Raw genomic sequence first — 576,716 nt, forward strand, 5'->3', positions numbered from 1 at the left:
CTCACGGACCCCTTTCTGGAAGACATCATCGCAGACGTATGGCGGCGCACAACTCAGTCCCAGGCGCGTTATTCCTCACTTCTAGAATGGTGGGTTACCTTTGCTAAACCCCGGATTCGAAATATAGTCAAGCATTTTAGCGCTGAAAAAGCGGCTGAAATAAGGCGAACTAGGGAATTTTATTATGTTGTCCTCCATGATCTTTACGATAATGGTCGTGATGCCCCCTTGAGAGTCGTCGATGTCCACCGTGTGAAGGCAAAACTTCTACTACTCAAACATAGGCCGATAGATGGTGTCCGATTGCGTACCCAGCCTCGTTGAATCGTACAGGATGAGTTGACCTCTATCATCATCTTCGACTTCACAAGCATCTAAAAAGGACGTGTCTTTCTACCATTCGTTCTCTAGATGGGCGTGAGTGGTCCTCCCAATCTGATACCATGCGTGAACTTTACCAGTACTTTCCCGAACTGTATACTGAAGTACATTCAGAGGGTCCGCCGTCTGTTGATTTTACCTCCCTCCTTGATAGTGTTGTTACGCCAGCTCTCCAGGGAGAGTTTTTCTCTGTATTCCATAGTGATGATATACTTGATATTGTAGCTCGTTCTCCCTCCCACAAATCACCTGACTTTGATAGCCTTCCCAAAGAATTTTACATAAGATTTTGGCCCCTGATAGGAGATACTTCTATGGTGAATGAAGTATTCCACGGAGGCCCCCTTTTGCCCAGCTTTAAGGTTGCTAAAATTATCCTGATCCCCAAAAAGCCGGGACGTTTGCGTGTGGATCAGGTCCGCCCGATAACCCTCTTTAACTATGATTACAAGTAGTAGCGCGAGCGGCAAATAGCAGACTATCGGTATTGTTGGCTACCATCATCGCGAGCCATCAAAGTTCTCTTCCGGGTCTTACTCTCCTGACGCCTGTTGCTGAATATCGTGATTTAATTTCGATTGCTTCCACCATCCTGGTGCCAAGCCTTTGCTTTTCATTGATTTTCACCAAGCGTTCGACCACGGTAATCATGGATTCCTTACGCTAGTATTGACGACTGTTGGTTTTAACGATGATGCACGACGGCTGTTCAGCTCCCTAATTACTGCTATTCGGGCGTCCATTGACGTAATTGGCCGTCTTACTTCCCCCATCGCGGTGTGTCAGGGCGTCCTTCAAGGGAGTCCATTATCTATGTCGCTCTACGTGCTGTTTCTGGAACCCTCATTGCGATCTATAGCTGCTCGTTTGGGTGGCTGGTCACTGTTGGGAGAAAGGTTTACCATTCGTGCAAATGCTGATCACGTTATGGTTCTTCTCCGTACCCATGATGATATACCACTGCTGAAGGAAGTTTTGGATGCCTTTTGTCGTCTTACCGGAGCGCGGGTTAATGACCAGAAACGTCGCTTGCTCAGTTTGCGAGGACTTGACGCTTTTGAAATTCCATGGGCTTTGAAGGTCGCTCGATATCGATCGTTAGGTATTATAATCGACAGCTGTCCGATAAAGATGGCTACGATAAACTGGAAGTCTGTCACGGATAAGATTCAGGGAGCAATCACAGAAAACGAGCGTCGCTCCCTCTCACTTCTTCATAAGGTCCGGGCCATGGAAACGTATGTGTTAAGTAAGGCTTATTTTATTGCACAAATCTTTCCGCTTCCCGCGATGATGTACCGCAAGTTACAAAGTTTAACTGGCAGGTTTATCTGGCGCACCTATATATTTAGCGTGCGTTATGGGGTCATGGCGCGCCCCCGTCTACTGGGTGGTTTGGGCCTCCCTGACATTCGGGTTAAGGCTTCTGCCTTATTCATCTGTCGCACCGTTTTAACATGTCTACACGCCCCCAGTCACTTACAGGTCGCCTTCATGACTGTATCCGGCCAGCGAGTTTAACACCTCCAGTAGATATTGGTAGGATTAGTTATAAACTACGGCACGTTAAGGAATTTTCTCTTGATGTCCGTTATTTAGGATTAAATATCCTTTCCCAAGTGAATCTCTCCCTAAAATTGCTGTTAAGCCGCTGGCCAATTACTCATAGTATTCCCTCTGTGGAAGCCCTGTCACCAGAAAGGGATTGGAGGATTATTTGGTCTAACGTTAGCCTCCCGATTTTACCGATGGAAGTGGCGTCCTCGTGGTACCAGGTAGTTCATGCTATTGTACCTACCAACGTGAGACTTTTCCGTATTGGCCTCAATGTGACGGACCGTTGCAATCGTATCCATGAAACTGATACATTATATCATCGATTGATCTCCTGTGGTCATGTCCAATGGAGATGGCTTCGCCAACAACTGGCTTTTCTCCTCAGGAAGTCGGAGGCGGCTATCTCGGGGGCGATTCTCGTGCGTCCCGATTCAACCTTCTTTCCCCGATCGAAGAACAATGCTATCATGTGGCCTGTTGGACATTGTCCACTACGGGATGGTGAGTGGATATGACGCAGATCCTTGTGCCTTTTCCCAATATATGGCCAGAGCCCACTGGACGTGCCTCAGGATGCCACGTTATCGTGAGCCTGTTTCTAATATGCTGTATCTTGTTTTTCATCGACAAAGAGTTGGATGACTTGAAATCCCCCCTTTTTTGTGGACACTCTTGTTTGGATTTAAATGTTCCATGATGTGACGGGGGAAAGAAGGTGTGGGGACGTTAAAATTAACGCCATATTCCTTCACATACGTTTTTCTTATTTAACCCTTTTTGGTCGAAATGCCTTCTTTTGTTTTATTTTAATTGATTGCCTTAAATAAGTGCCTTGGAAGAGAAAAAAGTATAGCGTTAGTGATTCAGCGTGAAACTCGTGATATAGCGATGGTTCGTATACTGGTAGGTCTGAATTTTTTTATAACGTTCGTGTTTAAAAAAAATTAAAAAATGTGGTAATCATTGTGCGTTCTAAACTCATAGCCACGTGTTCGCGTCCAACTGTCTTTCCCTTTTTTTTACCATATTTCAGTCCTTGTGTAAAATTATGAGTGTGATTGAACATAGAAGATAATTCGCTTCACATTCTACCCACCAGTAATAACAAATACTTCCAGAAACAATTCCGCAGGACAGCTCGTGGCTGCGTCGCGATCAGAACAGCTTATGCTCGAGCGTTTCCTCGCGCTGCAGCGGCTACCGGCCACCGGCCGAACACCACCCGCCGCCTGAAATCGGTTTCCGCCCAGGCGAACGCGGCGCGACGCTGTCAGTGTATGTGTCTCAACTGTCATTTTCGAATTTGAAGTTCTAGATATCATCTTGCAGTTTAGCATTAAATTTTGCATACTTGAAAGTCATAAACTACAGTTAAGCGTTGCAAAACTGTGTCGCAAGTGGAAGAGGTATAACATCCGCAACACATTTACTTTTGGTAAAATAGAAGGGGGAATGCAGAGGAGACAACTCGAAAGATTTGAACTGTGTGTGGAGCGAGTGCTTTTGGAAAAAATACACCAGAAAAAGATATTCTTGTTTCAACAAAGATCGTTCTGGCATGAATGATTTTCCACATTAAGGAAGTCTCGACTACTGATATAAGTGATAGATTACCATTTTACCATCATGTGACATTTGCATTTCAACTGGCAAGGTTCAGGAGTCTGGTGTAAGAGTACTGCATGCTCTAATTCGAAACAACAAAAATCAACGGAGTGACTATTATTACAGTTTTGCTTGAACGTCATCAGGTCGCTCATTGAACAGTCCTCTGCAATACTGTTACTGGTGTTATGATGCGTTTACCGTTAACTTCCTAAGAAGAAATGAAAGGCTGAGCCCCACCAAAAGACGAAAACTGGAGCAAAGAGTAGTGTGAACATAATATATTCCTTCTGATAGCTCCAAAAGTGTGTTTTGCACTACGAATTCTTCCCCAAATGTGTGTCCATCACAACTGGACCCCCCTGCGGGTTCGGGGGTAAGAATAGGCCCACGGTATTCCTGCCTGTCGTAAGAGGCGACTAAAAGGAGCCGGCCGCGGTGGCCGTGCGGTTCTAGGCGCTCCAGTCCGGAGCCGCGCTACTGCTACGGTCGCAGGTTCGAATCCTGCCTCGGGCATGGGTGTGTGTGATGTCCTTAGGTTAGTTAGGTTTAAGTAGTTCTAAGTTCTAGGGGACTGATGACCACTGCAGTTGAGTCCCATAGTGCTCAGAGCTATTTGACTAAAAGGAGTCTCACCCGTTTTGACTTTTAGATGATGGTCCCCTCTCGGGTTTGACCTCCATCTTTCAAAATTCTTCCGAAGAGCGAGCAAATTGGGGAAGAGCGCCTTACATGGTGTATTGTGTTCATCGTGCATTAAGACCTTTAGCCAACTTTCTCGTCGTCGGATTGCAGTCCCACTCGTTCTCCATCTCTTGGGCGAGGATACATTCCTGGGTGCGATTTCCACCACGCACTGTGAAGTGTCACTTTCTGCGGAGACGACGACTGTGGACTTACTTGCACCTAATATCGAGATTCCGGACTAAAGCGCCAAGAACCGCTCGGCCACAGCGGCCGGCGTGAATTATCTTCGATGTTCAATCACACTCATAACTCACTAGCACGTCACAGAACGATGTACCTCCTACTAAAAGGGAACCTACTAAGAAACCCTAAAATGAAATTAACAGATGTAACGAATAGAAGCTGCGCAATGACGTGGTATCTAGGGGTATTTGTGGACGGGCCGCACGGAGTCGCCGCGCGGTTCAAATGGCTCTGAGCACTATCGGACTTCACTTTTGAGGTCATCAGTCCCCTAGAACTTAGAACTACTTAAACCTAACTAACCTAAGAACATCACACACATCCATGCCCGTGGCAGAATTCGAACCTGCGACCGTAGCGGTCGCGCGGTTCCAGACTGTAGCGCCTAGAACCGCTCGCCCACCCCGGCCGGCGGCCGCGCAGTTCCAGGCGTCATGTTAGGGACTGCGTGGCCCCTCCCGCCGGAGGTTCCAGTCCTCCCTGGGGCATGGGTGTGTATGTTGTTCTTAGCATAATTTAGTTTAAGTAGTGTGTAAATCTAGGGACCGATGACCTAAGCAGTTTGGTCCCTAAGGAATTCACACCCATTTGAACACACTTTTTAAAATTTTTTTTTTTAATTTCTGGAAGAACGTCGTAACCTTGCACATCATATAGAGGCAGAAAAGGTACAAACGCGATGAATAAAATTATAACCATTGCAAATATGCAATGTCGGCTCCCCTTGAAAACAATCAGAGTATACCATCAATCTACGGTGTATTAGCATCAGTCGTAGTATATGAAGCGAGCGTTTGGGCTCATAGATTGGAGCTAGCGAAGCCAGCTTCATTACTGAGAAGAGTCCGACGAGGTGTGTACTAAAATCAGCGGGCGCCTACTGCACTACCCGAATGATGCTTTGTCAGTAATTCGAGGTATATGCCACTGGACTTGAAAATTAGGAAAAGTGTAGCCCTTTACTGGTTAAAGAAAGGCAGCTAAAAGGAAGTACGAAAGGTGCTTGGAACTGAGGCCAATTCGAAAAAGTTAATAAAAGATAGCATAGTACACCTGCGGCAAGATGGATTGGACACATCATGCACGGGCAAGAGAACATAGGAATTTCTCCCTAACATCATTGAGTCATTAAAAATGAGATCTCTTAATCCATCGAGTGGATTGATACTTTACCTCACTGGTCATTGCCCTTATACTACGTATCTATAGAAAATGGAAAGATAGTGAATGATAGCTGCGCCTGCGGCAGTGTGGGCACACCAGAATACACATTATGGGACTACGTGCTCTATGAAGATGCGGTGGGTATTGGACGTTAGGTATTAAGGATGTTGGATCCCAAAGCGGCACTAAGGATCGAGTCAACCTGGCGCATCTTGGATGATACTGTAGCCACAGCATCCAGGAAAGCCAAGGAAGACTTCACGAAGCATTCAGTCTAAGTCAGCATGCAGCAGCCAGAATAGACGACACAGTTTGCATATGGAGAGAAGATAACCGAGATCAGAGGCCATCGAATGAAATAGTTCCCAAGAATGTACGTTACATTGGTGTAAGTGACCATGGACGCGTGGACTAAAAGATATAACAGTGCTAGGTGGAATTGCTTGCTATAGTGACACGTTGCTGAAGTGCTGCCGATGCCCAAGCAATCTACCGGGTAGTATGAGGGCGGATCCAGTAGTGGAAACAACCATCTAAAAGTTAAATGCACCAAAACAAATGAACAAACAGAGAACAGATTCCGTAGGGCTTATAGTAGTTTTAGTAGTTGGGTAACTGGTTAAGGGTTTTATTGTAGTTTTGTAGAGGTACAAATAGTAGTAGTACTTAAAAAAAAATAAGTATCAGAAATAAATAGTTAGTATATAAATTCATTACTATCCAAGGAAATATATGTTTGGCCTATTTTAGCTTTTCAGATAATAGGCTGTAATTATGAAGAATAAATGAATAAATAAAAATTTCCATAGCTGTATTTTGACTTTCGTAAATTTTGCCTACCGCCTCTTTTATTTGACTATGAGGAGGCACGACCTCACCTCGTTCAGCCAAGTCGCGATCATTTTTTAAACGACATATTCGCTGTTGGCTGTAGAAATTATTTATTTCACAATCGCAATTTAGGCCTATGGGTTATTTTCGTGTCGTAATGCAAAAGCAAGAAGAATACAAAAATGAAGCACAGAGTGTATATACAGAACTGCACAAACATTTCGTGTGGACAGTAGTACATTACAAAAACGATAAAAATAATACGTCACTTACATTTTGCTCCAGCACATGTCAGACTTTAAAATCCTCCGACATGTATACATGTAATTTTCAAAAATAAGCCTTTTCACTGTGGAAATTCAGTAACATAACTCGACAGTGAAGCTCTGTACATCGTGAAATGATGTACTTTACGTGAAATTTAGTTTTCTTCGAGAATGTTCGTAATTCCACGTTTAGGCGCTGTATGCAGTATGGTAAGGGCTTAATCTATGTTGCTCATCATATGTTTGTCCTCACTTGAATATTTGCTGAAGATAGAGGTACTGCTCTCTCTCTCTCTCTCTCTCTCTCTCTCTCTCTCTCTCTCTCTCTGATACGTTCTTTAAATCTGTCGTTGAAAGCCGGCCCAGTTAATCCAATATAACAATTTGTGCCTGTGCCACATTATATTCTGTATACACCTGATCTTGCAAACTGGTTGGTTCTACCAGTGCTGTGTCTGACTTTCTTACCTAATGTATTGTTTGTGTGAAAACTGATCGTTACATTGGTTTTCTTGAACACCTGTCGGATTTTATTCGAGATTCCACCTAAGAATCGTAATTTGGTATACTTAGTATTTTTGTATTTAGCACTTTCTTTTCTAGCGTAATATCATCAGTTATATGTGCAATGGCTTTTTTAGCTTACCGCTCACATGACGAAATTATACTATAACGACAAAGTGTTAAGTACAAACAGACTAAGTTTACCATACTACCACACTTAGGTACAATCTCGGATAAAATCAGACAGTTATCCAAGAAAACCAACGAAGGAAAAAATTTTCACACAAACAACACATTACGTAAGAAAATCAGAACATTCTCGTAGTAATAGAAATTTACAAATACATTAAAAAATCACCCTGACGACTAACTTAATGATCAAACTGACTTAAGAAACAGGAGAGATTTACGTAATTTCCAGTCTATCTCACGAGAAAATGACGGAAAGTAACATAACATAAGGACACATTGCCTTTCCCATCTGATTCGAGTTTACTGTTCTAACATTTTGAGCTGAAATGTGTGTGCCCTTATTTCATAACGTGTATGATGCTTACGACGTTTTTGTTTAGTAACATGGAAGAATCATATGCGTTACCACTTTTTATTTTCCTTATTTTTAGAATCTCTTATCTTAAGTGATGTATTTTACCAGCTCTTCATAAATGCTATGTAACAAGTTTTATGAGTGCTCCCGAAGTTTTCTATTGTACTGCAAGTTTTATACATGATAACGAACGAGGATCAAGTACCCTCTCATAAATTTTACTTTTGTAAATTAATTTTATCCTCTACCTTTCATTTTATCCTTAGCGTGTGGCTCGTCGTACCTAATCTATTTGAGCAGTAAATTGTATAATTACTTTTTACACTTTTATCGAAAGCATTTTAAGCATTCTGGAATTTATTGTTACAAGTTCAAATGGTTCAAATGGCTCTGAGCACTATGGGACTCAACTGCTGAGGTCATTAGTCCCCTAGAACTTAGAACTAGTTAAACCTAACTAACCTAAGGACATAACACACATCCATGCCCGAGGCAGGATTCGAACCTGCGACCGTAGCGGTCTCGCGGTTCCAGACTGCAGCGCCAGAACCGCGCGGCCACTTCGGCCGGCTGTTACAAGTACATATGGTTTTACATGCCTAAATTTCCAATATTCGGGTTTTGTAAGAATACATATCCTGTATTTCCGAGGTAGAGTCCCGTGACGTATTGTCCACGTTCGTTGTGTTGTGCTGTGCTGTTGACTGTATCACTGGCGAGAATTCTGCGTCTTCTGTTTTTTTCATTAGTTGCAATGTATACGCAAAACAAATTAATATGTCAGAGTTCTGTTTCCATACTCTGTGTGAGTACCGAAGTCAGTGTGAGACATGTGAACGGATAAGATATGTAGGTTTACGCTACTCTGTTATAAAGAAAATTTCTTGTCCTGACCCCTTGCACATTAACACTATATCCTCACCTAGAAAGCTGTATGTTGTCAACAGATGTAAAAATATGTTACGATATGAACCTAACAGCTGTTATCGCTTAAATGTATCATCTATGATTAGTGCACTGACACTCTGACTTGTGAATGTATTTTCGCACCAACGGTCTTACTTAACATGTAAACAGTTCGTTAGAACATTTGTTTGTAGCGATTTATGCGAACATTACTAATATTTCACGTAATTTACATCATTTCACTATGTACAGAGCTTCACACTCATCTGACGTTACTTTATTTCTACGGTAAAAAGGTTTGTTTTTGACTATGACAAGTAAGTTTGTCGGAGGATTTTAAAGTCTGACATGTGCTGAAACAAAATGTAAGTGATGCGTTATTTTCACCGGTTTTGTAATATTCTGCTGTCTACATGACATGTTTGCGCAGTCCTCCGATCCTTTCTGGGAATTATAAATTTCTTCAGTCGGTTCATACACATGGACAAGCTAACCGTCCCATATTTATGCCGATTAACAGGAAAGTGAACATCTTGGAGATGGCATGAAAGAGCACAGCACGAGTTTGACGAGCTCAAAATAGCGCGTCTTTGTCCTTTCATCTGCACCTGAATACAAATTTCTGCGTATCTTCGGACAGTTCTCGGAATGGAACTGCTGTGACCTCATTTCAAGAGACTGAGAAAAATGGCAGAATTATCCCACAACCGGTGGCGTTTGCAAGCAGAGTTTTGGAAAAGGCCAAAAGAACTACAGAGATGTAAGCGCTCACCATAGTGTGAGGCTTTGCCAAATTTTGTTATCTTTTCGGAATACCATAGAGCGTTACAATTTTTGCTGTCAGCAAAACTTACGCACCAACGGCTTCTGAGATGGGTGTTTTATTTGCAGGAACTCAGATTTCAAACTTTTCATATCCCTGTGTATATCGCTGTCAATGATTTACCGCCTAATCTCGTGGGGCTCTTATGAGGAAACGATGGAGAAATTGAAGAGAATCCGTGTGGTATAATGTATATGAAGAATGTAAACTTTGAAAACTATGTTGGTGCAGCTTTAAACAATATAGGCAGAGAGCAAGAAATTGACGAAAACATGAAAATTACATGGGCAAGAATGAAGGATGTCAGTGAGAAACAGTTGAGCATATACTATGTGCTAAGGAACGAGGTACTATTTTTTCGACGCCACGTTGATAGGGCCCAACTGTTAATGTGTATCCCGGACGAAATGGTTGATAAATTCACATGATACACTCACTTGTGTTACGGTAACCTTGGGGTGCGAAAATGCTGTATGAAGCTACGTGAAACCAATACTTTAACAGTATGGAACGCAGGGTACAAAAATGCTCAGAAATTGTAAAACATATCATCCATATGTGTAGTCGAGCACCCATGTTCCCCATTGTTCCAACAAAGCTAAAAAAACCAGGTGTCACGAATCTTCTAGGCCCTTTCCTCGAGTCGGGTAATGGGTACCGATATGTACTACTAGTCACTGAACTGGTGTCGAAATACATAACGTTCACGCCATTGCGAAGCGCGACAGCGAAGACGTTTGCCACTGCAATTCAGCGATATTTTTTGAGAGATGTCGGCAAGAATGAGAAAATTATCTGTGATAACGGCCCGCAGTACAGATCAAGAGTGGTTGACAATCCTGAGAAGAGGAAAAATAAATTCAATTGTTTCTCACACTGGCGCCGAGCCTCAAGTCTGGCGCAGCATGTAATCCAGGAGCTAGTCAACTTTTGCAGAATATGTTGCCACAGTCAACGTCGCAAACGCGACTTACGTCTAAGTGACTTTGAAAATATGTTAAATGAGAGGTTGCACAGTGCCGAAGGCTTCTGTCCTACAGCGATACTGAAAAATATACTGTCAGCTGATAGGATTAGGAATTAGCAGATGTCCCACACAAAAGAAGAGCTAGGCACAAGGAGGTCTTCAGACTATTTATCGAAAACACAAAGAAGGAAGCATGATGGAGAAAATGTGAGCAATAGGGAGAAATCAGGAAATTATATCTCCAAACGGGTGATAACGTTTGAATTACGATGCAGAAATTGTCAAATGAGAGCCGTTTCATATGCAGAAAATTCTTTAACAAATACTGAAAACCCTGTAGCACACATGTAGCACACCTCAGTGGAGTCAAAGTTGAAACAATGTGAATGGACAGATCCAAGGGAGTTCACCATGTATCGAACATTAAGCTGTGGAAGGAGTGAAAGGTAAAATGACAACTATAAGTAAGGCAAAACTTGACGTTCCTCATACTGCATAGATGATGTTTAGTAATGAAATGAAATGTCGTGTGGCTAGGGCCTCCCGTCGGGTAGACCGTTCGCCTGGTGCAGGTCTTTCGAGTTGACGCCACTTGGGCGACCTGCGCGTCGATGGGGATGAAATGATGATGATTAGGACAACACAACACCCAGTCCCTGAGCGGAGAAAATCTCCGACCCAGCCGGGAATCGAACCCGGGACCGTAGGATTGACATTCCGTCACGCTGACCACTCAGCTACCGGGGCCGGACATGTTTAGTAATGTTGGACGATGACTGAAGGAGTATAGGAGGGTCTGTATTGCAACTATGAGATTTTGTTGCTCTATGGAAGTTGTACACTGCAAGAGAGTGAAAATCGCTTGATAGGTACCGCATAAGTAGTTACTCTGAGAAGAGGAACTCAGTTGTGTTAGAGGAGATTTGTAGGTTAGACATTAGAGACACCACTATTGAAGTTGCCCTGAGAGAGTGGTGTGTGTGTGTGTGTGTGTGTGTGTGTGTGTGTGTGTGTGTCTGTCTGTTTGTCTCTCTGTGTGTCAGTCGGTGGCAGATGGCGCCGAAAGTACTTTTTTTATGATGTTGCAGTATGTTGCGGAGGCAATGAAGACGAGGGACACGGATTTATAAGGTAATCAAATTCAGAAAAGGTGAGAAAGGCTCAAGGGCAAGTGTACAGCAACTGGGCGAAAATGAGTTGAAAGAGTTGCAATACATGAGGAAAAGATGTTACAGGAGACTGAGAGTAAAATCAAACAGGAAGTATTTAGTACTTGTGTAATCATGATTATACTGAGATAATGAGCTTTACCTTACATCTTTGTGTTAACTATGCCCTAAGGAAGGATTTAAATTTTGAAGTGTGCATTGGTTTAAAACAATCTGTGCAAAATTTTTGTTGACAGGAAACTGTGAACTGAGATGTGGGGGATGTGCATAAGTAAGAGCTCTCATTTTAGGATGAGAGAGCGTTCAGTTTCGACGAGACTTATAGGAGATGCACAACTTCTGCTGGTCTACGTCATATTCCACTGTATATCATTTGTTCAAAAATGGTTCAAATGGCTCTAAGCACTATTGGACTTAAAATCTAAGTTCATCAGTCCCCTAGACTTAGAACTACTTAAACCTAACTAACCTAAGGACATCACGGACATCCATGCCCGAGACAGGATTCGAACCTGCGACCGTAGCAGCAGTGCGGTTCCGGTCTGAAGCGCCTAGAACCGCTCGGCCACAACGGCCGGCTATCATTTGTTACCAAATACATGTAAACGTATGAGAATGGCGTGCGTAAAATTGAAGATAGGTAAGGCTGATCTGATATTTCTTTTGCGCGTACTTTATGCTGCTGGTAGTACAGATATCTATCTTGACATTTTATGATGAAACCTTATTAAGATCATAAGTATAACTACACTTGCTCAGTAACATTTTGCTGCACATTTTTCGATGTGATAAGGCTTGAGGGGACAGTTGAGGCGTGTATAATCTATGTTAATGGCTTGAATACAGCACGTTAACGATTAATGATGTTGGCTTCTCCATTTATTTTTTTTTATGAAAGTTAAGGATATGTTAGAGTGATAACGTAGTGGTGACTGGATAGCAAATGAAACCAGACCTCATCACATCCCTATTCCTACAGCTATCCAGTCATTACGTGCTTCTAAAGTAACAAGGAAGACCTCACATATTTGTAAGTGAGGAATGAATCAATTCTGTGAGGCTGAAATTTTACATTCTGTAAAGCTACATGAGTAATTCTGATTGATAATTTATGTACGTTCATATCAGCATAAGATTTATTAGAATTAGACAGATCCTCCGTCAACCTATGTAAAGTGAATCAGGAGGAGAACTCTGTGAGAGTATAATCAAACGAGTAATTATTTTATTTGTGCAAAAAATAGAATTAATAAAAAAATTATTTTGTGTACGGAGATATATGAGAGCAGAGGTTTGCCTTCGCGAGTATTTTTAATAATGTGTAGTTGTCTGCATTTTATAACCGAGCGTTGGAGAGGAGAAAGACAGGACGGTCAGACTTGGGCGACGGGTGGCGGTGACAGACGGCAACGCCGCAGCCATACCATTCTCGGTGTCTGCATTACGGCTCAAGATGAGCAGCCAGGGCAGCCTGCAGTGGCCACCCCCTTCCCCCTTGCGACAACAGCACTGCTGCTTAGCTGAGGGGCGCAAAGCCCGAGCTGCGGCAATGACATCAGAGCGGGCACGCCTAGTCAATGGCGGTACGCCCCTTTCCACGCCAGCGCTCAGGCGTCACAACAAGGGAGAGCTCCACAGCGGCACGCCCCCTTGCTGCGTCCGCGACACAGCAAACACGGCGGTACTGAGCGGCGACCTATACAAGCGCGCGAAGCCAACACAGTGATCCATAATGAGAAGAGGCGTCGTAATTAGTACCTACGTCACGGTACTCATACGAACCTTAGTTGCCATACTGATTGAGAGACAGGCACAGCAGGTGGCTGACATATGTTGTGATCGCTACAAGAGTAGGCCTGAAGGTGAGACACATTCATTACTGGAATGTATAGCATAGGCAACGGTCTTGCCGCAGTGGATACACCGGTTCCCGTCGGATCACCGAAGTTAAGCATTGTCAGCATGGTAGCTCAGCGTGTTCGGTCAGAGGGTTAGCTGCCCTTTGTAATAAAAAAAAAAAACTGAGTGAACGGATCAACGAAGAGCCTAAACGGGTGTCATCAGACGTCCGCCACGGACGAATTCAACGAACAATATAGAACAAAATGAGACCAACAAAAATAAAAATAAAAGTGGTCAGTGTGACAGAATGTCAATCCTAAGGGCCCGGGTTCGATTCCCGGCTGGGTCGGAGATTTTCTCAGTTCAAGGACTGGATGTTGTGTTGTCCTAATCATCATCATTTCATCCCCATCGACGTGCAAGTCGCCGAAGTGCCGTCAAATCGAAAGACTTGCACCCGGCGAAAGGTCTACCCAACGGGAGGCCCTTGTCACACGACATTTACATTTGCATAGAATTTGTTGCGACAAACATGGCAAGGAGATACTATTGGTCATTCTAATTGCAAGTTAAATGATGAGTTGGAATGTCTTGTACTTATACACGAACGGGAAAAAATTACAACACCAAAAAGGAGTTGTGTGACAAACAAAAGTCGGTAGGCGTGTTTCTGAATATGAAAGATGGCATCTATTACAATTTCGCACCAGTCACTTAAGAGTGGCGCTATTAGCGCCACTAAAAGGAAGCAAATCAGGTTTGTTTTAAATATACGTTGCAATGGTCGTGATCGTTAGCTTTGAGATTAAACGTGGTGAGTTGATGTAGTCAAGATCGCCTTTAAAACGATAAAGATGCTCTTATCAACACCTCACTGATTGAACGAGGTCACGTAATAGGGTTACAAGAATCTGGATTTTCCTTCTGCGATATTACAGATTACAGCTGGCAGCGGTGGTCACGAGGAAGTATGGCCGCAAGAAGACCGGGCTCCGGACGGCCATTTGACACTACCGAGAGGGTAAATCATCGTGTTAGGCATATGGCTCTGGTACATCGCAATGCATCTGCTGTAGCAATCTGAGCAGCAATTGGCACCACAATGACACAACGAACTGTTACAGATCGATTATTTCAAGGACAGCTCCGAGACAGTCGCCCTGTAGCGTGCATTCCACTGACCCCAAACCACCGCCATTTGCGACTTCATTGGTCTCAAGCTAGAACTCACTGAAGAGCAGGGAGGAGGTCTGTTGCGTCTTCTGGTGCAAGTGATGGCCGGGTGTCGGTCAGAAGGAGGCAAATTGAGGGAACCAACCTGTCAGTGAGGTAGACACGCTGGACCTACACCTTGATTTATGGTCTGGGGTACGATTTCGTACGAGAGCAGGAGCACTCTAGTGTTCACTCCACGCACACTGACTGGAAATTTGCCATTCAATCTGATGATTCGATCTGTTGTGCTGCCATTTATAAATGGCATTCCAGGGTGTGTTTTCGAAGAGGATAGCGCTCGCTGACATACTGCTTTTGTAAACCAACATGCTCTACATAGTGTCAACATGTAGTCTTGGTCTGATCTGGTGAAGACCTGTCTTCAATCGATCACATATGGGATATCACTGGAAGACAACTCCAGCGTCATCCACAAACAACATTAACCGTCCCTGTATTGACCGATCAAGTGCAACAGGCGTGCAACTCCGTCCTACAAAGTGACGTACCACACCTGCACAACACAATTCATGCACGTTTGCATGCTTGCAGTCAACATTCTGACGGTTACAGCGGCTATTACTGGACCAGCGTTTCTCATTTGTAGTGGTTTATTCCTGCTTTCATTAACTTTTGAACTTTCAATGTTAATGACTTAAATATATCACTTAAACAAATGTACTCCCGAAATTTAATAACTCTACCCTGATTATTTTTTGCTGTTGCGAATTTTTCCGTCAGCGTAGTTGCACCCTAGATCGTGATGAGCTCTTCTGAATTTATCCGTGACGCAGAATAGGTAATAGTCTAGGTCATGATGAAGTCACTTGAATCCTCTGTTATCCAAGACAATGAACAGATAAGTTAGACCATGCTGAACCTATTTAAATTGACCCATTATGGAAAACAGGTGATGGATAGGTCATGATGAACTCACTTAAATCAACGGTAATTCGTGACAGTGTTCATGTTTCGTTTTGCTTCAAATACACACTCCCATGTGTACCCGACATGTGTGTTAATGGTTGTGGTATAGCAACATAATTGTTCTATCAAGCTGTTGTAACATTGCCTTGTGCCATAAAGATGATGATAGACAGCTACGTTGCTGTGGACTGTAGCTTGCAAAGTTTTCGGTTTGTCGCTTGATGGACTAGTGTCGTCGGAGGAGGAAGGAATAACAGTACAATGATGACGAATAAAGGTGGCCTTGCACAGGCGCAGAGACTGTGCAGTCTGCGGAATCGGAGAAAAAAATGGAACCATGGACGAGAGTAACGTCGACTACATCAAGATAGGATTACCTCAACGTTTCTTGGCAAGAATGTCCTCCCAACGGACACCTAGAAGGTGATTCAGAATCAGCGCTTTCTGTGTGAAAATTTGGGAGCAGTAAATTGTGAAACTGTAGAGTTATGTATTTAGTGTGTTGTGTTTTGAGTGAAAAGTTGTCACGATTGTAATACGCATTTTATGTTACTTTCTTTGCGCCAGTAACCTTATTGTTATAAGATGATTTTGTGGCTTGAAGTATCATTGTCTTGCTTGTTTATTTATTTCATTTCCATGTTGATGTTTGAATATGTACTGTTTTTGCAATACTGGTATAATTAGCTTTCAATATTATTCAGTCAATTGTTTGTACCCAAATTGATGTTGCTTCCCTAATCAACAATTGTAAAGTACATTTCTTCTATTGAATTTATCTCTAGGGAAAAGTACTAAGGATTAGTTCTAATGTTGCACTACTTTTATATTTAAATTTTGTGTTGAACCAGAATAGTCTCTACTAGGCTAGTAACGTGTAATATTGTTGACAGATCAGTGGACGGATCGATTCCTTCGTAATGCACTTATGATTTTTTCATTGAACATTAATGTGAAATGTAAATCTCTTCATTCATTCGTTTGTGCCAATTCCTCTTTGACAATTATTATACCGTTGGTGTTGCTAATATATTTTTGTTAATTACTCATGTATTCTTGCTTTAACATGTAAATTACTACACTATTCACAGTTCTTCAGTGCTCGTTACTCTTCTACGTTACACTCGCTACTCAGACTATCATGTCAGTTACTTTCTGGATGTTTGATATTTTTCTTTGGTCAAATATTTGTGTTAGTTGTTCATTGATGATATATCATGCTTCCTTTCGAAATGCGTCCATCTCAGTGTCGTACAGACTGGTATTATGCTACCAGTAACAATGTATTTGTTGATCATTCCTTCACTGTCTTTGTTGTTGTAGTGATATTCATTCATGCATTTGGCACAATATTCATAGTGATTCTTGTGTTAATAAAGTTGTACTGAGGTGCCGTGGAGATTAGTGGACTCCTTCACGTTATTTCAATTAAGAAATTGACTAGGACTGTCATTGCAAGGGAAACACAGCCGTACGGCATTTACAAAACAGGCGGGGAGTGATGGAGCAGTACTGTTTTCAGGCTCAATTTAAGGTCTTCGAGCTGATAATACACGAGTTCGTCATATTGATGATCGCAGTTTGTAGTAGCACAAGGAGAAGCCACGTGTAATAATTCGCTCACACGGTGACTATTTGGATCCAAAAATGAATTTAAACTGTTTTATTTTACTAGTCACACTTCCTTATATCTCTTTTTACCTTCTCATGAAACTGAGTGAATGAAAGTGTGAGTGTTTGAATTGTAGAAAAGATAGGACTAAGCAGAGATGAGTAGAGGATGGTGGTTTTGCGGAGAGAAGTCTGTGGGCAAGGTTGAGCAAAGAGGTTTGCAGTGGTTTTCACAATGTATCGATAATTTAAAGGGCGTCACGTAGCTCAGCGAATGGGAGACTTCTTCCTCCCAGTGACTCAAACTGGAAGACGTTGGCCCCAGGGTGCGCCATTTTGAGACACTATATATCTGCGCGTAAAGAGGGCGGATGTCTCCACGTCAGGTGTCTGGTATGGTAAGAAAACTAGGTAAAAATGTACTATATTATCTTGGACCACACTCGAAAAGTGTTAGTTAACGTCAACATAGATATGAAATGCTCTAAGTCGTTGTAATTTTCGTGTTTTGGACCATTTAGAAGTTTGTAAGTGTAAAACTTCCTGGCAGATTAAATCTGTGTGCCCGACCGAGACTCGAACTCGGGACCTTTGCCTTTCGCGGGCAAGTGCTCTACCATCTGAGCTACCGAAGCACGACTCACGCCCGGTACTCACAGCTTTACTTCTGCCAGTATCTTGGCTCTGCCAAGATTGTTAATCGGAAGGAAGTGGAAGATCAAAACCCTAACTTCCGTCGCCGCAACAGTTTTGTGGGCACAGCGCAGTATGTCTCACCTGAGCTGTTGACTGACAAGTCTGTCTCCTACAGTTCGGATCTCTGGGCCCTTGGTTGCATCATATACCAGATGGTGGCTGGACTCCCGCCTTTCCGATCAATGAGCGAGCACCTTATATTCCAGAAGATCGTGAAGCTGGAGTATGTGTTCCCAGATGGTTTCAGTGCTCCAGCCAGAGACCTGGTGGAGAAGCTACTGGTTCTCGATTCTGTGCAACGGTTAGGGGCTCGTGACAGGCCTGAGGATGGGCACGGGTACCCTTCATTGAGAGCACATCCGTTCTTCAAGGGAATTTCTTTTGAATCGCTGTATCTGCAGACACCTCCGCAAATCTACCCCTACCTGCCGGGAACGTCAGAGCACGAGGAAATGCGGAGCCACTACAGAGTGCCAGACCACGTGGAGCCCGGACTGGACGATCGGCAGCTGACGCGGCTTCTCGGCCTCGACCTGAGTGGCGCGGTGGAGCCCGTGGCGGAGAGCCCTGCGGAAGACGGGAGAGAGTCGCAGACCGAGCAGGAGGGCCGGCCGCAGGACGTGCCTGCGGTGCGCCAGCAGCAGCAGCGGAAGCGCGCCGTCACGGACCTGTCCCCGGCGGAGGTGCGCCGCCGCACGGACCTGCAGGCGAAGGAGAGCAAGTGGCACAATCTGGTGCAGGGGAACCTCATCCTTCATCCTCAAGCAGGGGCTCGTCGATAAGAGGAAGGGGCTGTTCGCGCGGAGGCGGATGTTGCTGCTGACTCTCGGACCTCACTTGTAGCGGGCGTGAGTCGTGCTTCGGTAGCTCAGATGGTAGAGCACTTGCCCGCGAAAGGCAAAGGTCCCGAGTTCGAGTCTCGGTCGGGCACACAGTTTTAATCTTCCAGGAAGTTTCATATCAGCGCACACTCCGCTGCAGAGTGAAAATCTCATTCTTTGTAAGTGTTGTTCCGACAGTTAGTGTGGTGCTCTCAACGTGGCACCTTTGTGTTTGGAAATCAGTAGTTAAAACTTCTTCAGTTAAGAGAAGAGAAAATGCTTCATTTATATATATGGATTTACAAATTTATTTAATTGTGATGATCTTTTCTTTGTGTCAGAGTGCTGAGTTCACTGTGCGCTGAAGACAAAGGGAGCCTTAAGCTATAAAATTTCTAAGTTTTACGGGCTATTACTAACTGCTAGTAATTGTTGTATATGTTAGAAGGTTAATCCGAATAGTTTAACGGGATCAGTCTTAACATTTAACATTTCTTGAGTGTGTGTGTTTTTTTTTTTTCTTTTTAGTTTGCACTCTTGTTGGTAAACGGAGAGAAACTGTAATAAATCGCAGTATATATGTCAAAGTGTTTGCTGGAACAGTTCCTGGATGGGATATACACTGTCATGAGATAATTTTCCGGTATTATTTTGTGAATTTGGTATCTTTTTCCTTAAAGTTGCTTTCCAACCACGTATTTCGTCCAAAGTTTGGGAGCCAGTTGTCAGTAGTCAGTAATCATTAGCGTCTGTTCTTTACAAATGTTCAGTCATTGATACGGAAAATAGCAACCCAGTAACTGTATTTTCATTGATAAATGATGATTATTTTTTCATGGTTTCCTTGTGATGGGTGGTGTATTACATAGTCTGCCACGTGTGGCTACACACGATCTGTGTACTGTACAGGGGTTCAGAATGCAGTATTAGTTCAGTGAATATCAGAATCATAGTTTGACTACGCAATCATTATTGTGAGGAGAATTTTGCTTGAAATTTGATCGCAGATTTTAGTTTAGTTTCAAAATTTTGGTTGTAGTTCACATAAGGCAGAATTTTGTAATGCCTGTGTCAATTAAATTCGGTAGACCAGTAAATTCTCTAAGAACAGCACACTTCGTTTAACATAAATCACCATAGTGATCATATAGTCATTTCATATTTGAAAATGCTCTTTGAAGTGATTACCATAGTTAAATTTCATGCAGTTTTTTGCTAATGTTGCATGGGGGCTTAATTAAAATAAAATGCAAATAATTTTAATTTTTTGTATTTGAATGTTCGTTTACAAAGTCTCGTAAACGGTTGGCCCTGACTAGTATTATTACGCTATCTGACTGCATAGAATAATAACAAGGAATGAAATGGAAATTTTCATTAACACAATTAATTAATTAATTAATTAATAATCCCCAGCAACTATAAAACCTACGAAACCAAAGCACAAGTATAACTGTTCTGTGTGTGGAAGTATGACTCAACGTACGCATCTGGCACGGTTCTTCTTCACTAACGCAAGAAATTTTAAATATCATTTATACTGAATTAATTAAAGAAAATAAAAATACCATAATTACTCAAGAGAACCAGAATTACACTCTATTCCAAGAACACAAGCCAGATGCTTTGTTGACTGAACCTGTAATGACGCATTATTCAGGACATTGAAATAATGAGAAAGAAAAGAAAAGTAGTTTGTTACCTTAATTTATATTGATGAAAAGCACTCTAGACATTACAATCTCTCCACACCGACTCGCTACTATCACATCTCAACAAGAACTTTTCAGTATCACATCTCAGCAAGCACTGCCTACTAGCTCATCTCAACAAACACTCCTCACTACGATATCTCAGCACTGACTACCACGAGTTCTCCCAAAGCACTGACCACTACGAGTTCTCAATAATCACTGCCAGTGGAGGCGGCGGGACAATACTCTCTAGCGCGATCTCTGGCGCTGTGGCTCAGTGTAGCCACCTTTCATATGCCCTTCCTCCACAGGCTAGAATTTGATGGTATTTTTGCCAGCATTGGTGGTGAAAATACCACCAAATTCGTCAAAAAAAATACAGACAAAAATAAAAGATAATATTAATGCGTAAATATCATATAACTAGATAAAAGTTTGGCTTTGCACTGACCTTTCAATAACCTAATATATAAAATACAGTAAGCAATACAAATTCCTTCATACATGTGACTTTACATAACAGTTTACACAAGTATTATGTGGTTAAACAGTTCAATCAATAGCGTCAGCAATGACGAATATGTGCAGGTAAGAGTCTCATAACTTTTCACAAACAGTAATACACAAAAAAATCAGTTTATACAAATATTCACATAAACGCTTTCCATAGCTCAAGAATAAGCAGTTGACAGTTCCAGCAGTAGCACCCAGCAATGGTCAACAGGTGTAAAAACCAACAAGTGACATTTTTTCAGTAAAAACAGTCCATCAGTGGCACCCAGTAATGTTGAATAGGTGCAGACACCAAGAAGTAACACCATTTCAGTATAAGCAGTTCCATTAGTGGCACCAGCAATGTTGAACAGGTGCAGACACCAACAAGTAACACCATTTCAGTATAAGCAGTTCCATTAGTGGCACCAGAAATGTTGAACAGGTGCAGATATCAACAGGTGACATCTTTTCAGTAGAAGCAGTCCATCAGTGGCACCCAGCAATGTTGAGCAGGTGCCGACACCAACAAGTGACATCATTTCGGTAGAAGTAGTCCATCAGTGGCACCCAGTAATGTTGACCTGGTTCTGACCGCAGTCCATAAAATTCACCATCACTAATCACACTGTTCATCAGCAGAAATTAAACATGTCCTAGTGGCACCAATCATGTAGAAAAAGTGCAAATAACAGTCCATACTATTCCCTATCACTAATCACACAGTTCATCAGCAGAAATTAAAGATGTCCTAGTGCCACCAATCATGTAGAAAAAGTGCAAATAACAGTCCAAAATATTTCCTATCACTAATTAGACAGTTCATCATACAAATAATAATAAACACACAAATGATATCAGATAATTGTCATATTAACTATTACAATACACAAATAGCAGTAAACCTATAATATTTATGGGTGTCAGTGCAAGCCACAACAAACAAGTAAAATAATATTTAGGAGATAGGTTGGGATCACTTCTCTGGGTTTATAAAAGGAAAACACACAAAACACACTCACTCATCTTTCATCCACATTAGTGCTACTGTGTAATTGAATAGTGTTAACTGTGTAAATGCAATTCTGTCAAAATTTTATGTTCATCATGTGTATCAAGTAGTAGTGGCAGCAATGTATAACAGTCAATAATAGTTAGTCAACGTCATAGTCATCATGTCAAGACCAATGTTTGCCAAGCCAGATCAAAATGTACGGTTGCTGAACAACTGTCAGTGAGCCAAGATATGCAAATGCTTCTTCTCTAAAAAAAAAGTATATACTGCTTAGTGATTTGACAAAGTGTGTGTGTAGACAATCTTCTTTCTACTTGAGTGTTCTAGTCTGCCATCTTCATCCTCCTTGTTCCATATAGACCAACAAAAAAAAAAAAAAATATGCTCCTCACTTACTTCACCTCTTATCCACCAAACTCCAATAATCATCAGCATTACATAATCTCAATACTTCAATAATACCTCATTTACCTTACCTCTTGTCCACGAAAACACCAATAATCATCAACTTCACATAATCTCAATAATACCTCAATCATACCTCTTCAATACGTCGATATATATAAACCTCAGCACCAATATCATTTCACTTCCATAACAACTCTTTCCTCTAGTCAGTCTCCTCGAACAAGTACAGACAAAATCCTAGTGCAACTTCAATTCAGCATCCCATACAATCCGAAGACACAGTGTCCACACACAACCTCTGTGTAATCCATCTGACCCAAATTTTCTACTCATTATAAATTATAAGATACATTTTGGTTCCTTGTCCATCATTAAATAAAAGAAATGCATACATGACCTCTAACAGACTTAGTTCGAATAACTCTCAGTAATTAAGTACGATTACGAAGTGTTAATGATCGTGATATTTCAGTGTGTACACCACTTCAAAAATTATGGCAAACAGAAGCAAACATGTGGAGTATTTCTTGTGTCAAGTGTCACTTCCTATTTCAATTGCTCACGAAGAATGCAGTGTAATAATTGTCAATGGTCTAACCCTAGTTTTGGTATGTCATGTCGTTAGCTTCCTTCCTATTAGCATAAGTTTATACAGCTTCCATAAAACCTCCAGCTCATGTGACTTCTATGCAGTTTCTTGTACCAATGTCGTTCGTAGAATTAGCAGTTCATTTTCTTATCTTAAAAATATAAGGCACTGAGCATAAGCAAAACATGCAATAGCGAGTAAATATACCAGTAAGCAAAACATGCAATAGCGAGTAAATATACCAGTAGAGAACTGAATGTCAACAAGTGGATGCAGCACAATCCCTACAACGAGGCTCTGCCAAGCAAACAATCTATAATAAATACCACAGTGTGACCTAAACTCTATGTTCGTACACTGTACATCAGCATTGCTATATTCTAAATTAAAGAGTAGTTATGACAACAAACAGAAATGTGTAAATATGCAATCCATACGCACAGCAGCAAACATATATCTTACGTAATAAACAGGTCATTATCATCATATCAGCATAAGCAAATAAATGTTCATATGTGACCTTAATAAGTAAACATGAAGGCGCAAGCAGATAAATCACAAAGTATAACTTACATACATAACCACAGTCAGCACAATTAATCAGTTGACAATTACAATTTAAATAAATAAGCACAGCAGGCACATAATAAAAAAATATAACATCAGTGAAAAGGCCTAGCAGCCAAGCGATGCATAATATACATAAGTAACAACCCTGTTCATTAATCAATAATTGTCAAAATTAGCAAATGTACACAAGCACGTCACTTCACAAGTAAATTCATAGAACATGAAATTAGCACAAAGTATGAATCACGTAATCGCGAGCAGCAAATTACATCTAAAATACGTACCTAAGTGGAATTATGTTACCTGAAAAATAAACTCAATTAATAGTTACCCTTTTTAATTTATTACTTTTTTTTTTTTGAAATTACATTCTTCCTGAAATTTTCTCCATAGCAAGTCGTCTTAACGTCGGACACGCACAGAATTTACCTGAAGGTCTTAAATATTTTACACAACCGTATCCTGAAAAATACTGAACGTTAATAACATAATTTATAAAGTCACCATAGCTTCATACAGAATTTAGTCGGAGAAATTAGACTGTGTATTTGTTTACGTCTGTCAGTGCGTTCGCACTGAGCGCTCGATCAGCTGTAGGCGCGTGACGTAGGAAGTGATTGTTTGCGGTCAACGACTGCCTTGTGCGGCGCGCAGACTTCACTGTTGCTTTGAGTATCTGCCGCCGCCGGAACACGGCGCGGTATCCTTGTACTCTCCGCATGTTTACGTATAACTGTTGATGTCTCAAAAATATGTCATTCCACAAAAATTTTAACGTTAGATATACGATGTATTCCTTTAGAGCGTCGTGATTTAAGAGTTTCTACTTCAACAGTGTTATCATGAATGATTTTGCGAACTCTATATGGACCGTTATAAAGCAGAAAAAATTTGCGACACAAGCCTTTTCCTTTGTGAGATAAACGATGGGACTTAATTAATACCTTTTGACCAACTGACAAAATTTTTAAACGACCAGGACGTTTAGCTGATTTCTCTCTTCTAACAGCCGCAGATGCAATATTTCGTAGAGCCAGGTTGACAACTTCAGAATGCCGCAGTTTCCGTGAAGGCGGAAAAGGAACGATTTCAGAAATGCGATTTGTTGGTACTTTATTTTTTAATATCAATAGAGACGGTAAAGAAGTTGAGTCATTAGGAAGTTCATTCAGAATGTTTTGAAAAATATGAAGATACTGATCCCAAGTTCTGTGATTCTGATGACAATAAAGACGGCACAATTTATTGATTTCCTTCATCCATCTCTCTGAAGCATTAGATTGAGGGTGAAAAAGTGAAATAAAAATTGGTTTAATCTTACGACGCCGTAGAGTACGAAGCCAAATTTTAGAGCGAAACTGTGATCCATTATCTGATATAACCTTATCAACATGACCAACTTCTTTAAGAAAATGTTTGATGAAAGCATTAGATACTGAACGAGCTGTTGCTTTGCGTAAAGGTGTAAAACACACATATTTTGATGTCAATTCCACTGCTACGAAAATGTACGCAAAACCATTAGTAGAACGAACCACTGGACCGAACAAATCGACTGCAGCCATGTCCTTTAATTTCGCTGGAATGATAGGAAACAACGGTGCTCTGTGAGAAACAGTTGGCGGCTTAGCCTTTTCACATAATCTGCATTTGGCAAGAACAGATCGAATACGTTTTTCCATATTACTGAAGTAGCAATTTTCTCGCAATTTATGAAAGCATTTTCTGGGACCAAAGTGCGCATAACTGAAATGTGTGTACCAAATCAATTTATTGACCCACTCATCAGGAATACAAACTAACCAAACAGAGTTGTCGACCGATTTTCGTTTGAAAAGAATGTCATTGCGAACTAAATAATGCTGTCTAATCGCTACGCTTTCCTTTCTCCTCCACTTCTCCTTAATGTCCTTCCAGATTGGATCCTTATTTTGCTCCTTAGCGATGTCCTGGAGCGAAGACGAAATAAAGTTCTCAAACGCAACACCTTGAATGTACATCAAACAATAATGGTTTTCTTTGCAGTCCTCTTCAGCACTTTGTTTCAAACCCATAGGTGCACGTGATAAAGCATCAGCAACAATATTTGAAGATCCCTGTATGTAAACAATACTAAAATCAAATTCCTGTAGGTACAGCGCCCATCGTGACAATCTTCCATGAGTTAATTTTGTCGACATACGAAATTCCAGAGCTCGATGATCGGTGTAAACCTTAGTATGTCTGCCATACAAAAATGTGCGAAGTTTTGTGAAAGCCCAAACAACAGCCAAAGCTTCAAGTTCCGTAATCGAATAATTCTTTTCGGATTTAGAGAGAACACGACTTCCAAAGGCAATAGTTTTCTGTACTACAACGCCGTCTTCTTCTATCTCTTGAAATAAGTGTGCACCTAGGCCTTTGTATGATGAGTCCGTCGCCAAACAAAAATCTTTATATAAATCCGGATGTGAAAGAAGTGGAGCAGCAACTAAAGTATCACGAAGTTGTTCAAATTCTGACTGAGCTTCCTCATCCCAACACCAGTTAGATTTCTTTCCAGATAGTTCACATAAACGAGGTGTGGCCAAATTTTCCAATCTAACAAAGCGTCTAAGAAAATTACAGACACCAAGGAAACTACGAACATCACGTTTTGTGGTAGGAACAGCATAATTACGAATAGCGTCTAGTTTCTCTGGATCAGGAAGAATACCTTCTGTAGAAATAATGTGACCGAGAAATTTCACCTGAGAACGACCAAATTCAGATTTTTCCAAGTTCACTGTCATGCCAACTCGTGCAAAAATACGTAATAATGAATCCAAAATTTTGTTATGCTCACTCCAAGAACGTTTAGCAATAAGAATGTCGTCAACATATGAAGTAATATTGTCACGAAGATAAACAGGTAAAATTTCATTTAAACTACGAATGAATGCTGCAGAAGATACAGTAAGTCCAAACGGTAATTTCCGAAACTGGTAACAGTTACCAAAGGCTAAAAAGGCAGTGTATTTTCTACAATCAGGGTGGAGTTCTATTTGCCAAAAACTTGCGCGCATATCAATCGTGGATAAAACTTTAATTCCATGAAAATGTTGAAGAAGTTCATCTAAATTTTGTGGACGGTCAGTTTCAGGAATAATAATATTATTTATCTGTCTGGAATCCAGAACCAAACGAATTGATCCATCCTTTTTAAGAACGACATGTAATGGGCTGGTATAAGGGTTGACTGCTGGCTCAATAATGCCCGGATCTAACATGTATTGAAGTTCATTCTTAACCTTGTCTCTGTAAGCCAAAGGAATAGCGTACGTTTTTCCTCGAAATGGTGTGTGTTCTTTCACTTTAAATAAATATTGTAAACCTTGTATAGTTCCTGTGTGATGACTAAACACTGTAGCATGTGAAGTCAAAATGTGGTGCAACTCTTCTCTTGCAACGTCATCTGGCACTTCAGCTTTCTTAACCTTTTCATTAATTAATTCTTCGCTATTAATTACATCATCCATCGCGTCTCTGTATCTATTGTCATTGTCATGAATAAACACACTGTCGTCATAATGCTCAACGAAAACATCAGAAGTAAGAAACCTTAAAATTGCCTTATGTGTGTTAAGAAACTCCATACCTAATATAATTTGTGTGTTGAGTAATGGAACAATTATAAAATTAGCAGAAAATTCGTATCCTTGACAAATGAAATTTAGGTTGGTCTGTTGTTTAACTTCCACGCTTTTTCCAGAAATCGCTCCTCGAATTGTAGTTTTAGAAATAGGTAACACAGGACAGGCAATAGTTCTTTCACATATACGAAAAACTGATTCACTAATGACGTTCAATGGGCTCCCAGAATCTAAAACTGCAGTGAACTTATTCTTACCCACACATACTTCAATAACAGGATGTAAAAATGCATCTACATTATTTTCCTTTTCGCCTAGCAAAATGTCTCTCATATCTTCCAGGCGTACGTAGTGTAAAGTTGTAGTGTCATTACTTTCTGAACCGTCTATATTGCTGCCAGAAGCCGAAGCTGCAAGTCATGGTCGATTGTTTGCGTCACGTCTTTGATTATTCCCGTCATTTCGCGGATCAATTTCTACTATTTCCACTTGTCTCTCTGAATTTCTGTCACGCGGAGGATGCCAATTAGGTCCTTCCTGTCTGTTAGATGCAAATTCTTGGTTGTGTCTGTTATTAAAATTTCTGTTTTCCTGTCTGTCTGCATAACTACTTCTTGTATAATTTCGACTGTCACTTCTGAAATTATTGTTAGACCTACTACCCTGGTTATTTCTGTAGTAAGAATTTCTATTACTGTATGGATAATTTCTGTCTTGATGATACCGATTACTGTTTCCGTATGATTGATCATTCCGGTACGAATTACCGTTATTATAATTGTCTGTGTAATTTCTGTTAGAACGTCTGTTATTGTCATAAGGCTGGTATCTATTGTCCTGTCTGTTACGTCTGTCATTCTCAAAGTTACCCATATAACGCCCGTTCCGATCACTATCCCTTTTCTCTGAACATCTATCGTAATTACTGTTACTGAAAAAGTTACAAGAAGTCCCGTCGTCGTTGTCATACTCAAGTTCTTGTAACAAAGTCTTAAAAGTCTCAATGTCGTCTTTACATCTTCCAGCTAAAGCAATTTGTCTTATGGATTGTGGCAGCTTAGTTAAACAAATGCGAATTAATTCAGTCGGGCTATAAGGGTTGGACAGGAACTGATTCTTTCGAATCATGTCTTCAAAATATTCTGCCGGTGTGCGGAACTCAGACTGTTTAAAATTACGCTGCATAATCAGACTATGTTTGACTCTGTCTTGTGTGTTTTCGGACCAATATGCCGATAGAAATGCATGATAAAAATCATTCAGATTATTACAATCTCTAATGAGTGCGCGCATCCGCGTCGCCGGTTCGTTTTCTAAATATCCACACATAAATTCCAGTTTGTGACTTAGTGGCCAATTTGGTGGAAGTGCGTACATAAATTGATCTAACCATGCACATGGATGTATGTCATTCTTAGAATTGCGGAAGATCTTAAATTTCCGAACAGTCAAAAAGTGTTTATAGTCAAAGTTTTCGCCTCGTGGCGACAAAGACCTACCGCGTCTGTCCCAGTCCCAGTGTTGATTATTGTCAAGTTCGCGCGTCTGGCGCTCTCTTGTTGCATCCCGTAAATGAAACAAATTACTTTCTTCAAACCCCCCTGGTATCTGTGATTCTAAATTTCTTTTGCTGTCTTTTCCTACGATTTCGCCTTCAATTTGTTTGACTTGCTTCCGTAATGCCTCAACTTCCCTTTTAACGCGTTCATTAAATTTTCCCTGATTTTCAACATGTTTATTTATGTTCTGGTACTCTTCAGTTTCCGCAAATGGCGATGGAGCTGTATCATCCGAATATCTGTCCCCATGTAAACTAAGATTTGTCAATTTATCAGAAATCTCCTCAACTCTTTCCGATAAGTCACCTATTTTTTCTTTCTGTTTACTTACGTCTTTCGTAAGTGTCGCGACTCGGGTTTCAGTGTTGACACATTTGGTAGTTAACTGTTCATATTGTTGTGTTAGATTATTTATTCTGTCATTTGGTACGGATTCCTCGATTCTCTCAAATATTTCTTCCTTATCGTGTGCACGTTGTAAATTTAACTCTGAAAATTTTTGTACTATCACGCGATCTCTTTCTTCCTGTTCTCTATCCTGTTCCCTTTGTCTAATCTCTACTGCAATTAATCTATTATTGTGAGAATTCAAAATCGGTTGTACTTCCTCTCTAATCTCTTTCTTTAATTCATCCTTCATGTTTTTGAAACATGTCCCTATTCGCGAATCTAACCGTGTTTCCATTGTTTTTAATTCAGATCCTAACTGTGATCCCAGTGAGTCAAAACGTGTTTCCATTGTTCCCATATCAGTTTTAATTGTTCCTATATCAGTTTTAATTTCAGATCGCAAAGTTCCCATCTCTGTTTTAAATTCAGATCCTAACCGTGTTTCCATTGTTCCCATCCGTGTTTCCATTGCTCCCATTTGTGATCCCAGATTTAATATTGCACCCATAAACTGCTCCATAATAGCCGGTTCGAAATTCTTTTCGCCCCTAACATTTCCCGCGAAACCAACTTCTTTCGTCATAGCTGTAAAGCTATCTGTGTTCGATACTATTCAGAAGTTAATCTCGAATTCTGAAAATTTTCTGATTGAGAAACATTTTGAAATGGTTCCGGACTATTTTCCCGACTTATTAAATTGTTTTCCACTTCATTATTCATGATACTGTTTTCCTCTGTTGGCGAGTTCGCCATGTTAACAATTTCGTCATTCTGACTATCCATCATTTTTGCCTTTTTCATTGATCGCGTAAACATTTACAAAACATACAAAACTCGTCACTATATGAAAATTACACACAATGACACTTTATCTCCAACAATACCATTCACACGAAATGTTTCCCTCAAACACGATTAACGAACAATTGAAATCTTCCTAACTGCACTAAATTGTCAAACCCGTATACAAGATAACAAAATTAAATTTTGCAAAATGAAAATACCATTAGAAGAATGACAATTACCAAATCTACACATGCAAAATAGACTACAATTACTAAACTACAAATTACTACAACAATACTACTGTCTACTATTTTTACAATCAGAAGAATTCGAAGGGACGATCCTGGCAGGGTCGCCACGTGCATGGGGGCTTAATTAAAATATAATGCAAATAATTTTTTTAATTTTTTGCTTTAGTAGCTGGCTGTCCGATTACGAAGTCTCGTAACGGTTGGCCCTGACTAGTATTATTACGCTATCTGACTGCATAGAACAATAACAAGGAATGAAATGGAAATTTTCATTAACACAATTAATTAATTAATTAATTAATAATCCCCAGCAACTATAAAACCTACGAAACCAAAGCACAAGTATAACTGTTCTGTGTGTGGAAGTATGACTCAACGTACGCATCTGGCACGGTTCTTCTTCAATAACGCAAGAAATTTTAAATATCATTTATACTGAATTAATTAAAGAAAATAAAAATACCATAATTACTCAAGAGAACCAGAATTACACTCTATTCCAAGAACACAAGCCAGATGCTTTGTTGACTGAACCTGTAATGACGCATTATTCAGGACATTGAAATAATGAGAAAGAAAAGAAAAGTAGTTTGTTACCTTAATTTATATTGATGAAAAGCACTCTAGACATTACAATCTCTCCACACCGACTCGCTACTATCACATCTCAACAAGAACTTTTCAGTATCACATCTCAGCAAGCACTGCCTACTAGCTCATCTCAACAAACACTCCTCACTACGACATCTCAGCACTGACTACCACGAGTTCTCCCAAAGCACTGACCACTACGAGTTCTCAATAATCACTGCCAGTGGAGGCGGCGGAACAATACTCTCTAGCGCGATCTCTGGCGCTGTGGCTCAGTGTAGCCACCTTTCAATGTCTTAGCATTTTTTTCGTTCTAAAGTTATACTCTGAGATACAAATATTGTCAGTGTCAATCTCTGTTATCTACTTTGCCTTTAATTCCTCCAATATTTGTTTGAAATAAGCTTACTGCGCCAAAGTGTCTACATTCTACATTTACTGAACTACCTTTCAGCTTTAAAGGAACGTTCCTCAAGCATGGATACGCCTGCCTGACTTCATCCTACAAACACCTAGTCTTTCTAGACGTTATCAACGAACGTTAGCCTAGAGTCAGCCCAGATCCTCTTACTATTGTGTCTCTTATAAGCTTCAACAAGCACCCCTCCTCAACCCTTTAAAGATGTAGGCCGTGTCTAGTATAGCAGGAATACTCTGAACTAGTACCAACGAAATGGGTGCCTTGTTAGCAGTCATCAGTGCCCTCTCACGTTCCATACTGGCGTGCGGCACAGCACTGTCAAGATGTGGTTGGCCGTAACCACGGAACAGCAGTACAAAGCGAATATCAGTAGTCCCAGTTTCAATAGAGATCTAGTCCAAGTCACGCCTGTGTGATAAGCCCAGTCCGTACCCAGAGTATTCTCAGCCCCCGCCCTTTCCCTTCCCCTCGCCACTATAGTTACCCGAACAACTTTAGTAAAATCCTTACACACAGCCATTAAGTGTTGGATCACCTTATTAAGCCCAATACCTGTTGGTGACTTGGTATACGCTTTCCCACGACGCTCCCCATAAACCGTTGCTGGCCATTCGCCTTCCTTACAACTGGACGTATGTGTTCGATCCATTTAATGCTTTTTCTCAACTTTATCACTTATTTAATCCACGTGACTTAGGCGAGCATTATACCATTAATACTACAATTCGTACGTTAAAAGAATGTTTTCCCTATGAATTAACTCACATTAATCTACATTTAAAGAAAGATAAAATTCATCCTACCGAATATAAATTTTGTACCATACTGTAAAGCCCCCTCGGGATATTTATTAGAGCTCAGTTAAGTGCATTTATGACAACATGCAGATGTTTTTTCTGCTGGAGTCATTCCACAGTGGAGATTCTGTGAGTATAAAGGTGACATGACTGTTGAGATCCACTGGTTAAGGCAAAATTAACACCAGTTACTGTACCCTAAGTCTACTGTCAACGAGCCTGATGTGAAACATTAACTGTTAGGGATCGGTGAATTCTAAGGGTTTAAGGAGAATCATACACAAAAATCAACATCACATTATGCAGAAGACTTCCGCTGTAGACAGCTTCCGCCCCCAGGAACGTAATAATTCTTAGACAGGTGATAGACCCCGAATTTTACCGACGCACTGTTGCCCAGAAGCAAGAAAGCATGCGCGATGTCGCTTTACAGAGACGAGCTATCAACGCTGTTATATGCTTGTGAAGGAAATGAAGTTTTTACGAAGGTGTGACTCCAGTACGTAATATGGCAGACAGATACGGGTGTGGAGACCTGCTGGAAACCTGGAGAAAGAAATTGAACGTTGTCTTGTTGTCACATTCAGATGCAGTGAAGGTGTTCAATCTGTGGGTCTTTCACCGTGTCTGTACTCTTAGCTATCTCTAACAGAATAACCCAAGATAAACGCAAGTGTATATGAAAATATTTTACACAATGATATATGTTGTAGCCACACTACATGACCAAAGCAGGATACTGACAACAAACAGCGAGGGTGCTGCTGTCACGCCACTCCCAACTTCTCATCAGTCACGCGTACCTATCAGCACAGCAACTGAAGTGACTATAATCCCGTTTCCTAAAATCACACATTTATTTAATGAAGCACGAATATGAACTTGAGCATGTCGTTGTACAACATTTCTAGCCTGGGACAGTCTTGTCTGAGGCTAACTCTAATTGTTTCACAATACAGTCCTCTATGTATTCCGCGTGATGAGTGACGTGGAATGTAGTTCCGTGCTGCTACACACCTCTGCAGCCGGCCATCACAGGTTGCTGGTGGACTAGCTTCTCCTGGGCTTGGAGGTTGCCCATTCACCCTTAGTGCATGGAGCGAAGTCTGTCTGGCAGAGGTTGCGACTTGGTGTCACAACAGAACACACTGTGTTGACAAAAGCCATGGGACAGCAGTATGCACATATACAGATAACGGTAACATGGCGTACACGAGATATAAAAGGACAGTGCATTGGCGGAGCTGTTAATTGTATTCAGGTGATTCGTGTGAAAAATTTATGATGTGATTATACCCACACGACAGGAACTGACAGACTTTGAACCTGGAATGGTAATTGGAGCTGGATACTTGGGACATTCCATTTCGGAAATCATTTGCGGATTCAATATTCTGAGATCCACAGTGTCAAGAGAGTGCCGAGAACACCAAATTTTAGGGATTATCTGTCACCACCGACAACGCAATGGCCGACGGTCTACAGTTGACGACCGAGAGCAGCGCTGTTTGCGTAGAGTTGTCAGTGATAACATACAAGCAACACTGCGTGAAAACCGCAGAAATGAATGTCGGATGTACGACAAACATATACGTTAGGACAGTGTGGCGAAATTTAACGTTAATGGGCCCTTTGCTAACACAGCACGACATCGCCTGCAGCGCCTCCCCTGGGCACGTGACCATATCGGCTGGACACCAGACGACTGGAAAACAGTGGCCTGGTCAGATGAGACCCGATTTCAGTTGGTAAGAGCTGAAAGTAGGTTTAGAGAGTGCCGCAGACCTCACGAAACCACGGACCCACGTTGTCAACAAGGCACTGTGCAAGTTGGTGGTGGCTCCATGATGATGTGGGTTGTGCTTACTAGGACTGGATTGGGTCCTCTGGGCCAACTGAAACGATGATCGACTGGGAATAGTTGTTCGGCTAATAGGAGACCACCTGCAGCCATTCATGGATTTCATGTTCCCAAACAAAGATAGGATTTTTATGGATGACAATGGCCATGTCATCGGGTCACAATTGTTCGCGATTGGTTTGAAGACCATTCCGAACAGTTCGAGCGAGATGTTTAGCAACCCAGATCGCCCGACATGAATCCCATCGGACATTTATGGGACGTAATCGAGTGGTCAGCTCGTGCAGAAAATCCTGCATGGCAATACTTTTGCAGTTACGGATATGGACGGCTATAGGAGCAGCAGGGCTCATTGTTTCTGTGTGTGGGGGAGGGGGGGGGGGGGGGGGAGGTTCCAACGACTTGTTGAGTCGGTGCCGCATCGAGTTTCTGGACTACTCCAGCCGAAAGGAGGTTCTACATGACATTAGGATGTATCTCATGACTTTTGTGACCTCAGTGTACATAGTACTGAGTGACTGCAATTTGCCAATTGATCTGTTTTGTATCGATATTATAACGCACCTGTCCACATACAAGGGACTAATACCCTGTTGAAAATATTTGGGGTGATACGGAGCGTCAGTTTAGCAAAAGATCTATTCGCTCTGTGGCGGTATAACTGCACCGTTAGGACAATGGGTAGAGCGTTAAACTGAGCTTGCGGTTACACATAAACAAAGAATTTGTCACAATAATTCCTAAGTTTAATATTGATATTAATTTCTGTGTGACAGTCAGTTTCATGCACTCACTCCTGCCAAGATAAAACATGACTTCCAAGTTAAAAGGAAACTTTATCTCTGATTTATACCAAAGGAAAATAAATTTAACTTGATTAAAAAGGTGCACCATAAATCATTAGTTAAATAGAGCATCTATGTTGTTGTTGTGGTCTTCAGTCCTGAGACTGGTTTGATGCAGCTCTCCATGCTACTCTATCCTGTGCCAGCTTCTTCATCTCCCAGTACCTACTGCAACCTACATCCTTCTGAATCTGCTTAGTGTATTCATCTCTTGGTCTCCCCCTACGATTTTTACCCTCCACGCTGCCCTCCAATACTAAATTGGTGATCCCTTGATGCCTCAGAACATGTCCTACCAACCGATCCCTTCTTCTGGTCAAGTTGTGCCACAAACTCCTCTTCTCCCCAATCCTATTCAGTACCTCCTCATTAGTTATGTGATCTACCCATCTAATCTTCAGCATTGTTCTGTAGCACCACATTTCGAAAGCTTCTATTCTCTTCTTGTCCAAACTATTTATCGTCCATGTTTCACTTCCATACATGGCTACACTCCATACAAATACTTTCAGAAATGACTTCCTGACACTTAAATCTATACTCGATGTTAACAAATTTCTCTTCTTCAGAAACGCTTTCCTTGCCATTGCCAGTCTACATTTTATATCCTCTCTGCTTCGACCATCATCAGTTATTTTGCTCCCCAAATAGCAAAACTCCTTTACTACTTTAAGTGTCTCATTTCCTAATCTAATACCCTCAACATCACCCAACTTAATTCGACTACATTCCATTATCCTCGTTTTGCTTTTGTTGATGTTCATCTTATATCCTCCCTTCAAGACACCATCCATTCCGTTCAACTGCTCTTCCAAGTCCTTTGCTGTGTCTGACAGAATTACAATGTCATCGGCGAACCTCAAAGTATTTATTTCTTCTCCATGGATTTTAATACCTACTCCGAATTTTTCTTTTGTTTCCTTTACTGCTTGCTCAATATACAGATTTAATAACATCGGGGAGAGGCTACAACCCTGTCTTACTCCCTTCCCAACCACTGCTTCCCTTTCATGTCCCTCGACCCTTATAACTGCCATCTGGTTTCTGTACAAATTGTAAATAGCCTTTCGCTCCCTGTATTTTACCCCTGCCACCTTTAGAATTTGAAATAATAAATGTGAGAACTTTTACCAGTGCAGCGCGTCAGAAATCGTCAATAATTTAATGATTATAAAGAATCCGCCCCGATTGCAAATAGAAACCGGATGTTGACCTAGGTTTCGGCGCGGATAACCACGCCTTCTTCGGAACGCACCAAAACAACAAACTGCCTTAAGAGGCATGGTCCAGCATTAATACAGAACGCCCAAAAGGTAACGCCCAAAAGGTATAATAAACGGTACGTGTGTACCATGTCAATAGCTGTACTTACCTCAAACGTCAGAAGTGTGCTTCTTCACCCCAGCCAACGTTCGGTGGGCCGCGGACTCCCGACTGCAGGGATTTATCGCCGGCACGCTCGCCGTGAGACCCCCATTCTCAACTTATAGTTCACACACTACATTCATATTATGTGGAGGCTCCTCTGCCTTTCCCCAATCCCTCTCGCGTTTGCCCGCTCCCCCCCCCCCCTTATGAGTTCTCTCCCTCCGTCGGTTCCCTCCCCCTTTCGTTTTCCCTCTCCTCCACCCCTTTTTTCCCCTCATCTGTCCAGGTCCCCCCCGCCCCGCCCCCCCCCCCCACACTGCCCATGACTGTGGTGTGTCACCTTCGTGCCGACTTTTTAGTGCTGTGTTTCCAGTGAGTGTTCAGTGTTGTGCGTCTTTTCCGAAGTGTTGCGAACAGAAACCAGACTGTCGCCGTGTTTTTTAATTGTCTGTCTACTATTTTACCTGTCTGCTTCCTGTGTACTTTATTAGCATCGCCAGCCCTTTGTTTTATGTTTTAACTTTCCACAGTTTTCTGCCGTTTTACAAGTTAGGTCACAGTTTTATCGCCTGCTTTTGCTGTTTCTTATCTTCTTATGTTTTAAAATTCTGTAGGCTGAAGAGCAGCGTACTAAGCTGCTGCCAGCCCGCCCCCTTTGGGGAGAATCGAAATTCAATAAAGGAAACAGAAAAAGAAGTGGAGTCATGGGACAAAATTTTTGTTTCATCGAACAGTATTTTATGTTTGTTCGTGAGGCTGTGCTCCGCAATTGCGATTTCTCCAGTTCTCCATTTTTAATATGCCATTGGTGCTCTGCACAGCGGTGGGAAACTGCACGAATGGTCTCATCTATATAATTGCTTCCACACTCACAAGGGATATTATAAATTCCAGGGAGCCTGAGGCCGAGACTGTCCTCAACAGGGCGCATAAATTCTTTAATTTTCTTAGGAGGACGAAAAATCGGTCTTATACCCCCGTCTACTCAGGACTACTCCTATTTTGCTGGATATAGCGCCACAAAAAGGAAGAACCGCAATCGGTGTTCCATCCTGTGAGTGTGCAGCATTTTGACGTTTCCTTTTCTTGGAGAACGCTGCCTTTCTATCGCATGCACCATAGACATTCTTTCGGAACGCGTACTTCAGATGGTTCATTTCGGACTTCAAGTGATCCTCGTCAGAAACAGTTTTTGCTCTATATACCAACGTGTTCAAAACGGCTCTCTTCTGAACAGGGTGGTGAAAACTCTGTGCATTAAGATATAAATCGATACGCGTCGGCTTACGGTACACAGAGTGGTCGAGGCGGCTGTCCGCCTGTCGTACTAAAACGTCTAAGAATGACAATCTTCCTTCCTTCTTCATCGCAAACAGTGAACCGGATGTTCGGTTCAAAAATGGTTCAAATGGCTCTGAGCACTATGGGACTTAACATCTGTGGTTATCAGTCCCCTAGAACTTAGAACTACTTAAACCTAACTAACCTAAGGACATCACACACATCCATGCCCGAGGCAGGATTCGAACCTGCGACCGTAGTAGTCGCGCGGTTCCGGACTGAGCGCCTGAACCGCTAGACCACCGCGGCCGGCCGGATGTTCGGATGTATGACGTTCATGTCTTCCATGAATTGTTCGAGAGCTTCTGTGCCGTGTGGCCAGACTATAAATGTATCATCAACATAATGATAAAATAAAGATGGACGGAGGAGAGCCCAATTTAATGCACGTTCGTCAAAATTCTCCATAAAAAAGTTAGCCAATGATGGAGACAACGGAGAGCCCATCGCCATTCCGTCCGTCATTTCATAAAATTCATTACCAGACAAGAAGTAGGTAGTCGTCATCACAAGCCGGAACAATTTTATAGCTTCAGGAGGAAAAAGATATGCCAGAATTTTCAAAGTGTCCTCCACAGGAACTTTTGTGAACAACGATACCACATCCAGGCTGTCTAAAATGTCATTTGGACCAAGTCTAATCTGTTTGATTTTCTCAATGAACATCTGGGAGTTTTTTATGTTATATTCACACCAGCTGACTATAGGAGTCATCAACTTTGTTGGGTATTTGGCCAGCTTGTAGGAAGGAGAACCAATTCACTGACAATAAGTCTCAAGGGAACATTATCCTTGTGGATCTTCGGTAGTCCGTACAAACTGGGAGGTTTAGGAGCTCGGACTCTGAGATTCTTCGTAGCTTCATCTGGCAGACCGGAATTCTTCTGTAACTCTATGGTTTTACTGCTGTACGTCAAAGTTGGGTCCACTTTAATGCATTTGTACGTACTGTCCTCCAACAGTGATGTCAGTTTGCTATGATATTCGGTAGTATTAAGTACGACAGTGGCATTTCCTTTGTCAGCTGGTAATACGACAAGATCTTCATCTCTCCGAAGTAAACGGAGATATTAGATCTGGGAGGCTTAGCTGAGCCCAAAAAGCAATTGGTAGTAAGTCTCATTTCGTCGGCGTCGTCCTGTGGAAGATGCCACACCGCCTGTTTTACTCCACTGAAAAGATCCACGATGGGTATAGGACGTGGTGTAGGAGCAAAAAATGGCTCTGAGCACTATGGGACTTAACATCTATGGTCATCAGTCCCCTAGAACTTAGAACTACTTAAACCTAACTAACCTAAGGACAGCACACAACACCTAGCCATCACGAGGCAGAGAAAATCCCTGACCCCGCCGGGAATCGAACCCGGGAATCCGGGCGTGGGAAGCGAGAACGCTACCGCACGACCACGAGATGCGGGCTAGGAGCAAAATTCAAACCTTTATTAAGGGACGAGATGGCTCCTATGTCCAGGTTCTTGTCCAAAAGGTTGACGACAGGCATGCTGTTTCACACGATGATTCCGAGCTTTGCCTAGCTGCAAGACGCTCAAATTTCTTGCTTGTTTAGGCGATGCATTACTAATATGAGCTCTTTGATGAGCAGCCGTCGTCATATAGACCCACTCCGAGACAAACGGCGAGAGACCTGTAGATAGCCTGACGACATCCAGAACGTCTGGCTGCCAGTTAGAGCGGACTGGGATATGGGCAGGTTCATGGGGGCCATAGACCGATAGTGCTAAAGTATCCTCCAGGTCAAGGAAGAGACGGCCTTTGGGGTTGGAGACCCGAGAATGCCAAGCCGGCTGCTTGGCAATGAGATCCATCCCAACAATGAGCCTGTCAAAGGATGTCAGTGTGCAGAGGTCCACGTCCAGCAGTGGCTTGTTTGGGCTCAAATACGCTGCTGTAAAAGTAAGGGCACCACTGTGGCCTCTGTGTGTTCCATTGGCTGGAGAGGTCTCTTGGGTATGGACAAGAGCTTTGTTGAGGAACACTGCCGTGCCGCCACCACGGCGGTCGAGGCAGTCAGAGCAGTAACACACCATGTTGTGAAGGCGGAAATCTTCCGCTGGTTTGAGGTGTGTTTCCGTGACCAGTAAAACATCCACATGATGGTCATGGAGGAAGGCATTCAATTTCGTCTTCACCCGTTTTATGCCATTGGCATTAAAAATGCAGGTAACAAGATCCTGAGGAGGCTGGTGGTGGTGTGGTGGTTGATTCGAGATTACAACATTATTTGACTAAGCCCTTTCACTAGGGTGATAACGTTGGAGAGCCCGTCCTCTGACCGACGGATTTAGTGTGCAGTGTCACGAATAACAGCCCATATGTGGGGTTTCTTGAAGAAGGAGGTGATCTGGAGGATTTCCTGCCTGTCCTCCCGAAAGGACGAATAACCGTCCACCACTTGGGGGAGGGTCCCAAGTGGGCTGCTTGCCCCTGCGGTGGGCAGGGGCGGGTGGAGCAGTAGGCAGAGTGAGGGTAGGGGCAGAGGGCCAGAATGCAGCCACAAGTAGACTGGAGGGGGCTGCAGCTGGCTTCTGCAGCCGGTGAGCAGTGGAAGCCATCATGGAAGACGGACAATGAGGAGGAGACAGGACTGCAGCAGCAAAGGATGTCTCAGGAGTCTGGCAGAAGGGGACACAGATGCCACAGAACAGTCTGGTGGCACAGTGGCTGGTGCCAGAGCAGTTGCTGAGGGCGGCGCACCAGGGTGGCCCCGCAAAACAGGAACGTTTGTGGTGTCCTGTTGCGTTGGGGAGATCGATTTGTTCTTGGTTTCCTTTTGGGATGGCGTGAAGACTTCAGTGCCTTCTGGTAAACAGGACACCCCTCCAGGATGCACTGTGGTGGGGATGATGGGCCATGCCCAAACACCTGGTGCAGGTAGGTTTCTCCAAGGCGATGAATGTGCAGTTCTTCACTAAATGTGGGCCAGCACACTTAACACACCGCAACGGCAGGGAGCAGTAATTCCCAGTATGTCGTAAACGTTGGCATTTGCGACAGATGACTGGCCTGTTGCGGTCCTCGTATGATTCAATCTGGACCTTTGTGTACAGAAGGTACTGGATTTGGTAAATCCGCTCTATGTCCTCCCTTCGGGAAAGGGAGACGATATAGGTAGGGCAGGTGATCAACGTTTGGCTCCCAGGATACCTCTTGCTATACTGGTGGACCAAATGGTCTACGAAATGGAGCCAAAGCAGTGCCTGCTTGACCTCCTCTGCTGTAACCTCTGATGGCAAGTCCTTGATGATGGTTTTGGTACGGCGATTATGCAACATCTGGTGAGTAAAGTAAGGCATCACCTTTGCTTTGACAAAGTCGTGAATGGTAAGATAATCATCCCAACTGTTGAGCAGGTATTTCACATGATCCTTTTGGTAAACAGCTCGCAATTGGCCGAAAATAAGCCGCTGGAGCTCAGTGTTCAGTTTTGTATAATTAGTGACATTATATGCCACAATATCTTCTTCAGAGCGCTTGACGGGGTCTCTTGAGGAGGAGGATCGGAAGCAGGAGCCATTTCCTCATCCACAGTAGCGTCCGGTGCGGCATCCCCTGTGAGGGGGGTACTTGAGCACGATACGCCGTCGCCATGGGTCGCGTGGGCGGAGGAGTGTCTAGAGCGACGGCCAGTGGATTTTCCGACTGGGTCAAGGTGCCCAGAAGACTCGCTGCGGTGGCGGGACAACGTAGTGAGAGGTGCACCCATAGGAGTAGCCGGGTGGTGGTCAGACACAGCTGAGGCGTTCGCCGCCTCACTACGAGAAAGATCAATTACTAAGCTGTCAGGTGAGTAGTGCACGACGACGACACAGAAGAATGGTCCCTGACACGGGACGGTGGACAGTCGTCACGGTGATCACGGTGATCGATTTCGGTGCCGGTGGTATCCACCGGAGATTTGTGGCGACTGGCGCGATTCAAGCGATCCTTCGCCCGCTGCGAGGTGGGCGGAACATAAGGCCCGACTGGAAGCCGGTGTGAGCAGCGTTTCCGACGCGATTCACCCTTAGGGGCGACGGTGGAAATGTCGGAGAACCGCGAAGACCACGCCGCGGTCTCCTCTATGGTAGACATGGGTCCACCTGACGTAGCCAGGTGCCCAACGCGAGAGGACAAAGCACACCAAAAACTTCCCAGCTAATCTGGGGCAAAAAATACGAAATACCAGCGCCGAAAACGCAGGTAAACAACGCTGATATACGGTGAAAAGTAGAACGATACGACAAGGAAACGCACTCGTACAAGAAAACACTTCCACCGATCCAACCTGTAGCACGTGTAGATAACAAAAGATGGCAACTATATAAACTTCGTGCATTACAATCCAATTCGTACCTTGTGTGTTGTAACCTTTCTTTGACGATCGCCCGGCTTGTCTTCCGTAATATATTCTTCATTCCAGCCGACATGATATGGTGTTTAACCACAGCAAACTTAGGCACAATCTCCTTATCGCGACAGAGTTGTAGAAATGCCATATTACTCCGCAACTCTGCATATTTGACGCGCAGCTTCTCCAGTTGACGAACCTTTCAAGGTTTACGTTCCAACGGAAGCGGTGACCTCACCAGCGCACGCACCGACACAGTCTGCGACAGCATTACGTAATCGCCGACCAATCACAAGCCGAAAAATCAGAAACCGTCCACGCGATATAAAAGGCCACCACAGCAGCATTGAAGACGCTCCGTCCTCTCCCCCCTTCTGTACCTTTTGTACACGGCGGACATGCCGCGGCCGTCAGCCCCCGTCCACCTTCTCCAGTTTGCCGATGACACCGCCTTCCTTGCCCTTGCCCCCACCCTACAGCGCTCCCAACACCTTCTCCAATCCCATCTTGACCAGTTCACCGCTTGGTGCAACCAGTGGTTGCTCAAGGTCAATCCCTCCAAAACCCAGGCGATCACTGTAGGCAAAACCACCCCTTCCTTCCGACTCCTTGATTTCTATATCACAATCTATGGCCGTCCTATCGCCCTCACTCCCACCCTTAAGTACCTTGGCGTCACCCTCGACCGTCGCCTCTCCTGGACTCCCCACCTCTGGACAATCCAAGCCAAGGCACGCTCCCGACTCAGTCTCCTCAAGCTCCTCTCCGGCCGTACGTGGGGTCTGGACCCCTCCACCATTCTCCACACCTATAAATCCCTCATCCACCCTATCCTTTGTTATGCCCATCCGGCTTGGATCTCCGCCCCCCCCCCCCTACTTTTTACAAATCCCTCCAAATCCTTGAACGCCATGCTCTCCGCCTCGCCTATCGCATCCGTCTCCCCTCCCCTATGCGGATCCTGTACGATCTCATCCCCTTCCCCCACCTCCTCCTTTTCCTTGAAAGGATACGGATCCTGTACACCTCCCGTAAACTCGATCCTCCTCACCCGCTCGTCTCCCCAATCCGCTCCCACCCCCGCCCACTGCCGCACCTGTATTCCCACGTCCCACCCGGTCTCCATCTCTCCACCCTCCTTACCCTCTCCCAAGGTGGCTTCCGCCAGCTCCCCCTCCCTGATGATGTCCTCCTCCCCTCCATCTACCCCTCCTACCAACTTTGATCCTCCCTCCCTCTTCCTGTATCTGTTCCTTTGGGCACCCTGCATCCCTCCTCCCCTCCTCCCCTCCTCCCCACTCCTCCCCCGGGCCTCCCCTCCCCTGTCCTTCTACTCCTCCTCCCATCTCCTCAGCCATTGGCATCTATGTTCTCCCCTCTCCACCCTCTCCACCCGCCCTCACCCTTCTTCCCCTCTTGGCATGTCCCCGGACTCGCACACGCTACGTGGACTTTCGCGCGCCGGAGATCATAGCCATCTGTGTCTCGTGTGTGTGACGTCGTTTTGTGTTTTTAGTGTCCGCCGTCCCGCTTCTACGTTCACTTGTGCCGTCGGATTCATCAGTGTTATGTGCGCCGTGTCAACGTGTTTTCAGTGTCGTTATCGTCGCGTGTGAACGGCTCCGTGTTTTTTGTGTATCTGTGACCACTATTTTTTGCCCATCACTCTGTTCATTTTAATTCTCCGTTCATGTACTGTTATTGTCACCACTATGGCTGAAGAGCGGCGTAGCATGCCGCTGCCAGCCTACCTGACTGTTCAGGTGTTAAAATAACAATAAAGTAAAAAAAAGCATTGAAGACAGTCAGTTACTCCTGACGATAACGATGGAGGCTATCGCCGAATGCTTGAGATTTTATCCCGAACTGACGCGGCAAGAAAACCCAGAATGTTGTACGAATAATCAAGTAAACCGTCGCCAGCCTAATTAGGCAAAATTGTACCACGTATTGACATGGTTAATAAAGAATGTTAACTACTGGGGTTGACTTTAGTTTATACTGAACATCTGTTTTGATGATAAGATAAAAGACAGTAGCACAGTTTTGCAACTGATGTACCAGTGTGAGATTTTCACTCTGCAGCGGAGTGTGCGCTGATATGAAACTTCCTGGCAGATTAAAACTGTGTGCGCCGACCGAGACTCGAACTCGGGACCTTTGCCTTTCGCGGGCAAGTGCTCTCCCAACTGAGCTACCGAAGCACGACTCACGCCCGGCCCTCACAGCTTTACTTCTGCCAGTATCTCGTCTCCTACCTTCCAAACTTTACAGAAGCTCTCCTGCGAACCATGCAGAACCAGCACTCCTGAAAGAAAGGATATTGCGGAGACATGGCTTAGCCACAGCCTAGGGTATGTTTCCAGAATGAGATGTACCAGTGATTTGACTTGAACTACTCAGGAAGAGTTTTAATGCGTTTAGCCAACAACTGGCTCTCAATAACACTCACTATCTGTAAATTACAGTAGAAAGGTAATGATAATTATGGATAAATGATTACTAATGGTGGATAACTACTGACGTGGACAGCAGCTTCTTTTGTCAGTTCAATTATAGGAAGTTACTACTACTGAAATAGTTATGAAGTAATTGTATTTTTGTACTGATTATTATTTGCATTTTCAAGGGACATTCATTTCTTAATATTACTTAGGTCAAGTGGAAAGTGTGATACCTGGATCTAGTATACTGTGAATGTTTGTAGTCAGCTGCTCGTTACTGGTTGCTGTTATTGTAACACGACAGTTAAATGTGGCTCAACTATCAGCATGGAATCCCAGAAGCTAATCTATCGGTAGACTCACATCGAGGCTGAACACTTCAGTCACAACACACTATGCGAGACATTGTTAATTACATTACACATGAAATTGTAAACACCATTATTTCAATAAGAAAATTCTATGATTAAATACTTTAAATCTTCTCTTAGTACTTGTACTTTGATGAACCTTTAACTGCTCATTTATGAAAACTACGTGAAGTATTTCAAAACTTACGCTCACTAAACAGTTATGTACTATACAACTCCACAAAGCTTATTAGCTTTTGTTAAGGAAGATAATTGATTTTCAGTTGAGTAAACTAGGATACTCGGATTTATCGTACTACCTGGGTTAGGACCCTGTCTAGGTAAACGACTAAGGGTAAAATAAGGTGGCTCGACACAAAGTTTAAACACAAAATTATTATTGAAAACGAAATTATATAACTGGTCTAGGCAATTATACAGTACTCAGCTGTTAATCAGGAATGAAGTTGGTGGCAGCGTCGATCTCCTGTGCTGTTCAAAAAAGGCGGAAAAAGTATCCATCGTTCTTCCTGTGTAACAAGCTCTGAAAATTCTCTTCTTACCGTCGGATTCTGATTACGTAGGCTTTCCCGGCGTAATAAGTCTTGAAAGTCTCTTCCGGTTTGCTGCCGCATCCTAAAATCAACTTGACTCAGCATTTCGGCGATCCAACTGGTCGCCATCTTCAGGAAAATGCTGCTTCTGCTGATGAGTCCTGCTGAGACTGACGCCAGGCTGCAAATCGACGTTCTATATAGGACTTGATGCTCTTAATAGATTTTTGGACCACTTCAACTGTCTTCATCCCTGCATCAAATTTACTATGGAGGTTGAAAATGATGGGATGCTTCCATTTTTAGACGTTATGGTTTATATAAAACCAGATGGTACTTTGGGACACAGTGTTCACCGAAATCCGACGCACACAGATTGGTATCTGCATCCTAAGAGTTGTCATCCACCACACCAATGCAGTGGCGTCCTTAGGACTGGTTCGGAGAGCATATGCCATTTCCGACGCGGACAGCTTAACCCAAGAACTTGCGGATTTGATGGCTGTTTTTAAGGAAAATGGATACTCAGAGAAGCAGCTTCGTCGGGCTATGGAGTTTGGACGATCTCCGGAGGTGCATGAAGAGGAACATAGATCGGTGGCCTTTCTTCCTTATGCTGGAGGCTTGTCGTTTAAGGTTGAAAAAATTTTAAGGAATTTTAACATGAAGAGTGTGTTCCGTTCACCTAATATAGGGCACTACTCGGCTCTGTGAAAGATGATTTGGGACTTAGGAAACCCGGTATGTACAAAATTCCGTGTCAATGTGGGAAAGCTTACATTGGCCGTTCGATTCGCACAGTGCATGACAGGTGTGTGGAACATCGCCGTAATACGAGGTTACAACAGCCGGAAAAATCGGCAGTAGCAGAACGCTGCTTAAATGAGGGACACAGTATGAAATTTGATGAATCTGTGGTAGTTGCCAACATTTCCGGTTTTTGGAACAGTGTCTATAAAGAGGCGATTGAAATTAGGTTGGCGGATAATTTAACCAACAGAGACAATGGGTTTCCTCTTAGCAAGACGTGGAATCCTGTATTGTCTCGCATCAAAATTGGACGTTCTTCTGTGCGGCCCTGAGTGCGCTATATCGTTGCCAGCAGTGTTCCACTAATGGCGGCGCCACCTCCATGTCCTAGAGGGCAGCAACCGCGATGGGCGGCGCATGCGCCGTGTACAGAACGGTGGCCTATATAGGACGTCGATTTGCAGCCTGTCGCCGCCCCGATGGGGAATTGAAATACAATAAAGGAAAAAAAAAAGCCTGTCGTCAGTTCTCAGCGCGACTCATCAGCAAAAGCAGCATTTTCCTGAAGATGGCGACCAGTTGGATCGCCGAAATATCGAGTCAAGTTGATTTTAGTATCCGGCAGCAAACCCGAAGAGTCTTTCAAGCGTCGAATTTTTATAGTACAGAGCTAACCAAAGCATACCATGATTAATAAGCCGAATTTCTTCCGCTTCCGAGGCTATATTATATAATCTTGCAATTCTTCTCGCCTCTTTCAGTCCACAAGATGCGCACCCATCGCATTTCACCGTGTAAAATAAGTTCTGTGTTACATAGAGCAGTGAATAACGATGGGTAAACCAACATGATAATGACACATATATAAGAGAACGATTAAATATTTTCTGTATTTACAGTTTTTTAATTATAAACTTTAAGCGGTTCTGAAACCTCTTGGCAGATGAAAACTGTGTGCCGGACCGAGACTCGAACTCAGGCCTTTGCCTTCCGGGGACAAGTGCTCTACCATCTGGGCCAAACAGGTGTGTTTCACGACCCCTCCTCACAACTTCAATTCTGCCAGTACCTCGTCTCCTACCTTCCCAACTTCACAGAAGCTCTTCTGTGAACCTTGCAGAACTAGAGCTCCTGGAAGAAATGATATTGCAGAGACATGGCTTAGCCACAGCCTGGGGGACGTTTCCAGAATGAGATTTTCACTCTTCAGCGGCGTGTGCGCTGTTATGAAACTTCCTCGCAGATTGAAACTGTGTGCCGGACCGAGACTCGAACTCGAGGCCTATACCTTTCGCGGGCAAGTGCTCTACCACCTGAGCTACCCAGTGGTTCGTTTGTTTTCCGTTAAAAGAAATATTTACTTTTAATTTTTTTATTATTTTCAAGATACTACTAACGATTTTACTTTCACTTTGTGTGCATGAAAAACAATCAGAAAGAGCTATCACACTAGATAAGAGTTTCTGGCAGCGTTAATCCTCATGCAGTTTAACAAAACAACACAACACTTTTTACAATAAGCATAGACTTTCTCACTGTCCCTTCATTATTTCAGACATTCTACTCCAACATCGTTATTTACAAACATTGTTTACCACTTGACTGCCCACTGAGATTTTTTGGCAATCCTTTAGAGACACCCTTTCCTGCTCTGTTCACTAAACAAGAAACTATGCTGCTTATTTCACATATTGGCAGTCCATTTTATCGAGCTGCAACTCATTATGCAGTTCAACCTTTTAACATGTGATTACACTGTTTTGGAATGTCCATTTCAATCTGTACACAGTTACAGTGTTAAGAATCTGAAACTTAGACATATATTAGAAAAACAATAACAGCAAATCTTCACAATGTTTGCAAAACATATTTTGTTAACAAAATAAACATATCATATAATAGGCCTACATATTAGTCATGACATGTTTTTAAACAGTGCTCCTTTTTATTCTGTTCTGTGAACATATGGTTTCAAGTCCGCTATGTTACGAACATTTATGGGCTTCTTTGATTTTGGGTTTACTAAATAGTATGCGTCAGTATGAGGAGTTCCTTGCACTTCAAATGGGTCGTTGGAAATAATGTTGGAATTAAATCTGCGCCACATCCTCTAATTATGGTGGCAGTATGTGCTAGTGTACACAGTATGATTTCATTTTCCTGATTGTGCCACAATAGGCCTTGAAGAGGTCTAATTTCATCGTAAGAGATGTTCAGCACGATGTCTATATCAGGGAGTTTCTTTGGTTTCGGGATTTCGAAGTCTTTTGAGACCTGAAACCCTTTTTGATAATATATGTCATCGTCCGGTGGTTCTTTCTTTCTCGGTTCTGTTTTTCCCTCTGGTTCTTGTTTTGAAGTTTCTTTGTCTGGTGATACAAAACAACATTTCGTCAAGCCTTCCTCGATTTCTGTTACTACAATATTTTCTTCATTTGAACTGTCTTCTATATCTGATCATTCTGGGTCACTGTTATGTTCTAACAGTGACGTTTTTCTTAGACACATGTTAATTTCCTCACCTGATCTTTTGTCGGTTCTTAAATAATCTCGATCGCGGTTTCCTCCTAATATTCTTAGTTATTTTTCTTTCACAGTAGGCTCTTCATCTGAAGTGTCATTTACATCGGCTATAATGGCGTCTACCTTTACCTCGTATTTTTTGTAGTCTTCGTGAACTTCAGTTACTCGTATCTACTTCTTACGGTCTACTGATAACAGTTTGTTCTGCTGACGATTCCTTATTCAGGAATGCTTCGTCCTCAACGCTGAGGATTTCGTCTGCTTCCATTCTCCTCATCGCAACTGTATTTCTATTCTTGCCTTTGATCTCAGTATTACTGGCAGCTCGCATACTTTGTGCGGCGCTATTGTCCTCACTATTTTCCACGTCTTTACTAATTGCTGCTCGCGAATTTTGCGCGGTGCAAAATATTTCCATTTCCTCCTTGCTATCGAACCACATCCTATACTTGACTTCCCTTTTTCTCCCTTCACTACTCCCTAAGCTTTTGGCCGCAAAATTCCTTTTGAATTCCTCCCACTCGCACTGCTTTAGCCCCTTGTACAGATAATCGATCTGTTCACACCAGCTAGTGATCCCTGACAACTCATTTTCGCAAATTTTGTCGGTATTCAAATTGTTCACGTTTTTTCTTGCCCCGGTGCCGTTATCTGCCGAAGCAGGTTCAGTGCAATCTACTGTGCCGCTCTCATTCTGTTCTACTACCGTAACTGCAGCTTCCATTCGAACAGCTGATCGGATGATGTATTCTTCTGTAGCCGGCTCTCTGTCCGCACGCTGGTATAAGTTTCATCGCCTGCCTGCCGTGACTCATTCCTGAGCACACCTGTCACTTTGCTTGCAGCGACCAGCGATCTCTCTCGAATTAAGATTCATTACGTCTACGCCGGTATGGTTTCTTACGTTAGGACCATGAAAACCTGTCCGTGTTAGTTTGGGCCACAACATACGAGGCCTTCATTTATACACGTTATTGCTATCGTGGTAATGTCACGGTGAAAATCCTCTTCCGCGAACGGCTGAAGTACTTTGATCTCTGCCCCTATCTCGTTGAACAATATTAACACGACATCTATCGCCGTCATTTTGTTCACTGTCACTGTGATTAACCCTTCTTTTATTATTATGGCGATAATCACGATTACCTTGACAATGATCTTCGACTCTACTCTTTCCAAAAACACAGTAAAGCCTTTATGATTGCTTCCTACGTATGTCTTCGAATCCACTGGCAGCTTTTTCCACAGCTCCCAAATAATCTCGGATTCGGATCGTCTACTTCTTCGAGTGTGTCAATTTTCGGTACCAGGATTCACAGAAATCTTCCTAGAGTTTCTGCCCCTATTGTCATATAATCTAGCCATTATGAATTATCGCATGAACAGTCTTGTTTTCGTCCTGACGACCATTCCTTGGTAAACTTTTGTTTGAATTCGTGTTCAAATTTACACCCCATCGTTTAGCATCACCTGCTAACGCACTGATAACTACGTTAATAGTATCCTGCTCCATCGAATATTCAGGAAGAACCCTTTTGCAATTTTTCGGAAAATCCAATGAGCAGGCCGGCCGGTGTGGCCGTGCGGTTCTAGGCGCTTCAGTCTGGAACCGCGTGACCGCTGCGGTCGCAGGTTCGAATCCTGCCTCGGGCATGGATGTGTGTGATGTCCTTAGGTTATTTAGGTTTAAGTAGTTCTAAGTTCTAGGGGACTGATGACCACAGATGTTAAGTCCCATAGTGCTCAGAGCCATTTGAACCAATCCAATGAGCATGTATTTTGACAGAATAAAAGCGTTCTTGGCCCTCTAACAGTTGTTATGAGGTATCCAATCATTGACAACTGGACTTTTCTCTTATTTTCTTTTCAAGGTCACAGATATTGTCGTGAATTTTTGAAGTGTTTTGGTTACACTGCTGTTTGCAAATATTTACCTGTTTGCTTATTTCTCAACATAAACCACTCTTTCTCGAATGTGAGATTTCTACATTCGTCACCAATTTAGATTTTCAGATCGAAAACTTTTTCGTCGACTTTCGTTACTACTAAAGGCCCTAACGTTTCTTGGAACTTCATGTTTTCTAAACCGAACCTTTCGTTTATGTCACTGATCTGCACTGCATAGTGGTCACATTGGCATTTATGGCATTTATTTCAAGTTTCATGTCTTTGATTGCAGTACTCGAAACACCTACTTTCTGGTCCACTTTTTCGATCTCTTTACTTATCTTTATGCTCTGTGCTTTCATTTGATTCTCAAGGTTATTATTTTGTGCTTTCAGCTGGTTATTGAGGTTACTAACTTGTGTTTTGAGATGATTATCAAGGCTACTAACTTGTGCCTTAATTTGACTGTTAATGCTACTGATTTATGTAGACAAAACCTATAACAGGCTGTTCATGCTTAATGGTTTTCCACTGTCCTGCTCTACTGCATCCTCATGCTCTGATTCTACATCATGGGATTCTATTGGTTCTTTCTCTGTTTGCGGAGTACTGAACATATCAATCGATTCATTTACGTAAACATTATCTTCCCGTAGGTTTCCTCATTCGTTCCGTCCGTTTATTCCTGTTTTATTTGTGACGTCCTGATCATTTACGCACGCGTGGTATTCCACGTAAGCCAATTGTCACTTTGTGACGCTACCTGTGTATTCATTTCGGTAGCAGCTATCTGGCTCCATGATGTTTCTCGGTACGCCACGTACTATCTCGTTCTGTTCACTTTGATCTACTACTATTTTTGTTTCCATTTAATACTGACTATGAATGACAGTTCACTTTCTAAACTCCCGTAATATATACTATTACTTGCTTAATTGAATTTACTGCAAGTTCGTGCCGCTGGACATTCAGTGCTCGTAATAAGTTTTTTTCGCTCTAAGTACATATGGAATGATCTTATTTCACTGCAGCTTCCCAGTTTTTGTTGGTTGTTGTTGTGTACATAGTTCCGCGTAGTCAGCGCGTACACAACTTTCCCAATAGAGCGCGCCCCGCTAAGCACAGCAGCTCCGCACTACGAGATGGCGCTGTCTTAGAGACGGACCAAATTCTGCTTCCGCCGATCCGCGTATTAATATGTAACGCAGCCAATGAGATTGGTGCTAACGTAGAACCTTTTCTCCTCGCGGATCACACTCGTGCAGTGATACCTGAACTCTAGAGGTATTATAACGTGTGTACAGACCTCCGATTAGTCAGTCTGCATCAGTCTGCATAAGTCTGCCTTAGTCTGCATTAGTCTGTAGTCAAGTTTCAGTCTGCGCCTAATAAGATTATCATATTCCTGTACATAGCCATGAAGATAAATGAATAGACACTTTGTCAAGTATCAGAGATATGTGAGAATAAGATTAACGTACCAAGACCAAAGGAACTTCAGATTGTCAATTGTAAATAGCATCCAGAACCAAGTTAAGTTATTTTTATGCTTGTTATTACTTTAATAAATGTGTGTGAAAATTAATCAAGTTCTGTTTAAAGTTCGTCACCGTCAATCTGCTACTCTAAGCGTGCAAGTGGCATTTCTATCGTCTGACCTAACGGCAGAAGATAAACATGCCACAATAAGACCACGAGACATATTGCTGACACTCGCCTACTTCATTAGAGCGACAAGTCAAATAATCTGATGGTGTGTGTACCGAAGGTCTTACAGTACACACACCACAGTTGTTAATTGTTGTGACTCGAAATTCTCGAAAGTATCGAAGTGTTCTTACCGAAGCGTGCGTCGTTAGTCAGTTGTCGTGTTTTTTCGTGTATTCTCGTAAGTATCTGCGCAATTGTGTTTTTCACGGACGCGTCGGCGGACGTGTGAAGGCGATTGCAAGCTGCTAACGGTTCCGTATCTGATGATGACATGGCTCACGTCACGGTTATAGCGTCGGACACTATCCTGGATGACACTGTACCGCAACTACTGCACGACACCGCCAAACAAAGGCTGAAGGCTAGGTATATTACAGACACAAAACTAAACACCGGGTGGAGAAGTGTGAAGACTACCGACGCCATCGGAAAGAACCTTTAGAAGAAATACGTCGTATCCAATAACTGCTTCAGGAGGATACAGGCGATGATTCTGAGGAAATACCGTCGTCTGACTGTAACTAAGGAGCGACAGCAACAGGTCCTCATAGGACAATAAATACGGATGGTGACTCTATGGAATGCCAACCTGTTGTTGACACCGCCGGCCCGGGAATGGGTGTGTGTGACGTCCTTAGGTTAGTTAGGTTTAAGTAATTCTAAGTTCTAGCGGACTGATGACCTCAGAAGTTACGTCTCATAGTGCTCAGAGCCATCTGAACCATTTTGTTGTTGACACAGTTTCTAACAAGGGGTTTCAACCAGTTCAGCGCAGGAAGACCCTCCATTACAGTGCTGCTCAGGCACTGCAACGAGCTGCGCAACCGACCCTTGTCACGACAAAAACATATGACGCCCTAGCTGGAGCGGCGGTGAAGGATCCTACGACCGCCAATCCGGCGCCCAGACCTACGTCGGTCCCAAAAGCGCCGAAGATACCATCCATAGTGATTTACAACTGTGTCAACCATGTTAAGCTTTGCCGCGACCTTAAGGAACAGATTTCTGGTGGTTTACGAACTGCATACACGGGAGATGGTGTAAAATCTACGTGACACTCTCGAGGATTATCAGAAGGTGTTCGACTTTTCCGAGAATCAACAGTTACCATTCTATACGCACCAGGATGTCAACAGCAGTGATATGAAGGTAGTAGTCAAAGATTTGCCGCCGTCGGTGACTGCGGAGGAAGTGCACAAAGATCTACAAGAGCAAGGCTTTACCATAAGGATGTCCACCAATTCAAGCGTAAGAAGCAGGGAAAGCTCCACACACTGCCAGTGTAAATCTGATACCACCTATGGAGTCCGCTATGTGCTGTCGACGAAGGTGCGGTTGGAGGATTACCGCTCCCGTAACGAACCGTCACAGTGTAACATTGGACGCAGACTACCGGCACACTGTGTTAAATATGGAGCCATGCACCCCAGTACTGAATGCACACTACCTCCAGGCTCACCTCCTAAATGTGCGGATTTCCAGGGCCCGCATGCAGCTTCTTGGAAGGGCTGTAACGAGTTTCAAACAGCTCTCAAGAAATTCCGCATATCAACCTGATGTCCCGCAAAAACACAGAGGGTACGTCCAACTGTTCCTCACTGTGTGAAACTCGTAATGGCCCACACGACTGGAATCGCTGCTCAAAAATCCCCCTTTCCTTCACCACAGGACCAGCTGTGGACTGCAACTACAACACGGTTGGGACGAACGTTTACTTCAGCAATGCAGGGTCTACAGCCTGACACTGGTCGTTCAACATCGAGGGCGTCTCGCCACAAAGATGCGAATGCTGCACTTACAGAGATGACAACTGTTCTCAATTTGTTGTGAAAAGTGGCATAGAATGCAGTTTGCTCTGCTACTTCTAGATTTAATATGAATAACAAAAAATACTTCTTGGTTAAGTATAGCAACTGATGCTATGAATTAAAATTTGTGCCAAAGGCAGGGCTTGAACCCAAGTCTCCTGCTTTCTAGGCAGATATGCCATCCACTAAACCACTCTGGCATTGTTGCTAACACACGTGCATGGACTATTCTAAAGCCTTCCGTAACACAAACTTCAATTCACACCTCAATCCGTCTTGATTTTCCCCATCTTAAATCGTGAGTATTGCTGAGACTATCCGATATTGGAATAGCACACCAGCTTTGTGTGTAATGGGGTGCTATTCCGATACCAGTGAGCCTCACCAATATCGGAGTTTGTGTTAGGCAGGGCATTAGACAAGGGTACTTCATGCAGCTGTATTAACCAGAACGCCACGCTGTTGTAGTGGATAGCACATCCGCCTAGTAAACAGGAGACCTGGCCTCCAGTGTTACACTTGACACATATTTTAATTCCAGCTTCTATCCTTATCGAGGATAAAGCTGAGACTAAACATGCCTCCAGGAGAATGTAATTCCAATACTTATTGGCTGTGTGACTTGGTGTTAGCATAGTGTTCACTACCGTATAGTGGAATGTAGTTGGGCTGGTTGTACTTCATGTCCCCACAGGTTGGTAGCTTGAAGATGAAGTGAATGGTGACATCCCGCGATGTGGTGCAGAGAAGGTACTCTGTGAGGGCCAGAATATTGAAAGCGATAGATGATATACTCCTTCGACTGCTTATGCTGGCGAACGCTAGTCAGGCGAGTCTGGTGCGCTTGGCAATAACAGCTCCGTAGTCAGGAACCGTGGCGAGGTAGCCACAGCGTAACTATCGATGAGCAGCAGCAGCAGCTGTTGCTGCTGTTACTACCACCATTACTACTACTGCTGCTGCTGCTGCTCTCGGTGGGGAGAGCTTCGTACTGCAGAACCGTGAGCAGTTTTCAGCTAGCTATGAAGTAGCTCTGGTGTACAACTGTCATAGACTCTTATTTTTGTTGGAGGTTGAAATACAGCTTCACTGTTGGCTCACGGTCGAGAGCTTCGTACTGCAGAACCGTGAACAGTTTTCAGCTAGCTATGAAGTAGCTCTGGTGTTCAACTGTCATAGACTCTTATTTTTGTTGGAGGTTGAAATACAGCTTCACTGTTGGCTCACGGTCCTACTGTCTTGATAGATGTGAAAACTGTTACATTTGACAGTGATGTCATACAAAAGACAAGGTGTGGCGGTGGGATCTGAAGTCCCATACCACCCTCTGACGGTGGAAGTTCATGGTGCAGGCAATGGGTAACAAAACCGTGAACCATGGACCTTGCCGTTGGTGGGGTGGCTTGCGTGCCTCAGCGATACAGATGGCCGTACTGTAGGTGCAACCACAACGGAGGGGTATCTGCTGAGAGGCCAGACAAACGTGTGGTTGCTGAAGAGGGGCAGCAGCCTTTTCAGTAGTTGCAAGGGCAAAAGTCTGGATGATAGACTGATCTGGCCTTGTAACACTAATCAAAACGGCCTTGCTGTGCTGGTACTGCGAACGGCTGATCGCAAGGGGAAACTACAGACGTAATTTTTCCCGAGGGCATGCATCTTTACTGTATGGTTCAATGATGATGGCGTCCTCTTCGGTAAAATATTCCGGAGGTAAAATAGTCCCCCATTCGGATCTCCGGGCGGGGACTACTCAAGAGGACGTTGTTATCAGGAGAAAGAAAACTGGCGTTCTACGGATCGTAGGGTGGAATGTCAGATCGCTTAATTACGGATCGGAGGGTGGAATGTCAGATCCCTTAATCGGACAGGTAGGTTAGAAAATTTAAAAAGGGAAAGGTATAGGTTAAAGATAGATATAGTGGGAATCAGTGAAGTTCGGTGGCAGGAGGAACAAGACTTTTGGTCAGGTGAATACAGGGTTATAAATACAAAATCGAATAGGGGTGGCGCAGGAGTAGGTTTAGTAATGAATAAAAAAATAGGAGTGCGGGTAAGCTACTACAAACATCATGTTGAAAGCATTATTGTGGCCAAGACAGACAAGAAGCCCACGCCTACTACAGTAGTACAAGTTCATATGCCAATTAGCTCTGCAGATGATGAAGAAATTGATGAAATGTATGATGAGATGAAAGAAATTATTCAGGTAGAGAAGGGAGACGAAAATTTAATAGCAATGGGTAACTGGAATTCGAAAGTAGGAAAAGGGAGAGATGGAAACATAGTAGGTGAATATGGACTGGGGGTAAGAAATGAAAGAGGAAGCCGTCTGGTAGAATTTTTCACAGAGCATAACTTAATCATAGCTAACACTTGGTTCAAGAATCATAAAAGAAGGTTGTATACATGGAAGAATCGTGGAGATACTAGAAGGTATGAGATAGATTATTTAATGGTAAGACAGAGATTTAGAAACCAGGTTTTAAACTGTATAACATTTCCAGGGGCAGATGTGGACTCCGACCACAATCTATTGGTTATGAACTCTAGATTAAAACTGAAGAAACTGCAAAAAGGTGGGAATTTAAGGAGATGGGACCTGGATGAACTGAAAGAACCAGAGGTTGTACAGAGTTTCAGGGAGAGCATAAGGGACCAATTGACAGAAATGGGGGAAAGAAGTACATTAGAAGAAGAATGGGTAGCTCTGAGGGATGAAGTACTGAAGGCAGCTGAGGATCAAGTTGATAAAAAGACGAGGGCTACTATAAATTCTTGGGTAACGGAAGAAATATTGAATTTAATTGATGAAAGGAGAAAATATAAAAATGCAGTAAATGAAGCAGGCAAAAATGAATACAAACGTCTCAAAAACGAGATCGACAGGAAATGCAAAATGGCTAAGCAGGGATGGCTAGAGGGCAAATGTAAGGATGTAGAGGCTTATCTCATTAGGGGTAAGATAGATACTGCCTACAGGAAAATTTAAGAGACCTTTGGAGAGAAGAGAACCACCTTCATGAATATCAAGAGCTCAGATGGAGACCCAGTTCTAAGCAAAGAAGGGAAAGCAGAGGGGTGGAAGGAGTATATAGAGTGTCTATACAAGGGCGATGAACTTGAGGACAATATTATGGAAGTGGAAGAGGATGTAGATGAAGATGAAATGGGAGAGACGATACTGCGTGAAGAGTTTGACAGAGCACTGATAAAGACCTGAGTCGAAACAAGGCCACCGGTGTAGACAACATTCCATTAGAACTACTGACGGCCTTGGGAGAGCCAGTCCTGACAAAACTCTACCATCTGGTGAGCAAGATGTATGAGACTTCAAGAAGAATATAATAATTCCAATACCAAAGAAAGCGGGTGTTGACGGATGAGAAAATTACCGAACTATCAGTTTAATAAGCCACGGCTGCAAAATACTAACACGAATTCTTGACAGACGAATGGAAAAACTGGTAGAAGCCGACCTCGAGGAAGATCAGTTTGGATTCCGTAGAAATATTGGAACACGTGAAGCAATACTGACCTTACGACTTATGTTAGAAGAAAGATTAAGGAAAAACAAACCCACGATTCTAGCATTTGTAGACTTAGAGAAATCTTTTGACAATGTTGACTGGAATACTCTCTTTCAAATTCTAAATGTGGCAAGCATAAAATACAGTGAGCGAAAGGCTATTTACAATTTGTACAGAAACCAGATGGCAGTTATAAGAGTCGAGGGGCATGAAAGGGAAGCAGTGGTTGGGAAAGGAGTGAGACGGGGTTGTAGCCTCTCCCCGATGTTATTAAATCTGTATATTGAGCAAGCAGTAAATGAATCAAAAGAAAAATTCGGGGTAGGTATTAAAATCCATGGAGAAGAAATAAAAACGTTGAAGTTCGCCGATGACATTGTAATTCTGTCAGAGACAGCAAAGGACTTGGAAGAGCAGTTGAACGAAATGGACAGTGTCTTGAAAGGAGGATATAAGATGAACATCAACGAAAGCAAAACGAGGATAATGGAATGCAGTCGAATTAAGTCGGATGATGCAGAGGGAATTAGATTAGGAAATGAGTCACTTAAAGTAGTAAAGGAGTTTTCCTATTTGTGGAGCAAAATAACAGATGATGGTCGAAGTAGAGAAGATATAAAATGTAGACTGGCAATGGCAAGGAAAGCGTTTCTGAAGAAGAGAAATTTGTTAACATCGTGTATAGATTTAAGCGTCAGGAAGTCGTTTCTGAAAGTATTTGTATGGAGTGTAGCCATGTATGGAAGTGAAACATGGACGATAAATAGTTTGGACAAGAAGAGAATAGAAGCTTTTGAAATTTGGTGCTACAGAAGAATGCTGAAGATTAGATGGGTAGATGACATAACTAATGAGGAGGTATTGAATGGAATTGGGGAGAAGAGGAGATTGTGGCACAACTTGACAAGAAGAAGGGACCGGTTGGTTGGACATGTTCTGAGGCATCAAGGGATCAGAAATTTAGCATTGGAGGGCAGTGTGGAGGGTAAAAATCGTAGAGGGAGACCAAGAGATCAATACACTAAGCAGATTCAGAAGGATGCAGGTTGCAGTAAGTACTCGGAGATGAAGAAGCTTGCACAAGATAGGGTAGCATGGAGAGCTGCATCAACCCAGTCTCAGGACTGAAGACCACAATAACAACAACAACGACATTAGGTATCAACACTGATGGATTACGATGGTCGACACCCATCGAGTGGTCAAGGCAATACTAGCGCTGCATGAGCGATCATAACAAGGCTGTCGCTAGCTGTGGTCGGTATCAGAGTCCTCAAGGATGGTGAGAGGAACAATGTGTCAGTGCCAGTGCCAGGGAGGCGTGGTGCCAATGTTTTGTAAGCCAGCGATCGTGTCGTGTAGGGCTTCTACTTTGGCATAGAGATGCCTTGCCTTCTCTCGCATGGACGTCTTGAGAGTGGCCTTGGCCGTTTCCTCATGGAAGATAACTACCCTCATGAAGGGAGGGGAAGCCGGCCGAAGTGGCCGTGCGGTTAAAGGCGCTGCAGTCTGGAACCGCAAGACCGCTACGGTCGCAGGTTCGAATCCTGCCTCGGGCATGGTTGTTTGTGATGTCCTTAGGTTAGTTAGGTTTAACTAGTTCTAAGTTCTAGGGGACTAATGACCTCAGCAGTTGAGTCCCATAGTGCTCAGAGCCATTTGAACCATTTTTTTTTGAAGGGAGGGACATGCAGACTCCACCGAAACACCTTATTCTGCGGGCACTGGAGGACCTGCATCTGGGAGGCACAAATTGTAGCCCACGCAGTGGAGCCATAGCTTAGGGAAGGGTGGACTACCATCTAGTACAGCCAGAGCTTGGTGTCGAGGTTCCGTTCCCTGCTGGTGAACATTGGGCAAAACGCTTTTATCAGCTTCAACCCTTTTTGGGTTACATGTTCTGCATGGTGATGGAAGAGCAGTTTTTTATCCATCTGGACACCTAGGTATTTGGAATAAGGGACCATGGGGCCCGGACGCCAGCAATAGTGATGCTGTGGTGGAGGATAGGGCGCCGTTTAGTAAAGTAGACTGCTGTAGTTTTGGCGGCATTGAGGGCAATCTTGTCGCGTCCACCTGCGTTTGGAGGCAAGCTATGAGCTGGTCTGTGTTGTGGCCGGTGGTATAGAGCGCCGTATCATCGGCGTATTGCGCTAGGTTGCGTTGTGGGAGGACTGGCGCATCGTTATCATAAATGTTACGAAGTATGGGAGACAACACAGAACCCTAAGGGGCACCCATCGACATGTGACGTAAGCTGGAGCGTTGACCTCGCTGAGTAACCAAGAAAGTGTTATCGTGGAGGAAATTATCCAAGATCTTCATTTGGTGATGGTCGTCTGTGTCAGCATTTTGTACACAAGATTGTCCTGCCAGATCTTGTAATACGCGTTTTGCAGGTCTAGGGAAACAGCTGGCGTCGACATGGTGGAGTTAAAGCCCTTGCTGTCATATTCCATGATCCTAAGGACTTGGAGTGCGGCCAGCAGGTGGGAAGCGAATCCAAGCTGCTCCAGACGGATTGTTCCAGCCGACGCCAGTGGCTGGGAAATGTGGTGGAGGATCAAAGATTCTAGAACCTTGGGCGTGGTATTCAGAAGGCTAATGGACCTGTTATTAGTAGGGATATTAGGTTTTGTGGCGGCGTTCGTAGCGACAAACAATTCGCTGTAGAAACGGCTTACGAAGTCACCGCCACACTTTTAATAGCGGGCCGACCGGTCCGCTGGAACAGTGAACAGAAAGATGAAACCCCAAAAACTCTGATTAAATAAAAGTCGGTACTTATCTTTATTAACGAAGATACAGAAACACAGTAGTGAACTCCGTGTCTACAGAAATCTGTCTAGTTCGAGTCGGAGCGGCTAGGTCAGCGTCGGCTGACGACAAACAACAAATCTGCTGCGATGAACACACAACTGACTAGCAAGTACACAATTCGGTGGCGAGTATACAACTGAGCGGCGAATACAGAACTGTCCTAGCGCTCGCGACTCCAGCGCTTAAGAAACCAGAAGCCAGCGGTGGCGCGCGCAGACTTGCGGCGATTTCCTGTCTCACTGGCGCTGCTTATGCGGACGGCGTCCGGACTTTGATGCTGCCAACCTTTTGGCAGCGGGCTCGGGTGGCATTACTGGCTAGGATATAACACTCCTCCCCCCCAAATCGCCGCACCGTCGTTGAATAATGACGTGGCGAGCGTCGACGGCGGGGGAGGGGTCTGGCCGCAGGCGTAGCAGAAGAGACCGGGGCGGAGACTGTTGTCGGTGGCAGTCCCCGGTCCGCACCCCAGCATTGGCTGCGCGGGGCCTCGGGAAACACCGACTGAAAACCGAGGTCAGGGTGCACGCCTGTGACCACGGGCGCAGCTTCTGGTACTGGACGCGACGGGGCGTCGGGACCCACGAAGAGAGGCAGCGTCTCCTGACGCTGCGTCGACGGCTGCTGAGTGGGCGCCGGACAAGGCGCTGCGGTGGTGCCCAAGGAAAGCGGCTGCAGGACAGGCTGCACAGCCACCGCTTGGGAAGGCGGCCCGGCTGAGGGGTCGACGTCCATCAGCTCCGAAGGCGGTGGCGACTGAAGAGGGACCGCAGGCGCCGGAGCGACCACCTGGGGCGCTCCCGGATGAAGCTGCGCGGGAGGCATCAACGGGACGGGCTGTCGGCGTGGTAGCGGCGACGGCTGCTGCTGCTGTCCTGGGGGCGGCAGCGAAGTCGGAAGGCGCGGCTGGAACCCGCCGCGGACCAAATCTGTGGACAAAGAACGAGCGGCAGAATCCGGGCGGCCAGCGCGGCGCAACTGGTTCTGATGCCTCCTGTGCACCCCAGTAGCACCTTGAACAGTATAAAAACCGCGACCCTGGACACTTATCACGGTACCACGTTCCCAACGACGGCGACCGTGATAAACTCTGAAAAAAACGGCGTCGTTGCGCTGAAAACGCGTGCGATGCTCAGAAGCGGCGGGTCGATCCGGGGGGTGCAACAACCGTAGTAGGGTGCGATGACGACGGCCGTGGAGAAGCTCCGCAGGCGAAGGGCCGTCGCGTGGCGTGGTCCGGTACGACGACAGGAACGTGATGAGGGCCTGCTGACGAGAGTGCGTAGCACGAAGGCGGTCCATATGATCCTTGAATGTGCGTACAAAACGTTCCGCTGCACCATTCGATTGAGGGTGGAACGGCGGAGTAAGAACATGGCGAATGCCATTGGCAGAACAAAAACTTTCAAATTCAGCAGAGGTAAATTGTGGACCATTGTCAGACACTAAAACTTCTGGAAGACCCTCAATACAAAAAATTGAAGTCAACGCCTGTATAGTTTGTGCAGACGTTGTAGACTGCATGGGCACAACAAAAGGAAAATTACTAAATGCATCTATCACGATGAGCCAACGAGAATTCCAATATGGACCAGCGAAATCAATATGTACTCGCTGCCAGGGACCGGCAGGGCGTGCCCACTCAAAATAGCGTTGAGGCGGAGCAGCTTGGTGTTCGGCACACGTCGAACAATCGGTAGACATCTGCGTAATCTGCTTATCAATGCCGATCCATGTACAATGACGGCGGGCAAGCTGCTTGGTGCGGACCACTCCCCAATGACCTTGATGCAACAAGTCGAGGACCTTGGATTAGAGCACTTGGGGAACCACCACACGAAGCTGGTCATTCTCGGTGCGTAACAGCAAAACTCCGTGCGAAACGGACAACAGATGACGTTGCGGATAATAGCGACGAACCACAGGATCCGATATGTCCTTTGCCTTGGACGGCCAACCACGTTGAACAAAACGTAATAGTAAACTCAGATGAGGATCCGTAGCTGTCTCACGTGCCACCTGACGATAATCAATCGGAAAATCCCGGAGGGATTGATGCTCATCGGCGTCAATCTGATGGCAAGAGTCGTCAGAGGAATCGAAGACATCATCCGCAGCAATCGACAATCTAGAAAGCGCGTCAGCGTTTGCATGCTGAGCTGTAGGGCGATACAGTATCTCGTACTGGTATTGTGATAAGAAAAGAGCCCAACGTTGTATTCTCTGAGCTGTCCGCTGAGGAACTGGTTTAGACGGATGAAACAGTGACGTCAGGGGCTTGTGATCTGTTACTAAATAGAATGGTCTACCATAGAGGTAGTGATGGAATTTTGTGACACCGAACACAATAGCCAACGCTTCCTTGTCCAATTGGCTATAATTACACTGAGCTTTGTTTAGCAATTTAGATGCGAACGCAATAGGACGTTCGGTGTTACCGACTCGGTGAGACAACACAGCACCGAGGCCGAAAGAAGAGGCATCACAAGCTAACACCAGAGGCTTGTTAGGGTCGTAATGGACCAGACAACGATCATTCAATAAAGCCTCTTTAAGCTGCTGAAAGGCTGATTGGCAATCAGCTGACCACACAAACGGAACATTCTTACGGCGGAGACGATGCAACGGTGCAGCAATCTGTGATGCATTGGGTATAAACCTAATATAATATGTCAATTTGCCAAGAACTGCTTGCAATTCATGCAGATTGCGAGGGGCGGGCAAATCACGAATAGCTGCTAAATGTGACTGGGAGGGATGAATGCCTTGAGCATTAATAACATGTCCCAGATACTCCATCTCCGTAAGGAAAAATGAACATTTATCGATGTTGCAACGTAGGCCTGTCTGAGACAACACTGTAAACAAACACTCCAAATTACGGAAATGTTCAGCAGGCGTCCGACCGGACACAACAATATCGTCTAAATAGTTGCAACACGATGGCACATTAGCCAGAAGTTGTGACAAAAAACGCTGAAAAACAGCTGGAGCTGACGCACAACCAAAAGGCAAACGCAGAAAACGGAACAACCCCAACGACGTGTTTATGACAAAATACTGTTGTGATTGCTCGTCGAGGGGCAATTGCAAATATGCTTCACGGAGATCAATTTTGGAAAAGAAACGAGCTTCCCCTAACTTATCCATCAGCTCGTCCGGTCTAGGCAAAGGAAAAGAATCAATGACAGTCTGAGGATTAACTGTCGACTTAAAATCAGCACACAAACGTAACTTGCCAGACGGTTTCTTTATAATAACTAAGGGAGAAGCCCACTGGCTCGCTGAAACGGGTTGAATAACACCGTTGTTTTGCCAACGACGAAGTTCATCTGCTACAGGTGCCCGGAGGGCGTGAGGCACTGGACGAGCACGAAAAAATCGAGGCTGAGCATTATCTTTTAACGTAATATGAGCGGCAAAGTTCGCAGCACAACCTAGTTCGTCTTTAAATATGTCACTGTATTGTTTACACAAATCGGTTATGCTGTCTTGAGGAACAACAACAGAATTAGTTTGCAACACATTGTCTTGGATAGACAGGCCAAACAAGTCAAAACAGTCTAATCCGAAAATGTTTACACTGTCTGTAGCGCGGAGCACTGTGAATGAAACTGTTTTTGTATTGCCACGGAATGTGGCTGGCACGCTACATACACCTAACACAGGAATTTGTTCTCCACTATAAGTGGCCAAAGAATGTTTTGCCGCTGGAAGTTTAGGGCGGCCGATAGCCGCATACGTAGCACTATTTATGAGAGTCACAGACGCACCAGTGTCTAATTGAAAATTGAAGGTCTTATCCTGGATGCGTAGCTTCACAAATAGTTTATTACACTGTCTCTGGATCGGTGCAGCGGAGGCGGCAGACACAAAATCAGCGCGTTTAGCGCGTGTTCGCTGCTTACGACAACTCGTGGGTTGGGCGGGTGGAACAACAACTCCCGCTTCACTTGCAGTCTGTACATTACTTTTTACAGCGTTTGAATTACGCTTGGGTCGCATAGCAGAGGGCTGGGTGGGTGGCTTATTGCGAACAAGTTTATTACCCACACGAACCGTGGAAGAGTCTTTAAACGCGACCTTCTGGGCGGGCTGGCTTTGAAGAACATGAATATCCATGGGCTGGGCAGCACTAGAATTGTTCTTGCGTTTACGCAAACAAACAGTCCGGATGTGTCCTTTCCTTTGACAAAAGTGACAAACCGCGTTTCGTAACGAGCAACGTTCACGAGGATGAGCAAGAACACACTTAGGGCAAGACTTAACTCTATCATTTTGCACACGCGGCTGACGAATGTGTTTAACATGACGCGGCCGGCTAGTGTTTACAGTCTGACTCTGCCGGTGGGGCCGCGGGCGTGACATAACTTGCTTAGCACAGGCAATTTGAGAAATACATGGCTGATCTAACTCACACTCAGCATAGTCAAAAGTATCTTGGGCTTCAATAATGTTCATCACAGTCTCTAATGACGGGTCGGGCAACTTTAAGATAGCAGCACGAATACGAGAATCTGCAATGTTTTGAGTAATAGCGTCTCGTAACATGACATCACTGTAGGAAGCTCTACACACACAATTAAATCGGCACTGACGGGTGAGGCCCCGTAAATCTGTTAACCACTGTTTATTAGATTGATGTGGCAGTTTCTTTAATCTGAAGAACTTGAATCTGGCTGCTGCCACATGAACTCGCGACTCGAAATACTCAGCAAGCTTGTTAACAACAACGTCATAGTCTAAAGCTTCTGGCTTGGATTCCGGGAACAACTTACAAAGTAGTCGATACACTCCCACGCCTGCAGTGGAAATTAAATAAAGCTGCCGCTCAGTACCCGTGATTTTGTAGACTGTCATGTGCGCCTGCAACTGCGCGAAATATTCTCGCCATTCTTCTCTTGATGCATCAAAAGCACGGAAAGGTGGTGCTGCCTGTGCTTGTTCCTGTTGTGTTGGAGGATTAGCCGCTTGTTTGGCGATTGCTTCCACCAGACTTTGTATTTGCTGACTCTGTAACAAGATCAACTGTTGTAATTCGGCAGACATAGTGAACACAAATTAAACCAGCCCCCAAAATTTTATCGCTATAATTAGTATAACCAGAAACAAGTTGAACCAGCCCTGCACACGAGTTCGGAAGCCCTCGTCGCCAGTTTTGTGGCGGCGTTCGTAGCGACAAACAATTCGCTGTAGAAACGGCTTACGAAGTCACCGCCACACTTTTAATAGCGGGCCGACCGGTCCGCTGGAACAGTGAACAGAAAGATGAAAACCCAAACACTCTGATTAAATAAAAGTCGGTACTTATCTTCATTAACGAAGATACAGAAACACAGTAGTGAACTCCGTGTCTACAGAAATCTGTCTAGTTCGAGTCGGAGCGGCTAGGTCAGCGTCGGCTGACGACAAACAACAAATCTGCTGCGATGAACACACATCTGACTAGCAAGTACACAATTCGGTGGCGAGTATACAACTGAGCGGCGAATACAGAACTGTCCTAGCGCTCGCGACTCCAGCGCTTAAGAAACCAGAAGCCAGCGGTGGCGCGCGCAGACTTGCGGCGATTTCCTGTCTCGCTGGCGCTGCTTATGCGGACGGCGTCCGGACTTTGATGCTGCCAACCTTTTGGCAGCGGGCTCGGGTGGCATTACTGGCTAGGATATAACATTAGGATCCTTCGAGGGCTTGGGGATGGCAATTATTTTGGTCTGCTTCCACTATGGGAAGCGCAACATTGTAGTACTCCAGACAAGTTTCTGCCATGCTGCTAGAAACACGGAAGAAGATTTTTTCAAGAGATAGAGAAATTAGCCAGAAAGTCGTAGACGTCCATTCATGTTTATTAGAAAACCCGGACAACGGCTCTAAAAAAGGTTTCAGGACATACGTAACCTGAAGATACTTTTTTGTTGAGCTGAGAAAGAATCCTCTTTTATCACCTTAGTATATCGCAGAATAATTACAGATTATTTAAAGAAGCTATTTATGTGTTATTCCAGTGGTGCTATTAAGTATTGCAAGTGCAGTGTAATATCATTGTTCATTTCAGTCGCTTCTGTGCAAATTTAAATCTAGTAAGATTGTATTAAATGATGCAGAATACTGTGGGATTATCTCTTGAAATTCAGCCATTATGTGGTCCTAGGTCATTGGTGGTCCTGCAGAACCAAACTGGTTTCACTGACTCCAGTCATGTAAGGGATATTGTCCCACTTGGGTTGTTTTTATTTATGAGTGCTGGTAGGCAGTGCATCGAAAATTTCTCGCAAGGTTGACTCTTCAGTTTCCGGTGCGACCCGCGAAAACATTACTTGTCTGAAGGTAGTCAGTCGTCCTTAGAGTTGACTACGCCAGTATGGGTAGGACTCGTCTGATGTGTGCGATTGCTGCAGCAGACCAATCTGGATTTTTTTTTTTTTTTTTTTTTTTTTGACACGAACATTCAAACGCTCACTCGTGTCAGAAGGAGGTGCTTGCTCAACTAACAGTTTCCGAAAACCGGCAGGCAAGAGACAAAACTCTCGCTGCCCCAAGAATCCACTTGCTGTCGCTACCCAAATCTTAGACGATCTGTGCGAATTTCAGTGTCTTATGTATTAGAATCGACCGTCGCTGAGTCTGCACGCTGGGAGAAAGATTTGAAATTTGTGGAAAGGTCTTACGGGACCAAACTGCCGAGGTCATCGGTCCCTAAACTTACACACTACTTAATATAACTAAAACTAACTTACGCTAAGGACGACACACACACACATGCCCGAGGGAGGACTCGAATCTCCGACGGGGGGAGCTGCGCGGACCGTGACAAGACGCGGCACGCTGAGAGAAAGAGCTGGTATGAACATTTCTTTGTATTCCTCGTCACACTTGTTACTCATAGAAAGGGTCTGCATGCCATTCCGTCAGTGGATCGGTAACAATATTAGGTTTAAATCGCTTCACTATTTGCTCCACAAGGGCCAAAGTGTTCATGTTTGCTTCTAATAATTGATAAGTAATGCTCTAATGTTCTACTATGTGTCCTGTCCAGACAGCTCGGAGGGTGTACATTGTTTTAGAAAAGTAAGAATTTAGGTTAATTTAGAGACTTTAAGCACTAAGAGAAAAACCAGTGAACCCTCCCAAGTTCCTGGAAGACTACAGCTTAATACTACTTTCAAATTTAATCTGTTTGAATATGTTTCGCACATTTGATCAAAACATTGTGTGATTCGAACTCAAAGAGACATGAATTCCATATGACCCAGATTGTAGTGTTTATCATTGAAATAAGTATAATTACATTAATGTGTGAAATTAAGAGCAGTTATTATTATGTAAGTTATGAACTGTTAATTGCCCTTTGTTAGTAGCGGAGATAAAGCATCAGCCAGTGACCCACCATTGTCTGCGAGGAGTCTAGCTTCACGCAAGAGATTAAGTGAAGACATTAGTCATTCGCGTTTTTGAGGAACGACAGCTCCTGGCGCTAACAGACAGGCGTGGCTGAATACCAAGCGCAACTCTATCCAACTCAGGGTGCTACGAGAGACCTCCTGTTGTACGGTGTCTACTGTTTATAGTTGTGCAGCTGGACGTCTTCGGATGTCTGCCGAACGCAGGAGGTGGGCCCGCACGCAGACAGCCGACCCGTCTCAGTCTCGGCATGGGGGATAGCTCCGACGTCACTGGGCGATCCCCTTGTACCGCCCCAGCTGTCGGCTGTCAAAGCACGCGACAGTCACGCCCACTTCTGCCCGTCTGTGTAGTGCTATACCAAACACATCTGTAAGCCACAGTGCTCCCTCTAAGTTAGAACGGAAAACCATTTTCACCCTACTCCGTCTCACAAATGCTAAATCGCAAGTGATGAGTTGGTGAAATGCCATTTTATCTTTCTTTTCACGAGTCAACATAATAGTGTTTTCCTTGTTTTTGAAGAACTCTTCGGCTTCCACAAAAGTCTCATATGTGCTACTCATCATCCACATTTCTTAATTTTAAATGTGTGGGGGCGAGATCTTATGTTAATGCTGCTTTTTGTTAATTCATGTAGTAAAGATGATGCGTTGTAGAAGTAAATGTCCCAGGTAGCTTTGAAATATGTTTACGATTTGTTTTTTGTGTTTTCTATTCAGTGCACTTATTGAGAAGTGCGAATGAAAAGTACCGATATATCTTTTGTGTTGGTTTAATAGCCGGCCGATGTCGCCGAGCGGTTCTAGGCGCTTCAGTCTGGAACCAGCGCGCGACCGCTACGGTCGCAGGTTAGAATCCTGCCTCAGGTATGGATGTGTGTGATGTCCTTAGGTTAGTTAGGTTTAAATAGCTCTGAGTTCTAGGGGACTGATGGCCTCAGATGTTAAGTCCCATAGTGCTCAGAGCCATTTGAACCATAAAATGTAGAATTCGCGTGAATAAAGAGCCAGTCGTATTGGTGTCGCATTCATATGAAACTATATTTATTCGTTGTGTGAAGTGCATAATTTTATACTTCTGAACATTTAAAACAAGTTGCCAATCTATGCACCACTTCGAAATCTTGTCAAGATCTGATTGGATCATCAACATCAGCTACCTATGGAGTTGCCTCAGAAGATTTAGGGAAACCACGAAAAACCCTAATCACGTAAGCTGCGAGGCAATGTGAACTACGTTTTTCTTTAATACTAGAGCCCCACACGCTGCAGCATCTTTTTCATTACCGTTGTAGAGTACGCGAAAGAACTTGCCCTCCTTCTAACAGCCGTGTACCGCAAGTCTCTAGAGGAACGGAAGATTCTAAATGATTGGAAAAAGAGCAGAGGTAGATCCAGTTTTCAAGAAGGGTCGTCCAGCAGATGCGCAAAACTATGGGCCTATATCTCTGACATCGATCTGTTGTAGAATTTTAGAACATGTTTTTTGCTCGCGTATCATGTCATTTCTGGAAACCCAGAATCTACTCTATAGGAATCAACATGGATTCCGGAAACAGCGATCGTGTGAGACCCAACTCGCTTTATTTGTTCATGAGACCCAGAAAATATTAGATACAGGCTTCGAGGTAGATGCCATTTTCCTTGACTTCCGGAAGGCGTTCGATACAGTTCCGCACTGTCGCCTGATAAACAAAGTAAGAGCCTACGGCATATCAGACCAGCTGTGTGGATGGCTTGAAGCGTTTTTAGCAAACAGAACACAGCATGTTTTTCTCAATGGAGAGACGTTAAAGTAGCCTCTGGCGTGCCACAGGGGAGTGTTATGGGACCATTGCTTTTCACAATATATATAAATGACCTAGTAGATAGTGTCGGAAGTTCCATGAGGCTTTTTGCGGATGATGCTGTAGTATACAGAGAAGTTGCAGCATTAGAAAATTGCAGCGAAATGCAGGAAGATCTGCAGCGGATAGGCACTTGGTGCAGGGAGTGGCAACTGACTCTTAACATAGACAAATGTTATGTATTGCGAATACATAGAAAGAAGGATCCTTTATTGTATGATTATATGGTAGCTTAACAAACACTGGTAGCAGTTACTTCTGTAAAATATCTGGGAGCATGCATACGGAACGATTTGAAGTGGAATGATCATATAAAATTAACTGTTGGTAAGGCGAGTACCAGGTTGAGATTCATTGTGAGGGTTCTTAGAAAATGTAGTCCATCAACATAGGAGGTGGCTTACAAAACACTCGGTCGACCTATACTTGAGTATTGCTCATCAGTGTGGGATCCGTACCAGGTCGGGTTGACAGAGGAGATAGAGAAGATCCAGAGAAGAGTGGCGCGTTTCGTCACAGGGTTATTTGGTAAGCGTGACAGCGTTACGGAGATGTTTAGCAAACTCAAGTGGCAGACTCTGCAAGAGAGGCGCTCTGCATCGCGGTGTAGCTTGCTGTCCAGGTTTCGAGAGGGTGCGTTTCTGGATGAGGTATCAAGTACAGTATATTGCTTCCCTCTACTTATACCTCCCGAGGAGATCACGAATGTGAAATTAGAGAGATTCGAGCGCGCATGGAGGCTTTCCGGCAGTCGTTCTTCCCGCGAACCATACGCGACTGGAACAGGAAAGGGAGGTAAGGCCGGTATTACACTATCAAATTTCTTTGTCAAATATCTTTGTCCAATATCTTTGTCAAAGATATTTGATGGTGTAATAGGGAACATTGTCAAATGTTGTCCAATATTTGATCAAATCTAGGGCCTCGCTGTAGATTTGATCAAAGAAGTCGCTTGTCTTCTGTTCACTGCAATGTGACATGTTACCACATGGAGCGCTAGCATCGCTGCATTCTGTCGTCTGTAGTGTTTTTATAAACATTGCGGGTAAATACAGTTGGTGTGTGCAGACAATTACGAAATTAATAGAGATGTATGAAGCAGATGAGGCGCTTTACAATGTGAGGCACGCTGAATACAAAAATAGATTACGAAAATTGGAGACCTGACCTGACCTAACCTAACCTAACCCTCTCCTGTAGCAAGGAATCGGAGTGTTACAGTGAGCCTGTCTTCTGCAGATGTAGCAGTTCCTAAGTGAATATTGTGCTTTGTGATATGAGGATACACTTCACTGAGCACATACAGAAATGTATGGTCATCCATTCTTACCGAGCGAGGTGGCGCAGTGGTTAGCACACTGGACTCGCATTCGGGAGGACGACGGTTCAATCCCGTCTCCGGCCATCCTGATTTAGGTTTTCCGTGATTTCCCTAAAACGTTTCAGGCAAATGCCGGGATGGTTCCTTTGAAAGGGCACGGCCGATTTCCTTCCCAATCCTTCCCTAACCCGAGCTTGCGCTCCGTCTCTAATGACCTCGTTGTCGACGGGACGTTAAACACTAACCACCACCACCACCATCATCCATTCTTAAGTAATTGATGTACGACTTGACGTCCTTCACTATAAGCTCACGCAACAAGTTTTGTTGAATGCTGTTATCGTGTCATCGTAAAACCCACGGCTTCACCCAGCTATGTTTCCTTTTTTTCCCCCCGCTTCTCTTCCGCATATGCACACAGTGCAATTGTGGTACATGCAACTGCTGCGGTTAATATGGTTCAAATGGCTCTGAGCACTATGGGACTCAACTGCCGAGGTCATTAGTCCCCTAGAACTTAGAACTAGTTAAACCTAACTAACCTAAGGACATCACAAACATCCATGCCCGAGGCAGGATTCGAACCTGCAACCGTAGCGGTCTTGCGGTTCCAAATGGTTCAAATGGCTCTGAGCACTATGGGACTCAACTGCTGAGGTCATTAGTCCCCTAGAACTTAGAACTAGTTAAACCTAACTAACCTAAGAACATCACAAACATCCATGCCCGAGGCAGGATTCGAACCTGCGACCGTAGCGGTCTTGCGGTTCCAGACTGCAGCGCCTTTAACCGCACGGCCACTTCGGCCGGCTTTGCGGTTCCAGACTGCAGCGCCTTTAACCGCACGGCCACTTCGGCCGGCTGCGGTTAATATAAGTTGTTGTTGTCAGCCATCTTGAGCTTTGACGAAAAATATGATGACAGTGTAAAACCCCTTCTAGCGCTACGTCAAAGATCTTTGTCAAATATATTTGACGGAATATTTGATCACATCTTTGATCAAATCTTTGACAAAGAAATTTGATAGTGTAATACCGGCCTAATGACAGTGGCACGTGAAGTGCCCTCCGCCACACACCGTTGGGTGGCTTGCGGATTATAAATGTAGATGTAGATATAGATGTTGTAGACACGTGTTCGCTCATTTCTGGGAGCACTGGAGCAACGTTCCCATTGCGTCTCCCATTCCAGCTGAGGTGCGTGTATGTAGGGCTCGTTCTTCTCGGAGGATCGATAGTTTATGGAGGAAAAGTGCGTCTTTCCGCGCTGGCGACTTCAGAGACAGTGCGAAGGAAAGCTATAGGCGTGTGTACATAAGCGAGGCCGGGTCTGAGGCAACAACTTTACTGAAATACCCCAAAATAAACGCGCGCCGATCCACGCGCCTCGGCAGCGGCGGCGTTCGCGTCGAGCTGGGGCGGGCCGCGCGGCGCTGCGCTGCAGTCTCGCGTCGCGCTATGAATAGCCGCGTGGCTGCGCGCGCGCACCGCGCACCGAATAAATGGCCGCCCGCTTGTTTATTTTTCCGCATTTGTGAGGCGGCGCGCGCCAGTGAATGAGCCAGGTGCGAGCCATGGCGACCGGCACCTCCACCACGATGCTGCGGGCGCGCCGCAAGGACATCAACGTCAAGCCCAACCGCCGGCTGGACCGGCGCTCGTCGCGCGGCATGATCTTCGAGAACGAAGAGCTGCGCCTCCGCACCATCAGCATCAACGCCGAGGTCGAGAAAGGTACGCGGACGCCGGCGCGCTCCAGCCACCGGCTTCTCACTTCCGTAGTCTCGCCGGGACCAGATGCTTCTGGCGTCGACCCCGTTAAAGCACCGACAGAAGTTTCCTGTCGTCCCTTCCGTTAATTACATACATCCTGTTATTCATCGTGTTGGCGTGACAGCAGTTTACACACTTTGAGAGAGAACAATCTTACAAACACAGACACGGTTTTTCAGATAAACAAAAGTACTAACGAATACTGCACTACACTGGTTGTCTTTCTCTGCTGTGACCATAAGCAATATAAATATCTTTTAATTTCGAGTAACAGATACCACTAGGAGTAAATCTGGTATGTAGCTGAGGGTTAAATAATAGTGTATTTAAAGAAATGAAGTACGTAACTCTACGTAAAAGATCACAGCTATTGACAAGATAAGGAAGAGATATTTTCCTAGTCTTCCTTCTAATTTCAATAATTTCAAGTTACAGATAGCACTCAGAGCAAACTAACGCAACAATAAATATGACAGGTAGCTGAGAGCTAGATAATTTTTTTTTTTGAATGAATAGGTTTAAGCAGTTCTACGTAAAAGATCATGACGATTACTAAGATAGGGAACATTTTCTTGAAGAGAGTGAGTACTTCTCTGTTGGTTACAGGAATCTTTGAAATGTATCCCCGATATTGCTTCGTTCCATGATTTCGTCAAAAAGTATATCAGTATTCGGTTATTTAGCATATTTCGTTAAAATATGTACTCGAAGCAACTTTATGGCGCTTAAAACGCACATCATTACAGGGAGAAACCGACCTCTTTTTTAAAAGTTTTCTATAATTCTTAACAAAAATAGTCGGTTCTGCCGAATCTTCGCTCAGAAAATACCATTAACACGGCAGTAAAAGATAGGAATATTTTGAACATTTCTCATTGCACGATCATGAATGATATATGATCCTTTTATTGTGGAATCATCCTTTTTTTCTTTATGTCGCAGATTTGCAACATTTTTGTTTTATAAATGAATGAAAATTAAGCTCTGTTAGTACCAGATTTCTTTGTGCACAATCGGGAAAAACTTGTTAAATTTTCTTACTGCGTATCTCGTGCTACAAGACATTAAACACCAAAAGTAAGAGTAGTTTATTCTAACGAATTCAGTGTATAATACTCTTAAAATTTACCTGACTGCAGAATAAAGTAAGATGCTACAGAAATTTCTCCGCAGTTAAACAGACAAACGTTACACGTTAAATCCTTACATAGTTCCATCGAAAATGTAGAGACTCAGATTTAAAACTTCTTTACTGTATTCAGATATTACCTGCGGCGTCAAGCGTTATCACATTACCAACAATTTACCCTGCATTTCAAAATAAAGACACAGGCATCAGTGAGTACAGAAATTACTTGTTCTGTACGTAAAATTTTACGTATCAAATGAAGAAACAAGTTCTATTCAGTGTAGAAAGTCTTAATAGGCTAATAAAGAACTGTATATAGCAGAGGACAGTTTGAGATATTAATTACTTGGTTAGCAAGCGGTTCTATTTTCACACATAGTAGTAATGCCGTACATAAACTGCACGAGCCCTCACGTTGGGGAATATGAATTTATTCTGAGAGTGGCTTCATTGTTGGAATGACTTCACTGTGGTGTAGGTAAGACATAGCCTCCGGCAGTGACGTAACAAATCAAAACAGCTGAACGGCTACCAAACTCTGAAAAGTAGGCCGATAGTCTACTACAACACAATCGTACCAACAATAAGAATGGCAGGAAATAAATTCTCGAGGCAATTGTTTCTCTTCTTAGTATGCTGCTCATTTTTTTCCTTGCGGTTTTGTAATATCTCTTGTCTTTCCATCTAGCTTCAAGTTTCATTTCATTGGAGAGCAAAAGTCCCATCTGAAAAAGACAAACGTCGATGATTTAAACCACAGCGTTAGTATTAGACAGAAATGCATTTTCACTGTCGCAACGTTAAGTCAGTGCTAGCTACTGCATTCTTATGGTGCTACAGAGTTCCACAGAAAAGTTGCGATTATTTCGTAGGCATCCGCATATTTAATACCTCTGGAGAAGTAACATACGTCGCCGGCCTACATAGAAGCGTGTGTACGAGAATACACTGACGTTACCACGCCTGCGTCTCCTGGCGGTGTACCACTGCGCGTTCAGCAGTGTACATCTAGACATGTTATAGCATCCTCTGTAGCACATAAAACGGAAATAAAGATTTTTCTACTTGTTGACAACCCATGTGTACTCTCAACAAAAATTTAGTTCTGTAATATCCTGTTCATGTATGGGAAATCGTTTCTTTTATTTGTAATGGATGTACTACTACAAAATCTCCCTCTGAAAATAATTCCGACTGCCAGTTTTGGAATCTACAGTCTTGCAGCTACTAAAACCTACAAAATATTATCTGCCGCTCTTGTTAGATAGTTCTTAAACAAGATTTTACAAAGCAGTACTCGATATTACGAAGATAGGTTACTAGAATGAGCATGAATAGAGAATTAGCATGAATAGAATTAGCATGAATAGTGAGTAATAAATGCTAATGTATGCGACGTATGAGTACTGAGAGAATTTCTTGAAAACTGCTGCCGTTCGCACTGAGTCAGTTGACTGGAGGGTAAAGATAAGACAAATGAGATGACTTTTTGTTGGTATTCGGAAGCACCATAATTTAAATAATGGTTTATATTTGGTTGGTTTCTCTAAACTTAGCCAAAATGACTTCATACGCAAACTAGTATAATATTCGTTTTATTCTTGACAGCCCTCATCGGTTACTGTATCCTCACAGACACGCTATTGAATTTGATGAAAATTTTATGTTCAGTTTCAGGCTGACATGAATTAATAAGGTAGCAGCAGTATACGTTAATGGTAAACGAGGTTTTAAACGAAAGATGGTTATAGTTAATGATTCATCAACATCGATTTATGTTAATATTAACTGATACTTATGTTCAAACTCAGAAAATTAAGAACTGTGGAAAGAAATTTTGTCAATGAAACAGAAAGAGAGCGGTCAGCGACAACATAATGGAAGGAAAAGCTTGCCAGCTTGCAATGAATGGACACGAGTCGTGCGTATTTATTTCTACAAAATTTCAAAACCTTGAGATCTTTATAGCACCCGAAATATCTGCGCCCACTCGCCCAAGCCGACAGACCATTCTGAAGCAGGTTATATTAATAACAGCGAAAGTATTTCTGTGACCGATACTGCAATACACAATTTCTTTCTCCGATATAACCATTTTATAGGTCCCCATGATACAAAATGAGAAATATGAAGGGTAAATCATTTTAATTAAATATTAAATTTTAATTTATTTGGCTTCTTCCTAGATGACGCGTGTTCTCATCTAATAACGCCCCGTAAGTTTGTTCCTTCCGGACTATGAGGAAGTTTCTCAAAACCTCTCAGTAAGTAGGTTTATTGCTCCGACACATGCGCCATTAAAACAGTTGTGGGGCACCCCGTTTAATGTTTGTAAACAATCCCGACATACTCCAGCGTAATAGCGGCACGCTACAGTAGCTTCCCACTAAACGAAGAGCACGTGCAGTTTACTATGCTTCACATTTTATCCTCAGTTAGGAATATACTTTTAACATACATGTACAGATACACTTTCTTCAACAGAAATTTTGGAAGAAGTCAGCGAGTGCGGTACCTCGGTGCTTGACACAAGACTCATATTGTGAAGATTAGAGATGATATTCCAGATCCGTGATTCATATTTAAGTCTTACAATGTTTTCTTAAAACGTTTACAAAGCAGAAAGTAAGATTAGCGTCTAATGTCATGTCGACGACGAAATCATCAGAGTCGAGCACACCCTCGGATTGGCGAAAGCAAATTGGTCTTATCCTTTTCAAAAGAACCAGTCCGCCATATTCCTGAAGGGATTTGAGGAAGCTTTGATAAACGTAACTTCTGATGGCCGGTCGAGGATTTGAACAGCCCTATTCGCCGAATACAAGTCGAGCGTGACAACCGCTGAGCCACGTCGCGCGGTCTAAATAACTTAAGGCTGATGTCACGATGGTCCGTTTGAAAATGACTACCATTATTCTGCCCCATCCTGTGACGGTCCGAACTTGTGTTCAAAAACTCTCCTCCCTCGTCAGGAAGCTAAAATCTAAAATCCCGTCCTTCAATAAAAGTCAGGAGTAGCTATCATCTAAGACAAATGAAACGATTGCTACAGCCGGCTTCCATTAGTAATTTACTCACAAAAGCTGACAATTAAACTAATAAATGGATGACAATGAAAAGACCTGGTGAGGCGGTGAAGCGGTGTGATATTCAACTCCCAGCCCTGTCCTGCAACCCAGATTTAGTTTTTCCATGCCTTCCCTAAGTCGACTGACTCGAATGGCTGAATAGTTCCACTGAGAAAGCCATTGCAATTTTCTTTGCTATTATTGTCTAACCCAAGCTTCTGCTCCCTCTTTACGTTGTCAGCGTATAGTGAACCATAATCTTCCTTTCCTTCTACATCTACATACATACTCCGCAAGACACCGTACGGTGCATGGAGGGAGGGTGCATGGAGGGTACAAAGTGCACATCTACTAATCATTGGATTTCCTGTTCCACTCGCGAATAGAGCGAGGGAAAAGCGACGATCTATACCAGGCCATACGAATTCCAATTTCTCTTATCCTGTCTTCGCGGTCCTTACGCGAAATGTACGTTGGCGGCAGTGAATCGTCCTGCAGTCAGCAGAAAATGCCGGCCCTCTAAATTCTATCAATAGTGAACGTAGTCTGGAACCGCGCGACCGTTACGGTCGCAGGTTCGAATCCTGCCTCGGGCATGGATGTGTGTGATGTCCTTAGGTAGTTAGGTTTAAGTAGTTCTAGGGGACTGATGACCTCAGATGTTAAGTCCCATAGTGCTCAGAGCCATTTGAACCATTTTCTAAATTATTACCATCGCGTGTGGACTGTCGAAGTAGCCGCTCAGGACGTCTTTCTTAAAACATGTTCAAAACTACTTCACAGGACAGTCCGTCACACCTACAGCGAATCCGTAGACTTCCCTGCCTATAGTCGGTAGGTGAAAGTCGCCTCCAACCAACGAAGCATGATCTGAGTATGTAACTGCAACTGAGCGTATACTTCCTTTGAATCACTCCTGAACTGTCATGGTGAAATCGGGGAATAGGTGCTCTATGCAAGCTGAAATCTTACTTGACAAGTGAGAGGTTTCGAGTTTTGCATGAAATAATGTGAATGGCATCTTCCATGTACAGAAAGTGCCTCCTTATGTCTCTCTCTCTCTCTAGTCCTTTCTACACACACACAGACACACACACACACACACACACACACACACACGCACACGCACACCCGCGCGCGTGGGCTTTAATTTGCACGTTCGTGGGAAATCGCTTGTAGCAGCTAAACAGATTACGAAACCTTACGCGGTAAAGGTTGTCACAGAGTGACGAGGGTGATTTTTCAAAACGATCTTCTGACTTTTTTTAAGTGGTTTGTATCTTGATTATTTGAGTGACGTGTTTCGCTTGTGTAGCGATATGAAAGAGTTTCAAAGAGCACTGGCTCCATTCAAAATTCTGAAGTGGAAAACTCAGCGCGCTTGAACCCTCCGTAACGTATACGCTGTACACCACCATCAACGTGAATGTGCATCTACCAAAAGTATTTACAAAGGTGAAAGTCATCATATGTGAAGTACTCGATTAAAAATTTACGACACATGAAAATGGTTCGTCGTTTCTTATAGTTGTTCATTATATTGCACATTCGTGAATTTTGCGTTTGCACCGATGAATAACGGAATTAGAGGCAGCTATGAAGATAGAGAGTTAATGCTGGCCCCACTTCAGTAAACAGTATGTTTCGGAATGGTATTTGATCATTATGTCGTCGGAAATCATACTTGTCATCGTAGTAAGTGTCACAAACGAAATCCATCTCTTCGCAGCTACATGCACTCTTTCCGAAATTAAAGTCAAGAGTGAGGTGATTGAGTATGGGATAAACGCACCACAGTAACTGAAAACTACTGCGACTAACAACATGTGGATGATAGGGTCTCGCAGGCTAGCTCAAATAGCAACAGCGAATAGAAGAGCGGCAATGACGATCACTAGTAGCTTACGTTCTGGACAGCAACAAAACATCGTATGATCTGCCATACATTTGAGTGCTGTATCCTCTCTGTGCAATACAGAGTACATAGTTAAAGGAGTTTTGTGTTAACTGTGCGCAAGTACTCTCGCACAGGGAATGTTTACGTGAGTCTAAACTACTCAATCACATGCAGAACTTGTTTCCATAGAGAAACACGCTGTAAGCTTGTACGTCCAGACATTCAGCAAGACATTGTACTGTATCGTCACCCCTGATTACTCAGAGAGATTCTACACTGACATATGTGTTCTTGGAAATCCATCGGGTTTACGTAGCCCCTGTTTCCTTCGACACAACGGAGCTACTGTGAAAGATGAGATGTGCGCCTTGGAGCACGTTCAGACCAACCTCCGGTTGAGTGCCAGTGGAATAGCACGGCTTCCCAACACACCCGGTGGTCTGCGAAACGCACCCCATGACGAATCGACACTCACGAGAACTAAGATGACCACTGCCCGTTACCCACCATGTTAACCAACATCTCTAAGGCACGCTAATGGGATGGTTCTCCATGAGGAAGAAATTTTCATCCGTTATATTTGACCGACAAGAGGAAACGAAGTGATTGTGGAAAGTTCGTCATGAACAGATTGCGCACCATGTATTACTTAGCGACCTCTACACAGTATCTCGTATAGTGATATGGAACTGAGTTCATTCTGATGGATAAACTAAGTCTAGCCCCCATTTCGAGAGGGGTGGACTATGTACCAGCACCAACACTCAGCCTCTCTAATCCGTCGTCAACGACACAAAGTTAGTGCTACAGTCTGCTTGCATTCATCAGTCACTTGCACGAAGTAGATAGACTTGAAACATAAGGTTCAAACTTTCCAAACGAAAGTTGTCCAGTGCGTGTCAGTAAAGAAACCTTTTTCCTATTTGGTGATATCATTGCCAACAATGACATCTGTCATTGAAAATTTTATTAAGTGATGCCAGAAAGGTAGATCGGACGAAATCCAGCTGTTAATAAGTGTAATGTACGTCTAAAATTTTTATTACACTTATACACTGTCCAGTCTCATTAATGTGACCACCTGTCAGAAGCCTGAATAACTAACTTTTGTAGCAAAGAAGTGTAGCAAGAGTGGCAAATCGACATGTTCCCACAGATTCACGATTGGGTTTAAGTCCTGGGAGTTCGTTGGCCAGGGAAGTACGGTAAACACCCTGGTGCTCTTCGAACCACTTACGTACACGGCAAGGTGTGTGACACATTGCATTGTCCTGCTGGTAGATGCCACTGTGCCGAGGAGAAAAAAAGAAGCCGGTCGCGGTGGCCGAGCGGTTCTAGACGCTTCAGTCAGGAACCGTGCTGCTGCTACGGTCGCAGGTTCGAATCCTGCCTCGGGCATGGATGTGTGTGATGTCCTTAGGTTAGTGATGTTTAAGTAGTTCTAAGTTCTAGGGGACTGATGACCTCAGATGTGAAGTCCCATAGTGCTCAGAGCCATTTGAACCATTTTTTTGAGAAACAAAGTGCGTGTAAGGGTGGCTATGGTCCCCAAGAATAGATGCACACTTTTATTGATCTACTGTCTTCCAGAATGACGAGATCGCCCAGAGAATGCCACGAAAACATTCACCAGATCATAATGCTCTCTCTATTGCTGCAGGGTATTTACTTTCTGACGTTTCACGTCATAGACCCCAACGGCCATCTGTTCGACGGAGCATTAAACGTGATTCGTCTGAAAAGGCCAGCTGTCGCCACACAATGGACCTCTAGTTTCGGTATTGGTGTGCAAATTCCAGCCTTCGTCGCTGATGAACAGCGGTCAACATAGGTGCATGAACCAGGCGTCAGCTGCGGAGGTCAAAACGCAGCAAAGCTCACTGATCGGTCGTTGAGGAGACTGTTGACAGCCCCCTTGTTTCCTCTGGGCGGTCAGCTGCTCAACAGTTTCACTTCTATTCAACCGTACACATCTCTGTAGTCTTTGTTTACCCTTGTCATCTATGGCCCTTGGTGCACCACGGATGCCTCGTCGCCGGTTTTGAATAGTGCTATCTTGCTATGCGCGGTACATTTAAACCACGGTGGCATGCGGACAGTTTACAAATTTGGCCGTTTGGGAAATGCCGCATCCTTGATTCGAAAGCCAATGATCAAGCTCTTTTGGATGTCAGATAAATCGCTTCGTTTCCGCAGTGTAAGGACTGCACTGTTTTCCGCGTTCCGTCTGCACGCTTTATATAACCTCCACTGCTGGTGCTGCCACGTGTCGTATCTGAGTGGTTATTGCACGTTGACGTCGAAAATAGGCGGTGCTCACATTAATGTGTCTGATCCGTGTCTTTAATTATAATTTCTCTCCATATAGCTCTTTATCTGGCTGCTTGTGTGAATACAATTGCAAGAAATCACATACGCTTGTTTCTGAATCACAGCATCTATTCCTCTTACTGAGGTTTTTTCGTTGGTAGATGATCTTCATTAACCTTCATATTCAAAAGCGGCATCCAGTAGCTCATTTCATGTGAGTCTAATTGAAAGCTTGCTTTACTTAACTGCATATCGACTCGAGTTTGTATCCCTAGAAGACAGGAGGAGCGAGAACCAATTTACCCTGTTATTTCAAGGTGGGGTATAAAGAAATCTGAAGATATAACAGACGACAGAGATGTAGAGCCTTAATTTTAAAGAACTGAGTGCTGGCTTTAAAGAAGACCAAGACGCAACAGTCTTGGTGGTGGTGCCAATCCTGTTAGAAACGGGGAAACAGAATGAAGCCATACTCAGTGCAGGCGCAGAATCGATTTCCTGGTACGCCACTACAGCTTGAATTTCATAACATTCTACCACTCTCTTCTTGACACTATGTCTTTTGCTGTTCACCAAGGACCATCACTGCCATGTATGAAGTGCTTTAAAACTGACGTCAGATTTGCTCACCTGTATATCAATGGAATTATTCCTTCGTGTTAATCCAAAAAGATTTCAATTTGCCAATAGACTTTTATCAGCTCTGTAATACCAAACCCGCTTTTGATCTATAAAGAATGCCTCATTCACCACTAGGCTATATGTTGCTGTCAAAAAATGTCGACGACCAGTTTCAATCGTACAGGTAACATAACATGTCAATCAGATATACTTAACAAGGATAAGAATATCTCATAAATGATAGAAATATAAGCTGTGAAATTCTTTTATAGTCATAAACACTGATAAAAGTTTATACGCCATCACACCTTTGATATTTATTTAGCGCCAGTCACAAGTTGTGAACAATAGTGCTCAACACAAACCATACCAATTACTGTTCTGTACACGCGTATGGGCATTTCAATTAACAGGGCAGTGAATGTTGTATGAGATTCTTGTGTATTCATTTACATATTCTGCATATATTTAATGCAGTGAATTGCGTCAAAAAGAGTTATATTAAAATTATTCCCTGAGGGCTCTTTAAAAATGCAACATTTTCCAACGAATAAAAGGATACTTTTCATTGGTTTTAATTGAAATGTATTATTACAGTGAATTCAGAATCAAACTGGCACTGTCGTACTGATTTCCACGGAGCAGTCTAGCTTGAATGTGGGTGTTTGTATGGCGATCTAGGGTACTCATAAAACACGTATTATGTTGCTAATGCCGTGGCCAAAAACAAAGTGCCTTTTATATAGCTGTCGTCGTCCTAACGTGGCGCTGGGCCACCTTTAGCAGCAAAAAGAGCCTGAATTTACTACATTTGACGCATAAATCTGAATGAAGGTTAATGGAATTTTTTAAAAACTGTTAAATATCTTTGAGTGAAACTTGAGAAGGTCTGCAGGCTCTCAACTGTCTTTTCACTAGAGGTTAATTTTTCAGATATTATTAAATAATTGATTCTTGGGGCCAGGAAAACTTGTTTTATCTTTACGGAGTCTCGGATATTCTGAGATGAATGAATGTAGCTATTATTATCTTGTAAGATGGAATGCCCGACTGGGAATAATTAGCAACGCCAGTGAATAAAAAATATGAACTCTATTAGTTAGTTTTCCTGTCACTGTGACAATGAAAACGTGATATGACCCAACTATATATTACAGAACTTTAACTAAGCTTCATTGATGGAATCCCACAGTATGTATTCTACGTTTCTACTGGTGTTCACTCTATGTACACAAATACTAGATTAGGAACCAGTGTAAAAGTGAGTTTGTTAGAGCAAAGTATATGTTTCCTTCCCCAAGTTTCGTATTCTTACACTAGTAAAGTTTGTACTGTGCATGTATCAAGTTTAAATGAGTTTTGACAGTAGCAGCTCTTCCATGAATATCGTGTTTATGCAATTGACGTTGTAGTTTTTTAGTTGACAATGAGTTCTCAGGATGCGTATTGAACTGAAAGATCACTGTCGTGGCAATGATTTTCATTATTTTAGGTAATATTTCTCTTTAACATCTTTCTCTGAGAAAATTTAGTGTTTCCTGCACTACTATGTTAAATGGAATACACCTCTGAGTGTTATATGCCGTCATGTCACTAGATATGGCAACTATAAGACACTCCGATGGACGATTTCTGTCACCGTTTCATCAACGAAGCGAGTACCAACAATTTTCCATCGTTGGCGGTCTTTCTATTCCGATAAGTGCAACGATCAAGACAACACTACAGAACGCAAATGTCAGGCAGCACAGTACCCTACCAGACATTTTGTAACACATCAGTGCGTTACTGTCTGAAATGAAGTTCATGTACCGTAGTGTACACTGTGGTTTGCGAAAACTGGCCCGAAAGAATATAAGCTCATCGGGTGAGGTGGCGCAGTGGTTAGCACACTGGACTCGCATTCGGGAGAACGACGGTTCAAACAGGCGTCCGGCCATTCTGATTTAGATTCAGGGAAATGCCAGGATGGTTTCTTTTGAAACGGCACGGCCGACTTCCTTCCACAGCTTTCCCTAATCTGATGGGACCGATGACCTCGCTGTTTGGTCCCCTTCCCCAAATCAACCAACCAACGAACCAATCGAAGCTCCAAGGGTGAGTAGAGCAGTGTACCAGCAGTATGTTCAAAAATGGTCAAATATGTGTGATTTCCTGTGGGACCAACCTGCTGAGATCATCGGTCCCTAGACTTTCGCACTTCTTAAACTAACTTATGCTAAAAACAACACACACAACCATGCCTGAGGGAGGACTCGAACCTCCGGCGGGAGGTGCCGCGCAATCCGTGCATTGCGCCTCTAACCGCGCGGCCACACCGCGCGACCCGGCAGTATGTGATTAAGGCTGTAGAGAGGTAGCAGCCAAGTAGGCCCAGCAGACCTCTCCTATTTGACCGACACTCGTACAATCCCTATTGGCCTAGTCGAAGTTAAAGAGCGCAATATCACCTTGTGAGGAACTTCGAACGTGGAACGATGCTTGGCCTCCTGGAAATGTATGTCTCATATAATGAGATTTCTGCTCGTACAAAGAATGCTGCTACGGCGTTGCGCGCATTTGTGTGTGTGTGTGTGTGTGTGTGTGTGAGAGAGAGAGAGAGAGAGAGAGAGAGAGAGAGAGAGAGAAAGGACTTAACAGAAGGAGGTCGTATGCAGGAAGGAGCGGATACGAGACGGCGTAATGCGCAGCAGTGTTTATACAATACTGTCCATTAAAATTGCTACACCACGAAGATGACATGCTACAGACGCGAAATTTAACCAACGGGAGGAAGATGCTGTGCATTCACACAAGGTTGGCGCCGGTGGCGACACCTACAACGTGCTGACACGAGGAAAGTTTCCAACCGATTTCCCATACACAAACAGCAGTTGACCGGCGTTGCCTGGTAAAACGTTGTTGTGCTGCCTCGTGTAAACAGGAGAAATGCATACCATCACGTTTCCGACTTTGATAAAGGTCGCATTGTAGCCTATCGCGATTGCGCTTTATCGTATCGCGACATTGCTGCTGGCGTTGGTCGAGATCTAATGACTGTTAGCAGAATATGGAATCGGTGGGTTCAGGAGGGTAATGCGGAACGCCGTGCTGGACCCCAACGGTCTCGTATCACTAGCAGTCGAGATGACAGGCATCTTATCCGCATGGCTGTAATGGATCGTGCAGCCACGTCTCCATCCCTGAGTCAACAGATGGGGACGTTTGCAACACAACAACCATCTGCACGAACAGTTCGACGATGTTTGCAGCAGCATGGGATATCTCCTCGGAGACCGTGTCTGCTGTTACCCTTGACGCTGCTTCACAGACAGGAGCGCCTGCGATAGTGTACTCAACGACAAACCTGGGTGCACGAATGGCAAAACGTCATTTTTTCGGATGAATCCAGGTTCTGTTTACAGCATCCGTGTTTGGCGACATTGCGGTGAACGCACATTGGAAGCGTGTATTTGTCATTGCCATACTCGCGTATCACCCGGCGTGATGGTATGGGTTGCCATTGGTTACACGTCTCGGTCACCTCTTGTTCGCATTGACGGCACTTTGAAAAGTGGACGTTACATTTCAGATGTGTTACGACCCGTGACTCTACCCTTCATTCGATCCCTGCGAAACCCTACATTTCAGCAGGATAATGCACGACCGCATGTTGAAGGTCCTGTACGGGCCCTTCTGATACACAAAATGTTCGACTGCTGCCCTGGCCAGCACATTCTCCAGATCTCTCAGCAATTGAAAACGTCTGGTCAATAGTGGCCGAGCAACTGGCTCGTCACAATACGCCAGTCACTACTCTTGATGAACTGTGGTATCGTGTTAAAGCTGCATGGGCAGCTGTACCTGTACACGCCATCCTAGCTCTGTTTGACTCAATGCCCAGGCGTATGAAGGCCGTTATTACGGCCGGAGGTGGTTGTTCTGGGTACTGATTTCTCAGAATCTATGCACCCAAATTGCGTGAATATGTAATCACATGTCAGTTGTAGTATAATATATTTGTCCAATGAATACCCATCTATCATCTGCATTTCTTCTTGGTGTAGCACTTTTAATGGCCAGTAGTGTAATTGTCATCCTTCGTGCATGACCGTAAAGCTCGAATACATCGACGTACGGACTACTGAATAGTACAGACTCTATCCTGATAGCATATCTGACAGGAAAAAATCCAGTAAGTATACAGATCTTTCTAAATCACTCCATGCCAATCTGCTAGTTGGTATGTCTGGTCTGCATATAACAGGTCTAGGCGAAACCAGGTTAATCGTTGGATGTTTCTACCGGTCATCCGATTTCGCTGTGACATTTCCAGAGTAATTCAAAGAAAGTCTACGGTCAGTAGCGAGTAAATGCCCAGATCGTGCAGTACTAGTTCGAGACGACTGTAACCTACCGAGTATAGGCTGGGACGTTTATGGATTCATTCCAGCGGGGACAGACAGACAGTCTTGCCTAGTACTTTTGGATGCATTTTCCGAAAATTGTCTTAAGCAGCTAGTTCGGCAACCACATGCAATGGAAATGTCTTAGATTTTGTAGCTACAAGCAGGCCGGATCTTATCGATAGCGTCAGTAAAGAGACGGAGATTAGTGATGAATATGTCATCTCAGTGAAGGAAGGAAGCAAGATAGGGTCGACATCGTGGTCATTAGAGACGGAGCACAAGTTCGGATGGTGTCAAGGATGAGGAAGGAAATCGGTCGTGCCCTTTCAAAGGAACCATTTGCCTTGGGCGATTTAGGAAAATCACGGAAAACCTAACTCTGGCTGGCTGGACGCGGGTTTGCACCGTCGTGTCGTCCCTCTGAATGTGAGTCCATTGTGCTAACCACAGTACCGTCTCGCTCGGTCATCATAGCGACTATGGCTACAAAATTAATAAATTAGTCAAGAAGGCTAGAAGAGTGTATCTGCTAGAAAGAACAGATAAGTAATTCCAGAATGAGATTTTCACTCTGCAGCGGAGTGTGCGCTGATATGAAACTTCCTGGCACATTAAAACTGTGTGCCGGGCCGAGACTCGAACTCGGGACCTTTGCCTTTTGCGGGCAAGTGCTCTACCAACTGAGCTACCCAAGCACGACTCACGCCCCGTCCTCACAGCTTTACTTCTGCCAGTGTAGTCTGTCCGTAAACTCAAGAGCGAGCAGCGCTCTTGGTGGGGGAAGAACGCTGCCACCGGCCTACAGGGGGCACCCAAAATCTATTACCCGTTACTAACCTAACCTAACCTAACCTAACCTAACCTGTCTAGCGGTGTAGATCGGCGTGCAGTGATACACGTCGTTTGTGTTCGTGGGATCTTAGTTGCCAGTGTCAATGAGTTAACGTTGTAAACTTACTGATGTACTTCGATATCCGGAAGTGATGGATAATCGTCTAGCATTGCAGGAAAATATGCAGAATACGAAGAAGTGGAGGTGTTTGGGGACTAACGAGCGTTCGATCGCCTCTAATGTTATTACAGCGTGTATTAAAGAGGCGGCCCAAAAAGAACTGTTGACTAACATTACCAGTCCCAATCAAAGGGCTGCAATTTAAGCAAACGTCGGCCTCACCTAATAGCACGCATAAGTAAGGAATGGAAAAATAAGCCGCATGGTTTACTGGAGTCGTCACGAAGGAAAACTAATAATTTTGGGAGGAAACCCATCGTTACAGACAGTTTCAAAATCACGTAGAACCTTTGCTGCTTATGGAACACTAAATCTCTATCTCGGTCACTATTCACCAGATTTTAAGACATATTGCTTAAAACATGTGCGCAATAGCTATTCTAAACACTACTGAAATTTCCTTGGAAACATGTACACTGATTCTAGACTTCTAAGCAAAACGCTTGGCATACGAGGTGCGTTCACATATTTTTATTTTTTTGGTAAGAACCTTGTTAATCTACAGCAATGTTATCCTCTTCAAAATATTCCCCATTACATACTATACACTTATGCCAGGAACTGTTTCATCGGGATTGTTTATAGGTCCCGTAACTGTGCCTTTTTAATCTCATCCGTCCTTGTAAAACCACTGTCCTTTAAGGCCTGCTTTGAAATGTTTATACCCCTTGTCTGCCCTTGGGTTACTCATAACAGGGTCACCAAAAGCAATATTTACCATTTCTAAAAATTTCATACACTTCATTCCATTCTTATAACAAAATTTAATACAGATTCTCTAATTTATTTTTATACAAAACAAAAAATTCTTGATGCTACAAAAACACATGTAACCTTTCTGACAGCTGACAACAGAGTAAATACCCAACATGCATAACATTGAACACATACTTTTGCAGCATGTTTACAAAGACAGTGACAAAAAGGTGGTGCAAATCGGAGTAATACAACACAGAAAATTATAAATTTCTGCTTAATTTTTAAACACTCTTTGTGTTGCAAGAATTGTTAAGTTTCAATGCAGTCCTTCAAAGAAAACTTCTACCTTTTAGTAGAAACACAAAATATGAAAAAGTCTTAAATTCTACAGACTGATTGCATTACAAGTGGTTCGTTTTACGAACAGCAATAGAGGAACATAGGCCTACATTCACATGAACAGGCTTTCGGTTCTATGTTTGTAGTAGAGTCCTGAATACCGTTCCTATGTTAATAATAATGTTGTGTTTCGGAAGAAGCTATCATTTTTTGTATTCCTTATGGTCTTAAAGCATTTGTCTAAAAATAAACGCAGCCGAGACGTATCTGTACACGGCTTCGCTACAAATTTGAAGCGCGTGCCGCGACAGGGCCGGTACTATGTAGTGAAACAGCCTGTAGAAGCGCCCTGTGACGTAGCTGGGTTGGCAGAGTGGGGACTCGCTCGCTCGCTCTTCAGTTTACCGACAGACTATACCTCGTCTCCTACCTTCCAAACTTTACAGAAGCTCTTCTGCGAACCTTGCAGAACTAGCACTCCTGAAAGAAAGGATGTTGCGGAGACATGGCTTAGCCACCGCCTGGGGGATGTTTCCAGAATGAGATTTTCACTCTGCAGCGGAGTGTGCGCTGATATGAAACTTCCTGGCAGATTAAAACTGTGTGCCGGGCCGAGACACGAACTCGGGACCTTTGCCTTTCGCGGGCAAGTGCTCTACCAACTGAGCTACCCAAGCACGATTCACGCCCCGTCCTCACAGCTTTACTTCTGCCAGTACCTGCAAGGTTCGCAGAAGAGCTTCTGTAAAGTTTGGAAGGTAGGAGACGAGGTACTGGCAGAAGTAAAGCTGTGAGGACGGGGCGTGAGTCGTGCTTGGGTAGCTCAGTTGGTAGAGCACTTGCCCGCGAAAGGCAAAGGTCCCGAGTTCGAGTCTCGGCCCGGCACACAGTTTTAATGTGCCAGGAAGTTTCAGATAAGTAATTGTTAGCATCTCTCTTAGGCAATGAATCGACATTTTTTAGTTCGGGTGAGATGGACGTAGAGGAATTATGGATAAGATTTAAGCAGGTTGTGCACTGCAGAAGTATGTGCCTAGTAAGTTCATCAAGGACGGAAAAGACCCACCGTGGTTCAACAACGAAGTTCGGAAAATGCTGTGGAAGCAAATCCAGTTGCACTCTAAGTTCTAAACAGAACGCACAAATGAAGACAGGCAAAGGTTAGTAGAGATACGTGCGTCAATGAAAAGATCGATGTGGGAAATATAGAACTACTGCCACCGCCATACCTTAGCAAAAGACCTTGCCGAAAACCAGAGAAAATTCTGGACATATGTTAAACTACTAAGCGCATTCATGGCTTCCATCCAGTCACGACCAGCCTGGTCTGGCAGTAGAAGATAGCGGACTGCACGATAATAAGCACCCCTGGCGTAGAGAAACAACTGAAAGAGTTGAAAGCAAATGAGTAGCCAGGTTCGGATGGAATCCCATTTCGGTTTTATAAACGTCACTCCACGGCATTGGGCTCTTACTTAGCCTGCAATTCGTCGCGGAACTTTCGATCAGCGCAAAGTCGCAAGCGACTGGAAAAAAAAGCGCATGTGACTCCTGTATATAAGAAGAGCTAAATCACAGACCAATATCCTTAACATATGATTTGCTGCAGAATTCTCGAACATATTCTGAGTTCGAATATAATAAATTTTCTTGAGGTCGAAATTCTTACGCCTATGAATCAGCACCGTTTTAGAAAGCATCGCTTGCGCAAAACTCAGCTTCCCGTTTCTCACATGATGTACTGTGAACTATTGATGAAGGGCAACAAATAGATTCCGTATCTCAAGATTTTCAAAAAGCGTTTGTTACGGTGCCACAATGCAGACTGTTGATGAAGTAAGAGTGTATGGAATAGGTTCCCAGATACGACTGTGGCTCGAAGACTTCTTAAGTGACGTTGCCCTCGATGGCGAGTGCTCATCAGAGACGACGGTATCGTGATGAGTGTCCCAGTGAAGTGTGATAGGACTGCTGTTATTTTCCATATACATAAATGATCTAGCAGACAAGGTGAGCAGCAATCTGCGGTTGTTTGCTGACGATGCTGTGGTGTAAGGAAAATTGTCGTTGTTGAGCGTTTGTCGGAAGATACAAGATGACAGCCAAAAATTTGTAGTTTGTGTGATGAATTGCAGATAGCTGTAAATGTGGTCAATTGTAAGGTAATGCTGGTGAATAGGAAAAACAAACCCGTAACGTCCGGATATTACATTACTAGTGCTCTGCGTAATGTTGCAAAGCGATATGAAATAGAATAAGCATGTGAGGATTGCGGTGAGGAAGGTGAATGGCCGACATCAGTTTCCTGGGAGAATTTTAGTTATGTGTGGTTCATCTGTAAAGGACACCGCATGTAGGACGCTAGTGCGGCCTACTCTTGAGTACTGTTCGAGTGTTTGGGATCCTCACCAGATCGAATTAAAAGAATACACCGAAGTAATTCAGTGGCGGGCTGCTTGATTTGTTGCCGGTGGGTTCAAACAAAACTCAAGTATTACGGAGATGCTTCGGAAATTCAAATGGAAATCCCTGGAGGGAAGATGACGTTCTTTTCGAGGAACAATACAGAGAAACTTTACAGCACTGTCATTTCAATGTGACTGCAGAACGATTCTACAGCCGCCAACATACATTTTGTGTAAGGACAGCAAAGACAAGATAAGAGAAATTAGAGCTCATACTGAGACATCTATCCTCACTCTATTTGTGAGTGGAACAGGAAACAAGAGTAGTACTAGTACAGGGTACCTTCCACCACACACTGTACGGTGTCTTGCGGAGTATGTATGTAGCTGTAGATATGTTACCCTAATGCTATCTGATGCATGGTTCAGTCGTTCGCTTGTCGTATAACTTAGGCTTAACCGCTCGTGCAGCTTCGTCCAAAGTATTGGTTCGACGCTGGAGCGGTGACGCTATGTAGACCTATTTGTGTCTACGGTTCGATACAGTTTGCTGTGATCTAGACTGGTAGCGTTATGTCGAATTCCACAGTTCATTTTCCTCAAACGCCTTACGCTCTAATGGACATTCTAACGTCGTCATGGGTGTACTGAATGGTAAAACGTAAGATACTGCTCAAACCTGTCCTACACTAATGGCCGTAGACCACTCGGCTGCTACTACAATGACAGAATGTGGGAGTCAGTATTGTGGAGTGGAATGGTAGATAAATGCCAGATGTAGTGGTTTGGGGTGCCATTGGATGCTACATACGGTCTCGAGTTTTACATGTGGATGCAATCTGAACCGTTATACACCAGACAGACATCATAACGCAGCATCGGTGAGTCAGTAGTTTCTGGACAGTAACATTCCTGAAATGGGTGGCCTGCACAGAGTCCTGACCTGGACCAAATGGAAAGCGTTTGCGATGAGTTAGAACGTTGACATGTTTCCAGACCCAGCATCCAACATCACTGCCTTCCCTGATTTCCGTTCTTGAGGAAGAAACAGATATCATACCTCCATAGGCACTGAGACACCTTATTGAAAGTGTCCCCAACCGAGTTCCAGCCCTCATAAAGGCGAACAGTGGACATACCCCATGTTAATGTCCACCAAAAGTGTTCGGATACTTTTGTTCAGACGGTAGAAGAAGACTTTATTTAGTCTATATCAACACAGCTCATAAGAAAATACCTTAAGTGCATTGGGTGAATTGTTAGTAACAAACAAGAGTAGGTTGCATTTATAAAAGCATAGCTCGATTCGTTCACACATGAGAGAAGAGCATATGACTCGGTTCAGCTCCAAACGGATACTTGAAATTAAAGATGGAGTGACGTGTACGTGACAGCTTAAGAACTCTTATTGAGTACCCTGACGGTGGGAAAATGTTACCTACGTATGTGACAAACTGCCAGTACGTATTGTTAATTGTTAGCTGGAATCAGTCACTGGAAATGTTTGTTTATTGGCCATGCCACAGTAATATGGAAACATTATTATATCACTATTAACAAAATCAATTGTCTTTTTTAATGTGAAATTATCGTTCCAAAAAAAAAATGAAAGTGTTGATATGGCCAAGAGATATTTACTGTGTATTACAGTAATTAATCAGTCGAAACCTGTACAGCAATTAATCCATTTACAAGCATTAACTGAAATAAACGCCACATACTCATAGGTGTAAGAACACTTATTCAAATTATGACGTATGTATGAGGTTAATAGGAGTCAACAGTCGTTCTTCACACATAAGCTAGCTAAAACATCTGTGTTGCACTGACCTTTGTATGATAGTAACTTGTAGTGCTGCGAGCAACGGTAAGTGCGAAGTAGTAAGTTACATATCAATGTCAGACCTTGTAATATTTATGAATTTATTTTTATTTTGGCAGTTGTGTGTTACGTGCAATGTTTGCACTTCAGTGGACACTCGTACAAGATGAAGTGCAAAGTAGATGCAGTGTTCCATAATCAGTCTAATTTATTTGTATAAAAGTTTGGCTACATTCAAAGCAAAATCTATCTATTCGTTTATATTCATGCATATTCAGGCCGCAGAAAGCAACGGAGCTGATGCTGACTGGTAAGTGTCAAGAAAAAGTATGTGGTAGCGAGTGACTTAGGAAGTGCCAGGTAGTTCTTTCCTAACTGCCACTCCCACTATACAAGTAGCTGATCCGGCATGCTTCGTACCTTGTGGTGAGTGCAGAAAGTTAATACTCCGGTACTAGGAGAATGAGGAGGCAGCTTCGTTTTGAGTTCATCTCCATCCTGAATTCTCATTTAGAGACCATGCACAGCTGTGTAACGCTTAATCTGTGATACGTAGCTCATTTGTCACATGTAAAAGTTCAAATGGTTCAAATGGCTCTGAGCACTATGGGACTCAACTGCTGAGGTCATTAGTCCCCTAGAACTTAGAACTAGTTAAACCTAACCAACCTAAGGACATCACAAACATCCATGCCCGAGGCAGGATTCGAACCTGCGACCGTAGCGGTCTTGCGGTTCCAGACTGCAGCGCCTTTAACCGCACGGCCACTTCGGCCGGCCATGTAAAAGTGTTCGTGTAGAATTTTCAGCAAATAATATTATTTAACTCAGTGGCTGTGTGTCAAAAACTGTTCATGTATTCAAACTACCATGTTCTCTTCAGGATTAATCGCCCTTATTTGTTCTCTGACCCACCAGCAAACGATTCTTAAAATAATGGAAATATCTGGATGAGTATGATTAGTACGGTGACTAACCAGCTTCAGCTGACGTTACAGTTGTTGTTTATTTGTGATTGAGTGCATGTGCTTCAGGGCGAATTTCCAGGGCGATTTTGTACCATTAATCGTGCAGTGCAGCGTTTAATCCCGTCATGGCTCGTAGAGAATCAGTATATATCACAACAGCTGTTTAAAGCCTTTTATTGATAATGTGCAGTAGGCTGACTAAGTGGGACATCAAACCTTAGTTGTACATTCATCACCATACAACTGATACTGGCTTCGTCGCGATGGTCCAGTACCTACCGTCTCATCAATTTGTTTTTAACAATAAAAAAGAAGACTGGGGAATCTTAAAGACGAACTGCACCAAATATCGTAGTCGAACCAGTTTTATTTAACATCCACACACACTGTTAGTAAGGAATGAAGATCTTTCTTATGCAATGATAACCTGGTGCTAGCAGCACAAGATTTAAATTTGTTAAAAGAGGATAACATCTAACTTGTATTAAATATGTAAAAATCCCATGAATTGATTTGTGAATGTTTCATTTATTTTGGTACCATGTTTAAACTGTAATTAAGAAGCGTGCAAACCCAGATCTTTTCATTCTTAAGTAGACGTATCAGGTTGAAAATTATGTCAAATGGTCAGATCTGTGGTCCTTTGGAAGTGTAAAAAAACTTAAGCTTCTAAGGCAATGCAGTTACAAGATACGGCCATTTATGTCACATATTGTGATACTCGCAAACTCACTCATTCGAACCTATAGAATCAGGTGAAAACATGTATAACGTCTGGTGTGGTACCTGTGGTCTTACTGCATGGCCTGATCGCTTTCATTGTAGACAACAATTAAAGTCATTCGCCTTCTATTGATGTGATGCGCATTACAGTTTCAGGTGGTCCTTTAGAAGGAAGCGAGTACCGGTGTCCAAGGGTTTCTGGCGAGATACACAGATGGCAGTTGTTATTTTTGAACTTTGCATTCAATCAAGCAAGTTCAATGAGACATCTTAATGCAGTGAAAGTGACACTTTTTGTTCCAAAAAGAATGGACTTTCTAACGTGTTTGTGTAGATGCCAATGCCTCTCCATATGTCATCCGTAGGTTGTGGACTCGCTTCGGGGAGACAGGTCAGTGTGCAAGGCGAGTTGACAAGGTTGGCGACGCATTAGAAATCCATGTGAAAACTGATATCTGACAGACTCTGAAAGCCCGCATCTCGTGGTCATGCGGTAGCGTTCTCGCTTCCCACGCCCGGGTTCCCGGGTTCGATTCCCGGCGGGGTCAGGGATTTTCTCTGCCTCGTGATGGCTGGGTGTTGTGTGATGTCCTTAGGTTAGTTAGGTTTAAGTAGTTCTAAGTTCTAGGGGACTGATGACCATAGCTGTTAAGTCCCATAGTGCTCAGAGCCATTTTGAACCAGACTCTGAAAGGACCTTACGACACAGACGTCCTGTTTGAGTACATCGCTTGACATGACAACATCTTGCAGCTCATCTTTCGTTCTGCTGTCCTCATTTCAGCTGGCAACTTTGTCACTGAGGAAACGTGTTATTCGCAGTCGAGTCCAGATATCCTCAGATGATGGCCGTGTTCGTGTGCGGAGACTCGAGGTGAGCGGTAGCTGCCAGATGTTGTCCATGAAATCGACAGATTTCCAAAGTTATGTGATGATATGGAGAGTCTTCAGTTACTGACAGTACTGACAGTACCTTGTTGTGCACCTTACCGTCAAGCAGTGCATCGATCACATCCTTTTGGACAGTGTGGTCCAACAGTATGTGCTGCATACGCTGGTGGGCCTGAACTCCTTCTAATACCAGAGATTATGTGGTGGGCGTCACCAGAGATATATTTCGAAGCGTGGACTTTGAACTAATGGAATGGCCTGCGGTGAGTCCTCACCACCCCATCGTGCATGTGTCGAACATGCTTGACTGTCGTGTTGGTGGTCGTCCTTTTCCACAATACACTCTCCAAGAACTCTCTTGGGCTCTCATTGGAGAATGGGAACGGATGCCACAGGGTGACCTCCGTAGACTTATACGGAGCATGCCACGTAGATGTCAGACAGTGATATACGCTCACGGAGGGCATAGACGTTATTGAAACTCTCAAAGTCAAATGAGAAGCGTCTAGGATTACAGGATGTACGATTGTTTCCACTTTGTTTTCGAAGCCTGTCTGACATTTCAGTTTTTGTTTATGTAAACGATCGAGGATGTAATGACGTTTTGTTGTGTACTTAATTTGTGAAAGATAAAGGTACAATTTGCTAACATTCCCAGTTCTAAGTTATTGCTCAGTGGAATATGGCAGACGCCCAGAGTCACGTTCCCCTGATTCTTTTGTGCAGTGTATATATATGCCTAATTTTGAACGAAACCCCCAGAGTGCAAGTCCTACTCGCGCTTGTCCACTTTTTCCCTTTACTTAATAGTTATAAAGGCTGTAGATCTCCCTTATAATATTTTTTCCGTTTTCATTCAATAAAATGACCCTTACCCAACCGGAAGTCACTCATAGATACAGTAACAGCTACCAAAACGCCTTCACACTTAAAGTACGCGACAACTGTGAATAATACCTTTGTACGGAACGCTACATTGATTTTTGTGAGAATGATGAACTATTTTCGGATCTCGTGGAAGAGAAAATATAAGCGCACCCCCTTAGAATAGCACACTGGTCGCTCTGGAGTGCTGTAGACTGTGTAGAACATCAGCCAGGCGGTCGTAATGATTTTCCACTGCTGACGTAAGTCTTGACAGTATATGCCAGACGGTTGTATGGCATCGTCACACTAAGACGGATCGACGTGGATACGGGACACAGTAACAGAAAGAAACTATTGCGTTTGGACATCTCCATGACTACACTGTGATAGAAGTTCCCAATTTGTTGATGTATCTACACCCACATGCGTGTCCGCATCTCGTGGTCGTGCGGTAGCGTTCTCGCTTCCCACGCCCGGGTTCCCGGGTTCGATTCCCGGCGGGGTCAGGGATTTTCTCTGCCTCGTGATGGCTGGGTGTTGTGTGATGTCCTTAGGTTAGTTAGGTTTAAGTAGTTCTAAGTTCTAGGGGACTGATGACCATAGATGTTAAGTCCCATAGTGCTCAGAGCCATTTTTGAACCCACATGCGTACTCCGCAAACCACCGTACGATGCGTGGCTGAGGGTACCATGTAACTCTACTAGTCATTTCCTTCCCGTTCCACTCGCAAACAGAGCGAGGAAAAAAACGACTATCTATATGCCTGCGTATGAGCCTTAATTTCCCGTATCTTATATTCGTAGTCCTTACACGAAATCAACGTAGACTGTCCGCGTGTCTATAAAGAATGGAGTACTGCTCGCAGCCATTTTAAACCGCATAAAGTGTTCCTAACCGGCAGGGTCAGGAACGAGTGTCACACCTTGTCAGTAACAGTCGGTTTCCAGACATAGAGAAATTTCTCTCTTTTAGCGAATGCAGGTCCATCTCGACTCGAACAAACATTGTGAAGGGAACAATATAAAATTGATATCTGGAGTCGAGTACTGCACCAAAGGTTATTACTCACAGCGGCACATTTATCTGTGCGTCTTCGATGGACCAAACGATACAAAAACTAGACCGTTTCTGACAGGAGGCGACAAGTCGCCATTTTGCCTTTTTCCCAAAAGATGCAAGACGTCGAGTGCAACGAGCGTTCAATAAGGCGTTTCACTCACATCGCGCGGACGATGTAGTTCTGACCAGCTTGGGAGCGTTTTTCGTACACTCACCCAGGTTTCCGTGAAAATGTGTCAGGATCTTTTTAGACGTTATCGGTAATCAAGTGTTGCTCTTCCTTCTGCAGTTTCGTGGTGGAACACTTCCGTCTTCCAAGACAACATCCACTTTCACAAGCACTTTCACAGGTCTGCTAAAACACCCGAATTTAATTCCTTAGATGATATCTAGTACTATTTGCAACAGCAGGTGAAACGCAAAAATGAACATCCCCACTATCTGATCGCTCTTCGGAATCTCATTAATCGGTGGCTTCAGGTGGTGTATCGTACCGGAAGAAATTTGTGGACTTTCGTCTTCGAAAGACTGAGTCCATTACAAAGGCTACAACCGGCGTTACACGTTATGAGTGTGATGTTACCTGGAGAAGACTAAATTTTGTGTGGCGTGCTTTTGTAGAACTATATGCCTATTAGTATATCTTGTGTAGATCACAAGGTGTTCACTAAATTAGCAGTATCCGCTTAGAGGAAGAATAAAGCTGTCGTTAGCCAAAGCAGGTAACACGCTGATTTCTGAGGTGACTGTAATATGGTATCAAATCTACAACCTTATTGAAACAGGCGAGGAGAATTTAACGAGGCCATTAGGAATGGAGCGCAAACTCAGACTCAGTAAGATCAAGGAAGGAAATTGGCCGCATCCTAGTCAACGGGATCATTGCAGGATTTGTGTTAAACCACGGCAAACATAAATCTTAAAATCTTGAGGTCGTGAAGGGCCAGGGGAAGAGGAGGGGGGGGGGGGATGTTTGGCGAGGCAGACAGGAGTTAGAACCCCACACCACCAGAATTTTCTAAGTCTACATCTACCTCAACATTCATGTTCTACATCTACATCTTCATTCATACTCCAAAGACCACTGTACAGTGCGTGGCGGAACGTTTCCTTTGCTCCTCCACTCACAGATAGAGCGAGGGAGAAACGACTGTCCACATGCCTCCATATGAATCCAGATTTATTGTATCTTATCTTCGTGGTCCTTACAAGAAGTGTATAACGGTTACAGTAGAATCGTTCGGACCACTGTACAGTGCGTGGCGGAACGTTTCCTTTGCTCCTCCACTCACAGATAGAGCGAGGGAGAAACGACTGTCCACATGCCTCCATATGAATCCAGATTTATTGTATCTTATCTTCGTGGTCCTTACAAGAAGTGTATAACGGTTACAGTAGAATCGTTCGGCAGTCGCACTGAAATACCGGGGTTCTAAATTTTCCCAGTAATGTTCATCGTAAAGAAGGTCGCCTTCCTTCCGCATTTCCCATTTGAGCTCCCGTAGCAACTTAGTAGCATCTGCGTGTTGTTCGAACCTACCGGCAACATATTTAAGAGCGCGTATCTGAATTGCTTCGATGTCTTCCTATAACCTGACATGGTGTGGAAGCCAAACACTCGAGCAGTACTGAAGAGCAGGCCGCACAATCGTCCTATATGCAGTCCCCTTTATACATGAACAACACTCTCCTAAAATTCTCCCAATAAACCGAAGTCGACCACTCGCCCTCCCTGTCGGGCCCGTGCTGCCGAGAGGTTCTAGGCGCTTTAGTCTGGAACCGCGCGACCGCTACTGTCGCAGGTTCGAATCCTGCCTCGGACATGGATGTGTGTGATGTCCTTAGGTTAGTAAGATTTAAGTAGTTCTACGTTCTAGGGCACTGATGACCTCAGATGTTGAGTCCCATAGTGCTCAGAGTCATTTTTTTTCGCCTTCCCTACCAGAATGCTCACTTGCTCGTTCCATTTCATATCGGTTTGTAACATAACGCCCAGATATTTAAGCAACGTGACTGTGTCAAGCAGGACACTACCTACGCTTTATCGGAACTGTTTTTCCTACTCACCTAACTTTTTCTACATTTAGTGCTAGCTGCCATTCATCACACTAGCTAGAAATTTTTTCTAAATCATCTTGTATCCTCCTAAAGTCAAGTGATGATGACACTTTCCCATACACCACAGCATCAGCAGCAAACAGCCGCAGATTGCTTCTTACCCGGTACGCCAGATCATTTATGCATATAGGAAATAACAGCGGTCGTATCACACTTCCCTCGGGCACTCCTCACGAAACTCTTGTCTTTGATGAACAGTTGTCGTCGAGGACAACATACTGGATTCTAGTACTTAAGAAGTCTTCGAGCCACTCACATGTCTAGAAACCCATTACGTATGCTCGAATCTCTGGTAACAGTTTGCAGTTGGGTTCCGTGTCAAATGCTTCTCGGAAATCTCGAAATATGGACACTACCTATTGTCAAAAAAATGGTTCAAATGGCTCTGAGCACTATGGGACTTAACATCTGTGGTCATCAGTCCCCTAGAACTTAGAACTACTTAAACCTAACTAACCTAAGGACATCACACACATCCATGCCCGAGGCAGGATTCGAACCTGCGACCGTAGCAGGCGCGCGGTTCCGGACTGAGCGCTACCTATTGTCCTTCAGCTATAGTTCGCAATATTTCATGTGAGAAAAGGACAAGCTTAGTTTCACACGAGCGATGGTTACTAAAACCGTGCTGATTCGTGGACATTAACTTTTTGGACTCTACGAAATTTGTTATATTCGAACTCAGAATATGCCCTAGAATGCTGCATCAAGCCGATGTTAACGATATTGGACTGTAATTTTGCAGACCTGTTGTTTGACCCTTTTTATATGCAGGAGACACCTGAGCTTTTTGCCAATCCCTTCGGACTTGGCGCAGGGAGAGGGATTCTCGATAAATACAAGCTAAATAAAAGACCAGTGCCGTAGAGCACTCTTTGTATATCCATCCAGGTCTGACGACTTATTTGTTTTCAACACTTTCAGGCGCTACAGTCTGGAACCGCGCGACCGCTACGGTCGCAGGTTCGAATCCTGCCTCGGGCATGGATGTGTGTGATTGTCCTTAGGTTAGGTTTAAGTAGTTCTAAGTTTCAGGGGACTGATGACCTCAGAAGTTAAGTCGCATAGTGCTCAGAGCCATTTTTCGTCTGTATACTGACGACATCGATATGGTGCGGCCTGTTTGTAGGTACCAAGTCTAAGATATGTCCATTGCATGTTGGCTGCCGAACTAATTGCTCAAGATAGTTTTCGGAATATTTGTTCAAAAGTACTTCGCAAGACTCTCTCTGCACCCCTGCAATGACTCCGTAGACGTTCCAGTCCATATTCGGCAGGTTAAACGTGCCTCCAACTAGTACTGCGTGATTTGGGTATTTACCCGGCACCAAGTGTAGACTTCTTTTAGTGACTCAAGAACTGTCACAGCGGAATCGGGTGGCCGGTGAAAACATCCAACAATTAACTTGGTTTCACCTACACCTGTTTAACGCGACTAGATAGCTTCACCGTCACACTCAATTTCAACCTCAGTAGAGACAATGCCTTTGTCAACTGCACTGAACACTCCTGCTCCTATGGTGTCTAACCTGTCCTTACGATAAACGTTCCATGACACCCTAAATATCTCAGAGCTTTTATTTTGCTGGATGGCAGCAAATATCAATATTTCGACAGTTTATTGATAAAATTACGACCATAGAAGTGTCTTTATTCTGAACGCTGCTTGACTTCCCTTGCTTCGAATTCGAAATTCGATTAGAGCACGCTGTTTCCCAAGCACCGACATAGTTACGTTACAGCCCACCATGTTATTTGCTACACTGCGCAATCCTCTAGCGGCAAAGGGCTGCAAATTTGTAGATATGAAGATAATGTTGTAGAATGTTAATAATGCTTCTTTCATTTAAAAAGCTTTGAGTGTCACATTAAAAAAATCATAGGCATCACTTTTCAGCACACCTTCCTACATAGTCTTGCCCAAATTGAGTATAATGCACTGAACGTTCGTACAGCCATGTGAAACAGGCATAAAAGTTTTTATCTGAAATGTTCAATTTGTACGTCACATTGGCTTCAGTTTCAGTTGCGTCATCAAAGCGTTGTCCCTTCATGTGAATTTCTTCACTCTGTTGTTTTGTAGTAGGTTGTTATTGATGACGTCAAGTATTGTTCACCTATGATGATTTTTTCCAGAAAAGAATTGTGCACATTTTGCATTTCATTCAAGTCGCGGCTGGCGCCCAGGCGTCCTTATTTTTGTTCGGGAGTTAAGACGTGCAGAACAAACTTTGCATACACTTTTCGCTTCTTTAAAACATTCTGGAGAATGTCTTAAATATTGATTTAGAGATATTGCTCCACTGCGATTTGTGACACAAGAAGGTTGACACACCACGGTCGCACGTGCACTATTTTACACTGCCTGCTCACTGGTCAGTGGTCGAATGCACATCTGCTGTTTATAGATGTTAGTTCAAGCTGCCACCGTAGTTAGTGCGCTGCCGTTTATACGCAAGGCATAAAAACTCTCTCCGATCTTTCTGGACAGAAGGTGCACTTCAGTTTAATAGGCCCATAGTGAGGAGATTCTCAGAGAAGCTGGCTTATTTAAACCAAGAAAACACAATACATATTATAGAATGGGGGGTGTGAGTTTTTCTTACACAGCTCCTGGATATGACGTAACTCAAAACCCTCAAACAAATTTTTATTTAGATGACAATATCAAACTTCCATGTAATGCACTATACACCGAAGTGCATAACATAATTCGAAGGTTATTGTAGCCACGCATCTTCAAGCAGAAGCGGTTAGCAACAGTTATCTGCTCGTATAAGCCTACTGATCTCGTTACTCTATTGAAGATGTGCAGAAGTCGTATTTTGTGAAACACTCCGTTATTTCATATTATTAATAAGACAAACGTTCATTAGTTCAACTAATTCTTCCCTGGGAGAGGAGGAGCTGGCCACCACTAAATCCTTTAGGCTTCTCTTAAACGGAACTTCGTTTTTAGCTAAACTGTTTGTCTGCTGGCAAGTTATTAAAAATCAGTGCTATTGACTAATGGACACCTTTGTGGACCAACGTATCTGGTTTTAACTATTTATATAGATTATTGTTATTTCTGACATTGACTCCGTAAACTGAGTTGTTGGCTTGAAAGAGAGATACAGTGATAGGAGAAAAGTATGGAAACGCCGCGAGAAATACATGCTTGAACGTAAGTGCAGATGCTACCCAAGCCGGCAGGTTGCTCTTTTGTATCTGACCATGAACGGCACCAGAGCGGTCCTCAATGCGTTACGAGTGTCAGTCGTGGTCGGAACAGTGGTGTGTATAGTTGTGAGTGCGTTATGTCGGGTCTAAGTGAACTGAAAGTGGGCAGATTGTTGGCGTTCGTGTGGTGGATGCTTCCGTATCCAAGATATCTGAAATTTCCGGCGTTTCAAGGGGCACTGTATCGTAGACTAATACCCCATAGTTGGAAAACGGAAGAATATTATCCGCTAAGTCACAACGCGGACACAAGTGTTCGTTGGGTAATCATGACATGTGGTCACTGAAGATGATTGTGGTGATAAATATAGGGACGACAGCTGCAAAGGTCATTGTAAAACTGAATATCTCCCTCGTGAACCATGTCAGCACCAAAACAACACGAAGGGAGCCCCACAAGGTGGGAACTTATGGCGAGCGGAAATTCCAAAACCCCCCAGCAGTGATACTGCCCGTAACAGGAAAACGTGGTGCCGACGCCGTAAAATCTGGACTGTGAAGCAATCGAAGAAAGTCAGTTGGTTCAAAAATATTCAAATGTGTGTGAAATCTTATGGGACTTAACTGCTAAGGTCATCAGTCTCTAAGCCTACACACTACTTAACCTAAAATATCCTAAGGACAAACACACACACCCATGCCCGAGGGAGGACTCGAACCTCCGCCGGGATCAGCCGCTCAGTCCATAGCTGAAGCGCCAAGACCGCTCGGCTAATCCCGCGCGGCAGTCATGGATGGAAAGTGGGACTAATGAGTGCTCAAATACGTCTGTGCACTCTGTTATTAGTTTAAATGTATCTTCACAATCTTTAAGAAATGGGCCTGTTAATTCCTTGATTTTCTGCTGAAAATCAATTACTGGAATGTTGTAATAAGGTTTCCGTGGCATATGAGGTGCCTTTAATGTAGCATATACAGGGTGGGGCAGAGGAAAAGCGATTTTGAAAAGGCTGCATAAATATTCAAGCTGGAACCAGCCGCTCAGTCCGTGACTGCAGCGCCTCGGACCGCTCGGCTAATCCCGAGCGGCAAAGTCAGTTGGTCACATGAGTCTTGCTGCACAATGTTTCCAACTTCTGGCTGAGTTTACGTCCCAATAGTGAAACATCACAAGGGATCGGTGATGATTTGGGCACCCATATCGTGGTATTCCAAGGACCCAATTGTTACTCTGTAAAGTCAAACTACTACAAGGATTATATCAAGAGTTTGGCTGGTCAGATACGTCCCACCGTATAATATTTATTTCCCAGTGGTGATGCTGTGTTCCAAGATGACAGGGCTCCTGATCTCACAGCTCGTGTCGTGGGCACGAGTATGCATTGTCGCGCCTTTCCTAGCCAGCAAAGCCACAAGATCTCAGTATCATTGAGCTTCTGTGGTCTTTGGAGAGAAGGGCGCGTGATTGTTACCCACCTCCATCATCGTTACCTGAAGTTGCCACTATTTTGTGGGAAGAATGCTATAAGAGTTCACTTAAAACGGTACAGGACTTGTCTTTATCCATTCTGAGACGACTGGAAGCTGTTTTGAATGCTATCGGATTTCCTGCTCCACATATGGTAATGTGTTACGTTTTTGGTGTTTCCATATTTTTGTTTATAACATATAAGTTTTAAATATGTTGGGGCACAGTAGTTAGTATCCTTAGTTCCTTGAACGGGTCTACGCAGGACTTTCTTGAGTTCGTATTTCATGCTTTTGGAGTCGGAAAACTTTATTTATTCTCGAGTTATAAGCACTCTTTAAGAGTTATTGCAGAGAATTTCAACCTAAAACAAGCTGACAGACCACCTTTTATCCATAGCGCGGTAATAAAACTTGCTTTGTTGCAGACAAACTAAAAGCTGGAACACCGAAAAAAGCTACAAATGAAGCAACATCCGGCATCGTTCTGTAGTAGTCCAGAACGCAGTAGTCGCCGCATCACGCAGGAAACTAGGAGCAGCTTCATTCATTCTCGAATTGTGTCGCATTTTGTAGAGAACGAGATGAAAGCTGGTGATAACAGATAAAGGCTACATGATGTGTTCGACATGTTATCCGGCACGTTGTAATGTGGTTGTTATCCGCTTTGCCCATTCCTCACGGACTTAAATCAACGCATGTACCAGAATGAGGGAACAGGCATCAACAATCCGCTCTCTGAAATGTGCAAGGTTTTCGATCTTCACCGCAAACACATTTGCCTTTACGTGTCCACACGGATAAATGGACTTATATCCGCAGAACGTCAAAAAATGTTCAAATGGCTCTGAGCACTATGGGACTTAACTTCTGAGGTCATCAGTCCCCTAGAACTTAGAACTACTGAAACCTAACTAACCTAAGGACATCACACACATCCATGCCCGAGGCAGGATTCGAACCTGCGACCGTAGCGGTCGCGCGGCTCCAAACTGTAGCGCCTAGAACCGCTCGGCCACTCCTGCCGGCCGCACAACGTGGCTTCACTCAACCTGACCTCTGCTGCTTATATATCTCTGGGAAAACTATGTACAGTTATCCTCGAACAGCTATCCTGTAATCAAGTGGGACAACATCGTGGTGAAAAAAGGGTCGGGAAATCCCCATCTTCAGACGGCAGCGACGACGGCACACCTTCGTTAACAACTAAAGATGACGGGCTTCTGTTACTGTAGCCTGGACAAAGAAGAGCCCAACGTTACTTTAACCACATACTCCACACCAAACCATTGTTTTCGATGCTCCAACTTCCTTCGGTGGATCCATTCAGGTAGAACTGACATCTAACCAGTACCCATCATTCCCTTTATTTGCCCCTTCGTTCAAAACGGATTTAGCTTAATTCGCAAACAGTACGTTATAGGTGCAAAGTGTTAGTCGTCCAGTTTGCATATCACCAATTCCGCAAACTTAACCCTACAGTCTGGATCGTCGTAGGTGGGATGTAACATCAGCATTTTGTAAGAGTGTCCATTGTGTGACCAGAATTCCCATCATTCATGTACGGCTGACACCAGTTTCCTGCTAGATGCGGTGAGCAATGTGCTCTGTACTCTTACTGAAAACTGCCAGAACAGGGGTTGATGTTGTTTCATCTGTAGCCGCTTTCGGCGATTGAGCCAGTTGCAAGGGATCTCACGAAAAGTCTCCACCTGTACTGTGGGTAATTGATGGTCTATTTACGTGGCATTGGCTGAAATCCCCTGCGATAACACCAGTGTTCCTCTATTCAGTACATTCAGCTTTTGTTAACGTCATGAGTTTTCAAGTCCCCTGTAAGGAACAAAAATCAGTCCTAATTCGAGAATGAATAAAGTTATGCTTAATGGAAAAATGGTTCAAATGGCTCTGAGCACTATGGGACTCAACTGCTGTGGTCATAAGTCCCCTAGAACTTAGAACTACTTAAACCTAACTAACCTAAGGACAGCACACAACACCCAGCCATCACGAGGCAGAGAAAATCCCTGACCCCGCCGGGAATCGAACCCGGGGACCCGGGCGTGGGAAGCGAGAACGCTACCGCACGACCACGAGATGCGGGCTATGCTTAATGGAAGGCGCAGTTGTTTTTCTCGTGCAATTCCTAATCCTCTGTCCATTCGATATGCTTTGAAAATTACTGGTTGTATCAAAGATGGCAGCTTCCAAGATGTCCGTCATATTGGTAATATAGCCTCACAGGTTTTCCACCCTCTCTCATCTCAAACTACTTGACTTTATTGTCCAGCTGTTTTTATTTTAGAAGGATGGTTGCACAGCTATTGATCACGGAGTACGTTCATATCATGCTCTCCCTTCAAAATGGCGAGTACTGGTGCCTATTAAAGTTTTTTTGTTCGCTCCTGGAATATCGTGTATAACAATGTGCAGTTACTTTAGAGCTCCAGCTTTAGACTCTTCCACGAGCTGGATCCACAGATGTATCCTTCATTATGTTATGGTTTTTTTTTTCATGACCATCACAAGGCAAGTGGTTCTGTGATGACGATCAACAGAGTGCCTGTGTGTCATTTTTCTTGCATGTATCTTCCATTTTTTAAAATATGGAATCGGTTATCAGTATTATATCTTTTTGTTATCGTGCTTGCATGTGCCAGATTCGAAGGCAAATGTACACTTTTTCATTGTCAATGGTAAATGCTCTAGCACTGTGTTAGTACAACACTAACTTAATGAAACTAATTGTTGCATTGATAACTAAGCTATTTATACACTGAAGCGCCAAAGAAACTGGTATAGGCATGCGTATTCAAATACAGAGATATGTAAACAAGCAGAATACGGCGCTGCGGTCGGAAACGTGTATATAAGACAAGTGCCTGGCCTAGTTGTTAGATCGCTGACTGCTGCTACAATGGCAGGTTATCAGTATTTAAGTGAGATTGAACGGCGCACGAGCGATGAGAGATAGCACCTCCGAGGTAGCGATTAAGTGGGGATTTTCCCGTACGACCATTTCACGAGTGTACTGTGAATATCAGGAATCCGGTAAAAGATCAGATCTCCGACAGAGCTGCGGCCGGAAAAAGATCCTGCAAGAATGGGACCAACGACGACTGAAGAGAATCGTTCAGCATGACAGAAGTGCAACCCTTCCGCAAATTGCTGCAGATTTCAGAGCTGGGCCATCAACAAGTGTCACCATGCGAACCATTCAACGATACATGATCGATATGGGCTTTCGGAGCCGAAGGCCTACTCTTGTACCCTTGATGACTGCTCAACACAAAGCTTTACGCCTCGCCTGGGCCCGTCGACACAAACATTGGTCTGTTGATGACCAGAAACATGTTGTCTAGCGGGACGAGTCTCGTTTCAGATTGCATCGAGTGGATGGACGTATACGGATATGGAGACAACCTCATGAATCCACGGACCCTGCAACTCAGCAGGAGACTGTTCAAACTGGTGGAGGCGTGAGCAGTTGGAGTGATATGGGACCCCTGATACGTCTAGATACGACTCTGACAGGTGACACGTACGTAAGCATCCTGCCTGATCACCTGCACCCATTCCTGTCCATTGTGCATTCCGACGGACTTTGGCAGTTTCAGCAGGACAATGCAGCACCCCACATGTCCAGAATTGCTACAAAGTGGCTCCACGACACTCTTCTTAGTTTAAACACTTTCGCTGGCCACCAAACTCCCCAGACATGAACATTATTGATCATATCTGGGGGGCCTTGCAAGGTGATGTTCAGAAGAGATCTCCACTCCCCCACCCCTCCCGTACTCTTACAGATTTATGGACAGCCTGCAGGATTCATGGTGTCAATTCCCTCCAGCACTACTTCATACATTAGTCGAGTCTATAGCACGTCGTGTTGCGGCACTTCTGCGTACTTGCGGTACCCTACACGATATTAGGCAGCTGTACCAGTTTCTTTGGCTCTTCAGTGTATAACTAATTAAATCTTGATGGTTGCTTGGTGAAGTTTTTCCCCTTAAACGAGGTTACAGCTTTATGTACGTCCACATCAACGTACATGCGCTGCACGTCACAACACGGTGCATGGCGAAGGATACTTTGTACCACTAGTCATTCCCTGCACTGTTCCAATCGCAAATGGAGCGAGGGAAAAATGACTGTTTGTATACCTCCGTACGAGGACTAATTTCTCTTATCTTATCTGCGTGGTTCTTACGTGTAATGTAAGTTAACGGCAGGAGAATCAATTTGCAGTCAGTTACAAACGCCTTGTCTGTAAGTGGCTCAAAAGCGTATCGCTAAAAGAACGTCGTCCCATTTGAGTTCAAGAAGAATCTCCGTAACATTCGCGTGTTGACAGTACCTGCCGATAACAAATCAAGCAGCACGCCTGTGAACCGTTTCGATGTTTTTCGGCCTAGTGGGTATCCAAAACACTCGAGCAGTAGTCAAGAATGGGTCGTAAGCGGTCTTCTTTGTACGTGAATAACACTTTCCTACAATTCTCCCCAAAAGTCGAAGTCGTCTATTCGCCTCTCGTACAACCGACCTTCCGTTCTCTCGCCCAGCAACGTTACTCCCAGATTTTTAACCGACATGATTGTGTCGAGTTGCACACCACTCTCACTGTATTCGAACATTGCACTGAATTGGTGTTAAGGATAGTTTTTACTATTTGTCATTTGTATGTAGGTTTAATAGAGTGTCTTTGTGACTTCTTCAATAGAAAGTCTTTGCGAATCAATAGATTAGTTATGGATCACATGTACGACGCTGTGAAAAGTGTCGTAATATATGAAATGTCATATGTGACAGCCAGACGCAGTCTGTGTGTATGTTCTTGTCGCGTTTTGACATAGGAAGTGATCTCGCAAAAATTTGAGCTGCCTCATGAGAACGAGGAAAATCTACATTTGAACGAATGTGTATCGTTATTTCTCAGTTTACCTATTGTGTCTTCCAGTAATTATTATGTTCATAGCATGTACATTCCCTTTTTAACTGTTTTTTATCCCTACATCGTAAATAATGGTGTTAACCGGAAAATATTTCTTACACCGCGCAGCAGTAGGGAATATGTTGATGAAAACGTTTACTATGAGGTAAACGTATATGAAGCCATCTGCAGAATTGCTTAGCTGCCCTAAACTGATAAAGGCAATAAAATGGAAACTTTCCAGAACATACGTGTCTAATTGAAGTCCCTCTCTATTATGTTTAACAGTATGTATTTCTAAGTTAAAAACATGAAAAAATATGTTTCACTGTGCGTTGTAAACCAGGCCTAGCGCGTGCACAGCGAACCACATGAAACACAGGAAGAGAACAGTAGCGGAAATTGGTTGAAATCAAAATAAATTTTGAACAATGCACATCGCTCATCGAGAGAATTCTTCTGGATCACAATTGAAGCGAGCGAAAAATATCACAAGGAATTTATGGATGTATTTATGAAAAGGATTTACAAGGTAAGCTTTCGAATTCTGTTGCTGCACGTTTTATATCAAACTGCAGTAATATAAAAAAAAATGTTTGTTTTCAGAAGTTCTGCTTTATTCTACTGAAATGTTGAATTTGAAGTTTTCGTGACAATATAGATAAACATGGGGTGGTGGTGGTGGTGGTGGTGGTGGTGATTATGTGTTTAAAGGAACTAAACTACTGGGTCATCAGTCCCTCAGAACATAGATACCTGACTCTGTTATGTGTGAGTTTATCAGATACTATGTACCTTATTGTACGGTGGCTATGTTTAAAGTCATGAACCTTGATTAATCCAGTCAACTATACATCTACAAGTATCACCTTTAATTTCCCATTTTTTTCATACATCTCATTAATTCGCAGCGTTCTTTTAACAAACATATTCTGGTTTGAAGAGAAAAACAGGAACGGTCCGTCATCGTAAACGCTCCTATGCCTCACTCCGCAGTTGTCATTCTGAGCTGGATACTGCTTTAACGAAAGCAAATTACGAGCCGGATTTGTTGATGAAGGTTCTGGAACGGGCCAGCTGTCAAACACGGTTGCGAGGCCGAGCTGGCGGATACGCTGGTCTGTGAGCGACGTGCTGGCAGCAGCGGTTGTCAGCAATATTAAACATTCGGTTCACATGCGCGCTGCCCGTGTCACTCATTGCACAAAAATCACTCAACACTCATTTCTCCGCTACCAGACGTTAACAGATAACCAAGCGTTACGGTATTACTGAAGCAGTAACCGCTGAAGCAGTAGTTACTATACCTCCAAAGCCTACCTAAAATAAGAAACAAGTAAATGTTCTTACTATTTTATTTAAATGAAAATTTCCGCCTGTTTCCAAAATTAAGTAATGGTATTTCAACAAAGGATGTATAGATCCTGAGTTGTCTGTTTCATCTACCTTCGCACTCTATAAACGACTACAAAGTGCTTGGTAGAAAGATTTTTTTTTAATTATACTATACACAAAGGTTTCTTCCCGTTCCAATCATGGATGTTCAAAAAATGTTCAAATGTGTGTGAAATCTTATGGGACTTAACTGCTAAGGTCATCAGTCCCTAAGCTTACACACTACTTAACCTAAATTATCCTAAGGACAAACACTCACCCCCATGCCCGAGGGAGGACTCGAACCTCCGCCGGGATCAGCCGCTCAGTCCATAGCTGAAGCGCCCTAGACCGCTCGGCTAATCGCGCGCAGCAATCATGGATGGAAAGTGGGAGTAATGAGTGTTCAAATACGTCTGTGCACTCTGTTATTAGTTTAAATGTATCTTCACAATATTTAAGAAATGGGCCTGTTAATTCCTAGATTTTCTGCTGAAATCAATTACTGGAATGTTGTAATAAGGTTTCCGCGAGATATGAGGTGCCTTTAATGTAGCATATACAGGGTGGGGCAGAGGAAAAGCGATTTTGAAAAGGCTGCATAAATATTCAATTTGCTTTTCCAGATTGTATTTTACCACCTTAAATTAAATAAAAATATTTAAGAAAATTAAGTAAATGTAACTAAGTTTTAAAAATAATTCTAGTAAGATGACGTCCGTTCAGGTGTAGAGCATGCAGATGAGCATTGAAGTTATTCATCACATTCCGCAGAACTGCCAGAGGAATCTGAACCACCTCCTGTCGGATCCACTCTTTAAGTGCTTCCGCTGCTCGCTGTGGGTTATCGTGATGAACTTTTCTTTTCAGGTACTCCCACAGGAAAAATTAACGGCATTCGTGATTACACCTACCGTGTGGGAAGTTGCCCTGTCTTGTTGAAAAGGTCTCTTCATTTATTTCGTACTGAGGAATTTGTGGAGTACAAAAGTTTTCAAACTTACCTGCGTGTCTCTGTGAACTCCCTGTCACAGCACTGTGTAAAGCATCTTCGAAAATGTAGGTTCCTATGATCCCTGATGAATACACACAACGCCGCACAGTAACATTTTGTGGAATGGAGAGATTTCTGATGCTGTTGTCTAGGGTTCGCTTCACTCCAAGATCTAGAGTCTGCTTGTTGACATAACAGGAAAAATGGAAATGGGCCTAGTCATTCAACCACAAATTGTTTACAATGTCTTTGTCCTCAGTAATAAAATTCAAAATTTCTTCACAGAACCGTCTTCGAATCGCGTAATGTCTTTAAGAGCCAGGCCAATTTGGATATGTAGGTGTACATCGTTGTGTAAAATCCGTCTAATCGTTCTGTTGCAAATTCCAAGTGTAGTGTCTCGCCGACGAGCTGAGCAACACGTGTTTCTTTCGATTACAACTCTTCCACGCTTTATGTTTTCAGAAGTCCGGGTACGCACTGTCGTTGGTTTCCAAAACGTCTTTATCGTCGTTGACGAAGTCTCTTCAAAGTCATTAACGCCCTTTTTATCGCACAGGCAGACGGACTCCGTCGATTCCAATTAATCTGAAAATGGGTGCGAGAAACACAACGTGCTGGCACGTAGGAACTACCTTCTTGATAAAACGCTTCACCCGTTCGCGCAACGCTGAGGTGTCTATCATCCCAGTAATACGGAATGCTAACGTACCAGAAACATGGCCCACCACCTTCGGTCAGCTGAGCACGATTTCCGCCCTTTTAAAATCAATCATTTACTCTTGCACATCCTGTATCATTTTCTGTTTTCAGCATCTGTTACATTCTCGCCGAGCGAAGTACGCATTGGTTAGCACACTGGACTCGCATTCGGGAGGACGACGGTCCAAATCGCCGTCCGGCCACCAGATTTAGGTTTTCCGTGTATTCCCTATATCGCTTAAGGGCACGGCCAATCTCCTTTTGCATACCTACCTAATCCGAACATGTGCTCCGTCTGTAATTACCTCGTTGTTGACGGCACGTTAAACTCTAATCTTTGCATTCTCTCGCCTCATTTGCGCAGCCCTCGTCTGAAGTCGTTAGATGTCCACTGTTATTATTCTAACTTCATGTGGTAACATTCCATTATTACTCGTACAATTTTTTTAAGCAACGTCTTTCATAAACAGACTGCAGTTTCTCAGTAGTCTACCAGAATATAGAAGTCTACCACTTATTTTTTTATATATAAATACGCTTATTAGAATGTTCGCGTTCTTGCGTACACGCAGTTTTATGCCTAGCTATTCATATATCTTAACTGATTACAGTTGGGACTCATTACGCTGTGGTGAAGGGTTTCTTTACCTCTGGTAAAAACTTATACTTTTCTACATTAAGAGCTGACGAACTCGGCATAGTCCAACTGACGGGAGAGTTGTCGTAAACGGAGTTTATTGGCAGTGGTGGGGAGACGACGGTAGGGTAACGTTTCTGGCGATGATCTGCTTGAGGTGGCTGCCCGAAGAGAAAGTTGACTTCCGCCTGCTCTTTGGCTAGTTACATCCCCATCTGTTTACAAGGACCCCTTGCGTGTGAGGTCGCAAGTTCAGTCCTTAGTAAGGCTCATTTGAAAATGTTGTGTTAACAATTGTGACAAGAAAAATATTAGCTGCTAATGACTCACCATATGCACCTCGAGGGCGACAGAAAATTAGTGTCGTGGAAGTGCAGAGATCAACGTGTATAGGTTAACACTTACACTTAACAAAATGGCGCTTGGATCATTAACATTGAATGAAATAGGGCGCGCCACAGTGATCACAAAGATACGTACCATCAAGATCGGCGGCGAACTCCTTGGGAGTTACAAACCGTGCGGGATGATCAGCTAGGTATTCTCTCTTTAGGAATTTATATTGAATTACATTGGTGTAACGCGGTGATAAGAACTGATGTAATGCGATGGCACGCAGCTGAATGAAAAACAGGGGCTGAATTTGTCCAGTTGTTCCAGGTGGTATGAATTGCAATGTCACTCACTTTTCAGGAGGGGATAGTTTGATCTAAGGGAGTATGATTTTTACACATAGACCACAAATAAAGCACAAGCAAATTATTTTGACCAGCTATCGGCCAAAGGCAGTGCTCATACCATAGTTGTAGTTCTCTTACACCCATTTCCCCACTCTTGCTTGCTGTGCGTAAATATTCCCTTCTGCCCCAGCAAGGCAACGCACACGAGAAATAATGGTAGGGGGAGAACATCCCCAACTTCTCACGGCGCAGTAAATAACTTTCCAACCACTTCAACATCCAGATTAACAGTCTGCATAATTGTATACGGATGCGTTAAGGCATTGATGTTAGTTGCTCCTGATACAACCCTCTTGCTACTTCTAATTTCCATGGTTCCTTTCACATGCATTTCCTCTTCAAACTTCGATTGGTCGGAATTGAAAACAAATTCCTCGCTGAACTATGGGATAAGTTTGTTTATCTCATCTACAAATTTTCGGGCCGATTCCGCAGTTTGTTGTGCATTGTCCAGTTGACGCTTTGTTTGAAATTTCGTTACCTTACGTCTTCCATTTCTCCAGCACTGTTTGAAATTATGCAACCATCCACAGCTTCCCTTTAAATCATTGCAATCCATGTCGCGAGCAACTTCATGCGCATCCTGTAAATTATATCGAGCATCCTGGAAACATGCAGACACCAGTTTTTGTAACAAGTGCGCCTTTTACTCCCCTGAATATCCATAGTTTTTCTTATGCACTACACGGTCATATTACTGCAGACTTATTCGAGATATGTTCATAATTATTTTTTACTGTTCTACGGATGATCTTCCATATATGTAATTATGTTTAGCACCCGCTCCTTGCACAACAATTGTCCTTTACTACGTTTCACTGGAGAAGGCATTTGTGGCTCCCTGTCCGACATGGATGATGAAATACATGTCTCTACACCTGTTTCAGTATCACTTTCACTTGTTAAGCATGTATCGTTATCACTGTATTCTTCATGTACATTGTGCACATAGTCGAGCATACACGACACCACATATTCCACTGTCTCATCTTGCAGAAACTTTAATGTTTGATGTGCCACTTTTTTCTCACTCTGCGGAATTCCTTGGGTTATTTTCTGTTGTTGTAGATACATTGCAATGTTTGCTTTTTTATCGTTGTCATTGCTCTGCTTTGTGTCAACAGCAGCAGCACTGTAGCAGTGTCGTGAGTTACTCGTCGACTAAGCAGTTCTATTACGCTCCGTAGTCTCACGCTCTGCTCACCATTGGACACCTCCAGTCCCTCCCCCTGTTGCCATTAGCAGCCAATATTGTAGTTGTATAGCAGATAATATGTAGGGCGTCGAATGCTGTAAACATCATTGGCCTTTTTCGACATCAAACTCAAGGAGTTCCTTGTTACTGACTTGCGAGGCCGGGGGGGGGGGGGGGGGGATGTCACGTGTCGTTGTTACAGCGACTTGTGGCGGAGCAGCCAATCTTAGGATGTTCATGGTCTCAGCTATCGCTGCGTCTTCATCCATTGATGGCAAAGATATGAGATTCCAACCAGAACTTGGCGACGCCGGCTCAGGTGCGCAGGTGCGTGTACGGCGTTCTTGTTTATATTCAGCATGATGTTTAATCACGGTTGATTCACAGAACACCTTCATCGCATCAGCACCATACCATCTCCTATCTTTGCCTGAACATTTCGGAAAGAGAAATCACTAGTCAACCGTCGGAATCATCAGTAGCCGATGTCAGTATCTGTTCTGTTGGCACCGAGAGACTTTATAGAGTTTAGCAAATTTTTTACCTTTTTTAGTTGAAGTGAAAGTAATTGTACTGCCCAAAAAGAGTTTTATATGATTGGCATATCTGCGAACGTGTGTGGGCTTACATTAAAAGGGAGCACGAAACGAAAGAAAAAGTCTTACGAAACTAAAAAATAAATTTACTATGAAATAAAAACATAACCCGAACGAGGAAGGAAGGAAGATCAGGATTTAACGTCGCGTCCATAATGAGGTCATTAGAGACGGAGTACAAGACTGGATTGTCTTACCTGGGGGCCGGCCGCGGTGGTCTAGCGGTTCTAGGCGCTCAGTCCGGAACCGCGCGACTGCTACGGTCGAACGTTCGAATCCTGCCTCGGGCATGGATGTTTGTGATGTTCTTAGGGTAGTTAGGTTTAACTAGTGACGTAAGGGGTCAGAGGTCTTAAGATCGGTGGGAAGAGGGCCGAGCGAGTGTACCGAGCAGTTTCTTTATACGATCCAAGAGGATCATCTTAGCAACCTTTCATTTTCGAGGGAAGGTAGCAGTCGTAGCAAGTACGTTTCAGTTAGTTTACGAAAAACAGTGTAGTAACTCGTGCATTACTCGCACGAAATACCAAGAACTAAACTACCATCTGCCAAACAAATTTTAATATCTTGCTTTCACAGTTTACGAGAGTCTGCATTAACTGTTCACCAAAGTACCGAACTATATGACGGAAATGACTTTTTTTCTTTAAGAAAAATGCGTTAATTCCGACAAAGTAGCTGAGAAACTTTGTACCAAAGTTATAACTTAGTATCAACTATGGAGGCAACAGCAGAAATAGTCTATTATGTAACGTCGTCGGAAAATCATAAGCCAAACAAGAGAACAATTTCTGAGAAACTTGATAATATAGCACATGCAAATATTTTGAAGGTCATTACTGTTCACGGAAGTACACAATTTTTGATCAATCAGCGGTTGAAAAGACTTCCAACGTTCATAAATGGAACCGAATACTAGTTATTCGAGAAAACAAACTTTTAAGCGATCAGGTCGGCCGTGAAGAGGCGACATTGAAGCGAATATGAAGGTCGACAATTCAATAAATTGTATATTTATTTACTTATAACATAAGTAAACATGTCATAAATATATTTGGAAATAAAAGAAATCCACCAATCGTTCGATGCTGGTAACTTAACTCATATCTCGACCACTTAACCTAAAACGGAAATGAGTAGGCAAAAGTTTGATATGATGTTGAAGCATTAACTTTTGTCATATTATCGTCAGTTACGAGAGCTTCTAGAGGTGCACGTCTTTTCACTGGTTTTTGAAAAAAGACATATTTACCTATAGGCACTAGTAACTGCAACCATTCTCAGAAACGATTTTCGGGAAAAGTTGAGCTCTAGAAATTCAAGACAGGCTGTAGCAATATTGAAAAATAATCAGAACGCTTGTACAACAAAATATGTTTACAAATTCCGAAACGGAATTCTGCATGGAAAGGTCAAGAAGACAAACATTTCGATCATATCGATTAGTATCGAACCCTCGATTTCATTTGCGATACTTCAGGAGAACATCAGCCTGGAAAGGATTACGTTGAAACTTAAGAATTAAATGAGAATTCTCTTTTGGAAGCACCATCTCATGGAATATCTTGATGCTCCAGGAGCTTTCCATCCTACAACAAGCTTAGAAAAAGCTATTAGTTGCTTGAAAATGCCTATGACCCATGCCGAATTTTAATTACGACCACAAAAATGAAATGCAATATTTGTATTTTCCTCGTTATCGTGTACGTCCAGTCACGACTGCGTCCCTTCCGATGCCAAAGTACCATATTTTGATTTCTGGGTTCTTTCAAAACTTTATATATCACATTTTAGATCGCAACAGCTCTGATGTGGCTTTACAAAGACTGAAAAATCATTTATAGTATCTGTCCCCTGCTGTGTAACCTATTTGATCCTAATCAACCAGATATTAAAAGGATTCAAGTATGAACCAATCAGTGAACAAAAATTAACAATGTGGTTAAACAATTTCCCTTTTACCAGATTTGATCCGAGTGTCAAGGTCCTTGCGAGAGATCCTTTGTAGATGCATGATAATAAAGATTTCGTCAGTGCTCTGTTCAAAATGGTTCAAATGGCTCTGAGCACTATGGGACTCAACTGCTGTGGTTATCAGTCCCCTAGAACTTAGAACTACTTAAACCTAACTAACCTAAGGACATCACACACATCCATGCCCGAGGCAGGATTCGAACCTGCGACCTTAGCAGTCGCACGGTTCCGGACTGCGCGCCTAGAACCGCGAGACCACCGCGGCCGGCTCAGTGCTCTGTACCTAGTTATTATGCTGAAAGTAATAAATTATCTAGTTGAAAGAAGTATCAACATCATGGACGAAGACAATATACAGTTTACAATCTTCATTGCATAAAAAGAGACTTTACTAAATATTACAAATTTAGAAAAGAAAATTTGATTTTTTTGTCATTTGTTTTACAAACATCGTACATAGTAGTTTCACAAACCTTATTACAACAGTAAATAAAGCAATATTAATAACTGTGTTCAATAAGAAATTTCTTGGTTATCAGTTACTTCTGATCGATAAATAAGACTGTCATAGTATTTTCGTTTATTTATTTATTTATTTATTTTTCAAATGTAGGGGCCACCGGACATCTCTTCCCCCTTTTCCTATCGATCTTAAATTACAAACAACTCAGATTTTTGTGCAAACGGAACCAAACTGGGAGTTAGCACAAAGAAGAAAAATCAAACTTAAAATACTCTTTATTGTAATTCCGTCACAGTTGTGTTTCATTAAGCTGGCGACTAGTTTCGAACTACCAAGTTCATTTTCAAGCCAGGCCTATTAAAGCTGCTCTACTAGCTCTTCGTAAGGTAACAATCAATTCACATATAGCTAATATACATGCGATACATAGTCACTTGGAAGTCAGACGAATTTCGCAATGTAGATGTATTTACGAAGTGCAGTTGAACTAGACTGGTCATGCCTTGACGCTCAAACTTAAAAAAGAGCCACCCTAATGCACACCTGTGAGATCAAAATCTGCTGCTGCGTAGCATCCACCCCTTGTATTGTTATGTACTTGGATCCTCTTTCGCATGCTGTCCATAAGGTGATGGAGAAATAGTTCCTCAAGCCTGTTCCACTCCTCGACTGTCGCCCACCTGATGTCATCCACTGAGTCAGAACGGTTCCAGCGACGAGCGCTGCTCGTTTCAATAAGTCACAAACATGCTACATGAAGTTCATGTCAGGAGATACCGTAAGACATTGCATTTGGTTGATGCCTGCCCTCAGCGTAAAGATGGTGCGATGTGATACAGCATTATCCACTTGAGTGAACAACTCTTCGACAACATGTAGTTTTAGGGCTGGAGAATAAGTTACTTGATCCTGCCCCGATACTGCACATCTCAAAAATTGCTTCCGAAGCAATGAAAAGCGTCTGACATCTGTGCACGATATCAGCCACTGACCATGACTGACCAACCTCCCTGCTGAACCTGTGGGGCTGCATGCCTCAGAAGAGCAAGGTAACCTGGCTCTCCTTCAGTTGTCAGGCAAATCGTGCACTCTATGAAGAAAACGCACCACCATTGATCTAGGTATCTTCCCAGTTGTTCCCTTGCTGGCCTGATTCGTGCACCACAATGGTAGAGATTTGCGCTATAATTCGTAACGAATGTCTGGAGGCCAAATTGATTTACACTGGACTCACATTCGGGAGGACGACGGTTCAATCCCGCGTCCGACCATCCTGATTTAGGTTTTCCGTGATTTCCCTAAATCGCTCCAGGCAAATGCCGGGATGGTTCCTTTCAAAGGGCACGGCCGACTTCATTCCCTGTCCTTCCCTAATCCGATGAGACCGATGACCTCACTGTCTGGTCTCCTTCCACAAAACAACCAACCTAATTGATTTACGTCTGCGTACTGTGTAAGTCGACACAGTCCTTCCAGTTGCATCCAAAACGTTACGTGCAGTTGTGTTGCATTGTTCTCGTGATCCTACGAGTTCTGATTTGTAGGTAGTGGTCACGCCTCGGATTGTTGGCCCTGACAACCACGTTAAGGCAGAGTGTTAATATTTGGTGTCTCAAAATAGAGGCTGAATGTTCGAATGACATCGCTGCCGTGTAAACCAAACTCAGTTAGCAACTTTTCGTGTTGTCAATCCTTCCCCATTCACCATGGCGACAAATGAGCTTTCTTTCCAAAACAGCAGGCTATACTCGCTTCTGGGTAACTAGACGCACCACTGAGCTATCTTCTCAATTTTCGTCATGTAATTGAATAAAATGGTACACGCGAGTCTAGCTGTTGTGCACAGAAAAATGAGAATGCAAATTGAAAAGAAATATTAATGTACATCAAAAGACCAAGAAAATAGGCACTTCCGTTAAAAATCACGAAGTAACACAAATAAAGTAAATGCTTTACACAGAAAAAGTTCTGAAGTTGCTGTTATTACAAGGAAGGGTAGGGATACAGCAATCAGTCGCAATTCCATTGTTTTTTATAATTCTTGCATATACAGATTTCAGCTGTAAATCGCCATCCTCAGTGCTTTTGAATGAGTTCTAATCCGACAAACTCCTAGCATTACAGTTCGTATGCTGACATGTACAGCTGGGAATTTGTTGAGTTAGAACTACCTTAGATGCTCTCAAGATGGCTATTGATGGCTGAAATCTGGATGTGCAAGAATAATAAAAAAGCAATGGGATTGCGACTGATTGCTGTATTCCTATCCTTCCCTAAAATAACAAACAGGCGCTGTGCACAACGGTTCCGCATGAAGCCAAAGTTGGTTGCTAATATAGTTACTGCAAAAGATGACACACCACGAGCTGAATACTTTCACGATGAATCCTACATAAACTGTATTTGTGGGAATTTCAAATAAATTCTGCTTTTTTTGTACATCTTACATATTTATCGAAGATACTACTATCAAATATAATCGTGTATAAAGTGCGAGGGCGTGGTGAATACTAATGCCTCTGTTCTCAATATCGGTGTAGGTATTAAGTGTTGTGCATTTCTCGCTTCGCTGACGCAAGTTGCAACCTTCTACCGCTAGAGAGCTCCGAATTGTAGCGTGTAACATGGAGGTGTGTAATGTAACTATGTCGGTGGGTGAGAAACAGCGTGCTGTAATAGAGTTTCGAATTCGAAGAGATCGACCACACATGGAGCATCTTCTCCTTCAGCGTGCATGAGAATGCCAGGCCTTTGCGATATCTGGAACAATTCGACGCCTTGCGCCTTGGATACACTGTCGCAGTCCTGACTTGGCCCCATCCGATTTTCATCTGTTTCCAAAACTTAAAAAATACCTCTAAGGATTTAACTTTGACAGTGATGAAGCGGTGCAAGCAGGGGCGACGTTGTGGCTCCGTCAACAAAAAACCTCCTATAGTGACAGTATCAACAAACTAGTCTCTCGTTGGGAGAAATGTATTTGTCGTCAGGATGACTATGTTGAGAAATAGACATGAAGAATAAAAAGTAGAATATTAATAAAATTTGTTTTATTTAAAAAGCTATAAGGGTTTTCACATAAAAAATTCAGCACGCTTTCGTATATAATCTGCAGCGTCAGCGATAACATTCACCTTTATCTATATTATCATACAATCAGATTTTGTGATTTCAAATATAACACCTGGCATCAACAAACCAGCAGGGATTACAAAAATACAACACACGAAGCACAAAACGTGATCTTGAAAGGTGACATCCAAAGTGCTATAGACGTTGTTTTCCAAATACACTCCTGGAAATGGAAAAAAGAACACATTGACACCGGTGTGTCAGACCCACCATACTTGCTCCGGACACTGCGAGAGGGCTGTACAAGCAATGATCACACGCACGGCACAGCGGACACACCACGAACCGCGGTGTTGGCCGTCGAATGGCGCTAGCTGCGCAGCATTTGTGCACCGCCGCCGTCAGTGTCAGCCAGTTTGCCGTGGCATACGGAGCTCCATCGCAGTCTTTAACACTGGTAGCATGCCGCGACAGCGTGGACGTGAACCGTATGTGCAGTTGACGGACTTTGAGCGAGGGCGTATAGTGGGCATGCGGGAGGCCGGGTGGACGTACCGCCGAATTGCTCAACACGTGGGGCGTGAGGTCTCCACAGTACATCGATGTTGTCGCCAGTGGTCGGCGGAAGGTGCACGTGCCCGTCGACCTGGGACCGGACCGCAGCGACGCACGGATGCACGCCAAGACCGTAGGATCCTACGCAGTGCCGTAGGGGACCGCACCGCCACTTCCCAGCAAATTAGGGACACTGTTGCTCCTGGGGTATCGGCGAGGACCATTCGCAACCGTCTCCATGAAGCTGGGCTACGGTCCCGCACACCGTTAGGCCGTCTTCCGCTCACGCCCCAACATCGTGCAGCCCGCCTCCAGTGGTGTCGCGACAGGCGTGAATGGAGGGACGAATGGAGACGTGTCGTCTTCAGCGATGAGAGTCGCTTCTGCCTTGGTGCCAATGATGGTCGTATGCGTGTTTGGCGCCGTGCAGGTGAGCGCCACAATCAGGACTGCATACGACCGAGGCACACAGGGCCAACACCCGGCATCATGGTGTGGGGAGCGATCTCCTACACTGGCCGTACACCACTGGTGATCGTCGAGGGGACACTGAATACTGCACGGTACATCCAAACCGTCATCGAACCCATCGTTCTACCATTCCTAGACCGGCAAGGGAACTTGCTGTTCCAACAGGACAATGCACGTCCGCATGTATCCCGTGCCACCCAACGTGCTCTAGAAGGTGTAAGTCAACTACCCTGGCCAGCAAGATCTCCGGATCTGTCCCCCATTGAGCATGTTTGGGACTGGATGAAGCGTCGTCTCACGCGGTCTGCACGTCCAGCACGAACGCTGGTCCAACTGAGGCGCCAGGTGGAAATGGCATGGCAAGCCGTTCCACAGGACTACATCCAGCATCTCTACGATCGTCTCCATGGGAGAATAGCAGCCTGCATTGCTGCGAAAGGTGGATATACACTGTACTAGTGCCGACATTGTGCATGCTCTGTTGCCTGTGTCTATGTGCCTGTGGTTCTGTCAGTGTGATCATGTGATGTATCTGACCCCAGGAATGTGTCAATAAAGTTTCCCCTTCCTGGGACAATGAATTCACGGTGTTCTTGTTTCAATTTCCGGGAGTGTAGTTTCTGTGTTTCTAGGCTCTCAAAAAGCTTTAAATTCATTGTCTTTGTTGTGCGTTATCCTGAATGTAGGGTGACCCATAGGTACAGAAGTAATTTCAGATACACTCCAGCGAGCTCTGATAGAACCATTACTGTCCATGTTGCCATCATGTGCAGTAAATAATTAGCGCATGCGATTACGTGCGAGCCCAGAGTTTACGGACCTGATAAGTCTATGTTTGAAGAAGTGTCATTCTCTAAATTCCGTTAAAATATCATACTCATGGAAAGACTGTATAGCGGTCTGGTGTCTGGTGAACGAAAGATGCGCGCTACGGATGTGTGAAAGAGTCGTTCTTTGGGTTTTCGAATGGCGTTCGGCTCTCTCACTTGGGCATTGTAAGTTTAGTGGGTTGATGACTACTTAAGTCCGTCAGAGGAGTACGGTGGTTGCAGCAAGCCAAACGGCTTTAATAGAAACTCTTCACTGTTCCAACGAGCTTAAAGCAGCGACAGGTGCGTGCCCTCGTCATGTGAGGCAGTCTCGTGTCGATGCACGGCGTTCGTGTTCCGCGGGTGTGGACAGCCGTCGACCTAACTAACATCTGTGGTGAAGCATTGTTGTGAGGACGTCATTAGCTGCTACGCCCAGCGCTGTCTGAACACGGAGCGACCTCGCGACAGAGTCAGACAGAATGACGGTCTCCAACTCAATGAATCGCCGATTCCATGACTTGCCTGGCCGCACCGCCAGTATTTACACCACAGTGAAAATGTTCCTGCCACAACACAGAAAAGGCTAGAGATGTAAAAGAAGGGAACTAGCTTTTCGACTTATCTGGCAGGGTCAAAGACATTTCAATCCAAACATCTTGACATATTCGCGCGCTTTTGCTTGATAGTATTAGTACCCATGTCATGTAATGCTAGGCTCATTCAATAAAACAATGCAACTATGGTATATCTTGTGATAACATGAGAATTCCACGATGTGCATTGAACGTGAATAGTAGAGTGCATCTGAATGCCAGCATAAAAAAGGGTTCCTGCATAGGAGGTCATGGGACAGATTGAACGTAACACACACATTGCATCTCTGTGTACATTTATTGTGCACGAGTGCAAGTGGAACAAAAATGAATCAACTACAGCGCTTCAAAATAGTCCCCCAGTGTATACACACAGAGTTACCAACGATGGAGAAGGCGTTGAATGGCATGCCATCTGTCGCCGAAATGCAGTGAGGATATTAGCCCTATTTGCAAAGCGCCTCCCACGTAAGGATTTCCTTAGTTGTGGGATGAGGTCGAAGACGCTTGCACTGAGATCTGGTGAGTAGGGTGGGAGGAGCACCGTCTAACCTGTAGCACGGACAACCTCACACTGAATGTTTCATGCGCTGCTACCGAGAAATCCTCGCATGCGATTGAAATCTCTCGGTTGATTTCGATAATTTTGCCATGGGTTTTCGAACGTATTTTCAACGATTACAACAATGCCACCCACTCGCACGATATACCATAGTTGCCATGACTGATGGAATGACCCTCGTATAATAATCCATCGTCTCAAGCAAAGTAATATGATGCACGTCATCATGTCATTCAACATGAGATTTTTCGTGTCGTGCAATGTGACACATCCATCATAGAAATTTTATCTCCTCAGAAAAACTTTTTTAGACATTACATGTATGTTGTGCAGCTATATGATATTATATACCGTTTACTATCGACTGGTGAATCTTCTAGATTTCGAGTACTGGGTACTTTGGCCTATAAATTGCAAGATGAAGGTGCGCCAACACCCAGAAGGTAAGAGAGCTCACTGCGCTAGAAAAGTAGGGTTAACTAGTAATAAACCGTGGATATGTCAAGATGTTTCTATTTAAATATCTTTGAAGCTTCCAGTTAATTCGAAAAGATAGTTCCCTTATTTTACATCCCTAACTCTGTCGATGATATGTTCGTTTTTTTTTTAGCTTACATAAGAGCATTTTTCATTCTGGTTCCCAGCTTTTACTCTGTCATAACTTTGACATTAAATCGCTTTAGCTCGGCAACTGATGTAGATTTTTATTGACTCAGGTGACGATTGCTCTGGTATAAGATTTTTTTTATCATCTTTCGAACCATGTTGTTTATATCGTGGCAAGGGAGAATGCTTTCAGAAAATGACAGGACGAACATTAATTACATGCACTTGTCTATCTTCTTACAAAAATTTAACCGAGTCACACAAGTTCCAAACATAGAAGTGGCGCGCGTAATAAAACTCATAAAAACGTGTTTTTGCAAGTAAAATCCGAATGAAGCTAGAGTTTTCAAAGCAAATTTTCAATTTTATCGTAACAAATTTTTTTTTATTTATTTGATTCACTTTAAACACTGTCCGCATTCAGTTCACGTAAGAATGAATATTACGCGCTACATTTAGCTCGACTTGAAACCATCGTATCTCGACAACGGATAAAGATTGTTTGATCAAAAATTTCATTTTGACTTTACCCATGCATCGTTTGAATTAATTCATACAAGTTTGAAGTGTAGAAGTGGAGCGCTTCAAACATCTCCCAGAAAATTGTTTTCTGCACGTAAAATCCAAACGAAACAAGATTTTTTTTCATACACTTAAATCTTACCTTAGACTAAGGTCCGATACACTACTGGATGAAACTTAAACCATCAGTCTCACTCCATTTCGGAGTTATTTAGGGTTAACTGTTCTTGCATGTAATGTCCGAACCCTGCACATACAGCCGGCCGCGGTGGTCTCGCGGTTCTAGGCGCGCAGTCCGGAACCGTGCGACTGCTACGGTCGCAGGTTCGAATCCTGCCTCGGGCATGGATGTGTGTGATATCCTTAGGTTAGTTAGGTTTAAGTAGTTCTAAGTTCTAGGGGACTGATGACCACAGCAGTTGAGTCCCATAGTGCTCAGAGCCTGCACATACAAATGGTGCGATTAGCTGATCATTAATTTCAGCCCAATTAAAATCTTTTGCGAAAGGAATTAATCGATTTGCAAAATTTCCCTAGGCGCCAGCTCCGGTTTGTCGTTCGAACCTTCCTTAATATACTGCAACATAGCTGCAGTAAGGCATATGGTCGAATGGCTACACAAATGCCCGCTGCTACGGGCTAAACCAAAAGCTTTTCACCCCATGTTCCTAGTTCAAATAGGAACTGAGTGCCAACAGCCCCACAAACAGCGTTTCTGTGTGCGGTCTTTCCAGACATAATGGTTTATACACCAAAGGGGGTTTGTTGTGGTATTATTGCAGCACAACATCGCCTGCAGCCCATCTCCTGGGCTTTTGACCGTATCGGTCGGGCAGTAGACGATTGGAAAACCGTGACCTGGTCAGACGAGTTCTGATTTCAGTTGTTAAGAGCTGATGGAAATGTTCAAGCGTGGTGCAGACCTCAAGAAGCCATGGACCCAGATTGTCACCAAGGCACTGTTCAAGCTTGTGGTGGCTCCGTAATAGTGTGGGCTGTGTTAACATAGACTGGAATGGAATGGGTCACCTGGTCCAACTGAACCGATCAGTAACTGAAAATGGTTATATTCCGCTACTTAGAGATAGTTTTCAACCATTCATGGAATTCATGTACCCAAACAACAATGAAATTTGTATGGATGACAGTGCACCATGTCAGAACATTCTGGACAATCGAGCAAATTATTTGGCCACCCAGATCGCCCGATATGAATCCCATCGAACATTTATAGTACCTAATCGAAAGGTCTCTTAGTGCACAAAATCCTGCACCTGCTACACTTTCTCAATTATGGACGGCTATAGAGGCAGCATGCCTCAACATTTCTGCAGCGGACTTCCAGCGACTTGTTGAGTCCATGCCACGTCGAGTTGCTGGTGTACGCCGGGCAAAAGAACGTCCGACACTATATTACGAGGTATCCTATGACTCTTATCACCTCAGTAGGTGCCAAAGTGTCTCTTATTTCAGTAGCTTTACTGGCAACGACCGTTAGGTGGTTCGTGGACACAGTGGGTGCCGTGGCGTAATGCCGTGCCAACGTACTACTGCAGTTCTTCACAGGAATCTGGTACAATTCAATGTATTAAAAAGTTACGTAATAGATAGACACACAGTTGCAGTACTAGATTATGGATGTAGCAAATGTAATTATAGTCAGATTCCAGCATAATAACAATGTTTCACGTTCCATTAATATCCCTTAATAAACTAATCAAATAAGAGTGAAACTTGAGTTTATCCTGGCCTATAAATGGTCAAAAAGTTTAGAGGAATACAGGCAGGTGTTGTCTTCAACAGCCGCCGATATTTCTACAGGTACACACCCGTCATTTTGAAGGAATAAGTGCAGCCGGCCGCGGTGGCCGAGCGGTTCTAGGCGCTTCAGTCCGGAACCGCGCAACTGCTACGGTCGCAGGTTCGAATCCTGCCTCGGGCGTGGATGTGTGTGATGTCCTTAGGTTAGTTAGGTTTAAGTAGTTCTAAGTTCTAGAGGACTGATGACCTCAGATGTTAAGTCCCATAGTGCTCAGAGCCATTTGAACCATAAGTGCATTCGTGCCTTGTAAATGTTAGAGGTGCGCGCCTGCGGAAATACCGCCGGTTGTCAAAGACGTCACGTGGTTGCATTCCCGTAAGTCGTAAGAACGTACACAGAAATATTTTCGCGTCACAGACATTACTTCCAAATTTCCAGTTTTTCTGATCGTAAACTACATTTCCGGTACACACCGGATGAAACCTCAACAATTAATCACAGCTGGAGTTGAAAGTTAACATGTATTCTCAGTGCATCTCAGTAGAGAACAGTGCGTCAGGAGTCGTGAATGACACATGAGGCTTGCGTCGCTGTTCAGTCCTTCAACGTGCTTCGAAGGATCATTTCAAGCTTAGATCGTGCGCCCATTATCACGGTGTGGCAACAAGGGTTCTCAGTATAGGTGACTGACTGTCAATTTGGCGTACAGCAACGTCATTCCAATATTCTGACCCAATCGTTAGTCGCAAAACATTGAAGATCTGCCTCATAGTGAACGTCCGCGGTAGTTACCTACAAATTATTGCCCGTAGATAGCCCGACTACAATAAAACAGAACTGCGCACTACCATTGGTGGGGGGTGGGGATGGGGGCGGCTGTGTCGTCTCAGAAAGCACATAACCATCTCCACACGACCTTGGCGTCCATCACGAACAATAATACAAGGGTCCAGGGACCGCTGTTTGCGAAATATGTGTGTAAGGAAAAATCTCGAATGGAACATGGATCAATATCATCGAGTTCTCTCCAAGGAATAATGCAGCAATTGTCTGGCTCTATTGCGTGTAGAGGCGGCCAGATAACAATGCATGAGTCAGGCATGCACTCCCACAGGTTCAGATGAGGGGCGGCTAGATTTGTCATGTTCTGGTCCGGTATCACATACGTGTGTGTGACGCCTCTCGTCGCCATAGAGGGTAATTTGAGGGTTGTAGAATATGGGGGAAGGATTCTTGACCGTATTGTCCTGCCCTATTACCAACATTTCGGCGACGGTAACAATAACGCAGGAACACATCCTGCCCATCTCGCGAACACCGTCCTCCAGAAGGTGAAATCCGTTGAATGTAACGACTTGCGGTATTATCTGAGGTAAACTCGTGTGGGCGCGTCTGAGTTCAGTTGTAACTTCCAGTGCGTCGTCGCAGGAGCCCATCTCACAGAGTAAATGATTTCGAGAAGGCCGCTGTAGATAAGACAGGTTTCAGCGGCTACGTCTCAACCTCATACCAAGGAAGATAAAAGCTTGTCCTAATGCACAGGGTGGAGAAATATAATATTACATGCTACCCTGCAAAATATTCTCACTTCACAGGTATGCACTTTCGAACGGACTTCCTTATTTTGGTTATTATTTAGATTTTATTTCACAGTATTTTTTTTAAAGTTCTATTGGGCTTCTTCATTCCTCCCTCGTTTCATTTGAATCTAAACCAACGCATGGTTGCAGATATAAAGCTTGTGATGTACTTCTCGGAACATTTTTATATATAGAGGGAGAGAGTCTTTATTTCTTGAACCGTGCAAGTTTTCTTTCTCCGGTTGTAGAGTCCCACAAAAATATTTTATCGAGTGTTAAAGATCATCTTTATTGTTGCGGAGCTTGTGTGCTGTGCTGACAAGAATTCTTGTTGTTATACGCAGAGAAATTGTATTAGCAACAGAACAAGAAGCACACGTACAGAATAGCAGCAGTACATGCTGCCACTGGAAAGGTGTCAATAAACAGGCAAAACGCGTCTTGAGAAAGGTAAATTGCATTAATTCAGTTGCACAAAAATATCCCAAAATTGTTCCTATAATTTTCAGGCCATATTTGCCCAAGGTCGTCCTGTGCAGGAAATCTTACTTGCTGCTAGATCTCACATTCATTGTAGACCTCAAATACGGTCACATAGTTGCCTTTGAGGGTATATAACAAAAACGCTGTCGGTTGAAATCCTTTTTGTCACAATTTGTTGATCGTGGGATTACGGATGCCAATATACACTACATGATTAAATTACTACTCTTAAATCTCGAGCTCCTCTGTAATCTCTTACGAACTGAATAAGACTGTTAAGCGTATTACGTCCTTCTAACGTGCCGTTTGACTTTGGTCTCGCCTTCTCTTTTAAAACGAACAAACGTACGTTTTTTTTTCCCTTACTCTAGTTATCATACTTTTAACATAATACATCCGCGTGTGGAGAATTGACTCTTGTAATTAGGGAAAAGGTGGTACCAGCTAAGTTTTAATTTCTTAGGAGTGCTATGTTACTCACGAGGGAACCTCCCCATCGCACCCCCCTCAGATTTAGTTATAAGTTGGCACAGTGGATAGGCCTTGAAAAACTGTACACAGATCAATCGAGAAAACAGGAAGAAGTTGTGTGGAACTACGAAAAAAAAAAATAAGCAAAATATACAAACTGAGTAATCCATGCGCAAGATAGGCAACATCAAGGACAAGGTGCGCTCCAGGGCGCCGTGGTCCCGTCATTAGCGTGAGCAACTGCGGAACGAAAAGTCCTTGGTTCAAGTCTTCCCTCGACTGAAAAGTTTACTTTCTTTGTTTTCGTAAAGTTATGATCTGTCCGTTCGTTCATTGACGTCTCTGTTCACTGTAATTAGTTTAGTGCCTGTGTTTTGCGACCGCGCCGCAAAACCGTGCGATTAGTAGACGAACGGACGTGCCTCTCCAATGGGAACCGAAAACATTTGATCGCAAGGTCATGGGTCAACCGATTCCTCCACAGGAAAACACGTCTGATATATTCTATACGACAGTGGTCATGCCATGTGCGTCACATGACAGGAATATGTTGTCGACCCATCTAACTTGCACACTTGACGAATGGGTAAAAAGATTCTTCTACCTTGCCCGATTTAGGTTTTCTTGTGGATGTGATAATCACTCCCAAAAAAGTGATGAGAACATAAGAGTTTGTCACATAAACTGAAAATAAATTATTAAACTTTTCACTCAAAGGAAGACTTGAACCAAGGACCTCTCGTTCCGTAGCTACTCACGCTAACCACGGGACCACGGCGCTCCTGTTCCCGGACTCTCCTTGATGTGGCCTATCTTGCACATGGACTACTCAGTTTGTATATTTTGCTTATTTTTCATAGTTCCACACAACTTCTTCCTGTTTTCTCGATTGATCTGTGTTCAGTTTTTCAAGACCTATCCACTGTGCCAACTTATAACTAAATCTGACGGGGGTGCGATGGGGAGGTTCTCTTGTCAGTAGCACAATAATCAGTTTGAAATATCTTCTGGTAAACCTTCCGGGATGTAAGGTCGTGGTCCATGAAACTCTTCGGCTCCTAACGTTTCGTCCAGAGCTGCGCTGGACATCTTCAGAGGGGTGTTTCTCCTCCGGTGAGTCTTGCCGACTGACGGGTCGGACGTCTGAGAGCGACTTATATATCGTAGAAAGTGGGCGTGACCGGAGTTACACGTGATATGCAGAGACAATCTTTGTCAGAGATAAAACTTAACTATCGATCGTAATCTCGTCACGGATAAAACTGTCTAGCAATTCTGTAGTGCTACTGTCCAAATATCACTGAGTTTCATGGTCTCTTCTTTCCGATTAAAATTATCCCTATGTTTATATATTTCAATTGCTTCTCTACAAAGCCGTGGGTAATAGTTCGTCGTCGTAGATAAAATTTTTGTTTCGGAAAACCTCACTTGATGATTTCCTGACTGAAAAGCGTGTTCTGCTACAGCCGATTTGTCGGTTTTTGCTAATCGGCAAAGACTTCTGTGTTCTTTTAACCGTGTATTTACGCTTCTTTTTGATATTTGGACAGTAGCACTACAGAATTGCTAGACAGTTTTATCCGTGACGAGATTACGATCGATAGTTAAGTTTTATCTCTGACAAAGATTATCTCTGCATATCACGTGTAACTCTGGTCACGCCCACTTTCTACGATATATAAGTCGCTCTCAGACGTCCGACCCGTCGCGATCGAACTGACACCTCTTCCCCTCCCCTCGCTCCTGGTTTCCAGTACTTGGACAGCATTGCACACACGAAACTCAATGCCCCTATCACTACACAGGATCTCATTGCTACACTCCGCCCAAAACGCAACGCCGCTCCTGGTCACGATCGTGTCACCTACCGTCACCTTCGTGAAGCTCCTGTCTCTTTCCTCTCCACCCTGGCCAGGCTCTACAATGTAGTCCTGTCCACCGGTTACTACCCGGACCTGTGGAAAACCTCCCGTATCCTCATGTTCCTTAAACCCGGCAAACCACCGTCCGCCGTCTCCTCCTACCGCCCCATCAGCCTTACCTCGGTCTTCAGCAAGGTCCTGGAATCTATCCTCACCCGCCGCATCCACCAGCATCTCCGCCAGCACCGCCTCCTTCCCGTCACCCAGTGTGGCTTTCGGCCGTCCTTCTCTTCCGACGACCTTCTCCTTCACCTCACTCATCTCCTTTCCGAACAGCTTAATTCCCGTCGCTCCGCAATCTTCCTCTCCCTGGACCTCGAACGTGCCTATGACCGCGTATGGCATTCCGGTCTCCTCTTCAAGCTCCAAACCTTCGCCCTTCCCATTAACTACGTCCGTCTGATCGGCTCCTTTCTCTCCCGCCGTCCTTCCTATGTCACCGTCCATAACTCAGATTCCTACACCTTTTTCCCCTCTGCCGGTGTGCCCCAAGGCTCCGTTCTCTCCCCCCTTCTGTACCTTTTGTACACGGCGGACATGCCGCCGCCGTCAGCCCCCGTCCACCTTCTCCAGTTGGCCGATGACACCGCCTTCCTTGCCCTTGCCCCCACCCTACAGCGCTCCCAACACCTTCTCCAATCCCATCTTGACCGGTTCACCGCTTGGTGCAACCAGTGGTTGCTCAAGGTCAATCCCTCCAAAACCCAGGCGATCATTGTAGGCAAAACCACCCCTTCCTTCCGCCTCCTTGATTTCTATCTCACCATCTATGGCCGTCCTATCGCCCTCACTCCCACCCTTAAGTACCTTGGCGTCACCCTCGACAGTCGCCTCTCCTGGACTCCAAGCCAAGGCACGCTCCCGACTCAGTCTCCTCAATCTCCTCTCTGGCCGTACGTGTGGTCTGGACCCCTCCACCATCCTCCACACCTATAAATCCCTCATCCGCCCTATCCTTTGTTATGCCCATCCGGCTTGGATCTCCGCCCCCGCTCCCTTTTATAAATCCCTCCAAATCCTTGAACACCATGCTCTCCGCCTTGCCTATCGCATCCGTCTCCCCTCCCCCACGCGGATCCTGTATGATCTCATCCCCTTCCCCCACTTCCTCCTTTTCCTTGAAAGGATACGGATCCTGTACACCTTCCGTAAACTCGACCCTCCTCACCTGCTCGTCTCCCCGATCCTCACCCACCCCCGCCTGTTGCCGCGCCTGTTTCCCATGTCCCACCCGGTCTCCATCTCTCAACCCTCCTTACCCTCTCCCAAGTGGCTTCCGCCAGCTCCCCCTCCCTGATGATGTCCTCCTCCCCTGCATCTACCCCTCCTATCAACTTTGATCCTCCCCCCCACCTCCTGTGTCCTTTCCTTTAGGCACCCTCCCTCCCCCCCTTTCCCTTCCCTTCTCTTTCCTTTCCCCCCCTCCCTCCTACCCTCTCCCCCGGGCTTCCCCTCCCCCTTCCTCCCTCCCCGTCTTTGCCCATGGCATTTCTGCTCTCCCCTCTCCCATTTCCCCTTCCTCCTCCTCCACCTCCTCTCTTGGCAGGTCCCCGGACTCGTACACGCTCAGTGAACATTCGCGCGCCGGAGATCATCGCCATCAGTGTTTAGTGTGTGTGCATCGTTTTGTGTTTCGTGCAGTTACAACTCAACTGTTCACATGTGCCGTCGCCGTTCTCCGTGTTTTGTGCGCCGTGTCTCCAAGTGTTAGTGTTTTTTTCGTCCAACGTGAACGGCTTCTTGTTTCTTGTTTTTTTGTATTTCCATTTTTTGCCCGCCGTTTTTTGTATTGTATATGTCGCCTCTCTGTCATGTTTATTGTTCCACTTAAGGCTGAAGAGCAGCGTACTATGCTGCTGACAGCCCGCCTGTATAGGTGTTTAAAATTACAATAAAGGAAAAAAAAAGTCCGACCGTCAGTCTGCAAGACTCACCGGAGGATAAACACCCCTCTGAAGATGTCCAGCGCAGCTCTGGACGAAACGTTAGGAGCCGAAGAGTTTCATGGACCACGACCTTACATCCCGGAAGGTTTACCAGAAGATATGTCATCCGGTCGTGAAAGCCTTCATACTATAATCAGTTTGAAAGCCGCCGTGACCGCTACGGTCGCAGGTTCGAATCCTGCCTCGGGCATGGATGTGTGTGATGTCCTTAGGTTGGTTAGGTTTAAGTAGTTCTAAGTTCTAGGGGACTGATGACCTTAGAAGTTAAGTCCCATAGTGCTCAGAGCCAAAGCCGCCGTAGGGAAAACAGAGTGGGAAAAGCTTTACTCGGTATGAAACGTGGCTTTGTCTAGTTCAAGAACACTCATCTTATAGTCCGATATGCATGAGCCAGACATAGGTGCGTTGATATAACTGACATGAGCTCTACCTGTCATCTATAATAGGTGGTGAGACATTTGGCACCATAAGAAAAACTGCAACTTTCCTTAGGCGACTATTTAGGTTCTCAACTCTATTTCCTTCGTTTCAGAAACTTATCATTGCTGTTACTCTTATGTTTCGAGAAACTACTGTGCCGCTTAGCTTCGAGCAGCTGCAACAGACACTATTCTGAGAACACCCGAGCACGTGCCCGCGACCAATGCAGGACAGTATTTTAACAACTTGGAACGTTCTTCGCGCACCGGAGTGAGCAGCGCCCACCCGTATTTTTGCTGACATGTAAAGTTAAAACTATTCCAGATTATATTGGGCTTAGAATAAGCTTTTACATTAAGAGAGTGAACACGAACACGCTTGACCATGTACGAGTATATAAACCAAGTTTTCAAAACAATGGATCTAAAAGAAGTTTATCATTAACTTATAAATGAGAATATATGCCAGGAACAGATGTAAACACCCCCTTATAAAGCATTTGATACACTGATAGCAAAAGAAAGTGCGTCTAAAATCTTCTGAGAACAAAGCGTTTAAAATGCATAGATGTTCATGCGCTTGGAGATACATAGCAATAATCACCGTAGGGCTTCAAACATTAGAGTTTCTTGTTATGGTCAGTCGTACGTAGTGATTATAACAGTTGTGTCTTAGCATAATTTAACAACTTTTATTGCAAACTACGAAAAAGTGAAACACATAGCTTGCGATATATGGGTAAGAAAAGGGAGCGGAAATTATGACCAGAAAATGTGAACACGGATGGGAAACACTGGAGGTTTCGTCGACATAAGTGTTGGAGATTTGTGTTCTCCACAAATTGTATTCGGGTAGGGGATTTTCTCTGCCCGGCGACTGGGTCTTGTGTTGTCCTCATCATTTCATCATCATCATTTGTGACAGTGACTGGATTGGATTGTTAAAAATATGGACTGTGTAAAAATTGGGACTTTGTACGGGCGCTGATGACCCTGCAGTTGAGCACCCCACAAACCAAACATCATCGTCATCTACAAATAGTAATCATAGGACATGTGAGGTAGTGTTCATACGAGTAGTTTGATCCGGAGTGGAGTAGGCAACAACCACGCTCACAGAGTACCGCTGTATGCGTCACAGTTCGCTGAACATTCAAGACGATTCCTAAGGCTTCTACAGATTTGAAACGAATAACACTTTCCAGAATATTTATATATGTTACCGTATATTATGTTCAACAGAGATTATTTTGCAGCTAATAATTTTTGTTGTTTTTGTTGTCTTTCTTGTACAATACTATTAACACGACTTTTTATAAGAAATTTATATTTATACTACGACTAACCCAATGAAATAATAGATCGACTAAGACTGCTCGTACAGGTACGAAAGGAGGGTCACTACCACTTCAGCTACCTAGTTTCAACTACTTTTCAAGGTCATTCAACCATCCACTTCCTCCATCTGAAATACATACACATAGGTCATTGTATGTAGGAACCGTCTTAGGATTTTTGGTATGTTAGCGAATAAGAAAGGTAAATATTTCCTACAAACTCTTTATTACCTTTGCATATAAATTTACAGACAGAAAAAGATCTTTCCTTATATTTGTTAGGTGTAGTTTTAATAACGTAAAATTTAATTTTCAACTTGAAACTTAAATCCACATCTGAATCACCAGTTTCTTTCTCCACTGAGTAATTTGACAAATACAGACAAGGTATATTCTAATACATATCTAATTTTCTTCCTGTAAAATACTTGTTCTGTGACGTTAATTATTGGCTCTGTTCCTCCCGTCTAGAAGGCGAGATCATTCGGGGATTTCAATTTTTCCTCTTATCTCCTCCATGACGCTACTGTTAAGGCGTCCCATACCTTCCTGTGTGTATGTCGGCAACACTTCTGCCCTATATTCTTACAAAATTTTTGTATAGAAGTTTAAGTTTACAACTTCTGGAAACGAGTGTCCATTATATGTAATTATTCCATCAGTTTTAAACTTGGCAAATTTCTGTTCTGTTGCTAAGTGTACAACATCCAGTTCGCCAGTTTAATGGGGAATGGTTTAAGCCTGTGTGATACATTTACTCTTTTCCTTAGGACTTGTGGAATAACGTTGCTCGTGTCAACCAAGCTCAATTCTGCAATATCTATATCGGACGGTATTGTGGAGAAGAGTGTTCTAGACTGAGAAAACTAAGTTTCTCCTGCTTTGACATAACACTTCTGTATAATGTTTATATCGACTTTACTGGAGTCAAAGTTAACAATCCCCACGTAGTTTATAGGTAGATAATTAAAACTGCGTGCAGACAAAACATAGCTGATAAGCTTTTCTCGGTCTTGAGTATCTGGGAGAGTTACTTGTACACCTGTCAATTTTCGACTATTCTTATTACCCCAGTTCAGAAACTGCAGAACGTTATTAAATTCGCCGGCCGGAGTGGCCGAGCGGTTCTAGGCGCTCCAATCTGGAACCGCGCGACCGCTACGGTCGCAGGTTCGAATCCTGCCTTGGGCATGGATGTGTGTGATGTCCTTAGGTTAGTTAGGTTTAAGTAGTTCTAAGTTCTAGGGCACTGATGACCTCAGCAGTTGACTCCCATAGTGCTCAGAGCCAACCGTTATTAAATTCAACATAACAGTTATTCTGTAAGTTATCTGTTAATGGCCACATGGGCGCACTTGACGCAGAGTAAAGTGGAGAACATTGTAAATACTGTTTGTTGGTGTCTAATAGTCGTAAAAAATCGAATATACGATCTATTCTGCAGCTGTTTATTGTAGCCTCCAGCCTGATAATTCCATGCTGCTTAACCAAGGAAGACCTAAAAGTTTCTCATAGTTGCATGTCCGGACACTTTACAAAATCTATAATGTGGCTACCAATATCTTTGTTCACTCCAGGACTTGCGATTTGACATTTAAATTTGTTATATATCTTTACTCTACAGCTGAAGCTTAAACAAGTTAGAGGTCTATCTCTTACAATTCAGAAGTCGTGGTTTGATATTAAATAGTCCCACATTTCCATTTTATTAAAAATTTCAGCTAAGTCTTGCGCTATGTCCAAATCCAAAAGATAATAGTCGTCTACACGTAGCTGTCACGATTTCCAGGAAGCTCTTCCATTAGAACATCCATTTTATCTTCAGCTAGATCCACTCTATGTGGTATAACCACAGGATTTTTATATTTCCTCGAAATAGTTTCCAGTGCTTGCTTGCCGATTTTTTCCCATATCCCCCTTGCTGTCACATTGTCGTCCTCGTGTAGGAGAAAAGACAGCTTTCTCTTAACGCCCTGTCTCGCAGTGACGAAATTGGAGAATTTACTACGTAGATAATAGTCAAAAGAGCCACAAATCTCCATCTTTAACATTACAGACCGTCCTCTTTCTAACTGTTGTTGACAGTCCACTTGATCACAGATTTTACTACAATATTGTTATCGCTAAACGGTTCTGTAATAGTTGCCAGCACATTTACATTCTTCTTGCTAAGCAGTATTCCATTTTCGGTGTAATTTGTGTTGCCAGTGTCAGTAGCCAGACTATCCAGGTTATACTGTAATAACCACAAACCTAAGCGTTGGTCTGTTGGTCTTGTCTTCCTCCTTAATAGCTGAGAGATGTTTAGCAGTTTGGAAAATGAAATGAAATGAGCGTTTGGCGTCATTGACCGGGAGGCCCCTTACGGGGCAAAAAATGGTTCAAATGGCTCTGAGCACTATGCGACTTAACTTCTGAGGTCATCAATCGCCTAAAACCTAGAACTAATTAAACCTAACTAACATAAGGACATCACACACATCCATGCCCGAGGCAGGATTCGAACCTGCGACCGTAGCGGTCGCTTACGGGGCAGGTCCGGTCGCCTTGGTGCAGGTCTTATTACATTCGACGCCGCATTGGGCGACCTGAACGCTGGATGGGGATGAAATGACAATGAAGACAACACAACACCCAGTCCCTGGGCGGAGAAAATGCCCGACCCAGCCGGGTATCGAACCCGGGCCCCTTAGGACTGCTGTCCGTCACGTTGACCATTCAGCTATCTTTTTCTTTTTTTTCTCATTTTGTTCTATATTGTTCGTTGCATTTGTTCGGTGCGGATGTTCCATGACACCTGTTCAAGTTCAGTGTTGAGCCGTTGACTCAGTTTATTATTATTATTATTATTATTATTATTGCAGAGGGCAGCTAACTCTCTGAGCGAATACGCTGAGCTACAGTGCCGGCTATCGGGGCGGACAGCACTTTGGAGGCATCAATGCACACGCTTTCAACTACCACGGAAGACTGATCACTTGAGACTCTCAGGCCTCACTTTATACTCCGAAGTTCCAAAATGGCGGCACTTCCGGTCACATAGTTTCCTATCATACACTCTGGTTCGTATGCACTATTTTGTGTGCAAAGTGTCCGTGGCAGGAAGGGAGACTGCCCTTCGCGAGTACCATTCCTATCCCGCACCGCATAGCTATCATGGTTGGGTACAGTGCTACACTGTTTCGTCCGCCTGTTGCACTGTACCACCCATCCCGAAACTGTGTCTGGGTGCAGCGTTATGCGCAGCTGTACGAATGCTACGCTGTACGAGCCCGTCCAAACAAACGCATCCATGTACAGCGCTGTGCTATACATTCGGGCTAACGTGCCGGTTCTAAAAAAAAATGGTTCAAATGGCTCTGAGCACTATGGGACTTAACATCTGTGGTCATCAGTCCCCTAGAACTTAGAACTACTTAAACCTAACTAACCTAAGGACGTCACACACATCCAAGCCCGAGGCAGGATTCGAACCTGCGACCGTAGCGGTCACGCGGTTCCAAACTGAAGCGCCTAGAACTGAACGGCCACACCGGCCGGCCATGCCGGTTCTATCCCATATAGAAGGATGGTACTGCGTGAAGTGATGCTACTCCACGATAGCGCCCACATGCGTTCTGCTAGACTTACAAAAATCACTATACGGGAGTTGGGTTGAGAAGTCATTCCACACCCATGTTTGTTATTCACCTGATCTTGGGCCCTCAGGTTTTTACCTTTTCAGGTCTCTATCAAAAAACCTTCTACGAACTTCTTCCCGGGTGAAAATGAGGTCATAACATGGCTTGACGGGTTCTTCAACTCAAAACCACGTGAGTCCTACAGTCGCGGAATCGAAAAGCTACCCCAGCTTTGACAGACTGTTGTAAATAGTGAAGGAAAATATATTGTTGAAGACTAAAGACTGCCTTATGCCTATCTGTTGTGGTCATTAAACTTACGGAATGCGCTATGAACTTACGCATCAACACAATAAATGCAACGTCATGCACATAAACAGGCGAAGAGATCCACTACCATTCAATTAAACTGTTGGCAACCAATCCCTGGGAAACAATAGGTACCGTAAAATATTACGGCCTAATGAGAAGTAATTCATCTGAATTTTTAATGTGAAAACTTTCAAAGCTTTTTAAATAAAAGAAACCTTATCACTTTTTTCTTCATACCTACATATTTTCAGCCCTCTGCCGTCAGAGGACTTCGAATTTTAGCATGGGACATGGCGGTGTGTAATGTAACTATGTCGCTGCGTGAGAAACAGCGGGCTGAAATCGAGTTTCGAATTCGTAGAGTTCGTACACGAATGGAGCGCCTTCTCCTTCAGCATAACACTGCCAGACCACAAACGCGCGCTGCGACATCTGCGTCCTCCGCCTTGGCTTCACTGTCATCGATCATCCTCTGTACAGTCCTGACTCGTCCTTGGCCGGTTTTAGTCTGTTTCCAGAACTCAAAAAGCACTGTCTAGGACTTCACTTACACTATGTGATGAAAAGTATCCGGACACCCGGTTGAAAATTACTTACAAGCTCGTGGCGCCCTCCATCGGTAATGCTGGAATTCAGTATAGTGTTGGCCCACCCTTAACCTTGATAACAGCTTCCACTCTCGCAGCCACACGTTCAATCAGGTGCTGGAAGGTTTCTTGGGGCATGGCAGCCCATTCTTCACGGAGTGCAGCACTGAGGAGAGGTATCGATGTCGGTCGGTGAGGCCTGGCACGAAGTCGGCGTTCCAAAACATTCCAAACGTGTTCTAAAGGATTCATATCAGGACTCTGTATAGGCCAGTCCATTACAGGGATGTTATTGTCGTGTAACCACTCCACCACAAGCCCTGCATTATGAACAGGTACGCGATCGTATTGAAAGGTGCAATCGCCATCCCTGAATTGCTCTTCAACAGTGGGAAGCAAGAAGGTGCTTAAAACATCAATGTACGCCTATGGTGTGCTAGTGCCACACAAAGCAACAAATGGTACAAACCCGCTCCTTGAAAAACACGACCACACCATAACACCGCCGCCTCCGAATTTTACTGTTGGCACTACACACCTGGCAGATTACATTCACCGGGCATTCGCCATATCCACACCCTACCATCGGATCGCCACATTGTGTACCGTGATTCGTCACGCCACACAACGCAGCTGCTCGACCATAAAATCCAAGTTTTCTCACCTCCCGCCTAACTGTCATAGTAATTGCAGTGGATCCAGATGCAGTTTGGAATTCCTGAGTGATAGTCTGGATAGATGTCTGCCTATTACACATTACGACCCTCTTCAATTGTCGGCGGTCTTTGTCAGTCAACAGACGAGTTCGGCGTGTCGCTTTTGTGCTGTACGTGTCCCTTCACGTTTCTACCTCACTGTCATATCGGATACAGTGGACCTAGGGATGTTTAGGAGTGTGGAAATCTCGCGTACAGACGTATGACACAAGAGCACCCAATCACCTGACCACGTTCGAAGTCCTTGAGTTCCGCAGAGCACCCTATTCTGCTCTCTCACGATGTCTAATGACTACTGAGGTCGCTGAGATGGAGTGCCTGGCACTAGGTGGCAACACAATGCACCTAATATGAAAAACGTAGGTCTTTGGGGGAGTCCGGATACTTTTTATAACATAGTGTGTATAGTGATGAAGTTGTTGAATTTGAGGCGAGGCTGTTGCTCCGTCAACAAAGTGAAACATTCTACAGTGGTGGTATAAAATTCGCCAGGGTCACTATGGTGAGAAGTAAATATATAGACATGAAGAATACAGATGTGGAATGTTAATAACGTTTTATTTTGTTTGAAAAGATTTAGTAGCTTTAGGATAAAAAAGGGGGAGGCATTACTTTTCAGCACGCCGTCATACTTAAGAATAACCTTCAACCTTCAGGAGCGGCCTAAAGTTGAATGATCACACAGAATAAATAGCGCGAAAATGCAGATGTTAGATTGAGATTTATTGGCAGAATCTTAAGAAAGTATCAAGAGAGGTGTTGTGCAGCACGAAGATGTTTACTGTGAATCTTCGAGCGCTTACGTTTCAAGAAGAGTCGGGCAACTTATTTCTTCCTCCCACATACGTCTCACGAAATAATCACGACGAGAAAATTAGAGGAGTTAGACTACGATCAGTGGATGTGAGCTGCAATACTACTCTACTAATTAAACAGCCCAATTGCCAAAAGTTAACTAAATGGCTATAATTTAGTAGTAGGAAACTCAAAAAGAGTCCAACTTTCAAATTTTATGTGATCCGTGACACACTCCGGGGAGTCAACCAAGTATGTAATTAATCTTGCTGAGCTGTATACGCTCAGTGTATCCAACGTGACACAAATTCAGGTTCCATTCCACTCAACGTTGCATAGGAGTTTGATGACTAAACTATTTTAGTAGACATTTCACTCTCATCGTGTTTACGTATATACTTTGCAAATCTCTGTATACTGTGTGACACAGGGTACTTCTCACCAATATTTTAGGTTTTATTTGCTATTCCATTCGCGCATGGAACGAAGAAAATATGACTGGCTATATCCGTCTGTACGCGTATAAATATCCCTGACATTCTCATAGCCTCTACGAGAAATATGCTACTCTACAATCTACCGCGAATACATGTTCTCTGAATTCATCCAGAAATCCGTGAACAATTCTCTTACGCCTTCAAAAACGCTATACCGACCCACTATGACCTTTCCAACGCATCTCTGAACTTTCTCGACGTCAGGAGCTGAGGCTACTTGTTTAATGGCTAAACACGCTGAAGCAGTAATCTAAAACTGGTTGCACTGGATTCTTGTATACTGTTTGCTTTGCAGACGCGCTGCCCTTTTCAGAAACCTTCCAGCAAACCTACGTTTTCATTTCGCCTTCCCTACTGCTACTTTGACGTGTTAGTTCGATTTCATATCACTTACTACTATTAATCTTAAATATTTAAACGAGGTTATGGGCATCAGGTGTTAATTACTTGGCTTGTAATCTGACACTATCATATTCTTTCCCTTTGTTACAGGCATTATTTTGCATGTATTCACATGTACAGACGGATGCCACTCATTGTCCCAAGCGCAAATTCTGACAAAATCCTGCATTATCTTGCGATGATCCGACGATGATACTTTGCTGTAGCCAACGGCATTGTCAGTGAACACTCTAATAGTGTTTCTAACCCTATTTGATAAATCGTTTCTTTATATTGTGATGTCTGCCTCCGTAGCTGAGTGGTCAGCGCGGTTGACTGCCAGACGGACACAGGCTCGATTCCCGGTACTACCAGAGATTATTCCTTGGTGGGATGACTGGAACGGGGTACACTGTCTCGTGAGGCCAGCTGAGAAGCAGCTTCAGGTCACGAAAACTGACAAAAGCCGGGAGAACGGTGTGCTGTTTCCACACTCCACCATATCACACCCAGCGATACCATTGGCATAAGACGACACGGCTGTTGGTCGGTACCGATGGCCTGGCAAAGCCTGTGGACGGATTTTATATTTTAATACGTAACAACGCTGTTATAGTTCCTCGAATCGTACTATGTTACATTCGTTTCTGTTGAACATTCTTCTCGTGTATGACATACTAGGTTCTCTTAGTCAAACACTCTTCGAGGCATTCAAATACATGTGAAGGTACTCCGTTTTATCGCATTTTGGCTATTAGTCAACAATGTGATACAGCATCGAGCGCCTTTCGGAAATCTAGGAAAACTGAATCTACGTGTTCCCTTGCATCTTCTATTTACAAGAATCAAATACGAATAAAACGAGCTGCGTTTTGTCCTAGTGAGTTTTTTCTTACCATACTGAGTATTTGAGGGTACTCACTCCTCTTCCTTCAGAAAACTGATAATCTTCGAGCTTAAAACATGCTCTTAGACTCTATACCAGTCTCACGTTAGTAATACTGGTCTTTAATGTACTATAAACCAACTCTGAGACTTGTTGATGAAATCTTCTCGAACTTTCATCCGCGTAGCTGCGTCGAAAATCCGCGACGTTTCGATGAGTGTTATTCTCATCATCTTCTGGCTCATCTTCAGTCTCATCACTTCCCCAGAAGATAACGAGAATGACACTCATCGAAACGTTGCGGATTTTCGACGCAGCTAGCCGGATGGAAGCCCGAGAAGATTTCATCAGCAGTATACACCGGGAAAGCCTACATTCAACTCTGAGACTTGTTTGATCCGCGATTACAGCTACGTGATTTTTAGCGTTGCTTATCACCACGCAGCCTTATTCCCAGATGTTGCAATGATACTACTGACGTCCTGTGGGGTTTATTAAATCTGTAATAAATGGTCTAAATGTTTTTATATCTTGTGAATAAACAACCTCACTTTCATCTTCATTTGGAGCCAACTCCTAGGTCTTGACTAAAACAAAACTCTCGTCGAGATCAGGTAACAAACAGTATTACCTACTTTTGCCGATGATAAGATCTTGTAAACAAATTTTCTCTAAAAAAAAAGAAAATTAGTTATTTTCAAACACGAATTAAGTAGACCACCGTTGATAAATTCACCTATAGTTTTCAAAATAAAAGAGGAAAAATAGTAGTGAATTCTGAACAACAAAGTAAAAAGTGGCCAGTGAACAGGACTATGTAAAATGGGCAGTATGTTTCACATTTTTGGGCTTATATATTGATGTGAATTTGAAATGAAACAAATGAACCGGTGATCACTTCAAACAACTAATTTCAGCAGTTTTTGCGCTTCACGTCAATGCTAGTCTTATAAAAAACCAATTCATTACGTTAACATACTTCGTAAATTTACAGTCATTAACACACCTTCGAATAACAGTCTGAATGAACTGATCTTATACAAAATTTTATTTTTCCATGACAAATAGTGAGAATAATTTATTATATTCGCTCAGAATCTTCTTTTTAGAGCGTTCTCGAAGTTTAAGAATCTTCGTCGTACGGTTATAGAGATGTTTTCGGACATTTTTAAGGCTATATGAAGATGGTCTAATCTGTACCAGAATAAAGGGTCTTCTCAAAAGTGAATTAATACCTGTTGTTTTATCTTTCTCTACTGAAAAAATTGTAGTTTCATTTAAGTAAGAAGTAATTAGACGAACGTGGGCGTATAATATTCCTGTTACAGAATGTGAATTATTCCAGCGTAGCATGAACACAAAACCTGTAGAAAGTTACGTATGGTATGTGAACCCAACACTGTACAATAAATTCAAGTAACTTCTTGAGTGTTTCATTAGCCGCCCTGCTAGAGTGACACACTATACGATCAGCAGATCTGATTAACATTGATATATCTCTCATTATTCTACATGCAGCCATGTCCCCTGCATGCAGATTTAATATCACTCAAAGAGCATCCCTCACAGATTACCACATACACCTTCTTACATATGATATTCACCACTATAATACTAAATTTCTGCAGGGGTTCTAGCTAATTAGAAAGTCATCACGTAGTCTACTAAGACAACTGATAATTTTGTTGCTTAGCTACATTTCACACAATAGTTTAGATTATGACAAAGATCAAGCCATAGAAGCAATCTAAATATTTCACCAATAAAAAAAATAGGAAATGGGTACAACAAGTAGCCGATAACTTTAAGTCGGTAGCAAGTAATTTCTAGATGAGGACCTATTCATGGGCACTAAATGTTTATTTAGATTTGAAGCCAAGTATTTTACATGCTATGAAATTCTGTCATTTAGTATTAAACTACAGTAATTCGGTCATTTAAGTGCTATGTTCTCCATTCGGATTACAGCCTTATGGAACAACTTACAATACACCAAAATAGAAACTACATACTCATTTCAGTGAACTATGAATAAGCATAGTAGATACATGGAAGGAAGTAATTTGGACATTGACGAGCATCAAATTAAAGTGTGTAAAGATTTCAAGTATGTGGTTAGTATCCTACTCGTGATGGAAGATGGGACAGAGATATCCAACAACGTATCAGGTAGGAAAGGGCAGCTATCCAAAAATAAAATCCTGCACTTTTCTTCACAAAAACGCGTTTAAGGGTTAAAATACGATTATTCAAATCCATCGTGGAATCAATAATAAGTTGTAGGAGTGAGTGTTGGAAACACACAGAAACTAATAAAAAGAGACTTAAAGCTTTAAAAATAGACCACCGAGAATAGCATGTAGTATTTCCATACTTGGCCGCTTAAGAAATGAGGAAATAAAAGAAAGGACGCAGACTCATTACAGTATTACAGACAGAACAGAAGAAAGACAGCTAGAGTGGTTAGGGCGTGTCAAAAGAATGGAAGAAGTCAGATGGCCAAAGAGAGCACTTTCCTGAAAATTTCCTGGAAGAAAAATAAGAGGAAGGCCACGACAAGGGCAGATAAGGGTTATCTAAGAAGCGATGGGGAGAGGAGATCTACGAGAAGATGAGGAAGACGGCGAGATTGCGGCGTTTGGCGACAGAGATGAGGGATACGGTGACAATTGTAGGACCCCTCCAAAAGGAGAAGAGGTACATTCATCTTTAAATAATGTTTAATGTAGAATTTCATGAACCATTCATTATACACGATACTGTGTTGCCCCAAAGTATATAACAGTTCTAGTGAATGATAACTTCAAGGCTAGTCAGTAATGATTAATGGTGTATACTCTAATTAATGTAAATATATAGTATAGAAGACCGTATTCAACGGTATATAGCTTAGTCAATTAGTGAAGTTATCAAACAACATAACAATGTAATATTGCAGACATACTCTTTTGTATAAAAAGTTAAAACAGAATTATTTATCATAGTAAAATACGAAGTGCACTAGGCTGTTAATGAGCTCACACACTACTTTTCAGTGTACATGTATATCTGTTGGTAACAGGGAACGTCATGGTACCACTAAACAAAGCCGAACTAAGCTCCGTCCGAACTGGCCTCGGAAGCCCCGACGGCACCGACCGGCCGCCGTATCATCCTCGGCCGATAGGTGTAACTGGTTGTGGATACGGAGAGGCATATGGCCATTGTCAGTTTTCATGATCGGAGCCGCTACTTCTCCAAGTAGCTCTTCAATTGACCACACAAGAGTTGAGCACAATCGACTTGCCAACAGCACTTGGCAGACCCAGACGTTCATCCATCGAAGTGCTAGCCAAGCCCGACAGCGCCTAACTTTGGTGGTCTGTCGGGAACCGGTGTTAAAACTACGGCAAGGCCGTTGGCACATAAATACAAAGCAAATTCAAAAAATATAGTAAGGAAACCCACTGATCATTGCCATATACACTCCTGGAAATGGAAAAAAGAACACATTGACACCGGTGTGTCAGACCCACCATACTTGCTCCGGACACTGCGAGAGGGCTGTACAAGCAATGATCACACGCACGGCACAGCGGACACACCACGAACCGCGGTGTTGGCCGTCGAATGGCGCTAGCTGCGCAGCATTTGTGCACCGCCGCCGTCAGTGTCAGCCACTTTGCCGTGGCATACGGAGCTCCATCGCAGTCTTTAACACTGGTAGCATGCCGCGACAGCGTGGACGTGAACCGTATGTGCAGTTGACGGACTTTGAGCGAGGGCGTATAGTGGGCATGCGGGAGGCCGGGTGGACGTACCGCCGAATTGCTCAACACGTAGGGCGTGAGGTCTCCACAGTACATCGATGTTGTCGCCAGTGGTCGGTGGAAGGTGCACGTGCCCGTCGACCTGGGACCGGACCGCAGCGACGCACGGATGCACGCCAAGACCGTAGGATCCTACGCAGTGCCGTAGGGGACCGCACCGCCACTTCCCAGCAAATTAGGGACACTGTTGCTCCTGGGGTATCGGCGAGGACCATTCGCAACCGTCTCCATGAAGCTGGGCTACGGTCCCGCACACCGTTAGGCCGTCTTCCGCTCACGCCCCAACATCGTGCAGCCCGCCTCCAGTGGTGTCGCGACAGGCGTGAATGGAGGGACGAATGGAGACGTGTCGTCTTCAGCGATGAGAGTCGCTTCTGCCTTGGTGCCAATGATGGTCGTATGCGTGTTAGGCGCCGAGTAGGTGAGCGCCACAATCAGGACTGCATACGACCGAGGCACACAGGGCCAACACCCGGCATCATGGTGTGGGGAGCGATCTCCTACACTGGCCGTACACCACTTGTGATCGTCGAGGGGACACTGAATAGTGCACGGTACATCCAAACCGTCATCGAACCCATCGTTCTACCATTCCTAGACCGGCAAGGGAACTTGCTGTTCCAACAGGACAATGCACGTCCGCATGTATCCCGTGCCACCCAACGTGCTCTAGAAGGTGTAAGTCAACTACCCTGGCCAGCAAGATCTCCGGATCTGTCCCCCATTGAGCATGTTTGGGACCGGATGAAGCGTCGTCTCACGCGGTCTGCACGTCTAGCACGAACGCTGGTCCAACTGAGGCGCCAGGTGGAAATGGCATGGCAAGCCGTTCCACAGGACTACATCCAGCATCTCTACGATCGTCTCCATGGGAGAATAGCAGCCTGCATTGCTGCGAAAGGTGGATATACACTGTACTAGTGCCGACATTGTGCATGCTCTGTTGCCTGTGTCTATGTGCCTGTGGTTCTGTCAGTGTGATCATGTGATGTATCTGACCCCAGGAATGTGTCAATAAAGTTTCCCCTTCCTGGGACAATGAATTCACGGTGTTCTTATTTCAATTTCCAGGAGTGTAGTTGGAAACAGAATACATGGGTGTCAAAGTCATTAATAAACAAGCTCCTCACAAGTATCAAGGATTGTAAATTGTAATAGCGTCGTCGTTCAAAGGTAATTACAAATAGTATCTGTCAGACAATACATTATGACTTACATTGTTTTCAGGAATTAAAATATTCACATTGGATGGACTGCAAGGGGAGGAGCAGAAACTATAATTAATATAAAGTGTATACCATTCTTCACACTCGCTGTAATTGTACTTTGCTAAGATATAGATTGCTGTTATTCTACAAGTGAAATACAGGCTCAGACGCAAAGAGAACGATTTTCCCTAGAACTGCAGTGTCTATTGGAATTCTGGAATCCTGTCAGAGCTGATCTCCCTGAGACTTACCACCGCCACGAAGACTTCTGAGCACTATGTTACCAACTAAGTACATGATACTTCAATTTATTACATTGTACAAGCAATGATTTGCAAAGGTATCATATTGCTCTGCTAGTTATTCCACAATAAATTTATTTCCGCTACTTTCCAGATCAGAGTTCCTTACATCTTATTCTCCCTTCCCATCTTCGCAGACAGTTTGTATCGTCATCCCGAAACACCGTCCAAACTATTCTCGTGTTTTTTTTCTTTCGGTGTCACCACAGTATATCTTGATTATTAACATACACTCCTGGAAATTGAAATAAGAACACCGTGAATTCATTGTCCCAGGAAGGGGAAACTTTATTGACACATTCCTGGGGTCAGATACATCACATGATCACACTGACAGAACCACAGGCACATAGACACAGGCAACAGAGCATGCACAATGTCGGCACTAGTACAGTGTATATCCACCTTTCGCAGCAATGCAGGCTGCTATTCTCCCATGGAGACGATCGTAGAGATGCTGGATGTAGTCCTGTGGAACTGCTTGCCATGCCATTTCCACCTGGCGCCTCAGTTGGACCAGCGTTCGTGCTGGACGTGCAGACCGCGTGAGACGACGCTTCATCCAGTCCCAAACATGCTCAATGGGGGACAGATCCGGAGATCTTGCTGGCCAGGGTAGTTGACTTACACCTTCTAGAGCACGTTGGGTGGCACGGGATACATGCGGACGTGCATTGTCCTGTTGGAACAGCAAGTTCCCTTGCCGGTCTAGGAATGGTAGAACGATGGGTTCGATGACGGTTTGGATGTACCGTGCAGTATTCAGTGTCCCCTCGACGATCACCAGTGGTGTACGGCCAGTGTAGGAGATCGCTCCCCACACCATGATGCCGGGTGTTGGCCCTGTGTGCCTCGGTCGTATGCAGTCCTGATTGTGGCGCTCACCTGCACGGCGCCAAACACGCATACGACCATCATTGGCACCAAGGCAGAAGCGACTCTCATCGCTGAAGACGACACGTCTCCATTCGTCCCTCCATTCACGCCTGTCGCGACACCACTGGAGGCGGGCTGCACGATGTTGGGGCGTGAGCGGAAGACGGCCTAACGGTGTGCGGGACCGTAGCCCAGCTTCATGGAGACGGTTGCGAATGGTCCTCGCCGATACCCCAGGAGCAACAGTGTCCCTAATTTGCTGGGAAGTGGCGGTGCGGTCCCCTACGGCACTGCGTAGGATCCTACGGTCTTGGCGTGCATCCGTGCGTCGCTGCGGTCCGGTCCCAGGTCGACGGGCACGTGCACCTTCCGCCGACCACTGGCGACAACATCGATGTACTGTGGAGACCTCACGCCCCACGTGTTGAGCAATTCGGCGGTACGTCCACCCGGCCTCCCGCATGCCCACTATACGCCCTCGCTCAAAGTCCGTCAACTGCACATACGGTTCACGTCCACGCTGTCGCGGCATGCTACCAGTGTTAAAGACTGCGATGGAGCTCCGTATGCCACGGCAAACTGGCTGACACTGACGGCGGCGGTGCACAAATGCTGCGCAGCTAGCGCCATTCGACGGCCAACACCGCGGTTCCTGGTGTGTCCGCTGTGCCGTGCGTGTGATCATTGCTTGTACAGCCCTCTCGCAGTGTCCGGAGCAAGTATGGTGGGTCTGACACACCGGTGTCAATGTGTTCTTTTTTCCATTTCCAGGAGTGTATAAAGAGAGACAGGAGACATTAAACACACATCCTATATTAATAAGATTTTAGCTTTACACATGTGCATAATACTGATGAAGCACAGTTTTAGAAAATTAAGTTTGTAATTTCACATGCATATCGTTCTTAAACATTTGGAGGAGACGTGGGACATATTTAGCGGAAACAAAATGATGTTACAAGTCAGTCATGTCCTTTAGTTACTTAATTACTGATTTTATTTACTTTTGTTTGACGTTCCCTTCGTAAACATGGTCACAGGACACAGAATATATGCTTTGATCTAACAAAGACAGGAGCGAAAAGATACCCTGACGCTTTGCAGAAAATAAATTGTAACCACGGAGGGGATTTTTTAGAAATCATGTGTAACTTAATATCTTTCTCTTGGATCATATCCAAACTACTATCTTTTAATACTCAGTCGTTCTTTATTGTATAGCAAAGTCTAATCCATGATTGTAGCAACTCCCGGGGAATCTGTGGCTTTTCGTTAATGTGAGACGGGGTATTGTGTATTCGCTCTCGAGTGTTGGATTATTTTGGAAGCAGAACGCCAGGGAATTTCTTCCCTGCAGGTGTGGCACACGGACAGGCACGTGCGTAAACATGCACTCCATAAACAATAATACCTCAGCTTTTTCCAGGGCGTCTCGTCTCCGAAAACGAGCCACTACTGCTGTTCAGACTATAAGTGGAGGAAAGTAAGAAAATAAGCGAAGTGAACTTCTTGTCCAGCCTAGCCTTCAGCCCATCTACATCCACATCATACTCCACAAGCCACCTACGCCACCTACCGGTGTATGAGGGAGGTTACTTCTGATACCACAAATTGAAGCCCCCCCTCCCTCGTTCCCTGTATCATTCGCAATGGCGCAAGAGAAGAATGACTATCAGTAAACCTCTGCATTAGCTCTAATTTCTCGAATATTCTCGTTGTGTGTGTGTGTGTGTGGCGAGGGGGAGGGGGGGGAGTAGTATGTCGTACTACTCTTCCCGAAAAGCCCTCCTCGAAAAGCCGGTCGGTGTGGCCGAGCGGTTCCTGGCGCTTCAGTCTGGAACTGAGCGACCGTTACGGTCGCAGGTTCGAATGCTGCCTCGGGCATGGGTGTGTGTGATGTCCTTAGGTTAGTTGGGTTTAAGTAGTTCTAAGCCCTAGGGGACTGATGACCTCAGAAGTTAAGTCCCATAGTGCTCAGAGCCATTTCAACCACCTCGAAATTTCAGTAGTAAACCTTTCCTTAATATGCTTGAGCAGTGGTATCATCAGGAGCTATTTTTAATCTTAATCCGCCGTCCTAAGTACTATTACTGCTAACGTGCCTGCTCTACGTTATGTGATCTTTTAACTCGGGCACATAAACCTGGGGAGCCCTAGTGACTCATCTTCAGGTTAATAGTATTGGACTCGTGGGTTTAATTTGTAACAAGTACCTTCGGATTTGGCAACCGTAAACAGTAGAGGAAAGAAACAGCGAGTTTGCAACAACAATTTACAATATTAAAGGAGTTGCTAATAATGTGCAATGAATGCATTCTGTGTGTTGTCGGCCTAATCATAGGGGGGTGCATAAGAGCTGCCAAAACGCGTCAAAGCTACACGTCTTGTTTCTGTGAAAACGAGCTAAGGAGGCAAGTAACTGAGTTCTTATGTGGCGTGGTTTTAGGGGATCATAACTTTGGACGTTCCGCCAAAGACGTTTGAGAACAACTTTGCCCTTGCACGCTGTTGACGTTTTCGTAGAATCAAAACGTGAGTTAAGCGCTGAACCCAGTAATCGCTCTGGAAAGTCTAAGAAATAACCTGAATTGAACGCCAAAGCACGTTGTACAAACTAATCGCAAGCACTGATGTTGCGTATTATTGAGTACTTCCGCAGCACGTCAATTACAGGCATCAGTAGTAGAACTGTGCCGGCTCACATGTGGTGATCTTATAAGAAACGACAGTAAGATACAGTGGCTTAAATGAAAAGTATTCCTTTAGAGCAGACGGCTTCATTTGGCTCCTTCCATTTATTCCGAAACTGAGTACAGAACAGCTCATTGAAAGTATTTGCAAGGTCACCTGTCAGTTTCACGTTGCTATCGCCAGTTACTTCCCTTTATGGAATTACTGATCAGACATTTGTGAGATGGGGTCGCATGAAGGTATAAATTTGATACCGGAAAACCTTGGTCCACTACAGGTCTAGCACGGGGGAAGCATTTATTCTTAAGGGCGGCAATACAAGAATGCTATGTGAAGTCGCAGGCAGTCTCTTAGTGTCGTCACTTGACCAGCGGAGAATCTCTTTGATTTTCTGCCCTCAAAGCGCTCTGACGCTGTCCAGTCACATGGCTAACGCTGGTAAATAGCATTCAGCAACCTTGGATCAGGCACGTGCACCGGACAGAAACTGAAGTATTTAAAATTTAACGGGACACAAAGCAAGGCAGGCTGATCGAGCTATACAGAACAATAACGAATGAGCAACGTCGCCTAAGAGTGACACAGACGAGGTGTAATTGATCCCTCGAGCAGCAGAACGAAGTTCTATGAAGTATTCAAGGAGGCCTGTGTCGACCTGCAGGCTGCCTAACGAGCAGTAATAACCAGAGCGCGTTATAACCACTGTGAAATTCGCCTCTGGTATTACCCAGCAAAGGAAAATGAAAACTTGGGCAAAGTGGCAGGATAGCTGTGTTTACGACCAAGAATCAGAAAAAAATGGCTCTGAGCACTATGGGACTTAACATCTATGGTCATCAGTCCCCTAGAACTTAGAACTACTTAAACCTAACTAACCTAAGGACAGCACACAACACCCAGCCATCACGAGGCAGAGAAAATCCCTGACCAAGAATCAGAGAGACGAGGTGTTAACCACGTGCAGTGTAATATTCTTAAAAGTGGAACGGTGCCACACGCTACAAGTCTAGACGTCTTATCCAGAGTGATACCGTGATGATGTTAAAAACTTCTAGGGATGATGGACAAGGATAAATGTATCAATTTCAGTTAAGGGACCCTGGTCCGGAAACGATCAAGGTGAAAGGCAGAAGCGAAAAACGACTCAAGTCTCGCTTCGGCCTCGCGCAGCGCTCAAACTAAGAGCCCCTAAACTCTGATCATGACGTACAGAATTCCCGCAGAATACTCCCCAGTACCCTCAGATAATTTCCTCTGTTGATGGACTAGTAACGGTGCACGTAACCTGATGTCACAGAGACCGAAAATCATAAGTCTACGGTAAAGTAATAATGAATTACGTGTGCCCGCACAAGTTTCACAAGCTGCTACATTAACAACAGTTGTTCAAAATGGTGTGCGCCAGCGTCAATGCAGGTATGGCACCGTCACGCAGAATCCTGTCCTACCCTTTCTAATATCTCTGGTGTCGTTTTAACAGTGTCGCAGATAGCGAGAATTCTTGCCAAAATATCCTCTTCAATCTCGAAAGGTGTGTCGTGCACAATATTTTTCACAAATGCACACCAACAACAAGAAATTAAATGGGATGAGATCAGGTGAACGTGCTGCTCACGAAACAGGACCTCCTCGGCCTTTCCAGTTCTCAGGGAATGTCTGATCCAGATATTCAAGAACCCTCAGTCCAAAAGGAGACGGCGCTCCATCACGTTAGAACCACATCCGTTGACGAACAACAAGTGGGATACGTTCCGGGAACCTGGTTACACATACTGCAGTCTATCACAGTACAGACATTGTACTAGGCGCTTCAGTCTGGAACCGCGCGACCGCTACGATCGCAGGTTCGAATCCTGCCTCGGGCATGGATGTGTGTGTCGTCCTTCGGTTAGTTAGGTTTAAGTAGTTCTATGTTCTAGGGGACTGATGGCCTCAGATGTTAAGTCCCATAGTGCTCAGAGCCATTTGAACCATTTTGAACAGACATTGTACACCAGGACTACTCATGTCAGTACACAGTACGCGATCTGCATTTGATTAGTTGAGTTACTACCTCAACCTCTACACCTAAGTGCTCGTCGTTATTGCCTGCCATGCAGCTTAGCAGTAATGGTACCAGTGTATTCAACTGTCAGAGGTATCAGAAAGACTTTTCGCTTATAACTTTTGACATGGTTGTTTCCAGACCAGCGTCTCCATTACCTCAGATTAATAAATATGCCATTCTCCATAATCCTTGAAAGTTTGTAACGTCGTCACGGAATCGGCCCGTACTTTTACCATCGATGGGCGAAGTATCGATAGCACAGACAATCGACATCGCAAGTTTAGCGGGTCCGCAAAAATAGGTGGTAACTATGTCAGACTAGTCGGCCGCCTGTGGTACCACGAAGATGGAAATGTAACCGGCCATAGAGCAGGTTGAAGTTCGATTCTCGGCGAACAGCCACCTCTAGCAGATAATTTCCAGCTACGGTAGGCCATCGTCTTCTCGCCGCCCCTTTCACTGTCACTACACACTGTTTACGACATGGCTCCGCTCCTCAGGACTCTGCCGAATTCGGCGTCCGGCCTGCTGTACTGCCACGAGACTTTGACTCTGTCAGAAGTGGTCGAGTCCAGTTGATAGACTTGAAACATTTTCTGAGGATATTTCTGGTTCAAATGGCTCTGAGCACTGTGGGACTTAACATCTGAGGTCATCAGTCCCCTAGAACTTAGAACCACTTAAACCTAACTAACCTAAGGACATCACACACATCCATGCCCGAGGTAGGATTCTAACCTGCGACCGTAGAAGTCGCGCGGTTCCAGACTGTAGCGCCTAGAACCGCTCGGCCACACCGGCCGGCACAAAGTTATTCACAGCGTAATGGGGTCGAGGAATCCGTTGTTCACTTAAATTCTGCTGTGTCCTCAGGAAAGTAGAGAACACAGCCATACATAGAAGAGCACCGAGCTGCCTTCTTCACAGTTGCAACTGAGGTAAGTCTAGCCTCTAGCAGCGGGCACAGCAAGGCAAGCACTATTATATGCTTCCGCCTCACTCAAATAGTACCCAAATGGATATCACTCCGCCAAAAGCGGATATAAGTGGACACACGCTACCAGTCACCGGTCAGTTTCGCATAGTATCAACATTATCTCAAGACATCAGTACCCATCTATAGTCGCCACCAAGAAGAGCCAAACTGGACATTCTACAAGTGATCGTAGTTATCGTTCACTGGATTCAGGACTAAACCATAGCTAAAGACAGATCAGTGTACGTTAACACTGAGTTATTAACACGCCCTATCTTTATACTATAGTTAAATTTTATAAATTTTCTATTAATAATTTATTGTTAATTTTTTGTATTGTCTTCATTTTGCCGTAGCTATTGCCTATCCCCATTTGTCCCGGTGACGAGGTTGTATAGTTGGTGCGTGCAAGCAAGCCATCTCTTAACAGTCACGGCTTAAGGTGGTAAGGGTTTCTCTTACTGCCACCTTTATATGTTTGACACCAAGAGCATTTGGTGAATACAACAAATTCTAGTATTTCATTTTCTTTCGAAATAATCCAGTGTAGTATGCCGTTTTTGAAAGTGGCATCTCGTTTGCGCATGATGACTTATTTATTCCAGTACCTCTAAAATCAAATCCCATAAACATTGAATTTCTTCTAGTAGCGTTCTTTCCAACCTCGTTAGTAATGTCATCCGAAGACCAGTATCAGTTGCAAAGCGATTTAGAAATGATTGCTGTATGGTGTGGCAGGTGGCAGTTGACGCTAAGTAACGAAAAGTGTGAGGTGATCCACATGTGTTCCAAAAGAAATCCGTTGGAATTCGATTACTCGATAAATAGTACAATTCTCAAGGCTGTCAATTCAACTAAGTACCTGGGTGTTAAAATTACGAACAACTTCAGTTGGAAAGACCACATAGATAATATTGTGGGGAAGGCGAGCCAAAGGTTGCGTTTCATTGGCAGGACACTTAGAAGATGCAACAAGTCCACTAAAGAGACAGCTTACACTACACTCGTTCGTCCTCTGTTAGAATATTGCTGCGCGGTGGGATTGACGGAGGACATCGAAAGGGTGCAAAAAAGGGCAGCTCGTTTTGTATTATCACGTAATAGTGGAGAGAGTGTGGCAGATATGATACGCGAATTGGGATGGAAGTCATTACAGCAAAGACGTTTTTCGTCGCGGCGAGATCTATTTACGAAATTTCAGTCACCAACTTTCTCTTCCGAATGGGAAAATATTTTGTTGAGCCCAACCTACATAGGTAGGAATGATCATCAAAATAAAATAAGAGAAATCAGAGCTCGAACAGAAAGGTTTAGGTGTTCGTTTTTCCCGCGCGCTGTTCGGGAGTGGAACGGTAGAGAGATAGTATGATTGTGGTTCGATGAACCCTCTGCCAATCACTTAAATGTGAATTGCAGAGTAATCGTGTAGATGTAGATATCCAGTTACGTGTAACAAAAGCTGCGTTGTTTTCGTAAAATTAGTTTTCCTTCGTTCCGCTCATAAAATCGCATTAATTTGTGCTTATTAACATACCCATATCGCCAGCGTGTAAGTTTCTCTCTCTCTCTCTCTCTGTTAGTAATTTAAGTTGCGTACTTCGGCTGCCTGAATTTTTAATAGGCAATTTGATTTGATGGTTACAATAGAATGGAAGGCGAACCTAAAACAGAATGTATACGAGCCAGTTCCTGAAAGTTCTTAACCGTGTGCCTATTGAGACGTCCCCGGTCTATAATTCCAGTAATTACAATCAAAGCCCTCGAAAATATTATCGTTAATGCCAGGAGGTTAAATGAAGTTCACACTGATTTGACAGTACTCGATTTATTATATTTTGAACACAAGCAAGATTATTCCTACAACCCTAATCACACTCGCTCTGCTTCCACATTCATTCACTCAACAGTGTTTGAACCAGGTTAGCCGTTGCTGGTAAGTTATTTCCGGTCGGCTTTAATTTAAGTCATTCCGTGACTTTCTAAATAACGTCAGTTCCTCAAATTAATGACCTTTATACCAGATCGCGTACACTGCGCACACTCGCGATCCTCTCTTTATGAAGGCTCAGGCGGAATCATTTACATTCCGAAATATCTCAATAATACATAAGATCACACTACTAATCCTCCTATGAGCTATTTTACTTTTTTGCGTAACTGCGCGGAGCTCGAGCACCCGGCACTTGACTGTAGTTTTTCTCAGGCTCGAATAATTCACTACCGCACCAAATCGAACGGCTGACGCTAAGACGCATCCTTGTAGCACAATTGGGCTTCCCCGTCAGCGACGCTGATTCGCTGGTACAAAGATGCGTAAAGATAGATACAATCTGTCTAGGACAGAATCGATATCTGTTCCCTCATCTTCTTTGGTGCAGTTACTTGAATTCCACTCCGCTAAGCATAGTTATCCCTTCTGCCGTAATTTGCACAGCACCGACTTACTCAAGTTTAATATTTGCTTCCACGTTCCGTCGCCTTTCCCTTCAGCTCTGTCACTCCTGTGCCCTCGTCACACGTAACAAACTTGTTAACAGCAAACCTTCGCCGCTGCCTGCGAAAGCATTATTACTTTCAGTGCTTCCATTGCAAGGTAACAACGTGCACTACTTTAATCTAGAACGTGGCCGTACCTAGCCACCTGACCTAGTTACTTCCCGATGCGGCTCTGCGTATGGTTCTCTTTGCAGAGTAATAATACACTCCTGGAAATGGAAAAAAGAACACATTGACACCGGTGTGTCAGACCCACCATACTTGCTCCGGACACTGCGAGAGGGCTGTACAAGCAATGATCACACGCACGGCACAGCAGTCACACCAGGAACCGCGGTGTTGACCGTCGAATGGCGCTAGCTGCGCAGCATTTGTGCACCGCCGCCGTCAGTGTCAGCCAGTTTGCCGTGGCATACGGAGCTCCATCGCAGTCTTTAACACTGGTAGCATGCCGCGACAGCGTGGACGTGAACCGTATGTGCAGTTGACGGACTTTGAGCGAGGGCGTATAGTGGGCATGCGGGAGGCCGGGTGGACGTACCGCCGAATTGCTCAACACGTGGGGCGTGAGGTCTCCATAGTACATCGATGTTGTCGCCAGTGGTCGGCGGAAGGTGCACGTGCCCGTCGACCTGGGACCGGACCGCAGCGACGCACAGATGCACGCCAAGACCGTAGGATCCTACGCAGTGCCGTAGGGGACCGCACCGCCACTTCCCAGCAAATTAGGGACACTGTTGCTCCTGGGGTATCGGCGAGGACCATTCGCAACCGTCTCCATGAAGCTGGGCTACGGTCCCGCACACCGTTAGGCCGTCTTCCGCTCACGCCCCAACATCGTGCAGCCCGCCTCCAGTGGTGTCGCGACAGGCGTGAATGGAGGGACGAATGGAGACGTGTCGTCTTCAGCGATGAGAGTCGCTTCTGCCTTGGTGCCAATGATGGTCGTATGCGTGTTTGGCGCCGTGCAGGTGAGCGCCACAATCTGGACTGCATACGATCGAGGCACACAGGGCCAACACCCGGCATCATGGTGTGGGGAGCGATCTCCTACACTGGCCGTACACCACTGGTGATCGTCGAGGGGACACTGAATAGTGCACGGTACATCCAAACCGTCATCAAACCCATCGTTCTACCATTCCTAGACCGGCAAGGGAACTTGCTGTTCCAACAGGACAATGCACGTCCGCATGTATCCCGTGCCACCCAACGTGCTCTAGAAGGTGTAAGTCAACTACCCTGGCCAGCAAGATCTCCGGATCTGTCCCCCATTGAGCATGTTTGGGACTGGATGAAGCGTCGTCTCACGCGGTCTGCACGTCCAGCACGAACGCTGGTCCAACTGAGGCGCCAGGTGGAAATGGCATGGCAAGCCGTTCCACAGGACTACATCCAGCATCTCTACGATCGTCTCCATGGGAGAATAGCAGCCTGCATTGCTGCGAAAGGTGGATATACACTGTACTAGTGCCGACATTGTGCATGCTTTGTTGCCTGTGTCTATGTGCCTGTGGTTCTGTCAGTGTGATCATGTGATGTATCTGACCCCAGGAATGTGTCAATAAAGTTTCCCCTTCCTGGGACAATGAATTCACGGTGTTCTTATTTCAGTTTCCAGGAGTGTATAATGATCTGCGTATGTTTTCCAGAATCATGCACCCATCATTAATTGTGATCGAGGGGAAAATGAACACAAGTGTTTATGAATACAGGTCTAAAACGTTATAAACGCAATTGAGGTGAATTAGTGCTTCAGACCGAATAACTTATAAACTAGATCACAACCATTCACGTTGCTTCAGAAACAATGGAAACGAATTTCGTGTTCGCTGTTCCGTAATGTAGTGGGAATTCTTCCCCAAAGATCAAACGCTGCAATCGTAGCAACAGGAAATCTTCGTCAGTTTTCTAGTAACTTTGAAACGAATGGCAACGGATTACGAGAGACCTTCAGGCATACAGTACATTTAAGCATGACCTAGGCTTTGTTAGTAAACTGTGTGATTTTTGAACATCTGGTAGGCCGTAGAAACCAAAGTTTGCATTCCGTGAGCAAAACAATACTAGCGCAAGGAATAAACACTGAAACAGTTCGAATTTCTTGGGTAAGAATAGCGGTAGGTTTTTCTTCTTTGTCAAAACGCCTTTTCAAAGTTTAACGGTGTCTACAAACCAAAACTTGTGTTGGCTTTCATCTCTTTAGTATTATAGCTTCTTGGTCACATTGAAATACGAAATTTTGGACCTGGGGTTATACAGGATGTCCAGAACACGATGCATCGAACTGTTACGCTCGTAGCACCCTCTCAGTAGAGCATGCCGGGAGTGGTGAAGCTGACAGTTCATTTGAGGGCTTTCCCCATGCTACCGTTGGATTTCATGCGTTAGGTGACGTCACCGAGTATTACCCCTATTCTCGAATGGTAACGGAGTACTTCCTGTAGCAGGCAGTATGAGTGCTGTTCTTCGATTAAGGTTCTAATGTGATTTCTTTACACGTCTGCTGTTAAACGGGACGCAGCCAATAACAATCAAGGAATGGGAAAAACCAGTCACTTTTACCAGAGTTCGAACGGGGAACTCACCATCGATATACACCGTTTTCCTGCGATGAGTTGACTTACTTGGGGCATCTCACTCTTCGTTCACCACAGTTTCTATTGTGGAATTTCCTTAAATTTAAGTGGTATGTCAGCATTCGCAATGACGGTGTCACCAACCGCTGTGCTTGGTTTATGCAAAGCGTTTAAGGGGCTCCGGAACGCCCTATACTTGCAATGTTAAAATAACGCTTATAAATTACATCTTTCCTCACAAAGTATTTGAGGTAGGAAGTTGAACTTTTTACAGATTATTTATTGAAATATTGGCTACAACTTAACACAGGGATTTTACAAAATTTTAGTTCAGTTATTAAAGATGATTTTTTTTCAATTGTAATGAAAATTCACAACATTTTTTTACAATTTTTTATTTATATATTCAAAAATAAACAGTTTTTTGGAAAAAGGCTGTGTTAAATTATGCAGAAGGTACTGTGTAACATTTACTGAAAGTTTGAAACAAATATGTTTGGAAGATCCATAGAAAACATGTAATTAGTATGAGAAAATAAAGTTTTGGGAATCGAGCGACGAAGATTGGATTAACTTTTTAGTGCATTCCAGGTCCATAGGATGGATTATCTTCATCCTCTGCAAACTCCTCCTCCAGCTTCCTCTTGTTCCTCCTCCTGTTTACTCTTACTTGTATTTCTAGACTCTTTACAGCCCTGTCTGCAGCCCGAAGGCGTTCCTTGTCTAAAGCAAGCATCGCTCGTACCATGTTAGAACCTATCTTCATTCCCATATTTCTAAATACCTTGCACCTTACAATGTTGCCATCATTGAAAGTCGCAACAGCATCATACACACCAAAGTGAAGTGTTTCTATTCCAACAAATACAGTCTTGGGGATTCTCGACCATATAACACTATTTACACTTTCATTGGGGTTTTGAGTTTTTCCGTGAATACACTTTTTGAACAGTTCAGGTGCTGCTAAGTCTCTGAAAAGAGGTTTTATCACCTCCATTAGTGCATGAGGCAGACTATGCTTATGAGTGTACACTTCACCAGTTAGCAATCCTTTGTTGTATTTACACCAACTGTCTTCTTCTTTGGGACACAAGCTATGTTGGGGATTTTCATCGTCTTTATTGTTTACAGTAATAACACATACCTTTGGCTTTCCAACATTTCTCCTTTTCTTAAAAGCCTTCAGAGGATTTCTAATAACTTTACTTTTACTCATTATTATACTTCAACAAAACAGAGACTCAAGAAACAGAATTAATTACGAATATTTTCGAGATAACGACAGAGTAAATAAACATGAAACAATCGACAATCACACCAGCGATATGTATTGAACCATCACAGGTTAGCCACAACACATACTTTATCTCACATCACTAAAATGTACCTGATGAACACGGACGTTAATAATAACACCATTTGACAGCAGTTTAACAGCGCCACAGTGGGTCACGCCCATGTAGAACACATTTCAAAAAAAATTTAAAAATAGTTGTAGTCTTCGGAATTGAATAAATTATATATCTATTAAAAGGTAATAGTCTGCAGATTCTGAAAACGCAAAAAAGTAAAAATTGAACTTTTCATTATTTTGAGCCTTTCCGGAGCCCCTTAAGTTAGGCAGTTTATTATACGCTGCCATTTCTCTGAATTACTTCAAGTGCTATATCCGATACTAAATTATGCTTAAGGATTGTGTCGATAGTGACAGACGCAGAAGTTGTAACCTTTGTGGAGACAGTAGACGGGCTTTTCAGATTTCCGCCCTGAGCTGTTATCGGGTCTGTGACGAGCAACTCAGTGTCGCTTTCGTCAACTGACATCAATATCGTCGCTGTGACTTCCGGTATGTTTGGTCTCATCAGTTCGTCTTTACTCAAAGCTGAATGGTGGGCAGCGACTAGGTCGAGAGGTCGGTGATGAAGCCCCTCCGGTGGACGGAAGACCTACGTGGGAGTGATAATTATGCTTGCCAATGGCTCTCGCCCGTGATGTGAAAGAGGCACCGCTGGCAGCTATTGAACGTATTCGAATCTATCTGCTGCAAGGCGGGGTTCGCGACTGCGCGAATGACGTCAGTAGCCAGTTCCCCAGCGTCGAAAAGTAGAGCAAAAGTTCCCATCCCATCTTCTCTCTGTCACGCTTCTTTCGCTTCTCATTTCTCAACCGCTGTCGCCACTTTTATCTCGTCTCTCCTGACTGGTTGTTTTTTTATCACTTCCTCTTTCTGCCCCTCTTTCATCCCTCTACATTGCAGCGACTGCTCATAGTGTTAAACTATCTTCCTGTAATTTGTCTTCATCACTGTATTTGCGATGAACGAATATAAATTGTTTTTCTTGTATATTTGTTTTTCTTTTCTAAATATAAACTGAAACATGTATGGCGTTAAACGTCCAGATGGCCTGGTAATGTCTAAGAGAGGAGCGTAACGGCTCTAACGTCGCCAAGTTAAATAAGAAATTTTATGATGCATGTCTTCTGATTTCAGAAGCCATCATCAGGTATTGTGGCTGGCTGATTTAACAGATGGGGACGACTACGCAGGCTCGCGATGTGAAAGCACAGCTTGGGATATATAGCAGCGTCTCCAGACTGTATGCAGTCCTCTGGTTCGGATCTGTGTGATTTCTAAAACCAGACGCTTCGTCGAATCCGTGACGATCTTTGGCGTAGATTTCTAGACCTGGACTATCATATGGAGAATTTCAGGGGCTTCCTCTATGTGTCAGATGAGCACTGCGGCTACTCTGGCAGCAGAGGACACACATGAGGTAATTTAAGTTGGAAAACCACTTCTTTAATGCCGATAATGGCTTGCCGTAATACATGACAGAGCCAAGAGTGGTCCTATTGTTTTCGTTATAAAGGCGAATGAATACTCTCAATCAGATACTGGAAACGGGCTCTGGCTTCCACAGCAGCCAAGGTAGAGCCGGTTACCTTAGCCTTCAGGCACGCTCTTAACTCGTTACCGCCGTGAGTCGTACTCGTACTAGGAGTTTCCACTGCACTTATGAGACTCGTAGACACTCCAGTGCCTTTCTTACAGGTCTATGACAACGAAAGAGGACTTTCTGCGAATGTTAGCAGACGGTACGAACGTTATGCTAGACAGACTCGGAACAAGCCGGGATTGTTCCTACTGAGATGAGTTCAAGGTACTAGTTTAATTTTATTAAGAATTTGTGTCATTTCGTGTTGGATGAACGAAGTGTACACGATAATGTTATCCGATTTTACTGACGTTTACTCTTAGCACCATGTTAAACAAGAGCGTTCAACATTTATTTTCGTACCTGTTTGACTTTCTGAATAGTGACTGTTTAAAAAATGGTTCAAAGGGCTCTGAGCACTATGGGACTTAAATTCTAAGGTCATCAGTCCCCTAGAACTTAGAACCACTTAAACCTAACTAACCTAAGTACATCACACACATCCATGCCCGAGGCAGAATTCGAACCTGCGACCGTAGCGGTCGCGCGGTTCCAGACTGTAGCGCCTAGATCCGCTCGGCCACCCCGGCCGGCGACTGGTTAAAGCCTGTAGCATTTATTAGTGCGTTTAGTTTATTTGCGAATGTTTATACGAATGTGGGCCTTGCGCGCTCGTAACAAATATGCCCTACAAGTAAGTCAACGAAAAACGCTATGCTGAGTTAAAACTTTCGTATTCCATGCTGCTAATTGCTTCCACTTGCTGATCAGAAAATCCAGCAACACTAAATGTCATTTGATCTGGTACTTACGACAAGTGTTCGCTTCGCCTGTTTAAGACTTCCTAGGAAATGTATGATCAGTATTTAATAGTAGAAATACATCAGTGTCCACCAGATATTTTGAATGCGTGATTTAAATTATCACGTCATCACATAAGTTGAGTTAATTAGTGATGCACTTCGCTGGATGCATATTTTTTGAAGAGCCATCAGTTCCCTTGAATGAAACTTTATCAAAGCGTCTTTTTCTATCAAAGCCCAAATTTCCTAGTGTGCCTTCTACTCTAATTAATTAATAATATTGTGGTGTGTAGTGCAACGTTTCGTTATGTGCTATGTTTTTATTACGATAACACGACACAATTAGGAAACTGCGCTGTGTTTTTACGAGCCCGATGCCAAGTTTATTCACATTTAATTGAAAGCTTTAGAAAACATGGTTATCTCCAGACAGCCAGACGTTGGACGTGCACATTACAAACTAAAAAACAACTGATGCATTTCTTTCGCTCGTATTCCAATTTCAGTTAACTCAGTACCAGATAAAACTGAAAAGTTCATTCACGGACGAAGGCCGCTGTTAAAAACAAAAAAATAAAATAGAATCGAGAGTTGAATGACTTGGATACGTTGTGTGAGCAATAATCATATTACTTTACGCTTTACTTTTTGTTGCCTTATAGTTTCCAAAAAACTGCTATATTATATTAAAGAGATGCTAGAAAAAAATAGGAGCTTTATTCGACAGAGCAGATGTTTATCCTATGAGGTTTCGGGATTTCAGCCGGATTATGTTGACTTCTTACCTCAATATTTCGGCTGGCAACATCACCGTGAACTAGCAGTCTTCAGTGGCGGACATTCGCCTGAAGATGGCTGGACGGTTGGCAGCAGAAATATTGTGGCAAGAAGTCGACATGATCCGGCTGCAATCCCCAAACCTCATAGAATACTCAGTACGCCGGAAAAGCTTCAAAAATCACATCAGACGTTTGTTACTGCTGTTTTTAATTTCAGGTGTGGCTGAAAGGGCTACTTGTAATTCTGTGGGTTACGTTCAGTGCCGAAGAGTATGCAACGTGTTACTCGCACACAAGGGAAGTACCGCGAGCATGAAAAGACATACGTGCAAAAGTGTCACACAGTCGACATATACAACAGTTCCGAACAGCGATAAAGAGACAGTCAGGGACAATTGTGGGCAAATATGTGCGTTGGATCTACGACCGCTCGACACTGTTTAGTAGGAAAGGGTTTATCAACGTTTTTCAAGGACTAATCGATATTGGCGCCGAGGACGGGACAGTGAGAGCAAAAGAGATTTTGTCTTCTCTGAGAACTGTCTCTTGACACATACAATACATTGCCGATCAAGAGAGAAATGAGATCTTGGCTCGAGTAAAGAAAGCTACTGACCAAAACGAGAGTTCTATGACGAGCGACCTTTGAATTGACAATTATCGCAAAATGTATTATCTGAGTATCACATCTAGTATTGTTGCAGACTCTGAGAACAAGTGTGAACAGAGAAACAATATGCCCTCACTGCGAAACTTGCCGACGTTCCAGAAACGAGTAAAAATAATCTTACGGAGTTACATGAAAAATTATCTGAGATATATCTGTCTTCTCTGGAACTAAAGAAAGTGACATTTGTGACGAATCAAGAACATGAAGAAAGCTCTTAAAAGCCACAAACGTCTGCCATGCGCAGTACGCTGTGTAAACACATCGTTAAGGTATACACACAGGACAAGTTTCTTAGTGGAGAATTGCCTGATATTTATGAATCCATTCAGGACGTGTGTAGAACTGTAGGATACACGAAACGTTCAAGTTTGGTGACAAGACTAGAAAAAAAAAGTTACGTCAAGGTGTTGAAACGAGATGGAATAGCATCTAGATGATGTTGCATTCGTTTCATTCGAAGAGAATGAAATTGAGATTTTACTGTTCGAAAAAAAAGTGCAGGAAATGACATCTTCGTATCAGCCTGATGTAATGGAGGGCGTAATTAAATTACTTGAACTTTTTAAAGGAGCCAGAAATGACCTGGAGGATGAAAGAGAACCAATCCTGCCTTTCGTGGTGCCGTGGGCATTTAGTACACTAGACACATGTCAAACTAAAGATGGCAATGCAATAGTTAAATTGCTGAAAGGTCATGCAGAAACCTACCTAAAAGAGAAAGTCGTTAACGAACTACAGGGTTCTCACTACAGAGCTACAGGTTTTCATTCATATTTCAAGGTGTACTGGGTGAAGAAAAGAAAGAAAATATTTATCAATCTTTTCGTCAGAAGCTGAGTAGTGTAGTCGTGGAAGAGGAGAAAGAAGTTTCAAAGCTGGCGTACATGAACTTCGAAACGCAGAGATGAACTTCAGAAATATTTGAACATGGACGCCCGAGGTTATAATGCGAAGAACTTTTTGCGCGGTGGAAGGCCAGTGTTTGGCCTTCCCTGAGCTCTTAGAGGCGAAGGAAATCCTCTGCATTCAGGCTTGTAGCACTGCATACGAAAGAAATTTTAGCCGTGTCGGCTTAATTGTATCCGAGAAGCGCTGCTGTATCGGTCCAGAACGTGTTAATGACATTTTGTTAATTCGTAACGAGAAGAGCGACATGGAGATTATTTTATGAAGACAATCGTATCATACGAGATGGAATACAAATAATCTGTATAAATAGCCTCCACTTTTATAGTATAAATGTAATATACAGGTTTCTATTCAGAAATTTACGTTACCAATAAATTTTTGCATTCTAGACACATAGATGTTACGTGCTGTGTTACTTTATCTTCAAACCCTACTTCATTTACTGATTCCATTTGACCATTCATTACTCAAGTAGTTTGAATCTTATTTTTTATTTAAGTATAAAGAATGTTATATCCTCCATTAAACAATCATGAAATTACTTTATAAATTGAGTTTGATTGTAGCAGAGAAAAGTTTTACTTCTTGGCACATGCCCAACGAAAAATTCGTGTGCCCATTTCCTGCTTCTATGATATTTCTAAACAAGATAGCACGAAAATTCAAAGATCAAAATATTATGAAGATGGAATAACGAATTCATCAAACGTGTATACATCACACGTACAGCTTTCATCGCAGGTCTACATTTGGCCGATTTCCTTTCCGCTCGTGAGCGCCTGTGCTCGACCAAGGAGTTAAGATGAATAGAGACTACTCCTGACGCGATGTTGGAACACGTAGGCTCACGCCATAATGAGCGTGATATAAAAATGCAATACAGTGTTTTGTGCGCATATGTTTATATTGAGCTGCGTGACGTGAGATAGCGTTGGATGATGCAATGACGCAACACGTCTTACGACGCGTAGGAAGAATATCAAAAGATCTTGATCTTTCGTCAGTAATGGGAAGGCGTCAGAAGAGTCAAGTGGTTTCTCCTGTACCGTTTCCAATTATTATTTGAAGATGGATGAGATGTTGATTGAGTACGTTCAGTCAAATCCGGTGCTGTATCATCCTACAAACTGCGAATATCGTAACCAGAATTCAAGGAAAGAGGCTTGGGACGAAATAGGAGAAAAACTCGGCATTCCAAGATAGTGAAAACAGTTATTTTTTCCATATATTTTATTAGTTTGTTCTTTCCTTACAATTTATAATAGTTCAATAACTGTTACATTTGATATTGATAGGAAAAAGTATCAATCAATATCAAATAAAACCAGATATGAATATAATATATTTATTATATAAATTAGTTTATATGAAACGCCCAAAACTGAAATTGAAACTAGGTTATATTGAACTTAAAACGGCCGGTTATAACGAAAACACCTATTAAATAAATAAAACTTGACGTGTCACGGGGCAACTCCACCATTTAGAATGGAGCGCCATTGCCAAGGACAACTTGCTGAATCATAATCAGAAACGAAGTATTTTTTGAACTTACCTCTGGTGAAGACCGCTTCTTTCACGAAATTTCTACGAATGGGTTCGAGGTGGGCTACACCATGAATATGTTCGCTTTCCGTTCGAATTTGTTCCTCGAAAGGGTAAATATTGGTTGATGTATTCCGAGGCATGTTGTGTAGACTGGTGGGAGCTAAAACTACACTCCTGGAAATTGAAATAAGAACACCGTGAATTCATTGTCCCAGGAAGGGGAAACTTTATTGACACATTCCTGGGGTCAGATACATCACATGATCACACTGACAGAACCACAGGCACATAGACACAGGCAACAGAGCATGCACAATGTCGGCACTAGTACAGTGTATATCCACCTTTCGCAGCAATGCAGGCTGCTATTCTCCCATGGAGACGATCGTAGAGATGCTGGATGTAGTCCTGTGGAACGGCTTGCCATGCCATTTCCACCTGGCGCCTCAGTTGGACCAGCGTTCGTGCTGGACGTGCAGACCGCGTGAGACGACGCTTCATCCAGTCCCAAACATGCTCAATGGGGGACAGATCCGGAGTTCTTGCTGGCCAGGGTAGTTGACTTACACCTTCTAGAGCACGTTGGGTGGCACGGAAAACATGCGGACGTGCATTGTCCTGTTGGAACAGCAAGTTCCCTTGCCGGTCTAGGAATGGTAGAACGATGGGTTCGATGACGGTTTGGATGTACCGTGCACTATTCAGTGTCCCCTCGACGATCACCAGTGGTGTACGGCCAGTGTAGGAGATCGCTCCCCACACCATGATGCCGGGTGTTGGCCCTGTGTGCCTCGGTCGTATGCAGTCCTGATTGTGGCGCTCACCTGCACGGCGCCAAACACGCATACGACCATCATTGGCACCAAGGCAGAAGCGACTCTCATCGCTGAAGACGACACGTCTCCATTCGTCCCTCCATTCACGCCTGTCGCGACACCACTGGAGGCGGGCTGCACGATGTTGGGGCGTGAGCGGAAGACGGCCTAACGGTGTGCGGGACCGTAGCCCAGCTTCATGGAGACGGTTGCGAATGGTCCTCGCCGATACCCCAGGAGCAACAGTGTCCCTAATTTGCTGGGAAGTGGCGGTGCGGTCCCCTACGGCACTGCGTAGGATCCTACGGTCTTGGCGTGCATCCGTGCGTCGCTGCGGTCCGGTCCCAGGTCGACGGGCACGTGCACCTTCCGCCGACCACTGGCGACAACATCGATGTACTGTGGAGACCTCACGCCCCACGTGTTGAGCAATTCGGCGGTACGTCCACCCGGCCTCCCGCATGCCCACTATACGCCCTCGCTCAAAGTCCGTCAACTGCACATACGGTTCACGTCCACGCTGTCGCGGCATGCTACCAGTGTTAAAGACTGCGATGGAGCTCCGTATGCCACGGCAAACTGGCTGACACTGACGGCGGCGGTGCACAAATGCTGCGCAGCTAGCGCCATTCGACGGCCAACACCGCGGTTCCTGGTGTGTCCGCTGTGTCGTGCATGTGATCATTGCTTGTACAGCCCTCTCGCAGTGTCCGGAGCAAGTATGGTGGGTCTGACACACCGGTGTCAATGTGTTCTTTTTTCCATTTCCAGGAGTGTATTATATCTGCAGTTTCTAGTTCAGTTTCAATAGGCTTTAGAAAATTTCTCCAGCGCCCAGCTAGAATTTCGAACGCATTTTCTACAGTCCGTCGAGCTCTTGAATGGCGGTAATTGTATACCCTCTCTTCGTCACTTTTAATGACTGCTTTGCTGTATGGATGCATCAAATAGGTTTTAAGAGGGAAGGCTTCATCTACAACAATTACATAAGGAAACTTCTCAATTGCTGGTAGTAGCTCTTTGTCTTCTGGAACGGCGTATTTGTTGCTTTCAAGTCTTTTCCCCATCTCAGATCGCTCAAAAGTTCTTCCATCACTATTTTTGACGTAAGCTCCAACACCAACAAGCGTGAATTTTTAATTTGCATCTACGAAAGCCAATAAAACAATGGAATACGTGCCTTTGTATTTATAGTGCAATGAGCCAGCACCAGCTGGACATCGGATTTGAACATGCTTGCCGTCCAAAGTTCCTATGCAGTGTGGATAATTTTAATTCTCATCATAATCCTTGGCGATCTGTTTCCACTCGTCTTTGTTTGGCTCTGGCATGTAAATCGGTTGTAGAGTTTTCCAAATTACCTCGCAACATTCTGTAACTATTTCTCCAAAAGTTGAAAATCCAATGCGAAAAGAAAATCCCAGTTTCCAGTTGCCAAGTGCATGTGAACAGTGAAAAAAGCCCAATTATTGAACTATTACTCTTACTTTGTCTTTTGGCAACTAGGCGAACTTTTATTGTGTTTGGGAGCCAAAGGAGAATAAATGAGTAACTAATAGATAAATAAAGACTAACGTAGAACTCTAAACTAATTTCTCTGTCCTTGGTAATGAATGTAAAGTCAATTGGAATAAAATACGGAATGCGTACATCCAGGCTAAACACCGTAGAGCCACAAAATCAGGTCAGGCAGCAAAGAGTTTGAGCAAATCGAAATTTGAAGATGAATTGGCTTTTTTGAACCCAACTCTTATAACAACAAAAACTCGAGGAAATACAGAAGACAGTCCCAATAATGAAGATTATGATGGAACACGGGAAGAGATTGGCATATGTCCGATTGATGAAACAGAGTCACAAGTGGTCTCGTCAGAAAGTTCCAAATCCAACCCACCAAGAAACGACCTATTGCAAAGTGCAATGCCTGCAATGGCGGAAGCCATCGTCAATCCCATGGCCAACGTGTCAGATTCTCCAACAACTTTTACTCAACCTTCAGCGAATCCCATAAGGCCTTATGTTGGGAAAAAACGTTTGTTGTCATCCGTACAAGAAATTACAGTTATGAAAGACAACCAACGCGTGCGCTCCCAAGTACTCCTTCAAAGTGCACCCACTGCATCATGTAACAACGTGGAAGATGAATGCGAACTTTTTTTCCTCAGCATGGCGAAAAATGTGAAAAAATTGCGTCCTGATGAGCAAATCAGAGTGAAGATGGAAGTGAGCAACATTGTTTTGGGGGCACCATTACAAGCTGCACGTGGGAGCTAATTTCAACACTCTTAATACAAATCCATCACCATTCCACCAATCCTCCTCGACAACATCTCGTCAGCAATCTGAACACAGCTTGGACTGCTCAACGGACTCAACGTTCTCCTACACCTGGCAAAAGAAACAGCAATAAAAGTTTACTAATTTGCAATTACTTCTCTGATGTATAACAAAACGCACTTTGTGAAAATAAAATCAATAAAAATTCCAAAATGTCACTGATAATTTTTTTCCGTCCCAGATATATAATAAAATAGTGTTAGCACTTACCTCAAGCAAACTGAAAGTCGTATCTCAGCTGTGATGCTTTACATGAGTTGAGTGGAGCGTTTCTCTATTACCTGACCAACCAAGCCCAAGAGATGGTAGAATTCAGTTTTTGTCATTCTGTAATACCACTTAAACCGCTCTTCACCGTCTGGTCCCATATTGATAGGATGCACCCATTCTTTAGACGAGCAAATGGCTACAATACACAGAGGAGCCATTTCTTCTTCTTCTTCTTCTTCTTCTTCTTCTTCCTCTTCTTCTTCCAACATGTCAAAAACATGGAGTACACTCAAGGTTGCAGTTTCAAAATAAACTATCGGGAAATGCAATGCACACGAAGTAGTTGTTTCATGTTGCTATACGTCAGGCCATTGTAAACAAAGCTTCATGTCTGACGTAGTCTGTATTTACCCTTACTCCCTGCCCCATTCCCAAGCAGCAGGCGTGTTAAGAGTAACGAGAGAGCTTGATGCGCGTACTGACCGACTCTAAGCCACGGCGTGGACACGAATGATATGATACAGAATTAATATTAAAAAAAAGTTGCCTCGTCCTTGTGACTTGCACAGTTAGTGTTTTTTGATCGGAAACCTATTTCTTAGCACCCTCTTGACCATAAGAAGACGCTATGTACAAACGCTTGTGTAATGTAGGTAAAAGTAAACCTCATCATTTCCAGTTTAGAACCTGAGCACATTCTCACGTTATGGCAAGAGGAGTTAACAGCATGTGAAGTTTCCCGCCGAACTGGAGTACACCACAGCCACGTCATTCAAACATACGAGCCGGCCGCGGTGGTCTAGCGGTTCTAGGCGCTCAGTCCGGAACCGCGCGACTGCTACGGTCGCAGGTTCGAATCCTGCCTCGGGCATGGATGTGTGTGATGTCCTTAGGTTAGTTAGGTTTAAGTAGTTCTAAGTTCTAGGGGACTTATGACCATAGATGTTAAGTCCCATAGTGCTCAGAGCCATTTGAACCATTTTTTGAATCAAACATACGAGCACTATCGTGAGACACATCACATTGAAGACCTGCCTCACAATGACCTTCCCTGGGCAACAAAACCAGCTGACGACGATGACCTTCAGGTATGACTCGTAGGCATCCCGAAGAGAATTCAACACAGCTCCGTGCTGCCGTTTTGGAGTCAACTGGGATGGCTGTGTCTTCTCAGACAGTACGTAACCGCCTTTGCACGATCAATTTTGGCTCTACTCGTCCATTACGAAGAGATGTACAAACTTCGTGGAGTGTGAAGAAGGTGAGCACGGGAACACCTGGAATGGAACCCGTATCAATGGCGTCGGGTAGTCTTCTCCAACGAGTGCAGGATTTGTGTGACGATTTATGATAGTCTTCGAAGAATATGAAGGCTTTCAGATACCATGCAGGTCCAAAACATGCAGTAACACGAGTTCCGCAGACAGGTGGGAGACATGTTCAGGGATGTCGGACGAGTTTTATTGCTGTCGAAGGTAATATGAGGGCTGTATAGTATCGGGACAGTATCCTCTAACGAGTCTAACCAACATCTGGATGCTGCAAAAGGATAGTAACGACCACATAATACTTCAAGAGTAATCTCGTTGAAAGCTGAAACACGTAGTAGCAATGTCTTAAATTCCGACTGGAATACAGTCGCGAAGGCAAACGCTATAGTTTAGTGTTTCTGCCACCTATCGACATTAAGAATCTAAATAGCGAACTGGTCCATTGAAAGGCTGGAAAACGTCGTGTGATAATTCCTCGACTGTGTAAGAACGGGAAACCTGTAATCTACCAACTATACCCTGAGAGATGTACCCTTTCATAACGGAAGAGAGGCACAAAGATATTTGTGATGTTACAATAAACTTGAGTAGTTATGAATGGCCGTTTCTGGGTCCAGACCGGCTATAGCCGGTTTATTATCACTAGATAAGATAAGGATATCCGGGTTCCTTGGTCCCCCCCCCCCCTCCTCGCTCTAGGTCACCCAGGAAATTGCGCCAGTTATATTCAAGGTCATGATGTACCTCTATAGTCGTCACGTGACATAAAAACGGGGGAAACGCCTCTCAGCCAATGAGGATCGAACACTCCCTCCCACCCCCCCCCTCACCCCATCTTTTATACCTAGCTCAACACCATGTGGACCTCTTCATTCGAGGTCTGAACATCATGGTGGAGAGGTGCAAATTTGTTATCAACAACAGCAAGAATTTTCTCAAGATAGCTCAACTGCATGAGCCTAGTCAAGTGTACTCTATAGTGAAAGAGTTTTTCAATAAACCATAAGTTATTTTTGTATAATTATTATTATTTAAAATCATTTTATTAATAATTTGTTCTTTTATTCACAATAGGTTTTTGATGACATACCAGACACTGTCTTTCTTATAAAAAGCTGTGTCATCTTATACACAACAACTTTGTACAGTTCTTGGTTTTGTTTACATAGACATTTTGTTGCTTATATGTACATTAGTTTTATTTGCAAAATTATTTTTTTCTGATAGTTGTGAGATACTTTTATTTACGCTAACTCTAGAAGAAGTTAAATACGTTTCACATTTTGTTTCTATATACACTTTTATGCAATATTTACATCTGTTTTCTAATTGGTTTCTTTTAACATTTACAGTTCTTCTCCTTTTCTGATCATTCTATTAACATTTCCTTAACAGCTCTTTCCATTTGCAATATATACAGTTCTTTCAGTATATCAAGTATTTAAACAATGATTTCTATTGGAAACGGGGTCTAGCAGCAGCAAGTGAAGAAAAAACCATACACACGTACCCACATACTATTACATTTTTTTTTCAACACAGTGTGCAGTGAGACACACACACACACACACACACACACACACACACACACACACACACACACAACTATGACAAACGGCTCATCAAACTATTCCACACATACGCATCAACTATTTACAAAACCACACACTCAATCGCTGCAATGAATAGTGTGAATACCGGAGGGTCCCGATCCCGTCCCCATAGATGGACCGTTTATCGTGATGACGGGACAGCTCTACTTTCAGTTGCAGTTGCGTGGCCCTGCGATATAAAGATTACCTGGCGCATCATGTATAGAGGTGCACCAACGCCCTCGAGAAGGCATCTCTTGTAATCTTCGATTGTGAGGCCCTTTGAACCCTGACGATGTATACTCTTAGCCCGACTCTGGATCGCATCTTCATCTATACAGTAGGCGTACATCTTGGATCTGAGCCCCATAAACTCCACAATCTATGAGCCATTCACCTCGTCTTTTAACAAGTCGATAACCTTCTTGATCTTAGATGTTATCCCAAAAGTATTGTCAGCCGCACAATCGGACGTGTTGGATTCTTCGTAATTGTGCCTAATTACTTCATACGGATCGAAGCCTTTCACCCAGTAGATGAAACTCTCTGTATCCATATAAAGTAACGTGGGATCATAGAATAATGACTTAGCAAAATCATAGTGAAAGCGGTACATTTGGAGTTTGGAAAGGTTGAGGAAACACATTCCGATATATATACAGTAGGTTTCGTGAACTGCATTGAAATCTCATCTCCAAAGTGACTAGCCCTTCATTGAAGATGGTGGCCCGTTTGAAATTTGCCCTAGTGATGTAATCTCTTACGCCTAAACGCATACCCAGCGTATTCTCTAACATTCTCCGTGGTTTTTCCTATAATTGAATTAGTGATTAATTTGTAAAAGTCTTTTTCGACATCACACTAGCAAGAGCCGTCTGCTTGGTATTCAAATCAATTTACTACTTCAACAAGGGACACTGCTTGAAGTAAATTCCACGGGTGATATTAACAAGGCCCATCCCTAATATGAAACGTTGCTAGAGGTTTGCCGTAGTGGATGAAACAGTTTCCCGGGATTAGGCGCTCCGGACATAGAGGTAAGTCACTTGCTCGTCGTGCAGATGTGTGAGATATTCCAACCCTACCTTCAGAACATATCCCTCACCACCATCCTCAGTGACATCAAGCATCTCTCTTTCCTTCACTCTGGCCTCGATGTTGAGCGCCCATAAACCCCAACACACACACTTCCTTCACTCTGCCGATTTCCTCCTTGCACTAACGTCAGAACCCTCCAAATGGCAGTCGTTGTTGCGTGGATTACCCACAGAGATTGTTTACATCCAGGTAAAGGATGTAACTTAAATCGCCAGAAGGCCTGTACAACTCCTTACTCATTCGTGGGTTATTCGCCTTGGCGTACCTGCGCACTAGCAAAGTCCCCCCACAAATTCCGCGTTCGAAGAAGAGCAGCATGTCTACATCGGTGAAACGTTCGATGCTGACACGCGTTTTCCTTAGCATTGCGTCCCACGAAAACCCAGGCACGGTGAAATAAAAGGCAGGATGCAGAAATTATGTGCCCACGCATACACCCTGTAATTTATCAGAGATGTCCGAGAGTAGGCGGACATCAGTATTCACGTATAATGTCGAAGATTCACCTAAATCGGTGATACCAAACTTCTGTCAAACATTTACCAAGTGCTGCTAGTCCGAATTTCGAAATGTTTGTACCTGGTAGTTTACTGGAGAATGCCGTTAAGTCGGGCAACGTGGTTTCGTTGACTCTCTCCATCCAGCTTAGGTATTCGTATGGAAAGACCTTCTCTTCTCCTTCTCACACTGAAACTTTGCATCATTGTAATATGCGGCTCTGGTGATATGCATATCCTTGGGACGCATCATCACTGCACGTTTCTGAAGAGATTCATGTATGAAATGAGGTGAATCCAGGAAACGGAACGTTACTATTGGTGTGATTCTCTTGTAAAATGAGATTTACTTCTCAGTGGCGTCAGGAATGACACTGATTTTATCATCCTTCAACCCAAACCACCCACGTGTTGGACTCGGAAGTGGGCATCATATCCACTAAAATTGTGAAAGAAGACTGTATGTGCGATGGCAGTTGGTGCTTCAAGTTACATGCATTGAGAGTTGCGCCGTGGAACTTTCCCGTTAGATGAAAATGATTTCTACGGGACGTTTCCACGTCTCTGTGCAACGGAAACCCACAAGTATGACACTCGACAGGCTTAACATCCTTAACCTTTAAGAACTTTTTACCCTCGCTAGGCATTTTCACACGTACCAGCTCCTGGTTTGAGCTGTCAGAACCCCAGTCCTCGTAAAAGCGTTGAGACATATTTGGCAGAAATATTGTTTATATTTTTTTTATTCATTTAGGAGGAAAGTTGGTGAGGTAGTTTTTGATCCACACGTAGTGTTGCTAATCTCCCTCAAAGATTAGCAATAGGTCTACGTGTTGGGGGTGTTTATCGGCTAATGTGGGTCCAACTACATCATGCTTGACTTCTTTGCTGTTCTGCTCATGGGCGTCCTTGTACGCGGTTCTAGGCGCTGCAGTCCGGAACCGCGCGACTGCTACGGTCGCAGGTTCGAATCCTGCATCGGGCATGGATGTGTGTGATGTCCTTAGGTTATTTAGGTTTAAGTAGTTCTAAGTTCTATGGGACTGATGAGCTCAGATGTTAAGTCCCGGCCGGCCGCGGTGGTCTAGCGGTTCTGGCGCTGCAGTCTGGAACCGCGGGACTGCTACGGTCGCAGGTTCGAATCCTGCCTCGGGCATGGGTGTGTGTGATGTCCTTAGGTTAGTTAGGTTTAAGTAGTTCTAAGTTCTAGGGGACTTATGACCTAAGATGTTGAGTCCCATAGTGCTCAGAGCCATTTGAACCATTTGTTAAGTCCCATAGTGCTCAGAGCCATTTGAACTTATAATACCCACAGACATCAGATGCTTTCTATCTTCTCGTATCACACCCATGCTAGAGAACATTCTATTCCTAGCCAGAAGCGACCATGCAAAGCAAAATACATCCCCCTTAGCAGTGTTCTGGACATTAAAGCATACATGTTTAGCGACAATAAAAAATGGCTCTGAGCACTATGCGACTTAACTTCTGAGGTCATCAGTCACCTAGAACTTAGAACTAATTAAACCTAACTAACCTAAGGACATCACACACATCCATGCCCGAGGCAGGATTGAACCTGCAACCGTAGCGGTCGCTCGGTTCCAGACTGTAGCGCCTTGAACCGCACGACCATTCCGGCCGGCTTTAGCGACAATATCTTCCGGAAGTGATATGTAATTGGACCCCTCATTAAGTGGATCGTAAACATGTGAGTACAAATTAATGCGGAGTACACGACTGAGTGGCTTACCGTGCTCCCATCCTTGCATGAGCCACTATGACGCTCTCACTAAAAGTTCCCAACCACTCAGCGATCTACTCATCCTGCATCCTGCGACAATTTTTCCCCAAATTTGGACGATGTTCTTCTCAACACCACCCTCCTTTTTTTTCTTTAGGTGTCTGAGCTCATAGTACAGAACGGCCTTGTACTTAATAGCGGGATACAGCTGGTATTTGTCTCCTTGACGTATCTGTGGTGGGCTCCACTTCTTAAACAACTTCACAAGCAAACATCTACATCTACATCTATACTCCGCGAGCCACCTTACGGTGTGTGGCGGAGGGTACTTATTGTACCACTATCTGATCCCCCCTTCCCTGTTCCATTCACGAATTGTGCGTGGGAAGAACGACTGCTTGTAAGTCTCCGTATTTGCTCTAATTTCTCGGATCTTTTCGTTGTGATCATTACGCGAGATATATGTGGGCGGTAGTAATATGTTGCCCATCTCTTCCCGGAATGTGCTCTCTCGTAATTTCGATAATAAACCTCTCCGTATTGCGTAACGCCTTTCTTGAAGTGTCCGCCACTGGAGCTTGTTCAGCATCTCCGTAACGCTCTCGCGCTGACTAAATGTCCCCATGACGAATCGCGCTGCTTTTCGCTGGATCATGTCTATCTCTTCTATTAATCCAACCTGGTAAGGGTCCCATACTGATGAGCAATACTCAAGAATCGGACGAACAAGCGTTTTGTAAGCTACTTCTTTCGTCGATGAGTCACATTTTCTTAGAATTCTTCCTATGAATCTCAACCTGGCGCCTGCTTTTCCCACTATTTGTTTTATGTGATCATTCCACTTCAGATCGCTCCGGATAGTAACTCCTAAGTATTTTACGGTCGTTACCGCTTCCAATGATTTACCACCTATGGCATAATCGTACTGGAATGGATTTCTGCCCCTATGTATGCGCATTATATTACATTTATCTACGTTTAGGGAAAGCTGCCAGCTGTCGCACCATTCATTAATCCTCTGCAGGTCTTCCTGGAGTACGTACGAGTCTTCTGATGTTGCTACTTTCTTGTAGACAACCGTGTCATCTGCAAATAGCCTCACGGAGCTACCGATGTTGTCAACTAAGTCATTTATGTATATTGTAAACAATAAAGGTCCTATCACGCTTCCTTGCGGTACTCCCGAAATTACCTCTACATCTGCAGATTTTGAACCGTTAAGAATGACATGTTGTGTTCTTTCTTCTAGGAAATCCTGAATCCAATCACAAACCTGGTCCGATATTCCGTCCCCATAATTGAGGAAGGCGACAGGACCTCGGTAGCCAGCGTTCGAATTATCGATTTGGGCAAGAGTAATCCAGCACCCAAAGGCACCAGCGATCGCTGAATAGTCCAGTGCGGCTGTAGAACTCACCTGGCAATCCTTGATTGCACGGGTGGGGTGCTGCTATTGCTACACACAACGCAGTGTCGCGGCGATCTCTGTTGGTGACGCTCGCGAGACGGGCCAGGGCGGGGCCCGTGGCAAACGAACTAGAGTTGTAATCTCGTGCCACGGACTGAGCTGGAACGTCAACGGCCAGAGCTGCACCTCAGTTTTCGATGGCGTCGTGTGCTGCTGTTGCATCATGGTCGGCCCCTGGTACATCGTCGCAGACATCGAGGGGGCCGGCTTCTGTTACTATTGCTTCAAGGTCGGCGGTGGACACATCATGGCTAGCTGCTGGTACATCGTAGATGGTCTAATTGCTGCAGGAGGAGCAAGGCCGCCACCCAGCATCTCCTCACCTGCACAGACAGGAAGAGGAACAAAATTAAGTATCACGAATAATTTAGGAAAATGAAGTATGTAGGGGTACATACACTACTGGCCATTAAAATTCCTACACCACGAAGATGACGTGCTACAGACGCGAAATTTAACCGACAGGAAGAAGATGCTGTGATATGCAAATGATTAGCTTTTCACAGCATTCACACAAGGATGGCGCAGGTGGCGAGATCTACAACGTGCTGACATGAGGAAAGTTTCCAACCGATTTCTCATACACAAACACCAGTTGACCGGCGTTGCCTGGTGAAACTTTGTGATGCCTCGTGGAAGGAGGAGAAATGCGTACCATCACGTTTCCGCCTTTAATAAAGGTCGGATTGTAGCCTTTCGCGATTGCGGTTTATCGTATCGCGACATTGCTGCTCGCTTTTGTCGAGATCCAATTACTGTTAGCAGAATATGGAATCGGTGGGTTCAGGAGGGTAATACGGAACGCCGTGCTGGATCCCAACGCTCTCGCATCACTAGTAGTCGAGATGACAGGCATCTTATCCGTATGGCTGTAATGGATCGTGCAGCCACGTCTCGATCCCTGAGTCAACAGATGGGGACGTTTGCAAGACAACAACCATCGGCACGAACAGTTCGACGACGTATGCAGCAGCATGGACTATCAGCTCGGAGACCATGGCTGCGGTTACCCTTGACGCTGCACCACAGACAGGAGCGCCTGCGGTGGTGTACTCAAAGACGAACCTGGGTGCACGAATGCCAAAACGTCATTTTTTCGGATGAATCCAGGTTCTGTTTACAGCATCATGATGGTCGCGTCCGTGTTTGGCGATATCGCGGTGATCGCTCATTGGAAGCGTGTATTCGTCATCGCCATATTGGCGTTATCTCCCGGTGTGATTGTATGGGGTGCCGTTGGTTATACGTCTCGGTCATCTCTTGTTCGCATTGACGGCACTTTGAACAGTGGACGTTACATTTCAGATGTGTTACGACCCGTGTCTCTACCCTTCATTCGATCCCTGCGAATCCATACATTTCAGCAGGATAATGCACGACCGCATGTTGCAGGTCCTGTACGGGCCCTTTTGGATACAGATAATGTTCTCTTGCTGCACTGGCCAGCACATCCTCCAGATCTCTCACCAATTGAAAACGTCTGGTTAATGGTGGCCGAGCAACTGGCTCGTCACAATACGCCAGTCACTACTCTTGATGAACTGTGGTATCATGTTGAAGCTGCATGGGCAGCTGTACCTGTACACGACATCCAAGCTCTGTTTGACTCAATGCACAGGCGTATCAAGGCCCTTACTACGGCCAGATGTGGTTGTTCTGGGTACTAATTTCTCAGGATCTATGCACTCAAATTGCGTGAAAATGTAATCACATGTGAGTTCTAGTATATTATATTTGTCCAATGAATACCCGTTTATCATCTGCATTTGTTCTTGGTGTAGCAATCTTAATGCCCAGTAGTGTAGTTTTTCTACTTACATTCAAAATTAGTCAATGTGCTGCATCATCTTGGATAGTGGAATAGGCTACAATAATGGAGATGTCGTACTGGGATGCTGCACCTCAGGCCATGGCTGCATCATCGTCGACGGGGCTGCAAGGTCACCGCCCAGCATCCCGTCAGTATCATCAGCACAGACAGAAGAAGGAACAATATCATCAGGCATAATTAAAGATATATGTAGGCACATACTGCGTTTCTACTAATGTTCAAAATTAGCTTCCTCTGAATGGGTCAGTGGGAGCTTATTCGCCGTTATCTCCAGCAAAAGCCAGTTAATCGTAACCTGCTCATCGAGTACATGTACAAACAAACGTCACGTTAGTAATACATACACACGATTATGTTACAACAAGAAGAAGAAGAACTACTCACTAATTCGTTCCTCGATGACCGGCATCATGTGCCAAGAGGTGATGTTGCAGAAAGGGGTCAACACATCCACTTGTGACTCATTAGCGAGTGCACCTACAAGAAGATAAGAACATGTAGTTACGAAATTACAGCATGCTGCAGGTGACAAATAGGTCCGCAACTTGTCTTATATTCGAAATAAATGGTTGTAGCTTCGTCATAAGTTGCATTGAGAAGTATCTTTTTTTTGTGGTGACTGGTTTCGGACACCTGTGTCCATTATCACATAACCATACAAAGAAGACAGTTGACATGTCAGTCTTATACAGACGAGGCACATATTCGTAACACAATTATAGTACACTAACATAAGTGTAGCTGAAGTGTGAGAAATACTGCCGATAGCCCTTGTACGGAAACTGCCCTTGCAGTAATCAAAGCGGTATATGGTCGACTTAACAACAGAAAATTGCACCACATTGGACGAACATCTGCGAACTGGTTTGCAGAGACACCAGTGGTGCCGGCCGCGGTAGCCGAGCGCTTCTAGGCGCTACAGTTTGGTACCGTGCGACCGCTACGGTCGCAGGTTCGAATCCTGTCCTTAGGTTAGTTAGGTTCAAGTAGTTCTAAGTTCTAGGGGACTGATTACCTCAGAAGTTAAAGTCCCATAGTGCTCAGAGCCATTTAAAGACCAGTGGTTACCAGGTAAACTCTAGAGGCCGCTGACAGCGGCGAGCGTCGAACGTAAAATGTTTGCTGACTAAACAATACATTATTTTTCTTTTTATTAACTTAACATACGTTTTAAAATCCTATAATGCCAACAATTCTCTTTTTTTCTCCTAAGACCACTCATTGGTCACCAATGGGTCGAATTATACCAAACTGCGGTGTGTCACGTCATTACATGACATCACCTTGAGAACAAACTGCAGTTGCATGAGCCACGCACAGTAGTTACACTGTTATGCGCTACACATAATGTGTCCAGTCCCTAAAAAATTACAGGTCTGAGCGTAGCTCATGCAACTGCAGCGTCTTCTGGAAGTGACGTCATGTAATGACGTAAGGCAGAGCTGTTTGGTGTAATTCGACCCACTGCAGACCAATGAAAAAACTAAACTAAAACTAAACTCCACCCTGAACAGGCCACGAAGGCCAAAGGGTACTGACCGGCCGCCATGTCATCCTTAGCTATATGCATCATCATCGGATGCGGATATGGAGGGGCATGTGGTCAACACACCGCTCTCCCGGCCGAATGTCAGTTTCCGAGACCGGAGCCGCTACTTCTCAATCAAGTAGCTCCTCAGTTTGCCTCACAAGGGCTGAGTGCACCCCGTCTGCCAACAGCACTCGGCAGACCGGATGGTCACCCATCCAAGTGCTAGCTAGCCCAGCCCGACAGCACTTAACTTCGGTGATCTGACGGGAACCGGTGTTACCAGTTCGGCAAGGCCGTTGGTCCTGCAGACAAATGAGTGGTCTTAAAAAAAAAAGAATTTTTGGCATTTTAGTATTTTTAAATCTATATTAAGGTAGTAAAAATAAAAGAAATGTATTGTTTAGTCAATAAACATTTTATCTTCAACGCGCGCCGCTGTCAGCGGCCTCTAGAATTTACCTGGTGACCACTGGTGTCTCTGCACACCAGTTTTGGAATATCCGTCCTATGTGGTGCAATTTTCTGCTGTTAAATCGGCCATATACAACTTTGATCACTGCAGGGGTAGTTTGTGTACATCAGCTATCGCCTATTTTTCTCACACTTACACCGCGATATGTAACTAGTAAGGCAACTTTTATAACAGAACCATAACAAATTTGTATACCTTACACGTATATCGGTGAACTATAATTGTATTACGAATGTATGCCTCGTTTGTATAAGATTGACATGTAAACTTTAATCTTGTTTGTAGGAAGGTTTGAAAATGGACCCACGTGTCCGAAACTAGTCACGAGATGGTGTCGCCGCTATCAAGCGAGCCCCACCCACGCAAATAGATAACTTCAACTAGCAGCGACTTGCCCGACCAGGAGCAGGCAGCTACCTGAAACCCACACGTCCTCGGAGCCGTACGCCGAACACGATGGTCTTGCCTCTCAGTAGTGACACGTGCTCCTTCGGAGCTCTGTCTTCTTGAGACCGTACATTTTCGTGACCACCGCTGCCAGCAATCATTTACAGTGTCTACATTCCTGCAAAGTCTTCCTGCAGTACTGCAGAAGGACCATCCAGCTTCTCGTAGCTCTATTGCACCACCTCGTTCAAAGTTAGTGAGGTGCTTATAATGGCCTCTTTGTCGCCTTAAAAGCAGTCTTGACTAACATCACCTCACCACGTCAAATCTCAAAGGTAACTTACGTTCACGACCGTTGCAGCGAGTATTTAAAGTAAACTTGATTTGCATCCTCGTAGTGGCGCTACTAGCTCCGCTCTTATGCGGCTGGCGCGAAATCTGAATAGCCATCATCCTTCAGATGTACGTAGAAATACGCCTACCAAATTTCGTTTGTGTCACACAACTACTTTCTGATGTTGCGATTTCTTTGCCGCCAGTGTATATTTATACAGGGTGGTCCATTGATCGTGACCGGGCCAAACACCTCACGATATAAGCGCCAAACGAAAAAACTACAAAGAACGAAACTTGTCTAGCTTGAAGGGGGAAACCAGATGGCACAATGGTTGGCCCGCTAGATGGCGCTGCCATAGGTCAAACAGATATCAACTGTGTTTTTTCAAATAGGAACCCCCATTTTTATTACATATTCGTGTAGTACGTAAAGAAATATGAATGTTTTAGTTGGACCACTTTTTTCGCTTTGTGATAGATGGCGCTGTAATAGTCACAAATATATGGCTCACAATTTTAGATGAACAGTTGGTAACAGGTAAGTTTTTTTTTAATTAAAATACTGAACGTAGGTACGTTTGAACATTTTATTTCGGTTGTTAGAATGTGATACATGTACCTTTGTGAACGTATCATTTCTGAGAACGCATACTGTTACAGCGTGATTACCTGTAAATACAACATTCATGCAATAAATGCTCAAAATGATGTCCGTCAACTTCAGTGCGTTTGGAAATACGTGTAACGACATTCCTCTCAACAGCGAGTAGTTCACCTTCCGTAATGTTCGCACGTGCATTGACAATGCGCTGACGCATGTTTTCAGGCGTTGTCGGTGGATCACGACAGCAAATATCCTTCAACTTTCCCCAAAGAAAGAAATCCGGGGACGTTAGATCTGGTGAACATGCGGGCCATGGTATGGTGCTTCGACGACCAATCCACCTGTCATGAAATATGCTATTCAATACCGCTTCAACCGCACGCGAGCTATGTGCCGGACATCCATCATGTTGGAAGTACATCGCCGTTCTGTCATGCAGTGAAAGATATTGTAGTAACATCGGTAGAACATTACGCAGGAAACCAGCATACATTGCACCATTTAGACTTCCATCGATAAAATGGGGGCCAATTATCCTTCCTCTCACAGTGCTGCACCATACATTAACCCTCCAAGGTCGCTGATGTTCCACTTGTCGCAGCCATCGTGGATTTTCCGTTGCCCGATAGTGCATATTATGCCGGTTTACGTTACTGCTGTTGGTGAATAACGCTTCGTCGCTAAATAGAACGCGTGCAAAAAATCTGTCGTCGTCCCGTAATTTCTCTTGTGCCCAGTGGCACAACTGTACACGTCGTTCAAAGTCGTCGCCATGCAATTCCTGGTGCATAGAAATATGGTACGGGTGCAATCGATGTTGATGTAGCATTCTCAACACCGACGTTTTTGAGATTCCCAATTCTCGCGCAATTTGTCTGCTACTGATGTGCGGGTTAGCCGCGACAGCAGCTAAAACACCTGCTTGGGCATCATCATTTGTTGCAGGTCGTGGTTGACGTTTCACATGGGGCTGAACACTTCGTGTTCCCTTAAATAACGTAACTATCCGGCGAATGGTCCGGACACTTGGATGATGTCGTCCAGAACACCGAGCAGCATACATAGCACACGCCTGTTCGACATTTTGATCACAATATCCATACATCAACACGAGATCGACCTTTTCCGCAATTGGTAAACGGTCCATTTTAACACGGGTAATGTATCACGAAGCAAATACCGTCTGCACTGGAGGAATGTTACGTGATACCACGTACTTACACGTTTGTGACTACTATAGCGTCATCTATCACAAAGCGAAAAGAGGGGTCCAACTAAAACATTCATATTCCTTTATGTACTACACGAATATGTAATAAAAATGGGGGTTCCTACTTACAAAAACGCAGTTACCATCCGTTTGATTTATGGCAGCGCCATCTAGCGGGCCCAACCATAACGCCATCTGGTTTCCCCCTTCAAGCTAGACGAGTTTCGAGGTCTTCAGGAGCATTTTCTCTGCTGTGTCAGCAGATATTTGTAATTTCATTCTGCCAATGTGTAGCTGGAATGAGCCCAAACAAATGCTGCTCATTAAGTCTCTCATGCGACGGCCAGGCCGGCCGCGGTGACCGAGCAGTTCTAGGCGCTACAGTCTGGAACCGCGCGACCGCTACGGTCGCAGGTTCGAATCCTGCCTCGGGCATGGATGTGTGTGACGTCCTTAGGTTAGTTAGGTTTAAGTAGTTCTAAGTTCTAGCGTACTGATGACCTCAGATGTTTAGTCCCATAGTGCTCAGAGCCATTTTTTGCAACGGCCAGTTTAGACGGAAAGCTTCTGTTTGTTTTCCAATTCAAACAAAATGATTTTTAAATCATAATTTTACGTGCCCATTCGACAGGGCTGCCCCAAGGTAGTCTAATGTGGTATTCGTTTTACTGATGTGTATTAACAGGGTTCAAATGGTTCAAATGGCTCTGAGCACTATGGGACTTAACATCTTAGGTCATCAGTCCCCTAGAACTTAGAACTATTTAAACCTAACTAACCTAGGCACATCACACATATCCATGCCCGAGGCAGGATTCGAACCTGCGACCGTAGCGCCGACCGCGGTGGTCTCGCGGTTCTAGGCTCGCAGTCAGGAACAGTGCGACTGCTACGGTCGCAGGTTCGAATCCTGCCTCAGGCATGGATGTGTGTGATGTCCTTAGGTTAGTTAGGTTTAAGTAGTTCTAAGTTCTAGGGGACTGATGACCACAGCAGCTGAGTCCCATAGTGCTCAGAGCCATTTGAACCATTTTTGCGACCGTAGCAGTCACGCGGTTCCGGACTGAAGCGCCTAGAACCGCATGACCAATGACCACCGCGGCCGGCTATTAACAGGGACACTGAAACACGAAGAATAACCTAGAACTGCAGCAGCGATGCTGCAGGGCGGTAGCAGTCACCGCGAACTAACGCGGTGCTGTCACTGCTGGAGTACTGATTATGCTTCGTCTTATCGCGCTAGACTAATCTGGGACCTCTCTGTGGAACAGGCACGTAAAATTTCCATTTTAAAATCATTTTCTTTCCGACGAGAAACCAACCGACGCTTTCCGTTGACGTTAGGCGTCGTATGAAATACGCGTTGAACAGTGTTCGTTTAGGCTGACTCCAGCTACATTTCGTAAAATCGAAACTGCAAATATCTATTAAAACACCACAGAAAATTCGCCTGGCGACTTAACTGAGACACCCCGCAAAAACTTGTGAAAAGTGACATCTAATACTAAGACTTAAATTTTTGGGTGAAGTTTAACCGAAAATTTTAAAACATTTCTGAATCTGGTAGTAGACGTCATTCATTCATTACTTCATTCATTGCCATTTTATGGTCTTCATTGGACCACTCTAGCCAACTTTATACAAACAATTTTTCAGTTTCCTGTAAGCCCAGTATTTCTTCATTCTCTGGGATCTCATCCTTCTTTCCTGATCGGAAATCACCCTTCCTATTGTCTGTTTGTTGATTCTCGTTTGCAGTCTGGTTTGTTTGTCTGTGAGTTTCCTGATTTTGTCAGTTTTGTTTCTTAGGTCTTCCATTGTAATCTGTAGCTCATCCATATCTTCCTCGATTTCTGTTATTCTCTTGATGATCCTATTCTCTAGCGTTCTCATTAGATGTCCGAAAAATGAAATGCGTTTCTTCCTGATTGTCCTCCTTACCGATTCTATTTCCTTGTAGACTGTTTCATTTGTAGCTACTCTCCAGTGTCCATCTTTGTGGTACGATTTGTTGATGCACTTTTGATGATTCTTCTCTCTATTTTGAGTATTTTGTCTATTTGTGCGGTGTTAGTTGTTTTGAAGATGGTTTCAAATGGCTCTAAACACTATGGGACTTAACATCTGAGGTCATCATTCCCCTAGACTTAGAACTACTTAAACCTAACTAACCTAAGTACATCACACACATCCATGCCCGAGGCAGGATTTGAATCTGCGACCGTAGCAGCAGCGCGGTTCCAGACTGAAGCACCTAGAACCGCTCGGCTACAGTGGCCGGCAAGATGGTTTCACTTGTGTATGTTATTTCTGGTTGAATGGCTGTTTTAAAACACTACAAATTGATAGGCTCGTTTTGTTGTAGGTGTTCATGGTGATATATTGTGCTCTAGTCAATTTGTTTATTCTGTTATGCCATGTTGGCTTTTCATTGAGGTTATATGTTATGATTTCTCCCAGATATTTAAATTTATGTACAATTTTGATTTCTTGGTTTCCTATGGCAATTTTGTAATTAAAAACAATAAACATTTTTTTCAAAATTTTAAAATGCAAAGTAACTGACTAGAGTACAGTAGTTAGGAAAGATGGACATAAACTATCAGCCCCAACACCCTGCCACCCTCGGTATTGCGAGGGTTAATTACTCTTTCATTACCGTCATTGTTAAACTGTCGACCACCGTTGCTACAACGGTGACCATAGCTGCGTAGATACACTGATGTTCTGCAATGTCAACTTGCGCTTACGAAAACCGAGGGATTATATACTTGATATGATACAGGGATTTTCGTGCGTAATCATCATCATCACCCTTAGAGAAATGGAAAATGGTAGCAGGCAATACGCAGGCGACTTTTTTAACTTGAAGAGCCGTCTATTACGTAGCTTGAGAAAGAATTGCGAAAGTAAGCATCACAGAAATCTATACTAGGGTTACACATTATGTACTAATTCCACGCCGGCCGGTGTGGCCGTGCGGTTCTAGGCGCTACAGTCTGGAACCGCGCTGCTGCTACGGTCGCAGGTTCGAATCCTGCCTCGGGCATAGATGTGTGTGATATCCTTAGGTTAGTTAGGTTTAAGTAGTTCTAAGTTCTAGGGGACTGATGACCTCAGATGTTAAGTCCCATAGTGCTCAGAGCCATTTTTTTACTAATTCCACCAATGAGCAATAAGCTCAATTCAGTCCTTTTCCTTGCTTTTTGTTCTTCTCTTACGACCAGCAGAGGATAATACATGCGGCTTTTACTCTCTACATAACGTGCGTTCAATACAATATGGATACCGGTAGGCAATGTTTCTCACAAAAAGTTGGGACACTATCGAAAATTTTATGACTACGCTAAGAGTAGTTCTACAGCTGTTCTCACTTATGCTGACTACCAGGCAGTTTAACAAAGCTGATATCTGATCGCGCTTCGTGACACAAAATGAAAATGATTACCACGCCACGCAGAAATGACACAGGTGAGCTGGCACAGTGGTAAGACACTGGAAGACACTGGTTCGAGACCCGAAACAGTCATCCAAGTTTAGGTTTTCCATGATTATGCCATAATCAATTAAGGTGAATGCCGGGATGGTTCCTTCAAAAGGACACGATCGAATTCCTTCCCTACCTTTCTCCATAACCGGGCTTGCTCTCCGTCGGTCTCTAATGTACTCGACCGTTGACCGGATGTTAAACCCAATCCTTCGTTTCATACGGAGAAGTGGCGTTATTGAGACCTTACCTTTGACTCTATTAAGTGTGGAAACTTCTACACTTAGTTTAACGCAAATTCTCGGACGCACTAGGCCATTTTCAGCGTCGTCTGCTTTCTTAACTAATGTAACAAAACTGATATTAAAATTATGAATGAAAAAACATACGACACAGGTGCAGTATTCTACAATATTATCTTACAGACTGATTTTCGGCTATTACGATATCGTCAGGTACAAGGATAAATATGTATGATTATGAATTTTTTGTTTAGATACAGATTTTGAAATATTGCAACTACAGAATATCTCAGTTGGTTCCAAAGAGGGCAGTTATTAATGTTTTATTTAGGACGAAAAATAAATTGAATATTTCAGTAAATATGCGATGTGGAAATACACTGAAGCGCCAAAGAAACTGGTACTTTCATGTGTATTCAAATACAGAGTTACGTAAACAGCCAGAATATGGCACTGCGGTCAGCAACGCCTGTATAAGACAACAAGTGTGTGGCGCAGTCGTTAGATGGGTTACTGCTCCTACAGTGGCAGGTTTTCAAGATTTAAGTGAGTTTGAACGTAGTGTTATAGTCGGTGCACGAGCAATGGGACACAGCATCTCCGAGGTAGGGATGAAGTGGGGATTTTCCCGTACGAGCATTTCACGAGTGTATCGTATCTGGAATCCGGTAAAACATCAAACTCCGTAATCGCTGCCGCCGGAAAAAAAACTTGCAAGAACGGGCGGAACCGAAGGCCCACTCCTGTACCCTTGATGACTGCACGACAGAAAGCTTTACGCCGCCTCGCCTAGGCCCGTCAACACCGACATTGGACTGTTGGTGACTGGTCGGACGAGTCTCGATTCAAATTATATCGAGCGGATGTATGTGTACGGGTATGGAGACAACCTCATGATCCATGGACCCTGCATGTCAGTAGGGGCCTGTTCAAGCTAGTGGAGGCTCTGTAATGGTGTGGGGCGTGTGTAGTTGGAATTATATGGGACCCCTGATACGCCTAGATACGACTCTGAAGGGTGACACGAATGTAAGCATTCCGTCTGATCACCTGCATCCATTCATATCCACTGTGCGTTCCGACGGACATGAAATTCCAGCAGGACAAAGCTACACCCCACACGTCCAGAATTGCTGCAGAGTGGCACCAGGAACACTCTTCTGAGTTTAAACGCTTCCGCTGGCCACCAAATTACCAGACATCAACATTATTGAGCATATCTGGGATGCCTTGCAACGTGCTGTTCAGATGAGATCTCCAACCTCTCGCACTCTTAATGATTTATGGACAACCCTGCAGGATTCATGGGGTCTGTTCGCTCTAGCACTACTTCACACGTTAGTCGAGTCCATGCCACGTCGTGTTACGGCACTTCTGCGTGCTCGAGGGGGCCATACACGATATTTGGCAGGTGTACCAGTTTCTTTGACTGTTCAGTGCTAAAATATGACATTAAATAACGAACTACATGACAAATTACAGTTGTTCAGAGATGATCAGTAATTTAAACAATATACAGTAAAATTTGGTGGCATGTACAAGGGGATGATTGAACAAGATAATGTCCTTCAAAGATCTAATATTAGAAACACGTACAGTATAATAAATGAGAACAAATAGGTAAATGAAACAGCAGATAAAAAAAACAAATACGAAGTAAAATTTTAACAGTTTGAGTGACGTGTAGAATGTGAAATAAAGGAAAGAAGCGGGCATGTTATTCCCTTCCACATTTCACCAAAACAGACAACCACAAACTGTATACAATACGCATTACCTCTTATCATCCAAAAGTACACAAAGGTGCATATTTTCGAACTTTTATAAGTAATAAGGTATTCATTGACTAAAGGAAATATGACATCTTAATTTAAGATACTAAGAAGGAAGCGAAAAATTACAATTTGTAATAAAAAAAGTACACAAAAATGAGGAGAAAGTAAAAGACGACATTACGTTAACAAGGACAGATTGTAGCAGTGATACATAATTCACTGTAATACAATGTTGGGGAAAAATTTCATATAAAATGAAAATTAAACTACAGAAAACCAACCTAAAAATAGGATAAAGAACTCAAAACACAGTGCAGTCACAAAGTAAAAGACGACATTACGTTAACAAGGACAGATTGTAGCAGTGATACATAATTCACTGTAATACAATGTTGGGGAAAAATTTCATATAAAATGAAAATTAAACTACAGAAAACCAACCTAAAAATAGGATAAAGAACTCAAAACACAGTGCAGTCACAAATTACTCGTAAAATAGAACAATCCTGTAAATTTGCACCTTTCGGAGTTTTTAGGTTAAAATGCGACAGCTGTGAGAAAATTTGCACCGGACAGTCCTACACATTTTCGAAAAGGGCAGCTTACTAAAAATTTTGAAGAAATAGAAATTTTCATATATTCATTGAAACATCTTAACGCTATTTTAAATGATGAGTCCGATCTACAAAAAGCAAAAACACTTCGAAAATTTCGCTTGTGTTCTTTAATGACAACGCTTTCCTTTTTTCTGCTAACAGAGATAATACAAATTTGAAACAGCAATATGTATTTTATATAATGTGTAACAAAAAAATATTTCCATGTACAGCAATTGCCAACGAAAAATGCATATAATTATATTTTCGTGACCAATTCCTTATTCTTGTAATGTTACGCGCATGTAGGCGAGCTAAGCGGCCGCCTAGAATTCGTATGAGGTAAGATGAATTTGTTGTACAGCTGAGCGCTGGTGAATAGCCCGGGACCTTCAAAGCGCCGCGGCCGGCCCAGGGGCATCGACCATTGCAGGCACAAGGGCTTCACCGGAAATGGGGAAAATCCCAGTACGGGGAATTTTGAAGCTTAAGAGAACACAGAAAGTTCCAAGAACTGATGGAGTGTCAGACAAGCTGAAAGATGATTTCTTACAGATTTTTGAGTTTCGACAATTGCTCACAAACAAATATTCATGCAAACTGAATTCATCGTTGATCTCAGATAAATGGGGTACATTCAGTAACGTACAAATATTTCAGTTCAAAATGGTTCAAATGGCTCTGAGCACTATGGGACTCAACTGCTGAGGTCATTAGTCCCCTAGAACTTAGAACTAGTTAAACCTAACTAACCTAAGGACATCACAAACATCCATGCCCGAGGCAGGATTCGAACCTGCGACCGTAGCGAATATTTCAGTATCTTTAAAACTGCAGAAGTTAATATCTCACAGTGAATAAACATTTTCGCAATTATCCTCTGAATTAACAACTTTTAATCGCTTTATGCGATTTCAACAAACGGTATCTCAATTTATAGCACTGCTCTATACCTATCATCCCTCAAAGCTACGTCCATTTTATGTGTTGATATATTACTTCTTTTATATCATTTTATTACGCAAATGTTTGTCAGAAAGTCGTATTCTCCACATTTTATAAACCAAATGGACACAACATTAGTACGTCATGCTTTTTGTTACCTGTGTTTTTATTTAACAAACAGTTTACTATTTTGCCGTAACTCTATTTAAATGTTGATTGCAAGTGGTATTAGAAAACTATGCTAAATTTTGAAGGTGGACAATCACATGGGTTGGCGAACACAACAGATGTAAAGAGAACCAAAGCACGCTTCTCTCAAGAAGGCATAAACAGTTGTTTAAAAAATATTTGACGACGATCTGTTCTCATTTATACTGAGCAAACTTACGCAACAATGCTACCTTACTTAATTATAACATTTCTTTTATTTAAATGTTATTGTATTAGATTAATTCAGTGCGGGAAAGCAGTCAGGTTGACTCAAATAATGTTTGTAGAGCTTGGGAACCATGAATTTTTGATGGGGATGGGCTTTAGTCAATGAGAGTTGGACAGTAGCGGAACGCTGTCGGAGTCAAGTGGAGACTGAGGCTTTTCGAGTGAAGAGCTCAAGTGAGTGATTCTACGCGCGTTCACGCAAGTTCTGGAAGGAGGCATCTCTGCTTGCGGTAACTAGTGGTATTTAAATTCTCAGAGACTTCATATTTCGAGAGGTCTGAATGTGCTTCGGTGCAGGACTTTAACTTTTGCCGCTTGACTTACGGGACTGAAAATAGACAGTATATGAGTTACTAGTCCTTGTATCACGTATGTTAATTCATAAATCATAATGTCGAACTCTGAACTGTTTTGAGCTGATGAATATTTTGTGTACTTTGATTACGGAACGGACTTAGTTTTTCGCGAATCTTCGATGACTATTTACAGGGTTTTTGCTACCATTCTCGTAAGGCTTTCAAAGTAACTTTACTGCATTTGATAAGGGTATTCTTTTATCTGTACTTTAATCGAATATCGTATGACCATTTCCAGTTTGATTGTGATGTCCTTTCTTTAGTAAACATTATTCTGCATAATTCTCTGTGACTACATCAATTACAGACATTAGAATAGACCCATTGCTATTAAATTAATCATTTTGTATTTCTGTGTATCTTATTAACTGGCAATTCTAGACAATGCCTGTACTATTTGCCTGCAGGGTCACAGCTACAGGTTATTATTTGCATCAAATTAGCTGCGGGACATGAAAGCAGACGTCCGCGATCGATTGTTTTGAAACAGAGCCGTGCATAGCCCAAGTACCTTAAGTATGAACGAAAGAAGACTAAGAAAATATTCCAGAATTCGAAACCAGTACAGCTGTTAGTATGAGTGACATAAAATCAGATGTCTTAGGTGTTGCGAAACAACTCAAATCACTTAAGAAATGCATGTCTTCCGGTCCAGATGGTATACCAATCAGATTCGTTTCAGAGTATGCAGACACAATAGTGCCATTCTTAGCAATCATACACAACCGCTCACTTGACGAAAGGTCTGTTCCTAAGGACTGGAAAGTAGCACAGGTCACACCAATATCCAAGAAAGTAAATAGGAGTAACCGATTGAATTACAGACCCATATCACTGACCTCAATTTGCAGCAGGTTCAAATGGTTCAAATGGCTCTGAGCACTATGGGACTCAACTGCAGAGGTCATAAGTCCCCTAGAACTTAGAACTACTTAAACCTAACTAACCTAAGGACGACACACACATCCATGCCCGAGGCAGGATTCGAACCTGCGACCGTAGCGGTCGCGCGGTTCCAGACTGTAGCGCCAGAACCGCTCGGCCACCAGCGGCCGGCTTTGCAGCAGGATTTTGGAGCATGTACTGTACTCGAACATTATGAATCAACTTGAAGAAAATGACTTATTGATACATAACCAACACGGATTCAGAAAATATCGTTCTTGTGCAACACAGATAGCTCTTTATTCCAATGAAGTAATGAGTGCTGTCGACATGGGATCTCAGATTGATTCCATGTTCCTAGATTTCCTGAAGGCTTTTGATAACGTTCCTCAGAAGCGACTATTAATCAAATTGCGTGCATATGGAGTATCGTCTCAGTTGTGTGACTGGATTCGTGATTTCCTCTCAGAGAGGTCACAGTTCGCAGTGATAGACGGTAAATCATCGAATAGAACAGAAGTGATATTTGGCGTTTCGCAAGGTAGTGTCATAGGCCCTCTGCTGTTCCTGATCTATATAAATGATCTAGGTGATGATCTGAGCAGCTCCCTTAGAGTGTTTCCAGATGACGCTGTAATTTACCGTCTAGTAAAATCATCAGACGATCAATTCCAATTACAAAATGATCTAGAGAGACTTTCTGTTTCGTGCAAAAAGTGGCAATTAGCACTAAACAAATTAAAAGTGCGAGGTCATCCACATGGGTACTAAAAGAAATCCGATAAATTTTGGATATACGATAAATCTCACAAATCTAAGGGCTGTCAATTCGACTAAATACCTAGGAATTACAATTACGAGCAACTTAAATTAGAAAGACCACGTAGATAATATTGTGGGGAATGCGAAACAAAGACTGCGCTTTGTTGGCAGAACACTTAGAAGATGCGACAAACCACACATGTGAATATTGCTGCGCGTTATGGGATCCTTACCAGGTAGGGTTGACGGAGGACATCGAAGAAGTGCAAAGAAGGGCAGCTCGTTTCCTGTTATCACGGAGTATGGGTGAGAGTGTCACTGATATGATACGCGAGTTAGGGTTGCAGTCACTCAAACAAAGGCGGTTTTCTTTGCGGCGAGATCTATTTAGGAAATTTCAATCACCAACTTTCTCTTCCGAATATTTTGTTGACACCCACCTACGTAGGGAGGAATGATCATCATAATAAAATAAATGAAATCAGAGCTCGAACGGAAAGATTTAGGTGTTCCTTTTCCCTACGCGCCATTCGAGAGCGGAATGGTAGAGAAGTAGTTCGAAAATGGTTCGATGAACCCTCTGCCAGACACTTCAGTGTGAACTGCAGAATAACCATGTAGATGCAGATCCCATTCCGATTGCATATGGCGTACGCTAGAAAACATTACGTATAAGGTGAGTCACATTACAATTAATTGAAAAATCAGTTACGCATTAAACATCACCATATACACTGCCAGTAACGCAGCGTAAGAAATTTGTGTCTTTTGTAATACAGATACCGCCGATGATGGGCAACTCCCGAAACTTTTTCGGTAAAATAAAAGTGCTGCTACCAACTAACAGCTTATGTCAAACAATTAATTATTAATATGACACCTTTACAATTTCTACGAGCTGCAGTGTATCAATTGTACAAGACAACAATTACCGCGGTTGAAAGTAGAACAGTCTGGTAGTTTTGTCAGTATCATTACGTCACATACATTAGGCTTATTTTAGTAGACACAAGACGTCCCCTAAATACGGCGATGCCTCGCTACATTGACGTCATGACCAACAATGCACAAACAAACTTCCCTTGCTGCTCAAAGTTCAAGAAGAAAATTACGACTGTTAGAAGCACGCACCACAGCTGTCATCAGGCGCTGGCCGGTGTTTATATGCTTGCTTGCGACGGAAGTCTTAAAATTTTCGAGCTTAGTGACGCTCAGAATTTTCAGCTTTACACAAACACCTGTGGTGCTGATAGCAGCAAGACAACATCTGTGAACTTTCGTACACAGCGAGGTGACGTCTGCGAAATTCGGTGCCGCACACTGGAGTCGGATTCGCGAGAAGCGGGGCTCAAAGCTCATTCAGGCGTCCATATCTAGCTCTTCCGTGGTTTCCCTGAATCATTTCGGACAAATGTCAGACGGTTCTTCCAACAAGGCCGTGGCCGAAATTTATACCCCCCCCCCCCATACTTCAACAAGCGTATTAGCACTCTGTTTCTAACGACTTCGCCCTCAATAGCGTTTTTAATTCCTAGCTTCCACCTTTCCTTCTTTCCATCCTTCATGCAGAAACTTATAACAATGGATTCATTCCATGATCAGTCTGGGGGCAATCTGCAGTGTATGATAACTGAAGAAAACTTCCCAAGCCAAGATCGCTAAAAAAAAAAGCATTTCATTGGAAGATCTGTTTCGACAGAGCTATGCTGTCGTCATCGAATCTTATACTTTGAAATACACTCCTGGAAATTGAAATAAGAACACCGTGAATTCATTGTCCCAGGAAGGGGAAACTTTATTGACACATTCCTGGGGTCAGATACATCACATGATCACACTGACAGAACCACAGGCACATAGACACAGGCAACAGAGCATGCACAATGTCGGCACTAGTACAGTGTATATCCACCTTTCGCAGCAATGCAGGCTGCTATTCTCCCATGGAGACGATCGTAGAGATGCTGGATGTAGTCCTGCGGAACGGCTTGCCATGCCATTTCCACCTGGCGCCTCAGTTGGACCAGCTTTCGTGCTGGACGTGCAGACCGCGTCAGACGACGCTTCATCCAGTCCCAAACATGCTCAATGGGGGACAGATCCGGAGATCTTGCTGGCCAGGGTAGTTGACTTACACCTTCTAGAGCACGTTGGGTGGCACGGGATACATGCGGACGTGCATTGTCCTGTTGGAACAGCAAGTTCCCTTGCCGGTGTAGGAATGGTAGAACGATGGGTTCGATGACGGTTTGGATGTACCGTGCACTATTCAGTGTACACCTTCTAGAGCACGTTGGGTGGCACGGGATACATGCGGACGTGCATTGTCCTGTTGGAACAGCAAGTTCCCTTGCCGGTCTAGGAATGGTAGAACGATGGGTTCGATGACGGTTTGGATGTACCGTGCACTATTCAGTGTCCCCTCGACGATCACCAGTGGTGTACGGCCAGTGTAGGAGATCGCTCCCCACACCATGATGCCGGGTGTTGGCCCTGTGTGCCTCGGTCGTATGCAGTCCTGATTGTGGCGCTCACCTGCACGGCGCCAAACACGCATACGACCATCATTGGCACCAAGGCAGAAGCGACTCTCATCGCTGAAGACGACACGTCTCCATTCGTCCCTCCATTCACGCCTGTCGCGACACCACTGGAGGCGGGCTGCACGATGTTGGGGCGTGAGCGGAAGACGGCCTAACGGTGTGCGGGACCGTAGCCCAGCTTCATGGAGACGGTTGCGAATGGTCCTCGCCGATACCCCAGGAGCAACAGTGTCCCTAATTTGCTGGGAAGTGGCGGTGCGGTCCCCTACGGCACTGCGTAGGATCCTACGGTCTTGGCGTGCATCCGTGCGTCGCTGCGGTCCGGTCCCAGGTCGACGGGCACGTGCACCTTCCGCCGACCACTGGCGACAACATCGATGTACTGTGGAGACCTCACGCCCCACGTGTTGAGCAATTCGGCGGTACGTCCACCCGGCCTCCCGCATGCCCACTATACGCCCTCGCTCAAAGTCCGTCAACTGCACATACGGTTCACGTCCACGCTGTCGCGGCATGCTACCAGTGTTAAAGACTGCGATGGAGCTCCGTATGCCACGGCAAACTGGCTGACACTGACGGCGGCGGTGCACAAATGCTGCGCAGCTAGCGCCATTCGACGGCCAACACCGCGGTTCCTGGTGTGTCCGCTGTGCCGTGCGTGTGATCATTGCTTGTACAGCCCTCTCGCAGTGTCCGGAGCAAGTATGGTGGGTCTGACACACCGGTGTCAATGTGTTCTTTTTTCCATTTCCAGGAGTGTATAACAACATATTGTCCATTAGTGTTTCAAAATGCTTCACATTGCATATACACTTCCATCCATCATTAAGACCACAACACATTGGCATGTCAAATGTAAAAGTATTATGAACGAACATAAATATAGTTGTATAACGCCGATTACCAGTGTTCATGTTCGCCACCAGTTGCAAGTTGCCTTTCCACCCGTTGCCAGCTGGTGCTGAACATGAACAGTTGTAATAGGCGCAGTATGGTTATGTTACTGTTTCGACATAATACTTTTACCGCATGGGGTAGCCGCGTGGTCCTGGTCGCCTTGCCACGGTTCGCGCGGCTTCCCCCGTCAAAGGTTCGAGTCCTCCCTCGGGCATGGGTGTGTGTGTTGTCCTTAGCGTAAGTTAGTTTAAGTTAGACTAAGTAGTGTGTAAGCCTAGGGACCGAGGACCCCAGCAGTTTGGTCCCATAGGAATTTATCACCACCACCACATAATATTTTTATATTTTACATACCAGTGTATAGTAATCTTCATGGTCATTGGAAGTGTATATGTACTGTGAAGTAACTTGCAGCACTAATGGACAATATATCGCAAACATTATAAAGCATAAGACCCGATTTTGACAGCATGGTTCTGTCGAAACCGCTCACCCGATAATATGCTTTTTAGCGATCTTGACTTGCGAAGCTTTCTTCAGCTGTCATCATACTCTATCATTTGAGTGTTCCTACCATTTGACGGTTACATCACAGTTTTTTTCGTATTCCTGTAGTTCATTTGCGTTCAAAATGGTTCAAATGGCTCTGAGCACTATGGGACTTAACTGCTGTGGTGATCAGTCCTCTATAACTTAGAACTACTTAAACCTAACTAACCTAAGGACATCACAAACACCCATGCCCGAGGCAGGATTCGAACCTGCGACCGCAGCGGTCGCGCGGTTCAAGACTGTAGCGCCTAGAACCGCTCGACCACGCCGGCCGGCCATTCATTTGCGTACTAATGCTATCCGTAACTGATGCTTAATACAGCAATGCATAATGGGAGAAGCAACCGCATGATGGGGATAAGGAAGAGGCTCTGGCTGGGAGAGAGAGGAATAGCAGGTTAGAGGTGGGAGACGGTAAAGTGCTACATGTGGGAGCATACAGAGATGTGGTGGAGAGAAGGTCGGACAGCTAGGTGCAGTCGGGAGGTTAGACGGAGGGCAGGGAGGGAGGGGGTTAGTGGAAAAGGAGAGAAGTAAAAAGACTGTGGGTGCATTGGTGGAACAGAGGGTTGTGTAGAGCTGGAATGGGGACAGGGAAAGGGCTAGATGGGTAAGGACAATGACTAGCACAGGCTGAGGCTATGAGAGTTACGGGAAAGTAGGACATATTGAAGGGGAGTTTCCACCTGCACAATTCAGAAAAGTTTTTGTCGGTGGAAAGGATCCAGATGGTGAAGGCTGTGAAGCAGTCATTGAAATGAAGAACGTGTCTTTGAAATGAAGAACGTGTTGGGCAGATTGCACAGCAACTGGGTGGTCCATCTGATTCTTGACCACAGTTTATCAGTTGCTATTCGTGTGCACAAATAGCTTGCTGGTTGTCATGCCCACATAGAATGCAGCACAGTGGTTTCAGCTTAGCTTGTAGATCACATGACTGGTTTCACTGAAAGCCCTGGATTTGATTTGGTAGGTGATGCTTGTGACTGGACTGGAGCAGGTGATGGAGGGAGGATGTATGGGACAGGTCTTGCGTCTAGGTTCATTACAGGGATATGAGCCATGAGGCAAGGACTTGGGAGCAGGGGCTGTGTAGGGATTGCATCCCCACTATGTATTCGACAATGTTGATTTCATTGTCTCCACTGTCACTGTCTGGAATAATTTTCATAGCATGAGGGACATCAAATGCATCACTCTGGCCTCAGCTCTTCCAAAATCTGAAGAGGCCCAGAGGCTTGAATTATCTCCCTCTGCCACAGGATTAGGTCACATACGTGTTGCAGAATTTCAGTCAAGCAATGCATTACAGCAGATTCCTGTTCTAGACTTGAACATGATCAGTTCCATTCCATCAGACTTTCACAACCAACTTGGAAGATACACTGTAAATATGTGGTAAGTGGCTCTACTCAGTGCCGTCCTCTCTACAAAAGCCAGTAGTTCCTGAATGGAAAAGATTTGTGCAGGCTAGCAACAGCACAGGTAATGGTGAGAGAAGTGCAGTAATTTTTTGGTCTTTCAATAATTCAGCACCAAGTAACTATAAAAAAAATTACACATCTTTACAATACCCTGTCAAAGATAGGCATTTACCAATCCAGTTTCTTTCCCACCAACAGTACATAGATTACTGACAACATTACACTAATAAATTAAATACTATGAATATATTTCACTTAGCAGCTCACTTACAACCACAAATAAGTACTCAGTAAACTGAAAATAACTCCACTATTCAAACGCGTGCTCAGTCAAGTTATTTTGTCTACTTGCATAAGAGAACTGCGCAGAAAACTCTGGAAGGTATAGTCTGTGCACAGAAAAGGGAGCAGCGCCTATGGTGAGGAAGTTGCCTTTCCCGGAAGAACACTGCAGCAACCACACAGGATGGCTAAGGATCAATTTCTCCTCCAGCAATGTAGAACAGTGTGCAGAGATTTACGTAGATTTTGTCTGTATGCATTACCTGGCTTAGTGTTATTAATAACTCGTATCTCCACTCAATATAAGTTTTAACACAGTTGTGAAAAATAAACACTTCCAGGGCAGGTATGCACACTGTATCACCAGTGATTCATAAGGTACCATGTGGAAGGCCTGTGTAGATTTGTGAAGTACGCTGTAGTTGGTTCTTGTGACGTATTGGGGTAGATAGAGTGGGGAATCACCTGCTCGTCCATCGGTTTGGAGACCTATGAAGATGGGAAGTGCGACTTACCTTCCCTCGGTCTTCTACCCCATAAATCTCCCCTCTCCACCCAGTTACATCCCCGCAACACTGTTCATCCCTGCCGGCCGGTGTGGCCGAGCGGTTCTAGGCGCTCAATCCGGAACCGCGCGACTGCTACGGTCGCAGGTTCGAATCCTGCCTCGGGCATGGATATGTGTGATGTCCTTGGTTAGTTAGGTTTAAGTAGTTCTAAGTTCTAGGGGACTGATGACCACAGATGTTAAGTCCCATAGTGCTCAGAGCCATTTGAACCATTTGTTCATCCCTTAATATAGCTCTACTGCACTTAGATGAGGTACACACATTTAATATTCGTTTTTAACCCATTTCATTATAAGATAGACGTTAATTTTATGCTGTTAGAATAATATTTTAATAATCTGTTTTCTCCATCCCTTGAAACGCCGAAAATACCACTCCTAGAGAACAAATGAATAGGGTCGCTTTTTAGGAAATTTAATGTAGTTTTATTTTATACTGAGAAATATCTTCGCTAGAAGACGCAATTTTAGAGTTATTCGAGAAAAATGTAAAAAAAAAGTTACCTTTAAACCCACCCCCAACCTAATACCCACACCCCACCAGTCAGAATTTGGCACTACGTGATTCCCACCACCCTCCCCCCCCCCCCCCCCCCGAACTGTTTTGGTCTTCGTTGACTAGGCTAGAACAGGTATCATTCTAGCGGCTATACGGGCCACAAAAGGGGAAATCCATTGGCTATGCGACTTTAACAAAGGGCAGATTGTAATCGTCCGTCTCCCAGAAACTGCGAAGCTGGTCGGTTGTTGGCATGTTACTGCTACTGCTGTGAGCATGTATGGAAAACCGTTGAGGATGGTGAACCTACGAGTAGCCGGCGAGGTGTTGTGTGTCTACACCTCATCGCTGGAGGCGGAAGTCGGAGGCTTGGCGCTCTGGAAACCAGGATAGATCTATGACATATCTGATGACAGAGAACGACGCTGGTGCAGGCCACCATTCAGCACACGTTATTGAACATGGCGCTCACCACGAGTACGCCCCTACTTGTTTCCATACCAACTACAAAGAAATCGTCAATTACGATTGCAGAGGGCACGGTATCTTCGAGATTAGACAGTGGATCAATGGAAACGTGTCGCCTGGTGGGATAAATCACGTTTCTTAGCACTCCAGGTCGCTGGATATACCGCCATCCAGGCGAGAGGCTGCGCGAAACGTGCACCATGGACGCATGCCGATGAAGGCAGTATTACGTGGTCAGGGACGTTCACCTGGGCTTCCATGAGAACTATGGTAGCAGTCGAAGGCACCATGACTTGTGTAGTACGAGGACATCATTATGGGCCACCTATAACCTTGCTTGCTTGGTGTGTTCCCCGAAGGCGATGGCATCTTCAAGCAGGGTACCTGACTGAGCCGCAACGCCAGAATCGTGCTACAGTGGTATGAGGACCGTGACAGTGATTTCATATCAATGTCTCGGTCACCAAATTCGCCCGATCTGAACCCAATGTAACACATCTGGGAGGGTATAGGGTACTTCATACCTCCAGTAACCTACCGAGGTCTTGTCGACTGGCCGGCCGCTGTGGCCGATATGTTCTAGACGCTTCAGTCCAGAACCGCGCAGCTCCTACGGTCGCAGGTTCGAATCCTGCCTCGGGCATGGATGTGTATGATGTCCTTAGGTTAGTTAGGTTTAAGTAGTCCTAAGTCGAGGGGACTGATTACCTCAGATGTTAAGTCCCATAGTGCTTAGAGCCATTTGAACCATTTTGAACAATCTTGTTGACTCCATGGTATTCATAATCGCTTCTGTATTGCTTTCCAATGATGGACAAACATGCTGTTGTAGACTCCCATCCTCTTTTTTTTTTCATGCTTTGTTTCAACAGTTTAGTTTGCGGCTATCAGGGGTGTGTAAGGGAGAATAGGCTTCGTTGCGATATCTGAGCGTGTTGCTTAAAATAAAAATGTGTCTCTCTACTTTAGGAATATTGAACTTCTTCAAATTAAGTGGAAAAATGTTCCTTTGAAAGAATAACAGTTCATGTTATTCTACTTCCTTTATTGATTTCGACAGTATCACACTCCCTAACAATTCCTAGACCCAACCATACCCATATTAACAGTTAAATTTATTCCACTTTAGCACTGTTTCCCCAAATTAATCTTTCACGTTACGACACTCCACGGTAACCTTTATAACTGTTTGAATAATAATACGACTCGGCAACGGACACGACTGGGTAACACTGACGACATTGATTTGTCCAATGATTTCGTGTGTAATTACATACAACCTGCATGAATGAACCGAATAATTACTCAGTTTTGTCCTGCCAACCAATAGAAACGCTTCTCGTAGTAAATGGAAATGTCGTGTGGCTAGGACCTCCCGTAGGGTAGACCTGGTGCAATTCTTTCGAGTTGACGCCACTTCGGCGACTTGCGTCTCATTGGGGATGAAATGATGAAGATAAGGACAACACAACACCCAGTCCCTGAGCGGAGAAAATCTCCGACCCAGACGGCGATCGAACCCGGGCCATTAGGTATGAGATTCCGTCGCGCTGACCATTCAGTTACCAAGGGCGAACGCTTCTTGTGGTATCAGACGCTGGATCCAATGATGCGCGCCCACTTCGCCATGCTTTCAACGCTCCGACTACGAGCGGCCTCTGCCTCCGCGATATAGGATGGTCGGCGACAGCTACACGTCCCAGTCTCAGACTCAGTCGTCAACAGTCTTCAGTCTTGGTCAGCCTTCGACAGTTCGCTCGTGCATTACTAGCGGGAGCCTCACACTGCACGACGCTCTTTTCTTTGCTTCTGGTAATAGCTGGACTTGATGGTTGTTGATTCTTTTGTAAAGTTTCTTTTCTACTCTTGGAGGAAGCGATAAGTTAAGTAAAACTCCTGTTTGCTGTATTTACGTGTTCGCTATTCATTTCTGCTTTTGTCCGGTTTCCCTACGTCGACAGCTACAGCACCACTCTGTAGCCCACCTCTCTTTACCGTTGTGTACGAAGTAATACCCAATGCTTCCAAATTCACATTCCATCACATCAGCAAACTGTTCGAACAATTTTGGTGTGTCTCAGCTGCAAGCGATTGTTCCGCGCGAACCCCAAGCGATTTTATCCTTGCATTCTGGTGTGTGTGAGAGCTAGCACTTGAGCACCGTTCAACGTAACACGAAAAACAATGCCGCTACAGGAAAAATGTGTGCTCAGCTCCGAAAATTCCAGATAACCAGCCATGCCGAACTGATACGATTTGCTACGTCACACTACTATCGGTAGTAGTTCATCTTACGCTATTATGTCGGCGTTCATAACGTTTTGGCCTTACAATGTAAATTATAATTGGAAAAACTTGTTATGCTTCATGATGATTAGTAACAATATAAGCTAGTAGTAAGGTTTTGACAGTAACTGATGGTGGCACCTTATGACCTGCTGTTAAAAACAAGTATAGTCCAAGAAAATAAACTAAGAGTATTGTGATTGGCACATTCGTAGACTACAGCACGTGTTTACAATATTTTGTTGCGATTGAGCACTGTAACGCATAAGAAAATAGGGAAAATTTGTTAAGAGTTCAACCTCTTAAACGATATTGTTAGTAAAGTGAACGTGGGAAACTCGGAAGGACCACCCAGTGCTCAGGCTACTAATATCTCGTTAACAAGTTAAAAGAATGTCGATTCGGATTCCAAGAATGGATCTCAACAAGTTGCGCATCATGACTGTTTAATATAGTCAATTATCTGCCATTTACGCAATGCGTAGGTGCTCTCCATCCTAAGCAAATTCGACATCAGTTCCAACGTGCATGAAGTACCTGCGTAGAAATGTAACGAAGGGTACAGCCTTAAACAGACATTGATAACAATTAATCCAGATTCTGTATATTGGTGAATCTATCCAGATAAAAAAGTGTTACATTTTATTTGGATTTTTCAAAACTCTCAGGAGTGTTGAAACTTGTCCACATCACATACCACACGGCTTAGGCAAGAAAGATAAATTTGAAATTCCGAAGAAAGAAATTACACACAAACATCATGTGAGTAGTGTGAGTCACTGACTATTGCCACCTAGAATAACTCCGAAAATATGACAGTAGCTGAAAAGTTTGTGGGACAAATTTTGCATGGGACAACGGGTGCCATAATATGACGTTGGTTTTTTGTTGCTAGGTGGGGTCGCGTCAGAAATATGAAGGTCAATTTTGTTTTTTCAAATGGGGTTCTATAGTCTGGTACTTACTTTCTGATAGCAGCAAACGAGACTAATCCAATGATATGTAACAGTAAGATCTTTGAAGGTCAACGAAGGTCAAAAAGGTGGCATGAACGTCCATTTATGTAAGGTATTTGAAGTGATTACCATTGGTGTCAATGCAGTGCTGCAATCTTCTTATCATGGATTGATCGGTATTCCTTATCACTTCGGCACTTACCGAAGCACATGCTCTGACAATTCTCTGCCGGCCGAAGTGGCCGCGCGGTTCTGGCGCTGCAGTCTGGAACCGCGAGACCGCTACGGTCGCAGGTTCGAATCCTGCCTCGGGCATGGATGTGTGTGATGTCCTTAGGTTAGTTAGGTTTAACTAGTTCTAAGTTCTAGGGGACTAATGACCTCAGCAGTTGAGTCCCATAGTGCTCAGAGCCATTTGAACCATATGACAATTCTCTCTCGTATGTCTTGCAAATAGTAAATTCGCCGAATACGGCATATCGATCTAACATGCCATTGATATGTGAACACCATTCGACGGTTCCGCAATACAACACTAGTAGGAACTGTAAGACTAGTATCGTCAAGTCAAGCGAATGTTAATGATGTATTCCTTCGAAGAAAAAGTCGATAAGCTTCTCATTTACGGAGAATGCCAACGAAATTCAATGAGAGCTAGAGACTTGTACGCTGAAAGATAGAATCAACGAACTCACCCTACACTTCGTACATTTAAATATGTGTATGATAAATTGAGAACAACTGGATCTTTAATGCGTCGGACACATATCCGGCAAAGAAAAGTTACTAACGAGGAAACGGAAATTGGTACTCTTGCCACTGAGGTTCAAGATCCTTGTGTTAGTTTGCGTCAAATCGCAAGGGAATCTGGCATGAGCCAGAGTAGTGTTGTTCGTGTTCTGCATCGCCATAAATATCATACTTAACATATCAGTCTCCACCAAGAATTATCTGGTGCGGATTGTATGCGTAGTATTGAATTCTGACGATCGGCTCAACTTCAGATTCAGAGGGATAACACATTTATTAATTTGATTTTATTTACTGGCGAGGCTACATTCACGAACCATGGAAATGTTAATTTCCATAACATGCATTATTGGGCAACTGAAAATTCATGTTGGCTGCGGCAAGTTGCACACCAAAAGCCGTAGTCGGTGAATGTATGGTTTGGGATTCTGGAGGACAGAATTATAAACCCCTATTTCATCGAAGGAAATCTTACTGGCAGGAAGTATACCACATTCCTGCAAGAAACATTAGGTCTGTTATTGGAAGAAATACTTTTAGGATCAAGGAAAAAATGTGGTATCAACACGATGGGTGTCCGGCACATTTTTCGCTGATGGCTAGAAATGAGTTGCAGAGACAATTCCCAAATCGTTGGATTGGACGCTGAAGAGATGTGTCGTGGCCGGTTCGTTCGCCAAACTTGACGCCTCTGGATTTTTGCTTGTGGGGATTCGTAAAAGACATTGTTTATAAAGACGTTCCAACTACACCTGAAGATATGCGAGAGAGAATTGTCGGAGCATGTGCTTCGATAAGTGCCGATGTGGTAAGGAATACCACTCAATCCATGATCAGAAGATTGCAGCACTGCATTGATACCAATGGTCATCACTTCGAACAACTGTAAATGGACGTTCATGTCACCTTTGTGACTTTCGTTGACCTTCAAAGACGTTACTGTTACATATCATTGGATTCGTCTCGATAGCCGCTATCAGAAAATAAGTACCAAGCCATAGCATCCCATTTAAAGAACAAAGTTGACCTTCATATCTCTGAAGCGAGCCCACCTAGCAACAAAAGACCAACGTCACATTATGGCCCCCGTTGTCCCATGCAACTTTTGTCCCACAAACTTTTCAGCTCGTATCATACTTTCGGAGTTATTCTTGATGGCAATGGTTAGTGACTCACTCTGTATATATATATATATATATATATATATATATATATATATATATATATATATATATATATATATATAAATAAAATAATCCTGTTATGTTTTGGGAAGTTACATGTTCAAATGATTCAAATGGCTCTGAATACTATGGGACTTAACATCTGAGGTCATCAGTCCCCTAGAACTTAGAACTACTTAAACCTAACTAACCTAAGGACATCACACATATCCATGCCCGAGGCAGGATTCGAACCTGCGACCGTAGCGGTAGAGCGGTTCCAGACTGAAGCGCCTAGAACCGCTCGGCCACACTGGCCGGCGAAATTACATGTAAACAAAAAATACGGTTTTCTTGAAATTACCGTTTTTCTTGAGCGTGCCATCTACTACTGGACATTGTTGCGCCCTCTTACTTCGCCCCAACTTGTAAAAACTTTCGATCTTTACGTGGAAACGAAGCTCGCTCAAAATATCATCATACACTCTGATCAGCGGTTGTGTCTGAGACGACGTGGAGCAAAAATGTGCAATAACACAACAGTAGGCAGTAAAAGGCCATTTCGATCATTACACACAACGACTCGCTGGTAAGTAGGAGGGGGACTGGGGCACTGACCAAGTACGGGAGCACTACTAGTCATCGTTGTTCAGTGTTGCTGTTCATTGCCATGTTAATAAAGCCGGTGCAACGTCGGAGCAACGTAACAACCATTGACCATTGAGATCTGTGAAATTGGAAACCATGCACTGGATAGGTACTAGTCAATAGAGAGTTTCGTGAGAAGTGCCACTGGATCCAAGTGAACTCTTTGAAAGAGGATGCCAGGAGGTGGTCGAAGAGCGTCAGGAAAGATCAGCTACAAGTAGCTACAGCCAAAGACGATTGTCATGTTTTGTGTACAGCAGACGGAATAAGTAGCAGAGTAAAAATTAATTGCAGTGAGAATTTCAGAGCAAAAACAGGACATAGAACATCAGTGGAAGAGGTCTTTGTGAAGCAGACCGACAACACGTTACCGTAGTAGCTAAAGGCAATGGGTGGAGGAACAGTTGCAGTGTAGACACACTGAATAGGGCCTTGTTTCATTCTCAGATGACACACTTTTATGTCAGGCGTGAAAATCAATACGTTTACAACTGAAGTGAGTGTGTAACACGAAAGAATTCCATGCTTTCCCTACAAGGTTCGAACATCTTCGTGAAAGTCTAGTGATGTGGATAGTTATCAGAATTGCTGACCGTACAGCCTCCGAGTGATTGGACATGGTCATTAGACAGCTCGTAAAAGTAGAGACTCTGTCCTTTATCGACAACACCTTTAATTCCCAGACCATCCGATGGGTGGACGACGTGCTTCAGGCCGAGAGTATCACTCGAATACTGTGATCACCTTATTTTATTGACATCAGCACTGTTGAACTTTGTCTAGTATTCGACTGGAAGACGCACTGCAAGAAAACAGCTACTTTCTACAAGCTATAGAGTCTGTTATTAAATAGGAGTAAACTATTCCTTCGGAACACTTCAGTAATCTCAATGAATATTTGTAACATAATCGCGCAACAGTATAGATCGTACGCGGGGGAGCAGCACGCCGTTTCAGGAAGATAGTACATACAATTGCTTAACCTGTTTAGAACTATTCTACATGGGCAAAGTTTCTCCTTATGCCTTCACAACATTCGAAGCAAGTATAATGCACTTACGTTAATGTATGAATGCAGAGTCTTGCGGCGATAACATTGAATAAAATGTTCTCGTGTTTCCAACCGCGTCAATTGCTTAAAACTACACGAGCTTTCGGCCAAGCACTCCTTGGTCATTGTCAAGTGGTATGACTGCCAGTGGGCGGTTGGTGCGCCCTTATATACGTTAGCTGCCGGCTGTGACGTCACTGGTGCCCCTGACATTGCCATATATGGGCATGTTTTGAGTCGGCGTTCGATGTGCCCTATCAACCGCGCGATCGCTGGATCCCACGCAGCGCTGAGCTGCAGGCCACCGTCTCTATTCAGGGTGTTTGCGGTAATTTTTATTTCAATAGCTTCCTTTATTAAACTGTCCCAGAAGCCATTAGTGAGAGCCACGACAGAGGTATCGTCAAATTTTATGTAGTGACCGTTTTCTAACGCATGCTCAGCTAACGCAGATTTCTCCGGATAGCGTAGGCGATACAACCTCTCATGTTCTTACCTGCGTTGTCCACAGTGCGCACTGTTTGTCCCATGTACATCTGGACACACTCACAAGCTATTTCGTAGACTCCAGGTGTTCTGAGACCTACTGCGTCTTTAACTAGTCTTAGTAATTGACGGATTTTCGTTGGAGGACTGAAGATTGATTTGATCTTGTGTCTTTTCAACAGGCGGCTTGTCTTGCCCGACACAGAGCTACAGAATGGCAACAAAGCAAGTTTCTTTTCCTGCTCTTCGTCGGTGGTCTTATTCTGATATTTCCTAGAAATCACTTCTTTTACTTGATGGGCGCTGTAGCCGTTATTCATGAAAACCTTGCGTAGGTGGCTCAGTTCAAGGGGGCAGGTTATCGTCGTTTGATGTTACTCTTGCACGATACACCAATGTTTGTAATACTATCTTCTGTGCTGGATGGTGATGGCTGGTGGCGTGCAAGTACAGGTCTGTGTGGGTGGGTTTTCTGTAGACGCTGTGGCCAAGGCATCCATTTCGTTTACGGTGGACAAGGACGTCGAGGAAGTGCAATGCATTATCTTTTACACCTCCATGGTGAACTGGATATTACTGTTGATGCCATTGAGGTGTTCCAAAAACTCGTCTAGTTTCTGCCTTTCTGTGGCTCGGTGTCGGGCAAGATAAGCCGCCTGTTGAAAAGACACAAGATCAAATCAATCTTAAGGCCTCCAACGAAAATCCGTCAATTACTGAGACCAGTTAAAGACGCAGTAGGTCTCAGAACACCTGGAGTCTACGAAATAGCTTGTGAGTGTGGCCAGAAGTACATCGGACAAACAGTGCGCACTGTGGACAACGCAGATAAGAACATGAGAGGTTGTATCGCCTACGCTATCCAGACAAATCTGCGTTAGCTCAGCATGCGTTAGAAAACGGTCACTACATAAAATTTTACGATACCATCTGTCGTGGCTCTCACTAACGGCTTCTGGGACAGTTTAATAAAGGAAGCTATTGAAATAAAAATTACCGCAAACACCCTGAATAGAGACGGTGGCCTGCAGCTCAGCGCTGCGTGGGATCCAGCGATCGCGCGGTTGAAGAGGGCACATCGAACGCCGACTCAAAACATGCCCATATATGGCAATGTCAGGGGCACCAGTGACGTCACAGCCGACAGCTAGCGTATATAAGGGGGCACCAACAGCCCTCTAGCAGTCATACCACCTGACAATGGCCAAGGAGTGCTTGGTCGAATGCTCGTGTAGTTTCAAGCAATTGATGCGGTTGGAAACCCGAGAACATTTTATCCACTTACGTTAATGTCATCCAAATCTTTATAACTAATTTTAAAGTATATCGCAGTACATAAATGATAATTGATTGAGTTAAAAGGTACAACCATATGTTAACGTGCAGTGGTTGCAGAAAAAAACGCAAACATTTTGAGAAACTCATACATGAACATAAATGAACATTCTAGCTAACCTGCAGGTTATTTGACCAAGAACGGGGCAATTATCGGTCGTGGTCAGAACAGTGTTTTGTGTAGTTGTGAGTATGTTATGTCAGAGCCAGGTGAATACAAATGTGGGAAAATTATTCGTTCCTGTATGGTGAGTGCTTTCGAAACCAAGGTAGTGGGAACTGTTTGGTGTTTCAAGAGGCACCATATGGAAGATTTATACCACATACAAGGAAAGAGGAGAAACATTAACCGCTAAGTCACAACGCGGACGAAAGTGTATGTTGAATGATAGTGGCAGGCGGTTATTGAAGAGGATTGTGTCGAAAATCAAGAGGATGACAGCTTGAGAAGTCACTGCATAAACGAATATCGAACTCGCGAACCCTGTCGGGACCAAAACAACACGAAGGGAGCTCCAGAAGCAGGGAACTGCAGTGTGAGCTGGAATTCCAAACCACTCATCACTGATGCAAATGTCCGTAACAGGAAAACATGTTGCCGAAGCGTAACGCATGGAACATGGAGCAACAGAAGAAAGTAAATTGGTCGAATGAGTCCTGTTTCGCACAGTTTCCAACTTCTGGTCGAGTTTACGTCCCAAGAGGGAAATATAGCGAGGGTCCGGCGATGATCTGAGAGGCCATATCGTGGTATTACATGGGTCTCGTCTTTACTCTGCAAGGTTGCATTATTGCCAAGGATTATGTGACCATTTTGGCTGATCAGGTCCATCCTTTGAAACAGTGGTTGTTTCCTAACGGTGATGGTGTGCCCCAAACTGACAGAGTTGCTGTTCAAACAGCTCGCAGCATCCAGGACTAATTGTGTGAGCACGAGTATGAATCGTTGTATCACCCCCAGCCACCGTAGTCACATCTCAATATTATTGAGCCTCTATGGCCTGCGTTGGGGAGAAGGGTGCGTGATCACTACCAACCTCAATCATCGTTCCATGAACTTGCCACTGTTTTGCAGGAAGAATGGTATAAGATTCCCTTGAAAACTGTACAGCACCCGTATTTATCCATTCCTAAATGACTGGAGGCTGTTTTGAATACAAAAGCACTTTGTACACTCTATCACGCATGCTAATGTGTTGTGTCTTTTATTTTTTTATTTTTCCGTATTTATTCCAACCCCTCTAACATTCTGCGTGGTGTCTGTTGTTCTATGTCGTGTCTCCCTACCACTTTCGCGCAACGACGCTCTGAGCGTGTTTTTTAGGGAATTGACTAGTTTGAACCTGGGACCTGTTGCTGGTAAGGAGACGCCAGACCACACATGACATGTAGAGTTCAGAAGAGTTCAGTGAAACTAGCGATGATATAACCAGATACTTAATGACTTCAGCGTCAGCTCCACTGCACTCCCTGTAAAAGAATCTTAATACTAACTAAATTTAGTGGAAGGGGTTCAAGGCTTTCCTAGTTTTAGTTAGCTGGTAAAATAACGTCGAAAAAGCAGTTAAGTTTACCATTGGAAATTTTATTCTACTCACAAAACATTGTTTATAAATTGCACTATTGATAAAAGGAAATGTTTTAATACAGGATGATAAAAACCAACTGCATTCAACAAAAATATGAACGAATATTCCCTGAATGGGTTTCCAAGTTCTACAATGGATCGAAGGATGACCTATGCCATATCTCATCTATAATCTAGGTTTAAATTAAGTTTCAGTAAAGAGAAAAACTATCAAAATGGTCTACAGTGACCCTCAATTATCTTTAATTACTTATCTAACTTGAAGTAAATTACAGTGGCTAATGCGGCTTCTCAATAATTATATAACAGAAAAATCATCGCGTTTCAGATTTTAACTTACGTAGCAAATGTGAATACCATGAGCTTTAATTGACGATCGACACTAGTATTACGTAAAACAGGGATGTAACAGATGAGACTTCTGCAGTTCTGAATGAAGCCTTATGCGCTCAAAAATGCGGCATCGCGTGTGTTCATCACCTTGTCGGTGTTCGTCAGGGGGCGGCGGCTGGCGCAGCTCCATTCAGCTCGCCGTCTCGGAAGCAACTCTCTTCTAACTTCTCCTTACTGCAATTTACCGAAGTTGGTTTTAAAAAAAACTGTCTGACCGTGTTTTCAGCTGTCCAATCAGGGTCTCAATGTTAACCTTAAGCTCCACCTACAAAAATTCTGTCTATCCAATGAGAAGCGTTATACTTTTCGTGGTGGGGCAATGTTTTTAAAGTTTGCAACGTAACAGAGACGCGAAAAAGTCTCACACTAAAACTTGCGGCTGGTGTGGCCCTTTTAGTGTTATCGTAAGATCTATACTGTTCTTCTGGAGTGCTCTAGCTTTTAACATGGGCTGGGGGGTGGTTCTGGTGGTTAGCTAGCGACGTGGGTGTCCGTCCCTTATCGTAGGGCCTTCTAGCTTAACACGGTTCTGCTCTCGGCTTCTGTTCTCGTTTCTCCCCTCGCAACTGCGTCTGTCTCATGGTGGCAAGGTATGACATGCATTAAGGCATTCTTGTGTTAGTCTGTGGTATTCCATTTGCTCACTCGTTACTCGTATTACTTTGGTTAATTTAATGTCACGATTTATTCAGAGCTATGTGACATACTACTGGATTTGCTTATCATGTCAGGGTTTTCATGGAAGGTTTTGGATTTGCTTGACACCTTACGTATCACCACCCTTCGGACTTAATTTTTGCACTGAAGTTAGGCAATGATTGTATCGTTGTCTAAGTCAGTCAAAAATTATTCCTTTATCTAAATTTTGTTGCCTACTGTTCAGCCATGTTATTCTGGTTCTATGCTAGTTTGTATTACTAATTTATATTTTTATATTCTTCCACATTATTCTCAAAAATGTGTTTATATTGACAAGAGAAGAATATTTTTATGCTATTATTATTATTATTATTATTATATTTAATTATTTTCTTTCTTTATTTAAGTGTGAAGTTTGTTTTTTAAGAAGTTTGTTATCGAAAGTGAGGAGTCTTTCACATCGATTTTCTTAGAAATATTTTTTTTATAAATGTAGTAATTAAGTAAAATCTATTCCTAACACATTTTCTAAATATCATGTACAAGTAAAAATGTTTTTGTTTCTAGACACTGATTTAAACATTGTTACACTAACAAATAAGAATTATTTCCAAGAATTGCTTTGACAAAGAAATATACATACACAAGTAATGAGATATTATCCTAACAAATGGTACAAATGTTAAAAAAAAGGGAAAACATCCAACAAGATAATTTTTTATACTTTGTTTTTATAAGGAGAAAATAAGTAAAATATAGTTATTCTTTTATTTTTATGAGGAGAAAATAAGTGGCATATAGTTTTAGTGTTTATTATGCCTTACTTTTGTTCTTTATATACTGTCCATTTCAGAACTAATGACTTATTTTTATCGATAGTTATTTTTTTACTTAAGTCCATAGTCAATGACTGTTATTTTGTAGTTTATTAGCTGTCTGGTGTGCTTAACGTATTTAGTTTTTCACCCGTTTCTTTTGCACAATTCCTACACCACATAATTTGATTTCACACATTCACACAATCCAATGAATGTTTAAGCATGAGGTTGGCGAATGTTTTTGCACGAAGGTGATGGACTTGAGGGAGATGGATGTGGGCAAGTATTTGATGTACAGCTTCGTTCGTCATTCCTTGTTGGCTTGGCAAGTGTTTGTTGCTGTTGTGGAGGTCCCATAATGGAATGGAGCTGTGAGTGCAGAATCTGGTGGTTTACTGGCTTTCTATGTGTGAAATTCATCGTTATGTGTCGCTAAAAGCGGTCGTTTTTCGTTGTAATACTTCGCAGGCGACTAGTTTACAATAGGATAGTGATTTGGGAAGGTATGTCATCTATTCTTCACCCATCTTCTTTCTTCATCTCAATCTTGCGAATGTTCAACTTCTGTTCTTCCTGCTTTTTCTCTGCTTCTTACTTGCTTCTTGATTCTTCTCTGGGCAGGATATGGAAATATTTATTGATAACTAGTCGCTTTGAAGTTCTCCTCTTAGTAACAGTTTGATAAATTGTTTGGACGTGCCATTTCTACTTTGTGGAAGTTTTCTTCAGTTTCGTGCATCAGCATGCTGTTTAATAGCAGTAGTGTGACTTTTACACATTATTTTTTTTTTGCCAGTTGTGGCTTGCCCAAGCGGTCTTCTCGTTGGGCCGTTTTTTCTCGCTCCACTGAGTCGGGTCGTTCCAAGACCCTCTTGGCCTTCTGTGTTCCGTCCCAGCAGGGTTCCGCCACTCTGTGGTTTCGTGTTCTGTCCCAGCAGGGTTCCGCCACTCTGTCGTTCCGCTTGGCAGCAGATTTACTGCCCACTTTGGCTACCCTCTGTTGGTCTCTCTCTGTCCTTTCCCTTCTCTCGATGCGTCTGCCTTGTAGGAATCGTGTCTTGCTAATTACGTCCTTTTCTTTCTTGATACTTCTCGCATTGCAACTTGTGGGTCGTTGCATCTGGTCTTTGCTGGAGTTTTTACAATGGTTCTTACAAAAAGTTTTACGTATAATCATCTAACATATGTCTAGTACCTACATTGTTTTACGCCTTCTTAAAAAGCTTTACAAATTTCGGCGCCCTTTCCATGTTGCAATTCTAAGATATTTTGAGTCTTAACTTCTACAAGAATCCTCAAATTCGTTTTTTATTTTTGTTTAGTGTCGTGGTGTATAGCATTTTAGTATTTCATGCTGTTAGACTATCTACGTTTTATCCCTTCACCTTAATCTATGGTACTATTGGTGTTATTTTTGTTTTTGTTTTTATTGAAACTACTTTCTTTTTCCCACCTTCCTCTCTCTTCATTCTTCTTTCTCCTGACGATCTTATCTGCAACATAAACTTGAAATATTTTGTTAATTATTTACTTGAACTTCTTGCAATTTTTCGTCGATTTCTTTATGGACTTCCGACATGAGTTGAGGCGATTCCCCCTTTTGTGCATACCATTCTAATTCTTCATCCTCTTTATCTCGCATCATTCTTAATTGTTTGTTTATAACTGGTATTTCTTCTAATTTTAGCTTTTGCTCAAAGAGAAGTGTGACATTCCCAAATATTACGCTACCTTTCCCTATATCTATTATCGCTCGTCTCTCATTTAAAAAATCTGCACCTATAATCAAACCTACAGTTAGTTTAGGTATAATCACGAAGTTGGCTTCGACCTTTTGACCTTGACACGAAAGAGTTAACCTTTTTTGTCTCGTAAGTTCCGCAGCATTGTTTCTAATAGGACCTCTTACTTTAATCTTACGTGTTTTCAGAACTGGAAATTCCTCATTGGCATTACACTGCATGAATAAATTTTCTGAGATCGCAGTCAGTTCACTTCCGCTATCAATTACAATATTGACTGGGATATGCTTTACCATGGCCTTCAAAATTGGTTGAATTTGAAAGGGTTGGTTCTGTACTTCTTCTTGCATCAAGGAATCCTCCACTGAATCATACATGAGTCTTTTCAGGAATTTCCCTTGTGAATTCGAACTTTCTGTAGGATAAGCTTCGACTGCTACTTCTCTCTCTTTTATTTCCTCTTCTCTATTTCTTCCTTCATTTACGCTTTCTTCAACATCCTCTACTTTTTCCTCATCCTCGTCTATCGTCTCCTTCTTCGTCGCTACTTCCACATAATCGCATCTAAATGCTCTAATTATCTCTTCATAACTTCCTTCATTATATACGTTGGGTTCTGTGCCCACTAGTAACTTATTTTCAACTTCTGTTGACTGCGCATTATTCTCATTGAATTGGCTTTCCCTGGTTTCCATCTCAAATAGCTCTGCAATACTCATTACTTCGTCCTTTCCTCCTACATTCGTTGTGCATGCCTCTGGTAATTCATCTTCCTCGTCAGTATTCTCCCAATTAATTCCGTCCCAACACGATATTGTTATTTTCCTTTCATTTTCATCTGGTCCCTGCGGATTTGTTTCTTCCTTCTTCTCTTCTCGACATAAGGTATTTACTTCTCTGTTCAAGGTGCTGCAATTGTCCTGGGTCGGTGCGTCATTCCCTTTGGCATGGGCGCTTAGCTGTCAAATCGAACGTTTTTCGGGGTTTGGTGGTCTTACCTCCACCTCTTCTATCTGTATTCTCTTTTCTTGCTCCGCTTGCTGATATTGGTTTCTTTGTTGATAATTTGTCGGTCTATTGGCGCTCCAATACCCGATCCGGTTGTCGTTATTCCCTCTGTAATAGTTGTTGCCGTTCCTGGCTGAATTACAGTTATTGCCATATTCTCTTCTAAATCCATAACCGGTTCTTTGTTGAAATCTGTTGTCGTTTCTTGGTGCGAAGTTATCACGTGATTCGTAATTATTGTTTCTTCGTACTGTGTCTTGTAGATTCCACTGCTTTTTGCTTTCGTTTTCACGTGCGCTTCGTGTTTTTCTTGCGTCATCTTCCGAAAATATGAACTCTAGTTCCCTTAGAATACCTTTAAATGCTTCGACGTCATTGCCTCCGCGACCTACTAATGATTGCTGGTATTTCAATGGTAACTTCATCGCGCATAATTTAATCAACTCTCCGTCACTGTATGGTACATCTAAGCATTGATTTTTCTTTGCCATTAATTCGAAAAATTTCACGGGACTCTTCTCTCATGAATTTTCAAAATATGGGTTCTGTAATAATTCGTACTTCACTATGTTCTGTGCTTCGCTGGACCAATATCGTGAGAGAAACTTCTCTCTGAAATCTTCGTACGATCGGCATGTCGCTGCAACATTCTGCATGGTTTCTGCGACTGTTCCTGACATGTGTGCACATATAAAGTCTAATTTGTGTGCTAGCGTCCAGTGTTCTGGTAATCCTACTCGGAACTGATCAATAAAAGTTCGTGGATGTAATGAGTTTCCTTGTCGAAAGTGTTGAAATTTTCTGACTGTGAGGAAATGATCGTTGTCGTACTTCGTCATAGTTCCATATGAAATTCGCGATTCTTCGCCACTTTTGTTTCTGATCATTTCTCCCGTCGTTCTTTCCGGTTGTGATAGATCCATTGGATATTGTCCACTGTAACTTTCGCGTACCCTTGCGTAGTATCGTTGGACTGGTACGCAATAATTTTCTTCCATCGGTTGTGAACGTGTAGCTGAATGCATTGCATTATATTCTTCGCGACCTGGTTTTCCATTGTCACGTATGTTACTTTCCGCCTCTGATTGGAATCGCAAATGCATGATATCTTCGTTAATTGCTTGTTTTTCCGGTGCTGTTACAGATACGGATGTGATTGCAGACTCAGTGCTTGTTCGATCTTGTTCTCTACGCTCTTCAATGGTTTGCAACAACTCTGTTCGCAATTTCTGAAATTGTCGCTTCGTTTGCGCTTCTATTTTGACTATGCGGTTATCATATCTTTTCAGCGCTGCTTTTGTGATACGTTTGCGTAACATACTGTTTTCAACAATTTTACGCGCTGTACCTGCTGCTTGTCTAGTAATTACGTTTATCTGTGTCTCTAGTTTCTTGACTTCTCCCTTGGTGTTGTTACGTAATGTTTTGATCTCGTCCTGAGTGTCATTACGCAATGTTTGTACGTCCGCTTGTACCTTGTCAATGTCTGTTTTCAATTGATTGTGACCTGTTATTAAGTTTCCTATCACTTCTCGAGATTCTTTTGCCTCGTCTTCAATACGACTTAGGTGCAACTGAATTTTTATATTTTGTTCTTTAATCTCACGCATTTGTCTCGTGGTTTCTGCAATTTGTTTCGTCGTTTCTGCATTCTGAATTTTAATTTGGTTCGCAATTTCTTTATTTTGTCTTGTCATGGTTTCCGTCATTAATTGTAATAATTCTGCCAGATTGGTGATTCCTATTGCGTTTTCTTTCGACGTCCTACGCTCTGTGTTTTCGCCCATGTGTTGGTTTGCAACCGATTGCATTGAACTGTGCGGTGACACGTTTCTGCTCGCATTCCTTGTACACTGTGGTGAGGGAGCTCTGATTCTTGTACTATGGGTTCTACGTATTCAAGACGCAAGTTAGAATTCTCATCGGCTGTCTCTCTACTTTCCTGCTCCTCTGTCGTATGCTGACTTATGTTTTCTATGCCTTGACGTACATTATCCTCGTTATGGTGCGTTATCTGTCCTATTTCTCGCGATATTGCATCGTCTGTTGTAGTGTCCTCTATTCTCTGTCCGACTTCATGTTGGGTCTCTACCTCAATTCGGTCAAGGTCTCGATCTGCCATTGCTAATCTTTCCGAATCCCTTATTTTCTGTTTTAAAAGCAATTCACACTCCCTACTTCGCGTCAACATGCGCTCATACGATCTCACGCGATTCATAAACTTTTTGCACACACGAGTTGACAATCCATTCACTTACTTGTTGGGTCAGAACCAACTTGTCAACGATGTATCCGCCACCTGTGCGCTTGCATTGGAGAGAAAACTTAATTCTAATAATATTAAAATCCATAATTTAATTATGCTATTGTCTCTGCTAGAATGTCTCACGTTCTATTGAATACTTTTATTATCTATCGCTGCAGCTACTGTTTTCGACTATGTATAACTTTAGGAAAAAAATTTTTTTTACTACGAAACTTTTTCAACAGGATATTTTTCTGACCTAGTTAGGCATGTGGTCGCCCTTCAATCATGGTATTTTACCATCCTGGCAGGGTCGCCATTCTCTACCATTCTGCGTGGTGTCTGTTGTTCTACGTCGTGTCTCCCTACCACTTTCATGCAACGATGCTCTGAGTGCGTTTTTTAGGGAATTGACTAGTTTGAACCTGGGACCTGTTGCTGGTAAGGAGACGCCAGACCACACATGACATGTAGAGTTCAGAAGAGTTCAGTGAAACTAGCGATGATATAACCAGATACTTAATGATTTCAGCGTCAGCTCCACTGCACTCCCTATAAAAGAATCTTAATACTACTTAAATTTAGTGGAAGGGGTTCAAGGCTTTCCTATTTTTAGTTAGCTGGTAAAATAACGTCGAAAAAGCAGTTAAGTTTACCATTGGAAATTTCATTCTACTCACAAAACATTGTTTATAAATTGCACTATTGATAAAAGGAAAGGTTTTAATACAGGATGATAAAAACCAACTGCATTCAACAAAAATGTGAACGAATATTCCCTGAATGGGTTTCCAAGTTCTACAATGGATCGAAGGATGACCTATGCCATATCACATCTATAATCTAGGTTTAAATTAAGTTTCAGTAAAGAGAAAAACTATCAAAATGGTCTACAGTGATCCGCAATTATCTTTACTTATCTGACTTGAAGTAAATTACAGTGGCTGATGTGGCTTCTCAATAATTATATAACAGAAAAATCATCGCGTTTCAGATTTTAACTTACGTAGCAAATGTGAATACCATGAGCTTTAATTGACGATCGACACTAGTATTACGTAAAACGGGGATGTAACAGATGAGACTTCTGCAGTTCTGAGTGAAGCCTTATGCGCTCAAAAATGCGGCATCGCGTGTGTTCATTACCTTGTCGGTGTTCGTCAGGGGGCGGCGGCTGGCGCAGCTCCATTGAGCTCGCCGTATCGGAAGCAACTCTCTTCTAACTTCTCCTTACTACAATTTACCGAAGTTGGTTTTAAAAAAAACTGTCTAGCTGTGTTTTCATCTGACCAATCAGGGTCTCAATGTTAACCTTAAGCTCCGCCTACAAAAATTCTGTCTATCCAATGAGAAACGTTATACGTTTCATGGTGGGGCAATGTTTTTAAAGTTTGCAACATAACAGAGACGCGAAAAAGTCTCACACTAAAACTTGCAGCTGGTGTTGCCCTTTTAGTGTTATCGTAAGATCTATACTGTTCTTCTGGAGGGCTCTTAATATGGGCTGGGGGGTAGTCCTGGCGGTTACTTTTCTTGGTGGGGCAATGTTTTTAACGTTTGCAACGTAACAGAGACGCACAAAAGTCTCACGCTAAAACTTGCGGCTGGTGTGGCCCTTTTTGTGTTATCGTAAGATCTATACTGTTCTTCTGGAGGGCTCTAGCTTTTAACATGGGCTGGCAGGTGGTCCTAGCGGTTACTTTTCGTGGTGGGGCAATGTTTTTTATGTTTGCAACTTAACGGAGATGTGAAAAAGTCTCACGCTAAAACTTGCGGCTGGTGTGGCGCTTTTAGTGTTATCGTAAGATCTATACTGTTTTTCTCGAGGGCTCTAGCTTTTAACATGGGCTAGGGGGGTGGTCCTGGTGGTTATCTGGCGACGTGGGTGTCCGTCCCTTATCGTAGGGCCTTCTAGCTTAACACGGTTCTGCTCTCGGCTTCTGTTCTCGTTTCTCTCCTCAGAACTGTGTTTGTCTCACGGTGGGAAGGTATGACATGCATTTAGGCATTCTTGTGTTAGTCTGTGGTATTCCATTTGCTCACTCATTACTCGTATTACTTTGGTTAATTTAATGTCACGATTTATTCGGAGCTATGTGACATACTACTGGATTTGCTTATCACGTCAGGGTTTTCATGGAAGGTGTTGGATTTGCCTGACACCTTACACCCGTGTGTATAACATCTATACTGACGGAAAAAAATCGCAACGCCAGAAAATAATTAATTCAGAGTAATGAAATTTAGGGGTACAATTGTCTAGGAAACATACTTCAGTGATTAACACTGCAAGACCATAGGGTAATTAAGTGCGGGATACGCCTTTGCAACTGTGAAATGCTGGTACATTAATAACTGGTGTAACCGCCACAATGTTATTACGCAAGGATGCAGACGTACACGCTTTGTATTGTACGGATGCTGGATGTCAGATTTTGGGATATAGTTCCACGCATGTTACTCTTGGACGGTCAATCCGGTGACGGCTAATACTGTTTGTGGATGAGGCTGGAGTTCTCGTCCGACGACATCCCATACTCGTGTGTGCTCGATTGGAGCTTGGAGACAGGTCTGGTGTCGGGCAAGCCAAGGCAACATGTCGACACTCTGTAGAGCATGGTGGGTGCAACAGCGGTTTGTGGGAGAGCGCTATCCTGTTGGGAAACACTCACTGGAATGCTGTTCATCAGTGGCAGCACAACAGGTCGAATCACACTACTGAAGTACAATTTTGCAGTCAGGGCGCGTGGGAGAATCACTAGGGTGCTTCTGCTGTCATACGAAATCGCTCCCCAGACCGTAACTCCAGATGTGGATCCAGTGTGTCTAGCACACGGACTGGTTGGTTGCAGGCCCAGAGCTGGCCTCCTCATAACTAATACACAGGCATCACTGCCACTGAGGCAAAACCAGTTATCATCAGGATACACAACAGACCTCCACCCTGCCCTCCAATGAGCTCTCGCTTGACACCACTGAAGTCGCAAATGGTGGTGGTTTGGACTCAGTGGAATGCACACTACAGGGCGTCTGGCTTGGAGCTGTTCTAGAAGTAACATTTCTTTGTGCCACTGTGGTGCCGGCTGCTGCTCAAATTGCTGCTGCAGATGCAGTATGCACCACAGCCATGCACCAAACAAGGTGGTCTCCCTTCCCGTTAGCGCTACGTGGCTGTGCGGATCCCGGTCTTCTTGCGACCATAGATTCTCGTGACTACCGCTGCCAGCACTCATGTACAGTGGATTGATTTCCGCCAAGTCTCTCTGCAGTATTTCAGAAGGAACACCCAGCTTCTCGTGGCCCTATTACACGACCTCATTCAAACTCAGAGACAACTCATCACGTCCAATCTCTTAGCCAACTAACGCTCACGACCGTTACAGCGCGTATTTAAGACAAACCTGATTTGCATCCTCATAGTGCAGTTACTAGCGCACTCCTATGCGACTGGCGCGAAGTCTGAATAGACGTCATCTCTCAGATGTAGGAACACGCCTTTTATGTCGTAAACTCCTCCTTGGTGTTGTGATTTTTTCCGTCATTATATTAAAGAATGTTACAATGTACGTATAATATTAGAGTTCGGGTTTGATTACCTTATTGTTTTAACTACTGTAGAAAGGTAAACCATCCCTTCCTTTAAAGACTAGTGGTACCCACATAGATGGTCAAACCGAGACCATTCTCTTCCTATGAAGCGCTGTAAAGTAAGACAACTTTTCCACTATTCTCGTTACCTTCTTGGTAATGACTCCAAGCAAAAATTTAAATAAATAATGGTAGAGAAAGTGTTCCTTTATGTCGGTAGGAAGCGAAATAATCCCCAAGAGAAATCGCATGTCTCATGCGTTTCAAGCAGCGGATTATTATGAGAACCTTGAGAACGTACTTAATATTATGATGTCGTCCAGAGTGCCTTACGTTAAAGTTTGCGGATAGTTTTCGCACATACAAGTTTTTTTTTTTTTTTTGTTTTTTGTTTAGATGTCATTGCACTCACCGCAAGGCTGCTGTGAAAGTCTGAATAAAAGGAAATGTCAAAAAAAGGGGGGTTATAAATATTAATTATTCGAATAAGAAGCGAATTTTCTACAGATAACGGAAATCAACAGGACCACTGAGTACAAAAGCATGCTACGCTTCTGCCGCGCGGGATTAGCCGAGCGGTCTCAGGCGCTGCAGTCATGGACTGTGGGGCTGGTCCCGGCGGAGGTTCGAGTCCTCCCTCGGGCATGTGTGTGTGTGTGTGTGTTTGTCCTTAGGATAGTTTAGGTTAAGTGGTGTGTAAGCTTAGGAACTGATGCCCTTAGCAGATACGTCCCATAAGATTTCACACACATTTGAACATTTGATGCTACACTTGTCATATTGTAAATCATACCGCATTTAGTTGAAATTATAGTGCTTGCGAAGTAATAGAATCGTAATAATCACATTAAGGCTGCAGTTAAGAATTAGAAATATTAAAGCATATACACGTTTATCCCTGGAATGAGCACCGCGAGTGGTGGTGTTGTGGCACTGCAATAGATTTGTTGTGCAACTTAAAGGGGATAGTCTGCCCTTACAAAATTTTTTCATCGTAAGAGTTTACAATCTTCTTTCATTCATACTGATCGAGCGAGGTGGCGCAGTGGGCTGACATTCGGGAGGACGACGGCTCAAACCTGCGTCCGGCATTCCTGATTTAGGTTTTCGGTGATTTCCTTAAATCGCTTGAGGCAAATGCCGGAGTGGTTCCTTTGAAAAGGCACGGCTTACTTTCTTCCCAATTCTTACCTAATCCGATGGGATCGACGACCTCGCTGTTTGGTCCCCGCCCCAAAATCCATTCATAGCAGGCAGGTGTGGTCGAGCGGTTCTAGGTGCTTCAGTCTGGAACCACGCTGCCGTTACGGTCGCAGGTTCGAATGCTGCCTCGAGCATGGATGTGTGTGATGTTCTTAGGTTAGTTAGGTTTAAGTAGTTCTAAGTTTAGGGGACTGATGACATCAGATGTTCAGTCCCATAGTGGTTAGAGCCATTTGAACCATTCGTACTGAGCTGCAGTAATACGCTACTTTGTTGTTATGCCTGCCAGATTATGAATCTTGTAGGTTTCAGACAACCAGTCACAACTCTACATGAATAGCTTAAAGCATCATTTACCTGGTGTGCACTTACTGACTGGTACCACACAGAGGCTGAAATATTCGCTTTGTGACTAACACAATGCACATGTGAGTACGTGCACCCCAGGTGGCGCCTGACAGTTTGCTACGAACGTTGTTTGCCTCTGATACCTTTTGCTCTGTTTGCAGTATGTGTGCCCTGAAGGTGAGTGCACGCTCTAGGGTTGCACCCAAATGTTTCGGCGTAAAACAGTGATCCATCTCATATACGTTCCAATTAAGTTTGAGTCTGTTTGCAACATCCTTGTTAGAAGAGTCACCATTTAGAAAGCATTACAGTTATTTTCATTCTTATTTACAAGCAGTCTTGGTGAACAGGTAGTGTGTCGGACAACATCTACGAAGTGTGCTTGCCGATCTTTCAACGGCCCACACCACTCGGTACTGCGATATTATGAACTCTCTCTTTCTGAAGCTCTTCCTGCCAAAAAAATCTGGTAATGACATGAATTAATGCAAGTTCAGGGTATGATAAAGGTGAAATGAATAAAAATGTTGCCGGCCGGAGTGGCCGTGCGGTTCTAGGCGCTACAGTCAGGAGCCGAGCGACCGCTACGGTCGCAGGTTCGGATCCTGCCTCGGGCATGGATGTGTGTGATGTCCTTAGGCTAGTTAAGTTTAATTAGTTCTAAGTTCTAGGCGACTGATGACCTCAGAAGTTAAGTCGCATAGTGCTCAGAGCCATTTGAACCAATAAAAATGTTAGTTCATTTCGTTTAGTCTGCACTCCTACAGACGACGTCAATCCGCACATCAACTGTTGAACTTGAGTTCTCTCCAAGCAGGTGCTCCGAGAATGCCTCCAGAACAGTAGAACGGGACGGACTGCGGTTTATTTTAGCTAGGCACACGATGAAACCGTGAGCGACTCGCCTATCTCCCTGGAAGTGGTGCAGTTACTGCAACTTGACAACTAAGTAACTACTCCACGCTCCTTAGAGTGAGGTCCAAGACTCTTCTCATATACAATTCTGTTACGACACGCTAAGCATTGTGTAACTTACACCAATGCGTTCGGCGTATTAAGAGTGTCGCTTGTTAGTAAATTGTTCTGTAACAGTTGAAAGCGCCCTAATATTTGTTGAATAGGAGTCTGTCTTCTTTTTAAACTGCAACACTGGTTCAAACTTCCTACAGGCACACGAATGATGTTTTGTTATTTGAGCAATGCCTGAAATTCCCTGTTTGTAGTTTCTTACCCATGCCTCCCCTAACCGTACTCTACTCAAACATACTGAAATTCTGGTGAAAATATTCTATTACAGACATGTTCTAGTAAACGTCGTTAATATAGTATGGTTTCTGATGCTAAAAATTTGCATCTTTGGCTGCAGTGGTCGTAGTATATAATTTAGTTTTCGGTACTTCATATTGCAGAAAAATTCTTCCAGCACTCACAGATAAATTAATAAAGATTTCCAACCGATTGTAACGAACAAATGAAATTCTCGTTGCTCTGTCAACACTCGCATGATGTTAATGCCAGTGTAATACATCTTTTCACGGTTTTAAACACGATATGTGCTAACTGCTCGTAATTTTCTCGTCTAATTGTCTCGCACTGCGGCTGAGTGTTGAGTACTCAGTTCGGCACTCGTGGTATCATTCGTGTAATGTGCGTACTGTAAGACCTTCGGTACACACACCATCAGATTATTTGACTTGTCGCTCTAACGAAGTAGGCCAGTGTCAGCAGTATGTCTCGTGGTCTTATCGTGGCGTGTTCATCTTCTGCCATTAGGTCAGACGATACAAATGCCACTTGCACGCTTAGAGTAGCAGATTGACGGTGACCAACTTTAAACAGAACTTGATTAATTTTCACACACATTTATTAAAATAATAAAAAGCATAGAAATTACTTAACTTGGTTCTGGATGCTATTTACAATTGACAATCTAGGTTCCTGTGGTCTTGGTACGTTAATCTTATTCTCACATATATCTGATACTTGACAAAGTGTCTATTCATTTATCTTCATGGCTATGTACAGGAATATGGTATTCTTACTAGGCGCAGACTGAAACTTGACTATAGACTGGTACAGACAAATGCAGACTAATGCAGACTGACTAATCGGAGGTCTGTGCACTCGTTATAATACGTCGCGCGTTCAGGCATCACTGCGCTAGTGTGGTCCGCGAGGAGAAAAGGTTCTACGTTAGCAGCAATCTCATTGGCTGCGTTACATATTAATACGCGGATCGGCAGAAGCAGAATTTGGTCCGTCTTTATGGCAGCGCCATCTCGTAGAGCGGAGACGGACGAGCGCTGCGCCTGCGCTGTTGTGCTTAGCGGGGCGCGCTCTAGTGGGAAAGTTGTGTACGCGCTGACTACGCGGAACTATGTACACAACAATTCTTGTCACGTTTATACACTTAAACAGGCAATATGCAATAAACTATGTATCTATTTGATCCCGCGATGCCAAAATAGAAGACTAATGCTAAATTTACACTGCCCGCGATGCGATGCCGAGCCGAGCGGAGCTATGAGGCGCTGAAATCGCGTGACAATGGGCAGGCTTGGTATAACAGTGGCAACAGAGCGGTGTCCGTTTAGACAGCAGGCTGGGCCGAGCGATGTGATGTGCTGCGATGCGATGACTCCGCTGTAGTCGCAACCGAGTTTGCGTTTCGCGCGAGTGTTTGGAGCGATTGCTTGTTTGCGCTTGCGTCTGGAGTAATTGCTTGTTTGCGATGGACATCAATGGCCCCCACACAATTCAGAAAATTCCAGTTGGTATACATGTGTTTTGCAGCGGTTTGAAGCAGTGGTATAGTAGGAGAAGGCAGGTGTACTAATTGTGGCGCACGTTTCATGCACACATTGTGCGACTGTAGTTAGACCCATCCGTAACGACTGTGACAGTGCATGGAAAGACATCCCAATCGACAAATATCTGAAAAAGAATGAAATGAGCATAATTAAAGGATGTGTAGGATCTCCGTAGGATTTTCAGTTAATGTGCTAAGGACAAAAAATGCATTACGTATACAGTGTACTTAATTATTTACGCATATTTTCACGTCTATATTTTCAGGCGAGGTACTGAAGAATAAATGGAAGAACCTACGTGACACTTTCCGCTCTGAAATAAAAAAAAACTCGTGCTGAACGTTCAGGAGACGAAGGTGGCATGCCGCCTTTCCAATCCAATTGGCCGTGGTACGAGCTAATGACCTTCCTGACTGACATAATGACTCCACGGAAGACGAAGACTAATGATCATCACAGTAAAAGAACAGCATCGCAACACGACGACGCATACGACGACGTACCATTTTCACCAGCTCTTACAGAGAGAGAAAGTGTTTCACCTGATAAAACCAACCAAGCCAGCTCTTCAAGACTGTCTGTAAGTTCAGAGGGTTGCGTTTCGATGCCTCCTCCCTGACCCACCCTACACATAAACCAAAACAAGAGATCCAAGAAATCGACAAACTCTGAGTTGCTAAATATAGAGAAGCAAAAGTTGAAGCTAATTGAGCAACAAATGTCGAAATCAGAAACGCAAGATGACAGCTATCATTTTGTAGTGAGTTTGCTGCCAGCAATGCGAAAACTATCACCAGCAGCCGGGATAAAAATTCAGCAGGTTCTTTTGGAAGAATTGGAACAATCAACCACTTCCACTGCACATTCGTTGATGTCACCCTATGCACCTGAAAATCCAGTTGAAATCGTAATTGCTGGAAATCCGCAAAATGAAATAGTCATTTCTGAAATTCAACCTTATGACATTGTTATACCAAGCCACCGAGATTCTGAAAACTTTGATACTTAAGTGAGTGAACTGTGATGTATTTTACTTCTCATTATCAACTACGCCAAAATTTATTAAAAGAAAGTTTGAATCTATCACAATTTGTAAATTTTTCATAATAAAATGATTGCTGTAAACTTAATATTGTGCACTTACCTGATGGTGATCATAACTTTCTCTTCAGGGGTAATAGCCATTCTGAAATTTGTGTTTTGCTTCTGTAATCTATTTGAAACAGACGACACTATATAATCAAATGTCTCTGTACTCATTCTGAAATAATTCCAAAATTTATCCTCATCTTTTCTCAAGTCACTGTACAAATGATGAAATTCTCCTAAAGCCCTCCTCTCCTTGTTGATTTCATGCACCCATTCACGACTGCGTTGAATTCTCAGAGCACTGTTTTCTAATAAAAAAGAATTTACTGGGTCGAAGAAACACGACATCGTGTCGAGACTGCTCAATTGCTGGCCAGATCGCGCGCGCTGTATCGTGTGCAATGTGAACGCTCCATCGCATTGCATCGCTTTGGCCATTATGCCTCGCATCGCATCGCATCGCATCACAGGCAGTGTAAACGTACACTAACGCTTCAGCAAACGTTAGCTTGCGAGCACGGCGCCACAGGCGGGACCGCGCCATCCGCAGCAGCCAGTCAGCGGAAAGTCAACAGACCAGTCGTCGAAGATCTCTAGTCACCACTGTCACGCCGAACCCACCGTTGTTTTCGCCTCATATTGCACAGTATCCTCAATCTGCTGTCTGTAGTTATCATAATTCGCGCCTCGTCCATGAAACTATCCTTGGTCCACGCTATGGACTTGGTACCTGCTCACAGCTGGCGGCCTGGTCTGCTCTTGTGTTTTTGCAGCAGGACGCTGTAATCTAGTAAGAAAGTTTACTGTTGTGGTCTTGAACTGGATTCACGTTCTACCAGAAAAACAACGATTCAACAATCACAACAATTAATTCCACACTAATTCAAATTTTTACCGTTTAAATTCATGCGCTGGATTCCACGCTTACTCTTCCAAGTATGGGCAGCTATCACCGTTCAGCTCACTTCGCTAACAGAAAACTATCGATGCTGGAGGCAGCAGTATTGCATACTGTTGTCACGGTTTTTAAAACATTTGAAAAATATTGAGTATTTGCACCTTTATCAGCAAAGGTGAAATTAGTAGAGCAGTGTGAATGCGGATTTTTCATGTGCAGTTCTGATGTTATTTTAGCAGCCAAAATAGCACATATTTTCATATATTTCACTTCCAATGCATCCTTGTGTTATTCAAATTAAAATACACTTATTCATCGGTACAATGACTTACATACTGTTTTCTGGTAGTTACTAAGACTAGAGAGGAATTGAAATTTCGTAGCTTCCGCAGCTACTTCATCCGCTTTCCACTCAAATTATATTCTTCAGCGGGGATGCAAATGAATAGTTTTACCGCTATATGATGTTTCATTCAAAGCAATGGACAAACGAGCTAAACTGCACACGTTACGAGCACATAAGCATCCTCACTGAAAAAAACTGTCGATAAAGAATGGGGCACAATGAAGACAGAAAGAGGAATGGAAAAAAGTACTTCTGTATGGGAAATGGGATTACGGTCGTGATGGATTTATCTAGAAAACTTGAAGCTCTTTCGTGATGGACGAGAACCGAACACAGTCTCAACAGTGGTACGTCAGGATGCGCTCCAGAACATTTCAGTGGGAAACTATGCCATTTATTCAGCATCAAGGAAGAAATATGTGCAAATTATTATACATACTGAAGGAAAATCAAGCATGATTAAATTTTAGATTTTCATTAACTATTTTCAAACAGCTAATTCAAAAAAGTTATTTTACTTGCAGGTATTCCGATCACTGATTCATAAGTAAATAACAAACAGAATTTGGTAATATTTATATGTATCATCACCGACGACCACTTCTCTTCGAAGGACGGAAGGAAGGAACAGAATGTAGGATACTCACTGGAACATTAATGGCTATGCTCTTACAATAAACATTTCCGAATATGCACTGAGAAATTTTCTGGCATCTGGCATTCAGCTCTGCAAGTCACGAAGCACAAGGATATTGCAGAGTATGAAACGATTTCCATCATTCCTCATTTCTCATACATCAGATTAGCCGAGCGCTCTAAGGCGCTGCAGTCATGGACTGTGCGGCTGGTCCCGTCGGAGGTTCGAGTCCTCCCTCGGGCATGGGTGTGTGTGTTTGTCCTTAGGATAATTTAGGTTAAGTAGTGTGTAAGCTTAGGGACTGATGACCTTAGCAGTTAAGTCCCATAAGATTTCATACACATTTGAACATTTTTTTCATACATCAGAACAGGTTAGCGCAGGTACACTGGTATAGCAGAAAGAAAACCAAGGCGGACAATAGCGCACTCCATATCCACTTACATTTGCTATATGCAGATTTTAAAGGCAATACTTTAAAAGCACAAACAAGTGTAAAAAATTAAAGTTATAACACTTATAAAAACACGTTATAAGAACGTATACTCATGCGTCATGAGATCATAATACACATAGACATTTTGTGTACAAGGTAACACTGAAAGTTAACTTCTGTGAAGAGCGTGGTACGGCAAAGCTACCAAGATGTAAATGAACAGCTGCGCGGGTTAGCCGGGCGGTCTAGGGCGCCTTGCCACGGTTCGAGCCGCTCCCCCCGTCGGAGGTTCGAGTCCTCCCTCTGGCATGGGCGTGTGTGTTGCCCTTAGGGTAAGTTAGTTTAAGCTAGATTAAGTGATGTTTAAGTTTAGGGACCGATGCCCTCAGCAGTTTGGTCCCATAGATCTTACCACACATTTCCAAATTTTGTAAATGATTATAGTAAAACGCTTTTAGTGATTGACAGAACCAAAGTACCCTTTTAAATAACGTGTTATTGATAAAATAAGTGCAGCAAGAGAAAAGTCATTATTAAAAGCCGGCCGCTGAGGTCGAGCGGTTCTATGCGCTTCCGTCCGGGACCACGTGGCTGGTACGGTCGCAGGTTCGAATCCTGCCTCGGGCATGGATGTTTATGATGTCCATAGGTTAGTTAGGTTTAAGTAGTTCTAAGTCTATGGGACTGATGACCTCAGATGTTAAGTCCCATAGTGCTTAGAGCCATTTGAGCCATTATTAAAAACATAGCTCAAAATGTTACATCTATTATTAATTGAGAGCAACTAATTGGTATTAAAATTGCTAAAGTGCAGTAACAATAAAGTGGAGTGAGATTAGGTTAACAGTGTCCTCTACTGGGAGATGAGATAACGTTATAGTATTGTGAATGCCGTAGTTATTGGCGGCATTGGTATGACAAATTATTATATGAAACTTATATTTAACTGAAGACCAACAGAGAGATCAGTCTGTCTTCATTGCTTATCTTGTTGCCTTTAAAGTCAAAAATTATCGCCAGAGTTAGTAGTTTTGTTGAGCTTCATCCGTTTCACTTTCTCTTTCTATCCTTATCTGGCAGAAATTCCATTATGCCTTTTTCTGGGATTTAGTAATTACGCACAAGCTGCGAGAAAGAAAGCATTCTCCCTTTGTTCATGTCGTTCTGCTGTGTCTGACCTGCGGTTATTTCCAACTTTCGTCACTATAATTAAAGCTGCTTCATCTCTTGTTTTGGTCTATTTTTGCCACTGTTTATAACTTTATTTCCGGTTGTCTTATGTTTTTCTTTCCTGGTCTCAGTAAAGCAACTCTACAAGCAGGCCCAGGCGACCATGCGATGTTGACTGGCATCCTCGTAATCGTGTACTGTACGACGTCAAGGTGTTGAACGGAGGGGCGTGGAGTCAATACATCGCTTTCCTAGCCATTATCAGCTTTCCAGACCTCCAAGTCTCCATTTCCCATTCAAGTAGCTGATCAGTCGGTCCCAAGAGGCTGAGTTCATCCTGTTCCAGTCTCCCACTACGGAAGAAAAATGGTTCAAATGGCTCTGAGCACTATGGGACTTAACATCTGAAGTTATCAGTCCCCAAGAACTTAGAACTACTTAAACCTAACTAATCTAAGGACAGCACACACATCCATGCCCGAGGCAGGATTCGAACCTGCGACCGTAGCAGTCTCGCGGTTCCCGACTGAAGAGCCTAGAACCGCACGGCCACCGCGGCAGGCGACTACGGAAGAAATTGATGCCAGTGCCAGGAACCGAATTCTCATGTCATTCATATTTAATTTACACATCCGTTAGCTAACTTTCGTCGGGCACACAGTTTTAATCTGCCAGGAAGTTTCATATCAGCGCACACTCCGCTGCAGAGTGAAAATCTCATTCTGCTCGAGTTTCATCTGCCTCCTGCACTCAGTCTGCCCGTGGCGTCTGTTTTAAGTAGTTGACGTTTTGTCTGTGCGTCGGAAAATGTTGAGTGTACAGAAAGAACAGCGTGTTAACATCAAATTTTGTTTCAAACTAGGAAAATCTGCAAGTGAAACGTTTGTAATGTTACAACAAGTGTACGGCGATGATTGTTTATCGCGAACACAAGTGTTTGAGTGGTTTAAACGATTTAAAGATGGCCGCGAAGACACCAGTGATGACACTCGCACTGGCAGACCATTGTCAGCAAAAACTGATGCAAACATTGAAAAAATCGGTAAACTTGTTCGACAAGATCGCCGTTTAATAATCAGAGCATTGTCTGAGTTAACAGGAGTTGACAAGGAAAGTGTTAGGCAGATTCTTCACGAAAGTTTCAACATGAACAAAGTGTGTTCAAAAGTGGTTCCACAGTGTCTCACAATTGAACGGAAGGAACGCCGAAGAATGATTTGTTCTGACATCCTGGAAAACATTGAAAGTGATCCCACCTTCTTACAAAATGTTATTACTTGCGATGAATCGTGGTTTTTTACTTACGATCCCGAAACTAAACGCCAATCGATGCATTGGAAAACTCCTGGTTCTCCACGACAAAAAAAAGCACGAATGTCAAAATCGAAATTCAAGGCAATGATGATTGTTTTTTTTTTTTTTTTTTGACATCAAAGGGATTGTGCACATTGATTGGGTACCAGAGGGACAAACAGTGAATCAGCATTACTACCTTAGCGTCCTGGCTACCCTACGTGAGCGAGTACGGAGAAAACGGAACGATTTGTGGAGAAAAAAGTCATGGATCCTTCACCAAGACAATGCCCAGCTCACAGTGCGTTGTCAGTGAAGACGTTTTTGGCAAAACACAACATTCCCATCTTAGATCATCCACCCTACTCACCTGATTTGGCCCCCTGTGACTTTTTTCTTTTCCCTAAAGTCAAGTCAGCTTTGAAAGGAACTAGATTTGAGACTGTTGAAGCAGTAAAAGAAAAAGCGACGGAAGTAATGTATGGACTTACCGAAAATGATCTGCAGCATTGCTATGAACAGTGGAAAATTCGTATGGAGCGGTGTAGAGACCGAGGAGGAGAGTACATTGAAGGAGATAACATGAAATTGTAAATAATTGTAAATAAATGTTTTTTCCAGCATCAGTCCGGTTTTTTTCTAGCCGCACCTCGTAGAGCGAATGATTAAGCCATTCAGATCGCTTGACACGAATTCCATCAAACATTTATGGAACATAATCGCGAGGTCAGTTCGTGTTCAAAATCCTTCACCGGCAACACTTTCGCAACTATGGACAGCCACAGACGCAGCCCGGGTCAGCATTTCTGCAGGGGACTTCCAGCGGCTTGTTGAGTCCATGTCACATCAAGTTGCTACACTGCGCCAGGGAAAAGGAGGTCAGGCACGATATTAGGAGGTACTTCATGATTTTGCCACCTCAGTGTATTTCTTCGAGACCGTGTTTTCATTATGACTGGCTTTTCTGTGGGTCAAATTCTTCCCATTCTCCTTGCTCGTGTAGAAAGTCGTTTAGGTTAGTTACTAAAAACCAAACGCTTACAATTGCAAGTAACAACGGCTGTTTTCACCAGGGCAGAACGATATCAAGAAGCTGAGGCGCGAGAACGAACAGCTGCGGCGGGAGATCTGGGGCCTGCGCGACGAGTACGACCGCCTGGAGCAGCTGCTGTCCAAGCTGCAGCACCACCAGCAGAACTCCGGCTCTGAGGTCAGTCCCACTGCCCACACATGTCGGCGTAATAGGGTTTCGGCCCTGCTCATAACGAATCTGATATCAAAGTTGAAAAATTCAAAATGGCAGAACCAATATGGTGGACAAAATCGGAAATAAACATGATTACTTTGTAGAAAAATGGGATCTTGGGATATCAAACCATTGTAATTACGAATTTGTTATACAAACTGTAAAAGTCAAATAAGTAGTCCAATATGACCAACAGAATATCAAAACACTGTGTTAGGTCAATTTCCGTATCATTAATATTGTCCTCTTCATAATACGGTGTCAAAAATAACAGCCACACATTCATTTCCCACAAGTCTATCTGCATATTCTGCATTTTAAATCCTTCTAATTATTTTTTCCCTGAATGGGCTTGAGGATTGAAAGCCTTTTACAACCTAGGAAATGTACAATTTTGCTGAAGCTCGGAGACTCATTTCTCAGTGTATGATAGCTCAGCTGGACTTAACTTCAACGTGGATCCCCAACCCTCCTGCTTTTTGACGTATTTCCAGTGAACTTTTTTTAAGTGCATTATCTGAAAACTACCTTGAGCAGTTAAACAGAGAACCAACTCGTGCCGATTACATATTAGACCTTCTGGAGACAAGCAGACCCGAACTATTTGAAACAGTTAACGCAGAACAGGGAATCAGCGATCATGAAGCGGTTACTGTATCGATGATTTCAGCCGTAAATAGCAATATTAAAAAAGGTAGGAAGATTTTTCTGTTTATCAAAAGTGACAAAAAGCAGATTTCAGACTACTTGACGGCTCAACACACAAGTTTTGTCTCAAGTACAGATAGTGTAGAGGATCAGTGGACAAAGTTCAAAACCATCGTACAATATGCATTAGATGAGAATGTGCCAAGCAAGATCGTAAGAGATGGAAAAGAGCCACCGTGGTACAACAACCGAGTTAGAAAACTGCTGCGGAAGCAAAGGGAACTTCACAGCAAACATAAACATAGCCAAAGCCTTGCACACAAACAAAAATTTCGCGAAGCGAAATGTAGTGTGAGGAGGGCTATGCGAGAGGCGTTCAATGAATTCCAAAGTAAAGTTCTATGTACTGACTTGGCAGAAAATCCTAAGAAATTTTGGTCTTATGTCAAAGAAGTAGGTAGATCAAAACAAAATGTCCAGACACTCTGTGACTAAAATGGTACTGAAACAGAGGATGACAGACTAAAGGCCGAAATACTAAATGTCTTTTTCCAAAGCTGTTTCACAGAGGAAGAATGCATTGTAGTTCCTTCTCTAGACTGTCGCACAAGTGACAAATTGGTAGATATCGAAATAAATGACAGAGGGATAAAAAAACAATTAAAATCGCTCAAAAGAGGAAAGGCCGCTGGACCTGATGGTATACCAGTTCGATTTTACACAGAGTACGCGAAGGAACCTGCCCCCCTTCTTGCAGCGGTGTACCGTAGGTCTCTAGACGAGGGTAGCGTTCCAAAGGATTGGAAAAGGGCACAGGTCATCCCCGTTTTCAAGAAGGGACGTCGAACAGATGTGCAGAACTATATACCTATATCTCTAACGTCGATAAGTTGTAGAATTTTGGAACACGTATTATGTTCGAGTATAATGACTTTTCTGGAGACTAGAAATCTACTCTGTAGGAATCAGCATGGGTTTCGAAAAAGACGATCGTGTGAAACCCAGCTCGCGCTATTCGTCCACGAGACTCAGAGGGCCATGCACACGGGTTCCCAGGTAGATGCCGTGTTTCTTCACTTCCGCAAGGCGTTCGATACAGTTTCCCACAGTCGTTTAAGGAACAAAGTAAGAGCATATAGACTATCAGACCAATTGTGTGATTGGATTGAAGAGTTCCTATATAACAGAACGCAGCATGTCATTCTCAATGGAGAGAAGTCTTCCGAAGTAAGTGTGATTTCAGGTGTGCCGCAGGGGTGTGTCGTAGGACCGTTGCTATTCACGATATACATAAATGACCTTGTGGATAACATCGCAGGTTCACTGAGGCTTTTTGCGGATGATGCTGTAGTATATCGAGAGGTTGTAACAATGGAAAATTTTACTGAAATGCAGGAGGATCTACAACGAATTGACGCATGGTGCAGGGAATGGCTATTGAATCTCGATGTAGACAAGTGTAATGTGCTGCGAATACATAGAAAGAAAGATCCTTTATCATTTAGCTACAATATAGCAGGTCAGCAACTGGAAGCAGTTAATTCCATAAATTATCTGGGAGTACGCATTAGGAGTGATGTAAAATGGAATGATCATATAAAGTTGATCGTCGGTAAAGCAGATGCCAGACTAAGATTCATTGGAAGAATCCTAAGGAAATGCAATCCGAAAACAAAGGAAGTAGTTTACAGACGCTTGTTCACCCACTGCTTGAATACTGCTCAGTAGTGTGGGATCCGTACCAGATAGGGTTGATAGAAGAGATAGAGAAGATCCAACGGAGAGCAGCGCCCTTCTACATCTACATCTACATTTACAGGACCATTTAGTGATCGCGAAAGCGTTACGTAGATGATAGATAAACTCCAGTGGAAGACTCCGCAGGAGAGACGATCAGTAGCTCGGTACGGGCTTTTGTTGAAGTTTCGAGAACATACCTTCACCGAGGAGTGATGCAGTATATTGCTCCCTCCTGCGTATATCTCGCGAAGGGACCATGAGGATAAAATCAGAGAGATTAGAGCGCAAACAGAGGCATACCGTCAATCTTTCTTTCCACGAACAGTACGAGACTGGAACAGAAGGGAGAACCGATAGAGGTACTCAAACTGCCCTCCGCCACACACCGTCAGGTGGCTTGCGGAGTATGGATGTAGATGTAGATGTATCGAATAGATCTTCAGTTTCTCTCTGAGATCGAGCTGATGACATCTTTTCGATTTTCTCAACAACAGAAAAGGATACCATACTACTCAAACAGCTTTCTCCGGAACCGTGCGACTGCTACGGTCGCAGGTTCGAATCCTGCCTCGGGCATGGATGTGTGTGATGTCCTTAGGTTAGTTAGGTTTAAGTAGTTCTAAGTTCTAGGGGACTTATGACCACAGCAGTTGAGTCCCATAGTGCTCAGAGCCATTTGAACCATTTTTTTCAAACAGCTTTCGAACTTCTATTAAAGTAATTGGCTTCACACACTGCCACGTGATGTGTGGCTTTCAGCTTGTGGAAATGATTTGTCTCGTACAGTCAAACGCTGTAGCGGAACGTCCAGTTTTTTCGGTAACTGTCTGTTACAAGTTGCTAACAAGCACCCGAAATTTACTTAACAGGTGACTTCCTAGTAACACGAAAATTTATTTCTTTGCAACACCGACTGAGACACCGGATGAACTGAAAACTGATATTGACGCGTAGTGGTTACTTCGTATAATATTGTCATCACTTTTTATCAGCTTATGATCTTCGTTTTTCTTATTTGTTTGTTTATTTATACTTTTTTTACTGTTTATACGTAACAGATCTGTAGAAAAGACCTTCATGTTGAGACAGTTATGCTCTGCAAGTCGATTAATAACATATTTGTAGAAATCTGCACCGAATAGAATACGTTTTAAAAATGTTTCACAAAATGCTCAAACGACTAAATACTGCAGCTGCCATTCCAAATGTGGCTTATTACCAGAATAATATACAAGTGGTTCATAAGGAAAATAATACGTACTTAATCGGCCAAACTTACATACAGTGAAATGTCGAAGACTGTTTCAATGAGCGGGAATTTATAGTGCTAACTTTATTAAGGCCGGCATATGAGCTCACTACCAATTTTATTTTTCTCATTTTCGGCCACGATTTTGGTATCCTGACCAACAGCGCGCCATAGGCACACTCGTGAGATACGATTGGCTTTCGCTCGCCCAAGTACAGAACTTGGACTGTATGTTGCTAGGCAGCGGAAATGACGGCCACACACTTTTAGCTTCAACGTCTCCACAGTGCAACGTTCGTTGCTGCTCGTGATGTGTGGATCCGTGCAGTAGTTGTATTTTGCAGCTGGTGAAACAGGTTGGCTGTAACATATATATTTAGTAATATATGAATCAGAAAACTACTAGTAATGACAGCTGAGAGTCTCGTTCCTCGATGGCTACACAGATGAGATTGGTTTGTCAGTTCGTTCCAAGCACGGCTCCCTGTAGTGTTTTTCGTTATGTCCATACATTATCTAATCAAATGTATCCTGACATCCATCCGTAACGCGAAACTGACCACTAGATGTGACGGGAGGTGGACCCAAGAGTATAAAAGGAGACTTGTAGTATTGTGTTGTCAGTAGAGAAGCGGTAACAGCACAACAGGCCGCTCGTGGGAGCTCAGTGACTCAGAACGTAGACTAGTCGCTGCACGTCACCTGAGTAACAGATACATCACGGACGTTTGAACCCTTGTAAAACAGCCCAAGTCGACTGTTACTGATGTAATTGTGAAGTGGAAACGCGAAGGAACAACAGCAAAACCAAGTACAGGCAGACCTCATGTACTGACGGCTGGGGCCGCAAGTACACTACTGGCCATTAAAATTGTTACACCAAGAACAAAGGCAGATGATAAACGGGTATTCATTGGACAAATATATTATACTACAACTGACATGTGATTACATTTTCACGCAGTTTGGGTGCATAGATCCTGAGAAATCAGTACCCAGAACAACCACCTCTGGCCGTAATAACGGCCTTGATACGCCTGGGCATTGAGTCAGAACTTGGATGGCGTGTACAGGTACAGCTGCCCATGCAGCTTCAACACGATACCACAATTCATCAAGAGTAGTGACTGGCGTGTTGTGACGAGCCAGTTGCTTGGCCACCATTGACCAGACGTTTTCAATTGGTGAGAGATCTGGAGAATGTTCTGGCCAGGGCGGCAGTCGAACATTTTCTGTATCCAGAAAGGCCCGTACAGGACCTGTAACATGAGGTCGTGCATTATCCTGCTGAAATGTAGGTTTTCGCAGTGATCGAATGAAGGGTAGAGCCACGGGTCGTAACACATCTGAAATGTAACGTCCACTGTTCAAAGTGCCGTCAATGCGAACAAGAGGTGACCGAGACGTGTAACCAATGGCACCCCATACCATCACGCCGGGTGATACGCCAGTATGGCGGTGACGAATACACGCAGGCGCTCCTGTCTGTGATGCAGCGTCAAGGGTAACCGCAGCCATGGTCTCCGAGCTGATAGTCTGTACTGCTGCAAACGCTGTCGAACTGTTAGTGCAGATGGTTGTTGTCTTGCAAACGTCCCCATCTGTTGACTCAGGGATCGAGACGTGGCTGCACGATCCGTTACAGCCATGTGGATAAGATGCCTGTCATCTCGACTGCTAGTGGTACGAGGCCGTTGGGATCCAGCATGGCGTTCCGTATTACCCTCCTGAACCCACCGATTCCATATTCTGCTAACAGTCATTGGATCTCGACCAACGCGAGCAGCAATGTCGCGATACGATAAACCGCAATCGCGATAGGCTACAATCCGACCTATATCAAAGTCGGAAACGTGATGGTACACATTTCTCCTCCTTACACGAGGCATCACAACAACGTTTCACCAGGCATCGCCGGTCAACTGCTGTTTGTGTATGAGAAATCGGTTGGAAACTTTCCTCATGTCAGCACGTTGTAGGTGTCGCCACCGGCACCAACCTTGTGCGAATGCTCTGAAAAGCTAATAATTTGCATATCACAGCATCTTCTTCCTGTCGGTTAAATTTCGCGTCTGTAACACGTCATCTTCGTGGTGTAGCAAATTTAATGGCCAGTAGTGTATTAGACAGATAAGAAATCGCATGAAACCAACGGAAGAAATTACTCCTGAATTCCAAAGTGCAACCAGCAGTCGACCTAAGCACAATGTTTATTTTTAGGAAGTTAAAAAAAAGGGATTAATGCTCGAGCAACTTCTCATAAGCCACACATTTCTGTAGTCAGTTTCAAGCAAATCTGGAGGTGGTGTAAAGAGCGCCACCACTGGACAACGGTGACTGGAAACGAGGGATTTGGAGTGATGAATCACGCTACAGCCTGTGGTAATCCGATGGAAGGATTACGGTTTTGTGAATGCTTGGAGAATGTTGCCTGCTATCATGTGTAGTGCCAACAGTAAAGTACGGCAGAGTTAGCTGAGGTATTTATTGACGTCCTGTCACTTTGGTCGCCACTGAGATATTACCTCAGAGTGATTACGTCGCAATCACTTTATAATGTTACTAGGGAACACCAGTTTATGTAATCTTCTGGCCGAGCGTATTTTACGTAGCTCGTTTGCAAAACTCTGTTCCGCTACCTTCCTTCCAGAGGTCACGCCTAACCACAGATATTCAGGATGGGGCAAATAAAAGTGGCCAGGAGAACAGAGTTCCAGGGTACAAAGAACTACAGCAGAGGAAAGGAAATACAGTAGTAACCTGACTATAGCAGGTTTTGAAAGTGACCATCACCCATCTCTTGTCACTTTTGGGCCCTGGTCAGCAAGTCGCTGAAAACGGATCGAAGCTGGCCTGCTGGAACTGCTACAGTCTCATCCGAAATGTTCTGCTGCAGTTCCTGAAAATTACGAGGGTTGTTGCGATACACCTTAGACTTGAGGGCTCCCCACACAAAGTAATCGCACACTGACAGATCGGGTGATATGGGTGGCCAGCTAGGGCCTCAACAAGACTGACCTCTGCTATCACCTCTGTCAGGCGTGAAGACTGTGTAAATGTGCCCAATAGTTCGGCCGACTGTAAGGGCAGTTGCTCCATCCTATTGGAAGAAACAGTAGGCCTTCTCCTCCTCCGCTAATGCGGCCAAAAATGGTTTCAAAATATTGGCGATGTAACGCATCGAAGGCAGCGTCTAATGAAAGAAGCTGGGACCAATAATGTGGCGTGCAGTCACTGCACAACAAACCCAACCTTCTCATCGTGCAACGATGTTTCATGGAAGTTATACGGATTCTCGGCTACCCAGAACCTGTGATTCTGTAAGTTGACATAACCACTCAGGTGAAACCACACGCACAAAACCGGAGGCGCTGAGTAGTATCTGCTGGTTTTAATGCATGAACGACAGATACTCGGTAGGGATGCATGTGCAGGTCCAGGTGGAGTATTCGTTCGCATGACCGACGTGATATGCCGCTCGCTTTCGACAGGCGTCTCGTTGATTTGGTAGGACTCTAAAGCTGTTTCTGGTGAACTCGAGCCACATTTTCTTGTGTGTGCGCACGTTTCGGAATGTTTTTTTGACTTGTTCAAAACTGGTCCTGTCTGACGCCATTTTCGGACTAAGCATTGCATTGGCGCTGTTTGCTGGCACTTCGACACCATTAAACTTCTCAACAAACAACTGATCACACCGTTTCCACGACTTTGTTGTCACGTAACTTTCCACAACTATCACCCACGTCTCCACTGTGAGTACCATCGTCCACTTCGCATCGCACCGCTCCACTCACACCGATACAGCCTGCACAATGCTTTGACCGGAGTTGATCACGTGGCGGGTGCATGCATCAAATGGCTCTGAGCACTATGGGACTCAACTGCTGAGGTCATTAGCCCCCTAGAACGTAGAACTAGTGGATGCATCAAGGGGTGTGGCTGTATACATACACCGTAAATGCAACACCCTGAAGGAAGCATCCGAATCAAGAGAAATTTACACTATGGGTTTGCAGCGATGAGATATGCAACTGATTAGAATTTCAGCGCAGACGCACATCACGCGCGCCTGTGGCGCCACCTCATAGCGCCATTTAAGGCTTGGCGATTTCGACGAGTGTACGTTCGGCACGTGTGTTTACCTTGTGGTTGTTTCACAAGACGATCAGTTATGCCTCGTAGACAACAGCGAACATCTTTTGATCAAGTATCCGAGTTCGACAGAGGAAGGATAGTGACTTACCGAGATTGTGGATTATCATACAGAGAAATCGCTAGTCGTGTTGGACGAAACCAAACAACTGTAATGCGGATATGTGACCGTTGGATGCAGGAGGGTACGACGGACCGACGTGGTCGATCGCATTCACCTCGGTGCACCACTGCACGTGCTGATAGGCAAATTGTGCGCATGGCAGTGACGGATCGCTCAGTGACATCCCGAACCATAGCACAGCACATTGCGTCTGTAACGCATCATCCAGTGTCTGCGCGTACCATTCGACGCCGTTTACAGCATAGTGGTCTGTCCGCAAGACGTCCATTGCTTCGTCTACCATTGACGCAGAACCACAGACGTCTCCGTCGCCAATGGTGTGATGACAGACGGATGTGGACGGCAGAATGGAATGACGTTGTCTTTACTGACGAGACACGCTTCTGTCTGCAGCACCACGATGGTCGGATTCGAGTGTGGAGGCACCGTGGAGAGAGGATGCTGGACAGCTGCATTATGCACCGCCACACTGGTCTTGCACCGGGTATTATGGTATGGGGCGGTATTGGATATTACTCTCGCACGCCTCTAGTACGCATTGCCGGTACTTTAAATAGCCGGCGCTACATATCCGAGGTGCTGGAGCCAGTTGTCCTTCCTTACCTTCAGGGCTCGGCCACAGCCATATTTCAACAGGATAATGCGCGACCACACGTGGCACGCATTGTCCAAAGGTTCTTCGTCAATAACCAGATTGAATTGCTTCCCTGGCCGGCTCGCTCTCCGGATCTTTCGCCGATAGAAAACATGTGGTCCATGGTTGCTCAACGAGTGACCCAGATTACATCCCCAGCTGCCACACCAGATGATCTTTGGCAACGTGTGGAAGCTGCTTGGGCTGCTGTACCCCAGGAACACATCCAACGTCTCTTTGACTCAATGCCGAGACGTGTGGCAGCGGTGATCTCCAACAATGGCGGCTACTCTGGCTACTGATTCTGGCAGGAACCACATGTCACAGACGTCTGTAAACGTAATCATTTGATACTTGGTCAACATGTTATCTACAAAATAAATCTTGTTGTGCTACCTCTTGTCTTTCTTGGTGTTGCATTTACGGTGGCCAGCAGTGTACATTCACTCATCCAGAGCACTTTTATTTGCTTCAGCCTGTATATTCGAAGATAAGTAGGATTATTATTTAGACAGGTACATTCCGCTATGGAGGTCGAATTGTGGGCACAGAATGGTATTCATTCTTCAGAAATTACCTTCCAAGTATAATTAACTGAGTTGAATCAGAGATTCTCTCTATCACTTTATTTCGGTTACTATGCCGACCAACTATTGCTGTTAACACCAAGATCAGCCTGTGCAATTGTCTATGGCTGGAGTATTAAAAATTCTCAAGTGTGGAAAATTAGTATGCGTAAATCTTGATCACTTTAGACAATTCTTGAATAATAGATAAACCGATTACTTTTCAGTGATATATTCTATGCTCACCGAAATTTTCAGTATTCACAGTTCATAACCATCTTTCGTGATTTCGCTAAGTAAGAGATTAAGTTGTACCTTCGTACAGCATCATAATGGATTTTAAATTTTCATTCAGAAAATCTCAGCCCTTTTCATGACCTCCAGTTACATTTTAGTATAAATAAGTTAGACTCAACATTTTCCAAAAATAATTAATTCCACAATCTCTCATATCTTTTACAAAACGCAGTCTGTTTTATTTCCTAACTCTACACTGAGACTACTGCCACGTAAGTAATTTCACACACACATCAGCGAGCGTGGCTGTCGTACAACTGAACTTACATATTTTATTTTTCGTATTGAAACATGTTTATACTGTTTAAATAACATATCCCATAGCGTCTCAGGGAAGCTTTCTACATTTTCTTGCGTACGGTGGCCTCGTCTCTGAAGTTTACGTCCGGTGACGTCAACATTCCGGGCAAGATCGAAGATCCCTCCGGCTGCCGTTGAGCAACTGCGCCTCTCATGAAACGTAAGAAACGCACAAATACGCACATTTGTAGTTCAAAAAAATTAACACAATTCGTACAAATATTTTCTTTCTTACATAATACTTAAAATTAGTACACTCAGGTGGACACTTACCTTATGTCGTCGCTGCGATAACTCATTGTGTAGAACACCATGTATCATCACACCAGTCCAGCCTCAGCGCAACGACGTGTGGCTGTATCTGTTTTAACTCCTTAATAAAATTACTAACGTGATTAGAATTTCCATTCCGTCTTGGACAATGACCTCTTTGTGTAAAATACCATTTAACCGTCTACGCTTGCATCACATTAAATGTGTTGGACTAGCTCTCATTTACAGTTTCGTCATGTGGAAACTTCATCTTTTCAGCTATACATCAATAGTTTCTAACCATTTCTTTTCGTCGGACTTGTTGCTAACATTCCTAATCTCATATTCTCTGAATAACTGTAGTTTCATACGCTAAAAACGAATGTATATTTTACGACGCGACGAAGATTTGTCACTTTTTTTATTCTTAAATTAAGTAAAAGACAATTTCATCCCCTGTTGTTTCATTGCATCTAAGCTAAACAGGTTGATCTGATCCGTCATTTTTTTGTTAGTTAGAGTAATTACTTTGTTGTGCTGTTTTTATGAAGCACTTATGTGTATGACTCAGTAAAATTACATTAAACTTCATAGTATCACTTCTGTGAAATAATATTGGGACTTGGATCTATATTCATTCCAGGCTCAACATTCACCTGGCATAAACTAGTATATTTCCTAAACACATCTTGGTATTTTGCTTACTGTACCTGTTTTAGTTATACAGTTCGGTCAATGGGTTTACTTTTCTATTGTAATCCCTTCCTTAATACAGTTTGCAAAACCGTATCTTACATTATTAATTGATAATGAAATACTATATATAATTTGTTTCGCAATTCTACCGCTATTAGGATGTCAGACTTTTGAGCTATACGAAAAGTATTTTTGTTGCATTTCTGCTGCCTCATTAAAGCGGTTACGTGTATACTGTTAACTTACACCACAAGCTAGTTGCTCCTCATAACATTTACAGTCAAACAATTTGGTTTCTCGGAAATCGTTGCAAGATGCCTACGGTTTTAGGGGTTAAATTATATGTTTCTATTTTTCACATTCCCATTAGCTTTTTATTTGGTTAGTGGAGTGGTCCATTGAAAATTCTTAATGTACCTTTTGGGCGGGATAACTATATTAATAATTTGGTTAGTACGCCTCGATATCGTCTTCTCCTTAATGACTACTAATGCTTGCTTCTTTCTGTTTTAACTAATAGCACGTAGGGTCTCTCATTATTCTTGGTGGACTTATCTACCTATGTTACAAGTTTATAGTAAATTAATTTACCACATTTAATTGATCCAGGGTCAATTATTTGACCACTGTTCACACACTTAATGTCTCAGCCTCCTTGCTTCAGCAAGATAGTACTCAAGCGAATCGCTTATCTGCGGCATTCCCACAACTAATATCCATATCAGACCACAGTGACAAACTTTTTCTCCACTTAGCCACTAAAATACATACACTCGTTACCGGAAGAGCGTGATTTTAATTACATCTCTGGGTATCTGTAACATAGCGTAATGCTCTTTGACCATACTATTTGCAAATGAACTAGGTACAACGAGTTACTTTGCTTAAACTAGACTCTATTACTGTAGTTCCACGCCTAGGTTGGAGATCGTACACATTGATAATTCGCATTATTATTAATGAGGGTATTGTCTCCCAGCGAAACTATAAATTATTCCGGCATCTGCATCATCGTCTACTCTTCTTGACGTTACTTTCTTACATTCTTCCCTTGCAGAAGTGCATTAGCCAAGATCTATCACAAACTGGCTGACTCGTCCACTTCCTTTACCTCTATGGCCGGCACTGGTAATTTTTTCTTAAGTTTTCTAAAAACCCGGAACCTTTTTACCTGTTCTCTTTTTCTTCTGATCTGAGATTCTAGATACCACTTCACGTCTCCTTTTCTTTTAGGTTTGTGAAACCCACGATACTTAAAAACATTCTTTTTCCTTTTCTTACCATGTTACCATTAGTACTTTAATAGACACTGGCAATATCCTCCTGTTCACACTCAGACCAATACGTTTTTCTAAATAATCTACAAAATTCTTTCCATATAGTAAACTTCTATTTGTGACGCATTCCCCATTTCTCAGCCCCTCTAATTGTTACATAACAAACTGAATCTTTCTCTCATCATTCCAAGAGCTGGGAAATGTACCCGTAAGTTCCTTTAAAAATACTTTTGGGTGTATTGCATCATCATGATTAAATGTTTCCATATCTTTTGGTATTTTAGTGTTATCTGTAAAACGTAATTCTTTCCACAAACTTTTATCCATTTCATCTGACACAAGGTAACAAGACATATCAAGATTTACGTGCTTCCCTGCTATTTCACTATTCGATTATTCATTTCTTGCATATATCCAGTATCTCATTTCTAGCAGCTAAGCGATTGTTCATTTCCCGCAATTTATGACTCACCAAACGATTAACTTCTGATGATAGCATAACACTTAACCCTGCTAGCTAAGTTTTGTAAGGTCTGTTGATGTAGTTTGCCCTCAATAGCAATTTAAACATTGACACCAGAGTCACGTACATAATGTAAGGGATATTAATCAACGTTCGAGCTATGAATCTGACTCGCCGCATCTATTTATTGTCAACGTTGGGGTGGGTCGTTGCGAGGGCGTCTGTTAGTAGTGTTTCTAAGCGGCGATGTGCGTCGACTGCCTTGCTGTACTGCGTCAGCTGCGAGTTTCTCTGCGTCACGATGCGAGTAGTTCTGCGTCAGCGGTAAGTTGCTACGGCACCATCCCGTAGCGTGGGCGACAGGTCGATGTTGCAGAACGCTCGACCCGCCGACCCAGAACCTCCACCAATGCAAAGAAAATCGCTTTCTACTCCCTTAAAAGGACTCTTCTTGAGCTACCGTTAACTGCTTTCTCTTCGTCTCTTACTAGCCTCACTTTTCTTTCGGGTGTCTTCTTTCTTCAGGACGTGTCTTCCTGTTTCGTATGTCTTGGTTTTCGCCAAAGACATTCTCTTATATCTTTCTGATGCCCACAATTTCCATCGGTTCCAGGGTCATCACTGAGATACTGTGGACGTCCTGTCACACTAGACGCCACTGAGATATTATTTCAAAGCGGTTACGTCGCAATCACTTTATAGAAATAGTAGGGAACGATAGCTTACGTAATCTTCTTGCCAAGCGTATCTTGTGTACCACGTTTGCACAACTAAATTCCGCTACCTCGCTACCTTATTTTCAGAGATCACGCCTAACCACACATATACTCACTTTATTTCGGTTGCAATGCCGACCAACGGTTGCTGTTTACACCAATATCAGTGAGTGGAATTATCTCTGGCTGGCGTATTAAAAATTCTCAAGCATGAAAAATTAATATGTACAATTCTTGGCCCGCATCTCGTGGTCGTGCGGTAGCGTTCTCGCTTCCCACGCCCGGGTTCCCGGGTTCGATTCCCGGCGGGGTCAGGGATTTTCTCTGCCTCGTGATGGCTGGGTGTTGTGTGCTGTCCTTAGGTTAGTTAGGTTTAAGTAGTTCTAAGTTCTAGGGGACTTATGACCACAGCAGTTGAGTCCCATAGTGCTCAGAGCCATTTGAACCGTTTTTTACAATGCTTGATCACTTTAGACGTTTCTTGAATAATAAATAAACCGATTACTTTTAAGTGATATGTTATATGCTCACCAAAGTTTTCAGTATTCACAATTCATTACCACCTTCCGTGATTTCGCTACGTCAGAGATTAAGTAGCATCTTTCTTCAGCGTCGGATTGGTTTTATCTTTTCATTCAGAAAATATCACCCCCATATTCATAAGCTCTAATAACATTTCAGTATAAATAAATTAGATCCAGCATTCTCGAAAATTAATTAATTCTACAAACTCTTTTATCTTCTTTTCCGAAGTCACGTTCTGTTTCCTTTCACAGCACTATATACAGACCACTGCTACCTAAGTAGTTTTACATGCATGTATCGGCAAACGTGGCTGTCATAGTACTTAACTTACAACATTTTATTTTTCGTTTTCAAACTCACACTATTTAAAGATCATAGGCCATAGCCTCTATGGGAAGCTTCCGGCATCTCCTCGCGCGCGGCGGTAGGGCCTCTGAAGTTCGCGTCAGATGACGTCAGCATTCCAGGCAAGCTTGAAGATCCTTCGGCTGCCACTTAGCTGGTGCGCCCCTTAGGAGCCATAAGAAACAAATAAATATACACTTTTCAGCTCTTCAAAAAATTAACGTAATTCGTATAAACACTGTCTTTGTTACGTAACACTTAATAAATTCAGAGAGACATTTAACGTATGTCGTTGCTGCTATAAGTGATACAGCAAAACGCCCTGTATCATTGCATGGTTTTACGGCATTTGAATGTTTTTCTTGGTTAGGGTGTGATCTCCCTATTGTGCTTTAGAAAACGCTAAGTGTGTAAGGATATGAACACATTTTATATTGCGTACAGTAGAGGAAAATTTCGAAGACTATAACTGTTTGCCGGCCGCGGTGGTCTCGCTGTTCTAGGCGCGCAGTCCGGAACCGTGCGACTGCTGCGGTCGCAGGTTCGAATCCTGCCTCGGGCATGGATGTGTGTGATGTCCTTAGGTTAGTTAGGTTTAAGTAGTTCTAAGTTCTAGGGGACTGATGACCACAGCAGTTGAGTCCCATAGTGCTCAGAGCCATTTTTTTATAACTGTTTGTATCAGCATGAGAAAGCACCCTGTCATAATGTAGAATCTGTGAGGCAAAGGTTTGGGGACTGCAACATCCCTGAAATGGACAGGCCTTCCCACAGTCCAGACCTGAACCCAATGAAAGACCTTTGAGATGAATTAAAGAGTCGACTTTGTTTCATAGCCCAGGGTCCAACATCAGTATCTTCTCTTGTTTCACCGACCGGAGTGGCCGAGTGGTTCTAGGCGCTTCAGTCTGGAACCGCGCGACCGCTACGGTCGCAGGTTCGAATCCTGCCTCGGGCATGGATGTGTGTGATGTCCCTAGGTTAGTTAGGTTTAAGTATTTCTAAGTTCTAGGGTACTGATGAACTCAGAAGTAAAGTCCCATAGTGCTCAGCATTTGAACCATTTTCTCTCGTTTCGGTTCTTGAGGAGGAAGTGGCTGCCATTCATCCATAGAGATATACACACCTCACTAAAAGTGCTCCCAGCAGGGCTAAAGCCGCCATAAAGGCGAAGGGTGGACAAACCCCATACTAGTGTCCACTAATAGGTGTCTGGATACTTCTGATCAGATTGTGTATATAATAGGAAACCATTCTATCCGCGATACGGGCCAGAAATGGGGTAAAATCCACTGACATCAGCAACTTCGGCGATGGGCACATTTTTATTGCACAACGCCTCAGAACGATCTACTTGGAACAGACGAAATTGGTCGGCTGTTCGCGTTCCACTGCCGTAGGGATGCATAGAAAGTAGTGGAAAGATGCTGGAACTACAAGCAGGAGACAAGCTGTTGAACGACCACACTTCAGTACAGTACGTGGAGGTCGAAGGCTTGCCCGCTCTCTGAAGCAGGATAGGCGGCGATCTGTGGCAGATGTGACAAGTGGTGGTGCATGCACCGTTCACCGCACGTTGTTGAACATCGGGCTCCGCACCATACCACCCCTGCCTCTTCACATATTGAATCAACGACATCGTCAGTTACGACCGCAGTGGGCACGGGATCATCGAGATTGGACTGCCGGCCAGCGTGGCCGAGCGGTTCTAGGCGCTTCAGTCTGGAACCGCGCGACCGCTACTGTCGCAGGTTCGAATCCCGCCTCGGAAATGGATGTGTGTGATGTCCTTAGGTTAGTTAGGTCTACGTAGTTCTAAGTTCTACGGGACTGATGGCCTCAGATGTTAAGTCCCATAGTGCTCAGAGCCATTTGAATCATTTGAGGTTGGACTGTGGATCAATGGTAACCTGTTGCCTCGTCAGGTGAATCGGAACATTCACCACGCCAAGGACGTAGGTCGACTGGGACAGTATTATGCTATGGTGGTCATTCATTTGGACTGCCATGGGATCTGCGGTAGTAATCGAAGGTACCATGACAGCTGTGGACTACATCAACATTTCTTTGGAACACTTGAATCACTTCTAGGCCAATGTCTTGCCCGACGGTTATGGCATCTTTTAGCAGGATAACTGTCCCTGTCAAAAGGCCAGCATCGTTCTACAGTGATCTGAAGGGCATGATAGTGTACTCGTTTGATGTCTTGTCCACCAGATTTGCCTGATCTGAACACGGTGGAAAACATCTGGGACCCTAGAGAGCACCTGACCCGCATTCACAAACCACCGTCCAGTAATTTTCTGTGCACAGATATCTGGTACCATGTACTTCTGGAAAACTACCATGGACTTGTCGAAACCAAGCCAAGCAACATCGCAGCTGTATTGCGTTCCAAGGGTGGCCCACCTCGTTACTAAGCAAGTGGTCGTAATGTTTTGGTTGATGATGGTGAAATACATATGAAAGCACAAGAAAATCAATTTTTAGTAAGGAAATACAATCAAAAAATCACAAAAAAATTGAAAATGAAAATACGAAGCTTCTGTAATGGGTGTTGTATGTGATTCTCTCCGACTGTCATTCCACGTCCAATCCATTTAGAATTACAAGATTCGTGAGGTACTTAGAGAACAACTTGAGATTTGGAGGAACTTTTATTTATAAAGGTTTATTAAGTAACAAAAATAGAAAGCGATCTCTACAAGAAGAGTGTAGAAAAAAATGGCTCTGAGCACTATGGGACTCAACATCTTAGGTCATAAGTCCCCTAGAACTTAGAACTACTTAAACCTAACTAACCTAAGGACATCACACACACCCATGCCCGAGGCAGGATTCGAACCTGCGACCGTAGCAGTCCCGCGGTTCCGGACTGCAGCGCCAGAACCGCTAGACCACCGCGGCCGGCCGAAGAGTGTAGAATAGCATTTATGAGTATACACAGAATATCAAAGTAAGAATGGTGAAGACAATTAAAAAAAGAAGGTTGTAAGGAAGCAAGTTTGAATTTGACTGACAGTCGGGTTCTTGATTGTTACAGACGTATATCTATCACAGACGCACGAGAATTGATGGACAATTTGTTTCTGACTTCATCTTAAGTGAATCAAATGTTTTTAATCATGCACCGTGTCTTTAATAACGACAACCGTTAGTAATTTTGATGACATAGTACTTAAATTTTACCTACGTGACGCACATCGGGGCATAAATAACACAGTGTGACATTCATCACGATACAAAAATTGTATAAGAGAAACATATAGTGGTTATTTTAAAAGTAATATTATCGTGACTTGTAGCTAGAAACGCAAGGGACATCATTTTGGTGAGGCAGGAAAGCATAACATGTTTTTGATACTAGGATGTGGAAGTGGGACTTCGTTACAATGCCAGTAAGTCGCTTATTCCCATACCACCGTCCTCTACCTTTCACAGAGGGCAAAACTCAGAGTACACAACAGGACGTTTCGGATTACTTATTTGTATGCAGCAAATCCGTGAAATTAACTATTTATAGGAGATATAGTAGCTATCTGGTAATACTGTTTAATTCCAATCAAAATTTAGTCTCTTGAAATTAGATAAATAAGGAAGTTGTTACTTGAAAACACGATATTTGGTGTTAAAATATATCACCCCATCACAGAATTTTAATTATTCATGTTATAAAAATTATCTCTGACACAGCCACAGTTTTATTCTTTTCAAGTTTGAAAACATACTTCGTGCTATTCGTTTCCTTGATTTTGTAATGTTTCATCAGGGCGCAAGATTAAAGAGGTGATCTTCCTAACAACAAAAGCTTTCTATGATGATGTGTATATTCAGGGAGGAATAAAATACTGAAGCAGTGTCCAAATTCCCTGAAGGCCTTGAGGATACCATGGTTAATAGACCTCAAGACTTGAAATATGCACATAAGTTATAATTAGTATTTGCCACAAGCGGATGAAAACAATGGAATCATATTGTATTGTATGTTAACCGGGGGCCTAGAAACGACCCGCAGCCCCAGTGGTCCACAACGCCACGACGACTACCGCAGTCCACTTCACCCCTCCGCCGCCCCACACCGAACCCAGGGTTATTGTGCGGTTCGGCCCGCGGTGGACCCCTCAGGGAACGTCTCACACCAGACGAGTGTAACCCCTATGTTCGCGTGGTAGAGTAATGGTGGTGTACGCGTACGTGGAGAACTTACACAGCAATCGCCGACATAGTGTAGCTGAGGCAGAATAAGGGGAACCGCATTCGCCTAGGCAGATGGAAAACCGCCTAGAAAACATCCATAGACTGGCCGGCTCACCGGACCTCGACACAAGTCCGCCGGGCGACCGCCTAGAAAACATCCATAGACTGGCCGGCTCACCGGACCTCGACACAAGTCCGCCGGGCGGATTCGTGCCGGGGACCAGGATCTCCTTCCCAATCCGGAAATGGAATCATATTACATTCGTTGTAATTATATTTTCGAAGAGCCAAACGTTCCTTTGTGAAAATTTATATGAATGCCACAAGTGCACTTCGTTATTTTGGACAATGCAGGTAGGTGCAGACATAGATGCTTTCCGACCTCCAATTTCTGAAAAACTTTTGGTACGGTTCTTGGCTGAAACTATGTAAACAAAATACTCTTTTACCGAATTTCAGACCAGGTACTAGGTGAGGTTGAAGGGAGGCCGCATAATTGTGAACTAGTTTCGAAACACACGAAGACCGACATATAACCAGTACTGAACATAAACAAATGTAGAGGTTTGTGTGTAAATAGTCGAAGATACTGATGTTTGAACCGTGCCATCACAAATCAATCATTACAAGCAGTAAAACAACAAATATCTAGAATTGCCTAGCCAAGGTGGTTTAAGGCGGAATATTTGTACATACACTCCTGGAAATGGATAAAAGAACACATTGACACCGGTGTGTCAGACCCACCATACTTGCTCCGGACACTGCGAGAGGGCTGTACAAGCAATGATCACACGCACGGCACAGCGGACACACCAGGAACCGCGGTGTTGGCCGTCGAATGGCGCTAGCTGCGCAGCATTTGTGCACCGCCGCCGTCAGTGTCAGCCAGTTTGCCGTGGCATACGGAGCTCCATCGCAGTCTTTAACACTGGTAGCATGCCGCGACAGCGTGGACGTGAACAGTATGTGCAGCTGACGGACTTTGAGCGAGGGCGTATAGTGGGCATGCGGGAGGCCGGGTGGACGTACCGCCGAATTGCTCAACACGTGGGGCGTGAGGTCTCCACAGTACATCGATGTTGTCGCCAGTGGTCGGCGGAAGGTGCACGTGTCCGTCGACCTGGGACCGGACCGCAGCGACGCACGGATGCACGCCAAGACCGTAGGATCCTACGCAGTGCCGTAGGGGACCGCACCGCCACTTCCCAGCAAATTAGGGACACTGTTGCTCCTGGGGTATCGGCGAGGACCATTCGCAACCGTCTCCATGAAGCTGGGCTACGGTCCCGCACACCGTTAGGCCGTCTTCCGCTCACGCCCCAACATCGTGCAGCCCGCCTCCAGTGGTGTCGCGACAGGCGTGAATGGAGGGACGAATGGAGACGTGTCGTCTTCAGCGATGAGAGTCGCTTCTGCCTTGGTGCCAATGATGGTCGTATGCGTGTTTGGCGCCGTGCAGGTGAGCGCCACAATCAGGACTGCATACGACCGAGGCACACAGGGCCAACACCCGGCATCATGGTGTGGGGAGCGATATCCTACACTGGCCGTACACCACTGGTGATCGTCGAGGGGACACGGAATAGTGCACGGTACATCCAAACCGTCATCGAACCCATCGTTCTACCATTCCTAGACCGGCAAGGGAACGTGCTGTTCCAACAGGACAATGCACGTCCGCATGTATCCCGTGCCACCCAACGTGCTCTAGAAGGTGTAAGTCAACTACCCTGGCCAGCAAGATCTCCGGATCTGTCCCCCATTGAGCATGTTTGGGACTGGATGAAGCGTCGTCTCACGCGGTCTGCACGTCCAGCACGAACGCTGGTCCAACTGAGGTGCCAGGTGGAAATGGCATGGCAAGCCGTTCCACAGGACTACATCCAGCATCCCTACGATCGTCTCCATGGGAGAATAGCAGCCTGCATTGCTGCGAAAGGTGGATATACACTGTACTAGTGCCGACATTGTGCATGCTCTGTTGCCTGTGTCTATGTGCCTGTGGTTCTGTCAGTGTGATCATGTGATGTATCTGACCCCAGGAATGTGTCAATAAAGTTTCCCCTTCCTGGGACAATGAATTCACGGTGTTCTTATTTCAATTTCCAGGAGTGTATTTACTTACAGTGAGACCCAGTGGAACAACTTTAAGCAAGTTTAGTTCATCCACGAAGGCAATCGCTTAAAAAACAAACATCAGATCAGTTTTTGAGTATTTATATCAGTCTGGGACCACTAACAAATTTTACTAACGGGAAAGGTAGAAAACTTTCAGAGGAAAGTAGAGGGACGTGTCATAGAGTTCTTCCGTGAGCTTGAGAGCGTGGCAGAAATATTCAACAAACTCAAGTTACAGAAAGATTCACTATGTAATGAAAGGACTTATTCTTAAAACTTTGAGATGGGACGTGAGTCACCTCAGTCGCCCTGGGAAGGACACGGTCCTGCCTGGGGTACCGGCTCGGCCGAAGCTCTAATCTGACGGAAGCTTCACAACTGAGTGCGGTCACCTGCAAAATGAAAGACTTATTCTCAAAGGTAAACCTATAATTTTTCAGTATTTCATGGGAGGGGTGTAACAAGAGCGCGAAGTTGTCATGCTGCTGCCGGAACGTCTGGGGTGTTTCGTAAAAGAGCTTAGCCTTAACTTAGGCAGTCAAAACTCGGGAGAGAACCAATACTTGTCAAACGAAATTACAAGAAATGATGCATCACTGCCAACAAACAATTGGAAGCTAATCGCTCAAGTAGGCAGGGAGTAAAAGCGAAACATTAACTTTATGGTAATAAGATAGAAAGAAACCTCTAGCAAAATGTGATAGACGCATGTTTACTGTTGGCAAGATGAGTAGCCTGATGGAATGACATTTTATTGCAATGGTTTGCGTTAGTGGAATTAAAACACAAGTTAACGAATGAGAATGACACTGAGTACCGTGTATGGCTGGATATTGATGAAAGTGACAGACAGTCTCTTCCTGTCGAATACAAGACTTCAGAGACAGACATCGACTAGACAGTCGGTTCTATAAAATTCTAATGGATGAACACTTTTCGAAATTTATGAAATGGAATTGAGGGCCTTCAAGCTACTTCAATTTTGACTTGTCGCATGTTCGCTAGAGACCATAGCCGGCGCTGCCAACGCTCGTCGTGCTCTGACTGAGCCAGGAATGCCGCAAAGCGGAAGCAAATTTCTGGATTTGGGCGAAGTGTCCCTGAGAAGTTAAAGTGTATTGGTAACTTCGTCAAAAGCTACTTCATCTACACTTTTACTACGCTAGCCATCTTACGGTGTGTGGCGGAGGATACTTTCTGTACCACTGTCGCTTCCCCACTTTCCTGTTCAGTCGCGAATGGTTGGCGGCTAGAACGATTGTTCGTAATCCTTTGTGTGAGCTCGAATCTCTATCGGTATACGTAGAAGAAAACAATATATTGTTTGACTCTTCTAGGAACGTACGCTCTCGGAATTTTAACCGTAAGTTGCACCCTGTCGCAGGAAGTCTCTCTTTCAGCGTCTGCCACTGAAGATGGCTGAGCGCCTTGTAAACAAACGTATTTAATTCCCATTCACCTTGAGCTGTTCAGACGACGTTCGCTTCTTCCCTCGTAGTACTGCACTGTAACGATGCTGGAACGTCCGTGCAATGTTCAAATACGAGAGTGAGTCAAATGAAAACCTTAAATATTTTTTAAAAATTATTTATTGTGCAGAAGTAGTGCAAAGCTGTATCACCTTTCAACATAATCTCCCCCACGCTCAATGAAAGTCCTCCAGCGCTTACAAAGTACATAAATTCCTTTAAAAAAAGGTAGTCCGCGCAACCACTTATGCACCGCGTGGCGTACCTCTCCATCAGAACGGAACTTCTTTCCTCCCATTGCGTCTTTGAGTGGTCCAAACATATGGAAATCACTTGGGGCAAGATCTGGTGAGTATGGTGGAGGAGGAAGACGCTCAAAATGCAGATCTGTGATTGTTGCAACTGTTGTACGGGCAGTGTGGGGCCTCGCATTGTCATGTTGCAAAAGGACACCTGCTGACAGCAATCCACGTCGCTTTGATTTTATTGCAGGCTGCAGATGATTTTTTCGGAGATCTGTGTATGATGCACTGGTGACAGTGATCCCTCCAGGCATGTAATGCTCCAAAATGACGCCTTTTTCGTCCCAAAAGAGAGTCAGCATAACCTTTCCTGCAGATGGTTCTGTTCGAAACTTCTTTGGTTTTGGTGATGAGGAATGGCGCCCTTCTTTGCTCGCTCTCTTCGTTTCCGGTTTGTGGAAGTGAACCCAGGTTTCGTCTCCAGTAACGATTCATGCAAGGAATCCATCACCTTCTCGTTCAAAGCGCCGAAGAAGTTCTTCACAACCATCAACACGTCGTTCTCTCATTTCAGGAGTCAGCTGCCGTGGCACCCATCTTGCAGACACTTTGTGAAACTGGAGCACATCATGCACATTGTGGTGTGCTGACCCATGACTAATCTGTAAACATGCTGCAGTGTCATTCAGTGTCATTCGGCGGTTTTTCTTCACTATGGCTTCAACTGCTGCAATGTTCCGTCGAGTCACAACTCGTTGTGCCTGACCTGGACGAGGAGCATCTTCTACTGAAGTCACAACATTTTCGAACTTCCTGCTCCTTTCGTAGACTTGCTGCTATGACAAACATGCATCACCGTACTGAACCTTCATTCGTCGATGAATTTCAATAGGTTTCACACCTTCACTACGCAAAAACCGAATAACAGAACGCTGTTCTTCCCTGGTGCAAGTCGCAAGTGGGGCGGCCATCTTTATACTGATACTGCGACGGTATGTGTGCATCTGCACTATGCTGCCACCTACAGGCCATTCTGCACGCTGTTTGTAGCACGCTTACCAACTTACAGGATAACGGCGCGAAATTTCGATGTGTTATTAATATTCGTGCACTTTACAAGGTTGCACTGCTCACACTCTAGACATGTTATTCTTGAGGTCACATAATACGCATCTATTCACTGCAAACCACCTCGGCAACGTTCATGGCAATGTAGTTACTCCATTTCTGATGTGACACGGCGCGGGAGAAGCGCGAGAACATCAAATCGTATTTCTCGCGTTTTGAGTCGTTTCTGTCACTTCGCGAACTACTGCTGCCTTCGCGTGATGTGCGCGAACGATTGCACATCGATGATTGTGCTTTTATCACAGTGTTTACAGCATTTCTGTGACCCAAGATTACCACAATTCCGTCGCGTTAGACAGCCAGCCACACACTACGCGTCCATTACCGTCAACCGTTAGCAAAACGCGTTAAACAAATGCGAAACCAATAGCGCAACCATACTAACGATAGCAACGATGCTAGTGGATATACGCTTACACTCCACTATGAAAAGTTTTTCTAAATACAAAGCGAATTTAGAAAACAGGAGACCTCTCGGGGTGGTTTGGTAAGAGAAGACCGGTACTGGCGGGGAGGGGGGGGGGGGGTTGCGGTGTATCCAAGAGAAAAGAAAACAATTAACAAGTTAGAAAAGTAATAAGAACGGAATAGAATTTCTAAGAATGTCGTTTGGTGTCCTATTCCACCATTAGGTGACAGTACTCGTTCAGTCATTCACTCAAAAATTGTAAAATTGCTGCCGGCCGCTGTGACCGAGCGGTTGTAGGCGCTTCAGTCCGGAACCGCGCTGCTCCTATGGTCGCAGGGTCGAATCCTGCCTCGATCATGGATGTATGCGATGTCCTTAGGTTAGTTAGATTTAAATAGTTCTAAGTCTAGGGGACTGACGACTTCAGATGTTAAGTCCCATAGTGCTTAGTCATTTGAACCTTTTTTTTTTTTTTTTTTTTTTTTTTTTTTTTTTTTTTTTTTTTTTGCCGTTGAAATGTTATGGAATATAAGACGTGAAAGAAACTTCTATATGAAACAAACATTAGTTACCAAACTGATCCTTACAGAGCAGCCAAAATACAAGCAAATTACTAGAACATAGTAAACATGAAAATTTGTCATTGTAACATTTAAGAGGAACAGGAATTACAGTCTGTAACGAAAGCATTGAAACCAATAAAATTTATGTTGTATAACAGCGCTACCGTACGCAGCCAATTTATCAAAAACACGGCACACATGAATCATTCAATATATCAAAAATACATTGAGTGCATAAATAAACCTAAGTCACAACGCTACCACACGCAGTCTTAGTGATCACTGAAATAGAAACAACACCAAGAGCCTTTCATTCATCAATTATCGGCACACGCAAACTTTCACTGGTGCATGAGTGCTTGCTGAAGAGAGAAGAAACAAAAAACCTTAACCCTGACTCACTAATTACTGCTGGAGGAGGTGGGATTCACTGATCTCAAATTGCGGTCTGCGCGGCCAACTGTTCCAAGTGGCAGGTGTGTCGGCAGCTGCCTCAGAGAAAAAGCGATCACGCATCTTCATATTGCAGCCGTCGGTTCCCGCAGGCCGTGAAACACAGTAAGCGCCCCTTTACAATTTGACTTACACTCAGCCTAACACACAATTTTCTTGAGGTTAACCGTTGTGGTTTTTAAGATACTTGAAATTTAACATAATAAATCCATAGTTTAGCCAAAATTACGTGACACTGAATTATGCTCAAATCTTCATACTGAAGTTAAAATTTGCTTTACGTAATGAAAGGCAACAATATAAGAATTTGACACACACAGAATCGTATTTGTAAACATACTATAACATAATACATGACGCAGCAGTTTATACAGCACAAGAAATATCATTATTACTTTACAATACACTTCATCCTCCTAACATTAATTCAAGCACAACACACATTGCTAACTGACCGAGTAGACTTATATATAAGCCTCCTTGCATCACTCATCTTTACGATAGGCTTTAATATTTTCAACATGATGCTTTTCTTCATTATTTCCCCGAGTTTACAATTTCAAGGTCGACTCTGTGCCAAGGACACTCAATGCCAGTGATTTTGTATGGACCCTTATACTCCAAATTAAATTTCTTTATCTCATCTGTCATCTTAGATGATTTTGTATGAGTCTTAATCAACTCCAAGTCGTCCGCTGAATATTTAAATGGACGAACGATTTTATCATGACGATCTTTTCTTTGCTTCGCCTTTCTCTCCAATGTTTGCATTTTCAGATGTATCTTGTCTTCCCATGACATAATAGATTTTGGAACATCTCTTATGAATTCACCAAAAATGGTTTCAGGTTCCTGGTTTAGTAGCAATTCAGAGGGTTCAAAAGCAGTGTATACATATGGCAGGTTGTTAACCACACTCTCAAAATCTTCAACATACTCTTTCCAGTGACTATGCTTGTGATGACAATAGGTCCTAAACATTCGGTTGGTTTTCTTCATTACACATACTGCCATGTTCGAAGCAGGCCGGTATTTCGCAGTTAGTACTTGCTCAATATTATGCTGACGCAACGTCTTCTCCCATTCCTTGAAAACAAATTGTGGACCATTACCCATGTGGATCCTCTTCCATTTACAGATATTAAGAAAATAATGATTGACCATCTTTGCCACTTCACTGACAGCTCTTCACACAGCTGGTCTGATATTCCGTATGCTCTTATTTTGTTCATTAGGCGGCAGCATGGAACTGTATCGAACGCCTTTCGGAAGTCAAAAACATGGAATCAACCTGAGCGCCGGAACCCTCTGTTTTCTTGATCTTGTTGACGAGCATAGATAGCTGGATTTCACACGATAGTTGTTTTCGGAACCCATTTTTCGATCGCCAGAAATGTCATAATACGCGAGCGTAAAGCGTGTTCCAAAATACAGTCGTCAGATATTCATGCCTATAGTTTTGTACATCTGCTCAAAGACCCATCTTGAAAAGAGGAATGACCTGCGCATTTTCCAAATCAATGGGAACGATTCGGTCCGCCAGGGACCTACGGTATACTACGATTAGAAGAGGAGCAAGTTCTTCCCCATATTCTATGTAGATTCGTATTGGCATTCCGCCAGGTCTAGTGGCGTTACCTCTGTCGAGCAAATTCAGTAGCTTTTCCTTTCCGTGGTTACATTTTCCAAGGTCTGTCATTTTGATGCTCGTGCGACGATGTAAAAGACGAACATAGTGCGACCTTCCTCAGTGAATTAGTTTTGGAAAAAGGTCCTCTAGAATTTCGGTATGCCATCCTCCGCTTCGACGCTGTTGTGGGCGCAGTGTCTGGATAGCCGTTACCTGATGTCAAGCTATCGTAACACTGCCTCATAAACCATTACTGAGAACGTTATGCACCAGTTGTCATACGTTAGATATATTCACCACAACATATTTGAGGACTACGTTATCCAATAATCGAGTGTTATAAATCAATGAAACACAAATCAGCACATCCCAATACTACACATCCTGACAACCAAGTAAATATCTAAACTGAGGTGACAAAAGTCTTTGAATACCTCGTAATATAGTGCCGGTGAAGTGCAGCAACTCTACGTGGCATGGACTCAGAAAGTCGTTGGAAGTCCCCTGCTGAGATACTGAGTCATGCTGCCTCTATACCCGTCCATAGCTGCGAAAATGTTGCCGGTGCTGGATTTGGTGCACGAACTGATCTCTAGATTATGTCCCACAAACGTTCGATGGGATTCACGTCGGGCAATTTATAGTGGCCAAATCATTCCCTCGAATTGTCCAGAATGTTCTTAAAGCAATCGCGAACAACTGTGGTCTGGTGACATGGCGCATTGTTATCCATAAAAATTACGTCGTTTTTTGGGAGTATGATGTCCACGAATGGTCTCCAAGTAGCCGGACATACAAACGACCCAATCCATTCCATGTAAACGCAGCCCACATCATTATGTAGCCACAACCATCTTCCACAATGCCTTGTTGACAAGTCGGGTCCAAAGCTTCTTGGGGTCTGCGCCACACTCAAATCTTACCAAGAGCTCTTACTAACTGAAATCGGGACTCATTTGACCAGGCCACAGTTTTCCAGTCATCTAGGGTCCAACCGGTATGGTCACGAGCTCAGGAGAGCCGCTGCAGGCCAGTCGTCTGTTGCCCATTAACGCCTTATTCCGCTGCACACTCCTAACGGATACGTTCATCGTACGTCCTACATTGATTAATGATGATTTTTCACGCAGCGTTGCTTGTCGGTTAGCACTACCAACTCTATGCAAACGCCGCTACTCTCGGTCGTTAAGTGAAGGCCGTCGACCACTGCGTTGTTCATGGTTAGAGATTATGTCTGAAATCTGGTATTCTCGGCACACTCTTGACTCTGTGTATCTCGCAATATTGAGTTCTCTAACGATTTCCGAAATGGAATGACCCACGCGTCTAGCTCCAACTACAATTCTACGTTAAAAGTCTGTTAACTCCCGTCGTGCGGCCATAATCACGCCAGAAAGCTTTTCATATCATTCACATGAGTACAAATGACAGTTCCGCCAACGCACTACCCCTTTCATACCTGTGCATGCCGTATTACCACCATCTGTATCTGTATATGTGTATATCGTTATCCCATGTTTTTGTCACCTCAGTGTATATTGTGCTGTGGTATAATTTATCTTAAAGTTATTATGCTATTAGGCAGCGAAGAAAGTAAAAAGCCAGCAGCAAAAATACATTGTCAGACATCTCACGTTGGCACATAATATGTCAGTAAGGTCAGTTGTAAACTAACGGCAGCTGCCTTCACCTACCAAAGACAGTACAATCCTGTAGCGTACACTGGGTGAAGCAGAATTCAACCAAAAAAAAAATCGGCTATTGTTCATTGACACCTTCTGAGTATTTTGGCATAAGAGACCCACGGTTTCAAGTATCTCGTTACAGATTAATAATGTAATAATACTTTATCCGGTTTGTCATTGCAGTCACCCTTGTTTCTGTGAAAATTCCTACACAAAGATCAAGAAACCTATAACATACAATAAGCGGAATGTAATACGCCCAAAACAGAGTAATACAATAACCCTCAGCCTCAAAAGTACTGTGATGTGGTTGCCATCGTGCGGGAAAAGCTCAGCATAGCGTCGTTGTAAGTCTCTTCCACTGCATTCAGTGAACCCATACACCAGGTGCATATCGGCCAACTCTTCCTCAGTAAACCTGCCCTTAGTACTGATATGCATCAAAGCTAACTCACAAATAACACTGCCTGGCAACAAAATCCTAGAGAGAACAGATTACTACTGTGGTGTGCACTATTGTCAGTGTAAGACAGATACAAAGCTAACTGGTCAAAGAATCCAAACGAAATGCAGTAACTCTGTAATGAGTCGCCGGGGACCGTGGGGCCTATAAGTAGTACGGCTATGGGGCTTTTGGATCACTTTCCACTTAAATATTGTGTTCCGCCGACCACTGGCGACAACATCGATGTACTGTGGAGACCTCACGCCCCACGTGTTGAGCAATTCGGCGGTACGTCCACCCGGCCTCCCGCATGCCCACTATACGCCCTCGCTCAAAGTCCGTCAACTGCACATACGGTTCACGTCCACGCTGTCGCGGCATGCTACCAGTGTTAAAGACTGCGATGGAGCTCCGTATGCCACGGCAAACTGGCTGACACTGACGGCGGCGGTGCACAAATGCTGCGCAGCTAGCGCCATTCGACGGCCAACACCGCGGTTCCTGGTGTGTCCGCTGTGCCGTGCGTGTGATCATTGCTTGTACAGCCCTCTCGCAGTGTCCGGAGCAAGTATGGTGGGTCTGACACACCGGTGTCAATGTGTTCTTTTTTCCATTTCCAGGAGTGTATATTTACATAGTCGTCAGTATGTTTAGTACTGCGATGTAGTAATTGATGTTTCATATAGTTCTTGATAATGGGATAACGTAGTCCCGAAACGTACACTCGACAACATTCACAATTGCGATTCAGGACAGATCACTGCAATCCATCTAGTGATACAACAAAGACCAAAACTTCTTCCATATGTAGGATTTAAATTCTGTTTGTTTTTTCTTTGAATTTTATGTTTTAGACAGATATATTAACCTGTTGATTTTCAGTCTCATCTGATGGCTGCAGTGAGATATAATAATCACTCAGTCTTGGTTCAGACAGACATAGTCAGTTAAGTAAATAAAAATTGATATTTGTGTTGCTATTTCTTTCAGCTGGCGCATCGATGCACATTTTTATATTTAATTGCTGTACCGCACTTACGTTAGAATAGTAATTAATTGACTACCTTAAAATCACGATCTCCTGTATCGTTCTTTTCGTCAGCACATGCCGAAGACCCGCAAATAGTTAAAATTGGGGTGTAACACGATGTCAGTTATTTATTGTAAGTTGCGTAGAACCATAATTTATTGAAAATAGTTTGTCTGTCAGTGAAAGCTTGCTAAGTAGTAAAATGAGGTCCAATTAAATTGAGATACTGCGACAGAAACTGAACGCTACATTCCTACACTGTGTTTGCTGTTCTTTCTCCGTATTACTATAGTCTATAGCCTTTCTAAACTACTTAATAATGCCCTTTCACTCTCAAGGAACGTCTAATACCTGCAGTGACTTCTAGTTAACTGACAAGAAACATACGTGTAGTTTTACAGCTCAAAATGTTTATGTGGTATTAATGAAAGCTGCGAGTTAATATTACCCATGTATTTTTTTCCTTAAGGTAATCCATTATTATTCCTACACTTTCGCTCACCAAGTACTTTATAACAGTAATTTACTTGATCCAAAGTTGCTCTGCTGGTTATAATAATGTGGTCCTAGGATGCTGTATATATGAACAAAGACTGTAAGATGTTAATACAGAATTCACTTTCTTGAAATATATGTTTTAAATTCTCTGTAATTACATTACATTTTCTAACACTTAAAACCACCAATTTAAGTGCCGTATTTAAAACTGAATATTACAGAGATGTAGAAGATTCAAATGACATCAATTCTTACGGGGCGTTAGGTACAAATCTTCCGTTACTCTTCTAATGACTCGATATTGATTGGATGTTAAACTATAAACTTCGATCCTTGCCCTTCAAGTAGTCAGTAAAGACGTGTCAGGCAAACTGGAAACGGTTTTCTGGTGATGTTATAACACCTGTCTACCCTGTTACATAATTAACTGAAACTCTGCACCTTTCACATACATAGAATAATATGATGTTTCATTGCAAGAAGATAAAACACTCTTACCTTACAGGAGATTACGACGATGTGGCATTTCGTTTCATTTACAAAATACACTATCGGCATCATAGTTTTCTGAATTTTCCGCAGCTAGTATGCTATGTTTATTACTGTAAATTAGGCTAGGTTCGTAGTTTACGCTAAATTACATATTATTCGTCGTTTGGAATAACGCGAAGGTCTTAATTAGTAATAGGCAAAATGCTAAAAATAAATAAGTAGTGACAAATTCCTAGTGCGGGGCGCTCGTTCTATCGCACAAGACTCCTTCAACTATGCCACATCTTACATTTTTCTGCTACACTAAATTAGTTTTAATATTATGAAGGTTCGACTCTAAAAGACCCGCAATACGTCAATAACCTCACAGTTCTCCACACTGATACATGAAAGCAGCGTTTTGAACAAATATTCCCCCACTGAAAGGAATTGCGCAAGCTAGGGAACGTTCGCTGAGCCAACATGGCGGATCCTATTTCTGGAGATGCTAATTCAGATATTTCCGGTGTAACCAACTCAGCTGTCAAAACTAATAATCCTCTGACGCGCAAATAAGAAGCTGATGTGATATCTTTTATTTCCGTAAAATAAGATTGTGCCGACATCAATTCCGATTCCAGCTTGCCAATAGTTTCAAAATTGACCGTAGCGTACAACTTTTATTTCAGACGTATTTGACTATGGTGCCACTTTTTATTTAAAGCTGCTAGTGATAGAACATTGATCTGAATAGGTATAGATCTGATGATATAATAAAATATCCCACTGTTAGAAAGTGATTCCCTTTTTATATTTCTGCTTAATACCACACATTTATTCAATATTTAATACTATGCAGCATTTGGTAAGTTGAGAGATTCAAAGGGAGCGTTAGGGAACGATTGATTTAATACTATACAGCATTTGGTAAGTTGAAAGATCCAGAGGTCGTTGAGAGATTCAAAGGGAGCGTTAGGGAACTATTGAGTGAAACAGAGAAACGAAACCGGTAGAAGACGGATGGGTATCTTTGAGAGACGAAATAGTGAATGAAGCAGAGGATCAAATAGGTAAAGAGACAAGGCCGATTAAAAATCTTTGGGTATCACGAGAGATATTAATTTAATTGTTGAAAGGATAAAACATAAAAATGCATCAAATGAAGTAGGCGAAAGGGAATACAAAGGTCCAGGATATGAGACTGACAGGAAGTGCATAATGGTCAAGCAGGAGTGGCTAAACGACAAATATAAGTCTACAGAAGCATGTATAACTAGGCGAAAGATAGATACCACTTGTAGGAAAATTAAAGAGGCATTTGGAGAAAAGAGAAGCACTGTTTGAATATCAAGATATCAGGTGGAAAACCAGTACCAAGCAAAGAACGAAAACGTAAAAGTTGGAGGGAGTCTGAAGGTGGTCTATACAACCGAGATGAACTTCAGGGTAATATTATAGATATTGAAGAGGATGTGAATGAAGATGAGATGGAGGTATGATGGCTCGAGAAGAATTTGACAGAGCGCTGAAGGACCAAAGTCGAAAAAAGGCTCCGGGAGTAGACGACATTCCGTCATAGCTACTGATAGCCTTGGGAGAGCCAGCCATGACAAAGCTCTTGCATTTTGTGTGCAAGATACATGAGACAGGCGAAATACCCTCCGACTTCAAGAAGAATATCATAACTAAAATTTCAAAGAAAGCAGGTACTGACAGTGGTGAATATTATCTAATAAGGCACAGTTGCAAAATACCAACACGAATTCCTTAAAGAGCAATGGAAAAACTGCTAGAAGTCGACCTCGGGGAACATCAGATTTGATTCTGGAGAGATGATGGAACTCGTGAGTCACTACTGACCCCCCCCCCCCAACTTATATTACAAGATAGGTTAAGGAAAGGCAAAGCCACTTTTATAGCATTTGTAGACTTACAGAAAGGTTTTGACAATACTGAGTGGAATACTCTCTTTGAAATACTGAAGGTAACAGGAAATACAGGGAGCGAAAGGCTAATTACAACTTGTACAGAAACTAGACGGCAGTTAAAAAGAGTCTGGGGGCACGAAAGGGAAGCAGTGGTTGAGAAGGGAGCGAGAAAGGGTTGTAGCGTATCGTTGATGTTATTCAGTCTGCATACTTAGCAAGCAGTAAAGGAAATCAACGAAAAAGTTGAAATAGGAATTAAAGTTCAAGGAGAATAAATAAAAACTTTGAGGTTTGCTGATGACATTGTAATTCTGTCAGAGACAGCAAAAGACTGGGAAGAGTGGTTGAACAGAACTGACAGTGTCTTGAAATGAGGATATAAGATGAATATCAACTGACGCAAAACAAGGATAATAGAAATTAGACGAATTAAATCATGTGATGCAGAGGGAATTAGATTAGGAAACGAGAAACTCAAAGTGGTAGATGAGTTTTGTTATTTGGACAGCAAAATAACAGATGATGGCCGAAGAGAGCAAGTCAAGAAATCCGCATCCGAGATCATGGCAGAAACATCAGAGATTGTGATTTAAGAGCTACACCACGTTCCAAGAAAAGAACTGCGACCAAATCTGGGTATGTTGCTGCAAATCTGTAATGAAGTTATCTGTAATGAAGTAATGTCTGATAGAAGCTGCATAAATATTCAGTCAGGTCTCGATAAGATTTAAGAGTGGTGCCAAGACTGGCAACTTGCTTTAAATGTTCAGAAATGTAAGACTGTCCAATTCACAAAAAGTAGTATTCTATGTCAATAATATGAATGAGTCACAGTTGGAATCGACCAGCTCATACAAATACCTGGTTGTAGCACTTTGTATGGATATGAAATGGAATGGTCACAGCCGGCCGAAGTGGCTGTGCGGTTAAAGGCGCTGCAGTCTGGAACCGCAAGACCGCTACGGTCGCAGGTTCGAATCCTGCCTCGGGCATGGATGTTTGTGATGTCCTTAGGTTAGTTAGGTTTAACTAGTTCTAAGTTCTAGGGGACTAATGACCTCAGCAGTTGAGTCCCATAGTGCTCAGAGCCATTTGAACCATTTTTTGAATGGTCACATACGCTCAGTTGTGGGTAAAGCAGATGGTAGACTTTGGTTTACTGTTAGAATACTGGGAGAGTGCAATCAAGTCTACAAAGAAGATTGCTTTCAGATCACTCGTGCGACCCATTCTAGAATATTGCTCAAGTGTGGGACGCATACCAAATAGGAGTTACCGGAGACATTGCACGTATACAGAAGAAGGGCACCACGAATGGTCACTGGTTTGTTTGATACGTGGGAGAGTGTTACAATGGCGCTGAAGAAACTAAACTGTCAGGCTCTTGAAGCATAGACGTAAACTATCCCGAGAAAGTCTACTAACGAAGTTTCTAGAATCGGCTTTAAATGATGTCTCTAGGAATATACTACAACCGACCACGTATCGCTCAGATAGGGAACGTGAGGACAAGATTAGAATAATTACAACATGCACAGAGGCATTCAAACAATCATTCTTCTCGCGCTTCATACGTGAATGGAAGAAACCCTAATAACTGGAACAATGGGACGTACCATCTGCCACGCACGTCACAGTGGTTTGCAGAGTATGGATGTAGGTAGAAATTGTAATCTGTGGTCTTCACCACTCCAGCCAAACGTCTAATGTATTCATATAATGGGTCTGGAGCCACAAAACGTGTGTTATTGATGCCGACATGAACAACGAATTGCAGCCAGCTGCACGTAGTTCACTCAGTAGATGCTGGCAGAGCATCCTTTACGTACTAAACGGGACCTCTGGCAAACGTTCTTAATGAAACTGGACTTTCCTCACAATCCTGAGGGCCTCTCGGAGTTTAAATTCGTAATACGTGCCGTAGCGTAGTTTCTCTAGGAAGAAGGCGAGTCAGACAAATCTTCCGCTCTGTATTACAACATCGAATTAGTTGCGCCTACTTGTAGGCAAACCATTGTACCGAATTCCAAGGCGGGCTGCTGTCGCGTGTTTCCGGCAATTCATGTCAGCGACTTCAGTTAATTCCACGCACGCATTGACGTTCGCCTAGTCATGAATGGCGCACATGTTGAATGCCTCTAACGTGAATGCTTCTAACGTGACATTGAAATAGTAAAATATGTGTCTATTTTCTGTAAGTCTTGTAGTTCTTACGCAATCGTCTTATGAAACGACGGAGGTATTTATAAATAACTCAGTACTTTCAGCCCCGTGCAACACGTCAGCTATGTTGTTTAGGCTTAAGACGATAGTCGTGATGCCAGTGTCTACATTTGACTTCAACCCAGGGATCTCAGACCCCAAGATTGGCTCAGGCGAGAATGAACCAGCGAGGTCAAAAGCTTCGAATAGTGCAATGGCGTCGTAAGGCATCAAGTGACCCTAAAGCCACCACTGATGTCACAGTCGTCGCTTCAGTCTTCCCCTGTATAGCCCATAGAAACAATCGTAAGCCTATCGAAATTGCCAAGCATAGATCTTGACTGATAGTGGTCACCTACAGCATACGTACAGAGCAAGCAGGGTCGCTACACTGTTTCAGAACGTACAACTAGCTGACAAGATGAAAGAAAGTTTGAAGCCTAACATTTGGGGATGAACTGAACAACAACAGTGAGAAACCTGCACCAGGTAATCAAAAATTATGTTATTTGACTGACACTCAGCCTTGCGATGATCGAGCTGCAAAGTTACCGTGGTGTAAGCGATACAAAGATAAATTAGTGAAATGCGAACTACAAAATATAGAAATAAGACGATGATTAACAGTATCAAAATTATTTAATCAAAGCGATATGCAAACTAAAGAATAAGCACTGAGCATTGATCACAACGGCATTGGGAAACAAAATAATTATCCAAGATAAGAATGGGAGGAAGACTGTTGCATGATGTAATGAACAAACACTAGGTAGAAAAGGCACCGTGATATCAACAGACCGCATGGAATGTGATAGGAAGACAGTATGAAAGATGGTCGTTAATGTCAGCTTCAAGTAGCTGTTTAGTTGTCGTAGGATACAACAATTTGATTCCATTATGGTCCTCTTATCAAGGAAAAATTCTTGCCATACAAGGAATCAAGTCCGTGTCGTGTGTCTGGCAGTCAGATAAGCTTACCGGTCAGTTATCATGTAACTAAAAAGAGAATGCCAATGACTACATGACTATTATTGTCTGCCATAGTAAAAGGGATATTAAGAAAAATGCAGAGCGACAAGAATCATGTAGCCATAAACATCAAATTTTCAACTCTGCGGCTGAATATGCGGAATTTCATTGTGAATTTCGAGAGTATTGCACAGTACACATGAATAAGTTATTTTCCGAGGAAAGTGTTAAGGGTTGAAGTGCACACTTGGGCTCTATATTCGTATTGGAAACGTCGTGTGGCTAGGGCCTCCCGTTGGGTAGACCGTTCGCCTGGTGCAAGTCTTTAGAGCTGACCCCACGTCGGCGACTTGCGTGTCGATGGGTATGAAATGATGATAAGGACAACACAACACCCATTCCCTGAGCGGAGAAAATCTCCGACCCACCCGGGAATCGAACCCGCGCCGTTAGGCATGACATTCCGTCGCGCTGACCACTCAGCTACCAGGGGCGTACTATATTCGTGTTAAAAAGTTGTTATGAAAGAGAAAATCAGAATTAATGGAAGCCAAACATTGTTGACAAACAAAATGTGAACGAAGTCAAAACAAGCGTAAGGTACAGTCATGCTCAAAGTATCCGAACGACCTGAATTGCATTTCGCCTGATTCGCATGCAACCGGCATAAAGCGGCTGTCTAGCAGGTCCTCTAATCGCTCCTTGGTACAGTCGTATGACTGTTGAAAATGGTTCCAAAAAATCACCACTAGAAAACACTGCTCTGTGGCTCTGGCTCTGAGCACTATGGGACTCAACTGCTGTGGTCATAAGTCCCCTAGAACCTAGAACTACTTAAACCTAACTAACCTAAGGACAGCACACTACACCCAGCCATCACGAGGCAGAGAAAATCCCTGACCCCGCCGGGAATCGAACCCGGGAACCCGGGCGTGGGAAGCTAGAACGCTACCGCACGACCACGAGATGCGGGCACTGCTCTGTATCGCAGTAACTCAAGAAGTAACGTAATACCACGATGCTACAAATATCAGGTAACACCTTATCACAGATAAGACTGTCCTTAAGGCTTGTAAGCTCACATTTATTACAATAAATGACATACTTGAAATGTTACCACTCTCATTATTACGTCAGATAGGTAATGCACGTAGTAAGTTCGTCGTATTCATGATTTCCTCATCAAAGTAACATACAGTACTTATTATTTAACACAAAATGACATTAAAAATTTAAGTTATCCACGAGCAGCTAGTTGAGAATATGTGTGAACTTCAAATGACACGACGAACCGTCTCGTTCTGCATATGGATTCAAACCCAGGTCTGGCAGACTAAGCAAAGATTTCGCGACTGGCGCAAACTGCCATTCCTGATTAGGCATACAGGGAGTGACATACATCGATTTTAGACAGTATCAGTTAGCAAATATCAACTTTAAATTATATAACGCAAACATTTTTAACGGACGCGAATTCCTACCCAACATCTCTTGTCTCTGTTAACGAACTACGAGAGATGTTAAATATTGCTTCTTCACAAGTAACTTAGATGAAATTCCGTGCGGTAAAGCTTCGTGTTGGACAGGGATTCGAACCCAGAACCTAATCGGACTGATATTGAAGCACAACCAACTATGACATATCGAATTTTCTCGGCAGTAGCTAGATGTTTTAACTGAAATGACGAGACGAAACATTAATTTTTTCTTTGCCAGGACTCCAACCAGGCACCTATCGCTGTTATATTCTAGAGAAAACGAACGTTAAATATGGGTTTGTTGCACCAGTAGCGACATGTGAGCATGTTTGAACTAGAGATAATATGACGAAGAGTTCAGTGCTCACAGGGAATAGAGCCCCACACATATCGTTGTTGACTACACACAAAGAGACGTCAGCTACCGAATTTTTCAATCAAAATTATTATCCACCAGCAGGTAGGTTTTCTCATGCTAGAGCTTGATAATACATAATGAAAACTTTAGTGCCGGGCCAGCATTCGAACCCATTGACGCGCAATATGTGGAGATGTTGAGGAATCTGCAGTTTTGAACAAACAACAAATTGTAGCCGAGCCGTATTGTCACGAAGGGATCAAATTCCGCGTTAAGGGCGGTCTGAGTTGCATTCTCAGTTCAGAACCAATTTCATCGACATACAGAAGCTCAGATAAAAGATGGAATAAGTGTCCTGTGACCCTACATAGCGTTTGTTTCGTCACTAGAAATAAATAACTAGTATAAGAAAGGTTACTGGTGATAGAGTTTCTACATGTCGCCACTCCAGACTTTATTGTGTTGCAACCTAACGTCTATTTTGCAGCGAAGGAATATCATCTTTAATGTGAATTTCACACCACACTGCCATTATATCTTCTTGACTTGGTGTAGCCAGAAGAGAATGGAATCTTTCTCTCCCTATCTAAAATTATTGACAGTGGGATTCGAACATAGACCATACGTATAAGAACCTATCATCTGTCCAACAGACCAACAAATCCTCACTTCTTTGACTCATTTTTCTGTCGTAACGCCGTTGCACCGCACTGGATGAGAATCCTGACACACAGGTTCCCTGTAGTAAATTGCAGCATGTTCAGTAAATTCTTTTACTTGGTTGACCGAATCACCATGAGCTAGCTGCCTCGGCTACCGAGTGCATACATTCGACTCTATTTTGTAATCACCGAAATAAAATCACGTAACTGCCACCTACACAGAACTGCTAACAATGTAGGATGCAGAAATTTAAATAGGAAGTGTTCCTTCCACTTGAGCTATTCTATTGCACTATCTTTTTGTAGAAAACGTCGTGCACCGCAAAAGAAAAGCTGTAACTGTTTCTCTCACCTCGACTGTTCCAGTCGCGTATGGTTCGCGGGAAGAACGACTGTCTGAAAGCCTCCGTGCGCGCTCGAATCTCTCTAATTTTACATTCGTGATCTCCTCGGGAGATATAAGTAGGGGGAAGCAATATATTCGATACCTCATCCTGAAACGCGCCCTCTCGAAACCTGTCGAGCAAGCTACACCGCAATGCAGAGCGCCTCTCTTGCAGAGTCTGCCACTTGAGTTTCCTAAACATCTCCGTAACGCTATCACGGTTACCAAATAACCCTGTGACGAAACGCGCCGCTCTTCTTTGGATCTTCTCTAGCTCCTCCGTCAACCCGATCTGGTACGGATCCCACACTGATGAGCAATACTCAAGTATAGGTCGAACGAGTGTTTTGTAAGCCACCTCCTTTGTTGATGGACTACATTTTCTAAGCACCCTCCCAATGAATCTCAACCTGGTACCCGCCTTACCAACAATTAATTTTATATGATCATTCCACTTCAAATCGTTCCGCACGCATAGTCCCAGATATTTTACAGAAGCAACTGCTACCAGTGTTTGTTCCGCTATCATATAATCATAAAATAAAGGATCCTTCTTTCTATGTATTCGCAATACATTACATTTGTCTATGTTAAGGGTCAGTTGCCACTCCCTGCACCAAGTGCCTATCCGCTGCAGATCTTCCTGCATTTCACTACATTTTTCTAATGCTGCAACTTCTCTGTATACTACAGCATCATCCGCGAAAAGCCGCATGGAACTTCCGACACGTATTGAGTGTCTATAGGTCTCTGTACGTATACCAGTTTCTCTCATCTTTTACTCACAATCATTACGCGAGATATACATTAGTGACAACCTAGTGGCAGAGCAGTCTCATTCGAACACAGATTCTCTAAGTTTACCTAGCAGGCATTCGCAATAACTATGTCGTATTTCCTTCAAAGGTTCTCATTAAAGTTCCCAAGCATTTGTGTTACATTTTCATATGGGCTATACCGACCTCTTAATGATACTGTCTCTGAATTCGTTGACATGTCTACTACGTAAGGACTCCAAAACAATTCTAGAATTGGTCGCACTATCTCTTGTACGGGATTTCCTTTACACGTTCATCGCATTTCCTTGAACCCTTTCAAAAGATCTAAGTGTTCCATTGGCCTTCGCTAATACTGAAATAACACGACCATCACATTTTATGTCGCTTGGTAGTGTTATCCCTAAATACTTACACGATATGAAGTGTTCAAAACGTTCTCCACTATTGTAGTAATAACATACCATAGAGTTCTTTCTCTTCACTATAGGCATTGTGTTGTATTTATTCCCAGTTACAGAGAGTTACCAATCATTACATCAAGTGGAAATTTTTTTCAAGACTTTGTGCAATTCCTTATTATCCAATGACGGTACTTCCCTGTACACAGATGAACCTTCGACAAATAATGTTGCAGTGCTGCTGATTCTACCTAAAATTGAAATTCTGACTACCGAAATTGCGAAAAACAGAGGTGTTTGTTTTATGTTAAACCATTAAAGAGATCGAAATTGTCTGTACTCTCGCACAGTGACGACAGTGGACCGAAACGGATGATTAGAGAGAGATGTGGGAACGCTGCCTACCTAATTTCGAAATTGTTTTATTGAGGAACATCGTACTGTGATTCACCTTTGAATCGCTACACTAACGCCGAACTCACATGTATTGAGATACGTGATAGTGGAGCAGAAAATAAACTAAAATCGCTCAACGATGGCAACACACGTGGACCGGATGAGATACTCGCGCGATTCTGCAGAGATTATGCAAAATAACTTGCATCCCTTTTAGCAGCATTTTATCGGAGGTTGCTGGATGAACGAAGCGTTCCAAACGACTGAAAAATGGGGCAAATCAAAATCAGTATCCACGTAGGACTGTCTGAAAGATGTTCGTAACTAAAGGCCTATATCTCTGAAATCAACCTCTTTTAGAATTATGGGACATATTTTATGTGCGAGTGACGAACCAAATTAGAAGATAAGAGTTCTGTGACACAAAGTGGCTATAACAAAGGCTAGTGTGAGAAGTTTGGTAATGGAGGGAAGTGTTTGCAGTGAAACATTTAGAGGGAGACCGAGGTCAACAGCCGGCCAGGGTGGCCGAGCGGTTCTAGGTGCTACAGTCTGGAGCCGCGCGACCGCTACGGTCGCAGGTTCGAATCCTACCTCGGGCATGGATGTGTGTGATGACTTTAGGTTAGTTAGGTTTAAGTAGTTCTAAGTTCTAGGGGACTGATGACCTCAGAAGTTAAGTCCCATAGTGCTCAGAGCCATTTTTTTTTCGAGGTAAACATGTTCAAGTGCACGGAGGTTACTATAGTTATGCGGAGATGAAGAAAAAGGAAGCAAGCAACAAAATTAGATTTAACATCCTTTCGACATCGAAGTCATTAGACACGGAGCACAATCTGGATTATAAATGGATGGGGAAAGAAATCGGCCTTGCGCATACAAAGGAAACATTTGCATTCACCAATTTATGGAAATCGTGGAAAAGCGAAATCTGGATGGCTGGACGTAGTTTTGAACCGTTGTCCTTCGGAATGCGAGTCCAGTGTATTAAGCACTTGGCCATCTCGCTCTGTGCAGAGATGAAGAGCTCTCACGGGGTAGACTAGCGTGGAGAGCTGCATCAGAAAAGTCTTCGGGCTGAAGACAATGAGAACAACAGGAAGAACGTCAGTTCACGAGACAGAGATCCTCTCCAACCTCAGCTCTCTTTGTCCTTACATGAGATATGTGTTGATGTTATATTCCTTCCCTTCTGATATTCGTTCATTCCAGTTCCGCACTGTCCTTTACTGAACAAACTACAAGCTTATCGAGTGTCTGACGTGCTTTTTGACTGGGTTCAGGTCTTCCTATCAGACAGGACTCAAGACGTTCTTAACGGGACATCATCACATTTAAAAAAAACTTCGATAGTATACACATGGAGTGTTACAGAGCCTTTATTGTTCACTACATTATATACGATCCATAGAAAGTTGCAAAATCAGAAAACTATACCGAAAAGCAGAAACATCTGCAATGGATCGGTGTTTGGTATACGAACTGACAATTGTATTTCAACACAAATAAATGTAAATGACTGCTCGCAAATTGACAGAAATACATTGAATTCGATTACTCCATTGGTCATAGACCTATGTAAATAGTGAAAACAATAAAAATCTGATAAAAGTCATATAGAGCTGACTAGAGTGACGAGACAGCATAAAACTAGTTGTAGGAAAACTAGATGCCAGGCTGAAATCCGGTGGGAGAAGGAAAGAAATCTGCTTATCCACTCGGTCGGTAGATTATTCAGTGCTGCTCGTCAGTGTGGAACTCTTACCCGGTAGGGTTAATTGAAGACAGACAGAAGATCCAAGAGCATTTACACCATATCTTCTTCGGTATACATTGTATCCACACAAACCATCAACTGAAGGCGACTGATTGAATTAAGAGTGTGCATTTTCCTTGTTATTCCATTGAGACGAATTACTATCTCGCCATGCATCTGCACTGTTTACTAGTGCAAGAGAGTCACTCAGTTTTGTCTTACGTTTATAATAATGTCATGTTTACGTGACTGGTGCACTGTCATATACTTTTTAAAAGATATTGGAAAGAGGGAGGGTATTTTCAAATAAAAACAATAGGGAGCTTTTTAAAAAAAGATGTAGTGCTGATCATGTGTTTGTAATAACCAAAGATACAGACGTTACAAGAAAGGCAGTCGTGTTGATTAATGCCCCCTAGTATCTAAACATTTGTTTGATATATTTCTTATCTTGCTTCTGGAGAAATTGGTTCAAAAGTGGTTCAAATGGCTCGAAGCACTGTGGGACTTAACATCTGAGATCAACAGTCCCCTAGACTTAGAACTACTTAAACCTAACTAACCTAAGGACATCACACACATCCATGCCCGAGGCAGGATTCGAACCTGCGACTGCAGCAGCAGCGCGGTTTCGGACTGAAGCACCTAGAACCTCTCGACCACAACGGCCGGTGACAAATTGGTATTCGGGGTGGTTTTTATATCCTACTCCGCGTTGGTAGAACACAGTTTATGATCACTGACACTGGCGGTCAGGCCAGAGACCGGTGGAACAAACAGGCCTTCCCTGAGGTCGATAATGAAGAAGTTCAAGAAGTCAAAGGCTAGGGAGGAACGAAGATTAGAATGCAACAAAATCGTAGCTATGTGTGCACAAACAGTCCAGGGAACAATCCGAGCCGCGCGGAGTGGTCACTTGGTTTGAGGCTCCATGTCACGGATTGCGCGGCCCCTCCCGCCGGAGGTTCGAGTCCTCCCTCGGACATGGATGTGTGTGTTGTTCTTAGCATAAGTTAGTTTAAGTAGTGTGTAAGTCTAGGGACCGATGACCTCAGCAATTTGGTCCCCCATTTCAACATTTATGAACAATCCGAATCGAAAATGTCAAACTGGCTGCGTCAATTACGCTACAACTAACGGAGAGCATTGAACACTCACAGCGAGGTGACAGGAGTCATGGGATACCCCCTCAATCGTGTCGAACCGCCTTTTGCCCGGCGTAGTGCAGCAACTCAATGTGGCATCGACTCAAAAAGTCATTGGAAGTCCCCTGCAGAAATATTGAGCCAAGCTGCCTCTATAGCCTCCGAAGTTACGAAAGTGATGCCGGTGCAGGATGTTGTGCATCAACTCACCTCTCAGTTGTGTCCCGTTAATGTTCGATGGGATTCATGTCAGGCGACCTGGGTTGCCAAATTTTTCTCTCGAATTGTCCAGAATGTTCTTCAAACCAACCGTGAACAGTTGTGGCCCGGTGACGTGCTTGGGGAACATGAAATCCATTAATGGCTGCAAATGGTCTCCAAGTAACTGAACATAACCATTTTCAGTAAATGCTCGGTTGAGTTGGACCAAAGCACCGGGACCGATGACCTCTGCAGTTTGGTCCCTTTCATCCCTAAACCAACCAACCAAGCAACCAAAGCACCCAGTCCAATCCATGTAAACACAGATCACACCATTATGGTGCCACCACCAGCTTGCACAGTGCCTTGTTAACAACTGCCGGCGGCTGTGGCCGAGCGGTTCTAGGCGCTTCTGTCTTGAACCGCGCTGCTGCTACAGTTGCAGGTTCGAATCCTGTCTCGGGCATGGTTGTGTGTGATGTCCTTAGGTTAGTTATGTTTAAATAGTTCTAAGTCTAGGGGACTGATGACGTCAGCTTTTAAGTCCCATAGTGCTTAGAGCCATTTGAACCATTTTGTTAACTACTTGGGTCCTTGGCTTCGTTTCATCTCCACCACAATCTAACCCTACCATCAGTTCTTACCAACTGAAATCGGAACTGATCTGACCAGGCTACGGTTTTCCAGTCAACTGCGGTCTAATCGATATGGTCACTAGCCCAGGAGAGGCGCCACAGTTGATGTCGTGCTACCGGCAAAGGCACTCGCTTCGGTCGTATGCTGCCATAGCCCATTAACGTGAAATTTCGCCACATGGATACGTTCATCGTACGTCCCACATTGATTTCTGCTGTTATTTCACGCAGTGTTGGTTGTCTGGTAGTCCTAACAATTCCACGCAAACGCCGCTGCTCTTGGTCGTTAAGTGAAGGCCGTCTGTCACTGTGTTGTCCGTGGTGAAAGATAATACCTGAAATATGGCATTCTCAGCACATTCTTGACACTGTGGATCTGAAAATACTGAATTCCCTAACGATATCCGAAATGGAATGTCCGATGTATCTAGCTCCAATTACTATTCAGCGTTCAAAGTCTGTTAATTCCCATCGTGTGGCCATAATCTCATAGGACATCTACTCGCATGAATCACCTCAGTAAAACTGATAGCTCCGCCAATGCGCTGCCCTTTTATACGTTGTGTTCGCGATACTACCACCGTCTGTATGACGTCTCCCATGACTTTTGTCACCTCTCTGTAACAGAATAGCGAGAACAAACTGACAAACGTGGGCCCCGGTGTCTGCAGGCACTCTAGCCCCAGTGGACGGCCCCACGTGACACGCATACGGCTGCAGTGGTGAATCCCGCGCCTCTCCGCTTCTCCCAGGGAGCAAGCTGCAACCGGAGTGTGAAGCCAAATTATCTCTTACGGAATTCGAATCACTGTCGAGAACTAGAGTTAGCAAATCAAATAAGACATATTGTTGTTGTTGTGGTCTTCAGTCCTGAGACTGGTTTGATGCAGCTGTCCATGCTACCCTATCCTGTGCAAGTTTCTTCATCTGCCAGTACTTACTGCAACCTACATCCTTCTGAATCTGCTTAGTGTATTCATCTCTTGGTTTCCCTCTACGGTTTTTAACCTCCACGCTGCCCTCCAATGCTAAATTTGTGATCCCTTCATGCCTCAGAACATGTCCTACCAACTGATACCTTCTTCTTGTCAAGTTGTGCCACAAACTCCTCTTCCCCCCCCCCCCCCCCCCGATTCTATTCAATACCTCCTCATTAGTTATGTGATCTACCCTTCTAATCTTCAGCATTCTTCTGTACCACACTTCGAAAGCTTCTATTCTCGTCTTGTCTAAACTATTTATCGTCCACGTTTCACTTCCATACATGGCTACACTCCATACAAATACTTTCAGAAATGACTTCCTGACATTTAAATCTATACTCAATGTTAACAAATTTCTCTTCTTCAGAAACGCTTTCCTTGCCATTGCCAGTCTACATTTTATATCTTCTCTTCTTCGACCATCATCAGTTATTTTGCTCCCCAAATAGCAAAACTCCTTTACTACTTTAAGTGTCTCATTTCCTAAACTATTTCCTTCAGCATCACCCGACTTAATCCGACTGTATTCCATTATCCTCGTTTTGCTTTTGTTGATGTTCATCTTATATCCTCATTTCAAGACACAAAAAAAAGCTTTACTAAATAAGACACGCTTAACAAATAAAATTAAGCTCCCAGAAGACATGGTCAGATGTGTGTGTAACTTCCTACATGTGTCGGAGGTTCGAGTCCTCCCTGGGGCATGGGTGTGTGTGTTGACCATAGCCTAAGTCAGTTTAAGTTAGATTAAGCAGTGTGTAAGCCGAGGGACCGATGGCCTTAGCAGTTTGGTCCCACAGGAACTTACCACAAATTTCCAAATTTTTACTTCGTGCCGCAAATGGAAAATCCACTGACATAAATGACTTTGGCAAAGTTTGAATTCTTAAGGTCTGGTGCCTGGGGACAGGCATGTTGGAAACGGCAAAGCTTATCAGTTGTTCACGTGCTGCCATCATGAACATCTATGGATAATTTTTGAAGGTTGTGGAACCACGTGTAGGCGAGAAGATGTGGGATGTCTCATGACAGAAAGTGGATGCCCGAGGCTTGTATGCCCTCTAAAGCAGGATAGGCGGCGATCTGTAGCAGATTTCACTACCAGAGTACGATGCCACTGCAGACTCAAGTGAGAGGGTGGAGATCTCTTCTGAACAGCTCGTTGCAAGGCACCCCAGATATGCTCAATAATGTTCATGTCCAGGGGGTTTTGTGGTCAGCAGAAGTGTTTAAACTCAGAAGAGTGTTCCTGGAGCCACTCTGCAGCAATTCTAAACGTATGGGGTATCGTATTGTTCTGCTGGAATTGCCAAAGTCCGTCGGAATGCACAGCATTGTGCAACATTGGGCTCCCCAGCAGAAAACCTTACGGGCTCCATTGTAGACCCAACGACATGGTCAGTTAAGATTACAGTGAGAACAGAATTATCAAAATTGGGCCTGTGAATCAATGGAGACGTGACACCTGCTCGGATTAATCACGTTTCTTGTTACAGCAGGACGGTAGCACGCTGCCATCCAGCCGAGAGGCTGCTCGGAATACACACAGCGCCACGGAATAGTCACGGGGCCTTCCAAGGGATCTGCGGTACCATTCGAAGTCACCATGATAGCTGCGGATTACGAGAACATTATTGCGCACCACCTGCATTTCTTCATGCTTGATGTCTGCCCCCAAGACAGTGGCTTCATCCAGCAGAATAATTTTTCGCGTCCCAAGGCCGGAATAGTGGTACAGTGGTTATAGGAGCACGTTCGTGTCTAGTCGACCAAATTCGCCTGATACGAACCCTACGAAACACATCTGGGAGGCTATCGGGCGCTACCTCTGGGCTCACAAACCACCGGCCCATAATGTACAGGAATTGACTGACCTGTGCGTGGACATCTGTACGACTGGCGATCACTCTCTGAAACAGTCATGAATTAATAGATGCAAAATTCATTACTGCTCAGTAAATCGAAATACACTACTGGCCATTACAACTGCTACACCAAGAAAAAATCCAGACGATAAACGGGTATTCATTGGACAAATATATTATACTAGAAGTGCCATGTGATTACATTTTCACGCAATTTGGGTGCATAGATCCTGAGAAATCAGTACCCAGAACTACCACCAGTGGCCGTAATAACGGCCTTGGTACGCCTGGGCATTGAGTCAAAGAGAGCTTGGAAGGCGTGTACAGATACAGCTGCCCATGCAGCTTCAACACGATACAACAGTTCATAAAGAGTAGTGATGACCCGACGTTTTCAATTGGTGAGAGATCTGGAGAATATGCTGGTCAGGGCAGCAGTCGAACATTTTCTGTATCCAGAAAGGCCCGTACAGGACCTGTAACATGAGGTCGTGCATTATCCTGCTGAAATGGAGGGTTTCGCAGGGATCGAACGAAGGGTAGAGCCACAGTCGTAACACATCTGAAATGTAACGTCCACTGTTCAAAATGCCGTCAATTCGGACAAGAGATGAGCGACACGTGTAACCAATGGCACCCCATTCCATCACGCCGGGTGATACGCCAGTATGGCGGTGACGAATACACGCTTCCAATGTGCGTTCACCGCGATGTCACCAAACACGGATGCGACTATCATGATGCTGTAAACAGAACCTGGATCCATCCGAAAAAATGACGTTTTGCCATTCGTGCACCCAGGTTCGTCGTTGAGTACACCATCGCAGACGCTCTCGTCTGTGATGCAGCGTCAAGGGTAACCGCAGCTATGGTCTCCGAGCTGATAGTCCGTGCTGCTGCAAACGACGTTGAACTGTTCGTGCAGATAGTTGTCGTCTTGCAAACGTCTCCATCTTTTGACTCAGGGATCAAGACGTGGCTGCACGATCCGTTACATAAGATGCCTGTCATCGCGACTGCTAGTGATACGAGGCCGTTGGGATCCAGCACGGCGTTCCGTATTACCCTCCTGAACCCACCGATTCCATATTCTGCTAACAGTCATTGGATCTCGACCAACGCGAGCAGCAATGTCGCGATACGATAAATCGCAATCGCGATAGCGTACAATCCGACCTTTATCAAAGTCGGAAACGTGATGGTACGCATTTCTCCTCCTTACACGAGTCATCACAACAACGTTTCACCAGGCAACACCGGTCATCTGCTGTTTGTGTATGAAAAATCGGTTGGAAACTTTTCTCATGTCAGCACGTAGTAGGTGTCGCCACCGGCGCCAACCTCATGTGAATACTCTGGAAAGCTAATGATTTGCATATCACAGCATCTTCTTCCTGTCGGCTAAATGTCGCGTCTGTAGCACGTCATCTTCGTGGTGTAGCAATTTTAATGGCCAGTAGTGTATATATACACGACCGTTATACTGAAGTTTTATATGGAAGTTTTATTTCTGAATTAAAGTAATGCATTTGCTCATTACCTCAGGTGGGTGTCATTTTCTGCTGAAAAGTCAAATCGAATAGGTGTCACGAACGGCTGCACATATCACAGAGATTCCTCTGGAGAAGTCGGCCAGCTGGCAGCTTGCCCTCTGGCCGGCCTCGCGGCCGCAAGCAGAGTAAACGTAGGTGTGGACAAGGCGCCTCGGCGGCGTTGAGTGGACCTCGCCTGCCGTCGGTCACACCGCGCCAACGCGTGAAATTATTTCCGTATCGCTTCCCTTCTCAACACACTCAGAGACAAGGCAAATCATCAGAGCCAGGTACAAACTTAACATAACTTTACTTTCCTCTTTCACTAACCACTGTTAAGTAAGCTTACAGATGGACTGGTGTTAACAATAAGTGGTAGTCGAGGAAATGGGCACTTTCAAATGCCTCGTGGTAGCTGTGTGCGGTTGGTAGCACTGTGGAGTAGAGACCCTGAGCTGCAGCAAACCTCGCTATGTATCGGTCACGGAGCAGTCGAATGGGCAACATTGTAATTTTCACATGAATTAATTTAAAGATTCAATTATGGTAGAGAATCTACTTACGTGGACTTCTGCCATTTTTTTTGTGACCATGTCATGATAGCCTATTATTAAATGCGTGATACAGTCTGTATTAAAGATTTGACATGAATGGATCAGCTGTGAAGGGAAGTGTTAACAGTATGTGGTTTATGATGGTAAATACAAATAACAATTACATTGTTCATGTTTTTGTTACCATTTTGTTTTTTAATATAAACTTTATTGTCAATACAATCTGAAAGGAACATTTACTACAGTGAAGATCCGCCCATGGAGATTTGTTCTAACTCAGCAAATGCTCAATATGTCCACCATTTCTTCAAAGAAATCTACAGTCCGTGACTAGATTTCTGCCCACGCTGTAATCTTCGGAGCATAATGTTGTCGTTCATGAAGCACTTGTGGGTTTTCAGTGCCCAAAAAGCGTACATTTTGTTTGTTAACCACACCGTCTAAATGAAAATGCGCCTCGTCTGAAAACCAAACGTTGTTGAGAGTTTCTTCCCTATCCTCCGCCCACTGAGCAAACAGTAGTCTCTGCTGCTTGTGTTCTTCAGTGAGCTTCTGTGCACAGGTCATCTTGTATGGGTACATATGGAGGTCACTTTTAAGAATGCGTTGAACGGAGCGTCTGGATATTCCCAGTTGCACTGCTGCCTTTCTACACGATTTCCCGGGACTTCTCTGTACAGCAAATCGTACCGCTTCAATATTCTCTGGCGAACAAACAGGCTTAGGCCGAGGTCGCTTCGCTTCCAATACTGTTCCTTCCTGTACAGATTTATCGTAAAACCTGGGAATGGTCTTCTTGCAAGGGACCCATCGTGTGTTAAACTGTTGTCGCAAACACCTCTGAGTCACAACAAGGCTTTTCGTTTCATGAAAAAGTAACACAATTGCCGATTGTTGCTATGTCGTCAGTCTTCCATTGTCAGCCATTGCTGCTTACTAGTCTCCTAGCGGCAGTATCGTGAATTACACGTCATTTCGTAACTCATTTGTTTTTCCAAGCTCTGCTGGTACTGCTGTGGAGATCCCAGCGGGATATCTAATGTGCGTCGTAAATTGTGAAAGAAACAATTGGTAACATATTTCGTGCGGCACCCTGTAATTCGTGTATTCATAGAAACGTAGTATATTACATAGACTGAAAAAAGCGAAAACTGCTCAAAGACAGTCCATACCCCATACACAGCAATGAGAAAGAAGAAACAAGGAGCCATATTACCAACGTAACACTACTACTACTACTACTACTACTACTACTACTACTTAATATGGTGACAGTTTCAACTTACTAATAAGATATAAGTGTTGACCTCGAGCCAGTGGTTTAGCTAAGAGATCAGCTGGCATTTCCTTTATCTGCAAGTACTTTGCAACAGTCTCACTTCCTTTTTCACATTCTCTAATGAAATGTCCTGTGTCTCAAACATGTTTCAATCTAGAATGTTACACAGATTTTGTTACAGTCTAATAGAACTTTGGTTGTCATGAAAAATGATTACAGGATTTTGACGCTTGTTATTCAACATCTCTCATGTCTGCTGCCTGAATTACACTGCCTCTTTGGCTGCAGTCTTTAAAGCTTCATATTCAGCTTCAGTAACTGAGCTTGCACATACTTTAGTTTCTTGATCTCCCAGGAAATAGTTTTTTTTTCCCAACAGAAAAGCACTCACATATTGTGACAACCAAGAAGTGATATCATCTCCAAAATTTGAATCAACAAGACCAGTTACATACTGATCTTTAAAAGCCCTTTAGTGAACGAAATGCCATAGTTCATAGTACCGTCAACATAACGAAGGACTCCTTTTGCTGCCCTCCAATGAACACTAGTAAACGTACAATTATACTGGCTTAAAATACTAGCTGCATAAGCTACTGTATATCACGGCTCGTATTAGTACTGATATGTAGGCAACGTTTCACACGTTCCTGATATGGCGCATGAACTTTATCACCTAATACGCCTATAATTTTTAATCCAGCGTCCATTGGTGTTTCTAGGGAAGCGCAGTCAAATACATTAAAGCGTTTCAGCAGATCTGCAGCATAACCCTCCTGGTCAAGTTTTAAATCACCTTACTCCCAATTTCTAGTTATACACATACTATGCACGTCGTCACTTCTCCTGTATCATTAACTTAAAAATGATGAAATAATCCCTCATAGATTTTTCGTTGCTCCATATTGTTACTACAAAAAACACATAAAAATCGCCTGCACACATAGCAACAATTATCAGATTTTTACTTGATCTTTTAGTGAACACACAATCTTAATGAGTATCTGCAACATAACCTTGGTCTGAAAGCACACTTTTTGCCATTTCATTCCATTGTCTAGGGTACTGTTTTAAACAATGGCCTTTATAGTTCAGAGACTTGGCATTCATCCCAGTTTGATACAAAACCATCTGGTTGCTTCATCAGAACAGTTTCCTCCAAGCACCCATATAGAAAAGCAGTATTTATATCAAAATAATAAACCTTAATGTCAAGAATTACAGCAAAACTAATGAGAAATTTAAGAGTACTACGTCTCACAATTGCTGAAAAGGTTTCTTCATAATCTACACCAAACGTTTGTGTAAATTCTTTAGCAAGTAGTCTAGGACGATACGGTGCTGTACGATACGCATTTCTTTCATATTTAAATACCCACTTGTTACATGCAATATTTTTACCCTTTGGTGGGGTCACAAGTTCCCAAACTCTATCGTTCTGGAAACACTTCATTTGCTCTTTCATGGCCTTTATCCAGTTTTCTCTAACATTCCTTGACATGACGTCTACAACTACATCTATATGATTTTTCTGTAATTCACACTTAAGTGCCTGGCAGAGGGTTCTTCAGACTATTTCTCTGCCGTTCCACTCTCTGGCAGTGCGTGGGAAAAATGAGCACTTAAATCTTTCTGTACAGACTCTGATTTCTCTTATGTTATTATGATGATCATTTTTCCCTATATAGGTTGGCGACGATAAAATATTTTCACATTCAGAGGAAAAAGTTGGTGATGAAATTTCGTGTAAAGATCTCGTCGCAACGAAGAACACCTTTGTTTTAATGACTGGCATCCCAACTCTCTTATCATAACCGTGAAACTCACTTCCTATTTCACGATAATACAAAACGAGCTCCCTTCTTTGAACTTTTTCGACGTCCTCTGTCAATCCTATCTGGTAAGGATGCCACACAGCACAGCAGTACTCTAGCAGAGGACGAACAACTATAGTGTAGGCAGTCTCTTTAGTAGACCTGATGCATCTTCTAAGCGATTTGACAATAAAACGTAGTCTCTGGTTTGCCTTCTCCAAAACATTATCTATTGATCGTTCTAAATTAAGTTGTTCGTAAATGTAATTCCTAGATATTTGGTTGAACCGACAGCCTTTTAATTTGTGTGATTTATCGTTTAACCAAAATTTAATGGATTTATTTTTATACTCATGTGGATGACCACACACTTTTCCTTATTGAGAGACAATTGCCACTTAACGCACCATGCAGATATCTCACCTAAACCATTTTGCAATTGATTTTGATCTTCTGATGACTTTACTAGATGGTAAGTTACAGTGTCATCTGCAAACGATCTAAGAGGGTTGCTCAGTTTATCACCTAAATCGTTTATGTGTATTAGGAACAGCAGAGGCCTATAACACTTCCTTGAGGAACACCGGATATTGCTTATGTTTTACTCGATGATTTTCCGTCGATTACTACGTACTGTGTCCTTTCTGCCAAGAAATCACGAATCCGGTCACACAGCTGAAGTGATATTGTTTCTATGAATATTGTGGTAACACAATGGCAAAATTTGAAAATTTGTGCCGGACCAGACCTGACCTCAAATTCGGATTTACCGCTTCTTATGAGCGTCTGCATCAACCGCCTCTGGCATCAGGACTAAAATTTCCAACTTATCGCTCGCTGTAATGCAGCGTCCCTCGTCCATTAACCCCCTACTTGCAAATTGCTGATTCCCTTACGACTTCAGGCTTTTTCCGACAGAACAGACACCACTCATCATGACGCGGCTGGTGCAGACATTTATATGAAATAGAGGATGTGGGAAAAAAGGGTAGGGTTCGAGTCCATGTCCAGCACAAATTTTCATCTTTCGCCGTTGCAAAACCACAATGCCCTGTGCGGCTGGAAGCCACGAATCCCCACACTCTATTTTATACAATGCATGCACCAGCCGCGTCATCACAAGTGGTGTCTGTTCTGTCGGACATGATACAACTCAAATATAAACAGAAGTCATACTATAACCCTACCACTGCTATTTAATTTAGTATGCTTTTACCTAAATAACAGAAATCCTGTCTCTGTGTTGCCACGTAAAACCCTCTTACTAAAATTTAGTATAGTTTCCAAATAAAGTACACCATGGGAGGATAGTCCTGTTAAAAGGAAAAGCTAATCAATAGAGTCACCCTTTTTACAGTATTTGACCGTGTCTTGTGTCTAATGGATACGTAAATCAGACTATTCAATTCTATTCCTAAGATCTTACCCAGGGGTTGGAAAGAAACGCAGTATGAATAGTATTATATTGAAGCTAGGACAACTCAGTTCCAAGTTCACTTAGTGGTCTAAAATATGTGCTAACGGTCGCCAGCCTATCGAGGCAATGAAACAGTGAAGTATTGGAAAAGCAGAATTATGAATTTTGCCTACTTTCTTGCTAGTGTTTAAGTTGCTTCTTCAAATAACTATTATTCCACGAAAACAGTGTTGAAATATACCCTTATACAATATGCTTTTAAAAAAGAAATAGCCCAGTAGATAACATCAAGGATGCTAAAAAAATTTTGGCCAGGGGGACCTTTAGGAAAGCACTTTCCATAACCAACCAACTTGAATACTAAAATACTTAGATGTTAAAGCACACACTTTTTATACTGAACATTTCACTTCAAGAAAAGCTCTTTCTTACTGGAATTTATATTCAAAACTTATTACTCTTTGAACTAACTCTGTATAATCATTTAACAGATTCTAATAACTTGGCTTCACTCTCATTGAATTTTATGTAAGCAAACTTTCACTATAACACTTTACAATAGTTCAGAAAACCTATAAAACAAGAATAGTTTCACTTCATTTCTCTATACTTTACTAAAGCATGGACGTGTTATTATTCTAACTAAAATTCTCATTACTCCTTTCAGTGAAACAATTAAGACAACCTTTTCACACAAAAACAATTTAAATGGTGCCTCTCTATACACACATTTAAAAAAGTTTTGCATCACCCCGGTTCCCAGAACTCCTGAAGATAGACGTTGACTGTGGATATTGTATCACAGCCACAGACCCTTTGACTGTTCAGAGATGTTACTAAAGCCACCCAAATATGTAAACAACCATGCATGAGCAGCGCCTGTTAGACGGAGGGGCCCGACAGCCGATCAGTTCGTCATTCCACCAGGAAGGAGGTACACGACTCGTGTTGTCTGTAGTTCAATTATGCCTAGGCGGTCAATATCGCGGTTCGATCTCGTCCGCATTGATACTTTGTGCCAGGAAGGGCTCTCAAGAAGGGAAGTGTCCAGGCATCTCGGAGTGAACCAAAGCGATGTTGTTCGGACATGGAAGAGATACAGAGAGACAGGAACTGTCTACGACATGCCTTGGTCAGGCCGCCCAAGGAGTACTACTGCAGTGGATGACCGATACCTACGGACTATGGCTCGGACGAACCCTGATAGCAACGCCACCATGTTGAATAATGCTTTTCGTGCAGCCACAGGACGTCGTGTTACGACTCAAACAGTGCACAATAGGCTGCATGATGCCCAACTTCACTCCCAACGTCCATGGCGAGGTCTATCTTTGCAACCACGATACCATGCAGCGCGGTACAGATGGGCCCAACAACATGCCGAATGGACCACTCAGGATTGGCATCACGTTCTCTTCACCGATGAGCGTCGCCTATGCCTTCAACCAGTCAGTCGTCGGAGACGTGTTTGGAGGCAACCCGGTCAGGCTGAACGCCTTAGACACACTGTCCAGCGAGTGAATCAAGGTGAAGGTTCATTGCTGTTTTGGGCTGGCCTTACGCGGGGCCGACGTACGCCGCTGGTGGTCATGGAAGGCGCCGTAACGGCTGTATGATGCGTGAATGCCATCTTCCGACCGATAGTGCAACCATATCAGCAGCATATTGGCGAGGCATTCGTCTTCATGGACGACAATTCGCACCCTTATCATGCACATCTTGTGCATGACTTCCTTCAGGATAACGACATCGCTCGACTAGAGTGGCCAGCATGTTCTCCAGACATGAACTGTCCGCAGCTCGTGGTCGTGCGGTAGCGTTCTCGCTTCCCACGCCCAGGTTCCCGGGTTCGATTTCCGGCGGGGTCAGGGATTTTCTCTGCCTCGTGATGACTGGGTGTTGTGTGATGTCCTTAGGTTAGTTAGGTTTAAGTAGTTCTAAGTTCTAGGGGACTGATGACCATAGATGTTGAGTCCCATAGTGCTCAGAGCCAGACATGAACCCTATCGAACATGTCTGGGATAGATTGAAAAGAGCTGTTTATGGACGACGTGACCCACCAACCACTCTGAGGGACGTACGCCGAATCGCCGTTGAGGAGTGGGACAATCTTGACCAACGGTGCCTTGATGAACTTGTGGATAGTAGGCCACGACGAATACAGAGGCATGCATCAATGCAAGAGGACGAGCTACTGGGTATTAGAGGTACCGGAGTGTACAGCAATCTGGACCACAACCTCTGAAGGTGTCGCCGTATGGTGGTACAACATGCAATGTGTGGTATTAATGAGCAATAAAAAGGGCGGAAATAATGTTTATGGTGATCCCTATTCCAATCTCTGTACAAGTTGCGGAACTCTCGGAACCGAGGTGACGCAAAACTTTTTTTGATGTGTGTATTAACTTCATAAGTCTGTAAAACAGTATACTCGGACTAATCAAACACCAGGAAGGAACCCTATATAGGTGTATGATTAGGATGAATTAACAGGGTGAAGCAGTTTCTTTGAAGTTCAGCGACAAGACGACGCTACCACCCGGCTGATAACCCGAGAAGAATTCATCAGTGGAATAGGCCGAGAAAGATTGCAATCGCATAAATTCTCTTATTATCTCATAATATCGGTCGGTAAAACTGTCATTCAACAAGTTATCAGAGCGAACTGCAATACCAAATGGCCGAATTCCTTGATCCCAAACCCTTCTTTTCGTGAATACGACAGACCGAACGCCAATGCGATAGCGACCAACGTTCGGCCAAACCCATTGGCTGTAGTTCGTTTGTCTTCGTAGGCTAATGTGTACGCCCCTTTATATTGCACACACAGACAAAAGTAACAGCGCACCACATAGACAGCAATGACAGAGATGAAAAAAAGAGCCAGATTACCAACATAAAAACTGGAAGTGAACACAACGACCAAAAAATCCACATATTTCACAGAATACCGACGGTGTGCACGTTTCAGTCTTACGAAATTCACGCCGATCTGTTCATTTCTACAGTTGCAATGATAGTCTTCACTCGGGATCATAGGAGCTATTTATACTTAAATATGTAGCTTATCTAGACGCTGTCATTTCATATCACTGTGTTTTAATGCTTTACAGCTGTGCTGCAACTGTATTTTGTAATACTTCACGACGCCAACTTTCATCAAGATATTGTAGCATGACAGAGCACTCAAAGACCTAAGTCGAAACAAGGACCCGGGAGTAGACAACATTCCATTAGAAATGGTTCAAATGGCTCTGAGCACTATGGGACTCAACTGCTGTGGTCATCAGTCCCCTAGAACTTAGAACTACTTAAACCTAACTAACCTAAGGACATCACACACATCCATGCCCGAGGCAGGATTCGAACCTGCGACCGCAGCAGTCGCACGGTTCCGGACTGCGCGCCTAGAACCGCGAGACCACCGCGGCCGGCATTAGAACTAATGATGGCCTTGTGAGAGCCAGCCCTGACAAACCTCTACTATCTGGTGAGCAAGATGTATGAGACAGGCGAAATACCCTCAGACTTCAAGAAGAACATGATAATTCCAATCGCAAAGAAAGCAGGTGTTGACAGATGTGAAAATTACCGAACTATCGGTTTAATAAGCCACGGCTGCAAAATACTAACACGAATTCTTTACAGACGAATGGAAAAACTGGTAGAAGCCGACCTCGGGGAAGATCAGTTTGGATTCCCTAGAAATGTTGGAGCACGTGAGGCAATACTGACCCTACGAGTTATCTTAGAAAATAGATTTAGGAAAGGCAAACCTACGTTTCTAGCATTTGTAGACCTAGAGAAAGCTTTTGACAGTATTGACTGGAATACTCTCTTTCAAATTCTGAAAGTGGCAGGGGTAAAATACAGGGACCGAAAGGCCATTTTTACAATTTGTACAGAAACCAGATGGCAGTTATAAGAGTCGAGGGGCATGAAAGGGAAGCAGTGGTTGGGAAGGGAGTGAGACAGAGTTGTAGCCTATCCCCGATGTTATTCAATCTGTATATTGAGCTAGCAGTGAAGGAAACAAAAAAAAAAAAATTCGGAGCAGGTATTAAAATCAGTGGAGAAGAAATAAAAACTTTGAGGTTCGCCGATGACATTGTAATTCTGTCAGACACAGCAAAGGACCTGGAAGAGCAGCTGAACGGAATGGACAGTGTCTTGAAAGGAGGATATAAGATGAACATCAACAAAAGCAAAACGAGGATAATGGAATGTAGTCGAATTAAATCGGGTGATGCTGAGGGTATTAGATTAGGAAATGAGACGCTTAAAGTAGTAAATGAGTTTTGCTATTTGGGGAGCAAAATAAATGATGATGGTCGAAGTAGAGAGCATATAAAATGTAGACTGGCAATGGTAAGGAAAGCGTTTCTGAAGAGGAGAAATTTGTTAACATCGAGTATAGATTTCAGTGTCAGGAAGTCGTTTCTGAAAGTATTTGTATGGAGTGTATCCATGTATGGAAGTGAAACGTGGACGATAAATAGTTTAGACAAGAAGAGAATAGAAGCTTTCGAAATGTGGTACTACAGAAGAATGTTGAAGATTAGATGGGTAGACCACATAACTAATGAGGAGGTATTGAATAGAATTTGGGAGATGAGAAATTTGTGGGACAACTTGACTAGAAGAATGGATCGGTTGGTAGTACATGTTCTGAGGCATCAAGAGATCACCAGTTTAGTATTGGAGGGCAGCGTGGAGGGCAAAAATCGTAGAGGGAGACCAAGATATGAATAAATTAAACAGATTCAGAAGGATGTAGGTTGCAGTAGGTACCGGGAGATGAAGAAGCTTGCACAGGCTAGAGTAGCATGGAGAGCTGCATCAAACCAGTCTCTGGACTGAAGACCACGACAACAACAACAACAACAACAACATTCTAGCATGGCACACTGAAAGTAACTGGATAAAAGTCTCGCGAGAGTTGTTCAATAACCGTGTCATCTTAAGATTCCCCGACGGTCCCTGGCTACCACAATCACCGAATTTATTCGCATGTGATTCTTTTTTCTACCTTAAGGTCTGGTCGACACGACTTGAACTGTGACATTAGATGCCTGAAAACAGTGAGTCCAAGACGCTATCTGTGGTACCTCAGCTGAGATGATGCAACAATGAATGGGGAACGTCAAATTTACAGTGAGCGAAAGCGTATGTATAAGAAGACGCCATCCGCTGGCTGTAGTTTACAAACAATGAAAATTTGGATTTTTGTATTTAAGGTAAAAACTAAGTTGCATTTGTAAACATTTACCACCAAAATTCTGTCACTTAACTACTCTTACTTTCATCGAATTTCTTAAGAGGTCTCGCTTGTTTGTTGTCTTGGATATTGGTAAATTGTGAAAGCGCATCAGTAATGCTCCATAAGTGATCTTCCTCCTTGTTAAATCTGTTCTTACCACACACAACTATCTAAATCGCGTGATTCACTGGCACAGATCGAAGTTGTGTTTGAGAAAGAGCTGACCAGATTTTCCTCTGTGGGTCCCAGACAAACACTTCCTTTCCACCTACCAGCCTGTGTTCTTTACTCTCAGCGGCCGGGTTATTCATGAAAAGTAAATAAACAAGTGTCTTTGGCTTCTGGTGTGGGAAGCCATCACACGAATTACGTCAGTTCATTGGTGATCACTTCATGTATAAGGCACCGCATACTGTACGATGGTCAGTAAAGTTGAAACACTTGGGTTAACACTCAGCGTACAAAATATAACATTCAAAGCCATTGTTAATAAACTGTACAATGAGACATGACGCTGCTATTTGATTCGCCGCTAATGTGAGCACTTACTGTTAGTTACACAATGAATTATACTACCTGATGAATCTCGACCGGGCACAGATGACTTGGCAGGGGCATGTCTGAGCAAGGACAGTCCAATTCGAGTAACCTTGGAAGTTCTTCACAGTTTCAGCAACGTCTTAGTGTACTTTCGGAGACAGACGTTTCATGTTACTGACGTCAGTTCTTTTCGTTGGTGATATGATAATGCTGACGTACTATTGTCACATGGCAAACATAAATAAATATACTTTCCTTGGGATTTGTGTGTTTAACAATTACCGGCTTTTGTTAACAACAAATGATAAATTTCTGCATTTTGGCGCCTACTTGATTAACCTTTTGTCGCTGTAGTGTGGTCAACTGTCGTTCTCACGCCTTCAGCCATACGCTCCGCTGCTATGTAAGCTACAAGGGGCGCTCAATAAGTAACGCAACAAATTCTTTATCGGCCTGTGTCGGTTGAAAAAAATGCGGAATTTGTTGTGGAACATGGAGAAATATTCCCACCTTTGCCTTATAGTTTCATGAAATTTCGATAGGTGACGGAGCTATGCGTAGCCTTCAAAATGGCATCTGTAATGGAGGTGCGTTTCAGGCAGAGAGCTGTCACTGAGTTTCTGTTGGCGGAAAACTAGAGTATCACAGACATACATAGGAGCTTGCATAATGTCAACGGAGACCTAGCAATAAACAAGAGCACGGTAAGTCGTTGGAACAGGTATCTGTCATCATCGCAACAAGGCCGCGCAAACCTGTGCGTTCTCTCCCGTGCCGCCCGCAGCACACAGCTGTGACTCATGCAATGTTGGAACGTACGGACACTCTCATTCGACGGATCACAGTCAAACATCGCGCTGCCCAACTGGACGTCTCTGTTGGTAGTGCTGACACACTCGCCCACCAGTTGGGGGTACTTACAGGCGTGTGCCCACTGGGTTCCTAACAAAAGACCATAACGAGCAACGGAGGACTATCCGTGTGGAATTCCTTCCGCGTTATGAGGGTGATAGCGACAATTTTTTGTCGTACATCGTCACAGGCGTTGAAACATGGGCTCATCACTTCGAACCGGAAACAAAACGGCAATACAAGGAGTGGCGCCACGCCCCTCTCCTCCGAAGAAAAAAAATTCAAAGCCGTACCCTCAGCCGGAAAAGTCATGGCGACGACCTTCGGCGACTCTGAGGGAGTTATTCTGTTTGATGTCCTCCCTCATGATACAACGATCAACTCTGAATTGCGTTGTGCTACCCTCAGGAAACTGAAGAAACGACTAAGCGTGTTCCTTGCCACGAAAATACAAACGAACTTCTCCTTCTCCGTAACAACGCTACTTCTCACACAGGTCTGATCACGCAACTTCCTCGGACTGTTCTTCCTCATCCACCCTAAAGCGCGGATCTCTCGCCCTCATAATTCTATCTGTTTGATCAAATGAAGTACGCACTGCACGGGAAGCAGTACGTGGATAATGGTGAGGTTAGTGATGCAGCAAGACGTCGACCGGTAGAGTGTTCCATGTCCATACAGGCCCTCCCAGTAATGTGTCCTCAGGCTGCCGCACTGATACAAGATTACGTTGGAAAATAAGATTTTGTAGCCAAAACAGTGGGACATAATATGGTGTACTGGAATCCTGAATAAAAGCAACCTACTTTCAGAAAAAAGAGTGTTGCTCTACTTATTGACCGTTCCTCGTAATAGCCGGTAGCCACAGCACCATCTGCTGTCTTCCACCATGTGAGACAGAAATCGGATCTGAACCGTGCTGTTAACAAGCTGTTTTATTCCTGTTGTGTTTACTGCGCTTAAAACGTCTCATAATGAATACGTTACATTGTACTTAATTAGATGTAACTTGTTCCTTTGATCAACTTAGAACTTGTGTTATTTGAATTTTAGGCATTTACATGACGTACGATACAGTTTTTAACACATGCCACGCTACAGTGTTGAACGTATCTGAGACTATCACGCCGATGAAACACACCCACCAGAAACACCAGAAAGAAACCGAAAAGGAAAGATTTTGGTTTAAAATTCAGTCACTAACAGTTGTACTAGAGTGGGAGAGGAAGCTCAGAGCAAACAAGGATAGGAAATGAAATAAGATCTATCGTTTTCAAACGAACTATTCCTGCATTTTCCTTAACACCTTGAGTCCCAAAAATATGGAAAAATATAATTTTAAAATTTTTCACGTAATTAACCTTTATCATCATAGTAAGCAAGGAATACAAGAAGAAACTGAAGAAACTGACAGAAAGTAAACAACCAGTTGTTTAAATAAGGTGTTGCACTTTGGAATATAAATGTAAAATTTTTCACAATATTTAACTTTATCATCATTGTAAGCAACGAATATAAGATGAAATCGGCAAAACGAAACACTCAGTTGTTTTAAGGAGGTGGTTTCAGTTCGGAGCCTCTGAGACTTAAAGTTTTCAGCCAATTTTCCTAGACAAAATTCCACCTCTCGAAACTTCAGTAAACTCATAACACCTGTAACAAATTACAGTGCAAAATAACAAGCAAAAATGGGTCTCAAATTTAATAAACTTCGTATCGCATCTTCATACTGTGCCAGTGGTTTCATTTCGGCACTACTCATAAAAGAAGTAGCAGGAACTTAAATTTACGTTACAATAACTTAGATGTACAGACATTCACTGTCACTGATCTCCTCAATATGGCCACTACAAAAAAAAAAAAAAAAAAAAAAAAAAAAAAAAAAAGACGAGCGTTTCAGAAGCTCGTACAATCACATTAGCACTACTTTAGCGCTGATTATTGCTTTGAACACTGTGTCTATTTCAATGCATTACGTTTATAGAAGTACCTCGGTGTACCACTAGAAGTCTCTGCCGTGCCATTACATCGGTGGTTTCATGCGAAAAGCACTGGTACTTAAAGAACGATTAATAAAATTGTGGTTTGAGCAGAAATCACTGGGGCTCAAAGGGTTAACCGAGTTGTTCGGAATGTTTTGGGCATATACGCTGACAAATTTGTGTGGAACGATCGAGACGTGGACGAGTAGCTAGCTATAAAAAATGAATTAACGAGGTAGCTCCAAACGATTACCATGTGTTCGCCATTAATAACTGCAGTCACATTAAAGGCTAACGAGGAAGTGTAATTTTCATGAAAGTTAACAAATGAGATGGCGGTTATAAGAGTCGAAGGACATGAAAGGAAAGCAGTGGTTGGGAAGGGAGTGAGACAGGGTTGTAGCCTCTCCCCGATGTTATTCAATCTGTATATTGAGCAAGCAGTGAAGGAAAAAAAAGAAAAATTCGGAGTAGGTATTAAAATCCATGGAGGGGAAATAAAAACTTTGAGGTTCGCCTATGACATTGTAATTCTGTCAGAGACAGCAAAGGACTTGGAAGAGCAATTGAGCGGAATGGATAGAGTCTTGAAAGGAGGATATAAGATGAACATCAACAAAAGCAAAACGAGGATAATGGAATGTAGTCGAATTAAGTCGGGTGATGCTGAGGGAATTAGATTAGGAAATGAGACACTTAAAGTAGTAAAGGAGTTTTGCTATTTGGGGAGCAAAATAACTGATGATGGTCGAAGTAGAGAGGATATAAAATGTAGACTGACAATGGTAAGGAAAGCGTTCCTGAAGAAGAGAAATTTGTTAACATCGAGTATAGATTTAAGTGTCAGGAAGTCGTTTCTGAAAGTATTTGTATGGAGTGTAGCCATGTATGGAAGTGAAACATGCACGATAAATAGTTTAGACAAGAGGAGAATAGAAGCTTTCGAAATGTGATGTTACAGAAGAATGCTGAAAATTAGATGGGTAGATCACATAACTAATGAGGAGGTATTGAATAGGATTGGGAAGAAGAGAAGATTGTGGCACAAATTGACTAGAAGAAGGGATCTGTTGGTATGACATGTTCTGAGGCATCAAGGGATCACCAATTTAGTATTGGAGGGCAGTGTGGAGAGTAAAAATCGTAGAGGGAGACCAAGAGATGAATACACCAAGCGGATTCAGAAGGATGTAGGTTGCAGTAGGTACTGGGAGATGATGAAGCTTGCACAGAATAGAGTAGCATGGAGAGCTGCATCAAACCAGTCTCAGGACTGAAGACCACAACAACAACAAATAAACTTCCTTATGCTTGAATAAATGCACTATGTATTGCGACAAAAATTCACCTACGTTCTACACAAAAATTCGACTCTGACCGTATAGCGTGGGGTTTCTTCCTGCAGGGTCAAACACTCCCATGCTGGAAACCCTACTGATTTGTTGAAGACCGAGGAACCTGCGTGGCGGTGCTAGACGCAATCAAAGCGAATTACATATTACTTCACTTGTTTCTCTGTACAAAACTCGTTGCCGTATCTTCAGCGGCGGATGGTGGCTTAGGAAGCCGGCGACGAATCTGCTGAACCCAGGGACTGGCTCAGGGTGCCGTAGTCCGCTGCATCAGCCCTGTGCCCAGATCGGTGATTTGCAGTTAGCCTCCTGTGGTGGGGAAGCTCTGCGCAGAGATGGCGGTGGCCATGGCGTGTGTGTTGTGTCTCACACGCCGGTCTGGGAGAAATCTGTCCGTCCCACGTCAATACCCGTCTTGTTCCATGAGACGGGCCGTGATTTCGGATGCCGTGAGGTCATGCTGAATGCTGATCCTGGCTCTTGCTCAGTAGGCCGTCTGCCCCAAGCGACGCTAGAGTTTGGAGCAGTTTGTGCCCCATGCTTGCACGGCGTTGGTAAGCTCCTAGACTACCAATCAGTGATGTCTGGTACTGGAGGATGTCTTCTATCGTCGGTGACTACATATATTTGGTCGTCTCCTAAGGCGGCAAGAGTATGACCAGTACTGGAACAATATAATATACAAGATGACACAATACAATAATCAGAGAAACAAGTGCGGACGGCATGAACACAGTCGATCCTACTGATCGACTGACTCTAGCCTAGCGAGGTGGAGAATTTATAACCACAGTCTAATATATACAGTCGCGACACTTACTGCTGTGAAAGTTGTTACCATTTGACAGTTCAAGTGACACTAGCGCCCCTAGCGGCCAGAAAGCTCGCCTTCCCCTGACGGCAGATGCGACGTAAAAATAATGTTCCTTTTCAATTCGTTTTGTGCGTAATTTACAAAACAGTTAGTATATTTTTGCGTCACAAGTGTTAGGAGAACAGCGAGAGACATAAATGATCGTGAAATAAAAGTAAACAGAGCACGAACTATTGAATGAAGTGACATAAGCTGCATCATATTCTTGAAGAAATAATTAAGAAGTAGCATGCAATCGCACTTATTCCACTGAAAGTAAGAGAACACACACTGTATATCCCACATATGAAGTATATACATGCTCTTCCTTGTGTAAAAATGAAGTGACACATCACTTTTCATTACGTTCTGCTTTGCAGGAAGCCTGCTTCCAAAAATATTATTTCCATCTTACTCTTTGAGGTATCAGGTTATCTCAATAAAAAGCATGACTGTTTTAAAACTTTATTATATCCCATTGATACATTTAACGAAAATAAAATTCAATGAATGAGTCAGTCCTAACACTTTAGCAACCCAAATGAGCCAGCTTCATCACTTTTTTATTTCTTCTCTTGCTCCTACAGACTAAGTCTTGATTTCCGAATTTAATAATGTAAAAGAGCCTCACTTTCACAAACAGTCTTATTAACAGCAGCTTGGTTTCAGCACAACACCCAGGTGGAAAATTGGGGATGTCCATCAACATGTTCACAAAGAAAGCACCACAATTACTTATGTGAGCATATTCATCAAATGTAGAAGTCATCTTAGTCTCGCAATGAATTAAAAATTCTTTGACATCTTCTGTACAAATAAATAGGCTTCCAAAGTTGCCTTCATAACTTTTAAAATGACAATAAACTTTGTCATTTGCATCTAAGTCTTGGCTGCCATCCTACATTTATAACAGTCATGAATTGTAAGCAGTTTCTTTAATACATAACTAAACACGTATCTCGTGCTGTTTGCTTCTCCGAGGTCTGTTCTGATTTCCACATTTGGTAGTCTGATCACTGAACTCGTGTCACTGATGTCCAATAGTGGTGAAACAAGTAATTTGGGCGCTGCTTTCATATCCAAAATTGTCTGACCCCAGTTGATTCCCTCACAATTGGAGGTAGAAACTCTGTGTGTGTTCATTAATTTGCTTAAAGCACAATTATTGAATACAGCACAAAACTGTCTAGGTGATGGGTTGCTACAAAAACCACCTTTATGCCTTATCACTGGGAAAAAGTTTTCCAGTGGATCTTGATTAATTTTTCGTGTTAATGAATACAACTTGGTTCCATCCAAAACATCATCAACAAACATGTTCAAAGCGCTTATCTTACCCAGAAGTCCTTTAACACACTTAATCCTAGATAAAAAAATCTTTCCCATCAACATCTACAAATACCCATGACTGTCTCCATGGCTTCAGTGTCTTTAATATTTCCAAATGTAATGCAGTTCCTTAAGGATACAGGCCCTTTAACACTATATGCATTAAATATGTCAAAAATATCGTTTACTTTTTGGCAAAACTCTGCACTAGCAGAAGCAGATGATGATATGGTGCCACAAGTAACAAGTGTCTCAATGCCTGCTGCTACTGTATGGCTCAACACATGAACTGCAATGCTGACCTTCAGTTTTGAAAATACTGGCAGTTGGACAGCTCTTTTAGGGAGCTTGGGGGCCATCTTGTACTTCCTTTCACAATCACTTGAGTACAACTGACAAATGTCCTTCCATGAAGCAGCGCCAATCCATGTGCCAATCCATCCTTCATCTGTTGTGTGCATAATGTTATACCTGAATAAATTATTACGTATGCTTTTTATCAAGTGTGGGGTGTCATGAAAAAAGTAGATCTTACTCCCTTCCTGTACTAAGCATGGATTAACTGGTGTGATACCCAGTCTGTGCCTCCACTCCACAAAATTCGAGCCTTGGTCAGTCACGCATGTTTTTACAACCAAACCAATCTCTGTGAGTTTTTTGACAACTTCAAAAAATATGCGCGTCAGATGGGTGGCTCCAACTGGTCCTTTGGAGAAATAATATTCTAATGGCTGTTTAAAATTTGAGAAGAAGCCGTTAATCATTATAACAAATGCAGTGCCGACCGCGGTGGCCGAGCGGTTCTAGGCGCTTCAGTCCGGAACCGCACGCCTGATACGGTCGCAGGTTCGAATCCTACCTCGGGCATGGATGTGTGTGATGTCCTTAGGTTAGTTAGGTTTAACTAGTTCTAAGTTCTAGGGGACTGGTGACCTCAGATGTTAAGTCTCATAGTACTCAGAGCCATTTGAACCATTTGAACTAATGCAGTATTGGCAACCACAGATGTACGTATGAAACCCATGTCTTCAAATCCAATAACACGATCCCTGGAGCTGTCATATATCAAATTTTCCATTAGTGACATCTCATCCATAGACAAATTAACAATTATATCAGTTTCTGGTAACTGCTGCACTTTCTGCTTTAAAAGATGAAATATTATTTATCCCACAATTTAATTGTATATCTTCCACATATCTTTGTAAGGTACATACTGATGGAAGGCTAAAACAGTGTGATAAAAAACTGTATGCCTGAGTACTATAATACAACAAATTAAGTGCAAATAATTTAGTTTCATCCTTCCATCTCGCACCAAGTTTTCCATTCAATGGTATACTGATTTGGCTTATCAATAAATCGAGAGCATCTTTTTTCAAGTACTTGGAACCAATACTTTTTAAAATGAGCTTGTCATTATGTACTTGTGTCCTGTGACGTTGTGGTTGCAATTTATTCTTACGATGGGTACTTTCCTTGTCACGTAGTAATTTTGTACGAAGTCTAATGATTTGCACGTTTTTACATTTCACACGATTTTCCAACACGCGAATAATTTCACGTAATCTAAGCATTTCATCTTCAAAAGATGTCTGTGTTGCAGATTCCGTTGTTAGTAATTTTATGCATGTCTCTCGTGTAGTAACACTTGTGGTAGCTGTTTCTTCTGTCTCAGGAGACAGTTTTATTGTTTTTGCAGTAACACTTTTACGTTTGTATGGCAGTTTTCTCTTTATCGTCACTAAAGTGCGCGTCATATATCTTGGCGGCCGAGTTTAGGTTCGTTCTGCGCATCTGACGTCACAAAACACAGTCAGCCAATGAACAGAGAACGACGTTGCCAGATCTCGACTGCAGTGCAGAGCACGGACGAGTGTCTTCAGTTTTAGAAACGTTCAGTCATAAATAAAGTAATAGAACAAAAGCAATGTCTTGATAGCAGACTCTCTTTTATAGAAAGTTTGGAAAAAGCATTCTTTATACCAATTGCTTCATATTCTATTAATTAATGAAATCAAACAAGCAATAAGACTCCTAATTCATGCGATAGCAAGGAAAGGTGTTGGTTTCAATCTCACGAACTGCATTTTCGCAATAAAGAACAGCGGTAATTGTTTATTTCCTATTGTACTTCGAAGAAACGTGAGTAATTCATAGTCATACCAACAGTGTTTATAAGTAGTTGCATAAGTGTTAGACTCCTTATGGAGTTACATTGCTCGATGAACTGAGGTAGCGGAACGGTTAAGGTGTTGGGCTGCCTAGTGTAAGGTTATGAGTTCAAACCTTGTGCAGTGCTTAATATTTTCTTTATTTAAAAACAATATTGGAGTGCCTTACTTCACGAATTTTATTCGTTTGAATGAAATTTCTAGTGCTTTGCCTCTTCATTAACTTTTTCGCTGCTGCAGACATGTGCTCCACGCATTCCGCGCTGTGCGCGATTTTGTCATCACTGCACTTCTCGCCTGTGCAGACACATGGTGTTCCCACTGCTTTGACACACTTATCATTCGATTTCACAAAATCTATTTGGCCAAAAAATTTGATTTTTACACGTCTTCTTGACTGATACCTTCCCCCCATAAATGACTTAATTTTGTTTTGATGTGCAGCATTAAATGTAGTAAACCATTGCACGAAATTTTGAAGAGTTTGCAGAGGTAAAAGTCCATACTTTCCGTATGGTCGATTTTAGTTGCCACAATGTTGAGAATGAAATGTGGACAAGATACCTATATTTCATATAATATTTACTATATAACAATATCTCATTTAATTTAAGTACCACATAGGTGTCATATGTAATATTGAGAAATATTCCGTCTTTCGCGACTGTAATAAAAGTTTTGTTTACACAGGGCGCGTTTGGCTTTATTTTAAAGCACTTCCATCGGTGAAAGGTATGGCACATACACAATGGTATTCATGTTCTATTTCTTGTTTTTGTTCCACAGTCGCAGTTTTACCAATGGTATTGAAATATATCCCTCTTCTGCAACTGTAATAAGCGACTTATTTAGACCAGACGCGTTTCTCTCTTTTGAAGCATCATAAGAGGACTGTATTTTGTGTCCTCCATTGCCAAGTCACCGTTTTGTGCTGCGGTAGCACAATATTCAACGTTTGTGTTGGCTCATCAGTGTTTTAGCAAATAAATGCTGTTTGTGTGTGCCACACACAAAATTATATTTGACATAGCTCTGAGCACTTCACTGACAAACGGTATATTCAAGTCCTAATGTTTTTGTAAGTCCAAAGTTCTGTTTAATGTATTTTGTCTACTTCCTTTTGATTGACTGAAGTGCTTTAAAATAAAGCCAAACGTGCCCAGTGTAAGTAAAACTTTTGTTACAGTCGCGAAAAGTGAAATATTTCTCAATATTATATACGACACTTATGTGGTACTTAAATTAAATGAAATATATAGGTATCTTGTCCACATTTTCTTCTCAACATTGTGGCAACTAAAATCGACCATCCGGAAAGTATACTCTATGGACTTTACCTCTGCAAACTCTTCAAAATTTCGTGCAATGGTTTACTATATTTAATGCTGCATAATAACTGCGTTGAACATCGAAACAAAATTAAGTCATTTATGGGGGGGAAGGTATCAGTCAAGAAGATAGGTAAAAATCTAATTTTTGAGCCAAATAGTTTTTGTGGAATCGAATGATAAAGAGTGTCAAAGCAGTCGGAACACAATGTGTCTGCACAGGCGAGCATTGCAGTGACAAAATCGCCCACAGCGCGGAATGCAGGGAGCACGTCTTTGTAGCAGCGAAAGGCTTAATGCGGCCGTGGTGGCTTTACTTCATGAACTGCGCGCTCCCCCCTAAACGTAAGCTTGCGAACTATGCTATACTATGGCGCTGCTTCTCTTGGCGCGTGCGTCGCGTGCAACTGGCAACCCAGCAATCTCCCGCGTCTAGGCGGGCATGCGCGAGCCGCCAAGATAAAAGAATTGAACTATAGTTGTGGCTTATTCGGCACCTCAAATAACGTAGGAACTGCATTCCATACCAATGTCTTCTTTTCCGCGCTCCTGAACTGGTTTGACTCGAAATGTAACGCACAAAACTTCACGTTATTGTGCAAATAAAGGACATCTTTTTGCAGCAGGTCCTGTCCTCTACTATTTATTAACCATTTCTTGCTCCTAAAAAATAAAAACAAATTCAGTAATTCAATACAGTTTAGAAAAAAATCGTAAATAAAGAGCGCTCTAATGTGATGTTTCATACCTCTCAGGGTCCTTAGGAAACCTGAAGAATAACAAATGTGGTGTCTTCTTCCTATTAGTACTGCAATTCATTGCGCTACATACGCTGCGTTTCGTAAAAACCATGTTAAAAATGAATATTAACGATACTGTTTACATTTACTGAACACCGTATTCAGCAGCGTAGCTTCTCCACCGCTGTATATATTAGACTGTGTTATAACGTCGTGGAAAGGCTCTACTTTTTCACGTAATTCGTCATGACCGAATCGGTTCCGCCGTTTAAGAGTTTTGCTTTGCCAAACCCTTAATACACGTTGTTGCGTCCTCCTTAGCGTTTCTTACATAATGCTGTGAGAATAAGGGAGGCAGGTTGGTCTGCACTAATAATTTTCTGCTGAGGTCGCTCTCTCTCATACGCAGAAGTGTCGATCCCGCAGTCAAGTGACAGACTAACAGTTATTATGATACACCTTACCATCAAAATGTTCATAGATCTGCAGAAAGTAAATATGCTACGTTCAACCGACTACTTTAGCGTTGTCAACGTTTATATAATTTCATAATGACAGAAACATAATATTAGCAGATATGTGTTACTTACCTTGCTATGGCTGTCTCGTTGTCTAGATTGTCGGTTGTTGTTTATGCTTTCTAGTTAATAGGTCCAAGGTTTTTTATTTCAGTAAAAGTCGCTGGAAGATTGTTGCTTTTTGACACTTTTTACAACACCTCTTGTTAAGTAAATGCATTGTGCAACATTTCAGCACAACACGGAGAACATGATAGTTACATTGATCAGGCTCGACAACAATTGAAACTGTTACGGCGCGTTTGGTGCCTAAATTTTCTATAAGTATTACGTATATAGCTTCCAGACCCTTCTAGAACAGTGTAGTTTAAATGACGTTTATTGTGACTGTCTTAACTGCAATTACTTTTCAGGTATATTTTACATAATGTTTTCTGGAAACAATTATTTACATGAATATTTATGCTCCTAATAATTAATAATGAAGGTTGCAGATTTTGACAATATAGTAAAAAAGTCAGCTTCCCTTCTTTATGTTATTGTTGACTGAATTATCCATAGTAAATTTTAAAAAATTAAATATGAAAACAAATTTTGTAATACTATTTTCACCAAATGGTTTTTCACACATCTGCGTTAACAATTGTGATACTAATTTTCATAATTCAATATCGCTGTTGCTAAATGTATCGATATGAAAAATAAAATTATATTAAAACTTCCTGGCAGATTAAAACTGTGTGCCGAGTTCGAGTCTCGGTCCGGCACACAGTTTTAATCTGCCAGGAAGTTTCATATCAGCGCACACTCCGCTGCAGAGTGAAAATCTCATTCTGGAAAATTATATTATCAGAGACATAGTGTTTTGTGATCAGACATATGCAAAATTATCTTTAAATGTGTAATATGTAATTCAAGTATTAAAATTTAGTCAAGTCAGGCCGAAATTTATGCGGAATCGAACATTTCAACTGAAGTACGAAAGTCCTGAGGAGCAAGATTCATTAGACTGTGTCGAAATCTTTATGCCTGGCAGCTGGCTTCTGTTAATACTTCCGTGTGAATGAGCGATGCCGTCCTGTTTAGACAGAAAATTTCACTCTCCTATTCCCTTACGTTCTTGATTCGTAACATTATCAAAGACTGCGTTAGAATGCCCGAAATTTAGTTTTCGTGAAGGAATACTAGACCTTAAAACGTGTACAACAGCGCTCAAAAACAATGTCGACAAAAAAGATATTGCTGCAGTAAAACGACTGATACCCACATAAAACGTGTCCACCACATGCCGTTTTAGAAATAGGACGCAAGCCGAACAAAGTGGTGCAGTAGTTAAGACGCTGGGCTCAGCATTAACGGGGTTCTAACTACCTTCTTGCCCTGGATTCTCTAAATCGCTAAGGCAAACTGTGAGGTGGTTTCTTTGAATAGTCCGTTGCTGAAATCCAGCCCATCCTTGTCCAACGTGATCATATGCTCCGTTTGTAGCTATCTCGTCGCTAGCGGGATGTTAACTCTTAATCTCCCTTAATATCTCACATTATCCACCGTAAGTTTAAGATAAAATTAATCTAGAGGACTGAATCAAAATAACTGCAATGTCGTAAAATCAGTAACTGAACGACTAACAATGTTATGAATTATTTCTGGTGACATAATTCCAGCCAATTGAACGATTTATTTTGTCGTGTGTGGAGTGTGTCGATGGGGGCGGGGGGGGGGGGGGGTGAGGGGGAGGGGCGTGGGAGGAGGCGGGTTAGACATAGAAAGAAAGAGGCGCTACACATCTGCACTTCATTTCTTTTAAATCACATACGAAATAAGTATTACAACATCTGAAACGTCCAAACTGTTTGCTTCTTCCACGAACGCTCTATGACTTTTCGCTGTAGACGAAAAATCAAACAGTGCACAGATAGTGCTGAAAGGAACTGAAAATTTATGAACCATTTTTCATGTTAACCAATACTCATGGAGCTACTCTACTTTTTGTAGCTCACAAATGAGAAGACCGAAGAACACGGAAATATGTAATTCGTAAGTATTATGATCACACTATAAAGACTTCAAGGAGCATCTCCATCTTAACGAAGCTCGTTGGCCACGAAATGCACGAAAAGTCTGAATCGTGAACAAAGCAGAAGACGTTGCTAGCTTTGGAAACACCTAACTTCCTGGGGCTTGGCCAGTAGCGCTATGCTTTCTATTGATTGTGAGCTCCGCGTTTAACATTTTCCCGCTCGGGTGCTTATTCCGGCCTTAGAATGTTCCAAAGATCGTTCCTGCAAACAAAATACGTTAACGTTAATTGCTGAATAAACCATATGGCAAAAAAGTAGAAACTGTCTGTACTTCGGATAAGTGATGTTTCTGTATGTTGCCCCATATACCTCGATGGAAATGGAAAGTGTTACTCAGTCAAGTGCCAGAACCATATTTATCATACTTTATGGAGGAGTTAATAATTTAACAGATACACTACTGGCCATTAAAATTGCTACACCAAGAAGAAATGCAGATGATAAACGGGTATTCATTGGACAAATATATTACGCTAGAACTGACATGTGATTACATTTTCACACAATTTTGGTGCATAGATCCTGAGAAATCAGTACCCAGAACAACCACCTCTGGCCGTAATAACGGCCTTGACACGCCTGGGCATTGAGTCAAACAGAGATTGGATGGCGTGTACAGGTACAGCTGCCCATGCAGCTTCAACACGATACCACAGTTCATCAAGAGTAGTGACTGGCGTATTGTGACGAGCCAGTTACTCGGCCACCACTAACCAGACGTTTTCAATTGGTGAGAGATCTGGAGAATGTGCTGGCCAGGGCAGCAGTCGAACTTTTTCTGTATCCAGAAAGGCCCGTACAGGACCTGCAACATGCGGTCGTGCATTATCCTGCTGAAATGGAGGGTTTCGCAGGGATCGAATGAAGGGTAGAACCACGGGTAGTAACACATCTGAAATGTAACGTCCACTGTTCAAAGTGCCGTCAATGCGAACAAGAGGTTACCGAGACGTGTAACCAATGGCACCCCATACCATCACGCCGGGTGATAAGCCAGTATGGCGCTGACGAATACACGCTTGTAATGTGCGTTCATCGCGATGTCGCCAAACACGGATGCGACCATCATGATGCTGTAAACAGAACCTGGATTCATCCGAAAAAATGTCGTTTTGCCATTTGTGCAGCCAGGTTCGTCGTTGAGTACACCATCGCAGGCCCTCCTGTCTGTGATGCAGCGTCAAAGGTAACCGCAGCCATGGTCTCCGAGCTGATAGTCCATGCTGCTGCAAACGTCGTTGAACTGTTCGTGCAGATGGTTGTTGTCTTGCAAACGTCCCCATCTGTTGACTCAGGGATTGAGAGGTGGCTGCACGATCCGTTACAGCCATGCGGATAAGATGCCTGTCATCTCGACTGCTAGTGATACGAGGGCGTTGGGATCCAGCACGGCGTTCCGTATTACCCTCCTGAACCCACCGATTCCATATTCTGCTAACAGTCATTGGATCTCGACCAACGCGAGCAGCAATGTCGCGATACGATAAACCGCAATCGCGATAGGCTACAATGTGACCTTTATCAGAGTCGGAAACGTGATGGTACGTGTTTGTCCTCCTTACACGAGGCATCACAACAACGTTTCACCAGGCAACGCCGGTCAACTGCTGTTTGTGTATGAGAAATCTGTTGGAAACTTCCCTCATGTCAGCACGTTGTAGGTGTCGCCACCGGCGCCAACCTTGTGTGAATGCTCTGAAAAGCTAATTATTTGCATATCACAACATCTTCTTCCTGTCGGTTAAATTTCGCGTCTGCAGCACGTCATCTTCGTGGTGTAGCAATTTCAATGGCCAGTAGTGTATTTAATGACTGAACTTTCATCTTATTTGGAAGTGATGTCAGTTATCAACATGATAACGAATTTTGACTCCTACGGGCATGAGTACAATCTTACATTTGTTGTGTCATGGAAGCTAATAGCTTCCAAATGCCATCCTGAAAAATTCCTTGGCATGTCTCAAACACATGCCTTGTCAGTTCTTAAGGACTGCTGTCTGGAAGCTGATATGAAACTATACTCTTCCCATCGCATCCCTTACATGCTCTTATGGGTGGTAAATCAGGCGACTGGGGAGGCCAGCCATGAATCCGGACGCTTCTTAAGACGATTATGTTGTGAATTTTACCGTAGAGTCTTGCATAATCCAGTTGGAATATACCACTTGATACTTTAGTCATGATGGATATGACGTCAGGGTGTGTTACTCTTTCCCCATACTGGCGAGAATTCAGCCTCTTTTCAACAATTACCATTGTTAATCGCTGAACACCACAGAACGCCGCTAAATGTCCCAGTTGACTCTGGCTCTACCGTATATAAGACTCTGTTGCCTGTGGTATGGTGCCACCAGTGAATGACGCATGAAAACTCGAGATCTCAACCCAAATCCAAGGCACTACAGCCAACGGTCTGCACGAGCTGTCGATATGATGCTCCCGTATTCCTTAAGCCAATGATTGGACCTTTCTCAAAGTCTGAAAGATGACGATAAGCTGTACATGTATGTCATCCGCGTATGCCGCGTTGCGACCTCAACCTGACACCGAGTCTGATGTCGTAGTGCTGAGACACTGGACATTCTGGACAAGCCGGTTTTTAAATCCCTATTGTTAATCTTCGTCAAAGTATTTAAATGAAAATCTGTAGACTTGGTGTATCCACTGAGGTGACAAAAGCCAAGGCATACCTTCTAATATCGTGTCATACCTCCTTTTTCCCGGCACAATGCAGTAACTCGACGTGACAAAGGCTGAACAAGTCGTTGAAAGTCCCCTGCAGAAATATTGAGCCATCTGCCTCTATAGACGTCCATAATTGCGAAAGTGTTGCCGGTACAGGATTTTGTTTACGAGCTGACCTCTCGATCATGTCCCACGAATGTTCGGTGTGATTCATGTCGGGCGATCTGAGGTGCTCGATTTGTCCAGAATGCTCTTCAAAGCAATCGCGAATAATTGTGGCCCTGTAATATGGCACTTTGTCATCCAGAAAAACCCCATCGTTGTTTGGGAACAATCAGTCGTTGAATTACTGTAGATGGTCTCCAAGTATCCAAACATAATCATTTCCAGTCAATCATCGGTTCAGTTGGACCAGAGGATCCAGTCCATTCCATGTAAACACATCCCGCACCATCATGGAGCCACCACCAGCATGGACAGTGCATTGTTAACAACTTGAGTCCATGGCTTCGTGGGATCTGTACCACACTTGAATCCTACAATCAGCTTTAAACAACTGAAACTGGGACTCATCTGAACAGGGCACGGTTTTCCAGTCGTCTAGAGTCCAACAGATATAGTCACGAGCCCAGGAACGGCGATGTCGTGCTGTTAGCAAAGGCACTCGGGTCGGTCGTCTTCTGACATAGGCCATTAACCCCAAATTTCATCGTACTGTCCTAATGGATACGTTCATCGTACGTCCTACATCGATTTCTGCCGTTATTTTATACACTATTGCTTGTCTGTTAGCAAATGACACCTCTACGCAAACGCTGTTGCTCTCTGTCGTTAAGAGAAGGCCGCCTGCCAGTGCTTTGTCCGTAATTAGACGAAATGCCTGAAATATGGTATTCTCGGCAAACTCATGACATTATGGATCTCGGAATATTGAACTCCAAAACGATTTCCGAAATGGAATGTCCCATGCACCTAACTCCAACTACCATTCTGCGTTCAGTCTGTTAATTCCTGACATGCGGCCATAATCACGTCGGAAAACTTTTAACGTGAATCACCCGAGTACAAATGATAGTTCCTCCAATGCACAGCCCTTTTATATCATGTGTACGCGATACTATCGCCATCTGTATATGTGTATATCGCTATCCCATGACTTTTGTGATCTCACTGTACTGGGAGGGGTATGACCATTTGCAAGTTCTTTTTCTTTTAATACGCGTTCTTTTATCTTTTCTTGCGTCATGTATGCAACGTTTGTGCACACCGTGCAGCACAGTAAAATGTCAAACTTCTTATCCACATGAAGTGTTCTAATGAAGTGTTAAGTAATACGTGTGTCAATGTTCCCAACACACCTAAATAGCTGCGAAATCGACAACATGCTACGGACGCCCCAACACCTTTTCATAGCAACAGCTTTAAATTCTCCGTGGATTTTCTAAATCATTTCAGAAACATGTCGGTATGCTTTCTGTAGCAAATCCATTTACGGCTTCCTTACGCATCTTTCACCGAAGGATCCTCTGCTCCGTCTCTAATAACAGCGATATCGACAGCACGTGATAATAAAGCAACCTTTCTTCCCCCAGAACTGGCACACTGCTACGTAATCGAGGATTTTCCTCGTAATTTCTTTAAATACAGTTTATTTTTAAAGTCGAAATTCCGTGTCGGTTACGTAGCTATGCAAATGATTGCAGCGCCTTTGATGCCACAAATGATTGCACGCTGGGCTGGGAGCGAAGCGAGGCGGCGCATCGCCTGCTTGGCACCTGTCGCTCACACACGGGCCAACTCTTTCTCCCTGCCTGCAGGTTTAGACAATATGTAGAATAATACCAACCTAGAGACTGTGACGCTGGTAGGGAAGCACATACGAGACGATGGTGCAAGTTAGTGTACGCTAAGTGAACTTTTTACAATTACTGAAAAGCTCAAGTGGTTGTATCACAACGATGGTACTTTTTCAAAAAATCTTTAGTGTTTTCACTTCCCCTCTTCTTTGAAGCTGGGCGTAGCAAAACTGTAGTGGTTTTTACCCGTCCATTAATAGTATTAACTGAGACAGCCTGGGCTAGCCTGATTGATAGATGGTTAGCCGAGGGGTCAAAGAGGAACCATTGGCTGCTGCTCCGGATATGCCCACCTCGTGGTGCCTCCAAACCGTAGTCGCAGCACTGCACTGAACCTTTCGAGCACTGGCAACAGTGTGGGTGATCAACTGTGCTCCATGCACCACAGGCGAACACGATCCACCAACTGACCGTACATCAAAAGGAGCGGTACGTTCGGGAGCGTTGTAATAGGACGCTTTTCGTGGGTTGTTCACGAGCCCATTATACTGGATGCATGCATTGGGATCGTACGAGGACGCTGGTGTCACTGGATTAACTAAACGCGCACTGAGTGATACCGCACTGAACTATTCATAGATCTTTACAAAGAAACATGGGCATTGTGGAACTTCGAAGACAATTACTTTCACACAAAAAACAAAACGGATACCTAGAAGTGGTTCGCAAGTGACATGTGTTGTGGAGTAGATAAAGTGATGAACAAAAGAATCTCATTGTCTTATTTGATCTCTGATGAAGGGTTGTATGTGTATTAAAATGCAAATATATACTGCCTGACAGAAAAATAAAACGAAATGAAACTTCACGAGTTGAGAGAGTATGTGATATCATTTCAGTGAAAGCAATATGGACTCAAATTAACAAAGTGCGTGTCAGTGTGATCCCACATATCAATATGATGTGCACCATCTCTGTCGTGGATGCATGAACTGATTCTGTTGCGAGGGGAGACTAAAGTCGTTTTTTCCCTCTTCTGAGTCAAGCTGCCGAACAACTCTTATAAGTGGTCTTTAATATTCTGGATACTGGCACAATGATGAAGATGACTTCCGAGCTGGTCCCACAGATAGCATATCTGGGAAAGATGAGGCGATCTTGATGGCCATACTAGTACCTCAACATCCTGCAGACAATTTGAAAGGAGTGTGTGTGTGTGTGTGTGTGTGTGTGTGTGTGTGTGTGTGTGTGTGTGCAGAATGCAAATTTCTAATGCCCAACGGGGCGAACTTAGTAACTTGATCTGACTCGAAAATATGAAGAGAATGATCTCATGACATACACTTTCATAAATTCAGTGCAGTGCAGCTTGCATATCTAATATGATTCGGTAGCACTACATGAATAGGTTCGTGAATGAATGTAATAGATTACACTGAACATGTGTTAGCATTCCGCTTACAGCGAAACAGTTGCGCAAAGGGGCTGTCTGTGTCTGTGAACACACAAATTCGGAATGCGAAATACGTATATTCTGATTCCTTGAAAAATTAATCTTACGGTTCAGGAAAAGTTAGCATCGAATAATTTATAATCACACAGACTTAAATTATCGACGAGTGACGCAATAACCACCTTCCAAGCATTTAGTGACAACTGTCTATTGCAGTGAGCAGAAACAGACGACTGTTTAGCTACGCGCTGAGTAACCCAAGCAAGCATTCCCAAGCTATTGTCGCCACGTAAAACAAACCTGAATGATATGCGCTGAGTTCACAATGAGTAAACTGTGTTGGTCTCACACAATCTTTATGCAGTGCAGTGTTTGCTCAACAAAGTAGACTTCGGACAGACAAAAGCAATTTCCTTCTAAACGTCAGAAACACAACAGTGCCTCTTCCTCTGCTCTATACCAACCCGGTTCAAGAAGTGACCAAGAGTAATCGTTAACTACTTTCAGACACATAAAAACCACATGTTACTCACCCACAAACGAATAGCATTGGTCGAAAGCAAGGGACTTACGTTTGGCACAGTGATCAAGCAAAGAGGTAGCTAAAGAATATATCGAAAGTGGTTAGAGCAAGGTCTCGTAGATTATGCCAAACATAAGCGTCGCGATGCACAAAAAGGTAAAATATAGTGTGAGGAAACGAAAGTGCTAAGTAACAGACACATTTCAAGTTTATAGCGACACGTGCCATGCGTGGACGAGCATTGTTATATTGAAAAATGTCGTAATACGGGTACCACGTGCAGCCGCAGGATGTTCGCGACATATCGTCAGGAGTAACACAACTTTTCCTCTCCAAAACACTGGATGAATTGGGCCTTTCCCTAAGTCACCCCCATAGTCGCCGACGATTGTCATCTGCTGTAGGGCTGAACCGCGATTCATTCCTAAATACAGTGCGACACCATTCATCTAGCTTCCGGGTCACGAAACCACGCCAGACACAATCATTTATGTTGTGGTGTTAACGAGAGCCTACGCATAGGACGGTAATTCCCCAGACCGGCTGCTGCCAGTCTCCAGCCAACGGTGCGGGATTACGCTGAACGTTTCAGGGAGTCCAGTGCTTGATCTCGGATAGCAGGTGCGGATGTGACGGGTTTACGATATGCTTGGTGCACGATACGGCGATCTTCCTTTGTGATCGTCAGACATGGTCGACCAAAATCTTGACTACATGTATACCTGCCCTCACAATCCCGTGCGATCCGGCATCGTGCCATTGTCCCATCCGAATGAAACACAAATCGTGTGGAACAATACTGCGTTACTGACTATGGGATGCGATAGAAGAATAATTTTGAATCTTACGTGGATGAAGTAGAGATGATTGAGAATGACATGGGCTCGACAGTGATGTGCAATAGAACGACAACGGGGGTGGGTATGAGACAAGATAAGATACGCTGTCTGGTCCACACTGCTTGACCAAAAAAGAGAAGAACCTGGAAGATTTTGTCGGGTGTCAACGTAACTGCGTACACATACACACCATGGAGGGGGGGGGGGAGAGGAATTGTATGTAAATGTTTAGAGTTGCAGCACTCTGTAGCACGAATTGAGCAGCCAGCCAAATGGAGATGCACAACAAGGCCGCTTTCAGACACTGTCGGATGCTGATAATACAGCTGTATACGAGTAAATGGCATCTCCGTGTAGTTCACGATGATCACTCAACATCTGACGCTGTTCATACCCCTTATATACCCTACCAGGATCAGTAAGATAACTAAATACAAACAGCACTAGCACACTCTGGTGGCTGCTCTACCTGCCACAGAGCACGCTACAATTCTAGTCATTTACACTCCTGGAAATGGAAAAAAGAACACATTGACACCGGTGTGTCAGACCCACCATACTTGCTCCGGACACTGCGAGAGGGCTGTACAAGCAATGATCACACGCACGGCACAGCGGACACACCAGGAACCGCGGTGTTGGCCGTCGAATGGCGCTAGCTGCGCAGCATTTGTGCACCGCCGCCGTCAGTGTCAGCCAGTTTGCCGTGGCATACGGAGCTCCATCGCAGTCTTTAACACTGGTAGCATGCCGCGACAGCGTGGACGTGAACCGTATGTGCAGTTGACGGACTTTGAGCGAGGGCGTATAGTGGGCATGCGGGAGGCCGGGTGGACGTACCGCCGAATTGCTCAACACGTGGGGCGTGAGGTCTCCACAGTACATCGATGTTGTCGCCAGTGGTCGGCGGAAGGTGCACGTGCCCGTCGACCTGGGACCGGACCGCAGCGACGCACGGATGCACGCCAAGACCGTAGGATCCTACGCAGTGCCGTAGGGGACCGCACCGCCACTTCCCAGCAAATTAGGGACACTGTTGCTCCTGGGGTATCGGCGAGGACCATTCGCAACCGTCTCCATGAAGCTGGGCTACGGTCCCGCACACCGTTAGGCCGTCTTCCGCTCACGCCCCAACATCGTGCAGCCCACCTCCAGTGGTGTCGCGACAGGCGTGAATGGAGGGACGAATGGAGACGTTTCGTCTTCAGCGATGAGAGTCGCTTCTGCCTTGGTGCCAATGATGGTCGTATGCGTGTTTGGCGCCGTGCAGGTGAGCGCCACAATCAGGACTGCATACGACCGAGGCACACAGGGCCAACACCCGGCATCATGGTATGGGGAGCGATCTCCTACACTGGCCGTACACCACTGGTGATCGTTGAGGGGACACTGAATAGTGCACGGTACATCCAAACCGTCATCGAACCCATCGTTCTACCATTCCTAGACTGGCAAGGGAACTTGCTGTTCCAACAGGACAATGCGCGTCCGCATGTATCCCGTGCCACCCAACGTGCTCTAGAAGGTGTAAGTCAACTACCCTGGCCAGCAAGATCTCCGGATCTGTCCTCCATTGAGCATGAAGCGTCGTCTCACGCGGTCTGCACGCCCAGCACGAACGCTGGTCCAACTGAGGCGCCAGGTGGAAATGGCATGGCAAGCCGTTCCACAGGACTACATCCAGCATCTCTACGATCGTCTCCATGGGAGAATAGCAGCCTGCATTGCTGCGAAAGGTGGATATACACTGTACTAGTGCCGACATTGTGCATGCTCTGTTGCCTGTGTCTATGTGCCTGTGGTTCTGTCAGTGTGATCATGTGATGTATCTGACCCCAGGAATGTGTCAATAAAGTTTCCCCTTCCTGGGACAATGAATTCACGGTGTACTTATTTCAATTTCCAGGAGTGTACATACAACTCCACACCCCCCCCCCCCCCTCCCGTGGCATGTATGTGTACGAAGTTAAGTTGACACCCGACCATATCTTCCAGGTTCTTCTCCTTTTTGGTCAGGCAGTGTAGATCAGATAACGTATCTTATCTTGCTTCGTACTCACACCACTGTCGTCCTCTCACACAACATCACTGTCGAAATCCATGTCATTCTTAATCATCTCTACTTCTACATTAGATTCAAAATTATTCTTCTGTCATATCCCATAGCTACTAACGCAGTTGTTTCACACCACTCTCATCCAGTCAGTTACAGCCGACTCTGCTTTCTTCCTAATAGAAACTCCAGGAACCTCATACATCTACAATTTTGCACTGTTTTATATTTTTTTTACACTAAGCAAGTTGCATTTACATTCATGTGTTAAGACATTCCTATGACAACTGAAAATTAGGGATTTCAATAACTGGACAGTCTGTTAAATAATGACATGATTCAAATTATGCTGCATATTTTTCTGAAGATTAAGTAGGATACTTTTTTTGGAGGATATAGATCAATTTTCTGCACGATTACAATTACATGATAGTCCTAACAACAGTTCACAATCTTGTATTTACCTGTGAGGTAGGGTTAAACATCAATGTTTGTGATAGCATAAGACTTGTACATTAGGAGTTTAAAATGCTGTTGCTGTATTGTGCGGTTTCCATAGTCTATGGAATCCAGCGAATTGGGATCTGCACACAGAACAGGAACACGTATCACGTGACTAACAAAAAGAAATGATACATTTTAACATACAAACAGAAATCAGCACACAGAATAGTAAATATACCGAAGAAACAAATTTAGCATACAGTACAAGAAGCACACTACAATCACATTTACAAACAACAATAGAAAACCCAACAAATAGCAAGAAACTGTTATATACTTGAAACAATCTCAAGATTGCAAATCACTGCATGTGGTGATAACAAGCAAAAATTAAACTAGATACAAAGAACATATAAGAAACTGGAAGCATGGCAGTAGCTGTTCTACCTTTGCTGAACATTTAATAAAGTATGAGCATGAACCTTCTAACATGGGACAGGATAGGATAATTATAAGAATCATAAGAATGAACAGTTACCTCAGAAAGCTCATAACACTACAGGAAAACTGTCACACACGAAGAGCCGTTGCAGTGAACCAGAAAGTAACTAATGGTCACATCAATATAAGCAATTTCTCCATGATCATTCTTGTTACTAAAACGATAATCATCTTATCCAGACTAAATAAGAACTTCATTTCTCACCACAGACACAAAAAATTGTATTTGCCATTCCCTCCACACAAATTCCTCCTTTTTTCAGAGGAGGCACCACCACACACACAATAACACATGGACAACTCTCTGTTCACAACACTTGAAACGAACGTGACCTCATTTTGACGTCATACACTGTATGGGAAATGACAAGTGCTATCTATCGACTTCTGTGACAACTTGGGTGACGCCATATTGGATTTAGCCGTCCTTAGCTGAAGCCGTATTTGGTGAGTTTTATATTATAACTTACTTTCTATGAATATATGCTGTTTCAAAACACCAAAGCATTAAGGATCTCTCGAAAAAGCGTCTTTATCGGTACAATTTGCTATAATAAAATGGCGAAAAACGCCATATTGGCGTCAGATTAGTGGTTAAAGAATTTTCATATTTCGTTGATTTTATAACTTGGGCGTTATGAATCTATGCCGTTTCTAGGTAACGGCGCATTGTAAGTTTAACAGAAACATATTGTTCTTGGTACAATTTTTTACAATGAAATGTAAGGTAATATCACACCATCAGGTAAAGCCTTCCAGAGATCTAGTATGTGCTCATACGTTTCCAAAATTTCATCGTCGTATAGTGGATAGAGGTGTGGAGTTACAAAGTCTAAAGCAGCTGGTCCGAACGCTGCTATTTCACAAAAAAATGTAATTAATATTTGCATTTTTAAATGATTCTGGGACATTAATATTAATATTAATAGAAGTATGTCCTGTAGTAGTATGATACATGCAAATGCGAATAAATATTGAAAATGCGTGGACCTGGTAAAACAACCTACCAATCATAATAAGAATCATAGAAAAGACTGATACATTTGAATAAGAATGAAAAGGTAACTTAGCCTCAGCCATCTATAAAGCATAAAAGAAAATTTACAAGCTAGTTATTTTAGGAGGCCTCTTTTCCAATCAAGAATGTATCCAAGAATGTACATATGCAGATGAAATCCTTTCTCGTACCATTGCAGGAGTGTTCCTGCTGCTGTTTATTCTCATTGTTTCAGTTACTTTAATTAGAACATGGTTTCACAAGCACCCTTATTTACCGTTGGGGGAGATTATTGTTAAGTTCAAAATGGTTCAAATGGCTCTGAGCACTATGGGACTTAACATCTGTGGTCATCAGTCCCCTAGAACTTAGAACTACTTAAAGCTAACCAACCTAAGGACATCACACACATCCATGCCCAAGGCAGGATTCGAACCTGCGACCGTAGCAATCGCGCGGTTCCGGACTGAGCGCCTTAACCGCGAGACCACCGCGGCCGGCTATTGTTAAGTACTTTTCGTAATAAATATGTAAATAACGAGTGTGAAGCGTTCAGGTACTCACTTTCAAAGAAATAAAACACACCAATAGTTTCAAAACTTTGCAAAGAAAGTACCAGCTGAAAACATAATGACCTGCTGCTTTAATTTGACAGCTATAATTGTTACCCGCACTATCTAACAATATTCCAACTCACGTTACTGAGACACCTTAATGAACCCTGTCGAACAGATATGTTATTTGATTCAGTGCTGGCTGGCTTCAACTCGGTTTTGCTTGTACATCAGCAAGGACCACGCAGCGACAGTTGGCAACACTATATGCAGTAAACATATACAATCAACACACTGTGAAAGTGAAGTGTTTAACTGAAATGTGTTTTAAAATGTAAACAATCGGACATCCTGGTGTATGCAGACCAACTAAGTACAACTTCAGGAAGACGGAAATAGATTAATAAGATCACTACATCGTAAGTAGAACCAAATAGTACACTACTGGCCATTAAAATTGCTACACCAAGAAGAACTGCAGATAATAAACGGGTATTCATTGGACAAATATATTATACTAGAACTGACATGTGCTTACATTTTCACGCAATTTGGGTGCATAGGATTCCGAGAAATCAGTACCCAGAACAACCAACTCTGGCCGTAATAACGGCCTTGATACGCATGGGCATTGAGTCAAACAGAGATTGGATGGCGTGTACAGGTACAGCTGCCCATGCAGCTTCAACACCATACCACAGTTCATCAAGAGTAGTGACTGGCGTATTGTGACGAGCCAATTGCTCGGCCACCATTGACCAGACGTTTTCAATTGGTGAGAGATCTGGAGAGCGTGCTAGCCAGGGCAGCAGTCAAACATTTCCTGTATCCAGAAAGACCCGTACAGGACCTGCAACATGCGGTCGTGCATTATCCTGCTGAAATGTGGGGTTTCGCAGGGATCGAATGAGGTGTAGAGCCACGGGGCGTAACACATCTGAAATTTGGCGTCCACTGTTCAAAGTGCCGTCAATGCGAACAAGAGGTTACCGAGACGTGTAACCAATGGCACCCCATACCATTACGCCGGGTGATACCCTAGTATGGCGGTGACGAATACACGCTTCCAATGTGCGTTCACCGCGATGTCACCAAACGCGGATGCGACCATTATGATGCTGTAAACAGTACCTCGATTTCTCTGAAAAAATGTCGTTTTGCCATTTGTGCAGCCAGGTTCGTCGTTGAGTACCCTATCGCAGGCGTTCCTGTCTGTGATGCAGCGCCAAGGGTAACCGCAGCCATGGTCTCCGAGCTGATAGTCCATGCTGCTACAAACGTCGTCGAATTGTTCGTGCAGATGGTTGTTGTCTTGCAAACGTCCCAATCTGTTGACTCAGGGATCGAGACGTGGCTGCATGATCCGTTACAGTCATGCGGATAATAAGCCTGTCATCTTGACTGCTGGTGATACGAGGCCGTTGGGATCCAGCACGGCGTTCCGTATCACCCTCCTGAACCCACCGATTCCATATTCTGCTAACAGTCATTGGATCTCGACCAACGCGAGCAGCAATGTCGCGATACGATAAACCGCAATCGCGATAGGCTACAATCCGACCTTTATCAAAGTCGGAAACGTGATGCTGCGCATTTCTCCTCCTTACACGAGGCATCACAACAACGTTTCACCAGGCAACGCCGGTCAACTGCTATTTGTGTATGAGAAATCGGTTGGAAACTTTCCTCATGTCAGTACGTTGTAGGTGTCGCCACCGGCGTCAGCCTTGTGTGAATGCTCTGAAAAGCTAATCATTTGCATATCACAGCATCTTCTTCCTGTCGGTTAAATTTCGCGTCTGTAGCACGTCATCTTCGTGGTGTAGCAATTTTAATGGCCAGTAGTGTAATTTAACCTTATTAATATTTTGCTGGCCGGCCGGTGTGGCCGTGCGGTTCTAGGCACTTCAGTCTGGAACCGCGTGACCGCTACGGTCGCAGGTTCGAATCCTGCCTCGGGCATGGATGTGTGTGATGTCCTTAGGTTAGTTAGGTTTAAGTAGTTCTAAGTTCTAGGGGACTGATGACCACAGATGTTAAGTCCCATAGTGGTCAGAGCCATTTGAACCATTTGAATATTTAGCTACAAAATATTATTGCTTGCCGAGAATGACAAAAAACTCCAATATAGCAACACACCTGTAATAATTATATAACATACTTATTATACGCATGAAACAAATTACAGGTCACTGAAGATGTTTCATAAATTAAACGAAGTGAAGCATGTATGGGGAAAAACAAAAGCCTTTCATTCATTTTCATAGAGGGTACACTTGTCATTCTCTACAGAATCTGTGCAAGTAAATATATTGAATCAATTGCGTAGCCGTTGTTATCCTCAAGAGATTGTATTCACCGAGATGATAAAATCGCTATCACACATTTGGAAGTGTTTAAGAGTTGTTAGATGAGTATGAAATAACTCATCTTCCTTGGCCTCTTCCAGCACAAGATTTGCGTAATATAATGTGGCACGGTGGCCCTGTTGGTGGGTCTGGAGTTGAAGATGTAGACGGTCCCAGGTTTCTTTTCTGTCACTTGTCGCTTATTTCAGCTTTGACGATGGATTATTAATGTGAAAAATACCAAGTTTCGCCATGATTCAGAGTCATTAGAGATGGAGCAGCAGCTCGTTTTAGGAAAGTATGGGTAAGGAAATCGGCCGTGCTCTTTCAAAAGAACCATCGTGGCGTTTGCATTAAGTAACTTAGGGAAACCTAAATCTCGATGACTAGAGGGGGATCTGAACCGTCGTCCTTCCTAATGCTGGTCCAGCGTGCTAACCACTGCACCTCCTCGTTCGATCACATTTGGGTTTGGCTCTGAGCACTATGGGACTCAACTGCTGTGGTCATTAGTCCCCTAGAACTTAGAACTACTTAAACCTAACTAACCTAAGGACATCACAAACATCCATGCCCGAGGCAGGATTCGAACCTGCGACCGTAGCAGTCGCACGGTTCCGGACTGCGCGCCTAGAACCGCGAGACCAACGCGGCCGGCATTTGGGTTTGGTCTAGATTCTAGTTAGGACGTGACAATATTACGTATGGGTAGAAAATTATTCATTTTTATCCTTATTCCAACGAAATGAGAGCCTGTGTCCAACGCAATATGGAGTAATGTTCTTTACTGACGGACGCCGTTGAGCAGGCGAAGGCAGAACAATGCCTGATGAAATTTGCACGCCCTGACGAAGTTGAAGCGCTACTACGTGAATTTAAGAACTGTTGAGCCATACGTCTGAACAATACTCATCTAATGAATAAATTAAAATCAGTGTTGTTGTTCTCAAAGTGTTAGTGTCATATCCCCAAGAAGTTCCAGTTCCAGTTACATTTACAATATACGAGGGCTGGAACTTAAATAGTGACAACTATTTATTCACAACCGATACAAAAGAGTTACATGTTTGCACCTGTTACTGTTCTTCAAAGTAGTCACCAGCGTTGTGTAGAACCGGTTGCCAGCGATGTGGAAGGGGTAGTATACCGTTAACAGAGCCTGTTCTGTTGATGGTGCGAATGCAGCGGTCTACTGCCTGTCGAATCTTGGAACAGTTCTGAAGCGAATGCTACGAAGTGGTTCCTTCACCTTCGGAATCAAATCCAAGTCACATGGACTTAAGTCTGGTGGATATAATGGATGGTACAGTACTTCCCAGTCCCATCGACCGAACAGAGCAGCCACAGGTTGCACTGTATGCGCCCGCGCATCGTCGTGCAAAATGATGGGTGAGTTGCGCAGAAAGCGTCGCAGCTTCTTTCGCAAAATTTGTCGCAGATGATGCTCCAAAAACGAACAGTAATAATGTGCATTGAAGGTCTGTATTGGAGGAAAGTAATGCGTTAGGGTAACACCATCACAGTCGTACACGAGAATCACCATAACTTTCACGATACTGGGGCTCTGACGCACTTTCGACTTTCGCGGCGACGCATAATGACCCGATTCGTTGGATTGGCGTTTCAGTTTCGGCTCGTACGATGTGGCCCATGGCCACTGTTCTGCACGGCAATGCCGATTCCCCGCACGCCTCTTGATGATAACACTGTCGTGCTGTACGACCTCTGACACATTCAATCTTGATCCAACTCCGTTGTTGCTGATCCGAAAACATAGTGACACCGTTACGTTAGACCGCTCTCTCACAAGCGACTGGGTTTCCCCCGATTTTGCGCACGCCAGTGACGTGGGACAGGCGAGTCCATTTGAGATACGTCAACAACGTGTGCTATCATCGACAATAGTACATTGCATAGTGTCTCCATAGCAGTATTGCCACTACTTAAGTTCCAACCAATGTATTATTGTCCTGGTCAATTTTGCACATGTTTTTATAAGCTGCCAGTAGGTTAGTGACCGATTGATGGTTATGTTCCAGATATTTGGATTGCTTTTGCATTGTAATAAATTGTCTCTGAATATTACATGCAGACAGCAGTCTCCATATTTGTTATTCAGAAGTAATGCTGCAATTTATATCTTATAATACATGCACCGAGCGAGGTGGCGCAGTGGTTAGACACTGGACTCGCATTCGGAAGGACGACGGTTCAATCCCGCGTCCGGCCATCCTGATTTAGGTTTTCCGTGATTTCCCTAAAATCGCTCCAGGCAAATGCCGGGATGGTTCCTTTCAAGGGGCACGGCCGACTTCCTTCCCCGTCCTTCCCTAATCCGATGAGATCGATGACCTCGCTGTCTGGTCTCCTTCCCCAAAAACAACCAACCAACCAACATAATACATGCAGGTCAGTTGCCACTATTTCTTCTGCCTCTGAGGGACTGATCCGTTAGGCCAATACATACATGCGGGGCACAGTCTCTGGCTGGGCATGGATACATGGACCGAAGAGTGTAGGGGAGATAATTGAACCTTGAGGTAGGCAGTGCTTCAGTTTGTGGAATTTACTCTGAATCTGTTCAGAGTAAACTTGAAACAGGCCGTTATTCACAATATTGCCCAATGAGGAGATGAAATTTACACAAAGAACAGTCTTGGTCACTTTCATTGAAGACCCCCTCTCCAAACTCTCACGTGATGCTGTCGCTTCTAGGAAGTCAGCACACTTTTTTTCCTTTCTCTTCGAAGCCGACTTCTAAATAGGTGGTAAGTTCAATCTTAAAGTACGTTATATGTGTCTCCTGGCTGGGTATAACAGTGGACAGATGCCACCATAGCGCTGTCCTGGGCCTCATAGCCGTCACAATCGTAGTTCTTCAAATAGTATTTGTCAGAACTCAAAACTTCATATACCTAATTATTACACATATCATTATATGGGGTGGGAAAAATAAAACTGACTCGAAAAATATTTATAATACTGATACGGCCCTTATTAATCAAGAGGAAAACTGTCTATCACAGAAATTGCTGGAAACCGTGATTCTGATGCAGCAATTAGCTGCTGTCAAATGCCTGCACATTTGCTTCTCCTACATGCTTTGTCCCGAGTACTTCGCCATGTCATTACGACTGCGTGAGGCAGAAGAGCATACGTGTTTAGTGACCAGTCGAATGCAACACAAAATAGTGTTCATAATATAACAGGCCGTGTTCATGGTCGAATGTTATGTGAAACACAGCTCGTGAAAAACGTGTCCAGAACTGTTTGTGCAAGAGTTTCAGACTATACATTTTTGGCAAAACCTCCAGCAAAGTCTGAAATGCAGAACTTAGTGGGTAGATGCCGCGAAACGGGCTCTGTAGTGAATAAAAACTGCAACTATCCGAAAAGAGTTGGAACACCAGAAAACATTGATCGAATGAAGGGCAGCCTGGAAGAAACTCCTACGAAATCTCAACGCAGTTTATCCGTAAAATGGGGACTTTTGGAACTATCGTGTTGAAGCTGTGGTGTCACCGCCAGACACCACACTTGCTAGGTGGTAGCTTAAATCGGCCGCGGTCCATTAGTACATGTCGGACCCGCGTGTCGCCACTGTCAGTGATCAGACCGAGCGCCACCACACGGCAGGTCTAGAGAGACGTACGAGCACTCGCCCCAGTTGTACGACGACGTTGCTAGCGACTACACTGACGAAGCCTTTCTCTCATTTGCCGAGAGACAGTTAGAATAGCCTTCAGCTAAGTCCATGGCTACGACCTAGCAAGGCGCCATTAGTTACTTCATGAATCTAAAGAGTCTCACTTGTATCATCAAGAATGCTGTATACCAAAGGACGATATAAAAGTTAAGTGTTCTAGTAACTACGTTCTTTTCTTTATCACATTCATCACGTATCCTGTTCCAGACTTCGCGCCAGTCGGCGTGTGTGTACGTGTGCCCTTTCGGCTACCCGTCTCTGTGGACTGGCTGCCTTGTCAGTCCACTACAGAAGCAATGTCAAAAAAGACTTGGATTTGTATCCTTAGCGGTCGCTAAAAACTTCTGTTCCTCTTACTCACTCGAACGTATCGACGCAGCAAAGTACTTGGGAAGGAGCACGTGAAAGATGCACACGCGCAGCTATGTAACAGCAACCGATTGGTGCATCGAAATCACTGTTTCCAGTATTTTAATTGACAGGCAGTTCTGTTCATTAAAGAGGGTCAATACCGCCTCAGTCTTATAAATACGAGGGCGTGCTGAGAAGTAATGCCTCCGAATTTTTGTGTGAAAACTCTTAAAGCTTTTTAAATAAAACAAATTTTATTACCATTGTGCATCTTTATTCTTTATGTCCACATGTTCATTTCTCAACGCAGTCGCCCTGGCGACGAATGAATTTCTCGCAACGAGAGACCAGTTTGTCGATACCGTCACTCAAGAATGTTTGACTCTGGAGATCGAGCCACAGCCTCACCTCTGCTTGCATCGCTTCATCACTATCAAAGCGAAGTCCTCGAAGGTGTTCTTTAAGGTTTAGAGACATGAAAGTCGAATGGAACCAAATCGGGACTGTATGGAGGATGATCAATGACAGTGAATCCAAGGCATCGGACTGTTACAGATTTCATACTGCTCGTTTGTGGTCTGGAATTATCATGCTGAAAGAGAGGCTGCCCCATGTGTCTTAGTATCTCGTTTGCCGCACGCTGTTTTCCACGCACCGACATTATGTTGTTACATACCGTCATGTTACACGCTACAACTCGGAGCCCTCTATAGCAAGAGTGTTTCAACTTGCGCCAGTGAAGTGGGAAGTCGACCGAGTAATATTCATCACATGTTATACCTCAGCCAATATTGCGAACACAACAGAAATTTCAGGGGCATAACTTTTCTGCACGCTCTCGTATTTTCCGGATCAGTTTTATTTTTACCACCCTGTAGTACAGAAAAAATAATTAAAAGACCATTGATTTCTATTTACTGTTTTTATGCATCAGTCCTCAAGTGGGCCGGCTGCTTTGACTCTTAAGGTAGCCTACACGCGATTTCGTGTGTTGTATTTTTATTTTGTACAACTTTGCTATGAAATTCCAACAGAAGGGTTTTTCATTAAAATTAGCACCTCTGCATACACTGACGGAAAAAATCACACCATCATGAAGGAGTTGCGCGACATAAACGAAAGTTGGTGGGCGTGTTTTAACAGCTGAAAGACGGTGTCTATCCAAATTTCGCATCAGTTTCATAAGAGAAGTGCCACTGTGACTATGCAAATCAGGTTTGGTTTGTGTACACGATGTAACGGTAGTGAGCGTGAGTTACCTTCGGAACGGGATGAGTTGATGTTAGTCAAGAATTCCTTCAAGGTGACAAAGCGCCATTACCAATAGCTCACTGAATTTGAACGAGGTAGTGTTATAGGGCTTCGAGAAACTCGATATTCCTTCTGCGGTATTGCAGAAAAACTTGGCAGGAATGTAGCCAATGTACGTGATTGCTGGTCAGGAGAGGGAAGAGCTTCGTGTTCAGGGCATGAGCCGGCCGCTGTGGCCGAGCAGTTCTAGGCGCTTCAGTCCAGAATCGCGCTGCTGCTACGATCGCAGGTTCGAATCCTGCCTCCAGCGTGGATGTGTGTGATTTCCTTAGGTTAGTTAGGTTTAAGTAGTTCTAAGTCTAGGGGACTGATGACCTCAAATGTTAAGTCCCATAGTTCTTAGAGCCATTTGAACCATTTTCAGCGTATGACTCCAGCGCATCGCACTGCATCTGTAGCAGCAATCTGAACAACAGTTGGCACCACAGTGACACAATTAACTGTTACAAATCGGTTACCTCAACGACAGCTCCGAGCGAGACGCATTGTGGCTTGCATACCAATGACTCCAAATCATCGTCATCTGCGGCTGCAGTGGTGTCAAGAGAGAGCTCATCGGAGGGCAGGATGGAAGTTCGTTGTGCTTCCTGACGAAAGCTGGTTCTGCATCGGTGCCAGTGATGACCGCGTGTTGGTTAGGAGCAAGCCAGTCGAGGGCCTGCAGCCATCGTGCCTGCGTGCTACACGCCCTGGACATACACCTGAAGTTATTGTCTGGGGTACGATTTCGCACGAGAGCGGGAACACTCTCGTGTTTATCCCTCGCAACCTGACTGCAAATTTTTATGTCAATCTGGAGATTCAACCTATTGTGCGGTCATTCGTGAACAGCATTCCAGAGGGTGTTTTCCAACAGGATAACGGTCGCCCACATACCGCTGTTCTAACCCAACATGGTCTACGGAGCCTGGAAATGTTGCCTTGGCCTGCTGTCTCCAATCGAGCACATATTGGACATCATCGCCCAATAACTGCTGCATTATCCACAAACAGCATTGACCGTCAAAATGAGATTTTCACTCTGCAGCGGAGTGTGCGCTGATATGACACTTCCTGCCAGATTGAAACTGTGTGCTGGACCGAGACTCGAACTCGGGAACTTTGCCTTTCGCGGGCAAGTGCTCTACCAACTGTGCTACCCAAACACCAGTCACTCCCCGCCCTCACAGCTTTACTTCTGCCAGTACCTCGTCTCCTACCTTCCAAACTTTACAGACGCTCTCCTGCGAACCTTGCAGAACTAGCATTCCTGAAAGAAAGGATATTGCGGAGACATGGCTTAGCTTCTGCAAGGTTCGCAGGAGAGCTTCTGTAAAGTTTGGGAGGTAGGAGACGAGGTACTGGCAGAAGTAAAGCTGTGAGGACGGGGCGTGACTCGTGTTTGGGTAGCTTTGTTGGTAGAGCACTTGCCCGCTAAAGGCAAAGTTCTCGAGTTCGAGTCTCGGTCCAGCACACAGTTTTAATCTGCCAGGAAGTTAGTATTGATTGTCCCTGTATTGACTGACCAAGTGCTACAGACATGGAAATCCATACAAGAAACGGACATGCGACTCCGTACGACGTAATGCATGCACGTTTGCATGCTTTCATTCAACATCCTGGCAGTTACACCGGTTATTAATGTACTAACATTTCATATTTGCAACGGCTTATGTCGCGCTTGCATTAACCTGTGTTCTTGCAATGTTAATCACTTAAATATGTTACCTAGATAAATCTATTCCGGAAATTTCATTACTCTACGTTAATTATTTCTGGCAGTTGAAACTTTTTTCCGTCAGTGTATATCGGTTTAAATACGGCCTCTGCATCGACCATTCAAATCATTCTTTTTACACTTATCCGAGTACTATAGTTCAATTCCTTTATCTTGGCGGTTCGCGCATGCCCGCCCAGACGCGGGAGATTGCTGCGTTGCCAGTTGCACGCGCCAAGAGAAGCAGCGCCATAGTTTAGTTCGCAATCTTACGTTTAGGGGGGAGCGCACAGTTTATGAAGTAAAGCCACCACGGCCGCATTAACCCTTTCGCTGCTACAGAGACGTGCTCTTCGTATTCCGCGCTGTGGGTGATTTTGTCATCACTGTACTACTCGCCTGTGCAGACACATGGTGTTTCGACTGCTTTGACACACTTTATAATTCGATTTCACAAAAACTGTTTGGCCCAAAAATTTGATTTTTACACATCTTCTTGACTGATGCCTTCCCCCCCATAAATGACTTAATTTTGTTTCGATGTTCAACGCAATTATTGTGCAGCATTAGATGTAGTAAACCATTGCACGAAATTTTGAAGAGTTTGCAGCGTGTACTTTCCATATGGTCGATTTTAGCTGCCACTAGGAATTTCAAAAAATTACATTCAAACGAATAAAATTCATGAAGTAAGACAATTCGATATTGTTTTTAAATAAAGAAAATATTAAGCACTGAACATGGTTTGAAATGGCTCTGAGCACTATGGGACTTAACATCTATGGTCATCAGTCCCCTAGAACTTAGAACTACTTAAACCTAACTAACCTAAGGACAGCACACAACACCCAGTCATCACGAGGCAGAGAAAATCCCTGACCCCGCCAGGAATCTAACATGGTTTGAACTCAGCACCTTTTTTTTTTTTTTTTTTTTTCGTTGTGTTCGGTCGTTGCAGACGGACGTCGCAAGACATCCTGTTCAAGTTCGGTGGTTGATCCTTCCACCCAGTTTTTTATTACAGAGGCCAACCGGCTCTCTGGCCGCACATGCTGAGCTACTGTGCTGGCGCACCTTTCGCTTAGTAGCCCAACTCTTTCACCATTACACTAACGCAGCTCGGCATTCAATAAGCGTCCCAGAGGACTTTAAAATATCACGCAAAATACCGACAAACACTGTTGGTATGACTATGAATTACTCACGTTTCGTCGAAGTACAATAGGAAATAAACAATTACCACTGTTCTTTATTGCGAAAAAGCGGTTAGTGAGAATGATAGAAACACCTTTCCTTGCTATCTCCTGAATTGGGAGGCTTATAGCTTGTTTGGTTTTATTAATTAATAGAATATGAAGCAACTGGTATAAAGAATACTTTTTCCAAACTTTCTAAAAAGAAAATCCGCTATCAAGACATTGCTTTTGTTCAATTACTTCATTTATGACGGAACGTTTCTAAAACTGAAGACACTCGTCTGTGCTCTGCACTGCAGTCGAGCTCTGGCAACGTCGTTCTCTCTCCATTGGCTGACTGTGTTTTGTGACGTAAGATGCGCATAACGAACCTAAACTCGGCCGCCGTCGTAAATGACGCGCACTTTAGTAAGTTAACTTCAGCGATACAAATTTATTTGCAGGAGGAGAACGAGGAAGAGGGTGAGCTGGAGCAGGAGCAGGAGCAGGAGCACGAGAGCGACGGCAACGGCACGGTGGCGGAGAACGCGCGGAACCAGCAGAAGATGTCGCGCGAGCTGAGCGGCGAGACAGAGGACGGCGAGGAGGAGGGGGAGCCGGCGGAGCGCATCGCGGCCGAGCTGGTGGCGGCGCACCGCGTGCACGAGCTGTGCGCGCGCGTCGGCGGGCCCAGGTGCCGCGCCGGCCTCTGCTTCCGCGACGCTAGCGCCAGCCCCAGCCCCCCGCCGCGCGTGCGCGCGCTCTTCCAGCTCGACGAGGTCCCCGAGCCGGACGAGTACCAGACCCCTCCCGCCCCTAACCAATCGGAGAACGGCTCTGCTCGGAGCGTTGCTAGCCCCCTGGCGGCCGCTGCCGGAAGCGCGAATGCCACCCACCCACCTAGAGAACCGGACGTGTGCGCTTCTGTAGGCCATTACCCACTATTTCCCGTCGGAGGTAACCTGGAACAGTTGCTTTTAGAGGAGCAGGGAAAACGTTCGAATGTCTGCGGTCGCGTTTCGAAAGAAACAGTGAAGCAACCCGTTGACGACCAGAAAGCAGACACAGCGTACCTCGTCTCCAACGTAAGTATCGCAGTTCTGTGCACCCATTCGTAAGTTTTCTTTCCGAAATAAGGCAAATTTGACAGCTCTTGCCAAATCTTCCTCAATTTCAATGACACCAAAGGCAAAAAATACACTACTGGCCATTACAATTGCTACACCACGAAGATGACGTGCTGCAGACGCGAAATTTAACCGACAGGAAGAACATGCTGTGATATGCAAATGATTAGCTTTTCAGAGTATTCACACAAGGTTGGCGCCGGTGGCATGAGAAAAGTTTCCAACCGTTTTCTCATACACAAACAGCAGTTGACCGGGGTTGCCTGGTGGAACGTTGTTGTGATGCCTCGTCTAAGGAGGACAAATGCGTACCATCACGTTTCCGACTTTGATAAAGGTCGGATTGTAGCCTATCGCGATTGCGGTTTATCGTATCGCGACATTGCTGCTCGCGTTGGTCGAGATCCAATGACTGTTAGCAGAATATGGAATCGGTGGGTTCAGGAGGGTAATACGGAACGCCGTGCTGGATCCCAACGGCCTCGTATCACTAGCAGTCGAGATGACAGGCATCTTATCCGCATGTCTGTAACGGATCGTGCAGCCACGTCTCAATCCCTGAGTCAACAGATGGGGACGTTTCCAAGACAACAACCATCTGCACGAACAGTTCGACGACGTTTGCAGCAGCATTGACTATCAGCTCGGAGACCGTGGCTGCGGTTACCCTTGACGCTGCATCACAGACAGGAGCGCCCTCGATGGTGTACTCAACGACGAACCTGGGTGCACGAATGGCAAAACGTCACTTTTTCGGATGAATCCAGGTTCTGTTTACAGCATCATGATGGTCGCATCCGTGTTTGGCGACACCGCGGTGAACGCATATTGGAGGCGTGTATTCTTCATCGCCATACTGGCGTATCACCCGGTGTGATGATTTGGTTACACGTCTCGGTCACCTCTTGTTCGCATTGACGGCACTTTGAACAGCTGACGTTACATTTCAGATGTGTTACGACCTTTGGCTCTACACCTCATTCGATCCCTGCGAAACCCTACATTTCAGCAGGTCCTGTACGGGCCTTTCTGGATACAGAAAATGTTCGACTGCTTCCTGGGCAGCACATTCTCCAGATCTCTCACCAATTGAAAACGTCTGGTCAATGGTGGCCGAGCAACTGGCTCGTCACAATACGCCAGTCACTACTCTTGATGAACTGTGGTATGGTGTTGAAGCTGCATGGGCAGCTGTACTTGTACACGCCATCCAAGCTCCGTTTGACTCAATGCCAGGCATATCAAGGCCGTTATTACGGCCAGAGGTGGTTGTTCTGGGTACTGATTTCTCGGGATCCTATGCACCCAAATTGCGTGAAAATGTAATCACATGTGAGTTCTAGTACAATATTTTTGTCCAATGAATACCCGTTTATCATCTGCATTTCTTCTTAGTGTAGCAATTTTAATGGCCAGTAGTGTACTAGCAGGGTGTTCGAAATTTCCCTTAAAAGTTCCCCGTGCTTGTAGAGGGCAATGGACAGATAATGCTTCGAATAGAAGCTATTTTCGGGATCATACTCTTGCCGCACTGCAGGATCAAGCACGTGAAGTAATTTATTGCACACTACAGCGTTTATTTTGTGAAAAAGTTAGAGTAATGTAACGCGATTCTGGTAGTTATTACACTTCTAATCAATTAACAAGGGGAGGCCACGACGTTTGGAACGTGGATTTACTGCAAACTTCGTACACTCGTAGTACTCCATGGGGACAACAAAATGTGTAAGCAGTAGCGCGTACTTCTCAATTGTTACTGAGAAAATCACATGATAATTTCACTCGTCAAATATACATATATACCTGTGCCTGGCCATTTTTACCATGAAGCGGCGGCAGCCGCGTGGTGCCGGCAAGGTAACTCAGGGTATTAGGTCAGAGGGTTAACTGCTCTTTGTAATAAAAAAAACTGAGTTTATGGATCAACGACGAACTGAAACGGGTGAATTGCGATGTCCGCCCCGAGCAGATGCAACGAACGAAAACGAACAGAATGAGATTAAAAAAAAAAAGTGGTCAGCGTTCAAGCCACGTAATCGCTGGATCGAGTCCCGTTCGTCAGTTTTTCTTATTCACAGTAATTTTCTTTACTATTTATATTAAAATTGATATTATGGGAAAAATACGTGTAATCGGAGAACTTTTCTTAAATTTACAATGTTATTTGGCAGTCTACAAACTTTTACTATCACAAATGATATGATATTCATAGCTATCGACTAGTAAACGACCAAACGCATAAAGGGATACTGAAAATTTATGCTTGTCTATGATTTGAGAAATCGCTTATACCTGGAAGGAACCCGAAACGTCTTGCTATCTGCAAGTTTTGACCGGCACAGACGGCTTTCGAAAGATGTACATTTAATCGTCGCTTTCGACATTACAAGTTGCAGGATGGTATTTTTCGTAACAACATGGAAAACATAAAGTTAAACGGCTCCAGCTGCATTAAATGAATGCTATGTTTCCACATACACGAGGTCTTTTGAGGTTTTCTGTGGAAAACAAACCTCGTTAACGGTTTCAAAAACCTCTCTTTCAGCCGATAATTTGGAAGCAAACCCTGCATAACGCAGTATTTCCTTAAATATCGTCGCTGATAGTTGGTCATGCTGTATCGAACGTATTTTAATAGCGTCTTCACGAGAAGCAATTTCTCGTTCTCTTTCGATTAAATACGAACAATTTTGTAGACACGGACAAGCATACATTTTCAGTATCACTTTATACGTTTGGTCGTTTACTAGACGATAGTTATGAATATTATATTATTTGTGATAATAAAAACTTTTTAGACTGCCAAATAACATCGTAAATTTAATAAAAGTTCATCCGATTACACGTATTTTTCCCATTATTATATAAATTGTAAAGAAAATGACTGTGTTGAAATTAAAAAAAAAAACTGACGAACGAGACTCGATCCAGCGATTACGGGGCTTGAACGCTAACCACTCGGCTGCCGCCGCTTCATGGTAGAAATGGCCACGCACAGATATATACACTCCTGGAAATGGAAAAAAGAACACATTGACACAGGTGTGTCAGACCCACCATACTTGCTCCGGACACTGCGAGAGGGCTGTACAAGCAATGATCACACGCACGGCACAGCGGACACACCAGGAACCGCGGTGTTGGCCGTCGAATGGCGCTAGCTGCGCAGCATTTGTGCACCGCCGCCGTCAGTGTCAGCCAGTTTGCCGTGGCATACGGAGCTCCATCGCAGGCTTTAACACTGGTAGCATGCCGCGACAGCGTGGACGTGAACCGTATGTGCAGTTGACGGACTTTGAGCGAGGGCGTATAGTGGGCATGCGGGAGGCCGGGTGGACGTACCGCCGAATTGCTCAACACGTGGGGCGTCAGGTCTCCACAGTACATCGATGTTGTCGCCAGTGGTCGGCGGAAGGTGCACGTGCCCGTCGACCTGGGACCGGACCGCAGCGACGCACGGATGCACGCCAAGACCGTAGGATCCTACGCAGTGCCGTAGGGGACCGCACCGCCACTTCCCAGCAAATTAGGGACACTGTTGCTCCTGGGGTATCGGCGAGGACCATTCGCAACCGTCTCCATGAAGCTGGGCTACGGTCCCGCACACCGTTAGGCCGTCTTCCGCTCACGCCCCAACATCGTGCAGCCCGCCTCCAGTGGTGTCGCGACAGGCGTGAATGGAGGGACGAATGGAGACGTGTCGTCTTCAGCGATGAGAGTCGCTTCTGCCTTGGTGCCAATGATGGTCGTATGCGTGTTTGGCGCCGTGCAGGTGAGCGCCACAATCAGGACTGCATACGACCGAGGCACACAGGGCCAACACCCGGCATCATGGTGTGGGGAGCGATCTCCTACACTGGCCGTACACCACTGGTGATCGTCGTGGGGACACTGAATAGTGCACGGTACATCCAAACCGTCATCGAACCCATCGTTCTACCATTCCTAGACCGGCAAGGGAACTTGCTGTTCCAACAGGACAATGCACGTCCGCATGTATCCCGTGCCACCCAACGTGCTCTAGAAGGTGTAAGTCAACTACACTGGCCAGCAAGATCTCCGGATCTGTCCCCCATTGAGCATGTTTGGGACTGGATGAAGCGTCGTCTCACGTGGTCGGCACGTCCAGCACGAACGCTGGTCCAACTGAGGCGCCAGGTGGAAATGGCATGGCAAGCCGTTCCACAGGACTACATCCAGCATCTCTACGATCGTCTCCATGGGAGAATAATAGCAGCCTGCATTGCTGCGAAAGGTGGATATACACTGTACTAGTGCCGACATTGTGCATGCTCTGTTGCCTGTGTCTATGTGCCTGTGGTTCTGTCAGTGTGATCATGTGATGTATCTGACCCCAGGAATGTGTCAATAAAGTTTCCCCTTCCTGGGACAATGGATTCACGGTGTTCTTATTTCAATTTCCAGGAGTGTATTTGACGACCGAAATTATCTTGCGATTTTGTCAGTAACGCTTGAGAAGTACGCGCTACTGCTTACACGTTTTGTTGTCCTCATGGCGTACTACGAGTGTATGAAGTTTCCAGTAAATTCGCGTTCCAAACGCTGTTTCCTCCCCTTGTAAGTAGAATGGTAAGTCTCTAGTGTTTTCTGCTGTTCTAGTGAAGCTGGGTGCGAATTGTAATAGGAAGGAAATTCAACGAATGTGTAATATGCTACATCAGTACTTTGTTTCATTTGTCCTTTCGGACTGACAATTGTTACGTCATTAGTTTATTGTTACGAGGGATATTCGGGGAGTAAGATCCGACCGGTCGCGAAATGGATGCCACAGTGAAAACCCGATGAAGCTTTCCACAGACGTGTTAGACAGTGTCTCTAGTATGCCCGTCTATCGCGTCATGTCGGTTTTTCAATTTTGAGCGCACAGTGAGCACGTAAAAATACCGAGAAAATAGTGTCTCCCTCCAAGTTTGAATGCGTGTGAGAGATTTCGCCTAATTTCATGCAGCCCAGACAACCAAACTGCCATTCATTTCCTTCTTCATGACAATCCTCGGTCACATACTGCAGCGTTTCCGATGGGAAGTATTCCGTTACCCGAACGTGACTCCCTCTGACTTTCACCTCTGCTCACATGAACCGCGGGCGGCGGCAGAAAACATGCTGCAGATCAGCGTAGAGAATTGGCAAAAGCATGGGCGGCTGCGTTCTATAGAGGACGTAGCTAACTGTTACAAACAAAACATTTTGAATTTTCACTGTCGTTTCCATTTCGCGACAGATCGGACCTTACTTTCCGAATAGCCCTCGTACAAATGCAATAATTACCAGTCAACGTAGGACGGTTGTGGATATTGCAACGAGCAGTGGCGAGTGGAACTCTCCGGTTTGCGTGTTTATTAATACTGCACAGAAACGATATATCTCCGGATATGAATTCCTATTCAAACGATTATCTACACAGCGCCATCTGCACGTCAAAGGAGCTTATAAGGGGAAGTTACAAACACCCTACACAGCTTAAAAACCAAACGAAAATAAATAAAAAAAACATTCCCCGATTCTGTATTTCAATCTGCAGCATGCGAAACCCAGAGTTCTTCGTTACATTAAAAATTTTCCTCCTAACTTCAAACACGCTTCAGATGGGTACAGTTGTGACAGTCAGTAAATGTTATTACTAAAGGAAATAAATTTCCTGAATTAGTTTGCGATCATTGTGAAAGTTTTGTGATATAAAGCATCTAGATTGTTTAATATGTTTTTATTTATAACGGCCGTTCGGCTAACGCCATCATCAGCCCAAAACAACGTTCAGTGTCTGTATCGATAAAAGGTTTTATTGATACTGATACTGAACGTTCTTTTACAGCTTCTAAGTTTTGACCTGATGATGGCGGTAGCCGAAAAGACGTTATAAATAAACATATATTAAGCAGTCCAGACGGTTTTATTCACAAAGTAGGCCGTGGCGCCACGAAAGGGCTGTTCAAGGAATTGCGCACATTCAAAACTCTTGTTAAAGTGCAGGCACTTCCACACAAGCTTTTTATAGTTTTATTTCTATGCCCTTCGAAGCACATGAATTACTTACACTATGAAAATAGTGAAAAGGAATAATGGGACATGTTTTTCCAAATAATAGACGCTTGGTAAAAGGTATTGAACTTACAGAAGTACAAATTTTTAGCTTTTTTAGATATATACAGCTCTTTCTATTATTACCTTAAAATAATGAAATTAGTATAACAGGAGTCACCATACGTTTTTCTCACCATCCTGAAGAACAAAAAAGCCAAATATGGTACGCAGCAATTGCTGGTTAAGATCTTGGAAGAATTATCCAATGTGATATACACCTAGACTAATAGATTGGGCTATTTCAGGTTTTAAGACGGAATACTAAGCAACTCTTCTTTACTAGCTGGTTTTCGAATGTTAAAACAGTGCATTTACTAAAAGGCAAAAAAATCATGACAGTCTCTTCAGATTATTCAGTACTGTGATAATTAGAAAAGTAGCGTTGCTTCCCAGGATCTTCAGTATCTGCTGCCAGCAGGTAACAGCTTTTCTTGATTTGACAAGGGTGATGTAACGTAGCCATAAATGGTTGGCTTTCCGTTTACATGACCAGGATTTCAATCGGAACGGTTCCACAGCTACTACTGTAGTGTTTGGTTTGCTTTTCTCACTCCCTTATACAAATCTATGGATGGTTACTACCCGAAAAGCACTCTGACATCTTGTCTTGTGTTAAATACCCTAACTGAGACATTAGTCACTATTCCGTCTCCAGTGATGTTGGGAATAGGTACAAAGAAGGTAGCTGTCTATTGCGTGCAGTCTGTACATAACATCGTTAAATTAAAGAATTCGTAGTCTTGGCTTGTGTTTATTGTCTGAGGTACAGCACTTTTCCCTTTCTTTTCAATTTTTTGCCTGGAGTTATTCTGACAAAAGAACCATTCATATGAACAAACTCTCTCTCTGAGGTTAACATTGAGATTAACAATTAACAATATTTTTAAATACATACAGTAGTCCACACTTTACGTATGTCTTTATATTCGGACAAGACATCTAAAAGAGTGGTTAATAAACGAAAAGTAGTTTGTTTCTAGGTGTTGAGTCTTCTCTGAAAATCACTGCATCCGTTGAGTCCTTAGTCTTACGCGTGCTTATAGCTGTTGGGTCTGCAGTAATATTGTACTATACAGATGGCATCTCATGAGGTTTATACTTTCGGCGCTAGGTAGAGAAACATACATCGTCGAGAAGCTGTTCGATTGTGTTGAAAATTCTTAAACAGTCTGTTTCTGTCGGAATGGTGACCGGTGAGAGGCACCATAAAAGTATCGTTAATTTCTTTCACATCTCCACATTCATAATTAGAGTTGTCTGTTCCACCAATTCTACACAGATGTTTTCTGAAACCGCAATGTTTCGACTACAGCCGATTAATAGTTGTATATCGTCTACTTGACATACTCTTCTTCGTCAACCGGTGTTCTGCAGATAATTACATGTGTATTTGCCTGTCATGTCTGCCTCTAAGTAGTGATATTTCCACTTCACATTCAGTCTATTTCTTTGTTGCTTTTCGAGTACAGTGTGTAGACTGGAATACGAGGTCATATAGACTTCCTGACGAATCCCTGTTATACAAATTTATCTGACCATTCATTGCTAAAAAAATCGCGTTGTACCATTACTCAAAAAATCGTCAAGCTTTTGTACAAAAAAACTCGTGAAAGTAGTACGTCAGTCATAAGTCTGCTATCGCAGCGACCTCTTCAGAGCAAAAGCAGGATCCCTTGGCTGGCTCAGTACCCAGAAAAACGAAAGACGAGAATAGGTGGTTATAGCATTTAGGTAGTGCGAATAGTAAGCCTCAATGGAAATGCAAGTTTTTATAAACTCTACGCCTGACCATGGACGATTCTACAACACCTAAAGTCTACTGGTTGTCCTGCGACTAACGTGTAGTAAGTAATTAGAACTCATGACTATATCATGCACCGAACAATTTACTCAGAATCAGCTTTTCCTACAAGATTTAAAAAATAGTACATCCAAGTTACACTGTAGCTTTGTCTGTGTAGTCCTACTACACCCAAGCTTGCAAGCAGAACTTTTTTTTTTGCTTTTCAGATTTGGGCAGTACTCAGTGATAAATCAAACGTGTGACGCTTCTGCCTGGTAGTGCAAAACCCTGACATGTGGGACGACTCGAATAGCAGTTTAAGAAAAATTATCTAATATCATACGCCACCGTCACTTTTACTTTTCAGTCTTACAAACAGGATTCAAGGACAGTTTAGGTTCGCTTTTTGACAAGTAATGATAGTTCTGCTTCATCACCTAACCTACGATGGTTGGAACTTAAATAGTGTTAACTGTTTATTCACAACCGATACAAAAGAGTTACATGTTTGCATCTGTTACTGTCCTTCAAAGTAGTCACCAGCGTTGTGTAGAACCCGTTGCCAGCGATGTGGAAGGGGTAGTATACCGTTAACAGAGCCTGTTCTGTTGATGGTGCGAATGGAGCGGTCTACTGCCTGTCGAATCTTGGAACAGTTCTGAAGCGAATGCTACGAAGTGGTTCCTTCACCTTCGGAATCAAATCCAAGTCACATGGACTTACGTCTGGTGCATATAGTGGATGGTACAGTACTTCCCAGTCCCATCGACCGAACAGAGCAGCTACAGCTTGCGCTGCATGCGTCCGCGCATTGTCTCGCAAAATGATGGGTGGACTGCGCAGAAAGTGTCGCCGCTTCTTTCGCAAAGCTGGTCGCAGGTGATGCTCCAAAAACGAGCAGTAATACGACTTAAGTCCTTGAGACTTTGACTTGATTCCGAAGATAAAGGAACCATTTTCGTTTCAGAACTGTTCCAGAGAATCGACAGGCAGTAGACCGCTCCATTCGCACCATCAACAGAACAGGTTCTGCTAACGGTATACTACGTCTTCCACATCGCTGGCATCGGCTTCTACACAACGCTGGTGACTACTTTGAAGGACTGTAAAAGGTGCAAACATGTAACTCTTTTGTATCGGTTGTGAATAAATAGTTGCCACTATTTAAGTTCCAACCCTCGTAGATGGATTGCGGCAAAAATAGAAGCGAAAAGCGCTTCTTGGGCTAAAATACTAAGACAATTTTCGTCAGACTTCGATTTCATTTACTTTCTGCAATAAATCACACAGGCCGCTTGTCATAAATTTCTCCCCTCAAGAAACAAGTTTCTATACGTAACAGTACTAACTGGAATAGAAAAATGGTTCAAATGGCTCTGAGCACTATGGGACTTAACTTCTAAGGTCATCAGTCCCCTAGAACTTAGAACTACTTAAACCTAACTAACCTAAGGACATCACACACATCCATGCCCGAGGCAGGATTCGAACCTGCGACCGTAGCGGTCGCGCGGTTCCAGACTGTAGCGCCTTTAACCGCTTGGCCACCCCGGCCGGCAACTGGAATAGAGTCGAGGTCTCCTTCTCAGATAGAGAATCCTGGATTGTTGGAGTTTATATTTGAAGATGCTTGCGGGAGACTCAGTAGCACCTCGTAGACTAGTTTCTGGGTAGGCTAGTGTTCACTCGACTGCACACCTAGAGCGTGTGAAGGCTAATGAAGGATCGACATGCACACTGAAGCGTTCTTTTTTCCCTGGAAAAAGCTGTCTTAAGTTGGGGAAGGAATTACTATGAGATCTTTTTTAAAAAACTGAGAAGAAATTTGTGGTGATAACCCCTTGAAGGATGAAAACTTAATTTCATCAATATCTATAAAATTTCTCATGGGAGTATAATAAAAGTTACTTACTAAACTGCAAGCGATGCGGAAGAGAGACTACAAATACTAGTTCAGCTACATGCGCTGGTAAACAACATATTGCAGAAGCGTCAGGAAGAGAGGCGCATTTCTAAGTGAAAAATAACTTTGGGATCATGAAGACTGGTACCATTATAATACACCCAGGAGACGAGGACGTGAGGGGGTTCGAACATAGACAAACCGAGATATTAAGAAAGGTCTTATAGTGGAATGCAACATGGAAAATGGCAACGAGACAATAATAATTATAGAAATATGCTAAAGAGAAAGACTGGAAAGAACAGAAAAATAAAAAATGGTGTTTAAAGTGGTCCATTTCTGAAGTAGTAGAAATTTTGAACCGTTGCAATGAGGCCTTTACGTGTATTGTTCGGGAAATACATATTTCTAAATATACATTAACAAAAGAAACAAAAATTGGCTCTGAGACATGCACATGTATTCATTTCCAATGTGTCCAGATCAAAATCTTGGGGCAACTAGTTAGCGAAACTGATTCCATCCTGATCCAGTAAAAGTGACAGCCATTACAGATTTTACAACTCCACGGCAGATTCGCGATGTCAGGGGCTTGCTTTGAAAGTGCTATTACAGACATTTCATACTGGATTTCAATTGCAAGGCATGGCCACTACATCTCTTTCAGGGATGTGCCAAATGCTCTTGGAACAAGGAGCAAGGAAGATCTTTCTGTATCCTTAAATATGTGCTGATATCCCCCCCATGAGCCATGGACCTTGCCGTTGGTGGGGAGGCTTGCGTGCCTCAGCGATTCAGATAGCCGTACCGTAGGTACAACCACAACGGAGGGGTATCTGTTGAGAGGCCAGACAAACGTGTGGTTCCTGAAGAGGGGCAGCAGCCTTTTCAGTGGCTGCAGGGCAACAGTCTGGATGATTGACTGATCTGGCCTTGTAACAATAACCAAAACGGCCTTGCTGTGCTGGTACTGCGAACGGCTGAAAGCAAGGGGAAACTACGGCCGTAATTTTTCCCGAGGGCATGCAGCTTTACTGTATGATTAAATGATGATGGCGTCCTCTTGGGTAAAATATTCCGGAGGTAAAATAGTCCCCCATTCGGATCTCCGGGCGGGGACTACTCGAGAGGATGTCGTTATCAGGAGAAAGAAAACTGGCGTTCTACGGATCGGAGCGTGGAATGTCAGGTCCCTTAATCGGGCAGGTAGGTTAGAAAATTTGAAAAGGGAAATGCATAGGTTAAAGTTAGATATAGTGGGAATTAGTGAAGTTCGGTGGCAGGAGGAACAAGACTTCTGGTCAGGTGACTACAGGGTTATAAACACAAAGTCAAATAGGGGTAATGCAGGAGTAGATTTAATAATGAATAGGAAAATAGGAACGCGGGTAAGCTACTACCAACAGCTTAGTGAACGCATTATTATGGCCAAGATAGACACGAAGCCCACGCCTACTACAATAGTAAAAGTTTATATGCCAACTAGCTCTGCAGATGACGAAGAAATTGAAGAAATGTATGATGAAATAAAAGAAATTATTCAGATAGTGAAGGGAGACGAAAATTTAATAGTCATGGGTGACTGGAATTCGAGTGTAGGAAAATGGAGAGAAGGAAACGTAGTAGGTGAATATGGATTGGGGCTAAGAAATGAAAGAGGAAGCCGCCTGGTAGAATTTTGCACAGAGCACAACTTAATCATAGCTAACACTTGGTTTAAGAATCATGATAGAAGGTTGTATACATGGAAGAACCCTGGAGATACTAAAAGGTATCAGATAGATTATATAATGGTAAGACAGAGATTTAGGCTCAAATGGTTCAAATGGCTCTGAGCACTATGGGACTCAACTGCTGAGGTTATTAGTCCCCTAGAACTTAGAACTAGTTAAACCTAAGGACATCACAAACATCCATGCCCGAGGCAGGATTCGAACCTGCGACCGTAGCGGTCTTGCGGTTCCAGACTGCAGCGCCTTTAACCGCACGGCCACTTCGGCCGGCAGAGATTTAGGAACCAGGTTTTAAATTGTAAGACATTTCCAGGGGCAGATGTGGACTCTGACCACAATCTATTGGTTATGATCTGCAGATTGAAACTGAAGAAACTGCAAAAAGGTGGGAATTTAAGGAGATGGGACCTGGACAAACTGAAAGAACCAGAGGTTGTACAGAGTTTCAGGGAGAGCATAAGGGAACAATTGACAGGAATGGGGGAAAGAAATACAGTAGAAGAAGAATGGGTAGCTTTGAGGGATGAAGTAGTGAAGGCAGCAGACGATCAAGTAGGTAAAAAGACGAGGGCTAATAGAAATCCTTGGGTAACAGAAGAAATATTGAATTTAATTGATGAAAGGAGAAAATATAAAAATGCAGTAAATGAAGCAGGCAAAAAGGAATACAAACGTCTCAAAAATGAGATCGACAGGAAGTGCAAAATGGCTAAGCAGGGATGGTTAGAGGACAAATGTAAGGCTGTAGAGGCTTATCTTACTAGGGGTAAGATAGATACTGCCTACAGGAAAATTAAAGAGACCTTTGGAGAAAAGAGAACCACTTGTATGAATATCAAGAGCTCAGATGGAAACCCAGTTCTAAGCAAAGAAGGGAAAGCAGAAAGGTGGAAGGAGTATATAGAGGGTCTATACAAGGGCGATGTACTTGAGGACAATATTATGGAAATGGAAGAGGATGTAGATGAAGATGAAATGGGAGATACGATACTGCGTGAAGAGTTTGACAGAGCTCTGAAAGACCTGAGTCGAAACAAGGCCCCCGGAGTAGACAACATTCCATTGGAACTACTGGCGGCCTTGGGAGAGCCAGTCCTGACAAAACTCTACCATCTGGTGAGCAAGATGTATGAAACAGGCGAAATACCCTCAGACTTCAAGAAGAATATAATAATTCCAATCCCAAAGAAAGCAGGTGTTGACAGATGTGAGAATTACCGAACAATCAGTTTAACAAGCCACAGCTGCAAAATACTAACACGAATTCTTTACAGACGAATGGAAAAACTAGTAGAAGCCGACCTCGGGGAAGATCAGTTTGGATTCCGTAGAAATGTTGGAACACGAGAGGCAATACTGACCTTACGACTTATCTTAGAAGAAAGATTAAGGAAAGGCAAACCTACGTTTCTAGCATTTGTAGACTTAGAGAAAGCTTTTGACAATGTTGACTGGAATACTCTTTCAAATTCTAAAGGTGACAGGGGTAAAATACAGGGAGCGAAAGGCTATTTACAATTTGTACAGAAACCAGATGGCAGTTATAAGAGTCGAGGGACATGAAAGGGAAGCAGTTGTTGGGAAGGGAGTAAGACAGAGTTGTAGCCTTTCCCCGATGTTATTCAATCTGTATATTGAGCAAGCAGTAAAGGAAACAAAAGAAAAATTCGGAGTAGGTATTAAAATCCATGGAGAAGAAATAAAAACTTTGAGGTTCGCCGATGACATTGTAATTCTGTCAGGGACAGCAAAGGACTTGGAAGAGCAGTTTAACGGAATGGATGGTGTCTTGAAGGGAGGATATAAGATGAACATCAACAAAAGCAAAACGAGGATAATGGAATGTAGTAGAATGAAGTCGGGTGATGTTGAGGGTATTAGATTAGGAAATGAGACACTTAAAGTAGTAATGGAGTTTAACTATTTGGGGAACAAAATAACTGATGATGGTCGAAGTAGAGAGGATATAAAATGTAGACTGGCAATGGCAAGGAAAGCGTTTCTGAAGAAGAGAAATTTGTTAACATCGAGTATAGATTCAAGTGTCAGGAAGTCATTTCTGAAAGTATTTGTATGGAGTGTAGCCATGTATGGAAGTGAAACATGGACGGTAAATAGTTTGGACAAGAAGATAATAGAAGCTTTCGAAATGTGGTGCTACAGAAGAATGCTGAAGATTAGATGGGTAGATCACATAACTAATGGGGAGGTACTGAATGGGATGGGGGAGAAGAGGAGTTTGTGGCACAAGTTGACCAGAAGAAGGGATCGGTTGGTAGGACATGTTCTGAGGCATCAAGGGATCACCAATTTAGTATTGGAGGGCAGCGTGGAGGGTAAAAATCGTAGGGGGAGACCAAGAGATGAATACACTAAGCAGATTCAGAAGGATGTAGGTTGCAGTAGGTACTGGGAGATGAAGAAGCTTGCACAGGATAGATTAGCATGGAGAGCTGCATCAAACCAGTCTCAGGACTGAAGACCACAACAACAACAACATCATTACTAGTCCTGCACTTTTGGAGGAGAGTGCTGAAACGGAACTGGCACTGTTGCCAGTGGTTACGCATGAGTGCAGTTCTGGTGCACATACAGGAAGGCGCTGAATGAATCATTGCTTATGCCTCCATAGTATTCTCTAAGTCCGAGAAGACTGAGTACTGCAGAGAAAGAGTCTTTGCAATTCTTTTGCAGTCAGTAAGTTCTGATCTATTCATATGGCAGATCATACACTGTTGTGACTGAACATTACTTTCAGTGCTGGTTGATTATCCTCTGGGATCCATGAAGATTGACAAGATGAGCGGTGAAGCTCCAGGAAAACAGTGGTGTACAATAGTCTTCTTTTTCCTCGACTATGTATCTTCACGGGGTCAGTTTATAACTTTTTGGATTTTGCGGTGTTAGTGGTAGAGGGTGACCGGATGCCTTTCCTGTCGGCACCCCCCTCCCCTCCCCCCCTCGTCATCGCGCCGGAATTTTTTTACCTCATGCCTCTGCGTGCAGTGTTATCCATCTGAAAATGTATGAACGTTTACTAAATATTTGAGATCCATGTTACTGAGGCAGAACGCGGGTGCCACTGCAATATTCACCTATTCGGTTATGGGGAAATCAGCTACAAACGATATAAGGTTGGCCGGCGAGGCTCTTCAAATAACGGAACCGGCTATCCAGGCGGGTATACAGTAGAATGCAATGATAGACGTAAATACAAGAATGCCACCTGCCTTTCACGGAATCCATTGGAGGAAGATTACTGAGCAGTTGATATCACAGTCATTATTGCACTAACGGAAAGGTAAGATTCAGTATTACTTATGATCATACACACCTTAAGGAAGGAAACTTCTGTTAAAGAGCCTACGTCGGGAAGACAAAAGTGCAGAGATGCCGCCCATGTGCAACTCACGAAGTCCTGTCAATCCCGAAACGCAGATTGACGAAAGTGACTTCCGATACAGAGAACGCGAGAACGTGCCTAACGACTGCGATGAGTCAACGGAAGTAACTTCATTTGAATGCCACAGAACTATACGGACGTGACAGCACAACCAGAGAGCCAGGATCCACCAGCGCCATCATACGTAGGACCACTGGCTATATTCAGTTCCAGGAAGCTATGGTCTACTCCGAGCGAGCAGGACACCGTTTTGCGAGAAGAGGGAAAAATGTAGTCAGCTGTATGTTGTCTACGGTGGTGTAGTGGTTATAATAGGCTTTGGTTGACGACGTGCGAATGATTAGTTCGAGTCCCACATCCCTGCAGTTATTTAGTATTGGTGGTTTCTGGAATGTTATGGCACTTACTTATTTACGGAACATTTGAATCTTCTGCAACATTCTAAAAAATGGTTCAAATGGCTCTGAGCACTATGGGACTCAACTGCTGAGGTCATTAGTCCCCTAGAACTTAGAACTACTTAAACCTAACTAACCTAAGGACATCACAAACATCCATGCCCGAGGCAGGATTCGAACCTGCGACCGTTGCGGTCTTGCGGTTCCAGACTGCAGCGCCTTTAACCGCACGGCCACTTCGGCCGGCGGAACATTCTATGTATAAACTCTCTGCAGAGGTAGGCAATTCAGCTTCGTCTGTATTTTCGCCGTGACACTCGATCACAGGGTGGGAGAGACATGCGATTTCGGTGCATTTTATCGCGATACATCATGGGTGTCCGACGCATGGTATATTCTACATTACAACTCGTTCTATGATTTCGGCGTGCCACCTTAATGTGATTACCCAATTCGATTATGATGATGATGATGATGATGATGATGATGATGATGATGATGATTTATGGCTGAGGGCACTAAACAGCAATATTATCAGCACCCTATTCGATAAAACCTGCACGTCTACTGACACGTGGTCCCCGTCGACTATAATGGATAGCTGAACCATAGTAATGCAAATTAGTAGCCAAGTCAGTCTTGGTTCATCACATGTGAAGAACCACTCGATCCAGAACCACCTGTTCGCTATGTGGAGATGTTGTCACCACCCAAAATGTTTACCTCTGCTCACCGCCCGTCACAGGGCACAGAGAATATCGGTTTCGAATGAACACAACCATTAAATCCTTGAAGCATGGTAAAAGGTCGTCTGGAACAATTAATCGCGCTACACTGTGATGGCAGGGTACAAGTACGTCGTCAACTGCATATGGCGATGCATATCGCATGCTGACAGGGAACTGTTCACATAGGTGGTGGAGGTGCTCTCATGTGAGGGGTGTTTACTAGGCTGAAGTCTGTCCGCCCATAGGCCTACAATCACTTACAGCGAATCACTGTCTGAACATGTGTACCGGTTTATCAACAACACACTGCCTTACACTGAAGTGACAAAAGTCATGGGATGTCACCTGATATCATGTCGAACTGGGCCTCCTTTTGCGCGGAATAGTGCAGCATCTCGACGTGGCATGGACTCAACAAGTGGTTGGAAGCCCCTGCAGAAATAAGCCATATTGCCTCTACAGCCGTCAAAAGCTATGAAAGTGTTGCCGGTGCAGGATTTTGCACACGAATTGATCACTTGATTATGCCCCATAAACGGTTGATGGGATTCATGTCGGGCGATCAGTGTGGCCAAATCATTCGCTCGAAATCTCCAGAATATTCTTCAAAACGATCACGAGCAATTGTGGAATGTTGACATGGCGCATTGTCATCCATAAAAATTCCATCGTTGTTTGGGCACATGAAGTCCATGGATAGCTGCAAATGGTCTCCAAGTAGCCGAACATCACCATTTCCAGTCAATGGTCGGTTCAATTGGAGCAGAGGACCCAGTCTATTTCATGTAAAGAAAGCCGACACCATTATGGAGCCACCAACAGCTTACACCGTACCTTGTCTGTCGGGTCTGCGCCACACTCGAACCCTACCATCAGCCCTTGCAAACTGAAATAGGAACTCATCTGACCAGGCCACGTTTTACAGCCGTCTAGGATACAACCGATATGGTCACGAGCCTAGGAGAGGCGCTGCAGGTGATGTCAGGCTGTTATCATATGCACCTGCGTCGGTCGTCTGCTTCCATAGCTCATTAACGCCAAATTTCGTCGCACTGTCCCAAGGGATACGCTCGTCACACGTCCCACATTCATTTCTGTGGTTATTTCACGTAATCTGCTTGTCTGTTAGCACTGACAGCTCTACGCAAACACCGCTGCTGTCGATCGTTAAGGGGAGCCACAGGTGCCTATTCTGCCCATGTTAAAATCACTAAGTTTGAGGAACATCTGTGAATAATCTACCATATAGAAAAATTTGAATTTTTTTCATCATATAGAGTGGTCTAGTATTGCAGTTATGATGGAGGGATATTGGAGTATCTTTTCTAGTTTCCTTTCAGTAATTTTTTTTCTTAATGACCCAACTTGTGTACAAGGCAAAGGCCTTGCCGCAGTGGTAACACCAGTTCACGTCGGATCACCGAAGTTAAGCGCTGTCGGGCTGGGCTAGCACTTGGATGGGTGACCATCTTGTCTGCCGAGCGCTGTTGGCAAGCGGGGTGCACTCAGCCCTTGTGAGGCAAACTGAGGAGTTACTTGACTGAGAAGTAGCGGCTCCGGTCTCGGAAACTGACACACGACCAGGAAAGTGGTGTGCTGACCACATGCCCCTCCATATCCGCATCCAGTGGCGCCTATGGGCTGAGGATGACACGGCAGCCGGTCGGTACCGTTGGGGCTTCATAGCCTGTTCGGGAGAAGTTTAGTTTAACTTTTTTACAAAAAATTGCTTTATTTAATCAAACTGAAATGAAACTACTGAACATATTGCCCAATAGCTGTGTTACAATGTAAATTTGACCACTAGGAGTGCTGTATAAAAATTTCATCTCCCTAGTCTGAGTGGATTTTGAGAAAATGTTCCTTACATTCGAAAAATTCTAATTTACAAGTAATGGCTGTCAAAGATTCTCAATACATTCCTGCACTATAGGATGGATTATCAGGGTCTTCTTCTTCATCCTATTTGTTCTTCTTTTCTGACCTCTTATTCCACCATATTTCATAACCCTTTCTCTTATTTCTGCTCCTCTTATCCTCTCTTTGTCAATATTTCTTAGTGCTCATACAGTCTTCAACCCAGCTGGAAATCCTAATGCCTTCAGTACTTCACACTGTTACCTTGCTATTCCATCATAAATGCCAAAGTGCAGTGCTTACAAACATCCTTTTAGGAATCACTGTCCAAATTAAATTGTTAACACTCTCATTAGGATTTTGCATTCTTCCGTGTAGACATTGTGTAACAATTCTGTGCTAAGTCGTGAAAAATTGGTTTTATTGCGTTTATCACAGCTCCTGGCAAACCATGCTTGTGATCATAGTCCTTTTTGGCATTATATTTGCACCAGGAATCTTTTGGGCACAAGCTGTGCTGAGGGCATTCATTGGAAGAGGCAGTATGAAGGAACAATAATGCCCACACCGCTTTTCGCATGTCACTAGCATTACTATATTTTGCCTTATTGCATATCCATAGAATCTCTGTAGCCGTTCATCACATCATCAATTTACCTGCTTCTCCGTCCTATTGACTTTCCGTCACTGAGTTTACTTTAACCCAAAGTTTGTTTGAGCCTTTGAAGCCATGCACCCATACGCTTTTGCACATGCCCAATGCATTCCATCTTCTGAACTACAAATTCATTTCCATATGGTTTCATTTCCTCTATAGTCTTGAAACCTTTGGAGTCACCGTACCCAAGGTAGTACAAATTTTGCACAGAACACTTCCTTTCAGCACAGAACATAACAGTCCAATATTTAGTACTTCGTTAATATTATCACTGTCACATATTCACAAAATCTGCCACTTCCACCAGTCAACTTCTTGCTAGAAGATGTCTCAGGGCTACGGCGAGCCATGTGTTGCTTAGCAGAACGCATTGTTTCCGTAATTACAGCATCAAAATTTGATATTAGTGATAATTTTCCTTTCCCTACCTTCTTCCTCTTCCTATGTACACGATTATTAAAAGGTGGCATCATAACCAGAAGAACGCTTTACACAAGAAGTATAATATTGCTAACAACAGGCACCACACTGAAGTAATTCGAAAAAATTAATAACAAAGAGACCATGTTCGGCGCTCTTAGCGATTCATTTGTCACAGAAAACAATTTAGCCAACCCTTGAACACTCGTTGTATTGGTAGCATGAGAACATATTCAATTTCAGGACGAGAAAATGCCACGTAGTTCGCACAAGAAGTCACGAGAGTGTGTTAGATGCATCAACGGTCCCGCCCATTTCCTCTGCAGGCATGGGAGAAAATGGTAATAACTCCACTTCTGCAGCGAGTAGAACAATAATTCAAGGTTTGAATCAAAGAGGAATGGTCCAATTAATTTCTGATAGAAAAAAATTGTAATTTTTTGGATTTTACAGCCTCCGGTTCCCCTTAAGTGAAGGCTATCGGCCACTATGTTGTCCGTGATGAGCGATAATGCCTGAATTTTGGTGTTCTCGACTCACTCTTGACACTGTGGATCTCGGAATATTAAATTCTCCAACGATATCCGAAATGGAATGTGTCATGTGTGTACATCCATCTACCATTCCCCGTTCAAAGTCTGTTAATTTCCATCGGGCTGCCTTTTCACATGAATCACCTGAATAGAAACGACAGTACTGTCCTCTTACACCTTGTGTACGAGATACTACAGTCATCTGTATGTGTGCATATCTGTATCTCATGATTTTAGTTACCTTTGTGTACATTCAGAAAGGGAAGGAGCCGACCCATTTCTTCCCAATTGTGTTAGAATGGTTTGACGAAATTTCTGCAGATATGAGTGGTTTGCGTGACTTCCACAGGTCACCTGATCCAACAAGACCGTCAGACGTGTTATCCACGGATTTTTATGAGCCTGCGGTATATTTTAGAGAGACCTTTTCTGGGCATATGGCTAACGGTTCTTCATGCGACGGCCCTTAGTTTCCGAGAAAATCGATGTTACCTCCTACAACTGTAACGTTTGTCATATTTACACGAAGCAAGCGTACCACAACGGTTGAAGATCACGGCTGCCACGCTGGTGGTACGGATGAACACGTCGTGTAGTATTAACGTTTACAGACAGATTAAAATCTTTACGAAAAAAATTTAATATGCTCCTAACTTGCCACAGACTAATAAAGTAAATGCTTAGAGGGAAGATTCCATAAAATACAGTCAATTATTCTGCATCAATTTAGTGCACCTGCTTTCACAGGAATGATCAAATACGCGTGGTTCGTATCGAAGTTGAGCGAAGAAAGAACAATCTTTTTGAATCCAAACGAATTTTTTTCTAGTGTCGATTCTGAAAAATCCGTGTGCCTCCAAGGCAGTAGTTTTCATTAAACGCGCGTGGTGCTCTGTGATTTTGTGTTTCGGTTGCTTCTGCAACAAATACTATCCAGAATTGTGTTCTAAAAGGGCAAGTAATGTAAGCGATAGCGAGTAAGACGAATCTGTAATCTATTTTGTAACAATCGGAATACACATTTCAACAAAGTTTGCTGTAATTATTGGTCTATTCATGATATTACTACAGTAAACATGACTACTTTTGAATATTTTTGAATAACATATACTATTTGATGATATCCTGTACGATTGAATTGAAAAAAATGCGCATGAAAAGTGTGAATCCGTACCATCAGCTTCGTAGGTGTGAACCCTAACCACCACGCTACACTCCCCTGGTCGAAACTTGAACATTAATGGTATAGGAGACACCCACAAAATTTCAGGATCGATTTTCTCCGAAACTAGGGGTCGTCGCATGAAAAGCTGCTAGCCATGTTCTCAGGACTGCCCCCTCTACAACATATCCAAGACTCATCGAAATCCGTGATTAACAGATCTGATGGTTCCCTTGTCAGTCATACTGAATGCATTTGGGACGTAATTGCTCGAGATGTGACAGCTACGACCAGTTTCCGTTGGTAGCGGGCGGCGGTAAAGTGGACGCGTATGAGGATGACACACCAACGAATTTACTGTTTTGTGAAAAGAATGCCACGAGATGGTTCTGTTGTCTTCAGGGTGAAAGTGATTCCTACACGTTACTAGGAACATGACACTCACTCAGTTGCTCATAAGTGTGCACTTTCTATCAAGCACACCGGGAAAGCTTCTGAAATAATGCTTTTGCATCTAATCTTTCTCATACCCGAGCTGCAATTCACCAGTTTATTAGCTACAAACCGAGAGTTACAACTTCCTTTTTTCTGACTGTACCAGTATAATTGTGTGCTTCGTAAAGCAATTGCTGTTGCTCCTCTGTATTTGTATAACGTGAATTGCGCCATTTGCGATTCTTTAATACTGCACTCAAAAGATACTGCAGTTTCACTTTCAGTAATGTACGCATAACTACATCTTTCTACATTTGAAGCTACCTACCGATTGCTAAACAAGATTTATTTATTTATGCATTTATTTTACCTGGCAAGATTAGGGCCTTCAGGCCCTCTCTTACACCTAACCAGGCATACTTAAATTGAACGAATTTCAGTTTCAACAGAATATTAAGGACATGTAACGTGTTATACAGTATTAATGTTAAAGAAAAAAATAGAGATTATAACAGTAGTACAATGATAATTGAACAATCAAAAAAATAATTATAGCAATCAAGAATAATAATCATAATAACAATAATAGTAATGACTATGTATATGAAAGTAAACATATTTTTCTTTTATGAATGTCAGTCCGATTGCTAGTTGGGAATTTTCTCGTTATGTTCTTGCAGCTTGTGAGTTATTCTCATCGAGCAGAGACGTAAGACGATAGAATGGGGTGAAAGAGATATAGAAGAGGTAGATAGGTTAGAGGAAGAGAAATAGAGTGGTAAAATTCGAAGCTATGATGGAGAGGAGAAAGAAAGAGATGAGAGGAGCACAACAATGGTGGCTATACTGTCCCTAATATGTAACTTTTGAGTTCCTTCTTGAATGTTGAGTGGTTCTGGATAAGACGCAGATCACAAGGGAGCGCGTTCCATAGTCGTATGGCTGATATGGAGAATGACACGGAGAAAGATTTTGTGTTATGTAAAGGTACAGCCAAGATGCTAGACGTATCCGATCTGGTGTTGCGGTTGTGGAGTGATGATAGGTGTTTAATGTGAGAAGATAAGTATTGGGGGCACCAGTGGCTAAGAAATCGATGAAGTAAGCACATCGTGTGGAGATCGCGTGCCTCATGTTGGCGTATCCAACCTAGCTGGGAGTATGAAGGACTGATATGATCATACAACCGTATATTGCACACGTATCTAACGCAAGCATTCATCACTAGCTCGAGGCATCTCGAATTTTTACTATTTGTGCCGTGTTGAACTACATCACAGTAGTAAAGATTAGGCAAGACTAGTGTTTGGACTAATTTTTATTTAACATGGGTTGGAAATATTTTTCTAAATTTTTGAATTGCATGTAGGGAGGAGAGCGATTTCCGGCAAGCTGTGACTGTTTGTTCTTCCCAGTTTAGGTGTTCATCCAAGATTATTCCAAGGTCTTTTGCTGTTTTTTGGTATGGTAGTTGGGTACCATTGAGGAGTATTTGAGGGACTGTTTCGCGAAAGTACCGGCTGATTAACTTTGGATGAGATATAAGTATGACCTGGGATTTCTTGGGGTTTAGTTTCAGACCTAGGTTCTGTGCCCATCGAGAAACAGAGCAAAGATCTGCGTTCATACTCGCTACTGCGTCAGCAATGTTCTTGGGGCTTGCACTTATGTACAGTTGGATGTCGTCGGCATATAGATGGTAGTTGCAGGAGTGAATCACTGAAGAAATATCGTTAATGTACAGTGAGAAGAGTCAAAATCACATGAAATTATACCTGCAGTTAATGTTAAATCTATTTACAGAGATGCAACCTTTACGAATTGCTTTACACATTCACTATTATCTGAATTTTGTTCATGACTTTGAGACCGATTACTGCGCCCGCTTCATATACTGTGCTTATTATCAATGTCATCTGAATAATGAGACACTCTCAGTTACTATCTTAGGGACTTACGTTGATCTTAGACAGAAAAATAATGAACGGATCTTACGACAGACAACGCAACTCACAAAATGCTCTTATAGTTTCTCAGTTACTAGTTGTTTAGGCTTTCGTTGATGTTAATGTGTAAATACGCAATGAAAATGATTAAAAATTATTTCGATGTTTTAAATGTTCCATTTTTAACACCATAAATCGGAGGATAGTTAAGCATAATACACTGCAGCTATATTGCAATGGCCCCTCAATAAAATCGTTTGCTTATAAGTACAGCAGAATTGCTCCTACATGTTATTTACCTCTCTTGATCCTCCATGTGCTCGGAGGTATTAATTCGCTAATTATATTACACGACCCGGTTTTTAGCACATGTATTTATAACCGCACCGTGGAGCTTTCCTTGTGCTGCTTTAGCGGCGTTTTAATGAGTTGGGCAGTCAGCCAACTAAACGAATTTTTAACATCAGATGAGAAGTGCTATAATTGGCGTCATCCTCGCTAACGGTTATTCTCTAATACCAAATAGTTTACAAAATAGACGTACCAGTAGGACAGCTATTTCTAAATCGCTTATGCACATTAATGAGCATTTGAATTTCATACACGTTCGAACATAGCATGTAGAACGTAACCTTATGTCCTTTTGACGGTTCTTACTTCACAAGACACCAGAAACGTCATGTTGATTCATTACGGCCCAGAAAACACTCCAGCGTCACAGATGATGGAACCAAGGTGGTACAGCCTCTCCCATGTGGATCTTACATGTGCTCAGTAGACTTGATGTCAGCTGGCCACGAAGAAGGAGCTCACGTGTCTGACGATACATTCCGACACAGTTCAAGAGAAATGGGTCGGTAGTGTCTCGATGATTGTAATTGTCTCGATGAATGTAAAAGTCACCAGCGAGATGTTGATTTATTGGCATTTAGCCACTTCCTTAGATCGATCCGTCAATCTTATACAGCATCATTCCTAATTAATTTTCTACTGTACATTTCACTAATTATAATAGCGCATGTAGACATGAATAGGGAAGGCTACCGGCGTTGGCTGCGCAAAGGAACTATCCCAGTTTTCTCCTGATCTGATTTTGGGAAAATCTGGATGGTGAATCCTGGTTCCCACGAAATCGAGTCCAGTTCTTTTTCCAACTAGTGTGTAATAAAACAGCAGGCTATTGATAGATTAACATTTTTATAGACAGTGCTGAAACAGTTAATGTATATCCAATTGCAAATCGACTATATGATCATGATGCACAGTGGATGGAAATAAACAGTATGGTACCTTACGAATCTTTGGCAGCTTCATAAAAAGCATTGAGGTTTATTAATGAGAACAGGACACAAAGTTTTAAGAGTAAATGGGATGGTGTAGGATGAGGTACATGTAGAAAGAGATGCTAATATGTTGTTCAATTTACTTCATAGTACAATTGTGTCAGTATTTGAAACATGCTTTCCCAAAAAATTACTCAGAAGATCCGTTACAAAAAAGCCTTGGCTATCTATGGAGATCCAAATCTCATTTTACTGCAGCTATATTGCAATGGCCCCTCAATAAAATCGTTTGCTTATAAGTACAGCAGAATTGCTCCTACATGTTATTTACCTCTCTTGATCCTCCATGTGCTCGGAGGTATTAATTCGCTAATTATATTACACGACCTGGTTTTTAGTACATGTATTTATAACCGCGCCGTGGAAGAGGGAAATTTATATAAAGGCGAGAGTAAGTCAAGCTCCTACGTTACTTGCATACTACAAAAATATTATAGTATTTTAAGGAAAGTCATTAAAATGTCCAAATGCATGCAGGTCCTGAATGCAGATAATAAGATTAAAACTATATGAGACATTGTCAAATGGGAGCTAGTGTATAAAGGGATTAACAATTAAATTAAATGACAATGTTGTTACTGATAATTCACAAGTTGCAATTACTTTTGACAATCACTTTCTAAATGTAACAGCAAATATAGGATTAAATGGTTCAGTTGAAGAAACGAGAGGCTATATTAAAATGCTATGTCACAAAACTTTAAGCAAGTAGAAATAGCACCAACATCCATCATTGAAATTAATAAAATTATACAAAATCTAAAAAAAAAGCTCTTGTGGGGTTGATGGTATTTCAAATATAATTCTTAAAAGTTGTCCCAGCTCAGTAAGTATTGTCTTATTCATATATGTATGCAATGCGTTACTCGCACATGGATCTTTCCAGATAGGCTAAAATATGCAGTTATTAAACCACTTCACAAGAAAGATGACAAGACAGACTTAAACAATTATTATCTAACTTCCTTGCTGACATCTCTTTCCAAAATATTCGAAAAAGCAACGTATTCAAAAGTTATCGTTCACTTATGTGAGAACAATTTGCTTAGCATATCACAGTTTGGATGCAGACAGATTGCTCAACCGAGAATGCTAGTTATACATTCACACATCAAGTAGTACATGTCTCAAATAATGATATATCGCCAGGTGCAACTTTTTGTGATCTTTCCAAAGTGTCTGATAATGTGGATCATGATACTCTCTTAGAAATATTCACGTTTTATGGAACTGATGACTTTATGCACAGTTAATTTCAATCATACTTGATAAATTGAATGCAAAAGGCTGTGTTGAGTAATTCAGACAACGCCGGAAACGAAGAAAATTTTTGTGAGTGGAAGAAAAGGTCACAAAGGGAGTCCTACAGGGTTCAACTTTGGTTCCACTCCTGTTCCTTATGTATGTGAATGACTTTCCAGTTAACATTCAACAAGCAAAACTGGTACCTTTTACAGGTGATGCTAGTGTTATGATACAGCCGATTAGAGACAGAGCGACAGACGAGTTGGTAAATGATATTTTTCAAAGAATTATTAAGTGTTTCTCTACAAATGGACTCTCCATACATTTTCAAAAAGCACACTACATTCAGTTTTGGACAACAAATGGTCAACTGACAACTGATGTAGCACATAATCTGGATTCATTAAGTAGGGTAGAATGCTCCAAATTTTGGGTGTACTCACTGCTGAAAACTTCAATTGGAAGAGGCATATTACTGACCTTCTCAAACAATTAAATTCAGTTACTTTTGCTCTTCATATAATTGCTAACTATGGAAACAAACTATCAACCTCCTGACATATTTTTACATATTTCCACTCAATAATGTCGTATGGAATGATTAATTTTCTGGAATAGCTCATCACGCAGAAAGAAAATACTGATTGGACAAAATCGAGCAGTAAGAATAATATGTAGTATTCACCCATGGACGCCATGCAGATACCACTTCAAGGAGCTACGCCTTTAACTGCGCTGTCACAATACATAAGTTCGCTTATGAAATTCGTCATTAATAACACAGGCCAAGGATTGAAAACTTTTTTGCTGAAAATTTTCTGTCTACGAACCGTTTCTAATCCATTGCATATGGAAACACTTCTATACATTTTTCTTACATTCACAGTGCCAGATTTGCGCCTTGTGGCCAAAATTGGAAATAAATTTTTTCGACGTAAATCGGCCCCTCATTAACGCACTAGCATATCTACCATGTTTCTTCCATGCGATAGTGGACAATGGACCTCTGTGAGTAGTGAGGCGGTAGATCTAAATGCTATAGTGTTGCTTGTCTTCTTTCCTTTTGTTTTCCTGCATGTAACCTTTGTTAGACAATTTCCATAACAGTAATAAGACAGCAAATCGAAAAAGAGTATACAGACTGGTTATACTTAAACTTCCACTACTTCAGAACCAATGATCGTAGCACAATGAAACTTCGCGGAAACATTTGTAAGGGCATGCGGAAGAGAAGAAACACATTTTAATTTCCACATGAGAGAGTAATATTTGTTAATTGCGTACTACATTTATGTTCCAGGTTACAAACATTGCTCAATGTGACGAACATTTCATCCACGACTACCTGGAACCGCAATGAACTTTGCTCTACTGCTCCCCGAAACATCTCAGGTGGGGTATTGGCTACCTCCGTCGCTATGGAATCTGGTGATTTTGGTGGTCACCCAATTTGGAACGATTGGCCAATGATTCGGTTTTCTCCAAATCTGTTACGAAGTAACCGAGCGATCTCAGGCGCTATGTGAGGTGGAGCTCCATCGTGCATAAAATCAATTGCTTTCAATGCTCCTCTCTCCCGTAGAACAGGGATCACATGCTGGCAAAGATGATCCCAGTAACGTGTGCGGTTCATGGTGCTTGTCTTTGGTTCTTGAGGTCCCAGTTCCTCCCTACATCGCCGTACCAGTACCGCCGTCATGACACTAACAACGCAAATCCTGCAGTACAGACTCTGAACGTCATACTTATAAAATTGGGTGCCTGTACGGTAAATAGTTTTCTGTCTACACTGGCTCAAGTAGCAAAAGTTTGCAAATAACGATATAGGTTATCGTATGTGGATTGTCATGTGCTGTCTGGACTCGTCTCTTGACTGTGTTTCGGAGATGTATTAGTGATCATGCATGATTCGGATCGGATGCCCGTCTGCCGTTTCGTCCAAGGTTTTACCGAGGCGTGACATGTTTTTACGCGCACTTGTATCTTGGAATTCGTGGTAGATGAAGTATTAGTTTTGTCAGTACATCGCTTTACTATCTACTTTATTCGGTAGATTATTTTGACTGCTTTAACTTGCGTTGTTTTATTTTACACTGGTGTCCAAAATTAAAGCAACAAGCCCCTATTTTCCCGCCCTGAGTCTAATTCACGATATAATCAAAGAAACTGTCAACAGATGTTCGTACGATAGTGTCCTGCACGGAGGATGGCATTCTGATCAACGGACAACTGCACCAACGATGACGTCAAGGCACCTATCAAACGGGATAGTGTTTGCCGGGTAGTCCCACATCCACAATCGCTGTGTACGCACTAACAGACGCTTACCAGGCTCTCTGCGGTCTAGGGCCAGGAGAAGAATGGTAGCAGGATAGTCGCAAACTGACGCGGCCCCGTGGCTTATTGTGAATCGTTCCGTTGTTTTTCGGATGTGGCGACAGTTTATAGAGATCGAAACTGTATATCGAAGACCAGGGCGGGGCCGACCACCCGTAACACCAGGAAGAGAGAACCGCTATTTGGCTGTAAGGGCTCGACGGTACCACCTTGGTACTGCACGGCAATTTGCATCTAACCTCGCAGCATCCACTTGACGCGCTGTAGCAAGGCAAACGGTGTACATAAGGCTTGGGCAGAGTGGCCTTTACTGTCGGAGAGCTACTGAACATGTACCTCTGACGCGTCTTCACAGAAGGGGACGTCTGGAGTGGAGCCGTCAAAATGCCACTTGGATGGTCGAACGGTGGGAGAATTATCTTTTCATAGATGAGTACCAATTTGATCTGGAGAGTGGCTCTCGATGGATTCGCATCTGGGAGGAACGTGCTCAGATGGCTCAAATTGCTTTGAGCATTGTGTGACTTAACATCTGAGGCCATCAGTCCCCTAGAACCTAGAACTACTTAAACCTAACTAACCTAAGGACACCACACACATCCATGCCCGAGGTAAGATTCGAACCTGCAACCGTAGCTGTCGCGCGGTTCCAGACTGACGCGCCTAGAACCGCTCGGCCACATCGGCCGGCGAGGGAAAGTGCAACACGATTTCGGAGCCCAACCATTGTGGAAAGAGACTTATTTCGAGAATGTCCCTAATGGTATGAACAGGGATTATATTGACCACTCCACCACCTCTTCATGAAATCGTACAGTCAAATAGCAAGGTTTAATTGCTGTCAAGTATCGTGACGAGATCTAAGGACCTAATGTGCAGTTGTTGCGAGGTGCCGTGGGTCCAGAACGTATTACTGGACGATAGTGCTCGAACCCATAGAGCACGCATGGATGATGTTTTCTTGGAAACGGAAGATATTGCACGCATGGCGTGGCCTACTCTTTGCATCCCAGAAAAATGGCTCTAAGCACTATTGGACATAACATATGAGGTCATCAGTCCCCTAGACTTAGAACTACTTAAACCTACACTACTGGCCCTTAAAATTGCTACACCAAGAAGAAATGCAGATGATAAACGGGTGTTCATTGGACAAATATATTATGCTAGAACTGACATGTGATTACATTTTCACGCAATTTGGGTGCATAGGATCCTGAGAAATCAGTATCCAGAACAACCACCTCTGGCCGTAACAACGGACTTGATACGCCTGAGCATTGAGTCAAACAGAGCTTGGATGGCGTGTACAAGTACAGCTGCCCATGCAGCTTCAACACGATACCACAGTTCATCAAGAGTAGTGACTGGTGTACTGTGACGAGCCAGTTACTCTGCCATCATTGACCAGACGTTTTCAACTGGTGAGAGATCCGGAGAATGTGCTGGCCAGGGCAGCAGTCGAACTTTTTCTGTATCCAGAAAGGCCCGTACAGGACCTGCAACATGCGGTCGTGCATTATCCTGCTGAAATGTAGGGTTTTCGCAGGAATCGAATGAAGGGTAGAGCCACGGGTCGTAACACACCTGAAATGTAACGTCCACTGTTCAAAGTGCCGTCAATGCGAACAAGAGGTGACCATCACGTCGGGTGATACGCCAGTATGTCGATGACGAATACACGCTTCCAATGTGCGTTCACAGCGATGTCGCCAAACACGGATGCGACCATCATGATGCTGTAAACAGAACCTGGATTCATCCGAAAAAATGATGTTTTGCCATTCGTACACCCAGGTTCGTTTTTGAGTACACCATCGCAGGCGCTCCTGTCTGTGATGCAGCGTCTAGGGTAACCGCAGCCACGGTCTCCGAGCTGATAGTCCATGCTGCTGCAAACGTCGTCGAACTCTTCGTGCAGATGGTTGTTTTCTTGGAAACGTCCCCATCTGTTGACTCATGGATCGAGACGTGGCTGCACGATCCGTCACAGCCATATGGATAAGATGCCTGTCATCTCGACTGCTAGTGATACGAGGCCGTTGGGATCCAGCACGATGTTCCGTATTACCCTCCTGAACCCACCGATTCCATATTCTGCTAACAGTCATTGAATCTCGACCAACGCGAGCAGCAATGTCGCGATACGATGTACCGCAATCGCGATAGGTTACAATCCGACCTTTATCAAAGTCGGAAACGTGATGGTACGCATTTCTCCTCCTTACACGAGGCATCACAACGTTTCACCAGGCAACGCCGGTCGACTGCTGTTTGTGTATGATAAATCGGTTGGAAACTTTCCCCATGTCAGCACGTTGTAGGTGTCGCCACCGGCGTCAGCCTTGTGTGAATGGTCTGAAAAGCTAATCATTTGCATATCACAGCATCTTCTTCCTGTCGGTTAAATTTCGCGTCTGTAGCACGTCATCTTCGTGGTGTATCAATTTTAATGGCCAGTAGTGTAACTAACCTAAGGACATCACACACATCCATGCCCAAGGCAGGATTCGAAGCTGCGACCGTAGCAGCAGCGCCGTTCCGGATTGAAGCGCCTAGAACCGTTCGGCCACAGCGGTCTGCTTTGAAACCCATAGAGCACGTCTGGAATGCACTAGGGACACAAGTTGCATCACGCCATCATCCACCAACCATTCTCCAAGATTTGTGAGAAGCGCTGCAGGCAGAGTGGGTGTTATTACCTCAACATGAGATTCATGGCATCATGCACAGCATGTCCCGTCGTCTGTCAGCCTTTTACAGCTGCCAGAGGTGGTCACACCCCATACTGAGCGCATTACCCAGTTGTGTTTGGAAATCCGTTAAGTTGGAAACAACGAAGAACATTTTTGTCTACCGTTATACATGTTCTTGTTGTTTGCGTTCTGTATTCTTTATATTGTTTCTACTTTAGTATCACCTGATTATACTGTTTTGTGGCAAAATAAACGCAACCTTGCAAAATTTTGATTTATTGCTTTAATTTTGGATATGCAGATATGACCTGAAGATATACCTGCAGGGTATGAAACCGGTCGTCACACAGTGAAAACACAACAAACAGCTACTGCAGATTTGGACCTCCACTCAGTTTGAATATAGGCTGTTTTGCAATCTCTGATTTTAAATTGTTTGACTGTCCGTCAAACTACGTACAAGCGAGATTTTAACTATAACCACCCTGTAGATTTTAAATTTAAGAAGACTTGAAGGAAGCACAAGGGATAATGCCTTCTATACATCGCCTAAGCCAATTGATTTCGCATTAGCCACTATCGTAGTCACAGTTTTTTTAGGAAAAATATGAACAAACAGTCGCGCTTGTTTAAAAACTTTTTCACATGTGGAAACAATTTATGAAGCACAACGTATTTGATTATTTTTGTAGCTGTAAAAGAAGCGTACATTAACCATACTGCCCAGGTTCCTCAGCCTTGTTATCTTCATCGCTAAGTAAAGGTTTCATAATGTAAGAGGGGTTGTTTACACCGTACACTGCGTTGATGTGCTGGTCAAGGTGTTAAAAACGCAAAACACGTCCTCGAGTGACGATGTGCAGCCGGAAGGGGCGTCGTGTGTTTGAACCGTGGAGAACGTGTGGGACTGCTAACGCTAATGAGCAGATGTAAACGCTTCGTAACCAGACACATTTACCCCATTGGGTTAAGAGCTCTCACAGGCTGGTTTGAAAAGGAAAAGGGAGAGAAAGGGGGGGGGGGGGGGGGAGAGAACCTTAACGTCTTTGTAAATTCTGCGATGAAGTATGACTTTTACGTGTGAGAATATCAACATTTACGTTTTCGTACGTTTCAAAGAAATGTAGAAACCTGCAGATACTAGCCGTTTCGTAACATAGCGTCACTACAAGCTATCTGAAACGTCCTCAGTAGGAAAACCGTTATTGTTATACTTCAATTGAATAGAAAATACGCATCCACTTTTTCTTGCTTATAAGCACCAACGCGTAGAGAAAGGTGCACATCATTCGCATTCGTACAGCCATGGGCAGAATAAAAATGGAGCCTACAAATACGAGAAAATTTTAAAGTATATTCTTTGTAACATGACAAAATTCGTATGAGTTTGAATTTCTAAAACAAGGTGTACTCACTATGAGACAAACTACAGAGCGGAAAGGAAATCACATGGACAAGTGTGTCTGGTATTCGTACACTAAAACTTGGCGCTTAAGTAAAATACATGACGTGAAATAACAGCACAATATTTAACATTATCTGGAAAGCTCTGATGTTGCCATTGCCCTCCTGCGTATTCGCTGCTTTGGCTGAGGCGTATATTCGTCCATCCATCCTAATTGAGGTTTTTGTCCCCCCTAAACCACTTTAGCAGAATGCTAAGATGTGTCTTTCAAAAAGGCCATAGCAAATTTCATTCCCCGTTGCCGGCCGGTGTGACCGAGCGGTTCTAGGCGCGTCAGTCTGGAACCGCGCGACCGCTACGGTCGCAGGTTCGAATCCTGCTTCGGGCATGGATGTGTGTGATGTCCTTAGGTTAGTTAGGTTTAAGTAGTTCTAAGTTCTAGGGGACTGATGACCTCAGATGTTAAGTCCCATAGTGCTCAGAGCCATTTCATTCCCCGTCCACGTTCAACTAAGCATTCATCATGTTGTCAGAGAGGCTTTACGAGTAAACCCAACATTGCTTTTGAATGAGGTGTGCACGAAATACATGTTTACCAATAATTCTGATATATCCAGAGAGTAGTTCTATGATTGATGGTGCCCCGTGTCTATATGTGTGTAGGAGCGGGAAGGTGGTGCGGCCATCATGTTACGTGGGAATAAGTGGCGCCACAGCTTTCTTAGTGATTGAAGGAATGCTATTAATAAGCAGTGGCACAGCTTCGAGATACTGTAATTACGTGTGCAACTTTTAGAACGTGCAGTTGGTCTAGAGTTACACTTTTTGTACGATAATGCCCGCTAACATCAGTTTACTCTGACAAGGTGAATATAACAACCGAATGAGCAGACCAGAGGAGTTTCCGGAAATTCATGTAGACCGTAGAGCATGGTGATTGCAGTAGGGAGACAAATTGCAGACCTCTAACATGAACTCTTCCACACCTCCGCACAGCTCTTTAAGCCACTTCGTATGGGGCGTTCCACGTCTCTGCCAAGCACACTGGCAGTTCCACAAGAAAGTGTACGCCATTATCAGTATGAAATAATATATCATTATAAATACATGTTTACATGAAAATATATATGTTATTACTAATTGCACAATTACCTAATATTTAATGGAATGGCCCCCATTATTGATTATAGCTTGGCACCTTGTTGGCATGCTTTTCACGAGATTTTCTGCATATTCTCTCTGTAACGATCTCCATATCGTCCCGATTTTATATGACAGCGGCTTCAAAGTATATACTGCCTTTCCTTTAAGCTTCATCTTAATATACGACCAAACATTTTCGATCGGATTTGCATCCGGAGACATAGTAGGCCAATCCATCATAGACACCCCTTCCTCTTGTTTCCACGCTGTACATAGACGGCTGCGATGTTATCCTCTTGAAGCACCCAGTTTGCCTCGTTCGAACCAAACAGCTTCTTAACGGACCTCAGAAGGAATTTTAGAAAAAATATTGCACATTTTTTCAACACTCACTTTTTGCATTCATTTTAAACGGCAACCGACAAAACAAAACATTCAACTCTCACACTGTTTATCTATACACTGTGCAAAAGCGCATTGAGTACAGATTCGAGACCACTACCAGAGATGTCACTGCGGACTTAACATTTAAAATTATGACGTACACTTTCTTGTGGAACTGACTGTATGTGGAATTTAGAGCTAACGATAACCCATATTAACTGTTTATAAAGGATTTTTCAATTTTATTACTATTTCAAAGGTGTCTCTTCAGAGTTAGGTTGTATCTAACGTCTTTTTGACACTTTCGTGATTCAAATAAGACGTGTGTATGTATTTCCTTGTTCTGTAACCCTCTGATATCTTTCCTTCAAATATGTTTTCATTTCTTAGTTGTGCTTACTTTTTGGAAACTAGTGTAATATTTTCATTCTCTCTTCGCTCTTTGGGCATATTTGCTCATTCTTTATTGTCACCTCATAGGACCACTAAACTGTTTTAGTCTCAAACACGACGTTTCCACACTGCGTGAGGTTAGGAGCTATGTTATATTGGCGTCTTCTTCCGATTGTAAACAATATTCGCTGTTGAAACGAAGTAATTTTACAATGGGATTAAATAAGTATTTAACTGTGAAAGAGATTCGGATTAAGGGTCGTGATATTTTTACTTCTACAAATACTATGTGCTGAGTTAAATAAAGCGTTTTCGAGAAAAGACAACGCCCAGTTATACAGGCAAGTGTGCTTCAGCTAGTTTAGGCATGGTTTAGAAGGTATACAAACATTTAGATTTTAATTATTTATATAATACGTCTCATTCAAAAAAAAAATATAATGAGTTAATTTTCTCCTAAAAGTGATTGATTCACTAGCGTATAACGTACCCAGCAGTGGCTTATGTTAGGAGGAGAAATTCCGCTGTCACGTCCCAAAAACAACGCTATGCTAACCAGCAGCCGCGTTATCTTTGAAATGTAACGCGTCGTCTCTATGCGCTTTGGAGGGGCGTACGGTCAGCACACCGCTCTGCCAGCGTTGCCAGCTTTCCGAATCTTGGAGACACCACTTCAGTCTAAGTTACTTCTCACTTGGCCTTACGAGGCTGAGTAAAGACTATTCCAGCCCACGTAATGAACAAAAGCCCCTGTCTGTAGAGGGACTTGAACTACAGCCTTCCACATGAGAGTCAAACATCCTGACTGCTCAGATGTTGATTTAGAATTACGGGGCTCATGCTCCTTGTTTTCGAAGTAATGTGGAAGAGCTTAAAGACATTGAAGTCGTAGTCAGAAAGAGAGAATCTCAAAACCCTCTCGTGTATCACGATTTCATTATTTAGGCTTTCGGTGCCACCCTCAAAAATTCCTGTATCATTTTGCTGCATCATGTTTGTTGAAGAACCTATCTAGTGCTCATTCTCTAAAGTTACCGGCATCAACCCGACGTTAAATTTCATTATCTCATTCCTTCCAACCTTTTTCGTCTTTTACTCAACAATGACGCCACTGTTAGTTTTCCCTTCACAAGTTGTGGTAATTTTGACGATGTTACTGGTCCGATAGAAATACTTTCTCCTGTCCTCGTAGAGCACGTGCACTGACATCATTATGTGGTTCAGCAAGTCTGTTGATGAGCACAGTCGAACTTAGTCTTCACTGTGCAGTCAGGAAGAGTATGCGGGCAATCAAACCACACTGTTAGAAGCATTACAAAAAGAAGCGCTCTGTATTGATGCACACTTCAAGTGTTGATTCCCTTCGTCACCTCTTTGCTAGGTCGCCAGGAGCTGTGGATATAACCATCGCCATAAATGCGTTAGAAACACACTTTTTTTTACAAAATAAAGTAGGAAGCAGATGTGATAGCGTGTCGCTCGTAGCATCACTCATCTGGCCCTACGCAGCGTCAGCGCAGTGATTTGTCAAGCAGGCAGCCGTGACGAGCACCTGCTGCAGCAGACATTGACATATGCATTCCCAGCTGTGGCAGTAACACGAGGACGCGGGGGTCCTGCCACTCAGAGACGTCAGTACAATACGACGAATTCCCTAAAGAATTATATGTTTAAATACTGCAAAATTTTCGCACATCAACTTCTCTGGAGATCGGCAACAATAAACAGATCGAAAGACCACATAATATAACTACTTACTCCACAAATACCACAGAGTGAGGTAGCGCATAGATAAGACATTGAACTCGTGTTCGGAAGACAGTTCGTTAAATCCTCTTTTGGCAATCCAGATTTCGGTTCAAATGGTTCAAATGGCTCTGAGCACTATGCGACTTAACTTCTGAGGTCATCAGTCGCCTAGAACTTAGAACTAATGAAACCTAACTAACCTAAGGACATCACACACATCCATGCCCGAGGCAGGATTCGAACCTGTGACCGTAGCGGTCGCTCGGCTCCTGACTGTATCGCCTAGAACTGCACGGCCACTCCGGCCGGCAGATTTAGGTTTTCCGTTATTTCCCAACATCGCTTGAACTGAATGCCGGGATGCCAAGTTTCTACCCGTCCTTAACTAATCAGTTTGTGCCTCAGCTCTAATGGCCTCGCTGTCGTTGACACATTAAACCTTAATCCTCTTGGCTTCCATAACTGCAGAAAAATTCAGATCATTTTTCTCACTACTTGTGAATTACGAAAGTGCTCTACAGTAGACAACGTACCCCCCCCCCCAAAAAAAAAAGCAAGTACAGTCTCTTATGTCGTTAACGCAAACCAGGATCGTTTTCTGATCACTGACGAACTGATTTGTGTTGATATTACACTGACGAAAAAAAATATCACAACACCAGGAAAGAGTTACGCTTCATAAACGAAAGTTGGTAGGCGTGTTTCTGCATCTGAAAGATGATGTCTATTCAGATTTCAAGCCTGTTGTATGAGAGTGGCTCTAGTAGCGCCACTATGAGGATGCCAATCAGGTTTGCTTTAAATACGCGCAGTAACGGCCGTGAGTGCTAGTCTCCTTTGAGATTGGACGTGGTGAGTTTACGTTGGTCAAGAATGCCTTTAAGGCGACGAAGACGCCGTTATCAACACCTCGCTGAATTTGAACGATGTCGTGTAATAAGGCTACGAGAAGCCGGTTCTGCGATATTGCAGAAAGACTTGACAGGAATTTAGCTGCTATATATGATTGCTGGCAGTGGTGATCACAATAATGTATTGTCGTAACAAGCTCGTGCTCCATACAGTCACGTGGTACTACAAAGAGGGAATACCATCGTATTCGGCTTGTGGCTCTCGCGTATCGTACCGCATCTGTTGCAGCAGTTGGCACCAGAATGACGCAACGAACTGTTGCAAATCGGTTATTTTAGGGACAGCTTCGAGCCAGACGCCCTGTCGCATGAATTCCTCTGATACCAAGCCACCATTTGCAACTTCGATGGTGTCAAGCTAGAACTCATTGGAGGGTGGAATGGAGGTCTGTTGTGTTTTCTGATGAAGGCTGGTTCTGTCTCGGTACCAGTGATGGCTATGTTTTGATTAGAAGCTGGTCGGTTAAAGGCCTGCAGGCACCCTTTCTGCGAGCTAGACACACTTGATCGACATTTGGAGTTATTGTCTGGGGTGCGATTTCGTATGACAATAGGAGCACTCTTCTGGTTACTCCACGCATCCTGACTGCCGCTTTGTACGCGAGTCTGCTCATTCGACCTGTTGTGCTGCCATTCATGGACAGCACTTCAGGGGGTGTTCCTCAACAGGATAACGCTCGTCAACATATCGCTGTTATAATCCAAAACGGTCTACAGAGGCCGGCCGCTGTGGCCGAGCGGTTCTAGGCGCTTCAGTCCGGGACCGCGCTGCTGCTACGATCGCGGGTTCGAATCTTGCCTCGGGCAAGGTTTTGTGTGATGTCCTTAGGTTAGTTAGGTTTAAGTAGTTCTAAGTCTAGGGCACTGATGACCTCAGATGTTAAGTCCCATAGTGCTTAGAGCCATTTGCTCGATCACTAGCTCTGTCTCCGATCGATCACGTATGTGGCATCATCCCACAATAACTTTAACGTCATCTACAAACAGCATTAACCGACCATGCACTGACCGACCAAATGCTACAGGCATGGAATTCCATCCCACAAATTGAAGTCTCGCACCTGTACAACACAACGCATGCACGTTTGCATGCTTGCATTGAACATAGTGGCACTTACAACAGTTATTAATGTACTAGCATTTCACATTTGCAGTGACTTTTCTCGAGCTTACATTAACCTGTGATCTTGCAATGTTAATTACTTAAATATCTTACCTAGACAAATGTATTCCCGAAATTTCATCACTCTACATTAATTATTTTTTGGTGTTGTGGTTTTCTTTCCGTCAGTGTATTCTAAATTGTTGGGATATGAGTACCATTCCTCCTTTATCTACTGTGGTGCAGTAAAGATCCGCGGAAATTCCTTTCATCCCAAGCCCTTACTGGCCCACATGTTGAAGTAGCTGTAGAGACGAAATGAAGATGATATTTCTTTGGAGGTTTATGATTTTCAAACGGCAGTTCTCTCAAAGTTACGAGTAGATAATACGTACGGGAGCAAATTGCATTTAAGGTAATAATTGTCTTTTATTTTTTTATTTTTGTCTTTTACAGGTTTTCCCATCGTCTGAAGATAATTATGTTCCTTTTTTTGTCAAATGTTTGAATCGAGCGAAAACAAGACTCTTGAAATTACCCAATAGATTTTGGTCCGAATTTTCATAGACAAAAATGGAAAAGTGTGGTATAAAATGAATCAGCGTGAGATCTAGTTTTGTAAAGAAAGATGTAATTGCTGGAAAGTAATCAAGGTAAACGTAATTAGTGATTTGAGGGAAAATCGAAATATTTCGTGAAAAACTGCTGCTAGCTACGTAAATGAAGTGTCAAAAGATTATCTCTTCAAAGCATTGCTATTTTGCGTACAAAAAGAGACATTGTTTTAATATTTGATTTTTAAAGTGGCTGCATTCGAATCAAGGAGCAAAGTTAGAACATTTCGAAGACAGGTTTCTGGAAAAAGGCATCAAAAATAAAAACAGAAAAGAACGGTCAAATGTTTTGCGAAAAGATTTGTCCAAAAATGAGAAGCAATACAGATTAGAGGAACGTTTAACGCACCTTTAAACTCTCAATCGGCACCTCAGTTGCTGTATATCATGTCAAGCACCACTCGAAGGCGCTTCAGCTTTTAGAATAATTGTTTGATTAACAATTTGACTATTTTTTCAACTTTTTATTATTAGGAAAAATACACACTTTACCACATTTTAACATTAAAAAGGTAGTTCAACGAATTCGGCTGCTTATTACGTGTATCAACAACAGCACTTCAAAGATACGTTTAATTACTGACATTTTCGAAACAAACCATTACACTCATCTTGTTGAGCTTCTATGACGGCTTTCAGCGTCATTATCCAAAGCGAAACACTGCGCGTTGCTCTGAGGCGCATTGTACTGGCTCTGTCGCCAGGAACGCCATATTGTCAACGGGAAAATTTATACTTAGCAGGTGTCGAGTGGCAAAATAATTACGCGTAGCCAACATTCATTACACAAGAATGTGGAATCAAAAGTTTGGCAAACGCTGGAAAGGTGGATATGCTGTTGGAAAGACGGGTTTTATTTTACCTGGGGTCCATCTTTGGAGCTCCTGTTTATAGGAGATAACCTCCTGAAACCCGTAATATGTACTGAAGCACCTAAATTCTATCAAGATATTATACCTTTTACTAGGTGTACTGAGCCCACTGCGCATTATAATGAGCTTTTATCTATCCTTTCTCCTTCTTCGCCCCGAAGACCATCTTGAAACTTTTGTGTCCTTGTGTTCCTACCAAAGCTCATTCATTTAACTAAAGAAAGCTTTCCTATTTCTCTCAAGTCTCCTTTTCACGAGCCCACACATTTTGTTTGCTAAATAAGAATATTACATCAGTTTCCCTCCTATTTCACTCGCAATTTGATATTTAAACATGTTGGTATATGTATTTTTGTTACTGACAACAGCCCTCAGTGTTTGTTAGTTTTATGTCATCATCCATGTATGACTTCATTTCTCTTAAAAATTCTACCAGCTGAGCCTTAGCTTCAGCAACATCTTCTACCAAAATTACGTAATATTGCTGACACATCGCTAATGGCAAAGACGACAATGTCTTCACCAAAGTTTCGTGGTCCGTGGATTTATAAAGTTTCCTACTTCGATTCTAAAACACGTTTTATACAATGGATGTAACGCGTCAGCCGGACGGAGTGGCCGTGCGGTTCTAGGCGCTACAGTCTGGAGCGGAGCGACCGCTACGGTCGCAGGTTCGAATCCTGCCTCGGGCATGGATGTGTTTCATGTCCTTAAGTTAGTTAGGTTTCATTAGTTCTAAGTTCTAGGCGACTGATGACCTCAGAAGTTAAGTCGCATAGTCCTCAGAGCCATTTGTAACGCGTCAGTTGACGTCGCATATTTACTTTTTTTTTAAGTAGCTTCAGATAAGGAGGAAATGAAATTTTTCAGCACCGTGATACGAGGAATATAGCAGAAAAAAATTCTGTATTCTACCTCAACAGTTAATAGATGTCGAGGGCTGGTTAGTTTGGGAAAAAAAGGAAAGAAAAAAAAAGAAAAAAGAAAAATTACTTTCACATCCCCATCAGCAGGTAGCAACTGTTCCGTATGATACCATGAACTACCCAATAAGGCAGTTGCGAGTTTGATGATCGAATTCAGACAAATCTGAAGTTCTAAGTACTGTAGTTTTTCCCACAGTTACTTCAGCTCTACTTGAAAACATGATTTGCCCCACAGTTACTGTAGTTCTACTTGAAAACATGATTTGCCACCTATACACCTGTACTTAATATTGCTATGACATGAAACTACCCACTGCACAGTGAGGATGTTTGGAATTCATGTATGTAAAAAAAATGATTCTGTAGACATTTTAGGTGAACAGTTTAGGTGATATAACCTATATCATGTGATTCATTAAAATGAGTAGTGAAATATAGTGTAATTTTTACTTGAGTTATTGTGTGTGAGTGAGAAGACAAACGTAACAGGGAGAATGCAAGATTTTATCGGTGCAAGTGCACATCCTCCCGCAGGGCACCAACGAGACCAGATGATGGACAGTATTTTACACCCCCACCCCATAACGCACATTGACGCTAATCTCATGTTAATGGAAGAAATTAGCTCGAAAGTAAGGGCGGGATCCATCTGAAGATACTTACATTGGTGCGGCGAAAACACGACTCTCATCGAACATCATACTGACCTTTCACAAATACCAGGTACGACACCGTAACCAGCAATAATTGCCCCACTTCTTCCCCTCAGCAAAAAAATCACAATTCGTTCTCCGTATCCGACAGTCATCTGGCAGTTTCTGCAATAGAACGAACGAAGTGGTGCAGTGGTTAAGACACATGACTCCCATTCGAAAGGCGGCGGTTTAAATCTCCGTCTAGCATTCTTGATTTAGATTTTCTATGAACAATAATAAATCGTTTTAGGCGAATGCTAGTATGGTCCCTTTAACAACGATACGGCCGAATTTCTACGCCAGTCCGAGCTTGTGCTGTCTCTGATGTTCACGCGGGGTAGCCGCTCGGTCTAGGGCGTCTTAACGGTCCGATCGGCTCCCACCGTCGGAGGTTCCAGTCCTCCCTCGGGCATGGGTGTGTGTGTCGTCCTTAGTGTAAGTTAGTTTAAGTTAGATTAAGTAGTGTGTAAGCTCAAGGACCGATGACCTCAGCGGTTTGGTCCTATAAGATCTTACCACAAATTTCCAATTGTCTCTGATGGTCTCGACATCGACGGAGCTGTAAACTTGAACCTTCCTTGCCACAGTACGGTACAGGGATTACCAGCAGTACAAAGGCTTAGGACGGTGTTATTCATTTCCCAGAATCTGATGCGAAGGTGTTAGCAGCTGCCAACTGTTCACCTTAAACAGTTACAGCAGTCAGCATCTCGTGGTTTGCGTTGCTGACTCTCTAACACAGGGCCCAGGGTTCAATTCCCAGCCGGGTTGGGGCTTTTCTCCGCTCCACCATCATCATCATGCCCGTCCGGCTAGCTGCGCGGTCTAACGCGCTGCTTCCCGAGCGGGAAGACGTGTCGGTCCCCTGTGGATGGTTTTTAGGGCGGTTTCCCATCTGGCACCCTGGGTTCGGTGTTGGGCGGCGGTGGTGTGGGTGGACTGTTGTGGCCTGTTGTGGGATTGTGAACCAATGGGGGCTACGTCGGGACGAAGCCTCTCCATCGTTTCTAGGTCCCCGGTTCAACACACAATACATAATACACACCATCATCATCATCGACGTGCAAGTCGTTGAAGTGGCGTCAAATAAAAAAATAAAGAGAGAAAGAATAAAAAAAGGAGACTTGCACCTGGAGGCCAAACTCCCCATAAAGGGACTCCCGCCCAAAAATGCCAACATGCACGTTTCAGTTACAGCAAAAGATGGGAACAGCACAAACTCCCTCCCCAGGCCCTGGCAAACCCATCGGTGCCGACAGACCGCCGTGTCATCCTCGATCAATGGCGTCCTTGGATGCGGTATGGACGTGCGTGGGTTTAGCACACCGCTGTACTGGCCGTTGTCAATTTCTGTGACCTGAAGTCACAACTGTTCGGTCGAGTAGTTTCTCAATTGGCCTCACAAGGCTGAATGCACCTCGTCCCAGTCCTCCCACCAAGGAAAAATCTTGGGCAGTAGCGGGAATCGAATCCAGATCCTTCAGCTACAGAGGCGGACAGAAGATGTGAGCAGATCTGTCAAAATGATTGACGGCTCGCAACTAGTTTGATCTCTTACATCTGCGCACCATTGTAGGCCTGCAAATACAATAGTGTTTACACCATTTGCATGGTTATCTATGATGTATTTTGACATGTTTTCGCGTCTTCCAGCACAGTGTAGCGATTCCAGTCTGTGTCTTTTCTAGAGTCACTGAACAGGATAATATACGTAATTATTGACTCTTTCCGTCTGCTTTCTTCTTACCAGTTGCTATATGATTCGAATGTTCAATTTGGAAACACTAATTTAAGCCGTATGGAAATTCTGAAAAACAGCCGGAAACTGCATTTCTCGATTCCTTGCGGTATAACATGCATTTTAATTATATTTCTTTTCGTATGACTGCATGTAGCAAAGGCGGCCGGTAGTGGAACTTGAGTGTTGTGTTGAGGTCTTCAGGCCGTAGACTGATCTGATGCAACTTCCCGTACTACTCTATCCAGTGCAAACTTCTTCATCTCCTAGTAACTACTGCAACATACATCCTTCTGAATCTGTTTACTGTCTACATCTCTTGGTCTCCCCCTACAATTTTCGCTCCCCACACTTCCCTCCAGTACTAAATTGGTGATCCCTTGATGTCTCAGAATATGTCCTACCAACCGATAGCTTCTTCTAGTCAGGTTGTGCCACAGATTTCTTTGCTCCACAATTATATTCAGCGCCACCTCATTAGTTACATGATCTACCACATTTCGAAATCTTCTATTCTCCTTTTATCAGAACTGTTTACCAACGTCCATACATGGCTAAACTCCAGACGAATATCTTCAGAAAAGACTTCCTAACATTTAAATCTACATTCGAAGACTTCACATTCCTCTTCATCAGAAATTCTTCTCTTGCCATTGTCAGTCTACATATTATATCCTCTCTACTTCGACCACCATCAGTTATTTTGCTGCCCAAATAGCAAAACCCATCTACTACTTTAAGTGTTTCGTTTCCTAATCTAATTCCCTTAGCATCACCTGATTTAATTCGACAATATTCCGTTATCCTAGTTTTGCTTTTGTTGGTGTTCATCTTATATCCTCCTTTCAAGACACTGTCCATTCCGTTCAACTGCTCTTCCAAGTCCTTAGCTGACAAAATTATAGTATCATCGGCAAACCTTAAACTTTTTGTTTCTTCTCCCTGAACGTTAATTCGCACTCGAAATTTTTCTTTGGTTTCCTTTACTGCTGATTCAATGTACATATTGAATAACTTCGGGGATTGGGCTACAACCTTGTCTCACACCTATCTCAACCACTGCACCCCTTTCATTCCCTTCGGCTCTTGTAACTGCCGCCTTGTTTCTGTACAAGTGATAAATAGCCTATCGCTTCCATTACCCTTGCTACCGTCAAAATTTCAAGGAGGGTATTGGTTCAAAATGGCTCTGAACACTATGGGACTAACGTCTGAGGTCATCAGTCCCCTAGAACTTAGAACTACTTAAACCTAACTAACCTAAGGACATCACACACATCCATGCCCGAGGCAGGATTCGAACCTGCGACCGTAGCGGTCGCGCGGTTCCAGACTGCAGCGCCTAGAACCGCTTGGCCACACCGGCCGGCCAAAGAGAGTATTCCAGTCAACATTGTCAAAAGCGTTCTGTAAGTCTACAAATGCTATGAACGTAGGTTTGCCTTTCCTTAACCTATCTCTAAGATAAGCCGCAGGTTCAGTACTGCCTCGCGAGTTCCCACATTTTTCCGGAATCCAAACTGGTCTTCCCCGAGGTCGGTTTCAACCAGTTTTTCCATTCTTCTGTAAAGAATTCGTGCTAGCATTTTGCAGCCATGACTTATTAAACTGATAGTTCCATAATATCCACATCTGTTAGCAATTGCTTTCTTTGGAATTTAAATTATTATACTCTTCTGGAAGTCTGAGGGTACTGCCTTTCTCATACATCTTGCTAACAACCGGGAAGAGTTTTGTCATGGCTGGCTTTCCAAACGCTATCAGTAGTTCTAACGCAATATTGTGTACTCCCGCGACCTTCTTTCCACTTCGGTCTTTCAGCACTCTGTCAAATTCTTGTCGTAATATCATATCTCCCATCTCATCTTCATCTACGTCCTCTTCATTTATATAATACTGCGCTCAAGTACGTCTCCCTTGTATAGTCCGGCTATCTACTCCTTCCACTTTACAGCTTTCCCTTTTTTACTTAAGACTGGTTTTCCATCTGAGCTGTTGATATTCATACATCTGCTTCTCTTTTCTCCAACTGCCTCTTTAATTTTCCTATAGGCGGTATCTCTCTATCGCCTAGTGATATATGGTTATAAATCCTTACATTTGTCCTCGATCCATTCCTGCTTAGCAATTTTGCACTTTCTGTCAATCTCATTTTTAGAGGTTTTTATTCTGTTTCGCCAGCTCCATTTACTGCATTTTTGTATTTTCTCCTTTCATCAGTTTAATTTAATATATGTTGTTTTACCCAAGAATTTCTAGTAGGCCTTGTCTTTTTACGTATTTCATCCTCTGCTGCCTTCACTATTTTATCTCTCAAAGCTACCCACTCGTCTTCAACTGTATTCCTTTCCCCTTTTCTTGTCAATCGTTCCCTAATTGTGCCTCTGAAACTCTCAACAACCTCTGGATCTTTCATTTTGTCCAGATCCCATCTCTTTAATTTCCTTTTAGCAAATTTCTTCAGTTTTAATCTACAATTCATAACCAATAAATTCTGGTCAGAGTCGACATCTACCCCAAGAAATGTCTTCCAATTCAAAATATAGTTTAGAAATCTTACCAGTATATAATCAATCTGAAACCATCCGGTGCCTCCAAGTCTCTTACATGTATACTGATTTCTCTCGTGATTCTGAAATCAAGTGTAAGCGATGATTAAATTATTCTCTGTGAGAAATTGTAGCAGTTGGTTTCCTCTTGTATTCCTTTCCCCTAGCCCATATTCTTCTCCTATTTTTCTTTCTCTTCCTTTTCCCACTACCGAATTTCAGTTCCGCATCACAACAAAATTTTCGTCTCCCTTAACTATTAATAATTTCTTTAAACAAATTATACATTTCTTCAATCTCTTCATCATCTGCGGAGCTAGTTTGCATACAAACTTGTACTACCGTGGTGGGTGTGGGTTTCGTGTGTATATTGTCTACATTAATGCGTTCACTATACTGTTCTTAGTAGCCTACCGTCGTTCCTATTTTCTTATTTATTATTAAACCTACTCGTACACACCTCTATTTGATTTTGTGCTTATAACCCGGTATTCACATGACCAGAAGTCCCGTTCCTCCTGTCACCGAACTTCGCAAATTCATACTGTATCACAATTCAGCCTATCCATTTACCTTTTTAAATTTTCTAAGCTACCTACCCGATTAATGGATCTGACATTCCGCGGTCCGATTCGTAAAACGCCGGTTTTGTTTCTCCTGATAACGGCATGCTATTGACTAGATCCCGCCCGGAGATCCGAATGGGGGACTATTTTGCGTTTTAGAAATTTTGCAATAATGAAATTTTCAACTGGTTACCGTGAATTGTTGTTGAAAGTAACATACCTTTCATCGGAGCCGTGGGAGGCCATTATTGTCTTCAAGTCACATCGAGGGAGAACACAGTTTGTCATTTCCCCACAGTTTGTAGATGCCTTACGAAATATAGTGCCCAATTACATTAGTGGAAGACAGATATCAACCTCGAAACACAAAGACTTAACATAACCTCTAGATCGAACTTAAAACAAATAGACTTAACGAAACTACTATATTTCCGCCTGAAGTGAACAGACAGTTCCTTTTAAACCTCAAACCAGAGACTGAACTTAATGAAAACGATGATAACGAGGACCATGAAAGTGATGGGATAGGTCGTAATTGTATATGTGGTGCACTTGGCATCTTTTCTTTACGTTCTGATTCTAGTTTCGCATCAGTTACAAATTATACAACAGTCAAAAAGACACTACTGCCACTAGCCTACATATGAAAATTTTGTGGATTAATACCAATAATAATAATCCTAAATGTTAATTAAAACTTCATAAAATAAAGTGGGTGCATTACTTTGTTATAGGATATATAGGATGTTGAAACCTGGTTAAAAAAAGCAAGTCACACCTATGAGACTGGTGGTTTGCCTACAAATTTGATTTTCACAAATATTTATTTTCCTCAGAATTTTGTATCTGTGCTTTGGGTCCTTATGGTTCTGTGTCTCAATTGTTTTAACATTTACGCATTTGTCACAGCATGTTTATAGTTATTAATAAACATAGCTGTTTATATTTGAACAAAAATTTATTTCATATTTTATTATAGCGTTTAGTTAATAACTGCTTTAATCATTAAAATCTGTACAAAGAGCGTAAACCAAATAACAGAGAAATTTTATTCAAACGTTTTCGGGGCTAACTAAAATGACGGGAAAGAATCCTAACACAATGTAATAGTTGTATGAGATAAACGAGAGTTGGTAGGCGTATTTCAACCCCTAACAGATGGCGTCTATTTTAATGCCGCGCGGGTTGCATAAGACTGACACTAGTGGCGCCACTATGAGGATGCAAATCAGGTTTGCTTTAACGTAACGCCAGTGAGCGTTAGTTACCTTTGAGATTGGACTTAGACAGTTGCCGTTAGTCAAGAATACCTTTAAGACGACAAACAAGCCATTATCAGCAGCTCACTGAGTTTGAACCAGGTCGTTTAATAGGGATACTAGAAACTGGATGTTACTTCAGGGATACTGCAGTAAGACTTGCCAGGAATATAGCCACTGTACATGATTGGGGGCAGTGGTGGTCACCGGAATGTACGATCGCAAGAAGGCCGGACTCCGGCCTACCACGTGGCACTACCGAAAGGCAAGACTGTTGGGCGTTTGCTGTGGTGCATCGTAGAGCCTCGGCAGCAGCAGCTCGAGCAGTAGTTGGCACCACAATGACACAACGAACTGTTACAAGCCGGTTACATCAAGGACAGTTTCGGGACAGACGCCCTGTGGCATGCATTCCATTGACCCCTGATCACCGCCGTTTGCGACTTCAGTGGTGTCAAGCGAGAGTTCATTGGAGGGCGAAGTGGAGGTCTGTTATGATGAGAGCCGGTTTTACTTTCATGCCAGTGATGGCCGTGTGTTGGTTAGTATTCAACCTGTCTGCGTGCTAGACACACTGGACCTACACCTGGAGTTACGGTCTGGGGTGCGATTTCGAATGAAAGCAGAGACACTCTCGTGGTTATCCTACACATCCTGACTGCTAATTTGTACGTGAATCTGGTGATTAGACTTGTTGTGCTGAAATTCACTAACACCACTCCAGGGGCTGCTTTCCAACATGATCATGTTCGCCCACACACAGCTGTTCTAACCCAACATGCTCTACAGAGTGTCGACATGTTGCTTTGGCCTGCTCGATCACAAGATCTGTCTCCAATCGAGCACATGTAAGGACGTCATCGGACGACAACTCCAGCATCATCCACAATCAGCATTAACCGTCCCTGTACTGACCGACCAAGTGCAACAGACATTTAACTGCATCCCCCAAAGTGACATCAGGCACGAGTACGGCACAATGCATGGACTTTCGCGTGCTCGCATTCAACATCCTGACGGTTACACCACTTATTAATGTACCAGAATTTCACACTTGCTATGGCTATTCTCGCACTTTCATTAAACTGTGAACTTCCAGCGTTAATATTCTAAATACGTTACCTAGACAAAAGTAATCCCGAAATTTCATTATACTACATTAATTATTTCTTTGGGTTCGGATTTCTTTTTCGTCAGCCTATGCAGGGTGGTCCATTGATAGTAACCGGGCCAAATATCTAACGAAATAAGCATCAAACGAAAAAACTACAAAGAACGAAACTCGTTTAGCTTGAAGGGGGAAACCAGATGGCGCTATGGTTGACCCGCTAGATGGCGCTGCCATAGGTCAAACGGATATCAACTGCGTTTTTTTAAAATAGGACCCCCACTTTTTATTACATATTCGTGTAGTACGTAAAGAAATATGAATGTTTTAGTTGGACCACCTTTTTCGCTTTGTGATAGATGGCGCTGTAATAATCACAAACGTTTAAGTACGTGGTATCACGTAACATTCCGCCAGTGTGGACGGTATTTGCTTCGTGATACATTACCCGTGTTAAAATGGATCGTTTACCATTTGCGGAAAAGGTCTATATCTTGTTGATGTATGGCTATTGTGATCAAAATGCCCAACGGACGTGTGCTATGTATGCTGCTCGGTATCCTGGATGAAATCACTCAAGTGTCCGGACCGTTCGCCGGATAGTTACGTTATTTAAGGAAACAGAAAGTGTTCAGCCACATGTGAAACGTCAACCACGACCTGCAACAAATGGTGATGCCCAAGTAGGTGTTTTAGCTGCTGTCGCAAATAATCCGCACATCAGTAGCAGACAAATTGCGCGAGAATCGGGAATCTCAAAAACGTCAGTGTTCAGAATGCTATATCAACATCGATTGCACCCGTACCATATTTCTATGCACCAGGAATTGCATGGCGACGACTTTGAACGTCGTGTACAGTTCTGCCACTGGGCACAAGAGAAATTACGGGACGATGACAGATTTTTTGCACGCGTTCTATTTAGCGACGAAGCGTCATTCACCAACAGCGGTAACGTAAACCGACATAATATGCACTATTGGGCAACGGACAATCCACGATGGCTGCGACAAGTCGAAATCAGCGACCTTGGCGGGATAATGCATGGTGCGGCATTATGGGAGGAACGATAATTGGCCCCCATTTTAGCGATGGAAATCTAAATGTTGTAGTGTATGCTGATTTCCTACGTAATGTTCTACCGATGTTACTACAAGATGTCACACTGCGTGACAGAATGGCGATGTACTTCCAACATGATGGATGTCAGGCACATAGCTCGCGTGCGGTTGAAGCGGTATTGAATAGCATATTTCATGACAGGTGGATTGTTCGTCGAAACACCATACTATGGCCCGCACGTTCACCGAATCTGACGTCCCCGGATTTCTTTCTGTGGGGAAAGTTGAAGGATATTTGCTGTCGTGATTCACCGACAACACCTGACAACATACGTTAGCGCATTGTCAATGCATATGCGAACATTACGGAAGGCGAACTACTCGCTGTTGAGAGGAATGTCGTTACACGTATTGCCAAATGCATTGAGGTTGACGGACATAATTTTGAGTATTTATTGCATTAATGTGGTATTTACAGGTAATCACGCTGTAACAGCATGCGTTCTCAGAAAAGATAAGTTCACAAAGGTATATGTATCACATTGGAACAACCGGAATAAAATGTTCAAACGTACCTACGTTCTGTATTTTAATTTAAAAAAACCTACCTGTTGCCAACTGTTCGTCTAAAATTGTGAGCCATATGTTTGTGGCTATTACAGCGCCATCTATCACAAAGCGAAAAAAGTGGTCCAACTAAAACATTCATATTTCTTTACATACTACACGAATATGTAATAAAAATGGGGGTTCCTATTTTAAAAATTCAGTTGATATCCGTTTGACCTATGGCAGCGCCATCTAGCTGGCCAACAATAGCGCCATCTGGTTTCCCCCTTCATGTTAGACAAGTTTCGTTCTTGGTAGTTTTTTCGTTTGATGCTTATTTCGTGAGATATTTTGCCCGGTCACGATCAATGGACCGCCCTGTATATCCTGTGATACTTGGCCATTACTCCTAGTATGAGAAGTTATTGGATTGGATTGTTTGGGGGAAGAGACCAAACAGCGAGGTCATCGGTCTCATCGGATTAGGGAAGGATGGGGAAGGAAGTCGGCCGTGCCCTTCCAAAGGAACCACCCCAGCATTTGCCTGGAGCGATTTAGGGAAATCACGGAAAACCTAAATCAGGATGGCCGGACGAGGGATTGAACCATCGTCCTCCCGAATGCTAGTCCAGTGTGCTACCACTGCGCCACCTCGCTCGGTGAGAAGTTATTATTGAACCATATTTAATTGGTATCACCGTCAGCATTCCCATGTAATGTGCATTTATTCAGATGAGAGTGCCAATATGTAAAAGTAATCAGTACCTCCAGGCGCATAAAGTGTTTACATATTAAAACATACTACACTAAGTACCAAATCTGTTAATACTTATCATGAATAGTTGTTAGTAAATTTAAATAATTGTATCCGATGAATTTCTCTGCTGCTAATCGTCCGAACTATATTACGCAAGACTGTTAATTTTTAACAACTATCTATTAGAGGAAATCGGCAAAAATTATTTCATTCGATTATTATTGACGTAAGCCCTACAACGTAAGTATGCACACCGATAAAACCGAAAATACAGTTATAGCTTTCTTTTGGTATGCAAGCCCTGTCAGTCTTCATAACATGCAAACTAAAATTATTACATGTTTAGTCAGAACTGTAAGGCTTTCTTGAGATACACTCCTGGAAATGGAAAAAAGAACACATTGACACCGGTGTGTCAGACCCACCATACTTGCTCCGGACACTGCGAGAGGGCTGTACAAGCAATGATCACACGCACGGCACAGCGGACACACCAGGAACCGCGGTGTTGGCCGTCGAATGGCGCTAGCTGCGCAGCATTTGTGCACCGCCGCCGTCAGTGTCAGCCAGTTTGCCGTGGCATACGGAGCTCCATCGCAGTCTTTAACACTGGTAGCATGCCGCGACAGCGTGGACGTGAACCGTATGTGCAGTTGACGGACTTTGAGCGAGGGCGTATAGTGGGCATGCGGGAGGCCGGGTGGACGTACCGCCGAATTGCTCAACACGTGGGGCGTGAGGTCTCCACAGTACATCTACGTTGCCGCCAGTGGTCGGCGGAAGGTGCACGTGCCCGTCGACCTGGGACCGGACCGCAGCGACGCACGGATGCACGCCAAGACCGTAGGATCCTACGCAGTGCCGTAGGGGACCGCACCGCCACTTCCCAGCAAATTAGGGACACTGTTGCTCCTGGGGTATCGGCGAGGACCATTCGCAACCGTCTCCATGAAGCTGGGCTACGGTCCCGCACACCGTTAGGCCGTCTTCCGCTCACGCCCCAACATCGTGCAGCCCGCCTCCAGTGGTGTCGCGACAGGCGTGAATGGAGGGACGAATGGAGACGTGTCGTCTTCAGCGATGAGAGTCGCTTCTGCCTTGGTGCCAATGATGGTGGTATGCGTGTTTGGCGCCGTGCAGGTGAGCGCCACAATCAGGCCTGCATACGACCGAGGCACACAGGGCCAACACCCGGCATCATGGTGTGGGGAGCGATCTCCTACACTGGCCGTACACCACTGGTGATCGTCGAGGGGACACTGAATGGTGCACGGTACATCCAAACCGTCATCGAACCCATCGTTCTACCATTCCTACACCGGCAAGGGAACTTGCTGTTCCAACAGGACAATGCACGTCCGCATGTATCCCGTGCCACCCAACGTGCTCTAGAAGGTGTAAGTCAACTACCCTGGCCAGCAAGATCTCCGGATTTGTCCCCCATTGAGCATGTTTGGGACTGGATGAAGCGTCGTCTCACGCGGTCTGCACGTCCAGCACGAACGCTGGTCCAACTGAGGCGCCAGGTGGAAATGGCATGGCAAGCCGTTCCACAGGACTACATCCAGCATCTCTACGATCGTCTCCATGGGAGAATAGCAGCCTGCATTGCTGCGAAAGGTGGATATACACTGTACTAGTGCCGACATTGTGCATGCTCTGTTGCCTGTGTCTATGTGCCTGTGGTTCTGTCAGTGTGATCATGTGATGTATCTGACCCCAGGAATGTGTCAATAAAGTTTCCCCTTCCTGGGACAATGAATTCACGGTGTTCTTATTTCAATTTCCAGTAGTGTATTTATGGAATTCTTCGTGATAGAAATACTCCAGATCTCACAAGTGTGAGTACGGGAAAATCCATAAAATGGGCACTGAGATCAACACATGTACATGTACATCTACATCTACATCCATACTCCGCAAGCCACCTGACGGTGTGTGGCGGAGGGTCATTTGAGTACCTCTATCGGTTCTCCCTTCTATTCCAGTCTCGTATTGTTCGTGGAAAGAAAGATTGTCGGTATGCCTCTGTGTGGGCTCTAATCTCTCTGATTTTATCCTCATGGTCTCTTCGCGAGATATACGTAGGAGGGAGCAGTATACTGCTTGACTCCTCGGTGAAGGTATGTTCTCGAAACTTCAACAAAAGCCCGTACCGAGCTACTGAGCGTCTCTCCTGCAGAGTCTTCCACTGGAGTTTATCTATCATCTCCGCAACGCTTTCGCGATTACTAAATGATCCTGTAACGAAGCGCGCTGCTCTCCGTTGGATCTTCTCTATCTCTTCTATCAACCCTGTCTGGTACGGATCCCACACTGGTGAGCAATATTCAAGCAGTGGGCGAACAAGTGTAATGTAACCTACTTCCTTTGTTTTCGGATTGCATTTCCTTAGAATTCTTCCAATGAATCTCAGTCTGGCATCTGCTTTACCGACGATCAACTTTATATGATCATTTCATTTTAAATCACTCCTAATGCCTACTCACAGATAATTTATGGATTTAACTGCTTCCAGTTGCTGACCTGCTATATTGTAGCTAAATGATAAAGGATCTTACTTTCTGTGTATTCGCAGCACATTACACTTGTCTACATTGAGATTCAATTGCCATTCCCTGCACCATGCGTCAGTTCGTTGCAGATCCTCCTGCATTTCAGTACAATTTTCCATTGTTACAACCTCTCGATATACCACAGCACCATTCGCAAAAAGCCTCAGTGAACTTCCGATGTTATTCACAAGGTCATTTATGTATATTGTGAATAGCAACGGTCCTACGACACTCAACTGCGGCACACCTGAAATCACTCTTACTTCGGAAGACTTCTCTCCATTGAGAATGACCTTGTGAACAGCTATCTCTTATGTGCCAATATGCAAGAAGAAGTCAACTAGTAAAACTAACTAGTTAACATTTTCTATTGACGGGAGAAACAAACAAAGAAAGAGAGAGTGGGACAGTAAAAAAACTTGGTATTCGTTTACTCATTAGGAACGGAAGACATCTTGTATACATACAGCTTTCGGCTGAAATAAAAGCGCGGAAGAAAAAACTTAGCGTTCACCGATGGCGTGGTCATTACATACGGAGCACAGGACCGCAATGTGGGATGGAGAGGAAGATTGTGCAGGAAGTCGGCCACGGCGTTAGGGAAACCACAGTAGACCTAGATGGTCCGTACGAATGCCAGTTCAGTGTCTTAACAGCGCGCCACATCCCTAGGAAAGGAAGAGTTACGTTAGACAACCATCTACTCTACTACTCGAGTGTCAGTGCTTTTCTGTGGACGTCTTTCTTTGTGTTTACAATATTCAACTTCCTGCAAAAAATAGTAAAAGAAAACAGTCGGAAACGAATGTCAGAGATTGTGGCAGCAGAAACCAGAACGTTCTTGTGGCATGGTCTATCTCGCGCAGCAGTAACGCTGTGCTTACGAAAAGCGGACACAGAATAGTATCAGCGAGCAACAGAGCGCAAGGCTCTAAGAGATGATACTTGGCCGGCCGGAGTGGCCGTGCGGTTCTAGGCGCTACAGTCTGGAGCCGAGCGACCGCTACGGTCGCAGGTTCGAATCCTGCCTCGGGCATGGATGTGTGTGATGTCCTTAGGTTAGTCAGGTTTAATTAGTTCTAAGTTCTAGGCGACTGATGACCTCAGAAGTTAAGTCGCATAGTGCTCAGAGCCATTTGAACCATTTTTTGATGATACTTGGACCATTGCACTCCAGTCGACTGAACACACGAGGGAGATTTTCAATTTTCCTTTCTTCCATCTACACCCAGATTTCTTGTTTCGTTTTTGGAGCGTTTTACATCGTTACGCCGTTAGCTCATATTAATCACAATATTGAATCAGTTCTAGAAGGATAGGTAAACTAATCCAGTCAATCGTGGATGCGTTGACCGAACTACATCGGCGTTCTCCTGATAATTTTGGACAACCATTTCATAATAGTTTCACAATATCTGGACATAGTTTTGAATCTGGCCACTCCAAGGAAGTCCTCGTATTATATTCGTCAGATTCGCGATATTTAATAGCCGCGTGAAATACCAAAGCAGACTGACAAAGACAGGAAAGAGACGAGAAAATCGCCCGTAACCTAGTTAACAGACTCATCCCAGCAGAAGTTTGAAGTGATTTAGGGAAACCATAATAGATTTAAATAAATAGGATATGAGTTGGATTTGAACCTTGCCCTGCTGACAACTAATCTACCTTACCTACCACTAGGTCACATCATTCTTTAGTGCATTGGAGATTGTGAAGATGATTAGCTGCTTCTTTTACTCACCTATCGTCTAATTCGTTGCCGACTTTTAACCCTATCGTATTTCGTTTCTCAAGACAAATATCTGGAGTGATACATTCATGTAATCCCAAGTCGTACGAGAATGTTGTTAGGAAACAGGCCACACTGCAACATAGGCACACATGGTTTGCAGTCGATTTCCGGAGCTGTTATGGTATAATTTACTTTACAGCAAAAAAAGAAATAAAGACGTTATGGATTTAACTGTCAGTAGACTACTAGGTTGTTAGAAAACTTAACGTGTCCGAGGTAGCAAATAAGCAGCGCTTTGTTTATAAGACGCCTGAAGGTAGAGATAATGGGGATTTGTTCCTTGATCCTCTCCAACATGAGGCCAGTATCTTAAAAACGGCATCGCCTATCTCGGTCTGAAGCAAAGACGTGAAAATTTCATTTGTGTAACTTCACCATTACTAGGGGGAGAAAGAGAGAGGGAGGCATAAGAAGTAACAAAGACAGGTAAAAGTTTTAATACCTCACCGCCACCGATTTGGGGATCTCATATTTCCTTTCTTTAGAGAGAATTTTTCTTACACATGATACGGTTTAGCAGTCCCACAGACCATGAGTCAACGTAAAATATCTTAACTGTTCAATCGGTAACCATATCCACTGCCTTTTGTTCTTTTGCTACCACCTGAAAACCACAAATTTTTCCACAAGTAACTGTGGCGGCGTATTACGTTTCTGTGCATGTTTTCCCTATACACTTCACTGGGTGTAACTTTTTATATTCCTTTTTTGATGTTGGCAGGTTTTACACATTTAATTTCCTCGTGTGGTCCCAGACTTTCACCAGTGATATTTTGTATCATTATTGAGCCACACAGTTTGACCATGACCTGCGCCCTGTGCCATGTAACGGTTTAACCAGTCGGAGAATGCTTCTCTTCTCTTTCCTCTACGATAGCTGATCGCCAGCTCATACTCCAATAACTGTAATGCCCAACGAAATATCCAGCTCCTGATATGCTTGGCTGTGTTCAAAAACACTGGAGCTTGGTGGTCAGTGCGTTCGATGATCAGTACGCTTACTGATCAATGCAGTGTTATTGATGTTTTCTTTCCCAAAATCTACTCGCAGAATTGCTTCACAGCATACACAATCGCGATCATCTCTAACTCGCTTATGAAATGCCGGATCTCCACATCGCATACACGTGCTTACTGTCAACATACTTTCCGTATCATACAGAACTCAATTTCTGCCATTGTATTGTATGGAACTGGGAATCTAGAAACGACGGAGAGGCTTCGTCCCCGCCTTAGCCTCAGTGGTACACAACCCCACAACAGGCTACTGCAGTCCACTCACCCCACCGCCACCCCACACCGAAACCAGCGTTATTGTGCGGTTCGGCCCCCAGTAGTGGACCCCCCGCCCCGGGAACGTCTCACACCAGACGAGTGTAATCCCAATGTTTGCGTAGTAGAGTAATTGAGGCGTATGTGTACGTGGAGACAGTGTTTGCGCAGCAATCGCCGACATAGCGTAACTGAGGCGGAATAAGGGGAACCAGACCGCATTCGGCGAGGCAGATGGAAAATCGCCTTAAAAACCATCCACAGACTGGCCGGCACACCGGATCTCGACACTAATCCGCCGGGCGGATTCGCGCCGGGGACCGGCACGCCTTCCCGCCAGGAAAGCAGTGCGTTAGACCGCACGGCTAACCGGGTGGGCATTTCTGCCATACTTGCATCAGTATTTAGATGGAGCTGTTTTGCAAATCAGCATGAAGTAAGCATGTAATCTTGTGAAAAGATTATTTCATTTTGTAAAATGACACCTGCTGCTTCTGGTGTCATGTCGATTTCTTTTTAGTTTTTTGAGAAACTCTTATAAAAGACTCAAAAGGTGATTATAGTTGATTGGTTGCCTTTTCTAAAAACAGTGTTTCAACTGAATAATTCGCAATATTTTTTTTTCTTCGGCTGAGTGGATTCCTTCAAGTGAGTTTTACAAAACCAGAATTTTGAGAGACACGGAGGGAAATTGCGGTCTAGCTGGAGTATCATTCTATACTTTCCTGACACCTCTAACATCCAGTTTACATGATCCTGGTGTTATGTCAGCTATACAAACCACAGAGAACTGCCTCAGCCCTGATGTAAATGTTGCATTCATTTCTGCTAAAAATAGAGAGCTATAGTATTTTCATCTAAATAGATCCCTGTAATAAAAATACTGGATTCCTGCGGAGGCAAAAGTCGTGAGTTTTTGGCAAGATGCGCGTAGTAAAACTTGGTCGACGCCAGCAGTGAAGTCTCGTATCATTGAGTAGATAATTTCTAAAAATTGTTTCAAAATATCTTGGATGGGTTCAGGAGTTGCCCTGTCTGTTTCCATGCAGCTAAAGAAAAACAAAGCATTACATCTTTCATCGACACTATAGCAAGCAGATTTACACACTCTGATACTTCTCCTGTTATGGTACCGCTTTCTTCCATCACTCACTAGACTTGAGTTTTTGATTCGTGGTACATCCACATAATGCGATACTTGCAAGTAAGTGAGGGCTTGTCACCGCATATTCTGAAACGGTCTGAAGCTTCATTTTTCTTGGCTAATATCAGAATGCCATTGAATGCGTCTGAATAATTCTCTCCACCTCCTGCATTTAAATTCTGTGAGCACCTATCGTTAGAACTACAACAGTATCTTTTTCACCTACAAGTAGTAAAGTCACTTGCATCAACGTCTGCTCTCATGGTGCGCAGGAAATGACTACTTTTTCAGCATTAGCTTCTCTTACATCGAACGTTCTCCTAGCTTCTCGAAATCATTGTCGTGCCTCTCTCTGAGCCGCATACAGAATTATTCAATCATCTCACATCTACTAAGGCTCACGACAGCACATCACTCATCCACATACAATCTCATCCTATGTATTACCTACTACCTAAATTATTTTCTTGTTGTTCAAATGGTTCAAATGGCTCTGAGCACTATGGGACATAACATCTGAGGTCATCAGTCCCCTAAAACTTAGAACTACTTAAACCTAACTAACCTAAGGACATCACACACATCCATGTCCGAGGCAGGATTCGAACCTACGACCGTAGCAGTCTCGAGGTTCCGGACTGAAGCGCCTAGAACCGCACGGCCACCTCGGCCGGCTTTCTTGTTGTTCACAATCGTTACCAGAGTTTATTTTTCCGTTTTCCTTCTATTAGTTCCGAATGCTAGAATCACAACAACTCCTCGCATCAGGATAACTTTCAGAGGCTAGTCTAACTCCGTCATCCTGTTGTATGTACCATTTGATATTGCTGTGGCTCCAGAACCTGTTTTGACATATCTAACATTTTTCATTCAATTTACGTGTCGTTTGATTAAACAACACCTCAGTGTGCATTTTATTTGTATGTCACCCTTGTCCAGTTCTTTGACCATGGAGAGTCAATATTTTAAGCTCATCTACGGTTCAAAGGCCTTTGTTTGCCACATTCCTCTTTTAAATCTAGATTTATGTCTCATGCTTCTTGTGTGTCCCATAGTTCTCTTTATTTACACCGCACTGCAGTTTTATATTTATGTCAATCTCTTTCTGATCATGTTTAAGAATGGCATTCATTCTACGTGACTGCTGTGACAGAGGGTCACAACTATCACAGCGCTCTTCTATCTTCCTTCCGTTTGTTCGGTAACAAGGTTACTTCCATTTCTTCACTGCCTGGATCCCTCAGGCTGAATTTACAGTAGTGTTTATCTTTACTTCCAGGTGGCTTGTATTGTATTGCACTGGGGACTTAGAAACGACAGAGAGGCTTCGTCCCCGCCGTAGCCTTAGTGGTACAACCCCACAGCAGGCCCCAGTGGACGCCCCCCTTCCCCCCCCCCCCCCCACACACACACACGGAACGTCACACACCAGACTAGTGTAACCCCAATGTTTACGTGGTAGAGTAATTATGGTGGGTGTATGCGTACGTGGAGAAAGTGTTTGCGCAGCAACCGCCGACATAGTGTAACTGAGGCGGAATAATGGGAACCAGCCCCCCACAAGCTGGCCGGCACACCGGACCTCGACACTAATCCGCCGAGCGGATTCGTGCCGGGGACCGGCACACCTTCTCGCCCGGTCCAGGTGGCTACTACGTCCCTTCTAATTCAATCATGTTCAGTGACTGTTAAGTCTCCATGAATGCTTTCTTTGATCCTTCAGTCAGCAACCCTCTATGGATGTGCGCAAAAAGTATAAATGCATCGCAGCCCACTATTTGGAGGCCTGCATTCTATCTCTCAGATAATTCGCCAGAATCGCTAGGTTTGCTGCTTATGTGGCCTGAAATGCTCCAGATGTCTGCCACGGGTATTTGTAACTCGAGAGAGCGATCTGTTAAGTCATGCCATAGAAAGACCAGAAATATACCTCCTGGCTTCTTATACGCTACTGACTTTACGCAGGACACCGTTAGCTAAGCTACTTCCTTGTGGTCTTGCTTCTGTCGAATATAAAACAAACTTGTTCTCCTCCAAAATTCCTTATCACATAAGTACGTTCCCAGATTTTGCGTAAATAATTTTGGATTTTCGCTTTGACAGTGTTTAAATGTAGGCAGTAAACGATCAATGTTCGAAATTTGTTGAGGAAACTCTGCTTATTCGTCGAGAGGCAGTTCATGTCCACCACAGTGTTATTTCTTAACATCTAAATTTATTTCTAAAGTTTCTCCTCCTCACTCTTTTGGACTGTATTTACTCTTGTGGGCGTAAATTTTACTCATTGCAGTAGATTTTGAAATTGCGGCTCACTCTGTGCTCACAACTTTCCAGTCCTCAAATGTGATTTTTCATCACACTGGTTCTCTGGTTGTCTAGGGTCTGCTTCCTTTCCATCTTTGTAACATATGCACTGTATCTGTATCCAGTTCAGTATGTTCACGATTCATCGTCACTGTTTATTCTGATAGATTTTGCTCTATCTTCCTAACGCGTCCGTTCATGGTTTATTTTTCCTTTTTCCATCCGTTGAACGAGCTCATTGTTTAAGTTATCAACCCGTTTCCCGATCTCCTCACTTTTAGTTCTATCTACTGAATACTGATCAAATTTTACGGAAGTTTCTTAATGAGTTTGGCGTCGATTTAGGACATCATTTTGAAAACTAAATCAAATGTACCCCACAATATTTCATTTATCCCCTCTGCACAAAATCTATAGTATTCAAGCCCCATCCCAGAAAAATTCGTATTATGTTAATTTTAATTTATTTATAGATTCAAACAGATGGTATGGAGCAGACAGTGTTTTCTCTTTATCAGGAGATATCCTATATTAGGAGAAATTTATTTTAATGCCGGGCAACACGAGAATTAGTTTCTGGTGGAACAAAAACATTTTAACTTAATTGCTAGGCGCAAGCTTTTTTTACAATAATTAGTATTGTTTAATAAATGTGGAAAGAATTCTGATCAGGCCTGAAACATTACCAATTAATGAGGTGCATTTATGTTTAAATAACCACCTAAATGAAAACTGATTGCAGTATTTACAAAACATCCCTCTCAAAGTGCTTTTCCTGAGTACTGAAATCTCGAGCATCACACACAATAATATTACAAAGTTTGGTCGCAAAGACACAAAAAGACGCCCACTGTGCTACAGCAGTAGAAATATACACTGACCAGCCCGAACATTAGGACCACAGACCTACTATCGAAGTAAACCTGTCCAGGCGACAGCAGCGTCACCTGGCGAGGAATGTCTGCTAGTCAGACACATGCTCGGTGCATGTAGGGTCAGTGAGCGTGCTGTCTGTGTGTAGAATGGGGAAGGCTCGCGAGCTATCTGAGTTTGACCGAGGGCAGTCTGTGATGAGCGGTGGCTCGGCATTTCAGAAACTGCGTGACTTGTCGGGTGGTCGACGAGTGCTGTAGTGAGTACCTTCAACAAGTGGCGAAACCAAGATGGAACCGCGTCCGGAGGTCGTGTGGCTGGGCGGCCACCCCTCGTTACAGATGTCGGACTTCGTACGATGGGCAGACTGATAAAGCAGCACAGGTGGGGAACTGTGGTGGAATTAATATCACACTTCAATGCTGGGCAAAGGATGGGGCCCCTCCACGCCCACACCAACGTGGTGACCAAACCAAAACTTCTGCTGTCACCTCCGTATAACATATTAGTTTTCGAATCGTGAGTCATAGGATGCGGGCTGTGATGTTATCCTTGCGTCTGGGTAGGATTACTCATTGACATGGTCCATCAGGAGACAGAAAGTGGACGAAAGCGATCGAAGGGTAGCGGTTTGTAAGGGCAGAGGGAAAAAAGTGCCAAGGCAAGCGCCAAGGGGAAAAAAAAACCTCTGCGACAGTATGACGGGCAGTAAGGGCAGTAGCGGCTTGCTAGCTGCGACAGTGCATGCGAGATGTGGTTATGTTAGTGCGAGGTATCGTGCATCGTTACCTTTGTCGTTGCGGAAGTTCGTTGTAGGGCGTGCTGCAGCTGCTGCGTCCCTGTAACAATTCAAGGTCGTCATTCATTAGCGGGCGATCGGTCATAGATCAGCTCACAGTGTAGGGGGTGTGTGTGGCTGGTTTGCGTGCTGTGTACAGTACGGTTTCCCTGCGATTGCCTGTTATTCGGCGGGTCGAGTATCTGGGGTTACCAGTAGTAGCTGTGTTGCAGGGGCTCGCCAGTACTGTCGTGTTAGCGTGCTATGGACCATAGATGTTTAGTTTCTTGCTAATAGTGTCTTTGGTCTATTATGTTTCCATCTATGGTTGTGGTCGTAGTTGCCCAGAGAAAGGATAAACGGGTTACGTGAGTGCCTCGTGTTACTGTACAGTCGTGTGGAGAGTTTTTGGAATACCTGCAAGATGGTATCTAGCCGATATTCCCGGTGAAGATCCGCGGTGCATGGTGGGCAGAGTACAGGCGTGTCTGAACACACAAGCACCAAACACTCCTAAAGATGGGCCTCTGAAGCCGACGACCTTTACATGTGCCAATGTTAACACCATGACATCGGCAACTGCGACAGAAATGGGCAGGTGACTATCGGCACTGGATGTTGGCGCAGAGAGAGAGCGTTGCATGATCTGATGAATCCGATACCTCCTTCCGTCGTCTTCCAGGGGAACAGCTTCTTACACCTGTACTGCAGGACGTAGACAAGCTAGCGGCGGCTCCATTCTGCTCTGGGAAACATTCAAATGTGCATCCATGGGGCCAGTGGAGCTCGTGCAAGGCACCATGACGGCCAAGGAGTATCATACACTGGTTTCTAGGCCACGTACACTGATTCATTAGGCCCATATCTCCCGACGGCAGTGGCATTTTTCATCAAGATAATGCGCCATGCCACAAGGCCGGTAGTGTGATGGAGTTAGATTAGATTAGATTAAATTAGTACTTGTTCCATAGATCATGAATACGACACTTCGTAAAGATGTGGAACGTGTCAGGTTAATAAAAGGTGTATCTACAAGATATTACATTAGACAAAATATTACATGACACTCAATAATGTTTCTTTTTTTTGTGGAGGTTGGGAAATTGCCCACTTACTACATCCAAAAATTCATCTAATGAGTAAAAGGAATTGCCATTAAGAAATTCTTTTAATTTCCTTTTAAATGCTATATGGCTATCTGTCAGACTTTTGATGCTATTAGGTAAGTGACCAAAGACTTTTGAGGCAGCATAATTTACCCCCTTCTGAGCCAAAGTTAGATTTAACCTTGAGTAGTGAAGATCGTCCTTTCTCCTAGTGTTGTAGCCATGTACACTGCTATTACTTTTGAATTCGTTCGGATTGTTAATAACAAATTTCATAAGTGAATATATATATATATATATATATATATATATATATATATATATATATATATTGTGCGGCTACAGTGAAGATTTCTAGCTCTTTAAATAAGTGTCTGCAGCATGATCTTGAATGAGCTCCAGCAATTATTTTGATTACACGCTTTTGTGCAATGAACACTCTTTTACTCAATGATGAGTTGCCCCAGAATATGATGCCATACGAAAGCAGAGAATGAAAATAGGCGTGGTAAGCTAATATACTCAGATGTATATCGCCAAAATTTGCAATGACCCTAATAGCATAAGTTCAAATGGCTCTGAGCACTATGGGACTCAACTGCTGTGGTCATCAGTCCCCTAGAACTTAGAACTACTTAAACCTAACTAACCTAAGGACATCACACACGTCCATGCCCGAGGCAGGATTCGAACCTGCGACCGTAGCAGTCGAATAGCATAAGTAGCTGAACTCAAACGTTTCAGCAGATCCTCAGTGTGTTTTTTTCCAGTTCAACCCCTCATCAATGCATACACCTAGAAATTTTGAATATTCTACCTTAGCTACCGATTTCTGATCGAAGTCTATATTTATTAATGGGGTCATTCCATTTACTCTATGGTTCGAGGAACACAGTGGCGAGTTCCAATTGATGTTCTGCCCTCCCCCCCCCCCCCAAACTCGCCAGATCTGAACTCGATCGAACACATCTGGGATGTGATTGAGCGTGGCGCCAGAGCTCATCGACCCATGCCCGGAATTTAAGGGAAATGCGTGACTTGTGTGTACATATGTATGCCAACTCCATCCAGTGACCTATCAAGGCCTCATTGCTCCCATGCCACGGCTCGTCACCGCTGTTATCCGTTCAAAGGTGCACATATCGGCTGTTAGGTAGATGGTCATAATGTTCTGTCTGATCGTTGTATGTGGCTGGCGATCTGATCATGCTACAGTGAATGATAATACCACGGGGGTGTTATTGGTGGATGCTTCTACATCTACGCTTACATCTGCATCTGCACCTACACTATACAAGCAACTGTGAAGTGCATGTCAGGGGTACTTCCCTTTGCAACACGAGTTAGGGTTCCTTACTGTTCCATTCCTGTACGGATAGTGGGGAAAGTAACTGCTTAAATGCCTCTGTTGGCGGTGTAATCAGACTTATCTTGCCTTCGTGGCCCCTAAGGCAGCGGTAGGTAGAGAGCTGCAATATATTTCTAGATTGTACACTTGATATCGTTTCTTCAAATTAGGTGTTGGAGGGATGTACGTCTTCGTATCTGATTGGTCAGTGTGGCTCATTGCCATGTATAGGACCCGAGTTCGATTTACGGTGCTGACAGAGATTTTTCCTTGATAAGAGGACTGGAACGGAGTGCACTTAGCCTCGTGAGGCCAGCTAAGGAGCCAACTGACCGAGTAGTAGCGGTTACAAGATGAAGATATCCTACAACGACCGGGAGAGCGGTGTGCTGACTGCATGCCCGTCCATACCGCATCCAATGACGCAATTGTCAGAGGATGACACGGCGGTCGGCCGTACCCGATTGGCCTATCGCGGACCAAAACGAGGAGCCTTACGTTTTACATTCGCGGGATAGCTTGGCTATTCCAGACCTCTGCCAGTTTGATTTTCTAATCATCTCAGGTTTTCCAGAATCTCATATGATAAATACGCGATTTTTATCTCGCATGACCAATGTTTTTGAATTTATACTGGTTGGCATGAAGAAGGTCGCTCTGTTCGAGTCACTCCATTGTGTTTTAGCCCCAAAATTCTACAAGACATGGATGTCAGAGATGCTGAACAGTAGTTTCGTGTGCTAGCCAACTTGCATATGGGTGAACATGTGCGTCCTTGCAAATAATAGACACAGCTTTGTCTTCGAGATCTACCGTATATGATGGTTTAAAGAGAGTCTAAACCACCCGCAAATTATGTATCAAATCTGATAGGAATTCTATGAGCCCCTTAACTTTGTTCAGTTTCAGTGATTTCAACTGTTTCTCAACGCCAGTGGCAATTGGCACATTAGTTTTGGTGGCCGTTACAGGATACCGCTCCCAAGCTGTTTCAATTACTATTCACCGCTATCATCTTACCAATGGTCGGTCAGATTATGTAGTACGATGCGACAGATATTGCTCAGGAATAGACCAGCACGACACATGTAAACTCGCACAGTGGCTGGAGTCCTATCAAAACAGTAACAATAATTTAATCACAATAACTCGTATTCCAAGAGTTCCCATATTTCATAAAGTCTTTTCCCACTACCAGCTGAACCAGAAAGTTTTGTTCAGCTGTGATTTGTGCAGAGACAGTTCCATTTACCAGACTGAGTCTTCTCTGTTCCATCAGCTGTGCCGTCAGCTACCCAGGACCTCGTGATTCATGACATTGTCCATCCGACGTTCTGGCCTGCGGGACCCATATCTGCCCTTCGCGGGTCATTTTATTGTTTAGCCATTGTTCCAAGCTATAGTAACAGGGGTCGGAATTTCCGCAGCCTTAGACTGTGCAGAATCTCGAACGAAAATAGCTCGAATTAGTGTCTTAGATGAATTCGAGATATGATAATTTCTTAAACTCACGATGGAAAGTCGCGTTTTTTAACTCCTGAGAGAGTGTCTTCTGCTAAACCTTCGTGGATAGGGTACTGCCGTACATGCTTATGTTCAGAGAATTTCACAAGACCACATACAGAGGTGCCATACTGACGTTACAGTACGTGTTAAAATACATAAAATATACACGGCGAAGAAAAAATTCTACACTTGGAGGTCGGCGTGCGATTCATCATCTAGATTGAAGACAAAAGTTTATCTAGCAAAATCAGATCGGAAGCATTTTAAAGATACATGTATGAAAACGTGGAGCTGGCTGCACTGTTACATCGTGTAGCGCATCGGAATGTACAGAGGAGAGAGTATCACCCCGCGCTACCGTACCAGCTGACGAACCTCACTGAGTAGACTGTTGGGGCATCAAACCAGCATCCCCCATGGGGCTATGGTTCGAATCCTCTTCACCTTCCTTTTTTTTTGTTATTTAGGCGTTCATTCCCTAGTTCACATCGTTTATGAGCAGGACATCGTTTTGTCACATGATAATAGCCTATCAGATGACATAGGGATCCATTAAACTGCATGCATGCGTCTAGAAGCTGCACAGTGCACAACTGTAACTGGTCCTTCCCGATGGAGTACACAAGCGATAAATACGTCGATATGCTTTTGGTCCTGGGTACATATGAAAACCGAGCTGTTGCTGCTGCTCGTAAGTATGCATCACGTGACCCTCAAAGGCGCCATCCTGAAAGAATGTTTTTCGTCGTCTGGGATAACGCCTTCGCGGAACCGGTAATCTTCGTCCACAAGTAATGGACAGAGGCCATCTGAGGATAATCGTACTGCACAAGCAGAGGACGGGATTCTTGAAAGCGTTCACCAATCACCTCGGTGAAGTATTGGTGATATTGTAAGGTAGTTCCAGGTGTCTCAAAGACTGATCGATGAAGTGTCGCACGATTAAGAACTGCATCCATATCGTTACACGTTAACACAACACCAGCGGCCAGAAGGCCGTATTCGATGTGTACAGTTCTGTGACTGGCTCTTGCACCGAGTGGAAGATAACTAACGTGATATGGAATTCTTCACTCGTGAAGGTATTTTCAGCTTCCACAACAGCCATTATTGGTCCGAATACAACCCACAAGTCACCCGTGAACGTGGCTTTTAGGCATGCTTTGACATAAACCTGTGGGTTGGAATCGTGGGAGGAGTGCTTTTGAGCCCTTACCGATTACCAGAGAAGTTGAATGTGCCCCTGTATCGTAGGTTTCTTTGCAATACTTTGGCTGACGCGTTAGAGAACGTTCGACTTGGTGTTCGGCGACAGTTATGTTTTCAGCATGATGGTGCACCACCACACTTTGCAAATGAATGTAACTGTTTAAATGAAACGTTTCCAGGGAAATCGACTGGTCTTGGAGGTCCAATGTTCTAGCCTCAGCGTTCCCCAGAATTCAATCCACTAGATTTTTATTTATGGGGACACTTAAATGAACAAATTTAGCAGCCCACCCACGGGTGTACAAGACCTAGTAGCTTGCTTGCTTCGGCAGCGATGGATGCAGGTATGTCTAGAAAAACCGACGATTGGTGAAGTGTTGGCAAATGCAAGGTGGTCGCTTTCAACATCTCTCTAAAATGAAAGTTGCTAGTTCGTGTGCGAACTGATTCTGTGAAGATAACCCTAAACATCAAAGTAACAGAACGAAATTATTGTGTCTAGTATATTGTTCGATCTAGTGTAACCTACCTATTGTGTTTTTTGTACGTCATTGGATGAAGACGATGTTACTGTAGTCATTATTATTTTCTGCTGGCTTTGTGTTATGGACGAAACAAAGTGGTCGTTAACGTCATGTCATGTTATAGAATGAAGCGCCAAAGAAAATGGTGTAGACATGCGTATTCAAATACAGACATGTAAACAGGCAGAATACGGTGCTGCGGTCAGCAACGCCTATATAGGACAAAAAGTGATTCGTGCAGTTCTTAGGTAGTTACTGCTACTACAATGGCAGGTTATCAAGATTCAAGTGAGTCTGAACCTGGTGTTATACTCGGCCCACGAGCGATGGGACACCTCCGAGGTAGCGATGAAGTGGGGATTTTCCCGTACGACCATGTCACGAGTGTACCTTGAATATCACGAATCCGGTAAAACATCACATCCCCGACATCACTGCTCCAGGAAAAAAGATCCTGCAAGAACGGGACCAACGACTGCAGAGAATCGTTCAACGTAACAGAAGTGCTACCCTTCAGCAAATTGCTACAGATTTCAGTGCTGGGCCATCAACAAGTGTCAGCGTGCGAACCATTCAACGAAACATCATCGATATGGGCTTTCGGAGCCCACTCGTGTACTCTTGATGACTGCACGACACAAAGCTTTACGCCTCGCCTGGGCCCGTCAACACCGACATTGGACTGTTGATGACTGCAAACATTTTGCCTGGTCGGACAAGTCTCGGTTCAAATTGTATCGAGAGGATGGACGCATACGAATGTGGAGACAACCTCGTGAATCCATGGACCCTGCATATCAGCAGGGGAGTGTTCATATTGGTGGAGGCTCTGTAGTGGTGTACAGTTGGAGTGGTATGAGACCCCTGATACATCTAGATACGACTCTGACAGGTGAAAAGTACGTAAGCATCCTGTCTGATCATCTTCATCCATTCATGTCCATTGTGCATTCTGACGGACCTGGGCAATTCCAGCAGGATAATGCGACACCCCACACGTCCAGAATTGCTACAGAGTGGAGGAACACTCTTCTAAGTTTAAATACTGCCGCTGGTCACCAAATTCCTCAGACATGAACATTATTGAGCATATCTGGGAAGAGATCTCCCCCCCTCGTACTTTTACAGGTTTATGGACAGCCCTGCAGGATTCATGATGTCAGTTCCCTCCAGTACTAATTCAGACATTAGTCGAGTCCATGCCACGTCGTGTTGCTGCACTTCTGCGTGCCCTACGGCGGCCCTACACGATATTAGGCAGGTGTACCAGTTTCTTTGGTTCTTGAGTGTATCTTAATGTGTAAATAAAGATAACAATAACAGGAAGGAATACACAAGATACAATACAACACAATACAATACAAACACATTGTGTTAGTCAACATTGGGTATAATTTGATGCTTTTACAGAAAAATGTGTGGCGCGAACGCGACACATACATTGGCAAGTTTCATATCCGTTCCCCAACCGAGTGGTGTAACGCTGTGGTTAGCTCATTGGACTCGCATTTGGGAGAATGACGGTTCAAACCGCGCCCGGCCATCCCGATTCAGGATTTCCGTGATTTCCCTGCATCGCTTAAGGTAAATTCGGGGATGATTCCTTCGATTGGGCACTCCGCTTTCCTTCTCCATCCTTCCCTAATCCGAAGTTGTGCTCCGTCTCCAATGACCTTGTTGTCGGCGTGGCGTTAAACACTTACCTCCTGTTCCTCCTCCGTTTCCCTACTGCATTGCCTTGTCTCATTCAGCTAATGGAACAACTCCAGCACAGCGCAAAGTTCATGCTGGGCGCAGTTACAGCGTTGGCGGAGCCTTGTTTTTAAATCGCAATTCTATTAATTCTGTTTGCGGGACTAGGTTTTGCTACATACACTTTTGTCTTGAGTTGGGGTGAGGTATCATACGCCGAAAGCCAAGTGCGGCATTTTTTCTTCACCTTCACGCATTGTCTGTGCGTAAAACATACCTGCAAAGTTCATGCTGGGTGCAGTTACAGCGTTGGCGGAGCCTTGTTTTTAAATCGCAATTCTATTAATTCTGTTTGCGGGACTAGGTTTTGCTAGATACACTTTTGTCTTGAGTTGGGGTGAGGTATCATATGCCGAAAGCCAAGTGCGGCATTTTTTCTTCACCTTCACGCATTGTCTGTGCGTAAAACATACCTGCAAAAATAAAGAAACACATGATCCACTAGACCACACGTATGTGCTGCTTTCTAAACGTCACACTTGAAGAGAAAGATTTTACGTAAATCAAGTAGAGCCATTCTTCTAAGAAGAACATAAAAGTAAATTATTTAGAGGAATCTTTTTGTATAGAAAATATTCACCATAAATTAAATAATGGGCGCATAATACGGAACTAATTCTCAATTAATCAGCTAGACAGTTTTAGGCGAAGCCTAATTTGAAAGATATCCTTGAACGTATCATTTAATTCTGCTACAATGGCCTGAGTAGGATGGGTGATTAAATGTGTATGGCCACTATGGCAGACAGCTCATCTCTGTATCGAAATTCCTCAGTATAAGGATTCAGATAAACAGAACTAAAAACAGACATTTGCCGATCCTTCTTGCAGACGAGCAAAAAACCCGAGCAGAGACCGCTTTGAGGTTCTCCGTTATATTCGTTACCATAAATTCACAGAACCCTGCCTTTAGCCGTCCTTTGCTGTTCGTAATATAGTTTCTTTATCAATATCCAATTATTAGTATTACTAACACATGGTAAGGTAGTACTCCGCTCCAATTGATGCTTCAATGCGCCATAAAACTAACATTTCTACTCGAGTTAGCCTCTATGTTCATTTCTCTATATACAAATTTTCCGAAATTGGTTATTAATACCCACTCTACGCTTTTCAACGTCTGCCTCTGCGCTGTAGATATCAACGATGCTTCTGCCTTTAACGCTATATGTCTGCTTCCCACTGAGCTTGCTGAAACTCATTGTTCCTTTTGAAATTTTACTGTTTCATATAATATAACAAAAATACTAGAACGCAAATATTTTGTCAACAGGTGCTGCTTAACCAAAGGCCGAGGGTACCAACCAGTTCACAAAAGCTCAAAGATTCTTTGCACCATATTATAAACTGGACAACGTGATTATTGTGCCTCATCTCTCACAATAACGTACATCTTATAATTACGTTCTTGTAGATAATTTTGAATGTATAATACAAATGCATAAATCAGAACATTCCCTTTTAATTAACATTGAATGTGAATATATTTATAAAAAATAAAGTATTCTTTATAAAAATCGTAACGTTGTTTTAATTGAACGTTTAACCTAATTAAAGATAATCATAAAAATTTAAGGCAGTGTTCTTACCCTTGACGTTTCCTTTATTTTAAAACAGAAAGTGAGTGTTTGTCCCCAGCTCTTCGTTGTATTCCATATTCCCAAGCATATTCTTTCCTCCAGGAAACTGGTCCTGCTTTCAAAAACGTACCTTTGTTTATTCTTTTAAACTTGTAGAATGCAATAAGACAGAATATCACCACAGACTTTCCAATTCAAATTACCAGACATCTTGTTTTTCTGAGTAGTTGCACGTCTATGGGACTGTGATTGTTTGCAAGATCTACCAAACTGCTACTAGCAAGCTCTGCAACAAGCTGTGTTAACCTGCAATCCGCAAAGACGATAATTATCTGCAAAATTTTTGAATTTAGTTGGATAGAATTTGCGCTCTGTGGTCTGGAGGATGTGGGTACCCTGTCTCGCGAAGTACCCTGGCAGCCCATGCTAATGTTCCTCTGGCAGTAAACCTGCTGTCGTCAATGTCCTGCACCTAGGAACACAGTGAAATGCTTGCTAGCTAGAAGTTGTTCAATCCTATATGACAATGATTATTTACCAGTAGCAAGCAGACTGAAAGGTGTTACGAATATGTATCACAAGTATATTTCTTTTTTTTATAGCAAAAGGTAAATTATATAAAATTTAGGGAGCCAAAGAAAGAGCTGCGGAGAAGCCAAAATAGTCGTAACTGCGTTCTAACTTACCGCAGAACGATAGTCAAAGCGAACTGCTCCTTTTTGTCACTCTTCTTTGTAGGTTATGCGGCCCTCAGTTTCTGCAGCGCTCCTTCATAGCGCCACTGGTCATGAACTTAAATTCGGGCGAATCTTTCAGTGACTCTTCTAGTAAGCACAGAATCAGTGACAACCTCACATTCAGCAATTGTATCATACAATGTATAGTTGTAATTAGACAGTATCTATTATGAAAATTGAGAGAACCATCTTAAATGAATGAAATTCTTTCACTTTATTTAAAATTACAAAAAGACATGATTGAAAGTACAGAGCAATAAAAAACTACTACATTTACAAGATGAACATTTCGTGAAGCCAACACACTCTGTAATAAAAGAGTGTATACAATGAAAGAGTGTATACATATCATGTCAAATTAAACGAGCTTTGCATGTATATTTGAGAAATGACATTCCTCATAGCCAGGGGAGAAACTATACTCTTCGTATAGACAACATTCCTGGCAATAAGTGAACTAGTTCTGGAATATTGGAATATATCTTCAGTAATTCGTTGAAGGAAATATATTACTCCGAGCTCAATAACTTTCCCGCCTATTGATCGCTGTGGTCTCTGTTTAGAAACAGAAGATTCGTAACACCTATGGACGCCCGTCATAACCTCAGACACCTAGGTCACTACACCAGATATCGCGCGACACGGCGTTATATAACGTGGCCTGAGAGATTGTATCCATTTTCATACCGTCTTGTACGTACTTATCAGTCACTGTAGTCCAGATCAAAGCGAAGCTCGATTTTTCTACATTAATGAACCCATTTCAGCCTGATGTGCCCGTACATATCGCGTGTTTACGTACTTTTTAGCGTAGTAGATGTTAAGTTGGAGAATAATAGTACGATAGATGACTATAAGACTTACGAAGTTCTGCCAAAACTTGTGAGCTCTATAATTCGTCATTATTTCGAAATCGAACTGTCTTTTATCTCATAAACACACACACACACACACACACACACACACACACACGCAACATGCACGCACACCCACGCACGCACAAATCGCTTCACTTGCGTTAGTCCGTTATGAGTTGCAGTTATACAACACGACAAACTACTTATTTTTCAGAAGAAAACCTTTTCCATTATGGGCTGTAAAATTTTCTGTTTGTTTGCTATTGACCAATTTCGATTGTAAGTCATTATCAAGCAACATATACATTATATCTTTGCAACATGCGACAACAATTGTAACATAAATTAACCCGTCAGTCCGTTTGTGGACTGCAGACATATACCTCAAATAATCAAAAAAATTAACTACATAAATTTATTTTTTCTAGGTGATACGAGGGTTGGAACTTTTAATAGTGGCGGCTATTTCTTTACAGCTCGAACAAAATAGATACGTGTTTCAAAGTTTTACTGACCTTCAAAGTAGTCTCCAGCATTGTGTATAACCCGTTGCCAGCGATGTGGAAGTCGTAGGATACTCTTAGCAGTGCCAGTTGTGTTGACAGTTTGAGCGGCGCGGTCTATTGCCCGACGAATTTGTAGCAGTTTTGAAGCGAATGCCGTGGAGTGTTTCCTTCAGTTTAGAAATCGAGTTGAACTTACGAGGGCTTGAATCAGGGGAGTGCAGTAGGCGGTATAACACTTAGCAGCCCCGTCAGTCAAACAAATCAGTAACAAGAATGAAATTTTCACTCCACAGCGGAGTGTGCGCTGATGTGAAACTTCCTGGCAGATTAAAACTGTGTGCCGGACCGAGACTCGAACTCGGGACCTTTGCCCGCGAAAGGCAAAGGTCCCGAGTTCGAGTCTCGGTCCGGCACGCAGTTTTAATCTGCCAGGAAGTTTCATATCAGCGCACACTCCGCTGTAGAGTGAAAATTTCATTCTAGAAACATCCCCCAGGCTGTGGCTAAGCCATGTCTCCGCAATATCCTTTCTTTCAGGAGTGCTAGTTCTGCAAGGTTCGCAGGAGAGCTTCTGTAAAGTTTGGAAGGTGGGAGACGAGGTACTGGCAGAATTGAAGCTGTGAGGACGGGGCGTGAGTCATGCTTGGGTAGCTCAGTTGGTAGAGCACTTGCCCGCGAAAGGCAAAGGTCCCGAGATCGAGTCTCGGTCCGGCACACAGTTTTAATCTGCCAGGAAGTTTCAAATCAGTAACAGCTTGCAATGTACGTGCTTGAGCATTGTCCTGCAAAATGATGGTCAGGTCCTGCAGGAAGTGTCATCACTTCTGTCTCTAAGCTAGTCGTAGGTTGTGTTCCAAAAATGAACAGCATAGAGAAAGAAGTTCCAACCCTCGTATTAAGAACATCTTGTCTATCTCCTTATTTGTTCATCCAGGATCCATCTATAGCATTACCCCTAGATTCTTAGACTATGTGACAGGGTCCAGATACTTTCACGCATTTCTTAAGACAATACACGTGATCGTATATTGGCTATCAGTTGACAATGTGGTGCAGTATCGAGCGGCTAATCTACATATTTAGCTCTACTCACTGTTCACAAGATATCGATTACAAGTGAACCGAGCTCTATTTCATTCCTCATACCCATGCTGATTCTTTGAGAACAAATGTTTACCTGTAAGTCTGCTAATCCGTTATTTCACCCTTTGTGTAAATAGAAGTTTCGGCCGTCTTTCCAGTCATGAATACCTTTGGAGCTAATACACCGATCTCGATAGGTTTTCAATGTAAAATTGAGTGCTATTTCTGTTAGATACTGGTGCCTTTATTTGTTTTGTTTCAATTGCTTAGCAGCACTGCTGATGTTCATTTGAATATCTCTCATTATTCATACATTGAAGCGACAAAAGTCATGGGATACCTCATAACATCGTTTCGGACCACCTTTCGCCGGCGTAGTGCAGCAACCCGATATGGCTTGGACTCAACACGTCGTTGACAGTTCCCTGCAGAAATGTTGAGAAATGCAGTCTCTATAGCCGTCCACAATTGCGAAAGTGTTGCCGGTGCAGGATATTTTGCATGAACTGAATGGTTCAAATGGCTCTGAGCACTATGGGACTTCACATCTGAGGTCATCAGTCCCCTAGAACTTATAACTACTTAAATCTAACTAACCGAAGGACATCACACACATCCATGTCCGAGGCAGGATTCGAACCTGCGACCGTAGCAGTCGCCGGACTGAAGCGCCTAGAACTGCTCGGCCACCGCGGCCGGCTGCATGAACTGACTTCTCGATTATATCCCATAAGTGTTCGATGAGATTCATGGTGGGCGATCCGGGTGGCCAAATCACTTTCTCCAACTGTCCAGGATGTTCTTAAACCAGTCACATGGCGTATTGTCATCCATAATAATGCTATCGTTGTTTGGGAACATGAAGTCCATGAATGACTGCAGATGGTCTCTAAGTACCCGAACATAACCACTTCCAGACAATGATTGGTTCATTTGGACCAGAGGACCCAGTCCGTTCCATGTTAACACGGCCCGCACCATTATGGGGCCACCAACAGATTGTGTCTTGTTGACAGCTAGGGACCATGGCTTTGTGGGGTCTGCGCCACATTCGAATGTTACCATCAGCTCTTACCAATTGTAATTGACCAGACCATGGTTTTCCAGCAGTCTAGCGTAAAACCGATATGGTCAAGAGCTCAGGAGAGGCGCTGCAGGCGATGTCGTGCTGTTAGCAAAGGCATTCGCGTCGGTCGTCTGCTGCCATAGCCCATTAACGCCAAATTTCGCCCCACTGTCCTAACGCATACGTTCGTCGTACGTCCCACGTTGATTTCTGCGAATGTTTCACGCAGTGTTGCTTGTCTTTTAGCACTGATAATTCTACTCAAATGCCGCTGCTGTCGGTCTTTAAGTGACTGCATTGACCGTGGTGAGAGGTAACGCCTGAAATTTGGTATTCGCGGCACTCGCTTGATACTTTTGGATCGTGGAATATTGAATTCCCTAACCATTTTCGAAATGGAATGTCCCAGACATCTACCTGCAACTGCCATTACGCGTTCAAAGTCTGTTAATTGCTGGCATGCAGACATAATCACATGGAAACGTTTTCACATGAATGACCTGCGTGCAAATGACAGCCCCACCAATGCATTAACCTTTTGTACCATGCGTACATGATACTACCGCCATCTGTATACGTGCATATCACTATCCGTTACTTTTGTCACCTCAGTGTATGCCTTCTTTTTCCTTGCCCGTATACTGTATCGTCCCAATCGGAATCTGGCACTGTTAAGTGGTATAGGGCGGCCGGATTCCCTTCCTGTCGCCCCCCCCCCCCCCCCAACGCGCGCGGCTACACGAGTGAGCGCTCATTTTCAAAATGTGATGCGATTAAATATTGGCTTGGTGGTGTACTAACCCACAAACACATTTTTAAACGCACAATAGTTTGGCTTTTTTGCGTGTTTTCTTCAGGTTTGAAACCAGACTAAATCACAAGAGACTGAATTGAATAATTGTATCCGTTTATTGACTTTGCTTATGGCCAGAAAATCCTAAGGTTTTCCTACAGATATTTCGCCAGAATTTGGGTCTGAAAATTATTCGAAACTTCGCCCATAACCATTATTACAAGTGCACAAGTTTTTTCTTTACCAGTTTACGCTACCATTTTCATTACAATCTCTTTTGTAACGATGGTTAGCAAGTGCTGCTTTCACAACATATTTGAAATAGGAAAATAACCCATACACGGTTTTTACTGTCTACTATTGCTCACTAGCTAGTTCCCTACGTCTTCATATAGAGGTCGATTTAAGATATATTTGAGCTTCAACAGAAACTCTTCAAAGGCTGTCGGATTTGAACAAAATGTTTTCAGCTCGTCATTTAACAAGATTATTAATGACTGTTTTTCAGTAAAGTCATCATAAATTCTCTTCTAGCTTTATTGGTGTACTTTCTGTCTCTGATGATCGCCACTGCTGTAACAGCATCAAAGTCGATCATTTCTGTCTGATTGGTGATTCATCTCAAAAGGGTTCGATTCTGTTTATAACCACGAGGTCTAAGACATCAGGGCTTTACGGAAAGTAAGGCCGGTCGGTCGCGAAATGTAAACCACTGTGAAAATCATTTTTTTTATTTGCACCAATTAACTATACCTTGCAGCTACTTCTGTACATGGCCGCCGCTCCGACTTAGACATTTATCGCCACGTTGTACCAACTATCGAATATCCTCGTCATAGAAGGCAGCCGCCTGTACTTCCCGCAAATGTTTACGGTGGTTTGCAGTTCGTTGTCTGTGTGAAAATGTGGCCTCCATAGCCAGCCGTTCATGTCAGCAGAGTTGAAACTCAGGGGTTGTGCTGTGTGTGATCAAACACTTCCCATCGAAAAAGCTGCAACAGTATCTTCATTGCCCTTGCAGAGTGCGGCCAAGTATTATCATGAAGAAGGAAACGCATGACAGTTATGTTATGTGGGCTGCATGACATCAGGCGAAATCTCTCACCAGGCCTTCATACGTGGAGAGAGACACAATTTCCAGGCACCTTTATGTGCTCACTGTGCGCTCAGAACTGCTTGTCGCAATCGATGGGCACACTAGAGACTCTGCCTAACACAACTGTGCAAAGCTTCATCCGAGTTTCACTGTTTTTTTTTTTTTTTTTTTTTTTTCGCGCCTGATCTTACCTTATCTTCCGAATATTCCTCGTATATGTTGTGTGTTGGTCTAGCAAACACTCTGAACGAAGCAGCACGCTGCTGTACGACCATGACGTTCATGATACGGCATAGCCACATTGTGTTTTCCAGTACCCACTTCTGTCCACTAGCTCCACGCATACAGCGCATTGCAACACACAGATAAAACTGGCCTGATTCACCACAAACACGTAATATATGTACACAGTGAGATGGCGGGCACGTAGTCTCATCAAAGTTATCCCATCTGTGACTTGAGAGGTTAGAGTTGCCCCAAGCTCGGGCAGTGAAGAGATGCGAAAGGAAATTGAAATTTGAAACGAAGTACCAATATGTTACGCAGACTTCGAAGAATACAATGACAGCAAGTGAGGGAGTTTTAATGGGGCGGAATGTTCAGCGTTTCAGAAATGATTTAGTCATGTGTTTCTGCTCGTACACGGCGGAATGCTGCGTCAGGGATGGGATGCATCTACATCTACATCTACATCCATGCTCCGCAAGCAGTCTCCTATTGTTCGTGGAAAGTAAGATTGTCGGTATGCCTCTGTGTGGGCTCTAATCTCTTTGATTTTATCCTCATGGTCTCTTCGCGAGATATACGTAGGAGGGAGCAATATACTGCGGTGAAGGTATGTTCTCGAAACTTCAACAAAAGCCCGAACCGAGCTACTGAGCGTCTCTCTTGCAGAATCTTCCACTGAAGTTTATCTATCATCTCCGTAACGCTACCGCGATTACTAAATGATCCTGTAACGAAGCGCTCTGCTCTCCGTTGGATCTTCTCTATCTCTTCTATCAACCCTATCTGGTACGGATCCCACACTGCTGAGCAGTATTCAAGCAGCGGGCGAACAAGCGTACTGTAACCTACTTCCTTTGTTTTCGGATTGCATTTCCTTAGGATTCTTCCAATGAATCTCTGTCAGGCATCTGCTTTACCGACGATTAATTTTATATGGTCATTCCATTTTAAATCACTCCTAATGCCTACTCCCAGATAATTTATGGATTTAACTGCTTCCAGTTGCTGACCTGCTATATTGTATCTAAATGATAAAGGATCTTTCTTTCTATGTATTCGCAGCACATTACACTTGTCTACTTCTTCTTCTTTATCGTCGCCTTGTCCCATGTCACGTAGGGTCAGCGTTGCTCTTCTGGATCCTTCTTCTCCTTAGTACTCCATCCATTGCGTCTTCCTTCTTCCATTCTTTCTCCCTTAAGTCCCCGGATATCTTATCCCTCCACCTCATCTTCGGTCTTTCTCTCCTTCTCGCTCCTTCAATCTTTATGTCTTCAACTCTGTTTCCGATATACTCTTCCCCTTTTCTCTGTAAGTGTCCGTACCACCTCAGTCTGCTCTCTTGTATCTTTTCCCCATGGGTCCTACTTTCACAGCTCCTCTAACAAATTCATTTGTAATCGTGTCCTTCCTTGTTACCCCACACATCCACCTCAGCATCCTCATTTCCGCCACTTCCATCTTCCTTTACTGGGCTACTGTGATTGGGCATGTCTCTCCCTGTATATCATAGCAGGCCTTACCACCGACTTGTTCACTTTCCCTTTCAACCCAATGCTCACCTTCTTGTCACACAACACTCTACTCATTTTCTTCCAGTTTTCCAACCGCAATTTATTAGGTGTTCTATCTCGCTTTCCAGTCCTCCGTCCCTCTGTATGTACGACACCAGGTATTTAAATTTGCAGACCGATTTCAGCTCATCATCCTGGATCTTGCAAGACCTCATCTGCACATCCTCCAGTGCTAAATATTCCGACATTACACTTGTCTACGTTGAGATTCAATTGCCATTCCCCGTACCATGCGTCAATTCGTTGCAGATCCTCCTGCATTTCAGTACAATTTTCCATTGTTACAACCTCTCGATATACTACAGCATCATCCGCCAAAAGCCTCAGTGAACTTCCGATGTTATCCACAAGGTCATTTATATACATTGTGAATAGCAACATGGGACTAATGACCTCAGCAGTTGAGTCCCATAGTGCTCAGAGCCAATAGCAACGGTCCTAAGCACTGTGTAAACTCAACGGTGGGTGTTTGTATCGGTGACTATAGCACACGATGACTGACATTCTGTCCATAGGGCACAGCTTCTTATACTGTATTGGATGGAACATCGAGTACTGCAACGTTTATGGACCAGTCTGCATCGGCGATAAGCTAGCCGAGCTGGGCTGTTGGCACGCATGCCATAGCGACGACGTCGTTAGAGACGGCGTAATAGTTCGCAGTGAGGAAGGACAAGGAAGAAAATCGGCCGTGCCCTTTCAAAGGAACCTTCCCGGCATTCGCCTTAAGAGATTTAGGAAAATTTTATTTCCATAAAATATCCAGGAATATGCATACAGAGGGATCTGAAGTGGAACGGCAACATTTAATTAAATGCGACTAAGGCAGATGCCAGACTGACAGTCATTGGAAGAATCCTCAGGAAATGTAGTCCATCAACAAAAGAGTAGTTTACAAAACGTTCGTTCGACCAATACGTGAATATTGCTCGTCAGTATGGTATACGTACCGGATAGGACTGACCGAGAAAATGGAGAACATGCAAAGAAGAGTTGCACGTTTCATTACAGGTTAATTTAGTAAGCGCGAAGGCGTCATGGAGATGCTCAGCCAACAGTGGCATTCGATGTAAGACAGGCATTCTTCCTCACGGTATGGTCTACTATTAAGATTAGGAGAGCGTACGTTTCTGGAAGAGTCAACCAGTGTATTGCTTCCTCCTACGTATATCTGCTAAAACACCATCAAGAAAAAATTGGGGCGATTCAAGCTGACATGAAGACTTACCGCCAGTCGTTGTTCCTGCGAACCACACGTGACTGGAACAGGAAAAGTGAGAAGTAACACTGGCACACAAAGTGCCCTCCCCCACAAACCGTAGAGTGGCTTGCGGAGTATAGATGTAGATGTAGAAACTAAATCTGTATGACCGGATGGGGATTTGAACCGCAGAAGCTACCATAGCGGCCACAATCTCTCAACCTTGCATTCTTGAGCAAAGTAGAGGAACAATATGCAATCATTTGGAGTGGCAGACAACAGGCGATCGTGATTTCTACGTATTGAGGCCAATTTGAATAACAACTGCCATATTATCATGGAGCTCTTAGAGCTCGAAGTAGAGCAACTCCAATCGTCTCCAGATATCAATGCCCGATCACATGCGGTGAGAAAAGTGTTTCTCTTCTTCGAAGAATGAGTGGTACCAAAATTTCCCGTGTCATCGGTTTCGTCTGACACAGTACCCGTCGGCACATGTAGGCTATGGCTTGTCTGCAGTTTCTTTCTTATGGACATCCAGCGACCAGTGTTGATGCTCTGTTGACTACGAAACAAACCAAGTGGGGAACTACTGCCCAAGAAAGAAACCACGCCCAGTATGATTCCATGCCATGACGTTGACAACCTCTGATTGTAGCTTTTCGAGCATTCACCCATACGAAATTCTCAAATTCAGTGATCACATACATCTCCGTAATTCTAATAATTTGTGCATTGTCACGAACCTAATCTATGGTCCAACGCGGACTTCCGTCAGGTGTATCCATCTTGGTATTACTGTTCTCGCTGAGGTTACGGCGTAGAACCAAATTTTCAGAACATTCATTAATTTTGACTACTTATTCTTATCAAACTTTTGTAACTGTCTTCAGAATTTACTGCAACATAATCTTTCATTTGGTGACTTTTTCTTTCGAGAAGAAATACTACTCTTTAAGTTTTTTTTTCTTTTTTTTTCCATCGGTACTTTAGAGTTTGAAGTGGAATAGGTATGTGTACATTAGATGTGTGGTTCCCTTTTTAATTTCTCTATTTATGTTATCAAAATTTTATCCCTAAGGCGCACCTTTAAGGGACAATTAGGGTTATTAGTATTGTTAGTATCAGTATTTTTAATGGCTGATCGATCAGTCGTTTTCTTTTCTATGTCAACTGAATAAACAGTTCACAGCTAACTTACAGCAACTGTTCAGTGATCTAAACTAATGCAGTGTCACGATTTCACTCTATTTCTCGGTATTTTTTCTGTTGTGCGTAAAAAACTATTTGGACATTGTCCTCAAGATTACAGCGCATTTTAAAATGCACGAGCTGCAGGAATTTTTTTTCTTCACGCGCAGCTAATCACTTTATCAATCTCTTTCTTCCTTAATTGATAGTAGACACTATTTCGACGTATCTTTTATTTTTGCTGCCTCACTTGCTAATTGTTGCGTTTACCTCCTATGGTTAGCCCCTTAAGGGCTAATTTTTTCCTAATTGATATTCGACCGCACGGCAGTAATTATTATGCCTCATAGCTTTAGGTTGTGTTCTGACTTAATTTGATATAAACATTAAATCTCAGTGCTGCCTTCCTGTGATTCTTTTTTAAGACTATAACAGCCTTATTTCTGGGTTACTACGCGAGTCCACGAATGTAAACCGCTAACGGGTTACAAACTACGAAATTTTCTTCAAACATGTGAATTGTTGTACAGCGTTTTCCACAAACATTACACATTTGACATGTCTGTTACTCCGCACTTATACTACTATTTCTGCCAATCCTGGTCCTTTCAACAAATCTCCAGTCTGAAATCAACCACGACGTTTTCCACTAGGAGAGGCAGATAAATATCCAGTTGTCTTCTTTCACTAATATTCCTCTCATATATTTTCCCCCATGATGTTCACACGTGTCATACGAATAGATGATGAAGATGATGTTCGGTCTGTGTGGCGCTCAAAAACGCTGTCATCAGCGCCTGTACAAAGTCCCAATTTTTACACAGTCCTAGTTTTACACAATCCAATCTAGCTACTGTCACGAATGATGATGATGATGATGAAATGTTGAGGAGAACACAAACACTCAGTCCCCGGGAAGAGAAAAATCCCCAACCCGGCCGGGAATCGAACCAGGGACCCCGTGATCGAGAGGCAGCAACGCTAGCCACTAGACCACGAGCTGCACACATCATACGAATAGGACAGCCCGTTTCAGTTGGAACGTGTTCTGAAAGTTAATTCACTTTCCCTTAGTACTTCAGTTTTGGATCGAACCCACTTGATTTTTCCTCTACCTTTGACATCTCTCAGTAACATCTAAACTGCCCCATCGTTTCAGTGTAACAGTCCTGTCTCTGGTAGCCTTACAACTTTCCTTTACCATGAACCTCAGACATTGCCGAAGTGGGGCGGCCTGCGTGTCTCGACCATACACATAGCGGTACCATAGGTGCAACCACAACGGAGAGGTATCTACGGAAAGGTCAGACAAACATGTGGTTCCTAAAGAGGGGAGGGAAACTTTTCAGTAGCTGCAGGGGCAACAGTCTGGATGATTGATAGATCTGGCGGGGACTACGCAGGAGAATGTCGTCATCAGGAGAAACAAAACTGGGATTCCACGTACCGAATGTTAATCGGTAGGTAGGTAGGTTAGAAAATCTGAAAAGTGAAAGGTAGAGGCTGAAATCAGATATAGTGATGATTAGTGAAGTTCGGTGGCATAATGAACAGAACTTCTGGTCAGGTGAGTACAGAGCCATAAATACAAAATAAAATACAGGTAATGCAGGAGTAGGTCTAACAATGAATAAGAAAATAGGAGCTATTATAGTGAACGCAATATCATGGACAAGACAGACACAAAGCCAACATCCACCACAGTAGAGCAAGTTAATAAGCATTCTAGCTGCGCAGATGATGAATAGGTTGGGGAGAAAAAGAGGAAGAAAATGGAAATTAGTAAGAGAATATAGACGGGGGTGAGGGGTGGAAGGAATGAAAGAGGAAACGACCTGGTAGAATTTTGCATAGAGCACAATTTAATCATCGCTAACACTTGACTTAAAAATAATGAAAGAAGGTTAGACATGTAGAAGACACTCGACACATTTTTAAGTTTCACTCTGATTACATAACGGTAGTACAAAGATTTCGGAACCATATTTTAAACTATAGGACATTTCCAGGGGTAATGTGGACTCTGACCATGATTTACTGGTTATGAACTGTAGATTAAAATTGAAGAATTGGCGAAAAGGTAGCAGATTAGGGAGATGGGATGTGGATAAGTTGATAGAACCAGAGTTCTTTGAAAGTTTCAGATGGAGCTGTAGACAATGAGTGAAACAGGAGAAACTAACAGGAGAAACTAATACAGAAGAAGACGAATGGGTAGCTTTCAGGGATGAAATAGTGAAGGAAGCAGAGGATCAAATAGGCAAAAAGGCAAGGCCTAGTAGAAATCCTTGAATATGACAGGAGACGTTGAAGTTAATTGATGAAAGGAAGAAATACAAAAATGCAGCAAATCAAGCAGACGAAATGGAATACAAATGCCTAAAAATTGAGATTGACAGGAAGAGCAAAATGGCTAAGCAGTAACGGCTAGAGGTCAAATGTAAGGATTTGGAAGCACATTTCACTAGGGGAAAGAGAGATACCGCCTACAGGAAAATTAAAGAGGCCTTTGGAGAAGAGAGAAGCAGCTGTATGAATATCAAGAGCTCAGATGGAAAGTCGGTGCTAACCAAAGAGGTGGAAGCTGAAAGGCGGAAGGAACATATAGAGAGGCTACATCAGGAATATGAAGTTAGAGGTAGTATTATAGAAAAGTAAGAGAAAGTAGATGAAGATGAGATGGAGATATGATACTGCGAGTAGAATCTGACAGAGCACTGAAACAAGGCCCCTGGAGTAGACGACATTCCCTCAGAACTGCTAATATCGTTGGCAGAGGTTGCCATTACTAAACTGTTCCACCTGGTGTGGAAGATACAGTATATGAGACACTGAAAATACCCTCAGACTTCAAGGAGACTGAAATAATTCTACTTCTGAAGAAAGTAGAAGCTGACAGATGTGAAAATTATCAAACAAGAATTTTAATAAGTCATGGCTGCAAAATACTGACACGAATTATTTACAGAAGAATGGAAAAATTCGTAGTAGTCGACCTCGAGGAAGAACAGTTTGGGTTACGGAGAAACGTTGAAGCACATGAGACCATGCTGCCCCTAAGACTTATCTTAGAAGACAGCTTAAGGTAAGGGAAACCTACGTTCATAGCATTTGTAGATTTGGAGAAAGCTTATGACAACGTTGGCTAGAATACATTCTTTAATTTTCTGAAGGCAGCAGGCTAAAAAACAAGGAGCGGAACGTTATTTACAGCTAGAAAGCAGTGGTTGAGAAGGTAGTGAGACAAGGTTGTAGGCTATCGCCGAAGCCATTCAATCTGTACATCGAGCAAGCTGTGAAGGAAAGCAAGGAGAAATTTGGAGACGGAATGAAAGTTCAGGGAGAAGAAATAAAATCTCTGAGGTTTGCCGACGACATTGTGATTCTGGCAGAGACAGAAAAGGACTTGGAAGTGCATTTGAATGGAGTAGACAGTATCTTCAAGATACATTAACAAAAACAAAACAAGGGTAATGGAATTTAGCCGAATTAAATCAGTCTATGCCGGGGAAATTAGATTAGGAAATGAACACTAAAAGCAGTAGACGAGTATTGCTATTTGGGCAGAAATATAACTGATGATGGTCGAGCCGGCCGGTGTGGCCGAGCGGTTCTAGGCGCTTCAGTCTGGAACCGCACGACCGCTATGGTCGTAGGTTCAAATCCTGCCTCGGGCATGGATGTGTGTGATGTCCTTAGGTTAGTTAGGTTTAAGTAGTTCTAAGTTCTAGGGGACTGATGACCTCAGATGTTAAGTCCCATAGTGCTCAGAGCCATTTTTGATGATGGTCGAAGTAGATACTATGTAAAATGTAGACCGGTGATCGTGAGAAAGCGTTCCTGTGCTAGAGAAAATTTTTAACATTGATATAAATTTGTTAGGAAGATTTTTCTGGAGACATTTGTCTGGAACGTAGCCTTGTATGCAAGTTATACGTGGACGATAAGTAGTTCAGACAGGAGGAGAATAGAAGCTCTTGAATTGTGGTGCTAAAGGGTAATGCTGAAGATTAGATGGGCAGATCATGTAACTATAGCGTGGTGTGGAGAACTGCGTCAAACCAGTCTTAGGGCTGAGGTCCACAACAGTAACACTACTACCTTCAGAACAATCTTATCCACTGGGAACCGTTCCTAGCTTAATATATTTAGAAGGTTTTAGTAGTTTTCTTTTCGCCTGTATCTATACTGATAACAAAAAAAAATGGTTCAAATAGCTCTAAGCACCATGGGACTCAACATCTGAGGTCATCTGTCCCCTAGACTACTTCAACCTAACTGACCTGAGGACATCACACTTATCCATGACCAAGGCAGGATTCGAACCTGCGACCGTAGCAGCAGCGCGGTTCGGACTGAAGCGCCTAGAACCGCGCATCACAGCGACCGGCATACTGATAACACTGGTGTATCCGACTGCCTCTTCTCTCACGAGTTCAATCTTCACTCGACGGATGTCAGATCTTAATGTGTGTCAAAAATGTGATCACTAATTCGTTGGCGTTACTAATATTAATACTACTACTACTACTACTACTACTACCATTTTCTCCTCTGTCTCAGGCTTTGGTATTTCAAGAAACTTGTATTTTACTCTCCTCGACACATACTTCATGTTACGCTTTTGTTTGATAGCGTAAGGCAAACTATAGTTCTTCATTTTTATTGTGTATTGTGCTGCACCACAAATTCTTGTTACCTTGGCGCTGGGCATTGATGGCTAATTAGACCCCCAAGTCATGCTGAGCTGTTTCTAAAAATTGCAGTGTGATCAGTTTCACTAACTAAATGACATAAACAAGAACGAAATATTTGATGTAAACAAGAACGAAACATTTTCACGAAGGAACTACGGCACTAGCAAAAAATATTTCTAAATACATAATATAACAATTCGGCTGTGCCTTATTAAGGAACCACATAAGCATTTCACTGGACTTAATGGTGACATGGATTTGATTAGTTCAGACAGAACAAGGATGGAGAAGGATATTAGCACCGGCGTTATTTAAGAAACCATAACGCCCTTCACCTGAAGTGATTTAGGGAAACTTTGGAAAACCTAAAAGTGGACGACTGGAAGGGAATTTGACGACGCTCCTCCGAACCACAAATTCAGTGTTTTACCCACTGCCCATCTCGCTCGATGGACGATAGAAGCAAGATACTGAAAATCTAAATCAGGATTCCCGAACACAGAGGTCGTTCCATTCTCTTCCAAATGTAGCAGTTCACTGCTGCGAAACTTTGTTTAATTTGCCACTAGCTGCAAGACAGCATCATTTGCGAGTCACTTGATGAAAAAGTTGTCTATTCTTCATAAGTATTAACAGTCCGATACAGTAAAGTCGCAATAAATTTTTCTTCAGCCATACTCACTAACTCTTACGGATTTCTTAATGTAGACAACGTGCACAGAAATCGTGTGTCCAAATTCTTGATTGATGGGAAACGGTGTCATCACCTCTTGTGAAAAATCTTGGAATCACAAGTCGTATTTCTGTATGTTGATAACAGAGTCCCGGTTTTCCATACGCTTGCTCCTGAGCTGAAGGTCGTAGAAAAATGCTTTGCTACTACAGGAATGAATATTTGCGTCATGGCTTCTGACGTAAATTCTCACTCTTGCTTATTTCAGTCTCTTTTTATTTCGTTTCTTTGACTCGTTAGTTTAAACAGTTTAACACCATACTCTCTCGTGACAGGAAAACATTTTCCTATGACCTCATCAACCATGAGCAAGGGAACTAATGTAAGGAACTAATTACACCAGAACATGCGCTCACAAGGACCGAAATGCAATGCACAGTAAGGCACGAATATTAATGAGCGAAGGTTTCGGAAATTATGCTTCGTGTGTAGCCGAAGTGTGTAACAGTGTGAAGAAAACGTCAAAACACTGCATGAAACATTTTGATATGATCGCCCTTAAAATGTCAGCCCACTTCTTTCGGAATTTTTCATACATCGAATTAATATGCCTGCACACTTAGTAATACTTCTCTCTACCTCGGTTGTTCATGAGGCAGCAAAATTTTACGTTAACAAAGCCACTCTTCTGAACATTTAACTGCGTAGTCTGGTGACAACATTTGGATTCCGTCATAACGAAAAACATTCGACCGTTACAACTAAAGAGTTTTCACTGATCCACCCACCAATTTTCAAGCTACTGGAAGAAAATTATAATGTAACGGAGGTCTCTGAGAATGGATGACGAGCTCAGAGTGTAACTGCCTGCTCTGTTGGCAGGGCAGCGAAGCGGCGGCTACTGGGAAGATCGCTGACCAACAGACACGTAAGTCCCTCCTCTCTGCACTAGCTTGCTTCCTCCAGCATGCTACACCTATGCTAAAACCATAGTCACGCTTTTCTTTCTAACAGAGTAGTATATAGCTCATGCCACTTAATGTACAAGACTCACAGTATAAAAGCACGTGTTTCAAAAGCAAAGAGCGAAGGGAATTGCTGGAAAAAAAAGCTAACGAAAGGAACTAGAGAGTTTAAGAGTTCCTGCAGTCTTTAGTTTCCATGTCTTTCGAAGAGAAGATTTCGTCTTAATACACATAAGGTTTCACTTTGAGTTGTACGGATGGCAATCCAAAAATTTCTGAGTTCTTGGGTGTTCCACCGAAACGACTTCAGTTTATTGAGAATCATCATCCGAAGCACAAGTCACTGTCTCTCGGTAATGTAGTTGCGCTGTACCCAGAGTTGCCGGCTCGAGTCCTAATGGTGGGATAAATTTTCGTCGCCAGTATTTGGCTATCAGCTGGAGCAGAGATAGTGGCGTACAGTTCCTGACTATCAGTCTATGCACCTGTGTTCTCGGTTAGGCGATAATGTGCTATGGAGTGAGAAGCACGTGATCCTTACGTTGTATGGAAACGTTAAGTTCGGCGGCTCCCTTGGTGACATTCAAGCGGAGTAGATTATGCGACGACATTGTTGTTCGGCCACTTCCGTGTCTCTCTCTCTTCTCCCACAGTTTTCAACAACACAAACAGGACACTAAACTAATCACATTCATCAAAACCGAAGACATGAGACGATTACACTTTAAAAACAACACGCACTTTGTAAATACACGGAGAGTCACAAAAAAATTGGTTCAAAATTATATAGACCGTAAAAGATCCTTAACGGAGTATTTTGGTGGGAAATGAATATTTCATGCGGGGCTTGCGGTTTTCTATCCATGTTAGTGGGGCTAGCTTACAAACACAGTCGTCTGTAAGGGCCCATGGCAAATTTGTTTTACCTGCGGGGTTAGATGAAGATGTTGGTGTACGAAACTCCAGTAAAAACTGAAGAGCAACTGGCTGGTATGATCCTAGCTGCCGATTTCATTGTAAAATGGGAATATATGAGACAATGCGGCAACATTTTACACGCCGTTGTACAGCAATAAATCCATTGAGACTGGCGGTCTTCACTTAGAAGAGCTGCTGCGAGCTTGACTTGTCGGTAAACGATGTAAGTTCTCTACGTCAATAAAAGCCTAAACAATATATTTGGAACATTAGTCCCATATCTCAAAGTATCTTCTGTATCCGCAAGTCATAACTGTCCGTTACACGGTGAAACTAATCTGGATTAGTAATGGTTTCAGCTTCGAAATAAAAACCTGCGAGCATTACCTACTGGGCAACACAATAAACAGTTTTGCATGTTGTACAATATTCTGTTAATAATTTCACGGTCTGGAAGGTCTGCTAAACAGACAGGAGAGCGGTGTGCTGACTACATGCCCCTCCATACCGCATCCGTACGACGACGCAAATCAGAGATAACGAGGAGCTTGTTATTAATAATTAGATCCCTGCATACACTGGAAACACCGTCATATTGAAACAACGCCTTAGTGCATTTTATATTATGTTCCTTAAGAGAGGGCCACCTAATCATGGGAGAACTTGTAGGAAATAGGGTTCATACATTGAAGCTGATAACATAAATTATTAAATTCTTATTCATATTTAAAAACCACATGGGATCATATTCGAATGTTACTCTTGTAAAGAAAATTAATATAAACACATAAGCTAATAATGTAAGACTTTCATTGACATCGTTAGGAAGACTGAAAGAAGTAAAAATCAGTTTCACACGTACATTACTCGCATTTTCGAATAAACAAGAGAAATAACCCAATTACTCCGATTCCGAGATGGACAAATAACTACATAAATGTGAACTGTTCACAGTGCGGTCTCTAAAATATGAAACACCCCTTGCAGTAGCAAAAAGCGACACTTACATCTTCAGATTGCACCGTCAGCATGGGACGACAGCCAGGAAGTGAGTGACAGTCGGCACGGGATGACTCCTAAGTTCTCTGTTCCTATCTCAAAGTCACATTGAAGAGGTGGCGTCTAGCATGTAGCCAGTGTCACGAAAAGTGCCTCGAAGCGTGAAAATAGAAGGGAATTATGCTAATGTGTCCCTGATATGGCTTATAAATATATATAAACGGTTTACTAGGGTGATGCCGATTTCAAACGGTCTTTTACTATTGGTTGATGCAGCATACACAGTGTCTACTATAGAAGGTAATACGCGGGACTGACCAGACAGAAATACTGCTGAGTTGGTGTGACATTTCTCAAGTTTTCATGGGATCGGAAAGGCAGGATTCTAGGTGACATCCACGCAGTACTTGTCACAAGTGAGCATGTGAGCACTCGCGGGTATAGTTCCACGACCCAGTCTTTGATCAGAAAATTATTAGTCTTTAACAAAAGTAAGAAGAAGTAGCATTGGAGCGTCACAGAGCGTTACATTAACAGCCGCGGGTTGGTAGCCACCAGTGTGGCGAAATGTGGGTCACAATGTCAAGACACGCCATCGGATTGCACACCGAGGACAGCCGAGCTCAGCGGTCAATAGCGCCGTGCAGAAGTAACGATGTAGCAAGTGGGGAGGTCTCATCATACCCGTGCGAGTCTCTCGTTAAAGCAACATGAAAAGGTGCCGGGCACTGGAGACATATAAATAAGTGGATTGTAAGGCAGGGATCATTTGTCATCACCGGAAGCCAGTAGTGCTGCCAGGACGCCAAGGTGTCCCCGGACAGTGAGACGACTGGGTTCCGCCAGGTGCAGCTATGGGTTCGAGACCGGTCTGTGCCTGCAGTCTGTACTAAGTCCTTCACGGGAATAAGTGGTGCCGACCTGCCGTCCGATGCTGAAATCCTACTGGGACTTGACACCACAGAGCTAGCCGCCGGCCGACCTCTGTCTGAGAACAACGGTTTGTACTTCGCAAAGAACAGACTCCACACACCACCACCGCGGCCACGTGCAGAGTCGACGGGCTGTCTACTGAGTAGGGCGCCATTGCAGCACAACACAAGGCTGCGCTGACGTCAACGGTCGTGGCCTTCAGAGACGGCTGAACCTCTGCTGCGTGGGGCGCCGTCTCAGCAGCACCAGACAGAAGCCACAACCCGTTAATCAGTCCCACCAGGATCAACGAGTAGAGGCTTACCTGTCTCACTACGCCATGTTCTTTGCCACTGTCAGTTGCGTTTGCGCTGGACGTCGCGTGTCTGTCACTACCCCTATGATGCTACAGAGTGGTGTCAGGAAGGCCGATGTCACCACAATCGACAGTGGAGGCGTGCCACCCCTGTAGTGCATTGTCCGAGCTACAGTCCACAGTATCATCGTTAGGGTGAGTAAGACTATTTTTGCTCTTGTGTGGTGATAGTCACAGGGTCGAAGTTTACGGGATGTAATAACACAAGGTATCTCCTTATAAAACCGGAGGAGCCGACTGATTTATCGCAGTTTAAGGGGAATTCTAGAGAGGAATGGTTGTGCTCAGTCTAATTTAACTGGGCACTCTAGCGCTTGTGGTGAATCGGTAGCAGTGAACTACTTAACATGCAATGTTTTGGGCGCACAACTAAACAGTGTAGAGAGTCCAGGTGCCTCATGATTAGACAAAAAAATATGTTCAAATGAGTGTGAAATCTTATGGGACTTAACTGGTAAGGTCATCAGTCCCTAAGCTTACACACTACTTAACCTAAATTATCCTAAGGACAAACACACACACCCATGCCCGAGGTAGGACTCGAACCTCCGCCGGGATCAGCCGCACAGTCCACGACTGGAGCGCCTTAGACCGCTCGGCTAAACCCGCGAGGCCATGATTAGACAGAAAAAGTAGGTTGTTAAGAGTACTCCACGACTACCTGTTCTGTCTATATTAGTTTTATTAATTTTCTTTATTGTTTTGAGTCGTGAAAATTAGTAAAGTTGAGACAGAGGCAAGGTCGGAGACTCGAAGTGTCGTCACTGAGAAGGTTTTGCAATTGTTAGTGAATCACGTAGCTCGGTTGAGAGAGGATAATGTGGTTGCGAATAATGTATTGGCAGAGAATGATCACGAAACAGAAGTGTTGAGGTCTCTGCCTCTAGGGGTGGATCTGGCTATTGCTGACCTTGTTTCTACCTTCTCTGGTAGTGCGTCTGTGAATGTGGGAACGTTTGTAGAAGATCTCATCTCACTGGCCAACTTAAGGGAGTTGGTCAGAAAGAAGTGAAGTTGTTGGTAAGGTGCATAGAAGCATTACGCAATGTGGAGACTAATCAACTGAGGCAGAGTTTGGAACAATGTTACAGGAAGCAGAATAGTGCACAGTCTTTTCGTGAGCAGTTGAGTATTCTTTCCAGGAGGTATAATGAGGCAGTGAAGGACTTCGTGGATAGGATTGTTACAGAATGACGAGATGAACAAAGTGGTGCTGCAAGAGGCCGAGTAATTGGCACTCGATGCTTTTCTGAGGGAAGGGGGGGATTGACACCACAGATGTCTACAACTGTGCTCACAGGAGCGCCTACAGATCTCCACGATAGAATTAGATTAACGCTGGAATACGAGGAAATTGATAAATCGGCAGGGATGAAGGACCGAAGAAATGTGTTTGCATCGAATGTGAATTGTTGTAATTGTGGACGAATAGGATGTATGTAGATGCAGTGCTACCAGCCACGAAGAACTTATGGGATTAATGGTGGTGGCCAACAATTTAATGGGAACGGTAGTAGGGGAGTTGTAAATCATCGATATGGATATGAAGGTGGTACAGGGGAAAAAAAGGGACTGTTAAACTTAGTAGGGAGCTCCAGGGCTGTCAATAGGAGTTCCCGGTAGAAATAAACTCAGTAACAACGGTTACAAAGGCGGAATTTGCCATGATGGGTGTGACACATTCTAGGAAATATAAAATTTTGTTGGTCCCAGGGGCGTATGTGTCAGTGGCCTCAGGAGAGTTAGCAGATTAGAGGCATTGTAACCCAACAAGCTACAATTCACTGACCATTAGGGTCAGTAGTTGTGGCTTTTTCGTTCAAGGCACCCAACTTTAAGTAACGTATGGAAGTAGTGTCCCATGTAAGTGAGGGCTACAGCATCGTCCCTTGGGTTGGACTTTCTGTATCAACATCATGTCATAATTGACCTTTGACGACGTGTAGTGGAACTTAGTGGGAAGACATTCCGGCTAGGGGAAACTGTTGTCAATTTTGATCTGCCTCAATGAATGTCTAGAATATAGAACAATCCAGTTAAACTGTGGACAATGACATTAAGGCTTGATTCGCTTGTCTCAGGAGGCACCGGAAAGTCTCTATGGGTGAATGTGGAATCTGAATTACCAGTTGCTATGTTATGTGTAATAGAATTTCTGGAGGGCTGCAAGATATTGGATACAGCGTGTTGTTTGGCAAAACTTAGTACTGTACACATACAGGAGAGGGATGGAGGCAAGGCAGTTCCTGTCAGTGTAGATAATTGTGACGCCAAAGACGTTAAGTTGTTAAAGGGAACATTATTGGATACACTAGAGATTCTGGATGAGGAAGATTTTCCCACAGGGGGTGTTGTCTATGATGAGGCTCAGGATGCTCTTAGGACTGTACATGGTGAGAATTTTAAGGGGACAAAGAAGACACAGAGGGACCACCTTTTGCTAGAATTTCAAGACTTGTTTTTTCCTCAAAGGCCTATGCCAGTAACACAACGCAGGACTCTGCCAGGGAACAAAGCATTGCTATACTGGAGACCATACAGAATACCACGATCGCTGCAACTGGTTTTGGAGGAAATCATAATTTAACAGTTGGCTGATGGAATTACAGAAGAGATAACTAGTCCCTGGGTGACAGGACTTGTGATCATGTTGAAGAAGTCTATGGATAGTTCATAGAAGTATCGGTTTCGTTGCGATTACTGCCATTTGATTAGTAAGACTACGACAGATGCCTAGCCAGTTCCAAACATCACGGAGATGATATGTAACTCATGGCAAAGTCTCTGAATTAACTTAAGGGGTGGACAATATCAAAAGTTGCTTCGAAAAATAAAACGAAAACGGCGTTTTCAGCGCCTTGTGGTCACTGTCAATATATAAGGATGACCTTTGAGTTGAAAAAATGCACCGGCAATATTCCAACCGTTGCTGGATGTAATACTAAACGGGTTGAAACCGCATCAGTGTCTCGTATATCACGATGACATAATGATCTTTTCAATGGATATTCAAGAGCATAGACAACGTCTGAGGGAAGCGTTCAAGAGGTTAACAAGCAGCCCATACAACACTCAGCACGCAAGAATATCACTTTGCACTGGAAAATATTAACTGTCTGGGGCGTATCATTTGTAAGGATGGTGTAAGGACAGGTCTAAGGTTAACAAGCGGTGCAAGAGTTTTCGGTACCATAAACAATCAAGGAATATCAACCGTTGCAACGATTATAGGAAGTTCCTGAAGGGGTTTGTGGATATTGCCAGACCGCTTATGCAGTTGTTGAATAAGGGATCTAAGTTTGTACGGTCAGAAGAAGGCCAGAAAGCATTCGTCGAACTGAAGACAGTATTGATGTCGAGTCCAGTGCTAGTTTTCCCCGATTTCCAGAAGGAAGGAGTTCATCTCAAATCATGAACTTGATTGTGTTTTGAACCAGGAGGTCAATGGTCTAGAACAGTCTCTTTCCTTTGAGCGAAGGCAGTTGAACCCAGAGGAGAGGAATTATTCCACAACAGAGAGGGAAATGATTAGCTCGATATACAGAATGACGTACTTCCGATGTAGCTTGTGTGGAAGGACCTTCAAGGTAGTTACGCACGATGCTGTTTTGAAGTGATTACTAGGGTTGAAAGACCCGTCCAGTAGACTGATGAGGTGGACATTGAAAACCAGAGAATTTGACTACAAAGTGATCCAAAAATCAGGGAAGAAACACGAAAATGCAGATAGACTAATCAGAAAAACAGCTGTAGTGCAGGCATTAGGTCACGATATTGGTTAATGGCAAACATCACACAGCGCCAACGAAGAATGCAAACAGTATGACAAGCAACAGTTGACAGGTTATTATGTAAAGAGGCGACATTAGAAGCACGAGTGGTGGTGTCGGTCAAGCTGAAGCTAGAAGTGTTACGTAAGATGCATGATCACATTTTGTGTGCCATGGAGGATGCTGGGCAACGAACTGGACAGTAGCGGAAAAGTACTGGTGGAAGGGAAGGAAAGATGACGTCGATCATCAGGAATTGTGTGGATTGTAGACAATGAGCGGATTTGAGTCGGAAGCAGGTACTGTTACAGAGGCTGTAGCAGAACCGTTCAGTTTCATTGGGTGGATGTGTTAGGCCCATTCAACCGAACACCAGCAGGTAATCGTTTTGTGCTGAACATAATAGACCATTTTTCTCGTTACATCAAGATGGTACCGAAGTTGGACCGACAGGCGGTCGTAGTCGCACAAGTGTTGGTGAATAGGTGGATGCCGAAGTTTGATGTGCCGGGCGAAGAACTTAACGGCAGACTAATGAAAGAATTTTATCGTTTACTAAAGATGAAATATCTGAGAATCAGTCCACTTTACCCACAAGGTAACTGGGGGATGAGCGACAGGAGAGAAATGTTCAGAAACCTCACGCTCTTTCTACTTTAATGTTAAGGACTTGACTGATATATGTTCTGATTTTTGCGATTTCTGAATATTTTTTATGTGTAGTATAGAGTATTGCCGCTGTTTTGGATAAAGTTATATGTTTGTGTCACCGTAGGTTTTATCGTAAGTGTACCCAGGCATGAAGTTCACATACGGCAGGCTTCTGGTGGAAGCGGAGATGATATTGGTACCTGTCCTGTTTTCTGTACAGGAGAAAGACTGAAGAAAAAGAATGCTTGTTTTGCCAGAACTATACATTTTTGCTGAATGTGGAGTGAGGGCACAGCAACATCGTCACCTGGATGCAGGACTTTTTTTTTTTTTTTTCCCCCAGGCAGACAGACATGGTGTTATCCCGTCCACAGGTGACCATTAGGTTTAGTGTTTAATGTGTGTGAGCTGCAGAACGTAATTAGAAGGCTGGAGGAAGTGTTTTCTGGGATACAACAGTTGGCAATTAGTAGCGGGAGGCTGAAAGAGATCTCAAAAGAGCGCAGGAATTTGCTTTGGGCATATGTCCGATTGAAGGAACAGATGCAGGAGTTGATCGGAATGGTTCCGCACAAATCCAGGAGAGTGAAAAGGGGATGGATAGACGCTGAGGGTAGAATATTAAAGACCATCTTCAGGACAGCAGACGCAAGTGATGTAAGCAAGTTAAACAAAATGGCAGAGTACGCGAGGGGGTTGGTGCACAAAAATAAAGCAACTGTCAAGTTGCATTCCACGCAGATTGTAAGCTTGTAGAGCAGCGTATCAAACAACATACGCATGCTCTAGGAACTGACTAACGAAGTTGTAAGTATGTTAGATCTCAGCAAGCACTCTGAACCGGGATCTGGAAGCAGTAGAAGCCCGAACGCAGGTACTAGATGAAAGGCTAACGATGACGGAGCTATTTCAGCCACTGGGGGACAGTGTAGGGGGCGCAAGAGTGGAGTTAACGAGTTTGTAGAAAACCGTCCACCAAGTGCTACATCGACAGTTAAATCCTATCTTGCTGTCACATGAGCAGTATTTGTGAGGACTGAGGAAGGTTTAAGGAGAATTGCTGCCGGAATTACAGCTAGTGGTGCAGCCGAGCAGCCAGAACTTGCCATTCTGCTACTATGGTGCTACAGTGGGTGTAACAATGGATATAGCACACAATTACACAATTGTATGTACTGATGAAGGCAACGGTAGTGGGGAAGCACATGGTGTTCAGGTGTTACACAGTGCACATCCAGCCAGTAAAGTTATCAGAAGCTGGGAAATTTTGTGTAAGCAAGAGAGGAAGGGGTGTTACTATTAGTAGAAGATGGGGATCAGTACATTGTGATGAGCAAAGGTGAGCTCCAGCAGTGCCAGAGTGGGGTAGTCACCATATTCCTAACTCACGAATGTAGGAGTACATGCATCATACAACTATTCAGAGGTAAAAAAAGTGACGTCCTTGCCAAAAAGATTTGATCAAAGCAGAACCTATTTTCAGAAGGGGAGTTTACATTGGATATACTCAGTGTACAACCTAGTTGCTCTGAGCAAGGGAAATCGTGGGGACGAGACGTTTAGAATTACAATGGAGTGGACTGTTGATAAACATAACTATGTGTGTTGTTACGGGACCCAAGTACCATTTACCAGCTACTATGACAGGAGCTACTCTACCGAACGTGACACAGCAACAGCTGCGTTAGCCGGACGAACCTCTGAGTTGTTGTTCAAACAAAACCTTGTACTTTCTTTACGGCATTTGACAACCTATCCTGAACTATTCATTAAACTGGATGGTGGCAGCCAAGGAGGGACAGATCACTGCAAAAAAATGGTTCAAATGGCTCTGAGCACTATGGGACTTAACTTCTGAGGTCATCAGTCCCCTAGAACTTAGAACTACTTAAACCTAACTAACCTAAGAACATCACACACATCCATGCCCGAGGCAGGATTCGAACCTGCGACCGTGGTTGTCGAGCGGTTCCAGACTGTAGCGCCTCAGATCACTGCAGAGCAGTTGTTGCAGCATATGGAACAGTCTTGGGATGGTAGACATCAGGTAACTGTGACCTTGAGTGTCGCAGTACCTAGCGCCACGATGATTCCGATTTCGCTCTGCCTAGCCCTCATGTATTTGAAACACCGAACCGATGGAGGGCTGACTCTGGGCTAATCCAAGCTCTTGCATAGTAGTTAAGAATAGCCAATTTAGGACTGCATACTTCTTTTACGGATTAAGGGTAGTAATAATTATAATAGAGGCAATAGCGAACTGTGCCAGACGAAGAACCGAGGGACTGTTTCTTCTCCGTAGGGGAAGGCAGTGTAGTGCTGTGACCCAGTCTTCGATCAGAAAATTACTAGCCTTTAACAAAAGTAAGAAGAAGAAGCATGGAAGCACCATAGACCGTTGCATTTTCAGCCAAAGGTTGGTAGCGGCTAGTACGGCGATATGTGGGGTCACAACAGATGCGCCAGCGGATTGCACAGCGACGGTAGCCGACCGCAGTGATAAATGGCGCCGTTCAGTAATAACAATGTAGCAAGTGTGGGAGGTGATACCACACCAGGGTGAGTCCCTTGCTATGCCAGCGTGACTAGGTGCCGGGTTTTAGTGAAACGAATGGGCACTGGAGGCATATAAATAACTGAATTTTAAGACAGGGATCAATTGTCATCGTCGGAAGCCAGTAATGCCGCTATGATTCCAGGGTGTCCCCGGACAGTCACACAATTGGGCTCCGCCAGATGCAGTCATGGGTTCGAGACCTCCCTGTGCCTGCCGACTGCACTAAGTCCTTCACAGGACTTGGTGCCACTGCCCTACCGACTTGCCGTCCTTGCCTGCTGCCACTGCCGCTGGGATGCTACTCGGACGTGATGCCACAGCGCTACCTCCCGGCCGACTTATGCCCATATGCAGCGAGTTGTACCTCGCACACAGCAGACTCCACAAGCCGCCACCACGGCCATGTAAGCAGCCAAGGGGACCTCTCCTGAGTGGGACACCGTCGCTGCACAACACGAAGCGCCGCTACCGTCGAAGTCGTAGGTTACAGAGGCTGCCAGCCTCAGCAGTGTGAAGCACCATCTCGGCAGCCGCCGCCCGTTAGTCAGCCCCGCCAGGGTCAGCGAGTAGAGGCGTACCTGCTTCATGACACCATGTGTCGAAATCAATAAAAATTCGTTGTAACTGTTAGCTTTTGCCATGAGCCCCACGGCCTGTCATCACCACTTACTCATCCCCCACTGTGCCCAACATGCTTCTGGGGCTAAATACCCCCGTGGCCACCCTTAATTAGTACCTGGAAACCATTACTTTAGAACACAGCAAGCAGACCTTGGTAACTTGAAACCATCCAGTTTGTAACAAACTTTTCCGCCGCTGCTCATCAGAAATTACAGGTTTCTTCGCCGATTTATGCTTCATTAGCCACAAACAGATCTGATGTTATCGAGTCAGATAACATGGAGGTGGGCATCAGTGATCACAAGGCTGTTATAACAACCATGACTAAGGGGAGTTATAAGGAATGTTAAGAAAGGTAGCAGAATATTTTCACTTGCCAAGTGTGACAGGATACAAACAGCAAAGCATCTGAGGAGTCAACATGAAATGTTCAGTGTTCAGGACTCGGGTGTGGAGCACAAGCGAAAAAAAAAACAAGAGCATGGTTGTGTACGTCTTAGACGACTACGTTACGAGCAAGGTCTTAAGGGATGGGGAAGAGTCACCGTGGTTTAATAGTCGTGTTAGAGAACTGCTATGTAAACAAAGAGAACTTCATGATAGATTCAAGAGAAGTCAAAAATTAGCTGACAAACAAAAGCTAAACGAAGCGAAAATGAGGGTAAGAAGAGCACTGAGATAAACTTACAATGACTTTGAAAGTAAAATTTTGTCGATCAATCTGACTAAAAGCCCTAATAGGTGCTGGTCAACGTGAAATCAGTAAGTGGATCGAAATCATCTGTACAGTCACTCAGTGACCATACTGGCACCGATGCAGAAGATAACAGAGAGAATGCCGAAATACTAAATTCAGTCTTCCGAAGTTGTTTCCCCGCGGAAGATTGTACAATGACCCATAATTTTAATCGTCGAAATGGCAGATTTTGAAGTAACCGATCGCGGAATAGAAAACCAACTACAATCGCTTAGTAGTGGAAAGGCGAAGCATCAGGACCTGATGAAATACGTGTAAGATTCTACAATGGTCACGTGAAAAAACCTGCTCCCCTTCTACCAGCGATTTATCGTAGTTCGGTGGTGCAACGAACGGTATCTAGTGACCGGAAGAAACTGCAAGTTACTCCCGTTTTCAAGAAGGGTCTTAGGACATATGGACATAATTACGGACCTGTATCGTTAAAGTCACTCTGTTATAGAATTACGGAACATATTCTACTCTCAAAAATTTAACGTTATTGGAGAAAGAAAATGTCCTCAATAAAAATCTACATGGATCTGTAAACAGAGATCCTACGAAACTCAGTTCACTTTGTTCCTCGGTAGCGCTGGAGACCACGGCGCTCAGGTTGATACCCTTTCCCTGATTTCAGGAAGGTATATAGCACTGTCCCGCACTGCCCATTAGTGAATGAATGCGAGCTCACTGAGAATCGGGCCAGATCTGCGATTGGATTAAATGCTTCCTTGGAGATAGAAGTGTGATAGGGCCGTTGCTGCTTACAATGAATATAAATGATCTAGTAGAAAGCGTCGGAAGCTCTTCAACACTGTTCGCAGATGATGCGGTTGTCTATAAGAAAGTAGCAACGCCAGAAGACAGTATCGATTTGCAGAATCACCTGTAGAGGATTGATGAATGGTGCAGGCTCCACCAGTTGACGCTGAACGTAAAGAAATTGTAATATTTGGCGTATACATAGTAAAAGAAATCCACTACGGTTCTACTACGCTGTTGCTTACAGATTGTTGGGAACAGCATTTGTCGTAAAATATCTAGGAGTAATATCCAGAGCAACGCTAAGTGGGATGACCACATAAAACATTAGTAGCAAAAGCAGATGCCAGACTGAGTTTCAAAGAAAGAATCTTAAGGAAATGTAGCTCATGAGCGGTAGAAGTGGCTCACAAGGCGCTTGTTCTGCCGATTCTTGAGTACTGTTCATCAGTCTGGGACCCTTACCAGATAGGACCGATAGAAGAGATCAAGAAAATCGAAAGACGAGTGGCGCATTTGGTCGGCGCGAGAGAATTACACAAACTCCAGTGGCAGACGCTTCAAGAGAGGAGTTGTACATCGTGGAGAAGTACTCTATTGAAATTCCGAGAGAGTACTTTCCGGGAGAGTTGCGAAACATATTACTTCCTCCCTCATACATCTCGCGAACTGACCATGATGAGGAAATTCGAGAAGTTAGAGCTAATACAGAGGCTCATACACTATCATTCTTACCACCCGCAATTGAGAGTGGAACACGGTTGGGGGGAGTAGTCGGTTGGTTGGTTGATTTGGGGGAGGGAACTAAACAGCGAGGTCATCGGTCCCGTCGGATTAAGGAAGGATGGGGAAGGAAGTAGGCCGTGCCCTTTCAAAGGAACCATCCGGGCATTTGCCTGAAGCGATTTAGGGAAATGGCGGAAAACCTAAATAGGAATGGCCGCACGCGGGTATGAACAGTCGTCATCCCGAATGCGATTCCAGTATGCTAACCACGGCGCCACATCGCTCGGTGGGGGAAGCAGTTAGTAGTATCATAAGAACCTTCCGCCACACACCGTAGGATGGCTTGCGGAGTGTTGGTGCAGATGTAAAATTGTTGACCATACAACATCTACTGCACATAAAATCAAAATAAACGATATTGATGGGAGATAGAAGAGACACATCACATTTTGAAATAATTTTTATTCGGGTTTAGCCGTTCCTGCTGGGGTACTTATCTTGGATGTTTAAGACCCACCACCATTTTGATAAGGTTGGGGCACGCTATAGATAATGCTACTTACTGAGGTGGCCAATACCTTTGAGGATATACTAGACAAGGATTAGACATGTAATTTTCATGTACATCACTGACATTGAGCTCTCCAATATTATTTAAATGGGTCCTGGTGAAGAAGCTACCATTAATGACTGAGATGTTCGAAATCGGCATAGAGAACTTCTCTGTGTCCTTGCTGACTTTTAAACAATTTCTATTAGGTGGACAATAATGACAAACAACACATCAGTCGCCTTGGAAGTGTTCTAACCTTTTCTATGGTCGATTGTTTCATGCAGAATTGGCGGAACTTTATCTTGTTTGCTTCTTTTTATTTTCTTTAAAAAAAATGTCATCGTACATTTCTAGTATGACGGCTTGGATGGAATAGGTTAAATGTTTTTCCTTAGCCACCTCAATTCTATCGATGTTACTATTACGTATACTATACTTTACAGTTACTATACTATACAGAAACTTTGTTGCATTTCTCGCCTGCAGAAGAACGAATGGATCTCTCGAAATAGTGTCCACCACGATCCTGTGCTAGCGGTATTCAATTAAGCACCTGTCGGTGTGCAATGTGCTAAGCTGTCATCCACAGAGCCGACGTGTGAGCTATGAGAAGAGCTTCAGTAGCACAGTATGCTCCCGTAGTACAGTTCTCCCACACGTCATTTCATCAACTGATCTGTTGACCGTGAAGTTACAACATCGTGAATGCAACATGCAATAAACATGAAACTGTCTGAAAGTGCACTGCATTCTTGAATATGCAAATTCCATCCTCAGTTCTACCGCTGCCAAAAACGTTTCCGTTACAATGATCAACTTACTGCACATTGTAAAAACCCACCTACCTGGTCACACTACAAAACCTCCTATTTCCTTAAACAGTGCCCTAACCTATTTTCCCCTCCTACCTATAACCCCTGCAACGACACCCGCCCCATCCACTCTGCTAAACGCAAAGCTAAGCCACAACCTACCATATCTGAACTCACTGTCTCAATAAACACCGACAATACCCTCCGTCCAACTCCCACTGCTGAAGACTTTATCAAATTCATGACGATCGTCCTCCACAACATACATGCATTCCAACGTCCACACACCCTGTAACAAATGTCCCCTGTTCCCGACTCCATCTTCCACCTTAACACTCAAACCACCTACTCCCACAAACATGTCCACTTCGTCTTTACCCGCCTGGACGCCCTTATCTAAACCTCCTCCAGTCCTCACCCACACAAACCACTCTTATCCCTTTTAACGGCGCGACAGCACTACAAAATCCTGTACCAAAAAATCCGCTCCAAACCCACCAATAAACATCTTTAATGGATGGCGATACTCAATGCCATGCATCATATCACCTGGCAAGCGTCTGAGAAGAAAGATGTAAACTGAGGTGGCGAAAGTCATGGGAATGTCACGTGCACATATACAGATGGCGACAGCATCACGTACACAAGGTATAAAAGGGCAATGCAGTGGTGGAGCAGTCATTTGTACTCAGGTGATTCGTACGATTATGGCGATACGACGGGAATGAAATGACTTTGAATGGGGAATGGTAGTTGGAGATGCATGGAACATTCCATTTAGGAAATCATAGGGAATTCAATATTCCGAGATCCACACAGTCAACAGTGTGCCGAGAATATCAAATTCCAGGCATTACCTCTCACCACAGACAACCCAGTGGCCGACGGCACTCACTTAACGGCTGAGAGCAGCGATGTTTGCGTAGAGTTGTCAGTGCTAACAGACAAGCAACACTGCATGAAACAATCGCAGAACTCAATGTGTGACGCACGAGGAACGTATCCGTTAGGACAATGAGACTGAATTTGGCGTTAACGGGCTATGACAGTAGACAACCGACGCGAGTGCCTTTGCTACCGCCACAACATCGTCTGCGCTGCCTCTCCTGCGCGTGTGACTATATCGGCTACCCCCTAGCCGACTGGAAAATCGTGGCCTGGTCAGATGAGTCCCGATTACAGTTGGTAAGGGCTGATAGTAGGATTCGACTGTAGCACAAACTCCACGAACCCATCCCGGCGGGGTCAGGGATTATCTCTGCCTCGTGATGACTGGGTGTTGTGTGATGTCCTTAGGTTAGTTAGGTTTAAGTAGTTCTAAGTTCTAGGGGACTGATGACCATAGATGTTAAGTCCCATAGTGCTCAGAGCCATTTCTCCACGAACCCATGGACCCACAGTGGTCGACAAAGTACTGTGTAAGCTGGCGGTGGCTTCATAAAGGTGTGGGCTGTGTTTACAAAGAATGGACTGGGTCCTCAAGTCCAAATGAACAGATCATTGACTGGAAATGGTTGCGTTCGGGTACTTGGAGACCATTTGCAGCCACTCATGTACTTCACGTTCCCAAACAACGACGTCATGTCACTGGGCCACAACTGTTCGCAGATTGGTTCCTTTCACAGTATGCTGATGCAATAGATCCATACTTAACTATCGTATACAACCGCTTGCTCGAAGAAAGATCCGTACCCAATGACTGGAAAATTGCACAGGTCACACCAATATTCAGGAAAGGTATTATGAGTAATCCACTAAATTAGAGGCCCATATCATTAACGTCGGTATGCAGCAGGATTTTGGAACATATATTGTGTTCGAACATTATGAATTACTTCGAAGAGAACGGTCTGGTGACACACAGCCATCACGGATTTAGAAAACACCGTTCTTGTGAAACACAAATAGCTCTTTACTCACACGAAGTGTTAAGTTCAGATCGATCTCATATTTCTCGATATTCATAAGGCTTTTGACGCTGTACCAGACAAGCGGCTTGTATTGACATCGCGTGCTTATGGAATATCGCCTCAGTTATGGCACTGGACTCGTGATTTTCTATCAGAGAGGTGACAATTCCTAGTAACTAATGGAACGGTATTGTTATATGCCCTTTGCTGTTCCATTACCTGTATAAACGATTTACGAGATAATATGAGCAGCCGTCGTAGATTGTTTGCAGATGATACTGTCGTTTATCGCCTAGTAAAGTCATCAGAAGGTCAAAACAAACTGCAAAACGATTTAGAAAACATATCTGTATGGTGCGTAAATTGGCAATTGACCCTAAATAATGAGAAGTTAGAGATTATCCACATGAGTGTTAAAAGGAACCCGTTAAATTCGGTTACACGATAAATCAGTCAAATCCAACGGCCACAAATTCAACTAAACACCTAGGAATTACAATTACGAATGACTTAAATTGGAAAGAACACATAAATAATATTGTGGGGATTGTTAACCACAAACTGCGATTTATTGGCAGAACACTTAGAAGAAGCAACAAATCTACTAAATAGACTGTTTACTCTACACTTGTCCGTCGTCCTTTGGAGTACTGCTGTGCAATGTGGGATCCTTACCAGATAGGATTAACAGAGTACATCGAGAAAGTTCAGTGAGCAGCAGCACGTTTTGTATTATCGCGAAACACAGGAGAGTGTCAGTGACATAATACAGGATTTGGGGTGGACATCATTAAAACAAGTGCATTTCTCGTTGCAGGGAAATCTTCTCACGCAGTTAGGGAGGAACGATCATCACAATAAAATAAGAGAAATCAGAGCTTGCATGGAGAGATACAGGTCTTCGTTTTTACTGCACACTTTTCTGGACTGGAATAATGGAGAATTATTGTGAAGTGGTTCGATGAACCCTCTGCCAGGCACTTAAATCTGATTTGCAGAGTATCCATGTAGATGTAGATTAGATGTAGATGGTTTGAAGAACATTCGGGACAATTCGAGCGAGTGATTTGGCAAATCAAATCACCCTACATGAACTCCATCCAACATGGGACATAATCGAGATCTCAATTCTTGTACAAAATCCTGCACTGTCAAAACTTTCACAAATATGGACAGCTTTAGAGCCAGCATGGCTCAGTATTACTGCAGGGGACAGTAGACGAAAATTAGGCCAATGTCCCAACCCTGGGGCATGCCCAAAATTTTCAGCTATTGCTACAGATCATTTTTCCACATGAACTCATACACTTTTATTCATTTAAAAATAAATTTAACCAAATTTCATAAATAAAGCTAAATAAAAATCAATTAAATTATAAATTTAACAAAATATAAAAATGATATTAAAATTAGACGAATTATAAAATTTAACCAGATATGAAAATGATTGAAGTGAGTTACTTACAATTTTTAGCTGAAAAAGTTGAAAAACCTTGCACACAAAAAAATTAAAATCTTACACAAAAATAAAGAGATAAAAACATTTAAAATTCATAAATATGTTAGATACATTTTTCTCTACATAAATGAATGCCCCCACCAATTCTAACTCTTTCAAAAAAATTCAGTGAGCTACAATTAAATGTGTTTTATAATATTAATGGTTGTCAATATTTAAATCCTAGGTATGGTGAAAAAATATGTAGGGCACTTAATAACGAGTTTGAAATAATTTTCCCAAACAGATATAATAAATTTATTAATATCATTTGAATATTTCCAATAAGGTAATACTAAACTAAAATATTAAGAAAAAAATATAAAAATATTAAGTTTCGTTCTATAAAAATAACATTACAAAAATATGATATAGAATTTTCAAACTAAAAAATACGTACCCCAAAAACACAAACCTAATAAAAACACAAACTGGTTTTTTCATTTTAAAAATCTAATAAATTTTTTGTTCTCGTTTTTAAAATCTACAAATTTTTTATATCAGTTAGCTCTCAAAGATTTAGTATTCAAACATTCACAAATTGGTTTTTTCATTTTAAAAATTGCTATTGTGTTATTTTTCATTTTCTTAAATCTAATGACATTTTCCTTATAAATGAGTGAACAGTTCAACAATATCAATATGGTCAACCTTCGAAGATATTGTAAAAGATATAAACTGGGAGGATATTATAAATTAATATATGCTAAATTAACTTGCTACAGAATTAAATATATTAACAATTGAAGAAGAGTTTAAAAAGAATTGGAAAGAATTACCTTATTCTAATACTGCAAATAGTGAAGAAGTTGTCAACAATGATGAAGCTAAATCACTAAAAGATATATTTCCCTTATCTATTAACACATTTTTCTGAAAATAAGTAAATAGAAGAACAGTTGTTGAATATTTAGCTGGAAACTCATTTAACTACATTACAAACTATAAATTTCGAAAATAATATAAATTCAGTTTACCCTAATTATTTCTTAAATGCAAACCAGAATTTATGATAGTATTCAAAAAAGTTTTTATTTACATAATCGACTGAAATAAATTTTATATTTTACTATATGTGCAGAATGTAGACAAAAACTAAACTTATGGAATTTGGGTCTCAAACTCAAAATTATATAATTACTCGAAGAAAAGATATATCTAAAACATTTAATGACAAAGAACAAAAATTGTAACACAAATGTCCAAGTTTCAGACTTCTGGTTATGGTTGGAAGTGAAGCAGAATTATTGGAATATAGTTAGCATTAACAGATACATTCCATAAGAGGATTTTGAATTACCAGATAAATATTTAAAAAAATAATATGTCTAGTAATGTTTATTCATTTGGTGAAAAATATCACAGTCACCCACTAAAAATGACAAAATAAAAATGTATTCATTATATTTAAAGAAGGCAGCAATTAACACTACTGTCGGATAGAAGATAGATCTAGATGGTTTCAACTCAGCTATAGAGCACAAATAATCAAAATTTATTCATGATATATGTTTACATTCATATACTTACAGGTGCACTCAAAAAATTATTTAATTAATAATCCATTAAATGTAGAACTATTACAAAGAGGTAAATCCATAAAATTTTAAAATCCTTCATATATTTAAAATGTTCCTTTTGTTTCTTATGCATATTTTGAAATGTAGTTATTAAATTAATTAAAAAATATCCAGAATTAACAGTTGATGATATTTCTACACAGGAAAATTAAAAGGCAGATAAAAACGTAAAAATAAACAGATGAAACAAATTGTATTCAAATTTAAATTAAGTAACCAACCTCATACTATAAAACACCAAAAACATGAACCAAGTGGTTTTTGTTATTATATTACGTATATAAATCAAGAGTATTATGATCCAGTTGATTAGAGAGACCCTACTGTCAAAAAATTCGTTGACAGTATCAACAAATAAGTTGAACAAAGTGGGAAAATTTAAACTGAAAAAGAAAAAATAAACCTTTAACTTCTGATGTAAACGAGATATAAGAAATTTAAGACTTCATCTTTGGGAACAAAACATTATGCAAAAAATAATATATAAATTCCACATAATGATGATTTTAAAGAAAAATATATAAATCCATTATGTTATAATTGTCATCTAAAACTAAAAACCATAACTTAGTACCAATTTATTTATATAATTAATCTGGGTACGCTCATTTATTTGTAAAAGAACTTGGTTATGATGAAAAAGAAATAGTTTCAATACCAAATAATGGAAACAGAGATATTAGTTTTTGTAAACAAACAACAAATTTCAAAATGAGATTTATTGATGGATTTAAATTTACGATTTCAAGCCCTGATAAATGTACTTCAAATTTAAGAAAAGAATCAAATAAATTTTATTAAAAAATTGTCTGAAAATTTAATAAATTCAGTTAACAAAAGAGCATTTATTTTTATGAATACATAGTTGGAAAAAATTTGAAGAAAAAGAATTTCCACTGACATAAGAATTTTATAATAAAGGAAATGAATATAGTGTTAGTGAAGAAGATTATAAACATGATAAACAAACTTGGGAAAAGTATAATATAAATCTAGGGAAATACCACGATCTGAATTTGAAAACTGATCCTTTATTATTAGTTGACTTTTTTCCAAATTTTAGAAAAACGTGAATAAAAGTTTTTCATTTACACCCTATTTTGTATTTTATTGATCTCCAGGTCTGTATTCTGATTCAATGTTAAAAATTACTAACCAACAACTTGAATTAATGATCATGATATGATTTCAATGGTAGAATAAAGTACAAGAGGAGACATATTATACACTGTAAAAGATATGTTTAGGCAGATAATAAATATATAAAAATTATGATGAAACTGTAAAATCGAATTTATAATATATTTACAGACAAATACTTGAAAGGTTATGCTATGAGTCAAAATTACCCTTATCAAGGTTTCAAATGGTTTGAACCAAATTTGTATAGTTCTAAAAAAATAAATGATATTTCAGACACTTTTAAAGTAGCTTATATTTTGTAAGTGGATTTAGATTACTCAAACATTTAAATGATGAATATCAATATTTACCTCTTTCTACCAAAAATAAAAAATAAAACTAAAAAAAACACTATTAACTACTTCAGCAGTTATCACAAACTATATTTATCTCTGGAAATGAAAATAACAAATATACATAAGATTTTAAAATTTAAGCAATCTGATTGGTTAAAACAGTACATATAATTAAATACATAAATGATGACTAAAGCAAATAAGTTGTTTTGATAAAGATTTCTACAAATTAATTAATATCTCAGTATTTGTGTAAACACTGGGAAATATAAGAAACAGAGTAGACATAAAATTAATCTCAGATGAAGAAAAATCTAATAAATTAGTAGCAAAACTGAATTTTTAAAACAGAACAAGATTTAATGAAATTAAGTTTGTATTCATATGAATAAAGCTAAAAGTTTGTTTAATAAATCAACTTATATAGATTAGCAGCAATTCATGATGGAGAATTAATAGGAAATGAAAATTACATCACGAAGAAGATGTAATACAACAAATGTTAATAAAAATTTATTAACATTATTAATAATAATTCAAAATGTATACCTCATTACTTAGATTTCTGAATAATTTACCTCTCACCTTTTTAAAGTCAGAAAAATATTTGGTAAATACTGTAATTGACAAATTACCTGATTTAATTACTGTGGTCCAGGGACAAAATATTAGAAAAAAGATTAGGTAGAGGTGAGCAAGGAATCAATTAGACAAAGCTTGTAAGAATGGTAATATTTTTATAGAGATAATAGAGAATTAGAAAAAAGGCGGAAATCACACAAATAGCTTAAAGAATTGCAAAAATGAAAGTATACTGAAGACGCTTTATTAGGAGAAATGTTAGCTGTAACAGCAGAAGGAAGAATAATGTTGTGGTTTTAAACAAACTAATTTTATAGTTTTTGAATAAGATAATTTTCTAGATTTTTAAATAAGATAATTCTATGTTTTTGTTGTGGTCTTCAGTCCAAAAATTGGATTGATGCAGATCTCTCTGCTACCCTATCCTGTGCAAGCCTCTTCGCCTCCAAGTAACTACTGTAAGCTACATCTTTCTGAATGTGCTTACTGTATTCATCTCTTGCTCTCTCTCTCTACGATTTTTTCTCCTCTATGCTTCTCTCCAGCACTAAACTGGTGATTCCTTGATGCCTCAGAATTTGTCCTACCAAGTAATCCCTTCTTCAGTCAAGTTGAGCCACAAATTTCTCTTCTCCCCAATTCTGTTCAGTACCTCATCATAGTTCTGTGATCTACTCACCTTATCTTCAGCATTCTTATGTAGCACCACATTTCAAACACTTTTATTCTCTTCTTGTCTAGATTCTTTATCATCCATGTTTCACTTCCATACATGGCTACATTCCATACAAATACTTTCAGAAAGGGCTACCTGACACTTAAATCTATACTCGATGTTAACACATTTCTCTTCTTCAGAAACGCTTTCCTTGCCATTGCCAGTCTGCATTTTTTATTCTCTCCACTCTGATCATCATCTGTTATTTTGCTTTCCAGATAGCAAAACTTTAAGCGTTTCAGTTCATAATCTAATTCCCTTCACATCACCTGATGTAATTAGACTACATTTCATTATCCTTGTTTTGCTTTACTTGACGCTCATCTTCTATCCTCCATTCAAGGCACTGTCCATTCCGTTCATCTGCTGTTCCAAGTTCTTTGCTGTCTCTGACAGAATTACAATGTCAATGGCAATTTTCGAAGTTTTTATTTCTTCTCCCAGGACTGTAACTACTACTCAAAATTTTTCTTTGTTTCCTTTACTGCTTGCTCAATATTCAGATTGAATAACATCAGGAAGAGGCTACAACTTTGTCTCACTCCCTTCTCAACCATTGCTTCACTTTTGTGGCCTTTGACTCTTATAACTGCCATCTGGTTTCTGAACAAATTGTAAATAGAGAGTATCCCAGTCAACATTGTCAAAAGCTTTCTCTGAGTTTACAAATGCTATAAGCATTTCTTCTAACGAGCTTGCTAACACTATCTCCCACACTTCCTGCCATCAGAAACCCAGAATACTGTCTAGCGTATGAAGCATCACTGCAGTCTGTGGTGCCAGTGAACTTGAATTGAAAGTGATTGGCGTTACCAGCAACAGTACAGTAATTTTGTTAGCAGTTAGTTTGGTAATGGAAAAGAAGTGAAAGGCATTCATATGATGCAGGCTGTAAATCGAAAGTAATAGCAATCCAGGAGAAGATGGAAACACAGCAGCTACATGGCATTTTGGCCCTCCAACAACAAAAAGCCATTAGCAAATGGCATGTCGTTAAAAAGGACTGAAGTAAATGAGGAAGACTAAATGTGCAAACAGAGGACTGAATGCAAAATGGCGAAACAAGAAGATGTCATATTGGACAGGATTCACAAACACTATCAAAATGGCACTGGAATTAACACAAAAATTAACCAAATTATTCTCATAAGCTAGCGCTATGGTGGAACTTAACAGACTTTAATGGTGAAATTAGCACAAGAAAGATTTAAAAAACATAAATATTAATATCTTTCTCTGAATTAGAAACTACAGAGATCTCTGGGTTGAGTAATAAAAGTAGTTTTGAGTTAGATACAACGAATCATTATAATTCCACACAGTTGATATGCCTTATTTTATTTTTGTTGTTTTTCAAACAAATCGGAAAAATAATCAGTTGGTTGATTTGCCATTATTTGATAATGTTAAATTACAAAATATTTATTTAAAAAATGGAGGGAATGAAATTTTCCCTCAAATGATGTGAGATTTAGATGGCTCAAATGACTTTTAAAAAGTTTATTATTCATTTAATGAGTTTAGACGAGTAACACAGTTAAAAGGATATACTGCTATAAATTCCTATCATTTTAGTACAAATTATCATATGTATGTTATAAACATGACTCAAAGGAAAAATACTGTAGAAACACAAAAAACAATTATGCAATTAATGCTACTTTTAATGATAAAATTCCTAATGATACTTCAGCTGATGTCATTTTTTATAGATAAAAGAATTCAACTTATTATGCTTAGCATAGATAATTTCCTGAGAATATTTATACGGTTTTTAATTTTTTATATTAATTTTTTAGTTATTATTTAATAAAATTTAATAAAACACAATTGAATTAAATTTTCTGTATATTCTAACGTAAAAATAAAATTTGTATTTAATTTCTTTAAAACAATTATGCAAATGTAATAAGTGTTTTTAATTGCCTTCTCTGTTTTCTAAATTTCTAGATTTAGGTTATTTTGTTATTGAGAGAGAAACCTTTAAAAATAATGTACAAGCACATATATAATTTTTTAATACTTTTGGTAAACTGCAATTATAATTGACGCAACCAAGAGTTTAATCGTAAATATTATATTATAAATGATCATGAATATGATCCTAAAGATGTTTTATATAAAGATGATTTATATGGTAATCGACAAATCTATTAGAGTCATGAAAAAGAGAGACTTTTCAAATTCTTCTCATGCCTCTATATCAGGCTCCACTACATAAGGCCCTTTTAAAAATTCAGTATGATCATTATGTTTTATGCTTCTTCTATAATTAAAGACAGCCTAAAACAATATTTGCAAGTATTTCATTTAACTTGTTTCTTAGTTTATTATTTCTTTCAACAAAATTTTTTTGTTAGATTTAAATTCATCCCGCACATTAGTCATATTTTATTTGTTCTAATTTATTGGGATAAAAATTTAATAGATTTTTAAAAAATGAAAAAATTTTGAATATTTGAATACAAAAATTGGGGAGTTAATGTATAAGACAAAAAAATTTACTAGACTTGAAATATGAAAAAAATGAGTTTATATTTTTGTAGAATTTTTTTAAATATTTTTAGGAAGTTTCTATTTTTAAAATTTATTCTCAATTTATTTACTTTTTTCATTTTCTAGATTTTTTAAACTTTTTCAGTTAAAAATTTATAATTAACTGATTTTCGATCGTTTTCGTATTTGGTTAAAATTAATAATTTTTGTGTTTTTCAGATAATTTATATATTCAATAAAATTTATAATATGACTGATTATTTAGTTTTGTTCATGAAATTTGGATAATATTTTTTTGAATTGAAAAAAAGGCTTGAGTTAAGGTGGAAGAATGATCAGTATTAGTAGATGAAAACTGTGGGCCCACCCCAAGGTTGAGACGGTGGACACAGTTTTCATCTAGGGATTTCCAGCGACTTTTGAGTCGATGCCACATTGACTCTCTGTACTGTGCCGGGCAAAAATAGGTCCAACATGATGTTGGGAGGTACCCCACGAGTTTTGTCACCGTATTGCATTGTTTGCTTAGCTGTGTAGTACGGTACAGCTGTATGACATATCTTGTGTCAGGATATGAACTCGTTTGCAGCAAGAGAAGTGTCCTCATGAATAGTGTGACACCGCTTGGAGTACCACAGACTGTCAGTATCGCAACCATTGTTGCTGCTTCCCTTGAAACTGACGCAGAGAGAGGAGCACCAACTGGATTGCACCAAGGAACAACACTGCACACTGCAGTGGTACCATGTCATGGTTTCAGACGATTCCTTGTTACTTGTAGAGCATCACGATGGATGTATCCGTGTGTGGAGACTCCAAGGTGAACTATCATTGCCAGACTGCATTCGTCATCAACCATGCCCAGTAGCTGGCACGAAGATAGGGGATGTCATCAGGTACACAGCATGACTATCTCTGGTTTGCATAGCTGGTAATTCGAACAGCAGGCGTTACATCTCTGAAGGGCAAACGCCAGTAACTGTGCCCTACCTTCGTGTTCTCCATGACTTTATCTATCAATAAGGTAACGCAAGACAACATGTTTCCCATGGTTTTCTAACCTGCCTCGATACGGATAATGTTCCCATGGACAGTGCGTCCTCTAGATCTCTCACCAATTTGAGATGGATTGCTGGGAGACTAGCAAGCCACCATTGTTCCGGCACTGTCATTAATGAACTCTGACACACAATTTAAGCAGAATGGAATGATGTACCCATATCTGTCACTGAGTACGATGCCCAGCCACGTTAGAGCCATTGTTGCTGCAAAGAGTGGCAGCTCTGTTTAATAAATTTCGCACCATGTATAGCTTCAAATCACGTACAAATTTATTCTTGTATTCTTCCTGATCTCTATAGATGCAATGAACAAAATTTCTGCCTCGCTGGATTAGCCGTGCGGTCTAAGGCGCTGCAATCATGGACTGTGCGGCACGTCCCGGCGGAGGTTCGAGTCCTCCCTCGGGCATGGGTGTGTGTGTGTTTGTCCTTAGGATAATTTAGTCTAAGTAGTATGTAAGCTTAGGGTCTGATGACCTTAGCAGTTAAGTCCCATAAGATTTCACACACATTTGAATTTTGAACAAAATTTCTTTATTTACTCCCCACACTACCGTTGCAGTTTTAATGGCCAGCAGTATACTATAAAGAGAATATCCCCACGTAGAGCGCGTGAAGAATAACGTGGCGTGCAGAAGGCTGGGCAAGTCCAGGGAGAGTGGTAGTGGTGGGGCGCGCTGTGGGGGAAAATTACGAGAGCTCGAAGGGAAGTGCCATTTTAAACTGAAGTCTATGCTAAAATTTTTGTAAATATTAAGTAGAGCGCCTCCTCGCCCACACTTGCATCGTGACCATCCAGAAAGATCTTCCATCACTTCTGCTTTGGTTAGTATTTAAAAAGAATTCCTCTAAAAATACAACAAAAGCTTCGATTTATTTTCGCCTGACTTGTAGCTTTCAGAGACGGATCATGAATGGTGAATTTTGAGTAAACCCTACATTTCTCTTGTCGCCATGTTAAAATTTGCTTCTTTTGCCAAAACACAGTGGAGTTTACACAATTTCACCTCACTAACATGTCGTGGAGTCGCAGTTGCGAGAGAATTCTAAAACTATGGCTTATTAAGTGAGAAACCGAGGATAAGCAAGGTTGATAACTGATGAAAAGACACATCCTTGGTACCAAAATAAACTTGTAAAGTCTTCGCTTACATTGTTCCAAGAACCACAATATATATTCTTTCACTAGCCTTCGATGGCCCTTAAAAATTACATTCTTTCATCGAAATAGTGGAATAACATGGTGGATAATAAAGTTTCAGATAATAACCATATCGCAGAATACTCTGCTCTTTGCGTGTTCGTTTTGATATTTCAAACTGTTTATGGGGTATGAGGAATGTTATGGATACCTTATTCTGCCTTTATTGCGATGACAAGTGAACGAGCTACAATAGATCAGTTTCCTCGAGACTGGTAACAGATAGAGATCTCAACCCAAGTGTAAAAAAAAAAAAAAAAAAAAAAAAAATCAAAATGTTAGCTTAATTTCATAGGCAGCTGGATATTGTGTAATATGCAGCAAAAACTCAAAATCACTGCAAACTTTTTAAAATTTCGTGTGGTGTCTTACTTAAATGCGAATACCACAATAACTGTTCCGTTAAAGAAATGATGGAAACTTTATCGTGAAGCTGAGATATAAAGCTGTAAGTGACGAAAGAATGAATTTTTTTACCAAATCGTTTGAGAAAAATAGCAGCGCGTGTCCCTCGAATGTGTCATCGCAGCTGGCCGAAAACGGGCAAACAATGTTGACCTCCACTTCCGAACAAACGAATGAACTCGCCCAGAGACTCAGACAAAAACTAGTCACTACACATCAGTCACGGTATCCTGCGTGGACTCAACCTGGTGTCTCTCCTATGGGTTGCCAGGAGCATTTTCTCTGTTGTTTCAGCAGATATTTGAAATTTAGTTTTTGCACTGTGTAGCTGTCGTCAGCTCAAACAAATTCTGCTAATCACGTCTTTTGTACAACGCCCAGCACCGACAGAAAGCGTCAGTATGTTTCCTGTTACAAAATGGTTTTTAAATCGGAATTTTACGTGCCCATTCGACACACCTGTCCTAAATTAGTCAAGTGCGTTACTCGTTTTGTCGATATACATTTACAGAAACAGTAGAACATGTAGAATAATCAGAACTCCAGCAGCACCTGAGCAGCGCTTCTGTATGGTAGCAGCAGTCAGCGTGGACCAGGTACCAACCAGGGTTGGCCTGGTACCAAGAGTATGTGTAACATGCTTTTATAATGTGAGAAAGGAGTTGTGAATCAGCTGGATCATTTCCCCTGCTAGGTACATCTACTGAATTGCTTGAAGTCTACTGCGGTATGCGGTCACATGCCATCAGGATCACAAAAATTCAATGCTGTAAACTGAGAATTCGTTCGGCAGTTGGAGCCTGGAATATACAATGGAATAAAATTGCAGTGCTTAATGAAAATACTAAATAACGAGGCTTTAAAAACTACATTTGGAGCATTTTATTTCCAAAAGTTGTGAAGTCTAAAGCAATTCAGGAACTTATAAGAAACCAGGCTGGAGATTCCCTCCATCATTGATTTAACACATTAACATCTACTTCACCGATTTCTCAAAGGTAGCTCGTTGCAGGAATCCCAAATGGTCTAGTCACTCACAACCTGCTGTTAAAATTAAGCAAACGATGACGTGGTCAATTATTACTGCAGTCACTCTTTTAAATATACAAATAATTTCTTAGTGCGGCATCCACAAATGTTACTTGGATTGTTCATGATGAATAAAATCTGGTGCAGTTTTAATATCAGAGTTCCATCATTTAGATAAAGGCATGTACACTATCTGAGTTTCAAGACACCAATCCCATCTTCAGGTGTTTAACTGCGTACGAAAAGACCACACAAGTCATGTGGAAACATTAACAAATTCATCCAGTAGTATGAGAGAACCTGTGCGGGTGAGGCGTGACTGCTACGGTCATTAGCGCCCGATCGGGTGAGGCGTGAAAAATGTGGAGTTAGCCGGTGAGTCTCGAGGTAAACGGGGCCATAGAAGCGCTCGGACAGCTGGATTTTATTCACCACGAACTTAAATATCCGTCTTGATCACAGTTAAGTGTTAAAGAACTATCGTTTTTGCTGTGGCATGACTGTAGCCAGGCGTCAACGAGAGAAAGAACAAAAGAATTTGTAGCAGCATCAGTGTATGTCAACACCAGATAGACCTTATAAAAACTGAGACCCATTCCTTGCTTTCCTTTCTTGCCATCACCCAGGTGTTCAGAGCAATCTCATTTCAGGCGTGTTATGGTCCATGAACATGATGTGACGAACTTTTTCAATCACAGAACCACAGACTTTGCTGTGTCTTTTAACGAATATATTTCTAGTTCTGTCATGAACTATCTGTGATAAACATAGCACGTTTGTTATTTCTAGTGTAAATATTTGCTTATGGTAATTCGATACCGAAATCGGTAATTCTCATACATTTTACTACACTAAAGATGACTACTAATTTTTTTGCTAAACTATTGTTCCATAGGTGAACGAGTACGTACTTAACAGTAATGAATAAATTTAATTTGCTTGTCATACCATGAGTAGATACAGCCTGAAGGCGAGTGGCAGCTCCCTTTGTTCGTCTCACGAGTCTAGGGATAGTGCTGGTTCTGAATCTTCCCATGGCCAACTTGAGTACGTCATAGTAGACTGAACCAAGGCTCTTCTTCACGTATGATTACTCATCAGACCGGGAAAACACAACTCAGCTGGGTTGGTACAAAGACTTTTTATAGCTGGATCAGACGTATTATGTCTCCCCCTCATGCCTTGTGGTTAACACATATTCTGAGTGCTAAGCTCCTCGGTGTAGGAGTGCAACCAGATACGATTATCAGAAAACTTATTGAATCTTTAAAATTTAAAGTGGTGTCCCTTATTCCAAGATTAACACTGGGGCGCAAACGTTTAAAAGCAAGTCTCACTGATAAAAATTAAAACCAGTCATTTCTCGCCGCTCCTTCACTCTCTTGACTGTTAGTTACTATCGCCATGGCCTCGCAAGAAAGGTGGAGAATGAGCCATTTAAAAAATGGGCGCAATGACAGTACTACCCTGAGGAATACCTCTATAAGGCGTTCGTGTAAGACCTCAACGACTCTTTATGTGAAATAGTGTGAGAAAAGAAAGAATCTTAAAAAATACGGTAAGACGTCCCATGAATCACCATGTGTGGAGCTATACAAGGATATTACGCTTGCAGGAGGGATACAAAACCTTCTCTACATGAAGTAAGGCACATATTAGCTGAATTCTGCACAGGAAAGCCTGTTTAACAGCCGTCTCCAGCACGGTTAGGTTATCAACGGTGGCGTATACCACTTGAAGCCATACAGAACTTGATAAAAGAGCTGTCTGGATTCTAAGATCCAAACATATTGGCACTCGATCTGCTGCCACATAAGCCGGCCGGGGTGGCTGAGCGATTCTAGGTGTTACAGTCTGGAACCGCGCGACCGCTACGGTCGCAGGTTCGAATCCTGCCTCGGGCATGGATGTGTGTGATGTCGGTAGGTTAGTTAGGTTTAAGTAGTTCTAAGTTCTAAGGGACTGATGACCTCAGAAGTTAAGCCCCATAGTGCTCAGAGCCATTTGAACCGTTTTTTTTTTTTTTTTTTTTTTTTTTTTTTTTTTTTTTTTTTTTTGCTGCCGCATATTACTTCCCACACATTTGGCGAGGATAACATTACGACCGCTACTAAGGCGAGTAAGGTCTGTTCCACCTTTTAGATGCGGTATTAAGATTGCTTCGTTCCGTCGGTTAAGGAATTATTCTGTTTCATTCATGAACTAAACAGTATTAAGGTGACTTCCTATAGCATTTCGAGTTAGGTCTAACAACATGTGGGGAATTTTGTCGTATTGGTGCTGTGCCACGTGCCACACATAAGGCCAAATCCAGCTCCAAATTTAAAAAAATAGGCTTTTGTAAACTTAGTCGTTGCTATAATTCAAGCTGTAATCGCCCCTAACAGCGACAGCTCGATGGCAGCGAAAGCCTAGATCCAAGGTGAAGGAGCGGCGACTTGCGCAAAGTGATCCATCATATTCTGCTCATTGTTTGTAAAGTCCTCACCACGGCATTAATAAGACACCCTGTGGTCCTCTGTGAAATCATCCTGATCGCCTCCCATACATTAACTGTTATTAGTTCATGGAATACTGACAATATATCTTTCCGATTTCCTTAATAATTCAGCTACATTTTGCCCTCGTTAAACAAAAGGCTGTGAGGTATTCAACAACTGATTCGCAGTTAAATCTCAAAAATGGAGGACTTGAGAAAAATCGACTTAAGAAATTCTATCAAATTTATACAGAAGCAGCATAAGCTTCCTTCAAATTTTCAAATATTTTTGGGAGCAAATTTCATTATATTCTATACTACAGTAACATGAACGTGTAGTTCTGTTCTCGTCGAATGTGAGCTGGTACCAGGTAATTCTTAATTAGTTCTTTGATTTGTGTCACTTTTGTCCGCAGCTCGTGGTCGTGCGGTAGCGTTCTCGCTTCCCGCGCTCGGGTTCCCGGGTTCGACTCCCGGCGGGGTCAGGGATTTTCACTGCCTCGTGATGACTGGGTGTTGTGTGATGTCCTTAGGTTAGTTAGGTTGAAGTAGTTCTAAGTTCTAGGGGACTGATGACCATAGATGTTAAGTCCCATAGTGCTCAGAGCCATTTTGTGTCACTTTTCTTGCTTTTCTAAAAACATTTTTGCTTTTGCTATGACCCCCTGTGTAATACTGTTGCCATTTTTCCATCCCAAATATTTTGTTTACTTACTGTAATATAACACGACATTCAAACTTCCTTCAGGCAAAATTAGTACTTAAGTTGGAATAAAAAATGAAAAACAAGTTGAAATTGTTCTATTAAAAAAATCCAGAAAGCAAAATTATAATTTATGACAATTAATATAATTAAATAAGCAACATGAATGATCAGCAATTTAAAGAACACAGTTTACGAAAGCATATCAGCACAAATTGGCTTGTATGATGTAGGAATAATTTTCGCCGAGAAGAGGGATTCAATATGTTCTTTATTTATAGCAGAATTTCCATTTTTCCTTCTACGTTACGAAATGTCGTAACATTTACAACAGCTGTAATGGTCAAAACAGTGTCTGTTCCTTTAGACATGTACACATGCCTTAAGGACATTGTAGTGGAACATATACACACTGAAAAAAAAGAAAGTGCTGTCATCTTTGAATGACCCATGCACACCTTCTAGTAGGAGCGCTGAAGCGTCACATCCTGCTATAGCGAATCATGAAGTAGCCTCCAACTAAACTGACAATTGCCCTGAAGTTGACAAACTGCGAGATACAGATGTGATGTTTTTCGTGTACATTGGGGCACTTCACATGTTTTTTGCAGTGACATAAACTAAAAGTGCTCGTTTCTTTATTTGTGTCACTTTTCTTGTCAGGGTGTGATATGCTGATCAGGAAGTGGCCATTCACGGACGACTTCCCATTGAACAACGTATTTGACCATTCCCACAGCAGCGCTGAAGCGTGTAGTCTGCACGACCATGAAATCCGTTTTCTCTCCTCCCGCCTAACTGTCATAGGACTTGCAGTGGATCCTGATGCAGTTTAGAATTCCTGGGTGATGGTCTGGATAGATGTCTCCCTACTACACATTACGACCCTCTTCAACTGCCGGCGGTCTCTGTCAGTCAAGACACGAGAATGGCCTGTAGGTTTTTGCGCTGTACGTATCCCTTCACGTTTCCACTTTACTATCACATCGGAAACAGAGGACCTGGGGATGTTTAGCAGTGTAGAAATCTAGCGTACAGACGTATGGCACAAGTGACACCCAATCACCTGACTGTTCGAAGTGCGTGAGTTCTGCGGAACGCCCAATTCTGCTTTCTCACGATGTCTATTGACTACTGAGGTCGCTGATATGGAGTAACTGGCAGTAGGTGGCAGCATAATGCACTTAATATGAAAAACGTATGTTTTTGGGGTGTCCGGATACTTTCGATCACATAGTGTATATTGTGAAAAGTAATGGTCCTAAAACATTCCACCGAGGTATGTTCAAAGTAACTTTTATACCTCAAGATTACTATCCATTTAGAATGACGTGGGAGATTCTGTTTGTAACGAACTTTTCAATCCAGTCACAAAGATGATCTAATTTTCCACACGCATGTATTTTGTTTATTAGACGACAGTGCGGTATTTTATCGGAAGCGTTCTGAAGTCAAGATTTCGTAGAGGAACAAGCCTGATGAGTTTCACACGATCGTTGTTTGCAGGATCCAGGTTGATCCTTACAGAGGACACTTCTGCTCTCCTGATAGATCGTAACACGCAAACATAAAACATGATCCAAAATCAGCGATATTGACCTATAGTGCGTGTCGACCCTTCTTGGAAATGGAACCGACCTGTGTATTTTCTAATCACTTGGAATGCTTGGAGTAACCGGTTAGATTGATTTCAGTAGCGGTATGGTACGCAGAGAGTTGTGTTTCTCTTCAATCAGTAGCTTATTTCTAAATCTTAACGTGAATTCATACCCCTACTATTAATACGCCGACTTACTTTCGTGCAAAGGATATGATAGCTACCCCTCACTAGACCCTTGCTACCTAATGACTACAAACATGTCCTGTGTGGTACACTATTTTCTGTAGCTTTAAGAGGTATTCAGTTTATACAAGGCACGTTTAAGAGGTTAAATCCACCCAGTTCTAGGGAGCAAGACGAATATGATACTAGCGGGAGTACTATCACAGCTCGGCGTGCCTAGCTAAGGCAGATGCAATTGAAGTTTCGTTCAGTGTTTCGCACCTCCACTGTTACACATTTCTCGGTAGCGATTATGTTACACATTCAGCTGCTAAGGAAAAAATTGGCGGTGGCCAGTTCAATCATATCCACACAGTTTCACCTCATAGATAGTGCGGGGTTTCGGTTGTGCTGTTTTGCATACCCCTATGGTGCTGAAGTCCGATTTCTGATGACCTACAAAGAAGGGAATCGCCCTATATTATCATGCAAGTTAATCGAGAGAAATAAAACGTCGGGCAGTGGAAACTTGTTACTCAATAGAAGGTAATAGGTTTTGGGCCAACCAAACAAGATGATATGGGTACCACACCACGCACATAGACATAGTAATGAGATGAGGGATCATCTAATCTATGACGTAAGCAAGAGGTAACTCTAACAATAAAATATATTATCGTCAAGTAAAATTTGAGAGTTACCCACTGGGCATTAAATACTTGGAAAAAGGGTGCTGCCGGCCGGAGTGGTCGAGTGGTTCTAGGCGCTACAGTCTGGAACCGCGCGACCGCTACGGTCGCACGTTCGAATCCTGCCTCGGGCATGGATCTGTGTGATGTCCTTAGGTTAGTTAGTTTTAAGTAGTTCTAAGTTCTAGGGGACTAATGTCCTCAGCAGTTAAGTCCCATAGTGCTCAGAACCATTTTGAACCATACCTAGAGTCAGAGACCTTAACACTACTGTTTCCTGATATTTTTCTGCCAATACATTATTCGCAACCACATTATGCTCTCTCAACTGAGCTACGTGATTCACTAACAATTGCAATTCTTTTTTTTAAAAAAAAGGGGGCTCTAATGGTTAAATGTAATCTTGGCACGCATGGGTGCGAGAGATAAATGCAACTTTATGCAGATAATCTACGAATATGACCAGCGACTGCAAGCATGGTTAGTAAACCACAGGAAGCCCACGGAAAAACAGGATCGAACACCAGTGACATCGCCAAAGCGCGTATTGAAAGCAAACTAGCTAGCTGAGAAGTACGAGGGTGAGTCAAAATAAAACCTTAAATATTTTTTAAATATTATTTATTGTGCAGAAGTGGTACAAGGCTGTATCACTTTTCAAAATAATCTCCCCCACACTCAATGCAAGTCCTCCAGCGCTTACAAAGTACATAAATTCCTTTTTAAAAAAATCTTTTGGTAGTCCGCGCAACCACTCATGCACCGCGTGGCGTACCTCTTCATCAGAACGGAACTTCTTTCCTCCCATTGCGTCATTCAGTGTCACTCGGCGGTTTTCCTTCACTATGGCTTCAACTGCTGCAGTGTTCTGTGGGGTCACAACTCGTTGTGCCTGACCTGGACGAGGAGCATCTTCCACTGAAGGCACACCATTTGCGAACTTCCATCTCCATTAGTAGACTTGCTGCTGTGACAAACATGCAGCCGGCCGAAGTGGCCGTGCGGTTAAAGGCGCTGCAGTCTGGAACCGCAAGACCGCTACGGTCGCAGGTTCGAATCCTGCCTCGGGCATGGATGTTTGTGATGTCCTTAGGTTAGTTAGGTTTAACTAGTTCTAAGTTCTAGGGGACTAATGACCTCAGCAGTTGAGTCCCATAGTGCTCAGAGCCATTTGAACCATTTGAACAAACATGCATCACCGTACTGAACATTCATTCGTCGATGAATTTCAATCGGTTTCACACCTTCACTACGCAAAAACCGAATAACAGAAGGCTGTTCTTCCCAGGTGCAAGTCGCAAGTGGGGCGGTATGTGTGCATCGGCACTATTCTGCCACCTACAGGCCATTCTACACGCTGTTAGTAGCACGCTTACCAACTTACAGGATAACGGCGCGAAATTTCGATTTGCTATTACAAATTTAAGGTTTTCATTTGACTCAGTCTCGTATTAAAACGGAATAACTGGCTTGTGAAGGGAATGAACTAATATCGCGTCCCTTCGAAATTGCCGATCACGATGGCGCATCGTACCACACTTGTAGCGTAATGCGTAAGGCAACGGCACTAGCGATTAGCTATCCAGAGTTCAGCTCTCTTTCTACCCTCATTACTCGAGTGGAAACATCTTTCTCGGCTCATATTTCTCCCAGCGGCCTCTGTCATTACTCTTCCTTAGCCTGGCGTGAAGTCATCACTCTCTAAAAACCCTAACGTGAACATATGCATACATGCACGTCCGAAGAAACTTTGCATCGTTTTTCAGAACAACACAGGCACTGTGATATCGTATTTATCACCCGCACCGGGCAAGCGACTTTCAATTATAATGTCTCTCCTGTACGGGAATATACATCGCAACTGTACGAGTGAAGGTTGTTGACACATGATTGACGAAATATGGAACTTTGGGTCTGGCCGTGAGTAGTGATCGGGTAGTTAATAGCCAAGCGACCGCTCGCGATAAGCGGGAAATCTACCTTCGAGTATCGTTCCGGCACAAATTTTCATTGTCGTCATTCCATTACACAGCTGATGGTTGCCCATATTAGCAACTGCGGATACATTTCATGAATAGTGCTATGAGTTGGAAAAGGAGGAAGTTGGTGATAGAAATTTCGTGAGAATGAAATTACAATTAAATCAATACCATTAGCTGCTGATGGGCGTTGATATACATCAGCGGAGACAGTTGAAAATGTGTGCCCCGACCGGGACTCGAACCCGGGATCTCCTGCTTACATGGCAGACGCTCTATCCATCTGAGCCACTGCAGGGATTTATCGCCGGCACGCTCCCGTGAGACCCACATTCTCCACTTATAGCCCACACACTACATTCGTAGTGCCCCTGCCATTATACCCATTACTCGGGGCAGACAATCCACCGAGTCCCGTAAGAGTTCAGGCAAATCGTGTGCATCCGTACTGAAGAAGGTCATCAGCCGGTTAGCCTTAAACGATATGAAGATGGCATCTGTTCTTTCGGACATGTCCGAAAGAACAGATGCCATCTTCATATCATTTCGTGAGAAGGTCACGGCGCAACGAGAAATGCCTTTGTTTTAATGGGGTCCAATCCTAATCCAAATCCTGTATCATGTCCGTGACATTCTCTCCCATATTTCTCGACGACTCAAAACGAGCTGCTCTTCCTTTGAACTCTCTCGATATACTAAGGATCCCACACCGCGCAGCAGTGCCCCAAAACACGACGGACAAGCGCAGTGTACACAGTCTGTTTAGTAGATCTGTTGCATCTTCCAAGTGTTATGCCAATAAGTCGCAGTCTTTGGTTAGCCTCCTATGTGTTCATTCGAATATAAATTATTCGTAATTGTAATTCCTTGGTATTTACTTTAATTTACATCCTTTAGATTTGACTGATTTATCGTGCAACCGAAGTTTAACGGGTTCCTTTTAGTACTCATCTGGATGACCTCACACTTCTCATTATTTAAGGTCAATTGCCAGTTTATGCGCCATACAGATATCTTTTCTATATCGTTTTGCAATTTGTTCTGATCTCCTGATGACTTTACTAGACGATAAACGACAGCATCTGCAAACTGAGATGGCAGCTCAGTTTGTCTCCTAAATCATTTATGTAGATAAGAAATAGCAGAAGGCCTATAACACTACCTTGGCAAACGCCAGAAATCTCTTCTGCTTTATTCGATGACTTTCCGTCAGTTACTAAGAACTGTGACCTCTCTGACAGGAAATCACGAATCCAGTCACATACCTGAGACGATATTCCATACGCACGCAATTTGATTACAAGCCGCTTGTGAGGTACGGTGTCAAAAACCTTCTGGAAATCCAGAAATACTGAATCATTTTGAAATCCCTTGTCAATAACACTCAACACTTCTTGTGAGTAAAGAGGTAGCTGTGTTTCACAACAAAGATGTTTTCTAAAGCCGTGTTGACTGTGTGTTAATCTACTGTTCTCTTCGATGCAATTCATAATGTTCGAACACAATATATGTTCCAAAACCCTGCTGCTCAAAAATGGTTCAAATGGCTCTGAGCACTATGGGACTTAACATCTATGGTCATCAGTCCCCTAGAACTTAGAACTACTTAAACCTAACTAACCTAAGGACATCACACAACACCCAGCCATCACGAGGCAGAGAAAATCCCTGACCCCGCCGGGAATCGAACCCGGGAACCCGGGCGTGGGAAGCGAGAACGCTACCGCACGACCACGAGATGCGGGCAACCCGGCTGCAATTCGACGTTAACGGTATGAGCCTGTAATTTAGTGGAGTACTCCTATTGCCTTTTCTAAATATTGGTGTAAGCTTTGCAACTTTCCAATCTTTGAATACGGATCTTTCGTCGAGCGTTGTTAAATACGGATCTATTGCATCAGTATACTCCGAAAGGAACCTAATTGGTATACAGACTGGACAGGAAGACTTGAATTTATTAATTGACGTAAGTTGCTTCGCGATTCCGAGGATATCTATGTTTGCAGCTGTTCTTGATTTGAATTCTGGAACATTTACTTCGTCTTCTTTGGTGAAGAAATTTCACAAGGCTGTATTTAGCAACTCTGCTTTAGCGGCACTTTCATTCATAGTGTTTCCATTGCTATCGCGCAGAGAAAGTGTTGATTCTGTCTATACGCTAGTGTACTTTTCAAACGACCAGAATCTCTTTGGATTTTCTTTCAGGTTTCGAGACAAAAATTCGTTGTGGAAACTATTATAAGTATCTCGCACTGAAGTACGTGCTAAATTTTCAGCTTCTGTAAAAGATCACCAATCTTGGGGGATGTCCGTTCGTTTAAATTTGGCATACCTTTTTCGTTGTTTCTGCAACATTGTTCTAACCCGTTTTATGTACCATGGGGCTCCGTTGTTTGTCAGTTTATGTGGTGTAAATCTCTCAACTGCTGTGTATACTATTTCATTGAATTCAAACACATCTGGTCTACAGTTACATTGCTAATTTGAAAGAAGTGGAGGTTGTCTCTCAGGAAGGCGTCAAGCGAATTTTTTTATCTGCTTTTTTGAGTAGATACATTTTTCGTTTATTTTTGGAGGATTCGGGAGTTACGGTATTCAGTGTCGCTACGACAACCCCGTGTTCACTAATCCGTGCATCCGTTTTGATGCACGTTATTAGCTCAAGATTATTTGTTGCTAAGAGCTCAAGTATGTTTCCACAACCGTTTACTATTCGAGTGGGCTCATGAACTAACTGTTCGAAATAATTTTCAGAGAATGGGTTTAGTACAATTTTAGATGATGTTTAGTGCTTACCTCCAGATATAAACACGTATTTTCGCCAACATATCGAGTGTAAATTAAAGTCACCACCAACTATAATTTTATGAGTCAGGTACGTGTTTGAAATTAGACTCAAGTTTTATTTGACCCTTTCTACAATTGCATCAGCTAAGTTGGGAGGTCGGTTAAAGGATCCAGTTATTATTTTATTCCGGTTGCCAAGAATGATCTCTAACCGTATTAACTAACAGGAATTATCCACTTCAGTTTCTCTACAAGATAAACTATTTCTAACAGCAACAAACACCTCACTGTCCTATCCTTACTGAACACCGTTAGGTCCTTCGTAAAAATTTCGGTTGAACTTATCTCCGGCTTTAGCCAGCTTTTAATGCCTATTAAAATTTGAGCATCCGTGCTTTCTATTAGCGCTTGGAGCTCTGGTACTTTCCCAACACAGCTATGACAATTTACCACCGTTTTACCAGTGGTTCCTAGATCTACGTTTTTCCTGTGTTCGACCTGCACCGTTTGAGACTGAAGACCTTTCTGTGTTTCCCTGAGACCCCCTACCCTAATAATCCGCCCAGCCCACGCCACATAGCCCCTGCTACTCGTATAGCCGCCTCCTGCGTGTAATGGACTCCTGACCTATTTAGCGGAACCCGAAATCTACCTATGGCGCAAGTCGAGGAATCTCCAGCCTACACGGTCAAAGAACCGTCTGAGCCTCTTATTCAGACCCTCCTCTCGGCTCTGTACCACAGGTCCGCTATCGGTCCGATCAAATGGTTCAAATGGCTCTGAGCACTATGGGACTCAACTGCTGTGGTCATAAGTCCCCTAGAACTTAGAACTACTTAAACCTAACTAACCTAAGGACAGCACACAACACCCAGCCATCACGAGGCAGAGAAAATCCCTGACCCCGCCGGGAATCGAACCCGGGAACCCGGGCGTGGGAAGCGAGAACGCTACCGCACGACCACGAGATGCGGGCTCGGTCCGATCAACTATGCTGTAAATGGTGAGCTCTGCTTTCATCTCGCAAGCAAGACTGGCAGCGTCTACCACTTCTGATAGCCGCTCAAAACCAGAGTGAATCATCTATTCTGATCCAAAGCGACAAACATCACTGGTACTGACGTGAGCCACCACCTGCAGTTGGCTGCACTCTGTGTTCTTCATGGCATACAGAAAGTCCCGTTTCACATCTGGAATGACTCCACTTGTTATGCACACAGAGTGCACATTGGCTTTCTTCGCCTCCTTGGCAGCCATGTCCCTAAGGGGCTCCATAACGTGCCTGTCATCGGAGCTCCCAACTACCAAGATCTTGTAGGCTGAGAGGTTTCTTCTGAAACAGGACAAGCGACTGCATCTGGCGGAGGGACAGTGTCAGCCAGAGACAGCACCTGGAACCTATTTGTCAGACTAACTGGGGAGGCCTTACGTTCGGCCCGCTGGGAAGTCTTTCAGCACCTCCCACACCCTGAGGGACCAGAGGTGAGAGGTCAACCTCAGGGCGAGCAGTAAGTGGGCTGGCTACCGGTGTGGAGCGATCGGCGGACTGAGGAGTCGTGCTGGACGTACGCTAGATCCCCACAGCCGGCCCACGACACGTTCTTTCGACAGAAGGCGACCGTCCCAAATCCTTCCTCGAGAGCGCCGAGTGAGGCAAATGAATGCTTGTGCGTCTACCTGCCGCTGCGACTTCGTCTCGGCTTTGGAACAGTTTTATGGTGGCCAATTGCTCTTAAAGGTTTTTTACTTATCGCTAGCCAACCTGTAGGCTCCAAACTCGGCAGCCCCTCCACAATACAAAAAAGATAAGTGAGCAGAAAACTATAAAAGGAAGAATCGCTGGAGGTACTCAATAGCAATTACAGTCTAAGATAAAAAATCCATGCACCACAAAAGAGTTCGCAAATCTGTTTGAATTTGATAGTCGTACAGGTATCGACGGAAAATGCAAAACCGTAAACTTCGGCGACCGTTTGATGAGTGTGTGACGCTGTAGCGCAGTTTGACCACAGGGCAGCTGGCAAGCATAGTAAACAGGGGACATGCCGATACCAAGGCATAAAGTCTTTACGAATTTCAGTCCGTGTATTCACTTGGACAGTAACTATGCCTCTCAGACAGGCGCTTGAGCAATATACGGACATGTGCGCATTTAAGAGAGGACGTGTAGTTGGGCTCAAAGAACCCAATTGGAGTAATCGGCGAATCGCTCAACATCTGAATAAGATCAGAGAGACTACGCGACAATATTGACAGGAATGGGTGACCACAGCCAAAACACAGGGTCACGGAGGAAGCGGTAGATCTAAAGACTCACCAATTTGATGAATCCGACGAGCAAATGGTGCTTCAGAGTCCACAAGCACGATTAATAGGTGACTCACAGGAAGGGCGCTGAGCTCAAGGTGCCCCTTGTGCCGACTACCAATGACCTCTGTACACCAACAGTCCATTTGCAGTGGTGTCAGGCACATTCGGCCTGGAATCTCATGGACTGGAGTATAATCGTCTTCAGTGATGAATTCCACTTCTAACTGAGCCCCGATGGCCAGGAAAGACGTGTCTGGGGACGCCCTGGACAACAGTGGGATACCAGCCCGACTGTTGTCCGCCATACGGCCTGATGGGTGGGAGTGATGTCTGGGGTGCCATTTCATTTCAAAGCTGGACCTCTTTGGTTGCCAAATGCGGCACTCTTACGGCACAGAGGTACTTCGACGATATTCTACGCCGTCCTGGGCTTACATTTCAGCAAGATAATGACTACTCGCATTTGGTGAGAGTTTCTACTGTTTGTCATCGTGCTTGCAAACCCTACCTTGGCCAGAAAGGTTGGCGGATGTATCCCCAACAGAGAGCTTTTGAAGTATTATGGGTTCAAATGGTTCAAATGGCTCTGAGCACTATGGGACTCAACATCTGTGGTCATAAGTCCCCTAGAACTTAGAACTACTTAAACCTAACTAACCTAAGGACATCACACACATCCATGCCCGAGGCAGGATTCGAACCTGCGACCGTAGCAGTCGCGCGGTTCCTGACTGAGAGTATTATGGGCAGGACCCCCCAACCACCTCGGGATTTTCACTACTTAACTCACCAACTGGACAGAATCTGGCACGATATCCCTCAGGAGGAGATCCAACTACCCCGGCAGTCACTGCCAATCCTAATAACTGTTTGCATATGGCCATAGGTGAACCAACGCGTTGTTGACTTGCTCAATTAGTGAAGCTCCTGCTCTTGAATAAATCATCCAGTTTTTCTGAAATTGTAATCCCACGCTTGTCTGCACATGTACATCACATCTAACGATTTCCAACCCACCAGATAATTCCTTCGTGGTGCGTCGTGTCTTAGAGTGTATTATTATACGCACCGTCGCTAATCGCCTGTTCGATCGAGGAAAATGAGAACAAATATTCTAAAGTACGTTGCAGAACAGTTTCAGAGAAGACTAGCCACGTAACAGTAGGAAACTGCACATGATTGTCAGTTTCATGAAGAGATTAAAGTCGGCGACCTTCTTGGTGCTAAGAAAGAAGAGTATGTGTGATACACACAAGCACCGTCTTTCACCGTTTCCTCTATCTCTCATCGTCATCCTAGAAATCAAAAATACTCTACATTCTGTACGTAGACCCCACTCATACCCATCACACTGCCGAACTTGAGACACAATAATAGTTCTCGGTGCTGGTAAAATGACAATTCGCGTGAAGGAAGATAAGTGTTCCCGTTTAAGTGGATAAAATTTGTCCTAGAGATATCCACACAACATCACAGGACTTTTCTAGTTTTACTTCACACTAGGAACTGGGTACCGCTAGGTCTACCTTGATACATATTGGTCATTATCACCACGCAGCAAGCACTTGCAGGTCAAGAAAGCTTCGAATAAGACTGAACACTTTTTTTTTTGTTTATAAGACTACAGTACTGACTCCTTCGAGTGTAAATTTTTCTGTCTGGTTGACAATATGTAAACATTTTTCTGCTTTTCATACTTAGTGTCTGCAGTCCGTGCAGTACTTTAACTGAGGGTCGTAAGACATCTTGGTTGTCAGTAGACATCAAGCCTTAATCCTCTTCCTCCGTTTTCTTCTCCATCTTTTGCTCAACAAGTGGCTATTGAAACATCCCCTTAGGAAAAATTAAAAATGACAGTGCTGGAAAACCCCTTACGTTATTTGATTTTCAAACAGCTGAGCAGAACTGAACGTACTCAGGCATTTCGCTCTTTACTTATTCTGATCAACACTAAACTGACACACAATATTTTTAGCGCAACGCAATCTGACTTTCAATAATCCCTACAAAAGAATGGCCCTGACTAACAATAACCTATACCTTTCATGAATCACTTACCTCACAAAAATCTTCGTTACTCGAACTACTGCAATACAGCGAGCGACAATACTGCCAGCTAAATAAAGGATTCTAACTACTGAAGGCACTAACTACTGATAGGCATAGTTAGCAAATGAAATATTTTGATAGAGAACAAACAATATATTTACCTTAATAATATTCAAAAGTCATCATATACAGGGTGAGTCACCGAACGTTGCCGCTGGATATATTTTGTGAGCCACATCAAATACTGACGAACCGATTCCACAGACCGAACGTGAGGAGAAGGGCTAGTGTAATTGTTTAATACAAACCATACAAAAAGTCGCGGAAGTATGTTTTTTAACACAAACCTACGTTTTTTTTAAATAGAACCACGTTAGTTTTGTTAGCACATCTGAACATATAAACAAATCAGTGCCGTTTGTTGCATTGTAAAATGTTAATTACATCCGGATGTATTGTAACCTAAAGTTGACGCTTGAAACCTCCGACGTTCAGTTGCGTGTTGTAACAAACACGGGCCACGGTCGGCGAGCAGCATCTGCAAGGACATGTTTACGAAGACGACCGTGTTTACGAGTGTGGCTGTAGTGCACTGTTGTGGTTTGCTCTAGCTGTCGCAGTGTCCGCATGTAGCGCTTGCTGCTATTGTTATTCTGCATTCGTCTCCGCACGCAGACCAACTGTAGTACACCGTGTTACCAGACGTCTGTGATAGTGTAGTGTGGTAGGAACTGTGACCATGGTGTATTCAAACTCTGGAAAGGCGGAGATGATACTCATCTATGGCGAGTGTCGACGAAATGCAGCTGAAGCCTGCAGGGTGTATGCAGAACGGTACCCGGACAGAGAGCATCCAACGTGCCGCACATTGCAAAACATCTACCGCCAACTGTATGCAACAAGTATGGTCGTAGCACGCAAACGGGTCCGTTACAGGCCCGTCACAGGAGAAGCGGGTGCAGTTGGTGTGTTAGCTGCTGTTGCCATGAACCCACACATGAGTACACGGGACATTGCGAGAGCCGGTGGACTGAGTCATGCGCATACTGCATCGTCACCGCTTTCACCCGTTTCATGTGTCGCTACATCAGCAATTACATGCTGATGACTTTAATCATCGAGTGCAATTCTGTCAATGGCCATTAACAGAGAATGCGTTGCAGTTCTGCCTGTTTACCGATGAAGCGGGTTTCACAAACCACGGGGCAGTGAATCTACGGAACATGCATTACTGGTCCGTGGACAATCCTCGCTGGCTCAAACAGGTAGAGCGACAGCGACCGTGGACTGTAAATGTATGGTGCGGAATCATTGGCGACCACCTCATTGGTCCTCACTTCATTGCAGGGGCCCAAACAGCTGCAACATACATCGCGTTTGTACAGAATGATCTGCCAACGTTGCTCGAAAATGTCCCACTGGAAACGCGTCGACGTATGTGGTATCAGCATGATGGTGCACCTGCGCATTCCGCACTTAACACTAGGCTGACCCTTGACAGGATGTTCGACGGGCGTTTCATTGGACGTGGAGGACGCGTAAATTGGCCAGCCCGTTCTCCTGATATTACACCTCTGGACTTCTTTCTGGGGGGTACGTTAAAGGAGAATGTGTACCGTGATGTGCCTACAGCCCCAGAGGATATGAAAAAACGTATTGTGGCAGCCTGCGGCGACATTACACCAGATGTACTGCGGCGTGTACGACATTCATTACGCCAGAGATTGCAATTGTGTGCAGCAAATGATGGCCACCACATTGAACATCTATTGGCCTGACATGTCGGGACACACTCTATTCCACTCCGTAATTGAAAACGGAAACCACGTGTGTACGTGTACCTCACCCCTCATGGTAATGTACATGTGCGTCAGTGAAAAAGACCAATAAAAAGGTGTTAGCATGTGGACGTAATGTGCTGTTCCAGTCTCTTCTGTACCTAAGGTCCATCACCGTTCCCTTTGGATCCCTACGTAATTCGGTGCTCTGCGATACACACGATCGAACAGCGGAGGAGTGGTACTCAAGCGTCAACTTTAGGTTACAATATCTCCGGATGTAATTAACATTTTACAATGCAACAAACGGCACAGATTACGTATTTGCTAATATGTTCAGATGTGCTAACAAAACTAACGGGGTTCCATTTAAAAAAACGTAGGTTTGTGTTAAAAAACATACCTCCGTGCATTTTTTTATGGTTTGTATTAACCAATTACACTAACCCCTCTCCTCACGTTCGGTCTGTGGAATCGATTCTTCAGTATTTGATGTGGTTTACGAAATATATCCAGCGGTAATGTTAGGTGACTCACCCTGTATATATCAGTTCATGATATACAGTATTACAAATTTACTCTTTCTGATGGACACACGTCCAGATCGTCCGCTCTCAAAATTCTGCCATCTCTCTCCCCACATCTACCACTGCTGGCGGCTCACCTCCAACTGCTCAACGCTGCGCGCTGTTCACATCCAACTGCTCAACACTACAATAGCGAATATTCCAACAATGCCAACCAGCCACATACTGCACACAGCACAGCCAGTGATTTTCATACAGCGCGCTACGTGACGTTACCAACATAAAACCCTAAACAGCCTACTTACACTATGAATGCAACAATGTTGTAACAGCGGTTTGCACAGCTGTATGAAAGGAATCATTGCTGCCACTGTATTCGTGAATGAACCGAGAATATGGTGAAATAAAAGGCATCCTCTGCTACACATTTTATGGTGATTTGTAGAAACAGATGTGTGTCATTGGTTAAAATAACTGATTTGCTCCTTGTGCTTCCGGGTTACTTATCTGACACGAGATATGATTGTATAGTGTAACCTATGAACAGCTTGTCAACTTAGGAGAGAAGTGGCTGGGTGAGCACACAAAAATTTAACAGACACGTTTTTTACTGATTTTTTACCTGAAAGGCATGACTTCCTTATAATGAAAAGACAGTCGCTGGAAATCTCCCTCTTCTCACTGACTGCAACCTCGGACGAAGGACCAAAGATTAATATCGAAAAAGTTGCTGTTATGCCACCCGAATGTCTCAAAGTCTCTGTACCAAGGAGGAGTGTTTCTACCAACGGTATCACAATCTCCACAATCTGAGCATATTTTATAATACTATGGAACATTATGATGAATCCCATTTAGTGAGATTCCCTGAACAGAAAATGGTCGGCTGATTCAGTGACTAGATTATAGTTGATCCCTTCATACCCAGTGGTGGATGACATCAGGGGTCTTAAGCAGGTCTGTTTGTGGGACAGGCCATCAAATAGTGGTCATTTCTGGTCATTAGAGTAACGGGGGAGGGAGTGGATAAATTTAAAATTTTGACTGCCAAAATTTTGTCGACAGTTGGAAGAGTGGTTGTAGTGGTTCCTGATCACTACATCGAACACAAGTACCTTAGTGGGAATTCTAATGCTTTCGTGAGTTTTCAACGAGTCATTGCCATCACTTTTCTTTTAGTTTCAGGCCGGCCGAAGTGGCCGTGCGGTTAAAGGCGCTGCAGTCTGGAACCGCAAGACCGCTACGGTCGCAGGTTCGAATCCTGCCTCGGGCATGGATGTTTGTGATGTCCTTAGGTTAGTTAGGTTTAACTAGTTCTAAGTTCTAGGGGACTAATGACCTCAGCAGTTGAGTCCCATAGTGCTCAGAGCCATTTTTTTTTTTTTTTTTTTTAGTTTCAGTCATCCACGATAATGGAACACTTAACGAACACCCACAAAATCCATTAGCGTTATCACAACATAGCTAACAAATCACATGACCATCATCGGGGAAAAGCAATGACGTACCATCTCCAGACGGGTCCTGGGTATGTAATAATATATTGTCTCCAGACAGTTCTGCAGAGCTGGTGGAATTTCTTCCATATTTTAGCTCTTGGAGAAATAAACACTGCTGTTAGTGTTGTGCGCACTCATGACATTCCAAAACTAGAAGTATGCCAGATATACAGTAGTCATAGAGTAAAACTCGGTACTCACTGGAGGACCGGTCTTCAAGCAACTCGTCGTATGGAGCTTACATCACTCTTTCTAGCTCAGTAATGCCATATGGCATCCTCGTATTTAACTGTTGCTCAAGGCCAAACTGTTTGTCCGAAGATTACAAACAACCGTGCAGGTCTTCCCAAAATTCATTGTGATTAGATCGACTACCGTGAGTTCAATAAACAGAGAGCACCAGGCCACAATATACTGACAAATGTACTGTTGCATGGGCGTCTAAACTACATTACACGCAGCAAGACATTCAAAATATCATGTCGTTGTATAGGAAGCAAAATAATTTGGAAGTGGGACTAATAAATTATTGTTAAATGTGTAAATTAATTAGTAAATAGTTTGAAAATTATGTCAGCTATGGTAGCTTGTTGTTTGGAAATCACAAATATTAGGTTGCTATATAAGTTCGTAGCGTCTTTGTTGTACATTTTGGTGTTACGGTTGTTACGGGTTTATTTATCGATTGTCATTTTTTATTCGTAGTTCACTGTTGCTATTTGAATTTACGTGTAGTCATTTTGTCATTTGCAGATAGTCGGTGGAGCTGTGGACCCTAGAAAATAGAGTGACAATTGGAAGAATCGGAACATTCCCGACATAGTTTTGTGTTTGAGTTCATTAGAGAGGTGAAGGGAGCAGAGGCAACCAGAAACATTTGCGTCGTGTACGGGAATAATGCCACTAGACAGAGCACGGCAGTAAATTAGTTTTCTCATTTTCAGGAGTATCGTTTTGACATTAGTAAATCTACACTTTCAGGAAGACCTTCGGGGTTTGACGAAGATCGTTTAAACGCATTAATCCACGATTATCCATGTCAGCGTGCTCGAGTACTGACAAATGTGATGAAGTGTGATGATTCTATCATGATGAGACGTTTGTATGCAATGGAGAAGGTTCAAAAATCGGGTGTAAGGGTACCGCATGCTCTAATCCAAAATCACAAAAATCAGCGGGTGACAATATGTGCATCTCTGCTTCTTCGTCATCAATTGGCTCGTGAACAACATCGACCATTTTGTGGTGACGAGAAATGGTGTCTTTATGCTAGCATAAGGAAAAGAAAGGAACGGTTGAGCCCAAACAAAGCAGAAATTGCCCGTACAAAGACCTGCGCACATCCACAAAACATTATGTTATACATCTCGTGGAGCAGCGACGCTGTGGTGTTCTACGAATTGCTTCCCCGAGGTGGAACCATCACTGCTGACATTTATTGTCACAAATGAGACGTCTTGCAGGAGCAGCCCAGGATCAACGACCAGGAAGACTGCTTGAAATGATACTACCCCACGATAACGCCCGCCTTAATTCTGCTAGACTGACAAAAGTACTATACAGGAGTTGGGTTGGGAAGTCATTCCGCACCCACCTTATTCAGTTGCTCTTGCATGCTCAGGTTTTCACCTTTCCCGCTCTCGATCTAACTACCTTCAAGGAAATTCCTTTCCGGACGAAAATGCCCTCCGAACACGGCTAAGAGTTCTTCGCCTCAAAACTACGTGACTTCTACAGTCTCGCAATCGAAAAGTTATCCCAGTGTTACCCCAGTTACGGTTGCAAATAGTGAGGGATAATATATTATTGATGGCTAAAGTCTCTGTTATGTGTATCTGTTGTGATTATTAAACTTATGGAAAAACCTACGAACTTACGCACAACCCAATATGTGTGATTCTATCTAGTGGCATTGGGAATTTGTAATGTTACCGAATGCTGTAGATGCAAAATTCTCAACTAACGTTTACCGTAGAGTGTAACTCCAATATTTTTGAGTTCCTTTTGACGAGACGATATACTAATTGTGATATACTAATTGTTCATACTAATATTTTAGTAACAAGTTTGTGTGGCCATCATCCGCAGCAAGTACAGAAATATTCAGGCGGCTTTTATTTACAAAACTAATATCTTAATATTCAGTATTAACTTAATTTACCTGTATTTTTGTTGCTTTATTAAATATTTCTGGTTTGTTTACCAGACGATTCGTAACGATAAATCACTTTCAGAGGAAGTAATATTGTTGCTTCTCGAAGATGATTTATCCGATTTGGATCTTGATACGTCTGATGTGGGGGAAGATACTGAAACTGTTAACGCGTAGGACCCTACTTCATCGGACGTACAATTTCTTCAAGGACTGGTGCTGTATATGGTTGAAATTCTGGAATATTAAGGCAACGTTGAAGATAATGTTCTCTTTGTTTCAAGGTGTTTACTTGATGGTCCAGACAATGCAGCATTCATTCGGCTCAGAAAATTCAATGGGAGACACGCCGGGAGCTTCGATGGAGAATGAAGGGCATCAAAGAAGTGGATAATTCATGAAACGCGGTTTTCTCGGATCCTTCATAAGATTAATTTACAACTTTGCAGCATTTCAGAGCAGTGTGTAGCGATGACATTATTCACAAATTCATCGATGAGTCTAACCCACACTATACGCAAAAAAACTGATGCATCTTTGGATACAAATGTCAAGAAACAGAACAGTATCTTGAGATACTTATCCTGGCAGGTGCTGAGAAAATGCCTAGTTACAGAATTTACTGGGCCGTGATTTCCTCCAACAGTTGACTCAATGCCTAGGAAGTGGTTTGATAAGCTAAGAAGTTATTTACATGTGAATGACATCACTAAAATGAAACAGAAGGAAGACCATGACAGTAACAATTTCTCCGAGGTGACACCATTTGTTCACAAGATCAAACAAATTTTTTCGCTTATTGACCTTGAGGAAAATAGTTGTTTATCACTGAAACGATACGTAAAAAACAAACCGCACAAATGGGGTATAAAAGTTTTTGCTCGTGCTGATTCCTGTGGAATTGTATACTATTTTGAAATGTAATGAGGGAAAGGATCCGTACGTAATGATTCTGATCTTGGTGTAAGTTGTGATGTAGTGATAAGGCTTGTGGAAGGACTACCTAAATATAAATTTTTTAAAGTGTTTACAGAAAGCTGGTTCACCTCTTACAACCGTATTTCTCTCCTGAAAAGCAATGGAATCTTGGCACTGGAACTGTTAGACCCGCAAGACTTCAAGGGTACACTCTAAAATTGGACTTGAGCTGAAAAATTGGGGACGGAGACCATATGATTACAGAATTGAAACACAAAGGAACATCATAGCGCTGTAGTGATATGATAACAAGTCTATCGCCTTACATCGTCATACAAATCTAGTGGAACCTGTGAAACGATGGACAGTGGGAGAACGAAAATCTGTTAATACTCCAGGGCCAGACATAGTCAATGACTATACCTGTTTTGTGTGTGGACTTGACCTACACAACATGCTGGTTATTATGTATAGGAGTAACATATGTATGAAAAGATTTTATCTAAGAATCATATTCCATCTCATTGACGTGTATTGAGAATGCCTGACTCCTATACCGTCGACACTGCGGGCAAAGAGGAATACCCAATTTTTCGATCTGACATAAAATACTAAAAGCAGGAGACACATTGTTAAGAAGATGAGGAAGACCATCAGATGACAGTCCATCGCCAGCAGTTATAAGGAAATGAGCCCCATTTGTTCCCAGCCCAGGTGATGACATAAGGTTCTTATGTAAATCCCCAGGTGTCGGTGTACATACGGCGTATGTATTATGAGTGGTTGCCTAATATTGTATCCACAACGGAAATATCACGTCTGTAAATGAATTAAAAACAGCCCTTCCATTGATTTCTACACCTAAAGGAATAGATTAAGGTACCTACTATTGACAATATTCTACTCTAGCTTAATTACGAGATCGATAACGTCGAGTAGATATCCTGCTAGAATGAATACAACTAGGTACTGTAAAATTATTTAGCTTCAAACAACAGAAAATGCAAAAATGCACAAAGTCACTATAGAATGCTAAATTCTACTCTTAACCTAGCTGTCAGATTGGGACAGCATCCGTAACTTTCCTCAAAATCGCTCCCCGTTTATTAGACATACTGATTAGCCCCAAGAAACAGAAGATCAGAAGATCTCCACCGTGACTGGCACTGACAGTAAATGGTACTAATTAGCCCCAAGAAACAGAAGGTCTCCTCCCTGACTGACACTGACAGTAAGGAGCTCGGAGAACAAGCAATAGGAACTACTGATTGTTTCCTTACCTGCCGAACTACTGTGCGATATCATCAATTGCAGTGCTTGGAGGAGTGATACTGCAGCATCGATATGCTCAGTGGCGTTGGTCGCCGTGCAGAGGATGTACGTACCTACACTATGTGATCAAAAGTATTCGGACGCCTGGCTGAAAATGACTTACAAGTTCATGGCGCCCTCCGTCTGTAATGCTGGAATTCAGTATGCTGTTGGTCCACCATTAGCCTTGCTGACAGCTTCCACTCTCGCAGGCATACGTTCAGTCAGGTGCTGGAAGGTTTCTTCGGGAATGGCAGCCCATTCTTCACGGAGTGCTGCACTGAGAAGGGGAATCGATGTCAGTCGGTGTGGCCTGGCACGAAGTCGGCGTTCCAAAACATCCCAAACGTATTCTATAGGATTCAGGTCAGGACTCTGTGCAGGCCAGTCCACTACAGGGATGTTATTGTCGTGTAACCAATCCGCCACAGGCCGTACATTATGAACAAGTGCTAGATCATGTTGGAAGATGCAGTCGCCATCCCAGAATTGCTCTTCAAGAGTGGGAAGCAAGAAGGTGCTTAAAACATCAATGTAGGCCTGCGCTGTGATAGTGTCACGCAAAACAACAAGGGGTGCAAGCCCCCTCCATGAAAAACACGACCACACCATAACACCACCGCCTCCGAATTTTACTGTTGGCACTACACACGCTGGCAGATGAGTTTCACCATGCATTAGCCATACTCACACCCTGTCATTTGGTCGCCACATTGTGTACCGTGATTCGTCATTCCACACAACGTTCTTTCACTGTTCAGTCGTCCAATGTTTACGCTCCTTACACCAAGCGAGGCGTCGTTCGGCATTTACGGGCGTGACGTGTGGCTTATGAGCAGCCGCTCAACCATGAAATCCAAATTTTCTCACCTCCCGCCTGTCATAGTACTTGCAGTGATTCCTGATGCAGTTTGGAATTTATGTTTGATGGTCTGGATAGACGTCTCCCTATTACACATTACGACCCTCTTCAACCGTCGGCGGTCTCTGTCAGTCAACAGACGATGTCGGCCTGTTCACTTTTGTGCGGTACGTGTCCCTTCACGTTTCCACATCACTATCACATCGGAAACAGTGGGCCTAGGGATGAGGGATGTTTAGGAGTGTGGAAATCTCGCTTACAGACGTATGACACAAGTGACAATCACCTGACCACGTTCGAAGTCCGTGAGTTTCGCGGAGCACCCCATTCTGCTCTCTCACGATGTCTAATGACTACTGAGACCGCTGATACGGAGTACCTGTCAGTAGGTGGCAGCAGAGTGCACCTAATATGAGAAACTTATGTTTTTGGGGGTGTCCGGATACTTTTAATCGCATAGTGTGTCAATTCTATCTACACAGTGGACGTAATATACAGTTCAAAAATGGTTCAAATGGCTCTGAGCACTATGCGACTTAACTTCTGAGGTCATCAGTCGCCTAGAACTTAGAACTACTTAAGCCTAATTAACCTAAGGACATCACACACATCCATGACCGAGGCAGGATTCGAACCTGCGACCGTAGCGGTCTCTCGGTTGCAGACTGTAGCGCCTAGAACCGCACGGCCACTCCGGCCGGCTAATATACAGTCTGTGAACTCCTAGGTCTGAAACTACCTCAGTACAACACAGAACAAGAATCAAGATTTCTGTTTGCTCATATGCCAAGAACAGAAAGTATTCGTTCGTAAAGGAGAGCTTCAAAGTCCCTCAGACTCCACAGAGAAGCAAACAGTCGCTCCTAGTGACGAAATGGACACTTTGCAAATTCTGACAGTGAGACTCTTGACTGATGCTCTTGTCAGTGGACTCTCTAAGTAGCTCCCCCCACCAAGTGCCCTCTTTCGACACCCGTAGGAGAATTCCTTTACATGCAGTACGCCGGCTTCCAGCAAGGCTCACGGTGTCTGTGTGTGAGCTCCATGCAACGAATCCCCATGCACATTGCTAAAGCAGTGTCTCCCACTGCACAGGTTATGAAGCTGCCAGCCAATCGCCCAGCGTTCAGTCTCCTTATAGAAAACTCCGCTAATCATATTCATTTCTCAGCTTTCTGGCGGGAAATATGGTTTGCCGTCTCCAGTGAGAATATTTGCAAGGAGTCAACTGAAGTCCGCCGTTCGTGATCCCTACACGTTGCTTCGTACCAAGAGGATGCCTCCCTCTCTTGTAAGATACTATCGCTCTCCAGCCCCAGATTCCAGCACCTGGCTGTTGCCACCGATTTTTTAGCGGCAGGAGTGCGTCTCGCGCCCACCCTCTGGCCTCGTCATGGAGGAGACCACCAGCAAGGCTATAAACCCGCTGCCCCCACTCTGTTCTCTTCAGAGAAGTAAAACCATCGATCACGGCACAGCTTGTTTTTTAACCTTCCTTCTGCCTATCACGGCTCTCACAGAACGTGTGACCATCAGCGTCCAACTAAAATTAATTACCAGACATGCAACACTGGAGAAAATGTTAGTACGTGATGCTCCCCATCATCAACCAAAGAAATGATCAACTACCCACCACCCATCGTAAACCGCTATCACATATGGAATAAAATATGCAAACTAACTGGTATAACATTACATGCATGGAGACAAAATATTGTCGCCTTAGAAAGTATGACAACGTAGGACACTGGCCAGAGCATCTGGAAAACAAGAGATAGAAATCGTGCTTTACTGCATATTCTCGAACGAAATAGATTAAATGTAATAAATCTCTTTGTTTCACCAAAGACCGGAACTGATTCTTAAATTTTCATGTAAAGTAACAACCATGCTGCAAAAACCCTTGTTAAGTGGTTTTAAAATGGAAGTTGAATCCTTTTATATATTATGTTTCTTTTTTCCTTTAGTAAACTGCATCTAATTGTATAATTAAAATTTTTATTTGGGTTCTATCACCAGGTACTGTGAAATCCCAAACCTCCTGAGTGAAGGAAACAAATCCTGCCCAATGATGCCACATGGATTCATCCCAAATTTCTCTCCAAAAACTAAAAAACTCAAATACATTATTCCAATCATAATGCATGCAGATATGCAAAAAATATTTTTCTCACAAATTAAAGAAATTTTGGCTAGAAAGGGTCTCGGTTTTGCAGAGTAGCTTCCAGTGTCGAAGAAAAGTATTCATTTCGTTTTGGTGAACACTTTTAAGGGATTACGAATTTGATGCATCAGCCAAATGAAGCTTGACATCATTCCGATATGTCTGTCGTATTGTCAGACATAACTGTGATAAACTAATCTTCATCTAACCAAGAAACATGCTGGCTAGTATGCAGGTTTCAAAAATTTTAACTCTAACCAACATTTTACTGTCGTTTCTGTGTCGGTCTGCTTAATATAAATTCTCTACAAATGGACTGGAAAGTACTGCAGTTGCCTTCCTGAGTTAACATCTAGTGGGAATATGAAACTAAACGTAACAAACAATATGGTGGAAAAAATAAGTAAATTAGAACATCAGCAAAAGAGAGAGGTGACAATGGGCACAAAAACAAATCACGAAGAAGGAGGAAATGTGTGCCATTAAAATTTCAGCTAAAACCCACAGCAGTTAAAACGATTCCCAAACAATTCTTCAATAATGCCCTACGAGTATTCAACGTCGTTTCTGTGCTTCCACGATTCTGTTTATAAAGAAATGCTCTCCCTCTCTCTCTCTCTCTCTCTCTAGCCGGCCGCAGTGGCCGTGCAATTCTAGGCGCTACAGTCTGGAACCGCGAGACCACTACGGTCGCAGGTTCGAATCCTGCCTCGGGCATGGATGTGTGTGATGTCCTTAGGTTAGTTAGGTTTAAGTAGTTCTAAGCTCTAGGGGACTCATCACCTCAGAAGTTGAGTCCCATAGTGCTCAGAGCCATCTCTCTCTCTCTGTCTATCTATATTTGTATTTTAGACAAATTATCTCATTTTTTTGCATTACGATATACAATGAAGCGCCAAAGAAACTGGTATAGGCACGCGTATTCAAATACAGAGATACGTAAACAGGCAGAATACGACGCTGAGGTCGGCAACACTTACATACGGCAACAAGTGTCTGGGGAAGTTGTTAGGTCGGTTACTGCTGATACAATGGCAGGTTATCAAGATTTAAGTGTATTTCGACGTGGGCGATGGAACACAGCATTTCCAAGTTAGCGATGAAGTGGGGATTTTCCCGTACGACCATTTCACGAGTGTACTGTAAATGTCCCCCCCATGAACCATGGACCTTGCCGTTGGTGGGGAGGCTTGCGTGCCTCATCGATACAGATAGCCGTACCGTAGGTACAACCACAGCGGAAGGGTATCTGTTGAGAGGCCAGACAAACGTGTGGTTCCTGAAGAGGGGCAGCAGCCTTTTCAGTAGTTGCAAGGGCAACAGTCTGGATGATTGACTGATCTGGCCTTGTAACAATAACCAAAACGGCCTTGCTGTGCTGGTACTGCGAACGGCTGAAAGCAAGGGGAAACTACGGCCGTAATTTTTCCCGAGGGCATGCAGCTTTACTGTATGATTAAATGATGATGGCGTCCTCTTGGGTAAAATATTCCGGAGGTAAAATAGTCCCCCATTCGGATCTCCGGGCGGGGACTACTCAAGAGGATGTCGTTATCAGGAGAAAGAAAACTGGCGTTCTACGGATCGGAGCGTGGAATGTCAGGTCCCTTAATCGGGCAGGTAGGTTAGAAAATTTGAAAAGGGAAATGGATAGGTTAAAGTTAGATATAGTGGGAATTAGTGAAGTTCGGTGGCAGGAGGAACAAGACTTCTGGTCAGGTGACTACAGGGTTATAAACACAAAGTCAAATAGGGGTAATGCAGGAGTAGGTTTAATAATGAATAGGAAAATAGGAACGCGGGTAAGCTACTACAAACAGCTTAGTGAACGCATTATTGTGGCCAAGATAGATACGAAGCCCACACCTACTACAGTAGTACAAGTTTATATGCCAACTAGCTCTGCAGATGACGAAGAAATTGAAGAAATGTATGATGAAATAAAAGAAATTATTCAGATTGTGAAGGGGGACGAAAATTTAATAGTTATGGGTGACTGGAATTCGAGTGTAGGAAAAGAGAGAGAAGGAAACGTAGTAGGTGAATATGGATTGGGGCTAAGAAATGAAAGAGGAAGCCGCCTGGTAGAATTTTGCACAGAGCACAATTTAATCATAGCTAACACTTGGTTTAAGAATCATGATAGAAGGTTGTATACATGGAAGAACCCTGGAGATACTAAAAGGTATCAGATTGATTATATAATGGTAAGACAGAGATTTAGGAACCAGGTTTTAAATTGTAAGACATTTCCAGGGGCAGATGTGGACTCTGACCACAATCTATTGGTTATGACCTGTAGATTAAAACTGAAGAAACTGCAAAAAGGTGGGAATTTAAGGAGATGGGACCTGGATAAACTGAAAGAACCAGAGGTTGTACAGAGTTTCAGGGAGAGCATAAGGGAACAATTGACAGGAATGGGGGAAAGAAATACAGTAGAAGAAGAATGGGTAGCTTTGAGGGATGAAGTAGTGAAGGCAGCAGAGGATCAAGTAGGTAAAAAGACGAGGGCTAGTAGAAATCCTTGGGTAACAGAAGAAATATTGAATTTAATTGATGAAAGGAGAAAATATAAAAATGCAGTAAATGAAGCAGGCAAAAAGGAATACAAACGTCTCAAAAATGAGATCGACAGGAAGTGCAAAATGGCTAAGCAGGGATGGCTAGAGGACAAATGTAAGGATGTAGAGGCTTATCTTACTAGGGGTAAGATAGATACTGCCTACAGGAAAATTAAAGAGACCTTTGGAGATAAGAGAACCACTTGTATGAACATCAAGAGCTCAGATGGAAACCCAGTTCTAAGCAAAGAAGAGAAAGCAGAAAGGTGGAAGGAGTATATAGAGGGTCTATACAAGGGCGATGTACTTGAGGACAATATTATGGAAATGGAAGAGGATGTAGATGAAGATGAAATGGGAGATACGATACTGCGTGAAGAGTTTGACAGAGCACTGAAAGACCTGAGTCGAAACAAGGCCCCCGGAGTAGACAACATTCCATCGGAACTACTGACGGCCTTGGGAGAGCCAGTCCTGACAAAACTCTACCATCTGGTGAGCAAGATGTATGAAACAGGCGAAATACCCTCAGACTTCAAGAAGAATATAATAATTCCAATCCCAAAGAAAGCAGGTGTTGACAGATGTGAGAATTACCGAACAATCAGTTTAATAAGCCACAGCTGCAAAATACTAACACGAATTCTTTACAGACGAATGGAAAAACTAGTAGAAGCCGACCTCGGGGAAGATCAGTTTGGATTCCGTAGAAATACTGGGACACGTGAGGCAATACTGACCTTACGACTTATCTTAGAAGAAAGATTAAGGAAAGGCAAACCTACGTTTCTAGCATTTGTAGACTTAGAGAAAGCTTTTGACAATGTTGACTGGAATACTCTCTTTCAAATTCTAAAGGTGGCGGGGGTAAAATACAGCGAGCGAAAGGCTATTTACAATTTGTACAGAAACCAGATGGCAGTTATAAGAGTCGAGGGACATGAAAGGGTAGCAGTGGTTGGGAAGGGAGTAAGACAGGGTTGTAGCCTCTCCCCAATGTTATTCAATCTGTATATTGAGCAAGCAGTAAAGGAAACAAAAGAAAAATTCGGAGTAGGTATTAAAATCCATGGAGAAGAAATAAAAACTTTGAGGTTCGCCGATGACATTGTAATTCTGTCAGAGACAGCAAAGGACTTGGAAGAGCAGTTGAATGGAATGGATGGTGTCTTGAAGGGAGGATATAAGATGAACATCAACAAAAGCAAAACGAGGATAATGGAATGTAGTCGAATTAAGTCGGGTGATGTTGAGGGTATTAGATTAGGAAATGAGACACTTAAAGTAGTAAAGGAGTTTTGCTATTTGGGGAGCAAAATAACTGATGATGGTCGAAGTAGAGAGGATATAAAATGTAGACTGGCAATGGCAAGGAAAGCGTTTCTGAAGAAGAGAAATTTGTTAACATCGAGTGTAGATTTAAGTGTCAGGAAGTCTTTTCTGAAAGTATTTGTATGGAGTGTAGCCATGTATGGAAGTGAAACATGGACGATAAATAGTTTGGAGAAGAAGAGAATAGAAGCTTTCGAAATGTGGTGCTACAGAAGAATGCTGAAGATTAGATGGGTAGATCACGTAACTAATGAGGAGGTACTGAACAGGATTGGGGAGAAGAGGAGTTTGTGGCACAACTTGACCAGAAGAAGGGATCGGTTGGTAGGACATGTTCTGAGGCATCAAGGGATCACCAATTTAGTATTGGAGGGCAGCGTGGAGGGTAAAAATCGTAGGGGGAGACCAAGAGATGCATACACTAAGCAGATTCAGAAGGATGTAGGTTGCAGTAGGTACTGGGAGATGAAGAAGCTTGCACAGGATAGAGTAGCATGGAGAGCTGCATCAAACCAGTCTCAGGACTGAAGACCACAACAACAACAACTGTAAATGTCAGGAATCCGGTTAAACATAAAATCTCCGACATCGCAGCGGCCGGAAAAGGATCCTGCATGAACGAGACCAACAACGACTGGAGATAATCGTTCAGCGTGACAGAAGTGCAACCCTTCCGCAAATTGCTGCAGATTTCAATGCTGGGCAATCAACAAGTGTCAGCGTGAGAACCATTCAACAAAACATCACCAATATGTGCTTTCGGAGCCGAATGCACACTCGTGTACCCTTGATGACTGCACGACACAAAGCTTTATGCCTCGCCTGTGCCCGTCAACACCGACATTGGACCGTTGATGACTGGGAACATGCTGCCTGGTCGGACGAGTTTCGTTTTAAATTGTATCGAGCGGATGGACGTGTATGGGTATGGAGAGAACCTCATGAATCCTTGGACCTTACCTGTCAGCAGGAGGCTGTTCAAGCTGGTGGAGGCTCTGTAATGGTGTGGGTCGTGTGCAGTTGGAGTGATATGGGACCCCTGATACGTCTAGATACGACTCTGACAGGTGACAAGTACGTAAGCATCCTGTCTGATCACCTGCATCCACTCATGTCCATTGTGCATTCCGACGGACTTGAGCAATTCCAGCAAGCAATGCGACACCACAGACGTCCAAAATTGCTACAGAATGACTCCAGGAACACTCTTCTGAGTTTAAACACTTCCGGTGGCCACCAAACTGCCCAAACATGAACATTATTGAGCTTATCTGGGATGCCTTGCAACGTGCTGTTCAGAAGAGATCTCCACCCCCTCACACTCTTACAGATTTATGGACAGCCCTGCAGAATTCATAGTGTCAGTTCCCTCCAGCACTACTTATTAATCGAGTCTATGCCACGTCGTGGGGTTGGGTTGTTTAGGGGAAGAGACCAAACAGCGAGGTCATCGGTCTCATCGGATTAGGGAAGGATGGGGAAGGAAGTCGGCCATGCCCTTTCAAAGGAACCATCCCGGCATTTGCCTGGAGCGATTTAGGGAAATCACGCCACGTCGTGTTGCGGCACTTCTGCGTGCTTGCGGGAGCCCTACACGATATTAGGCATGCGTACCAGTTTCTTTGGCACTTCAGTGTACATGGTGTGACGACAAGTCTCCACTACCCACTACAGGTCGTCCCAAAGACTACTGCCACTGGACTAATATGATGTAGGGTCGTCTTTTACAAGTAGTACAGCGTTTAATTTTCGGGGAAATCTTTAGACTGTATTTTGATACAGAGAAGACGAAATTTCCGTCCTTCCTGAAGAGTAACGTGGCTTGGCATACAATCAGAAGTCTAGTTCGTACCAAATAATGACGTTGCGATTTAGGTCGCGGCTCTGAGCAGGCCAGTGCTGCATATCCTCCTGATTTTCTTCAGGTCACAGTCCTATGGGCCTCTTTTATTTTTTGGGTAAGTATTTTCATGGCGCAGTGTAGGCAGTACGCCGTTGTCTCAAATTGCGTTCATTTTACTCTTTAATCATCCTTGACATTACATCCTCTGTGTTTCACCAGGTACCCGTCACCTCCACACACAGCCGTATTTCACCTCATCGCTTGCATTACTCCACGACTAATGGCGGCGTTTCCAGCACTACTACTGACAAGGTAGCTCAGTGGTAAGACACTGGGTTCGTATTCGAGAGGACGGCAGTTCAAATATAAGTTCTGTCATCCTGATTTAGATTATCTGCAGTTTCCCTAAATCGTTTAAGGAAACTACCTCGATGGCTCCTATGAAAAGGACATGGGCATTTCCTTCCTCAACTCGAGCTCGTGCTCCGTCTTTAATGATCTTATCGTTAACTGTATGTGAAATCTTGATTTCCCTTCCTTCTTTTAGCACATCAAGCGGCGACGAGCATTCGTTCTTGTGACCAATGGCATCCGGGCAGAGCATGACAGTGGAAACTAAATCGTATTGTTGGTGGGTATCACTTTGATTGTATAAGGGGCAGTGAAATGAAAACGAGACAGATGGAAATGAAAGTAAATAAACTGTATATTATTTCAAAATTAATGGCCGTAACTGCTGATACATTATCCTATTGTGAGACAAGAGAGTCAGGTAGGACTGACAGAGTACATCGAAAAAGTTCAAAGAAAGGCAGCACGTTTTGTATTATCGCGAAATATGGGGAGAGTGTCACTGAAATGATACAGGATTTGGGCTGGAAATTATTAAAAGAAAGGCGTTTTCCGTTGCGACGGAATCTTCTCACGAAATTCCAATCACCAACTTTCTCCTCCGAATGCGAAAATATTTTGTCGAGACCGACCTACATAGGGAGGAACGATCACCACGATAAAATAAGGGAAATCAGAGCTCTTACGGAAAGATATAGGTGTTCATTCTTTCCACGAACTATACGAGATTGGAATAATAGAGAATTGTGAAGGTGGTTCGATGAACACTCTGACAGTCACGTGAATGTGATTTGCAGTGTAGCCATGTAGATGTAGATGAAGAATGCCTCCATGGAAAAAAGTCTGCGGTGCCTACGAAAACATCATTGTGCCCAGGTGTGCTCTTGTTCATCCGAATCAAATCTACGGCCACTAACGTCTTTCCTCAGACCTCCAGAGATGTGGAAATCACATGGGAAGAGTTCGGGACTGTATGGAGGATGTGAAAGGGTTTTCTAGCGAAACTTCTGCAGCTTGTTGGAAGCAGCAGACACGCCAGTTCCCGGGAAGTCATGATTACCTTTTTCTTTGACTACAACGGCCCACTACATTTGACTTTCTGAAACATGGCGCCACGATTAACTTACGGCGGTACAAGAACACTGCAAAAATTGAAGAGCGTCATCTAGTCCATAAGCCCAGGAATTTTGACGGCTAGTATCACTCCGCTGCAGGATAATTCCCGCATTTGTCTGCTCCTTATACCTGAATCGTGTAGGATATGCTCTGCTATAGCTGGCAAGAATGTATGACGAATGGTTCGTACAGTGCACACATAAAGAGATAGTTGTTGGATGACCCTGGGCACATACAACTTTTGTGCTAAAAGCATACCTCGTTCTAATTCAACTATCTCCGTTGACTAATTGTGACATAAATTGTATCTGTCACTTTGACATGTTGCAATTGGATTTAATATCATTAGATGAATAGCCTGAAGTCACACAAATCTAGAGAGGTATCTGGAGACATTTGGCCAAATGGTGTGTGAATTGTACCGCTATAAGGACATTAACAAGAAGTAGTATTCCAATGCTAACGCAAGAAGGAAGAAAGTGTACAGCACAGTATGTCACAGAAAACAGGTGCTACTCCGCAACACAAAGAATATAATTACTTGTGTCTTGTGATTTGTTTCAGAACGATCGAACGATGTGTCGAATATGCCACCCACAACCGACGGCGTCAGCGCAGCGCCACAGAACTGCATCGAAAAGTCTTCTTCGTCACCTTGCCTCAGCACGCCCAAGTTCCGGTCAGAGATTCACATCCAGCTGCATCCGCCTGCTGGTTCGAGGGCGAGCGCCGGCTCGTCGGTAGGAGTAAGTGCAAGTGCGAGCACCTCTGACATTCACCAGACAGACCACTCTGTCAGGAAATTTTGCAGCGGACCTCAAGTGCCCGACGTCACCGCAACCTCACATCGACCGACGATTAATGGTACTTTACGTAGTCGAGAGGCCTCCATTCAACGAGACAACGATTGCGCGACACTCCATGCAGGCAGTCGAAGTAATACGTTAGCTGTGTCCACGGGCACAGGTGTTCGCTGTAGTAGCGCCGTCCGAGGCACAGAGAGCACCGACGCGGTCCCGAGTTTGGACGGCGCCACGACACGTGACCTGGCGACGGGTTCAGTGGACAATATAGGCAAGCGCCCGGCGCACCACGTGCGCATGTGCAGCAGTCCGCTGGAGTCGGCGACCGTTTCGCCAGACGTGGTCCTCCAAGTGAACCAGAGGAGCGCTCCCACGCCGTACCTCAACAACTCGTTGGACTCCGTGTCGCGAGGCCGCAAGAAGGCGGGCGTGCTACGGCTGAGCTGCGACTGGCCGGCAGACGGACACTTCCGCAGCGCCAGCACGCCGTGCACGCCGCTGCACGCCCACCTGCCACCCCCGCCGCAGCCCGCGTCAGCCGATGCCGCCCACGCCAACTCTACCGCGCCCGGCGTCTTCTCCAAGAAGCCCGAAGGCCCGGTGGCGGGGGCGGCGGCAACAGCGGCGTCCCCTGGGCGAGCGCACAAGCGGGCCAACGTCCCCGAGGACGCACGTCTTCACGGTCCCCGCAGTCGCAGTCCCGTACCCTGGTGCTCTTGTTGGGGGAACGGTTGCATCTAATTCGTCACCCCGTTCTATCCTTGCAGACTCTTTTCTGAACTGTCTACGATTAATCTCCTAGAATCTAGTGAGATTCGTGGCTACAATGTCTTTCGCGATGCAGTCCTCGGATAAAAAGCTGTCGGTTAACTTGCCGCGTCAAATTCGATAAATTCCCAGGCTTTTGAAGACTGTCTCCTTGACTGTCGTCAAGAGCTAAATCTGACAAAAAACTGGGGACGCACCCGAATTTGCCCAGCGCTGTACTGAACAACGACGTCAACTCCAGTACAGAAATTTTGAAAAACCGGGAGTGGCGGAGCAGTATTTAACATACGAGAACTGTCGTTAATTCTTCGAACTACTGGAACTCTGTGATTAGGGAAGTTGTGTAAATTACACTGTGCGGTAGCAACTTCAGGAGAAACATCGGCTATGCACTTGGCAATGCTCGGAAACGGGGCGCTCGGCAAAGAAAGACCATACAGGAAGGCTTCATACAGCTTACTGCTTCTGCATCTACATCCATACTCCGCAAGTTACCTGACGGTGTGTGGCGGAGGGTACCTTGAGTGCCTCTATCGGTTCTCCCTTCTATTCCAGTTTCGTATTGTTCGTGGAAATAAGGATTGTCGGTATGCGTCTGTGTGGGCTCTAATCTCTCTGATTTTATCCTCATGGTCTCTTCGCGAGATATACGTAGGAGGGAGCAATATACTGCTTGACTCCTCGGTGAGGGTATTTTCTCGAAACTTCAACAAAAGCCCGTACCGAGCTACTGAGCGTCTCTCCTGCAGAGTCTTCCACTGGAGTTTATCTATCATCTCCGTAACGCCCTCGTGATTACTAAATGATCCTGTAACGAAGCGCGCTGCTCTCCGTTGGATCTTCTCTATCTCTTCTATCAACCCTATCTGGTACGGATCCCACACTGCTGAGCGGTATTCAAGCAGTGGGTGAACAAGCGTACTGTAACCTACTTCCTTTGTTTTCGGATTGCATTTCCTTAGGATTCTTCCAATGAATCTCAGTCTGGCATCTGCTTTACCGACGATCAACTTTATATGATCATTCCATTTTAAATCACTCCTAATGCGTACTCCCAGATAATGTATGGAATTAACTGCTTCCAGTTGCTCACCTGCTATATTGTAGCTAAATGATAAGGGATATTTCTTTCTATGTATTCGCATCACATTACACTTGTCTACAGTGAGATTCAATTGCCATTCCCTGCACCATGCGTCAATTCGTTCCAGATCCTCCTGCATTTCAGTACAATTTTCCATTGTTACAACCTCTCGATATTCCACAGCATCATCCGCGAAAAGCCTCAGTGAACTTCCGATGTCATCCACAAGGTCAAACGTAATCTCTTTGCTCAGAGGGGGTCATCTCAGCATACGTCGTGTTCTTGATGCCATAACTATATAATCTACTCATCATCCTCTGGGCATAAATGTGGATGTTTCGCCAGCGTCACGACAGTAGTGATGATTAACGGAGGCACTCATCAAAAGCTTTAAATTTTGGCCGAATTTGACGCTGCAAATTAGCACAGAACTCTTTATCCTAATGAGACCGATGTTTTTGTCCAGTGGTCTCATTTGTCACTTAACTATATCAGACTGTACTGCACCGTTCTCAATAGTGTCTCTGGTCCAAAAATCCAATGCACCGCTCATTTCATGTTCATAGAGGCATCCCTATATTCTATTTGGACTGATGTATTAAAACGAAAAGTAAACTAAACTTTCATTAAAATAACTTTGTGACTGACGTTTCAGCGAATCAGTATTCGAGCTGTAATCTCTTTACATGCTTTCCTGCAGGATGTAGGCCTAGCGTTTGATGGCCTACATTGTCACTATAGGAAGGAAACACAATCAGCACATTCTTCTTCAGTCCGTTAATCCAAGCTTTCTGAGCTGAAATCACTATTTTATGTCTAAGTATTTCCTCAGTTGTCCTGATAAAAGTAAGTGGACCGCTTTTCTGGCGTGTCGCTGAGATGTCCTTTCCAGTAGTAGTTTCTGCTTCTGTCACTCTTTGGATTTAATGCGGACAAGATAGAGTTTCTCATATACTTCTATCAAAAGACAAAACTTTTATGAATGTGAGTGATCAGAGATAACCGATACCTGTTACATGCTGGTCATGTGACTCCACATAACACACGGCAAGCTTCTGAGCTCCTAACGAGTGTGCGTGTGACTCTCATTAAACTGCTGTAACATTCTCGGCTTTTAAGACACGATGCCTCATAGACCATACTAGATCTACTCATTTCAGACGCACACGACGTAGTTTGACCTTTTCAAAAGCTTATCCCTCAGGCAGGGTCAAACTTTTGCTTCTCCCCTCGTTAGAAAGGGGTCCCATAGGATTTGTAGGTCTTAAGACATGGACTTTAGGAACTCACAATAAATCACCTACAAACGAAACAAAAAAACCTTAGCCATTTCGTTGATGGAAGCCTGTTCATTTCAAACCCCCCGCTTCCCTCACACTTAAAGCAAAGTGCTACAAACCAACTGCCAATTTCCATCAGCGATTCCTGCTGATGTGGCACGCCAGTGCTGTAAGATCCCCTACTGGTGATTTTAAGTTGACTGCAAGCGGTCTTTAAACAAAGTTTATCCAGCGTTCTGATGAATAACAGCAGTTATCAGGACTGGCAGATCAGAGAAAATGGTAAATAGCCATAAACTTCGTATATGCAGGATCACTATGTAAGCTTAACAGTAAGTTACAAAAAACTCTAGGGACAGCAACCAGATCGGACAGCCAAGTATCGCAGTGATGCTACTTCCCTTATACCGCTAAAAATATGGTAGCAGTTTCCAGCCAAATAACCTCTGTCTCTTACAGTTATTATTTATAATGATCCCGGGTCAAGTGAACAAACTGACCAACTCATAGAATGAACCACAAATTTTAACTAACTGAATAAACTTAAGCGATGCAAATAAAACCACTTTCCTTAGTAGCGAAGCTTATCCCATTAATTTAAAGTGAACAACATGTGTTGCCAAAAACTGATGTAATAATACTGTGGCATTATTTTTGAATATATTGCGAGATTCTTGAAGCAGAGGTTATCTTAAAATTAGCTTTCTTCCTTTTACCTGCTGTCATTTACGCCACGTCTATGTTGGGAACACTTCTGAAAGTCGTATCTCTTATGTCAGTACAGGTATAAGGGAAATTATTGGAAGTACATCTATTTGTAGCTCTATTGTAAACCAAAACCAGACACACTTGCAGGTCGTCTCTACGTTTACCATTCAATATTAAATCACCAATGAATGTATTATCTTTTACATACTGTCTGAAAAGTGTAATCTATTGTGGTTTTTTGAGTCATTTCCAGTGCTTTCAATGAGTTGTTTTCTTTAGAAGGCCATATCAGCTAAATTTCCTTTCAAGAACTAGTACATATCTGTGCAAAAATGACTATGTTATGACTCTAAATAAGGAAGCGGATTGTCAAATCGGTGTTCCTTAGTTGAGAGTTTTTCTAAATGAAATGCAGTTGAATGTCTCGTTGTAGGCTGTAATTTGTTCATAACATATGAAATTTTCATATTGCTGTTGAGGTGATGCTGTTGTGAATAGAGTCTTTGACATTTGATTGTTTTATTGATTCATGTTCCATATTCCAGTAAAAAGTTTTGGCATTTCTTTTATACACTTTGTCAATAAAACTGTCTATGCAAATAAGCGTATGTTCTTTTCACAGATCCCTTCAATGCACAGCAAACTGATGTGTGTGTGTGTGTGTGTGTGTGTGTGTGTGTGTGTGTGTGTGTTGTGTGTGTGGCGGGGAGGGGTGTGGCGGAAGAGAGAGGAAGATTTGTGAGAGAGTGATCGAAAAAAGGTAATGTATATTTACTTGCATTAGATGGGTCTGATGTCAGCATTGCATCATTTGTATTCTCTACTTGAAGCTATCACAAGATTGAGTGTAGCATAAGTGGTTTGAGAGATTAGAAGAAATATTTGAAGAAAGATTTTGAAACGTCCCCTTTGAACAATTATACATGACTGTGCTTAAACTGACACACAATATTTTTTTAGTGCAACGCAATCTGACTCAATAATCCCTACAAAAGAATGGCCCTGACTAACATTAACCTATACCTTTCACAAATCACTTACCTCACAAAAATCTTCGTTACTCGAACTACTGCTATACAGCGAGCGCCACTACTGCCAGCTAAATAAAAGATTGAAACTAAGGAAGGCACTAACTACTGATAGGCATAGTTAGCAAATGAAAGATTTTAATAGAGAACAAACAATGTATTTACCTTAATAGTCATAATATATATAGCAGTTCATGACATCCAGTCTTACAAATTTCAAAACTCCGCCATCTCTCTCCCCACATCCACCACTGCTGGCGGCTCACTTCCAACTGCGCAACGCTACGCGCTGATAACATCCAGCTGCCCAACACTACAATAGCCAACAACAATGCAAACCAGCCACAGACTGCACACAGCACAGTCAGTGATTTTCATACAGAGCGCTACGTGGCGTTACCAATAAAAAAACCTAAACAGCCTACTTACACATCCCCCATGCTCCCCACAAAAAATTTTACAAATTGTTTTGGGCAGTGGCCAGTAATGATTTGATAAAATTTTTCATAATTACAATAACAAAGATATCAAATGCACAAACTTATTGATACAATGTTGGTCCAAAGCTAAAATTATCTCACAGTCCATAAAGACAGTCCTGATCGTTCATCACAGTAAAATAGCAGTGTTTTTCTCAAAGTCTGAGTAGTAAAACAAAATGCACACGGAATTAGTGGATTTCCATGCAGTCTTGAAGAAGTAGTGTTGTCCTTCAAACGGAAAGACAGTACTGACTCTTGACATGCAGACAGCTAATGGGCCACAACAGAGCAAACCCACAGCAGAGTCAGTCGAAGTTGAAGAATATTGGTAGGTAGGTCATCACAGAGCAGACCCACTGTAGTCCTGGTAGAGTGTATGGTATTGGTGGGCCACCAGAGGTGCAGACCCACTGCAGTCCTTGTAGAAATAATGGTACTGGTGGGCCATCAAAGATGCAGACCCACTGTAGTCCTTGTAGAGACGGCCAGCAGCCATCTGTTGCGACTGTGCAGGTGCACAATCACCATTGAAGAGTCTTGCGGAGAATATAGCAAGTCTATAAACCACCACTTGTGCACTCACAAAAAATTTTTTTGAAATGCCCTTAGAACCAGCAATGCTGTTATCCAGTCCCTTGCTGAATTATTAACACATGTGCAAACACTAACAGTCCCAACTTCTCACATATTGTCCATATACTATGACCAACAGAAACGTGTGCAGTGAAATGTAACTTAATTTGAAGAACTGGTGTCTATACAATTATAAATTTACAACATAATAATACAATTACAAAGGTACAAAATACATCATTAAAGAACATAATAGTACAGATAACATTTTTAGTAATACAGGCTTTACAAAAGAATAGAAATAGACATATACATCAGTGTTACAGGAATTATGACATAAGTAAATATATAAAATAATGAGAATAGTTTTCGAAACATTAATTTCCCACATGAGCATTGAAACAAAACAGAATTAATAATGTCTATAAACATCTTTACAAAGAAAATAACATATTATTAATGAAAATTATATTTGAGGATAACAGAATTCCTCATCATAGTGAATGTAGCTTAGTACTAGAAAAGTTCTACAACATAAATCATATTAGCTAAACACATAAAGACAGGAAAAACACAAACATATAGCGGAATAATAAAAAAGGAAAGGACAGGGTTTGTTTTACTGCAGTATTTTGCAAACAAAACTTTCTTTACTTCTTGGAGATCTCCCTTCATTCATCATTATTCCCAAAAAGGCCTATCTATACCTCCTTTCTGTATTCTATTCATATTTCTTTCAAAATAATTATTTCTCATTGAACAATACTCATTTTGGCCCATATCTTTTTCACACAACTTCTCAATGCATTCTTTCCCTATTATCCATAGTCAGTTTCTTATATAGTCAGCCCCCTCTTAAGCTAACTTAAATCTACTGACCTCAGACATATATACTAAGGGACGAGGCAATGCATCAGCACAAAACAATTAACACAAACAGCAATGACAGAAAAATGGAAATTGTCAAAGCAAATTACAGTAAATCTAAATTACCAAGCAAATGCAACATTACAACTAATATGAGCCAATGTACAGCAACAAAAAAAATAAATTAGTAGTAAAACTGGCTTAACAGAGTAATACAAAGATAAATTTAGTAGCACTATGCCTGGCAAACAGCAGCAGCAAATGCAATAACTTATACCTAAGCATGACAAAGCTCAAGCAGAAAAAATATTACAGTAAAAATTTCATACAGAGCGCTACTTGGCGTTACCAATAAAAAAACCTAAACAGCCTACTTACAATTTGTTTCATTGAAACATATTTAGGATGGAACTAAACATAAGTAAATAACATCACATTTTTATTTGTATTTAGTTCATACTCCTAATTTGTATCATCTGTCTACAAACGTAATGTATTTTCAAACACATGATTCAGAAAATTATCACTGGAAAACAACGTGCAGCAAAACAAATTGTAAGATGTCTGCCATTTAAGATTACACAATATAATATTCTCATGAACGTTGAGAACACAGATGATAATTCATGCTATCTTTCATTGCAGGTATTCAACATTCTATACAAACTACACTCTAAGACAACAAAAAACGATGTAGCACGAAGGAGTTACGAAAATTGGTCACAAATTGATATTCATACATGTATCGACCAAAAATTCAAAATTGTAAGCTTCGGTGGCAGATGGATGAATGTGTGATACCGCAGTTGACTTTCATCACGCTGCTGGCAGGGATAGTAAACATTGGACATGTCGGTAGCAGAGCGTAAAGTCTTTGCAGATGTCTTTCTGTGTACTCACATGGACAGTAGCTACGCCTTGCAGACAGGCACGTGAACAATATACGTAGACGTCCGCATTTAAGAGAGGACGTGTAGTTGGGCTGAAAGAAACCGGTTGGAGTAATCGGCGAATCGCTAAACATTTGAATACGAGCAATTCCACTGTTCGATGGTAATGATCAGGGCTACAGTATTGAGTATGACCTGGTGAAAATAACTCTGCAACGACCCATACCAATGTCTGGCTGGTGCCTGCTTTCGTGCGGCATGATCAGCCCCAGTTGAACCGCTCTGTCAGGAGGGTAAATATGGAGTTGGATCAGTTGCGTAGGGCGGCCACTCTGTCAGACATTGGATTGGTTCCTGTCGAGGCTATTGATAGTGGGATTTCACAAGGCATGGCTACACCTCAGTAGGACAGGGAAGGGTAAACTGGCAGGGTTGTGAGCGAAATCCATAAGGGGGGACACTAGTACTCATGGATGTACCTCTTTTTTTAGACTAATATCAGAGTCCAATGAGACGTTCAGGCAGGCAGTTACTAAAGAGGTCCAAAACTCACAAGATTCTCACAACAGTAAAGTAAATAATGATGTTACCATATTTAACCAAAATATTGGTGGATTAAAGAAGAAAGTAGATTCTCACAAAAGTAAAGTAAAAAATAATGTTACCATTTTTCACCAAAATATTCCGGGATTGAAGAACAAGGTAGATGAGCTGGTTTGTTTAAATGACATTGAATCTGATAATGTAATAGATATACTATGCCTGTCTGAGCATCACATTGTGTCTGATATGGAAAAGGTAAATATCAGTGGTTATAAACTAGCTGCGCATATGAGTAGAGAGACTAATATGAGTGGAGAAGTTTCCATGTATGTCAAAAGTTATCACTGTGTAAAAAGCTTAGATACAAAAAAGTTTCGTCTAGAGCAGCATATAGAAGCATGTGCCTATCAACTTTAAGTAAAGGAGGGCTCTTTTATAATTGTAACAGTATATAGGTCCCCTTCAGGAAACTTTCATTTATTCCTGGAAAACTTGGATGCCTTGTTGTGCTATCTGTCAGACAGGGGAAAGCAAATTAGTATTTGTGGGGATTTCAATGTTGATTCAGTGAAAGAGTGTAATAGGAAGAATGACCTGGAAGTCTTGCTTGGTTCTTTCAATTTGACATTTGCCATTAATTTTCTTACTCGGCGGGTAAAGGGCAGCAGCACATTGACAGATAACACGTTGATAGACCAAGATAAGTTTAAAAACATAAATTCTTGTCCTGTTGAGAATGGCCTTTCTGATCATGGTGCTCAGCTAGTTACAGTATATGACATAGCTCCATTCAGTAATTCAAAACTACCCTCCAGAGTTGTGCGTTCAGTTAATGACTCAACAATTAAAAATTTCAGGGAAAATCTTCTGCAGTTATACTGGGATCAGGTGTACAAGGAACCCGATGCTAATTTAAAATATAACTTATTTCACCATACACTTGTAAGAGATTTTGAAAACTGTTTTCCCAAGAAAGTAGTTAAATCTAATTATAAGAAACCATGAAAAAATCCTTGGCTTATTAAAGGAATAAAAATATCTTGTAACCACAAAATGGAACCGTATCTAACAACAAGAAAGAGTAATGACCCAGAAACAGCCAAATATTATAAAAACTACAGTGCTACATTAAGAAAGATTATTAAAAAGTTCGGAAACATGTGCATCATGTCTGAGATTAATACCTCTGATAACAGAATCAAAACAATTTGGAATATTATTACAAGGGAGACAGGGCAACCAAGAGTACAGGACGACGGCATTACCATGAAAGCGAATGAAAACTCGACAAACAACCAGCCGAAAGTCGAAAACATTTTGAATAATCATTTTTTAAATGTTGTAGAGAAAATAGGATCTAAATGTTCATTAGAAGAAGCAAGGCAGTTAATGGAAGAGGCCTTACCCACACAATTTGATACAATTCAAATTTTACCCACCTCTCCTTCTGAAATTAGGAAGATAATAAACTCTCTCAAGAATAAAAGCTCACATGAAATTGATGGCATTTCCAGCAGAATAATAAAAGCTTGTTCCCAAGAGATAAGTGAAATTCTTAGTCACGTATGTAATAGCTCTCTGAAGCAGGTTATTTTCCCAGATAGACTGAAGTATACCATTGTTCAACCACTGCATAAAAAAGGGGATACGTCTGATGCCAACAACTAGCACCCAATCTCTCTTCTGACAGCCTTATCCAAATTCTTGAAAACGTAATGTATTGTACAGTAGCTTCACACCTTTGTAAGAATAAACTTTTAACAAAATGTCAGTTTGGTTTCCAGAAAGGTTCTTCAACGGAAAATGCTATATATACTTTCACTAATGAAATATTAAATGCTCTGATTAACCGGAAGTCACCCATCAGGATTTTTTGTAATCTATCAAAGGCTTTTGATTGTGCAAATCATGGAATACTTCTAGATAATCTCAAGTACTGTGGTATAAATGGGACAGCGCTCAAATGGTTTAAATCATACCTAACTGGAGGAGTGGAGAAAGTTGAAATAAGCAGTTCCATAATATGCAAAAAACTGGTGATTTCTCAAACTGGAGAACATTCAAGAATGGGGTGCCACAAGGTTCGGTCTTGGGTCCTCTGCTGTTCTTAATATATATTAATGACTTGCCATTCTATATTCACGAAGATGGAAAGCTGGTACTTTTTGCCGATGATACAAGTATAGCTATCACACCCAACAGACAAGAATTAATTGATGAAATTGTAAACGATGTTTTTCAGAAAATCATTAAGTGGTTCCCTGCAAATGGGCTCTCATTAAACTTTGACAAAACACAGTATATACAGTTACACACAGTAAATGGAATGACACCATTAATAAATATAGACTTCAATCAGAAATCGGTAGCTAAGGTAGAATATTCAAATTTTCTAGGTGTATGCATTGATGAGGGATTGAACTGGAAAAAACACACTGAAGATCTGCTGAAACGTTTGAGTTCAGCTACTTATGCTATTAGGGTCACTGCAAATTTTAGCGATATACATCTCAGTAAATTAGCTTACCACACCTATTTTCATTCTCTGCTTTCGTATGGCATCATATTCTGGGGTAACTCATCATTGAGTAAAAGAGTGTTCATTGCACAAAAGCGTGTAATCAGAATAATTGCTGGAGCTCATCCAAGATCATCCTGCAGACATTTATTTAAAGAGCTAGGGATCTTCACTGTAGCCTCACAATATATTTATTCACTTATGAAATTTGTTATTAACAATGCGAACGAATTCAAAAGTAATAGCAGTGTACATGGCTACAACACTAGGAGAAAGGATGGTCTTCACTACTCAAGGTTAAATCTAAATTTGGCTCAGAAGGGGGTAAATAATGCTGCCACAAAAGTCTTTGGTCACTTACCTAATAGCATCAAAAGTCTGACAGATAGCCCTATAGCATTTAAAAGGAAATTAAAAGAATTTCTGAATGGCAGCTCCTTCTACTCATTAGATGAATTTTTGGATATAGTAAGTGGGTAATTTCCCCACCCCCACCCAAAAAAATTATTAAGGGTCATGTAATATTTTGTGTAATGTAATATCTTGTATTGACACCTTTTATTAACCTGACACGTTCCACATTATTACGAAGTGTAGTATTCATGATCTATGGAACAGGTAGTAATCTAATCTAATCTAATCTGGCAGGAGTGGGTCAGCCGTCGCTAAACATAGGGTCACGAAGGAAGCAGTAGACCTAGAGAGATGACGTATCATGAGGGCCGAGGAATCGTCAGAGAGGCACTCGCAGCTCTGGATTCAGTGATCAATAGAACCGTTAATAGGTGGCTCACAGAAATGGGACTGAGCTCACGGCATCCCTTGCGCTGACTACCATTGGCCTCTGTACACCAACAAACCCGTTTGCAGTGATGTCGAACACATTCGGCCTCGAATCTCATTGAGCGGAGTAGAATTGTCTTCAACGATGAGTCCCTTTTCGAACTGAGACCCGACAACCACCGAAGACGTGTCTGGAGACGCCCTCCACAGAGGTGGGATACCAACCTGAGTGCCGCCCGCCATACGGCCCGGCAACCGGGAGTGCAATTTCGTTTCATAGTAGGACCTCTTCAGCAAGATAATGCCCGCTCTCATACGACGCGAGTTTTCGTGCTTGACAGACATTACCTTTGCCAGTGAGGTCGCTGGATCTCTCTCCAGCTGAGAACGTTTGGAGCGTTGTGGGAAGGGCCGCCAATCAGCTCGGAATTTTAGCGATCTAGCGCGCCAGTTAGACAGATTTTGGCACGACATTCCTCAGGAGGGCATCAAACAATGCTATCAGTCAGTGCCAAGCCGAGTAACTCCCTGTATAATGGCAAGAGGTTGACCAACGCATTAAAAATGACTCTGAGTGCTATGGGATTTAACATCTGAGGTCATCAGTCCTCTAGAACTTGGAACTACTTAAACCTAACTAACCTAAGGACATCACACACATCCATGCTCGGGCAGGATTAGTACTTGCTACCGTAGCGGTCGAGTGGTTCCAGACTGAAGCGCCTAGAACCACTCGGCCACACCTCCCGGCTGACCAACGCATTATTGATGTAGTCAATTTGTGAAGCTCTTTCTCTTAATAAATCATCCCTTTTTTGAAATTGTATTCAATTGTTTGTCTGCACATGTTCATCACATCTACCGATATCCGTCCCGTTTCCATTTTTTTTTTTTTTTAGAGTGCACTTAAAATCTGTACTCAGCATAGTTTAACGAAAGGACATAAATTCTTGAAACTAAAGCGTAAAGGGTATTTAAATTTAAGACAACTTTTTTCATTTAAGCTTGCTTGCACAATCATCGTCTGTTTTTAAGCATTTGCTTTACTGATAAGTGCGTTATTTCCTGTCCTTCAGTAGTTGGTGATTGGTAGTGCCATCTGCATACTGCACCAGCTTCTTTAAGGTATTCTCAAGCAGGTTATGAAGCTTCCAAATGTTCCATCTGGTTTTGTTCATATTTATTTATTTCACAACTTGTCTAGAGGTACTGCACAAACTTTTTCTTTCGTTTGTCTAGTTAATTCCTCATACACAGGGGCGAAAATGATATTGTCGTAGAAAGATGAACGGACAAGATCTTGTTATATGGTCAGTAGGAAATAAAATAAGAACACAGTTTATTTAGCTCCTAACGTAAACAATTTAATTTTTCCTATATCGAAGCTACTATTTAATTCGCCAATTTCCCTTATATTTTCAACTTTACACCTAACACATCCAGAGCTGAACCTCAAACATGAACAATAATTCCAGTCTTAAAGTTTGCATGTGTGTCAAAGCATGTTTGGGGGTGCGTAATAAGTTGCAATGGAATTAAAGGCAAACATGAGCAAATTCGAAAGAAAACTAGCTTTTGATTTGAAAGAGAGGTAAATTTAGTACCCACTGCCACACACCGTATGTTAGTCTGCTGAGTATAAACATAGATGAAAAAAGTTTTGTCTCTCAGTATCACAGTGATACTAAGAATGCTGCCTCAAATGTTATATTGCAATTGCAATACAACACTCCAAAACAGCTGCAGCCATTCTAGTCTCCTGATTTGCATATGCTAAAATTTATCACCTGTCTTAGGATTATACTCTAGAAACAATCAGATTGCAAATAAAAATGATATTATGTAGCCATTGCAGAAGCTTGAGACCAATTTTGGCAGTGGGAGAGAACGAAAATGCTAAATTCCATTATTTTTCATTTATTTGTGAGGTTCCGTTGGACCATGCCAGCCAAATTTATTTGGACATGTAACGAGTTAGTACGTAGTTTACGGAATGCTGATCAGAAAATTTATAAACAAAAGAACTGAAGAATTAACAAAACATGGAAAAATTGTGAGAGGAAAGTTCTCAACTAAGGAGAGGAACTCCTGTAAAAACACACCGCCGGAAAAAAGAATGCTACACCCTCAAGCACTGTTTTCATTGGTACCAGAGTATATGCACATACCGAGGGGCTATAGATTTAGTGATTCATTTGTCACGTCATCGGCGATCGGATGGCGCTCCGGAAGCCAGTCTGTGCGTCCGCTGTTTTGACTCTGTCGGCAGTAACTGTGCAACGTTCATTCTAGGATATAGCCATACCCCGTCCACGAGTATGTACTCCTGTTAAATAGCTAACCATTTTAACAGAGTTGCATTATGAGCCCGCAGGAAGCTGTATAGACATATCGACGGATCGCTGATAAGTTGGGCACAATGTATCGGTGATGTGTCGCTGCAATATATCGTTTGAAGGCAGCTGAGAATTCAAAATTTATCACAAACACATCATCCTTATCATAAAATGTCAGTTATTAATATACCAACTATATAAACTTTTAAGAGGTACTAGATAACCAAAACAGGAGAGTAAACTGTCACGACACTTAATTAGCGTAATGGATAGTGAACTGAATTACCAAGCTTCAGGATAAGAGTTCGTATCCGGCTATACGCTAATATTGTTTTTTTCCATCATAGCGTTGTGGACACATTCTGGGACTTTCTTATGAAGTAATATAAATATGTTCTTCAAAATTCGATGTTATTTTTTTGCATTTCCGTCTGGTTAGAGAGCGAAAGATAAAATAAATATTTGGCTGTTTATTTCTGAACATGTGTAGATTTCCTAGTGTGTAATTGGCTAGGAACCTAAGGGAAGAGCTTAAATTACTGTGAGTGAAACGAGGAGAAATAAAATTTATATTCTTCTTGGTCACAAATATTTCGCAGTTTATTTCTCAATATGCGCCGATTTCCGCGTGTACAGTTAGGCAGTAACGTAAGAGGACAGCTTCAATTGCTGCGATCGAAATGAGCGGTAGTAAAATTCATATTTGGCTGTTTATTTCTAAATATGTGGCGATTTCCAAGTGTGTAGTTAGGCTATGGTTGCTATAATTTCAAAAACAAAAAATACAGTGTCCACTTGGCATTTTTAATGACCGTTCTTTCCAGCTCACATTCGTACATTACATTTACGCCTAAACAGGTACATTGGTGACTTTAATACTTGTTCCTTGAGGGTCACATCTCACATTTTTCAATAAACAACTAAATGAAAAGCAAAATATTACGTAAATACTAAACACTTAATTACTATAATTTCATACACAATCAGAGTATCACATTATCTTTCGATATTTAGTTATACTGTGTAGGGATAAATTCTGATTTCTTTATTCCACTTTTCTTAAGTTGTATTTTGTTGATAATTTGGCACCTTTCGTCAATTTTGTATCACCTTTTGCAAATTTATAAATCTGAAAAATATCTTCTCTGTTATGGACCAGGTTAAATGTTTTCACAACTTTTTAAAAAAAATCTAAAATTATTGACTCCGAGTAAAGAAAAAACACAGGGGTGAAATTAAAGCCAAAAAACGGCGGAATCTGTTAAAGACAGGTCATTTGGCAACCCTGTGTTAGGCAGAAACCTAAGGAGAGCTTAAACTGCTCCTTAGCAAGTTGTCACAAATTTTTGGATATTTATATCGTAGCACAATCAATGATCATGAAGAGACGGATACTTCACATGCCACAGCCAGTGGCGTTTCCGGTTTGCAGATTTCTGCTGCTAACGTGATCTAACATCGGACGTCCACGCAGTGCAGACGCACATCGAGATCGACACACTGCCAAGAGGAGCAGTGGCCGACTGAACATCATCCAGATAAGAAATCTGGGCACGTATTAGACCTGATGTGTCACAAATGACTACTGGGAATCGTCTGGTTGCAAGAGGAATAAGATCACGTGTGTCTCTGGCCAGGCTATGGCTGGCACCACGACACAGCCTACCACGGTTACTCTGGAGTCGTGAGAGAGTCGATTGGAGAATAGAATGGCACTCTGCTATTCTCATTGATGAAGGAAGGTTCTGTCTGCATGCAAGTGACGAACGTACACATGTATGGCGTAGGCGCTGTGAGTGGTCTATTGCGGAGTGTATTCGCCCACGACACACGGGTTTCACCCCAGACTTCATGGAAGGGGGAAAGCCTTCAGTTACAACTCGCGGTCACATTTGGTTTGTCTGCAGAGCAAGAATTATGTGAGACGCACGAATACCTGCCTACAGAAAGTTTGCCAGCTGGCGCTGCAGATCTGACTGGCTATCCTTCATTTAGTTTGGATTACGAAGTACTTAACTACTGGCCCAAAATCTTCTATCCACCCAGAGCGTCGGATCCATCATACACTTCTCCTACTGGCGTCTCCCATTTTCTGGCATCAACGTGGTCATTATTGGTCAAAATATTCAATGACTGCTCCAAAACAAAAGATGGCATCGGCTTTGCTTACTTCTGCGGGGATCTACTGTCTTGGCTATGTTTAAGATTCCGTCAGAAACCAGCATCTTCACTGGCGACGTTCTTGCAATTAAGGAGGCCCTTTCGATATGCGGCAGATCAGTTCGAATACATCCTTACTGTCACGGATTCTGGGAGTGCACTGGAAAACATAAAAAAAGCAGCAATGGCACTCTAACACTAACCGCCATGCACTCTATGTACTTAAACTAATCTACCAGTGTGAAGGCTAACATAAATGTGTCCCGTTATTATGGATCAAGGGGTACTCTAGTATCTCATGAAACGAGTTGGCAGACCACCTGGCGAAACAAAGTGTGATTAATGGTCAATCTTACTACTCTTGCATTCCTCATATAGATTTTCTTTCTGGCGTAAAGAAACAAGTCCTTCAAGAACGGTCACAGACGTGGCAGATCTCACAAGAGTCCAAAGGAAGACATTATGCCACAACACAGCCGAGCACTCCGCACAAATCTTGTTTCTCCCAAATCAAGCTGTCTCGACGCCATACCACTAAAATAACACGGCATCTGGCTGGGTCAGGCTGTTATCCTTCTCGTCTTTATAGGATGAAGGTTCAGACATCTCCATACTGTAAATTAAACCCAACTGAGATTGCAGACCTCAGCCATGTGACCCTAATGTGTTCTCATTATGACAGATAACTCCGCAAATTTCTCAGGGTCTTGATCAGGACAAGCATTCCCCAACCTATATATGTGGCAGACCTGTTTTGGCAGCTCTCAACAATAGATTATGTCAGTATTGCCCTGTTTTTGCAAGTCGCGGGTATCCAGTTATAAGCCAGACCCAAAACATCCAACGTGAGATGTTGTTATATCTGGAATTTGTTGAATTCATGAATGTACAAAGTGTACCTTGACGTTTAATTGGTATTAATGTACTTTCCAGTGCCTAAGTTGTATATACAAAATTGTATACCAAATCTTCCCTGGATAAATGATTAACGTCAAAAGCCAATAAATAAATAATAAATCTATCTAGCTACCATTTTCTTGGTCAGAGCACTACCAGATCTTATCTCCATTCCCTGTCTAAATTCAATATATTTGTCACATTCAAACAATGTCTGTTCAGGCGTGCCTATCAATGCATACTTGCACGTCTGTGTTCTAGTAAACAAAGCACTTGCTATGAACTTTTTCTTTTGTATTCATTCATTTTCTAAGTAGAGCGGGCTGTTCAAAGCAGTATTGCAAGGAGACGTAAACATCGTGAGATGCATCACATTCCTAGATAAGGACTTCCAGTGATAAGATAAGGGGAGTATCATATTACACACCCAACGCAATTAGGCAAAGCAGATTCAAGGACAATCCCATCTCCTGCTCCCCTTCTCACTAAATCAGTAAAATTCAAGCTCCTCCAGCCCCCTTCCACTTTTATTACTAGAGCAAATATGTGGGAAGTGTCATTCATGATCTCTGCACTGTAGTGGAAGGATCGTCGGAAACTCCCACCAGATCCAAGCACCACCACCCTAAGCAGAATTAGATGTATCTAAGTACAATTAACCCCTTCCTCTTATAATTAACTGCTATTTACAGTTATTAGATAATTTGTTGGAATTTTGCACTTTTTCCCAAATACTTACATATCTATCTTCCGATATATGTAAATACAATAATAACCAATTACAACAGCATTTTATTTAACAAATTACGTCGATATCCTGAGTTAAATAGTTACCACAGCGCATTTTTTTTTACGAATTATATCAATATCCCGAGTTAAACGAGTTCCGCAATCCATTATTTAACAACAAATATACTCCTGGTGAAATATTAAATGTTTTACAAATAGAACAGCGCGATATTCAAACAAATTACGCTGCTATTCCATGTTAAACAATTTCTATAATGAAATGTTAACAACGAATACATTTTTGGTGAGACTTTAAATGTTAACAAATATCACAACACGGTATTTAACCAAATAAACACTTGCTATATACCAAATCTACATCATCCCCACAACAGTAGTGTGTGTGTGACGTCAGTGCATAAGTTGAAACAAGTACGTTGTCTGCCTCTCTGGTGCCTTTACCTTTCCTAAAGCAAAACTGATCGTCATCTAACACAACCTCAGTTTTCTTTTCCATTCTTCTGTAAATTATTCTCGTCAGCAACTTGGATGCTTAAGTTGTTAAGCTGAATGTGAGATAATTCTCGCACTTGCCAGCCCTTTAAATCTTCGAAATTGCGTGGATGATGTTTTTCCGAAACTCAGGTGGTTTATCGCCAAACTCAAATATTCTGCACACCAACTTGAACAGTCTTTTTGTTGCCACTTTCTCCAATGATTTACGAAATTCTGATGGAGTGTTATCTGTCCCTTCTGCCTTGTTTGATCTTAAGTATTCTTAGTCTGCAGCTCGTGGTCTTGCGGTAGCGTTCTCGCTTCCCGGGGTCCCGGGTTCGATTCCCGGCGGGTCAGGGATTTTCTCTGCCTCGAGATGACTGGGTGTTGTGTGTCTTTCATCATCATTGACTCGCAGTGGCGTCAGCTGAAAAGGACTTGCAATTTCGGCGGCCGAACACCCCGCATGGGGTCTCCCGGCCAACAATGCCGTACGATCATTTCATTTCACTCGTTCAATATTTTCATATATTCTCTCTATCTCTTCATTCTCTGTTTGCGACGTCGGCATGTATACCTGAATTACTGTTGTCGGTATTGGTTTGCTGTCGGTTCTGATGAGAACAACCCTATCACTGAACTGTTCACAGTACACACTCTCTGCCCTACCTTCCTACTCAGAACGAACTCTACTCGCTTTATGCCATTTTCTGCTGCTTTTGATATTACACTATATTCGTCTGACCAGAAATCCTTGTCTTATTTTTGACTTAAGCATTTTCTACATATTAAATTTTGGGGTTTCTCGTTGGAAGTACATAAAAGGTACTTAATCTCTACATACAAAGTCATCGGCTCTCCATGGTGATTGGTGCCTCTTCCGAACCTACCGCCGTATGAGAACACTCAGTCGTACAGAGTTGCAACGCCCGCACGTCGCTTCTCGATAAGTCGACAAGCAGTGATCAAAAGCCGTCGACGGCTGCGTGTGAGACACCTAAGCACGCTAAGCACCTGAGAGAAACGAAATCACTACTCTGTGTTGCCCTGGCTAACGGTCGAATTCTCCCCTCCATGTGCCTGCCTGCCGAATTATGTACCAGGTGTCTCTCCTAAGAGTCTTCAGGCGCGTTTTCTCTGGTGTTTCGGCAAACATTTTCAATTTCGTTTTTGCAATGTGTATCTCGAGTCAGCTGAAACAGATGCTGCTCACCTTGTGTTTCTTGCGACGCCGAGTATCAACAGGAAGCTTCGGTTTGTTTCCTGTTACAAACAAAATGATTTTTAAAGTGGAATTTTAAGTACCCATTCGATACAGCCGTCCCAAATTAGCCTAGTGCAATAGTCGTTTTATCGATGTGTGTTAACGAGGACATTAAATGCAAAGAATAACCAGTACTCCTTAGCGACTGAACAATTTGCTGCAAGGCGCTAGCTTCGCCGTGGACCGGGACACTGCTGCCGCTGCTATGGTATTGGTTATTTCTCGTGTTTTAAGACCCCTGTTAATACATTTCGATAAAATTACTATTTCACTAGGCTAATTGAAGACCGCTCTGTCGAATGGGCACTTAAAATTCCGTTTTAAAAATCATTTCGTTTATAATGGGAAGAAGCTGACCCTTTCCAACAATGAGCATGAAAGACGTGAAAAGCAATATGTGTTTTGGCTGACTCCAGCTGCACACTGTAAATACGAAATTGCAAAAATTTACTAAAACACCAGAGAAACGGCACCTGACGACCGTTTGGAGGGTCACCCTGTAGCAGCACTCCTAAAATGCCCAATATGATAGACAGAATCAACTGACAGGAAATAGCTATCAAGTTGCATCTTGTCAGAGCAACTAACATGCACAGTATGCTGGCAGTTCAAAAACATTTATTACAAATCTCTTCAAACACTGAGAATATTTCCAGTGATGAATCATTATTAAAATCATTACATCAGAAGTGAGCAATCATCTATCACTGTACTATTTTTTAATTAATTTCCTACGACTTCCGCTATCTTCTAGCGGAGAGCTTTCGGTGATTTTTGGTTTATAACTTATTTCCTGCGTAACAGTACTGTTCTTGGGTGTATGCTGACAGCTCTCCCGCCCCAGTTGTGTCGTGGTGACAGGCTGACCACCGTGATGGGATCGTCAAATACGCGTTTTGTTTAGGTGTACAGTGGTAAGCTACACTGTTATATGTATCAGACAGGCAATTTGTAACGGTGGGTGAACTATCTTCATACATAACCATGCACGTATTCACTTTCCTTGTGCTCTCCCTCTACTGCAATAAAATAGTTAGGTTTAAAGTGCTCAAGTCAAGGTTTTCACGAACCTTTTTTTCTGTTTCAAAAGTTGATTATATCGATAGAGCAGTAAAGGCTCCGACATGCAGGTGAAGGTGACATCACGAACATGCCGCATGTATTAATCCAACCTATTAAGGGTCTCAGGCCGAAGAGCAATTATGGTAGCATGATGCAGTTTTAGGTAACACAGCACGAAAAATGCACTTGAAAATCTGAATCATTTCCTGAAATGTGTTATGCAAGTGATAAACAATGATAGATTAGATCGATCATGATGGGTAATCACAAGTATTCTTACGACAGCATATTGACATTAGTGTATCATGGTGGAACTGGAATACATTTCTACATACACTGTTGTCTGCTTGTATCGTTAGAGCAGTAGGACAGGACGACCTAACTCAGATCGAAATAAACACGTAACGCGATTTTGTCAGTATTGTCAATATGTGTTCTAATTTTAGGAGTTGTAACCTGAAGTGACGTCATCATCACGTGATCAGCTTACAATAAATACATTGCAGTTGGTAATGCTTGAGATGTGGCTGCAGGCATCCGTATGTAGCCTAGGTTTTATACCACGACACTCTGATGCAGCATTTAGTGTTCTCCGGGGTTATAGAGGTAGAAACACTTCGACACCCATATGCATCAATATCTTGATGTTTAGAGAAGTACAGCTGTTCTTTTCATTATCAGAACCACTGTCATGAAGACACTGACTTTCACTAGCTCTACTAAATTCTTAGCATTGCATTCATCATAAAAACGTTTCTCTTCTTTTGGTTGTATGTGTTTTTCATACATGTGCAGCTCTGTTTTCAGCTGTTCTTGAACCTCTTTAACTTTGCCATCCCTATTGATTTTTCCACCAAACTATGAGACTCACGAAATCGTTCACACCCCCTCTTGAGAATATTTACTCTTTTGCTTCGTGAAATGTTATATATCGCACATCCTTCACCTTTGTCATGTTTATTTTCTTCTTATAGGCCAGTGCCAGCCACGGAATGCCATACAGCTCACGAGCCGGATGTGTGAGCCGAGTGAGGGCCGAGGCTCACCCTGTCTCGGATTTGCCGAATTCCTCTTGGAGGCACTTGGTGCAGCGCGACATTTCATGTAGTATTGCGATGTGGGATTTTTCGGCCGCCACAACTCTCCTCAGTTCGACAGAATCGTGGTGTTAGCACTGTTTACCGCTTGCTATTTGTTCATGGTATGTAGCACGTTGACATGTCCAGTCGTCGTTCGCACAAAAAGAAGCAGTCCAGCGACCTAGCGTAACAAGCCTTTAAAATGTGTAGGAATAACAGAAAATATGGATGAGAACTCTCAATATCTGTTATGCAGTTGCATAATTGACGTCGCTACAAATTTGCTATGAAACTACATTATAGTACCACTCAGAAATAATTCAAAATTTATTTTGCAATGAAAAGATTATTTGCACATCATGAAGCACTTTGTGCTAAATTTTCAGGCATGGAGCACGTGAAGAAATTAATGGTATGAATACTAAAATTTCTGATGACACATGCATTATACCACTGTCAGTTGCAACAGTTTTCAGTGGAGCTGATAGAAGAATCCACAAAGGCTGTATGTATAATACTTAGAAGTGCGTTGGTTAAGTCAAGAGGCATTCCTGGAACGATTTTTCACTTTAAGACTCGCTATTGTTGAATTTATGAAGGAAAAAGGAGAACAGGAACGGAAATTATAACATCCAGACTGGGTTGTAGGCCTCGCATTTTTAAGTACAACTAATTTCTGATTTGATCGGAATGTATTTAAAAAGGATATCGCATTGTGGAAGGGAAATTCTGAAAAAAAAACACCGTCCACTTCCATAAGCTCTCTGGCGTTAAATACAAAGCGACGTCTGAAAAATTTATTGTGGCCTTTAAAGAATTACAGGGATGGTTTTCTAAACGTTTCAGGGCCACTGCCAATCTTAAATCTGTTTACGAGCTGTTTTCAAGATCGTTTACTGTTTCAATTGAAAGCGTCGAAAACGCCCCTGTACATGTGCAGATCTAACTGGTTGATCTGCAGTGAAATTCCAGTTTTGAAAACAAATCCTTCTATGTTAAAATTACCGAGGATTGTTTTCTTCAGGTAGAGTTTCCACATCTCCATAATGTTACAAAAGTGCTACAATATTTCGGTGAAAATATGTGTATGAAAGACCTTTTACGATTGTAAAATAAAGTAAGTCACAATTATGTGACAATCTGAGTGAAAAAATCTGTGAAAGTGTCCGCGTCTGCCCATGTACCGAGTGTTTGTACCATCAGTACATTATCGTACGAGAATGATGATTATGCATAAGTAGGTTATTACAAGCATAATGACAGTGAACAGATTAATATGACCTCCAGTACATCATCGTACGAAAAGTAATAATACCAGTGCATAAGCACGCTATTCAACATCATGACAGTAAAGAGCAAAAATTCATAGGTCCCTGTACAGTGACAAACATAACAAGAGTGGGTGGCATCATCAATATCTCAGTACAGGCAAACTGACAAATGAAACTATATGCACAAAAAATGTGTAATACAATTTTGAGGAAACGAACCACTTGTATAGGCTAACGGCAGTCGTACTACGGCGTGGCGGGGTTCGCTTCTTTCCGTGTGCTGTGCAGGCTGCAAATTAGAAATTCACCTACCTCAGAACAGCGTCTGCTCGATGTCCCTTCACTCAGCAACGTTGATACTTACTAGATGATGGAAAAGCAGCGTTGATAAAAAACACCATCTAATATCAACAATTACTGAGGCCGCGGAACTCTAGTAATGAAATAAAGTTCTGTAGAAAAACTGGCAATAAAAAATTTATCGGGCGGTAAGATAATGGATTGGCTTCTGGAAAATAATGTCCGAAATTTCCACACAAATATGTCTATTTGTTCTTATAACCAAAGAAACGGTACTATTCAGACCACATTTAAACTATTGGTTATCTTCGTCAAGTTCACAATTCATACACTCATTTCGCACACACACCAGCCAGAAATCTGTCCAAATCCGACCCGAGTTAAACAACCTTTCCACAGTCATTAATTCCACCACTAACATGAGTTATTACATTCGGTCCTTCTGGTGGATTTCAAAAAAGAAATAGCTCGCCAAAAACGCCCAGTGGTTGAACACTGAAACATGCCACGCGGATACTACGAAGGCCAAATTTTCACACGCAAATAGATAATTCAAACAGTACCGTACAGTTCTAAAACTTCCAAACTTCACAAAATTGTCCGTAACTACATCAGCGTTAGTCACGACACGTATCAAACGCGAGGAACTCAATATTACTTTATTTTACACATTATTTTGTCTCGCACTAGTAACATGACCGTCCGAGTTCAAAGCTAGCGAGAGCCTTCCTTCTTGTGGCCTCACTATAACTCTCAGGTAACGAGCGGGAACCGTCTCAATTCTGATTGGCTAACCATACTCGCTGCCAATCAGAGTGCTCGCTCATGATCATACTCGCACCAAAACTGTCCTGCACCAATCCTTACATACAGACGCATCTATGACATTCTGATATACAAATATTAAAGTAATGTTTAATAAACGAAAACGAAAAGTCAATAAATCCGGAAATATCCTTTAGATACAGATAATACGCCAGCTGACTTTCTGGCTGCTCTGTTACAATAGAAATCACACCTAGACATGCGTCATCAGCAAAGTGGGTAAATTCCCTATGAACATTTTCCCAGGACAGGCTTGCATAAATCTTGCAGGTTACTTAAGACGATATATAATGCAACATTAAAATTTGACGAATGTCTCACGTACACAGTCTCATTCACTCACAAATACTCCCACAATAATCTTAGAAACCATTAATAATTTTGTCTGATTTTTATATTACGAAAAGGAAAAATAATTAAAGTTTTAATATAAAAACCTCAATTAATTAATTCTGCACACTGAGAGTTCTGTTTAGGTTTTCCAATTATACCAAAAGATAAACTATTATATTTCCTAACTGAATTTAGTTTCCTAAGTGTCGATTTTTTACTTTTTTGAGCAATTTTTTCTATCTCTGAAACTATGATAGTTATAACGCTGAAATTTAGCTACAATCTTCTCCTGAATGTCAAAAGGTAGTGTACCGAGTTTTAAAATGATTGAATAATATTTAATATCATTTATTTAGGTTCTTATAGGGGGTGAATGTACGCGTCCAGTAAGAGACATTGCAAAGCTTTCCCACGGCAGGTAGTGACAGATGCTCGTGTGTCTCCCGGTTAGGCCGGCAGATGTCAGACCCCGAAGTTATACGCAGCTAGCTATCCTAAAACAAACGTTCGCACGGAACAAACCTGCGACGCTACAGTACGAAGACTTTTTGCGAACAGTATGGGTTTGAAACCGTCGGAAAGTTGTCTACAGGGAAGCTGCAGCTGGTCTTTTAGTAAATTCCCATTTTTACGCTCTAGATGTTTATCAATCTCTAATTCTTCCAAAAGGTCCATCCTACGCCCTTTGACTTTTCTGTGAAGAATAATTGTGTCTTCCAAATTTTTCACTGTGTGGTTGACAACCAGTAGATGTTCATCAAACGTAGAGTATGTATATTTGCTCCTATCTTTCCTAACAGATGCCCTTTTCATCTTTTCCTTACCGCTCTGCCTGTTTACCATTGTAATAGCACGGGCTATTGTTGAAAGTTAATTTATAGACACCTAAATAGGAAAACGAGTCGCCAGTATTTTCCACTGTATGCAAAGTCTTCAAATGGTTCAAATGGCTCTGAGCACTATGCGACTTTTCGGGAGGACGACGGTTCAATCCCGCGTCCGGCCATCCTGATTTAGGTTTTCCGTGATTTCCCTAAATCACTCCAGGCAAATGCCGGGATGGTTCCTCTGAAAGGGCACGGCCGCCTTCCTTCCCCATCCTTCCCTAATCCGATGAGACCGATGACCACGCTGTCTGGTCTCCTTCCCCAAAAACAGCCAACCAACAACCAACACTATGCGATTTAACTTCTGAGGTCATCAGTCCCCTAGAACCACTTAAACCTAACTAACCTAAGGACATCACAGACATCCATGTCCGAGGCAGGATTCGAACCTGATACCGTAGCGATCGCGAAGTTCCAGACTGTAGCGCCTAGAACCGCTCGGCCACTCCAGTCGGCTGCAAAGTATTCTCTGAAGTCAGTACAGATCGCGGCATTGCAGTTATATTCACTAGAAGGTGTTTAATCCCATAAAAAACATTTCCTAAAAAGTGAATGCATACGAAATTCTTATTGCGGGAGGAAAGGTCGCTGCACATCGTCAAACATTTTTTAGAGGTTTTCTTTCTGAGGATGTGATCTACCATGCCCTGGTCATACCCGTGATTTAATGCGATAGATTTAATGAGACAACTAATTTAGCTGATTGGTAGACAATAAAGGAATAGTTACAAGACGGTGTATGGCGGAATGGAAAAACAGTGACCTATGTTTTTTTGTCATTATGTTTAATAACGTGCTTATGCACTGACACTATTACGAGAACTTTTACACTATGATGTATTGGAGGTCATATTGGTCCGTTTATTGTCATTATGCTTGTAATAATAATAATGTACTGATGGTCCTATAAGGGTCTTAATATGCAGTATGCTAGTATATTTTTTGTATTTATCTTTTTCAACATGTTATTCAATACTCGTTGATTTGCTTGGGGTATTTCTATAATTCTGTTAGTAATTTCAATGTGCTTACACGTATCGGCTGTTTATGCCGCCAAGCGTACTTGTTTGTTGGCGCATGACCTCGGGATTTGTTTTCCTGGTATCCACGCTCACCACTCTCCCTCAGTCAGTGTGTAGCTCCTAATATGGTCTGGCATTTTATATGACAATCCCTTGATTTTAGGGGCCTTAACATTTATAATGGTCTTTTTTGGTCTTACGTCAAAGCGGTAGGTGGATCAAAACAAAATGTCCAGACACTCTGTGACCAAAATGGTAGAGGAAAGGTGCCTATTATGCGATAGTTCCCTAATATGAGACACCCCAACTGTGCTCATGTTAGAGGTTGCACTCTGGTGGAGAGTTTCTTAAACACGTCTACTGCGTGCCAGACGACGACACAGCGAGTAGGACGCCATAGTTGAGCCGGACACAGTACGTAGAGCTTGATACAAAATTTCTTGTGTTTGGAGCTTTTGCGACATCGATGTTAAGCCAATATTTCAGCTTAAAGCTTGGATATTACTGCACTCTTTTATTGTTGTTATTTGTGACGGTATTACCTATAATTATTGACAATCAGGTTCATTTTCCAACGAACGTTGTTAGCAAGTTTGTGATTCTTTTGTAAGATGGCGAAATTCCTAATATGCGATAGTATGGGGATCCAAATAAGCGACAGTGTCGCATATTACGATACCTACCGCATATTGAGGGAACTCCTTCTCTCACGATTTGTTATATGTAATTTACGCTATGCTATCATGAGATAACAATATTTTATCATTTATTGTAGTAAAATTTTGGTAACTGCGTTTATTTTAATTCCATTAAATTATCATAAACTAGTCTTATGATCAGAAATTGGAGTTTTTTCTGGAACTTTCCTGCAAGGCAATTTTTTTTCTCAGAAGTTGATCAATATTACTCCAAATTCAAAGTACTCCGTTTACAGTACTTATAAAAATAATCTAAAAAATGAAGTCATAGACGTTGAAGTCCTTTAAGAAGTATGTCTGATTATTGTATTTATTCTTTGTAGATAGCATTGGCACCTAAACGAAAACGTGGGATAAAGACACCATGGTTCGTGCCATTACATGTGTGAGAAATGGCGAGATGGGGTACTTAAAAGCGTCAAAAGTTTTTGCTGTACCAAAATGTAGTTTGGAAAGGTATGTGAAGGATAAAACTCTACACCTGAGAAGCTGGTTGGTGTTAATCTTGGCAGAAGGCCTGTTCTCTCATCTCAGCCGGAAGATGAACTAGTGAAATACTGCCTTGCAATGGAAGAGCGATTTTATGCTCTTAAATTTAAGGACATACAAAGCATGGCCTTCCAGTTAGCTGTCAGGAATAGGCTGAAGAATCCCTTCAATTCAGAAAACGCTTCAGCAGGAAAGAAATGGCTCCGAGCTTTCCTTAAGAGTCATCCCATTTTGTCAATGAGAACTCCTCAGGGTCTTGCAGCAGCAAGAGTGAAAGCTTTCACTCCAGAAAATGTGGGGAGATTTTTTGGTATTTACGAATCTGTGCTATCTAAAGTCAACCATAACCCGCATCGAGTCTTCAATGTTGACGAAACTGGGGTGACGTCTGTGCAGCACAAACACAGCAAGGTTATTGCTATGAAATGGAAGAGACAAGTTGCTGCCTTGACTTCAGCAGAAAGGGGAAATCTCATCACAGTTGTAACGTGTATGAACGCAACTGGCACTAATGTTCTACCACTAATCGTCTTCCCAAGGAAGGATATCAAGCAGGAATTGATGGACGGTGCACGTGCAGGATCAATATCAGCTTGTCATCCAAGTGGCTGAATACAAACTCACATTTTTAATCAGTGGTTTGATCATTTTGTGAGTCATGTAAAGCCATCTTCAAATTACCCTGTCATTTTGATTCTTGATGGGCATTATTCCCACACAAAGAATCTCGATGTGTTAGATAAAGCACGTGAAAACAATGTTCATATTGTATGTTTGCCACCTCACTCAACGCATAAAATGCAGCCACTTGACGTCGGATTTATGGGACCTTTGAAAACCTACTATGCCCAAGAGAGAGAAACGTGGTTGGCAAGTAACCCAGGTCGTGTTATCACCCCATTATTGACAGTCAGGTTATTTGGGCAGCTTATAGCCGAGCAGCAACAATGGAAGCATCTGCGAATGTCTTCAGAAAAACAGGTCTCATCCCATGCAACAGAAACATCTTTAGGGAACATGAATTTTCAGTTCATCGCCATGCTGACGCTCTTCAATAAAGAGATGCCAAAAACGAAAATGAAGCTACTGACGGTGATGGTCAAGCTGTCAGCCCGGCAGACATCAGACCATTCCCACACATCGCGAAACCACCTGGAGTTAGTCAAATAGGTCAAACATCGCGTTTGTGCTCTGCTGCGTTACTAACTTCAACTCCTTATGTGAAGCAATTGCAAGAATCTAAACAGAAGAAATTAGAGGCTGAAGCTAAGAAAGCAGCCAGAAATTTATTTGGGGAGAAGAGTGGAAAATCTTCAAATCGTAGACCTAAATCAGAAGAAAAGTCTAGTAACTCGTCATCCAATGTACATCTTGATGGCAGTGGGGATTCAGACAGCAGTGATGACGATGACGCAGAGCGTCTGTTTGTACTGGGCGCTTTTCTGAAGACAAACACGGGGAGAAATGGGCACAGTGTACGAAATGTTATCGCTGGGCTCATGAAGATTGCGGTGTCACAGAAGACAATTTTTTTGCCCCAGATGTCGTTAATATAAACCTAAGTAGTGAGAAATGAGTGAAGGATAACATAAATGAATGAACATGTAAATATTGTATATTCAAATGTCATTATTCTGTAATAAAACAATTAAAGCAAAATATTATTACTGTCTCATATTAGGAAACCTTGATCTCATTTCTACGAAATACCCTCTTTGTGAAGATTTAATAACTACTCTGAAAGATTGTTTATTATTGCAAATACTATAATGGTATCATAAAATTAAATAATGCAAGATATTATTATCATCATAAAAATACAATTGCAATTACTTTTAGGTCTTTCAATTGGGTTTACAAAAGTGTTTGTCATATTAGGCACCTTTCCGCTACTGAAACAGAGGATGACAGACTAAAGTCCGAAATACTAAATGTGTTTTTCCAAAGCTGTTTCACAGAGGAAGACTGCACTTTAGTTCCTTTTCTAGATTGTCACACAGATGACAAAATGGTAGATATCGAAATAGATGACAGAGGGATAGAAAAACAAATAAAATCGTTCAAAAAAGGAAAGACCCCTGTACCTGATGGGATACCAGTTCGATTTTACACAGAGTACGCGAAGGAACTTGCCCCCCTTCTTGCAGCGGTGTACCGTAGGTCTCTAGAAGAGCGTAGCGTTCCAAAAGATTGGAAAAGGGCACAAGTTATCCCCGATTTCAAGAAAGGACGTCGAACAGATGTGCAGAATTATAGACCTATATCTCTAACGTCTATCTGTTGTAGAATTTTGGAACACGTATTATGTTCGAGTATAATGACTTTTCTGGAGACTAGAAATCTACTCTGTAGGAATCAGCATGGGTTTCGAAAAAGACGACCGTGTGAAACCCAGCTCGCGCTATTCGTCCACGAGACTCAGAGGGCCATAAACATGGGTTCCCAGGTAGATGCCGTGTTTCTTGACTTCCGCAAGGCGTTTGATACAGTTCCCCACAGTCGTTTAATGAACAAAGTAAGAGCATATGGACTATCAGACCAATTGTGTGATTGGATTGAAGAGTTCCTAGATAACAGAATGCAGCATGTCATTCTCAATGGAGAGAAGTCTTCCGAAGTAAGAGTGATATGAGGTGTGCCGTAGGGGAGTGTCGCAGGACCGTTGCTATTCACTATATATATAAATGACCTTGTGGATAACATCGGAATTTCACTGAGACTTTTTGCGGATGATGCTGTAGTATATCGAGAAGTTGTAACAATGGAAAATTTTACTGAAATGCAGGAGGATCTGCAACGAATTGACGCATGGTGCAGGGAATGGCAATTGAATCTCAATGTAGACAAGTGTAATGTGTTGCGAATACACAGAAAGAAAAATCCTTTGTCATTTAGCTACAGTAAGCAGGTCAGCAACTGGAAGCCGTTAATTCCATAAATTATCTGGGAGTAGGCATTATTAGTGATTTAAAATGTAATGACCATATAAAATTAATCGTCGGTAAAGCAGATGCCAGACTGAGATTCATTGGAAGAAGCCTAAGGAAATGCAGTCCGAAAACAAGGGAAGTAGGTTACAATACGCTTGTTTGCCCACTGCTTGAATACTCCTCAGCAGTGTGGGATCCGTACCAGATAGGGTTGATAGAAGAGATAGAGAAGTTCCAACGGAGAGCAGCGCGCTTCGTTACAGGATCATTTAGTAATCGCGAAAGCGTTACGGAGATGATAGATAAACTCCAGTGGAAGACTCTGCAAGAGAGACGCTCAGTAGCTCGGTACGGGCTTTTGTTGAAGTTTCGAGAACATACCTTCACCGAGGAGTCAAAAAATGGTTCAAATGGCTCTGAGCACTATGCGACTCAACTTCTGAAGTAATCAGTCTCCTACAACTTAGAACTAATTAAACCTAACTAACCTCAGGACATCACACACATCCATGCCCGAGGCAGGATTCGAACCTGCGACCTTAGCGGTCGCTCGGTTCCAAACTGTACCGCCTAGAACCGCACGGCCACTCCTGCCGGCACCGAGGAGTCAAGCAGTATATTGCTCCCTCCTACGTATATCTCGCGAAGAGACCATGAGGATAAAATCAGAGAGATTAGAGCCCACACAAAGGCATACCGACAATCTTTCTTTCCACGAACAATACGAGACTGGAATAGAAGGGAGAACCGATAGAAGTACTCAAGGTACCCTCCGCCACACACCGTCAGGTGGCTTGCGGAGTTTGGATGTAGATGTAGATGTAGATGGATGTACAGATCGCTACCGACACATTTCATGTGCAGATGTTAGACCGCTTTACTAACTGACTGTTGGCTTATGTGAAGTTTGTAAGTACTACTTGTTCTATGTTGGTATATATCAAGTAGTTTCTGTATGATACATATTATGGGTCCATGATGTTTTTTTTTGTAATTTATGCTGTCGTAGTGTATGCAGGTTTCTTGTCCTTCTGAAGGAGACTGGTTTAAATCCGTTGAAACCATGGATAAGGTTAACTGAAAACCACAATTTATTGCAACTCGTTGGCTGTCTTAATCACTTGCGGTTCTGTAACCGTTGTTGAAGTGCAGCTGCGTTCAAAATATCAAAAACTGTAGTTATAAATCGAAGACTAATACTATCCGCCTCCACCATTGCTCCATTCATCTTCACATGCTTGGACTGCACTTACCATAGCAGTATGATCAGAATGCATACCGCCTGCAAATGCTTTTTGTTGAACACGATTGTCCATACCAGCAGCAGAAACCTCTGTAAGATGGAACTGTTCCTAGTGCTTGACACCAAATGAACATGTTACACACAGTTTTGTTTCAGTAGGTAATTAAGCATGGATCCGACCCCACTAACGTGGTTGCTGAAACATAGTGTGTAATCAGTTTCCACGTAGTCCACGACTCTACCAAAAGAAATGTTCGTCAAATATAATTACTCCACTCCTCGGTAAAGAACCCAAAAAGTGATTCTCTCTAAATCTACATATTAGCTACAATTCCCAGGAATTTCCCCTTAGGAAACGTATACAGAAGCTTATCTTATAGCTACGGAGTGTACTTGGGCTGTCTAGCACAGGTACATTTTTCACTTAATATGCACCTACTCCATGTTGTTGTCGTTGTTGTGGTCTTCAGTCCTGAGACTGGTTTGATGCAGCTCTCCATGCTACTCTATCCTGTGCAAGCTTCTTCATCTCCCAGTACCTACTGCAACCTACATCCTTCTGAATCTGCTTAGTGTATTGATCTCTTGGTCTCCCTCTACGATTTTTACCCTCCACGCTGCCCTCCAATGCTAAATTTGTGATCCCTTGATGCCTCAAAACATGTCCTACCAACCGATCCCTTCTTCTAGTCAAGTTGTGCCACAAACTTCTCTTCTCCCCAGTCCTATTCAAACTCCATAAGCACTGAAATTATACACACTAACAAGAACGACTTTCTCACTGTCTATGTATCCTATAATTTTATATGTGAAACACGGTTATCCACCATTCGTTCTACTTTATAATGTGAATTGAGCCTTAGTGATTTCGCCTAAAAATTTAATGGATCATTCTCCTTGATGAATGAACTGTGGATACATTTTTGTAGTATTATGTCTTGAAATAAGAAAAATGTTGTTCCAAATGCATCCTAGCATTAACAAATTTTCCATTAAAATAATACAGTCTTCTACAGTATAAATACAAATATATACTACAAGGGAGACCAGTTACGATTTGATAACTATATTTATCTTGTAATACGAGGGTTGTTCGGAAAGTGTTCTTTGCACATTTAGCTACACCTTCCCGGTACTTCTCTACATAGTGGCCGCTCCTGCTTAGTCATTTGTTGGAACGTTATACCAAATTTCCAACACCATCGTCATAGAAGGCAGCCACCTGTGTTTTCTGATAATTCTCCACACTGGTCTATAGCATGTAGCCTGTGCCCGAGTGTTGTCTTCGTATCCAGCGTTTCATGTGAACAGAGATGATACTCAGGACAAGCCAATTAGGGCTGTGTTGTGGGTGATCGAACACTTCCCATCGAAAAGGCTGCAGGAGCGTCTTCACTGCCCCTTCAGAGTGCGGCTGTGAATTGCCACGAAGAAGGAAGTGTGTGGCAGTGGTGTTAGGTGGGCTGCGTTCATTAAGGCGAAGCCTCTCAGCGGGCCCTCCTACTTGGCGGGAGACATTGTTGTTCTAGGCACCTATACTCGCTCACAGTGCACTCACAACTGAAAAGAGCGTCTTGATGCGATCGACGGGCATACTAGAGACATTTCCCAAAACATCTGTCAAAAGCCTCATCGAATTTTCACAGTGGTTTCCATTTCGCGACCGATCGTTCCTCACTTTCCAAATAGCCCTCGTATAAACTGTTCTCCAACATACTGTTCAACCATCTACTCCCAATAATTCAAAGATGGATGGGACAATATCAATATGGATTTCTCCCAGGAAAGTCACGTTTAGACCAGTATATGCTCCAACGCAAAGCTTAGAGAAGACAATCGAATTTGGGATAGACACACTTTACCTTTTTATGCACATCAAAGCAGCAGGTGACAATATTGATAGAAAGCGATTATACTGTCATGCCCCAGGACAGTATCCGAAGCAGACACTAAAAATTCGTCCAAGTTCTACCTTGGCAGCTCCTGGAAGGCGAACCACCTCTTGTCAATCACCAGCAGACTGTCAGCTAGGGGGTAATGCTGAACGATTTGCTGCAAACACGGAAGCTATCAGAGCATTGGGGAACGGTCGAGCACCCAAGTCTGCAAGGGAAGCATAATGTTATCATGGAAGCTGAGAGATACCATCATACTAGTAACAAAGCAGAGCTTCTCAATAAAGGCTGCATACAATGCAAAAATAAATATTCAAGTGTCGAGTCAGTAGAGAAGACCCCCTGAAAGGTGAAGTTACGGAAGTCTGAAGTCACTAGGAGAGCTCGTGGCGAGGGAGAAATCAGGACACATGATGGCATAGTCATCCCAACTGCCGCAGATCACATCGGAGGTGTCAACATAAATACTCCACCTTTGTTAACAAATGTCTCATTGCCGACTGATGAGTGCTGATTGCAGTCTGCCCAATGCGTAGTCTGAGCCCATTTTTCAGTTGCAAATATCCATTGAGTGGGGAAGCTATGAAAATCAACCCTTGGCACATCTATCTGTCTTCGATTGTCAATGGAACCATGAGTCTGGTTTGAAGGACGCTGCTGCTGCCAGCTGCACTACTATCTTCTGAGGCCACACTGATCACCGATGGGGTGTGGTGGGGGCCATCAACCTGCAGATCTGCTGGTGGCTTGACCTGTGTGATTTGAATGTTTTCCGTTATCCATCTTTGAGTGGGTGGGCACCTCTGCTGCTCATCCCATTCCTGTGACAGACACTAATGCTGATGGCTTTGGTTCCCAAAGCTAGGGCTGAGAGCCGACCTCTGAAAGCCAGTGAGTACATCAGGTGGACCTGATGTGAGACTCCTGAGTGCAAATCTTCGACTTCCACGAGAGCACTTTGTAAAACAATATGCAGAGCTGGATGCCGCCGGATTCCACAGTCAACTGCCACCCATGATGTAGCAGCCGCCACTCAGTGCTTTGCTGTGCTTCTGACACCGCAAGACAAGCACACGCCAGTTTTCCACTGCTCATGAGGCACTGCTCTGCTCACCCAACTGGGACATGTCACTTTGGAAGACAATCCTGTACTGCTGCCTAATAAATGTGTTATTGTCAATGGTGTTTTCTTGGTGCTCTCGAACGTAACTAGGATCTTACCACCACATCCCATCTGGCTCCCTGTCCTGTCTACTGTAGGAGTCTGGGACCACACCTCTATATCTGTTGTCAGAAAGTGGTTGCCAGTGGTAGAGATTTCCTCGCCTGGTGCCACACCCATACATCTAGGACAACTGCAACCGACCATCTTGTAAGTAGGCTGTTTAGGTTTTTTTATTGGTAACGCCACCTCTGTATGAAAATCACTGGCTGTGCTGTGTGCAGTCTGTGGCTGCTTTGCATTGTTGTAATACTCGCCATTGTAGTGTTAGGCAGCTGGCTGTGAACAGCACGTAGCGTTGGGCAGTTGGAGGTGAGCCGCCAGCAGTGGTGGATGTGGGGAGAGAGATGGCGGAGTTTTGTAATTTGTCATGAACTGCTATATATATGATGATATTAAGGTAAATACATTGTTTGTTCTCTATTAATATCTTTCATTTGCTAACTATCCCTATCAGTAGTTAGTGCCTTCAGTAGTTTGAATCTTTTATTTAGCTGGCAGTAGTGGCGCTTGCTGTATTGCAGTAGTGGGAGTAACCAAGATTTTTGTGAGGTAAGTGATTTGTGAAAAGTACAGGTTCATGTTAGTCAGGGCCATTCTCTTGTAGAGATTATTTAAAGTCAGATTGCGTTGCGCTAAAAAATATTGTGCGTCAGTTTAAGCACAGTCTCGTGTAAAATTGTTCAAAAAGGGGACGTTTCATATGTCGACCCTTAGCCTAAGATACCTCACTGGAATCTTCTGATTTTTTCTTGTAGTTTGTGTAATTAGTGTAGTTTTTGTTTATTGCCAGCGCGTAATTATAGAGAGAATTTCCATTGTAGTTGTAGTTTTTCATTGTTGTACAGTAAAACAGTTGTGGCATACATGTAGATTTGCACCAAGTATTTCGCAGCTGCAATTAACTAGATATTATTTTCAGTGTTATGTTAATGTGTTCTCTTATTTTTGCTCTTCAAATTGTGCTTTTCTGTGTTGTCGTGTGAAATATTGTGACAATAATGGCGTGTGAAAAACGTAATACTAGGCTCCAAAGTAAACTGAGAAATGACAGTGAAAACGAAAGCAGTGTGTTAGCGCCACCGAGTAATGAATTAACTGATGTTCAAAGTAGTAATTTGGTAATTGTGCATAGGGAAATGGAGCGGGCGGCAAACAATGGCGTGGACAGTGAAACAATTAATGAAGAGGGAAGCATTATCGATCGATCGGTCAGCAACAGCTCGCCTCAAGAATCGGAAATGACATGACACGATGTCGCAAATACTGTAGATTCAGGTTTTGGATCCTCACCGTTTTCTCAAATAAGTCAAGACACATTTTCCGCTTGTCAAAATGTGAATGTTGCCGGTGCAAATTCACTGCCGAAAAGCACTGAGGAACATGTTTCAGACACCAGTGCATTGTTATTACAATTAATGCAACAAATGGGACAAAAGCTTGAAAAGTTAGACACAATGGAACAACACCAGAGACAAACACAGCAACAGTTAGACACAGTGGAACAAAATCTCAAAAAGTTAGACACAGTGGAACAAAATCTCAAAAAGTTAGACACAATGGAACAAAATCAGAGACAAACACAGCAACAGTTAGACACAATGGAACAAAATCAGAGACAAACACAGCAAAAGCTTCAAAAGTTAGACTCATTGGAACAAACTCTTGAACAAACACGTGAAGATTTAACTACTGAGTTACATAACATTGAATCGAAATGTCAAAAAGTCTGTAATGACGTAAAAACTCAAATTTGTGAGCATTTTCAACCTATTTTTTCGCGGCATGAAAATGCATTACAGAATCACGAAGCAGCCATAAAAGAACTGCAAAATATTGTTCATGAAAATCATGAGACCTTGCAAGCTAAATTTGACTCAGTTGCATCTACCGATTCGGTTACGCAACTTGCAAATACTCAGGAAAACTTAAAGGACACAGTAGATACTCTGAAACTTGGTTCAGAAAAACATACTGTGGAAATAAGTACACTATCGGAGAAAGTAGCCGAACTTTCGGATCAGTTCACTAATTTATCTACGAAGGTAGATGATAATCTGAATGACACAAAACCGGTAGTCTTTAATGACACAGAAGAGTATGAAGAAATTAGAAAATTCAAACAAAATCAAAATCAAATCAATACACAGTACAAAAGAGAAATCCGCGAAGTACAAGATCAGCTGATACAGGTAATACAAGAATTACGTATTTCAGAGGACACTCGCGCCCCAATACGGGAAGAGGGACATAGAAATACGGAACAACCACAAAATAATAACACAGGACGATTCGGAAATTATGAAAGAAATTGGCAAGGCACAACGAATTTTGAGATGGAACCGCCGACACGACGTAACAATGACCGATATGCTACTCGCCGACACGATGATTTTGACTATAAGCTGTTCATTACTACACGTAAATTCAAAACGTTTAAAAATTCTGCCAACGACATTCATCCACAAGCGTGGCTCCATCAATTCTCTCATTGTTTTCCTCCCAACTGGTCGTTAGAACACAGATTAGAATTTATGTGTGGCTACTTAGAGAATGAACCAGCTGTAAGAATGCGGTCGGTCATTCACGATTGCCACAGTGAAGGAGAGTTTTACCATGCCTTCCTCTCAGCATATTGGTCTCAAGCCACACAAGACCGAGTAAAACATAGCATCATAATGATGAAACATTTCGAACAATCGGAATTTTCCAGTCTTGTGAAATATTTTGAAGACATGTTGCACAGGAATCAGTACCTGTCAAACCCATACAGCCCCTCAGAACTCATCCGCATTTGCTTAATGAAATTGCCTGAACATTTAAGAAATATTATTTTGGCAGGACGTTGCAAAGACGACATTGAAGCTTTTCAGGGACTGTTACAAGAATTGGAAATTGACACTGACAATCGCGGAATGCTGAAACAGGAACACAACAATTACAGGTCATATCCGTCGCAATTCCACGATGAAAGACATAATAACTGGACGCGACAAAGCTATTCTTACAACGCAAATCGTGACCAAAACAGACACCACCCATATGACAACCACTGGCAGAGTAATAACAGTTACAGAGAAAGCTCGCATTTCCGTAGTAATGAATATGACAGAGATAACCATAGAAACAGACAATATGGGAACCAAAATAATTATTATTACGGGACACAGAATAACTTTAGACACAACGGTCCAGCGCGCAGTTACGATTCAGGGAGAAATTCTCCACCACTTAACCGACAAGGAAGAAACTACAGGAACTACCGACATGACGACAGACGATGTGATCGTAACGACAGACCTGAATTGCATCAGAACTGGCGGGATTTAAACAGGTCAGGGCCCTCTCGTCACGGTGAATTTGTAGAAGTTAGGTCTCCAAATCCCAATAGCGACGCGCGCCAACAAAGAAACAGACAATGACTTGCACCGTAGGCAGCCGCGTACGCCGGCTGGCACAGAGAAAAATAACATAGACGCTAGCCTTGAGAAAAATTTTAGCATTCCTTACCGACGTATACAACACGATAATTGCATTCAAATCAAACTGTGAGTACTATGAAGAGTAAAGGATAGCACCACACTTCACATGTAAAACCGTTTATTTAAATATAATCTGTTTTTTAACTTAGTCTTTGCTATAAAACTTTTCACTTCACATTTCTAGTATGCTTTGTCAGACTTAAGAAACTGTTAACATGCAACAATGTTTGAAGTTAAACATTCAGTCAAGAACCAAGAGAACTTATTTAAACAGAAATTACGAATGCATTGTTATAGTGAACAGACAACACAGTGTTATTGTGTGTGTACATTCTTGCTTGTTAGTTGCATGATTACGTAACGACTATAAGGCTTACATACTTAGAACATTTACCAGTACTGCTAATGAGATTTTAATGCAACATTTTGGTTTACTTGGAAATACATTCTGGAGTTTGTGTGACAGCTACACGACTATATCACGACGCTACTAATGTGTGACACAATTTACCTTGTTGCTTTTGCGGTGTATCTGTTTTATATCTGCACAGTTTTTCTGTATTATTCTGGAAAGTAAAACATGTTTTAGTAGTAACTTTTGTGGTATAGCTACAATGAGACAGCCTTTTTCATTGCACAACAATACGTTACATTATAGTGCTTTCTTTATCACGGTAAGGTACGTACTAACTATGGTATCCATACGCAAAGCATTTCACTTTCGTTTATGATGAGGTAAGTATATTGACTTCAGCAGAACTTTGCTTACAGAGGACGATAAATACGAGACTTCCACAGAGATTATCCTACAACATGACGCACAGTTTAACGCTACAGTACACGTATTTGAGTGATTAATTTCGCACTTAAAACATTTATTTTTTTTAAGATATTTGAAGTGCAATGATACAAGGATTTTCCGTGATACATTTCATTCCATTGCTGTAATGTGTAACACCTGAGGGTATAATTACATTTATCCTCAGGGGGGTACACGCTTACTTTGTGTACCATGTGTTTGGCAAGCACAAGGAGCCCTAGCTAATATGCTATTTGCTTACACAACTTTACACATCGGTACCATATTTCTCTAACACATAATTACACAGCTATCTGATCATTTAACTGAGAGAGACAAACTTTTTTTTTACTACATCAGTGACAGATGTTTACGTAATTATACCGTTGGATAACTTCACACTTACGAAATTGTATTTTGTCTGTACTTAGTGAACTGTTCATATTTTTTTGGAACCATTGTGATACTATGAGAGCTTTGAATGATGTATTTGGTAAGGGAGCATGATTTTAAAGTACGTTTGAGGTTGATGACACTATTGAAATGAGCAGAGAATATTTTTTTAGGATTTGAAATTATTGCAGAAAGCTACGACGATTTTGAGATTTGACTGAGGTGTTATGATATTTTTACGACGACGATGTGTATTATGCTGCTGAGGTATGTTTTTGATCAATAAGCTGATGCTATATGAGGAATTTGATTATGCTACATATCTGTAATGATGAAATATTGAAGAAGTGTCGACGAATACGTATATGAATAATGAGTAGTGGTTAGGGACTCTGACTTGTGAAAAAGGTTGTTGGAAACCAAGGATCGTACTTTAAGGTTTATGAAATGTATGTACTTGTGTGAATGTATCACAATGCTGGCGAAAATTTTTTGGGCACTGTTATATTTATAGAATTTTGTTTCTACACATTTGTAAACCAAATTCTTGACCTGTGAAATATTTTTATATGAGACTGTCACTGTAGCGGAAACTGCCGTCGTAAATATTTCTATAAGAAAGGTAAGTGACCTTGACGTAATGCATCTTGAGCGGCCACCTGTGCCAGCCACCTGGAGAAACAGCTATTAGTTGGAGAAAAAAAGAGGCCATTAACCTCGCTATTGACATTCCTTTGTAGAAAGCATCGCAAATACGACACGCTCATTACTTGGAAACATATGATTACTCGTAATTTGTGCTACTTACTGAAATGCTTATGAATTGATGGGAAATATTCGTACAACTGCACACCTGATTAGGACAAGTGTCTTTCTACGAGAGTTGAGAGCTACTGACTTACGAAATGCCACATAGCTATTGAATGATGTTTTTATGCTTTGGTTTGCGTAATTGCTTATTTCATTTGATATCTGTTGCAGCATTGGTTTTATAAAATAAACTTAAATGCATTTGCTAATGTGAAAACTTCCTGTCAACAGATCTATTAAATAATTATTTTATGATCCACATTCTTCGAAAAAAGGAGCTCTTGGAATGGAAAGAACAATAAGAAGGGACTAATAACAGTAACTGCATATATAATTTTCTTTTCAAGTACTTGGTAATTTTTTGTAGAATTAGTTTTTGTGGTGCACCACTTTAATTGCATAGACATTAAGATGTGAATAGACATTTCCCTTCTCTGTCTTGTTGTCTTTAGTGTAAAATTTTTTTTCTGCTTGAGCTTTGTCATGTTTAGATATAAGCTGCTGTTTGCCAGGCATAGTGTTACTGAATTTTAATTTGTGTTACTCTGCTAAGCCAGATTTATTTTTCTTGTTTGCTGCACATTGCCTCATATTAGTTGTAATGTTGAATTGCTTGGTAATTTAGATTTACTGTAGCTTGCTTTGCCATTTGTATTTTTTATCATTGCTGTTTGTGTTAATTGTTTTGTGCTGCTGCATTGCCTTGTCCCTTAGTTTAGCATCTGAGCTCAGTAGATTTAAGTTAGCTTAAGAGGGGTAGACTATATAAGAAACTAACTATGATGAATTTGAAGAAATGCACTGAGAGACTATACGAAAAAAGGTATAGATAGGACTTTTTGGAAATAATGAGGAACGAAGGGAGATCTCCGAGAAGTAAAGAAAGTTTTGTTTGCAAAATACTGCAGTAAAAGAAACCCTGTCCTTTCCTTGTGTTATTCCGCTATATGTTTGTGTACCCTAGGGTATTTATATTTTTTTCCTGTCTTTATATGTTTGTCTGATAAGACTTATGTTGTAGAATTTTTCTAATACTAAGCTACATTCACTATGATGAGGAATACTGTTATCCTCAAATATAATTGGCATTAATAATATGTTATTTACCTTGTAAATATGCTTAGACATTATTCATTCTGTTTTGTTTTTATGCTCATGTGTGAAGTTGATGTTTCAAAAGTTATTCTGATCTTTTATGTATGAACTTATGTCATAATTCCTGTAACACTGTTGTATATGTTATTTTGATTCTTTTGTAAAGCTTGTACTACAAATGTTATTTGTATTGTTATGTTCTTTAATGATATATTTTGTATCTTCGTAATTGTATTCTTATGTTATAAAATTGTAATTGACACCAGCTCATCAAATTAAGTAACTTGTAAGTTCCATTTTACTGCACACGTTTCTGTTGGTCATAGTATGTGGACAATATGTGAGAAGTAGGGACTGTTAGTGTTTGCATGTGTGTTAATAATTCAGCAAGGGACTGGATAACAGCATTGCTGGTTCTAAGGACAATTAAAAAACTTTGTGAGTGCACAAGTGGTGGTTTATGGACTTGCTATATTGTCCGCAAGACTCTTCGATGGTGATTGTGCACCTGCACAGTCGCAGCAGATGGTTGCTGGCCGTCTCTACAAGGACTACAGTGGGTCTGCATCTTTGATGGCCCATCAATACCATTATTTCTACAAGGACTGCAGTGGGACTGCACCTCTGGTGGCCCACCAATACTGTCTTCAAAACTTCGACTGACTCCGCTGTGGGTTTGCTCTGTTGTGGCCCATTACCTGTCAGCATGTCAAGAGTCAGCACTGTCTTTCCGTTGGAAGGATACGCTACTTCTTCAAAACTGCATGGAAATCCACTACTTCCGTGTGCATTTTCTTTTACTGCTCAGACCTTGAGAAAAACACTGCAATGTGATGAATGATCAGGACTGTCTTTATGGACTGTGAGAAAATTTTAGCTTTTGACCAACATTGTATCAAAAAGTGTGTGCATTTGATTTCTTTGTTATTGTAATTACGATTATGAAAAATTTTAACAAATTTGTATTGCCCAGTGCCCAAAACAATTTTTAAAATTTTTTGTGGGGAGCATGGGGGCTATGTAAGTAGGCTGTTTAGGTTTTTTTATTGGTAACGCCACCTCTGTATGAAAATCACTGGCTGTGCTGTGTGCAGTCTGTGGCTGCTTTGCATTGTTGTAATACTCACCATTGTAGTGTTAGGCAGCTGGCTGTGAACAGCGCGTAGCGTTGGGCAGTTGGAGGTGAGCCGCCAGCAGTGGTGGATGTGGGGAGAGAGATGGCGGAGTTTTGTAATTTGTCACGAACTGATATATATATATATATATATATATATATATATATATATATATATATATATATATATATATATATATGATGATATCAAGGTAAATACATTGTTTGTTCTCTATTAATATCTTTCATTTGCTAACTATCCCTATCAGTAGTTAGTGCCTTCCATAGTTTGAATCTTTTATTTAGCTGGCAGTAGTGGCGCTTGCTGTATTGCAGTAGTGGGAGTAACCAAGATTTTTGTGAGGTAAGTGTTTTGTGAAAAGTACAGGTTAATGTTAGTCAGGGCCATTCTCTTGTAGAGATTATTTAAAGTCAGATTGCGTTGCGCTAAAAAATATTGTGCGTCAGTTTAAGCACAGTCTCGTGTAAAATTGTTCAAAGGGGACGTTTCAATCTATGCAGCTCTGACTTAAGGTCAATAGCTACAAGCTGAATTTTACAACAAAAGCGGTGTGGTGAACAACTGATATTTGTTTACTTTCCTGTTTGTATGACCATGTTGAACCATAGGGACCTTCACAATAAGTTAAACTTGTAGTTTGTTAGACTGCAGGAACCTACCTATTTGTTTCAATGCTGTGGGAACACTAGAGAAGTTTACTTGCAGCCAGTTAGGTGTCCACAGTGTAATCTGTCTGGGCATGACTTACCACGAGTTCAACCTGTGTAAGCTACTGTAGTACGTGTAGAAGGGTTCGTCACGAAGCACACCAGTGCACAGAATCTCGTTGGGCTTTGATACGGCATAAAGATTAAGTTTCTTTTAATTCCTTTTTTTGCCTATTGTGTGTGCAGTTTCCCTCTTTTCTGGTATAATGGCAGAAGGACATTACACAAATGCCAGAAACACCAACAGCGACTCTGAATGAAATGGTTTAAGCTTTGAAGAGGCGGATAACCGCATTGTTACAAACTACAGCGAAACAGGGTCAAGACAATGAAGCATTGCGTAGGAGAATAGAGCAATGGGAAGCATTTGGGGGCCAAGGACTCCTCGGTTCAGGAGAAAATGAAACCATGTTGAGTGTACCTGCCCATTCCATCGATCCCAAAGCAACTAACCCCATGACGTCATTTTCAGGGAAGTCGACCTAAGGCGTATCCACTTTTATTAGTGATGTAAAGACTTTTAAGGTTATTGGGTGATATGAAAACATACATCATGAACCACGAGACCCTCAGTAAGGCCCAAATATTTGATGAACTGGCCGGTAGTCTAATACAGCACTATCAGAAGCTGAATACTGCAAGGATATTTAGGGAAAAAGTCAATGGACTATCTCAGGCGAGCGGGGTGAAATCCTTCCCTGAAAGAACTAGGAAGCTGAACTCGCACGTGAATGAAATACCACAGAACGAGGAGGCCAATGGAGCGATTCTGTGTGAGGCAGAGGATAGGGCCCTGGATCTGATTCTAAGAGGTATTTCCGCTGATATGTCAAGGAGGGTCAGGATGGAGAACCCAAGTGACTTATCTGCTGCCATTAGGACTGTTGTGCAAGTGGAGGAGATCGACGTTGCTACACGTAGACAGAGTATCGCCGTGTTTTTTCTTCTGAAGCGAAGTGTTATAGATGTGGGCGCATGGGCCACATCAGGAAACAATGTCATCAGCCCGAATGCTATGAATGTGGGGAGGTGGGCCACAAAGCGCGTGATAGTCCGAAGAAAGAACAGGACAAGCAATATCCTAAAAATCTGTCGTTAAACGGGAACGGGAGTGCCTCATCCGTCTGACGGCATTCCCAGTACAACTCGAGACTGTAGAAATGCATTTGGAGATGAAGTGTTGCTTGCTAGGCAAAGTAAATGGTATGAACATATATTTCTTGTGGACACAGGGACTCACATGTCACTAGTCAATATGGACCTCTCGGTAAGAAAGAGACTGCGGTCGACAGGGTATAGGTTTTTGCAGAGTACGTGGGATAACGACATGAAGTCATTGGGGACAACACTAGTCAGTTTTAACGTGGAAAAAAATATTTTCGAGGGCCTGCAGAAGTATTGCGGCGTGTTGGCGAGGAGTATTGTGCAATCCTGGGACTCGACTTTCTTGATAAACACCACGAAAACATTGACCTTTTGTAGCATACAGCTGAACTTCGGGAGACATTGTTTCCGCTAGGGGCAACATCTGCAAGTGCTACGCTGTCGCAAAATTCATTAATCGTGAAGGTGGTACGCAATAAATTGCAGAAGCAGGCACTAAAGATCAATTTGCGTGATACGATACCACAAGGTACAGCGAAATTTATCTGGGTCAGCATAGATGTGGACCTACTTAAGGATATATTACATGTTGTATAGCCATTGGAAACTAACGAAGAATTGGATAAGTCACACTGTTTTATACACAGAAGCATAGTACATGTCAGTGACGTGGAAGGAGATTTTATAGTTCCGGTCGGTCTTGATAATTTTGGTAAGGACAAAGTGAGTCTGCCAAAGGGTTTACTAATTGCAAATTAGGATGTTTTGGAGAAAGATGACCTGCATAAGTCAAGTGAAGACCTATGCCACAGGCAAAAAGTAATGTATCTGCATTACATGAGGAAGTGAAACATTTATAGGGAAATGATAGAGAATCAATGGAAACTTTGTTACTGCAGTTCATGGATTTGTGTAATTCGAGTGTTCCATTACCACCAACGCCACTCGCACAACACAGAATACCAACAAGGAATAACGCTCCAGTATACAAGAAATCATATCGAGTTCCAAAATGTATCCACCTGATAATGGAAGAATATATCGACCGGAAGCTAGCTGACTGTATTATTAAGTATAGTGATAGTCCCTGGGAAGTACCTGTAATTTTGGTCCCAAAAGAATCACCAGATGGCACTAAAAAATACAGATTTCGTTGTGACTACCGATACCTTAATGCACAAATGATCACTGATGCATATCCAGTATGAAACATAACAGAGACTCTTAACTATTTCTCCACAATCGATTTAAAATGTGAATATCATTTAACAGAAATAGCGCTAGAGAATCAACCAAAGACAGCTTCTTCCATTGCAAGAGTTCATTTACAATATTGTTGAATGCCATCCAGACCCAAAAATGCACCTGCCAACTTTCAAATATTATTGGATGATGTATTTGGGGGACTGAAACCAGAACAATGTTTGATTTATCTGGATGACATAATAGAGTTTTCAAAGGACTTGGAAGAGCAAGTACAACAGTTGGAAGAGGTATTCAGAAGACTGAGAACAGTACGACTAAAGTTAAGCGTCGATAAATGCCATTTTGCAGCAACATCAGTAAATTATATTAGGCATATAATTAGTAAAAAAGTTGTGAGAACAGATCGACACTTAGTTTCAGCAGCTCACAATTTTTTGCCACCTAAGACAGTTAAACAGTTGCAGAGTTTCATTGGTCTCTGTAATTACTATCTTTGATTCGTAAAAGACACTGCTGAGATTTCCAGGCCTTTGAACCGTTTGTCATGGAAAGGAGCAATATTTGAATGGTTTATCGTATGTCTGATGGTGTTCTATACTTTAAAGCGAACATTAACATCAGACCCAGTTTTGATATTCCCCGATTTTGAGAAAGAATTTATTCTGTTTTGTGATGCAAGCAATAGGGCTCTGGGGCTTGTCCAAGGACAGAATATAGAACCCACAGAACGTCCTGTAGCGTAAGCATCCAGACAGTTGAACAAATCAGAGCAACATTATTCCACTGCTGAGAAGGAGGTGCTAGCAGTAATCTATGGTATTACGTGTTTCCACTGTTATTTCTAATGCCAAAAGTTTAAGGCAGTGACTGCTCATGCTGCTCTCAAATGGTTATTTGGACAAAAGGATCTTTGCAACAGATTAACAAGGTGACACTCCGTTAGAGTGAATGTGATTATGAGGCACTACAAAAGCAAGGAAAAAGGCATGCTAACGCCGACAGTTTCAGTAGAAAAATGGCAGCTCTGCAAACACTGGACAGGAGAGTTGCTGAATGGTAAAAGGTTCAAACTGTTGACGCTGGCTGTCAGAAATTCAAGTCGCAACCTCAGTTTGTGATGCACGACGGCTTGCTGTGCAGAACAACAAAGTGTGTATTCCGAATGATAGTACCTGCAGCTTTCCGGGACGAAGTCTTAGAACAAGCACATGACCATACGTTGTCAGGCAATGGGGGGGGGGGGGGGCGTAGAGCAACTGATAGTCGAATTGGTGAAAAATTTTGGTGGAAGACTAGAAATCGAGATGTCGAGCAATATGTCAGGAATTGCGTACGTTGTGCACAACGAGCTGATCTTAGCCACTGACCGATTCCATTACAATATCTACCGGAAGCATCTAACCCATTTGAAATTCTTGGATTGGACATTTTAGGCCGATTTAATAAAACATCAGCAGGAAATAAATACATATTGACTATAATTGACCATTTCTCACGTTGTATAGTAATGGCTGCAACTCCTGACCAAGAAGCGAGTATAGCTGCTCAAGTGTTAGTAATAACTGGTTGCTTACATTTCGCATTCTGGACATTTTAATTGCAGACGAGAGTACCAATTTCATGTCCGATCTTATGAAGCGATTGTGACGATTGCTCTGAATTCGCAAGCTGCGAACAAGCACCTTCCACCCTCAAGCCAATGGAAGAACAGAGAGAGTTCATCACACGATTTCGAAGAAGTTGAGCTATTATGAAAGTTGGGATGTATATTTAACTTTTGTATCCGCCGCATACAACCCTAAAGACCATACAGCTGCTCGTCTTTCGCCACACGAGTTATAAGGGAGGAAAATACCTTCACCTTTCGAAGCGATTAAGTTGAAGCTTGGATCCGACGTTCAATCAGTAAAAAAGTTTTTTAAGAAATTGCGAGACCTTTGGCAAGAAGTAAAACGTGCAAATACGAAAGTCTTAGAACGACAAGAGCAGATAGAACAATGCGTAGGCAAGTTACCGCAATACAGGATTGGTCTATAGGTATTAGTAACTAATTCGTATGCACCAGAAGGCAAAACAAAGAAATTCATGACCCGTTACCATAGACCATACCAAGTAGTGGAAATGACGTCACCTATCAGTGTTAATATACAGATGCCAACGAAGACTCCGATTACTCACATTTATGAGAGTTGTCGATGCATTGCCACAGATACCAACACCATCTGCAGTACAGAATGCAAAACCTCATGTAACGAAGAAGAAAGAGACGATTGATGATCTACATATGTATAAAATGCCTTACACCCTTAGATATGAGATTATTGTATGCTTATATTGCACTTAGTTTGTTCTTGTGTAGATTGCTAGGAAGTCATCTAGTTTTATTGTTTTCTATTTACAGTATATTTTAAAATGTTTATATTTTTCATTATCGAGAGAGCGATACAGTTTCCAGAATGAAATTTTCATTCTGCAGTGAAGTGTGTGCTGATATGAAACTTTCTGGCAGATTAAAACAGACTTAACTCAGTGATAGAACTGCCCCGCCAAGCTTAGTGTCACCCACAGGAAAACACTGCTAACAGCAGGCCTGCAGATACAACATGTCGCGTACATCCTATGGCAACTGTCTGCACTAGTCCACTGCACTACCCATGCCAGCTCATCTGCCTCCATTGCAATGTCTACTGATAGGGTCATTAAATGCGTCCCATCTGAAAAGAGTACATAAGGCCAAAGATACCCACCCTTTGGCCATGACATCCAGTTCAGAATAGGAGAGACTGCTAGAGACTCAGCCAATGCACCAACCAATGAAGAAGATTTATTTATTTATTTATTTCATTAGCAGTACAGAGTAACCCACCGCCTTGAAATGTAAGGTGGGTCCGATGCTTCTGAATCCAACAGCAAACACTTCTCAGTTTTACAATGTTATTGGTATACAATTGTTAATGCTTTTTAAAAAAAATGGTTCAAATGGCTCTGAGCACTATGGGACTTAACTTCTGAGGTCATCAGTCCCCTAGAACTTAGAACTACTTAAACCTAAGCAACCTAAGGACATCGCACACATCCATGCCCGAGGCAGGATTCGAACCTGCGACCGTAGCGGTCCGGCGGTTCCAGACTGTAGCGCCTAGAACCGCTCAGCCACACCGGCCGGCTTTAAAAACAGAAAACATAATATAAAGAACATACTAAAAAATGTCTCTAAGTTTACAGCGAATTGAGTGCTTAACAGTTGTTAAAACGGTTCTATACAATTGGTTTCTGTCTAGTTGATGAGGATATAATTTATACATGCGAATGTCAAAGAAAAATAAAAAAAAATGTGACACAATGAGTGTGATGGAAATAATTTGCAATATGTAGAGGGAAGTGATATACTGTATCTGGATGTGTAACATAGCCTACGTAGCATGTTGGTTGGAAATGGCCTATTTCTACCTATTTCAGATGAAAAGGTCTCGATAGAACCTCGAGCGATTTTCATCTGAAACGGTTTGTGCTTATGCATGTTTACTGTGTTTTATGTATTGGTATATTACTGGGAGTGTTGCAAGTCAGGACGCTACATGACATTCAGCAGCTGTTTGTTTGTCCTATTGTTGGTAGTTGTGGTACGTTCTACGTGATACCTTAGATACATACATCTGGTATTATACAGATTAAATACTGACTGAGCATTTGATACATGGTATGCATCAATTTTAGCTTTACATAAGAAATACGCTTATGTTTGTAAATATATTAGTAGAAAAACAATGTACTACATTGCCACTTGCGTGCATTATTCCTTAATAAACTTAATACATTACATTTTTAGGTTTTATAATGAAGAAGGGAACACTGACGGGGTGGCCGAGCGGTTCAAGGCGCTACAGTCTGGAACCGCGCGACCGCTGCGTTCGCAGGTTCGAATCTTGCCTCGGGCATAGGTGTGTGTGATGTCCTTAGACTAGTTAGGTTTAAGTAGTTCTAAGTTCTAGGGGACTGATGACCTCAGAAGTTAAGTCCCATAGTGCTCAGAGCCATTTGAAGCAAGAACACTGACCCCCACTGGTTCTGCCGGAGGGGCAGAAGGGTATGGAGACTGTGGGAATGGTTAATCCACCTGCAGTGCACATCTACCAGTGAGAGGGGAGAGGTTCAATCGTTCAAATGGCTCTGAGCACTATGCGACTTAACTTCTGAGGTCATCAGTCGCCTAGAACTTAGAACTAATTAAACCTAACTAGCCTAAGGACATCACACATATCCATGCCCGAGGCAGGATTCGAACCTGCTACCGTAGCGGTCGCTCGGTTCCAGACTGTAGCGCCTAGAACCGCACGGCCACTCCGGCCGGCAGGGGAGCGGAGGTGGAGGGTGAGGAGGGGGAGGAGGGTGGGTCAAAATCCAGGACATCACATCAGTAGGCACAGGAGTGTGCCTCACGCAGATGGCAGAATGTGCAATGTGGGGGCGGAGGGGGGGGGGGGGGGAGCAACGGGGAAGTGCATAACTGCAAGTGGGAGCCCACCCCTGGAAAAAACATCGTGATCAACCCTGCCACATGGCTGACCGGAATACCATGGCAGTGATGACCCAGCAATGTGGGTCCAACTAATTTGCTGCTGCTCCAGAATAACGCCCCAGACAAACGACTGTCAACTTTTGTGGCCCATCACAGCGCATGGTAGCCACCCCTAAAAAAATGGCTCTGAGCACTATGGGACTTAACATCTATGGTCATCAGTCCCCTAGAACTTAGAACTACTTAAACCTAACTAACCTAAGGACATCACACAACACCCAGTCATCACGAGGCAGAGAAAATCCCTGACCCCGCCGGGAATCGAACCCGGGAACCCGGGCGTGGGAAGCGAGAACGCTACCGCACGACCACGAGCTGTGGACTAGCCACCCCTGCTGCTGGTTGAAAGACTAGGCCTAAACAGTAGTCCCAGGGGGAAACACAGTGGGCCATGGTGGTCCAGGCTGTATGATTCAGGAGGCAACAAATCCAGGAGACCCTGCAGCTGGCGCCAGTGTAAACGTACCACCAGACAGCATCTGTTGTCTATCATTACCCGTAAGTAGATAGAAAACTAGATGACAGATCGTCATGGAAAGAGGCAGACACTGACTTCTTCATTTTGGTTTTGAACATATGCTCGAAGTGTTCTACCTCTGAGTTAGAGGCCAGGTGAACGAGGGTGGTAGTCAGATCCTTGATACCATTGCAAATGCAAAAGTCATCAAACTCTCGTGGCACAAATTGCCAATCATTATTGGACACAAGCGTCCTGGGTGATCGCTCGATAGGAAAAATAACTGGCAAAGCATGAACGACGGCTATCAACGATATGGAAGACAACTTGATCATGCATGGGAAATATGATAAGGCATCGAGCACCAGCAACCACATGCTGCCCAAAAATGGAACCACGAAATTGATGTGCGCCCTGTCCCAAGAGTACTTTGGGACTGGCCAAGAGGAAAACTGACATTGCGGCACTGCCCAGTTCTGTGGACAGTCCCTGTAAGCCTGGACCAGATGTTTGATGTCGCAATCGACCGCCGAACAGTAGATGCGTCTGGAGTATGTGAGGATGCAACGCTGGTGAACTGACACCTGACAGATATTCTCCTCTGTGGCAAGCAAGAAGACCCACTGGATAATGCTGAGCCAGTCACAGAGGAGAACAAACGAACGCTACACCAAATAGGCACCCAAATAGGCGTACTCTGGCCAACCACCTGGACAGCTGAAAGGATTATCTGGGAAAGTTGGTAGGTGGGCATAGTGGTCACAATCTCTCACGCTGTCAACTGAAGATCAGGCTAAGTTTGCTGCAAGGTATTGTCCAACATGTACAAGAGAGGCTCCTGCCGATCGAATAACAGATCAGGCCCCTCTGACAGCCACGATACAAGAGCAGAAACGCTGCTTGATGAACTGAAAAGCCCATTGACAACCCGCCCTTTTGGCGAAGCCAGTTAAGAGGATGGCAGATGTGCATGGCCTGGGTAATGAACTTAGCATAATATGAAATTTAACCCAAAAATACCTGGAGCTCCTTCAGGTTCTTGGACGCCAGCAGGTTGACGATGCCTTTGATGTAGTCGTCTATAGGGACTATAATGCAACTATTCAATACACCTCTTTTCTCGTTAAGACTCGGAAAACCTGATACATTATGATTCAAAACAGTATCCAAAAAGATCGTATCTGCAAATTGTAAATTTTCTATTCTATTGATGTAAACATACATTGATGAAGCGTAATGCTGACTTAAAATTAACTATTTTGTAATAAACGTAACTATTTTTGTATTGGTAATGTACTCGGCGGTTTTGTTCATTTATGAAGTCGAGAATATTTAGATTTAGTATTATAATCATGCTTATTGTTTTCCATGATTGTTCAAAAAGATAAAATCTATAAAATACTGTATTTCTCTTAGCTTTAATGAAATATTAATCAACTGTAATTCTGCACACTGATTATCTAATCATATCTTTGTATTTAAACTATTATTTTCTCTGTATTATTCACTTGGTGTCTGTTTTACGTACGATGTGAGATGGCTGGAAGTTAGCTGTTCTTGTTCAGAAGTGTGTTAATTAGTGAAAACTGCAGAATATGGAATAAGATATTTCTGAAGAGAATATACAATCCTGATTCATGATGTTATTGATTTAATGTATGGATAAACAGAATCCAGACACCTCTATGCTGTTTTAGCATGAAGGAATTATTAACCTACGGTGACTGAGCCAACACAAAAAAGAACTTACAACAAACGATGAGAAATAAGTGAAGTGGAAAATACTGTCTACTGATTCTCTCTCTCTCTCTCTCTCTCTCTCTCTCTCACACACACACACACACACACACCCTACTTCATGCTTTAATAATTGAAGACTTACAACATCCAATACACACGCAGTAAATGCATAAAAACTGGATTAAATAACAATATTTTCATTAAATTTTGGCACTTTTTGTAATTCTAAATAGAGAGACAGGCATTAGAGGATTAAGCCATCTTTGCTAAGCACATAGGCCTATCCCAAAAAAAAGGCGCCTTTGGGGAGTAAAAAAAACTGCACCTTTTCCGTTTCCAATCAAAGCCATTCTACAAAAGGCGATGGAAAACTGCCTGGAGGTTTCGCAAATTCTCATGTAGAGTCCGTAATACAAATGTCACTAAGGTAGTTTACATAACAGCGAATGTCCTGACTCAGCTGCTTCAAATATCGTTGATCAATTCCCAGTGAAGACGAGATTCCATAAGGCAAGCGATTAAACTGGTGAAGCCCAAAGAGGGTGCTAACCACCAAGAAAGTCCGAGAAGCTGCATCTAATGGCATCTTCGGATATGCACCGCTCAAGTCAATACATGAAGAATAGTGGCTCCGCAACCACTTCGACCACAACTCCTCCGGCCACAGAATTGAATGCGAAGCCGTGAAACATTGTGCATCGATTGTCTGTTCGAAGTCGCCACAAAGGCACATTATGTTGTCAGGCTTCTGAATCGCCACCAAAGGAGTGGCCCACTGACCCGATGGAATAGGAGAAACGATACCCTGATTTTTGCCTTGTTATTCACGAGGAAAGGAATGGGGTGAAGTAGGGACGACAAAATTTAGGTACCGCCGACGGCTTAAGAGAAACGTGTGCCTCACAATTCTCTGCCCAGCCCAAGGTATTCTCAAACAGCTGGTTGTCTGACCATAGTAAGGAGTCCAAATCTTGAAAACGGATTAAATGAGACTCTAAATGGACATTGTCAATTATATGGAAACCAAAAAAAGAAAAAGTGTCTAAATTAAAAATATTTTCGCCAATGAGGAATTGACCACTATCAATGTAAGCTGCTGTTCCACATTCTTATAACGTACAGAGATGGAGAATTGCCCCCTCAACGGAATACACTGTTTACTATAAGACGCAACTTGATGTAGTAGTCGTTGCAGTTCTGGGCAGCCCAATATGCTGTACATATCTAAGTCAATGTGGCTGAACGTCGCTCCCAAGTCTACCTGAAATTCAACTGGTCCCCATCCAATACCAACATCAGCAAAATATGACGGGGCAACACATGCAGGGAGTCGGAGACAGCCCCCGAGTTCATTAGCACAGAGGCTTCTGATAACCAACGTGTGGTTCATTAACAGTCACAAACAGTTACCAAATTGCCTATCTGAAGGCATACCCCAAACAAGACCTCCAAGTGTGAGCCATCTCGTCGAACATGCGTCAAAAGACAATCGCGACAGGATCGCTGGCTAGCCCAATGAACGGAAGAAGAGGGCTGGAGCGGTCCTGAAAAACGCCGCAATTGGGAATTACGACGCCGCGACAGTCGCGAAGCCGCCGAGCTCAATGCAAGCGAAGACGGGTGGCACCGCGACGCCATTGCACCGTAATCGTTAATGGTGTCAATGCACGGCTACTTGGCAGAAAGGAAGGCCACATGGGGAACCCTGCAGGGCACCAGAGGTTGTTTACTATCCAAACCTCATGTGCAATCTACCTGTTGTTGCAAAGGCCGTCCCTTGCCGCCTTTGAAAGCGAATGTGATTCCCCAGTCTGGGCAACATCAATTAAAGAAGTACACCACTGGCCATCAAAATTGCTACACCACGAAGATGACGTGCTACAGACGCGAAATTTAACCGACAGGACGAAGATGCTGTGATATGCAAGTGATTAGCTTTTCAGAGCATTCACACAAGGTTGGCGCCGGTGGCAACACCTACAACGTGCTGACACGAGGAAAGTTTCCAACCGATTTCTCATACACAAACAGCAGTTGACCGGCGTTGCCTGGTGAAACGTTGTTGTGATGCCTCGTGTAAGGAGGAGAAATGCGTACCATCAAGTTTCCGACTTTGATAAATTCGGATTGTAGCCAATCGCGATTACGGTTTAGCGTATCACGACATGGTTTTCCAACCTTTCCGTAGACTCATGGAAACGGCAAATTGCATTGGGGCAGAGGGGACTCGAAAGAAATTTGCCCAACGGTGTCTGGTCAGCCACCTGTGAGGCTTGAAAGCGAAGAAATTCCACATTCTGGTTTAGGACCGCCTGTATCTTCTCATCCTGCTGCTACTGCTCCGTCTGTGGGCACAACTGTTCCTTCCAGCATTGCGGAAATTCCAGGTCCACGGTGGCCCAAAATTAACGCTATGGAAAGAGAAGAAAGAAGTAACAGTATCACAGGCATAAGAACATCCTTCCCCCTCCCCCCTCGCTTTTGTGACAACACTGCTGAACAACACAGTTAGCGCAAGGCACTGTATGGAGCCGACGATGGCTTAACAACAAGCCAGGGAATAGAACCTTGCAGGAGAAAATGATAACACGCTGTCTATCTACAGGGAAGCAGAAAGTCTGAAATTCCGGAGAGAAGTGCATGGGGATGAATACAGCACACAACAGGTGTGGGCGGCTGATGATTAACCACACGGAAACAGCAAAGGCGTAAGGCGAGATCCGCGGTAATAGAATTCAGCGTCTACCCACCTGGCCTACTGTCGCCCACAGGTAAACACTTCCATCAGCAGATCCGCCGATACAACGTGTCGCATGCGCCCCTCCCCATGGCAGTTGTCCGCAACAGTCCACTGTGCTATCTGTGACAGCTCATCTGCCTCCATCGCTATGTCCATTGGTGGGGATAGTAGCGTCTGATTACTTTAAAAAGGTGTTAATGTGTTAAATACATAACGTTAAACACATAAGCGAGAAAAAGTTAAAAGGAGTCTGTAATTAAGCTTAAAGTTTGTTGGAAGTCGCTAAGTGCTCTCATTATGAAATACTGGATAAATATAGTCTGGGTTATTTGCCATTTTAATCAAAAGCAAGGTTTTCACGAGTCTGCTTATGACGTCATATCTCCTGAGCTATGGGACGTACAACTATATAATTTCTCAGGTACACTATGTGATCAAAAGTGTCCGGACAACTGGCGGAATATGACTTACAAGTTCGTGGCGCCAACATGTGTTGGCCCACCCTTAGACTTGATGACAGCTTTCACTCTCGCAGGCAATCAGGTGCTGGAAGACTTCTTGGGGAATGGCAGCCAATTCTTCATGGAGTGCCGCACTGAGGAGAGGTATCGATGTCGGTTGGTGAGGTCTGGCACGAAGTCGGCGTTCCAAAACATCCCAAAGGTGTTTGTAGGATTCAGGTCAGGACTCTGTGCAGGGCAGTCCATTAATGTCATGTATTGTCGTGTAACCACTTCGCCACAGGTTATGAACTGGTAGGTGCTCGATCGTGTTGAAAGATGCAATCGCCATCCCCGAATTGTACTTCAACGGCGGGAAGCAAGAAAGTGCTTAAAACATCATTGTAGGCCTGTGCTATGATAGTGCCACCCAAAACAACAAGGGGTGCAAGCCCCCTCCGTGAAAAACACGACCACACCCTAACACCACCGCCTCCGAATTTTAATGTTGGCACTACACACGCTGCCAGATGACGTTCACCGCGTATTCGCCATACCCACCCCCTGCCATCGGATCGCCACATTATGTGCCGTGTTTTGTCACTCCACACAACGTTTTCCACTGTACAGTCGTCCAATGTTTACGCTCCTTCACCAAGCGAGGCGTCGTTTGGCATTTACCGGCGTGTTGTGTGGCTTATGAGCAGCCGCTCGACCATGAAATCCAAGTCTTCTCACCTCCCGCTTAACTGTCGTAGTACTTGCAGTAGATCCTGATGCAGTTTGGAATTCCTGTGTGATGGTCTGGATAGATGTCTACCTATTACGACCCTCTTCAACTGTCGTCGGTCTCTGTCAGTCGAGGTCGGCCTGTACACTTTTGTGCTGTACGTGTCCCTTCACGTTTCCACTTCAGTATCACATAGGAAACAGTGGACCTAGTGATGTTTAGGAATGCGGAAATCTCGCGTACAGACGTATGACACAAGTGACACCCAATCACCTGACCACATTCGAAGTCCGTGAGTTCCGCAGAGCGCGCCATTCTGCTCTCTCACGATGTCTATTGACTACTGCGGTCGCTTATATGGAGTACCTAGCAGTAGGTGGCAGCAAAATTCTACTAATATGAAAAATATATGTTTTTGGGGGAGTCCGGATACTTTTGATCACATAGTGTAGGTACACAAATGTGCCCAGCACGGCAACTCTCGCTGACTTATTGAGGTCAGTGTCATAATTATTCCAGTACAATCGGATGCATTATGTTTACAAAAATACTGAACCCCTTTGACAATGATCTCCCAGAAAAATCCAAATTAGTACAAATTTATGTTATCCTTGACTGAAGGTCCTTTCATACCAAATTTCCAAATACTTTACACAGATACACTATCGTAATTCCATTCACCCCACATTCACACACATACAAATATCTTGTAATAAAATAACGAAGAATCGGTTACGAAACAGTGCAAAGAATAGCGAAAATTACATGCAGACATCATCCGTCAATGTCTCCCATGTGAGACGGAAACTGTAGATGTGATAGATAAAGAACAGGATTTACACAAGAGACAGTCGTTACAGACTGTTCGAAAAACTGATACTCATTGATCGCTGTCACATCAATGTCATAAGCATGGAGATAAATGTCATCGATAGACAAGGTTTTCGTCACTCATTCAACGACACGCATCACTAATTTTATATCTCACTTACTTCCAGTTGTCGAAGAAATTGGCTCCTGGATCCGATCTCAAAGGAAGAGTGCAGATCTCACGGGTAGAGGTATTTTTATTTGCGGTTGCATCACAAGGTGTGATACATTCGTAAGCAGTGCTAGGTATCCTTTCTTTAGTCATGTGAGTTGGCTCCACTGGACCGTGTGGCTCTTGGCGGAGGCAGGGCCGCACACGTCATCAGCAAGCAGCGAGGCAAACGATTTGTGAGGCAGCACAGAAGGGTCAGCATATGGGCTCTTTGACAGTTGCGTGACTGAGGGTTTGTTACTTTATGAAGACGTCATTGGCCTTGTCTGGTAGATTGAGGTTACTTTCAACTGTCAGATGACAGTGAGAAGGAATGTCTCTTGTATGGACAGACAGGAAGTGGGTGGCTGCAATACTTCTTGAGGTGTCAGGGTATTACCATACAATTTGATAAATGTGTTGATGGTGGTGATCAAAAACAACATCATTATGGCCGATAGTAAGGCATTGTTCTCCCAAGTAGATAATCTGATACTATGGAAATTCTGTTTCTAGCACAGATCTGTGTAACAGTCACAGACTGGCCGAATGATCACTTGCATACACGCTTGGTATAAGGATTAATGTTGTATCTCTCTTCACCTCAGTCTAGCCGCTGTTCCTACAGCGCGCCTTTAGTGAAGAAACTGATCTACATTAGAGCCCTGCCTTGTCGCTGCTTCCCACTCACTTTCGTGGTGAAAGGGGTGATGTATGTCTCGCCAACCTCGCACGAGCCACTTAAGCTCCTGTCATCTTAGCCGCAGATAAGGATCTGCCAGTAAACTGGTTTGGCACGTGGCTGTGGACGTCCCTCAGTAGACCAGCCAGGTAACACTGCTGCCGTCCGCCCTCCAGGACGACCGATTGTTGCAGAGGCATCTGCGTGTCACCGCACCCGTGTTTTGTGGGATGCCTGCCTCATTCCATTCTCCAAGAAACCCGTCACATGTTGACTTCTCATGTCGCCAGTCTCCCGGGCGCCACCTGTACAAATCTTTTTGCGTGCTGCATAAGCGACTGGTCTCTTACAACTCAAATACATAACATAGATGATCACATGACGAATATTGACAAATAAATTCCTTAAGGGAGACTCAAATACATACTTCCATCATTTAACTTATTCCTAGTTATAGATTATAGTATCAAACCGGTGCACAAGTGAAAGCTTTCCATCATACAGATACTAACACTAAAAGTAAAATGTGATGTGATAGTTACTGTGAGTGGTGTCAGAGCCTGATAATCCGTTAGTCCTAGCTGTTCTATCTGCTAGCCCAATATGGGTCAAAATGACCCCAATCTCACATGCCAATAGCCTACCCATCACCGATGAAGCATTAGTGCCACCACCATGAATAAAAAACACAGTAGTTCCTCTGACAGATAAGCATGGGGCCATAACATGCACAAAATCAACTAAACGTAATACTAGCTGGGATCCCAACAACACACGTTTACCCTCTGACCACCAGCTCATTGTTGTCTTCTTGGGGCAAGTCCAGTTAACTGTCTTGCTCCCTCTGCAAACAAGATAGAGCCCACAGAGACAAAAAAAATTGAGTACACATGTCACAGTTGGGCTCAAAGGGTCTGGTCAACATTTTACTTCTACCTCTTATTCTTCAGGACATAGTTACCGACAAGGTGGATGTATCAAGTCCCTTGGGTTGACTGTCCTGTGCCTACATCACTGAAGTACTCATTTATATATAAGTTGACGATTTCTCCATCATGGCTCCCACCCGCCCCCTTTTTTTTGTTTCTGAAACTCACACAGATACGTTAACCAAATGTTCAAATGTGTGTGAAATCTTATGGGACTTAACTTCTAAGGTCATCAGTCCCTAAGCTTACAGTGGCCGAGCGGTTCTAGGGGCTTCGGTCAGGAACCGCGCGACCGATACGGTCGCAGGTTCGAATCCTGCCTCGGGTATGGATGTGTGTGATGTCCGTAGGTTAGTTAGGTTTAAGTAGTTCTAAGTTCTAGGGGACTGATGACCTCCGATGTTAAGTCCCATAGTGCTCAGAGCCATTTTTGAACCTAAGCTTATACACTACTTAACCCAAATAATCCTAAGGACAAACACACACACACCCATGCCCGAGGTAGGACTCGAACCTCCGCCGGGATCAGCCGCACAGTCCATGACTGCAGCGCCCTAGACCGCTCGGCTAATCCCGCGCGGCGTACGTTAACCAAATGCTTCACATTTGTAATTCAATAATATACAATACAGTGATCAGACATTATATGCATAACGGTGTTCATTTGTGCAATACAGTAAATGTTGTTTCTTTCATGGGAACCAAACCGTCGTGTTCCTTCTCTTGGTCGACTTGTTTTGCCACCCTTCGTTTCGTGGAGTCAGAACTAATGGCGCCCTGCACTCATTGTGCGATAAACGACATATATAGCGAAAGAGTGAGTTACAGTGCGATCGCATTTCACAAGTACTGAGATGTGGGGCGTTCATAAATCTCTCGCACATCAGCAAAAACGGGGTCGGACCGCTACCCTTGCGGACCAGGACCTTTAGGTTCACCTCAAGTAATACACGCTCCCATGGCGCTGACATATCAAAAACAAGCACGACGAAGTCTAGCCCTTTGGGCTCATCTTGAATAATACGTGCATATCTGGTGTAGACACAACACAAGACACTCATGAAAATATATAAGCACAACACCTCAGGGGCGTGGCCAAACGCAACGACGCAAAACAAACACAACGTTGCCACTCGGTGGAAAGACGAATAAGTCATGGAACTGAAACAGTTCAGAATACCGAATGTGGATCAGAGCAACAATTTCCTATATGCAACACGTAATGTGAATAGAATGAAATGGTACAGCTCACGTCCCTGAATCATCTCTCCAGAAAAATAGCAATAATGACTTCTGATTCTAACTTCTGCAACCTAAGTGTTTGTTTTCTCTGTTACAATGAACAACCTATTTAGCCGCAATTCGCCGCTACCGTACTGAAATTAGTGCACTGGACTAACACACAATTAATTAATGACACAATTACACACTGTCATCTATGATGCTCTAAAGAGAAACCTCAGTTCTTTTTGATCCCATACAAGCATGCTAAACAATAATCTACACTACAACATACCTTAAAAATATTCAATCATAATATCAAAAAATTCACCTTCTCCTTTATTCTGTGAAATGTTTTATGTGGCTGACGTGATGGACGCCGATCGACTTCCTAGATTTTAATGTTTTAATTTGAACAGCATTGTGGTGGGCAATTATTTTGATATGTACGGGTCCAGGACCACTGTAGACAGTAAACAACTTTTGACACAGCTGCTTCTGTTTGTTGGGGAGACAAGACGTTTTAAGCAAAACTTTTTGTCCAATGAAAAATTCTCGCTCTCCGGCTTTCCTGTCAGAAGGTTCCTTCCTTCTTCTTCCTGCAATCTGTATTTTGTGCAGTGCATCCTCTGCAATCTTCTTGTGCTGGTCTCACGCTCTTGAAGGGAAGTCAATTATACCTCGTATCAGGTCCTTAGGCTGACGATTCTTAAGCACGGTAACAGGGTACATCATTGTTACACTACTGGCAATTAAAACTGCTACACCACGAAGATCACGTGCTACAGACGCGAAATTTAACCGACAGGATTAAGATGCTGTGATATGCAAATGATTAGCTTTTCAGAGCAGTCACACGGTTGGCGCTGGTGGCGACACCTACAACGTGATGACATGAGGAAAGTTTCCAACCGATTTCTCAAACACAAACAGTAGTTGACCGGCGTTGCCTGGTGAAACGTTGTTGTGATGCCTCGTGTAAGGAGGAGAAATGCGTACCATCAAGTTTCCGACTTTGATAAATTCGGATTGTAGCCAATCGCGATTACGGTTTAGCGTATCGCGACATTGCTGCTCGCGTTGGTCGAGATCCAATGACTGTTAGCAGAATATGGAATCGGTGGGTTCAGGAGGGTAATACGGAACGCCGTGCTGGGTCCCAACGGCCTCGTATCACTAGCAGTCGAGATGACAGGCATTTTATCCGCACTTCTCGATCCCTGAGTCAACAGATGGGGACGTTTGCAAGACAACAACCATCTGCACGAACAGTTGGACGACGTTTGCAGCAGCATGGCCTATCAGGAGCGCCTGCGATGGTGTACTCAAAGACGAACCTGGGTGCATGAATGGCAAAACGTCATTTTTTCGGATGAATCCAGGTTCTGTTTACAGCATCATGATGGTCGCATCCGTGTTTGGCGACATCGCAGTGAAAGTACATTGGAAGCGTGTATTCGTCATCGCCATACTGGAGTATCACCCGGCGTGATGGTATGGGGTGCCATTGGTTACGCGTCTCGGTCACCTCTTGTTCGCATTGACGGCATTTTGAACAGTGGACGTTACATTTCAGATGTGTTACGATCCGTGGCTCTATCCTTCATTCGATCCCTGCGAAAACCTACATTTCAGCAGGATAATGAACGACTGCATGTTGCAGGTCCTGTACGGGCCTTTCTGGATACAGAAAATGTTCGACTGCTGCCCTGGCCAACACATTCTCCAGATCTCTCACCAACTGAAAACGTCTGGTCAATGGTGGCCGAGAAACTGGTTCGTCACAATACGCCAGTCACTACTCTTGATGAACTGTGGTATCGTGTTGAAGCTGCATGGGCAGCTGTACCTGTACACGCCATCCAAGCTCTGTTTGACTCAATGCCCAGGCGTATCAAGGCCGTTGTTACAGCCAGAGGTGGTTGTTCTGGGTACTGATTTCTCAGGATCTATGCACCTAAACTGCGTGGAAATGTAATCACATGTCAGTTCTAGTATAATATATTTGTCCAATGAATACCTGTTTATCATCTGCATTTCTTCTTGGTGTAGCAATTTTAATGGCCAGTAGTGTATTTCATGGGGTACCTCGTTTTTAAAATCTTGAACATCTTTCAGTAAGACATCCTACATCGTGTGCTGTTTTGTGTAATATAGTGTGTTTCCACTGTCCCGATAGTTTTGAAAATTTTGCATAAACATAAAATGTTTATGGTTGAAACCCAGGTCTTCAATTGCGTGTGCGCTGATTCCCGCCTCTGTGATTCTCATGCGTTCGATATTATGCGAAACATTGTCCCATCGACTGTTATGGCCGTGCGCCTCACTACTCCAGTCATAGATTTCCCCGTCGAACCTTCTAATCGCCACGCAATTATGTGACTGCTCCGCTACTGTGGCAAGGGCCGTCACTTGAGTTGGACAGGCTTGTGGTGGGCAAACGTAAGTAGATCTCTGCTGTGGGGATTCAACAATACTTACCGATTCAGTAATATAGTAGCGAGTGCCAGTCCTACTCGTCTCCGGTTCTATTCGTCTCTCACGTTCCTCGTCGCCCTTCTGTTTATTAGCGCCCTGTATTTCCAAGTGATTTATGCGGCCGCGTATGTTCGTAACATCCTTCATGATCTCAATTTGTCGCTCGTTGATATGCTCATGATCTTTCTCCAGCTGTGACAGTTTTGTCTGTTGCTCTCCCAGTGTCTTAATTTTCTTAGATTGCTGTGAAATCTGTTCCTGCGTTTCCCGAATTATCTCGCGTCCATGTTCCTCAACTTTCCGAGTGTGATGGGCGACACCTTTGACAGTCCTAGCATACTACTTGGTCACCACAGCGTCTTTCTGTGCACCATTTACCTCGACTGTAGCAACGCAAGCGTACCTTTTGGCTACCGTTGCGACTTCTTTTGTTCGCCTGCTTCAGTCTTGCACGTAGTTACCTCTCCTAACACATCGCTGAAACTTTGTGTTAATCTACCTTCGAATGCTGCAACGGCGCTTTTTGTCTCTTCTGGTTCTCTGCACCTTTCTTCTGCTTCTCTTCTCAAAAAATCGGCCGCGCGTGGTAGCCGTGTGGTCTAAGGTGCCACGGCCCGCGCGGCTCCCCCCGTCGGAGGTTCGAGTCCTCCCTCGGGCATGGGTGTGTGTGTGTTGTCCTTAGCGTAAGTTGGTTTAAGTTAGATTAAGTAGTGCGTAAGCTTAGGGGCCGATGACCTCAGCAGTTTGGTCTCATAAGACCTTACCACAAATTTCCAAATTTTTTCAAAAAATCGAGGATACTGTCCGTCGCTTTGCTGTCAGAGATGGGACCACCCTTCTATCGCCAGCCACTGACGGGTTTCTACTGAGAACTACTACACTGACATGACATGAGTCTTCCATTATCTTCACCCTCGCGTATTACACTGTCGGCTTTACAGTCCTCTAAACGAGGAGCTGATCCGTACCTATTAGCTACCTCTGAATTTGATTTTTCCGTGGGAAAAACAACCACTTCGTCTCCTGATTCGTCCCGATCTGTACTCTGAGTCCACTACTTCACGCTTTGCATTAACGACTCTCGTCCAGCTCCTAGTCATCATTCAGACGTCAAACAACCATCCCAAAACACGAACATACAGTGAACACATTTCCTCCAAATACCTTCGCTATTCAAATGCACAAACACATCACGAAAATAACCCTCCAAAAATTCACAACGCCATTGTCTAATCCAATAATCAAAGATCATACACGATGCAGAAACCACAAAACACAAAGATACGAAACATACAATACATTAAACACCTGAAAAGAGAGTGTACATATGAGTACATATCGCGACAGCAACTTAACATTATCGCGAGTCTAATTTGTTCACAATCGCTTTCAGGCACCAAATATTAAAAAGCAAACGCTACCTATCTCACCGCATATCGTTAGATTCTACCGGTAAGATCTTGGCAGGTGTCTGTAATTTATAAAGCTTCCCACCCTTATTTCATACTCTCGGCACACAAAAATGTATTATAATTCAAATGGTCAGGATGAATAGAGTACTGAAATGAAATATTGCTCCTTTCAGCCTTAGTTGATGACAAAGCCAACATGTGAATTCCCTGAATTAGCATACAGATCAAATTACAAGAAAACAAACACACGACAAAAGTAAGTGGTGACAGATGATGTTTACGGTTGGCAAAGTTATTAAAGGGGAAGAGGGTCAAGATAAATCGATGCCTTCCTCAAGGTAATAGCAACAACGCTTTCTGAATATACGTGAGGTACTGACCGAGATTGTGAACCGCTAGCTGAACGTCAATATGACGTAGGTTGGTTGAAATACAGTGCTGCAGCAGAGACTCGATTTAGTAAAATCTAAGTCCTCAGACAACGATTGCTAATAGGCCCAGGCTGCCGATATGCTCACCACTGAACTGCACAATGGGTGATGCTGAGACTGCAAAGGCCACGGCTGGCATACCCTCGTTCCGAGATGTGCAGAGAATCACTGATGGCGCGCCGGAAACACCAAAACTGTCCTCTGTGGCTGCTTTCCGCAATTTGACGAGCTTACAGCGAACCTCGTCCAAACTGCACAGATTGTCCTCTACGGTGGACATCCACCAAATGCTACGAAACTCTCTCTTCTCTTTTCTCCTCGACACCAAACCCATGTGGAGTCGCAAAAAATTGCGCCAATGGCGTACTTATAACACCACGCCAGAACTCCCATCTCGACGTGGCACAGTGGTATTCCCCGAATGAGAAAGTTTGGCGCCAACATCTATGTTCTCTCCCGCTAAACTTGGCGAAATATGCGTACATTCCACACCTGTCACATACAATGCTCCCCTTCTCAGAGCAGTCATAAAACTCGGAGCCCAACTGCTGTTCATACACCTGAGGTGGACAATACGCCTCCATAATGCAGGTCTCTGGCCGTTGTACTGCTGAAGACTGGGCTGCCATCGTGGGCCGACTTTATGGCGAGAGGCTGCCACCCGCATTCACAAATAAAGCGGGCACGCTTTTGTAGAAGCCCAGATGCTTTCCTGGAGGAGCCTACGGCTGTTTCTTTGATTTCTGCCGCTCTGGCCACGTCTCCCTGCCAGTAGTAGGGAGATGGCGGCACCACCCGAATTTTGATATCAAATTGATATGCAAATTAATTAAATTGATTAATTAATCACCCCCACCACCGACCACCGCGCCCCGACCACACACACCCCCAACTCCATATGACGTCACATGTTTTTCTCAGCCTGCAAGTGGGTCAACGTCACCTCCCCTCCCCACCCACTCTCAACCCAACTTACCCTATTGGTGGAAATTTTGAATTTTGGTGGGAATTTCATTGTCCCAGGGCTGTGCCGAAAATTGGTGGGAAATTAAAATTCCCCTGGCCTTTTCTGGGACTTGAACGCTTGTCCCCCTGGATGGTAAGGCCAAGTGGAACCCCACCCCCTAACACAATTATACCACCAGATGCGCTTGGAATTGATGGGAAAAAAATGGCAGTGCCCTGTCCAGGACTCAAACACTGGTTTTACTGGATGGAAAGCCCATATGCACCCCCAACACACAGAACCGCTCCAGATGCAGGAGAGGAAGGTAGGGTCAGTGTTAAGTATTTATTTTGGTCAGATAAATGAAGTAAACATAGGTCCAAATTATGTAATTAATCATAAAGCTCTGGCCTAATTACACACCCACATGTGTAGCGCTACACAAGGATGCCCTAAAATCACAACACAGCTCAGAAACTGACGATACCATACAACTGGTGTTATCTTGCTGGGGAAAAAATTCGCAATACCACTCGAAACTAGTGACAGACACACTCAAACTTTACCCTTCCACCTGCCGGCTGAGGTGGCCGAGCGGTTCTAGACGCTACAGTCTGGAACCGCGCGACCGCTACGGTGGCAGGTTCGAATCCTGCCTCGGGCATGGATGTGTGTGATGTCCTTAGGTTCGTTAGGTTTAAGTAGTTCTAAGTTCTAGGGGACTGATGACCTCAGAAGTTAAGTCCCATAGTGCTCAGAGCCATTTGAACCATTTACCCGTCACCTACAAAAAAATGGTTCAAATGGCTCTGAGCACTATAGGACTTAACATCGATGGTCATCAGTCCCCTAAAACTTAGAACTACTTAAACCTAACTAACCTAGGGACATCACACACATCCATGCCCGAGGCAGGATTCGAACCTGCGACCGTAGCAGTCGCGCGGCTCCGGACTGAGCGCCTAGAACCGCTAGACCACCGCGGCCGGCCCTTCACCTACAAGCTGGGGGGAAAAAAGGCAGGGGTGTAAGGTACTATCTTTATTCTTTTTGGATAGAAATATGTTCAACTGATGAGGTGCTGGTGTTGGACAGAAAGGAGTTTAAAAGGTGTATTACCTGTAAGCATAGAGCTGAGAACAGTATCTATCGTTATTTGACATCAGAGAAAATCGAGGCCCTCTCACCTCCCCTCACACTTCCCCCTTCCTCCATCCATCCACGTACGGGGAGGACACAGGCTTTTTCAAACGGCCAACTGCTCCGCGTAGCGCCTCATAATTTCTCTGCGGCCAACAGTCATCCCCTCATGGTTGCTGGCAGCACTCGGCCTTCCGCTATACCCCCGCCGATGCAGAACACCTTGAGGCGACGCTCCTTAGCTAACACAATAGCATGTATTGTCAACTGAAAAATATGAGATAAAAGAATGGCCGCCTCAAATGCAACTTGTTCGTCTAAAATATGGCAACACAGTCCCCACATGCCGCCTCCCTGATCAGGGGGTGACCACCCACAGACTAGGAACGCTCCCAATGCCTCCAATAGGCCTGTCGTTCTGCAATGGAGAATACTTTCTTTCATTTAATGTCAACGCAACTCTTTCTTGCAATCTACACTACTGGCAATTAAAATTTCTACACCAAGAAGAAATGCAGATGATAAACGGGTATTCATTGGACAAATATATTATACTAGAACTGACATATGACTACATTTTCACGCAATTTGGGTGTATAGATCCTGAGAAATCAGTACCCAGAACAACCACCTCTGGTCGTAATAACAGCCTTGATACGCCTGAGCATTGAGTCAAACAGAGCTTGGATGACGTGTACAGGTACAGCTGCCCACGCAGATTCAACGCGATACCAAAGTTCATCAAGATTAGAGGCTGGCGTATTGTGACGAGCCAGTTGCTCGACCACCATTGACCAGACGTTTACAATTGGTGAGAGATCCGGAGAATGTGCTGGCCAGGGCAGCAGTCGAATATTTTCTGTATCCAGAAAGGCCCGTACAGGACCTGCAACATGCGGCCATGCATTATCCTGCTGAAATGTAGGGTTTCGCAGGGATCGAAGAAGGGTAGAGCCTCGGGTCGTAACACATTTGAAATGTAATGTCCACTGTTCAAAGTGCCGTCAATGCGAATATGAGGTGACCGAGACGTGTAACCAATGGTACCCCATACCATCACGCCGGGTGATACGCCAGTATGGCGATGACGAAACACGCTTCCAATGCGATGTCGCCAAACAAGGATGTGACCATCATGATGCTGTAAACAGAACCTGGATTCATCCGAAAAAATGTCGTTTTGCCATTCGTGCACCCAGGTTCGTCTGTGATGCAGCGTCAAGGATAACCGCAGCCATGGTCTCCGAGCTGATACACCATGCTGCTGCAAACGTCGTCGAACTGTTCGTGTAGATGGTTGTCGTCTTGCAAACGTCCCCATATGTTGACTCAGGGATCGAGACGTGGCTGCACGATCCGTTACAGTCATGCGGATAAGATGCCTGTCATCTCGACTGCTAGTGATACGAGGCCGTTGGGATCCAGCACGGCTTTCCGTATTACCCTCCTAAACCCACCGATTCCATATTCTGTTAACAGTCATTGGATCTCGACCAACGCGAGCAGCAATGTCGGGATACGATAAACCGCAATCGCGATAGGCTACAATCCGACCTTTATCAAAGTCGGAAACGTGATGGTACGCATTTCTCCTCGTTACACGAGGCATCACAACAACGTTTCACCAGGCTACGCCGGTCCACTGCTGTTTGTGTATGAGAAAGCGGTTTGAAACTTTCCTCGTGTCAGCACTTTTTAGGTGTCGCCACCGGCGCCAACCTTGTGTGAATGCTCTGAAAAGCTAATCATTTGCATATCATAGCACCTTCTTCCTGTCGGTTAAATTTCGCGTCTGTAGCACATCATCTTCGTGGTGTAGCAATTTTAATGGCCAGTAGTGTATTAAACGTATTTATCAGAAAGACTAGACCACTCGGGAACAACAACGAAATTCCGGAGAATACTCCAGATGGCTTTTTCAAAAGTCGGCTCATTGGAAAACAGGAAGCCTTCTGCCTAAAGCGACCACAGCCTCACACCACAGTGTCTTAAGTACAAAGCGCTCCCGCAAGGACGCTGCTGGATGGTCAGTGTTATCGACGCTACAAAAGCGACACATACAACAGAGCGTGGCGCAAAATCGGTATAGTTTTTTACGCTCGACTACAAGATACAATTCGTATCTCATTACTTTGTGACGTCCAACGAAGTGCGCCGCCACTGATCAAAAATGATCAGCAGAGACATGTCCGCCCTGCGTAATATCAGGAAAAAATTACCAATCACCACAGAATGTCCTCGTTATCTCAAAACCGTCATCATAGTAAAGAAAAAGCGAGAATTTAAACTCTAAAGAAAAAATATCTGTATCTAGCAAATTACTTTCAGCTTGATGGACAAATTACATGACCCGAGAGCGTCTTTGACATTCAGTGTCTGTAAATAAAGTGTCATGCACATGTGTATTACAAATATTTCAGATGTGTGAAATAACAGAGAATACAATCTTTCACGCCATTGGCTCACATGTCCGGAAAAAAACAAATTCATTTTACGTTCGACAACAACAAGCTATAATTCAAGAGAACGTAGCTGTTTTGCACACTGTGGCAGGTCCCATCTTACCAATGCGACGCCATATCATACTAGCATTTACCAAACAAATCGTGAGAGCCTGTCTTGCCCTGTGTAGGTGGGAGATAGAAATTTCGTTAAAAGATATCGCCGCACCGAAAAAAAAAAAAAGAAAGCAGAAACGCCTGTCAAGGATCATTCCATGGTGCCCTAGCCATCTCCTCCACCCAACAGGCACATCAATGATATCAATTTGAAAGGATAAGTATTAAATTGATCATGAAAATCAGTTTGCATGGCAGCGTAATTTAGTTTTTCAGTAGTCGGATTACACTCACCAGTTAGGTCAAATGGGAAATCGTGGAGGGAAGACGATGTTCTTTTCGAGGAACAGTACTGAGTACGACATTTGAAGCTGACCGCAGAGGGATTCTACAGCCCGCACCATACATTTCGCGCAAGGACCGCACTACTAAAAACACTATCGTAGCGACTAAGTTACTGTCACCCTGCATAAAAAGCGGTCTTCAGTTTACAGGCACACACGAAACGCTGATAGCGTTACGTCTTCTGGTACAAATGCTGTCTGCGATTTGCAATCAAGTCTAACCATTCTACCACATACTTACATTGGATCCTATAGAGACGCCTTGAATGATTACAACCACTGGTGAATCATATTTGTACCGCTCTAATATCTCGAAACGAGTCATCTTTTTCGAACCTATCTGCTAAGGATCCAATACAGCAAAAACTCCGGCGCTGTTTTTTAGACAGTCCCTCTGCAGCTTTTAACTGCTCCTCAGTCTTTGCCCCGCCATCCCTGCAGCTTCATCCGTGTGATCATCCCATTTTAAGTCAGACCTGAACAGAAGTCGGAGAGCGCTATATCTAAGACCTGCATCTCATGGAGAAGCAAGACAAGCTGAGTTAATGCGACAGGAGCGCGTTTTGACCACACGATGGAAAGGGAACATGTTGTCGTAGCACTGCCAACCGTGCACAATGTGCAAGGCCAGGGCCATACGGAGTTTACCTCTGCAACACGAGGTAGTAGAAAAGATAGTACAAGCAGTTACGGTGGTGTTTCTTGTTGGGAAAATTAGAAAGACTCTACGTCATACAGGGCATGGTGGAAGGACGAGAATTTTGCTACCGCATTGTGACACATCTCCAAACTACATACAGGTACTTCAGTCTGGAGGAGATCTGCATCTCTCAGGGTGCATTCATGTCTATCACCAAAACATTCTCTACCACCTCGGTATTTTGTACCATCCAACAGAGAAAACCTACGAACTATAATAACTCTGATAACGTCACCCCTTAGAGAACTCAATAAGATATTACCACGTTCCTGTCTTCTGATATATCTGAAACAAATACAGTTTGCTTTCCGGTATTGACTACATGTGGCGATTCTATTAAATATGGCTCTGAGCACTATGGGACTTAACATCTGTGGTCATCAGTCCCCTAGAACTTAGAACTACTTAAACCTAACTAACCTAAGGACATCACACACATCCATGCCCGAGGCAGGATTCGAACCTGAGATCGTAGCGGTCTCGCGGTTCCAGACTGTAGCGCCTAGAACCGCTCGGCCACCACGGCCGGCTGGTAGAGGTTGAAAAATGGTTCAAATGGCTCTGAGCACTATGGGGCTCAACATCTTAGGTCATAAGTCCCCTAGAACTTAGAACTACTTAAACCTAACTAACCTAAGGACATCACACACACCAATGCCCGAGGCAGGATTCGAACCTGCGACCGTAGCAGTCCCGCGGTTCCGGACTGCAGCGCCAGAACCGCTAGACCACCGCGGCCGGCTCTGGTAGAGGTTATACATGACTTAACTATTAATAGGATCGTTTTACCGACCCCCCGACTCAGAAGATATAGTTGCTGGAAACTCGAGTATCATTTCGAATAGGTACTCCACTCACACAATTATAGTCGGGGGCGACTTCAATGTACCCTCGATATGCTGGAAAAATTATACGTTTAAAGGCGGCGGCAGACATGAAACGTCATCCGAAATTGTACTGAATGCTTTCTCAGAAAATTATTTTGAACAATTAGTTCATGAGCCTACTCGAAGCATAAATGGCTGCTAAAGAATACTTGACCTCTTGGAAACAAATAATCCTGGACAAATAGGGAGTATCATGGCGAATACAGGGATTAGTGACCACAAGCCAGTTTCTGCTAGGCTGAATACCTACCGTAACACCCACAACCATCAAAAAGGAAGGCAAAGTACATCTATTTAAAAAAGCTGATAAAAATCCTCTTAACGCCTTGTTAAGAGACAGTATCCACTCCTTCCGATCTGATCACGTAAGGGTAGAAAAGATGTGGTATGATTTCAAAGAGATAGTATCGACGGTATTTGAGAGATATATACCATATAAATTAATAAGTGATGGTACTGATCCCCCATGGACACAAAACGGGTCAGATCGCTGTTGCAGAAGCAACGAAAAAAGCATGCCAAATTTAAAAGAAGGCAAAATCCCGAAGACTGGCAGAGTTTTGCAGAAGTTCGAAATATAGCGCGTGCTTGAATGCGAAATGCTTTTAATAATTTTCATAACGAAACTCTGTCTCGGAATCTGGCAGAAGCCCCAAAGAATGGTTCAAATGGCTCTGAGCACTATGGGACTCAACTGCTGAGGTCATTAGTCCCCTAGAACTTAGAACTAGTTAAACCTAACTAACCTAAGGACATCACAAACATCCATGCCCGAGGCAGGATTCGAACCTGCGACCGTAGCGGTCTCGCGGTTCCAGACTGCAGCGCCTTTAACCGCACGGCCGCTTCGGCCGGCTAAGCCCCAAAGAGATTCTGGTCATATATAAAGCACACCAGTATCAAGACGCAATCAATATCTTCACTGCGCGATAACAACAGCGAAGTCACCGATGACAGTGCTACTAGAGCAGAGTTATTAAACACGGTTTTCCGAAATTCCTTCACCAAAGAAGACGAAGTAAATATTCCCGAATTTCAATCAAGATTAACTGCTAAGATGAGAAACATTGAAGTAGATATCCTCGGTGTAGCAAAGCAGCTTAAATCATCTAATAAAGGCAAGGCTTCTGGTCCAGATGGTACACCAGTCAGGTTCCTATCAGAGTATGCAGATGCAATAGCTCCATATTTAGCAATTATATGCAACCGCTCGCTCACAGAAAGATCCGTACCTAAAGACTGGAAAGTTGCTCAAGACACACCAATACCCAAAAAGGGAAATAGGAGTAATCCGCTGAATTACAGGCCCATATCACTAACGTCGATTTGCAGCAGTGTTTTGGAACATATACTGTACTCGAACATTACGAAGTACCTCGAAGAAAACGATTTACTGACACATAGTCAGCACGGCTTCAGAAAATATCGTTCTTGCGGAACACAACTAGCTCTTTATACTCATGAAGTCATGAGTGCTATCGACAGGGGATGTCAAATTGACTCCATACTTTTAGATTTTCAGAAGGCTTTCGACACCGTTCCTCACAAGTGTCTTCTAACCAAACTGTGTGTCTTTGGAATATCGCCTCAGCTGTGCGACTGGATTCGTGATTTCCTGTCAGAAACGTCACAGTTCGTAGTTATAGACTGAAAGTCATCTAGTAAAACAGAAGTAATATCCGGTGTTCCTCAAGGAAGTGTAATAGGCCCTCTGTTGTTTCTGATCTATATTAATGACAAAGGAGACAATCTGAGTAGCTCTCTTATATTATTTGCAGATGATGCTGTCATTTACCGTCTTGTAAAGTCATCATATGACCAAAATGAATTGCAAAATGATTTACATGAGATATGTGTGTGGTGCGAAAAGTGACATTTGACCCTGAATAAAGAAGAGTGTGAAGTTATTTACAAGTACTAAAAGAAACCCGCTAAATTTACGCGATAAGTCACACGAATCTGTAGGCTGTAAATTCAACTAAATACTTAGGGATTACAATTACAAATAACCCAAATTGGAACGATCACATAGATAATATTGTGGGTAGAGCAAACCAAAAACTGCGATTCATTGGCAGAACACTTAGAAGGTGCAACAGATCTACTAAAGAGACTGCTTACACTACACTTGTCCGCCCTATTCTGGAGTATTGCTGTGCGGTGTGGGACCCGTATCAGGTGGGACTGACGGATGACATCGAAAAAGTACAAAGAAGGGCGGCTCGTTTTGTATTATTGCGAAATAGGGGAGATAGTGCCACAGACATTATACGTGAATTAGAGTAGTAATCATTAAAACAAAGGCGTTTTTCGTTGCGACGGGATCTTCTCATGAAACTTCAATCACCAGTTTTATCCTCCGATTGCGAAAACATTCTGTTGGCACCCACCCACACAGGTAGAAATGATCATCACAATAAAATAAGAGAAATTAGGGTTTGCACAGAAAAATTTAAGTGCTCATTATTCCCGCGCGCCGTTTGAGAGTGGAACGTTAGAGATAGCTTGAAGGTGGTTCATTGAACCCTCTGACAGGCACTTAATTGTGAATAGCAGAGTAACCACGTAGACGTAGACGTAGACGTATTGGTTCATTGGAGCAGGTGGCTCACGATCGAAGTCGCCTCCACAGACGAGTGTAAAGTTTCGGCATCTGTACTAGAGGAGGACCATATCCAACAGCCTATGAATCACACACGAGTGTTCCTGTCTTGTTCCTTCATAAGCAGATTAATACATTGTTTTTTCGGTTGTAACACACCAAGTCAGTGTACACTGCCATACACTTTGTTTTTTCTACCATGACTTAGAGGTCTGTGTCAGCTGCTGCTAAACCGACATTAACACGTTTCAATCCTTTGGCTCTGACAGGAAGCTGAACATCGCATGGCGTAAACTATACAGCTACCACAACACAGACTGGTAGAAATAAAGCACAGAGGCGCTGTTTCTCATTGACAAAAATGTGGAAGACATTGTAACGTACGGAAACGAAGAGTTTGCAGTATTGTAGAGCGCTTCCAACAGCCATTCGAAGGTGGACCTGTACAGTTAATCTCATCTTCCCCATCGACAGCGTAGCGGATGTCTCAGTGTTCCACTTCGAAAAGCATTGTTCCTTCATTTTGTAGTCGTGTACATCATCACTGTTCCGGTGTTGACCATCACCGGAAGCTGCAGTTCACAACACGTATGAGGGAGTACAAATAAAAAGACGTACTGTTATCTTATTGGTGGAAAAAATAAAACATAAAAATAAAAACATTTGAAAGGCTTCGCAGCATATGGAAATAGGACGACTCTGCATCATGGAGGAACGCTTCCAAACAACTGTATGAAGGTAATGGCTTCTACATTTAATCCCATGCTACACAGCGACAAGTAGCAGATATGCAGTGTTCCACCAAGGCTCCTTCCATCTCATCCGAGTGGTGTCAGGCAATCATTATGCGGTAATCAACAGTGTACCCAGTGGACGGTCGGAATGATAAAGGCACCGTTGATAAGGGACGATGTACAGTAACACACACCGCAGCTGATAGCGAGATCATTTTTTGCAGTTTTACCTGTTGGTCCGTAGTTTCAATGCCAGTCAATGACATGGTAGAACGCTTCCCAATTTCTGTATCATCGCTAAATCACCCCTCCACTACTTACAAGAAACACATACCAGATTGCGAATGCAGCTAGATGACTGGTCAGTACATTCAGTCGACCTTATAGACCAAAGTATACCAGACAGCGTCCTATACCGATGCAAAGAGGCTATCTACATATTTCCAGCACATCGATCATAGTGCAGAATTTACGATTACGACTGGCCATCTTTCCCTTTGTGGATTGGCACCACAGAGTATTGTCGCATTCGTAGGATAAAGTCGGATATTGACAGATCCCTCCCACATTCTTCTTGACCAATCCTTCCTGCAACACTAATCTCATCCACGGCACATCTCCAAAACCACAAGATCTCCCCAGATGTGTGCGTGTCGAGGAGAGTCGCAACTCTTATCGGTTTATAGTTGACATGAAAGTGTTTCGTTGCTGTAACAGATGGTTTATACATGATGTAGGTCAAGACGAATGGAGTTTGAAACATTTCACGTAAATCAACCGTGCAATCAATTCTGAAGCATTATTCCACTGTCTGATGTCAGTACCAGGAAGGTACCGCCATGAGAGAAATGTCGTAGAGCATGAACGCACTGTCCAATGATTACACAGTTCTGCACCTAAAAATGCTATACTTTTAAAGCCATACGGTTTCTGAAGTATTAGTCGTATGGAATGATACTCTTAATACTCTAATGGAGAATATATTTGTCCAACATCAGACACACAACCACCCCGCAATTATGTTACCCCATTCGCTATGGTGACAAATTTCAAAATTATAAAACTATTTCCTTCTACACTATTCCAGTATCCCAGGAAGGCATCGTCAGTGTGTATGCACAGCTTGAGCTGCTTTTAAGCAATTAGAACGACGTCTGGAGACTTGTTCTGTCTCTTAGGAAATTAGTGGGTTTTATACGTCTTTTTAAGTCGGAAATGTACGTACCTTCAATCACACTTCCCCTGTCAGTCGTGCATATCATTAGTAATAGAAGTAGTATCGGTTTTGATGGATGCAACTATGTCTCACTAGGAAATAGGGCGAAGAAAATCCGACTTCAATATTTTCGATAGCTGATACATTGAGGTACCACGTACATGCTTGATCCTTTTACCGGCCTCACAACTCAGATGAAACAGTTGCTGAAAGGTTCTAAGAAAATTTGAGTTTAATTTCAAACACGTACCCGACTCATACAATTATATAGCTGGTGGTGCCATTAGTTTATCTTCGATACGTTGGCGAAAATACATGTTCAAACTTGAATACACACAAAACATCATCGGAAATTAAGCTAAATGCATTCTCTGAAAATTATTTCGAGCAGTTAGTTCATGAGCCCACTCGAATAGTAAACCGTTGTGAAAACACACTTGAACTCTTAGCAACAAATAATCTTGAGCTAACCACGAGCATCAAAACGGGTACAGGGATTAGTGAACACAGTGTTGTACCGAGATTGAATATTCAGACCCCCAAGTCCTATGCCTAATCAAAAAAGCAGAAAAAAATCACTTAACGCCTTCCTGAGAGAAAATCTCTATTCCATCCAAAGTAACAACGTACGTGTAAACCAGATGTGGCTTGAATACAAAGAAATAGTATCGACAGCAATTGAGAGATTTATACCAAATAAATTAACAAAAGAAGGAGCTGATCCCCTTGGTACACAAAACGTGTCAGAACACTGTTGCAGAAACAACGAAAAAAGCATGCCAAATTTAAACGAACGCAAAATCTCCGGGACTGGCGATCTTTTACAGAAGCTCGAAATTTACCGCGGACATCAATGTGGCATACTTATAATAGTTTCCACAACAAAACTTTGTCTCGAAATCTGGCAGAAAATCGAAAGAGATTCTGGTTGTATGTAAAGTATGCTAGCGGCAAAACGCAGTCAATGCCTTCTGTGCACGATAGCAATGGAAATACCATCGGCGAAAGTGCTGCGTAAGCAGAGTTGCTAAATGCAGTCTTTCGAAATTCCTTCACGAAAGAAGACGAAGTAAATACTCTAGAATTCGAATCAAGAACAACTGCTAACATGAGTAACTTAGAAGTATATATCCCCGGAGTAATGAAGCAACTTAAATCACTCAAAAAAGCAAGTTTTCCTGTCCAGACTGTATACCAACTGCGTTCCTTTCAGAGTATGCTGATGCAATAGCTCCATACTTAACAATCACATACAACCTACACTCCTGGAAATGGAAAAAAGAACACATTGACACCGGTGTGTCAGACCCACCATACTTGCTCCGGACACTGCGAGAGGGCTGTACAAGCAATGATCACACGCACGGCACAGCGGACACACCAGGAACCGCGGTGTTGGCCGTCGAATGGCGCTAGCTGTGCAGCATTTGTGCACCGCCGCCGTCAGTGTCAGCCAGTTTGCCGTGGCATACGGAGCTCCATCGCAGTCTTTAACACTGGTAGCATGCCGCGACAGCGTGGACGTGAACCGTATGTGCAGTTGACGGACTTTGAGCGAGGGCGTATAGTGGGCATGTGGGAGGCCGGGTGGACGTACCGCCGAATTGCTCAACACGTGGGGCGTGAGGTCTCCATAGTACATCGATGTTGTCGCCAGTGGTCGGCGGAAGGTGCACGTGCCCGTCGACCTGGGACCGGACCGCAGCGACGCACGGATGCACGCCAAGACCGTAGGATCCTACGCAGTGCCGTAGGGGACCGCACCGCCACTTCCCAGCAAATTAGGGACACTGTTGCTCCTGGGGTATCGGCGAGGACCATTCGCAACCGTCTCCATGAAGCTGGGCTACGGTCCCGCACACCGTTAGGCCGTCTTCCGCTCACGCCCCAACATCGTGCAGCCCGCCTCCAGTGGTGTCGCGACAGGCGTGAATGGAGGGACGAATGGAGACGTGTCGTCTTCAGCGATGAGAGTCGCTTCTGCCTTGGTGCCAATGATGGTCGTATGCGTGTTTGGCGCCGTGCAGGTGAGCGCCACAATCATGACTGCATACGACAGAGGCACACAGGGCCAACACCTGGCATCATGGTGTGGGGAGCGATCTCCTACACTGGCCGTACACCACTGGTGATCGTCGAGAGGACACTGAATAGTGCACGGTACATCCAAACCGTCATCGAACCCATCGTTCTACCATTCCTAGACCGGCAAGGGAACTTGCTGTTCCAACAGAACAATGCACGTCCGCATGTATCCCGTGCCACCCAACGTGCTCTAGAAGGTGTAAGTCAACTACCCTGGCCAGCAAGATCTCCGGATCTGTCCCCCATTGAGCATGTTTGGGACTGTATGAAGCGTCGTCTCACGCGGTCTGCACGTCCAGCACGAACGCTGGTCCAACTGAGGCGCCAGGTGGAAATGGCATGGCAAGCCGTTCCACAGGACTACATCCAGCATCTCTACGATCGTCTCCATGGGAGAATAGCAGCCTGCATTGCTGCGAAAGGTGGATATACACTGTACTAGTGCCGACATTGTGCATGCTCTGTTGCCTGTGTCTATGTGCCTGTGGTTCTGTCAGTGTGATCATGTGATGTATCTGACCCCAGGAATGTGTCAATAAAGTTTCCCCTTCCTGGGACAATGAATTCACGGTGTTCTTATTTCAATTTCCAGGAGTGTAGATCCGTACCCACAGACTCGAAAGTTGCACAGGTCACACCAATATTCAATAGAGCTAATAGGAGTAACCCACTAAATCATAGGCCAATTTCATTAACATCGATATGCAGCAGGATTTTGGAACGTATATTGTGTTCGAACTTTATGAATTGCCTCAAAGAGAACGGTCTGTTGTCACACAACTAACTCTTTACAAATACGAAGTGTTGAGTGTTATTGACAAGGGATTTCAAATTGAATTTGTATTTCTAGATTTCCAAAAGGGGTTTGACACTGTACCACACAAGCAACATGTAGTGAAATTGCGTGCTTATGGAATATCGTCTTACCTATGTGACTGGATTCGATTTCCTGTCAGACAGTTGACAGTTCGTAGTAATGGACGGAAAGTCATCGATTAATACAGAAGTGATTCCTGGCGTTTCCAAAGATAGTGTTATAGGGCCTCTGCTATTCTTTATCTATATAAACGATTTAGGAGTCAATCTGAGCAGCCGTCTTAGGTTGTTTGTAGATGATGCTGTCATTTATCGTCTAGTAAACTCATCTGAAGATCAAAAAAATTGCTAAAAGATTTAGAAAAGATATCTGAATGGTGCTAAAATCTGTAATTGATCCTAAAAAATGAAAACTGTGGGTCATTCATATGAGTGCTAAAAGGGATCCTTTAAACTTCAGTTATACAATAAATCAGTCAACTCTAAAGACCGTAAATTGAACTTAACACCTAGGAATTACAGTTACGAACAATTTAACTTGGAAAGAACACATAGAAAATGTTGTGAGCAGGCAAACCAAAGCCTGCGTTTTACTGGAAGAACACTTAGGAAATGTAACAGATCTACTAAAGAGACTGCCTACACTATGCTTGTCCGTCATTTTTTGAAGTACTGCTGCGCGGTGTGGAGGCCTTACCACATCGGATTAACGTAGTACATCTATGAAGTTCAAAGAAGATCAGCACGTTTTGTATTATCGCGAAATAGCGGAGAGAGTGTCACGGACATGATACAGGACTTGGCGTGGACACCATTAAAACAACGGCGTTTCTCATTGCGGCGGGATCTTCTCACAAAATTTCAATCACCAACTTTCTCCTTCAAATGTGAAAATACACTCCTGGAAATTGAAATAAGAACACCGTGAATTCATTGTCCCAGGAAGGGGAAACTTTATTGACACATTCCTGGGGTCAGATACATCACATGATCACACTGACAGAACCACAGGCACATAGACACAGGCAACAGAGCATGCACAATGTCGGCACTAGTACAGTGTATATCCACCTTTCGCAGCAATGCAGGCTGCTATTCTCCCATGGAGACGATCGTAGAGATGCTGGATGTAGTCCTGTGGAACGGCTTGCCATGCCATTTCCACCTGGCGCCTCAGTTGGACCAGCGTTCGTGCTGGACGTGCAGACCGCGTGAGACGACGCTTCATACAGTCCCAAACATGCCCAATGGGGGACAGATCGGGAGATCTTGCTGGCCAGGGTAGTTGACTTACATCTTCTAGAGCACGTTGGGTGGCACGGGATACATGCGGACGTGCATTGTCCTGTTGGAACAGCAAGTTCCCTTGCCGGTCTAGGAATGGTAGAACGATGGGTTCGATGACGGTTTGGATGTACCGTGCACTATTCAGTGTCCCCTCGACGATCACCAGTGGTGTACGGCCAGTGTAGGAGATCGCTCCCCACACCATGACGCCTGGTGTTGGCCCTGTGTGCCTCGGTCGTATGCAGTCCTGATTGTGGCGCTCACCTGCACGGCGCCAAACACGCATACGACCATCATTGGCACCAAGGCAGAAGCGACTCTCATCGCTGAAGACGACACGTCTCCATTCGTCCCTCCATTCACGCCTGTCGCGACACCACTGGAAGCGGGCTGCACGATGTTGGGGCGTGAGCGGAAGACGGCCTAACGGTGTGCGGGACCGTAGCCAAGCTTCATGGAGACTGTTGCGAATGGTCCTCGCCGATACCCCAGGAGCAACAGTGTCCCTAATTTGCTGGGAAGTGGCGGTGCGGTCCCCTACGGCACTTGCCCGCATCTCGTGGTCGTGCGGTAGCGTTCTCGCTTCCCACGCCCGGGTTCCCGGGTTCGATTCCCGGCGGGGTCAGGGATTTTCTCTGCCTCGTGATGGCTGGGTGTTGTGTGCTGTCCTTAGGTTAGTTAGGTTTAAGTAGTTCTAAGTTCTAGGGGACTTATGACCACAGCAGTTGAGTCCCATAGTGCTCAGAGCCATTTGAACCATTTGAGCCTACGGCACTGCGTAGGATCCTACGGTCTTGGCGTGCATCCGTGCGTCGCTGCGGTCCGGTCCCAGGTCGACGGGCACGTGCACCTTCCGCCGACCACTGGCGACAACATCGATGTACTGTGGAGACCTCACGCCCCACGTGTTGAGCAATTCGGCGGTACGTCCACCCGGCCTCCCGCATGCCCACTATACGCCCTCGCTCAAAGTCCGTCAACTGCACATACGGTTCACGTCCACGCTGTCGCGGCATGCTACCAGTGTTAAAGACTGCGATGGAGCTCCGTATGCCACGGCAAACTGGCTGACACTGACGGCGGCGGTGCACAAATGCTGCACAGCTAGCGCCATTCGACGGCCAACACCGCGGTTCCTGGTGTGTCCGCTGTGCCGTGCGTGTGATCATTGCTTGTACAGCCCTCTCGCAGTGTCCGGAGCAAGTATGGTGGGTCTGACACACCGGTGTCAATGTGTTCTTTTTTCCATTTCCAGGAGTGTATTCTCTTGACGCCGACCTACATAGGAAGAAACGATCATCATAATAAAATAAGAGAAATCAGAGCTCGCTGGGAAAGATATAAGAGTTCGTTTTGCCGGTGTGCTCTTCGAGATTGGAATAATAGAGAATTATTATGAAGGTAGTTCAATTAACCCTCTGCCAGGCACTTAAGTATGATTTGCACAGTATCTATGTAGATGTAGACCTTGACGATGCGGCCCACCACGAAGTCCTCTCCTGTGCCAGCCTCTTCATCTCAGAGAAGCACTTGCAACCTAGTTCTCAGTTGTTTGCGGATTCAAATCTCTGTCTCTCTCTACAATTTTTGCCGTCTACAGCTCCCTATAGCACCATGGAAGTCATTCCCTGATGCCCTAATAGATGTTCTACCATTCTGTCCCTTTTCCTTGTCAGTGTTTCCACATATTCCTTTCCTCTCCGATTCTGCACAGAACTTCCACATTCCTTATTTATCATTCTACCTAATTTTCAACATTCGTCTGTAGCACCACATCTCAAATGCTTCGATTCTCTTCTGTTGCGGTTTTCCCACAGTCCATATTTCACTACCATACAATATTGTGCTCCAAACGTGCGTACTTAGAAATTTCTTCCCCAAATTAAGGCCCATGTTTAATACTAGTACACTTCTCTTGGCCCGAAATGCCCTTTTTGCCAGTGCTCGACTGCTTTTGATGTCCTTGTTCCGTCCGTCATTGGTTATTTTGCTGCCTAGGTAGCAGAATTCCTTAACTTCATCTACTTCACAACCATCAATCCCGACGTTAAGCTTCTCACTGTTCTCATTTCTACTACTTCTCATTACTTTCGTCTTTCTTCGATTTACTCTCAATCCATATTCTGTAATCATTAAACAGTTCATTCCATTCCGCAGATCATGTAATTCTTCTTCTCTTTTACTCAGGATAGCAATTTCATCAGCGAATCGTATCATTGATATCCTTTCACTTTGAGTTTTAGTCCTACTCCTGAACCTTTTTTCATTTCCATCATTGTTTCTTTGATTTACAGATTGAAAAGTAGGGGCGAAATACTATATTCCTCTCTCACGCCCTTTTTAATGCGTGCACTTCGTTCTTGACCGTACACTATTAGTATTCCCTCTTGGCTCCACTATAGCTTAGCCCTATTTTTCTCAGAATTTCGAACATCTTGGATCATTTTACACTGTGGAACGCATTCTTGATATTTCTTTTGTCTTGCTTCCATTATCAACTGCAACTTCAGATTTGCCTCTCTTGTGTCTTGACCTTTCCTAAAGCCAAACTGATCGTCATCGAACACATATGCAACATTTTCTTTTCATTCTTCTGTATATTATTCTAGTCAGCAAACTTGGATGCATCAACTGTTACGCTGATTGTGTGATAATTCTCGCACTTGTCAGCTCTCGCAGTCTTCGGAATTATGTGAATGATATTTTTCCGAAAGTCAGATGGTATGTTGCCAGACTCATACATCCTACGCACCAACCTGGATAGTCGTTTTGTTGCCACTTCCCCCAATGATTTTAGAAATCCTGATGAAATGTTATTATCCCTTCTGCTTTATTGTGTCTTAAGTCCTCCAAAACTCTTTTAAATTCTGAATCTAATACTGGGTCCTCTAACTCTTCTAAATCGATTCCTTTTTCTTCTCTTACTGGCAACAAATCTGCAGCCCGGCTCCTAGTTGCTTCGTTATCTTTCTTTAATCTGACCTGATGCAGGTCCCAAGCACACGAACAGTACTAGACAATGGGTCACACTAGTGTCCTAATTGCAGTCTCATTTACAGATGAACAGCAATTTCCTATAATTCTCCCAATAAACCACAGTTGACTATTGGCCTTCCGTACTACAGCTGTTATATGTTCATTCCATTGCATATTGCTTTGCACTGTAAAGTAAAGATAGTGGTTAACTTACATGTATACTATGTGGAAACCGATTACACAGGTTTCACCACAATTTATGATTCTAAAGCCAATGAATTTATAAAGCGCCTGACTAACAAAGGAGATGCCAAGCAGTATATGTACACCAGGTCTTATGCAAACAGCATATTGTTTCTTAGTTTCTCAATTTATGACCAAGATTTTACTTTTCTTGTTCCCCTATTTAAAAATTTCTCGATATGAAACCAAGACTTTAGTTTTGTGGTTGTTCCCATTTAAAAATTTATACACCCACAAAATACATTTTCATTTAATTAAAGAATAACATTATTCAATGAAAATTTAATATTAAAAAAACTGAATTCAAAGAACAAAAATTCTAAAATTGATGCAGATTCAATAACATGAATTGAAAGCTCTTTATTTTCTCTTTCACCTCGAAAGATAAATTTTAATCCAACAATTTTTTCTAATTTATAATGATCTTCTAAAAAGATTTTAGTATAACGATATGAAAGAGTAATTTTAAATCTGTTATCTAAAACTAAAAAAAGATTTTGCGCATACTTAATCATCGAAATTTCGCTTTTGAAATATTGTAAGATTTAGTTTTTATCAGCTCTGATAATTTAGTGAACACTATCAACATCCATTACAGTAACTGTTAAGTTCATTTGATAGATAATTAGCGAAGTATTTCATGCTCATTTTGTTGTACTTTTATTTTTATAGAAAAAAATTAGGATTTCAAATTTTTAAAATAAAAAATTATAACTTTTGAAATTGAAGATTTTAAAAATTTGAAAATGTAGGTTACCAAACATTAAAATGTTTGACCAAACATTTTAATTTATTACAAACCAAAATATAATACTTTTTTATACAATTAAAAATTTCCAGTTAAAATTCTGTGTTGTGAATCACAAGTTAAATTCTTTCTACCATACATAATTATGTAAGCAATTATATCATTTGGTATATTTTCATTAAAAAGTGCACATGATTTCATTATTGTTTTATATGTAGTGGCAAAATTCATTGTTTGAGCCGAATTTATGACACTGATAGGATAATTTTGAAAACAATTGAATGGATTTACATTTACATCCTTATTTTATTGTGTTATTCTTTTAAAATCCCTATAAGCGTCATAAGGCCTTAAAAAGTTATTTGGGGATCAAGTTTCCATAATTTTTTACATCAATATTTTGTAATTTAGCATGAACAAATAAAGAAGAAACATTTAACTGACTTTTTTCGATTTGTTTGGAAAACAACGAAAATAAAGTAAGGCATATCAGATTTAGCAGAATTATAACAATTAGTAATATCTAGTTCAAAATTTTTCCATTTAATCAAGCAAATTCAATTCTTTGAAATTCAATGGAAGAAATTAGAAGTTTTGAATTTTTCATTCTTTCCTGTTCTAGTTCAAGCTAATATTCTGGTTCATGTGTAACAACAGGAACACGAATTTCCACACTTTTTATAATAATTTTACCTTCTTTTGGAAATGTACTATTATCATTATTAGTTGTCCATCGAAGAACAGAATCTTCCTGATCTTTTCTTGACTCCATGTAAAAATTAAGGTTGAACCCAATTCCCAAAGTATTTCTTTAAAATCATTAGAAAATGGACCAGATAATTCTAATGGATAAAGTACTTCATATTATTTGTTTTTAATTGTATCATTGCTAAGAATATGTTCTTCCATAGTTAATTCATTTGATAGCGATGAAGTTAATTGAATAAGACTTGATGAAGAAATAAGTGGATGGTTTATTCTACATAAAATATAGTTTCCTTTTTTAATTGTAATGACACTGAATAATTGTAACACATATTATCAATTAGTTTAGTATTCGATTTACCATTGTATGCTGAAAAATTCGTTCCATCTGTGTGAATAACACCAAATGTCATACACAGTTGAGAATAATTAGGATGAATCCAAGCTGCACCAACATTAGTATTAATTTCTGTTACCTTGTTAGAAAGATGCAAATCATTTTTTGTTTGCTCATTAACAAGAAATGAGTAAAATTGATAACTCTCAATGTTTTTTAGGATTTATGAAGGAAAAAACTTATTAATTTATTTTTAAAATTACTGGTACATAAATGAAATTGAAGTCAATCAAATTACCATTTTCATCAGTGATAGTCATTATTAAATTTTGAATATCATAAAATATTGGAATATTTATAGGATAATTTGGTTCAAAAATTATTGGCACCCCAAATTCAGCAGTTGGTTTAAATGAAGAAATAATAATAGTTTCACTATGAAAACGATCATTATTTTTAACAGATATTTCATCAGCTAGATGAAAACTTATATTTATTAATTCAAATTGAATAATTTTAAGAACACTATCAACAATTGCTTTTTCATTACCTACAATACTTTGATTATAAAATCCTAAGGTTTCACCAATACAATCTTCTTTATCCATAAATAATTTAATATCATTAGAAATAACAACTTTATTTAATATATTGCCTTCTTTAATGTATATATTAGGATTTTATTGTTGAACAAATTTTTCTAAGTTTTTCAATCTATCGGTTCTTCATTAGCATATAATTTATTATTTCTCATTATAATATAGGAGTTCAAAAACTTTAATAATAACCAACTAGTGAAATATTTTTATAAGTATTTTTATTGGAACAGCAATATTTCTTTCAGAACAGATGAATTATCACTCAATTGATATATTCTACACTGTACATTAAAAAATTTGTAAATAAATGACAGATTGAGAACAAAAATTAGAATTCCTGAAAAAAATAAAAAATAAACATGGTTAACTTTTAGCAAATCTTATTCGATGTCCAGTAACAGGACCAAGTGGTTGCGCAAAATCAACATTAATGATTCATGATTATATTCTAGCTCCAGGATGGTGAAATCAGAAAAATTTCATCATTTGTACATTTATTCTAAAATTTCAGAGCAAGAAAGACATCAAGAATTTATAAAAATATGTGAAAAAAATTGAAGATAAGATTAATGAAAGAGTTGCTACACAACATTGACAATAATGATGAAATTGTTTTGTTAAATGAATCCAGTTGTAGTTTATGATGACTTCATTCTTAAGAATCAAGATATAGTTAGCAGTTATTTTAGTGGAGTAGACACAGTGGAATAGATTATTTTTACTTAGCTCAAATTTATTCAAAAGTGCCAAAAACATTAGCTAGGGATGTCTCATTTTTTAAACATTTTCAGACAAGATGATACAAATTTAAATCCCATTTATCATGAATTCATTGGTGCAGATTTAAAATTTGACGATTTTAAATAATTGTGTGGTAGATTTTGGAATAAATAATATAACATTACATAAGACACGAAAAATTAATAATGGCAAATATGGAGAAACGGTTAAGAAATTTTTAAACATTAATCATAAAAACATGAAACATAATCGTGGGACATAAAAACGTTCAATGTAAATGTTAAACATAATAGCACTGAAAATAAAAATTATTGTATTTTATCCTTAATAAATATTTTCAAAATATGATCCAGAAGTTGTTAAAAAAGCTAAAGGAAAGGGAAAACAAAAGAACAATTAAAAGAAGAGTTTAAGAAATGGAAAAATGGAAAAACAACCAAGAACAGAAGATGAAAAATTTGAAAAAGAAGATCAGCCTGTTATTGATGCAATTCAATAAGTTAAACAAGAAATCGAAGGAAAAGGTAATAATGTATGAAAGACTATTGAAGAAAACGGAGAGGATGAAAAACAAATAATTCCCTATTGTCATTATACAGAAAATTTTGGAGGTACACCAGAAATTAAATCTTATGAATGTCCACAATGCGATTATGCATTAAGCAAATCAGAAACACAGAATGTATTGGAGAAGTATGAAGAAGAGATTAAAAGTAAAAACAAGACAGGTACTGTTAAAAAAATAATGGATCAGTATGCTAAAAAATAAATATTAGTGAAAGAATGTTGAAGTATATTAATCAATGTGAAAGTAAAGTTTTCACTTTAAGACCTAAACACTTACCAAAATATGTTCATAAATTAACATTTGGATTCAATTAGATTAATTAATTATCGCTGCAAGTGAGTATGAAGGACTATACGAATTAATGAATCTCGTAAGTGAAAACAGATTACATTCACTGATACCAAAAAAATTTGATATTGTTGATTTAGATGCAGATATATTATATCAATCAGAAGCATTGTATTCTGATAAAACTTCAATTTACATAAAATAAAGTGCAGATAAAAAATGTAATCATTTGATAAAAAAATTGTTGATGACAAATTCCCAAACTTAAGAATTCCAACTGTATATTCTTCTGATTATGCAGATTATCAAAAATTAGTTCACCTGAGTAAACGGCTAAATGCCTCATAAAGAAATATACAGAAAAACGAATGAAATATATTTGGATGGATGATGTATGTTATTTTCTGGCAGATTATTATTTATCCACATTGAAGAATTAGGAGGACATAAAAATTATTACAATGAAAAACCTGGAGTAAAAATTTTTTGCTAATTAATTTATTGATTTTATAATTAACAATCGGATTTAAGGTCCATATTTTATTAGAATATGAACAATACCAGATATATTCTGGGAAAGTGAATAAGGAAAAGGCTTTTTTTACCATTTGAAATGCTTTTACCTATTTATAAATCGTATGGCCTTGGGACCAATGTAAAACATGTGATGATCCAGGAATAAGTGAATTAGATGAATTATGCAAACAACATGACATTTTCTATTGTATCATAAGGATTTACAACAGACTTTTCAAGTTGATAAAGAACTTCAATTAGCTGCAAAAGAAAGAGTGTATGATTCAGATGCTTCAATTGGTGAAAAGTTAGCCACAACTGCAGTTAGAGGAATAATGTATAGAAACCGAAAATTAGTACTTTGATTAATTGTTGCTGTACATTAATGAAAGAGTTGCTACACAACATTGACAATAATGATGAAATTATTTTGTTAAATGAATCCAGTTGTAGTTTATGATGACTTCATTCTTAAGAATCAAGATATAGTTAGCAGTTATTTCAGTAGAGTAGACGTAAAGGAATAGATGATTTTTCCTTAGCTCAAATTTATTCAAAAGTGCCAAAAAAATTAGCTAGGGATGTCTCATTTTTTAAACATTTTCAGACAAGATGATACAAATTTAAATCCCATTTATCATGAATTCATTGGTGCAGATTTAAAATTTGACGATTTTAAATAATTGTGTGGTAGATTTTGGAATAAAGATGAAATTGGTTTTATAACATTACATAAGACAAGAAAAATTAATAATGGCAAATACGGAGAAAAGATTAAGAAATTTTTAAACATTAATCATAAAAACGTGAAACATAATCGTGGGACATAAAAACGTTCAATGTAAATGTTAAACATAATAGCACTGAAAATAAAAATTATTGTATTTTATCCTTAATAAATATTTTCAAAATATGATCCAGAAGTTGGTAAAAAAAGCTAAAGGAAAGGTAAAACAAAAGAACAATTAAAAGAAGAGTTTAAGAAATGGAAAAATGAAAAACAACCAAGAACAGAAGATTATAAAAAAATTCTGTATTAATTTTTAATCTATATAAATGAATAACCTTAGAATTGGTTATACAAAACTTCCAAATCATAAAATAAACGAAAAGAAATTAAAGTTATATTGAATAATGAAGAATAAAATAGCATTGATCAATTTAACTGATGCACAAAAAAGGAAAGGAGATAAAACTTGGTGGAAATTTAATAATTACACTACATATTATTGTTGTAAAAAATTTTTTTGAATATTTAATGAACAAAAAAGAGACAAAAGACAAAGGTGAAACTTTACTGTTATCATTAGCTGCATTAACATATCTAGCAACATCTTGGTCTGCTGGTCAGTGTGGTCCAGGGGTTCTAAGTGCTTCAGTCTGGAACTGCACGGAGGCTACAATCTTGGTTCGAATCCTGCCTCAGGCATGGATGTGTGTGATGTCCTTAGGTTAGTTAGGTTTAAGTAGTTCTACATTCAAGGGAACTGATGACCTCAGATGTGAAGTACCCATAGCGCTCAGAGCCATTTGAACTGTTTGAACAGATGGTTCACTTTTTGCGAATCTGCAGCAATTGCAGCAAATGCAGTTACAAAAAAGAAAAATGCTGAAAAAGAATTGGAAGAACAAAAAAGACTTAATTTAGCAATGGAAAAACAAGGAAGTGGGCACAGTTCTAAGCCTGTTTGAGCGGGCAATGGATTTAGTAAAAGAATTTCAAAGAAATAAATTAAAATTTTAATAATCTTACATCAAGTTTTGACATAGAAGAATTAGTGAAACAATTAAAAATTAAATATTTTCTTGGTCTTTTTATTATTGATGAATTAAATTTTTGTTGCTCAAGCAGAATAATCAAATACTTGAATGCAACTGAATAACTGTCAATAAAACGGATTTTAATCAAATGAATAAAACTAATCTAACTAATCACTTTAGAAAAAATCAATAAGTATGATTTTATTCCTAAAAATGTTGTTCTTTTTGGTAAAAATATAAACAGAGATTTAACAATTACTTATTTTCAGCTTTCGCTGAGTGTTTTTGACAAACTTCACAAAATAACTCCTGACATAGAATCAATAAAAATAGTGCAAAAAATAGAATTTTCTAACTATAAGATTAAAAGAATCTGTTAAAACTGTTCCAGCTGATGCAAAGTTTACTATATTTGTTGAAATAATTTAATTCTTTTCATTCTGTGTAAGTGCAGAATCATAATCACATCTACTGTTTGAAATGTAAGAAGCTTACAGAAACACATAATCCCCATAGAGTAACTACTAAAAATGAAAAGCAAAGAATTGAAGGTCTTTGTGTAATTTTTAAAACTAAAAAAGCAAACTTGTTAAAATGTGAAGGTAATGGATTAATATTCGTGAAAAAACTTAATGAATTACATAAACCAAAGAGAGAAATTTTTGAAAGGTAAAATGTAATTTCTTTTAGAGTAGATGATTTATGGGAAGCTGACGTAGTCGTGATAGATTCTGCAAAGTTAAAAGGAATTTCAAAAATTTTGTAAGGTGTTCTTTTGTAAGATTAGAAGATAATTTATCAATATGTAAGGTCATAAGATTACACATATCTAAGAATCGTAATGTTAATCTATCTTCAACATCTTTACCAATAGCAATATATTTTTGTTTATTATTTGGAATAGCATCAGTATCTCGATGACCTATTGCTAATTCTTTAATAATTGAATCATCATTGTAATTTACTATTATGAATATAAACTGGAATAAAAGAAAGGTTTTGTAAGACTTCCTCGTTGTTTTCCTGTTACATGACATGACCTCTTACATTATTCATCGACAGTAAATTCTTATTCACAAATAAAACAAGTATTTCAATTTTTAAAATTTATTTTATCTTCAGTTGTCATTATCACTGGAATATTTCCTTTATATATTTTACCAATTCCTCTAGATTCTGTCTTTTAACATTTCAACGAATTTTTGATGCATTTTTACCAGAATATGTAATAGGTTTTTTATAATACTTTCAGAAAATTTTATATGTAACTGAAATGAAATTAGTAAATGTTTTTGATATTTATTAATATCACCTTTTTCTGGATTTGGTTGACAAGTGTTAATATCTTTTCATAAACGTTTGAAATCTGCATAAATTACAAGAGGTATTCATAATGGATGATAATAATTACCAAATTCGTTTTTTTCCTTCTACAGACAAATCTATTTTTATTGCCTTGTATTCTGTACAATCGTCTTTGTGATTGTTTAATTTTTCTTGAGAATAAAAATGGTGGTAAAGCGCCTAGAGTTAGGGGAGATAAAAATATTATGAATTTAATTTCAGTTTTTATATTTCTGGTTGAATAAATCTGGTTCATGAAGAATAAATTTATTTGCTTAAATAATAAAACCATGATTATTCTTAGTAGAGAATAAATAATAAAGTATGGTTCTCAGATGTTTCCTCTGACTGTTAGGGGTGTAAGTATTCACCCTTAATGTCTAACTGAAGAATATGCTACACGTTGGCGTAGAGATGTTTGGTTTCAACCTCCTATTGCTCCAATAATGATTCTTAAAATGATAATGGTTTAAATGAAAGTTCTTAGTTGAATACAATATGATAGTACTATTATTGGGGCAATTTTATGTCATGTTATTAATGTTAGACAGTTATTTCATCTCGAAGCTCCTATTACTTCTGAAAATCAGAAATGTAAAGGTGCAGCTCCAATCTTCAATAATAATCTAGTTCTGATTATTATTGATGGGATAAATTCTGTTTCTCATCCTATTGGATACTTTATTGGTATCAACAAAATTGTAAATAATAGCATTGTCAATGCTATTGCTTGGACAATAAAATATTTCTTTGATGATTCATTTATCATTAAATTTTTATTTCTCGTTAGAAGCGGAATAAATGAAAGTAAGTTGATCTCAAGTCCTATTCAAACTCCAAATCAGGAATTTGTTGAAATGGACAGGTTTGTTCCTATCATTAATGTTGATAGGAAGAGAAGTTTTGTAGAGTTGTTGGTCATTAAAAAGGAGAGGATTGATACCTCTATAAATGGGGTATGAACCCATTAGCTTGTTTAGCTTGCCTTTTTACATTAAGGTTTATAATGCACATTAGTTTTTGATACTAAAGGAGGTAGTTTAATTCTTATTTATTTTCTTTAATGAAGATAATTTTTAATTACTTAATTTACCCTATCAAGGAAACCCTTTAACCAGGCACTTCAATTATTTAATATTCAAATTAAAAGTTTTTTTAAGAATTAGGTTGTTTATTATTTTGGTTATTTTGAATTATTTTGTATCGTGTCAGTTGCTTTTTGTTTAATATATGTATAATATATAATTTATATTAATATATTGCATTTAATTAAATATAAATACTGATAAGTTTATTTTATTATTATTAAGTGATTATTTTAATACATTTATTTACCGAGGATTATAGCAAGTTACGTTTTTAGCTTACAATAGGTTATTATATTATAGTATATATAATAATATGTAAATTAAGGCTAAATATTATTATAATTGGATATAATAATTAAAGTTAATATCTTTAAATATAAAATATTATATTAATATAAATAATTATTTTAGTTATATTAATATAATTAGTAAATAATCTATAATTAGATTATTTAACTATTAAATATGTAAGTTAACTTAATATAAAGTTCATTTTATATTAATAACATATTACATTAATTTACATAATAGCATATAATATATTTATTATGTTATTTAATCTTTCTGTATTATTAGCGAAAAGAAAGATTAAATAAGAAAGAATATAAATCATTTATTGGTATACATGTTCACAATTAATCTTTATTTATATACAATAGAGAAGTTGTTGTGGTAATACGGGGGTGCGATTCTTTTTTTTTGTTAGTGTTTGTGATTTTTTTTTCTTTAAATATTTGAATCTTTTATTTCTTCTTAATTTGATTAATTTTTAAATTTCTTATTTTTTGTTCCTAAAAGTTATATTCTTGCTTGTTTATTCACTTTTTCTTTGTATTATATGTAACATTTGTTACACTAAATGTTCTTTTTGTATTATTTTTATTTAATTATCAAGTGATTTTGGATTTAGCAATTGATTTAGTATTGGCATAATTGGTGCCAGCAGCCACGGTTATACGATTGATACAAGTGAATTATTGGTTAAAACAGTTGTTTATATTATTAGGGTTAAAATATAAATTTGTAAGGTGAAATGTTAAAATTTATTTCTAGCTCTTTTTATGAATCTGTGAAATTTAAATAATAAATAGCATTAGACACCCTATTATTTTTAATATTAATTAAATTTACCAGAATACATTTAGTTAATGTCTTTAAACCGAAGGAATTTGGTGGTATCTCATTCTGTTCAGAAGAACCTGCCGCGTGATTGATAATATAATATCTCCATTATCAGAGAATCTTTTTAGAGTTATAATTCTCAAGATTTATAATTATAAAATATTTCAGGTCAATGTGCAGCTTATAGGAGGTGGGTTACAATAGATTTTTGTTCATAACGGATTTGATAGTGAAATACTATTAATGAAGGTGGATTTGATAGTGATTTAAAGTATTTAATTTAATTGATATTGGATCTGAGGTGTGTACACATCGTCCGTCGCTCTCATTATTGATTATTCTATTTTGAATATTTTCAGGTAGCTTCAATTTAGATGAGATAAGTTTAAAATAGTAGATGTAACAGAAAATGTATCTAGGAAGAGTTTCAAGATACAACTTATTAGTAAAGTGTCTCACTTACACTGAAAATTTTTCTGTGCAAATAAGGATATCTTGATTATTTATTTTATTATATTTATTTTTTGTTTATTTAATTATTTAATATAAATAATTTTATTGGATTTTGTCTTAGTAAATTTTATAAAATTGATTTTTTAAATTATAGTGAACCAGTAATGTAAATGTTTTATGAAATATTATTTTAAATTTTTTAAAGTAGATTTTATTTATTGTACCTTTTGTACCAGTGTTTATCAAAATTTTAGTATTTATTATACTTGTCTCGATTTGGGTTGATTTATAAATAATTTACAGTTAATGAATCATAACTACTATTAAATTATTTATAGAAATGAGATGTTAATCATTTCCTAAGATATCTAGTTACTGAAGAAAATATTTTTTTAAGTTTTTTTTACTTAATTTTTTAATTATAAATATTAACTTATTTATTCTTTAATGGATAACTTTCAAGTTAACAACCAATAATTTGTTTTTAAAAATATAATAGTAAACTTTGAAGCAGCTACCTTTAAGATTAAGTTTACTTCATTATTTTTTACTTTGATTTTATAAATAATTTAAATTTTTTCTAAGATTATTTATTTAATTTTAAAATCTTTGTAATAATGATAGAATTAGTAAATTTATTTGTATAAAATAATAGGTTGCATAATCATTAGTCTCTTAATTAGTGGCTGGAATGAATGGCTTGAAGAGATATCAAATGTCTCTTAATAAATTTTTGAATTTAACTTTTCAGACAAAAGGCTTAAATTCTTCTTTAGGACGATAAGATCCTATAGAGCTTAACATTTTACTGTTATAGAGTTTTTTGTTTGTCTTTCTATATTTAATGATGATGTTTTGTTGGATTGACATGAAGAACAAATAAACTCTTCATTATTATATCATTGATTTATGTTGGTGTTTTGATCCATAATTTATGATCCTAAGATTAAGTTACCTTAGGGATAACAATGTAATTGATGTTGAGACCTCATATCGACAAAGCAGATTGCGACTTCGATGTTCGATTAAGATAAATTTTTGGTGCAGGAGCCCAATGATTATGTCTGTTCATCCTTTAAATTCTTACATGATATGAGTTCAGACCGGTGTGAGCCAGGTCGGTTTCTATACTAATCCATATTAGTACGAAAGGACCATATGATTAAAATATTTTTTATTATATTGATTAATATTAATTAATTTACTATTTTGACAGATAAGTGTGTTGAATTTAGTATTCATTTATGTAGATTTTTCTACAAATAGTACTGATACTTTATGATTTATTTGTGTTTATTTTAAAATTTCTTTTATTAGTTATTTGTGCTTTAATTAGTGTTGCCTTTCTAACTTTATTGGAGCGTAAGGTTTTAGGTTATATTCAGATTTGTAAGGGTCCAAATAAAGAAGGATTTCTCGGAATCCCACAACCCTTTAGTGATGCTGTTAAGTTGGTTTGTAAAGAACAGCCAATTCCTTTTATATCTAATTATTTACTTTATTATTTTTCTCCTGTTTTTATTTTAGTGATTTCTTTGGTTGTTTGAGTAATTTTCCCTTACTTAACTTACATATATTCTTTTTCTTATGGGTTTTTGTATTTTTATGTTGCACTAGCTTAGGTGTTTATACCGTTTTAATCGCTGGTTGATCTTCTATTTCAAATTATTCTTTATTAGGTTCCCTTTCTTCTGTTGCTCAAAAAATTTAGCTTCGATTTTATTATCTTTAATTATTTTAATTGGTAGTTTTAACATGTTTGATTTTCTAAATTATCAACTTTATTGTTGATTTATTATTATTTCTTTTCCTTTAGCTATAGCTTCTTTTGCTTCTTGTTTAGCTGAAACTAACCGTATTCCCTTTGTCTTTGCCGAAGGTGAATCTAAGTTAGTTTCAGGTTTTAATATTGAATATGGTGCAGGAGTTTTTACTTTGATTTTTCTAGCTGAGTATACTAGAATTGTTTTTATAAGAATATTATTAGCTTTAATTTTATGGTGGTGTGTTTTATTTTTTTATATTTTTTATTAAGCTTTCTATTATATCCTTTGGCTTTATTTGAGTTCAGGGTACATTACCATGGTTCTGTTATGATAAGTTAATGTTCTTGGCTTGAAAAAGTTTTTTACCTTTATCTTTAATTTTTGCTATTTTCTTTGTTGGTTTAAAGACTTTATTTATCTCACTTATTTAGTGAAATTTTTAAGATAAGTTAATAGAAGAATTAAACTACTAAATTTATGTTTTCAAAACATATGCTTTTCCTAAGCTAAGTAACTTATTATTCCTTAATTACCTTATCTCATGCATTTGCAACAAGGACATTAATTAAGAAGTATATGAAGTAGATAATTGTTAAGATTTGCCCTTTTATAATGTAAGGCTCTTCAACTGTTCGTTTACCGTTTCCTGTTAATAAACATACAACAACTACTATGATTCAGAATAAAATATGATTAATAGGATAGAATTGGATACCTCGGAATGAAGTTTTATTATAAAATGGTAAAATTATTAAGATTCTAATTGATAAGAATAATGCAATAACACTTCCTAACTTATTAGGAATTGATTGTAGAATTGCATATTGTGCAGGTGCTTTAGGTCTTTCTATTTTTGTTTCAATAATTCGTTCTCATTGTAATGATTTTTTTAATTCTTTTGGTTTATCTTTTTGTTAAAGTATTTATTTACAACTATTTTTTGATCCCTCTTTGTTTGCTGAATAATTGTTGATGGTTGGTTCATTCTTTAATGTTTCTGTCGAGTTTTGTTTTTATAAATTGTGTTTATTCATATGCAGATTTGAAAAAAATTATATATTTTTTTGGTATTGATTATTTTTCTTTTAGTTTGATATTGCTGAGTTTTTGAATTTGTTCTTTAATAATTACTGCTAGAGGTTCAGTTTATTTAAGTTTTTATCAATCTAATTTTTTTGTCTTTATGGTTTTAATTTTAATGATTATGCTTCATTGTTCATTTGCTAGATTGAGTCTTCTTTCTTTTTATATTTTTGTTGAGGCTAGATTAGTTCCTACTTTACTTTTGATTTTGGGTGAGGTTATCAGCCTGAACGTTTACAGGCTGGTGTTTATTTAATTTTTTTTCTTTGTTTGATTGCTATATTACCTTTATTATTAGTTTTATTTAAGGTTTATGATTTTTCTAACTCTTTATATTTCCCTTTATTGGTATATTTTGGTTGTTATTATTTTACAATTTATTTTTTTATAATTTTCGCTTCTTCATTTAAGTTTAATTATTTTTAATTATCTTTCGATTTATCCTTTTAGGGTTATTGTTAGATTTATATGTTTTTCGTCAGGTTGATTTAAAGACTTTAATTGCATATTCTTCTGTTGCTCATATAAGAATGGTTATTGGTAGATAGATAACTATTAGTTGGTGAGGTTGTATGGATTCTCTTTCTTTAATGGTCGGTTATGGTTTATGTTTTTCTGGATTGTTTTGTTTATCTAATATTATTTATGAACGTTTAGATAGATGAAGATTATTAATTAATAAGTGTATAATTAATTTGATACCTAGAATGGTTTTGTGGTGATTGCTTTTAAGATCACCAAATATAGCTGCTCCTCCATCATTAAATTTGGAAGGTGAACTTAGATTATTAAATAGAATTATGTCTTGAACTTCTTTTAGATTTTTTGCTTTAATTTTTTTATCATCTTTTATGGCTGTTTATACTTGATATATATATATATATATATATATATATATATATATATATATATATATATATATATATATATATATATTCCTATCCTCAACATATGAATTATTAATCTGGGGTTTACACATGTTCTCTTGGTTATTTTCGTGAATATCATCTTTTACTGTTGCATCGATTGCCTTTAAAAAATCTTTGTTTAAAGGGTGAATATTTCCTTGTTTAAATTGCTTAAGTATTTTAATTTAAAATGTTGTTTTGTGGATTCAATGATATGAAGTTTTTCATCCTAGGCTGTGTACTTATTTTCTATTTGTTCTTTCAGTTTTTTTTTCTTTATTCTTTTCTAGAACTATAATTTTTATTTTAGGTATTTATTAATTAATAATTGATTATAGAGTTTTTGTTAGGTGAGAACTTTCTAATTTAGATGGTTCTACAGTTGTTATAACTTTAATTTTGAATTGAATGTCTCTTATTTTTATTTCTTTGGCTATATATATTTCTTCTTTGGTGATTTATTATAGAGACGATTAAATATAGGGAAAAAATATGAATCGTTTCATTATTATTGTTTTCATTTATTATATTATTATATTATACTATTATTATTATTATTATATTTTAATATTATTATATTATTATTATATATTATATTATGTATGTATATTATATATTGTATTATTACAGTATTATTATATTACATTTAATTTTTTTAATTATTAGTCCTAATTTGATTAGAATTTTGTTAGGATGAGATGGTTTTGGTTTGGTTTCTTATTGTTTAGTTATTTATTACCAGAATGTAAAATCTTATAGTGCTGGTATATTAACTGCACTTTCTAATCGTATTGGTGATGTTGCTATTTGAATTTCTATGGCTTGAATATTTAATTTTGGTGGTTGGAATTATATTAATATTATGATTTAATTTCTAACTCTTTTGAAATACAGCTTTTTACTATATTAATTGTTTTTGCAGCTATATCTAAGAGAGTTCAAGTTCCCTTTTCTTCTTGACTCCCTTTTGGTATGGCTGCTCCTACTCCTGTTTCTGCCTTAGTTCATTCTTCCACTCTTGTTACTGCTGGAGTTTATTTATTAATTTGTTTCAGACCAATATTAGATACTTATAATTGTGGTTGATTTTTACTTTTAATTGGCTGTATAACTATAGTTATGGCTGGATTAGGTGTCAATTTCGAATTTGATTTTAAGAAGATTATTCTTCTTTCTGCTTTAAGGCAACTTGGTTTAATAATAAGAATTTTGGCTATAGGTTATCCAAAACTCGAATTTTGTCGCTTATTAGCCCATGCTTTATTTTAAGGCATTATTACTTATGTGTGCAGGTTCAATAATTCATAATTCAAAGAATTCTCAGGATATTCGTTTTATAGCCTCAATTGTTATTTTTATACCATTAACTTCTGTCTGTTTTAATGTTTCTAGTTTATCTTTGTGTGGTATACCTTTAAGAGCAGGTTTTTATTCAAAGGACTTTATTCTTGAAATGGTTTGTTTAAGATGATTTAATTGTTTAATATTTTTCTTTATTTTTTTTCTACTGGTTTAACTGCTTCTTAATATTTTCGTTTATTTTATTATTCAATATCGGGGAATAATAATTTTTATTCTAGATTTTCTTTTGATGATAAGGGGTTTTACATTTCGTTTGGTATAATTGCTTTATTGTTTGTTGCTGTTATAGGTGGTCCTCTTTTGTCTTGGTTAATTTTCCCTATTCCTCATACGATTTCTTTAACTTATTATTTACAGTTATTAACTATTGCAGTTGTTTTAGGTGCTTATCTGGGTTATCTTATTTCTAAGTTTGATTTTTCTCATAATTTGTTTTCCTTAAGTATGCTTTCTTTTGTTACATTTGCTGGTTCTATATGGTTTATACCTTCTTTTCAACTAAGTTTGTTAGATATGTTCCCTTAAAGTTAGGTTATTATTCATCAAAATCATTTGAGTATGGTTGAGGTGAATTATTTGCTGTCCAAGGTTTATATGGATTATTTATTTATTTAATAGGATATATACAGGGTTGATATGATTCTAATTTCAAGATTTATCTTTTAACTTTTATTTTTTGAATATTTATTTCAGTGATATTGTTTTTCGTGTACTTAAATAGCTTATAATTAGAGTGTGACACTGAAGATGTTAAGGAAGTATTTTACTTTTAGGTATTTATAAATACAGATATATTATTTTTACAGTGAAAATGTAATGTTTTATTTAAACTATATAAATTTTAGAAATGTTAATGGAGTTTAACCCCCAATTTAAAAAGTTAGCAGCTTTCATATTGGCTTTGCATTT

General features: G+C 42.6%; 3 protein-coding genes, 2 non-coding genes and 1 pseudogene across 5 annotated transcripts; 4 read left to right on the forward strand and 2 right to left on the reverse strand.

Annotated features, from left to right (window-relative positions):
• Window positions 1–18,093: 18,093 nt before the first annotated feature.
• Window positions 18,094–18,723, forward strand: LOC126249473 (3-phosphoinositide-dependent protein kinase 1-like). The gene has a single exon (XM_049951128.1). It carries the CDS (start codon window positions 18,094–18,096, stop codon window positions 18,721–18,723), a length of 630 nt encoding a protein of 209 aa, XP_049807085.1.
• A 35,954-nt stretch (window positions 18,724–54,677) lies between these two features.
• On the reverse strand, window positions 54,678–70,912 carry LOC126249474 (uncharacterized). Its single transcript, XM_049951129.1, has 3 exons — window positions 70,891–70,912; window positions 60,542–61,003; window positions 54,678–54,718 (listed from the first exon to the last, which is right to left on the reverse strand). Exons 1-3 carry the CDS (start codon window positions 70,910–70,912, stop codon window positions 54,678–54,680), a joined length of 525 nt encoding a protein of 174 aa, XP_049807086.1.
• Window positions 70,913–72,188: 1,276 nt separating this feature from the next.
• On the forward strand, window positions 72,189–398,572 carry LOC126247963 (retrotransposon-like protein 1). Its single transcript, XM_049948523.1, has 4 exons — window positions 72,189–72,378; window positions 232,625–232,761; window positions 327,764–327,993; window positions 398,329–398,572. The coding sequence occupies exons 1-4, from the start codon at window positions 72,201–72,203 to the stop codon at window positions 398,399–398,401; spliced, it is 618 nt and encodes a 205-aa protein (XP_049804480.1). The 5' UTR covers window positions 72,189–72,200; the 3' UTR covers window positions 398,402–398,572.
• Window positions 86,452–86,526, reverse strand: Trnal-caa (transfer RNA leucine (anticodon CAA)). The gene has a single exon. It is a non-coding gene; the product is annotated as a tRNA-Leu (tRNA).
• On the forward strand, window positions 88,692–88,766 carry Trnas-cga (transfer RNA serine (anticodon CGA)). The gene has a single exon. It is a non-coding gene; the product is annotated as a tRNA-Ser (tRNA).
• Window positions 398,573–571,622: 173,050 nt separating the features above from the next.
• LOC126249475 (NADH-ubiquinone oxidoreductase chain 1-like) lies at window positions 571,623–572,885 on the forward strand (annotated as a pseudogene).
• The last annotated feature ends 3,831 nt before the right edge of the window (window positions 572,886–576,716 follow it).

The sequence above is a fragment of the Schistocerca nitens genome, chromosome 3 (genome assembly GCF_023898315.1).
Source record: "Schistocerca nitens isolate TAMUIC-IGC-003100 chromosome 3, iqSchNite1.1, whole genome shotgun sequence".
NCBI classification, from domain to species: domain Eukaryota; kingdom Metazoa; phylum Arthropoda; class Insecta; order Orthoptera; family Acrididae; genus Schistocerca; species Schistocerca nitens.

Coding starts and splice junctions, on each gene's coding strand:
- LOC126249473 (XM_049951128.1), top strand. CDS start 18,094: ATGGTGGCTGGACTCCCGCCTTTCCGATCAATGAGCGAGCACCTTATA.
- LOC126249474 (XM_049951129.1), bottom strand. CDS start 70,912: ATGGATGATGGTGGTGGTGGTG. Junction 61,004..70,890: donor GGATGATGGTGGTGGTGGTG/GTTAGTGTTTAA, acceptor CTTTGTCCACAG/ATTTGGTCCGCGGCGGGTTC. Junction 54,719..60,541: donor CCCGCGCAGCCAATGCTGGG/GTGCGGACCGGG, acceptor ACGGTTCTGCAG/TACGAAGCTCTCCCCACCGA.
- LOC126247963 (XM_049948523.1), top strand. CDS start 72,201: ATGAGCCAGGTGCGAGCCATGGCGACCGGCACCTCCACCACGATGCTG. Junction 72,379..232,624: donor CAACGCCGAGGTCGAGAAAG/GTACGCGGACGC, acceptor TGTTTTCACCAG/GGCAGAACGATATCAAGAAG. Junction 232,762..327,763: donor AGCAGAACTCCGGCTCTGAG/GTCAGTCCCACT, acceptor ATTTATTTGCAG/GAGGAGAACGAGGAAGAGGG.